Here is a 490,107-nt window from a genome sequence, read left to right as displayed (position 1 = left end):
ACCACACATACCATAGATCACTTTCCCTCTAAGCTTTTCCTGTGGAACTTCCATGGGCTGGATTGCCTTGGCCTTTATTTCTAAGGTGGTAGTGGTGGTAAAAGTGGGAACACACAAGAAACTCAAGGCACATTTCACAAAGAACCATTCTGGACCTCTGAGGAAAACTCTCTGAATTCAACTAATTTAAATAATTTTGGTGTCAAACAGCAGGCACCAGTAAGTTAGACATTCATTGTGTGATTCAAATAATCAACTGCCAGTAAGGCTTTGGACTAGGGAGACACCAACTCCATTTTCCTTAAACTTCAACCTGGATTTGGCTAACCCACCTTTTGTCAGCTTTTCCTTCTGAAACATGATAAATGCACCTAGATGTTTCCAGCACATTATCAAACTAACTGTTTAGTGCAGGAAAGGTCGGTTTTTCATCTCCCCAGGAGTCATAAGCATTGAACGTGACCCATTTGCATCTCCCCAAATATATCATTTCTCTCCACCCACAAACTCTGACTTGTCATATCAAAATGTACACTGTGCTAGGGTTTCCCTCACCTTCCTGTTGTCCCCTCCACTAGCTAAGTCTCACACATAAATTAATTTCCTTTGGAATAGACAGAGGCTCTTAATGTCAAGAGAACAAAAGTGCTCACTGTTTCAACTTCCCCCTGGAATTTTCTCTTTTCATTCCCTCTCTTCCTTCTCAACTGGATGCAGGGTATCTGCTCTTTGTGTTTTCAGTAGAATTGGAGGCTCAAGTTCACTGAGAAATGGAGGCCTGGAGGATACTGGGGGTTCTGTCCTTAAGAGGCTAGTTCCTCCCCCTCACTTGATTCCCTGGCAAGGAATATGGACAGAGGCTGGGTTCCCAGAATTCTCTAGGGTATTGTATTGAAACATAAAAATAGCCTTCTCCCTGCAGGGGACAGATTCCAATTAGAATTCTGAATTTGTTCTCAATTTCATTTTCCACCGAAGGGACTAGATTTAAAAATCAGGCAGCTGGCAAATTGCCACACACTTTTTCAGCTTGCTAGCCATGACATCTCATGAGAACAACTCAAAATGCTTACAGGAGTCTTCCGTTTCAGGAGCTCAGTGGGAAGCTGGAGTGCCTCCAGCTGTCTCTGGCCCATGAGCCTGTTAACAAGGCTGCATAGGCTGTGATGCTCAGTGACTAATACAAACGGTGCCCAGGGTCCAGTGATGTTGGGAAGTTTACCGAGTGCTGGCCTCCGTGCCACTGGTTGACTTTGTGCTATGTTCACCTTTTTAGTAGCTTCTTTTTTGCTGGTCCGGGGATTAGAACCCAGGGTCACTCATAGAAGGCAGGCAAGCACTCTACCCAAACTTCCTGCCACCTAAAGACCTTTGCACACAGTGTCTCCCTTCTGCTTGGAGCCTTCCTTTCTCCTCCTGATCTCACACAGCTTCCCTTTCCTCCTTCTCAGAAACTTGGGAGTTTTCCTCTGGGAGTTTCTAGTTTATCACAAAGTGGACTACATTACTTTCATTTTACTCATAGTGTCGTCCTCCTCTCTCCCCAGGCAATCAGCTCCATGGCCACAGGGGCCCTGGCAGTTTCGTGCTTTTTTTTTTTTTTTTTGACTATAGTTTCCAGATGGTAAGTCCCTGCTGTCTAGCTGATCAGACCCTGACATGTAGCAGGTGTTCATTACATACTCAATGCATGAATGCATAATTGAATTGCTTTTATAATACTCTTAAAATATATGTTAAAAAATAACATTCCATTTTCCCAGCACTTGGGAGGTATAGGCAGGAAGATTAGGAGTTTAAGGCCATACTCAGGTACATAGCAAGTTTGAGGCTAGCCTGAGCTACATGAATCTTACCTCAAAAGAGTGGAAGAAAAAAAGAAAACATGATATCCATTTTACAGTTGAGAAACTGGAATCTGAGAGGCTCAAAGATGTGAAGTCACAGGCTGTGTGATTTGAACACTAGCACACAATTGATATGTAGCGAAGATGGGAGTCAGAAAAATGACGTACTTGTTAGTGCATAGTTTGAGAAAACTTGACAAATATATACAGCCATAGAGACGCCACCAAGAGGTAAAACAAGATGCTGAATATTCCTATCACTCAGCAAGCGTCTGTCTGCCTTCCTGCATCCCATCTCCCCAATCTCTCGTACCAGGACAGCCTTTCCACTAGTGTGTCATTGTGTGTGTGTGTGTGTGTGTGTGTGTGTGTGTGTGTGTGTGTGTGGCTTCACTGCATGCCAGACCTATCATTTGTAATGTACCATCTTCCCATCTTCCCACTAGATTTATATAGAATAGTTGATGCATGTACCATGCTGAGAATGGCATTCATTGTTATGGGGTTTATCTGTTGTCCCATAACAAAAGAGCACAGTCTGTGTGGCTTGAACAACTGAAATTGATCTCCCCATAGTGTGGGATGCTGGGAACACCAGGTTGTGGCACTTGCACTGGAAGCCTGTTTTCTGGGAAGACATTCTTTCCAGATTACAGGTAGCCAGCTTCTCACTGAGTCCTGCCCTGGCTTCTCCTATGGGCACACACAGCGGGTGGGAGATGCTCACCCATTTAACACTAACTACCTGCCAAAGTCCCTTCCTCACAGCACCACTATATTAGGAGCAGAGCTTCATTTCAACACAGATCTGAAATCAGGGGCACAATTTAGTACGTGCAGCCATCACTCTCATCACAAGATGACATCCCAGGATGTGTCAGGGCTGAGGTCTGCTCCCAGAGACTGCTTATTCTGTGAGCCTCCCTTGACTTTATGTAAGCCATCAAGTGATAAAAATAGTAAAATGAGAAGATGTGTAGTTTTCATTTGCAGAAATGATGGTTTTCTGAGCAGCTCTGCCTTCAAGCTGTCATTTCAGTTCTAGAGCAGAGGTCAACGAGGGCAATCCAAGAAAGGGCAAGAGTTTGGGGTTAGAAGCCTTTGTGTTATTCAACTTTCTATCACTATGACAGTAATCCTAAGATAATTAATTTATAAAGAGGGGGAAAAAAAAGATTATCTCGGTGTCTTAGTCAGTGTTCTGTTGCTGTGAAGAGACACCATGACCAAAGCAAACTTTGTAAAGGACAGCATTTAGTTGGCAGCTGGCTTACAGTTTCAGAGGCTCAGTCTATTATCATCATGGTGGGGGCACGGTGGCACTCAAGACACTGGAGCAGCAACTGAGAGCTACATCCTGATCTGCAGGCAGGGAAGGGGCAAGGAAAGAGAGAGAGGGAAGAGGAGGGAGAGGGAGGGGGAGAGGGAGGAGGAGAGGGGGAGGAGAGGAGGAGAGAAGGAGAGAGAGAAGGGGAGGGAGAGGGAGAGGGGGAGGGAGAGAGTGGGCCTGGCATGGGCTTCCGAAAGCTCAAAGCCCACCCCTAGTGACACACTTCCTCCAACAAAGCCACACCTCCTAAACCTTCTAATCTCTTCTAATCTTTCACTCTCTGGTGACAAAGCATTCAAGTCTACAGGGCTATTATTACTCAAATTGCTACACTTATTGTTTGGAGCTTCTAGCCCAAGAGCGTGTGGCCCTAATAACTTTGGGCTTCCTTCCAATGAGACAGCCCACTATTACAGAAGCATGTGACCAAAGTTTGAAAACCATCCATCTCATAAGCAAGGAATCAAAGTGAGGAAGAAGGGTGCGGTGATTTGAATGAGAATGGCCCTCGTAGGCCCACACATTTGCATACTTGGTCCCAGTTGGTGGAATTGTTTGGGAAGGGTTAGAAGGTGTGGCCTTGTATAGGAGATAGGTCACTGGGCTGAGGCTTTTATAGCCCACATCATTCCCAATTATTTTTCTCTTTACCCTGTGCTTATGAATCAAATGTGAGCTCTCAATTACTGGTCATAGACTCATCCTCTAAAACTGTAAGCCCAATAAACACTTTCTTCTATACATTGCCTTGGCCATGGTGCTTTAGCACTGCCATAGTTAAGACAAACAGACCATGGCCTCCCACTCCAATTCAAACACACACCTCTGCTAACCTAAGAGGCTTCCATTAGATCCCACATCCCAGTGGTTCTACCGCCTCCCAGTGGTACCATCCCAGAGACAAAGCCTTGAACATGCAGACTTTGGTGTGTGGGGGAAGATGTTTTTCCAAGTCATACCAGCCCTAGAGTGGGATCTGTGAGGTGGACATAATAACAGCTTCCCTTAGCATTGCACACAGAGCCATGAGACCACATGTATAAAGAATCCCTTACACCCATGGCTGTGTGCAGGTGCTTGGCCCATAGGGTCTGGGATTGCTCTATCATGGGCTTTATTCCAGGGATTGGACTGCCTTCAGATGCATCAGCAATCATGCTTAGCCTCTTTTTGGCCTCTTTTATTGATCTCTACTATTTCTGTAAGATAATTCCAGCAGCCGTAAGTTGGGAAGCTTGCCTAAGAAGCAGGAAACCATAGCTTCCGTTTGTTTAACTGTCCTTGAGAGGAAAGACAACATCGCAGATTTGAACAGCATACCCCTAAAGCCTGAGTCCTTCTCGCAGGAGACATTGCCCTCAGCAGAACTGGAGTTTCACATCATACAGAGAAACCCAATAGTGAAGGGACCTCCGGACTTCCTAGTACATTGTCTCTCAAACACACAGTGTAACCCTGGGAGCTGATTATAGCCAATTGAGCTGAATATGGGGATGGGGAACATTTGATTTTCCAGGAAAGGTCTTCAACGAAAAGTAAGTATGCTGTTGGCACTTTCAAAAACAAAAGCAGGGACTTGTTTGACTGAGCCAGTAAAGGTGCCTGCTGCCAAGCGTGAGGGCCTAAATTTGATCCCAGAACCACATAGTGGAAGGAGAGAACTGACTCCCACAAATTGACCTCTGACCTTCCGCAGCTGTAATGGCGGAATGTTGGTTAGCTACCCCAGAAAGCACTTTCGTTTTAGACACTGAAGCCAAGAAGAAAATGCCCAGTAAAACTTAAGTTCTCATTTCATGTCTAGGACAAAGCTGGAGTCTCATTTTCTAAAACATAATTTGATTGGTTTTTCTATCTCTTTCAACCAAGGGATCATGACTCAGGTAATTTCGTGTGTGTGTGTGTGTGTGTGTGTGTGTGTGTGTGTGTGTGTGTATGTGTGTGTGTGTACATATACAGGTACACATCCTGTCCCTATTAACCTGGCAGGTGGTGTCTGTTTGTCACATAAAATGCTGAGAATGTTCTCCATGCTTCTGTCAGCAGCTCACTGGTGTTCTTTATGAACAAGTTTCACTAGCTGAGTCAAATGTGTGTGTTTGGGTGGGAGGCACCTCCTAGCTGTGTTCTAAGGATGACTGTGCTCAGAGTCCAAGGACAAAGCATTTAGGAGTGAAGCCTTCCCAGGGGTCTCCTCAACGCACACCCCAGTCCCTGCTCTTTTCTTAAAGTGCTACATCTCTGCATTATTGTGACACGGGGTGGGGTGGGGGTGGGGGACAACTACCCACCTTGCCTGTGTATTGCAGTGCCTGGGCACCTAGTGAGGACTCCCCAAATGGCTGCTGCTTTTAGTATTCTAGTAAACTAAATGGCTGAGACAATCCTTCAGAATCAGGTTGCTAGCTTAGATATTTACTAGCTATTAACATTACTAGTTAATGTTTCTGACCTTTGTTTTCCTCCTCTGTAAAATGGGATTCTATTTTGTTTGATACAATATATATTCCAAGCAAGTTTAAAAAGTTCAAAATGATGACACTGAAAAAATAAGCCATAGCCCAAGGTGCCAAGGTCTCTTGGTGAGACCTTCTCCAAACGATCCCTGATGCTCCAGAGTCATTGGAAGTAATTTTATAGTCATATGATATGTATCTTCCAACCAGAGTAGGGCCCCTCTTTAATGGTTCTGAGCATCTTTTAAATAAGTGGGAATTATAGCCATGATTATCCTACTTTGTTCTTTTTTTAAAAATTAAATTAATTTTTAAAAATTTATTTACTTTGCATGCTGATTGTAGTCCCCTCCCTCATCTTCTCTGGTCCCACCATCCCTCCCTCTGCTCCCTCCCCCTCCCCTAGTCCTCAGAAAGGTGGAGCCCTCCTCCCCTCTCCTCTGACCTCAGCCTGTCAAGTCTGATCTAGACTGCCTGCATCCTCTTCCTCTGTGGCCTGACAAGTGGGGGAAGTGATCAATCAGTGAGCAACAGGGTCCATGTCAGAGGAGGCAGCCCCTACTCCCCATATTATGGGATTCATATGGAGACCACGCTGCCTATCCACTACATCTGAGCAGGGGGTCTAGATCTTCTCCATGCATGGTCCTTGGTTGGTGCATCAGTCTCTGCACCGCCCCCACCTCCCCACCCCACCCCCCACAGGCCTGGATTTGTTGACTCTGCTGTTCTCCTTGTGGAGCTCTCGCTCTCTCTGGGCCCTTCTATGCCCCGCTCTTCCACAAGACTCCCTGTGCTCTTCCCCAAAGTTTGGCTCTGATTCTTTTACCACCCACAGTTCCCTTTTAGGACCGATCTCCTTAGGGATATCAGCAAGGCCTGCTGCCCCAGCTTCAGATCGTTAAACTTTTAATTTACTTCTACTATGAGAAAAACCAAATGTCTCCCTGACGCTCTCTGAGGTCTGAACAAGTGTTAATCTTCAGAAAAGCATTTTTTTTCTCTTAATGCCTTGATGTTAGCTATTCATGAAATATTGCACTTTTAAATTAAGTAATTGTAGTCTATTTTCTTTTCCAGTGTCCAGATGGGGCTTTCTAGAAGAAGGCTGTCTTATACCTTCCCTACACACACACACACACACACACACACACACACACACACACACACACTAAATTTTACCGTGTGAAAAGTATAAAGTGAAGCAAAGGTGGGTTGGAAGGCAATATAGAGACTATGTTAGTTACAACCACTTAGTTTAATTGCTGCTTTTAGCAGCACATGCCTATAACACCACCACTCAGGGGCCAAGGCAGGAGAATCATGAGTTCAAGGCCACCTAGTGAGCTTGAAGCAAGCCTGGATTCTGGGTTATGTATTGAGACTCTGTCTTTAAAAGCTTCAAGATCATTTAGACATTTGAAATCCACTCTAGGCTTTCTTGGCATCGTATGAAAATGCAGAGGAAGGAAAAATAGCTCACGACCCAAGTTCAGTCCCCATAACCCATTGGCCTCTTAACGTCCACAGGTGCAAGTCCCTCCCCTACAAACAAATAAAATTTTTACTTTTTTTTTTTTCCATTTTGGGACCTGAACATGGTGACCCATGCCTGTAGTCTCAGCACTTGGTAGGAGAAGACCGGAGGCCCAAGAGTTCAAGGCCATCCTAAGCTTCATACCAAGTTTGAGGCTAGCCTGAGCTACATGAAGTTATCCTCTCTCACTCTCTCTCATCCTCCCCCTCCCTCCCTCCCTCCCTCCCTCCCTCCCTCCCTCCTGTTTGGTACTCAGATGCTTGATATTATCCCATCATTTTCAGATCATATTGGATTGTGGGCTATAATCCTGTGAGCTATAATCTACTCTTAACACTACATTGAGTGACTTCCTTGGGGAGCTTAAAGCTTGCAAGTAGTCACAGTGAGAACATTTGGACCCGGAAGCCAGCAAATGCTGCAAACCATGGCTTATCTGCAGCCCCCAACCCCCATGGGTGTTAGTTTACCAGAATACTGTGGTCACAATGCATTATTTATTGTGATGATAAATTTTATGTGTCAACTGGAGGGGACTGTAGGTATAGGGTACCCGTGATGTTGTTTTTGGGGGTGTCTATGAGGGTGTTTATAGAAGAGATGGTATTTGACTTGGTAAGACTGAGTGAAGCAGGTGGTTCTTAGTGTGACCAGGGGTCATTCAGTTCATCCAGGGCTTGAGTAGAACCAAAGGAAGGAGATGCTGGTTCTATGTCTGTCAGTTTTCTGACCTTCAGCCTCCTGGTTCTCAGACTTTTAGACCTAGAATGCTCGCCATCAATGCTCAGGACTTTAAACCCTTCCCCTGGCCTTGCAGCCCACAATTGGGACCTCTATAACTGTGTGACACAACTAGGGCCTCTATAACTGTGTGAGTCAATACTTTAGGTTTTGGTATTGTCAGATTTTGAGGGTTAAATGCCCCCTCTCCCCTGCACAGGCTCATGTGGGAATGTTTTGGAAGGTTGTAAACTTTTGGGAGATGAGGTCTAGCTATCAGACTTGGTGTTGCAGAAGCAGGGCTGGTTCCGGTTTGGAACTCCTGCTTCCTGCTTCAAAGAGATGTGAGGAAAGTGGCCACAGGGTCCCAGTGCCAGCCACCCTGGACTAAGCTCATCCCAGCTATGACAGCATCTCCACTGTGACAGGCTGAGTGCTCCCGGCCCATGCATCAGCATAAACCCTCCCTTTCTTAGGTTGTTTCATGTCAAATGTTTGTTCACAGAGATAAGAAAGTAACTGCTGGGTGTGATGGCAGATGCCTTTAATCCCAGCACTTAGGAAGCAGAGGCAGGTGGATTGCTATGAGTTCGAGGCTAGCCTGGTTGACAAAGCAAGTCTAGGACAGCCGAGACTACACAGAGAAACCCTGTCTCGGAAAACCAAAGTAAATAGATAAAAATAAACTAATACAGTACTACACGATGTGTGCCGTGTGTGTTTTATCGCTTTGTTTCCAAATACACTAGAAAGCCTATAGCAATATATTTACCCACCGGCCTCATCTCATGGAAACAGACAATTTCTAAGAACAGTGAGAACGTTTTGCAGCTGACTGGATCTGGTGGCATAAGCCTGTAAACTCTGCTGCTTGGAAGGCTGAAGCAGGCAAACTATAAATTCAAGACATTCCTGGGCTCCAGTTCAAGCAGGAGGCTGGCCTGGGCAATGCCCTGACTCAAAATAAAAAGTTGAGGCAGCCTGGAGTTAAGCTCAGTAGCAAATACTTACACAGAATGTGCAGGCCCTAGGGTAAACCATCAGACAGAAAACAACACCATCAACAACAACAACAACGAACTTGCCTCTTCAAAAGTTTCTTTACGTAGACTATATGCTACTTAAATAAAGGGGGAAACTGGATTAAAAAATAAAAACCAAGAAAGATGAAATTTCTAGTTTCGGGACCAGATATTAAGCCAGCAATCATCTCTCTGAAACTCTAACTGGAGATGGCTTTTCCCTGGAAAACTTTCCATATAAGCTGAACGGGTTTTACCCCAGACCCAAATGTCTGCCTCGGATTCCCCAGTGCCTCGCCAGCCTCTAATTGCAGCATTTAAATCGAGGCTCATGGCGGTCTTCCACCGCAAAGCTTATCTGATTCTTCATTCTCGTTCTCGGGGTAAACAGATTTCCAGCGGGGGCTGCCAGCAGCGCCAGGAACCTGCCAAGCCTGGCAGATGCTAAGGCTTGAGGTTCTTCTGTCTGTCCTCAGCTCCAAGCTGGCTGTGAACTAGCTCTACTCCCACCGCCCAGCCGACTCTCAGCTACTTCTGCCAAATACCATCTTCTCTGCTCAGCTTCCTGCTTCCTGAACCAGTGAAGGGCCTAATGCAAAAGCTAGTCTCTGCTTCCTACTGCGCCCTCATCTTTATCTCTTGGCTCACAAAGGAGAAGCACCTTTAAAAAAAAAATCTGATAGTCAGTCTTGAACACTGCTTTCTTTCCCCATAATACTGACCACAACTGCCATTTCTCCCCTAGTCCTGCCTCTTTTAAACTGGGATGAGATTTGAAGTGACGGGGAGTGGAACAATGGTTTTGATTGGAAGCCTCGGCCTTTGGAGTGATGCCGCTCTCAGCTTTCTTTTTGCGACCAAACCATCTTAAAGAGTAAGTTAAAAGAAGAAAGGTTTTATTTTGGCTCATGCTTTCAAAGCGATATCAACCCCAAGGCCTTGCCTGCTGGCGCTGGGTCCATGGTAAAGCGGGTGCAATGGTGGTGGGACTTTGTGGAGAAGGAGACTGTTTGCCTCATGCTAGACAGGAAACCGAGAATGAAGAAGGTCCTGGAGGCTGTGTGTAACCTTCAGCTTCCACCAGCTAAGCCCTCACATCCCAAGGTTTTTTTTGTTTTTTTTTTTTAGAAGTGTCTCAAATAGCCTCCCGGGATGGACACTCTAGTCTCTCAACACATGAGCCGTGGAGGACATTTCATACGCAAACTATAACAAAGCCTGTCCGTGGAAATGGTCCAGAGAAGATGGGAACAGACACGTTGAGCCTTTTAACTCTGGACCTCAGCTAAAATTTATATTTTTTTTATACTATACTATACCATTATATACAGTGACCTCAGGACAGAGGTGGCACCTTTGTCCTCTCTCCCCGAGGTGCCTGGTGGCCTTGTCCTCACCAAGGCCTCCTGATCTATTCCTTGATGCTCACATTCCATTTCAGTTGTGACAGAGTGTCCCAACAGTCCACGTGACAGTCCTTCCTATGTGAAGAGCTAAGCTCCGTTCTTTGGAGAGAATGTAAGTGGGAGAAGAGAGCCACAAGTCCTGATCCCTTGGAAGTGAAGGAACTGAAGGGGACTGCAGCGGGAGGCACTTTCAGGCTGGTACAAAGAGAAGAAAGACACGAAAGACTAAGCCAATTTTCAGTGGCCACACCAGGGAAATGAGATAGCTCGGTGGCCTGAGAGAAACCGGTGGCAGCATTCCAAGTCAGGGAAGGGGAAGTTGTATGCTGGGAGCAGGGTCTAGTGGACAGGAATGTGGAGAGGTGTCCTTTTCTCAACGTGCCCTTTGTTGCCCAGGAGCTGGCCACCCTCACCTCCACCTCAGAACATCTCAGCGTTCCCTTCCCTGGGCCTGTAGGCATAGGCCTGCAATATCAGCTCCTCAGGGAGCCCGAGGCAGAAGGATCACAAGTTCAAGCTTGGTTTGGATGGCAGAGTAAGTGGGAGCACGTCCTGGGCGAGTTAGTGAGACCCTGTGTTTAAACACAAAGTGGAAAAAGAGAGGAGGGTACAGCTTAGTGGGAGAGTGTTGGCCTAATATTCAAGAGGCCCTGGACTCAATCCTCAGCAGAGGGAAAAAATAATCCCTGTAAAGGTTTGCTCATAGGATATATATCATACATAACTACACTTTAATTATATAATTAAAATTTTTAAATTTTATTCTGAGGAAGAGATCTGTGATTCTGGACACTTCTCAGTTTCCCAGCGCTGTTCATTCATAGAAATAAAATAACATCTGCTTTTCTTTCTGGAATCTTCCAGAGTGGAAAATCCACTAAGAAAATCCACAAATTGACCCCCATTTCCCTAAGAACTCCTAGAAGGTTGTGCTCTGCTGCTGGCCCTCACCTTCTGCTTCACTTTGGATGTGTTGGGTCAGTTCGGTGACTTTCTCAAGATGACCTCAGCTCTGTTTTATATCATCCCACACAATCAACCCAAGGTCCTCTCTTTTATCATACAAGGGTATAGGTAGAGCAGGATGGTGTTTGGTGTCTCTCTCTCTCTTCTCCTTCCTCCTCTTCTCTACTGCGTTTTCCATCCTCTTCCAGTACAGTGAGGCCTGCCATCAGGCTATGGAAACAACTCCACCATATGGGGGGGGGGATGGGACTATTGGGGTGCTTTTGGCTTAGGGCCAGTTACAGGTCTTCTGACATGGAGCCAGATATGGGTTCCCAGACTCGTATAGAGTATCAAGGGGAGTCTACATCCAGGATTAGTTGCAAGGCTTTAAATGGAGAAGGAAGGAGTTGGGGGAGGGAGGAACAGAGAAACAATACATCCAAACTGACCCTGAGCACACCGGAAAGCAATGTACAAGGAATGGCAACAAAGTACTTTGTGATGTCCCTTGAGTTCCCTGAAAGCCTGTCCTGGTTGCTTTATTGATAGCTTGACACAAGCCGGAATCAAACTCGCACTTGCTATAATGCCTCCGTGAGATTTGCTTGCATGCAGATCTGTAGTACAATTTCTTAATTGGTGATTGATGTGAAAGGCCCGGCCCATTGTGGGTGGTGCCACCACTGGGCAGCTGGTCCTGGGTTATATAAGAAAGCAGACTGGGGCTGGAGACATGGCTTAGCAGCTAAGAGCACTGGCTGCTCTTCCAGAGCTCCTGAGTTTAATTCCCACCAATGCAATGTGATCTGATGCCCTCTTCTGGCATGCAGGAGTACATTCAGATAGGGCACTTACATATACATAAAATCAACAAACAAATCTTAAAAAAAAGAAAAGAAAGCAGACTGAGCAAGGCAGTAAACAGCACTCCTCTATGGTCTCTGTATCAGCCCCTTGCCTCTGGTCCCTGCCCTGACTTCCTGGATGAAAGACTACAGCAATACGATTGAAATAAGCTCTCTCTTTCCCCAGTTGCCTTTGGCCATGGTGTCTATAGAGACCCTACCAGCCAAGACAAAGCCGGTGGCCAGGCTTCCTTCTTGATAATGAGGTCCAGCTGTTCCCTCAAAAGCACCACAGTTCAAGTGGAGAAGGCTCTAGAGCAGCCACTTGTCCCCTTCTACCCACTTATTTTGTAAGTGAAGGGATATCTGAGGCAACAAGACAGGCACAGGAGAGATGATACAGAAACAGGCACCGCTCCAGGATGGTCCCAGATCCCCACTCTTTCTCCAGAGATGTCCTCTCTTCCCTCCTTGTTGGCAGCAATACTAAGGTGTGAGCTATGGGCCTTGGGGATTTGGGGACAGAGACCAGAGGAGCCGGGTCAGATGCAGCAAGTGAAATAGGAGCCACACTTACTGCTGTGTATTTTATTCCCAGGTGCCTGAATGATCTCACAGGATTCTGGCTTCCGTCTCATACCCCAAATGCTCCTTAGTTCCAATAAACATTTATATAAGGCTCCGCCAGCTAGGAGTTATAGCTCTGAGCTGCCAGCATCAAGACACGGTTACTGATGGGTCATGTGGTGCTTGTACAGGTGGGCTTGCAGAACATGGGTGTAGGAACTCTATAGGTTCTGATGATGACTCCCCGACCTGCATCATTTCCTTACTCTATAACCCTAATATCAAGAAAAATAAAAGCAAGCACACTAATTAATCATGTGCATCCAAAGACTGATGACACAAACGCAATGAGTAATTATCTCTGCCAAGCAAATCTTTAGTTTTGTTACGGTTTCTATTTTGTTTTTCTTACATTAGTTTTGGTAATGTGGAGACAGGGTCTCAGGTAACCCAGGCTGGCCTCAAACTCCTTATGCAGCTGTGGATGACTCTGAATTCCTGATCCTCCTGCCTCTACCTCTCAAGTCTAGTTATTAGGGGCATACACCACTATGTCCCCAAGTGATCTCTATAGACTAAATGCCAGGCTTGAGGGCTCATAAGCAACTCACGATATTCATTGTTCTTCCTCGCCCTTCCTCTTCCTTTCTTTCTGTTTTCTATCTCTAACATGGAGGGCAGAAATAAAAACTGTGTATGTTTACAGATACTATGCCTACTTTTGAAGACGTTATCACAGAATGAGGAAAGAGGAGATTCAGGGAGCCAGTAAGACGGGTCAGTGGGTAAAGGTGCTGAACCCAAGAACTTGAATTTAATGCTTCGGCATCCACATGATGTAAAGAGTCAGCTTCTTCACGTCGTCATATAATACTCATACAGTGCATTTATGTGTGCATGTGTACACATGCATACAAGCATGTGTGCAAACACACAACACACATGCAGTCATATGCAAAATAAATAAGTGTAAAATAAAATGTCTTTAAAAAAGAAAATCCAGTAAGAAGACTTTTGGGAGAATCTGAGACCAGAAAGAGGCAGTGACTGCCTGCTTTCCAGAGCTTTCTGAATGCTGTCACCTCATGGGTCAGCTAACTTGTGGGTACCTACTGCCCCCACTTTTCTAGTCATTGCTAGAACCATTCACGCTTTAAATTCCTTGTGTTAAAATTACTGTTTCTGGCCTTCCTTGCAAAGTAGTTGTGGCCATGTGTCTAACTATTGTCCAGTGGGATGGTGCAGGAGCCGCAGGCAGTCTTGGGTAAACACCTACAGGAGAGTGGTGATAGTGATGGTGGTGCTGGTGATGATGATTGTGGTGGTGGTGATGATGGTGGTGATGATAGTGGTGATGGTGGTGATGGTGATGGTGGTGATGGTGATGATGGTGCTGGTGATAATGGTGATGATGGTGGTGATGTTGTTGTTGTTGGTGATGATGATGATGGTGATGGTGTTGAGAAGATTCTGACCATGCGAGTGGAGAAATCAGTAATGGAACGGTGAAGCAAGAGAATGAACAGATCTAGGTCCACAGAAGAGTCACCGTGAGCTGGAGATGCCTCCTCCCCCTGTCTCTTGAGATGATGGATGCTCACATGAGAGAAAAGAGGAGCAGACTATTCTGTTATTTAAGATACATATTGCAATTTATTGGGAATTCAACCTAGGGCCTTATCACAGGCTAGGCACTTGCTACACAACTGAGCTCTGAGCTATGTCCTAGTCTTTTTTTTTTTTTTAACTTTTCATTTTGAGACAGGCTGGCCTTGAACTCACTTTGTACTCCAGGCAGGCCTTGAACTTACAAGCAGCCTCTTCCTTCTGCCTCCTAATTAGCTGGCTCATAGGCCTGTGCCTCTGGGACAGCTCTTGCTTTTGTATCTAGGAAGGAAAAAAATTAGCAAATGTAAGATCAGAAAAAAAAAAAAAGCTGCCTAAAGGACATGACACTGGGAAATATTAAAAGTCCTACCCTGGGCAAGGGAGGATATCTTGTTTTCATTTTTTGACAGAATACTATATTCTTAGGGCTTAGCTAAGAGACCTTCAGCCAGCACGTGGTTTACTATGGTGGTTTGAATGAGAGTGAACCTCCTCCCACCCCCACAAGACTTACATATTTGAAGGTTTGATCCCCAGTAGCTCTTAGGACTATTTAGGAAGGAGTAGGAGATGTGACCTTGATGGAGGTATGTCACTGGAGGTGGGCTTGGCGGTTACAACCCCCCCCTTTACCCTACCGTATCCCCACCCCATCTACTGCTTGTAGACCAGATGTAAGCGCTCAGCACTTCTCCAGCACCATGCCTGCCTGCTGTCCTGCTCTCTACCACAATGGTCACAGACTCACCCTCTGAAACTGTAAGCAGGTCCCCAATTCAACGCTTTATTTCGCTTTATCAGTTTCTTTGGTGATGGGGTTTCTTCACAGCAACAGGAAAGTAACTAAGACACCACTGACCGTCTCTCCAGCTTCCACAGCCTCTTTTTTATCAATTAGAATTTTTAAAAAACATTTTTTTTAAGGCAGGGTCTCACTTTGTAAGCCAGCTCGGTCTTGAATTCTCAATATTCCTGCTTTGCCTCCCTGAGTACGGGAGTTGCAGACATACCTTCTGCCCAGCAGGCCTAGCATTTCTATTCTTATTGTATAAAGATGTCAAATGAATAGTATAAGATACATTAGAAAATAAGCTTTTGATACTAACTTCCTTCCCACTCTCCATTTTCATTCTATTCCCTTTATAGGTGATATTTTTAGATATTAAATATTTATTGAAATTATAAAAGTCACCAGTTACCATCTTTGTTTTCATATGATTTTTATATACACGTGGAATGATGCTGTAGCTGTTATTTGTGCAACTATTTTTTAGTTGATTATTTTTCTACAACTTAAGATAATATGTGGCCAGGCATGGTGCCACATGTCTTCAACTCTTTGTATTTCTTTCCCCTATTATAAAAATGATAACATAAAATTATATTTTTGTAGCATTTCTTTTTCACTTTTTATATACTGAGGGCAACTCCTGATGCTTTCTAAAGCTGCAAAGCACTCTGCAGTTGCACCCCAAGGCATGTAGGCGGTTGGGCTGTTTCCAGTGTTCCGCTGCAGCACATAGCTCTGTTAGGTCAGGGTGCACACACCTGGAGCCTTGCCAGACTGTGTACTTTTCCCTCCACGGCAGTTGTGTCACTTTGAATTCCTGCTGGCAATAAAATGGGGCGCCTCCTTCCTCACAGCCTTCTCAAGGGAGTATGAAGTCAAAGGTGGATATGTGTGTTTGTGTGGTGTGTGTGGTGTGTGTGTGGTGTGTGTGTGGTGTGTGTGTGGTGTGTGTGTGGTGTGTGTGTGGTGTGTGTGGTGTGTGTGGTGTGTGTGTTTGTGTGGTGTGTGTGTGGTGTGTGTGTGGTGTGTGTGTGCGTGGTGTGTATGCGTGGTGTATGTGTGTGGTGTGTGTGTGTATATGTGGTGTGTGTGTGTGTGGTGTGTGTTTGTGTGGTGTGTGTGGTGTGTGTGTGTGTGTGGTGTGTGTTTGTGTGGTGTGTGTGTGGTATGTGTGGTGTGTGTGGTGTGTGTGTGTATGTGGTGTGTGTGTGGTGTGTGTGTGGTGTGTGTGGTGTGTGTGTTTGTGTGGTGTGTGTGTGGTATGTGTGTGGTGTGTGTGGTGTGTATGGTGTGTGTGTGTGGTGTGTGTGGTGTGTGTGTTTTGTGTGGTGTGTGTGGTGTGTGTGGTGTGTATGGTGTGTGTGTGTGGTGTGTGTGGTGTGTGTGGTGTGTGTGTTTGTGTGGTGTGTGTGTGGTGTGTATGCGTGGTGTATGTGTGTGGTGTGTGTATGGTGTGTGTGTGTGTGTGTGTGTGTGTCCAGTACAGTATGTGAGGAAAGGTATTTCCATGCACCTTCTTCTTTTGTATGTATTCTGAGGAGAGCACATTTCTGAAAGTACTGAAATACTAGGACAATGCATGGAGTGAGTGAATCAAGCTCTTAGTGTATCTCCCAGCTGGGAAAAAAAAAACATCAAATACACCATTCTCAGATAGAGAAATATGACGTATCAAACTGATACAAACATATACTACACTTGATCACAGAAGCCTGACCTGACAAGCAATTCAGTGTACACATGTACGATTGCTGTGATTATGACTATATTATTATTTTAAGACAATGTCTCACTGTGTAGCCCAATCAGGCTTTGAACTCAGCATCTTCTTACCTCTGCATCCTGAGTGCTGGAGTTACAAGTGTATGTCATCCTGCCTGCTTCATTGTCTTTTTAATTTACATTTTTACTATGAAGAGAAAGGTTGACAGCTTCTTCAAAATACATGCTATACTTTGGAGTAGACTGTACCTTAGGCTAAGACTAAGAGAGAAGAAGTAAGAGAAAAGAAGACTAAGAGAAAAGAAGTAGCTCCAGAGATAGTTAAAAGGGACGAAGCAGGGGGCTGGAGGGACGGCTCAGTGGTTAGAGCACTGGCTGCTCTTCCAGGGGACCCAGGCTGAATTCTCAGTACCCACCTGGCAGCTCACAACTGCCAGTAACTCCACTTCCAGGGCATCTGACACCTTCACATATATGTACATGCAGGCAAAACAAAAATGCATGTAAATAAAAATAAAATAAAGCTATCAAGTGGATATCATCCACACAAGGTCAAAGTAAGTCCAGTTTGTCCTAATGCACCCATGCTAAGTGCAAACAAGTTTTTGTTGTTGCTGTGAGTGTAGTATCTGTTGCAGTGATAAGGCACTATGATTGAGGACAAAGCATGAAAGAAAGAGTTTATTTGGGGATACGGTTCTAGGGGTTCTAGAGGGATCATGGCAGCAATGGCAGGCAGTTGTGGGATCACATCTTCACCTGCACAGGGAGCAGGAAACAGAGTGAGCTGGAAGTGGGGCTGGGCTATGAACTTTAAAAGTTATCCCTGTGATGATGAACTTCTAGTAAGACCACACCATCTCCCCACGCAGTGCTGCAAACTGAGGACCCAGTGTTGAAATCCTGAACCTACAGGGGCGAGCATTCTCTTCAAAGTACCACGGCACCTAAGACATTCTTCAGGGAAGAGATAAAAAAGAAATAGAGGGAAGCATTAGATGCTTCTAAGCACTAGGATATCCAGAATATATAATGGACTCTGCAAGCCAGCAAGAAAAAAAAAAGCAAAAATATTAGGAAGAGGCTTGAACAAATATTTTATATAAAAAAATATCAAATGAACCAAACAACCCAAGTAAAAATCCTCAATATCTTTAGGAATTGGGAAAATATAACTTTGATATTTGATATATAATGATATACATGTTTACAAGCAGTAGCCTATGCAAAGGTTTAGAAGTCTGTCAACCCTAAAGTGTGAAATAGGAATTAAAGCAGTAAATTGCAGTCCTCAAACAAATCTGCAAGGCTGTATGTAATCAGGAAAATGACTTGATGTTATCGATTAAAAGTGATTATGCATACATAATATGGCTTAAGGAATTTCACTCTGAGGATTCATATACAGACAGACACACAGACAGACAGACACACACCCCTTGGAAGCGGAAGCCTGTTCTACTAGCACACATGGAGGAGAAGGAGAGTGTTCATAGGCACAAACTGGAAGGAAACCAAATTCCTATGTACTGTAGAACAGACAAATATGTTATCACATAGTTAGCGGCAAGCTGACAGATGTCTAACACCGGAGAGAAAAGCTCTAATTCATAGCGCCTGCCTATTTCCATGGTGTAACTACATCCACAGGGCCAATTTCAAGCTCCCAATATCTCATCAATTATCCTACAGAACCCATAAACATTTAACAATCAGTTCTCAATCTGGACAGGCTGGACAATCCAGCACATTCCTGGGAACACCCCCAGGTTGTTGAAGTGCTATCCAGCAATAAAAGTGAGTTAAAGATAGCTACAGGCAACAGCATGGACAAATGTCACCAATGTTATGTTAAATAAGATAGGCAAAAGAGGTCACAGAGCATGATTTCATCAGCACAGTGTTTCAAAATGGGCCAAATTAAACCAAAATTCCTCAGCCGCATACTTGCGTGGTACAAAGGTAAGCAACGGAAACAGTAAGTCTATTCTAAGTAGGAGGACAGTGGCTAACTCTAATGAGAAGGAGAGGGATCCAAAATGGCAATGGGTGTGTGGCTGGCTCGCTGCAGGTAATGGTCTAATTCTTGTCCCGTGGCGGTGCTATGTGGTGTTCTTTTATGTATTCTTGTGTGTGTTCTTTCTGCATGTATTAAATCAGTGGTGTGCTGCATCCTGTCAAAATGGGTTCACACCCCATCACGAGAGCCACCTGTGCTCATCTGTTCGCAGCTCTGCATGGGTGATGTTCTGTTAAATGCTTGACATCAGCCAGATGTGGGACATTTGCAGCAAAGAAATTGACAAACACACGTGTGACAGAGGATTTTTTTCCCCCTCCTAGCAAATGAGTTTATCAACCCACCCCCCGACAACACATTTGAGATATCCATATGATTCACAGCATTGGCATATTGAAGAAGGTATTTTTGTTTTCAAGGATAAATGCCCTCAAAAGTTTCTAGGCTGCTGGGTGTGGTGGTGCATGTCTTTAATCCTGACACTCAGGAAGCAGAGGCAGGCGGGCAGATATGAGTTCGAGGCCTGCCTGGTCTACAAAATGAGCTCAGGATCTCCATGGCTACACAGAGAAGCCCTGTCTTAAAAAAAACAGACAGAAAAACAAACAAAAAAGTCCTCAGGCAGAACCAAAAAAACAAAACAAGCAAAATGCCAACAACTAAACATAAAAAGATTGCTTTAACAATAAAGAAGTCAGCTGTGAAACACAACTGCTTATAACAAATGTGCAGTGTTTGGCATTCTCCATTGACATATAATGAAAATCATCGAATTGATGCTAAAATGAAGGGTCCTATCTAGCCATGCACATTCACAGCTCCTGATGAGCACATTGCAAGAGGCAAAGATGGAGAGGATCAGAAACCTTGCTCTCTGCCTTTCAACTTGACTATCTCATCAATTTCTACCCAATGGTACTCCATACCTCCTCCTCACAAGTACGCTGAACAGCTAGCCTGTAGCAGTTACCTACCTGCCTGTCACAACCTGTGTCCCTATGAAAAGAACGCTGATATATCAACCTGCATAGTTACATGGATTTATGTTCTCAAAATGTGTGGCTCTAAGATACAGTGTCGCTTTTGTTTGTTTCTGCTTTCCTCGGTAGTAAGCAATTTAAAACATCATGCTATGTTAAAATAATCATGGACTTGCTATACAATTTAATACATTTCAGTTTCCACAGGGATATTTGGACTTGGGATTGACCCTCTTCAGACAACTCCTAACAGGTACACAGAAGCTGTTTTGCTATTTAAAAAAAAAAGGGGGGGGGGGAGGGAGCATCAGCAGACGCCAAGAAACTTCCCTATGAATCTCCAGTCATTATGCTGTCCCTCCTCCCCCTTGGATCCCAGGAACACTAGAACCTCACAGACAGCTCATCACACCATGGTGATGATTGCCCTTCAGCTCATCACCTGGGAACCTTCCCTCACCCTCCCCAACCCCCACATTAAGGCAGCCTCAGGGCCATTTTGCATAAACATAATAGAAATAATGATAAACAAGATCACATTGGGAAGAAGACTGCTTACTTACTCATGCTTCTCACCCTGCACCACAAGTTTCCCTCTATGGAAACCTACAGCTTATGTGTACCCCAAAGATGGACTAAAATGCCTGGCTTCCACCCTCCCCAAACGGCCATTTTAATTCAAGCATGTGCTGGTTTGAATAAGAATACCAGATAGCTTTCCAAAGTGGTTGTACTAGTTTGCATTCCCACCAGCAATGCAGGAGTGTTCCTCTTTCTCCACACCCTCACCAGCATGAGGTGTCAGTTGAGTTATTGATCTTAGCCATTCTGATGGGTGTAAGATGGAATCTCAGTGTCGTTTTGATTTGCATTTCTCTGATGACTAAGGAGGTCGAGCATTTCTTTAAGTGTTTCTCAGCCATTTGATATTCCTCTGTTGAGAATTCTCTGTTCAGTTCTGCGTCCCATTTCTCTATTGGGTTATTTGGTTTGGTGGTGTTTAATTTCTTGAGTTCTTTATATATTTTGGATATTAGACCTTTGTCAGATGAAGAGTTGGTGAAGATCTTTTCCCAGTCTGTAGGCTGTCACTTTGTTCTCTTGACAGTGTCACTTGCCTTACAGAAGCTTCTCAGCCTCATGAGGTCCCATTTATTAATTGTTGATGTTAAGGCCTGGGCAACCACTTTGGAAAGCTACCTGGTGCTTTCTCAGAAAAATGGGAATAGGGCTTCCTCAAGACCCAGCTATTCCACTCCTTGGAATATACCCAGAGGACGCACTACCACACAACAGGGACATATGCTCAACCATGTTCATAGCTGCTTTATTCATAATAGCCAGAACTTGGAAACAATCTACGTGTCCTTCAATAGAAGAATGGATAAAGAAACTGTGGTACATTTACACTATGGAATACTACTCAGCTATTAAAAACAAGGAATTTCCAAAATTTGTGGACAAATGGATTGAACTAGAAATTGTCATAATGAGTGAGTTCACACAGAAGCAAAAAGAGCTAAATGGTATATACTCACTTATATCGAGACACTAGTCCAAGGTGTACGTCCCCATGAAAAACTGTACTTACCAGGATAGTGGGTAAGAGGGGAGGACATCCTATTGAGACTTTAGGTGTGAGAAGCCTGGGAGAAAGAGGAAATAGAAGGATCCAGCGGGTCCTGGAAAACTACAGGCGAGTCTGGGCCCTGGGGTCCTCTGCAAACTATGGCAACAGCCAAGGAAAAAATAGGCAGTAAACCTCGAACCCCTACCCAGACTAGCCGATGGACAGGACATTCTCCACTGTTGAGTGGAGAAGGAGACCTAACTTTCACACAAACTCTGGTGCCCCATATTTGAACATGTCCCTTGGATGGAGATGCCTGGTGGCACTCAGAGGAAAGATAATAGGTTACCAAGGAGAGACTTGATACCGTATGAGCATATTCAGGGGGAGGAGATCCCCCTCAGACACAGACATAGGGGAGGGGAGGGGAGTAGAGGGAAAGTGGGAGGAAGGGAGGAATGGGAGGATACATGGGATGGGCTAACAACTGAGATGTAATATGAATAAATTAACTTAAAAAATAAAAATTAAAAAAAAAAAGGAAAAAAAAAAGAATAAGAATACCACCACTACCGCCACCACCACTCCCCCCACCCCCATAGGCTCATATATTTGACTGATAAGTTGCCAGGGAGTGGAACTGATGGAACAAAAGGGTTAGGAGGTGTGGCACTGTTGGAGGAAGTGTATTACTAGGTATCCAGGTGTTTTCTCTCTCTCCTCCCTCTCCCCTCTCCCCTCTCCCCCCTCTCCTCCCCTCTCCTCCCCTCTCTTGTCCTCTCCCCCCTCCCCTCCCCCTCTCCTCCCCTCTCCTGTCCGCTCCCTCCTCTCTCTCCTCTCGCCACCTGTGGATCAGCATGTAGTTCTTAACTATGTCTCCAGCACCATGGCTGACACGCCTGCCACCACGCTTCCCACCATGAGGATAATGGACTAAGCCCCTGAAACTGGAAGCCAGGCCCCTAGTCAAATGCTTTCACCTATAAGAGTGCCGAGGTTATGGTGCCTCTTCAAGGTAATAAACAGTGGCTGAGTAGAGTGACTGGACCTGATATGTTGGCCGAACTCTAACCTCTAGGACTCTGGTAGCAATAGACAGACCCTTAAGCCCATGAGATAGGCATACTTCTTTATGTCTTTAGGGCTGTTTTTGAAAGGAAATTTGAAAAGGAAATTTGATCATTACATTTTTTTTTTAAATTGTGAAGACGTGTCATTTTAAAGTATAAATCAGAAAAAAAAAAAAAAAAACAACCAACAAAACCCTGGGTTTAATAAGAGGTTAATGCCATTACACAGAGCAGCCACAGAGAAATTTCACTGGGAAATATTGATCTCATATGGGAGTAGGCAAGCAGCAGACTCAGATGAGGTCTCTTCTGGAATGCTTTGACTCACTTGTTTCAGGAACTGAGACCTGGGGCATCCAAGAGTTGAAACAAGGCAAAGATGGGGCTCTCTTCTTTACCCACCGTTGTTTAGAGTCGTGGCTTAGCTTAAGTGGCCAGTGAGACAGGAAGGATGAACTGTGGGAGAGCCGTCTTATGGTAGATGCTTATCAGAACACTGAAACAGACTCAGAGCTGGTGAGTGAGAACTCACATTCCAGGGCGGTGAGCGCCACACCCTGTGGACACCCGTCCTCCCCAAGTTCTCACGTCCACTCTGTTTCAGGAGTCCAGCAATCACACACCGATTTTCCTTGGCCGTATGCTTCCAGCTCCTACGTCTTGGTTACATTGTTGAGTACAATTGGACTCACATTGGTTATTATGAGATCAACAACCTTCATGAGACACCACGTCTATGCCCCCAAAGGCTGCCCCACCCAGGCCCTAATGGAGATGACCATCTTCAAGCTCCTACACACCAGAAGATAATGAGATAAATCCTACCTCTGCTTCATCCCCAAATACTGGGACCAAGTCTAAGCCATCTTTAAGAACGGGAACTGTAGGCTTCACTTTTAGAATCTCCCTCTCTAGAAGTCTCCGTTTTGTTCTTGCTTAAAGAGTATTTTGTGGCTGGTTGACTTTTATATTACATCATTCCTAACACAATTGTGGTGCACTATGGTGTACGGATGTGCTAAAACCAAACCACAGCTATTGGTGCAGAATTAGATTTGCTATTCCAAAGAATAGGAGCTGATTTCAGAACCACTGTCAGTTGGAGGGAGGTCAGTGGGAAGTAGAGAATAATTTACCAGAACTGCAGAGCTCCTTAAAACCCAAAATATATACCCAAATCCAGGTTTTTGCTTCAGCTCTCTCAATGGGAATTTCTTGAAGAGTGAAACGGGTAATTTGGTTATGTAACAGTTGAGTCTGATGCATAACCCTTTTTGAGAGCTCGGTTGTACAGAATGCTGATGAACAGTTAATAAGAGACAGTACAGACTCCCTCACCAGCCTTCTAGTAGCAAAATAGCTAACAAAGTTCTATGATGGACTCTGAGGAGTAAAATACAGAGTCCCCCTCCCCCATAGAAATGTATGCTGTAGTCAAACACTCAAGAACTCAAAGGAGAAACATTGGAACAGAACATTTTCAATGCGTGTGGCATGTCCTATAGATATCTGTGGTTCTTGGGGACAGAATTGGCCACTCTTTTACAGGGCAGAATTCTCGGGTGTCACCTCTTTGAGGTGACCACAACATGGTTGGATCGACAGTGTGGTGGGTCAGTCCCTTTGGCATCTGAAATGGGTATACTCAACCCACTGCGGAAAGAGAGTCCTCTCACCTTCACAGAAAGGTGCCCAGGGCTGGAAGAAGGATGTCTCCTTTAAGACAGGCCCTGTACCACACACTTAAAGATCTTCATCTCTTCTACATGCAGGAAAGTAGAGTCTAGGCAAGGAGTCTTGCCTGCAAGATCTGCTGAGCACCTATGCAGATCCTCTGAAGATCCTACACACACACACACACACACATACACACACACACACACTCACACACACACACACACACACACACAGGAGGACAATATTCAGTTTAGATTTTCCTTCCTTAGGTAGTACATGGGCATGTGTTAGAGATGGAAAGGACACACATTTCACTTCTGTAGGATGTAGTAGGTGTATATTTACTCAAGATCTTCTCCTTTATCCACATAACACTCTACTTCAGATCAATGAAAGAAGAACCAATCGGGAGATTTCAATGTGCAACTCTTCCCTCAAGACACCTCAGTCAAGCCAAAGGAGTTAAGATAAGAAGACAAAGAAGATGAAGAATATGAAGAAGAAGAAGAAGAAGACAAAGAAGATGAAGAAGAAGAAGAAAGGAGGAGAGGAGAAGGAAGAGGAGGAGAAGGAGGAGGAGGAAGAAGTTGTTTCCCAACTCCCAGGAGCAAACAAATCATCCTCAAAAGGGATTAGGCAAAAAACATTTGGACCACCACGCTGGCTCCCTATGGACTTCAATTTCCGGCATGCTTCCACATGGCCATGTGATGAGCAGGTATCTGGGCCACAGGGAAGCACAGAGGCCACACGGGCTCTTAGTGATAGGGGCCAGAACAAACAGAGCAACTGGCAGAGAGACCGAGTTTCCTGCAGCTTGGCTCAGCCCAGGCTCCTAGAGCACCAATGATTGCCCATGAAGAAACTTAGCAAGAGACAGGGAAGAAGTACACATCAGATGGATTTCCAGGATAACAGCAAGTAGTCTGGCTTTCCTGCGATCACCCTCCACAGACAGCCAATTCCCCTGCTACTGTGTCGGGCAGTGGTTCTCGGCCTATGGGTTACAACTCTCTGGCAAACCTCCAGATCTCCAAGTATTTACATTACGATTCATGACAGTAGTCAACTTACAGCTATGAAGTAGTAATGAAATTATTTTATGGTGGGGGGGTCACCACAACATGTGGAACAACATTAAAGGGTGGCAGCACTAAGACGTTTGAGCACCACTGATATAGGGGATTTATGTAACGGGAGACCCCTGTAGAGAGCAGGGTGATCTCACCTTCCCCTCTCTTCCCCTCCCCTCCTCCTCCTCTTCTCCTTCCACCACCCTCGCCTCAAACATATGTGCTTGAAACAACAGAATGTGAGTTTCTTTCAGCTTCATCACAGTAGTGATAGGGGCCAAAGATCACCATGGACTCATAGAAGGATGACTCCTTTAGCTAAGATGACCAAGGGGAGCCCCAGTAGACCTGAGAGAAGGCAATGGCTGCCCCCTCCCCCCATACCCCCAGCAACATGGCGCTTTGGTCTTAACTTTCTCTGTGCAGGCTGAAGTTGGAACAAATCCTTCCCAGGACTTAATTTGCTTGTTAGCTGTGAAAAGTCAGGTCACAACGAGAATTTTCCTTCTAGGAAGAGCTACAGAAGTAGGGTGTGAGCCAACAGTCCACACAGAAGAGGACATGCTTCAACCTACAACGCCTGCAATTAGCCCGCGCTTGAGCCAGATTGCTAGGCAGGGGGTCTTTGTGTAGAGCCTGGTTGCCCCTGGAGTTTCCTTCTGCCTGCAGGGGGCGCTGTACTATCCACGATGGCTGCTTCTCTAGCTGCCTCTGATGGAGGAGGGAATTGATAAATGCATTTATTTGGCTGCAACACTGGAGTGTTGTTGGTTTGACAGCTGGGCTCCTGATAATTAGTTGACAACTTATGGTTCCTGGCCTTTGTAGCTCACTGTTGCCTGCCTCTGCCTAGATTCTACATCTGTTGGCTGTGCCCTGGCTCTATGGTCTTAGAATAGCAGTATCTAGGACTTCTGGGTGCTTTCTATGAAGGCAGAGTCTTAGGCTCCACCCCAGACTGACCAAATTAACTGACATTGGAACAAGAAGCTCAGGTATCATTGAGATTGTTGACATAGGGGAAAGCAATTCAGGAAGGGCTGTCCTTGAGTCTGTTACTCTGAGATGCAGATGTTTCTTTATGCAGTAAGCGCTTTATCTACACCTGTCTTCATGTACTTTTTACCCTAGAAGGTCACAAGCATCAGTTGACACACAAACCAGAATTAGTAAAGACTTCTGTTTTTAGTCAGTGTTCTATTGCCATGAAGAGACACCGTGGCCAGCGTTTAACTGGGGCTTGCTTACATTTTCAGAGCTGTAGTTCATTATCATCACTGCAGTGAGCATGCCAGCCTGCAGGCTTTTTGCTGGAGGAGTAGCTTAGAGCTACATCTTGATCCCCAAGAAGACAGAGAGTGGGGGCATAGCGGGGGGCACCTGGGCCTGGCATGGACTCTGAACCCCCAAGGCACCAACAAGGCTACAACTTCCAGTTCTTAGACTCCTTTCACATAGTGCTCCGCCCTGATGACCAGGCAACCTTACTCAAAGCACCACAACTTACAATTTTATAATGCCTGCTTCACCACAAAGCCCTTTTGGTTAACATAACATTTGCTGCAATTCACACCACTATACTCTGTATAGATTCTGCTTTGATTGGTAAGATGCAAAATTATTTTAAAAGACTTTTTCTTGACTGATGCTACTCATTAGAAGGCTGGCTGGGTTCTATGGAAAGGCACCACATTCTCCAAGAGATTCAGAGCATTTTTCTAGTAGTAAGAAATTCCAAGCTCTTTGGAGTAATTTATCCAAGAGAAAGCCCTTAGTCTGTATGTGATGGGTTCTATTCCACTGATAATTTATAAAACTTGAGTTTTTATTTGGAGTTTAAAATGGAAACAGGCTTACTATTCACCTATTTAGAGAAGAGGTGTTTTTTTTTTTTTTTTGAGGGACTGTATGTTGATTGCACTGTATATGTTTATTATCTTAGTTAGGGTTTCTATTGCTGTGACAAAACACTGTGACCAAAAAATCAAGATGGGGAGGAAAGGGTTTATTTGGCTTACACTTCCACAGCACTGTTCAACATTGGAGGAAATTAGGACAGGAATTCAAACAGGGCAGGATCCTGGAGGCAGGAGCTGATGCAGAGGCCACAGAGGGGTGCTGCTTACTGGCTTGCTTCCCCTGGCTCACTCAGCCTGCTTTCTTAGAGAACCCAGGACTGGCAGACTAAGGATGGCACCACTCACAATGGGCTGGGCCCTCCTCCATCAATAACTAAGAAAATGACTTACAGCCAGATCTTATGGAGGCATTTTCTCAATTAAGTTCCCCTCTTTTTAGATAACTCTAGTTCGTGGGTCAAGTTGACACAAGACTAGCCAGCACACTAATGTCGCATAACTTAGAGACACCCTTGGTAGGAAAGACAGAAAAGGATGATGGCAGTCATCTTAGTTACTTTTCCACTGCTGTGATAAAACACCAAGACCAAGGAAACTTATAAAAGAAAAACATTTAATTGGGATTACAATTCTTGAGGGTCAGAGGCCAGGAGAGAGGAGGGAAGGCATGGCAGCAGAACCAGCCAAGACATTTCATCTTAAACCATAAGCCAGAGGAAGAGGACACACTGGGAATGGCACAGATCTACTAAAATCTCAAAGCCTAGCCCGAGGACAGATGTCCTACAGCCAAGACACACCTCCCAAACCTTCCCAAATAGTTCCACTGACTGGGGACCAAGCATTCAAACCTCTGAGCCTTCGTTTGAGTATACAGGGGCCAGCCGCATTCAAACCACCACAGGTGTGAGGGAAGCACCTGGGATGTTTCTACTTTCAGCCTTTTAAGTGCTCAAGTTGCATTGGATTGCATCCCTAATTACAAGCACTCTCAACAACACACTTCTTCCACTTAGGTCTGTATATTTTTACACCATAGTCATTTTAGTTAAAACAAGGAATTTAGATAAATTAGACTTGGAATCAAGTTGCTTTATAACAGACTTTCAAACAAGATGAAAAGAATTTGAAAAAAAAAATAGAACTTTCCAGTTGTTTTTTTAAAGATAAAAACTTAAAGTTTTATCTCTGGGAAAGATTTTTCCTTGATCTTGTCATTTTAATTCTCTTAGAGTATGTTTTGTATGCTTGTTAGTAGATTAGTACACTTCTATAATAGTTAAATACATGGCTATCCATATATTTGAAGCATGCTCCGAATATTTTTCTCATTAGGATGTATTATCAAAACTGTTTAGACATGTGTTGCTCTTTCAAAGGACGTGGGTCTGGTTCCCAACACCCACATGGTGGCTCACAACCCTCAGTAGCTCCAGTTCGAGGGCATCCAATGCCCTCTTCTTGCCTCTGTGGGTTTGCAGGCATGCATGTGGTGCACGTACATACATGCAGGCGAAACACTTACGCGCATGAAAAAAAAATAGTGTTTAGAGACCAGTGAACTAGATTAATGATCTCTTGCTGTCTTTTGTCAACAAATGGACGAGAAAAGTCCTGTTTTTGCTTTTATTTAAAACCAGTGTCATGCTACCAACATTCCCTGAGCCTGATTCATCTTTGCTAATGTTCACATTTGAGCTTGTTAATTTAACACAGACTTGGAAAGAAACAGCAGGAAATGTGCACTTCACAACGACTCAAACAATTTTACCTTCTGTACTTCCCTGCTCTGGGCTGGGATCCAAACTCGCTGTGTGTGTGTGTGTGTGTGTGTGTGTGTGTGTGTGTGTGTTGCATGAAATCTGCAGGTTCAACTGTGAAATTTTTCCATTTTACTTGGGATTTGAACAGCTTACACCTGACTTGGCAATACCCCATCCTTTGCCCCCCACCCCAGGTAAAGGCAACATCCATGAGGGGTGCTGCCTCAGTGGCATCTTACTGAAGCCCTTGAGCTCTAAGTGAGAGCTGGAGAGTTTTCAAGAACTAAAAGATGCCCCAGGGAATCTCCTTGCCTAGTGCATCATTGTCTAAATGGGGAAACAGAAAGACAAAGAATGAGTCATCCAAGATCCTTGTGGCTTGTTACAGGCACATCAGGGACCAGGAGTACGGAATCCCTCAGGCTCTATGACCCTCTCTCAGAGGCTGAGGTCAGTGAAGGCACCATGAGAAATATGGAGCTCTTGGCTACTGATGAGACAGGACTAGATAATGTCTGGCCACTCAGTGACCCCAGACAGTATTTAAGCAGAACTCCCCAGTGCACAGTGATTTAGGCTTCTGTGTGGGATACAATGGGGAAGATTTATGGAATCACCAGGGCTGAGAAAGTTGCCTTATCTCTGGAGACCAGGAAGCTCACTTGGTGCTTCCCCAGTCTGAAATCTTTGTATTGGATGGGGGGGGGGGGGGGGCTTGAGAATCCAGCTTTTCTAATGGCGCCAAACATTCTGACAAAAACTAAAGGGTGGAAAGACCTGAAATAAAAGTTAGTAGGGCATCCAGGAAACTCAAGGAAGAGGGGTCTCTCTCTCTCTCTCTCTCTCTCTCTCTCTCTCTCTCTCTCTCTCTCTCTCTGTATGTATGTACTCATGCATGACAGGTGAGTGCATTTGTGTGTCTGTGTGCACATGTGCTTATGAGCACAAGTATGTCTCTTTCTCTGTGTGCATGTGTGTGTGAGTGTGAGTGTGTGTGTGTGTGTCTGAGTGCACATGCACATTGCTCTTTGCTGTGTCATCAGGACTTGGAGCAGCACCACCTGCTGTATAGAAAATGCGCAGGGAATGTGAATGAGGGCAGCATCACCTGAGAAGATGGGGGGAGGGGGGGAAGCATAAAGAACAGCAAGTTTCCAATCTGCTAATGCTGTGCCTGAGGATGGTTAGGGAGCTGAGCTAGAAAACCAACCACGAGAGGAGACGAGGAAACAGTGGAGAAACACCCCAGTGTTCACTGGAGCTTTAAGCTGCTCGTGGGCTGTATTGCATCTACTCAGGCCTCCTCAGGGAAACTTGCTTTTCTCTCAGTTTTTTCCTTCTTGACTTCTAGGGTTTCTACTGACACCTCTGAATCTGTTGGGTTGGGTTGGGGTCACTGCACAAGGCCTAACTCTCTGGTCCTTGCATGTCACTTCCTCTAAGACCCAGCCTCCTCATGCCTGAGGCAGAAGTAGTGGTTTGTGCCTTTCCTACTTCCCGTGAGCCTAGGGTGGGGACAGAATCCCATCCGTGGTCAAAAACTTCAGTTGTTGTTAAACTTCTGCATGTGCAATTAAAGGACAGGCTCACCTCCTCTCAGACTAGCCTGACGTTTCGACCCTGAGCAGTACCCTACTCTTCATCAGGCCAGAATCTATTCCACAGGCAGCCTCTGCCTGTGGGACACACACACCTTAAATGAAAGAAGAAATAAAAAAAGAGGGGCTGGAGAGAAATCTCCATGGTTAGGTGCACTTGCTGCTCCCACAGAGGGTCTGAGTCCATGTCCAGTGCCCTCATGGCAGCTCACAACCACCTATAACTGTACCTCTTCGGGATCTGATACCATCTTCTGGCCTCCACGGGCACTTCATGCTCATGTTGCAAGTGAGCAGACAAAATACAAAGAGAGAAAGAAAGAAGGAAGGGAGGAAAGACTGCGAGAAAGGAGGCTGGCAGATTATGGAGCAGGAGGAAGAAACAAAGGCGTGGGAGACAAACAGGCACTGACCTGTGGATTGATGATTGCCTTTTTGTGGGGTCCATGAAATCTCTCTGGAAGGACTCTGAGCTGCCCGTGCCACCACATTAAGAAGATGAGCTCCTACTCAATGCAGTGCCTCTCAGGAGAGGCTAGCCCCTCCCCAAGACACAAAGCCACACACAAGTGGGGAGAATTGAATACAGCTGCCTAGGAGGAGTAGCCGGGCAACCAGGTGAGCTATCCCCAGGCCCTCTTTATTTTAGGAGATGCTAGCGGACAAGGCCAGCTGTGATGGCCTGTCAGCACTCACAGATGGGGATTGTTCTGAACTGAACGGAGGCTGGTGCTGACAACAGAAAGAGACCCTCGAATACAGTAGATACTCAATAATGTCGAATGCATCCATGTACAAATGGGGATAGGATTTATCCACATAGCACTGAGGGAGCCCTGGAGAGGAAATAGGTCATGGAGGATTGTGGGTTCTGAGGGCTCCTATATCTAGTTTTGCAGCTGCCAAAGAGACCTGATTGAAAGGTTTGTCCCCTTGGATTCTGTCAGTAAAGTGAGAGAAGGAGGCCCAGCTGTTCTTGAACAATGTGACTCTGAGAGCCATAAAGTGTCTTTCTGTGCACCAACGACTCCTTGGTGATAGCCTTGTGAAGGCTCCTCACTATCACATCTTGAACAAAAGAGGCTACGTGACCCCATCCCAACTCTGCCCAGGAACTGGGCTGGATCCTGAGCTTTCTGCAACTGTGCAAATCTGATAAGAGTTCCTATTGGCCCACAGCTCACCTATGGTCTAAATGCATCAATGTCTGCTGGGCCCACTCAACCAAGCACCTCATCTCAATCAAGGTGTATGTGCTGTCAAGACTGGCAACCAATCCCGTCAACCTCCACTTCTTTTGGTTGGAAGCCATTGCATGTTTCATTAATACTCTCCCTCCTCTCTCTCTCCCTGTCTGTGTCTCTGTGTCTGTCTCTCTCTCTGCACTGCACACTCTTGGTGTTCCCACAAGTGTTGGAAGTTTCTGTGACTTGAAGTTCTCAGGGGCAACAAACCAGGAATCTCTTAGAAATTCTACAAGTCCCATTGACTGATATTCTGTGATTGAGAGGAACTGGGATGCTTCAGGGGCCAAATTATGGTGGATGACCTTTAACCCTTTTCATAGCCATTTATTGCCAACTCTGTGTTTGATCTGGCATCTATTATTATGTGTTTCTTTTTGTTTTGTTTTTCTGAGACAGGGTTTCTCTGTGTAGTCCTGGCTGTCCCGGAATTCTCTTTGTAGACCAGGCTGGCCTCGAACTCACAGAGATCCACCTGCCTCTGCCTCCCGAGTGCTGGGATTAAAAGCATGCGACACAACGCCCAGCTTTTGTTATGTCTACTGGAATGCACAAACAAGCCCTTATCCTCCACCAACCCAAAGGCTAAGAATGCCACTATAGTAGTGTCCTGAGGCATATTGCAGGTTTCTTGCTTTGCTGTATCTCACCAACCTGATGTTTCCACCAATGTATTTTTAAAGTCCCCAGATTTATACCTTTGTTCTGCTATAAACTTCATGAAACTGTTACCACATTAAAACATGGTATTTGGAGTAATCTAAATCTGTGTTCCTGGCCCTGGTCACTCATACATAAATGTATATGGCTTTATATGTGTGTGTAATATATATACATATATATATTTAGATTAATCTTCTCTATCTATCTATCTATCTATCTATCTATCTATCTATCTATCTATCTATCTATATTTGTCTCTAGGGCAAAATATCGCCTATTCACTTTGAGATATGAGACAAAGCTCAGAGGTATGGGGCTTGCTTAATGTGTGCAAGACCCTAAGTTCCATCTATACCACTGCCAATCAATCAATCAATCAATCAATCAGCTCCAAATCAGAGAAAGGGAGATGTTGAAATGCAATACCCTATTCATGATAGAGGAAACAGAGCACCTACATCCAAAGGTGATTAATTCTCTTTATTGGAGGAAAACAGGAAGTCATCAATCTCATTATCATTATGATAGAAATCGATATGTATACATGATTGTCAAGGCAGAGAATCATTTGCTACATAGACCCATGAACAATTTTGCAGTGCTGCAAACCTGTGGGGGGTTAAACTTCTTGCAGAGTTTATTACATGCATGGGATAAATGCAGTTTCCCTTCTTTTACTTTTTTTTTTTTTGACAAGCATGTTTTTAATGGAAATATAAATCAAACCAATCGCAAGCCTGGTAATAGTGAGTGGGGCCAATCCTCGGTTTGACGGTGGAAACTGTTGGGAAAACATGCCCACTGTTGGGAGAGAGCTGAATGGAGGCCAATTACATCATGTATAATAGCCACAGAGGCCAATTTAGGCATTGTTCCCATGGATATTCTGAGCAGAATGTACCTTTGGTGTCTTCTCATCTGGATGTGGGACTAAAGATAATGTTCTGTGAAACATGCATCCCTGTCTTTTAAACTGAAGATGCTGCTATGACACTACACAGAGTCCTATGGTACCCTGAAATGGCCCAGTGCCTTGCAAGGAGAACGGCAGCTTCTGTAGTGTGGGACAAACATCTGAGATGATGTTCTGGTCCCTTCTTTTTCTCTTCTGTAGCCTGACTGCCAGCTCTGTCCCAGGGCTTTTTCCTCCAAAGTGCAGGGTTATCTAGGAGGGCCTCAGAATCCTTGTCTGTCCAAACCAAGCTTTTTCCTATTGAGAAGCAAATTCACTTGTGTTTGGGATTTTCGAGTGATGTCTCTGACTGAAGCCTCAAAAATCTCTCTCATTTTCTATTTTTCCCATCCATAAGGAAAATAAAATCACCTGTAAGCAACATAGTCTGGTAAGTCATCAGAGGACATAATAATTATATGACAAATTCCCCAGAGACAAAAAAAAAAAAGGTTAAAAAATGGGTATGGAGAATGCAGAAGCTGAGTAAGTACAAGGGGGTCAATGCAATAGTTTGTCCCTTTGGCTTAGAAAAATACAGACACAGAGAAGCCATTCCACAGTTTGCTTTGCTCACAAAACCAGACTCAGAAGCCATATGCCACACTGAATAGTGAGCTTCCAAATGCAGCCTTTGGGTTTTCAACAGTAGAACCCTTTAAGCCACAAGCTGAGCTGCCCCCACTGGAGGTTATAGGGAAGTCTATGCAGGGCTAAGTCCTCTTGCTGATTATGAAGGCTTTGGTTGCTGGCAGAAGGCAGGCCAGGCTGTGGCCAGCATGCAGGGATGACTTCACAGCGGTGCTGGGCTCCTGTGTACACACCAGAGCTGCAGATAGAGACCTTTATGCACTGAAGACCACCAGGGAGGGACCTGGTAGATGGGGCGTGGCCTTTCGTCTTTCTGTTTCTCTCTTCCTTAGACCTGCCCACCTCCCAGAATTGAAGCTTTCAAACTACTGCACCTGCACACATTTTTTTTGTGGAGGCGCCGGGAAGCTTGCCTTTCAAAACCTCTGCTTCCCCAGCTTAGCTTGAAAAACAAACAAACAAACAAACACCACCACCACCACCCCAAAAAACCACCTCAAAAGTTTCAATTCTGAAAATTGAAGAATTTGAATACATTTGCTGCTTGCAGCCCCACCCTAGGACCAGGAAAGCCCTAAAGAGCAGTGAAATACATACAGATATATACATTGGTTTTTTTTTTTTTAATTTGGAAACAAACTGAACAGTGTTTGGTCTGGAATGTGTTTAAGGAAAAGGCAAACTGTCTGAGTATGAGAAGGGATGGGGACCTGGCACTGATTTTGCAGGACATGCAAGGCGGGCCCATTTCTTGGTTGCTGAAGTGACTGTACTTGATTTCTGATTATGAAAAATGGAAGGAGCTGTCCTTCACTGGCCCTCAACTTCATTCCACGGGGCCCAGGAAAACCCAGAACAGCACTTGAACAAATCTTGCAAGGCAGAGGTGCTGGCGCCACAGTCTCCTGCCTGCAGCCTGGCGTAGTGGCACTGGTATGGTTTCTCCAGTTCTGGCCACAATTCTGATGAGGCTGAAAGGCCGTGATACCCAGAGCTCTAAGATCCCCAGTCAGTTCCAATGTGTGGGCTTTCCCTGCTGTTTAATGTTCATAAAATGTTCAACCCAAGTGCTCTGACCATATCATATTTTGCATTCTATAGGAAAGATCAAACCTCTCAAGGGGAGAGCAGCTGGTTCCTGTTCCTGTGTCTAGAATGTTCTTGGCCTGTGGTGTAAAGGCCAGTTCTCTCTGCCATCTACAAGCTATCCAGCCCATGCTGGGTATTGAAGTGTAGAAACAAAAAGCCTAAGCAGGTAAACGGAATCTGGGATTCCCTGAGCCAACGGCTATCTTCCCGAATACCACACTCAGCGTGGAAGTGTCTCAAAGCCACGAGTTTCTGTGCAAGTGGAGGTGGCTAGCTTCCTAAGGAAGCATCTTAGATGACATCAGGCACAGTCAAAGTGGCATGGCTAGAGACTCAAGGTGACATTTTAGAAGTGACCTAGAATCAATGTGGAGAGCAGGAATCTACACCTTTTGGGTTGTTTAAATGCCTTCTCCATAGTCCTTTTATTCCCCCACAGAGATGTGTATGCCAGCTGATCTTTTGGAGTCAGAGTCCATTTGGGGTTAGAGGCAGCAAGCGAGGGTAAAACCCGCAGGGGCTTGTTACTGCAACCCTGGGGTTGCTGCCTCATTCACTGGAACCCGCATGCCCTCGAGAGATTTGTGACACCCCGTCCCTCCAGCCTCCAAACTCTAGCCATCTCTTGGTTAAGAAGGACAAGCTATTGGCCTTGTTGGGACTGAGTGACATCTCCTACTCACTGCTTGTTTTAGATGAGTATTAGCTGCCCTATCTACCTCAAGTAGAGGTAAAGGCCAGGAAAAGAGGGAAGGACAGGAAGAAAGCAGAGGGAAAGACTATTCTGGAAATACTTTAGAGCTTCATAACCAAGTGAAGAGAAATATCTACCCGCTCAGCTGAAGGGAAGAGGCTATATAATGGAGGTCGTGGTGAGACCTTGATATTAGGAAAGTAGTGTGAGAGGGGGGCCTGTGTGGCCACAGGGTGCTGCCGATCACACTGGTGCATGCGTGAAATTCTCAGCCTATGTCAGTGGAATCTGACAAGAGTGAGGGAGCCAAGACTTTGCCACCCCATTTTCCAGGTCTTAAGACTAAGTTCATTCTAGATTCCCATATATTATTATACAGTAATACCAACAGGAAGTAAAACTTTATCTTCCTACCATGCCAACTTTCTCAGAATAGAAGACTCTTTCTTATGGTACTTATTTTCACCTTTCTTCAAAAAGGTTGGAAATAACCTAAGTTAGTGACATCATGTATGGGCCTCCTGACAGCATGTTCAATCTTGTCTACTACTGGCTGGCACTAGTCATCATCTCCTTACATTAGTTTATTAGTCAAGGCTGAGCCAAGCATGGCTGGTTGCAAGGTAGACCCCTGTACCTGGGCTTACTCTTCACCTGTTCTGTATTTATTTGTAGCTCGTATATATTTATATGTTATCCATGCACCCATAGATCACCTCTGTGAAATACTTTCCTCACTAAAAAGAATGTTGCTTTGTAGATGCAAATAGCTATGTGTATGACATAACATAACCGGCTAACACAAGAAAGGTATCTAGCACAGGTGAAAGCAGCAACCAACCAACCTACCTTCTTCCTTCCTCCACCCTCTCCTTCCTTTTTCTTGAGATAAGGACTTGCTAATGAGCTCAGGATGCATAGAAATTGAGATCCTTCTGCTTCAGTCCCCTCCCCCATGTTGCAATTATAGCCCACCAAGTTATAGTGGTTTTTCTTACATGAACTTGAATACTTCCATTATATTTGCTGGTAGGAAGCATCCTATAAGCTTCTTTAGAGACACTTCTGGATTTTCTTAAATACTCTTTGTAATATTTATATCATTGCCTTTCTAAAGGGTGGGGCAGGTAGGTGAGTCTCCATATTCAGTAGCATTTGCTTTCTAACTAGGTATGTTGTCATCTTAGAGATTCTTCCAGGAAGGTTTATAGATTTTGAAATGACAGCTTCAACTGGTACCCTTTGGTCTTATATGGCAGAATTTTCGCTAAGCATTTGAGGCCCTATGATACAAGTGGGTACAGGTAGACCAGATGTCTGACTTTGAAACTGCTCTTCTATATCTTCCATTGTGTCCTTTGGGAGCTGGAGTTGCCTGCCTAGTGACAGTGTGTGTGTGTGTGTGTGTGTGTGTGTGTGTGTGTGTGTGTGTGTGTGTGTGACTGAATTGGAGAGGGCTGGGGGCAAAAGTGTAGGGGTGACAAGGATGACTTACTTGTCCAGCAGGACTTTCTATAGCTGGCAAGTACATAAGATGGGCACGAGGACGAGAGCCTCAGGATAGTCCCTGAGCCACGAGAGAGACCTAACACAACCCATCTTGGCAGGCTTCAGCTAACTGCAGATGAGGTTCAGTCTTTAGACAGACAGGAGTGCCGAAGGGGAACATTGGCAAAACTGGCATTTGAGCCACATGCCTTGGTCTACGAAAGCCTCCTTGGAGAATGTTTGCCCTGGACCGTGCTCTGTGCCTACTCTTCCTGTGTATCTCGCCGCTGTGCAGGGCAATGACACAGACTGGTTTTCGCAGGACAGTCCTGATTTTAGCCCTCAAGTTCCACATCCTGGGAAACTCTTCAGTCCTTGTTAAACCAGGGCACACAATGGCCTGACCACCATGGGTACTTTTTATTTTAGATTCCTCTGATGTAAGAGAAGGCCTGGGCACCGGCTGGACCTTGCCGAGTCAACCGCCTCTGAGGCGGGCAATATCCTGCTCACTTAGTGCGTTTCCTTTCCACCTAAAATGAAAGGCTTCTTCTTCAAGTCCATTTCTGTCCCCTCTCTTGGGTTATGTTCATGAGAGAACAGGGTTAAAAATGTAGAGGAGGAGGAGAAGTGAGTGTTACAGACCATTTGAAGGGTTTGATTAGAAATGGATTTAAAAAATTAAACCAGATAAAGAAAGATTTGTTTTAAAAGTGCATAGCTGAAAACAGAGTTTCATCCATCACCTCCGCCATAAGAAATGAGGGCTGTGTGTTCATTTTAAAAACAAGATGGTGGTTCTTCCCTTCTGTAAGAGAGGTGCCCAAATCTTGGCACTGTGGGGGTCTTGTTCCTGGAGCGGGGTTCACCTGTAATGTGGAGCATGGAGCTTAGGGCGGAGGAAACACGCTTATGTGGTTGGTGAGCAGTTCCGGGGGGTGGGGGAGGGGACGGTAGCTGCTGGCAAGATCTTCTGCAAGTTCCCTGCCAAAAGCCGCCTGGAGAGAAGCCAGCCCAGCCCAGTGGCTCTGGTGACCTCTGGAGGAAGGGATAGAGGGTGAAAGAAGTGTAGTAAAGTGCACTCTTAGCCATGGAGACAGATTCTTGATCCTCTTAGAATTTAAAAAATACCCTTTAACTCCTCTTGGAGGGAAAAATGATCCCTTAAAGGTTAACGTAAAGCCACTGTTAAAGAGCGAATGATAAAAGTCATGGAACTAACCGATAGAGATCAAAAAGACATTTCAAAAAGGAAAATAAACCAATCCTAATGCACGACATTTACCAATACTTAAATAATCCAGTTGAAACCTTTTTTTTTTTCATGAAAAAATACACCCTAGACGGCTGCCTACACTGAGAGAGCATTAGTGGTGAAGAAGGGGGAGGAGCAAGAAGGTCCATTCAGTTAGAGCTTTGCAAGATTCGTATATACAGCACCAGATCCTGTGACGTCAGCTCCCCTTGAGTCAGTACAGTTCGTGAGAAATGAACACATCAGAATTGCAGTATAAAATATGGCCATAAAAAACTTCTGTCTTCCAGTCCTATGCAGGTGCACCATGCAGGGTGGGTGGGGTTTCGATGCTGGAGCTGCTCCGGCCTAGGGCGTCTCCTTCCCCGGCCCCGCCCCCTGAGTCCCACCTCCAGAGCCGGGTCACTTGCTTCCAGTGTGCCCTGTTGTCACAGTGGTGGGCCTGGGTCTCCTCTCAGCTCCGACTCCTGCGACCCCCGACGTAGAAGAAAGGAAACTACAGAGCGTGGAAGGTGCCAGACCTGCCAGGGACAGCAGACAAGGAGGGGCGGGGGTCAGGATTAAATTCACATTCCCCTTCCTAGAAAGAGGGTCAAATTGCTGGGCTATAGGGATGAAACTTGTATCTAATTGCTAGGTGGACTCTCTGCCCTCTTCCCTGAGCTATACTGTCAGATCCCGACCTTTCATCATCCTATAGAAAAATCTTTGCCATTGGTTGAATTGCTTTATTCTCTGGTCCAACTTGTGGGTCTTATTTTCTTTGTCTTTATAATTGCTTTGTATTTGAAAATGACATAGCCAGGAGTGGTGGTGTACTCCTGCAATCCCAGCACTCAGGGAGGCAGAGGCAGACAGATCTCTGTGAGTCTGAGGCCAGACTGGTCTACAAAGTGAGTCCAAGACAGCCAAGGCTACACACAGAGAGACCCTGTCTCGAAAAAAAAAATCAAAACAAAACAACAACAACAACAAAAGGAAAGAAAGAAAGAAAAAAAGAAATGACAATGATGTAGTATGTCCATCCTGACACATGATATGTGAGGCCCCATTTAGTAAGCACTTGCTGTATACTCTCTTGTTACATACTAGGAAAGCATACTACTCGCTATATACTAGGCACTAGGATGGGTGTGGATTATATAGCATCATTACTAGAATTTTTTTCATTATTTTAATTTACATATACATGTGTCATGTGTGTGTGTGTGTATGCAGGTAACATGTGTGCATGTCAGGCTGGAGGTCAACCTCAGATAGATATTTTTAGCCACCCTACACCTTGGTTTTCTTGTTTGCTGAGTTGCTTAGGCTGGCTGGCCAGCCAGCCCTGGGCATCAGCTGGTCTCCACCTCCCTGTGCTGGGATTAGGAGCACACAGGCCACTCCTGGCTGTTTTGCATGGCTCTGCGGATCAGTGAATGACAAAGCACTTTACCAGCTGAGATGGACAGATCATTTCTTATACCAGCTCCGTGATGTGGGCAGCTTTAGACTAATAATAAGTTTAAAAGTCTGTCCTCACTTCAGATCCAAATTTATATTCCAGGACGCATTTTGTATCACTTGTCTCTGAAATGAGGCTGTTCACAATGCCCATAAAACCTCCCTAAGGGGTCATGTTAGACAGTTTGGTCCTGTAGGAGACCTGTGTGGAGAGAAGGTCAAGGACTCTGATGAAGGCAAAGTTGAATTGACTGATGGGGTGTGGGACTTAGCTGGAGGAAGTAGGCCATTGAAGGACATACCATTTTTCTAGCCCTTTGCCCTCCTCTTTCCTGACTGCCATGAGGTAGCCATGGACAGTAAAAGAACCGAAACTGTGAGGCAAAATTACACTTTTCTCCAGCAGAATGTCGCTCTGAGGTATGTTGTAACAGTAACAGAGAGCTGACTCCCAGAGACAGCTATAGTATACAGCAGCTGTTGTACAGCGTTGGAATGCTCACCCATAGCCACTTTGTGCACTTGGTCATACAAAGAACCATAAAATAAAGTATTGAAATAAAAGCCCCTGCTGAGCTGGGTGGTGGTGGCACACGCCTTTAATCCTAGCACTTGGGAGGCAGAGGCAGGTGGATCACTGTGAGTTCGAGGCCTGCCTGGTCTACAAAGTGAGTCCGGGACAGCCAAGGCTACACAGAGAAACCCAGTCTCGGGGGGGGGGGGGGGGGAAGAGCCCGTGCTTCAGTCAGTCATTGTATGGTTTTTTTTTTTTTGTTGTTGTTGTTGTTTTTTAAACAAATGAATAGTCAGCCAAGGTATTTCTTTTTGGCAAGCATGCTAAGAAGGGTCTATGTAAACAGGTGCAAGTGATCTAGAGGTGTGCAATTCTGTCAGAGAGGCTCACAGGGGTGCCTTGAGAAAATTTAAGAAATACCTATGAGCTATTTGTTGATAACAAGATGAGGATGATTCCTTTTGGAGAGGAGGAGGAGGAGGAGGATGCTGGGGATTAAACCCTGGGCCTTCCTAACTTTTTTCATACTAGGCAAATGATCTACCACCAAGCTACAGCCTAAGCTTGTATTTTTGAGATGTAGCCTAGGCTGTCCTTGAACTTGGATTCTGTCACCTTCAGAGTGCTGGGGTTACAGGTATGTGCTGATATACTCAGCCATGGGATGGCTCTTTAGCAAAGAAGGGACCCCTCCTCCCTTTTTGTTTTTGTTTTTCCAGACAGAGCTTCTCTGTGTAGCCTTGGCTGTTCCCTGGACTCACATTGTAGACCAGGCTGGCCTCGAACTTCACAGCAATCTGCCTGCCTCTGTGTCCCTGAGTTCCGAGATTAAAGGTGTGCGCCACCATGTCTGGCTTTTTTTTTTTTCCTTCTTCCTCCAAGGGAACCCTTTTACTAAGGCCAGTGGTTGGGTTGGGGGCGGGGCTAATGGAGCATGTTGCCCAGGTTAGGCTGGGGGCGGGGCTAATAGAGCATGTTGCCCAGTGGTTAGGGTGGGGGCGGGGCCAATGGGAACCTTCAAGGCAACGGTTTTGTAGTAGAGAAGGATCATCAGCATGGTCTAGGAGGAGATTATTGTACATACAAATATGGGGAATGGGCAAGAATTACAAGAGTAAGTGTGCCTTCAAGGTTGTCACCTTTGTAAAGATGAAGGCCAATGCAATACCATCACCGTTGCTTTTATTGCAAAGCCAGTGTGGTGCAAATAAGTAAGTTCAAATACCCATCATCCTCATAAAAATAACAACAATAACAAAACTCAAGACTTTACAAATCAGTTCAAGCAGGCCACGAGGCATCTCCCATCCTCTCCAGCCCATCCCATACAGTTCAGAGGGAAACTGTACAATAGGAGGCAAATCAGAGGAAGGAGACAAACCAAGAAGTCCCCTGGCCTTTTCTGTGGTTGTGTGATACTTGTGCAAGGGATTTGTTCTCTATAAATGGAAATGATATCACCCAGAGTGGGTATTAAACGTTCTAAGATAGTCATGAACAGTAAATGGGTTAGACGCGTTAGAACACGGCGTGGCAAACCGTCGGTGCTCAGCTCTCGCCTGCCCAACCCGGACTCATCTCAAATGCCCGCTGAAGAATTCCGGTTTTGCTACATACGCACAATCTTTTTGGCTGGCCAAACTGAGGTTGCTTGAGACACTTGCATTTGAACTGTCCAGGCTGCTGCCGAGCTGTAGCCTCCGCATATGTCTCACGACGGCTGTGGCATTAAACGCTTGCTGAAATGCAGGGGGAGGGACAAAAAGGTGGGGAGGAGGAGAAGGAGGAGGAGGAGGAGGAGGAGGAGGAGGAAGAGGAAGAGGAGAACCAATTAGTTCAGCTAGCTGCAAAACACTCCAGGGCTGCTTCTCTTCACTTATCCAGAAACTATGAACACTGCAAAATTTCTCAGATATTCTCAGAAAGAAAAGTTCTGTTGTTCTTTTCAAAAGTGCACAGATTTATTTAAATCTCTTCCCCATCAAAATACATTTTTGGGGTTAAAAATTCACTTGCCTCTGTACATATGCTAAGCAAATATTCTGCTAACTCTCCTTTCACTTTTTAATTATGGGAGGCTTTTATTAGGATGCCCAGACTAGCCTCAACTTTGTAATCTTCCTGCCTCAGCCTCCTGCGTACCTAGAACTACAAGTCTGCACCACCAGGGCTGGCTCTATAATTGACGCTGTTGCCCTACGTAATGACATTACTTCTGATAAGAAAGTAGGTTCATGGCATTTTATTTTATTTTATTTTCATTTTGAGCCAGTGTCTCACTGTGGAGTCTTGGTTGACCTGGAATTTACTATGTAGGCCAGGTTAGTCAAATTCACAGAGATTGGCCTTTCTCTCCCTTCCGAGTGCTGCATATAAAGGCATGCCCTGCTGTGCTTGGCTCAATAGAACTAATTTTGTTTCTGTTGGCTGTCACAGCAAGCCAGCCAGCTTTTAATTACTGGTGCTGATTAGAATACAGACTTTAGGCAATCAATAAATAATCATGAAATTGTGATGGTTTTAAATTCGTCTTTTTTTTTTTTTAAGAATCAGGAAACATTGATGAGCTCAACTGGGGTTTTGTGTGTCCCTTTCCATCACTTTAATAAAAGGTGATTATTCAAGGGCCCAGCAAAATAAGGGAGACAGGAGGACTGTGCTGTTTTAGGAACAACAAACAAGTGAGATCTGGCACAGTTGCTCTCTTTGAATCACAGATGGGAAACACTTTATCTTTCCTACACTGCAATATCCATCCATGTCTTAATCAATAATCACTCATATTTATGGGGCTGGAAAACTGGCTCAGTGGTTAGGAACACAGGCTGCTCTGCCAGAGGACCTGGGTTCCATTCCCAGCACCCTCATGGTAGTCCATAACTGTGTGCACATAGACATCCATGCAGGCAGAACACCTACACACATAAAATAAAATAATTTTCAAAAATGCTTAGGAGAATAAACTAAAATTAGTAAAACTCCTGGAGATTTCCATCCAAATCCCCATGGGTCACTTAGATCACTTTCTCCAGGGTGGTTTAAATTCCCCAGGAATCTGGCAAACAGGAAATAGGCACACTCAGGACTTACTCTCCATTTGCTCTTTGCAAAATTCTTCCGGATCTGAGCGCTGACGGACTCGTGAATGTTTTTGCTGAGGGCTGTGTCTCCAGCAATCCTGAAACACAGGCAAAGAGACTTCTTCAAAAGGCTTCATCTGGCTTGGCCACAGAGTCCCATGCAGATTTCCCGCAGGGAGGTGGGGCTGATGGAGGGTGGCTGGCTGCTGCCATGCTAGGCTGTCCCCACATGGATTGTCTTTAAACCCACTTACACCAAAAGCCCCAACGTCTACAGTACCTTCTGCCTTTTGCTCCCTTCTCAGGACCTGCCAATGCCCCATTGGTCCCCTCTCTACCTATCTCTCATGTATTTTCCTCTTTTTGAGCCCAATCCCTGCAACATTAGAACTCAGAACAGCCTGGAAACCTGAGTTCGTGCCCCTTGGGTTCCCTCTTCCCTCTTTACCAGCATTAGCTCTTCAGGGCTTCTCTCGGCTCTAACTTCTGCTCCTTAGCTGGCCCTGGCTTCCAGCGTCCTTGTAGATAAGGCCCCCACACACTGCCACCTCAAATAACTTTAGCCCAGCTTGGCCCATGTTCTAGAAAGTTCCTATGGCTTCCAGGACCATGTCCACACTATATCTATATTCATGGTCACAGATGGTCTTTATTGGAACTCTTGCTTATTTCTAAGCCTTCTCCCCAAGTCTCTCCCACCCTTTCTCATCTTGCATCTTACTCTGGTTACAATCTCCTTTACAGCCACCAGGAATTCCCTAAGGTCACACATAACACAGACCATCCTTTGCCACACACTCCTTTCTCACACTGATACTGTCTTCTATACCCAGTGAATTGAGTTTTGCTCCAGGTCAGGGAGGACTTCCTTCTGCTCTGAGCCTTTCCTGGAATTTGACCCTTCCAACTCTCTTCCTAAATGATTCAATTTTACATTGGTCTTTGATATCTATGAAAGAAGTTACTGAATCTTGAGAAAGTTCCAAGGCAGACTTCAGAGTCCTGGACCATCCTTCCAAGCCAGAGAGTACCTGCTACAGGAGAACACTTTTTACCACCCAGGCCTGGACCACTCTGGACTTAAAACAGGCCCAGCACTGCAGTGTGCTATCTTCAATGGACATAAAACATGAAAGGAACAAGCTCTGGTCTTACTGAGACCAAGGCTCATCCTGCCCAGATTTTTCTTCCCTATGGAACTGTCTGTGGTCCAGGAACTAGACTGCGTCAGTGCCAGACGGTTATCCTAGCTCAAAGCAGCCTCCTCCTGCATCCCCAAATGTCTCTCTCTCCCGAGAAGGGCTCAAAGGATGCTCAGAGATGAACTGAAATGAACCAAGTTTCCACTTTGAGCAGCTCCCAGTTGCCTCCCCTCCCTAGGCACACATCATCAAAACAGAAACAGCATATGTGAACGAGCAAATGGAAGCAAGACCGAGCAGGTTCTGGGAACTGGAGACATCGTAATGAAGCTTCCACTCTGCAGCAGTGACATTTCTTTCACCGCTCACAGGACTGCTTCCTTCCATGCCACCTAGGATATATGGACATAGGTACCATGTACTCTGTGTGTGTGTGTGTGTGTGTGTGTGTGTGTGTGTGTGTGTGTGTGTGTGTATTTCAGACATGTTTTACTCTCTCTGGTTCTTCCACTTGGTCAAAAAGGGCTTGGTGATATGTGTTGTATCTCCCAACAATAGTTTCTTGGATTCCCATGGCCATGCAGTGCTAATGTGCCAGGGATCTTACAGAGTTATAATGGTTAATTTTACATATCAACTTTGCTAGGACATGGCACCCTGATATTTGAATATATGCTCATTTCTATGTTCCGGTGAAATTATTTTTTAGATAATATTAGTAGACTCTGGATTAACCATGTCACATGGCAGGCTTTATCCATCAGCTGAAGACTTTTGGGAGACAAGGAGGAGACTCGGGTGTGTTAAGATTCTAGCTGCTACCATTACTGTTCCCTGGCCTCTCTGTACATCTTGGATTTCCTAGACCCTGCAATTATATGAGCAATTGTCTTAATTACTTAAAATAAATTTCTCTCATGCTGATTGCCTTAATCTGCCTGTCAATGAAGCCAGAGATAAATGTTCAGGGCAGTCTAACCTAGAGAGGAGCCCCCCCCCTGCCCCCCCTACCCCCCACCCCAAGTTCTGCTGTGGAGCAGGGATGGGCTCCTGTCCTGCTGTCTGCTAGTGCCTGCACTTTGGCCATCAGTGAACAGCTTGCATGTCCCTCATAAGGTGCCAGCAGGAAAAGGCAAAACCCCCAGTGAGAATGGTCATAGAAATATCTGGTGAATGGCACTGACTAGCTTCCTCAAGGAGCTCTGACGAGAGCCCTACTCTGTCTGGGGTGGTCCACTCTGCAGGAAAGTGCACATGCCTCCCAAGAGCTGTCTTCCCCCTGGGTGCCTTGGATAAGCCGTACTCACATACTCCCCACCCCAGGTGTCTCTCATGGGCACCCTCCTCTCTGCACTGCACCTTCCTGCCCCACGTCCAAGACCCTCTCTAATCTCTGGTCTTCCTCGATTTTCTATCTTGTAACCAGACAGGTCTTTCTGAATATACATTAATTCTACCAGGTGAAGCAGATTTGGACTCACGTAGGTGGGTTACAAGTTCAATGTCAGCCTGGGAAACTCAGAAAGATCATGTCTCGAAAATTTTTTTTAAAGTGGAACAAAAGGCCCAGGGATATAGTTTGGAGGTAGGTAGCTTGCCTAGTACCTTTGAGGTCCTAGGTTCAATTCTCAGTACCAGAAAATAAAAATAGCAGCAGCAGCAATAACTAATAAATAAAAATCTCACTACCCTGCCTAATCCCCATCAAGACCCCATTGCAAAAGGGGCAAAGTTAAATTTCTTTGGACACCAATAAAATAAGAGTTCACATGTCACCAACATGTTTGGTGCCAGGCAGTCTTGTTTTTGTCAAATGCACTATCTTAATGAACACCTTGAAAATCCCTCCATTATATGTGTTATCGAGTATGATCTGGATTCTATGGAGGGTTCAGGTAGAGAGATTACCAGGCCAGACCCCCACTAGCCCTCACCCTCACTTCCGGCATCACTTCCTGCCTGTCTCCTTTTACTCTTCAATACAAGGCATACTAAGTGCTGTGGTTCGAGCCTAGACATTTGGTCTAAAGACCTATTCTGGGCCCAGGTTCCTCTTGTTGCTTGGAGCTCCTCCCCTTCCTGTGGGCTGGGCAGCAACCTTCTAGTCAAAAATGTGGCTTGGCACCAGATCCTGTTGGAACTGCTCTAATCTCTTAAAGGCCCCAGAAAGAGACTTTGGCTTGGTTTAAAAAAAGAAGAAAAAAAAAAAGGGAAACTAGCTTTTCCTATCATGGAGAGGAGCGGGACTCATGTTTCAGCCCCGCCCCCAGGATCTGTAGGCCATAAATAGGTGCTGGAGGTCAATGGTGTACCCACTGGGAAGGTGCTTGTGCAAATCCTCATACACACTTATGTAAGGACACCCAACCACACTCTCATACACACCCCCTCACACTTGTGCGCACATGCCTGTGTATGTGACAAGAAAATAGAAGGGGAGCGAGTGGGGAGGAAGGAGAGCAGTGGGAGTGGAAAAAGGACACGTGAGGGTAGGAGAAGTGAACGTAACCAGGGCACATTACACAAATACACATGAAATGCCACAATGAAACCTGTTTTTACATATAATTAATATATGCTAATACAACTTCTTCTTAAAGGACTGGAGAGTTGGCTAGTTAAGAGCACATGTTGCTCCTGCAAAGGGCCTGGGTTTAGTTCCCAGAACCCGAATCAGTTGTCTCACAACTGCCTGTAAACCCAGCTCCACGGGGATCCAATGCCTTCTTCTGGTTGCCATGGGCACCTGCACTCATGTGCATATACCCATGTGCTCCACACATATATATGATTAGAGACAAGAAATCTTTAAAAAAAATTTGAAGACATGTTTTTAAATGGAGGGAGCAGACTTTAGCCTGCCATCTTCCCACTTTCCACAGCATGGGGTTGGGTTATTGGACAAGCATGAGGAGGCCAGGCACTTCCCTCCCTCTCTATAAGATAATCTCAAAAGTCTGCCACCTTTAAAGGCCTATCATTAAAAAAGATTACTGTGTTGTCATCATATACTTGGGCCTATTAACTGAGGCTACTAAGCATCAGTGAGCCAGCCCCTTTAGACTTAAAGAAATACTAACTGGGTGTTTTCTCTTAGCAAAGGTGGTCCTCAGAGCCGCCTATGAGATGAAAAGGTACCTGCTATTTTACAGACATGTAACTTCTGAGTGTATTCTGAAGATGGCGTCCTGAGGGCACCCAAAGGTGCAAACACTGGTGTGGGAAATGAGAAAAACCCCTGCCAGTGTGAGATGGACTGGACACCTGAGTGTTTTCATAAATAAGTCAATGGAAAGTCTACTCAGGGGGTGCAGTGGAATGGCACGACCCTCACAAAGGCTGTCATCTTCCTTACCATGGGTGTCGAGCTGCCTGCTCACAGGTGTATCTTTTATTTGGGTCTTTCTCCATCAGATTCCGAATAAAGTCTTTGGCTGTTCAAAAAAGAAAGCACAGGGCACATAATCACTTTGAGGTTCGAAATGTGAATTGACAGGGGACCCTTGTGTTTTAAGCAAGTGCACCATTAAATAGATGAGAGCAGCTTTTTACCTTCCCCATTGTACCTTGAACACAAAAGACACCAGGACTCGGATAAAAGCAGAGGCATGGCTGGCACTCCAAGAGGGACCCAGTGAATGAAGAGGTGGCAGGGCCGGGCTGGGACCCTAACTTCTAGCTCTAAATCCTTTTTCGGTTACCTGCTAATGATGCCTTTGGTTTCAAGAATAAAGGAAATGATCTTTATAGTCACATGCCTCTTTAGTTCACCAATGCCTTAGAGAGATGCTTTGGGGAGGTCCCCAGAATACGTTACATCACTGGGGATCTGTAAAACCACCAGGTCATGGTGCCAGGTATCAGGGACACCCCAAAGGAGCATCTGTACCACACTTGAGCTGTTACAACCCAGTAAATGAGAAGCTACAAAGCAGCAGCAAGATGTACCTTGGGGTGGTAGAGAGGCCTTGGTCACCATGGACAGGGCAAAGGTCAGGACAGGACACTGAGGGTGGGAGGGACAGTCTCACAGAACCCAAAGCTGATACTAGGTGCCAGCTTAGACCCTGTTGTCCTACAGGACATGGCAGCTTGCTGCTCAGGGGTCTGAGCTTCTGGAGGGAGCCTCAGTCTACTATTTCCTCTGAGGTCTGATCCAGCAACCTATAGAATAGTATCCTGGGCCCAGGATTTGGGAGGTTGAGGACTCAGAGAAGGGGGGGGGGTTCTAATTAGTAGCAAATTATATAAATAATAAAACCGATCTGTGTAAACAGCTTAACAGAGAGTGCATTTTGCCCCCCCCCTTCTTCTTCCCGCTATGGCTCTCCCCACTTCACCTAGGCTTGGGTTTGCCCTTTACCCCCTGGAAAGGTGGATAGCTTCTCTGGAAGTATTTTAGCTTGGTGCACTGTGGCTCAAATATGGGCTCCAGACAATAAAATCATGACCTCAGACAAGAAACCCCTATCGCCCAAACCACAACTGCTCTCTGCAAGAATGTTTTGCCAAAGATACGTGACTTCTCAAATACAGTCTTGTCCTCCAAAGCAGGCTCCAGGAAAACTGGGGTTTACAATCCCTGTTCTGCTCTTTACTGCCTCTATAAACTAGGGCAGGCTATTTTATTTATGCCCCCCAGGGGGGCCTTAGTTTCTGTTATAGGGCACATATGGGTAATATAAATACCCACCGAGTGGGTCATCCTGAGGATGGGTGAGTTGGCGCATGTCCAGGGCCTCTAACACTCAGCGCCTCATTGGTACCCATCAAGTGCCAGCTGAGAATCTTTTCACCCCTCAAGCACCTGTGTCAGGGAGAGGTGGATGAGCGAGTCCACAGCTCTTAGCTGTATGTTGCAAGCCTGTCCTCCAAATCAAGCTCAAAGATGTAGCTCATAGAACTTGCCCAGGCGTGACCATAGATTGAATGCTGATGGACACCATAATTCCTTTGTTGACATCCTAACTCCTGCAGTGAGGGCACCTGAAGTGGGCCATTAGGAGGTTCTTAGGGAAATGCGGGCAAGACTCTCACGAAAGGTAGGAGTGTTCTTATTTCAGACACCCAGAAGGCCTTGCCTCTGCTTTCATGTGCCAACAAACCAAGAAGACAGTTGCCTGTGAATTAGGAAGCAGGCCCTTATCAGACATCCAGCTGGTCTGACCCAGGACTTGTGTGGTTTTCAGAACCGTGCAAAACTAAGTGTTTGGTCTTCAAACTACACAGGCTGTGGTATTTTGTTACAGTAACCCCAGCAGTTGAAGCCTCAGGATCATTCTGAGCCCCAGGGTCCTTGCGCCTCTGCTTTGGGCTGTCTGGATGTAAACGCTAGGGAACACCCACCAGAGTCAGAGATGTCATCCCAGTAGGGGGAGTCAAACTCATATTCTGCCTTGAGGATCTGTTCAAACAGCTTCGAGTCGTTTTCATCATAAAAAGGAGGGTAGCCACAGAGCCTGCAAAACAAGAGGAGTAAGAATTGTGTGTGCACAGCCACTGTGCTGGGCCTATCCTGTGTCTGGAAGGAAAACACACACGCCCATCAGTCAAACTAAGGGAAGCCACGGTGAGTGTGCAGACATCAGATCTCAGCGAAGGAATCACACCCTCTATACATAAACGTGCCACGGAAGGGAAAGTGTGATTCGCTAAGCAGCAAAAAGTTAACCCCCCTCATGGCAGGAGGCACACACACATATTCATGAGGCCACCATGACTCTTCTATGTTTTTGCTTATTAGAGCACATGCGTGGTGTGTTTGTAAGGGCACACATGAGCCACACTGAGTGTGTGTAGTAGATAGAGGACAACAGGTGTGTTGCTTCTTACCTTTCACCTTTCTGTGCTTTCAGGGGATGGAGCTAAGGTGCTCAGGCTTACAGCGCAAACATTTTTATCCACAGAACCACCTGGCTGCCCACCCCCCCCACCTCCCCCCCCAACTCCCCACACTCGTAACATTTTATGCGGCATTAACTATAATCCCAGGAGGCCTACAAGATCACCAGGCAACACTCTACATATGGATATTGTTGATAATGTCTGTAACACTGTTGTCAACTGACACACTGGTGAAAGGAACAAACAGAATGCACACTTGACAGGCGTTTCTGGACCCTGCCCTGTTCACTCTATTTTGGGATTGGCTAAAGGAGGACGGGGAAGTTTTACAACCTGGATATCGAGTTGCTAGAACTCATCCTGGCCTGTGTATTGTCATTCTATCAAACAGGAATCAGAAACGCTACCATTTTTGCCTACCACAACTAACAAGCATCCATGGGTGGTGGCAAAAGTTACCACACTGTAGAGTCGCATTGCCCCAGCCAAGGTGCCAATGGGCTGTTTCACAGACAGCATCTTAGTGGTCCAAATAGGATGTGACTGAAATAAGTTAGAGCTCTGGAGAGACCAAGGGTCATCTGACAACCACAGCAAGTGCTGACATAATCAGTTAAATTCAACCACCACGAGTCAGTCAATGACCACTGTGGAGAGGTAGGCCACATACTTAGAAACCGAGAAAGTAATAAATAAAATTAACATAAATTAAAATTTAGAAAGTCATGGTTTCCTCTTTCCAGTTCCTCCCTCAGTTCCAATGTTACCTTTACTAGCAGTATCTAGATGGTCAGAGTAGAAAATTCCATATATATATTAGTTTTGAGCCATATGGTTCTGTGACATCTCTCTTCTAGTTTGTTCAATCAGTTAAAACACTTAGGAAAAGACCACAACATTCCCGGAGCCCATGTGGGCCTGGAGTGGAGGGACCACACAACCTGAAAGGGTGGGGTCAAGGCAGCTAGTGACCCCAGAGCAGAAGACAGCAGTGCTTGGCTCCAAAAGGCCAAGAACAAAATTCTATGCTGCAGATCTGGCTTCTGGGGCCAGAGTGTGGCAGCCACAGTGGGAGGCCTGACCCCAAACTAAAGCCTGACCCCAAGCCAAGCCCTGCTCTTCCCACATAATTCAGCATTGTTCCAAACATAGCAACCAGCTAGAGACCAGTTTAATGAGAGCAAATGAACAGACATCCATAGGTCTGTAGGGAGTCAGCTGTTGATACCTAACAAACATAATAAAGGTTCAGCCATTTTTCATTTGTCCCATCACCAAGGCCACAGCTGTGGCTGGCTGTAGAAGGGAATGGGTGATGACAGTTGTCAAGGCTAGGAGACATTCTGTGGGCAGAGAATCGTCTGACTCACAAGTGTGTTTTAAAGGCTGAATGCCTGGAAATTTTCATTTGCAAAGATTTGCTGTGGCGCGCAGTGAAACTGCCAGCGCAACGGAAACCACTAAGTGCACACTTCACTACCCAGGGAAACCCTGGGGCCACAGAGAGATGGATATGTAAATTTTTCCCATAATGAGGCTTTGGGCAAAATAGAATGTGTGCGTTAGGAAAAGCCGACAGAGCAAAATGTTAGCTTGTCTTGGAAAAAGCTTACTTGTTAGATATGTGAGCTTCTTGTTTGTTTGTGTTTCGCTTTATGGTTTGGCTTTTTTTCCCCCCCAAGGAAAATATGCTAAAAATTTTCAAGGAGGATTTCTTCTTGTGCTGACTTTCTTAATGTATATTCCAATTTCTTTTTGTCTTAGCTTTATTTCCTTTCTCTTTTTGCATAGGGGGCTGTTGGCACAGGTGTTCTGAGGACTGAAGAGAAGTCAGTGAGTCTATCTTGGGGGCCCAAGTTAAAATTAAGATGGAGATGGTTGAGGGCGTGGCTCAGTGAGTTAAGTGCATGCATGCAAGCACGGCAACCCGAGTTTGAATCCCCAGGACCCACATAAAAGCTGGGTACAGCAGCCTGCCTGCCTGTACTCCCAACCCTCCTACGGAGAAAGGCCAGAGACTGTCCTGCTCATGGTCGCTTCTCCCAGATGTCTTCTCTCAGCTCTTGAGGAGCCCTTGTCCCTGAAGGATGAACCGTGCAGACATGAGAATGAAGATGAACAATGCTGTTGACCTCTGGGTGTCAGCAGACGAGGAGCACAGTAGGATCGCAGAAGGGAGGAGGGGATCAGAGATAGGGGGCCCCTGCCCTGGGCCTTTCTAGTTTAGCTCTTGGGCTCATGCTTCTGGAAGGAAAGCCATTTTTCTTCTCCTGGGGACAGGTTGCATTAGAGTCTTGCCCCGGTCCTGACCACACATGCCTCCCTCCCTCATCTCTCTATATTTAGAGGTGCTTATAGACCATTTGCTACAAAGTCCAGCATCACAAGGATCACATCACCCTTGAATATAGTCCTTCTGCTATCTACATTTTAAAGCAAATCAATTAGCGATACCCAGGTCAGGGCTCAAGCCCAACCCCTGACTCCAGGTCTATGTACTGTAGTCTTAGGCTCAGTCAGTAAAGGAGAAGGTTTGAGATCTCATCCCAGCTTTTGAACTCTTTATGTAGGTCAGTTGACCTATGCCCACCCAATGCCTTCACCCGGAAGAACTCCAGACTGTGACTCTACCTGTCCACTCCCATCTCCTTCTCTCTGGGGAGCATTCACCAAGATGCTTCAGGCTAGTTTCTAGCACCTGGAACACGTACTGTAGCTAGTGTTACATTGGGCACTTTATCTGGGCTGCCCTTTGCTTGGCTCTGCCACACCCTTGAAAGCTGCCTTGAGTGTAAGATTAAGACCCGATTTCTCTCTGGCAAGGTACTCCATAACATGCAGCTGCTGCAGTGGACAGGGCTTCAGGCATAGCTCTGACCTGTCCTCATCTGCCTAGAATGGGACTTTATCTTTGTTTTTGGGTTGTCAGGGTCTGGGCACCCACCCTCCCAGGAGGGTGTGCCACACAGATGCTTTGGTGCATGGACATGCTCTGGAAGAAGGGGCTACCTTGTTGGCTGTGGAGCGTCCATGGCTGAGCTCAAAAGCAGAGACAAAGGCTCAGGATACAGGAGAGCTCACCACTGCCCCATCCCAGAAGAACCAGAGAGGTCTCAAAATACCCACCCAACATGAACACTTCCCATACATCCCATTTGCAGAAGTTGGTGGAACAGCAATACTCCCGGCTAGAAGGGCCTGGAGCACAGGCCTACCTCTGAGGGCAAATGGTCTGCCTTTGTGGAGAACACAGTGTGATTTGGGTTTTCCAAATGGCACTCCTGGCCACAGACATGCTGTTAAGAAAGATTTCCATGGAGAAGGATGTTAATGTAAATGGATGTGAAAATCAGTAAGGAACAGCCAGCTGTGGCTGATCTGGCAGCTTGAAGTTTTCCTTGGAAACTGCAATGCTGTAATAGCATAAAAGCTCCCGTCAAGATGCCCATGAGCTCAATATGGTTGGTCATCACCCTACATTAAGCTAGGTTCTCTGAACTGTTTACCCTTGGTCGCAGATCGACATACCTGGAAAAGAGAAAGTCTGCCCAAAGAGATGGCCAAGTGGTGACTGGAAGCTACATCTTTGTCCCTTCGTTTCTATATTCCACCTGTGCCTTGGTCTACCTCTTAAATTATATACTTTAGGGTCTCTGTACCCTTTGATACCAGAGAAGGCTACTGAGAGGATAGGAAGAAGTGGGGATCAGAAGTGGTGTTGGGGACAAGTACCAGACATGAGTGATGGCAGGGAGTGACTTAAAAAAAATTTTAAGTGTACTTTACATTCTTGTGATAAGAACATTATGTGAGAGTTTTCTCTCTTACTGTTGTGCAGACTGTTGCTTTGGGGTGTATAACAGTGTCTCCCTGTTGTGATTTGAATGTGTAATGTCCACTAGAGGCTCATATGTTTGAACAGTTTGTCCCCAGCTGGTGGTGCCATTTTGGTAAGTTCTGGCATCTTTAGTGGGTAGAGCATCATTGAGGGAAGTGGTCCACTGGGACTGGGCCTTGATGTTTTATAGTCTGTCCCTGTTTCCCCTCTGGTTTTTGCTTCCTGACTGAAATATAATATGGCCAGTGGCTTATTCGCCTGTTGCCAATACCATCTCCAAACTTTAAGCCCAAATGAACCTTTCCTCCTTTAATAGCTTCTTGTCAGCTAGATGGCCATAGCAGCAGCAACAACAAAAAGTGATTAATATGTTTCCCCAAGGGCTCACATGTTGAAGGTTTGTTTCTAAAATGGTGGCTCATTGACAGGTGGGTGGATCATCAAAGTGTTGGCTCCATTATCCGGTTCTTCGACTGAGGGGTTCACAGCTGAGTGGGCAACCAGGAGGTGGCTGTAGAAAGCAGGTCACTAGGCCAGGCCTCTCAAGGTCCATCCCATCCCTAGCCTTGTCTTTTGTTTTGCTCTTTTGTTTTTTGTTTTTTTGAGACAGGGATTCTCTTGTAGTCCTGGCTGTCCCAGACTTCCTTTGTAGACCAGGCTGGCCTTGAATTCACAGAGATCCACCTGCCTCTGGCTCCCGAGTGCTGGGTTAAAGGCGTGGACCGTCACACCTGGCTGGCCTTGTCATTTCCACTTCTAATTCCCATTTCCTGTGAATGTCTCTAGAAAATTGCTTGGCATCCACAGCATGCATATGTATGGATGGTGTACTAGAATTCAAATTACCTGAATAATGAGTAGAAAGGCTGAGGAGCTGGGCAAGAAGAATCAGCAAGCGGGGGTTGTCTCTTTGAATGTGCCAGCAAGTCCCCACAGGAGCAAAAGTGACGCCTTCTCATGGAAGCATTCACCATTTGCTGTATTAGCTGACCTTTTCTTGCCTTCTGACCCATAGGGAACACAGGCTGCGGCCACCACTGTTCCTGGGCTCTGTCTCCTGTACCACATCTACCTTTCCTCAGCACAGGCTCCTTTCGGGTTAGAAGATGCATGACTGTTGGTCAGGTAGTCCCTCTGGCCATCACCGAATGCTCACTGAGTACTGAGTCTTCCCAGGCATGGAAGAAAGCAGCCAGCTTGCCTATTGATGTGGTATTACATTATAGCTGGGGACAGGGACACAGGTGTTCAACACTAAGCTCACCATGAAGAGGAAGCATAAGAGCCAGACAGGAAAGGTTTAGAGCTGGTCCATGAAGCTGCATTTCAAGCTTAAGCTAGAATATTCTTTTCCCTAACTAATTCCCTGTGTTGAGAATGCTATTATTCTCCTCAATCCTCAGGAATGACCTGCTCAGTCACAAAGCTCTAGGTGTGTGGCCCTTGTTTGGTGATGTCTTTCCTGCCCCTACCACCACCACCACCCCCCAATACCATGCAAGGTATCGCATCGCATCTCTCTTTTGCGTTCTTCCAGCTTCCCAGGCCCCTCTGTTATAGCTCATGTGTTGGTCTGTATCTGTGACTCATCATCTTTGGTTAGGCACTGTGCTCATCAAAGGCAGCAATTGTATCGTATCGTATCCATATTTTGTAATCCTGTACATCCTGGTACAAATCTCAGCAAAAGCTTGTTGGATACATGGGTCCTTAAATGTTTCACTCCCCACACAATCATTACCCTGACCAGTCCTCTCTGAATATTCTCCATTCTTTAAGAGCCAGCTCAAATCTCACCTGTTTGGGGGCAGGAAGGGGTCCTCTCAAGAAATTTTGAAAGATTACATTTTATGATTGTGGTTCTAATATTTAAACTTTCACTTTGCTGCTAAGTTGCTGGAGGACAGATACTATGTCATAAATGGTATATTTTTAGGGTTTGGAGAAAGGACCCAACTATAGCCTTGAACTCCTGGTCTTCCTGCCTCATCCTCCCCAGAGTTGTGATTATAGTTGTGTGCCATTATGGTAGGCTCTTTGGTTTCCTGTGTTATTACTCAACAAGATTCAATACGTATTTCTTTATTGTTCTCTGATAAACAGAAAACGCTTCGTTTGAAACATTGATGCTCATATGTACATGTGCAGGCAGACACGCCTGAGCATATGGCCACAGCACACAATTTAATAGGCAGAAGCAGTCAGTTGCACTAGGGGTACAGGTCCATTGGAGACTATGTGCAGCTAGCATGAATGAGTCCTTGGCTTTGATCCTAGCACCCCCAACCCTAAACAGAGTTGAACATTTTAAAATGAGTAAAATTGTCCAGAAAAGACAATTCCTACCATGGTTCCCCAAGGACAGTAACTTTTCACTTATCTCGTTTCTGCAGTGAAGCATCCTAATGGCCAACAGAATCTGTCGTGAATGACATTCTCCAAGGCAACAGGAATGAGCACAGGGACCTCAACAAATATCACCCAAGCTCCCATTTGCCTGGTGCCTGGCACTATGCTCCACGCATCAGTTCCATCAGATGCTAACTATCACACTGATGGCAGAACTCACAGGGGGTAGATAGCTGGTTAAGCTCCCAGCCTAAGACCCTGAGTCAAAACCTTAAAGTACACTTGATGTAGGCATCACAGTCTTAGAATTCTATCCCGGGGTCCAGAACTCATTGCTCCTCTCTAAGACATTGGGACACCGAGTCCCAGAGAGAAGATGGTCTCAGGGGCACAGCTAGCGGCAAACCTGGACATGTGTGTGAGGATTTGGCCTAGAAGAATAAAGGCCATTTTGATCCAATTCTACAGAGAGGTATGGAACAATGATATTGTACAAAATGCTCACTATATAGCAATAAACAAGACAGGGCTGAGTCTCTTGCTTTCTAAAAAGTCCTCAAGTCTAGTTTCACTTAAATGGGACAAAGGGAACATTTGGTTTTCTAAAGCAAGTAAACTAATCTTGCAAAGCATGTCTTGCAGATGTTAGTGACAATAGCTATCATTCACAGAGCGTTTATCAAGTGCCAGGCACTGGGTGACACATTAAAAACCCTTTCACTGCTGAGACAAAATGCCCGATGAAAGTAAGTTAAGGAAGAAAGGGTTCTTTTTGGCTTCTGGTTTGAGAGTACAGTTCACCATAGTGGGGCAGATGCAGCAATGTGAAAGCGAGGAGCATCGGTACATAGAGTCTACAGACCGGGGCAGAGGTGAGTGCTTGTGCTCAGCTAACTTCCTCCTTGTTAGTCAGTTTGGAGCCCCCGCCCACAGAATGGTGCTGCCCCTGTCTAGGGTGAGCCCCACAGATACTCCGAGATGAGATTCCAAGGCGATTCTCATCTCCCCAAGTGCACAGTGGAGACTAACGCTCATTTCTTATACACATTGCCTTATTTGACGGATACTTCTAAGGAGAAAAAAAAGCCTTTCGATTTTCAATTTCCAGGCGAGGAAGATAAATGCACGAACAATTGGGCAATTTAAAGGGCAGAAGAAAGTTTTGTTTAACTCTTTCTGTAAGTCCTTCTGAGTCACATCAGGCTAGCTGTTGGGTATCCAGCCATGGATGGCATAGTAATGATGGGGGTGACCAGACATGGGGGCATACCAGACACATTCTCTTTCTTGATCTGCTTCTGAAGTCAGAATGCCATGAGGTTTGTACATGATAGGTTCGGAAACAGAGTTAGAGATGAGGCCACGTGACTGACCACAGGTGCCTGTAGTTAGAAAGGCAATAACTCATGTTCTTCAACTGTCTTCCTTCAGGCCCGACTGAGGGAGTTGGCAAGGGACACTATCAGCCCATCTATGGGAGAGTGGGATTGAAGAAAAATGAATCTCTGTCTATATTGATCCAAATTCCAATACACTCATATCAGATCAGCCGAGTTCAGAACGATGCACCTGTCAAGAGCTGCAAAGCAACACAAAGAAGAAAAAGGGCTCCCCTGATAAGACCTTGTGGAATCTGAGGGGACAAGGGAGACCGTTCTGGAACACCTCTGGATAGAGCATTTGGGAACAGCGTTATATACATAGTGAATTTTCTAAGTACATGAGAGTGTGTTTCTGCGGGCTGACACTTATTTTGGATACTTTACATAAAATACCACACCAGCAACACCTCTCCTTCCTTTTGCTGTGTGGCCATGAGATGAGTGGTTTCTTTCCCCATCTGTCAGAGGCCTAAAGCGGCAGATCCATTTAATCCTGGGAGCCTCTGAATCTGAGCCAACAGGGAACATCATGCAAGAGAGAAAAGAGAGAAGGTAGGAGCTAAGAGGACAGGGAAGAGCATCGCGAAGCGCTGACATTGGGCATTATATGAATGTTACACTTTTGAACTCAGAACAGCTCTGGCTACCTGCACAAAACCAAGCCAGTCGACATCCCAGCCTGGAGGTGGGAGGGGCTTTGAAAGCCCATGCTAGCAGAAGAGCCGTCCTGTTGGAAGTTAACGGCTACCGTGTGGCCACGGGCAGGTTGCCCATTCCCCTCTGGATGGCCTCATAGTGATGCACATATGGGCAACACTCATTGGAAGAGGACATGAAGTTGGGGTGGTGGTGGGGTGGCCTGAAGAGCATCCATATCTCAAAGAAAGGATAAAAAATATTATAGAAAAAAATTAACTGAACTCTCCCCCACCCATGTATCTGCGAACTAGCTAAGCCACATAAGGCCAGTTCAGGCTCTGTGGGTCAGGCTGAGTAACCCTTGGACTCCCCTGCTGGTGCACAGGGACCACTGTGTGTCTCTCTGTCTTGACTGACCCTTGGCAGAAACCCAACAAGTCTTATTGAGCGAATTCGTGGTGTGTTAAGGAATGTGAGCTGCATTTGTTTTACTCTGGATATGACTGCCTTTCAAAATAATTAAATAAAACAAAGCTTTTTAAGAAGCAAATATGTCTTTTGTACTCATTCCCAGTGCCCGTTAGTGAGCAGAACAGGGTTGAATGCGTACTACCTGGCTTTCGACTAGAGGGTCAGCAAGGTGTGAATTATGACAACATGACAACCCGATTCTGTGAGCGCTGGCTTGAGTGTGCACACTCCCCAGTCTTTGTCCTCACGTCCTGAGAAAAGAGCAGGTGGGGAAAAGTAGGGAAGGCTCACATAATAAAAGCATGCACAGACTCTGCCTATGTCCTCTTTGGATGATGATTTGAGAGTTGGGAATGGGTAAGCAGATGAGGGAAAGAGCTGGGGGCAGCAAGAAAAGCGGGAAAGGAAGCACTGCCCCCAAGGTTCTGCACAGCTGGAACTGAAGATCGGGGCCTGGGGAAGGAGGAGAGGAAGGACAAATGCTCCGAGCGTTACAGCCCATCTGGGGTCAGCTTTTTTTGAATCTTACATTAGTCACATGGACACCATCTTGAGGAAGTGAAGAGGATGATCAAAGAGGCTGGAGACTCCTTCTAGCCCAGCCAAACACAACTCGTGCTCGCTGTGGATCAGGCACGCCACAGACAAAGAGGAGCGAGGAGAGCTTCCCATGGCCGGGAACACCGAGTAAGGCTATGAGGTGCAACTTCTGCCAATGAAACTAGTTCTCTCAAGAACATTCTTCAGATCCAAGCACCAAAGGGGTGCAGACATCCAGTGTGGAGGCGATTAACTTCCAGTGCCAAGCAAGGATGCTGCAGCCTGGCAGGAATTCCAAACTAGAGTTGTGCATCTTTCTGTTACTCTGGCTTCCTTTCTCCTCTCCTCCTCCCTCCCCTCCCCTCCTCTCCTCCTCCCTCCCCTCTCCAATCCCTTCCCCTCCCCTCCTTTCCTTTCCACTCCTCTCCTCTCTTCCTCTTCCCTCCCCTCCCTTCCTTTCTTTCTTCCCTGCTTGTCTCCTAGTCTCCTTAAGCCCCCAGTCTCTTTTCCTTCCAGTTCTGATGATTGGCAGACAGGTGTCTATGCAGATCAGCAATCCTATCTGGGGTATGTGTGGGATTCTGCATTCCATGGCCCATAGGCTCTTGATGTCCATCCCGCTATGTCCTGCCACCCCCTCCCCCCACCCCCAAGCTCTCACAGTGCACTTTGTGGCTGACTAGAACATAATTCTAGCCCCTTAGTACATGGCCAAGAGACAAGAATCTGGAAAAGCCTCAGGAGCACTGTTATTTGGGGTTGCATCATATGCTCCCCCACATCCCCACCAGGATGTTGCTAATGTGGTGATGTGAGCTGGCGTCGCTCCCACGCCCATTTCTACCCATCCTACTCTTAGTCACAAGCACTGCTTAGACACTTGCCATCCTGTCACCTCGTAATGCGCTGACCTTTTCTTCTCTGCGCACTTGTTTTATTTGTTCTCTCTATCTGTACTACCCTTTTCCTGCTTCTATACATTCCCTGTTACGAATGTTTCAAAATGCAATGAGGATCTCTTTGATTCTTCTGTGTGTTTAGTATTGTGCTAAAGACATTAAAAATCCTGATAATTTAAAGATCATACTTCATTTTGCTTTATATATTTGTACATGCATGGTACAATTTTATGTGGCTCTGTGTGTGTGTGTGTGTGTGTGTGTGTGTGTGTGTGTGTGTGTATGTTTGTGTGTGTGTGATCTCTCTCTCTCTCTCTCTCTCTCTCTCTCTCTCTCTCTCTCTCTCTCTCTCTCTCTCCCTCCCCCCGCCCCCGTATGTGTGTGCGCACACACCGACACGTGTTTCTTCAGGTGATCTAATTCAGGTCTTTATTTCCCCCAGCTCAAGGAGACTATATTCTCCCTACCATCTTTAAGTTTAGAATCTGTATAGTTGGAAGGTAGCTCAACTCTTTCAAATTGTGATTCTAAAATTATGTTCCTAGTTCAACAGAACATCTTTTCCTAAGCACAGGAAACCCCCTCCCTCCTTAGCAAGAATGTGGTAGAATGGGGTGAGGTTGAGAAAAGACCTCAGGACTTAGCTGAAGCTGGGCTCAAGCTCATAATCCTCCTACCTCAGCCTCCCAAGTATTAGAATAACTGTCATATACCATCACACTCCTCCAGCAGTTCCTTAGGAAACTGGACTTCGAGGGATAAACCATCAATTTACATGGTGGTGTTGGAGGCCCTATTTAAAGACAGAGCCTAGCGTGGCTCTTCCTGACATATTTCTACCTAGTTTCCAATGCCGGGTGGCTGTCATCTATTCTGCGCAACAGCCGTAGGCCTTTCCTGGCTCAGTCCCAGGATCCACTGCAGCACTGGCCTCTCACCTCCTGACACCCAGCAAGACTAGAGAGCAATTTATACATTTGATGTCCGTTGCTTCTAGCAGGCAGCAAGTGCCTCCATGGCCAGGGCAGGAATCGAGCCATCTCTGCACTCCATCACATCGCCCGGCATGGTTTAGGCTCCATAAATGTTAGTAGAGTGAAGGCCTGTCAATCCCCTGCCCTCCATTCCCCAGGCTAACATCCCAAAGCATTTAGCTGCTCCATTAACGACCGTTCCTAGATGATAATAAGAGGGTAGAGGAAGTTCAGTGTTCCTCCATCTGACCTAGAGCTGCGTATTTCGGTTTAGAAATAGCAGAGGCCAGCTATTCTCTTCCACCTTCTCTGTCCCCAGCACGCTCTCCAGTGCAGGGCCACAGATAACAGTGGCGACTACTCTGCCTGACGTCACTAACAAGGAGTTGGGTCCATTACCATCCAAAATGCACACCTCTGATGCTCAAATGCATGCCTATGGCATGCTCTCCTCACTGTTTTGCATACCCTGCATCCACACTCTGGAGTCAGAATATTTTGAGGTGATAGGGCTAAACCAGCCAGCATAGAAGACCTAACTGGTCCTTGCCCTGAGCTGGGGAGAGAGCTTCCCTTGCTGGTCGGGAAGGATTTTCAGCAGACTAAAGCTAATGGTGCTCTCAGGCCACGGATGGCATTGAACATCCATGGGACCCACTTCTCACAAAGGACAGAGTGGAGCTGAACAGCCTTTCTGCAAGTCCCTGGCACACAAGCACACCAGAATGCCACCAATAAACCGAGCCAAAGCAAACTAGGATTATCCTAAACAAGTGATGCCCAGTGAACCAAAAGGGATGATGCCAAAAGGACAGGAGGAGAGAGCAGGTGACTGGTTTTGGCCTTTAAAGCAAGAGAAAGGAGGGCAGGAAGGGACTGGTCAGCTCAGGCCACTCTGCCCTGATAAGAGTGAGAGCTATACGCTGGCCGGCCATGTATCTCTTCACTGAGGAGGGTGAGCTGGCTTCCACAGACCAATCTCCGCTGTCCTGAACTCATGTCTGCACAGAAAACTCTTACTTTGGAGTTTCTTGGCTTTAGTTTGTTTCTAGTGGATCATTTTCCAGGGGAGGGAACATGTTTGCTGCTATACATGTCCTATGACCCCCAGGTCATGGGTCATGGGTTTCATTGTAATTCAGAAAATGGATGCTTACTTTTAAAAAGTCCATTCTGAGCCTGCTCACTATGATTCCATGCACATGGGTTGTGAGTCCTTGGAGACATTTTTTTTTCTTCCCTTGCCTTGCCTTGCCTTCCCTTCCCTTCCCTTCTGTTTTTCCTTTCTGCGTCTTCCCTCAGTCCCTTCCTTCCTTCTTTTGTACTGGGGACTGAAGCCAGGCCCTCACATAGACTAGCTAAGTGCCCTAACAGTGAGCTATCCTCAGCTCTTTGTTATTTTTCATACAGGTTCTAAGTTACTCAGCCTGACCTTGAACTAGCCACCCTCCTGCCGCAGTCTCCCCCGGAGCTGGGATTACAAGCAAGCAGCACTAGTTTACAGCCTAATTTAGTTCTTACATTTCCATAGGCACAGTCTAAATGGGGGTGGGGGGATTAAGGGTAATCTGAAAGATGTGACAGGCCCCACTGTGCAAAGTTCAGGGTGTCACACAATGGCCATGGCCTGCTAGTGGCAGCAGCAAGCAGTCTTTTGTTTATTAAGCTGCCTGGTACCGAGGAGGATTGAATCATTGTCCCAATACTGCGGCCTGCGCTGGGACCCTGCAGTTATGTTGCAATCTCTACCTTGGACACTTAGTCTCTTGTTCCTTTCCTACAATATATATATATTCCAGAAAGAGCCAGCTGTCAACTTCTGGGACTACCATGGCAAGAATCAGCCTTTGTGTGAAGAAATGGACCCACCTGTATGCAGATGAAGCATTTTTTCTACTTTCTTAAGAGATAATTAAGCTGTACACACAACATAGGCACAACAATATTTATGTGATCTAGTCTGAAGAAGTGAAAGATGTGGGAGGCCAGGGAAAAGGCAAGAGGAATGTTTTATTTTTGCCTATGGTTTCTTCAAACATAGACAGACAGGTCAGAGGTCATGGTAGGTCTAGCTAAGTCTGTCCAGTTTGCTTCCCTTGTCTCTGATCTGCCTGATTTCCTCAGTTTGGGAGTGTGAACATCCCTAGGATATTTGTCAGTTTTCATCTCAGCAGAGAGCCAGCAGGTTCCTGCACAGCATGATGCATCTCTGAGCATAATTCAGGGAAACAGTCATTAATCTCCTTGAAGTGTGAGTTTGGCCCATGAGATGTTCACACACATCTCTGAAAGGGAAATTTATTTCCTTGGCATTGGTACTGTCTTGGCCGGGGGAAGCCCCACTACACTGGACACCAGCACACACTATTTTATCTTTCTCAGAAGCTTAAGCTTTGTGGGCAAAGGTGCTTCTTGTAAATCCTCAGCATCAGAGCACAGCCCCCGGCAGCATCAGGACCCATCAAGTGTGCTTAGAAGCAATGAACAGCCTTGACAGATAAGCCATTTCTCCCTCCACATGATGGATAACAGAGAAATGAGCAAGGAGCCTCTGAGAGGGGTGATTTAACAAGCATCTGCACTGGCAAAATGAGCGATGTCTACGTGGTGTGCAGAGAAAAGAAAATGTGGTGATGTGGTCTGTCTCAGCCATTTTTTTCTCTCTATGTAGTCTAATACCTCAGTGTAACAGGCTGATCGATTGAAAATAATAAGGCAGTGTTCCAAAAACTGGAAGAGGCTGCCTTCTTTTTCACTCTGATGGAGAAGAGTAAGGGTCTTGGTGACCCCCTGAGAAAGCTGGTTTCTCTTTGTTGGTCTCAGCCTGCTCCATAGCTGTGTGTGCTCTTCAGACAGTGGTTGGGGACCGGGGCGGCTACACGTGGTGGATCAACAGAAAAGCTGAAGTTGCAAGAGCCTGAGATTAAGACACACATGTTTTATTTGAGTGTGTTTTTATGTGTTACATACATGCGTTCATGTTGGTATGTGCACACCCATGTGAAGGCCGGAGGTGGACCTCAGTTATCTTCCTTAATTACTTCCTACCTTCCTTTTCTGAGACAGGGTCTATGGCTGAACCTGGAGCTCACTGATTCGCCAGTGCAGCTAGGCAGTGAGAGTCCACCTGCCTTCATTTCCCCAGAACTGGGATCATGGCCGTGCCCCATCACGCCTACTTTTCCATAGGTGCTAGGGAGCCAAGCTCAGGCCCTGAGTGGGCAGTACACCTGCTTTACCGACTGAAGCATTTCCAAAGGCCCGGCCGAGTTCCACTGTTATTGCTGGTTCAACCTAGAGCCAATTCTGCGCTCTCTCCCTACCAACTTAGGCCATGGGCGCTTCACAGGGAGACACCACCAGCCCTCCAAGCACCAGAGTACACTTAGCCCTGGTGGCATCCCTCCCCTGTTCAGGGGTTCTGTCATTGCTTCTTAATCTTCTCCAGACCTTCCCACCCTGTAATAGCCCCATCCTCAATGACTGCCCCATTCCATGGACTCCGACTGAGTAAATGAGTCCAGCAGCCTCCAGTGTGTTAGTGCCAGGGCCAATGACCACCATTTCTGTAGTGTGTTCTCTGACTAGGAACTGACCTAGGTGCTAGAGATATAAAGATGGAAAAGACCAGGTAACTCTACCAGAGTGCTAGTGACATACACAGCCGGACAAGTTAGACTCGTAAGTGAATTAAAAAAAAAAAATCCCTAACGTTAAATTCAAAGTTATGTTTTTCTACACAAAGCCATATATGTGTAGAAAATTATATAGAAGTTTACATAGAAAATTATACATAGTTACATAGAAAACTATACCTAGGTAGTTTTTAGACAGGGTCTTGTAAGGTAGTAGAGGCTGGCTTGGAACTTTCTAAATAGCCCAGGGAGGCACTGAGCCTCCAATTCTCCTGCCTTAGCCCTCCAGATGCTAAAATTACAGGAGTACGCTACTGATGTCCAGCTGACACTTGAACACCTCAGAGGATGTAACAAAAATGCCCGAAGTTTATTCAGTGTCTTCCTGGGCTTGTCAGAGCTCTGGACACCACTAGGAGAAAAGAGAGTCCTTGCCCTCCCACCAAGGAGCAGACTGGCAGTAGGCGCTTAGTCGCATGTGCCCTGGACCACGGTTAGGAACACATTAGAATATATCAAGATAGTTAGTGATGCCATGTGGAGCTTTGAAAAGCTCTGAGGTGCAGCTTTGATGTGTATCTGGGTATGTCTGAACCACGGTATATCGAGGCGCCCACAGAAATGGTACACAATGCAGTATTTCATCTTGGCCTTAAAGGAAGACATACCATATTTCTTGACTTTTATCTTAATAGGAACCAAATAATCTCATGCTTGGTGGTTTTTCTCTTCTTCTCCTTCCCCAGAAAAATACCCTCAGGTTGATTTCATGACTGTGTCAGATCCTAAGATGGTGGACAAGGACTGCCTTTTTTCCTGATGGTGTCCAGAGCTCTGGAAAGCCCAGGGAGACACTGAATAAACTTCCTATTGGCAAGAAAGGGCTAGTCTTTCATGTCATTTTTTTGAGCTTCCCAGTCAATTTGGGAGAGTCAGACCCTCTGAGGAGTATTGCAGCTGGACTTTATGGTGCCAGGCCGAATAACACTGGGTCCTTGGAACTGTCTGTGTGTCTAACTGCATGTGTGTGCTTTTATTAGGGGACTGGTTTTACAACTGTTATTAGATTCTCAAGACTGTCATATAATTCTGAAAATTATATCCCATTCTTCCCCTAAAGCAAGAAACTAGCGCAGAAGACACAGTATCAGTTAGTAGTTACCTTTGCACATCTGTGACCGATACACCTGACAGGCAGAGTGCGAATGCAGGGATGCGTCCTCACCTTGACAGTTCATTACGGTTGAGTAGAAATAGAGGGAGGTGAAATAGTGCTAGGGTAAGCAGGGCACATTTCCCAGTTAAACCAGAGCAATGCTCGACATGCTTAGAAAACGAAGACATATAGGAGTGCAGTATCTTAGTCTTAGCACTCACGTATTTCCACAGATGAGAACCCTATGGGGTGTGTTGCAGTGAGACAAACTCCCCTGTGGCAATGGCATGAACCCACAGGAGCTGTCACCCCAAGTCCACACTGGGCTGCAGAAGCTGCCCACTTGCATATTGCTGTAGAAAGATCATTTGTTTCCTAGGTAATGAGACAGAGTGAACACAAGGGGAGAGGCGTTTGCAGTTCTAAGAGAAAGGATGCCATGTACTGCTGGAAGCTTCTGCCATCAGAGTCTCTTCTAGTCTTTGGCTGGGGATGTCTGTTATGTAAAGAACGCCATTTTCTTTGGGGGACAGTCAGGAGAGGAACTTCATTTCCTAGCAATTATATGAGCTAGCTGGGCTAAACCTGCTATAAAAGCCTACCATATAATAAATATTTGCAAATACAACTGCAATTAAAAATGGCTTTAGAGCAGACTCAGGCAAAACAAAGCCCAGTGATAAAAGACAGCACGGATAATCCCGACATAGCTGCAAGGAGGGTACAGGCTAGGAGACATTTCCTGGATCAAGGAGGTAAGGCCTCTCACAGGAAATGAGGAATTCAAACCGTGGGTTTTGATTTCCATTCATATTTTTTTTCCTAATTGTGATTTCTTCTGGAGCTGTGTTAGTATTTTCACAGAGGCTTTCAAATCACCCCCTCCAAAGCCATGAGGGCAAATGAGAAGATTCTCTGTTATTAGCTAACAGGGAGGTGAAAATCAGAATTCAAAATCCCATCCATTAGGATGGCTTTTATTTTTTTATTAATTGTTGTTGTTGTTGTTGTTTTTGTTTTAGAGACAGGTTCTCTCTCTATAGGCCTGGCTGTCTCAAAACTCATTATGAAGGCCACACTGGCCTCAGGCTCACAGAGGCCTGCTTACCTCCTCTACCACCCAAGTGTTAAGATTAGAGGTGGGCACCCCATGTCTGTCTGGCTGCACATTTTAAAAGGTGTAATGTTGGTGTGAAAGGTGAGCATGGCTGCTAGGAATGCATTCCTAAAGAGGCCCCTTGCTACACACACTGCTAGTGCTTTCTCATAGTTAGACAAAGAATTGTCATATGGAAATATCGATTCCACTTTTGGACTCATCCATTCCCCCAAACTGAAAGCAAGAGTTTGAGCAATGTACATATTTTTACACTCATGGCCATAGCAGCATCATGCACAAAAGTCTAAAGATGCCACCCACTCAGTTGTCCACCAATGGGTGAGAAGATGAACTTGGGGTGGTACAAAAAGTTGGGTGTGTCACCCATGAAAGGAAGAAGATCCTGACCTAGGGCTCAGTATGGATGAACTCTGAGGACAGCATAAATGAAACAAGCCTATCACCCAAGAAGCACTGTGGCATGAGCCCACCTCTATGAGGCCCCCAGAGATGTCAGGTTTCCAAAGACAGATAGGAGGTTACTAGGGGCTGAGGAGGGGAGTGAGGAGCTGGTATTTGCTCAAGAGTCTCACTTTGGAAAGAAGAAAACGTTCTGGAAATAGGCAGTGGTGGTACTGCAGAGCATGACCTTAACACTCACTCCCTGAATGATAAAAATCTGTGTCATACGTGTCTTGCCACAGTCCAACAAAAGGATACGGGGAGCCACAGTGGTAAGCAATACTTACAAGATATAGGCGATCACCCCAATGGACCAGCAGTCGACGGCCTTGCTGTACGGTTTCTGGGCGAGAACTTCGGGAGCTGTGGACAGGGAAAGAAGATTCACAATCCTGATGACATAAATGCCCGGGGCCAGTGACATTTATTTAAACTTTTCATTGTTTGATTTTTGTTGTTTCTTGTTGGCTATTCTGATTTTCAGCTACCTGTGAGTCTAAAAATTGAGCGTGGGTGGTGGTGGCTAGGAACCTGAATTATCAGTAGCAGAATGCATGCACAGCCTGAACAAAGTCCAGGTTCAAGCTCAACCCCACGTCCCAAAGATATTTAAATAGATAATAAAAGTGACCCATTTGTTTGCTTCTCTAAGTAAAAATAATATCATGAGGTGGGTGTGTCTAGAAATCATATTCCAACAATTGATCAGCAGATGCTCTGTGCTAAGTATCATAGCTCAGTTAACACTGCTTTGAGTTGGTAATTCTCAGTTGGGGTGTGGTGTATGAGCTGTGCCCTCAAAGTGACTCAGGAACAGCATTTCTGGCTCCTGCAGGGCGTGGGTTGTGAGGTGCCATGAGGACAAAGGTGGTGAGCACTCCCCTGTGCCTTCATGGAACCTACAGCACAGCAGAGAGAACGGGATCAGCTTGGAGATGCTCTTGCTTTCTCTGAGGCTTCCGGCGACTTGTCTGTTGGCACTCTCGCCCGCTCCTCTATGGAGTAGGGGGACTGCCATGCTACATCTTCAAGAGCTGTTGATCCCTGGGGTTTGGGTTCATTTTGTACCAGCTCTGACACCAGTGTTCCTAGCCTTGTGGCCACGGCTCAGGGCCAGGTATCCACCTGCTGCCAATGACCCACAGCATCTGGTGCAGTTGGCACTCAATGTGAAAGTACATATGAGGCAGTGGGTCTCGCTGACCAGTGAAATCTCCTTTCCACATTAAGCATATCTCTTGAGACATCTTTAGAACACAAGTTCCGGAACAATTACAAAAGTAGAAAACGCAAAACCGGAATCATTGATTAAAGTCTTCGCTATGCCTAGCACTGTGTGTTCTATGAGATTTGGATGGATTACTTACCCCAACATCCTTGGGGAAACACTGTTATCATGAGACTCACCCCCCACACTGTAGGGGAAGACACAAGCACACTGAGAAGGCGCGCCAACTGGCCAAAGCAATCCAGACAGAGAGTGGCCTTCTCACCCACTTCTGCTCCGAAGGACCTAACCTCACTAAGTGCAGCTATTGGCTGGGCCTTGTTGCCAGCAGCTCCTAGGTGCTCCCTGCTGAGCTAATCTCCTCAGCTGGCACTGCCTGTGAGCTGCATCTGAGTTCAGAGAGCAAGGGAAGGAAACTGGGCTTCACAGAAGTGGTTTGTCCCAAGCCACAGTCAGACATGGAGAAGCCAATCTGACCCTCGTTCTGGTTCTTTCTGTCAGACTATACTGTTCAGTAGAGTGAGAAACTCTTTAGTCTATCGAAAAGTCCAGAAAGTCCACAATGGAAACTTGCCCTTTCTTTCTGTTGGTAGATAAATATTGCCCTGTGCAGGAATAGGAAGGTGCAAGCTGGAAAGACAGCTCAGTTGGTAAAGTGCCTTACAAGCAGGAGGGCCTGGGTCTGATGGCCTCTGGGACCCACATAACAAATTCTGGGCACGGAAGCACACTTGCAATCACAGAGCTGTGGGTGTGGGGTGGTGGAGGAAGGGGAATATCTGGGGTGTGCTGGGTGGCCATCCACGCCCACTTGCTGAGTTCTAGGCCAGTGAGAGACACTGTCTCAAATAACCCCGGGGGGACAGTGGCTGAGTTATGATAGATAAGGCTGTTCTCTGGCCTCCACACAAAGGTACACGCATGTGCACAGGCACCCACCCACACACGCACATTTGCACAATACAGGAATGTGTACATGCATACATTACAAAGAATAGTAAAGTGACAAACTCCCGTAGAATGTTTGCTCATGAGAGAGAGAGGAATACAGCGTATGGACCAGTCCATATCTCATTTTACATTTCAGTCCTAGGTACCATCAAATCGTTTATCGGGATTTCTCTTAAATAAAACAGAAGAAATGTATTTGCGTGTCTGTCTTTTCTTTGCTACATTTGCCTTCAATGCAGGAGCAAAGAGGCCTACAGACCTGTGAAGCAGGGTGGTCACCGCCTGAAGAAACAACAGCCCTTGGAGAGTTCAGGAGCCAGGTGCAGTGCTGGGTCCTCCCCCACTCACTGCTAAGAGGATATTTCTCAGACTCCACTGTTATGGGAAGTGACAAAGGAGAGCCACTTAGCACAATAAATGTCTTTTTTATTTCAGAGGCTGACACTGTGGTCTCAGTGACTACCCCAGCACAGATGGTGCTCAGTGACTATCTGCAGGGACACTCTAGGGCCTGATGAAAACTTTGTCACAGGCAGAGGAGGCACCCAGGACACCTGATGACTATTCTCTCATACACAGAGTGTCCCAGATGTCAGGAGCATAGTCAAGTTGGTGCGTAGAGGCCCTGGGCCACCACAAAAATCCTTGGGGCTCATTAGCAAGATGGCTAGCCAACCAGCTTCCTGCTTCCTCCACTCCACTGACCCAGGTATCAAATAGCACAGAGGTACTGGGAATTAGTGCCAGAGTGACAGCACAAACTCACTCTCACTGCAGTAGGTGTCCAGTGGTGACAGACACAGATGGTGGAGTCACAGAGAAGGAAGCTGTCAGAATCTTTGATGGCCACTTATATAGTTTACAAGCCAAGACTGGGCCCATGTCCTGGACCAAGATGTATAGTGCAGAGCAAAGAGACTACTGCCTGCACGGCTGCAACTCTCCAAGGATGAGCTCACTTTGTCTCTATCCCTCTTCCTTCCTCTCTTGGACTGCAGGACGGAGGAATCTTTAAAATAACAACATCCATTTCCAGATCCTCAACCCTTAGAAACAAGAATGTGCTGGCACTAGCCACACATTTCACCTTGGGGAGGAAAGGCATGATTTTCTGTGTGTGTGTGTGTGTGTGTGTGTGTGTGTGTGTGTGTGTGTGTGTGTGTGTGAGTGCCTGTGCCTGTGCACACATGTGGAGGCCAGAAGACAAGTTTGTCTGTCCTTCCTTAAGCACAATATACATATATATATATATATATATATATATAGAGAGAGAGAGAGAGAGACAAGGTCTTTCCCGGGCTTGGAACTCACCAAGTAGGCGAGGCTATATGGTCAGTGAACCCCAGCGATCCACCTGCCTCAGTTTCTCTAGTGCTGGCATCACAACCCCATCAATCACTTTTCAGTTTTCAAAAACAAAATCAAAGGCCAAACCATAGGTTCTGGGCACTGAACTCAGGCCTTGCTCCTCACTTGAGCAGCTGAGGCGTCTCTCCGGGCCTGTGATGTTTAGGTTCTTATAGCCATGCACTTACTCGCTACCAGCATTTTTATATTGTGGGATTCGACCTGCACAGTAAAGGTTGCAACATCAGTCACATGGCTAGAAAGCATTTCTGATTTGCATTTGGAGCGGGGACAGTAGGGGGAAGTTCCTAAGTTATCACTAAGCAAATACCAGGATAACAAGATTGTGGACGGAAATGTACGCATCCATGCATGCCCAACTTCCGCTGTTCTTTTTGATGTTCTTATTTAAGCTCTACTGATAATAAAATACAAGTAATTTTTAATAAACTTGTAGGGCATAAACCATTTGCCTCTGGGTGAAGTTCTTAATTGCATTTGGAAGCAAAGACAGGACGCGGAATGCGACATAAAATGCCAGGCAAGGATGCTCCAGACTGAGGGAACATGAGGACGATTGTGAGTCTGAGGCCAGCCTGAGCTACACAGAGAATTCCTGGCCAGCTTGGGTTACAGAGTGAAACTTTGTTCCAAAGCACAAAACCCTAAGCCCAAACACAAAATAAAATAAAAGCAAAAGAAATAAAAAATTTTAAAGCATGAGGCAAAGTGCCTTGTGTACAATGTTCTGAGCAATTGCAAGCATTTAAAACACCATTTAGAACCCTGCACACACACCAGGAGCCCGGGTGGGTTCTGACTTCACTTGTAATGTGATTGCTGGAACCAGGGGGGGACTTTAGAAAGCTGCTTGGAAAAGCTCACCCTGGTGGCTTCCAATGGTTTCCCTTCATCCTGCAGACAGACATTCTCCGAAAACAACGTCTCAGGAGCAGGGATGGAGACAGAGGTAAAACACTTGCTTAAAATGTGTGAGGCCCTTGGTTTAAAATCTCTCTCTCTCTCCCTCTCTCTCTTTCCCCTCCCTCCCCTCCCTGCTGCAGGTTGACTTGGAGATCAAACTCTAGAAAATCCTAAACCGCCAGAGGGATTTTTTTTTTGAGTCCTGTTGTGCTGAATCCACCTCCTGGTCTGGGGCCTGCCTCTGGTTCACTGTGTTTCTTTCAGGCCTGGCTAGAGCAGATGGAACTGGGGAAGCTGAATGCTTATTCTAGCCTTTTCTGAGGCCAGAGTTCTTGATGGTGATAGCCAGGCAAATGCCTCAGTACTATGCTATCGTTATTTGATAACCGCTCAGAGCCTTCCTCACCCTTCCTTATGGAAACTTACTTGGTCCATAATAGTAAGTTAGAGCTCATCTTTATGCAAACCATGTAGCCTCAGAAAAGCATCTGGGCACCCCACAAGCTGTCAGAGTTACCCACAGAGTCCTCTGGATGTCCATGTTTCCCTCAAGTTTTATAGAAAACAGTACGTGTAGAATTTAACACAGAGGGATTCATTACTCTAATACCCAACCAACCCACATATGGAAAATTCCACTCTGTGGGCATCTACAAACCAAGCTATTTTATATTGACGTAGGGAAAGTGTTCCTGGTAAGGGTGGGGTCCCCAGAGATCTGGAGAAGGAGAAAAGAAAGAATTTCACAGGCCTTTCATCTTGTTTTAAAAACAGTTTAATTGCTGATTTTTCTTCTTGAAAGGCAGACAGGGAAATGATATATCTGAGTGGAAAACTGAGAGATCAGCTGTTTCATGCAGGTGGGAACATGGGAACTGGTTGTATACGGAACAGGAAGTGCCCCTATTGCTGAGCATTCCAGGACATACCCCACAGCAGTTCCTGCCAGGAGAGTAGAGCAAACAAAGAAGCCATTACCCTGTTACTGAGTTCAAGTTCACGACGGAGACGAATTGCTCCCCACTTCAGTCATAGTGGCAGAAGCAGGGGAGTGCATCCCTAGATGCCAGAATCAAAGTCAATGGTCTAGAACCACAGAGATTGGACTAGCATTTCACAGTCATTTCCTCGGTGGTGACTAGAGAGCCGCCCTCCACTGGGCCCTGGCTTTATGGGGCAAGGAAGTGACTCTGACTACTGTTTTGTAGGAACATAGAGTTCCTCTCCTCCTGGGCATGGAGCTCAGACAGCGGCCATGAAGGTAACCAGCCATGGGAGCTGCCTTTACAAGGAAGACTTACTAAAAGTCTGAAATGAGTGCATTTACTCTAAATAAAACCCATGGTGCCGTGCCTGCAATCCTAGCACTTGGGAAATAGAGGTAGGAAGGTCAGAAATTCAAGATCATCCTCGATTTTATATATATATATAAGTCCAAGGCTAGCCTGAACTACATGAAACTCTGACTCAAACAAAGGCAACTCTACATTGCCAGTGCCTGGACTAAAGCAAAGGGCAGCTTTGTAGGTAGCCTTCTCCGTCACTATGTTGTAGAGACAATATTATCTGTCCATGTGTTTCAGGGTGCCTACCATATTGGTCTGGAGTAATACTTAAGTGAGAAGAATATGTGCTCAATGGAAGAGCTGAACGTGACCTCTCTGGATTAAAAATGCCAGGAGCCCGTGAGCCGGAAGTTAATGTGCTGGGTCACAAGGGATAATCTGGCATATCAGGAAGGCACAGGGAGAAATGCATCTCTGGCAGATGAGTGAGAACAGTCAGATACTGCTGCAATGTTTCAGAGAGTGAGTGACACTGCATGTGACAGAGGTGGCAAGGAAAGGTCTTCGATCATTTAAATTTCTATGAGACAGGGTCTTGTATAGCCCAGGCTGGCCTCGGACTCATTACGTAGCTAAAGATGACCTGGAACTTCTGATCCTCTTGTCTTTCCCTCCCAAGTGCTAGGGTAACTGGCATGTACCACCACAGGTATGGTTTACGCTGTGCTGGGAAATCACACCTGGGCCCATGCTGGCAAGCACTCTACCAAGTGAACTGCATCCCCAGTGAAGATTTCTTTTAGACAGTGGGAAAGATGAAAGTTCAGAGATGAAAAAAAAATTTTAAAGTTCCAGAGACCAAGGGTGTGTGTGTGGGGGGGGGGGGAATAAAACTCAGTGTTTGTGTTATTAGAACTTCAGATGTACTTGTAAGAGAATATTTTGCCTTGGAGGAGAATTTCATTACAAGGAAGGAATGCCGGATGGTCTTAGGTCTGTTTCAGGAGAAATCTTTGCAGCAATTTCTAAAAACAAACAAACCAATACATGATGAAGGACTGTCCTAGGAGGACCTGACCATGTACTGCGTCCTCTCTTTAGAGCATTAGAATCCGGGTACAGCCTAAGCCTGGAGCTCTAGGACACGCCTGCATTGCTGTCACTGGGGAGGCTGAGATGGAAGGAGGATGAAATTTGAAGGCAACCTTATCTCCACAACAAGATCTTGTCTCTAAAGAAACACACACACACACACACACACACACACACACACACACACGTCAAACTGGACCTGAAACACAGACTCATCCTTCGCTATAGTTTGTCTTCCATCATCTTCTGTCTCAGAGAGTACAAGGTTCTTGGACAGCTCTGAACTCCTTTTGTGCCTATAGATGCTTCTGCTATAGATGCTGATGCTGAAGAGCATCAGCCAATTCTGATGTTCCGGTGGCCCCTTGAACTTGATAACAGGCTTGAAAGGTTCCCATAAATGCCTCACCTTTTGGATCTAAGCTGGGATTACCGTGCAAGCTCTACCGAAGCCAGTATGTGGATGACGGATGGAGTAATGAAGCTAAGGAAGAGGAAGGGAGTGGAAAACCAGGAAGTGGCTGGGGTGTTGAGTGTGGAAGCAACTTGGAATTCAGTGGACTAAAAGAGTTCAATGTCAGAGTAAGGCATTTCAGTGCACGTGCTGCTGACAGAGGACTGCTATGTGACTCTTATAGACAGGTGCAAGGATTTGGCCTCCCATCTCGTCTGGTTTACGACTGACCAAAGTACTTTATTCCTTAGATGATCTCTTCTTCCAAAGTCTGACAGAAGCTACGCTTGGCTTTTTCTTGTGGGCTCTGAGGACTGAACTCGGGTCCTTGTGTTTTTAAAACAGTGTGTTAAGAGGAAAAAAGCGGTTTAGGATAGGACATTAGAGCCTCACAGTAGAGTGCTGGGCTAGTAAGTGTGAGACCTTGGCTTTGATCCCCAGCACATTCTACCAGCAAAGAGTGACTTAGTGTGGCCCTACGTACAAGGCTGGCTCATTTTGCCCACGTTCCAATAATAAGGCTTTTGTCCACATCTATGTTCACTCTTGTGAAGACTGATGAAAAACAAAACAAATCCCCCGAAGCCTCCCCATTAGGGGGCCCTGTTTTTCTCTAACAAGTGGGGTCTAGTTATAGCACACGGCAGGAAACGCTTGCAGGAGTTTATCACTGCCAGGCTGGTGTGAAAGAAAGAAATGGAAAAGTCTTATTTGGACCATCTGCCTACCATCAGCTCTGCATGACAAGTTATCAGATACACAAAATCTCATTTTAGCGCTGACCTGGGAGAGGAGGAGACCAATGATGTCACGGATCCAGTCAGCTGCCAAAGCATGACACTAAGTGACAAACAAAAGGCAAAGCTCTGCTGGGGGGGGGAGGGGAGGGGGGATCTACCACAGTGAGCAGAGGAGCTCTGAGGAAAGATCAATGGTGATTACTCTGACTGCTGAGGAGAACAGAAATGAGAGATGCCCATCAAATTAATAGAATTTCCTCCTGTCTGTGCGAGCAGAGATAACAGCAGGTGTTCCTTGGCCATGTGGCTATCGTACATCTGCAGAAGCGCATAGATCCTGCAACAACAGCCAAGTCTTGGAGCTCAGTGGGAGAACACTTACCCAGTACAGCGAGGACCTGGGTTTTATCCCTAGCCCCTAGCATTGTCCCCTTCCCCACAAAAATTAAAGAGGACACATGGTCTAGCATGTTTGTGTTATGTACGATAAAATGAGAATCCAGTGTGAACGGAAGGCATAGCCCCTCCCCATCCCCAGGCAGTGGCAGAGGCCTGTAAGAACATGCTCTCAGGAGCTGAGGGGATGGCTTAGTTGGTGATGCTTTTGTTGTACAAGTATAAGGACCTGAGTTCAGATCCCTAGCACGCAAGTAAAAACCAGGAGCTAGTTTACAATCCCAGTGCCAGGAAGAGGGAGGCAGATGGATCCCTAAAGCTTGCTGGACAATCAGCCTTGCTTGAGGCCATGTCTCAAAAGATAAGGGGGATGGCAAGTGAGGAAGACACCTGACATAGGCCTAGGTTTTTTACACAGACACCCATGTGCACACACATACCTAAATGAACAGGAACATATGCCACATACACTCTTATTCACACACACACACACACACAGAGAGAGAGAGAGAGAGAGAGAGAGAGAGAGAGAGAGAGAGAGAGAGAGAGAGAGAGAGAGAGAGAAAGAGAAAACAAAAACAAAAAGCAAAAAACAAAACCAGACATTTACATCCAGACCTGCTATGACTGGTACCAGCTACAGGCCAGGTTATTTTGAGCATCGTGGTTTCAATACTAAGATTTCTAGTTTCCAGGCCCTCCCCCAATCTTAAATCTCAACTCAAGTTCTAAAATTCAGTCATCTCTGCACTAAGGGCATTCCTCTAACTGGTTAGGAAAAAAGAATGCTGACCAACTGTTCACCAGCTTCATTTAAGGAAGAGCAAAGCCAAATGTGGTTAAACTACTTTAGACAAGTTAAGGCCGAAATAGACTAACGATGCCTGTCATGGCTGGGCTAGCAATGCTAAAGCTAATGTCTGGAAGGATACTGGGATGCTCCCTTGTGAGGGAGCTCCAGAGACTCATCAAACAGCCATGAATGAAGGATTTGCGCACGTAGTTCTGATTATAAATAAAAGGATGCACCCAAGTGCCAGTGGGCTCTCTCAGTTCCAAGTCAAGAGCCGTCAGGGATTAGAAGTGGCATTCTGGGAATGAAATACTGCTGCGTGATAAATCATTGCTCAACACGAGCTCATCACGGGCCTCTCACTTCAGAACTGAGGCTGCTCAGGTAGAGTCCTCGCCAGCTGCCGCCTTCCTCTCTCTACAGCAGCACCCTGGTAGGAAGAAAGTAACATGGTGGCCTATTCTTGGGAGACACATAGCCACTTGATCTGTGTGTTTCAAGTTCTATTAAAGTTGATTTTTGTTTCCAAAACCAGAAGACCTGACTGTGGTCCTTGAATCTGAGCAACCATCTTAGTGTACAGAAAAAGGGAAATGAGCAAACAAACAAAAACCCCAAATAAATAAGCACACGCATATGCGTAGACACACACATACACACACACACACACACACACACACACACACACACACACACATATTCTCCTGTAGTAAATAGGAGTATTATTTGTCATCTCTGTTTTTTAATCAGTTACTATCAGTTACATGATTGAGATAAATGTCTTCTGTCACACACTCAGTGACCTCAGGGGACCCATTTGGGCATTTTAATTAATTCCACAGACCAGGAACTCTAATTGACTAAATTTCTTAGTTACGACTTTGCCTATTATTGGTGGCATCCAGGAGAATGGAGCTGCTGACTTAACTAAATGAAGTCCACGTCCAGGTCTATGGCACACTGACAGCTAACGCGCTCCCCTGAGCAGCCCATTGCCACCAGATGGGCCAATCACTTCCCCTTATTATCATCACCGGAAGGAACTCATCTACATCAGCCTGTTCTCCAAGCTGAAGGAGTCTTCTGGTCCTTTCTCATAGATCCTACAAGCAGCAGCAAATAGGAGTCCACAGTTTGTGTGACACTGGTAACTCTTCCTGCCTTGGCCTGGCCAGTGCTTCTATTAGTTTTCTCTTGTTTGTGCTAGCTCCTGATGATCCCTCTCCTTACCAGGACTTTACAGTTTGCTTGTGAAATATACTAGCTATGCAATATTTGAGATGCACAACCATATATGTGTCTTGTATTGTATAACTTTCCATGCCGTGCTGCGGTCGGATGGAACAAGCCATTGAAGCTACATGCAACAGGAACTCAACGCCAGAGATAGAGTGACATTTATAATCACCCATTTAGTAAGTGACAGTCTCCATGGGCCACACACCCCTTTTATAAATGTATATGTAGGGGGGGGTAGCTCACCAATAAAACGCTTGCTGTGGGAGCATGAGGATCAGAATTCTGCCCCTAGTGTGGCCACAGAAAGCCGAGTGTGGTAGTGAAGGCTTGTAATCCCAACGCTGGGGAGGCAGAGGGAGGAGCCCTGTGCTTGCTGGCCACTCAATCCAGCCTCATCCACATGGCCTATGTCCCAAATGAGAGACACTGCCTCGGGAAAACAAGGTGGGTGGTACCTGAGGAATCACACCTGAGACTGTCATCCGGCTTCCCCCCGCAGGCACACTCTCTCCACATGTACACCCCTTGTCTGTGTTACTGAGACAATACAGGAAAGAATGTGCTTAGTTCTTTTCCTATAATCTGTCTCCTTCCCACTCAAATGTAAGGGCACGAGGGTAAAGATTTCTGCCTGCTTTTTTTCCCTTTCTTCTATTATATGTTGCCACTCTGTTAGAATCCCTCTAACAGAAGGCAAGCTCAGAATAATTAATTCTTGAATATATGAACAATACAGCAGCACGGCAATTTTACATTTGTGGAGACGAGGTCTTGTCACTTGGCTCAGGCTGGCCTCACATTTGAAACCCTCCTACCTCCACTTCTCAGCTACTGGGATGGCAGACGTGCACCACTCTGACTCCATCACTGTTATGAAAAGTACCTGTAGGCTTCTGGTTCTCACAACACTAACTGCTCGAGTCCACCCTTTGCACATTTGTTTGTGAACAGCAAACCCTGTTCACAGTGCATAGGGGAGAATTCAATAAATGTATACTGAATGAGTGAGTGAATGAATGAATGAATGAATGGAGAAGAAATTAAAAAACGTCATGGGCCTTGTGCTTTGTATGCGATTCAGCACGAGTCTGTACAAAGATGAGTGAGAGCTCCTGATGGAGCCAAAGCCGCAGTGCAGCAAAGAGACACGGGACACATGGACCCGGGCTCAATGTGACCGGAAGCAATGCATTGACAGGGGGAAGAAAGAGAATTAGGATGTTAGGATGTTGAAGGAGAGGATGAGGTAAGATGGCAACCAGCGGAGGGCAGCATTTCAGCTGTTTTGTTTTGTTTTTTTTAAAGACTTATTTATTATTATGTATACAGAGTTATGCCAACATGTAGACCTGCAGGCCAAAAGGGGGCATCAGATCACATTGTAGATGGTTGTGAGCCACCATGTGGTTGCTGGGAATTAAACTCAGGACCTTTGGAAGAGCAGTCAGTGCTCTTAACCTCTGAGCCATCACTCCAGCCCCTCAGCTGGGTTCTGATGGATGCATAGGAGACCGGCATGGAGACTTGGGGGTAGAAAAAGACCCACTTTGGCTGATGACCACCCAAAGACCACAGAGACATGACACTCCCCCCCTCCAGCCCCTACATACACCTTCACTCTGGATGCTCAGTAAATATTAACAGATCCAGCAGCTATATTACTATTGCTTTAAGAGAACTCAATATTTGACAACAAAAATCACACAAGTACTTGCTCACTTGCCCTTCAAGCAGGAGCCACTTTATAACACTGTGCCTGAATGTACCTGCCACAACAAACCAAACCAAAACCTGCAGGTGGGGCCACCTAGAAACAGGGAAACTGCCATCCACACAGGGAACCTGAGACTCAACTTAGAGGGTATTAGACTCTTCAGGCATCGGAATTAAAATGAGATCAGTGAGGTGAATACGCAAGTAAGAATACTCTTGTCAGAGCAGCTAGGTCTCAGCTCAAAAGCCAGAAGGCAAAATCAGGGCCAGAGCCATGGTACTCAAGCAGCCGAGAGAGGAAGGCTTGAGACCTGGGCTGGCAGCTTTCTTGGTTCTAATACCATGACGCACGATGTTGGGTGGGAGAAAGAAAATCCTTGTCTGCAGAGTCCCTCATCTTTCAAAGATGAGGAGGAAACACCTTTGCATTTGTTCCCCTGCTGCCAGCGAGAGGGAGAGGCTGCATCCGCCCACCACACTTGCATCTCTGCTGCGACTGCCCATGTGCTTGTATCACATAACTCATTTTCTGCAGCCCCCACACTCCAAAGTCCCGCCTACCTATCCATTGCTGTATTAGAATTAAACCAGTGACAGCTGGCTGTCCCTCTCTTGAGCCTCTATGGCCGTTTAGAGTCCTTCAGTGCATATGCACAATCCAGAGACACCCCACCCATGGCAGCCCCTACGGCTTCTGCCCGCCACATCCTCTCGGTGAGGATGCCATCCTTCTAAGCCTCTTGGTCCTTTCCCTTCCCTCATTTTACTGACCGTCCCCCTCTTCTGGCTCTTTGCTTCTCTCCTCTGAGTAACTTGGACAGTGAAACAGCAGTGACATATCAGTTTTGATATGACAATGTAATTATGCAAGGACTTGAAACACGCCACGGAGTGTCTCCAAAGGCACTGGGAACTCCCCGGACTCTGCCGTCTCTAGACTCATGTAGTGTCAGATTGGATCTCCTCAGCCTATTGGGAAGGTTCCCTAGCTGTACCTGAAGACGCATAGAAATGGTGGTGACTGCGTAATACTGGTTCTCCCTTCCTTAGGGGGATTATACAGTCTTTCCCCTCCCCCTCCTTTCCTCTCTGCCCTCTATCGCTCCCTCCCTTTTCCTCCATTACCTCTTCCCATTCTCCCTCTTTTTTCTTGGACAGCATTTTACTATACATCCCAGAATGGCCTCAAATTTGCTTTCTTCCTGCCTCTTTCCCGACCCCCTCCCACCCCCAGGGTTCTGGGAATACAGGAATGTGTCACCATGCTCAGTGCACACACTGCCCTTACAAAGAAAGACCTGCAACCTTTGCATGAGGATTCATTCTTGGGCTCCATCTCTCCGCCTTAACCACGCCCCCCACCCCCCACCCCCACCTTCAGACACACCAGCTTGCTCTCTCTCCACCTTCAGCTCTTACCAAGCTCATCCCTCTGCCTAGAATGAGCCTCTTCCCTACCTTCCAGGTGGCCAGCTGCTTCCTGTCATCGAAGTGAACCTCAGACCTGTTAGTCCTCACAACACAATTCCAAGCCCTGTTCAATCCCTTTTTACCATTCGCCACACGCTGCTGGCTTTATTGCCCTTAGCACAGCGCGATCTGAAATGGCCTTGTCCATTTGTTTCTTCTTCGTAGTCTCTAGTTTCAGCCGCCATGCAGGGTCCATGAAGGCAGGTCACATGTCTGAACAATGTGACACGGTGGACCCTGAGTACACATTTGATAAGTGATTGAATACACTGATGTGAACAGTTGTCTCGGTAAGTGTTCCCTAAAGGATCACGTGACAGAGGCTTGGCTCTCAGCATGTGGCACTTTTGGGGGATGGCAGGACACTGAAGTGGGGCCTACATAAGGTTTCCTGGTCATCGGGGCTACCCCTTTGAAGGGGTTATTATCCCACCCTGTCCTCTCTCTTTCTGCAAGGTGAATGGCTTTACCAAGTGCTGTCACATGATGTGCTGCTTTGCTGCAAACCCAAGAGCTACACAGGGCCCACCAGTCACAGGCTGAAACCTCCAAAGCCACAAAGCAAAATTAACCTTTTCTCTTTGGAAGCTGACATATCTCCAGTGTTTGCTACAGAAACAGAAAGCTAACACAGTTCCCGTGGACTTTCTCCGGAAAACAGGAGATGAATCCAGTGACCAACTGTCCGCAGCTGTCGGTAGCCTTTTCTTCATTTTATATGAGTAACAGAAATGACGGTGCAGTTATAATTTTATGAAAACCCGCCATGGCCCCTGACTTTGCATGCACCCGTCAGGGCGAGTTACTCATGGCTTCTGGCTTCTTCCATATTCCTCATACACGTATTTCCACTCTGGTTGCATTGACCTCAACATTTTGCAGGTTTTATTGAGTCTGCCCATACCTTATCATCAGCTCGGTGCTTCACTGTAAATCATCCAAAAATAGACACACGCGCTAATTCTGGTATTAGAACCTGGGAATTCAGCCCGTTTTGCTCTTAGACTCCAGTCGGGCCCACAACCAAATCAAACAGGATTTCCACCCAACTGCTAAAAGGTTTCAGGGAAATCACTTCACTGCTAATTTGCTAGAGTGTCTCTCAAGACTTACATCCTTCCTGCAGGAGAAAGACAGGCAGTTGTGATGTGGGCCGGGCTCTGGTGCTTCAGAAGGAAGATGAGGTTAACATAGAGACATGTGTACTCATACACACACACACACACACACACACACACACACACACACACACACTCACATGCACACACGCATATACACACACACACACACATACTCACATACACACACATACCCACATGCACACATGCACACATGCATACACACACACACACACACACACACACACGTTCACTGTCCTTACCAACATAGCCTGGGGTGCCGCAGGCCGTGGACATCACATCTCCTTTGCCCTCCATTTTCGACAGGCCAAAGTCACTGATCATTATTTTGGACTCCTCGTCTTGACTGTAGTACAAAAGATTTTCAGGCTGGGAAAAACAAAACAAGAACAATTTATAGATTGTAAATCAATCCTGGGGTGTAGGCCTATCACCCCGGCTGCTTGAGAGAGAATGTTTCTCCAAATTAAAAAAAAAAAAAATTAAATAAAACGAGGGCTGGGACTGTAGCTCAGTGGTAGAGGGCTTGCTTAAAATGTAAGAAGCCCAGGACTCAACCCCCAGGACTTAAAGCAAGGGAACAAACCAATACTTGACTAGCAGATACATTTAAAGCTGCTTTACTTAAGGGAGATTCATCAAGTCTCACAATTAAGACCAGCCTTGACCTTTACACATAGACAATGTCTACATCAGTAGATGCCAATGAAAATAGCAGTGCTTTCTAAAGAGGCCGTGGTGGGCCACGCGGAGCTTTTGGCACAAGTACTCAATGTTATCCTTTTCCTTTGCTAGTATTTATAAGAACAACCATATTTTGAGGAAATGTAAGAAGCTGATAGCTCTCATACCGTCATTAGCTCTTGGCTAGGGGAATAGGATTCCCAGGAGATAAAACCACATTTGCAGGTTCTTATGAGTTCGCTTTTTTTTTCTTTCTTTCTTTTTTTTTTTTAAATCAGAAATGCTTGCAGGTTACTTTGCTGTGATGCAAGACTCTCTCCTGGCTCTCAGCAACACCCTGCCATGCCCTGCAGTCCTGGCAGATGGGTTGCACATAGCACACTGCTGACACCCTCAGCCACCTGCTCACACTCCTTCCAGGGGAGGAAGAGAGAGCTCTGGGAATCAAAGAGGCAGCACTTTCTAGTCATGTGCCTTAAAGACGCCCCTCTTCTGGCTGCCTCTGTGCCAAGCACAGGCTGCAGCATCTTCCTGTTAGCCCTCTGCACAGCACGGGGAGAGCTTAGACAGGGTTCCACATAGCAAAGGTTTCTGCCTGCCTCCCAGATCTACAGTCCTTGACTTGTTTGCTTGTTCTTATCATTTTGTTTTAATACTCAGGTAATAAAGTTTATTCCTTCTCAAGTCTCTGATGGAGTTGAAGACCAGGTAGCTCAGTTTCACAATGAAGCTTAGTTGTTTAAGGGTTAAAATGTTTTTAAGTCTAGATAGATGTTTTAAGTTGATAATGACAATATGTGATGGAGATTGATTTACATTCAGAATTTTAGACGCACCAAGATAGGAAAGATGTCTTCTTCAAGGCTCTCAAATACAAATAGCCAAAACACTAAAAATGTATCATTTATATAACTTCTGATTGTGTCATGGTTCTTCTCGCTATAGGTAGCTTATTGTATATATGTGCAATAATATAAATGTATATGTAAAAATAAAAAATGTTTAATTAATAAAAAAAATAAATAAAGTATAGGCTCTTACTGTATAGTCTAAGGTGGCCTGGAACCTGCTGTGGGTTCCAGACTGGCTTCAGCCTCCTGGGATTACAGGGGTGTACCTGTGTGCCCAGCTTGTCTTCACTGTGGTTTTGTGATATCAGTGACATATGGGAGAGACTTCCTTGGGGACAGACAATAAAACATTATTTTCACAAAGTTTTATGCAAAACTGGAGATTGTCATTGGCAAGGACTGATGGGGGGGGGCAAGGAAGGGCTTGTGGATTCCACGATGCTCCTGTCTCGGGCTAGTCCCTGCTCTACAGGGCTGAGAAATTAAACCTGCATTTTTATTTATCTTTTTTTCTTTGTGTGGCTTCGGTTGATGCTCTCCCTCACGGGGAAGGGGTGGGGCTGGTGTGGTAACTACTGTTCACCCCTCCCCCAGCACAGTTATGGAGATTTTGAGTGAATAGGTGTTTGTGGCTGCTGTCTACAACAAACCTTTAGAAAATTAAAGTAGAAAGAAGGATCTGGAATGTAAGCTCATATTCCCACATCATTTCCAGACTGGTTACCCTCTCATCCCAAAGATAAAGCCATGTGCTCTCTTGTCAGCCTTCTGGGGCAAATCCTAAGTTGCCAAACATATACGTAGCATGATAAGACATGTTTAGAAAGTGTTTTTTGGCCTTATTGTATATCATTGTTAACTGTACCCCTCTGAGGGTATTAAATGGAGGAGATATATCCTTTGGTTTATCTGAGATGGTGTGTGTGTGTGTGTGTGTGTGTGTGTGTGTGTGTGTGTGTGTGCTGGTGACTGTATCAGTTCTTCATGCGTGTACAGCAAGCATTTCCTGGACTGAATCATTCACCCAGCTCTTCTTAGTGATCTGGCAGGCGCTGTGCTCTCCGCCATCCACCCCCGCCCTGTCCTCTAAGTGCCCACTTGTTCCTCTTGTGTTCAGAGTTGGAGCTGGGCTCAGTCTCTCTCTTCTAGGCAGCGGTCTCAAACAAAGGCTTCTCTCTTGCCATAAGAAATGTCAAAACATTTTTCTTTCTTTCACAGAAGCCAAAGGGGAAAATAGTTTCAGTCCCTTGAAACAGTCACACAAAGAGTAACTGATGTCAGTAGTTATTATGACAGTTTTGTGGAGGAAGAAGGAGATTTGCAGAAAATCAAGTGATGCTGAAGAGTGCTTTGAAATGAAAACGAAACGGGCCAGTCTGTCACTGGAACAGGAATAATGCTTGAAAAAATGGGTGGGGGGTTCCTCTTATTGTAAAATCATGGGGTTTGGATTCTATCCATTGATGAACAGTGAGGTGCAGCCGTAGTCGCACCTATTTCACCACTACTGGCTTTTATCCTCCTTGTCCCAGGACGTCTGCAGCTGGAGAGATGAGCACGTGACTTGTGCTCACTAAGGGAAGCTCAGCTCAGGATTGCCAGGTACTCACACCCTCCAACCCACTCCATCCATCACACAACCTTCCTCCATGGGCAGTTCATTCAGGCCAGTAGGATGCTTTTCTGGACAGTTATCTCATAAGAGGGTTAAAACAACTAAGCAGCCACTGTTTCGATCAATGCTTTGAGTTGACTCAAGATTGGTAAGGGCAGCAAGACTCTTCCTGGCAGGCAGGAGTAGAGAGGCAGAGCTGAGGGGCGATGCTCCAGATGAAAAGCCATCAGGAGCAGTATGAAGCTGTGGGAGTGAAATTCACAAGGAGCACCTCACCATACTGCATCGCTGTTCTTCCTGCCAGGAGGGGAGGGGCCCTTTGAAGGGCCTGTTGCCATGTGAAAAAAGTATTCTGCTGTATATTTGCGGCATTTCTATATGACAACTGCGGGCTAACACCCAAATTAGACAATTGAGCTCCTTCCTTTATAATAATTTATACAGTAATTCTTAAAAAGATATCATTAACACGTTTCCGAGGAAGTTACGACCGTAGTGTAACAACACAACGGATTCAGTTTTCACAACAGGAGGCCGTTTCGCACCTCAGTGAACAAAACCCAGCAAAACCCAGAGATGTTTTTGGTTGCTGTGATTCCAGGAAGAGTGCTGGAAATCTAGAGGGTAGCAGTCAGGGATGTGGCTAAACATCCTGCAGAGCCCAATGCTGTTGCCCACACAGAGCCCTCTGTCTCTAAGTATCAATAGGGCAGAGTTGAGGAACCTATCCAAGTCCAGTGCAGGCCTGGTGGACACTTCCTTTCCCACTCCCTGTATTGTAACACAGCAGACCACTGTTGTCTCTAGCAGTTTCTCGGGGCCCACGAGACACAAGAACATCTATTTGGAAGGAGAAGGAGGCACGCTTGCTCATGCATTTGGGTAGCATCGCAGACCATGCGCCTGTCTCTCTTTAACACTATTGGGCTGTCTGCTGCTGTAGCTTAGACTGGGTGGCTTCCTTGTTCTTAGGAGCTGATGAAAACTTAATACCACGTGGATGAAACTCCTTGGAGAGCCTCTGGAAAGAGATCATACAAAAATCCTAACATAGCCACTGTGTTCTGCCACAACGATAAACCCAGCTGTCAATCATCTTCCCCTTCCATTTGGATTTCTACGGGGTGTGCCAGAAGGCCTCATGTTCCTGAAGCTTCCCTGGGCTTAGAGCTTCAAGAACTTGTCAAAAGCTTTAGGTAGAAATGGAAAATGGTCTCCTGTCTTGTGGACCCACTTTTTAAGGGGGACATGAACACTGCTCTGTCTGGATATGTCGTAATTATTTATAACTTTTTTTTTTTTTTAGGAAGTACCACAGCCCTGCACACCACATCTCTGAAGTCACAACACTAACTTGCTTAGCAACTGCTAGATAGCAACAGCTATGGGTTCAAAGCAGAGACTTGGCATGTGGTAGGGACACAAAGGAGCAGGGAAGGAATGCTGCCTGGCACGGAGGCACTTGGCTGGCTGACCTAGCTTGTCTCTAACTCTGCAGAGCCTCAGGGCCCTGAAGATTAGCGCATCACACTCACAGACCATTTGCTACTAAGAAGACAGCAAAGGCTAGAAAGGCTCTCTCCAGTGGTTCCTCAAGACTGGTCCCCAGAGTAGCATCACTGTCACCTGGGACTCGCTAGAAAGGCAAAGTCATGGGTCCTCTGTAGACCTGCTTGATCAGAACAGGTCTTGTTCTGTTGGGCAGAGCCAGAACAGAGATTTTACTGACTTCCCCATTGTCTCACCACCTCTAACACTGATTCGGTTTAACAGTTTTGCATCTATGAAAGGAATTCTCTAGAAGGTGATAAGACAGACTGTGGAAAGGGGGGAAATGGAACCATAAAAATGATTAGGGAAAATGATACATGGGAAGTGTGGTGGTTTGACTAAAATGGCTCCCATGGGTCCATAGGGAGTGGCACTATTAGCAGATGTGGCCTTGTTGGAGGAACTATGTCACTAGGAAGTTGGCTTTGAGGTCTCAGAAGCCCAAAACCAGGCCCAGTGGCTCACAGTCTCTCTTCCTGCTGCCTGCCAATCAGGATGTAGGACTTTCAGCTACCTCTGCAAAACTATGTCTGCCTGCATGCCGCCATGCTTCCCACCATGATGATAATGGACTAAACCTCTGAACTGTAAGGCCAGTCCCAATGAACTGTTTTTCCTTGATAAGAGTTGCTGTGGTCATGGTGTCATAGGTAGAAACAGATTCATTTCATCTTACAGCCTCCAGGTCACAAGCTCTCACTGAGGGAAGTCAGGGAAGGAACTCAAAACAGGAACCTGGAAACAGGGATTGATTCAGAAGCCAGAGAGGGGTGCCTCTTACTGGCTTGATCTCAAGGTTCACTCAGATTGTTTTTTTCATACAACCTAGGAGCACCTGCCCAAAGGTGGCACTGCCCACAGTGGAATGGGCCCTCACACAAGATCATTGATCACTAATGCCCCATAGTCTTGCCTGCAGAGGAACTCTCTCAGTTGAGGTTCCATCTTCCCCAATGACTGATCAATGAAGGGTCTCCATGTTTTTTCTCTCATGCACTGAATGGTCCCTTGGAAGGTTTTAAACTAATGCACAACCACTTCTCTGTGGCCCTGTAGGCTGCCTATTGGTTACAGAATCTTGCAAACAATGTCCAGCTACATCAGTATTTATTCTCTTTTAAGCTATTTCTGGGCTTCAGTACGCTGAAACCCAAACAAAAAACAAACAAACAAAAAACTACACAACTGCCTATTCTACCTATCTCTTCCCAAAGCAGCCCCATTCCTTCGCCATAGCCAGTGCTCTCCAGCAGGTGCATTGTGGGTTATGGAATGGCTGGGTGGTGTTGCTGAGCAACAGCCTCACCTTGAGGTCCCTGTGGACAATGCCCATTCTGTGGAGATAGTAGACAGCATCCAGGACCTGGCGGATGAGAGTGCTGGCATCCTTCTCTGTGTAAAATCCCTTCTCCACTATCCGATCAAAGAGTTCTCCACCAGACACGCTGTGAAACAAACAAATAAGATGTTAGGAACCGGAAAGGCGGCTGAATGGTGCAGGCAAGATCATCCCTAAAGAGTCCTTGGTGGGATCAAAAAGAAAACTTTGGTTTTAAAAGTAACTTTAAAACAGGAGCTGTAAGACTCATGCCAGGAGAGTCTTTTCCTGGAAGCCCCATGAGAGACAGAGTCCGAGATCGATGCAAAGACTTTTATTGATATGTTGCGACGGGGTCTACCTGCCTTTGAGAAGGAGGAGACCCCGAGCAGCAAAAGTTGTGGATTTTTATACCCTTTACAGAAGCAGACTTCAGCAACAGTGATTATTACAAACTTGATTGGCTAACAGGGTGACCTTTAAGCTGATTGGCTGCATGACCGGGGCTAAGTGAGGGGACCAGAGCCAGACAGGGAAATTTTTGTTTGTTCTAGTCACTGTGACCTGTAGCTCTGATTGGTTGGCCCCAGGTGCAAGCTCCTAGGAACAGTTGCTAGCTGTGTGTCTCTGGCTCTCCCTGGAAACTCCGGGTGGTGGAGGGTTCAGGTGCTCAGGCTCTGAACACAAAATGGTGTTGATTTGGTCACTACAGAGCCCAATTCTGAGTTTAGCATTTGACAACCTCTTCTGCAGAAGCAATCCCTAGAAAAGGTCCCTATGTCATAGCAGTAAAAAAAAAAAACAAAAACAAAAACAAAAAAACTGTGACATAGAATAAAAGAAAAGTAGAAAAACAAAAACAAAATCCCCAAGATTTTTGGCGTAGCTGTTCCTAAGAGGTTGCACCTGAGCTTGGTTCCTACTCTACATTCTGCCATGGCTATGTAAAGTCAAAATGGCCTCCATGGCGAAGCATCATCCAATATAAGCAGATGATACTGGACTGGTGTGTGTGTGTGTGTGTGTGTGTGTGTGTGTGTGTGTGTGTGTGTGTGTGCGTGCGTGCGTGTGCGTGTGTAGGGGAGAGTCTTACATGACAGGACAATATTGAGAGTAATGTAGTAGTTTCTCAGTATGCGTTGGGGTTTTTTTTTTTTTATCAATTTTAGGCCTTAAAACACGGAGTACATGAATGTCTTTTAGATGTTTGGACCTTGACCTTTCTACCTAATTTACATGGGTGATGACTCTAGCCTACCTTTTTTTTAACAATGAGTAGTTGCACACCCTTGAAGGTTTTCAGACTTTTTAAATTTTTTTTATTAATTTATTCAGATTACAACTCAATTGTTATCCTATCACTTGTATTCTCCCATTCCTCCTTCCCTCCCGCTTTTACCCTATTCCCCTCCCCTAGGTCTATGACCGAGGGGGAGCTTCTCCCCCACTATATGGTCATAGGCTATCAAGTCTCATTTTGGTAGCCTGCTTATTCTTTCTTTGAGTGCCACCAGGCCTCCCAACCAAGAGGAGGTGGTCAAATCTGGGGCATCAGAGTTCATGTCAAAGTCAGTCCCCACTCTCCACATAACTGTGAAGAATGTCCTGTCCATTGGGTAGATCAGAGTAGGGGTTCGATGTTTACTAACGTATTGTCCTTGGTTAGGGTTATCAGACTCTTAAAGCTACTGGAAACTTAAAAGAAAGAGAGTAGGGAAAGGACACTAAGCCAGGTGTGGCGATATCCCCAAATCCCAATGTTGAGATGCAGATCCAGGAAGGCTGCAAGTTTGAGGCTAGCCTGGGCTACATGGTAAGACCCTGATTCAAAATAAAATAATGAAAAAGAGGACACCAGATCACACAGCTCTGATGTGGTGCTGCTGACAACATTTCATTCTAATTTACTTTTTATATTTCATTTGATGGGGCTGGGGTTCTTAATACGCATTAAAATATGAACGTATGTTGGCCTTAGTTAAGAGCGGGGACACACGCTGGCTTTGACGCTGTCTGTTCACATCTTTCATCTATGCTGCTGCAACCCTGATGAAAAAACAAAGCAGAGCATCCCAGAACAGAAACAGCTCAACCAATTACCTTCCAAGTTTGAGAATATGTCTATCATGGAAAAAACATTGCTCTACCCAAATAATCAAGGCATTGTGGAAACAAACTCAAGAGATGCATTATCAAAAAACCCCCCAAAGTGTCAAATACACATAAAACATATATTTATTAGAAATATTAAAGCAATAAACTAGCTTTTAAAATGTTTTAAAAACAGTCTTAATACAATAAAATACAAATGTTAGCAGTGCACACACAGGCACGAAGATATGATTTGCTTTCTGCAAGTCACGGCAATTAATGGGCAATAATGGGTCCACTGACACTGTCGCTGTAAAAAGCTAATAATGAGAACAGAAACAGCTGCAGCTATAAAACACCCATGTTTTTGAGCTTTATTCCATTACCTGTAGTTGTTCCAAGCAATAATGTCATTGGATAACGCTTCCCTTGCGGAGCAAACTGACAGTCTAGACGGGGAGGCACTCAGGAGAAATAAAAAGCAACCCAAAGAGTGAAAGGAAATGGAAACAGCAAAGGTGACAGTATCTTCAGGTGACCATGCCATCTCAACAATCCATCCTTCACTGAGCCAAGCTCCCAAGGCATCCTGTCTCGGCAAGTGGTACCAAAGTCTCTCTGTTCTTTGTTATTCTAGAAACACAAAGGGCTTCCCAAAACCCAGCGTGCTTCAATACCTGGTACACTACGAGCCAGGGGGTGCACCACCATAGGAAGACTATAGCTGTGGGGCCAGGTGAGCATGGATGCTCGGCAGGAATTCACCTCAGCATTTACTCAGCCACTCATTCAAGCCTCTCCTGGCTGCCCACTGTGGCAGTAGCTGGGTAGCGTCAGTTACAGAAGGTTAGAAGACCTTTCTCATCCCTTAGCACTGCTCCACCTTCCAAAGACATCCTCCCGTCACTGGCCAGCCTGTCACCAGCCTGCATCTCCTCTGCAGCTGCTGGAGGACAGGCAATAATCCTACTGCCATCGTCCCCGCTCCTGACTGGGCATGCCACAACCCAACCTTGCCCACTCCGCTTCCATTGCACCTCACTGGGCTATGCTTCCTACTCTTTTTTTGAGTGGGGTTTGTTGTTGTTGTTTTGTTTTGTTTCTTGAAGCAGGGTTTCTCTGTGTCACCCTGGCTATCCTGGTCTCACTTTGTTGACCATGGTGGCCTTGAACTCACAGAGATCCACCTGCCTTTACCTCCTGGAGTGCTGGGATTAAAGGCGTGCGCCACCACACCCTGCATGCTTCCTACTTCTGGAAGGTCTCTATAGTGTGGTATTTAAGGTCTTGATTCTGTAAAATGAACATATGTGCATCGCTGTGGGGCACCGGTGCATCGAGGGCATCAGCGTGAGCGGGTGGTAATGCGCTGCCACAGGCCTCACTATCTGAGCATTTATGATTCAGGTTGCACCCGAACTCTACTTCTGAACACTGCTCAGGAAGAATTTGGTTTCCTTAGAAACCAGGGCTCTGGGGAAATGTTTATAAGCTTGACAGAAAAAAAGTAACAATATTAGTTTAAAAAGAAATCTTAAATTTGCAAATTACTTCATACTTTCAAAAAAATTCTCACGAGGCATGCATTTTCAAAGCCCACTGTTAAGAAATGAAGGCATCTCCCAGTTCCTGCTTTCAAGCTGCAAGTCTCAAAGTGAAAGTATTTGGGGGCAGAGCTTTGGGGTGTCCTTAGGTTGAGGTAAGGTCATCAGAGATGGCGCTGGCACAATGGAATTAGATCCTTATGAGGGGATCTCTGTCTGGAACCGGCAGAGGAAAGAGCTTACCCATGGTAAGATGGAGGTCTCCTTCTGCGGCTGGCTGACCCGTGGGGGCTGAGGGGAGAGACTGCCTTACTGCCAACGCTTGAAGGCTCTGCTGTAGAAGGTTGAAAGCTCCCTGGTAAAAATGGAACTCTCTAACTAGAGCAGGCAAAGAATCAGAATGAAATGAGGTCTGAGGAGATTTGGAAAGGGAGAAGAACCCTAGGAATGGATTACACTCTACAGCGAATATAATTCTTTGTTTTCTATTGCTGATAACATAATATAGATTAGGTGAGTTATAAAGATGAATTTTATCTTGCTTGGTTGTGCTTCTGATCCAAGGTCAAGAGGCCTTGCTTCTTGCTGGCAGAGTCTGAAAGTGTGCAGGGTGTGCACGGAGAGCAAAAGGGGCACACAAGAGACCCAACCAAAGCAGCTTTTATAGCAAACTCAGTTGGAAGAATCCACTAGCCACTAACTCATTCATTTTACAAATGGACTCATTCATAGTGAGACTAGAACCCTATTTGTCTTTGTGTGTGTGTGTGTGTGTGTGTGTGTGTGTGCATATAGGTGTGTGTACATGCTGGTATGTGTGTGTACATGTGTGCCTGTGCATGTGGTGGTCAGAGATGTGTGTCAGTTGTCTAGACTGGCCAGTAAACCCCAGAGAATCTTTTGTGCACCTTTCCAGCATTACCATTGCAAGGATCTAACCTTGGTCTTCATGTTTGTATGATAAGCACTTTTCTTCTAAGATTTATTCCCAGCTTCCCATCCCCCCTCCCCCACCACAGTCACATCCTAAAGATCCCACATGGTCAGAGTCTTAACATCATCATGAGTATTAGGGTTTTTTCTCCAATGAGTTTCAGAAGGCCAACTTATAGAAGTGGCTATGGTGGGTTCAGCTTAGGGAATGGCGACATGGCGGGGTTCAGCTTAGGGAATGGCGACATGGTGGGGTTCAGCTTAGGGAATGGCGACATGGCGGGGTTCAGCTTAGGGAATGGCGACATGACGGGGTTCAGCTTAGAAAATGGCGACATGGGGGGTTCAGCTTAGGGAATGGCGACATGGGGGTTCAGTTTAGGGAATGGTGACATGGCGGGGTTCATCTTAGGGAATGGTGACATGGGGGGTTCAGCTTAGGGAATGGTGACATGGGGGGTTCAGCTTAGGGAATGGTGACATGGGGGGGTTCAGCTTAGGGAATGGTGACATGGGGGGTTCAGCTTAGGGAATGGTGACATGGGGGGTTCAGCTTAGGGAATGGCGACATGGGGGGTTCAGCTTAGGGAATGGTGACATGAGGGGTTCAGCTTAGGGAATGGTGACATGGGGGGTTCAGCTTAGGGAATGGCGACATGGGGGGTTCAGCTTAGGGAATGGCGACATGAGGGGTTCAGCTTAGGGAATGGTGACATGAGGGGTTCAGCTTAGGGAATGGTGACATGGGGGGTTCAGCTTAGGGAATGGTGACATGGGGGGTTCAGCTTAGGGAATGGCGACATGGGGGGTTCAGCTTAGGGAATGGCGACATGAGGGGTTCAGCTTAGGGAATGGTGACATGAGGGGTTCAGCTTAGGGAATGGTGACATGGGGGGTTCAGCTTAGGGAATGGTGACATGGGGGGTTCAGCTTAGGGAATGGCGACATGGGGGGTTCAGCTTAGGGAATGGTGACATGGGGGGTTCAGCTTAGGGAATGGCAACATGGGGGGTTCAGCTTAGGGAATGGTGACATGAGGGGTTCAGCTTAGGGAATGGCGACATGAGGGGTTCAGCTTAGGGAATGGCGACATGAGGGGTTCAGCTTAGGGAATGGCGACATGGGGGGTTCAGCTTAGGGAATGGTGACATGGGGGGGTTCAGCTTAGGGAATGGCAACATGGGGGGTTCAGCTTAGGGAATGGTGACATGAGGGGTTCAGCTTAGGGAATGGCGACATGGGGGGTTCAGCTTAGGGAATGGCGACATGAGGAGGTTCAGCTTAGGGAATGGTGACATGAGGGGTTCAGCTTAGGGAATGGCAACATGGGGGGTTCAGCTTAGGGAATGGCGACATGAGGGGTTCAGCTTAGGGAATGGCGACATGAGGGGTTCAGCTTAGGGAATGGCGACATGAGGGGTTCAGCTTAGGGAATGGTGACATGAGGGGTTCAGCTTAGGGAATGGCGACATGAGGGGTTCAGCTTAGGGAATGGCGACATGGGGGGTTCAGCTTAGGGAATGGCGACATGGGGGGTTCAGCTTAGGGAATGGCGACATGGGGGGTTCAGCTTAGGGAATGGCGACATGGGGGGGTTCAGCTTAGGGAATGGCAACATGGGGGGTTCAGCTTAGGGAATGGCGACATGGGGGGTTCAGCTTAGGGAATGGCGACATGGGGGGGTTCAGCTTAGGGAATGGCAACATGGGGGGTTCAGCTTAGGGAATGGCGACATGAGGGGTTCAGCTTAGGGAATGGCAACATGGGGGGTTCAGCTTAGGGAATGGCGACATGAGGGGTTCAGCTTAGGGAATGGCAACATGGGGGGTTCAGCTTAGGGAATGGTGACATGGGGGGGTTCAGCTTAGGGAATGGCAACATGGGGGGTTCAGCTTAGGGAATGGCGACATGAGGGGTTCAGCTTAGGGAATGGCGACATGGGGGGTTCAGCTTAGGGAATGGCAACATGGGGGGGTTCAGCTTAGGGAATGGCGACATGGGGGGGTTCAGCTTAGGGAATGGTGACAAGGGGGGGTTCAGCTTAGGGAATGGCGACATGAGGGGTTCAGCTTAGGGAATGGCGACATGAGGGGTTCAGCTTAGGGAATGGTGACATGGGGGGTTCAGCTTAGGGAATGGCAACATGGGGGGTTCAGCTTAGGGAATGGCGACATGAGGGGGTTCAGCTTAGGGAATGGCGACATGAGGGGTTCAGCTTAGGGAATGGCGACATGAGGGGTTCAGCTTAGGGAATGGTGACATGGGGGGTTCAGCTTAGGGAATGGCGACATGGGGGGTTCAGCTTAGGGAATGGCGACATGGGGGGGTTCAGCTTAGGGAATGGCAACATGGGGGGTTCAGCTTAGGGAATGGCGACATGGGGGGTTCAGCTTAGGGAATGGCGACATGGGGGGGTTCAGCTTAGGGAATGGCAACATGGGGGGTTCAGCTTAGGGAATGGCGACATGAGGGGTTCAGCTTAGGGAATGGCAACATGGGGGGTTCAGCTTAGGGAATGGTGACATGAGGGGTTCAGCTTAGGGAATGGCAACATGGGGGGTTCAGCTTAGGGAATGGTGACATGGGGGGGTTCAGCTTAGGGAATGGCAACATGGGGGGTTCAGCTTAGGGAATGGCGACATGAGGGGTTCAGCTTAGGGAATGGCGACATGAGGGGTTCAGCTTAGGGAATGGCAACATGGGGGGGTTCAGCTTAGGGAATGGCGACATGGGGGGGTTCAGCTTAGGGAATGGTGACAAGGGGGGGTTCAGCTTAGGGAATGGCGACATGAGGGGTTCAGCTTAGGGAATGGCGACATGAGGGGTTCAGCTTAGGGAATGGTGACATGGGGGGTTCAGCTTAGGGAATGGCAACATGGGGGGTTCAGCTTAGGGAATGGTGACATGGTGGGGTTCAGCTTAGGGAATGGCGACATGAGGGGTTCAGCTTAGGGAATGGCGACATGAGGGGTTCAGCTTAGGGAATGGTGACATGGGGGGTTCAGCTTAGGGAATGGCAACATGGGGGGTTCAGCTTAGGGAATGGCGACATGAGGGGTTCAGCTTAGGGAATGGCAACATGGGGGGGTTCAGCTTAGGGAATGGCGACATGGGGGGGTTCAGCTTAGGGAATGGCGACACAAGAAGACAAACTGGCTAACACCAAGGAAACAAGATGGAAGAGATGCTCCAGATTTCTCCACTCTTCTAGAACAGCATGCCTTTTACACTGAGCTTTGATTCATTCGGTCCTCATCCCCTTCGCCTATTTCAGTACATGCTGTCACATACGTACAGTACGTGTGCCAACTTACTATGCAAATGTGAAAGAAACATTTTGATGTCACAATCTCAGTAAAGTTTCTTTTTGTAAAACGTTTAAACCACATAAATCCCTATGAATGGAAAAAATAATTGTCAAGAGACAGGATATGATTTCAAAGTTACTGGACTGAGAAAACTTTAATCTTGGATCACCCTATTGTAGACTGCTGTACCGTGTAACTTTGTCAGGACACCTTGAATTATAGCACTGTGCAATCCCTATTGCTTACATGTACTTGAACCTATCCACCTGATTCTCTCTCCCTTCCTCCTCTCTCCCCTCTCTCTCCCTCCCCACCTCGTGTGTGTGTGTGTGTGTGTGTGTGCACATGCACGTGCACTGGTATTAGTACATGGTGGCCTGTGTGTATATGTGGGAGGCCAGAGAGCAATGTTGAGTGTCTCCCTCAATCACTTCCCGCCTTTCTTTTGGGGAAAGGGTTTCCTCACTGACCTGGTACTAATTGACTTGCTTGGAATGGCTGGCTGGTAAGACCCTAGGATTCACCCATCTCACTCACCTAGTTCTGGGTGCCGAGGGCCCAATGTGGACCCTGAGGCTTGCATAACAAGTACATTACCTGTTGAACTGTCTCTCCTTAGCCCCCACCACCTAATTTTAAAAGACAGTGTTCCGTTATCTTAAAATTCGATGCTCGTTACTGTGTACAGTTGTATGTAAAACTGTTAGAGTGTGAATGTGAAATGTTAGCTGTAGGCTTATACATTTGAACAGTTGGTCCCTCCCTGGCTGGTGGTGATGCTTTGGAGCCTCACTGGAGAAAGTGACTCACTGGGGGTGAGGGATGGGAGCTTTGGTATTCTACTTCCTTGACTGTGGACTCAATGTGGACAACCACTTCACTCTCCAGCTGCCATGCCATCCCTACTATGAGGATCTAGATGCCCTTAAATCAGTGGTTCTCAACCTGTGGGTGGCGACCCTCTTGGGGTTGCATATCAGATACGCATACTATCACGTGTTTACATTATGATTTCTAACAGCAGTAAAATTACAGTTATAAAGTGGCAATGAAATGACTTGATGGTTGGGGTTGTCATCACAACAGTAGGTACTGTACTAAAGGGTCACAGCATTAGGAAGGCTCTGAACCACTGACTTAAACTGTAAGCCGAAATAATCTCTTCACTCAAGTTGTTTGTTGTCAGGTATTTGATAACAGTAATGAGAAAAGCAACTTATAGACATTCTAACACCCCCCCCCACACACACACACACATTCGCCGGACGGAGTGCCCATGAGGATGCCTGGGAAATGGAGTCCACTGATCTATCCTAGAATGTCACTTACATGTGATTGACTAACAGAAGAAGACCAAAATGGGCCATGCTGCAGGTACAATAAGTTGTCATAAGAAATTGCATATAACGATAATGAGGTGTCTCCTAAAACGAGTCAGGGACATGCCAGGAAGACAAGATCAATGTGGTCTTCATGTACCCCTTCCATCCTGCCAGGCTCACTAGAAACATGTGTTTTCTCAGAATGGAGTGTTCTCTTTAGATTTAGTGCTAGGGCTGGGCGGAGCCCTTCTTGAAACATACAAGTCATGATTAAGAGGCTCAACTGGCGAAGCATTTTTCAATGAAGAAACCCTGAGACCCAGAGGGCAGCGGAGGGTAATTTTAAAAACTGGTCAGGAAGGCCAACTTCTTTTCTCCACCTCTTTATCAATCAAGTCTCAACTTGAAAGAGCCTGGGATTTCCCTCCACCAGTCAGGGCAGCCCCTCACTCTCCCAGCCTGCAGTGAACTCTGGTCCCCCACACTCTGCTCCTGGGGGACCTCCTCACCCATTACAGCGAGATCAAGTCTTTATTTCACACCACTTCTGCCACCAGTACTTTCCTCCTTCGTCAAATCCTACTTTAATAATTCTCAAAAACAATTTATTCTTAGAATTCCATTTCACAATATCTGCCAGGCTTCAATCTGTTCAGAGATTTCCAAAACACAAACAAATGATTTTCCATCTAATGGACCAGAAAAGTTTAACCCCCTGTGTGCCATTATATTTTGATTCTGGCTAGTTTGACCTCTTTATATCTGGTGCAGTGAGCTGAACTGCGTCTCTCACACTATATATCGAAATCTTAACTCCCCAGTATACCTCAGTGGCTCCAATTAGAGACAGGTCCTTGGAAAAATTTAATTAAGGGAAAGTAGTTCATCTTAGTTACTTGGACCTTACAGAAAGAGGCTGATGGGGTCAGCAGTGGAAGCAGCTTAGCCTATGTAAGGCCTTGGGTTTGCTCTCCAGTACCCAAGAGTAGAGAAACAGGAGATACAGCGCACACAAGTGCTGTTAACACTTAACAGTTAATAATCGGGACCTTTTGAAAGGCTTCTGTAAGGTGAAGAATATGTTCATTCAGACAAAGCATCAGGCGACAGACTAGGAAAAGATTTTTACCAACTACACATCCGATAGAGGGCTAATAGCTAACACACACCAAGAACTCCAACAACTGGACATCCAGGAAACAAATACCACAATTTAAAAGGGGGCACAGATCTCAACAGTGTCCTCAAAAAAGGAAACATTTTTTACTAGTTCTTTGGGAATTTCATACAATTTATTTTGCTCTCACACACACCCCATTCATTCTGGTTGCTGCTGGAAGTGGGTTGTACAAGCCAGGGCAGAAACAGGCAGACCAGGGGAGAGTAAGTGGAGAGGTTGGTACCCGCCTGAGGAACATAAGGGTCCAAGGTCACTGGATAGGGGTGGGACATATTTTGGAGACACATGTGGTTCACAAATGAAGTTAGTGTTGATACACAGGAAAGAGACGATTCCAGAACATCTCTGGCTTTTGACTTGAGGAATGGGTAGATAATATCACCATTGTTTGACATGGGAGTTGCAATGGTTGGTTTTATTTGTTAATTTGACTGAGTTAGTAGGTGCCCAGGTTTCTGCTATTTAAATTGATAGATGAAATGAAGTAGGCAGCTCTCCCCCAACATGGGTAGATGCCATGAAATCTGTTAAGAGTTTGAATAGAAAAAGACATGGATGCAAGAAAAATTTACTCCCTTTGCCTCTTGCCTGATGGTTAGAGCTGAAATGTTAGTCTTCCCCCATCTTTAGATGTGCATCTATATACTACCGCCCCCCCTTTGCTTGCATGCCTATGCATGTAGACTGAATTATGCCACTGACTTTCCTGTGTCTTTAACTGGCAGATGGAAGACTGTGGGGCATCTCAGTCTCCTTTGTCATATGAACCTATGTTAATCAACCAACCAACCAATCATTGCCTATTGCTTTTGCTTCCATAGAAACCCCTAGCTAATACAAGGACCTTGATGAAAGTATGGCTTTGGAAGAATAAAATTATCTAGGGTGTTGGAAAATAATTTTCTAATTGTAGACATACTAATTCTCTCTATTGTCCAATACGGTAGCCACTAATAACATGTGGCTAGTTCACGGAAGAAATGATTTTCTAATTTTATCTAACTTTAGTGCTGAGAGTCACATGCTGGATGGCACAGATTTAGAGCCTGGGTAGGATATGTACAACCGCAATGCCTGCTAGATAAAGAAATCAAGAGTGCAGCTCTTATTACAGTCTAAATTTCAGAGAATCAAGCCAAGGGTAGAGTTGCCAACTAGTGAGACATCAGTATGCCAAAGATCTTTACGGTCAAGGGACAAGTGTGGTCTTCTACCAAGAAAGGGTAGCTAGGTTAGAGAAAAGGAGGGTATAATGCCAGTGCTGGGTTGGAGAAGGAAGAACCAGCTAAGGACCAGACAGGAAGGTAGGAAACAAAGGAGACATTGCATGGAAATCAAGATGGGCATCTGGTCAACCCTGACCAATACTACAGAAAGACAAGTATAAGGAAGGCAGAGAAAAACCAAAGGCAGGGCTCAGGGCAGCATGCCTAGTCACTGGCATATACAGTGCTTCCTACACCTTGGCACTGCATGAGTCCTGAGAATGTAAAGAAGGGCACACAGGACTGAATTATCTGAGACCAATTTTCCCTTCTATAAAAGGAGTGATGTTTTAAAAATAAGTTAGACAATGGGGAAAGGTTTCTCCCTTGTCTTGATGAACTTCTGGCAAGGCATCCTTGTGGAGAAAGTTTAAAAGAACAAAGTGTTGCTTGCCACCGGGGCAGAGTGACAAAGGGGTTGCTTGCTCTTTATGACGGAGGAAACCCACCTTTCCTGCTCCCACAGATAGGCTGGCATCTTTTTAACATATGCAAGCAATAGGATGGAAATTTTGTGCAAATTTATGCCTTTTTATGTGGTCTTACAGTTGAGTTTTTTGATTCTGCGGGTCTTTTTCTACATGTATGAGGACTTGCAGGTGAGGGCGGGAAGGTTGTCAACCCAGTGCAGCACGTTACCCAGGATGCTGTGAGTTAATGAAGTTCTTATTAGCCCCAGATGACAGCTGACCTGGATGAACTCATTCAGCACAAGCTTTGTGACAACAGATGGTCTTGAATGTATTAAATATGAGACTGGAAATTTTCCATAATTAGCTCTTTGACAATTACATATCGGCCTTTGTGCAATTAGTTCCAATTAGGAAGATTTTATCTGGCAGAAGTATTAACTACTTTCCTCATCGGGGTGACCAAGTGCCTGGCATAAAATTATTTCATGGAGGAAAGATTTGTTTTGACTCTCAGTTTGAAAGGATATGGTCCACCATGGAGAGGAAGGTGTGGTAGCAGGTGGCTCCATGGTGGCAGTGTGTAGTGGCTTGCTCACACCTCAGCCACCCAGGAAGCGGGAATGGGAATGTTTGAATCTCATCAACTTTCTCTTTCTCTCTCTTTATTTCATTTAGCCCCCACCCACAGCCTAATGGGTCCATCTATATCCAGACAACAGGAACTCTCTCTCTCAGTTAATGTCTGGAAACACCCTCACAGATACACCCAGAAGGTGTGCCTTAGCATCTCTGAAGTGACTCTCAATCAGGTCAGGCTGGCAGTAAAGACTGGTCATCCCAGAAGCTCGGTTGCTGTTCTATCACGCTTTCTGCAGTGTGGTAGAAAATTTGCATTCCTTCAGTAGCTAAAAACTGAGTGAGAAGAGAACAGGCTCTGGAAGGAGTCTTGGGACAGGACCTGGTTATAGAGCCTGTAAAGGCGACAGCTCCCATGTGGAGGACTGCCAGCTGGCTGGGAGCACATCACGGTCTATCTTGGGTAAATGTGTTCCAAACTGATGGAGAACAATTACACAACTCACATATGCTTAGAGATTCAGAACCTGAAAAAAAAAAAGAACTGATAACCTCGGTTTTATGTTACAGCTTAAGGATGCACTTCAGCCCCATTACTCATTGCCTTATTCAGACTTAACTGTATGTGTTTGCATCTGTTCTGATGTTTCTTAGCTAGGGTGGCTCTCCATGGAGTGCCTTCTAATGCACATGAGGGAGGGCATATACATTTACATAAGCAGGGAAAGATTTAACATGGCTTTGAAAAAAGCTAAGACAACCCAGAGGTCGCCTGTCTGCTACTTAGCCAACTGCTGGGGCAGAGGTACTTTGTATCCCTTGAATCTCTGCATGTTAAAAGATGTATTTATTTGTTTGTTTGTTTACTGTGTACACATGCACATTCATGCCACAGCACATCTGTGGAAGTCAGAGGACAGTTTGTGGCAGCTGGTCCTCTTCTTCCACCGTGTGAGTCCAAGAAACTGTATGTACTAAGGTCGCCAGGCTTGGTGGCTAGTAATTCCCCTGCCGAGCCCTATCAATCCTCTGCGTGTTTTTAGCTTCCTGCCTTTGTTTATCACTTAGGATCCCAGCTAGGATGCCAGCATCAGAAGGGTCTTTCCTGACGCCCAGACAATGTTAGGTCCTTTGACGCATTATCTCTTATTCCTTCGTATTTTTGCATAGCACTTGCTGGCTGTAATCAACCCCAGCATGTGCGTCTGTGTAGTTTGTCCTCTTATCCTGGACCCACGCTATCCCATTAAGGGGAATTCCACAAAGGTAGGGCCATGTGTGTCTCCCCTGGTACTGTTTCATCTCCAGGCCTAGCTTGGTTTATGGCACAAAGGGAGAGCAAACTTCATATTTGCTACCCAGGGGCCAATAAATTCAGCCACTGAATTCCACGTTCTGTGTTAGCTGTGTTTCAAAAATAAAGGAGAGGTTAATAAAGGAAGACCCCTGGTTGACATCACACACCAATGTCACACACACACACACACACACACACACACACACACACACACACACACACACAGTAAAAGCTATACAAAATTTCATACTTGAGTAAAAGTTGGGTTTATGTAAACCTCAACACATGTGCCAGGGAGGTCATAACAGAAACATTCTGTAACCTTCAACCTCTAGCACACTGATTGGTGAGTCATCTCGGTCACATAATGAACCATCCATCCATCCATCCATCCATCCATCCATCCATTTTCAATTTGTTCAGCTACCTGAGTGTGAGCTGGTCTGAGTAATACCTTTGCATTTTATCCCTTTTGTTTAGAGCAAGTAGTCCACATCCTGAAAGAATGTTCTAGAGTCCGGAATCCACTCCATTAAATTGCTGTTCTATCTAGCTTTGTAAGGGGGAACAACTCGGTGTCTTACTGTGTAATAGAAGGTCACAGCTGAAAGTATCTGAATGACAAAAGCCTTTAGCATACTTTCACAGCCATTACTTTAAAACACTATGCCAAAAATACATTAGATGATGTGCTAATCGGCAGATAAGTGAATGATCTCTCGAGTAGTGTGTGCGGAGAAGATGACCACCCTCCCCACAGAGGTGTGGACGACTGGCTGGCAATGTCATGATCCAATCCATCCACCTGGACAGGGTGGGGCAAACTTGACAGACAAAAATCATAGAATAAAAGCTGTTATGGGATGTCAGTTTACTGTTAAGTGGCTTTTTTTGTTTTGTTTTATGTTTTTGTTTTTTTTTTCCAGATTAGCTCCTTGAAAGCCTTTCTTTGCAACTGTGCAGATACGCACTATGCACAAAAATGTCTTTGCAAGCACATGTGCTCCTTTAGAACAAAGACAATTACATGCCGCCGGAGCAGGTGAGCATCCACCACATCTTTCTGCCTCAGCTCAAATAGTTGCAGTCTTACAGAGGGACAGAAGCATTGCTCGCTGTTGTGAGGAGGCAGCTTATAAATCACATCGTGTAAGTGTGCTACAGCCCGCTGCTGTGGACAAGATCACTTCTTACTGATGGGTTTTGCATCACACTCAGTGCAGAAGAAAAAAGAGAGCATGGCATTGGGTGAGAACCATACACATAAACATTTTAAATGACCAGTAAGATTGCAGTGCATTTGCATCATTCATCCATCAGCCTTAGTGTTGTAAAAATGACAAATGTCTTCTCTAGTGTCCCCAAGATCTAGTAATAGTGGTCACCTAAACTGTGACCCTTAAATAAACTAGCTGATTTGCTCAGGCACTTTTATCACTGGATAAACATCCGGCTGGAATATGAAGCTGATCCACAAGGTAGCTTCTAGATCCTCACAAAGCTAGGACACAGTTGGAAGATGGGCCAGCAATTTCATTCCTAAGAGTATATGCGGGAGAACTGAGAACGCCTTCATGTAAAAACTCCCGCATCCATGTTCACAGCAGTGTAACCGTTCATAGTCAAGAAAGTAGAAATAAACCCAAAGGCTGACCAGTGGATCGTGGATAAACAAAACACGGTAGATACACATGTACATACAAAGACTATTCCACTCATAAAAAGGAATAGAACACTGACATGTGACTACACCACAAGCATACTGCGGATGCAATGCTAAGGGAACAAGCAAGACACACACACACACATACACACACACACACACACACACACACAAATCCACACACTGCAGGACTCTGTTTATATGAAATGACAAAAACAGGTGCGACTGCAGGTGAGAAAGAAGCTTAGTGTTTGGCCTGGGCAACAAAAAGTGAGTCGAAGTGAACATAGAGCCTAAGCTGAGGGAACAGAGATGTTGTGGAATTAGTGACAATGGCTGCAAAGCTTTGTGAACATCCTGAGAAACACCAAATTGTATGTCTTCAAAGAGTGAGTTTTGGGGCTGGAGAGATAGGTGGCTGTGTGGTAAAGAGCACTGACTGCTCTTCCAGGGCCATCCGAGTTCAGTCCCAGCACCCACATGGAGCTCACAACCAAGTGTAACTCCAGTTCCAGGGGATTTGGCACCTATACACACACACACACACACACACACACACACACACACACACACACACACTCACAGGCAAAACAATGCACATAAAATAAAAATAAATCTAAGAGAAAGAAAAATGAGTTTTATGGTATGAATTTTATGAACATACCATAAAACTTTCTGAAAAGGTGCCCTCTTCACTTTTTCCAAACCCACTCTCTCATTCACAGAATGACAAATACATCAGTTAAGGGACATTCCTGTCTATGCCTTAGACATCAATAGTCTAGGTTGAGGTTTTGACATTTAACACACGAAGAGGTCTGTGTCTGTTCCTCAACCTGTCTTGCCCGACGTGTTGCTTCTCTCTGGCCTCTCCGTTGACACACAAACCTGGGCCATGTCTTGTTGGAGTTCTTCCTTTTGCTGCCTGCCACCTATACTCACTCAACATAGCCGCCCTACCTCTAAGAGGATTTCTTCTATTGGGAAAAAAAAAAAAAAAAAAAAAGAAGCTTTATATAGCACAGGGCCCTTTGTCAGACAGGGTATTCTTAGACGACCTCTGGGAACAGGCCACCTAACAAAGACAGTTGAAGCTACTTTTCTTGGCATTTCGGTTAGTCGCACCTTCCAGGGTCTTCTGAGACCTCAAATAACTGTCAAAGGGAACCCTGCTCACTCATATTATGCCTATCAATAGATCCTTTCAGTTAAGAACTGAGTCCCCTGCACTGACATCTCGTTAAAATGGTTTGCTTCAAATTGTATTTCTTTTAAAGTGTACTTACGTGATGGAAATGTTAAAAAAAAAACCAAACAAACTGGACTAATGTGATGGTTTGGGCAACAGGAAATTTGCTAAAGATCACCAAAAGCCATGTTCAAAATGAATGAATTTTATGGTGTATACATTTTATACCTTGATCATGCTGGGCTTGGGAAATGGTTGAGTGAGTAAAGTCCTTGCCTCATCTGAGTTCAAATCCCAGAACCTTCATGAAAAGACAGCCATGGTGTATGCTTGTAACGCTAGGGGTGAAGACAGGGGCCCCCCTCCCTGGAGCTTACTGCTCAGCTAGTTTATCCTACTTGGGAATATTCCAGAGCAATGAGAGACTGTTTCAAACAAAGGGAAAAAGGGATATAAAGAATACAAAGATTGTCTTCTTCACACCAGACATACATGACCACATGTACACACAGGAACACATACATTTATATACATGCATGCACACATACATACAAAGAAAAACAAAAGAAAAAATAAAGCAGGAGGTTGGAAGAGGGAGGTGGTGGTGGAAGCAAGTTGGGCTGTGAGTTAAGGATGGAGGAAGGTGGTCAGGGCAGGGATGCTGGGGAGCAGCGAGCAGGTGGACAGCCCATTCTCCATGGTTGGTGGGGGTGGGGGAGCGGGGACTGCCTCTGACGTGAACTCTGGTGGCCATGATTTGGTCACTTCCGTTTGGAGGTGAGGCCTTGTAGGTACACAGAGGAAGGGGATGCAGCCTATCCTGCTGAGACCTGATAGGCTGTGGTAAGACGGTGGTGGAGAAGGAGTCCTGCCTCCCAGTCAGAGGTCTAGGGGAGGGGAACGGGGGGGGGGGGAGGTACTTCTTATAGCATGAGAGCTCCTTTGCCCAAGGTCACACTTCCCTTCCTGGAAACAGCACACACCTGCAGAATGAGGGGAAGGTGCACACTACTGCACTTCCTTGCTCCATGCAGTAGAAACCTATCAAGGGTCACCTCAGCTCTAGAGATTCCAGAAGGAGGTGGGCACCTTGCTGGGGCATCTTCATAGCTTACCTACCCGCACCCGACCTCCTTCCTGCCCTGTTTCCTTCCCTACTTGCCGAGCCTCGAGTCTCGGGGTTCTGAAAACTCACCTGTACCCAAAGCTCTGATTTGGAGGCTGTTTCTGTGGAAACTGACCTAAGGCAGAGACTCCACTTATATACTGACCCTCAGCTTGTAACTGCTAAACAGTCTCCATAACCAAGAAATAAGAAAACCAGGAACTCCTTGGGTAGAAATGTCACAAACTCTGGAGAAAAATAAAATAAAAAGAATTTGGGGTTCTATGGGTTATTATCAAGCCCAAATGTGTTGTTCAAAGGTAGGAAAAGAATAAGGTAGGCTGAGAGGAGAAGAAGAGCTTCCCTAGCCCTGAGCCTTGAAGTCAGCCTTCTGTCTCAGCATGTGATGCAACTGCCAGGCTCTAGTGTAAGAACAGGAAGAGTCTGTTGCCTAGAAGTTGGTGATGGCTTCCATGGTATAGTTCGTGCTACACAAGAACTTCAAAAAGCCAGGCACTGTCCTGCACACGTGTGACCCCAGAACTGGGAGAGACAGGCAGAGGACGGACGCCTGGGGCTTGCTGGTCAGCTGGCCTCACCTAACCAGTGAGCTCTGGGTCCCAGGAGAGACTCTGTCTCAAAACACACTGTGAGTGGCTCCTGAGGAACAAAACCCAAGCTTAACCTCTGACCTCCACAGGCACATGTACATATGCAAACACACACACAATACACACATACACACACACACATATTTACACGTATGTTTGAATGGGTTTTTGACCTGAGATGTACACCCAGTCTGCTGTCTGTCATAGTTCCAAGAACACACGTTTTCTGCTAAGCATGGAGAAAGCACAAGGATGTGTGAGAGCGAACTCTGAGAATCCAAAGGGCCAAGAGACGCCAGGAGCCTGTACCCACACTTGAATTTAGAGTGCATTTATTTCCTACACTTAATACAATTGCACCCTCTACCAGACAGCCCGCAGGCTGGGGGATAATGAGATTTCGGCGCGCCAAGTGCTTAAAGTCATCGCCACAAGAGCAATTGAAAACACGGGCAGCCTATCCACTCTGTCACATCCCAAGGAGGGTCTGGAAGATCTGCTACCTCTAACAAGTCCAGGGGCTACTGATTGTCCGAAATTGCCTTGCTCTGAAAAAAAAAAAGCCAAATTTTATTAGAAATCCTGGTATCTCACCATTACTAACTCCCAGTGGCCCATTAAATGAATGCCGGTGTCTTGATTAGAGAGCTGTAGATTATTGATTTCGCTACACTAGACTCAAGTCAGTGCTGAGTGCTATGGAGCACCCTGTCTTATGTAAAAAGAAATCAGTGTCTCGGAAGAAGTTCCGCCTTCAGCTTCTGGATCCCTGGCATTTGTTCAGGAATCATGTTGGCTTGCCTCCCTGGTCCTTGCCAAGTCTCTTAGCATCTCCTGAACTAACGTGGCTTCAGCATGCCAGCGTACCTGCCCTTGTGGACCCATGTCCTAGCCAGTGAACTTGTCTTCTACCCTTAACACAAGATCTCCACGAAGCAAATATTCGTAGCTAGCCATCTGTGAAGGGTTCCCCATCCTTGGATTCTACCAAATCTCAATCAAAACTGTTCAGAGAACACACAGGGGCAGAAATGTGTGTCCTTGTTTATCTTGGAATAATAAATACAGTGTAACAATTATTTACTTACTACTTATTGCATTGACATTTATAATTCATCCAGAAGATTTATAGTACACAGAGGGATGGACAGAGGGGATATGCAAATAACCACTTATTTATTTATTTATTTATTTTTATTCTGTATGTGTTTGTGTGTGTGCACATGTATATGTGGGAGCATTTTGAGGAGGTCAAAGACCACTTTGGTTGTCATGCCTCAGGTGCCCTCTGTTTTGTGTTCTTGAGACAGGATCTCTCACTGGCTTGGAAAGCGTCAACTAGGCTAAGCTGGCAGGCCAGGAAGTCCCAGGGATCCTTCTGTCTCTCTCTCCCCAGTGCTGGGGTTATAACTGTGAGGCACCATGTATGTTTGTGTGTGTGTGTGTGTGTGTGTGTGTGTGTGTGTGTGTGTGTGTGTGTTTTAACCTGGGTTCTGGGGATGAACCTGGGCCCTCGTGTTTGCAAGACAAGGACTTTACCAACTCATCCATCTCTCCAGCCCACAGGTTCCCACTATAGATAACAGACCTGAGCATCCAGAGGTTTGGTACCAGTAGGCACCACTGATGCTCAGGGACAACTATACTTACAAGGCCCTGTCCTCCCTGTGTCATGGCATTCTAGGTAGGCCTCTTTACATGTCTTCCAACCACTCAGAACCAGGAGTTACAGGGAAAGTTTCCCACACGGAGTGTGGCAGAGAGGCCTAGGGAGGGGCTGGCTACAGGCAGGCAGAAGGGAAGAACAGAAATTATGCCCCAAATGACAGGGCAAATCAGCTCTTACCACCTTGGTTATTACAGTGTTTTTATAAGTTAGGAAACCAATTAGTCATAAATAGTGCCTCCTTTCAATGGATGCTTTCATAAATAATCATTTTCAAGAAACACTTATACAAATATGAATTCCACTTGGTTCTCGTGGGTGACTATTATTGGTCTTGTAGGGATAAAGTAACCAAAGTCACAGGAAAGATAAATTGGTCCGTTAATAAGATGTGAATAAATGAATGGTATGTGACATTCTTTTAGTTAGAGGCCTTTAAAGTTGTCTGCTCACAAGTACCAAATGCTCACTACATACCATACACATCAACACAAAACAGCTTTAAGATCTGACCCCAAACACTGCCCCAGGGGGTCCACAGTTAACACTTCGTTTTTCTCCTCTCCTTCTTACTTATTTATTACATGTGTCTTGTGGGTGGTGTGCATATGTGCACCCCCAACATGGAGCATGTGTGCACATGGAGTTGTGTGCACCTGAGGATGGCATCAGGAGTTTAATAAACTGCTGGTGGTGATATTTCCTGTCCGGATTTTACATCTTACAGCCATTCCGGGATTCATCCTTATTTACTTGTGCTCATACTAAAGTTTGTGTCTCCTTTAAGCATAAAAGCTGCAGAATCTAGGGCCTGGTAACAAGTCACAGTATTGATAGTTGTCCCCCACTAGATAAGCACTGAAAACTATGAAATGACACAACAGAAGTAGGAAGAGTTGGAGCAACTGTCGGGGGCTACGTGATGGGCAGAAGAGTCAATGCCAGGAGAGCGATCCCAGGAATGGCAGCTGCGATTAGCAGGCTCCAGGTTCAGGGGAGAAAGAGAGGTGAAAGTCTAGAGGTTCTGGGAGGCAGTGATGCCCTTGTGGTCAGGCAGGGCTCTGTGCTTGACTATTTCACTAACCATAGTGGCTTTTTGATTCTGTCTTGATGATTATTCTGATATAAAACAAAGAAACAAAACCACACCATCGGGAAGATAATAGAAACATGGACGACACTGGGCAGGCGCTTGCCATCCCAGGCCGACAGAACGATGAGTCACAATTAGCCGACAGTGGAAACAACAGGGAGAGAGAGGGCTGGAAGAAGGAGAGTTCTCAGGGCTCCATAGTGGGTGAAATGCCAAGTGTGAGAGAGGAGGATGAGGTGTGGGGGGAGGAGAACGACATGAGAAAACCTGACAGCTGGGTGTGCGCGCATGCCCAGCCTCCCACCCCATGACACGGGGCTCTCTGCACACACAAGCCTGCAGGTGCCCCTGTTGGAGTTGGTTGCAAAAGTTGTGTTGCTCTCTCGTGTCATAAGCTAAAATGAGCTGAAATGGGAGCAACGTGAGGCTCGGGAGGGAGCAGAAAATGAACCAGTGTACACAGAGAGCAGAAAGTGGAGAGCATAGTCAGGAGAAAGGAGAGATGGGCTAGGGGTCTAGTTCTGTGCCGGAGCCCTAAACATGGGCAGCAAGGAGAAGAACAGAGATGTTGTTCCCCAGGAGAAGCAGGGCAGGGGATGAGAAGATGTTTGGGGAGGAGGCCTGGGAACGGATAACGCGGATACAGCGAATTCAACTGCCACTTACACGCAAGCAGACGCAACTGGTTTTCTTATTAATTCTCGTGTTCTCTGCTGGGTTTTATACTCAAATATTTTTTTAAAACTCAAATCCTTTCTTAGGTGGTGCCACAAAAACTTAAGATGACACGAGTGGCTTTGTGCTTCCAAATGCGCATTGCTTAAAAATAGATAAACTGTCGGAGCCACTTTTGCTAGAACTTGGCAGTTTTATGAATAAATAAAATTACCTAGCTTAGTACAATTAAGGCATTTCTCTCTTTAATAGTTGGAAACCTGGAGTCTCCTAGGTCAAGGCTATTTGTAGCACGGGCTCTTCTGGTTTCTCCTCCTTGGGGACACAGAAGGGGCCACGTCAGGGAGCAGTGACGGTGTCAGACCAGCGGAGAACAAAACTGGGCTAGAGCAGCAGGGTTGAGGGAGGAGAGGGGATGAGAAAGGCACACAGCTCTCCTCATAGGAACACACTCATAGGCCGTTTGGCAGAGCAGAGGCTCCGTGGAAGCCCTGGCATCTGGCACAGTGATGGAATTGCTATAAGGAAGATGGGCGTATGTCAGGATGGGCTGCACCCCTGGTTGGCCTCTGCAGTCGCTCCTAGCCAGTGCATGACACCCCCGTGAGAGACTCCGCCCCAGACTACACAGAACCACTGGGCTATGAAATTCTTCAAGGTGCCCATGGCGGAATTTCAATCAAAATCGGCTTATCCTTCTTTTTTTCCACTGCAGTCTGAGCATGCTGCCAGCTGTCTCTCAACCTCACAGCAGTGGATGGCTGTGGGGGTGAGGAGGGACATTGAAGGGTGCAGCTTTTTAATTTAGTTCTTAAAGAAAAGGATGCCGATGGTGCTGATATGTATTAAGGGGATTAGAGTCAGCCAGGCAAAAAGGCTCACATAGGTTACCTGCCTGGGTCATAGCAAGGCATCGGAGTTTAGTGGCAATGACTTGATAGTTAGAAGGAGCATGTGCCACCAGAAGGCTGACAGTGACCAGTCCCTTGTAGGACTGTCTCTGAGATAAATGGTAGGCTTCCAGGAGAAGGAAATGTGTTCCTTGGCTACTCGCTTCTCAAATCTGGGTGAAAAGCTGTTTAGGACCCAGGAGTGAGAAGTGAGTACCTACAGATATGTCACAGGATTGTCAAAGGACCAAATAATAAGATATGAAAAACAACCACAGAGCAAGCCCTGATCATTAATCATTATTAATATAATGTGTTGTTATTGTGTATATGTATAGGTGGAATGCGAGTGTGTTATGTGTGTGCACATGCATATATGTTCATGTAGCTGTGTGAACATGTATATGAAGGTTGGTTGCATGTATATGTGTGTATATGTATGTATGGAGGTCATATGTTGACATCCAATAGTGTCCTCTATCACTCTCCACCCTATTTTTGAGACAAGGGACCCAGAGATCATTGGTGCAGGTAGACCAGAAGCTTCCAAGGCTCTACCTGTCTCCAGTTCTCAAGTGTTGGGATTACAGAGGCGCACTACCACACCCAGTTTTTTTACATGGACCACATAGGTCCTCAGGACTATGCGGCAAACACTTTACTGATTGATTCATCTTCCCAGGTTCCTCTCCCAGAAACATTTATTCTTAGAGACAGAGTCTTGCTACATGTCTCAGACGACCCACAAACTCAAGGTCCTCTTGCTTCTCTGTCTCCCGTGTGCTAGGACGACAGGCACGTGTCGCCACAGCCAATAACATCAGATTATTCTAAGGCCCCACAAGGTAGGCAAATGCCTAGACCGTATCTCCATTCCACAGGTGGGACCAAGTAAGGCATTACTAAGTTCATAAACACTTAGCTGAGTGTGTGTTTGGTAGTGGGCACTCTGCTATGTGTGAGAAAGCCTTATCTAAAAGCCATAACCACGCCAAGCGAGGTGGCACACATCTTTAATCCCAGCACTCAAGGAGGAAGAGGGAGGCAAATCTACGAGTTCAAGGACAGCCTGGTCTACAAATCAAGAGGACATCCAAGGCTACCCAGAGAAACCCTGACTCAAAAAACAAAAAACCAAACAACAACAACAACAACAAAAGAATAAAAGCCATAACCACTAAAAATGTACTTCTTATACCCATGTATGTGCCCAGAGGCAGATGACATCAGAAGACAAAAGACAGCTAACACTCACACACACACAAAATAATAATAAAGAAAGGAAGAAGAATCCAACACAGTGAGTAAGGAACTAAATCACACGCACCCAGGCCGCACAGTTCTCCGTGCCTGGTAGAAGCAGGTCACCAGTGCGACTCTAAACTGTGTCTGGTGGCCAGAAGGAAACAACCGCTTGAGGGAATCGAGAGACAGGCTTACCTAGTTGTTAAGTCTATGTCTGCATAAGATGTGATCTTTCCACCTTGGGACCTCTGGCCTTTCAAAACTCTTTGAATAACTTAACAAGTGAGCATGTGCAAAGGATTGTGCAATAGATACGTACAGTTTGAGAGTGATGAAATAAATAAATATCTGACTTTCAAGTCTTTAGCCCCGGAAGCAAATTTGATTCGGCTTTCAAGCCAGGTGAGCTATGTCGGTCGTAAACATTGCAGTGCACACGGCCATTAGAGACGAACAATTTGGCTGAGGAGAAATAGCATAACAAACGAAGATTTCAGAGCAATGAGCCATGGGGCTAGAACCTTAATTTTGATGTTTCTAGAATATTCTCTGGTGTTTATAATTCTTGTAGGGCTGTAGACACGGTGGTAACTGAGATGTCAGGGAAGACTGATGAGCTGGGCCCACGTTCTGATTACTGCCAGGTCTGGTAGAGATTTAAGCAGTGAAGCATCTCTTGGCCATAGCAGCTTCTTGCTGTATTGTTTATCTCTTCTGCTTGGTCACAGAGGTGTGAAACTGAGGCATCATCTATGAGTCCACCCGGAGTTAATTTGAGTTTTAAGTTTTGCCTACTTTTGTTGGTTGGTATGTTTTGCCTCTTCTTCCATCTTCATCTTCACTGCTACTAAAAAAGATGGCTTCATCACCTCTCAACTGTTGCAATGGGTCTCAGTTGTGCTCCTTGCAGACTCCACTTGCTCAGATCTACTTTCCACACCACCACAGAGCAAAGGCACAAGCGAACCTCCCTTAGGAAACAACTGGTACCACAAGGATAGACTGGGAGAGGCACTGGGGTCCTACACGGAGATCCAGCGTGAGGGGCTACGGTCATAGTGGCACTTTAAGTAATTGCTGTTTACCAGGAGTTACCCTTGGCATTTTGCTCTGCATTCTCTTCTGGACCCTCATCCCTTCCCAGTGTTGATGTGTATGCTATCATCCACCACTCAACAGGGAGGAAACAGAAGGTGCAGGAGGCAGCGACTTATCCGAAGTTACAGGGCAAAAGGTCTGAGACGAGATCCACTACGATAGGCCCTACCACCTGCCAATCATACGATCAAGAGGACCTGCTTGCTGCTGGCACTACTACTGTCACCAGACTCCACCCCACCCCATTTGCTGTTTCACAATTATAATCTGAAACTCCCTCCACACATGGTGATGACCCTGCGCATGTTTGGACTCGGATCCTTGACTGGAGGTCCTTCAATGGTTTGAGCCTCACCTTCGCTCATCATCCTTTAGGGCTCCTCATCGTACCCCAGATCTTGTCATCACAAGTAACTGTGACCCATCCAAGCACCCTCCTGTCAACCCCTCCCGCAATATGTCCAGCCATTTTTAGTCCTTAGGCAGCAATAGCCCTCCAACCCCACTGAGATTGGCAATCTATCTTTTCTATCTCTTATCTTTTTTTTTGTTTGTTTGTTTGGTTGGTTGGTTTTTCGTTGTTTTCAGACAGGGTTTCTCTGTGTAGCTTTGGCTGTCCTGAACTCGCTTTGTAGACCAGGCAGGCCTCGAACTCACAGAGATCTGCCTGCCTCTGCCTCCCGAGCAGTGGGATTAAAGGCGTGCGTCACCACGCCCGGCTCTATCTCTTATCTTTACACTGCCCCTTTTACACCCAGACCTTACTTTAATCCTTTGCACGCAGACCCAGCTCAAACCCACCAGCCAAGCATTACAGTTGATCCTTGCCATATCCTGACTCCCCAGTCTTACTTTTAAAAAACGCTATAATCTTGGTTAATTCTTACCTTACTGGCTCTATTTCTATACGGTGTGGTTTAACATGGGGAAGAAAGACAGCTGGGGTTGCTGACTGCTTCAGCTTATATATTTGAGGTCACTGTATTACTCAGGATGGCCTCTTCTTTGTGGGCTTTGGTGGTCCTCTTGCCTTAGCCTCACTAGCAGCCGGGATGACAAGTGTATGCCACCATGCCTGGCTTAAAATCCCTGAACACGCAGATCTCTGACGCCGCCTGGCTATCACATTCTGCCTCCTTATTCCATTTACTTTCCAGCTCCTGCTAACAGCCACTTCACAACTTCTCTCCTGCAGTCAGTATTTTTCAAGATTCTCAGTAGAAAACCTGAAATTCACCTTCACCCATCTCCCCCCTTCTCCTCCCCCCCCCCAACTGAAGCCTCTACAGTCCAACACTCTTTCTTTATTTTCATGACATTCCATCCTTCCAAAGCCAATCTTCAGGAGCACTAGCCCTTATTTTCCTCCCACCACTCAAGGACTCAGTTAAGCAAGTCTCCTCACTCACTGGCCCCACTGGATCACTCCCACCGAAGCACCTATAGGAAACAAACAAAACAAAACCAAGCTCCTGTCTTGATCTCATCTGCCTTGCTGACTTGTGAGCTACTTTTCTGTTCTCTTCTCTCTTAAAAAAAAAAAGTAATAATGTTTGTACTAATTCTTTGAGAATTTCATATAGCGCATTTTGATTTTATTCAATCGCTCCCCTGGCTCTTCCCAGATCCACTCCCCTCCTACCTACACAATTTCATTTTCCACCCATCACAATGGCTTCCTTTCCGGTCCTTGGCCACACCAGCTACTCTCTGTCTTGTGTCCCCTGAGTTCTCAGTTACTGTCACCCTTGCCTACACCATGTCCCTGTCACCGCACCAAATGTTCACATGACCTCACTCTGTTTGCTCCTTACTCTCTTTGCCTGCCGCTTCCTCATTGAGGTTTGCCTGGCCACCCCCTCACCCACTGCAGCTTCATTTTTTCCTATGCTATGCAGCATCTTTTAATATACCATGGTGCTTGTTTATTTATTATATTTGACTATTGATGTGATTTTATGATTTGTAACTTATGGCAGGCCCTGTACTTGGCACATATTCAATCAAGATTTGTTGACTATGGAGTGGAAAGACGGCTTAGTGGGTGGGGCTGCTTGTTGACTAAGCGTGAGGACTGAGTTGAAGTCCCCGGCACCCATGTAAGATGCTAGGCGTGAACATATACATGTCTATAATACCAGCAATGTGGGGCAGAGACAAGAGGGTCATCAGGGTTGGTTCCAAGTTCAGTAAGCCCTGGTGTCAAAGGAATCCAGTGTGATGTGATAGAGCAGGAGACCTGAACCCTGCTCTGGCCTCCACTTACCTACACATACACATATGAAAATATAATACACGCATGCACACACACACACACACATACACACACACACACTTTTCTTAAAAACTAAAAATTTGGTGACTGGACACCATATACAGAGCTGTTGTGATCCCTGCTCCAAAGCTCCATTACTGGGACTCTGCAATGACCAGAGGCATGAAGGATGGAGTCAGTCAAAATATCAATGCCTGTACAATGCAGAGAGGACAGTGTTAATTACTTTCAGTGTAGGAATAATCTTTAGAAACTTCCCTTTTTAAAAATAATTCATTTTTATTTATTTTTTAAATAATTGATTCAGATTATATCCCGATTGTCATCCCCTCACTTCTATCTTCCTGTTCACCCCGCTATTCCCCTCCCCTAGACCTGTGACAGAAGGGGACCTCCTCCCCTACCATATGACCACAGCCTCTCAGGTCTCATCCAGATAGCCTGCTTCTCTTTCCTTTGAGTGCCACCAGGCCTCCCCACCAAGGGGAAGTGATCAAATTGGGGGCACCAGAATTCATGTCAGAGGCAGTCCCAGCTCTCCCCACAACCATAGAGAATGCATTGTTCATTGGCTGGATCTGAACAGCGGTGTGTGTGTGTGTGTGTGTGTGTGTGTGTGTGTGTGTGTGTGTGTGTGTGTGTCTAGGCTTACTGCATGCATTGCCCTTGGTTAGCGCAGCAGTTTGTGCAGACCCCCTCCTCCACCCCTGGTCCAGATTTGCCAGCTAAGATGGTCGCCTTATGGGGTTCCTGGACCTTCTGGGTCCTTCTATGGTATGGAAGAATGTGCAGGGGGCGGAATAGAAACTTCCTGTTCTTAAGGGATCTATAGTGTTTTTAATTGTTGTAACTACTGTAAACAACCATCTCTGGTATTGGGGTCTCTTTCAGGTCTTTCTGTGGACAGCCAGCTGCTCAAGAGTAAGCAAAGGCACACACGTGCAAGCCAAATACAAACAGTGACTTACATACATATACACATGGGGAGGGGTGCGGCGGGAGAAGGAGAGACAGATTAACGTATGTAAGGCAAAATAAGCAGCAACTTACACACAGGCACGCACACACGCTTCCTAAATATAAGAAGTGACTTTCAGGGTGCATGCAGTTTTGCTTTGTGAAGATAACTGGGCTGAGTGAACGTGATCCTAAAGCGCAGACGGAGCAAGCAACCGGCCCCATCCAATGCGGCTACCCCCATCAAGAAGGCACCCTCTCCTTATCACACAGGTCCAATAGTGAGGTCTCCGGCTCATTCTCCGGTAATTCCATCTTGAACCACTTCTAACAAGCTGCAGTTTCCAACCTCTGCTTCCTACAGTGGATTGTGCCAGGCCACTTAAAACTCTTGCTCTGAGGCCAACTTACAATTATAGCCCAACAGTGGCTAATGACCTCCGGACAAGGCTTCTGCTAATGGATGGAAACTGTGACCAACCCAAACACTTGTACATTCACCAGTCCTTCTGGCTATGACATCTCTGCACATGTCCCCAACTGCGCCTTCCAAAGCAGCAGGTAGGTAGAGGAGCGTGGCAATGAGTGCTACCACAGTTTGGAGGCAAAGCAACCTGGTGACTACTCAGCAAGTGGCAAGTCAAGAGTCACAGCTCTGTGGGAAGCAGGCAACACCTCTCTCCCACTCATGGGGAGCCACTTGACACACTTTCCAGGTTGAGTGGCTGGGATCCATCTGAAACAGCATCTGAAAAACTATCTGGTTCACAGCCGCCTCCTACACTGACCTCCCACAGTCTGACCTTGTAACACAGGCAGATTACAAGGCAAGCAAGGCTCACTTCACGGCGCTGGTGTTCTGTGACGGCCATGCTTACAGCTATGACAGATCTCGGGCAACTGTGCCAAGGACACTCAGGTGTATACTGCTTGTGTCTCTGGATGCTGCTGAGTAGCTCAGTTGGTAGACTGCTTGCCTAGCACGATGAAGCTACGGCCTCCTGCCCCCGGCACCGACGCGACTCTAACACAAAGTGCCTAGGTACCCATTTGTTGTCAGTAAAAAACATTAACTGAAGCAAGATGTTAAGAGATTGTTGGAAAACGGGGCCACGGGAGAGATGGTTCAGCACCTGTTGCTTTGGTAGAGCAGCTTGATTCAGTTGGCAGCACTCACATGACGGCTTACAGTAATTTCAGGACCAGGAAATTTGGTGTCTTCTTCTGAACTTTTCAGACACCAGGCATACATGTGGTACACATACATGTAGGTAAAACATTCATACCCATAAAAATTAAATAATCCCCCCCAAAAGTTAAAAAAAAATTTAAAAAGGTATTATTGGGCCAGAAAGATGCTTAACAGGTAAAGCACTTTCAGTGCAAATCTGGCAACCTAAACTTCCTGATCCCACAGGGGAAGGAGACAGACAACTCCCAAACCTGCCCTCCGATTTTCAAACACATGCCACGATGCTTGTGCAATCATATGTATACAAACACATACACATATGCACATGCACACACACACACACACACACACACACACACAAATATAGTTTTAAGGGCTACTGTTATATAATCACAGACTGGGGGGTGTCTGCTTGTCTTCACAGATTCAAATGACTTGCTGACATTCTTAGATTGAAAGAAATTATGTAAGTCTTCCAAAAGCTCTAAGCTGTAGTCCAGCTACATTAAAACTAGCCTTATTCTTGCTTTGCTTGTTCAAATAATGTGAGTCAGTCACCTTTGGTTGCTATGACAAAATGTCTGAGATAGTCAATTATAAATGTTGGTTTGGGTTCATGGCTTTAGAGGTTTCAAGCCACACTGTGGCCCCCTTGCTCTGGGCCTGCGGTGGTTCAGTGAGTCATGGTGGGGACCTGTGATAGAGGAAAGCTATTCATCTTATGAAGGCCAGGAGGCAAAAAGGGAGGCGAAGGCTGAACCAGCATACCCAGTCTTGCCAGAATTTGCTGTCATCTGATTTCTTGATGGCAGCCCTTCTGCCTAATTTGAGAATCTCAAAGTAGTTCTGATTTAGGTTTGCATGATCGCTAAGGATGCTGAAAACTTTTCAAAATATTTATTGGGGGGTAGCTACAAAGATGGCTCAGAGGTTAAGAGCACTGGCTGCTCCTGCAGAGGATTTGGGCTCAGTTCCCAGCACCTACAGGGTGACTCACAACCATCTGTCACTGCAGTTTCAGATCTGATGCCTTCTTCATTCCTCTGCAGGCTGCACCCATGTGCTGCATATACATAAATTCAGGCAAACATATAAATAAAAAATAAATAGATCTTTAAAAACTAAAGTAAAATAGAAATATTTGTTGGCCCTTTTTGCATTTCTGATTGGCAGGTTTTCTTTGCTGAGGGGGCGGGTAGTATTTGACTTTTACAGTTTTTATATATTCTAGATATTAGCTGCCTGTCTGAAATATAGCTGCCAAACATCTCCCCTCATTTCACAGGCTGTCTGTCTGTTTGGCTGATGCATTTGCTAGGCAGTGGCTTTTTAAGTTGTGTAATCTCACCTGTTGCTTCTCAGGACTGTTTGCTGTGCTATTAGGATTTCTTACCTTGCTTACATCTTGAGGTCTTTTCTTTTCTTTGGGGAGGGTTGGTTTTTTGAGATAGGGTTTCTCTGTGTAGCCCTGTCAGTTCTGGACTCACTTTGTAGACCAGGCTGGCCTCGAACTCACAGAGATCTGCCTGCCTCTGCCTCCCCCAGTGCTGTGATTATAGGCGTGTACCACCATGCCCTGCTGAAGTGTTTTCTTCTAAACACTTGGGACCCTATGTCCTTGTTAAGGGAATTCTCCCAGTGGTCTAATTTCTTACCACTAGGCCCAGCGTCTTAAAGGTGCCATCATCTTCCAAATACCAAATTGTCTCAAAAAAGAAAATGGGACTGAAAGACTTAGGAAGATAACATAGTTGGCCTCTGACATCCACATAACCTCATCTACACACACACACACACACACACACACACACACACACACGTGTGCAAACAGAGTCACAGTTGGTGAGGCCTGAGAGAGGTGCGTAAAAATACAAGCCTCTCTCTCTCTTTCTCTGTCTCCCTCTGTCTCTCTGTCTCTCTGTCTCTGTCTCTGTCTCTTTCTCTCCCCCCACCTCTCTCTCTCTGTCTCTCTGTCTCTCTCTCTGTGTCTCCCTCTCCATCTCTCCTGCTCTTTCAGAGAAATCACTTTTGTCTTTATATTTCCATTTTGCAGTGATATAAAAATCACAAAAACTGATACTAACAACATGTTCTGGCTATGGCTTCTGTAGGATTTGGAGAGGCATGTCTCTCTTAATTTTGTTGCAGAATTGGATTTAATTAAACTTGACACTGTGTGGGGTTGGAGAGACGGCTCAGCAGTTAAGAGCACTGGCTGCTCTTCCAAAGAATCTGGGTTCCATTCCCAGAAACCACAAGGGGGCTCACAACTGTCTGTAACTCTAACCCCAAGGGATCAGATACCCTCTTCAGACCTCTGAGGACACGGGTATGCTCCTGGTACACATACATACATACATACATACAACAGAACAGCAATAAACATAAGATGAAAGTAATTGTTTTTTTAAAACATTAAAAAAAGATGCCTTGACACTGTGCCAGCCAGTTCTCTATTTGACTATTCTATTCCTTTCATATCTTCAAAATACCATCAATTTATAGGCTAATTAAAAAAATCTCCACGAGCCATTTATTATCTAGGAAAAAAAAAAGCATATGATGTGTGCCTACATATGAAATACTGAAGAGTTGGGTCCTAAGAATCACTTTCCAATGTGTTTATAATGTGTGGGCAGAAGAGAAAAGTTAGTATTTATTTTTACTGTGAAATTTTCAAGAAGCGTTTCCTGTATCCATTAGACAAATGGTGAAGTTTTATGAAAACGCAGATGAAAAGCACTCATTACAGAACAGCATTGATTTCAAATACATGAGCATCCGAGCACGAATTTCGTTCTGTTTTGGCCAGTGTCTGTGGGGCAGAGGTAGAAGGCCTGCACAGCAAATACAATTCTGAGTACATTTCTAATACTGAAAGTATCTGAGACATGTTTTAAAAAAATGACATTGAATTTGTGTGACTAGGGGGATCTTTGAAAAGAAAAATAGCTAAAGAAGGAAAAACCATGACCAGCTCCCGTGGTGCTGGGTACCAAACCCAGGGCTTCTTGCACACTAGGCAAGCACTCCTGAGCCCTTGTACAGAGATCCTTTTCTTGCCTTGAGACAGTAAGCCCATCGGCTTGTGCCCGCTCCTTAACACCTCACATCAGCCTGGTCAAAGGCCTCCAAAGAGTGAGTTAGTCAGCAACAGCAGCCAGGTGTCTTGCTGTCAGCTTTTCAGGACTCCCCACTTGGTTCTTGCATGTCTTTTGCTTCCAATTAATTCTCAGGCTGAAAAGCCCGAAGGGTGATAGCAGGCACAGGCACATCTCAGCAGACCTGCCAAGGTATGGGGGAATTAAAAGGCTATGGGTCCAAATCCTGGCTCATTCTTTTAGGGACACTCACACACACAAAGCACATCTCACTGCAGCAGTTTCCGTCTCAAAAACAAAAATGAAAACAAAAACACAACTAGAAAACCCAAATGGCCTGGAAAGGCTCCGATGTCCATGCTAAGTCTCTGAGAAGACAAGGAGGGCTTTAGGCCAGCCACTGGCCTGTGCCAACGGAACCCTGTTTGCTGAAGCTGAGATCAGAGAGTGTGTTAACAGCCACCGTATCTGAGATGTCACCTCTTGGTCTTCTGACCCTGGTGCATTGGTTGTGTTGACAGATGAGTAGGAAAGCCTTGAAGGGACTTATCAGAGGAGACCAGGCACAGGTGTCTCAGCTTTCTCATCAGTCAACGGGTCTCTCTGAACCCAGTGTCAAGCATCGGTTCTTTTGGCCATTAATGGTCCCTGTCTTGATTCACATGTTATTCATCTCTAGATGTGCGCAGAAAGATAACACTAGGACAAGTACGCTCTGCATGATGCCCTGCCACCTGACTCTCCTCTCACTGAGGCTAGGGGTTCCACAGGCGAGTCAAACTGCGTTCCCTATTGCAGTTAAAAAAACCTGTCAGTTTTATATACATATACAAATTCATTTTGATACCACTTATCCCCTCTCTAGCCTGTCACTCTCCTACTCACGCTAGCTCCCCTTCCCCCCAAAAGTCTCTCTACCACTAATCCTGTCACTCCCACCTCCCACCCCATGTGTGTTCCCATGTTCTCAGGCCTTGTCCCCTGCCATGTCTTCATGATCACAATGGCCCTGCCATATCTAGAAGTTGGCATCTTTGCAGCACTCCTTCCAGCTTCTACAATCTTCCTAGGCATCTCCCATGATGTTCTCTGTGACGTGAAGGGAATGTTACAGACATTCCATTTACGGATGAGGGCTTAACAGTCACTTATTCTCAGCACTTTGACCAGATATGAGTCTCTGAATTAACCATCACCATCTTCAAAAAGATGCTTCTCTGATCAAGGATGAAAGTAGCACTTGAAGCCATAAGTTTGGACCAAGTTTACAGTAGTAGGTATCTATTCCCCCCTGTGGAGAAGGCCCTAAGACCCAATCAGAAAGCACTGGGTTGCCCCACAAACAAGCATGCCACTAATACATCAATGAGCACATCTTGCATGGTCAGTCCAGTACACTACTGCTGGTCAGGGATGTTGATGGATTGTATCCCCTAGAAACCTGCATGGCACCTTCTGGCACCGTGAACTCACCAGCCAACAGGGAAGATGCTACTGGCTTGTTTCTAGCCAGATTTCTCTGTGTCCTGGATCCAAAGTGTGTTGGGTCTTCAGTAATAGGCTCTTACTACAGGGTTGGGTTATTTCAGAGGGTGTGGCAAATCACTTTAAACTATTTTTAGGGGTGGAGATGGAGTTCTGTCAGTAGAATGCTTGTCTAAGATCCATAAAGCCTTAGGTTTGAATTCTAGTGCTAGGTAAGACAAGCATGGTGGTGTATGTGTAATCTCAGAGGCAAGAGATCAGAAGTTCAAGGCTGTACTCAGCTATATAGAGTATTTACAGTTAGCCTGGGATACAAGGGAATGTCTAAATATATTACATTTGGGTCGGAGGGTAACTGGTTGATGTAGCACCACTCTGATAGTTGCTGACAAAGGCATACCTCCTGACAGATGACAAAGGTTGAACATTAGAAGCATTTCTCCAAGGTCTCACTGCTCAGGAGGTGGTCCTTGGACCAGCAGCATCAGTATCAATGAGAGCTAGTTAGAACTGTAAATTAATGGTTCTTCTCCTATCATCCCTAGTCATCAGAATATCTTAACATTGGGAGCCATAATGCAGGTGTCTGTCTGCAGGATAAACTTCATATCTTCTCTGCCTTACAGTATACCCCATGCTAACCTCTTGGATGCACTTCCTAAAGAAGAGCTGGATTAAGCAATTATTGTCCTCATGGAACTGACCGTGGTGTTTCCATATGTTTTCCCCTGGGGTTAACTGCAGAAGAGACTTGCTAAAAAACAAAACAAAACAAAACAAAAAACCAGAAAACGTTCACTGGGGTGCATACATGTATGCCAGTAATCCCTACTACCCAAGAGCCTGAGGTGGCCAATCCTAAATTCAAGACCAACCTGTACAACTTAGGAAGGCATCATCCTAAAATAAAATAAGGTCAGGGATTTAGCTCAGCGGTCCTGGTTTGTTCCCTAACACCAGAAAACAAAATGAAAAGTAAACAAGAAAAAAAGAAAGCCTGCTCCCTTTGTTTCCTGAATGCACCCACAAGGTCTCCTTGTGAGCCCCATCATACTCCTGGAAAATGGAGGCATTCACCCGATTTTGCTCTAACCGACAATGAGCCAACAGGAAAGCAGCAGGCTGCGCAGAGTTGGCCTTCAAGGGTCGTCCTCACTTTATTTTACAGTTACACCGACTCTGCCCTGGCCTTTCCCTCTCACCAACAAAGGGTGCTCGACACAGTCTGGTCAGAGAAGCTAGGGTCCAAACCCGACAGTGGTCTTACCACACCTCTATTTGGTTTTGAGGGAATCCAACAAATCTATCTGATGTATTTTGCAAATGTAAACATGCCCAAGAGGAGTATGGGAAGAAGGAAGAGGCAATTTAAAGAGATAAGATGAAGCCAGTCAGGACTTCCTCCTCCTGTTCTCAGTGTTCCTTGGGAGGGTGAGATCCAACGACGAACGATGAACCTCTTAAGGTCCTGTGTACTCAGAACAGAAGCTTAAGAAAGGAGAATCAAGAGATGAGTCACTCTAGCTTTAAAACAGTAAATAAGAAGGCCGGTGAAATCAAGTCACGACTCATGTGTTGAAACCACCCTGAGGCTCTCACGGCATTAATCAAAGAAGCAACACTCCAAGTTGTAACTCTACACTTCTCGCTCTGGCCTGAACCCACGAAGACCCACTCAGTCGTGACTCTCGGAGCATCCCTCCAAATGCTCTCAAGCTGGTGTTTTAGGGAAGGCAATTTATCTCTCCTAAGTGCAGATTTACAAACCAGAGGGAGCCATCTGGTGGCTTGAGTGTCTGCTAATTAGAATCCTTCTCTTAGGTACAAGCTTTGTGGCCTGTGGTCACCATTGCTTCAGCTAAAGGCATTAGACAAAGCAATGGTAAGAGGACCTGAGTCTGATCCTTAACACCCATGAAAATAACAAAACAAAACAAAACAGACAGACAGACAAACAAAACCCAGATATGTGTAACTGTAACCCTAGTCAGTGCTTGGGGATCCCAAGGGCTTGTTGGCCAAATGGTCTAGCCAAAATGGTAAGCTCCAGGTTCAGTGAGAGACCTTATCTCAATAAAGAAAAAAAAATGGAGAATCAATTGAGAAAGACATCCTAATGCCAGTCTCTGGCTTCTACATGTAATAGCAAACATACATGTACACATATGCATATCTATGCATATGCCCTATGCATATTTGCATGCATGCGCGCGTGCGTGCACACACACACACACACACACACACACACACACACATACACACACACACAAAGAGAGAGAGGGAGAGAGAAGGAGAGAGAGAGAGAGAGAGAGAGAGAGAGAGAGAGAGAGAGGGAGGGAGCATTCTTGTGTTGTATAAAAAATCAAACCCCTTTTAGTGGGAATTTTTTTTAAAGCTTCCAAGTATTATAGAAACATCAAACAGCAATGTTTAGACAGGACCTAATCAAGATTAAGAGTGAGTATCCTTAGGATAAATACTGGGAGTATTTTCTCTACTTCTGAAAAAGAAACCAAATGATGTGTCTGTGAGTAATAAAAGGTTATGCTTTGAACTTGATCTTAAGATCAAGAATCACATGCAATAGAGGAAAGTTTAATAAATATAAATTAGAAATTAACTAAAATCATGTGAACTGATGGCTCCCTGAGAGGTTACACAGGTTCATTAGCTTGGCCAAGCTTGGCAGTAGGGTTTCCCAGAAAACCTCAACTACTGAAACTCATTAAAATAATTTGGTTTAATGTCCCTTTCACTCAGCTCTATGACACTGCCCGGGGATTGCTACTGACTGCAGAACAATGTCTAGTTTTGCAAATATTGACTTTTCTTTCTCTGCAGTAGATCTTTTTAATTTTTCCTCATAGAGGAAAATGTACATGTGTTACAGTAACCAGGACATAGGAGGGATTGCTTCAAAGCTGCAGACAAAGCTGGGCATAGAGGCACATGTCTTTTTTTTTTTTTCCTGGGCATCTTTTTTTATTTTATTTTTAAACACATTTTTATTGAAAAATAAAATAATTCATATTACATCTCATTTTCTATCCCATCCCATGCATCCTCCCATTCCTCCCTCTCTCCCGCTTTCACCCCAATCCCCCTTCCCTACGACTGTGACCCAGGGGGACCTCCTCCGCATGAATATGGTGCTAGGGTATCAAGTCTCTTCTTGGTAGTCTGCTATCCTTCCTCCGAGTGACATTGGGCCTCCCCCACAAAGGGACATGGCCAAATATGGGGCACCAGAGATCGTGTGAAAGTCAGTCCCCAGTTTCCACTTAGCTGTGGAGAATGTTCTGTCCCTTGGCTAGATCTGGGTAGGGGTTTGATGATGACTGCACGTATTGTCCTTGGTTGGGAGGCACATGTCTTTAGCTCCAGCATTTGGGAGGCAGAGGCAGACGGATCTCTGAGCTTGAGCCAGTCTGGTCCACATAGTGAGTTCCGGGCCAGCTAAGGCTACATAGTGAGACCTCATGTCAGAAAACTAAAACAACAAAAGGAAACCTACCGAGAGTTGCCTTGAGTCTGAGGCGCTTTCTTGTGATGACAATAACCTTTGCCAACTTTTCTCCTAACTCCCTGTTACTTCAACTTGCTCAGCTGCGCTGCAGAGCATAATTCCTTTTTTAATGAGGAAAACCCAGTTCCTTCATGAATGCCTAATTACACCAATTTCACCGGGAGCTGCGGAGAACAAGTAGCTAAAGGCTCCCCATTATCTCTTTTGTAGTTAGCTGCTAAAGTGGAACTCAGCTGTAAAAATGCACCAGAAAAGTTGGCGTAAATGTTAGAGCTCAAACTGTAATTTTTCAAATTACTTAGGAACCCAACACAAAGACTGCTCTTAGGAAAAGGACATTTTGTCTCCCATGGTTTAAACCACAAGTAATATTACAAGGTGATGAAATGTGCATGGTTACTGGAGTGTTTCTAAACTAATTGCATTCTGATTTTAATATTGATAAATATGTTTATAATGAGAAAACATCATAATGTGCTCCCAGGGAATACATATCGACACAGTTAGCTTCAGCTGTTGACTTGACACAAACCTAGAGCCACCTAGGAACAGGGACTCACAAATGAAGAATCGCCTCCATCAGATTGGCCCCAAGCCATGCCTTCAAGACGTTTTCTTAATTGCTAATTGATGTAAGAAAGCTCATCCCTGTGGGCAGTGCTATGCTTAAGGATGTGAAGGCGGGCTATATATGTTTTTAAAAAATTTTGCCAGGCATGGTGGCACACATCTTTCGTCCCAGCACTTAGAGGGCAGAGGCAGGCGGAGCTACGTGAATGCCAGGCTAGCCTAGTCTACAAAGTGAGTTGCAAGATAGCCAGGGCTACACAGAGCCTGTCTAAAAAAATAAAATAAAATAAAATAAAAGTAAAAAGCCAAATTATTCATAGATCAGTGCCTTATTCAACCATCATTATAGAGACCCACAGCCTGACATTATGGAGAGAGAGAGAGAGAGAGAGAGAGAGAGAGAGAGAGAGAGAGAGAGGGAGAGAGAAACTGACTTTGAAACACACCACTCTAAATCGGATATCTCCATTAAATTCCTCCCCACAGAGCTCAAGGAAACCCGTGGAACAGGAGGTGGAAAAGGTGTAAGGGCAGAGGGGATGGAGGACACCAGGAGAACAAGGCCCTCTGCACCAACTGAGCAAAGCTCATATGAGCTCACAGAGCCTGAGGCAGCACGCACAGGACCTACAGCGGGTCTGCCCCAGGCCCTGTTTAGCTTTAGTTCAGTATTTTTGTGGACATCTTGAGTGTGTGAACCAGTGTGTCTCTGACTCTTGTGCCTTCTCTCAGGGATCTTTTCCTTCTGTTGGTTTGCTGTGTCCAACTTTGATGTGATGAGTTGTTCTGTTTTGTTTTATCTTACTACATTTTATTTTGTCATGTTTGGTTGCTGCTATCTCTTATAAGCCTGTTCTTTTCTAATGAGAGACAGAAAGGGAGTGGGTCTGGATAGGAGGGGGTGAGGAGGAGCTGGCTGGAGTAGAGGGAAGGGAAATTGTAATTAGTATATATTGTATTAGAAAAGAATCTATTTTTAATTAATGAGGGGAAGGAATGAAGGCAAAAAAATATTTCTAAAACAAAACAAGCTAGCTAAGCATGAACTATGGGAAGAGCCAGTAAGCAGTGTTCCTCCATGGTCCCTGCGTCAGCTCCCGCCTTGGCTGCCCTGGATGAAAATGGACTGTACTATATGAACCAAACAAACCCTTGCCTCCCACAGGCCACTTATGGTCAGGGTGGCTCATCATGGCAACAGAAGGCAAACTGGAACAAGGGCTGACGTGACTACGTGAGTGATGGCATCCAGACGGGAATGAGTCTTGCCAAGCCACCCTCTGTCCTTTGCTATCCCATTTGCTCAGGTGACATTCCCAAGAGCAGGGCTGTGGTTGGTGGTGGGGTGTGTGGACGTTAGCCCAGTCTCACACAGAGTGCACCCAATCCTAAGTGTACAGTGGGCTGAGATAGCAGTTCATTTCCAGGGAACCATGCAGGCAACCCCCAGGAACACTGTCTACCTATTTCCCCCCCCCCCACTTGACCTGAGTTAAACTGTTGACAATTGTGATGGTTTAAATGTGAAATGTCCTCCCGTCCATGTGTGTGAAAATTTGGTCCTTATCTTTGGGAAGTTATAAAATATCCTTTTGGATATAGGACTTAATGGGTAGACAGGAATGTAGGGGCAGGACCAGAGGTTTACATCTGGTTCAGGCGCCCCAGTCATTTGCTTCTTGAACTCCCTGAGATCTTCTCCATCATGCTAAACTGTACCTCTCAAACGGTGTGGTAAAATAAGACTTTCCTCACTTCCTTACGTTGTTTCTTTCAGAAAGATTGCCACAGCAAGGAGGGTAAGGACTAATACCATGTCATACAGGTATAACTGTCATAACGAGAGGCAAAGGCGGTAGCATGTTAGGAGCAAAACTCTCAGTTACAACAAGCCATGATCCCTGGAAGCATTTCCCCACAGGCTCACAGATATTAAGTTATAAGCCTTGGAATCTGGAGTCCCTTGTACAAATGACACACTTGCTGCCACAAACTGTAGTATAACCCTCCAATAACCCGTTATCTCCATACACAGTCCTAATAGCTTTGGTAATAAACTGGCTCAAGGTAAAATATTCAGAAGTAAGTAGGTAGGCCCCCTGCCAAGTTTTCTAGCAAAGTCAAGAAACTTGGCAGGTGTGATGCACAGCAGTTCTCAGCTGCAGGTAATTTTGCTCCCTCATCTTAGGACATATGGCAGTGCCCAGGGACAATCCTTTATTAGGGGACTAGAGGATGCTGCTGTACCTGCAGGTAGTAAAAGCCAAGGATATTCTTTTTAGTATCCTACAATAAATCGACATCCTATATAGAAACAAAAATACCCAGCCAATGTGAGTAGAACCAGGTTAAGAATCCCTCATCTGAAGGGCTGAGACAGTGACTGCAGATGCACGATCCATACGCTCACAAGCAGGATCCTAACCAAACTTACTAGAACTTGGAAATAGATGCACTTAGCACAGTGACTGACACATCACAAACACTCAACAAATACTGCCCTTAGTTAAATAAGCAAAATGTCACCCCCCAGGTCTAAGGATAACCCAACCTAAAGAATAAGCATTACTAACTTTTATACATTTAACTTTTAAAAAGCCTTCTACAGTAGATTATGTAATGGAATTGTCCGTTGTCAGCAAAAAAAAAAAAAAAAAAAAAAGTATTTTTTACACAAACTACTAGAGCCTTGCATTGTGGCCAGTGGCATCAAGTTAGCAAAAGGGCAATTGAATATTTAGGGATGATGATGATAATTACTATTATTATAAGTGGAAAGTAATTAATACCACAGAAGCAAAAAATAGTAGCATTGAATCTGTGATGAGACAAAAAGGGGACTCATTACTTGGAGCCAAGAGTATCCCAGTGGTTGGTAACGAGTCTACCTAGGCCACTGATGAGTTTCACTGCTAAAGAATAAAACGCTGAAGGGTTTGTTGGTGTAGGTGTGTGCTTGCAGCAGCAGCAGCAGCAGCAGGAGTAGCAGGAGCAGCTGTAGCAGCAGGAAGTAGAGGCAATAGAGCAGGAGACCAAGGACATTTGATACACAGTGAATTTGGAGTCAGCCAAGGCTGCATGAGACTATGCCTGGTGAGTAAGCAAACAGATGGCAGACAGACAGACAGACTGACAATGGATGGATGGATGGATGGGTGGATGGACAGATAGGGAGGCAGGCAAGTGGACAGGCAGGTGGGTAGGCGGATGCATGAATGGATGGATGGGAGGATGAATGAATGAATGAATGAATGAACGAACAAACGAATGAAGAAAAAAATATGTAATGTGAGAAATATTTCTTCAAAAACCATGACTTGAAGGCCAGGAATAATTAGAAATTTTACATCTATTTTTTTTTTACATCCAGTGCTTTATTAAAGATAAATACTCTGGGAGAAGTTACCTACCCCCCAAGCCAACTGACAGTGTGTGGATGTGCAGATGCAAGTGATTTGTGAGGTCCTTGATCTGTGCTCTGAGGGGACAGTCAGCTAGGCAGGGCCTGGGCCAACCAGTAAGGCAGATGAGGGTCCCTGCCCCCAGGGGACTCACTGCTCCTGGGTGCCCCAGGAGATGTAGTCCGGCTGTGTGGCCGCATGGTACTCATCAATCAGCTGCTGCTTTACATCTATTTTTATACCTGTTGATGGAAATACATTTGGAACATAATGGAAATAGACTCAAAACCTCTGGGACAGACATAGGTAAGTATTATTACTGCTTGAATGCTTGGTGGTGCTTGCTTGGTGACTGCACTTTGAATAAAAGTAAGAAGTCATGTCACTGAGACCCAATTGCTCAAGAGAGGCCACAGGAACGGGGAGGGGTGGGTGAGAGTGGGGTCAACCAGCAAGGGGAGCCAATCTCTTGGAAGGTTAGTAGTTCTCCCACCAATGTCAGGGAAGCCAGAGTCCCCACCCACTGCCTGTGACCTTGAACGCCGGCAGGGGCATGCCCACAGTGGATATGGGAATTTCCGATCCTATCAGAGCATGATGATGCCAGAAATAATATACCTTCGCTTCTGCTCTGGCTTTGCACCCATCCATCCAAGCACTTCTAATTAGCATTTACCTTTTCACATAATTTTGCCCAAAAGGAAACACTATGCTACTTAGCAGGCATGAACCCACGTGACAATTATATATTTTTTTATGAATTAATAAAATTAAATTGGCATTCTGCCTGTTGATGAATGGGATTCTTTTCCTATAAAAAGATTCAGGCTTAGTATGTTGGGAAGTTGGCACAATTTAGTTGTAGCCCTGGCTGTCCTGGAACTCCCTCAGTAGACCAGGCTGACCTTGAACTCATAGATCCGCCTGCCCCTGCCTCCTGAGTGTTGGGATTACAGGTGTGCATCACAATTGCCTGGTGCCATTTGACTTCTTAACACAGATACTTGTTAGGGAAGGCCAGCACCGAATGGTAATGACACATACCGGCCACCAATGACCACAGGGCTGCTTCTGTGTGTTTCATATATGGCTATGCAGCTATGTGGCTTTGCAGGTGTCAGATTAACCATGACACCTGTACCCACTAAGTCCTAAGCACAGGGCCCTCCCTTTCCTCATTCAGTTCGTCACCAGTAGAGGGGTGTGTGTAGAAGTGCTACGGTGCTAACCACAGCCTTCCACCCTCTTACGAACCGAATACTTATTCCGATTGGGAAACTCCACACTCTGAATGATGATATTAGGAGATGAAGCCTTCAAGTCAGATACTCTCTTGATAGTGAGGGGCATGATGGGATTAGCATCCTTTCCAGGGAGAGACATGGGGGATCTCTCTGTGTGCAGTATGTGAGAACACAGAAGAACCAGAAAAAAAAAACCTCCTCATTGGGAATCATCAGTGAGCACCCTGATTTTGGGTTTCTGGCCTCTGGCATGGTACAAAACAAATGTTTGCTTTTTCAGGCACCAGTGACAGTCAAATGTTTTGCTATGGCAGGTGAAACTAAGATGGCCACTGTTTCCCTGCGTGTCCGCTCCCTGGTGCCTCTTGTGCCGTGGTCCTCAAACTTCCTAACGCTGTGACGCTTTAATACAGTTCCTCATGTTATGGTGACTCCCAACCATAAAATTATTTTTGTTGCCACTCCATACTGTAATGTTGCTACTGTTATGAATCGTAGTGTAAACATCTGATATGCAGGATATCTGATATGCAACTACCAAGGGGGTCACAGCCCACAGGTTGAGAACCGCTGTTCTAGAGGCTAGCTTTATACAGCGTTGCGGTGTGCACCTGTCCTGGCCCCTGCCTTCTGCTTGGCTTCAGGGAGACTCTAAACTCTGCAGTGCAATGCCTGTGAACCTGTCACAATGACCCCTGCAGAGCGACACTTCCAGAACACTTTAGATTCAGTCTGCTCTAGGAGCTTCAGGCAGACATGAATGTTGCCCTTGGGATGGCTTCTTCATAATGTTCTAAGAAGTATCTTTTGGCATTTACTACACCTCCTTGCTCCTACAGGGTCACAAACACTCAACACAAATGCTGAAGAAAGTGCAGAAATCAACTAACAGACTTGGGGCAATAAACCAAACTAAGAGAAACATTCTTTCTATACAAACATCTTGATGGAACTTGATCTAACAGCAAGGGAAACAAAATTCATGAAATCAGGTCTTCCCAAGAAAATCACGTTACTGTTATGGGAAGTGTACAAATAGACTTTTATAGAGTTTTATTCTGAACCAGTTATTTTTTCATCACACATCAAATAAACTCTTTGCTAGTCCTCACTGCCAGTGGTCCCTCTATTCTGGACTAGCACTGATGTAATGGGAATGGATGGGCGAAGGGGAGTAGATCTACTAGGAAGAGCATGGACACCCGTCTGCTCAGGGACAACAGCTCAATGCAGCATCCTTCCCTGTTTTATGTGAACAGGCAATGCCATGACCTACAACAGCAGAGACTAGTTTTCATGCCCTTGTGTTCTGAGATAACCTCATTTGGAAGTTAGCAGAAAGCAGCCAATACCTGGGGGACAGTTAAGAGTCTCCAAACAAAGAAAAATAAATATAATAAGGGTCTTCAAACAAAGAGAAAAAAGTAAATGAAACCACATCATCAATCATTATGAAAACTCCAACAGGAAGGCAGGAAGGAGCTCTTGAAACAATGGTGCTTCCTGTTGTCTGTGGAGGCACCTATAAGATGCTTTGCTTTCTATAGCACTGGGTCTGGGCTTTCTTTTCACTTTTAAGTTCTGTCCCACAATGCCAGCTTGTAAATCAGTCTCTCTGGGTTTTTTCACCCTCCTTCCTGTAGATGGCGCCTCTATTCCAGTCACCAAGAGTACACTGTGTAAATATCTGGGTCTTAGAAACCCTACTACACCCTCTGAGGACATTTCTTCTGGTGTGCCTTTAGTCAGAAACTGCTCCTGGAATTGCAACGCGGGAGACTTAACTGAGTCTTATGGGAATAGGCAGGGCTGAAGGAGATCGGATGAACTTTCATGACAGAAACTTTATCTGAAGGGTTAAGTAGGAAACAGATTTGGATTTTATCATAAAACGCACATGCAATATCCACAAAAATCTGCATGTTACAGTATGAATGGCTGATGGAAACTTCCACTTTGACAGGTCAAACGTCAAGCACAAAAGAAATCCAGACAACACACCTCAGCCTCCATGTGACGGGTGGCAGCGAGTGGTATGTGTTTCTGATAGGGTTTTGTTTAGCTCAGGGCACTAAGGTACGAGTGTGAGGTAGGTTTGGGGTGGCACACGGTGTTGTCTACAAGCTCTCCCCCTGAGTCTTTCACTGGTAAGCTTTAAGTGACATGCCATTAAAGTCAGGAACTCTGGTGGGAGGGTTGGGGGATAGGAATCATTGTGTAACTCCATTTAAGTCAGTCTTGTCAGGAGCAGTGTGGCCGATCATCATTAACCACCAACGGAAGTTTTGAGCACTGCAACTTTGCAACATTCCACTTGCTCTTGGATTAATTAATTAACAAATTGTTAATTAATTAGAAATAGAGTCTCACTGTGTAGTCCTGGCTGGCCTGGATCTAGCTATATAGATTAAGCTGGCCTTAAACTCACAGAGATACACCTGCCTCTGCCTGCCAAAGTGTTGAAATTAAAGGCACATTCTCCCCTCCCCCCACCCTGTGTGTGTGTGTGTGTGTGTGTGTGTGTGTGTGTGTGTGTGTGTTGCATAAAGCATTATTATTCCATATCAAACGGGCTATGACACCCTTCTGCACAAATATATCTTGGAAGGGGTATGGAGAGAGTGCTCAATGGTTTAAAAGCACTTGTTGCTCTTACAAATGACGCAAGCTCAGTCCCCAGCATCCACACCATGGCTTACAGCCATCTGTAACTCCAGGTCCTATGCCCTCTTCTGACCTCAGTGAGTATCAAGTATGCACATGGTGCACACTCAGGCATCCAGACAAGACACTTGTACACATAAATGAAGGGCACCTCCTATAGCCAGGCAGGACTCCCAGTGGAGAAATAAGGACACCAACCCACCTACAAAACCTGTGGCCCAAAATGTGTCCTGCCAACAAGATATACTATGACACAGATGGAGCAAAGATGGAGGGAATGGCCAACCAAAGACTGGTCCTACTTGTGACCCATCCCACTGAATATAACCAATATAACCAATTCCTGACACTATTAATGTTACTCGGCTGTGCTCATAGACAGGAGCCTAGCACAACTCCTCTGAGAGGCTTCACCTAGTAGCTGATGGAAACAGATGCAGAGACCCACAGCCAAACACTGGACTGAACCCAGGGAGTCCTATGCAAGAGTTGGGGGAATGATTGAGGATACAAGAGGTTCAAGGACTCCATAGAGTCAACTAATATAGGCCCATAGGGGCTCACAGAGATTGAACCACCAATTAAAAGGCATGCATGGACTAGTTCTAGGCCCCCTGCACATATGTAGCAGATGTGTAGCTTGCAAGGTCTTCATATGGATCCTCCAACAACTGGATCAGGGGCTCTCTCTGACTTTGATGCCTCCCTTTGGATCCCGCTCCCTCACTGGGCTGCCTTGTCTGGCCTCAGTGGGAGAGGTTGTGCCTAGTTCTACAGGGGCTTAACGTGCCAGGGTGAACTGGTACCCATGGGGGAAGGAGAAGGGAGAATGGGGGGAGGAGTGTGTGAGGAGGCAACTGGGAAGAGAGGAGGGGGACTGTAATCAGGATGAAAAGTGAATAAATACATTTAAAAATTTGTGTGTGTGCATACACACACACACAGACACACACACACACACACACAGACACACACACACACACACACACACAAACACATACTCCCACCTCTTGGGTCATAATCATGCAAAGAAAAGGAGATCCTGAGTGACCCAGAAAAAAAGCACAGGAGATTTTTTTTTCAGGGAGGTTTTGATGAGCTAGACCTAGTTAGTTAACATTGCTTCTATTCACACGCTACTGTCCCACACTGTCGCAGGGTAGAGTGTAGCTGAGGAATTAGGTAGGAAACAGAGCTAAACTCTATTCTCAGGGTGGGGAGGGAACGGATTTATCTGCACCTTTCCTGCAATGCCAACTGCGGAATTATAAGAAGTCAGTAAAACAATGCTTACTTCAGCACACAAGTATTCCTTTCTGTTGTTGCTAAGAGCGAGAACTATGGCATTGCCACTTACAGGTAAATTAATGTTGGTTTTCATGAGCCTTCTCCAGATGAGCCATATAAATCCAAGAGGAGCTCACGTCAAATAAAAACAAGTGATGGATACTGGTCTTGATCTGTTTTTTTTTTCCATACAAGGAGTCCATAAGTGGTCTCTCTGTGCTCCTCAGCCGCAAATGTGCTTGCATGGGAAGCTCTGTCCTATGGCTGGGACTTCCATTTCTCTATTGTCATTAGATTCCCCGATGGGACAAGAGCCATGAGATACTAAGAGCCCAGAGCCAAAGGCTACTGTTGGTTTCAGAAAACCCAAGAAGATGAAAATACCCTTACAGGAGGGCTGGGACCAACCAGCTAGGTTTCTTCCTCAATTTCAGAGTCCCAGGTTCCTTGACATACCTGCACACGACAAGGAGTGCAGGAGTGGGAGTTTAAAAGAATAGTTTTATCACAGAGTATAAATTTGGCAGAATAAAATCCTACCATTCATCCCAGCAGCAAAATATGTATATAAATAAGTAAAACCAAGGACAGAATGATAAATGACTGTTGCAACTACCCTGCGGGCATTTTTCCATAATTGCCTCCATGGATGTCCACGCTCATCCCCTGCAACAATAGCAACGACATGCCATTGAGAAGCTCTTTTCTGAGGATATTGGATGAGTGAAAAATGATGTCCTCACTTGTCCGGTCACCTGTCCACTCACCTGTCAACAAATTTCCTTTCTAGGCAACACCAGGCACATGCTCAGAAAGGCTCACAAGCCCACTGTATGTAATCCCACTATGCAACTGTTCACTGCAAAAAATATACATGATGCCACCTTCTCTACCAGCAATTGTGAGGTGAGAAGAATGCCTTTACCATGGCTGTCCAGTCTATCTGAACGGAGCAAACCAAACGACAGGGTAAAATTGCAAATGAGCCAGTGTCTTAAACGGAACACAGAGCAATTGGCAACCCAAACACAGCCAAGGAAGGAGCTGACCGATTGGTCCAACGATTTGTGAGCCTTTATATTAAGCACCTGCCCCTGACGGATCAGTCATGAGAAGACTCAGGATTCTTAGCCTGTCACTATCACACCCGCTGGCTTCAGCGTTGCCCCTTTTAGATTATAAGGAGGGCAGCAGTACTATCAGGTCCTCTCTCCCAACTTAATATTCAACAATTTCCACAATGGTTGGCAGAGAAAGCAGCGAAGGAAGGAACAAAGAGATCAGAATAAAAAGGCTAGAGGAGAAAGGAGTACATTTTGTGACGTCGCCTGAAATGTTCTCAACGCTGTGTTAGAGTTTCAACAGAAGATACAGAAGTCGGCTGAGGAACCACCTTGTCCAAGGCCATGAACAGAAGGAAGGAAAGCTGCGTCCTCCAGAGAGCAGGCTGCCTAGGTCTTGCCCACTGACCCGAGACCTTGATTAAGCATCCAGAGAACTGGGGGTTGAAAACTTGCCTTCTTTACTAAAGAACTACCGGCCTTAAAGGATTTCCACTTCTGGAGAGCGCTTTCTACCGTCAAATGAGACTTGTGCCCTGCCTCACAGTTTGTCTCCCAAGGAAGCAGGTAGAAGACCAGGGAGGTGAGAAGCCTCAAACCGCTATTTGTAGGCAATCGAAGGGGTAAGCGGTTCGGAGTCACGGAAGGATTTTGCAAACTCAAAATGCTCACGTAAGTTTGAAAGATTGAAGACACTGCCTATCACATGTTCATTCTGAAGTGCGTTCTCTTATGTGTCCCAAGTTTTATTAAACAAAATAGTCCCAGTACCCGCTTCTAAGTCTGGGAGACCTCAGAAATAATCGATAGATACTTGCAAGATACCTCAGTTGTAAAGTGCTTGCCCTGCAAACATGAGGACCTGGATGAGCTCCCAGAAATCCCATTTTTTAAAAGGCCAGGTGTGGCTTGCACTCTCACTAGTGGCAAGATGGACACGGGTGGATCGTGCTGGCTGGTCCACTCAACCGTGGAATTATAAGAAGTCAGTAAAACAATGCTTACTTCAGCACACAAGTATTCCTTTCTGTTGTTGCTAAGAGCGAGAACTATGGCATTGCCACTTACAGGTAAATTAATGTTGGTTTTCATGAGCCTTCTCCAGATGAGCCATATAAATCCAAGAGGAGCTCACGTCAAATAAAAACAAGTGATGGATACTGGTCTTGATCTGTTTTTTTTTTCCATACAAGGAGTCCATAAGTGGTCTCTCTGTGCTCCTCAGAGCACAGAGCACTACTTCCGGCCCAGTAAGAAACCATGTAGCAAAAAAACATGGTGGATAGGGTCCTAAGGAACAGAACACCAGGGGGGTGACCTCTGCCTTCTCCACACACGCACATACACAAACACACACAATACACACATGCACACACACATACATACACGCACACACACACATACACACATACATACATGCACACACACACATGCACACACATACATACACGCACACACATACATGCATGCACACATACATACATACATGGACACATACATACACACATACACACATACATACATGCACACATGCACACACACATACATACACACACGCACATGCTCACACGCACACACTGACAGCACTGCATTGTAGAAGGAGCTACAGAGCAGGAACATAATAAGGCTGCTAACATGGTTGGGCTAGCCCCACAAGTGAGCAAGCCGTCAGACCTAGAAAACTAAAGTCTCTGTCACCATGTGAGCATCATGTGACATTTGTCTTTCCACTAGGCAATGAGGAGAAACTGTGCATAACCAAAATGATGACTGAGTAGGCAGACTCACGGAAGAGCGCCATGGTGCCCACTGCTTCTTGGCTTACATTGACATGGCTGTCTCTGGCGCCTCCTGTAAGGTCTCTCTGTAGACTCCCGGCACTTCGGTCTTATTTTCCTCTGTAAATAACCCCTATACAAATACATTGAACTCATCTCATCTATTTAGCCAAATACTTGACAGAAACAACTTTGGGTGGGGGAAGGGTCTGGTGGACAGGGGCTCAAGGTTTCAGAGAATTCGGGCCCTGGCTGCTCGGCTCTCAGTACTTGGGCAGAGGATCACGTGGTAGGAGCTTGTGGATAGAGGCATAAGGACACTTGTCCCCATGGTGTATCCCCAATGGCCTTTCTCCTCACCATCTGGGACCAAGTGGTCAATATATGATGAGCCTGTGGGGGGATCTTCCATGATAAGATCACAACAGCAATAAACAAACTTGTAAACAATGGCAAAACACCAAAGAACATCTAAAAAACAACAAAACAAAACAAAACAACAACAACAACAACAAAACAAAGCCAGTAAAACACATCACCACCATCAATTGGTAAGTATAGTGATCAGAATTTAAAAGAAGAAATGAACACATTAGTCAATGCTCTTCCTTCTTGGTTCATACATGCTCTTTCCTGTGTAATCTTCCTTGCCAAACATGCCTTCCACTGGTTACTACACAACAAAAAAATTAGATGGAGTGACAAAGCCTGACAGAAATACCTTGAAATTGATTAAATCATACAATGTAATGTCCTCCCAAGGCATTAGGTAACTAGAGATTTCCATAGCTAGTGACAAACGGAGGAGACAGGATGAGGCTGGCTTTCCTGAGTAAGGAACAAGGTCGCTTCTTTGGCCTCTCTGTCCCTAAAATATGGGGGTTCCTTTCTTGAAAGATGTATTTTTGCCATTTTTAAGTTGGCCAACTCAAAGCTTTAGGCTAAGAGTCTCAATTCTGAACATTCTAACGCTCCCCCCCCCCCAATTTAGGAAGCCGTTCAACAAATTCAAATTCCTATTTTCATTTTCTTCTCTGGACACCACTTCATTGCAATCTTTTCTATTTGTATTTTTTCAAAGCAAATGAGGTGTGTGTGTGTGTGTGTGTGTGTGTGTGTGTGTGTGTGTGTGTGTGTGTTGAGGGTGCTGGTCCCTTCTGGCTCCCTCTACCAAGGGAAAAAAAAACCCAAATCTTCCAACATCTCCTCGGCAGCACTCTCTACGTTTTCTCAGCCAAGAATTTTCTCAGCTACAATGTATTCCATCTTTACAAACCCTCTGCAGCTTTTTTTTTTCCTTTTAAACTTTCCATTTATATAATTGCGGAGGCTCCAGGCTCCACGTGGGCTTTCCCAGAGCCTCCCCCATCAGGTTTTTCACCCGCCTCCAGAAGGTGACTCACCCCAGGGGTGTGTGTTGGGGGGGGGAGGTCTCACAATAAAAAGGGCTGTCTGCGGCCTGGACCAGGGCTGCCACCTTCTCCCAACAGATGCACGCCATCTCCTCCTCTTCCCTCCCCTCCCCTCCACTCCCCTGCCACAGTTCAAGCCTGGAGCAGCTGAGCTCCTGGCTGCACTGAGAAGCTGCTAAAAGCTCCCACCTCCTCTGCACAGGGCTCCGGGCTCACAGTTCCCAGGTCAGCAAGCCTCCAGCTCAGCACTCTCTTTAACTCTTCCAAGCCTGTTCTTCTTCTGGTCCCTCTGATTTAAGTTCCAGCTCTGTGGAAATTTCCAGGGAGGCTCTAAGGATCCTCCTTACGTGGCACACTGAGTTGGGCACTGTAGCGAAGTCGCAACAAAATTCGATTCAGTCACAAGAGCCTTGGTTGTGGGTGTTGGTGTTGGTGCTGGTGTGTGTGCGTGTGCGTGCGCGTGCGTGTGCGTGTATGTGTGTGTGTGTGTGTGTGTATACTCATGCTTACACTCATGGACACATGTGTGCATGTTCATGGAGGCCAAGTGAACAACCGCAGCTGTCACTCACTTTTCAATTCGGATTCTCTCTCACTATACTAGCCCCAAGGATTCCAAGGCATCTGCCTGCCTGAGCTAGAATTACATCTGTGAAACGTCACAACTGACTTTTCTTCTCTATTTGATGTCTGGGGACCGAGCTCTGCACTTCACAGAGCAAGCCACCTCCTCATAATGTTTCCTTCTGGCCTTGTTCACAGCAGGGCCGTCAATATGTGCTGCTGCAACGCACCCAGGTAGTCAATGCCACAGCGCGAGCCAACTTCCACCTCTACTCTGGATTCATGTGGCAGGTGAGTAAGGCAAGGCTGGTATTGATCGATCCACGGAGGGCAACGTCAATACCTCAGCTCTGAAGATAAAGAGACCATAGGTGGTAAAATTCATTATACTGCCTCGCCTTTCAGACCGTTGTGACAAAACTGCAAGTACGGGTCAGAATTAACCCTGGGAACTGGGCTTTTAACCACGCCCCAGATTTGTTTGGAAAGTTCCTCAGTGGTCATGTACTTCTGCTTATGAGACGCAGGAGTGGATAGGCAGGCGATAAGGAAGATCTTGTCTAGAGTAGGCCTCCTGGCTTAAAAACAGTGGATCATGTGATTATGGTGTTCACAGCCATCTTGCAGTGGGCACTCAGTTTACTCCAAGACTTGAAGCTAAGAGAGAAATTCCTGGAAAGAGTTCATATGACCCATAGCCATTGACCAACATCTCTACACTGAATAAATCTCCCCATCACTTATCATTGGACATGGACGGCCCATCTGGACGTTAAACTCAAATCAATTTTACATGAAGCATTAAAAAATTGTCTTTGAATATAAAATACAGATATAACATAACATAACAATATAACATAATGTGCTTCCTTCAAACAAAGCATTTGGGGAACAGAATGGTTTGAATAAATAACATTCCACAAAAGCTTGTGTATTCAAGGCTTCGTTCCCAGCTGGCAGTGCTATTTTGAGAGGTGTTAGAAACTTTAGGAAGTGGGACCTAGTTGACAGGAATAGGTCACTAAGGGTGGATTCTCGAGTCATCTTACCCCTGTCCCCTCTCTGTCTGTCACAAAGTGAGTACAGTTGCTTCTGCCAACATGAGGTTCTGGATCTTCCAGAATCAATACCACCAAGGACAACAGACTGAAACACTGAGTCCGTGAGCCAAAATAAGCTGTCTTTCCATTTAGACTGTTTCATCAGGCATTTTATCACACCAGCAAGAATAAGAAGACATTGGGACTGTTTGAGAAACTCCAGAAGAATGAGAATACACAGGAGAAAATACTAACTTGACTTCTTCCTGTAAGACCTAAGAATGACAACATAACATATGATACAGACATAAAAAGCAGAACACCAATGCACCAAGCAAGGCGTCCATATTTAATACCCAGCCGTGTGCTAGGTACGGGAGGTCATCTTCCTGTAATGCCACTATCCGAGCAATCATTCCTAATTGGAAAGAACTAAACAGCCCATCTACTCACAAAACTGAGGGGGTTGTGCCATCTTGGGAAAAATGTCTCTAAAACAATTCTAAGAAACCAATGCCGTCTGAGATGAGCAGGCCAGGCCAGTTATTTTAATGTATAGGCAAGGATAGATCAACCCCTTTGTTGAAGTCATCTAAGGATTAAAGAAATTTGTATCAAAATGTATAATTACAGAGTTGAACAACAACCAAAACTAAGTTGTATTCATGCTAACACCCAACTAGGATTAGAGTTTGGGTACGTGGGATCATTCACTGTTTTCCCCATGGTTTTCTGATCATCAGACTGTATTAAGTTGTTTTTTTTTTTTTTTTTAAAAAAAAAACTTCTCTGCCCACCACTGACCTTCAAAGTCTGTATCTTTCTCAAGCAGAACAAATAAGCACATCCAGATTTCACCAGGCCGCACAGACCGCCCTCCATGCCTAGAAGAATGGACCGTCAGCATGGACTGCTGTACCACCGGCAGCAGCATCCAAGTTGAATAGATATGACACTGCTGGGTGGACCAGAAGGACCAAGGTTGACAAAATGATGCTGCCTGTGAAACAATGATATTCCGTGGTGCAGAAATGTACATTCTGATTTTCCTAAGGAGTAATGTGGAATTACACACAGGGTTGAGGTAAAGAGAGAGGGAGAATCCATTTGTTGAGTCTGTGATAAGCGTATGTAAATCCTTAGGAATCCCTCACCCTCCCCCCAAAAAGGAGGGGAGACAGATAAGTTAGTAAAGTGTTTACTGCATAAACATTAGGCCTTGGTTTTAATTGCAGCATTCAAGTTGGGGGGAAAAAAGCCAAGCAAGAGTTGTATACACCTGTGATCCTGAAGTTAGAGAGGCAGAGACAGGAAGATATCTGGGGTGCACTGGACAGCCAGATGAGTCCAATAACCAAGCTCAAGGGCCAATGAGAAACCCTGTCTCAAAAGGGAAAGTGTGGATGGTGCCTGAGGAACCTCATTGAGGTTATGTATTCTGGCTTCCACACACATGGATGGATGCCTGTGCCAGTGCGCACACACACACACACACACACACACACACACACACACACACACACACACACACACACACACTCACAGACTCATTAGAAAGGAATCTATTCTGGGCTAACTTTATATCTATGGAAGGCTTAGAGACAGCACATAGCTGGGAAGGCCTGAACCTAGGGCTTATCTGAAGGCCCCTGCTCTTTTTTCTGTGCCCAGTACATTCAAGACACCCATTTGTCATCATCACAACCAAAGATGCCAAACCCATGAGAGGTGAGAGACAGGAAACTACAGCTGAATAAATTTCAGTGACCTTTGACCTTCACATTGTAGAATTTCTGCTAAGGCTCTAAACACCTCCAGCAGGTGCTTACATCCTTCCTCTGCAGGCTGGCCACCTGCCCCAAACCAATGCTTTGTTTGACCCTCCATTTTTCTTGCTCTTCTTATGTCACACCTTAAATTCATGTTGCAAAGTGGCTATTAGAGGCCACCTTTGGGTTTGTAAGCTGAAACACAAAATGAAAATCACGTAGCTCAAGTGTGCAATCCCAGCCAATCCAAATGGGGGAAAAAAGCCTCTCTTAATATTAAAACAAAACACATTATTATAATGCTACATTCTGATACACTAACGTTACAGCAAAAGCCTAATTAGCCCAGCCTCCACTAATTGGTACCTTGGATAATGGCAATTATTATTTTTTTCTAAATTCTATTTTTAAGAGAAAGGAGCAATTGACACTTAAAGTACATCAACTGCTGACTGAACAAAGCAAATACCAGGCTATGTGCTGAAGTCGGGGTACAGCGCACCCACTCTAACTCCCCTCCCGCAGCTGGAAAACCCTCATTCGCCTGTCAAGTTTGATTTCAAGTATCTCTGGGATGGGTAATGTCTTTCTGAACTGCATAGTTACTTCACTTTCCACTAAAATCCCAGATAATCTATCTCTATCTCTTTGTATTGTAAACTTTTCTTACTTGGCTGGTGTTGGACGGTGGCTATTTCCCAAAGGTCTGTGTCTCTAAGGATGGTGCCATTGTAAGATGCTGGACCCTTTAGTGCTGGGGCCCAGTGTATCATTGGGGTATGTCTCTGATGGGGATTGTGCGACCCTATCTTATGTATTCTATAGCTGTATCTATAATATAGAAGCATAATTTGTGGTTTCAGGACAACACCATAATGCCCTACATTGACAAGGAAGAAACTATTTTCGTATGACTAAGGGCTAAGTCGGTTAAGATGCTACAGGGCTATGATGCATCTCTAAAGGATGTTCGGTTCCTGCTAAAATCATGAGGCCCGGAGTTTCCAGTTAGCCTGAGCTTTGGTTAATCTGGATATGCGCTAGCTAAGGCACCCCTGCTCCCTAGGTAATTCTAGCTCAGCAACACATGGCCTGTTACCAGAGTTATAAGCCACGTGTTCCAGTTTGGTAGCCTGAAACATGTCTAGGGTTGGGGATCTAGCTCAGTGACAGAGTGCTTGCCTCGCATGTGGAAGACATGCCTGAGTTCAATCCCAGCACGGGGAAAAAAAAGAAAAAGAAAACTATATCCTTTGTAAGAATGCTGAAGAACTCACACAGCTTAAGTCCTTGCTGAACACACTTTGTTTCAGTTCCCTTAGATGGAAGTAACTGTCTTCATGGTTAACAACCAAAGACCAGGCTAGTTTTCTTAATTTTATATCAACTTGATACAAGTTAGAGTCATTTGGGAGGAGGGAACTTCAATTGAGAAAATGTTCCTACAAGATGGGCCTATGGGCAACTCTGTGATGCACATTCTTGGCAGACTATTGATGAGGGAGGGCCCAGCTCACTGTGGGCAGTGCCACCCCTGGGCTGGTGGTCCTGGGTGCTATCAGAAAGCAGGCTAAGCAAGACACAAGGAGCAAGCCAGCGAGCAGCATCCCTCCGTAGCCTCTACATCAGCTCCTGCCTCCAGGATCCTGCCCTGACTTTCCTCAGTGAGGGAGTGTTATCTGAGAGTTTTAAGTTGAAATAAACCCTTTCCTCTCTGAGCTACTTTTGATCATGGTGTTTTATCGCAGAGGTGGAAACCCTAAGACATCCGACTTTGCTGCTCATTTTCCTCAACCCTTTTAAATCTTAGCCCAGCTCTTCCCCAAGCTCCAACATTGTGACCAAAGTGTGTGTACCTTGTGCTCCCTGTCAACCCGGGTCACCACTAAATAAGCTTCCTTGAACTGAGGCTTTAAAGATAAAGCGAGGATCTATATAAGGTTTATCCAGGGTCCACCTCCACTACACGCATACACTGTCATCACAGGCAGAATGCTGGCATGTTTGCCGTGCTTGTTTAAGCCATACTCAACGAGTGTCTTTCCTGTCTAGGTCACAGATAAAACTCATCTTCAAGCAGCCCTTGGGAGTGGCAATACAGATAACTCATACCCATCCAGTGGTGAGGAACTTGCTAAGTATGCAAGAAGCCCAGAACCACTGATAGTAATAGTTTTAAAAGAATAGAAAGAAAGAAAGAAAGAAAGAAGACAATCATGTCCTATTGCTTTGTGTGCCCAGAATCTCCAGGTTTTCAAGTAGAGGCTCAGTTCATGCGGGTTCAGCTTCAATGTGGAGATGATTTAACGGAAATACTCCAGACAATCCCATGTCCTCAACACTGACTGCAGCTGTTGACCTCTCTTTCCCAGCGTGTTCTGTGACGTTCCAGGTACTGTGTACCAGCTTAGGCTGTTGTTGCTGAAGAACATATGTCACCCTTTCATGGAATAGAATGCTGCTTCTGCAAAATGGCTGCCCAGCCAGGGAAGCCCTTTCCAGGTTCTTCTCACCTTGGTGTGCCTTAGGAGAATGGCACCAATGAATGCCACCATGGGTTATGAGAGGAATGAAGTACCATGATGCCAGGGCTTCTCCGTGTGCACCCCCTAGTCCCATGCTTGTTGCTTTCTGCTTTCTGCTGGGCAGAAAGCTAGACCCATGTGCAGATCATGGACGGCTGCCTGCAGGAGTCTAGGCATGGAGCCAGGCCCCAGATGGACAGCCATGGCAGGAAATCCATTTCATGTTCACCCCTTTATATGTGAGTTTAATCCATCCTGGGAGGAAAGAATTAGATTTCCTTTCCAGTGGGGTATGTTTGGAGGAAGATAAAGCTATCTTAATTTATAGCACGTTCCTCAAGCCAGTTTCAGGGACTAGTGACAAGGCCAGTGTCACAAGGATCTGCAGGGAAGGCTTGGAAGTGGAAAGCTCTGGGTTGTTATCACAGAAAGCTACTCAAGGAGCCACGCTTCCTTAAACAGAACTGAACTGAAACGAAGCAATTCCGCTGGCCAGGGAAAGCCGGTCTAGGCCTGTACCTCTTTACTCTCTGGCCTCCTCATCTTCTGGAAGCCTGTGTAATTGTACTGAAAGTGATCTGTAACAGTTAAGCACACTTAACTTACTAGCAAAAAGTCTGTGTGCAGGATTTCTTTTGTCAGGTTGTTTATAAGTCCCTTTATTGCCTTAGTGACTAGGCCAGCCAACGTGGAAGATTTTGGCCATAAAATAATCTATGGCCAATTGAAAAAGTAACAATATCTACATGTAGTATCATTAAAATTTCAAACTAATTCAATGGGGAGAAGCACTATATGATAAATTTGTGGAGAAAAATATTGGGGATGAAATTGAAACCAAAGTACCAATGCTCTCATTACTTATGGATTTCATATTTATAAATCATCAGTCTGGCTGAAATGTCTGTGCAACTTCCAGAACACAACACAGGGCAGTTTTGTGGCCATTATTCCATACAAGCAAGAGAAAAATCTAAGTTATGTGATAGACACATCCCCAGCTGAGGGATGCTGTGACTTACTGTTCCAACCCTGGGTACCGCAAGCAAATGTCCTTTTGGAAGCTTTTCCCACATCTGGGCTTTTTGCTTCCCACATGCCCAAGCACAGTTCCTAGAGTCTGTCTTCTGCGTCTAAGCTCAGAAAGGCTGCGATGCGCTTTCTACAGAGAAAGAAGTATGCTCATGGCCTGTTCAGGTCTGAGTTATACTGATGTCAGCCATGAATTCAACATGAATGAATCGGCGCCATATACAAAAGGAGGCATCTTTAAACTGAGTCATATATTAAAAAAACCTTTTATGTAGCAACACACAAGGTTACAAAGCTGTGTAACCACAGGCTTGCAGGATGCAACCCTGAATTCACCCTGGAAGCAATGGCTTGGCATTCACTAATTCACTGAATGTGCTGGCTTTATACACCCAAGAATTTCAGTTTTAAATTTTAATTTAAAAATTAAAACTAAATTGCCTAAGCAACTCTCCTGCATCAAGCATAACGTTAAAGCTGCACAAACATTGCATTTCTGGGGCTTAAGTGGACAAAGATCCTATCAAATTTGGTAATAGAGTGATAGTCATAAACTCCCTATTTTTAGAACACTCGTCTCAAGAAGCATCTACACCTCAGAAAGCAGCAGCCATTGCAAGGCCATACAAGCTCTCAGTCAAAGAAATGTTCTTTGCTCTGTAAATGGAAAGGACATCCTGGGATTTCACAGTCTACTGCAAGATACGACAGGAGCCAGTCTGTTCATAAGGCTGCCTTCCTATCCAGACAGCCGACTGGCCTTTTGCACTCACAATGTGGCGTGGACACAGCCCATGGTCTCTGCTCCATACATAGCCTGAGCTGTGCTGGACCAAATTCCAGACCAGAGGAACACACAGCCTCTGCTCCTGGGGTATGGTTCCTGTCTTTGACTTTGTAAACATTTTCATTCACAAAACAACGAGCGGCAACCCAGTTGCTCACTCGCGTTCTCGGTTGGTTTTCATTTAGCAATGGTATAGTAAGCCAGGAAGGGAAGGAAGACACACACACACACACACACACACACACACACACACACACACACACACACAAATCAGACACTAGGGAAGTGTGTTTTGCTCTTTAAGGAATCCCTGGACAGATTCTAGACTGGTTCTGGATCTGGCACTTGAGCATATGAAATGGGACATATGAACCATTTTAATGCTCCCAAACTTGAAGTTGATCGAGCACCAGCCTTCGACTCAGCACACGTTGCCATCAAAACAGAGACACCTGGAAATGACCATGTAAGCTCGGTGTGGTGACACGTGCCTGAAATCCCATCACTCCTGAGGCAGGGGCAGAGGAATCAGGAGTTCAATATCGTCCTCAACTATACAGTGGGCTTGAGGCCAGCCTGGGCTTTGTGGGACTCTGTCTCAAAATACAACACCAATGATGTGAAATCACTTCCAGGCTAAAATGTATAAGTAAATGGAACATAAATGAGCTCTCTCTCTCAGAACTTAGGCCCCTATCCCTAAGGTATTTTACACGCACATGCAAATGTTTCAAAATCAAGAAGAATTCTAAATCTGAAAAACTCCCAGGCCAAACTATTTCAAATAAGGTGTACCCAGCTTCTTTTAAACTTAAATTTGATTGTAAATTTTCTTCTAAGTTCTAGGTGGGTTTTTTGTTTGTTTGTTTGTTTTATATAACAAATATGATTTTCTTTGACTTATATATTACATTATATATATTATATATATAATATATATACTTATATATTACATTATATAATATATATATAATATATATTATATATTAGTCAGGATATAAAAAATAATGATATATATATATATATATATATATATATATATAATAGATAGTATACTTATGTAGGAGTGAGTATGGCTAGAGGCCAGGAAGCAAAGGACTCATGGGAGGGGGCAAGAAGGGCTTTAAAGGATAAAATGATAGGACATGTGTGACCTGAAGGTGGAAGGAGGGAAGGGTGCCTGTAGGGACAGGAGCCAGGAAATGGCAGAGAGGAGCAGATGTGATGGATCAATCAAAGCCAAGTATATATGGAAATGCCATAAGGAAACCTATTACTTCACACGCTAATCAAAGAGACATGTGATGAGTGAATGCGTGTTATACTGGATTTAGTATCATGCTTTCCTTCCTAAGCTCAGTAAAAAACGAACACATATGCAATAGCAAACGAACTGCACAGTCACGAACATTCTGATCCACTTTGAAAAGCTCCCAGCGGATTAAGACTGAGTTGGCTAAGCTTCTAGCCTGGAGCCATGAACAATTACATAAAATGGACATGGAGTCATAAGCTATGTTCTTCAAACTCATGTCCTAGGAAAGCAAAAATATCTTAGGATAATCCAGGCGTGGGCAGGGGAGGAGTGAGGACAGGAGGGCAGGATGCACAGCACTGAAGTCCCAGCACTCCACTCCGGATGCTGAGGCAGGGGAGTTGTAAGTGTGAAGCCAGCTAGCTCAGGCTACAATGGGAGACCTTGCCTCTTAAAAAAATAAAAATAAAAAAGAAATACTCTAACTACTTACGGTTCCAAATCTAATGAAGACGCACATCAAAATTCACAAGTAGCACTCAGTCAGTAAACGACAGCGCCCAGAGAATGACATTTTCTTCCATTAAGACAATTACTGCTAAACATGAATATGAATACATAACTTGAGTAGATGAATATTTCTCCAGGCATTCCAGATGACTGACACAATTTTAAGGCAGCAGTTTCTAGGCTTTATCACTCCAGGATACATATCAAGTAATTTCAGAAACATGAGCACCGCACGATTCTCTAATAAGGCATTTCCCCGTAGACAGAGTAGTCCTTCATTCTTTAATTGACTACATGGCCTCGTGGATCCTATCGCCCAAGTGGTGAATTTTGGAACCAGGTATGTCTCCAATTAGCAGTAATCTAAATGTGGCCATAAGTGACAAAAGAAAAATAGTGTGAAGGACCCTCTGTGGTCGGCAAGTATTTTCAAGATTAGAAAGCTTTAACTAAAATACTACATTCTATAATCTAATGTAAGATACTAATTATACTAGTTACTTTTTATCACTGTGACCAAATAAGCTGGCAGAACAACTTAGAGGAGGTATCTTAGTTTGCTTTCTATTATTGTAATAGACGCCATGACCAAAGCAACTTAGAGGAGAATGGGGTTTAGTCTTACAACACTGAGGGAAGTCAGGGCAGGAACCTGGAGGCAGGAACTGAAGCAGAGGCCACAGAGGTACACTGCTCCTCCTCATGGCTAGCTCTCAGCCTGCTTTATTTTTAGATTATTTTATTATATGTGTATAAGTGTTTTGCCCTCATGTATGTATGTGTACCATATGTGCCTGGGGAGGTCAGAAGAAGACATCAAATACCCTGGAACGAAAGTTACAGATGTGTGAACCTCCGTGCGGGTGCTGGGAATCAAACCTGGGTCCTTTGCAAGAACAAATGCTCTTAATCACTGTGCCATCTTATCCAGACTCAGCCTACTTCCTTGTACCACCCACCTGCCAATGTGAACCACCGCCCCTAGTGATCTATGCCATCTCACATTAACTATTAATCAAGGGACTTCCTCCATCAGATTGTCTGCTGGGTAGTCTATGGGAGAGGCATTTTCTCAACTGACATTCCTCTTTCCCAAATGACTCTAGTTTAAATCAAGTTGACAAAACAAAAACAAAAAACAAAACAAAACAAAAACAAAACCCAAACAAACAAAAACCCAACAACAACAAAACCCTGATGAGCACAAAAGGAAAGATTTATGTGGGCTCATGGTTTCAGTGGGCTCAGCTTATGGTTGCTTAGCCCTTACACTGAGTGGAGCAGCATGGCAGCGGAAGGGTACGGCATTGAGAGCTGTCCATTCCACAACCCACCAGGAAGTAGCGAGTTAACCGGTAAGTGGCCAGGGGTGACAGCCAGGCCCATCTCCTAAAGTTCCCAGGAACTCCTAAAATCACCACCAGCTGGGGATCAAGTATTCCAAACAGAAGCCTGTGGGAGACCTTTCACTTCTAGTTCATAACATTACTTGAAATAATTACAACATTACTTGAAATAATTAAAACATTGTTGAAGATTATTTCCTGGCCATATTCTGGTGGCTTTAGGGCCGGTAAGAACATTGGGAGAGGCCGAGACGGGGAGGGTTGAAGCTGAAGGAAGCATCCTGAGATGGAAGCTATCTAAGGACAGAAACCAAGGGACGCAAATACTGGCTGCCAAAGATGTGCAAAGTACAATCCCATAAAGCTGAGGATATATGAATATGTGTATGCGTGCATGCGTGTGTGTATGTGTGTGTACACATTTGTGCATGTTTGTGTGTATGCATGCATATGCACTCATTTTACAAGTATGATTTAATGATGGATTTTGACATGAGACAGTCCACTGGATTATCCAATGGCCCAGTATAACCACAGCACTGAAGTATCCAGTGTGGTCATTCAGGGAGCTTATCTGACTGGAAACAGAACTTCGGTTAGGGACTAGGGGAAATATCATGCCTGAGCCTTTAGGAAGAAGGGTTTGGCAAAGCCAGGAACAGGCACCATGAAACCAATGGCTGTGACAGTAGCTGCTATGTCCTACCAGCTGCATGAGATGACCCAAGAACTCACCCAGAGTGCTTGCCTAAGGCAAGAAAGTCCTTGCCTGGGAGCTCTGGGAGGAGATGAACATCCTGTCTTCACAGTGAGGCAGGTGAGCCCAGGGTACCAGAGGAAGAGCTTTTCAACAAGATTCACAACTCAAAGAGAGAGAACCAAGTGGTGGAAACGGGTTTGGAGCTGGAGTCAGCGACATCAGACTTGCCTTGCCCTATCCGGCTTTCAGAGAAGTGGCATTATTTTCTACACAAGCCAGCTTGGATTTGGTTGCTATGGAGTTTTAAATAATAATGTAATTATAAAATTTTCTCTTTTTCAAATAAAACTCCAGCTCTTTGGCATCTTAAAGAAGGCAAATTTGAAGGGGATGAAGGCAAGACAAAGAAGGCCAAGCACAGAACACACCAGATGCATCTTTAATTCACCACCCCAACTCTTGAGAAACTCTCTAATCTTAAAAGAACGGAAACAGATGAATAACACATAGTAATTGTATATAGATAAATGCATAGAAAAGAAAGTAATAGTCATGACTACCCCCACATTCCAAAGATGACTCCTGTTGACACTTGCATAAATCCCCCAAATTGGAGGGCATCTGTTTTAAAAATAAACTTCATTTAAAATAATCTTTATTATCATAGAAAAAACAACAAATACAGTATGTGGATCCTCATCCATCCTTCACCCAATCCCATCACCCATTTAGGATACCACACTACATTTCCTCATCCTGTCTCCCTAGGGTCCTCTTGGCTGTAGCAGTGCTTCACACTGTCCTTGTTTGGGATGACCTCAGTAGTTTCGAGAAGTACTGATCAGGAACCATTCGGGATTGCCTTATGCCTTCCTGATTAGGCTGAGGTCCTAAGTCATTGAGAGAGGGGCAACTGAAGCCAGGTGCCATTTTTACCAAATAACATCTAGGTGTACCCTCTGGACATGGCAACACTGATGCTGATCTTAGTCACCTGGCTGAGGCAGGACGGTCAGCGTGCCTCCACCCCCACCCACTGCAAAGCAACAGTTTCTTCCTGTGGTGTAGGCAAAGGCAGCCATAGTGTACAGCCTGAATGAGAGGATGGAGACTGATGGTCTCTTCAGAAGCCTCTCCTGTCCAACAGATGAAAAGAAATCCCATCATCCCCTGCCTGCCTGCCTGCCTGCCTGCCACATGACCTCACATGTTTCAGCAACATGGTTTTCACATGTTATTTCTGCAGTGCTATAGATAGAACCCAAGACTCATATGATGGCTAGCTCACTGACAGAACATGCTAAGCATAACAGTAACTCTTTATTGTCATCTTGATTGGAATTAACAATACCCAGGAGACCGGGGAACACCTGTGCATGTTGTTTGTGACAGTTTCCAGAAAGGACCAGCTGAGGAAGAATACTTGGTCTGCATGTGTATTCCCACACTTACATAACTGGATGGGGTCTTTCTAACTCTCTCTTGTGCTACTTGTATGTAATGTGTAGACTACACATTATATAACTCACTAACAGCAATAGGTCTGTCCTTAAGGAACAAACAGGCGACATTCTGTAACCAGATTCCCAACGTGCTGTTTCTGCAGTTGAACTGAACAGCTATACCAAGATACAGAGGTGAAATAGAATGACCAATGTGTACAAACAGAAAGGGTTTATTTACAAACTGAGGAAAAATATTTCAGCTATTTGGTTTAAATACCTCCCTATTAAAAAAAAATGACCAAAATAGAAGCCTGTCAAGACTGTGCCACCCTCTTCAGAATAGAAGGTGACGCTACTATCCCACGTCAGACGTGAGGTCCAAAATTACTTCAACAGGAAGGCCAGCGGTGCTTCCCAGAGCCGCAAAGCAATCAGTGTCACTCCATGTCACTGTATTTGGCAACCTCAACATTTCCTTCAGGAGACACAGTCTCTGGTGAACCTTCTTCCTGTTCCCCTTCATTTCCTTCACAGACTGGACACACTATGCATGTTGTCGTCTATTAAAATACAAAGAAACCAAGTCCTAGACACATCTTATCACATTAATTAATTCCATAGGAGGGTGCAGGTGCACACACCATGGTGAGCTTGTGGAGGTCAGAGGACAATGTCATGGTAATTGGTTCTCATCTGTGTTGGTCCCGGATATTGAGTTCAGGTTGTTGGGTTAGTGCCAAGCACTTTTACCTGCTGTACCATCCGGATTGCCCTTGAACCTGTTTTATCAACCTCATATCCAATGGTCCAAGTGGTGGGTCCTTAGAGACTGCCTTCCTCTCTGTTTCTCAGACTCCGTGTCATGTGTCAGGCCAGTTTCTGGAGGACCACCTCCTTTGGCTCTTCCATGCATTCCTTTAAAGCCTGACTATAATACCTGAGAGAAGAGAAGGGAAGGTGCCCAAATCACCTCCGTGTTGTCTCGGGGATAGGCACTGGGCCCTAAGCATGCTATAGTTTCAGGAAACAACGGTGCTTACTAGCTGCCAGCGCAGTATCTGACGGGAGTCTACTTTAGTTACAGATGTAGATAGCAAATGAGCTGATGCGTGAAGAACACATGCAACAGGAAGCACTGGACTCATGACAGCTCCGTGCTGTCTTTGCCAACGGTCATGCCGTCAGGTTCATAGCCGAGCAGGACCACACACTTCTACTCCTAGCACTTAGAAAGTTAATGCAGGAGGATCACAAGTTCAAGGTCAGTCTGGGTTACACTGAGTCCAGCCCAGCCTGCAAGAAAGAGGGAGAGAAGGAGGGTGGGAGGGAAGGAGAGAGAGTGAGAGAGAAAGGAAGGGAGAGAACATATGTGTTCACAGTCATGTGACACAGGTGCATGAGGACAAAGCTTGTGAGAGGCTGACAAGTCTCTGTGAAGATCACAGACAACCGGCCATCCTCAGAGCTCAGAACTCTAATTATCAGATGGTGGAACAGTCAGGAACAAATCATAAGGCAATATAAATGCACATCGCCACCCTTTCCCATGTGCACTAGAGAGGCCGCCATAGGCCACTATCTAGCTTACTTTGCATTAACGTTTTCATCACATGGTGAACCCTGAGTCGGAACGGACCACAGAATTTAACACGCCAACTCAAAACCTCATTTTGTTTCCCTCTTAATAATAAGCTGAGCACACGAGTATTTTCAGTTGTAAATTATAGTCTCCGTTCAAACTTGTTCTAATATCTAATCTTTTGTGAAAACAAGCTCTTTATATGTGTTCCAAATGACTTCTCTATTCAAATGGGCTTACTGGGGGCGAGGGATGAAAGAAACACTTATGAGGCAGGGTGTAGTGCAGAAAGGAAAAATAAATTACCCAAGAGCACACTTTGTTTAGTGAATGAATATACTTGATAAATTAATAGAGTAAGCAATCCTTCAGAGGGGAGGGGTGGAAAGGAGAAGAGAAGGAAAGCTGGTTGCTAGGGAAACAAACTAAAGGACCACAGTCACTGCAGGTGACAGTGACGGCCCTAAACTCTCAGCAGGAACACAGGGACTATCGCCTCTTCCTAAGCTGCCGAGAGGGAACTCGATGCTTCTGTTGCCTGCAGCATGCCCAGCCCTCTCTAAGAAGGAAAGCTGTAAGCAACAGAACTCATTCCAGAGACTCTGGTAGAGAGAAGCTGTACAGGATTAGGAAATTAAAGGGATTTGAAGTTCTTGCAGGGCCCGCCCCGCCCTCTACCGTTGTGAAGCTAAGAGCTCCCAACTATGTACTGCGGAACAAGCTGGTCAAGTTCAGAAGGTTCCCAAACTCCACCGAGCTGCTCTTCTTTAAATCCTTCTCTTTCTATTCATCCTCTTTTAGTAGCTAACCAGGGATTAATAATTAGTAATTAGTCTGTACTGATTCTCTTTTCAATGTTTGCTTTTTTTTGGATGAAGGCAGATTGTGTCAATCACAGAGATGGTCTTGGGCTCATAAGCTGTGGTCCTCAGAGACTGCGAGGGAAGAAATGGGGCCCCATAGCAAGAAAGTACCTCTTAGAACCATAGGATTTATGCATTAAAAGAAAATCCCTACCATTGCAACCTTAAGGGCCGTTAAGTTCAACTTTCTTGACATGTATTTGTCTCTAGAACCGAGAGAAATGGCCTCATATTTTGGCCACCAGCCCGTATCTAACACATGGTGCTTCTTAGAATAAATCCTATGTCTTACCATCTTAATGCCCCTAAGCTGGACACACACATACCACTGATTTCACTCTGTGATCATGTCCTTGAGATAACATAACGTGGTTGGATTTAGGAGACTCGTGGCCATCTATCCACCATTCCTCAGCAACATGAAATTAAGTGCTTATAAAGGACACAGATGCAGTTCTGCATGCTTTGCAGTTACATGTTAAAGTCACGATGCAATCAGCAGCATCCCTATCCTTCTACAGGGACAAAGGCCAGTGGAGAGAGAAGGCAGAGACACATATTTCTGACACACAGTTTTTGGGGCATAGCACAATAAGTATGTCTTAAAAGGTACCTTGTCAAAAGGCACAGTGAAACATTTTTTTCCCGAGCATAGAATCAATAAATCCAAGAGAATGGCTCATATTCAATCAACATAGATTCCTCAGTGAGATAATTAAAGACCCAAGTCATTAAGGGCTCTTCATGAAGGCTGATATTAAAAATGAATCCATTCTGAAAATGTACCACCTCAGGCCTCCTATTTACAGTGTGGCGCGGCACATCAGGGGAATCACCTCTCTCCCTTCATCACACCTTCGCGGAGGAAGATTTAGGTTTTGATTATGCCGGCAAGATGAATTATTTTTGGTCAGAGTGATAATTGATTCTTGCTCCTGCAAGGATTACTGATGGTAGCAAAGCAGCTACTATTGGAGGTTAGCGGTGACAGATGCTGTCTGCTGGAGAGGCCTGGGGGCTCTTCCAGACCTGGGAAGGGATTTGTACAATGAAACCATGACTCTGGGGAAAGAAGCCCAAAGGGAGCTTTCTTACATTCCCGATTTTTCTGTCTTCTTTGTAAGTGCGTGTATGGTGTAGGCGTATATGTGTGTATAGGTGTGTGTCCGTGTACACACAAGTAGAGGCCCAAGGAGGATGTCAGGTGTCTCTTTCTGTCATTCCTTACCTCATTTTGTATCACACTGAGCCTGAAGTTTGCCATTTTGGCTAGACTGGCTGGCTGGCAAGGCTTGCAGGAGCTGCCTGTCTCCACTCCCCCCTGGAGCTACAGGCACACATGGCCTCAACTTTTACAAGGGTACGTGGTATGCACTCTTATCCACCAGGCTATCTCTTCAGCCCCATATCTTACTTAATAAGGGCTGGGAAAAAGTTCAAGGGCTAGCGAGATGACGCTGCCAATAAAACACCATGCAACAGCTGATATACAAAAGCTGGGCAGGGTTGGGGTGAAGGGGAATGTGCTTGCAATCTCAGTGATGTGAGAGGGGAGGCAGAAATAGGCAGAATCCTGGAAGCTTACAAGACAGCTGTTTTGAATTACTTGGTGAAGTTCCAGGCCAATGGAAGACCCTGTCTCTTCAAGAGATAGGAGGTGCCTGAGATTATTCTCTGAACTCTACATGTATGTGCAAGCATAAGCATGAACTTTCTTGTGCACATTTGTGCGCGCGCGCGCGCACACACACACACACCAATATATACGTATGCCTAAAAGTTACTATGTAAAGATAAAATAAGTTCTTGCCTTACTCTGTTATTATTATGAGCACCCAATTATTATTCTGAGAACCAGTCGCTACCAGTTTTCTATAAATTCCTCTAGCTCTTCCTGACCCTAGAGGACTGTGCATGTACACATGACTTTCCTTTAAAACACAAATTGTGAGTACATCACATGCAAGGCAAGGTACACACTTACTCATTAGAACCATATCTTTGCAACCATCCCAGATCAGCACACACAAAGGTACTTATCCTGACATAACATTTTCATTGTACACTAGACATAAATGTCATAGCATCCAATGTGTAAAAGGCACTCACTTCCTGATAGGTTAACAAAAAAGCTTAAGAGCAAACTGTAGCTACACCTGCCTGTCTCACTTTTCTTTTCTTTTTTTTTTTTTTCTTTTTTTTCTTTTTTTTTTTTTAATACATTTTTATTAATTTATACATATTACATCTCAGTTGTTAGCCCATCCCATGTATCCTCCCATCCCTCCCTTCCTCCCACTTCCCCCCCCTACTCCCCTCCCCTATGTCTGTGTCTGAGGGGGATCTCCTCCCCCTGAATATGCTCATACGGTATCAAGTCTCTCCTTGGTGACCTATTATCTTTCCTCTGAGTGCCACCAGGCATCTCCATCCAAGTGACATGATCAAATATGGGGCACCAGAGTTTGTGTGAGAGTTAGATCTTCTTCTCCACTCAACAGTGGAGAATGTCCATCGGCTAGTCCGGGTAGGGGTTCAAAATTTTTACTGCCTATTTTTTCCTTGGCTGTTGCCACAGTTTGCGGAGGACCCCAGGGCCCAGACTCTCCTGTAGTTTTCCAGGACCCACTGGATCCTTCCATTTCCTCTTTCTCCCAGGCTTCTCACACCTAAAGTTTCAATAGGATGTCCTCCCCTCTTACCCATTATTCTGGTAGGTACAGTTTTTCATGGGGACGTACACCTTGGGCTAGTGTCTCGATATAAGTGAGTATATACCATTTAGCTCTTTTTGCTTCTGTGTGAACTCACTCATTATGACAATTTCTAGTTCAATCCATTTGTCCACAAATTTTGGAAATTCCTTGTTTTTAATAGCTGAGTAGTATTCCATAGTGTAAATGTACCACAGTTTCTTTATCCATTCTTCTGTTGAGGGACACGTAGGTTGTTTCCAAGTTCTGGCTATTATGAATAAGGCAGCTATGAACATGGTTGAGCATATGTCCCTGTTGTGTGGTAGTACATCCTCTGGGTATATTCCAAGGAGTGGAATAGCTGGGTCTTGAGGAAGCCCTATTCCCATTTTTCTGAGAAAGCACCAGATAGCTTTCCAAAGTGGTTGTACTAGTTTGCATTCCCACCAGCAATGCAGGAGTGTTCCTCTTTCTCCACACCCTCGCCAGCATGAGGTGTCAGTTGAGTTATTGATCTTAGCCATTCTGATGGGTGTAAGATGGAATCTCAGTGTCGTTTTGATTTGCATTTCTCTGATGACTAAGGAGGTCGAGCATTTCTTTAAGTGTTTCTCAGCCATTTGATATTCCTCTGTTGAGAATTCTCTGTTTAGCTCTGCGCCCCATTTCTCTATTGGGTTATTTGGTTTGGTGGTGTTTAATTTCTTAAGTTCTTTATATATTTTGGATATTAGACCTTTGTCAGATGAAGAGTCGGTGATGATCTTTTCCCAGTCTGTAGGCTGTCGCTTTGTTCTCTTGACAGTGTCACCAGCCTTACAGAAGCTTCTCAGCCTCATGAGGTCCCATTTATTAATTGTTGATGTTAAGGCCTGGGCTGTTGGTGTTCTGTTCAGAAAGTTGTCTCCTGTGCCTATGAGTTCCAGACTCTTCCCCACTTTTTCCTCTAACTGGGTTAATGTCTGTGGTTTTAAGTTGAGGTCTTTAATCCACTTGGACTTGAGTTTTGTGCATGGTGACAAATAGGGGTCTAATTGCATTTTTCTACATGTAGACATCCAGTTAGACCAGCACCATTTGTTGAAGATGCTGTCGTTTTTCCATTGAATGGATTTGGCTTCTTTGTCGAAAATCAGGTGAGCAAATGTGTGTGGATTCATCTCTGGGTCTTCAGTTCGATTCCATTGATCCATTAGCCTATTGCTGTGCCAGTACCATGCTGTTTTAATTACTGTTGCTCTATAGTACAACTTGAGATCAGGTATGGAGATTCCTCCAGCGGATCTTTTATTGTAAAGGATTGTTTTTGCTATTCTGGGCTTTTTGTTTCTCCATATGAAGTTGAGAATTGTTCTTTCAATATCTTCAAAATATTTAGTAGGTATTCTGATAGGGATTGCATTGAATCTGTAAATTGCTTTTGGTAAGATGGCCATTTTTACTATGTTGATTCTTCCAATCCACGAACATGGTAGATCCCGCCATCTTCTGATGTCATTTTCAATCTCTTTCTTCAGAGGTTTAAAGTTTTTTTCAAATAAATCCTTCACTTGCTTGGTTAGGGTTATTCCTAGATATTTTATATTGCTTGTGGCTATCGTGAAGGGAGTAATTTTTCTAATTTCTTCCTCTGCCTGTTTGTCATTTGTATATAGGAAAGCTACTGACTTTTTTGAGTTTATTTTGTATCCTGCCAATTTGCTGAAGGTGTTTATCAGCTGTAGGAGTTCTCTGGTGGAATTTTGGGGGTCACTTATATACACTATCATATCATCTGCAAATAGGGATAATTTTACTTCTTCCTTTCCCATTTGGATCCCCTTGATCTCCTTTTGATGTCTTATTGCTCTGGCTAGAACTTCAAGAACTATATTAAAGAGGTATGGGGAAAGTGGACAGCCTTGTCTGGTCCCTGATTTTAGAGGGATTTCCTTGAGTATCTCTCCATTTAATTTAATGTTGGCTATTGGTTTGCTATATATAGCCTTTATTGTGTTTAGAAAAGTGCCTTGTATTCCCGATCTCTCCAGAACTTTAAACATAAATGGGTGTTGGATTTTGTCAAATGCTTTTTCTGCATCTAAAGAGATGATCATATGGTTTTTCTCTTTCAGTTTGTTTATATGGTGGATTACATTGATGGATTTCCGTATGTTAAACCATCCCTGCATTCCTGGAATGAAGCCTACCTGGTCATGGTGAATGATGTCTTTGATATGCTGTTGTATTCGCTTTGCGAGTATTTTGTTGAGTATTTTTGCATCAATGTTCATAAGAGAAATTGGTCTGAAATTCTCTTTTTTTGTTGGGTCTTTGTGGGGTTTAGGTATCAATGTGACTGTGGCCTCATAAAAGGAGTTTGGTAATATTCCATCCATTTCTATCTTTCGGAATAGCTTGAATAGTATCGGTATTAGCTCCTCTTTGAAGGACTGGTAGAATTCTGCGCTGAAACCATCTGGCCCTGGGCTTTTTTTGGTTGGAAGACTATCAATGGTTGCTTCTATTTCTATAGGCGAAATAGGGCTATTTAATTTGTTTATCTGGTCTTGGTTCAATTTTGGTAAATGGAATCGGTCGAGAAATTTGTCCATTTCCCTTAAATTTTCAAATTTTGTGGCATAAATGTCTTTGAAGTAGGTCCTTACGATTCTTTGTATTTCTTCGGTGTCTGTTGTTATGTCTCCCTTTTCATTTCTGATTTTGTTAATTTGGATAGCTTTTCTTTGTCTTTTAGTTAGATTGGCTAACGGTTTGTCTATCTTGTTAATTTTCTCAAAGAACCAGCTCTTGGTTTTGTTGATTCTTTGGATTGTTGTCTTTGTTTCTAATTTATTGATTTCAGCCCTGAGTTTGATTATTTCCAGGCGTCTACTCCTCTTGGGTGTTTCTGCTTCTTTTTTTTCTAGGGCTTCCAGATGTGTTGTTAGGTTGTTTATGTGGGATGACTCCATTTTCTTTTTAAAGGCACTTAGTGCTATGAATTTTCCTCTTAGCACTGCTTTCAATGTGTCCCACAAATTTGGGTATGTTGTTCCATCATTTTCATTGAATTTCAGGAAGTCTTTTATTTCTTCCCTTATTTCTTCCGTGACCCATGTGTCATTAAGTAGAAAGTTGTTTAGTTTCCACGTGTTGGTATGCTTTTTGTTATTTCTATTGTTGTTGAAGTCCAGCCTTAGACCATGGTGATCTGATAAGATACAAGGTACTATTTCAATCTTCTTGTATCTGTTGAGGTTTGCTTCGTGACCAACTATGTGATCAATTTTAGAGAACGTTCCATGGGGTGCTGAGAAAAAGGTATACTCCTTTGCGTTTGGGTGGAAAGTTCTGTAGATATCTGTTAGATCCATTTGATTCATGACATTGGTTAATGAAGTTATTTCCCGGCTTAGTTTTGAAATCAAAGTCCTATCCTTGAGTGAAAGTGGGGTGTTGAAGTCTCCCACTATTAATGTGTGGGTATCGATGAATGGGGCAAGCTTTGTTAATAACTCTTTTACAAATGTCGGAGCCCTTGTATTCGGAGCATAGATGTTCAAAATCGTGATGTTTTCCTGGTTGACTTTACCTTTGACAAGTATGAAGTGACCATCCTTGTCTCTTTTGACTAATTTTGGTTGAAAGTCTATTTTATTAGATATTAGAATAGCTACCCCAGCTTGTTTCTTGTGACCATTTGCTTGGAATATTTTTCCCCAACCTTTCACTCTGAGGCAATGTCTGTCCTTGTGGTTGAGATGTGTTTCTTGAATGCAGAAGAATGTTGGGTCGTGTTTATGCATCCACTCTGTTAGTCTGTGTCTTTTTATTGGAGAGTTGAGACCATTAATGTTGAGAGATATTAATGACCAGTGATTGGTAAGTCCCTTCATTTTAGGTATTTATAACAATCGAGTTTTTGTGAAGTTGTGATTTTGCAATGGTGTAGTTATTTATTTCTTATGTATTTTTGGTTGTAGTTTGACCGGTTGGGGTGGAGTTTTCCTTCTAGTAACTTCTGTAAAGCCGGATTTGTTGCTAGGTATTGTGTGAATTTGTTTTTGTCATGGAATATCTTGTCTTCACCTCCAATGGTTATTGATAATTTTGCTGGATATAGTAGTCTTGCCTGGTATCTGTGTTCTCTTAGCGTTTGCAGAACCTCTGTCCAGGCCCTTCTGGCTTTCATGGTCTCTGCTGAGAAGTCAGGAGTGATTCTGATGGGTTTGCCTTCATATGTTACTCGTCCTTTTTCTCTTGCCGCTTTTAATATTTTTTCCTTGTTCTGTATATTTTGTGTTGTTATTATTATGTGGCGGGAAGATTTTCTTTTTGGGTCTATTCTATTTGGTGTTCTGTAGGCCTCTTGTATGTTCGTATGCATCTCCTTCTTCAAATTGGGGAAATTTTCTTCTATTATTCGGTTAAAGATATTTTCTGGGCTGTGGAGTCGGTTACCTTCTCTTTCCTCTATCCCTATTATTCTCAAGTTTCGTCTTTTCATGTTGTCTTTTATTTCATGAACGCTTTGTGTCAGGAACTTTTCAGATTTAGCATTATCCTGGATGATTGTTTCCAATTGTGCGATTGTATCTTCAAGTCCTGATATTCGTTCTTCCATTTCTTGCAATCTGTTAGATAAGGCCACCTCTGAGATGTTTGCTTTCTTTTCTGATGCTTCTCGATCGCGTTTTTCTTCCGTGCGTTCTTTTATGATTTCTTCCATTTTTATCTTCAGGTCTTGAACTGTTTTAATAATTTCCTTCATCTGGTTATTTGTGTTTTTCTGAAATTCTTCAAATGCCTCTTTATATGACTCTTTTAAGTCATCAGCCCTCTTGTTTGCTTCCTCCTGCATTTGTTTACAAAATTTATTTGATTCTTCCAATATCATCTTACTTACTAAGGATTTGAGGTGGTTTTCACGTATATCCATTGTTGTTGGGTTCTCCAGGTTGTTTTCATTAGGATTGCTGGGATCTGGAGATGCCATCCTGTTTTGGTTTTTGTTAGCATTCTTTCGTTGTCCCCTTGTCATTTTGGTGAATCTAATGTTGGGAGGTGGTTTGTAGTGACCTTCCCTGTTTGGGAGTGGATAGTTGATGTCTGCTTATAGGTAGGGTGCCCTTACCTGTGGGGAACAGGGAGTACTTCCCTGGACCAGGCTGGTGATTCAGATTCTACTCCTGTAGATTTTTCTCAACACCTTAGGCTCCAGGCTGAGTCCCGCGAAGTAGGTTTCTGTTTGGGCCTTTTCCCCTTACTGCTGTATCTCAAGTCAGCAGTATTGGGATCTAGAGTAAGGTCAGCACACAAGCTCTCTGGTTGTGTAGGTTGATCCCAGCTGTCTGTCTTTCCTGTTGCTTTGTAGCCAAGACCCCAGGTGGATCAGATCTTCTGGGTTGTAGCTGTCTTAGGAGCGTTCAGCCTTTCCCATGAATTTGGGAGTTCTTGCTGGGTCTGCAGGAGCTGACACAGCTAGGATCTGCCTGTTGGAGATTACAGGATCTGTGCCTGTAACCATACGGTTTCAGGCCACTGGCAGTATCTGAGGAGGTAGCAGTTTCCACGCCCCTGTATGCCAGGCCACTCCCAGCTTGCTATAAATTAGCGGTTATACCCTGCACATATGAGCCTCAGCTCCCTATATTGTGGGATACAGCTAGGGAGAGCCCAGTCAGAGCCAGCAGTTCGTCCCCATGGCTGGGGACAAAAGCAGGTTAGACCGCTCCCAGACGCTTTAAGGCAGCAGTTATTCCCTGCCAGCAAGGCCCACAGCTCCGGATAAAGTGGGCGGTCCTAACGAGGGCGCGCAAGAATGACCCCTGCTAGGTCTATTGTTCAGGTAGAGCCCAGTCAGAGCCAGCAGCTCGTCCCCTCGGCTGGCGACAAATCTCCTGTATTTTCCCTTTCTGCCAGAGAAAGGCAGAGTGCGTCGCCTTAGGGCAGCAGTTATTCCCTGCCAGTAAGACCCACAGCTCCCGATAACCTGGGTGGATCTGTCACGGGCCCACAAAGATGGGCCCAGTTAGTTCAGTTGTTTGGGGATTGCCGGCAGTCGGGCCATGCACCTGGCGCCAAAGGCAGTTCAGACCGCTGGCGTGAATCTGCTGCCGGAGTACTGCCAGTTCCCTTTAGGGCAGTAGTTAGTCCCTGCAAGCGTGACCCTCGGCTCCCTATAACGTGGGTGGACCCACTGGGCTGTGGGAGCAGACCACGCCGGTTGCTAACTGCCCCAGTTTGCAGGGTCAAACCTTTGTGTCTGGCTTCAGCTTGAGCGCAGGACGCGGACGCGGTCCCCAGATCTAGTTGGTTTTGGTGAGACTCGCCACCTGTGTTTCCACCCGGGTTAGGCAGGTGCCGTCCGCAGTTCGGCGCGGTGTGGATGTACAGGATCAATGGTAGTTTCACCCTATTCGCTGAGACTCCTCAGGCTTGGGGCTCCGGAAAATCTCCTCCCCAAATGGCGAATTTGGGTTTTTTGTGCTGGCTACAGCTTGATTGTGGATTCCTTTTCAGAGTTTGGGGAGTGCGTTTAGCCCTCGGGGCTGTCGCTTGTCCCGGGGTTGGACCCCCTGGTGGTCTGCGGAGTTTGGGGCCCCACTCACCTACAGTTCTCAAAATCCAGCAGTCTGTGGTTCCATTCAAGTCCCTGGTCTCCTCAGAGAAGATCAGCTATGGTGCCTACTGGTCGGCGCCATCTTGGAATCCCTCGGCCTGTCTCACTTTTCAGTGCTATGCTGCAAGGCTTGGGCTAGTGGGAGTCAGAAAAAATACAGTTCTTCATGGGCATGATGAATGGAGCAGCTCTCCAGCCACACATAAAGGCCCAGCTGAGTTGGAAGAAGATGGGACAAAATCAGGTGTACTTGAAGAACATACAGAGGCCAGGCAGAGTCCTGCCTGATCCTATCGTCCCTGCAGAACTTCCTAGAGAATCTCAACTCCCATTACTGATCACTCATCCATTTTGAAACCAGAGTCAATCTGTCTCAGAGAGCCTGCCTGCCCTTCATCTTTCATAATGTGGTTTCCACTCCACAGTGTCATCTACTCTCTGCCAAGCCTGGTCAGTGACTGAGAGCAGGGAAGACAGTGAATCACTAGTAAGGCAGCCTGGATGACTTTTCTGAATAAAATTATGCATAATTCAGTGGCTGAAGAGCTATTCCTGGGAACTGATGGTGAAGGACTCCTCAGGCTTTCTATAAGTGGGGGTGGGTGGGTAGGGGGCTGCTCCTTTACTATCAGTCAAGCAAGCTGATCATCTCAGGAAAGCAGATGTTAGGCCAAACTTAACAGGGTTGTAATGGATGAGCCCCAGAGCAAACCCAAACCCAAAGGTGAGGGACAGTCACTTAGCACCAGTACTGATAACAAGGCACTGGACCTCAGTCATGCTTTGTGCAAAGAAGTGTAGTATGGCGGAGTAAGATCTTTCAGAGAGAAGTCCTAACCCTACAGGGCCTCATGATGCAGACAGTGTCTCTTACTCCCATCTGGAGTATTGTATAATCCACTCAACGCAAGCCCTCTACTGACTCAGCCGTCTCCCCAGCGTGATAATACTATTTGATACTTTTCTTTGACACTTTAAAAAAAGACAAATCTTGAAAAATAAACTATCTCTATTAATGATTTTCTCAAAGTTGGATGCTGTAACATAATCATACACCTCAATCCTTTCTCATTGCTGGACAGATATAAAATTATCCAATAAAAAAAATAGAACTCTACCAAGATATTTTCCACAGACCAAGCTATTCCGGAGTACAATTATAGATTTCTGAAAACTCTTACACAGTCTTTGCGCTCTTATCATTTAATGTGTTCTGTTACTTTTATAGGGATGTGTTTCAAGATTTAGTTTCAATCAGTGACTGTAGATGCTTACTAACTTCAAGTATTACGATTGAGGTCACTTAATATAACCCAGTAAATAAGAAAGATGGCTCCGTAATTAAGAGCACTGGCTAGTCTTTCAGCGGACACAATTTTGATTCCCAGCACCCACATGGCCACTTACAATCATCTGTAACTCCTCTCCCAGGGTATCTGATGTCCCTTCTGGCATCTGAGGCAAATGCATGTGTACAAAGGCACACACACACACACACACACACACACACACACACACACACCACAGAACACACAGACACACATGTACACAAAGCTCTTATACACGTAAATTAAAATTCTAAAAAAAAATCCCACCTGTTTTATTAAGCAATGCAACCAAAAATGTGGGGGGGGGGGTTGCTTATAAGGAGGTCTGGCATCTGTTTAACATAACCTGATCTTTCCATCTTAGAGTAGGAAGTTTACAAAGGGCAATAAATGTTCAGGGAAAATGGAACACAGAATCTAGCCAGGAGCACAGGAAATGAGGTCAGAACAATGGAGAGGCTGAGTCTAATTCTCACTGTGCAAATTTCTCCACAGGCTCCTCACAGGCCAGCTGCAGGGAATGCAGGCAGGGCACAGGGATGTGGGATTCTGCATTTGCAAGGTAGATGTATCAGGCTAAGAAGGAGAGAGACTGCCGGGAGAGTAACCACAGGGTACAGGCTCTAAAAACTGCTAAGTCCCGGATAATAAGACTTTGGGCAAGAAGCGAGAGCACAGTTCTAAATAGCCTCGAAGAATAAGTGTCGGAAAAGGCAGTTGGGAAGCCATCCACTAGACTCAGGGCAGACGTGGAGTGGCGGAGAATCACAGAGCGAGGGCTGCCCTGTGGCCGCCATGTTAGAAAGGGGTCTTGAGCCTGTGTGACTTAGTCACAATGTGGCTGTCTCCACGGACACTGAGGGCAGTAACATGGGTGAGCATGAAAGACAATCTGTTAAATAAAATGAGGCAGGCACAGAAAGATAAAAACTCTGTGTTCTCATTTACATGGAGAAGCTTAAGAAGGTAAAAATCTTACAAGTGGGGAGTACAGCTTACCAGAGGGAGGGAAGGGTGGCAAGGGCAGGAGGGGATGGCTAAATGGCATGGTGGTACAATGGCGCAGGAAGAACGACTTCTAACTAAGATTGACAAAAGGTGACTATAAATTTCAAAATACTGTCCAGACTGGATTTTTGAATATTGTCAAAACAAGAAAGTAACACACGTTTTGAGGTTATGGATCTTCCAGAAACCTTAACGCAACCATTGCATTTTATACATGCATTGAGAAAAAAAAACTCACATCGCGCCCCATAAATATGTACAACTCCTTCCAATTAGAATTTTCTCTAGCTGAATCCAGCTATTGTAAGAGGGGAAATAGACACCTTGTTTATGAGCAGGCAGGAAAGATCTCCCTCGCTTTTCATGTGGTTTAACTGTCATTGGGTGGCATGTCTCTTTACTTTTGTAATACTTGAGTGGTCCTGCTGTATGTACCCCGGGGTGCCAGTCTACATGTGCTCGTTAGATGCTGTGGTTTGAAGGAGAATTGTCCCGCATGGGCTCATGTATTTGAACATTTGGCCCCTGGTAGGAGGTGGCACTGTGTGAGGAGTAAAGGAACCTTTAGGAGGTAGAGACTTGCTGGAGGATGTTTGTCACTGGAGGCTGGCGCTGAGATTTCAAGGTCTCTTTGCTTCCCGACTGCCAGGTCAGCCACGCATTCCCAGGGTCCTGCCTTTCCTGCTGGCAGGACTCGATCTCCTCTGTCAGCTACAACTGGTGCCTTTCTCTCTTAAGTTGCTTTTGCTCATGTATTTTAATCACAGCCACAGAAAAGCAACTAAAACAGACGCAGGCAGGTGACCTAAGACCTCCCTGCACTTGTACCCAGCATCCTGTGACATGAGCCCCATTGCCAACTTGGACTTCACTTAGGAAACACAAATGCAAAGGTTAAAACGATTCAGAGTTTTCAAGTGATAAATGAAAAGTGTTAAAACCCAGGTTGGGGGTCAAGTCCTAGTTGGCTGCATGGACGGCAGGTCTTGGGCAGGCCTGGTCCTGTAGCACCCATTTCCCATTTCGTCTCTTACAGGTCTCTCCTCAGATGTCACATGCCACTGTGCACTAATTACCCACCCACCTTCCAGCATGCTTTGCCCTCCCTTGTAATTTTTCTCAGTGGATGTTAGTAGTTCCTTGTGTATTCTCAATGACTTCTTAAGCTGTTTGGCTGCTGTCTCTTTCTCCTCCCATTATATAAGCTTCATACACACAGAACATTTATGCATCATTATACCCCACCCCCTGGCTAATAATGCCAGTCATGTGACAGGGGCTCCAGAAATACTTCTTGAGTGAGTGAACACATGAACGACGCGATGCATAACAACAAAGGTTACAGAATTTCAGGCAAGAGACGATTTCTCCAAGACCAGCTCTCTGGGATCACATGGTCCACGGGGCGATTACAGCACACAGTAATTACTTTCCCCGGTGTTGATACAATTCTGCAATTGCAGGGGATGCCTAACAGGGTAGACACTTCCCTGAAGGGTGACAAGGTAGCCAGATGGAGGTGCTGGGGTGCAGAGAGGGGGCTGCATGATAGGAGAAGAGCACTAAGAGGCCTGTGTGGTACTGTGGCAGATCCAGGGTGCTGTGACGCGCTCAGCGGAAAGAGGAGGGTTTACAAGCCTGAGCAGAGCCAGAAGCATTTTAGAAATTGGAACACTGTGAGGAAACGCCCTCGCTAGGAATCCATACATTGAATCTGCACGGCATGAGGAAACGGTTTGGGTCGGAACAGAGCCCTGCTTCCTTTGATTAAGCTGTTGCAGAGAATGGCAGCCCTGGAGCATCTCAAACTGGAATGTCAAATCTAATACACTCTGAAATTTATCACCGTGCAGGTGCTCTTCGTATGAGCTCCAAGTTTCCAATCTGCTAGGGAATTGGAAGCAGCAAAGTCAGCCGAGACCCCGCCAATGCTTTCGTATCTTACAAGTCTGAGCCTGCCGACTTTCGGTTATTACGTGAATGCTTAAATGAAGTAAATTACCTGTGCGACTTGTAAGCGAATAAACGAGTGAAGTTGATGCTTTATATTCTAAGCACATTTCTTCTCCTTACGCGCTTTTATGGCTTCTCAATATTGAGAGGTGGTAGCCAGATGTTACTTTTAGAAATTTATAGTGGTTTCTATAATAGTAAGATTTTTTTAAAATCTAGGGGTGAGGGGGTTTGCAGCTTGGTGGTACAGCTTTTGCCTAACACAAGGATATGAGTGTGATCCTTAGAACACCAACCCCCAAAAGAGTTATGCCATTTTAAACCTGTGCATAATTTAAGATCTCATTAATTTGTAGTCAAAGATATTTGTCATGTAGATTGGGTTAAATGGGGAATATAGCATCTAAGAAAGTATTATTAAAATGTATTAAAAGTAAAAAATATATTTAAGGCATGATTACAAAAAGCTAAAACTTGCTACAAGAGACAAATTAACCCCAAAAGGGCTTAGTTCAGCACAAAAATAAAAATAAACACACTAGGAATAAGCATTTTATTCATATAAGATACGTGAAACAAGCAGTGGAACCAAACAGAAAAACAACTTAACAATAGGAGGCTTAGACAATGCTTTCTCAATAAAAGATAGGGCAAGTCAACAGCATCACAGAAACGCAGGACCAACTCGACCCGACAGATATATGCATTCCATTCCAGCCAGCAGCAACCGGAGCACTCGCCTCTCAAGATGAAATGGGATACTCTCTAGAGTAAGCCATAGGTTAGCCCACAACATGAGTGTTAGTACATTTCAAAAGGACCAAACTCTTGCAAAGTATGTTTGCCTCACAAGGGACAAGAACCAGAAATCAAGATCAGAAGGAAAATGAGAAAATTTACAGACAGAAAAACTGAACAGAACATTCCCAAACAACCAGTGGGCCACAGAAGAAATAATGAGGAAAACCGAGAGACAAATATAAATGAAAACACGGCTACCAAAATGTATAGCTTGGAGCAAAAATGATGTAAGATGTTGGGGCTGGAGAGACGGTCCAGTGGCTAAAAGTACTTGCTGGTGTCAGGGGACTTAGGCTTGGTTCCCAGCGTCCACTTGGGGTGGCTCACAGCCACCTGTAATCCCAGGTCCAAGGATCCAATTTCTCTTCAGGCCTTCATATGACACTCCATGTACACAGCATACAATAGACAAATACACACACACACACATACACACACACAAGAATCAATATTAAAAAATCTTTTAAAGAAGATGCCTTTAGGGCCTATGGATACAGCTCAGTGGTCGAGTTCCTGTCTAGCAAGAGTGAGGTCTTAGGTTCAACCCCAAGCCCTGGAAACAAAGACACCATAGCTATAAACTCTTGAATTTAAAAAGATAAAAGAAGACTGACTATGCACAGCAACTTCATATAGTTGTACTAATAACACTTATCCAAGATTTACTGGACCATTTTGGTTTTTTGTTTTTGCAACTCTCTAAGCCTTTATATCCCAGTAGTATTTCTCCAACAGTTACCCCGGGGATGAGCAGCAGTAGCTAGAAGTACCAAGTTGGCATTTGGAGAGTCTCTAGATGTTATTGCCTACCAAGATGTCACACGACTTGCCCAACCCAGCCAAGGTGAAGCCCCAAGGACAAAACTCACAGATCAACCCCTATGGTTTGAGTCCCTCCTAGGCTCAGCTCCACACAGCCTCAGCCATTCACGGGTTCAACTCTGTACAGGCTGAGCCACTTAGACTGGACTCTGGGCCTTAACAATGCTTCTGTTTGAACCAGACCTTTTGCCAGGGGCACAGCCACCTCCCAAGGCCCAGTACACCCATCTACTTGGCCTTCCTTGATGCATGCCTCCTCTCAGAGCGCAGGGTACAATGCTGAAAGAAAGCAGTTATGGTGTATTATAGGCCCTCTCTCTACAAAGAGAGCTGCTAAAGAGGATCACCCATGTCCTACGCCATAAAACCTCCTGACTGCTCACCTAATACTGAGCAGAAAATACCGAGTTCTTGATTAATTGTCTGTGGGGAAGGAAGATAAGATTTCAGTAATTTATATGTAAATATATTAAGGTATTATATTCAGAAACACAGCTTCCCTTCATTATCATGCTTGGCTACTTACTGAAGGCTTTCTATTGAGAGTGATAATTTGTGTTCTAATTAAAAATGTTTCTGGGAACACAATGTATAAATTATGAATACAATATCCCCATGAAAGCTAACATTGGTGAAACCACCCCCCAAACAGGGAATTGTTCGAACAGCTTCCTACACAAGCCAGCACAGTAGATAAAACACATTTTCTCTTGGAAACTGCATATATTTTCATGTCCTAGACTGCTTGGGAAACAAATGAATATTCTTCAAAGAGTATCTGTCTAATTCTTAGGTTTTCAAACTCAGCAGGTATCTGGCTATATTATACATATTTGAATGCTATTATGGAACTAACTAAATATTAAAATATTTGCATCTCACCTAGAATAACCATAACAAAGCAAATCAGCATACTGACAAAAATCATTCTCCATTCATAGTCATTATTTTTAAAAAAATATACATAAGGAAAAAACAGAATAATTGTCAACGGAGTGAGATTATTCAGGTAAATTCTAATGCTAGTACTAAATGATTTGTCTTTTGTGCTTTTAAAATATTTACTAAATCATAATTAATAAGCCTTTCTAGGTAAACTAAATTATTCACATTAATAGTACCTATGGGCTTTATTTTTCTTAGAAAACATTATCAGAACATTATACTACATTGGCCAACAGTATATATTGGATTACTTGCTGCCTTAATCAAATGATTCAATCTCTCTGGTCAACGTCTCCAAGTAAAACTGTAACATAGTTTGTTGTAGAGATTAAGAAAAACAGATATATTCATTAATCATCATTCCTTTTCTAAGTGATATAAATTGAACAAAGATGATTTATTTCCTTTTAATTATGTGTTTGTATGTATGGAGGGGTATATGCACACGGCTGCAGGTACCTGCAGAGGCCATAAGAGGGCATTAGATCCCCTGAAGTTGGAGTTACGGGTTTTTGTGAGCTGCCTGTAGGTGCTAAGAATAGAACTCAGGTCCTCTGGAAGAGCAAGAAGTGCTCTTAGCCACTGAGCATCTTCCCAGCCTCTGAACAAATGTTTAAAAAGCAAAAGACCTGTATGATCTGAAGAGAAACCTGATCACAGAACAAATATTTCTTAAGTGTTCCACACAGTGAACAAGTACCATTCTCATAGGCAATAAAGTAGAGATTAACTTTCTGAGGGTTAAAAATGCTATCTAGAGAAATAATGTTGGGGGAAGGCATAGGGAAGAAATATGGCTACAGTAGGAGTTAAGGGAGTGAATTGAGATTTTATATAAATGACCTGGGTAAATACCTTAAAAGATGGCATCTAGCAGAAATCCCAGTATCCCCTGAGTGCCATAGGAGCATTTTAATCACAAGAATATGCATCCTATGTGTAACAGATAGATATGATTCTATAGATAGATAAAGTAAAATAGATAAGGTCTTCAAAAACTCCGGAGTCCTATAGAATATGGCATTTAAAGATGTTCGTATTCTTTTAAAGATTCTTTGACAATAAGACAGGTTAACTCCTGGCAACACCCAGCCTAGCTCAAAAAAGATTGTGAGCATCAAAAAACCTATTTATGGAGTTGGCTTCAAATGTGGCAAACCAGCCACTGGGCAAAGTGTCCTCATTTTTGCTACAGACAGAATTCTGTCTAAAACTGGGGAAGCTTGGATGCAGACAGAGTAGATGGCCAAACTCTGTCACAACAGGGTAAGCAAGTCCTCGATAGTTCCTGCCTCACAAATATGACTGTCAGATATACTGGGCCAGAAGGCTAAAGATGATGCTCCAACATTATACAGAGTTTTGGGCGACTGCTCAGGCAGAAAACTGTCTCTGTCACTTTTTTTTTTCACTTTGGAAGCTGCTAACCTGCACTTCCTGTTTACTCAGGTAATTAATTTCATTCTTTCTCAAGTCTCTAATGGGGTTGAAGACCATATATTTTAGTTTTACAATTAAGCTTAGTTGTTTAGAGATTAAGATATTTTTAGGTCTAGATAGATGTTTTAAGTTGATAGAGATTTGATATGATAGATATTGATTTACATTCAAAATTTCAGACTCAGCAAGATAGGAAATACGTTTTCTTCAAGGTTGCCAAATACAAATAGCCAAAACACTATAATGTAACATTAATATAATTCCTGATTGTTTTGCGGTTCTTCTTGCTGTATGTAGTTTATTTTATATATGTATAATAATAAAATGTATATGTAAAAAACACATTTTAAAAAGTCCATTGGAATTGATGATAAATGTATGAATCAATGCAATTTAACAAACCGAATATTATTACAGGATTCAGAAAGTGGCCTCTGCTCATGTAAGATCTGAAGTACAAAAAGGAACAGGGTAGTAATTTAAGCCCTTGGTAACACAACCATTTAAAAAAATATAACTTATACATGCTAAAAAGTTGATACAGCAGAATCTGTAAGGTATGAAGTTATGGATATTTGATTATTTATATAAGACTAGCCCCTGCATAATTATCTTTACCTTTGAAGAGTGGTACTGTCCATGCCCAGGACTACTGCTGTAAATATTGGGTTTTGCTGTCTCTGTTAGAACAATAGCTGGCTTGCTGCACTGCATGCTGACCCTAGAAATGACTTTCTGAAATAAATCCTTGCTGATTTACTTCCAGAAAAAGAGATCCAAGGGAAGGGAGATGGCTCAGCTGGTAAAAGGCCTTGCCACAAAGCCTGACCCCATCTCCCCCACCCCCACCCCCGTTGAAACCCCCAGCTCCACATGGCAGAAGCAGAGAGCTGACTCCTAAAGCTGTACTCTGACCTTCACATGTAATGTGTGTGCACACAAAATAAGTAAAGATAGATAGATAGATAGATAGATAGATAGATAGATAGATAATCTGCACTAGTGACAAAGTCCTGATGGTGATACCAGCTCAGATTGCTTGAAGAACACTAAAGAATCTGCTCTGGATACAGCTGAGTGAAAGAACAAGAGATGGGATGTGAGATCAGGGGACTTTTCAGTGGGTCAGAACTGACGCAGTCCTGGAGGCTGCTGTAAAGTCTTTTTAACGACCAAGACAATGGGCCCTGGGGTAGGAAGTCAATGGAAGGCTTCAACAAGAGCCTGGCTAGCACACTAAGACAGCAGTGCAGTGGCCAGCTTGTGGGGAAATACAGGTCCCAGGGCCCCGGTGATAGCCGTGATGCTATGTAGTTGGTGACACTGGGTGGGTGAGTTTGTTGGGTGAGAAAGATGAGGGTAGAGTGACTGTAGATTTTGAGTCCAAGAAACTGGAAGAAGGGATCTGCCATTTGTTAAGATGAGACAGACACCAGGAGGAGATTTTGAGGGGATTTTGAATGGTTCTTACTGCACAGCAAAGTGAAATTGCGAAGTAGTTCTAGGCTGGAGAAAGGGACTGAGGAGGTACCCATGTATGGAAACTAAAGCCTTCCTGGAAAGGCAGTAAGACACAGTAGCAATACAATCTATTTCTTTTCCACAAAAGTATTTCCAATACATTCTTTTGTTTGTTTAAGTGTATTGCAGTTTGTGTGTAATACACCCACGTGCACATGAGTGTGGGTGTGTGCATGCCATGCTACATGTGTCAAGATCAGAAGACACCCTCTGGTGTTGGCTCTTGACTTCCATTTTGGGGCAGGCGTATGCCAGGTTAGCTGGACCACAAGCTTCCTGAAATTCTCCTGTCTCCATCTCTCACCTGGCAGTAGAAACACTGGGACTACAGATGTGCGCTGTTGTATAAAGCCTTAAAAACAAAAGCTATTTCAAGACATTCAGTATCACCTTAAAATATACTTGATATTTAAAACTAAACTTCCAAAGTTCTACTTCATAGAACAGATTGATGAGTACAGAAATATGAGGTAATATTTTATAAATATTTATATTTACACATATATTATATTTATTATAAAACATGTATCATATGTGTGTGTATGTGTCTGTGTGTCTGTATGCTACACGTGCCATTAGCACACTTGTTCAGGAGTTCAGAAGATAACTCATCAGGTTGATTCTCTCTTTCCTCCATGTAGGACCCAAGGACTGAACTCAAGTTGTCAGGCTTGGCACCAAGCACTTTCCCTGCTGGCCCATCTTGCTGTCCCAGGCAATCGATTTTTGACAAAGCTATCAAAGCAATTGAGAAAACCAAAGTTTCCTTCAACAAAGGCCTTGAATATGGGATATCCCTATGAGTGAATTAAGTCAGACACAAATGAATACATACTATATTACTCCATTTCTGTATTTTAGAAGATAATAAAAACCCTCTAGTGAAAAGTAAGTCATTGATTGGACCAGGGGTTAGTAAAGGAAGGGTTTGAAAGGGACACAGGGAAGGCAGCTTTGGGGGATCAGAGAGGGTGGGTGTTATGGTCATCCCTTAGATGTCCAGTTCAACTAAATGCAATATATTCCATGTGATCTGCACTTCAATAAAACTAAAAGAGTAATGAAAACCAAGGAAACATGAATGGGCACACGCTCACATGCTGTAATTGGCACACCCAGCTGCTTAGCAATGCAGATACACAGCTTTGTTCTTCAGGTAATTCAAACATCCATCACCTTTAAATCAGGCTTTTGTGATTGCTTCCCCTAGCAAATCTACCCAGAGTTCCTGCCAGGTTACTTGGTTTCTCTCTACATTAGTATCTCTCTGAGATACTAAGAAATCTCCATAAGTGTGATCCACATTAATGAAGCTTCCTACAGTAGCAAGCAAGAGAAGTTCTCATTGGAGAAGCACAGAGTGCCTATGCCAAGGAGTGCCAAGGCTCTCCAAGCTTTGGCCTAAGATCAAGTCTGTTCTAGACACTTGGCTCTTCTCATCCCACTCCTCCCTATATACGCTTCTGCTGGTAAGCACACAGCCAGGCTGTTGGAGGAACCAACACTGAAGTCTATTCAAACGCCATCTCCTTAAAAGCTGAAGAGCATCTGCAGAGGCATCTGGATGAAATGATACAGATGTCCACAAAGAAACTGCATGTACCCAGGACCCATTCATTTCCCACACATCCCCCACCCCATCTCTAAAGCAAACGCTGACATCTTCTCCTTTGTTCGTTATAGAAACTGGTCTTGAGTAAGGTGTCAGTCATCTGCCCAAATTCACCTAGCTAGTTGGTGGCACAGGTGAGATTTCCATCTCTGGGGTTCTTCAAGTGATACGTGGTGCATTTCTACACACCCAAACCTGAAGTAAATAAATGCACAGACCTTTGGGTTCTGGCTCTAGTATTAGTTATTTTGCTTTACCAATTTAAAATAAAAAATGAAAAGAAAGCTAAGCAGTTCAATACACAACCAACATTTTATGGGGCCTTTGCTCATCACCAAAATGTTATAGTCTTCCTACTGGCATACAATATTTGCAAATGACTCATTTATATTTAAAGAGTAGACAGTACACAAAGCAAGTCACAAGCAGTTTTAGCGACTGTCTCTAAATCTGGGGAGAGTCATTACTTGATAAGAAAGAAAAAACAAACAGAAATGTGTGATATATACAACTAACAGGGCAAGGAACTAAGAAAGGGTAACTGGACCAACCGTGCACCCTAAACCAAGCAGTAAAACAGCCTCTTCATCTGATTTATTGTCAGTGTGAGGGTAAGTCAAACCGGATGCTTCCAAATGGGACACTTCTAAATTATTTACCCAAAATACCATCACCTATGAGAGTATTTTAAAAGTAATGAAATAACAAAGAAATGGACTGATAGACATTTCTTTGTAGCAAAATGGCCTCCAGGAAATAAAGCCATTCAAGCATCCATAAGGAGAACAACACATGAAAACCAATCTATTAGCCTCACCTAACCATCAGTTCTTTGAAGCACATCTTTGGCAATTCAATGTCTGATCATCATTAATAACCAATCAAATTCATTGTATATATTTTGATCTTCAACAACAGCCCTCTAAATTATAGGACTCAGTAATGTGGTGTCCTAGCAATAACCTCTGCAGGTGCGTTGAGACCTGCTTCAGCCTTTAACATAGCATAATTGTAGCTGTTTTGTTTTTTAGTGTCCATCTTGATTATAAGGTGAGATTAGTTTATGTTTTCAGGCTCTGCTTTCCAATGGTTATGCCTCTATGGTTTCATTTCTCAAACTTTGTATACTTTGTTACCTGGACACTCTGTAAAGTCCCCTAATTGTAAAACCAATCAAATTAAAAGTCAGCTAGAAATGCTTTGTCTAGGTAGTGTTGCTTCCTACACCTGGATGCCTGCTTGCTACCTGGTTGCTATTTTGTTAGCTGCTTATTACCAGGTTAGGGTTTTGATGGTTGTTACCTGGTTATGATTTTGTTACCTGGTTGTTATGTAGTTACAGTTTTTCTTATAAAAAGCCTGCCTTAGAAGCAGACTGCTGCCATGGTCTGATTCCTGAGTTTGGACCATGGCCCTGACTGGTGAGTTCTTGCTACCAATGTCACAGTTGGTATTTACAGGCTGTGCCCAGGACCAGTCAGTTCTTGTTCAGCATTCAAATAAACTTCCATCAGCCTGAGTGTGCTGTTCGTATGGTCAGTGTGTGGCTATTCTTGGACCCTAACAGTCATGGAGATGGCCTAACATTAGTAAATACAGAATGGGTTGCTCCTGACAATCACACACTTAAAGTGAAGCATTTGCATAGTGAGAAAGATAATTTCACCTTGCATTAAAACAATTTTTTTTTTTTACAAGTCATCTCTATCGGATATTCCCGCTTCCTCCCTGTCTTGGAAATCCTAGGTGTTTGCAGATTACAGAGACAATCTAATGGAGGTGGCAATGTCACCATCTGACTCTAGTAATACTTTTTTTTTTTTGGTGCCTGTTATGAATCCCCAGTTCAGTCACAAGTGACTGCATCTATCCACCAGACGGAGAGAAGGGAAGGGGCAGAGCACACTGCTGCCATCTGCTCTCCTCCCCCAGCATCCCTGGAAATGAAGACAGGGGTGGGAGTCTCTCCTAGAAATGAGAGCAAAGTGTTCCTCGCACTGGGCCCACTGAAGTGTCTTTAGGCAACATTTAGCCCTGGCACAGGAGACAGCCAAAGAGACCCAGTGTAACAGTAGCATGGAGGCCAACTGTGAGCATTCAATAGTCACAGAATGGGCCTGCTCAGGTCTGAAGATGCCCATGTGCTCCGCATGGGGGCCATCTTTGCTCTCTGGTGCCCCACAGACCTCATCATCACTTGTTGCCTCACAACATTCATTCGTTTAGTTAGGTACTGGGGTTCACACCCCTCAGCCCTCATCCACCAAGATGCTTACAGTTGCATGACCAGGTACAGGTGATTGGGGCTCTCGTAAATGTCCTCCAGGGCAACAATGTTTTCATGCTTGATCCTAAAAGTGAGACACAAAACAAACACACAATGGTAAGGAAAACTATCCTTGAAAACAAGGTCCCGACAGGGGGGAAAAAAAAGTTACGTCATAGAATCCCAAGTCCTTGATAAGACGTCGAGAACTCTCTACCACCTTGTCTCAGACATATTCCTCAATTTATTACCCTCTCTCAATCCCCTTCCTTCATCACCCCTAAGGCCTTTGAGACCCACAGTTGGTAGCGCTGGATTGAATGCTGTTGCCACGGATCAAATTTCCCAGCACCGTACTTCCTCACATAGCCCTACATCAAATGACTGGACATCCTGGGTGGAACGCAACTCCTTTCTTCTGTCTCAATGCAGGGACTGCAGACTGGTGCAAGCAGCTGCCCCTGCGTGGGTCTAACCCTCCTGACAGCCAATATACTCCAGGCAACAGTTTCGTGGTGATGTCCATGAACCCAGTGTAGGCAAGGGAAAACCAGCCTGACCACCCTCCCTGGAGTTGACATGTATCCCACCAGCAAACTCAGTTTCCAAAGTGAACTAACCAGTGGCTAGTAAACCTAATCTCATCTCAGATTTTAAAAGCAACACACGTTCAAGTCATCTCCATCTGGATCGTTAGATTTCTTATTTCCTCCTTCTCCTGGTAATCCCTGGTATTAGTGGATTACAAGCACAGTCTCAACTGGCAGCCCCTGAATCTTCTGGGAGTTTGGCACAAATGCAAATTCTCAGGCTCTGATTGGGTAGTACAAAACTGGGGTGGAGCCCAGCAATCTGTATTTTAAAACCCATCAGACAATGTGTATACCTAAATAGACCCAAGAGGAAATGGGATTAGATCAGTAATTTTCAAATTTCTGTGCATAAATGACTCTCCTGGGGAATCTGGTGACATGGCAGGTGTTGATCTAGTGGGTCCAAGGTGAGGACTCAGTGTCTTTATTTCTCACTAAGGGTGCAGATGGTATGGGGTAAGGACCACAGTGAGCATCAAAGTGGGAGAGCGAAGGCAGCCCAGAAAAAGGAAGCGGATTCTTTCTGGCTCTGAAACTGAACTATCCATGAAGAGAAGTTTCTACTCAGAATGTCAGGCTCAATATTTTTTTAATGCATACGAGGGGAGAGTCATTTCTTCCTCGTTGAGCTAATTAGCTCTTATCACATGCCTTTTGTTGACATCCCCGATGAACCATTCAAAGACAAGATGGAACATGCAGATTCTTGTGAGCCCCTTGAAAGTAGAGCCACACAACTTGTTTGTTTCCCCCTTGTGCCTACAACAGACCTGTTTAATAAATATTTGCTGAATGAATGCATGGGTGTTATTTAAAGGTCATTGCCACCAAGCAGCAAGAAGCACCATTCCATATGTAGTTTGTGAAAGTGAAGGGATCCACCCCCTCCCCCCAAGTATCAGATGGCTCCCTCTGCAAAAAGAAAGTGAAAAGGTGGAATAAACAAGAGAGTTCTCTTGATTCGAGTTAGAAGAACAGAGCATAATTAGCAATGCTTTGCTATGATTTCTCCTGCTCTTATGAGCTAACCTGGTTGTTTGTGGGAGCTAAAACGATTACACTAAATTCACATTCCACTGGCCTCCTGTGCAGGCCACCTACCTATCTGTCTGTCAGTAATAACCACTGTACAAGTGAGGCAAAATAGTATCAGCAATAAATTACAAAAGTATATCAAATAAACCATGCCACCAGAGAAACAACTTTGGTGTTTAAATGGGGACTGTCAACATCTTAGATATTTGTGGAATTGTCCTTATTGGCTATACGTGAGAGAATATGATCAAGGAAAGTGTGTATCATGTACATTTTTCCTTTACAAGGGTATAAATATTTTAACTTAGTCACATTAATTTGGGCTGTCAGGGTCTAGATTTACAGGTAATTGAGATGAATGGGACCACAGGGAGGTCTGCTAAACAGAATACTAAGTGACAGTTACTGCCAATCTCTAGAAAGTAACGCACACTTAAAAGTATAAATATGTTCCAGATATTGCGTTGTTATTCATATGGAATGCAAGTGTCCTCAGGAGCCTCATATTTTCATGTACTAAACCTTATCACACCCAGATTTAAAGACTGGCACCTATGGTTCTGACAATCTTTGCAAGTTGAACCAAGAAGGATGTTAGAACCCAAGAGTTCAGACACTCAACAGTTAATAACCACATCACTGCATACAAAGACTCAACTGTGTACAAAGCATGGAACTGGGTACAAAGCCTACCCAACATGGAAGGCTGTGACAAAGGCCACCATGTCTGACTTGGATGTGGGCTAGAGAACCCTTTGTGTCTTCATTGAGTGTTGACAGGAAATTATTATTATTATTATTATTTTATTTATTTTTTATCCATTGGAGCATCCCAGAGAGGAACCGCAGATGGTAGGGACAAACCAAAATGAAAATGTCTGAGAATATACTGTTTCATTAACTCTCCCTGTCAACTAGTGTCTGGAGGAGTCCAGCAATGAAGCGATCTGTCCCTCACTGGGTTTCTGTTAAGTATTTGGAAAAATACAAAAAAATAAAATAAAATAAAAAGAAAGAAAGAAAAGAAAGAGGGAAAGGCTCATCTCACTGGAGCAAGCCATGAACAAGCGAACAAGCAGGCATTAAATGGCAAACGCAGGGATTGCGTGTAAGGTTACAAAAAGCTGTGTCCTGTGTGGGTTACAACCGTGGCAAAGATCTCAAGAAAATGATGGAGGATGACTTGCAATGGTTAATGCTTGAAAAAGCACACTTGAGTGATTCCAAGTAAATCCTAAAATGGCCTCGTCAACGTCTCTAAAGAAAGGTGGCTTAATTAGCTTGGAGCTGTTAGAACAAAGCAAAAGAAAACATTCTGGTCTCCTACGTCTACTTCTAATCACTTATTCCCCCCTCAGACTCCTTATCATAGAGACAGATTAAGTTTAGCATTTTAAAAATGTATAGATTATCTTTACAAAACTACCAGACAAATATCCATGCACTTCTGAGGCTAGAGCAGGGTGTGTGCCACAAACGCTTCATTCCATTCCCTTGGTCATTTAGGAACTTAGTGGTGGACAAGAGAAGACGCAGCCCCCCCCCCTTAGACTCAGGCTACAGTTACGAAGCCTCCCAGGAGTCCGATATTCACTAGAAATCAGTGCTTGTGTCATTGATCATTACTTCTAGGCGCCTCAGAGATTAAAACGACAACGTCTTCCATGCAGAGCGGTGAGACTCACAATGCCTCCTCCTAGTCTTTTCTTTTTGTCGCTGACCCATCTGTCTTTCACCAGCTATCTTACAATATGGTTGCTATGTCTCGTATCGCTCTAGTGGCCTTCATTTGACCAGACTACGTTATTCAAGCAAAAGTAACGACCCAGGTGTGAAACACAGTTATCAAGAGCAGAGCATTAAATAATAGTGATGCTGCCCCTCAGCATGAGCCAGGTATTATGCATATGCAAATAAGTGGCCGTGTAAGGTTCTTGTTTTCATCAACTGAATGAAGTGTTCACACATAAGAAGGTAAGTTCTGTGTAGGTCGGGAATCTTAATGATTTCGGCCACTACTATCTCCCTAATGCTAAAGAAGGGTATGGCAGAGAGTATATTTAAAAGATATTTGTTGAATGAATTGAAAACAAGCTCAGAGTCCATTAAGCCACCTACTCATTTTTACTTGCATTTTTACCAAATCAGATTTCCTTTCTTACCTGAGCTTTTGAACTTAAGGTTTTCATCTTTTACTTTTTTGCTTGTTGTCTTAGGGTTTTACAGCTGTGAAGAGACACCATGGCCAAGGCAACTCTTATTAAGAAAAATATTTAAGCCAGGTGTGGTGGTGTACCTCTAATCCCAGCACTCGGATCTCTGTGAGTTTGAGGCTGGCCTGGTCTATGAAGCCAGTCCAGGACAGCCAAGGCTACACAGAGAAACCTTGTCTTGAGGAAAAGACTGGGGGGCTGGCTTACAGTTCCAGAGGTTTAGTTCACTGGTGGCATGCAGGCAGACATGGTGCTGGAGAGGTAGCTGAAAGTTCTACATCTTGATCCACAGACAGAAGGTAGAGACTGTCCCACTGGGGGCGGCTTGAGCATATATGAGATCTCAAAGCCCGCCTCCACAGTGACACACTTCCTCCAACAAGGCTACACCTCCTCATAGTGTTATTTCCCATGGGCTTAGGAGGCGGGGCAGCTACATTCAAAGTACCACACTTGCTTTGTTGATGTTGCCATAGTTTGGACCCCTCTGGGGATTGAACTCAGGGTCTTGAGCATATTAGGCTCTGTCACTGAGCTATAGCTCTAGTCCTACACCTTGTTGAATTCAATCTTCTGGGGATCCACACAGCACTGTAGGTAACCATGGCATTCATGTATCTCTTGTGCTTACTACTCTTACCAGCTGTGGGCCGTTTGCTTATTTCATATGCACCCACTCAGCACCCTTTTTGAAATTCCTACCTAAAACTTTGGGTGGGGAAGTTGTATTCCACAAGAGACCCCCACCATGATAACTGACATTCATCAACTGGCTTTGATGGACGTTTGACTACAAACTCCCGAGTACTGTCATGGAGCCCAAATCTGACCCATCTATCCACGAGACAATCAGACACTTTGCTGAAATGACATTTCCCCATGCTATGAGCCACACAAGACTATTTAAGAGAGAAGCGGGGTGTTTGGGAAGATTTTGTTCCTAGTAAACCCACGTTAGTTCTTAGCAACCACTACAGTCTTTACTAAACGATCACAAACCATCTGCTTAATTTTCTATTCCAGAACGTTACTGTGCATTGAAGTCCAGCTTCTTGGTCTGCACATCTCAGAATCTACTGTTTTATGTTTACAAACTCTGACACCGTCCCTGATACTGTTTTCCTAAACATCTCAGTTGTGATTCTTTTGTAAAAAGTGCAATTTCCTGAGTCCCTGGGACAAAAGAAACCTAAATTTAGCAACTAACCAATTTCATCCTTTTCTTTCAAGCCTACTTACCGAGCTGTTTTATTTCAACATTTGTTGAGCCTCACGTATATGTCAAGATGTTACTAAGTTGTGTCGGTTTTTGTTGAGGCTGAGAGTTGAACTTGGGGCATCCAGCATGCTAAGTAGGAACCTACCATTCACTTACAGCACCCTAGAATTTTCAAATATTTCTTTTAATATTAACAACACCTTTATGTCACAACCCCTCCAGTGAAGTCTGTGTGACAAACATTAGTACAGAGCCAGAGGCAATGACCCCTACCCAAGGGAGAGCCTCCTGGAAATATATCTAATGTCCCTGCCAGGAGTAACTAATTGCAGCCCCCTGTTTTCTCTTTCTTCTCATTGTTTTGGAACATTCTGCCTTTGTTTTTACTTTCTTATCAAAGGACTTTTCAGACATAACTGTTTTGCTAGGTGACCTTTAACTTGAAACTGCAGCCAAGGGTCATTCAGTCAAGTTTACCACTAAGTTCTACTCCACTTGTTAATAAAAACATGGCTAAGAATTAGTCACCAGTGAATAGTTCATATTATGACTTACAAATAAAGTGTTTGAGTAAAACTCCAGATAGTGGCAGATGAGCTAAGAAAACAAACTGTCTTGACTCACAGATGTTAGGCATAACGAGAGAACATTGACTTTTGATAAAAAGGGCACATGCACTGATACCAATCTAATGACTTATGAATGATTGTTCAAGGTTGATGACAACATTATTACACTGTATCCTGTATTTTGAACTGTATGGAAAAAAATGTAACCATGAGAAAACACCTCCGTTTTAAAATGTGTATAAAACCTGGCTTGCCTGTCTCCAAAATTAGTCAGATTCAAACAGCACATCTGGGTTTGTTTATATTTGTCACTTGCCTACCTTCTGCCCACCGACACTTCGAGAACCCCCCTTTCCCAAGGACCTATACCTGACTGAGATGGTCTGTAGCCACTTTACAGAGCAGACATTATTTTTCTCAATTTTAAAAGGGGAACCAAACATCTTGGAGGTCAAGTATTCAAGGCGATAAGTCATAATTATCACTGTTGGGATCTGATCCAAGTTTATTCTTACAACAGAGCCCATGTTAAAGCTATCTACATAATTTGGTATCAACTAAGTGTGCTGGCTAGTTTTTTGTCAAATTTGATACAAGTTGGGAAGATGAAATCTCGAGTGGAAAAAAAAATGCCTCCATTACACTTGGCCTGTAGGCAAGTCTGTGGAACATTTTCTTGATTAATGACAGAAATGGGAAGGACCAGCCAACTGAAGACGTGGTCCTAGGTGGTATTAACACACACACACACACACACACACACACACACACACACACACACACACACACACAGAGCTGAAGGAGCCACATAACCAACATTCCTCCACAGCCTCTGTTTTCATGCCTGCCTCCCAGATCCTGCCTTGATTTCCTTCCCTGACTTCTTTTCATAATGGACTAAGATCAGGCACCTAAGCCAAATAAACCCTTTTCCTCCCAAAGTTGCTTTGCTCATGGTTTTAATCACAGCAACAGAAAGCAAAATAGGACACCAAGTTATAACAAATACATCTAAGACAGCAGCTCTCAACCTGTTGATCGTGACCCCTTTGGGATCACATATCAGATATCATGCATATCAGACATCTGTGTTACAATTCATTACAGTAGCAAAGTGACAGATTGAAGTAGCGATAAAATAATTTTATGGTTGGAGGTCACCATAACATGAGGAACTGTGTTAAAGGGTCAGAGTATTAGGAAGGTTGAGAACCGCTGATAAGAGAATATAAATCCAGAGTTATCTGCATAAGATTATGATACCTAAATTGGAGGTATCACTCTCATTAACAATACAATGTCCACTCTGAGAGTGCAGGTATTTGCTGAACTACCTCAGCTTAATGAGTGCTCTCAAGGTACTTGGTTGTAAACCTCCCAACTGATGAAATCTCAATGGGTCAAAGAAAAACATAGAAGATGTGTTCACAAAAAGAAAGACTAGAGCAAAGCCCAAAATAAAAATCACAAACAAATTTTCATGTGCTCATCTCTGCTTTCTCCCCCAAAATTGAGAGAAAGTGCACAGGGAAAAGGATGGAGATGCAGTGACGGTCTATGTGGAGGCTGTGGTCCTTCCAGCTTGCATGGCTAACCTCCTATTACTTCAATATTCAGCTTTCCCAAAACATGGCCAAGGGGGCCATACACTCATGAGATATGTCCTCTGGAGAACAACAAACTGCTCAGAAATGTGCATAATTTAAAGATGATAATATAGCTGAAGCAAGTCTAGGTGTTAAAAAGAACTTCGCTTAATTTTCATCACTAACCTATGATGCCCACAGTAAGCACAAGATGACCCATTAACGTGCTGAGGGTAAATGAAATTTATGCAATCTCCATTAAAGTCTCCATAACCTCAGCTGGGTGCAGTGGTGCACACCTGTAATCCCAGCACTCAGGGAGACAGAAGCAGGCAGATCTCTGTGACAGCCTGGTCTACAAATTGAGTCTTGGGCAGGCAGAGTTACACAGAGAAACCGTATCTAGAAAAACAAAACAAAACAAAACAAAAAAACAATTGGCATAAGAAATGGAAAGAGGGTGGTGGGCCCATGCAGAGAGAGAAAAGTTGAATGGGAAAACAGCACATGGGTATTGAAACAGATGTCTGTCCATGCTGTAACTAAAAGCCAAGCCAAGCCAAGCCAAAAAAGAAAAATAAATCCAGAAGAAGCCAAGAGAACATTTTAAAATTAATTCAGAAAAAAAAACCCATAGTGCCAAATGTACACACAGGCCCTGTTCCAAATCCCTCAAGCTGGAGAGAACATCAGGACCAGAGGACACTCGTGCTTTGCACACATTCTCCCACGTACTGATATTAGTATTTTTCCCTCCAGCCTAGTTTCTGACAGTCCAGGAATCCACAGATGCTGAATTCTTTGATAAATGAAGGATGTAAAACACACACACACACACACACACACACACACACACACACACACACACACCACACACACACACGCACACACACAGAGAGAGAAAGAAAGAAAGAAAAGAATGTTCAGTAACTGGTTATTTCTTTTTTCATCCCATCATGATCCATTGACCTGAAGGAAGAAGGAAACTGTGAAAACAAACTATAAAGAGTTTAGGAAAAGGAAAGCATAGCAAAATCTCCTTCCTTGTCATTATCCTGCAGGTAAGAGATGAAAGGAGTGTACTCAGAAAGGACCAATGGGAAGGCAGCATACTACTAGAAGAGGCAAGGCAGGGGTGAGCGGAAATGTCCCAGCCCATGTTCCATGGCTGTGAAGAGACACCATGACCTAGCCAACTTTTACACAAGGAAACATTTATTTGGAGCTTGCTTATAGTTTCAGAGGCTTTGTTTATTACCATCATGGTAGGGATTGCGGAGGCATGCAGTGGTCAAGAGCTATGTCCTGATCAGCAGGCAGAGAGAGGAAGGAGGGAGGGAGGGAGGGAGGGAGGGGGAGGGAGGGAGGGATGGGGGAGAGAGAGAGAGAGAGAGAGAGAGAGAGAGAGAGAGAGAGAGAGAGAGAGAGAGAATCTGGCATGGGCTTTTGAAACCTCAAAGCCAAGCCCTAGTGACACATTTCCTTCAAAAAGGCCACACCTCCTAATTCTTTCAATCCTTTCAAATAGCATCACTCCCTAGTGACTAAGAATTCAAATATACGAGTCTATGGAGTCTTTCTTATTCAAACTACCACAGGAAACATCTCTCCTCAGCAAGGATTGCGACCTCATAAGGAGCTGCAACTAGCCTCTGGTATCCTGGCAGGCTGGCAGTCCAGTCTGGGGAAGGCCTCTCTCCTGAAAAGCAAGCCAATCTAAGGGAGAGACCAAAGTACTTCAGTACTCCAGTACTGGCTCCTTGTGGTCCAGCATGAAGTCTAAGTCACCACTGTGACTGAAAGGTACCCACGGAATGTGCACTGATCTTCTTCCACCAAAACTGCCGGTGCTGGCAGGCAGTTCTCCCATACTGCACCAAGCCCAGCTCTTCTCTGGCCAGGGAGGAGCACTCACTTTCCCTGTGTCTTCTTACTGAATCACTCTTTCAACATCTTCATGAAGAACCTTTTGCTGGCTCCTAAGGGCTCACAGGACCTAATTCCCTCTCTTCTGTGCCATTCTATTTCTTTTGTCACCCTATAGCTCATGCCCCACTGGCTTCCAAGAACCTGAGTGCATTTGGGTGCATACTTTTTTTATAGAGAAAACAGGTCTAGAAGGATAAAAATCCAACCAGTAACAGTTAGCTCAGAATATATAAAGCAGGAGAGGAATTCTCACTTTATACTTTCTCCTCAACTTGGTTGCGTGTCTGAACCCCAGAATTCAGAAAATTGATTCAAGTAACTATTTCCTCATATCTTCCAAGGAAGGTACCAGCTTATGAAACCTGACTCGTCATCAAAACCAGCGACCTGTAGCACACCAAAATATATCCATGATGCCGCACACATAGAGTCATATGCTGGGGCTAGAGAGACGGTTCAGCGGTTAGGTTACTCTTCTAGGGAACCTGGGTTTGGTTCCCAGTACCCAATTATGTATAATGCTGGCTTCACGTGATCTGATGCCCTCTTCTGGCCTCTGTGGGCACCAGACAAGCAAGTGGCTCACAGACATAACATGCATGCAGAACACCGATTCATATAATATAAAGGAAACTAAATTTGAAAAAAAAATAAGAATTCCATACTGATCAGTCAAACGTCACAAACAAGCAGGAAATTAGGTGGTTTTGCTGTTCCGGTGCATCTGAGAGTCTAATTTGGTTTACTCATTTGTAAATGAACACTAAAATATATGCTCTTCTTTTCTCACTATCTACAAGCACATTTACATGTGTTTTTATCAAGTACATGTAAGCACGCCTATGTATCATAGGGTATGCTGAAGTTTTGTCTGTAAAAAAAAAAAAATATGTGATCCACTCTAAGGAATGCTTGGATTTCAAAATTCAAATCTGGAAAGTTACTTCTCTTTGCTACCAGCAGATGGAGCCATAATCAACAGGAGACTAAAGAGTGAAGTCCATGGTACCAAATGTAGTCAAAAGAGATCTTAAATTTACAAGTCAGTTTTGTCATAGGCACAGTTACTGTTTAAATATTAAGTAAAAATGTTTTGGCTTTCCCCAAATGTAAAATGAGGGTTGTTTTTGTTTTTGTTTTTGTTTTTAAAAGTAAATAAAGGGGTTTAGGAGCACTGGCTGTTTTTCTAAAGGACCTGGGTTCAATTCCCAGCACCCACATGGCAGCTCACAACTGTCTACAACTCTAGCTCCAGGGGATCCAACACCTTCACACAGATATACATGCAGGAAAAGCACCAGTTCAAATAAAATAAAAACAAATAAATATATATATTTTTAAGTAAATAAAGAAGAGCTGGAAATGTGACTCCGCTGGTGGGGTGCTTGCCTAGCACTAATGAGGCTCCAGGTCCAAGCAGACCCTGATGCAGCCAGGCATGATGACATGTGCCTGTGATCCCGGCACTTAGTGAGTGGGAGCAGGAAATATAAGAAGCGTAAGGTAGGACAGCAGGTTACCGAGAAGAGACTTGATACCCTATGAGCATATACAGGGGGAGGTAATCCCCCTCAGGAACAGTCATAGGGGAGGGGAATAAGGGGAAAATGGGAGGGGGGAGGGAAGAAGGGGAGGATACAAGGGATGGGATAACCATTGAGATGTAACAAGAATAAATTAATTAAAAAAATTAAAAAAAAAAAGAAGCGTAAGGCTATTCTTGTCTACACAGTGTGTCCAATGCTAGCCTAGACAATCCGAGACCATGCCTAAAAAAAAAAAAAAAAAAAAAGAACAAAAGCTCTTGTTCATGATTTGTCATAGTTCCTTCAGAGCATCCTCAGCATCCCCAATACCAGACAGGCACATTGGATGAAGACAGCAGGCAGCTATCTTATGCAATGAGGCAGACTGGAGCCTATCTGGATGGTACCCTGGCAGGGGCACTGATGTGCTCAGTCTCTCTCTATTTAGCCACTCTCTAGCTCATCAGTGTCCAAGGTCTCAGTTTTCTTATCTCGAAATGACCTAGCTCAGTGGGCTACTCCTCAAGGCTCTTTCCAGTGCTTGCAATCAATGATAGCAAGGCCAAGTACATCAAGGAATATATGAAACTTATGAAGCTTGACTCTGGGAGTCCAAGTTCCCCAGAACAGTCTTTGCTACCCAAGAGCCTTGTTACTGACTCACACTTCAATGGGCAATATTGCGTGGTTACGTCCATCAATTAGATATGGGACTTAGTGAAATGTGAAGTCATTCATACACGAGTGACCCGCTTCTCCTTCCATAATCAGCCTCATACTGCTCTCTAAACTCATGGGAAAAAAATAACTATTTGCCGGTGTATAGAATGCTTTCCAGATGAACTGGCTGGCACCTGATTGTCTTTAATCCAAAGGGGCCCAGTGCTTAGCCCACAGGACTCAACAGAAGAATAAAATATTTACCCTGACATCAACAAAGCCTTACAGATACTCAAAAGGTTGATGGGCTTACAAAAAAAAATGGAATATTTGATTGTCAAATTCTTTCTTCTTTCTGTTACTACCCATGGTAAAATAGCAGTGGGTCAAAAGATCAATCCTGTGTTTGAATTATCTGAGAAGTTATATAGAGAATATGAGTTTTCAGCCTGAGTCCGCTGCACAGGGTGTGTGTTGGAAGAGAGGTAGTCTTATACGGTGAGTATATTCCAAACTCTATATTTTAACTGGAAAAGCTAAAGGTAAAATTGGGAGTCATCTTATACACTGGAAAATACGGTATAGTGATACCTGGTAGGGGGATACAGTTTAGCATGTACAAAGACCAGGGTTTGATCCCCCAAAACAACAACCAATCCCCTACTTGACAGCTAGGCCTGTTCCTGGAGAGTTTAATTAAATTGGCCTGGGATGTGCCCTGTGCACATCCTGTGGGAAGTGATTTGTTTATTAAAACTTCTCACCGGGCAGTGGTGGCACATACCTTTAATCCTGGCACTTGGGAAGCAGAGGCAGGCAGATCTCTGTGAGTTTGAGGACAGCCTGGTCTACAGAGCAAGTTCCAGGACAGTCAGAGCTATTACACAGAGAAACTCGGCCTCTAAAACCACAAACAAACAAATAAGCAAAAACCTTTCTCAAGTGATTTAAGTGTACAAAAAATTGGTTAGTTGCTAAACTACTGAGAAAGAATTCAGTTTTGAGATGACTGGTGAGTCCACAGGTTTAGTGGCCACTATAAACTATATCCTAGGGAAGATATATTTCTTTGACAACAGATTTTGTACTAACATTAAGATTCAGGGTGTCTTAAGGACAGAGGCTCAGGGCCACGTGGCTTGTACATTACTCCTCGCAGGAAGATCATGAAACTCTCTGACAAGCTCCACCTGGTTACCTGCAACATTTGTTTGCAATATTTCTTAGGCAAGCTTGGCAAGACCTTTATGGGAATATTATTTCCTTTTTTTGGTACATTTGTTGAAGAGTAATAACATGTGCCCAGGGTGCTTGGAACATGAGAGCAGACACCTGGGACTTGGAGGACATTAGGTGTTTAGTGTTCTTGGAATAGAGACAAACCCCTAGAGGGGATTTATTAGCTTTCTTGATGTGAGCATGTGGCATCCAAAGGCACCTTGGTTCCGGGGTCACTGCAGCTATTTAAGTGTGAATATAGCAGCCGCTCCTGTATGGAATACTGGTGAGGACATAGAGGAAGCACTAATGCCTGGACTGCAGCTTCACTGGCTCTGTGCCTCACACTGAAGCTTCCCCTCCCCCACCCCGCTCTGACCACTCATGTGGTTGAAGGGGTCACAAAAACAAATCCTTGGGCAAAACCATCATTTCATTTGTCTGCCCTCCCTCTAACGCCCTGTATGCTAATTCTCTGTGCTGACTACAGCACATCAAAGATTCTTGCCCTCACAGTCCCCAGGATGATGCCGGACTATGAGGTGGCCAAGCACAGGCTAAGCTGCATGGCCTGTCAAGAGGCAGGACCTTCCAGCGAGCCACAGAGACCCAGCTGGCCCTGAGGAGGAGGAGGCCCTAGGGCTGATGCCTCCGTTCACTCTAGATACGAGGCAGCTGGGACCCTCATAGTATGATCCTAGGCCTTTTGGCAAAGCAGATGGAATACGGTGACATTTATTTAGAGAGCAGTTAGCGAATTGTCAAATAAAAAGATGGAGAAGAAGAGGAAAAACAGAGCAGAGGGAAGTCTGTTTCAAACAAATGCCTAGTGTCTGTGGCTTTGCAGACTTAAGAGACTGACATTCCGCCGTGACAGTCCTTGGTGTTCTAGGAACATGCCCACTGCCCACACTCCAAGCTGCGGGAGCCACTGTTCTTTGGCTTCTGCGTTTGGTAATTAATGCTATCACACAGTCTGTCTGGGTCAGGCCAGGCTGCAGAAAACCTGGCACATCCTAGCGAATCACAATCTTCCTTCAAGCAATTACATGTCAGGTATTCATGAGGGTGTTTGTGATTGGCTTTAAGTTTTTTACTCTCATATCTCGCTTAATGATCGTTTCCATCGGGTGTACAAAGAGCGCAAGGCCGTGCTCTTTCTTGAGAAAGTCACAGCAAGTTTCTTCATAACTGAGATTAGAGTCATGATTAGGAACATGTTTCGCTTTGTCCCTGAGTTTTCAAACGAAGCATGGTAGAGATCTCACCTCCCGGCTTCACGGCTCCATGACACGTGAGTGTGCTCAGGCAGTTCTGAGTTTATAGTTTAATGATGCCCTGCTAATAAAAGACCAAGACCCAAAGGACATCAACAGCTCTTAAGAAGTATCTCAGAACAAGCTTGAACACTGCTTACAACATAGTCAGGCATACAGACAGGTTGTGGGAAATCAACTAGCTGTTATTCACCTGGTTTTCTAGAAATTTCAGGGGTGGGGGTGGGGGGGAAGAAGACAGTTCATTGGTAGAGTGCTCATTTTGCAAGCTTAGAGCTATGAGTTCAATTCCCAGAGTGCAGATTGAAACAACAACAAAATAGATGTGACTGCCCAAGTTTGTATTCCTTTCACTAGGGAAACAGAGCAGGTCAATTCAGCCCGGTTAGCCTATTAGGAAAATCAAGACAAGCAGAAGCCTTGTGTCAAAAAGCATGGTGCATGGGTAACTGAGGAACAAAAACCCAAAGCTGTCCTCTGGTCTACACACACACACACACACACACACACACACACACACACACACACACACACACACACAAACACATACACACACAAACACACACACACAGAGAGAGAGGGGGGGAGATTTTAGAGTTTCAAGAGAAATTCAGTACTCAATAGTCCCATGAAGAAAGAGGAGACATAAAACCACCATATGGAACTCTGACAGTGACACTCAGGGGACCAGACAAAAGGAACAAGACAGTTACTGCCCTCCTAGTCAGCAGAGCAGCTGACACACCCAGGTGGTCACAGTCTGCAAGCCAGGCTGAGGTCACCCACAAGCAGAAAGATTTTTCCCCACTGAGCATCAGACTTCATTATGACCACTCTGACCAGTTCTTCTGAGTCCTCTGGTTTCTCAAATATTTTAGAATATGCAGTGCATAAGCCTACAGAGGTAAGACGGTTTATTCAAGGCACTTAAGGGAGAAGAAAGTCTGGGGACTCCACAGCGGCAGTTTTGGGATCTGTCCTAAGGATGTGAAGGTAAAGAGACTATCTAGTGTACTTTTGATTTTGTTTTTCCTGTTTACTATTTTTTCTTTCTTTTTATTCTTGGGAAGAGGGATGGCACCACCTGCGATTTAACATCTGGAGACAAAATATTTAATGACCAACTATGCCCAGAGGAGCTGTGCTTTCCAAGACAACACTCAGATGCCTCATGCCATAGGGGAAGACGGGTGGGAGCACAGGGGCTTCCTGTTCACTTCAGACTAGTGCACAGGTGTAGGGAGCAGGTGTAGGTCAGGGAGAGCAAGCCTGTGACTGTCACCATCTCCCTCTCCAACTTCACAGCCGGGAGCAGAGTCACAACGTGCAACATGTGGAGGGGCTTATACAAAACCCACAGAGCCAGGCTTCCTAAAACATCAAGAGAGCGTAGAGGGCTGCCAGCCCCGGGGCCGAGTTGTGAAGATAGAAAAACGAATAACATGAGAGGCTCCCGGGTTAGCTCAGAAACACAGAGGTGTGTATAAATGTCACAAGACAGGGTGGGAACACGGAAGCACACAGCATGGTTTGGCACGGTTCAGTGTCACCCTCTGTACCCCAGGGGTATCTTTGTATTCTGGGCCCTGGCCAGTGAGCCAGGCATAGAGCGAAGGGGGGAAAGGCTTGAGAGGGGAGTGGAAAGGAGTAAAATGGGGGGGGGGGTGTGACTGAGGCAGGAAAAGCACCAGAAAGACGGCAGCCTACTCCAAGGGCAGATGTAACATTGTAAGAGGTCCACTGCCAGGCTCACCTTCGGGTTTTAAGTTAAAGAACCAAGAAGCAACATGCAGGAGTGAAAATGCCAGCTCTCACAAGGAGGAAAGCATAGGCACTTCTGTCACAGGAAGATTTAATGGGGCCATGTGAAACAGATCTCTGTACGCCACTCTCGGAGTCCCGACCTGCTCTCTCCCGCTCACTGTGTGACTTGGGCCATGGAATTTTACTTCTCTCTGCTTTTAATTTCTCAGCAGACGGTTCATTTACACGTTCCTCTTTCATCGTGAGCAAGTGGAGAGAGTCAAATTGACTGTAGTGTAAATATCCAGATTTCCTCGGAGAACAAGGCTGACTCACATGCTCTTAGCGGGCAATGGCAGTGAGGTCAGAAGCTCTGCACAACGTCAGTTCGCAGCTCCTCACCGGCACTGTCCTCCCTCAGAAGGAAAAGAGGATGGCGAGAAAGAAGGACCGACCGTCATCATCTGCGATTTCCTTCTTCGGATCACTCATACAACTCCACCAGCAGAATACCTCACAATACAGATCAGGAAGACTTCCTTACCTTCACCTGCATCAAACACATGTGTGAATGAAAGCATGTATAATATGCACTTGTGGGTGTCCATGCAGATTGGCATGTGTTCGTGTGGGTACAAACAGGTACACAGAGGGGAAAGCCATGTGCACATGTGTGTGGAGGTCAGAGGTCAACTTCGGGTATCTTTCTCCGTTGCTCTCTACCTTCTGTTTTGGAACAAGGCCCCTTGCTGACTTTAAACCCACCAGATAGGTGAGGCTAGCTGGCTACTGAGCCCCAGGGGTCCGCCTGCCTCAATGTCTCCAGTGCCAGGATTACAAACATGGACCACACCCTGCCTGGCTTTTTTTGCATGGGATCTGCAGCTCGACCTCGGGGCCTCACACTTACACAGCAAGGTTGCTCTATCCCCAGCCCTGGCAGCCAACATTTTGGATACAAACAACGTGCCACCCACTTGAGAGAACTTCTGACAGTGTGGGGATGCTCTCAACCAACCAGAAGCCACCAAGGTCCAGGTCTAAGAATGGAACATTCTGGAACACAAAGCAATTCCTGCTCAAGTAAAAGCCAACCCCACTCCCTCTACACATAATATTATATGTAAGGATGTATATATAGTCTGTCTGTCTGTCTATCTATCTATCTATCTATCTATCTATCTATCTATCTATCTATCTATCTGAAACAGGCCTTACTATGTAATCCTGGCTGTCCTGGAACTCACTACATAGACCACGCTGGCCTCAGGTTCCCAGAGATCAGCCTGCCTCTGCCTCCCAAGTGTTGAGATTAAAGGTGTGAGCTATCACACCTACCCACATTTTTACCTCTTACGTGCTCTTCCTAAGAAATGAGGACACAATACTGCTACATGCTTCTGAAACCACAGAGTCTGACATACAACCAAATGGCAGTTTTGAACTAATGGGACAGCGCCTGCCTTTCAATGCAGTTGAGCTTTGCACATTTTCTTGTTCAGTCCTGGGTTTTTCTGTTTTGTTTTGCACTGATGTTATTAACATTAGGTGACTCCTCTAACCATTCGGTCCCTTTCTTTGCCTTTTTTCATTGAGGGATCACATCACTGACACACAGCTGATGCTACCAAGGAGAGCTAATCCCATTCTTGGCTGAGATTTGGGTATTAGATTCAGGCCTTGAATAACAAAGTGGTAGCTACAGAAGTCACTGGCGGCCATCTTGTGACCACACAAAGGATGGAAGGAAGCTGTGGTGAGGAGAGAACAAACAATGGACGCCAAAGTCTGGCTCGCGACATTGTTTTATTCAGTCAAAGCCAATGCAAGCCTCTCCACACACTGAGCAACGACACACAGCAACCAAAGAGCCTCACTTAGTGTTCAAGCCACCTTGGGTCTTGCTGCCAACAGTCAAATACATTCCAACAGACACACACAGGTAGTGCAATAAGTGAAGAAGTTTAATATTCGTTACTGTTGCACATTATGTGTAAACAGAAAAATGTTATTTCTTATCTGAGTCCAGAAACAAAATTAGAAGTGACAGCTCAGTAATGAATGTCATTGCTATTAATCCCTACTAAAAGTAGTGGCCGATAAATGGTTGGTTCTGTGAAAGAAAGCATGAGAAAATGGTAACTGTATCCTATAAACTTCATAAAAATATTCAACCACTTAAAAATGTAGGAAGAACATGGAAGGGAAGGAGGGGTAGGTGTGGGCTTTGAAGCAATTCTACAAGATCTGAGGTAAATGGTAAAGACTAGATGCTGCGAAGATGACAGTTGGGGCAGGGCTAGGGACATCATGGATTCGAAGCATCTGTAAGGTTATCCAGCCTTCCATGTCTACATAGATTTCTGAGTATTAGAAATCGATTCCTGGGCCCGGGAAATGATTCAGCAGTTAAAGGCATGCAAGCCTGGTGACCTGAGTTAGAGTCCCAGAATCCTACTGTTAGGATTCTGCTTCAGTCCGCCGTGATGTCATTGCTTACCTGCCACAGGGGCCATGCCCAGGGTCATACAAAAGGACAGACCCTCCTCCTTGGGGTCTCTCTTTCTCTCCCCCCTCCCTCTCCCTTACTCTTCTTACTCTTCCTTCCTCTTCTTCTCATTCTTCCTCTGTCTCTGTCTCTCTGGGGTACCCCTCCCTCCTTTCCTTCTCCCCCCATGCTCACTTAATAAACTCCTCTACAACATAATATCAGAACCTTGTATTCTATCATTATCTTAATTTTTAAATATAAAACATACAAAGGTGGAAGGAAAAGGGGGAAATGAACTACACAAAAACTGTCCTTCCTTCAAACTCCATACACACACCATGGTGTATATATATGCTCCCTCCCAACACACAAAATAACAGTAAACAGATTTAAAGCCAGGCGCAGTATCATATGCCTATAACCTCAGCACTCAGAGAGGCAGGAGCAGGTGAATCTCTGTGAGTTTGAGGCCAGCCTGGTCTACAAAGTGAGTCCAGGACAGCCAAGTCTACACAGAAAAACCCTGCCTCAAAAACCCAAAATAATAATAATAATAATAATAATAATAATAATAATAATAATAATAATAATAATAAATTTAAAAATTTATTCCTAACATAAAAAATGAGTTACTGATACCAATTTCCCCTTCCTTCAGGAACTGGCCTTTCTCACATAGCCCTGCAGGAATATTAATGTGAAATTCATATTAACTGTAATGACTTATAAAAAAAATTATATTTCTCTGTGAAGCCACAGAAACCAGTGCTTGCACCACTGACGAGGAGAATGTTTAATTCAGTAGGAAAGGCCCAAAGCCCCTTCAGAACCACAGGAATCCTACCATTGGAGGCCATTACAGTCTATCTGTTCCATAGTCAAGGCTGACAAAAACCTAGGAATGCCAGCTCAGCCAGAAGTTTGGAGGGAAACTGAAAGCAGGCAAGTGAGCTGTAGGCAGGTGGGAGGGGCCGACGGCCAAGACAAGCCAACTTGTGAGGAGAAAAGTGATGGGAGGAAACAGCATTTTAGTGGCACATTGAGACACCAAATAATCTGACTTCTCACAAGACTCTGATATCAAGGACTCACTTACTTGACAGAACCCTTAGGATTTGCTTCCTAGCCCCCACCTCTCTCATTCAAACTAACGAGAAAACACACACTTCTTTTTGTTTGGGGACCAAAAAAAAAGCTGAAGCATTCAAAAGGTTAATTTTACTCCGTTCTGTTTATTCAGGTAAGCCCAGAGGTTTGGAGAACAGGTTAGGAAGACAAGATGGCCGCTGACAACCCAGAGAACACAAATAGCCAGAGACTGCAACAAAAGAACAAACAGTTTGGTCAGGGGAATAAGGCAGCTCTCCCTAATGCCTAGTGGTTATTGGAAAAAAAACGAGTTATGAAATTCATTCCACCAAAATTACTGTGTGTGTGTGTGTGTGCGTGTGTGTGTACCAACCTATGTACAAGCACCTGCATTCACACTAAGGAGGATGTTGGTATGTGTGCCCATGCATACCTGTGGGGAGGACAGAAGAGGGCTGGAAATTCAAATTCAGGCTCTCATGCTTACCAGCATACACTCTTTTTCTTTTTAAAAAAAAATTCTTCTCTTATGTATTACATCCCAACCACAGTTTCCCCTTCCCTCCTCACCTCCCAGTTCCTCCTCTTGATGCTGGATGAGGCAACCCAGTAGGAAGAAGAGGGTCCCAAAAGTAAGCAAAAGAGTCAGAGGCATTCCCCTGCCCCCACTGTTGGGAATCTAAGCTACACAACCATAATATATATGCAGAAGACCCAGGTCAGACCCATACAGGCTGTCTGATTGTCGGTTCAGTCTTTCTCTGTGAGCCACTATGAGCCCAGGTTAGTTGATTTTGGATATAGCTTCTGACCATATGGAAATTTAATAAGCAGGCCTTTCATGTCTTCATCCAATCCATTTTCTTTCCATATTAGAAAGAATATGCTCTGAGCCAGCCTGCAGAAAATCCTAAGGATTTCCTTTCAACTTTGTACTGGTTCACTGGTCTGGAAGCCATTGGCTATGGCTACTTAGTTAATCAGGTAGCTTTTTCATTGTGCCATTATTTAGTTTTTATTTTTCTATGGCATCTACAAGGATAAACGTTAACTCATTCAAGAACCATTTACTAAAGACATCTCATGTGCTGGGTCCTGAAAATGGAATAAATTACACACTGCTCTGGCTTTGATAAAATATAATCTAATGCTCAGGCTGCTAAATAAATACTTACAATACAGTAAGATAGGTATAGGTTCTTGGAACCCAATTCTATGAGAATTTTGCAGCAAATCCATTACAGTGGCATGTCTTGATAGTATGCTAAGGCAAGCAAAAACATGGCCTTTTATCCCAACCCCTTGTGACCCCGAGGGTCCCATTTCCTTCTCTTAAGGCCCCACCGTCATCTCTTCAATATGTGTTAGCATATGTCCAGAACTAATTTAATCCTTAGCATCACAGATTTGAATGTCTCTACTTCTGAACAATCTCTGCTTATTAAACACATTTAAGTTGTTTAGCAAAATCATATTGTAAGGGTTAGGGCTAGATCTCAATGGTAGGGCACTTACTTGCCTTTCGCATGTGATGTCCTAGCTTAAATCTCCAGCACTAAAATTTAAATTTTAAGAAGTCGAAATGTAAGCACACGTAAGGTGGTGAATGCATGTAACCTCGGCACTCAAGAGGCTGACACAGGAGGACTGAGAATTTGAGATGCAACTGAGCTACATGGCAAGCCAATGTAATTAACCACTACCACTCACAAAGAGCTCTTCCAGCACGTAAGGCTGCCTAGAGTTACCAACGCTGTATTCCTAGTAAGCAATGTGAAAGGGAGAATTTCCCACCTCCCATGAGCAGCTGAGTGCTGAGACTTACATCCTTTTCCACATTACAAAGCAGTGAGAAGATGCTTGTGATACGTGTAGGAAGGCCATGGTGTGACACTTGGAACAAACTCGATTACATCGTGGCACATGGCCCAGCAACTATTGACTGGATATCAGGAATATTCATTGAGGATGTGTAGAACGTATAAAATGTTCTTTTCATCAAGTACAAGGAGACGCAAAATGTTAGCCTGGTTACAGCTCCTGACAGAGGAGATTTTATTTGCTTAGAGCTGTTCCCCTCAAGGTTTCCACTGAGAAAACAAAGCCCTGCTTGCTTCTGAAACTGCTTAGCTGCTGTTCGTCCAATAGGCTTAAAATATTCCCCAGTGAGACTCAGACATATATTGAGTAGTAAATATACTGAGAGCATTGAGCTAGCTCACGGAGGGCCTACCTCAGGACATCACAGTTCCTCACAGTATGGGAGACAGGAAGAGAGTGTGGCACGGACGTGCTGGGTACCATGGCTGGGTTTTCTGTGGTTTATCTTACCTGTCGTCTCTTGTGCTGGCGAGCCTTGTAACTCAGACAAAGTCATGTCTAGCTGGAAGGGGCAGAGGCAAGCCCCTAGCCTGTTCACTGGCGACAGAAAAGAGTTTTCTAGGAGTAGCACTAGGATTGCAGACCCTTGTCAGAAAGGGAAGGAGCTCTTTCCCAGCACACAAACAAGGACACCCGCCATCCACAGGAACCTTTTCAAACACCGCGTCACAGCTTTACTCACTGTCACTGAAGAATCTGAGGTTCTAACGCTTTCAAGAGCACCAGTTCTATAAACAGATCCCTAGAGACTTTTCCTGTGAAAGTTAGATGTCCAAATGTCTTGAACTCAACTGAAGAATCTAGAGACAAAAACTCCAGATAAGAAATAGATGTTCACTTATCTCGTGGCTAAATAGAAATTCTCTTCCAAGAACATTATTACGAGAAATACCTAAGGGCTCAAATTATATGGTAATTAACACAATGGTATGCAAATCAAAGTAGCTAAACAAATAATAAACAGATGGACATACACCCCCCACAAAAAGCCAAACAAAATGTTAATTATAAAGTAAATAAACATCAACTCTCCCTTAAAACAAGTTTTCACATGATTGTGTCCTAGGGGAATGTGGATGAAAATGCTCCTGATAGATCCTCAGAGCAGGTGCAGAGTGTATTTAGAGCCTTTTTTTGCCTCTGGGGGCCATATACACACACATATACATACAGACACACACCACATATAGATACACACATGAACACACACATATCCATACACACAACACACACTTATGTATATATGCACATACATACACATTCACACACACACACACACATACACAAGCACACACACACACATACACACACACCCTGGAGAAGCTCATTTTCTATATTTGCAAAGGGAAATAAGCAAAACAAGGCTTTATTTTTCAGATGGTGAAAGTCTTCTTTACTGTAGCCCCTGAAGAAATTCACTTATATCTTGAACAGAAGCCGAACACTATCTATTTCTAGGAGTTAGCAAAGTATTAGTCCCCCAAACACCTTCCCCATATGAAGATAATGTTCCAGGGTGGGGAAAAAGGACAACATCAAGACAGGAACATTCTAGATTGTAACACAGAAGAGGAGGGAGAGTAAGGTGGGCGGACGCCTTTCTACTCTCTCACAGGGAAGGTGGCAGCGAGCCTTGCCTCCCTGCCTCCCACCATCTTTCTACATTTATAGATCAGATGCTATGAGATGCAGGGTAGGAAGGGAAGATACAGAGCCAATGTGAGCTGGATCGCCTGCTCCTTCAGTAAACATGCACGGAGCTCCAGCTTATGAAATCATGAAACCTGGGATTGTCTACGGAGATGTCAGCCCATCAGCTGGTTCTAGGGTGACTGCAAGGTTAAGATACATTAGTGGACTCAAGGCAGATTTTATGATAAAAATAAAGGATAAAGGATAAATAGGATTTATCCAAGGGAGGTGGGGTAGGAAACACACACACACACACACACACACACACACACACACACACACACACACACACACACTGAATAGCAGAAGGAATATTTATAGCAAAAGGCCTGAGGTGACAGAGAACTCAATGCTTTGGGAATTGTAAAATTTGGGGTGGTTGGACTGTAAAGAAATGAGGAACAGAGGAGGAGGCTGGGTTGTAAAGGATATAGTTATGAATATGAATGTGTAATACTAAAATCAAGAGCTAGATTATGAAAAACAACTAGACCAGGCATATTGACTTTGAGAAAATGGCAATGACTGGTCATTCAAATAACTTGGGAAAGCCAAGAAAGAAAAGAGTTTGCATCTACACATAAGAAAAAAAAAGATGGAAGAGTCTTCCAGGAGTTTGGCCTTCCCCACTCCTAGTCTTTTTTTTTTTTTTTTTTTACTTTATTTCCAAAAGTGGAAAGAAAGGGGCAGGGATGGGGAGAAGGGCTCCTCCTAACTCAGCAGGGCACTCTTCCATTTCCAGAGCCTCTTCTTGCACCAAGGTCTCTGGAACCCCCCCCCCCCCGTTGCCCCCACCATTCTGTTGTCCCTGGTAGCTAGAAGGACTAACAATGATGCTACTGAGCTGGGGTGGCCCTCCCCTTGCTCTAATATTAAAAGCCAGCTTGTGGCTTTGCAGTATGCTCCCTCTGATTTGCATGTCAACTTAGAGGAAGAACACTTTCTTTCCCCCTGCTGCCATATGGTTGGTGTTCCCATCTGAGTGATATGCTTGAGGTAGCAGCTCAAGGGCTAATGGATTTGGGATGCTTAGCTGCTAATTCTTTACTGTTTTAAGAGGGTGTATCTTCCAAAAGATTACTGATGCATGTGTGCTTCTGTGCACCTTAACACGACCAGGTTCTATAGTAACAGGGCTCTTCGTTGGGCCTTTTCTGTGTGCTGGCATTGTCACATCTTCCTAGCCAAAATTGAGGCTAAGAAGGAAAAGTGTGTCATATGTCCACGTGTTTGCATCAAAGTTCTGGGTGCCTTCTTCTGGGCTCAGAAAGGTAAACAGAACAGATCAGCTTCCTCACTGATGCTTAGTGGTAACTGGCAGCCTGACATATCCTAGGATGACTGGGGAGATGGGTCTTGAGCATACCAGAGGAAGATTATCTTGATTACGTTAATTGAGGTAGGGAGACCCTCCCACTGTGGGTGGTACCATTCATTAGACAGGGGATCCTTGAGTGTGTGAGAGTAGGGGAAGTGAGCTGAGCAGTAGCATGGGTGCATTCGTTGCTCTCTGTTCCTGATTATGAGTGTGATGCAATCAGCTTCCCCAAGTTTCTTGCCACAGTGACCTCTTCATTTTGATGGACTATGTGGTCATTTAAAGAAGATGTACCCCATAGTGTTGGGCATTTGAATGTTTAGTCCCAAGTTGGTAGTGCTGGTTGGGTAAGTTGAGGAGGTGTGGCCTTGCTGAAGGAAGTATATCTCTGGGGTTAGGTTAGAGGTTTTCAAAAGCTCACGTACCATTTTGTGTTCGCCCTCTGCTTCCTGCCTGGGTTTCAATATGTGAGCTCTCAGCCTCTGCTCCAGCCACCATGTGCTGCTTGCTGTTGTGATTCTCCCTACATGATGAACTTATCCCATTGGAATCATAGGCCAAACAAACCCTTCCTTCTATAAATTGCCTTGGTCATGGTATTGTATCAGAGCAATACTCCCCCCCCCCCGACACACACACACACATGCCTGATGCTTGTGGACTGGATACAAAGCTCTCAGCTCCTTCTTTATGAATTCCTGCATGCTGTCTTTCTTCCCACCATGATGATGATGAACTAAGCCTTTGAAACTACAAGCAAGCCCCCAATTAAATGCCTTGGTGATGGCATCTCTCCACAGCAATAGAACAATAACTAAGACACTCAGGCTAACTAGACTCAAGGATTACCAATGGCAAAGTCTAAAATAATCACATTGTAAGGATCTAGGTTTCCAAATCCTCATTCAAATCAAATGAGAAAGAAGTTCAAAGGTTGAGGCATTGCCTATCATGTACAAGGCCCTGGGTTTCATCCCTAGCACCATAAACAATTTAAACAGAAAAGATACTTTTAGTTTTCTGTGGCTTTTATAGGTGCCTAGTTTGTCGGTGCTTGGTGGCTCCTCAAATTTATGGAGCGAAAAAAAAATATATGTCCAAAGGAAACATGGTCAACATTCTGAGAAAAAACGTTAACACTAAGCCTAATCTGTGCTGAAAACAGTTACCTGCCAGAAGGCACAAGGCCAGAACCAGACTCTCTCAACATTTCTAACTGGAAAACCAGCACTGTGGTACAGTAGAAAAGGCCTCTGGGTCAGAGAAACATGTGTTCGAAGTCCCATTCCAGCCTCTGTGTGCTGTATCACTTGAAAGCTGTTACTTAACCCAACCTGGTCTATGCTCTTACTGACATAGATACATGTCTCTATCATAACTGTGTATGTTGGGGGGCAGGCATGTGTGTGTGTGTGTGTATGTGCATGTACCATGCATCCCCTTGTATAATTCTGATGGAAATTAAATCATGCTGCCATTTGTAGAATAAAACCAAGAACAATAGTATCTAGGGAAATGAGACATATCCATTAGCGCAAGAAACTGCAGAAACTCCAAGAGCTATGAAAGAGAAAAACATTTCTGTTGATGGATGATGGGCTTAGGGTTATGCATGCAACAATGGCTTATTGTCACAGAGATGCTCAAGCATAGCTAACTGGAGGCATCACATCATACACGCTTTACCACAATCAGAAGGTTACATTCCCAAGGGCAGTTAAACTGCTCCCATGGAAAGCATTCATAGCAAACCAGCTTTAGATTTCTTGGTTCTCTTGGACATCTAGTGAATTACAGTTCATTACTGAAATATGCATTTTAAGTAGTGAACTGTCAGTAATAAAATATTCTATGGAGCATCATTTAAACGTACAAAAAGAAATTCTGGGTTTTATCAGGCAGTACATGTTTTAGACAGGAAAAAAGAAAAGAATTAATAATTATGAGATAAAATGACCCGTTTAATTCTACAGTTCACTGCTCCCATTCTCAACTTAGCTTTAGCACTAAAAATAAAATCAATTTTACCAAGGAAAATATGTAGGCCTCATTTTCCTTGTCTATTGATACTTGGAAAAGCAGAATGAAAGATGTGCATACTGGAAAGCCCTTGGTCTTGTCTGGGAAAGGGCCCAGGGTCCTCTTCTCTTTTAATGGTGTGTCCATCCTTCCATCTGTCCTAGGATGCATTGCTTGTGGTCAGGGTCTCCCACACTGTGCCACAGGCTCATTGGACATTCAACAAACAAGATACAACTTTATGCCCATGGGAGCTTGAGTGAGAATGACCTCCAAACGCCACGCAGGGCTGTTTGATTCCCAGTTGGTGGACTGTTTTGGTTGGGAAGAATCAGGAAGTGTGTTCTTGTTGGAGGAGGTGTGTCATTGGGGCGGGCTTTGAGGTTTCAAAAGCCTAAAGCCCAGTCTCTCTCCATGTGTCTCTGTCTCTGTCTCTCTCTCTCTCTATTTCTCTGTCTCTGTTTCTCTGTGTCTGTCTGTATCTCTGTTTCTCTGTGTCTCTATGTCTCTGTCTCTCTCTGTCTCTCTGTCTGTCTCTCTCTGTGTCTCTGTCTCTCTCTGTGTCTCTGTCTCTCTCTGTGTCTCTGTCTCTCTCTGTCTCTTTGTCTGTCTCTCTCTGTCTGTCTCTCTGTCTCTTTGTCTCTCTCTCTCTGTGTCTCTCTGTGTCTGTCTGTCTGTCTGTCTCTCCCTCTCTCCTTACATCTTGTAGCTCATGTGAGTTCTCAGCTACTTGTCCAGCACCATGCCTGCCTGCCCACTATCACACTCCTTGCCCCAGAGCATGGACTTTTTCTCTTTAAGTAAGTTCTCAATAAAGCACTTTTTTCCTATAAATTGCCTTGGTCTTGGTCTCTTCACAGCAACAGAACAGTATCCAAGGCAATGCCTGATCTACTATCACTAATGAAGTCTGAACAGTTCTGCACGGATTCAGGAGGAAAGGGACCAACCCACTTGACTTGCTCCAGCTGTGCTTAAGTCCCAGGACATGGAAGCTCTCAGGAGTACTGTCCTCTGCAAGCCAATCACAGGCCACTCCTGAGCAGTCATAAGACTGGTGCATTCTGGCCTCTCAGTATACAAGCCACGGCCACCCAAACCTTCCTCTCCCATCCCAGCCACTCATACCACCCTACCCCCTGTCTTTATGGCTTCCTTATCTGCTACTGAAAAGTTTTAATTTACTATCCACGTCCACTGCTTCTTTACCCTCATATAGAAATTCTATCAAGGTGGCTGGCCAGTTTGCCTGGCTCCCTGCGGGATCCTATGCCACAACGCAGGGCAGTGCAGTACAGGGCACCTGCCACATGAATGAATGAATGAATGAATGAATGAATGAATGAATGAATGAGCAAACAAATGATAAGCAAAGAAATGAGTAAGATGAATCTTCTCCTGATGATGCTGTCAGTGTGGCCAGATCCTAGTCACCACCATGACCTTGAAATGCTCAAGCATGATAGTTTTGTCCCCTTGGGTCTACAACTCTAAACCTGCCTGCAGTGGTTTATCTAGGTTATATTAGCCTTTAAGCTTGCCTGTGGTGGGGGATAATGCTCAATTGTATCACATGGATAAAGCAAACTAAGAATGCATACTTCCCTTGTTCTCTTGTTCCAGCTAGGGAGCTAATATGACCAGTCGCTTCCAGCTCCTGCTGCCTTGACTTTCTCACCATGGTGGGCTTTACTCTTGAACCATGTCCCAGAATAAGAATAAACCCTTTATCCTTTTAATTGGTTTCTTCAAAGAACTTTATCGCAAGAACAATAAAAAGTAAATATGAAAAAAAAAACTTACGACACCAGCCCACGTGGTAATGAGGTGCTGGCCTTGGTGGCTGCTGACACTTGCCTCTTAGCAGCAGAGAAATGTGGATGCTAATGGATCAATAGGGAGAAAACTGCACCAGACTCTAGTTATGTGGGTATGAGACACTTGTGTATGGGGACAGTCAAGAGGTGTGGTGGCATTCACCCTGTAGGGAGGAAAGGTGGTCTGGGTACCCTGGAGTGCTGCACAGACCATCCAGAGAGCAGGCATGATTCATCCGATGGAAGAAAAGGCATGTGCACTCAGTCCGGATGGGGACAACAGGTCCCTGCGACACTGAGCCAGGTGATAAGCTGGACAACCTTGTGCTTTGCTGTCCTCACTGAACTACTGCTTAAAGGATGATTGGTGGAACAGTAGGATGGTCAGTCGGGGATTGTCATATGGTTGAAAACATCTGCCAAAAGGGCACCAGAACATGTGTCTACTTGGAGGTGTCTCCTGACAAAGCACATGGCATTTTTTAAGGGGTTGTTTCGTCTTTCTTCTCTCAAATGAGTCATCACATATTCCATTCTGTGCAGCTCGAGAAAAGATGGGTACAAGAAATGAAGGGGGAACTAGGACACATGGCTCTTTACAAACAACATGGATAAAACTACTTTCCATCACCATGCATTGGAAGTCTTGTCTAACAGATGAATAGAAAAGTCTTGTGGGTGAAATACGGTTGTATTAGTCATTTTTAACTGTCAACTGGACCCAGGCTAGAGTTGCCTCAATGAAGAAGACCACCTCGATGAAAGGACTGGCCTGGGGACATGTCAGAGGGGACTGTCTTGGCTGTTGGTTGCTATAGAAAGGGCTTACAGAGGAAAGGGCCCAGGGAAACTGCATGGTGCCATTCCCTGGTGCTGGGAGGTATAAGAAAGCTTGCCAAGCATAAGTGTGCAAGCAGCGTCTCCTCATGGTTTCTGCTTCCTGTTCCTGCTTGAGTTCCTGCCCTAATGGCTCTCAGTGATGAGCATTCACTTGTAAACTGAAACAACTCCCTTCCTCCTCTAAGTCATTTTTGGTCAGAGTGTTTTATCGCAGCAACAGAAAGGAAACTAGAAGGCCGTGTGCACCACCCTGTGTCCCCAGCACCCAGAGGCCCAGGGATGCTCCTCCTCCTCCTTCTCTTTGGTAAAGACTTATTTCTTTTTATTTTATGTGTACGTGTGTGCTTTGCCCACGTGGAGTATGTCTGTGTACCACAAGCCTGCAGTGCCTGCACAGGCCAGTCAAGGCCTTGGAACAGGAATTGCAGGAAGTTGTAAGGCTGTCACCTATTTTCTGGGAACTGAACCTGCGTCTCCCACAAGAGGAACAGTCCTCTAACCACTGAGCTATCCCTCCATCATCCTGACAAGGCTCTTCCTGTAGTGAACAAGGGTAACGCAGACTCAGAACTAGTGACAGCAGGAAGTGACTGTTAAGCATTCCCCCTGTAAATGGGACATCTGCATCACCATTCCAATAGCACATAGAAGGACACAGAGAATATAAGGCCAAGAGGACGGGAGGGAGTGTTGTGGGCTAGCCTACTACGTATTGCAAGACGCGGCCATTGGGCTCCTGAACTCACACAACTGTGGTTACTTGTAAGCCTTGTACAAGATTAGGCGTCATCGAGGGGTGGGGCCTTGTGAGGCAAGAAGCCTCAGATGGGCTTACTTTTCCCAGAGGATTTGTAGGCAGTTATTGATTGATGAGGGAGGGAAAGAGATCTGTGCCCTTATAAGCGACCCCTCACTCATGCTCACGTGAGCAAATCATTGGGACATGGGGACACACACACACATACACCTGCACACACACACACACACACACACACATGTGAGCATACCACACCATGAATATAGAAGCAGAAATATTTGAGAAGAGGAAGAGAATCAAATTGGAGTAAGAGGAGAACAAGAGAGGGCAATGGGGAATGAATATGATCAACATGTAGAGCATACATATGTGAAACTGTCATAATGAAACTTGTATAGAATTAATATACACCAAAGAAAATATTTTATAAACAATTTGGCTGAGATTGTGATATTTTAGTGCCTTGTATGTTTAGCACTGGCTATAAAGATCTACAGACATCTTCTAATTCTTATTCAAATGCAGAATAAGAGGTCATATGAGTGTGTGACACTCATAAAACAGTCATGCTCCATTCTGCTGTGTTCTACTTCACACACTCATACGACACCAACAGATAGCAAGAAATATACACACAGGACACACCCCAATGCCTTGGTGGATGTTCCCTTGTTTGGTACCCAGGGTCCCTGGCTGTGGATGATCCTACCAAGGGACACCGGCTCGAGTGCAGAGAAACGCGAAGCCTTGTGAGGAAATCGGGACGCCTAGTTGTACGGTCCGGCAGCTCAGAAACAGTACGAGCTACTTTGTGGCACTTTCAGCACGATGGTGTGGAGGTTGAACCAAAAGCAGAGGTAGAGCCTGTAATGACTGTAATCAAGACTTTCCCACGCAATAAGCTCTTCAGTTAACAGGAGCACCGGGGCCCTTCCCCTTCACTCCTGTGAAATTCTGATGCTCTGATCTCCAGGGCAGACAGGGGGAGCATCTGCGGGGGAGTGCTGGCCTCGAGAGCGGCTGTCCAGACCTCTCCCTCTTTCCCCTCATCTATTTTATGTTATGTTTATACGGAAATGCGCTTATTGTAGGCTTGGGCTTCCAACACCTTGGAACAAGATGTTTTCACAGCATCAAGCACAGAGTTTATTTTACAAAACGGCAGTGTCAGAAATCACAATAAAGCAAATTAAACACAAGGGTAATATTTGGTTTCCGGGTCGTTCTGTTTTGTTTTAGACTAGCAAAAACTCACCATCTAATAGACACATCCCATTTCTTTTAAGTGCAGATATTTATTTCTGTTTGCTCCAAAAGTCTATAGCTCTTCACAGAACAAACTGAGTTAAGGGGTTTTGATCCCAGGGAAGTTTATGGTATCCCTAATAATGCTTGTAACTTTACTTCTTCCAAGTTATCTGCATAAAACTGCTCTGTTTTTGCTTCCTTCCTTCCCCTTCCTGGAAAGAAGTCAGCATAGAGAGTGCTCGGCATTATTCTCCGTCCCTACTTAGAACACAAGGCAACACCTGCACACTCCAGATTCAAGATGAATGTGGGGCAAGAACTGGGATCACAGGGGACCTTTCCATAGCACACACAGGAGGTGACACAGCAGCCCAACTGTCACTTCATTTCCTCCAGCAAAAGCTTCTGGGGGCTCAGGCCTCCGTGGAGCATGTTGACAACGGGTGGCAAGAACACCCTCATGCCATCCCGGATAAGCCGCACATGCACAAGGGACACTGACGCTGAGCTGCCAGAGCTCTTCTTACACCGTCAGCCATGTGGAGAAAAAAGGGGTGTGTGAGTGGGACCATCTCTTCCAATTCCTAGAAATGAGCCCGGATAAAATAGGTAGAGGTCAGTTCTGGAGGGCTCTGAGGGCAGGTGCAAAGGATGGGAGCATCCTTCTGTAAGCGTGTGTGCGGTTCAGGCAGGTTTGCCACTGGACAGGAGCTGCTGGCCAGTAAGCAGCAGAACACAGTGGTAAGAGCATGGCCTTCAGCTGGTCTGCCCAGAGCTGAACCCAGGCCTGCCAGCCCCACCTAAGGGTGTGTGTGTGTGTGTGTGTGTGTGTGTGTATGTGTGTATGTGTGTGTGTGAGTGTGTAGGAAGCATCATATCATCTCTAGACCCCAGTTTTTAAATGAAGAATAATGATAGGCTGGTTCCTGGAGTTGTTCTAGAATAAAGTGAACCTATGCAGTTGGGGAACTTGAAACATATGGACAGTGAGTGTGGTTTTGTCATGTCGACAAGTAATTCTGTGTGATAAATCCAAGGGAGGAGAAGACTAGAGGGGAAAGAAACTCTATTAAGGAAAAGCTTTCCCACGACGGCAATGACCTCGTGAAATGGGCCACCCAGGAAAAGTCAGGAGGATACAGCTGACCACGAGAACAACAGGCAATCGGACAGAGATGTGGTGAGCACGGCCTGATACTGAGCCACAGACATGGCTTCAGGTTCCAGCTGAGAGTCACATGACAAATGACTGACCCAAAGCTCAGCTTTCTTCAATGGTAACGATGAGATGTCCCTTGTAGGGATGAGCGTCAGTCACACAGCTGCTTGTAAACATGGCATAGGTCGATATGAAATGACGTGATGGTCACTCTAGAAGGCGTTAGATGTGTGTCCCCAAAAGTCCAGCCCATGACACTGTTGGGAGGCAACAGAACCTTTGGACGATGGGGCCTAGTTGAAAATCTTCCACTCGTAGGGGCATCCCCCTGGGGTAAGTTCTGGAGCCCCAGCTCCCTTTCTTTCCTTCTGTGCTTCAGATCAGCCATGAGGTAAACGTCCAGCTCTACTGTGTACTTTCTATCGTGATGCACTGCCGACTACTGGCCCAAAGCAGACAGAGTCTGCTGAACCCATACAGTTCAGCCCAAATGAACCTTTCCTCCTTGCGAGTTAACTGTCACCGGTATTTTGACATAGTACTAGAAAGGTGAGAAAGTCATAAATGGACCGTATAATAAAAGCTGAGGTGCCCAGCAGGCATCCTGGCACAGAGTGAGGGACCATTAGCACTGAGTTTGCTACAGTTATTACAACAATTACATGTTGCCATATGTTTTAATTCTCAGAAGGTAAGAGAAAGCCAGTTCTCTGGACTTGGATTTTCTCGCTCATTTACTCATTAGTATTGTGGCAGGTGCTGGTGGCGCCATGGTAAAGGAGGATACATGGCCTTTGCTGTCATGAGTGTCACTCTGAATCATACCCATGATATGCACGTTGACCTGGGAAGAAATTCAGAAAGGCAGCAGAAGAGAGAGTGTACGAGGGGGCCCTGACTTAGAGATGGGGTAACTGCTGCAAATGTTATCTGGCTTCATCCAGATGACCTGGTGTCAGGACAGACAAGATCATATCCAGCTCTCCACGCAGCCATCCTAAGAGGTGCTGAGCTGTCCTAGGTCCAAAGTTAGGAAGATACCAGCCAAGCCTTGAACCCAGGACTTCAGATGGCCACACTGCCTTGTCCCTCCTCACCCAGGCAGGCCAATGGCGACACCCTGGTCTACCCCATTTTCCTTTCCATGCCTGCAACTCTGTATGGCTATATCCTCCTTGGGAAAAGTTACTGTTCAGGCCCTGCCTTAAAGTCATGTGATGATAGCTTTCTACACACACACACACATAAGCTTCCATTCTGAAAAAAAAAAAAGGATTTCTTTCTTAAATCAAAACGATGAGAGATGGTTGGTAAAGTCCTAATCATGCAAGAATAAAGACCTGAATTTGATCCCCAGAACCCGCATAAAGAGCCAGGCATGGTGGCATGCTATACAATCCCAGTCCTGGGGACGTGGAGCCAGGTAGACCTCTGGTGCTTGCTGTCCAGCCAGCCAAGCTGAATCCACAAGTTCCAGGCCAGTGAGAGCCACTATCTCAAAAAACAACACAACACAAACAAACACCACCACCACCACCAACAACAAACATGATGAAGGGCCTCCCGAGAAACAACATCCAAGGTTGTGCTCTGACCCCCAAATGCACATACATGCACCCCATACACACAGTGAAAAATGAACACACATGCACACATAATCGGAACCATGTATAAATATCAAGTAGAGACAGTTCACAGAGATTCTAAACCCGGCCGAGCTCTGTTCTTTGTGATCTAGAAGAGAAACAGGTTGAACATTAAAGGCCCTCGTGAACAGAACATTTTGTCCCTGAAAGGAAAAAGAATCCCTGATGAGCCAGGTGCACTACCCACTCTCTGCGGCAGAGCCTGCGGGGTGCACACGGATGCCGAGGAACCTTTGCAGGGAAACAATCACTCCTCTCCTGGGGAGAAGTTTCTGAGGTCTGTCCTTACACACTCCAATCAAAGGCATTGTCGCCACATAGAAAAGTAGAGCCAAGTGTCCCCTTGTAGGCCTGAAGAGTCTGTGGCTTCCCTTCTGTTCCCACCTGGCTTTAAGCACACCCCTGCCTCATTTCTTAACACGCACTTTTGAAAAGGTACCACGTGAGAGCAAACACACTGCTTAAAGGAAATCAGCACGCCCGCCCTCCCACGAGCCTGTCTTCTCAGTTGGAAAACGCAAGGTATTCCGGTGCTTGGTTGGAGTGTCAAGTACAATAAGCTTTTGATAAATTAATCTGATGATCCCTTTAATATGCAGAGCATACCTGTCTTTGATCCCATGATCTCACATATGGGAATCTTGGTATACATAAAAGGAGCCAGCATGAAAGAATACAAGGAGAACGCTACGAGCCTGAATGTTAGATTTAGAGGCAACAGCCAATAAATATACCTGAAATTCCATCAGCAGGGGAACTGGCTGTGAATTATAAAACTCATATCACAATGTAGCATAAGATATCATTTGAAAGAATGGGCTGGAGGGAGAAAAGACAAAGAGAATAGAATAACTGCTATTAAGAGAGAGGGCGGAGTTGGAGCTGGAGCTCAGGGGTAGAGCGCTGGCTGAGCAAGTGCACGGCCTTGGCTTTGGCCATGAGCACTGTGGGGCAGTGGGGTGGGGAGACAGGTCCATGGAACCAAAAATGGAAAAGTGATGGATAAGATGTAAATAGCTTGAAAGAACAGGAAAGCCTAAAATTCAAGATCAAGGGAGGGGTGATGGGAAACAATATTAAAATGAGGCTGGTTGGCCTCCTAGAGGCCGAGGGGGGCTAGAAACTAAAGGAAGTGGGTCCCTGTAAAGGCTGGGCAAGGTCAGAGGACTGGGTCCATATATATGTACAAAGACTAGCTGGATTTTCAAGTCTTCTCCTGAAGCAAGCCCAGGGAGGGGCTAGAGGTTCTCCTCTACAGCGGTGAGATTGCCAGGCTCAGAAATAACAGAGGAAGGATAAAAAACCACTTGGGGGAAAACAGGTGACTGAACAAAAGTCCCTCTCTAGCTCAGCCTCTGTCCCCAGCAAATATGCACACACCGATGCCCAGCAAAGCGTGATTTGTAACTGACCAAACCTTGATGCAACCAGGATGCCCTCCAAAAACAAAAACAAAAAACAAACAAACAAACAAAAACAAATGGTGGCTCATTCGCTGAGAAAGGGCTGAACACTTAGGAGAACTGAGCTTCCCACAAAAAGACACAGGGACATGAAGTGTGTGATACTCGGGGAAAGACATCAATCTAGAAAGCATGATGCCAACTGTGACAGTAGAGACAAGACAGGGGGATGGTCAGGGGATGGAGGAGAGAAAGGTGAAAAGGGAAAAGCAGGTACAGAATGGGGGCCTTTTAGGACAGTGCAACCACTCTGTGGGGTGCAATGGCAGCGGGTCCTCATGCCTTCGTTCAGAAGCACAGAATGCGGGGCACCAAGAGTGAGCCCCAGTGTAAACCATGCTTTTTACTTGATATCAGTACCTACGCTGGCTCATCAGTTCTTACACAAGGGGCGCCCGCATGCAAAGCATTATTAGCAGAAGAACCTGGGGGGTGGGGAGGTCATGGGAAATCACTGCACTCTCCACGCAACTATTGTGTAACCTAAAACTTAAAAAGCTATTGGCCGGGCGTGGTGGCGCACGCCTTTAATCCCAGCACTCAGGAGGCAGAGGCAGGTGGATCGCTGTGAGTTCGAGGCCAGCCTGGTCTACAAAGCGAGTCCAGGACAGCCAAGGCTACACAGAGAAACCCTGTCTCAAAAAACCAAAAATCAAACAAACAAACAAAAGTATGGTAAGGTAAGCATGTATGGCTGCACATGCATGTGCTCCGCACACACATATGTATGCACACAAGATGAGCCAAGAATACCCGTATACTTAAATGGGTAAAATTAACAGACTGTCAGCACCAAACATTCCTGAACAACTAAGCTTCTCTACCATTATGAATAGAGGAAATGAGAATAGTCTGTGCACTCCAGAAAACAGACTCAGGGCTGTCAGATCACCTGGCAATTCTACTCCTAGAGAGTGGCTGAGAGAAGAGACGGTGTGTGTCTTCACAAGGACTCAAATGCAACCCGTGAAAGTGTTGGCAGCTTAAAACCAGAGACTCTCCGTCGACTCATTCACGGGAGTGTACACACGCAGTGTGTGGTGTGTTTCCGCAATGGAATACTCAAACACGCTGAGGAACCATAATGGGAGCAGGAAGATGCTTGAAACCACGCTGAGAACACAGCACCAAAAAAAGAGCACACTCCATGTGGGTCCTGCACACGAGGCTCTATATAACAGGCACAAAGTCGCCCGCAGTGATAAAAGTCAGGTCCGTTGCCAGGACAGCCAGTAGTGGGATGATTTTTTAAAGCTCAGGGATGATTTTATTAGAGTTTGAGAGAAAAGCCAGGACCAGCAAGTTGTAAACCTTAGCAGTTGATTGAAGGGAAAGAAAGAGCCCTGCCCTTTGTAATGCAAGAAGTGGGAGGGAGCTGCAGGAGGGTGAGAAAGCCCAGAGTGCCCAGGGAAAGCGCGCCTGCCCAGGCTTTGGCTAATACCTGGAACAACATGATAGAAGAGGAGAAAGAACAGCAGGCAGGCGAAGCCGCCCTCCCCCCCATAAGATGAAAGATTTGCAAGCCATCCTCCAATCTCCTGCTTTGGGCTTGTCATCTCTACAGCAAGGATTGTCACCTCTTGATGGAGGCGTGGTGCTTGTTCACAAGCCCGTGGTGTTGAGTACCAGGCCTCCCCTGCCTTTCCAGACAGATGCTACTCATCCCTATGTTCCTCTGCCTGTGCTCACGGAAAAAAAAAATTTCCCTCTGTAAGCTCTTCAGGCTTTTCATTCCTGGCCAACTGAACTCCAACTTGCCTTACAAACCCGGCCTGGAGCAGCTCAGCCTCACCCTGCCTGTCCCTTCAGGGCTCTCCAGAGCAGACATATTATTCACAAAGGACCAGGGGGTTCAATCCAGCTGACAACCCCTACTTCCAACCAGTAGATATATTTTTCTCTATTTCTGCTGTTAAGTCCAACTAAAACTCTGAGCTTCATCTATAAAGCAAACACAAGACTATGCTAGAGAAGCTGAAGGAACGGGTAAGGGGCTGTAGGAGCCAGGGAGCAACATGGCGGGGAAATCTCTGGATCTTCTCTTTTGTTTCATATATAACATATGGAAAACTCAGAAAGCCCCAAATCAGAGCTCGGCATGCAGTTCAGTGGGTACAGTAATCGTCTTGTACATGTAAAGTCTCAGGTTCAAGTCCCAGCACGGCATAAACTGAGAATAGCAGGTGTATGCCTGTTACACTGACATTTGGGAGGTGAAGGCAAGAGGATCAGTAGTTCAAGACCATTTCAGCTATATAGTGAGTTGGAGGCCAGCCTGGGCTACATGAGATATTGTCTCAAAAGCTAAATACACAAACAAACAAACCAACAAACTCGCTTTCTTTCCTGACAAAGCAACAAAACAGGGCAGCCTAGCAACAGAAATTCCCAAGTAATGGGCAAAGCTCTACAAAGCAAAACTGGCATCACCGTTACCCAGATCAGAAAAAGGCCAGACCTCTGCCCCATGTCTGCTCCAAGGTGTTCCGATGCTTGCGTCATGGCAGGGCCAAGGAGAGAGGGGGCAGAGGTTTTCCTCTCTGGTAGACAAAACAAGACTACTCCTGCCCCCCACCCTCCTAGTGTCAACAGAGAGCACTCATGGCATCAGGTCTCCACTCCTATTGAGTGGGAGAGAACGGCCACCCGCCAGACATCCACGGGAGCCTCACAGGGAGCCCGACAGTGACAGGTGCTCCTACCCTTCTTCTCCTGAGTGGAGCCAGCAAAACTCCAAGATGTCAATATGATTCAGTCTTATAATACAGAAGTGTCTAGAGATCGATGCACATATTTCTATAACAAATAAATTCAGCAAAGTCATAGAATAGAAACATAACTAGAAAATTCAATGCTATCCCTATGTACTAACAACAATATGGAAAATAATTTATATTACCATTTACAGTGAAATATACATATGTTAACAAAACATGTGTAAAACGCCATTATGAAAATAAGCACAAACCAATAATACAACATATGAAAAAGAGAAAAGTTAAATGGACAAACATAATGTGTTCATGGATTTATGCCAATAATTATAATTATTTACATGCAGGCTCAATACAGATGGCCATGGCCACCTTATGCATGGTACACTCATGTCACGGGTTTCTTCTTCACAACAGAATAGGATGAGCCACTGGTATACACAGCCTGGAGCCATAGCCAGGCAATGTTGGAAGAAAGAGATGACCCCAAAGGTGACATGTTTCTTTTTATAAGATTCTTAAAGTGACAGCTACAGACACGGAAAGGAAGTGAGTGGGAATGAGAGCAGGAAGGAATGAGTTCACTGCGCAACAGCAGCATGAAGAATTCTGGGAAGATTCTGTGTCTTGATTTGGGGTCCACTGTCAGTACCCTGGTGTGGTGCATGACATAGAAGAGTTTACAGTTTTCTTTGTGGTGCGTGTGTTGTTCACGCTTGTATGCATGTGTGTACAAAATGCATGTGCATGTGTGTGCAGATACCTGTGTGGGCAGGTACAGATGCATGTGTGTGTAGGAGCATGTGTGTGCATATGCATGTATGTACAGATATATATGTATGCAGGTCTATGTGTGTGCAGGTGAATATGTGGGTGGGTGCATGTGCATGTGTATGCATGTGGGCGTGGGTGCATGTATGGGCAGGTGTATGAGCAAGCATGCTCATGCGCATTTATGTGCAGGTGCAGGGTCATGTGTGAGCAGCAGCATGTGCATATGTATGCATTAGTATGTAGAAGCCAGAGATACTATGCTTCGCCTGTTCTCCACCTCCCTTTTTTCTCTTTTGTGAGACATGGTCTCTCACTAGCCGCAGGCACTGAGTTAGCTAGACCGGCTGCCAGGGAGCCCCCAGGATCTACCTGGCTCCACCTCCCAGCACTGGAATTACAGGTGTGTGGCCCCACCTTTTACATGAGAGCTTGGGATCTGAACTTGGGTTTTTATGCTTGTGTGGCAGACACAATATTACCAAAATATCTGCTCTCTTCTCTATGCATTAGTGATGGTTTTGTTTTGCTTTGCTTTGTTTGTTGGGTTTTTGGGGTGCAAATATAATAATAGAAATAACACCAGCCTTATAAGATTACTGTGAGCTTCAACAGTCTACTAGACATAAAGTCTCCTGGACTCGCTTTGTAGACCAGGCTGTCCTCGAACTCATAGAGACTCCCCTGCCTCTGCCTCCCAGAGTGCTGAGATTACAGGTGTGCGCCACTGAGCCCAGCTCACAGCCACTCTTTCTTCAGTCAATAATTCAAACACGTTCGTGAATGCTCAACATATGCCAACACTCAATGGCTCCTTGTAACACAAAACCCCTTATCCTGGGAGATGACCTGGATTTGAAGCGCCACCATTTTACTGTAGACCCTACACAATTGACTTAGCTACTCTCCACGGCCTTTTCCTGGAAAGTGATTGAATGTGTATTACACACTCATGGGGTGACACTATGCTTTGGATAAGTGTCCTCTAAGGATCCATAGTCCCCAGGGTGACACTAATACAAGGGGGTGGAACTTTTAGGATATGGAGTCCATAGGGAGGGCTATAGGCTCTGAATGTCATGCTCTTAAAGGGAGATTATGGTTCCCGAGATATCTCTCTCTCTCTCTCTCTCTCTCTCTCTCTCTCTCTCTCTCTCTCTCTCCCTCCCTCCTTCCCTCCCTCCCTCTCTCTCTCCCTCCTTCCCCACCCCCTTTGAGCCAGTAATTAATAAGCAAATTGTTATTGCTTTGATTCTTACTGTAATTGCCAGCTTGGCAGAAGCTAGAATGCTTGGTTTGTACCCTCTGGGCATCGCTAAGGGGACTCTCTTGATTGTGTTAACTGGCGAGACAACCAGCGTGTAGCAAGTGGCCTCCTCCTCTAGCTGGGATCTGGGCTGTGTTAATGGAGAGCAGGAGCTGAGCGGCCTGCATTCGTTCACCACTCTCTGCTTCCTGACTGGGCACGTCCTGTCACCAGCTGTCACAAGCTCTTGCCACCTGGACTTCCCCACCCACTACAATGGACTCTACCCTCCGCCTGGGAGCCAGAGTAAACCCTTTAACCCATAAGTTGATTTTGTCAGGATATTTTATCACAGCAATAGGGAAAGATGCTAAGACAGCTCCAATTAACTGATGAGCTACGGCTGTAATTGTGCCCAATTTGCTACAAGTTTCTTCTTACAGGAATGTGACACTTCTTGAGAATGATCTCTTCGCTTTTTCCGCATGAATCCCTCTAAACACTGAGCATAATGCATAAAGTACTCACTAAAAAAAAGCCAAACCAATCTGGCATCACTTATGGAAACTGGATGTTATACATGCCTCTTTCCATGCCCTGGGACCACAAGACATTCCTCCCATTCCATGACGTGGCATGTGCAGGCATGCCATCAGGATGCCCTCTGTAGAGACCAGACTATAGGCAACCCAGAATATTCAGCACTGAGGGGATGAAGAGAAAAACAGACTGGAAGCAGCTAAAAACAATGAGTAGAGGAGCACGGCCAGATGTTGACAACAGTGTGAACAAAAGATGAGAAGGAACAGAACAGACTCCGCACACTAGCACTCGCATCAGTTGAAAGCACCAGCTCAGAGCTAACAGGAACATACACCCTAAGAGCCAGAAGAGGGGCTGGGGAGGAGCTCAGTAGTGGAGCCCTTGTCTACCATGTGTGACACTCTGGATAACACCCCCAACACCACAGAATCCTAGCCCTGCTTTCAGCTTGCCTAAGTGAGGCTCCACTGTGCAGAGCAACATGGCAGTGTTCAACGGTATGTGTGCCACCTTCAGGGACCACAAGCAGCCAGGGTGCAGAAGCTAACATGTGCCACTGGATAAATGTTACAGCGTGTACTGACATGAATCTAGGAACAATATAGCACTGGGACATGTATGTCCTTTCATTCCTCAGAATGAACACTAAACACCGAGGTGTACATTCCATAGTCTTAAATGTTTTTTTTCTTTTTGCAAACACAACATTTTGACTGGGCTTCATACAGCCAGTAAGGCGCTCTACTAACTGAACAATATCCTCAGTCCCATGTGATTTTTCTATAAGACAATAACATATAAAAAAATTACATCAACTTAGGAAAACAATCCCCAAACTGGTGTCCTGACTGAGCCAGGAAGCTGGCCATGAGCTCAAGACCATTTGCATTACAAAGAGAGTCCTAAACCAGCTTGCACTACCTAGTGAGGACTTGTCTCAAAAACAAAACAAAAGTCTCCATGAGAGTGTACACACATACAAACACATCCACACACCCCAAAATGGAAAATCATGAGATGATGACTATGTATTTTTGTGATGGGATTTTATGTGAGAGAATGGTCAAGGATGATGTGGGAAAAACAAAGCAGTGGAGAATCCCAATCTGCAGCTATCTAAATCATAAATCTGTGGCTATAATTCAATCAGCTCTTCATAGTTGAGTCTAACAGCAATAAGGACCAACATAGGAAAAGAAAGTAATTATTTCAAAGTGACGGGAGTCTACCTCTTAGGCATTGTTGAAGAGAAAGAAGCTTTAAAGTGGCCGTTTTGATGGGCATTTCAAATGAAATATAGACAATGGGGATCTGATCCAATTATTGATATTTTACAACAAAATTAACAGTCTAAAAATGCACAACTTTATGCTCCATATTGAAAGAGCACTGTTGGGACTTCCAGGATGCCACCCATGAAGAACAGTGATCCAGTGAACACTATTTTGTGGCTGCCATCTTTGCCATACTGGTAAATGAGAGATACACAGTCCCATGGAAGGTAGATCTGCCAGCAACTGAAAAGTCAGCATTTGCGCCCCATCGCAGACCCTGGTATGTGGTTCCCAGGGTCAGGAAGCAAGTGCAGGCGGGAGGGGAAAATGATAAATATCTCTGGAAGCAGAAATTACAAATTGCTAAGTTCCAGGTCGCTTGATTTGTGGTCACATCACTCACATCTATCTAGCACAAAGAGAGGTTCATTTTCCAGCACTGATGAAAGCTAATGGTAGCCAATGATTCTAGGAAAGTGCTGAAGTATGTATAAGGCCCTAGCCAATGCCTTGCACAGGGAGAAAAAAAAAATAGCATTCACAGTATGATCAGCCTCCAGCTGGAGCTGAGGAGATAGCTCAACAGCAGGAGTGCTTGCTGCAAATATATGAAGACTTGAGTTCAAATCCCCAGCTCCCATGTCAAAAGCCAAGCATGGCTGCACACTTGTAATCCGCAGGCAGTGTGGAATGAAGACGCAAGGACCACAGGGGGCATTCTGCCCACTAACCTAGCTTCATGTTCGGTGAGAGACCCTGCCTCAAAGGACTAAGGTGGAGAGTGATGGCAGGGAATCCCCATTGTCTCCTCTGGCTCCTACTTAAAGGCACCTGTACACACATGAGCACGTACAACACACATTTACACAGAAAGCACAAACATGGAAGGAAGGAAGGAGGGAGGAAGGAAGGAAGGAAGGAAGGAAGGAAGAAGGAAGGAAGAAGGGAGGGGGAGAGGAAGGACGGAAGGAAGGAAGAATATACAGCATGGTATTTAATCTGTGGGTATCTATCTACCCCCAGAGGTACAGTATCGTGGGGCAGCAGAAGGCAGGGGACTACAGGTGTCTTTTGGCATGACTGTGGACACTTTTCAGCACTGCCTTTTTGACCTGCAGTCTTTGTCATGGCTCTAGCTTGAGGAAGGGCAGGCACATCCTCCCTCACCCTCTTGGTAAAAAACAAAAAGGAATCTAATTGGTTTTCATACAACAATACCAGCAACAGAGTTTCTAAAGACTTTCATGCTACCACAAAACTGCAGATTTTATGTCTCCAGGTGTTTGGTAAATGATACAGCTCTGGGGTGACAACAGGCAACAACAACTGTACTTGAAGCCAAGGACTGGCCTGCTACTTCCAGACCCTCCAGGGCAGATGCCCTTCCTCTCTGCAAACATCTCCTTCCTCCACCAGGAAGAGCAGGCAGAAACCCAGCAGCCATTTGCTGCAGAACCAGAATATTTTTGGTACCTTGAGGCCACCATCGAATCCACAGTGTTAAAAGATATCCTGAGACTACAGAGATATGCATGCCATGGAGGGCAACCCTTCCCCTGCCTTGGAAGCTACTCCTGCCCTTCACTAAGTCCTCCCTGTTGCCCTTGAAGGTATCTTGTTGCCTTTTTTTCCCCCAGCCCATATTTTTGAAGTACAAATTCTGACAACAGCTCACAGAGGCATCCCCTGGAGGTCCGAGGCAAAGGGCACTGGGAAGAGCCAAGGAGGCTGGCCATCAGACAATGATGAGGTCTTTATATTATTACTGCTTCCACTAAGCTCCCATTTTATTCCTGTCTTAATGATCTCACTTGAAAAACGAAGGTGAGTGGTAAGACCTTATTATCAAGGGAACCGGGAACATAAGACACGCAAGTGACCATTAGTCCCTAGGGAAATGGGAGTGCACAGAGGAGGGGATTCGATTGTAGTCAGGCAACTAAGCAGTCAGTGTAACTATCTGTTTAAAATCACTGTGTATGTGTGAACATGGGGGCTGTGGGAGGGTGCATATTATAATATGCATGTGGAGATCAGAGGACGAATTCAGGTGTCAATCCTTGTCATCTTCTTTGAGACAGGGCCTTTAAAAAAAAAAAAACTACTGTGAACCCCAGTCTAGGTGTCCCACATGTTTCCAGATAGTGTCTTGTCTCTACCTCCCATTTCACAGTAGGAACACTGGGATTACAGACACGTGCTACTATACACAGCTTTACGTGGGTTTGGGGATTTGAACTCAGGGACTCACTCTTGTGTGGCAAGCATGTTACCTACCGAGCCATGTTCTCAGTCCCTGACAAAACTTCTCCTGGCCAAAGATACATGCCCAGGCCAGCTCAACCAGCAGAAAATATCTGGTTTCAAAATAAACACAGATTTGTCTCCAGAGAAACCATATACATCGTGGAAGGGCAGAGGCACTGAGGGAACGGGATGCCAGAATCTCAAAGTTGGGGAGCTGGAGAGATGGCTCAGAGGTTAAGAGCACTTTCTGCTCTTCCAGAGGTCCTAAGTTCAATTCCCAGCAACCACATGGTGGCTCACAACCATCTATAATGAGATGTAGTGCCCTCTTCTGGTGGGCAGGCATACATACAGGCAGAACACTGTATGCATAATAAATAAACCTTAAAAAAAAAAAAAAGAATTTCAAAGTGGGAAAAGATGCTTACCCACTCGATGCCAGTCTATGTTGCATCTTCTAGGGATGGGAAAAAGGGCATGTGGACTAGTTACCTTTGCATTGCTATGCTCAAAATACCCAACAAACACAAAATAAAGGGGAGAAAAAGATGTGTTTTGTCTTATGGTTTCAGAGGAATTTCAACCCCTTCTAGCAGAAAAGGCATGGCAGTGGGATTGTGGGGTTGAGGAAGCTATTCACATAATGGTGGGCCAGGAGCCAGGGGCTGGGCTCTACCCAGTACCTAATTCTGATATCTGGGCGTGCCTCTGGGAGTATATCCTGCCCTGGTCATTGCTTGTTTTTGGTTTTCTTTTCTTTGCTTCCTGGCTGCTTTGGTATTCTGCCGCATCCTTGCTGCTATGATGGACTGATCGCTAATTTATTATGAACTAATTTAAGTTGTTATGAATTGATTTAAGTTGTTCTTGTCTTATATTTGGTTACAGATATTTTTAAAGAGTTGGACCTGATGCAGCGGGTTCAAGGTCAGTCTGGTCTATATAGCAAGTTACATGGTAGCTCTGGTTACATCATGAGACTCTGATTTTACAAAAGAAAGAATATCTAATATAGAGCCACATTTCTTAGGGGCTGTGACCCATAACCTGGAGTGAGAACTCCTACGCAGAGAAGCCAAGAGGAGTGCTGACGCAGACACACCTTGCTGGTTCTCCTAACTAGTCAACAGCATGAGATGGTGTCATTTTTATCCCCACATATTTGAACATGGCTGTCCATGCCTCATCATGATTATGCAATGAGATCTCCATAAGAATGCAAGAATTAGGCTGGGGAGATGGTTCAGTCAGCAAAGCTCTTACCTTGCAAGCATGAAGCCCCGAGTGTGATCCTCAGAACCCACACCAAAAACAAGAAGGAAGGTACAGTGGCATGTGCCTGTAATCCCTGTGCTGGGTAGGCAAAGGCAGGCAGATCCATGGGGCTCTCTGACCACCAATCTAGCCAATTTGGTGAGTTCCAGGCCAATGAGAGACTCTGTCTCCCCACTCCCAAGTGTGAATTGTAGCCGAGAAACAGGATACACATACATTCTGCACACAGTCCTTGCCAAGAACATAAATAGATAGATAGATAGATAGATAGATAGATAGATAGATAGATAGATAGATAGATACAACCATCAAGGACAGGTTTCTGAGAGCTTCTAGGTAGTGGGATGCTTGGAAGTTTCCAGAAACTTACACAGGAACCTAGAGGTTCCTCATCCCTTCTTCTACACTTCATCTATGTGGACTTCATGAGTGTCTTCTGCAATATCCTTTATAACAAGTGTAGACATGCTTCCCTGAGCTCTCTGAGCCACTCCAGAAACCAATGGAGTTCAATGAAGTGATTAGGGTTGGTCTGGAAAGCACAGGTCAAAGATGTGGGACCTGTAACTGGCATCTAAAGGTGGGGAGTCGTGGGGGCGCAGAGCCCTTAATCTGTGCAGTCTGCCATTGTCTCAGGTAGGCAATGTCACAGCTGGGTGGCTGGAGGTTGCTCAGCTGGGTTCCATAGCTTGCCCTACTTGCTCACTTATGGGCGGCGAGAATCACTCTGAGGTCATGGAAGTCTTCCGGGTTGAGTGTCACAGTGTGGAAGCAGAGGAAACATGGGACATCTTGCTTTCTCTGACATAGAGATAGCATGTTTTTAAGCAGGTCTCCTGGAGAAACCAGATTAAAACCAAAGGTTGTTTTCTGGGCACCGAGTCACATTGTCCATCCAGGTGAGCAAGAGATAGAAGACTGAGTGTCACCTTCCGCTGTTGGGACTGTTCCTGCCATGGGGACCTAAGACTAAGACCGGCTGTCAGAACATCCTCTGCCATGAAATGGGGTAGAAACAGACGCATCAGCTCTTTCTGCTCAGCCCTTCTTTTCTTGTATTTCATTTTACATCGTTACTGTTGTTGCTGTTATGCTAATCCACAGCATCAGATATAGCAGACGTATGCGAGGCGCAGATGGCAGAAGAGGCATTTGCTGACGAAATGCAGGAGAGCACCCACCCCATGGAATCATGGGCTCATCCAGGGCAGGAGGTGGGGACAGACGCTGGCACGGAGCTTCAGCTGAGGGCAACTGTCTTGAGAAGAACACAGCACCACATGGCATGACACAGAGATTCAGCTGAGGGCAACTGTCTTGAGAAGAACACAGCACCACACGGCATGAATTTGAAACGTCACGTTATCCACCCATCTCAGCTTATTTCACCTGGCCACTCTGCAGGCCTATTCTGGAGCCAATTAAAACAGCATTCCAAGGGGACGGCATGAGCATCTCAGCCCTAAACGGGCTGGTGACCGGCCATCTTTGTCATTTTTCTGCTACTGTGATAAATCTCTCACATGACATGCTTCTTAAGAGAAAGGTCCATTTTAGGATCGCAGTATGGAGGTTTCAGTTAATGACCCGTGGCTCTTGGTTTGGGGCCTATGGTGAGCCTGAATATCACGTTGGGCAGTAACTAGGATAGAAAACATAGGAAAGTGGCAGAGTACCATTGCATCTAGCAACCTAAAACCTCTCTCTAGGCCCCACCTCTCAGTAGCTGGGGACCAAGCCCTTAACACATGGGCCTTTGCGGGGAACTCTAGATCTAAACTTTCAATCAGTGGAAAAAGGTCCTCGTGGTTTGAATGTGAAATGTCTTCCGTGGGCACACATATCTGAGCCCTTGGTCCCCAGCTGGATGTTGAAGGTTTTGGAACCTATAGGGAGTGAAACTTCACTGGAAGAAGTAGGTCCCTGGGGGTTTGATGTACACTCTCTGTGTTCTAAGTCCAGCTGCAACATGACCAGTTCACTGTTCCCACCATGACCCCTTCCCTGCCTGCTCCCACAATGGACTGTATTCCTCTGAACTGTGAGCCAAATAAACCCTTTCTCCCTTAAGTTGATTTTGTCCTGGTATTTCATCACAGCAATACAATATACCTAAGAGGTGGGTAAATAGTACAAAATCAGGGCTTCTTCCTCATCCTAGTCATCTTGAGAGCCATTTGCCCCATATTGCCCTTAAATATCATACATTTTATTATATATACTATTCATGTAAAGGATGGATTAATTTACTTTTTTAAATTTTTAAACATTTATTATAATTTACTCAGATTACATCCTGATTGTTATCCCCTCGCTTATATCTTCCCGTTCCCACCCTCCCTCCCTCTTCTGCCCTATTCCCCTCCCCTAGATCTCTGACAGAAGAGGACCTCTTCCTCCGTCATATGACCACAACTTATCAGGTCTCATCTAGATAGCCTGCTTGCCTTTCCTCTGTGTGTCTGCCTGAGCCTCCTCACCAAGGGGAAGTGATCAAATTAGGGGCACTAGGGAAAAGCAAATCAAAATGACTCTGGGATTCCATCTTATAACTACCAGAATGGCTAAGATCAAAAATTCAAGTGACAGCACATGCTGGCGAGGATGTAGAGAAAGGGGAACACTCTTCCATTGCTGGTGTGCAATGGGGGTGCAAAGTTGTACAACCATATTGCCCTTTTAATAAAAGCATAAATGACTTCCTTGTCAATCAAGCCAAATGAGAACTTCCTAGTCATCATTTTCCTCAAACTCACCATAGTGTTTGAGAGTAATCACTGTTCTTCCTCTTAAGTTTGCCCTTGTGCCTGGGATTGAAGACTGTGTGACAACTTTTTTTTCTGTTTTTAGCACATTTTCTCAGGTTCTATGAGCCACCCTTCCACTGTCATTCTTGAAACATCAGTGTTGCCTACAGCCCCCTCCTGGATAGATGGACATCTACATGTTAGGTGAGCATCAGAGAAGGAAGGCCTGGCCAGGAAGGGGTGCTGCAGAAAAGCTGTCTTCCAGATGTTAAGGGTGACTATGCCCATCAGCTCATAGCAGCTGCAGCTGACTACTTGAGAGCTGCACAAAACTGGGCTCATCAACCTCCTGTCACCAGGGAGGGAAGGGGCTCGTGAGGCCTGCCCCTCCCGGGGGAGCTACCGACAGTTAACGGCTGCTAGGGAATGCGGTGGCATTTTCTTCAGTGGTATAGCTACTGAGACACTGTACAGGCTCCAGGAAGTCACACCAACCCGTGCTCACGCAGGCAACCTTAATTTAACCCAGTGCATCACACAAAGAAGACAAGGCAGTTGACGGAGACTAGTTGTAAAGAAGAGGGCAAAGGATAAAAGAAGATAACGGGGGGTGTGGGGTGTGGGGTGGGGCGGGGCGAACATCATCAAAATACATTATATACATGTATGGCACTGTGAAGGAATCCATTAGCTAGAATGAAATTAAGTATTTTTTAATTATTAAAATAAAAAAACAGCCAGGATTGGCAGGGTAGCCCAGCTGAAAGAGTGCTTGCCAAGCATGCACAAAGCCCTGGGTTCGATTCCCAGCACCTCATAAACTGGGCATGGTGGTGCATTCCTGCAACCCTAGCCGTCAGACAGACGAAGCAGGAGGTTCAGAAATTCAAGGTGATCTTCAGCCCCTGCGACAGTTAGGGGCCAGCCTGGGCACACGAGACCCTAACTCAGAAACAAGCAAACAGAGCCTGCTCATCAAATCTGTTACTCACCCCCTCCCCCAGGCTCCTGGTCTGGCATATGGCCGTTGCTGCCACACATCTGTCCTTGTCTGCATCACAGAGGATGATCTGCTTGCTGGCTGCTGAGGAGCCAGTGAGCCAGGACTTGGAATTATAGAAACAATCAGGACAATAATAATGGCAAACAGCTGTTGCTGGCATTGCTAGCTGCCAGGCACAGGCCCAGATACTTTACAAAGCGTGCTCCATTTTCTCATTACACCCTGGGACTCCATCCTCCAGACACCTGGCACTCAGAGCTGAAATCATTTGACCTAGTCTGCACATGCCCACGTGACCCCACAGGGCCATGTCTTTCCCACAAGGCCAAGCACCCAGGAACTGGAGCCAACACATGTTTGAGGAAGAAAGAAAGGAAGAGGGTAAGAGTTTGTAAATGTGCATTCTGCAGTTCATAAATCTGTGTATATATAGATATTACATGTAGATATTACATTTGCATACATATCTTGTGTGTGTGTGTATATATGCATGCATGTATGTATGTATGTCTGTTTCAGAACACTTTTCAGAGTCCGCTAGACCCTATAGTTTATATACATTATTCTATTTATTACATCTGTCAAATAATCTAAATAGTTTCTAATTCCAATTTAACTTCATTTTGTTTTCTTATTAGGGTTGATAAGTCAGTGATAGAGCAGTGGACAGCACTGAGGAAGGTCCTGGGCTCAGTCCCCAGCAGCAGGGAAGGAAAGAATTAAAATCTTCATAGTGTACGTTCTTTACAGTGGCCATTTTTTCAGTCCTACAAGTAAGATTTTATGTGGAACACATAACCCGTGCTTCCTTCCCACCACTGCCTCAGTGACAAAGACCAATCCATCATTGTGAGAAAACTGCCAGAAACCGCGAGAATTAAATTTCTCTGCAAAAGCAGCAAAACACTTTAAACCACAAAGCTCTGTCCTCATTTCCATTTATTTTTGTATACTCCTTTGGTGAATCTGCTTTGCCTTGCTAGTCAAGCTCACTTTCCTAAAACTGTGTTTTGTTTTGTTTTTTAAAATAAGTTCTGGTCATGAATTTTCCTTTGTTTCAAAGTTAAGATTCTCTTTGTGTCTGAGTAGGCAAGTCCCTCGACACCTGTGGACAGCCTTCAAAGCTCTTTCTTGATTTAGATCCTCAGGGCAACTCAAGCGTGTCAGGTACCTGCTGGATGGCTGAGGTTTCTGTCTGCAGTAGACCGAGCACCTGTGCAGGGATGTAAGGATGTGGGGATGTAGGGATGTAAGGATGCAGGGAAGCAGGAGTGCAGGGATGCTGAGCAAATGTGAATGATCCTGGGGGATGTTCCTGAGGGACTAACTCCATTCAGTGCTCCACAAGGCCCTCTGCTTTCCTCTCCATACAGAGCGTTTGCTAGTCACAGGAAGGCTTGGGGTGGCTTGTTAGAAGGCCCTCGTACAGACAACAGAGATCATCCTCACCAATGAAAAAAAATGAAAGGTGTGGGTAGAAAATAAATTGCTTAGTTTGAAGACCACTAGGGCTGGACACGTGTCACACAGTTATAACCTCTGTACTTAGAAGACTGAATGAAGGAGGAGAGCCGCAAGCTTGAGGCCGCCGTGGGCAACATAGTGTGTTCCAACATGGAAGGAGGGAACGAAGCAAGGAAGGCGCACTAGAGACGCAAAGCAACAACCAACTATCTGAAAACATCGATCCATCTGGCCTGCGCTGCTCAGTCCATAGACTTTCCCCAAACCCCAGGTACCAGATCCCTAAAAAAAAACCCTCAGAGGACCTCCAGACTTTCATGTGTGTGCATACATGTGTGAGTGTGTGTGTGTGTGTGTGTGTGTGTGTGTGTGTGTGTGTGTGTGTGTACTCTCCAGGGATATCCTTTCTTTCCTGTCTTGCCTTGCACACACTTGGATTATAGGCAAGCTGTCAGGCTCCTCTAGCATTTATGTGAGTTCTGGAGATCTAAACACACGTCGCCATGCTCGCACAGCAGGCACACTGAACCAATTCCCAAGGCCCTGGGGAAGTATTTGAGGAAAAAAACAAAAACAGAAAAAGAACCTCATTGAATACACCTTCTCCTCCCCTCATCTTCTCTACCCCACGTTAAAGGGAGAAGGGGAGTGGTGGAGCAGCTGTGAATAGGGATCCGGACAGTATGCTGAGATGCTGCATAACCCTTGAACTCCATGGAACTTTCCCCTTCCTCTAGATGCGCTGGATAAGTAAGAATATGCCACGAGTGAATGGGATTTGCTCTGCTGGGGGTGGGGTGGTGAACAAGATGACCAAAGTGGCTGGACTTAGCTTAAAACAGTCACTTCCTTGTGGGACCGTGGACCAAAATATCCTCTAGGTTGTTTCAACAAAATCGGAGTGGTAATAGTTAACTCCCAGCATCCTTTAAGTGGGTAACAAGGTTCACAAAGACTACGTGCTCACCACAGGACTCCTTCTGCACAGAACTCATTCTAGTTGGGACCTGAAATGTCGCCAGGGGCCCACGTGCCAAAAGCTTGGTCCCAAGCACAGCCACAGTGGTTGGCGGTATTGAGAAATGCTTGGGTCGTACAGGCTTTGAGCACATTAACGCATCAGTCTACTGATCGGTTCCTAGCTTGGTGGGCTTGGAGAGAAGATGAAAACTTGGATCCAGCTGGAAGAACTGGGTCCATCTCAGCAGCCTTTGGGGGTCTCGACTTGGCTCTTGGTAGAACCCCCTTCTCTCCTATCTGGTACTTTTTTTTGTCTGCCACACACTCCTACCCTGTTGTTTTGCCTCATCACAGACCCATGGCACTGGGGCCAAGGGACCATAGAGTAAGACCTCTAATGCAGTGATCCCAAATAAATCTTGGCTCTATATAAAGTTTCTTAGCTATTCTGTCACAGTGATGGAGAGATCCTGGCTCAACACGCTATGTGATTATGTGGGGTGGGGGTGAGGGTGCAGTTATATAAATGACAGAAGTCAGACAGAAGTGAGCATGTCCTCTGACCCAGCTCAAACTGTAGGAGTAAAAGCGACTGAACAGTGCACTCCGAAATCAGGATCATCAAGCAGCCAGAGTGCATTCCCTGCCTTCAACTATGAGCCCCATCCTAGGCGGAGAGCCGGCGGTTCCCACAGCTTTGTAGTATATGTCGAAGCCAAAGCCTTGTCTCCTGATTCAGGTAGTCATCCTCAGCCAAGCATGTAAAAGGGAAACAGACAGGCTAGACCCACACAGCAAATGACCACCACCGACTCTCCCAGAGTCCCCGGCACCCTTGTCTCTCTGACACCTAGCCACGTGGTTGTGAGGACAAGGCCGGTCTAAAGACCTGGGTTCTTCCTGATAGGTCCCTGTGAGTCACAATCTCTCTGCTCCACAGTCAAATGGGCATGAGGCCACCTGCTTTACCTCACAAAAAAGGCCGATTCCGGTAGCTTTCGATTCTGAGTTGCATGGCTATGAAACAAACACGAGTTGGGGGGCTGTTGGGTGTTGGGGGGGCTGTTGGGTGTTGAAGGGTCACTTTTGTCTTTTTTTTAACCCCATCCTAACAATGCATCTCTGGAAGTCAGGACTCCAGTTACTTTGGCAAAGTCTCTCTCATTGCCAAGTGCTGTCTGGTGTCGCCCAGCCCATCCTATCCCGCTCCTCAGTAAGCTCCGGAGACTTACCAGAGCACCTTCTAGCAAAACCCACTTCGGTCCTGTCTGAAGCAGCTGCAGCCTTCAACCAGAGGCTGGGCTATTTACTTTTTGTTTCTCTATGCCTCCTGTTTCTAAGAGCTCCTTGCCAGAGAAGAGGGAGGAGGGGAAGCAATCTCCAACAGCCCGTATCTGAGAGTGAACTGCAGGCCACACAAGCCGTGGCTCTGACAGCTGGCAGCAGCAATTATCCACCTTGATGGCTTCTTCTCCATGCCCCCCCCCTTCAGTGACTCACCTCTGGGACTGTCTCCTCTATTGAAAAATTCCTTTGAAGCCAATAGACAGGAGTTACACTGCAGAAGCTTTGGTTGCATCACAGAAAAGAGCCTGAAGAAGAACCACTTGGGTCAGACTAGACCCGAGTATGCTGGAATCACCATCAGGTACTGGAAATGGGTGGCTAGGCAGGGGTAGGCTCAGCAAAAACATATACAGACACTACCCAGCTGGCCAAAGGGCATTTACACACACACACACACACACACACACACACACACACACACAAGCTAGAGCACCTGGGTTCTAACGTCACTTCTCTCCCTATCTAGTCTCATGACTTCAATGGGTCCACACTGCAAATGATCTCTGTGAAATAAAACTATGTCACTGGGTGAGTATTCCTCAAATGATGGTTCTATAGCACACTCAGATCCAAGAAAACGCATTCTGTGATCATGGGTGTGGATCTGTCCCATGCTACCACCAGGAACACTCCCTTCCTCTGTTGCGAGACTCCTGGCAATTAGAAGAACCTGGCTTTTGTGTTTTCTGTGCCTCTAGACACCTACAAGAGGGCCCACATGCATTCTAAAGTTCAGTGGGGTTCCAACTATTTGAACCAATCCCTAGGAATGCTCAAAAGTTGTTCCTACCTTATATGTGGTAGGTTACAAATATTGTCCGGAAGGCAGATTGGGGATAATTAAGAGTGGCACCTGGGCTAAGGGGACGGCTCAGTGGGTAAGGCACATGATGAGTAAGCACGAGGACCTGACTCCGGATCCCCAGTCCTGTACCCCACATCCACAACCCCAGGTAAGAAAGGAGGAAGAGACTGGAGAATCCCTCAAGGCGGGTGGCCAGCTAGCCTGCCATATGCGACAGTAAACAATAAGACTGACACCCAAGGTTAACTTCTGTCTCCTACCTATGACACAGATGCCCCACACTCATATCATATGTCACATGTAAATGTGGGTGTGTGCACGCGCATGCACATACACATTTTTAAAAAGTCGTTTTCAAGTTCCTTGGGCCAGCATGAAATTTGCGCCTCCTAAAAGTTCCCTGGGGAAGGTGAGCCCCCCTGCATATGTCCTCAGTAAGAGTGACCAGCTTCTGGAGCCGCAATGCCACCCAACACGCCTGCTAACAAGGCAAAACATGCTTTCATGTTTTGTCTGACGACTTGACTCACTAATGTCTACCACTCTCGAATGTGCTAGTGCCTGCACTGATTCCCACGCATCCCACCTACCACTCCTGGGATGTTTTTTTGGGTCTGAGTTTACACGACACATATCTCACGGCGTTGTCTTCGGTACAATATTCTTTAACCACAGAAATGGTTCTGAGCGGCTGATTGCTTCTGTGGGTTCTAAGAACTCAAAGGCGCACCCGAAAGCCTCCTAGGCTTTCAGGAGGATCTCCGTCTACCTGAGGTGACAGGCAAGTCCTAAGCATTCATAACGGTAAGTGGTAAGAACTAGAGAGCCCACAGACCTGACCCATCTCAGCACAGCCTGGCAGGCACCGCTACAATGAGCAAGTATGTGGTGGAGAGATGGCAGAGAAAGAGAAGTGGAGTGGTTTGTGTGCTACGAAGAGACGTGAAACTGGAGATGCAACGGGCGTGAGGAACAGCCTGATGTGAGAGGGTTGACACCTGAGGCCATGGAGATGCTGTGAAGGGACTGGTCCTGCAGACCCCAAGCTACACGATCTCTATGACTCAGGACAACAGCAGCATATCCAACAAGAATCCGGGTGAGGGTCCAGAATTGATGGTGTGGCAGAAGCCAGGGGCCTTGAACCAGACCAATGAATTATTGCAATGAACATTTATAAGTATAGCTGTCTGAACAAAAGGGTATTATTCCATGTGGCACATCACAGCTTCTATGGTAAGATTTTTTTTTCTTTTTGTGGGGAGGTTATAAGAGTAGAAGAAGGATATGGAAGTACTGGGAAATGAATGGGACTGACGTATATGATGTGAAATGTATAAAAAATAAACAAAAGTGATGGGAAAAAGATCTAGATAACCCGAAAGTCCAAGGAAGAAATGGGAAATTTGGTAGCATTTGCACCAAACAGGCACCTGCCCATAGTTACAAAGCAGGAAGGGATTTTTCAGGTACAGAAGATCACCTCTAGAAACCATTGCAAGACGTCCAAGAATAAAGCATCTCCAGGGATGGGTGAGTCCTTGGAAGTCACAGCTAGAAAGCGTGTTAAGGCTTGCATGGATGTCAAAGATGCTGCTGCTTGCACTTTTCAGTGCTGGAAGCAAGAACATTAGTGGTTTGAGTGATTCCTTGACTTCTGTAGACATGACAGATGACCACATACTGTAACTATCAGTCTGCAGCTGGACTGGTTTTGGGATAAGGTTCAGAAATCTGGTCTTAGCTACTGAGCCATCTCTCTAACATAGAGGGGTGGGGACACCAACCCACCCACAAAACCTTCAACTCAAACTTTGTTGTAGAGATAAAAATGGAGCAGAAATTGAGGGAATGACCAACCAATGGCTGGCCCAATTTGAGACCTATCCTATGAGAGAACACCAACCTCTGACACCATTAACCATATCGCTGCCATACTGGTAGACAGGAGCCTAGCATAATTGTCCTCTGAGAGGCTGCACCCAACAACTGATAGAGACAGATGTAGAAACCCACAGACAAACATTAGGTAGAGCTTGGGGAATTTTGTAGAAGAGGGGGACAAAGTATTGAAGGGGCCAGAGAGGTCAAGGACACCACAAGAAAACCTACAGAATCAACTAACCTGGGCCCAAAGGGGTCCACAGAGACTGAACCACCGACCAAAGAGCATGCATGGGACGGAACTAGACCCATTACACATATATAACAGATGTCTCCACCGGGGTCCCCTAACAACTGAAGCAGGAGCTATCTCTGACTCTGTTACCTTGGGATCCCTTTTCCCTAACTGGGCTGCCTGTGCCTAGCCTCAATAGGAGAAGATGTGTCTAGCTAGTCCTGCCGCATCTTGGTAAGCTAAGGCAGGTCAATATACATATGAGGCCTCTCCTTCTGAGGAGAAAGGTGTGGTGTGGTGGGGTGGGGTGGGGTAGGAGGAGGGGATGCAAGAAGGAGGGACTGGGAGGAGAGAAAGGAGGGGAAGCTGCAATCTGGGTGTGAAATTAATTAATTAATTATTTGGAAAAAAAGATGAAGAATGGGTCTGGTCTTTCTGGAGGAGAATCAGGACCAGACAGAGATGTGTACACAGGGAGTGATGCCTTCAGGTCTATTTGCAGAAAGGATCAAGTAGGAAGGGAGTGGAGATGAGTTCGCACAAGCCTTCACCCGCCTCTGGCTGACTGCCGGATGTGCCTTTCTCCATCACAGCCTTGGAGCTGTGCTCTGACTCTGAACTACTCACCTAAGAAAGTGAAGACTGGGGGCTGGAGAGATGGCTCAGAGGTTAAGAGCACTGTCTGTTCTTCCAAAGGTCCTGGGTTCAATTCCCAGCAACCACATGATGGCTCAGGGCCATCTGAAAGGAGACCTACTGTTCTATTCTGGCATGCGGGCAAAAGCACAGGCAGAATACTGTACAGATAATAAATAAATAAATCTCTATAAAGAAAGAAAGAGAAGAGTGAAGTAAAGAAGAGAGGAAAGTGTCAGTCAGGGACCTGATCCAACAGTCTGAATGAAGATGAGGATTGCAATGGTGTCTGGAGTGAGACTGCAGCCTTCTGATATACTTCAGAGGGAGAAGCAATGGGCATTAATGGTGAAATAAAGTGGTATGAGGCTTGGGGCACAGGGTGACCCTTTTCAATTAAAGGAGCCCAAGTTCTTTGCCTCTAGCCACAGATCAATTGGTATCTCCCCCAAATGAGACAGGGCACAGCTGGAAAAGCCAGTCTGGGGAGGGATAAAGAATTTGTAACATGGACAGGCTGAGCTTGAAGAAAAACCAGGAACTGTATTGGGAAATATTAAGGAGACAGGAGATGTGTGTAGCATTTACAGGTGAGACTGGGCCTCCAGACAGCACAGGAATCTGAGCTCAGCTGTCCTTGACTTCCCAGCTTCCTAGGCAGGTGGAGGACTCAGGTGTGGAAGCCAACATGTGGCCCTTCAGGCCCAGTGCCCATCACAGAGCCCGAGACAATAAAGGCACTCCACAAATGAAGGCTCTCTAAAAGTTCAAAAGCCACCCACAACATTTTATCTCAGACTTAAATAGAAGTATTTCCAGTTTGCTAGGAATCCAACAGAAAAAAAAGTAAATGAAAGAGCCAACTGGCAGAAGAGGGAACATATTTAATTCAGAGTGCCTGCTTGGCCCTGCCCTGCCTGCACCTGGAATGGCTTGCCCTTTCGTAATACAGTTTCTGTCACTTGGGTATCTTTATGTCATTGTTGGGGAGGGAGCTGTTTATTCTTTTTCATTGTTGAAATCAGGAAATGAAATTGGTTCTAGTGGTTTCTTGATATCTGTAGACGTGACAAATGGCTGCACACTGGCCTTTCCTCAAGCAGTTATTACATTTATTATGTATAGTGTTCCACCTGCATGTACACCTGCACACCAGAAGAGGGCGCCCAATCTCATTATAGATGGTTGTGAGCCACCACGTGGTTGCTGGGAATTGAACTCAGGACCTTTGGAAGAGCAGCCAGTGCTCTTAATCTCTAGGCCATCTCTCCAGCCCTTATCATTACATTGCTTTGGAAAGACCAACAAGTATATAGTTCTCTGGGGAATGGGGAGAGACAGTCTGAAACCCCAGGAGAAGGGTAGAATTTCCAGTCATGAGGCAAGCCTTCCCCTAGTGTCAGAAGACTCCAAATGTCCACCTCCTGTGAATGGTCTCAGAATGGAGCCTGAGCCACAGAACTTGTTCCCTGAACAGAACACACGGATAAGGGCGGACTGCCCTATCCCAGTAGCCTAATGCACAGCAGGTGAGGTGACATGAGGTACTGCGATGCACATGATTTCACAGGGGAGAGGACGGCCCTGCTGAGCACTTAAAGTTGTGTTTGAAACCTGTGTCACCAACCACTGAGACTCCCAGATTTGAAGCTACACCATCCCACACACCATCATCATGGGATCTAGAGGCTGGGGCAACCGGGGCTTTCCTGTCATATACTTGAGTAGATTTGAAGGCTTGTGGGGGCCAATAGCTCAAGTCTATGGGCACTCTCCCTACAGGCATAAGAACCTAAATTTAATCCTCAGAGGCTATGTTAAAAAGCCAGGTGTGGAGGCTCATGCCTGTACTGCCAATGCTGACAAGGCGGAGGCAGGTGGATCCCTCAGACACCCTGGCCAACCAGCCTAGGCTATTCAGGAGTCTCCATGCCAGTGATGGGCCTATCTCAAAAACCAACTGACTCTTGAAGGACAAAACCTAAGGGTGATTGACCTATGGCTTCCACACAAATTCCTACATGTGCACAAGTACCCCCACACACACTCCCATGTGCCTATGTCCATGCTACACACCTACACACACACACGCACACACACACACTAAAAATTTGCTCTCATTACTTACAGGATATGCCATTACGCTTTATATAATAATTGTGTGCCTTGAGTCTTATAAAGAACATAAAGATTTCTAAGCAAATATCTTGTCAGGTCAAGCAAATTAGGAAAATTCTCTCATTACTGAATTTTTCAATTGCTGCATGCCACCAGATCAGTATTTGTATACACGAACTACAAGCACATGTTCACTGACAACCCCCTCCATATTTCTTTCAAGCAAACAAAAATGTAAGTAAGGACTAGTGACCCTTTCTGGTTTCCACCTTGCAACATGAAGTGTGGACTTGGAACTCTGGTTGGAGTCTCTTGCTTTGGCCCACTGTTTATGTCACTCCTGAGCAAAGCTGAGATGGAAGAGGGAAGCCTGCCTATAGAAACAGGGTACTGGAATCTAGTGAGTGATTCTCCCCACTTCCTGTAGTGTGGGTCCTTTTACAACTGCTATTCGTATCTATTTGGTTACACAGTAAGCCAGTTGGGGCTGAGAAGATGTCTCAGCCATTAAAGCACTTTGCTGCACAAACATGGGGGTCTGATATTGGATCCCACCAGCCAGTGAAAAAAGGTAGGTGTGGTGAGACATGCCTGTAATCCCAGGCTGGGGAGGAAGAGACATGAAATCTCTGGGTCTTGCTCACCAGCTAACCCAATTGATCGGGGAGCTATAGGTTTAGAGATAGATGCTGTCTCAATAAAGATAAGATGAAGGGATGGAGAGATGGGTCAGTAATTAGAGAGCTTGGTACGCCAGTGTGAAGACTGGAGTTCAGATATCCAGAATGTATGTAAAAGCACAGCAGGCAGGGTACCACCTGTAATCCAAGAACCTGGGAGACCAATAAAAGGTGATTCTCAAGGCAACTGAGCTATTTAGACCAGCCAATCACTGAGCTCTGGGTTCAGCTACATGACCCTGGATCAATAAATAAAATGAAGAGTAATTAAAGACACCCTACATCAATTTCAGGCCACCACATATAAGCATGAATACACATATACCCACACACATTCAAACATGAATGCATACACACAATGGACACACACACACACACACACACACACACACACACACACCACCACCACCACCACCACCACCACCACCACCACACCACAGATAGAGAGCAACTGAGGTAGATACTCAGTGTCAACCTCCAGCATCCATATGCACAGACAGGCATGTGCAAAAGCATACACATGTGCATACAAAAACACATTCGTATACATAGCCCACAACACACACACACACACACAAAGCCAATTGCTATTATCAGCCCCTTTTTGCCTAACATTTGTACTCAGGGATCATCTAGTTGACAACAAAGGATTCCTATACTCCTGCCATAGTTCCTATCCCTACAAGCTGACACTGGAAGAGCCCCAAGGCCTCTTGACCCCATCTGGAGAACTTCTGGGCAGGGGCCATGGGTCCCCAATGCTAAGAGCTCACACAGCACCAGCATTTCTTCTATGGGACAGTACCGCTTTTCCCATCATCCCTGATCTTGTCACTCACCAGTATGTCAGTTATCAAAGTCACAAAAGGGAGGGCACACTGAAAGGTAGAGGAAGAAGAGGAGGAGTTGAAGGAGGAGGAAGAAGGCTGGCTCTTTCTTCTTTCTTTGCCTATCAACATGGTTTTTCCTCTGAAATGTTGCATAACTTAGTCTGTGGTGCCTAGTGAATACAAAATCTCCCAGGACCCAGACAGCCATATGCCTCTGCCACCCTAACACCTCAAGTCACCTCCTTCAAGCTCCATTTAACTGGATAAGCACTTCCTGGGAGCATCATCTCACCTCACAGGATGCCCAAGAGCTTCCCAACGACTCTCAGAGACAAGTTAGTGACTGATTAAAATGCAATGAGTTAATGGCCGAGACAGAGTTATATTATATAAATGCAGGTTTATTGGAAGCAGTGTGGGAGGGTGAGGGGGCACATGCAGAGTGGAGAGAAACAAAGAGAGAGAGAGGAGAGCAGAGGATATGGAGAGAAGAGAGAGAGAGGAGAGGGAGAGGAGGGGGAGGGGAGGGGGAGTCAGCCACACCCTGCTGCAGGTAGGGATCTAACAGTTGGGGTAAAGAACTACATCTGCACCCACAGTCCTTGGGTCCAGTTTTAGAGCTCAAGAGAAAGTGTCTGGTCCAAGTTATCCAAGAGACTATACCATCACTAAGTAGTGATAATGGTCAGTCACTTGACCAATGGGACCCACATAAGCATAGAAATATCTAGTCTGTGAATTTACGGGAAGATGATTACAGCTTTTCTCCATCCTGTGAATACTGGGCTATTCCTTTGAATTATCCAACAGCTATTGTGGATGTTTTTGCCGACTCCCAAGTATGCTTCCCTGTTCAACTCCCACCCCAATGCAGAGATTACATCACATCACACATATTAAGATATTTTGGTCTCTGTAGACCTAATAAAAATAGATTTGCTATACCGAGGGAGTCTGAACGGAACTGATAGCATGTCTTTTACAAGCCACTCACCAAAAGATGAAGTGATGGTTGTTCCATTTTACTCCCATTTGGGCCAGGGTGATCTCCAGGATGCAGAAACCCAGTTAGAAGTCTTGAGGTAAAGGAAGTTACAAGATGCCCAATACGCCCATATATAATACGTTCTCCTCCTTTCAGGCTTGCCTTCCCAACCCAGACAATATCCCAGCATGTGGGAGGCAGAGAAAGATCCCTGTGAGTTTGAGGCCAGCCTGGTCAACATAGCAGGAACCATAACAGCTAGAACTACATGGAGAGGCTTTGTCTCAAACAACAACAACAACAATAAAATCATTTTGTAGATCTAAACCACACATTTTGTCTGGGTCCAACTCCAAAAGATCACCTAGGAATTTAACCTCTCAATGGAGCATTCTAAGTCCTAAGGAAGTAGAGTGACTAAATAATCTCTCTCTCTCTCTCTCTCTCTCTCTCTCTCTGTGTGTGTGTGTGTGTGTGTGTGTGTGTGTGTGTGTGTGTGTGTGTATGTGTGTGTGTGTGTGTGTTATTTCTTATGAGCTTGTGCATGACACACCAGAGCACATATGCGGGGTCAGAGGGCAACTTAGGATGCTGGTCTTCACCTTCCACCTTGTTTTAAGGCAGGAAGGAGCTCTCTGGTTCGCTGACACATAAGCCAGGCTAGCTGAGCATCAAGCTTCAGGCAAGATTCCTGTCTCCACCTCCCATCTTCCAGTAGGGCATGATGAATGTCTGTGCTAGTGTTTGGCTGTTACGTGAATTCCAAAGAACCAAGCCCAGGTCATCAGGCTTGAGAGGCAAGCATCTTGCCCACTGAGCCATCCCTTGTGCCCTCCAACTTGCTTTTGAAATTAGGTGGTTTCCTGGGGTATGTAAAGAGGTGCCCAGCTCTGGTTATAACATGAACTGATATGTCTGGAGAGCCTTTTACAGGCAGAATATCTGCATCATTCAGACTTTGTCAAGTTGGAGAATAGCTGTAGGGGATGAAACAAAGCCAGAATGCAGTTGGACCCCACCCGTGATCACAAGCTTTGAGCAGATGCTCTCCCGTGATGTTCCGTCATGGACGGCCATGAATAATGGAAAAGCCACAGAATATTCTCAAGTGTTTTCATTTTCACAGCAGGGGTGCAGGTTCAGCAACTGCTTTCATGTGGCGATTGAGAAAATCAAGGCATGAGTGAGGTCTTTCAGAAGCTAATCCACAATTATCCTTCGCCAAGGAGATGTAACTAGAGATTGTTTGCAGCGAACCACGTCAGTAACTTGCAAACACACAGGGTTCGTTGTCCATCTTAATGTCGGTTCTTAAAATATAGGACTGTGTGGGCTGGGGAGATGGTTCTGTGCATAAAGTCTTTGTTGAACAAGCATGGGACCTCAGTTCGTATCCACAGCACAAACATAAAAGCAGGTGCAGTGCCATGTCTGTCACCCCAGCACTAGCGGGCAGACACAGTTGGATCCTAGGGGCTCGCGGCCAGACAGACAGATTCAACAATTGCTGGACACCCAGATTTGGTAAGAGAACTTGTCTAAATTAATTGATCAACCGATCAATCAATAAGGTATAGAGTGACGGAGGGAGACAACTGAGGCATATGTAAGGCTTACACACAGACACAGATAATTTTAAAAATTAAATTGAAATTGTGTGTACTTCTCTGCCATAATACCGAGCACAGTAAAGCATAGACTCATTGCCGACAACCATGATGCCAACATCAACACACATTACATTCATCCAGGTAATGTCCAGGCGTTCTGATAGTAGAATATATAAACTCTCCAGCACACTTCAGCAAATGCTGAACCGTCTCCATCTTTAGGTAGATGATGAATACAATCCTATGGGTGACTTTGCAGACCTGGCAAACTGGCATAGAAGAAATAGCCAAGAAATCATCATAGGGTTTGAAGCTAAAATGCCCCCTATTATAGGTCCCTATAGGTTTGAATATTTGCTCCCCAGTTCTCAGGATCCCGCCTCTGCATAGGGTTAGAATATTCATATTCCTTCACTGACATGCTTCCCAGCCACCCCCATTTGCTGAAGTTCCTCCCAGGAAAAGAAATGCTCTCCCCCCAGCCCACCCCATTCCCCCCCCCCATGGCAAATGCATGTCTGAGAGCAGACGGTCAGCCGGGAAGGCCAATGACCTGAAGTTCCAACAGTGGTGACTAGAGACAATGGCCTGGTCTTAATTCCTGGAAGTTCAAAGTAAACTCTCATTGAGAACACGGCAGCTGGATTCAGTTTTCAAGAGGGTGACAGATGCTTCCTCTCCCGCGAAGGACATCTTGAGTTCAGCTCAGCACCGCACATTCAGAGAGCTAAAGAGCTACCACTTTCAGTCATTCTTCTCCAACTCCTTGACCCTGTGAAGACAGCTCCAAGTCGCCACAGGACACATGCTGTGTGCGCACAATGGGCCGATGGGCACATTATAGGTGCTTTGTGGATGCTGAATCAGACATCCAAAAATGGCAGCCTCGTCCTAGCATTTCACGGGCTACACCCTCCGCTGCAGCCCTTTACATGGAAGGCTACACTTTAATCCCTCCTTCACTGACAGAGATCTTAACAGGCCTCACTGGAAAGCAGCAAGACAAATGCAGAAAAAAAATAGCTACAGAGTTTGAAAAACCTGTGGGTGTGTAGGGGGACCCGGAGGCAGGGGGATGGGATACAAACGACTGAGCAGAAGCAGCCACAGGGGCTCTAGAGGACCCTCTCTTCAGGACCTGACCTTACTATAAGGTTTCAGTATTGAGGTAGGGATTCGGGACTGCAGCTTAACCTTGAGCTTCAAAAGACATCACTGGGAGGCTAGCAGGCTGAGGGTCTGTCTGTCGGTGAGTCAGCTTCAAGAGAAGCACAAGGGAAACTGTAGATTGAGTAGAGGTTTAACCAGTCAGAAAACCACCATCTATAACTAACCAAATAGCTTCTTTTCTTTTTCATTTTATTTTTTTAACATTTATTTGTTTGTGCACGAGCACACACGTGTGTAGATCAAAGGAGTCACCAAACCAGTTGCAGGGTGTGCTTTGGTTTGCCTTTCCTTCCCTAAGCAGAGACTTCATCTTCAGAGATCAGTAAAGGCCGACTGGGCAAGGACTGCTACCCATGGTAATGGTCATGTAGCAGTCCAAGACTGCTAGTAAATTTCATAGCACGAAACAAAATAAAAATGAAGCTTGCTATTGTTCCAAAGGTATGAAAAAAAATCTTTCTTCCACAATCTTGTTTTCAATGTCTGTTGTGATTTGAACATGCAACATCTCCCATTGGCTAGCATATTTGAACATTTGTCCCCAGCTGGTAACACTGTTTGGGAAGGTTCTAGAACCTTTAGGAAGAGACCTTCTTTAGAGGAAGTAGGTCACTGTGTTGGGAGTGTGCAGACCCTGATGTTTTACAGCCCAACCCTACTTCCTGTTCTGCCAAGGTGTGAGGAGATGAGGTTTCCAATCTATATACACGAGCTGCTTGCTGCCTGTCACCCCACCCCCTCTGGGATGAACTCTGCCTCTTGAAACAGTGAGCCAAAATAAACCCTCCCTCCTCTTAGTCATTTAGTTACAGAAACAAGAAAAGTACATTTTGCCCTAATATTTAATGCCTCATTCTTTTGTGTGTCAATGCTGCTGGGCAGGGTAAAGGTGTGGGTGGCCAGGAACTCACCCTAGAAGGCAATCAGGGGTGGAAGGGAAGGATGTCCTCTGGGCAGAGATGTCACACACCCTGAATGTGGTCATAGGAATGAATTTATGCAATGCCAAGGCAATGATAAAATAAGGAGTTTCAAGACAGCTCTGGATTGAGTGGCCTTCAAGGTTACAAAGATCTGAAGACACGGGCTTGGGTTCTTTAGCAAGAGGACTTATTCCTGAAGCTGTGGCATCTCAGAGACTCCGTAGGTCCTGATAATCCCATTTCTGACCCTTCCTCTACCTCCCGACCTGAGCATGAGCTCATCTTCCTGGGGTCACCTGGAGACTCCCTAGTGGAGGCTCAGCACAGAGCCTGCCCCAGTCTTCCATTGTCTTCATTAGCACCTGACACCAAGTCACGTTGGGCTTAACAGTCCATCAATGGCTCTGTTTTCTGCAGCTGGACCATGCCCAGTGCCCTCTGTGGTGTCTCCATCCCCCTGGACATGGCTGCTGTCCCATAGCAACATAGCTACCCTGTCTTCACCCACCATGTCCAGGGACTCTGATTCTTCCAGCAGGACTAGACAGAAAAGAACCCCTTGGAAACATAGCTTTTAGGTCTTTGGTTGCTCTTCTTGTTGTTGTTATTGTTGTTGTTGCTGTTGTTGTTTTATCACAAAAAGACATATCTGAAAACAACTTATTTGCCAAGTAGTCAAGCAGTTTGTAACCTAAATTAGCCTTTAAGTTCTGGATCACACAAAGACTTTGGGCAGAAACACCCAAGTTCATTTAGTCCCTGAAAGTTGATGCTGAGTCCACGCCATTGGCTTTATGGATGCATGCGTCCACCTTCTGTGGGGCCAGCTCCGCTGAGGCTAATGAGTGTTGACAGCCTCCACTGCAAGTCACTTAGAAGGCAAGAAAATACAACTGGGATCGGCATGTCACAAAATGTCGCCTGAAATTAGTTGCCTATAAAAATAAGGATCACACCTATAGTCGGAAGTGTGATGAAGTAAAACAAACTTGTCTGGTAGAAAAGAAATTACTACATTCAAAATGCTTGGGATGGGTTGCTAGGTGGAGGCTGGCTTTAGTTTTTTTCCTCTCCTGCAAAGCAGCGTTTGTGCCAATTTGACACGTCCCAGGGCTCCTCCCTGTTATAGGGATAACATCACCCTTAAGATGGCCTCAGCCCTTTTAATGACACATAGCTTCACCCCTATGCCTTAATTACAGAAGAAATCAATGCAAGCTCTCATCTCGTTCAAAAATCTTGTGACCAATGAGCGACATTGGCAATCAGGAGGCCCAAGCTTTGGAGGGCCGAAATGTCCAAAATATTCTAGACTTGGGACTGGAGTAGGTAGTAATGTATTTTCAGGAGATCGTCTTAGCCGGGGGCGGGGGGTGGGGGCGGGGGAGAAGCCTGGTCAACAGATTAAGGACATTAAGTAAAGAAGAAAGCATAAGACAGACTTGGGTGCCTTATGCATTTCCAGATTATTAATTGAACACTTATTACATAGCAGGGGTGCCAAACACTGTGCTTGTCCTGTGGATGCAGAAAGGGACATCTCAGAGTTAGCCCAGGGGAAAGAAACATTAAGCCACATCAAATACACACGCTATGTGAGGACCGTGGATTCCTTAGCTGTTCTCATCACTGGGCCAGAATCCCTGGCAGAAGCAACATAAGGGAGGACATATTTGTTCTCAGGGTAGGAGGGGGCACAGCCCATCAAAGCAGGGAATGCATGGTGGCCGGGGGAGCTCACAGCTGTGGCTGCAGGTGCACGAGGCTACATCCTGGTGGCAGACAGTAAAGCAGAAAGCCAGGGCCAAAAGTAGAACTAGCCTAGGAACTTCAAGCCCCGCCCCTAGCCAAAATGCCTGCCAGCTAGAGCCCTGTGTTCGAAAGGTTCCCCAGCTTCCAAAAACAGCACTGCGAACTGGGACCAAGTGTTCAAACACATGAGCTTGTGGGTGCCATTTAACTTTCAAACCGTAACAGTAGATTACAACCAATAACCCAGTTGTTTTATAAATAAAATTTTATTGGTACTTGGCCTAAGAATTCATCTATATACCACCTAGCTATCTTTTACTATGACATTAGCGTTGAGCAAGTAGCTGTATGGGTTGTGAAGTATAAAATAATTAGATTTTCAATAAAAAGTGTTTGCTGCCCTCTGGTCTAAAACGTAGTGGGATCCCCAATTTAGACTGGAGTTTAGAGGGGCTTCCATGAGGAAGTGATACTTAAGAGAATTCTGGAAGACCAGGAGCGAGCCAGGCAGAAAGAAATGAGACTAAGGAGGTAGAGGCAGGAGGATCAACAGTTCAAGGCTACATTACGAGTTCAAGGCCCTTTTTGACTACATGAGACTCTGCCTCAAAACTGACAGAACTGAGTTGGGGAAACCAGAGGCAGAAAAGAACCAGTTGTATTAGAGAAATATAAGAGGAATTTTAGTAAGAGACAGGAGCAGCCCTAAGACTTCCAATGACAGTAGCTGCATTAGCAGCAACAGCACAGGAGGGACAGCAGTGTGAACAGGTACCCAAGTGTTCTGTACCCCACAATAAATTAGAACACAGACAGTGGCAAAGGGAAAGTGGGTTTATTTATAATCTGGCCAAGCCTAAAAGAGAAAGAATCTAATTCCTTCCCACTTACCATTTATATAAAACCATGAGGCAGTGACAGAAGATGAGGAGTTTGGTTGTGAGACAGTTTAACCTATCCATTGCCTTCAATGTTGTTATTCATTATAGTTTGTTACTGATGTGGGGCATTAGTGAGCTTGGGATATGGCTCAGCTGGTAGAGAGAGCACCTAGCATCCAGTAGTCCTAATATGATGCCAAGCATCACAGACACTGAGCCTATATATCTTAGTAACAGGGAGGTAGAGCAAGAGGTTCAAAAGTTTAAGACTTTTACATTTGAGGCCAGCCTGGGCTACATGAGGACCCTGCCTCAAAACAACAAGAAAATCACGTAGGAACCCAAGGAAAATAAAGGAGACACTCTGTCTCACAGACCCCCATTTTCCCTAGCCTGGGGTGTATAATAAGACCCTGCCTCAACACCATCCCACAAAAGCCCACTTTTTTTAATGAGAAAATGTTTTGGAGTTTTATGGACAGTGGAGTAAGCTCCTCGCCTCACCTGGGATGGTAATCATCCTTTTATCCAGTGGATCCACCGTATTTGCTACCCGCCCATTAGCCACTTAACAGACACTTTCATTGTTCCCAGCTGTCACAATGACTATCGGATGCCACAGTGTTTATATGTAAGGGGAAATGGCTCAGATGAAGGGCTCACGAGGGACACTGAGATGGACTGTTGCGGGATAAGTTTATTAAAAGAGTTTGTTTGTTTGTTTGGTTGGTTGGTTTTTTAACACTATGGACAGAAAGGCAGACAACAGCATGACAGGAGCCCTGAGGAGAGTTCCGCCCCCAGCACCAAGACAGACAGCATGGTAAAGGCTCTGAAGAGAGGAAATCAGGGCCCCACCATAGGAGTGGGAATCTCGCCTTACACCTTTCTGGGAATCGGGGTGGTATCACAGCACAAGCTTATAGCCAGGCTCTCTAGTTCCCAGACAGGGATAAGGGGGCAGCACGGAGGATACGTGACCTCCAAGCACCTACTTTGATATAGACTCACTTCCCCAGGTGGAAAAAAAAATCCTGGAACCTGGAAGCCTCTTAGCTAAAGAGTCGTACCTAATGTCTGAGTAGGTGCCTGTGCCTGTGAGAAGGGGACTGGCAGCTGCAGATGCCACACGGCCTGCGCAGCGACTGCACTCAAGCACACATCCTTAAAGCAGGGGGCAGCAAGCAAAGTGCCTGCTGCGCAAGCATAGGACCGAGTTCAATTCCCGGAGCCAACGTTTCAAAACAAAACACAACAAAACAAAAATAAAAATACTGGCATGCACTTGTGAATCCAGGGCTGGGATGGTGGAAACAGGAAACAGGCTCCTGGGACTTGCTGGCCCACCAGACTAGCCTAATAGTAAGCCCTGTGGTCTTTCAGAAAAAAAAAATAGTGAATGTCACCCAAGAAACAAGACCTCAAGGTTGTCCTTTGGCTGCCACATGAGAATGCATACATGACATGTATACCCACACCTCACATGTACACACATACACATGGAAAAGTGGAAGGAGGGGGGGATAAATGAGCCTTTAGAGCCCTATTGCGCATGTGCAGAGGTAGCTGCATGATCATGGCCAGACAGACCACCTCAGCAGGTAGAGCTGGGCTCCCTCCAGGGGTTCTCCCTGTGTGCACATGCAGCCCACCCAAAGGGGAAAAGGAAGGTTATTTACTCAGAGCTTGAGATACAGGGAGTTAGCCACTGTCCTGTGTTTGACAGAGTCTCGACTGAAAGCAGAGAAGCGGAGCAGGAGGCTTTTGGTCAGGAAAAAGGGAAGACTCTTTAGCCTGGTGGGAGCTCTGCAGGAGTGCCTGGACCAGCAAGGCTCCACGTGCCTGCTCCCCTTTGGTTCTAGTTAAAAATGAGGACAAGAACGAGAACAGCTGGCAGCTATCGATCAAGTTCCGGTCATTTGGACCAATCAGGAGAGGGGTTGTTGTTAGGCTCTCTGGGCTGGTTGATACAGACTTGAAGCTGGAACTCTACCGCTGTATCTGGTCTGGCTCGGTATCCTTTGGTCTGATCATCTCTTTCCCAGCACCCCTCTGAGTCAGACACTGGCAGAACAAACCGCTCAGGACAGTTTTCTTGAAAAAGCCATGAAGACGGTTCAGAAAGCGAAAAGGAAACAAAACGGCCCCACAACTCTAATAGGATGGGAGGAAAATGTTCCCAGCCTGGGAAGATGACTCAGTCAGACAAGTGTTAGCTGATTTTGATCCCTAGCTCCCATGGAAGAAGCTGAGTGGGAATCTATAAAGCCTCCGATAATCGGGGGGGGGGGGGCGGGGAGCAGAGACAAAGGGCATCCTTGGAACTCATGAACCAGTCAGTCTACCAGAGTCTATGAGAGATGCTATCCCAAAAAGTACGATGAAAAAATGACTGAGGGAGGCTCCACATGTTGACTCTGGCGTCCACAGCCATGTGCATCTGCTGTATGTGTGAGTGTGCACACCCACACTCACACCCACACTCATGCACATGCACATATGCAACCAATTTCTCATAGAAAATCAGTGGCAGAAAGACAGAAGAAACTCATTTATTTGGCCTTATAGACCCCCAGCTGACCTAGAATTTATTATGTAGCCTAGGCTAGCCTATAACTCTTTTGTTTTGGCCTCAGCCTCTGAAATGATACCGCTATAAAGCAGACAAATGGCTAAGTTCTGAGAGCATGAGAAGGAAAGTGAGCCTCCCACCCCTGAGTCTGGTTGAAGCCTCTCACCAGCTAAGGACCATCAGCATCGGCCCTGACGGCTGCCAACAGAGATAACACTCCTTTCTTGTGCAGACATTTCGTTTTAAAATAGCAATGAAACCAGATGCATGAGACCTTGGACGGAGCCCCAGTCTCCTCACAGACATCTCCTGGGAATCTCACAAACAAAACTATTAACTCTGTTTACAGGAAGAATTCCTTCCTAGATCCCTCTAATCTAGCGTTTCGGGTTATCAAGTATAGTCCTGTCGGGGCTCTCCGGGAGTCACCCTGTGCTCTCATTAACTTCCTTAAGCATCCTTTGAAGATAATAGCTCCAAATCCCTCCAAAATGGTGGATCACACTATTGTAAAGACCATAAGTGGGGTTCTCTTAAAGAAGTCCACACTTGGGATCTCAGGGGTGCCTCGTGTTCTTCTAAGTGTCTCTCTCTATCGCTCTTAAACCCTGCACTTCAACTCTGGCAAGCGTCTCCTTCAGGCCTAGGGAGATGACTCAGCACGTAAAATACTTGTCACATGAGCCGGAGTACCTGAGTTCAAGCCACCAGAGCCCATACAGAAACCAGGCACAGTGACACATATGGGTGTAACCCCCAGTGCTCCTACAGCACTCCTGGAAGGTGGAGACAGGAGAATACTGAGAAAATCTCAGGCTAGTTATGCTGATATACTTGGGAACAAACAACAAAAGAGAGACCCTGTCTCAAACAAGGCAGAAGTTGAGGACTCATATCTAAGAGCGTTGTCCCCCAATCATCATGGTATACACATACACATACACACACACACACACACACACACACACACACACACACACACGCACGCACACGCACACACACACACACATATACACACACATACACACACACACACACACACACACACACACACACAGGACTCCGAAAAAAAAAAAAAGTTAAACAAAGTATCTTTCAATAAACCTCAACTCTGCTTCTTGCTGGTGTGGTCTGAAATTCTTCTCTGTACTGAAGCTAGGAATCCTGGGTTTGTCTAAGTCAGGGTCTCTGAAAAGAACTGCAGTTTGGGCTGCACCAGTCCACAGATTGGAGCATGGCCCTGACGCCACTAAACACTATTACAGGCCATCAGGGCACCACCACCTCTAGCTAACAGATGAGACTGAAAAGCACTACAATACGAAGCTGGCTGGTCAGCAGCAGCCTTAGTTTGTGGGTGGGCAGCCAGTGTGTCTATAGCATAGATTGCCAGTTCCTCTGCCACCAGCTTCCTGATGCAGGGCAAGCAACTTAATCCCTATGAGCCACCATTGCTCATCTGCAAAGTAAACAGGCTGAATCAAGACCTCTGAGGTCCTTTATGGTTCTAAAATGTTACGGTCCTTTGGTTCTAATCTCTTGGCCAGCTCCTTTATCCTATATGGGGCCACGGAGTCTACCCAGCTAGATTATATAATTCATTAGGAGCTGAACTGGAGAAAAAAAACCAAACAAACAAACTGAATCACACCCATGCTTTATCAGAGTGCTTTCATTTGACAATAATTACGGGGCATGAAATGCAAAACAGCTATGGCACAGCTAACGATGTGCACATGAAGCAAGAGTCATAGTATTCAAGAAAATGATGCCGGAAGTGCCATAGGAAGTGACAGAGGCAGTGTATGCTGGACTGACTCCCTTAAGGCTCTAAGATAAGGACCAGCTCAAGGTGCGTTGTTATAGCGTGCTGTAATGTGTAAAGAGTTGTGCTCGGCATTCATTGTAACTTGCTCCTGTTTCTTTTGTCCTCCATTTCAGGATCTGGCCCATCAGCATCCTACACACAGGTCTGTGCTCTGAACTCCAAAGGTATTGAACAGCAGCACTCATGCCCAAGTCCTGGCCTTTCTGTCTTTTATAGGATGCTCTGGCCAAAGAAGCTCATGTCTCTGAAATTACTCAATAATTGCAATGAACGTTCCCCACGAGGCCGCTTTTCTTTAAAAATTGTTGCTCCTGGTTAAGTGGGAAATGCTGAAAATGACAGTTTCTTGTAATTTCTTCCACACCTCCACCTGGAGCTGCTGGAGGGGCTGACCTGTGAAAGCTGCAGGTCCTGAACCCAGCACACCTTTCCATTCTCGCAACAAAGATGGAGCTAAGGAGGATTTTCAACAGCCCCTTCCTGACGCATAAACACGTTCTCCCAGCCCCGTTGCTATTGTTTAAAAGAGCTTCAGTATTCTCCAGTTGCGGGGCAAGGGTTGAGATGGGGGTTTCCTATAACCCAGGCTGCTCTTGAACTCCTCATCATCTTACTCCAGCCCCTCAGGTGCTGGGATTACACAGGTCCCTGGCCAGTATGCCTGGCTGACGTTTTCTCTAACTTTGGAGAAACACACAGCAAGTCCTAGAGTCAGGCCGGGTCAAGGTAGCAAGGCTATTGCCCATAGCCTTGCTCTGTAAACTGCCTCTGATCAGTCTTGCTACACACTGAGCAATTCAGGAGTGCGCCTCATATATTTGGCTACTTACTTCTAAAATTAAAAACAAAGAAACAAAAAAGTTAGGGTGGGAAGCACTTTGCACAACACAGCAGTTGAGAATGTTGCTGTTGTTGCTGTTGCTGCTGCTGCTGTTGTTAGTTTAATTCTGATTTAAGGAAATCTGGCCTTCTTTCTTTATTACTTCCCCCTCCAGGATGCAAGAGCCACTAATAAACAGGTGCACGGTATGGGGACAATGGCCTGCATGCCAGAAACAGATCTCAGAGAACAATTCCTGCTTGAACTGTTGGCTGACAAAGAAAATTAAAAAGAAACCCCACCAAATATTGACTCAGTATTTATTAACTCTGCTAAGGGCCTTGAAGGTCCCACATGATACTTAGCCTGTTTGTGGCGAATCCCCAAACAATGAGCAGACACTTTCTCAGGGTAAGGTTTCTCTTTATTTTCTCCAGACTTCCATGGGTGTGCCTCCCTCCACCCCCACTCCACCCCCCCCACCCCCTACCCCTCCCACCGCCCCCCTGCTTAAATTCTGTGACTAAACTCGCTCCAGGGGAAACAAGGAATCAACTCTGCGGCACAGGGCACAGTGCAGTCAGCAGAATGGCTAATGAGAATTCTCTGAAGATCTGCTTCTTCTGGTGGTCAATCCTACTATGCGATGCTGTGAGATCCTCCCCCACCCAGTCACCAACACACTCCTGGCAGAGCTCTGTCCCTTACAAGCTGCCTGCAACTGAAGACTAGGACATGAGGAGAAAAGGACACCTGGTTTCCTCAAATGCCATGTTAATTTCCTCAAGTACTAACCGGCCCTGTTTCGCTTATTCCCTTCTCTGTCTGGGTGGACAACACACAGACTCATTCGAGTACTACATGGAAGGGAGCTAATTTACTTACAACCCATGGGATGTTGACGAAGCCTCCCTTGCTACTTACACCTCTAGAGACCAGGGTAGAAGTAGAAGTGGATGAAATCCCAGTTTCTCCATCTTGCTTTTGTGCCTGTCTCTCTCCTTTACTTTTGCTCAAAGGTCCTAGCACAGTCAGCATAGGGTGGACTACCTCCAGGATGAGGGCAGCTGTCCATGATGGAGAAGCTGCTCCTGGCCAACGGTCATCTTGCTGGAACCAGATCAGTCCCATCAAGTAATGACACAAGGCCTTCTTCAGACCACAGTGCAGAACCAGAGGGAGGCTGATAACCAGACTACACCTTTGCCAGGACTGCTCATTATGCACTCCTCTTGCAGTGCCGTCTACATTTTTCCTCTATCCAAAACTAACAATCATGTCTGTAGCCAAAGTCAGACTCGGGGCTACTGTGTTAGGTGGCTGCTAGGACATTAGCAGGCTTAGAGGTTTTTGAGGCTGACTCCATCCCACATCATCAATTTTGGATCCCACCTCCTGTTTCCCTTTAAGTTTTAAGAAAAGGAAATGATTGTTATTTCCCTCCTTAGAATTTGAAGTACCATGTGAAAGGTAACAAAAAGTGTCACATTTCCTGGCCCTTGAGATTTAAATTATAATATGTAGAAGGAATCTCTTGCATTTGTATGGAGACATTGCCTGTCAATTAAAAAATAAAATAAAATAAAACTATGGCCTATAGCCGAGGCAGGAAATAGGAGTTAGAACATCCAGCAGGCAGAAAGGATTCTGGGATAGAACCACCTGGGGAAGATGTGAGGAGGACAGACAGACACATAGTACCTGAGCAGAGGTAACCAGCCACATGGCAGAATGTAGATTAGTATGAATGGGTTATTCAAGTTACGAGCTGGTCAGAGAAGAGTCTATCTATATGACCAAGTATATTTGGAAATATACTTTGAGTTTCATGAGTTATTATTCTGGGAGATTGGGACCAGGAATAAAAACTACCACAACAATAATATGAATGGGAAAAAGATAGAGGTGGTCATTTCTAAATGGATAGTAGCCAGAAAGTACAGGATAAGCATGCTGCAACCCACAGACCAAAAGAAGCTAAGTAACAAGGAGGGCCCAAGGTGAGATACCTGAATCTCACACAGAAAGGGACATAGATTAGATGTTGTCGGGGAGGGGGAGAAAATGAGGAGGGGAGCAGAAGGGATCAAGTAAGGGGAGGATGTAAGGAAAGCGTACAGGGAGAGAGAACTGGAGTGGGGGAGGGGAGGCATGTCTGGAATGAGCTAGAAACCTAGGACAAGGGAAACTCCCAGGAATCTATGAGGGTGATCCTAGCTAAGAATCCTAGCAATTGGGGGGGGGGGGTATAGAACCTGAAATGGCCACCCCCTGTAACGATAAGTGACTTCCAATGAAGGGACTGGGACACTAACCCAACCACAAAACCTTGCCAACAAGATAGGTAGGGGGAAAGATGGAGCAGAAATGGAGGGAATTACCAACCAGTGACTGGCCCAGCTTGAAACCCATGCCATTAGAGAGAGCTCATCTCTGACACTATTAATGATATTCTGCTATACTTCCAGACAGGCACCTAGCATATCTGTTATCTGAGAGGCTCCTCCCAGCAATTGAGGGAAACAGATGAAGAGACTCACAGCCAAACATTAGGTAGAGCTTGGGGAATTCCATTTAAAGAGGGTGATGAAGGATTGAAGGAGCCAGAGAGGTCAAGGAGACCACAAGAAAACATACATAACCAACTAACCTGGGCACAGAGTGGCCCACAGATACATGGGATGGACCTAGGCCTTCTGCATGTAGGTAACAGTGGTGCAGCTCTGTCCTCAGGTGGGACTCCTAACAGCAGGAGTAGGGGCTGTCTCTGACTCTGTTGTCTGCCTTGGGATCCCTTTTCCCTTAACTGGGATGCCTTGCCTAGCCACAATAGGAGAGGATGCTCCTAGTCCTATGGCAATTTGCTATGACAATATAGGTTGATATCCATGGGATGCCTCCTTTTTCTGAGGAGAAAGAGAAGATGGAGGATGTCAGGGAAGGGAGGTGAGAGGGAGGGACTGGGAAGAAAGGAGGGAGGGAGAGCTTATAGGATGTAAAATGAATAATTTAATTAATAAACTAAATAAAAAGCAAAGATGGAGGTGGCTTTGCTGAAGCCCATTCAAGGGGTGCTCTGCTCCTGGCAAAGCATGGCTGTTTTATAGATTTATTTATTTTTATTTACCTCTTTTAGATGTAATCTAAAATCTGTGATTTTAGGTAAAACAGATCTGAGTCAAGGTTACTGCTGGCTCTGGATGGAGATATGACATGCTAAACAGCATATATATATATATATATATATATATATATATATATATATATATATATATATAAGATTACAAAGACATACTACTGTTCCCTTCTTTAAAAAATATTCCAAAAATACTGTTATTTGCTGCATAGAAAAATACCCCTCAAAAAGTTGTAACTTGGAACTAGGAAGATAACTCAGTGGATAAAGTACTTGCTATGCAAGCCTGGGGATCCAAGCTCAAATTCCTAGCACATACCTAAAATGCCAGCATGGTAGCACCTGTAACCCCAGACATTCCAGGGGTTCACCAGCAAGGCAGTCTAACAAAAAAGGAAAGCATCAGGTTCAGTGAAAGAGCTTGTCTTAATCTTAGATAGATAGATAGATAGATAGATAGATAGATAGATAGATAGACAGATAGGGATGGAAGGAAGGAATGAAGGAAGGATGGAAGAAAGGAAGAAAAAACAGATAGAGGAAGACACCTGCCATTAACTTCTGGCCCCCATGCATGACTGCAGGGGCCCATGTGTATGCATGTGCACACACAATTATAAGTTCAGGAAACCTGACACTCCTGAAGACATGTGTAAATGGCAGGAAGACTAGCTCCTTAAGGTGGTGTGTACTTCCAGAGCTGAGAAGCCCCTCCCTGGATCTCTTTTAGGATCTTTACTGTCAAGCCTTCCTGTTCTCCTTCTTTGAGTTTTAACTCAGAGCGCGTAAGTTTTTCTTTTCTGTCTTTCTATCTCCTTTACAGACACTAGCCGAAAATCCTAAGCCAGTATGCACTGGAACTCTGCTTCTTCTTGTCTGTCTGTCTGTCTGTCTGTCTGTCTGTCTGTCTGTCTGTCTCTCTCTCTCTCTCTCTCTCTCTCTCTCTCTCTCTCTCTCCCTCTCTCCCTCTCTCCCTCTCCCTCTCCCTCTCTCTCGCCCTCTCTCTCCTTCTCCCCCCTCTCTCTCCATGTGTGTGTATGTGTATGTGTGTGTGTGTGTGTGTGTGTGTGTGTGCCCCTCCCTCTCTCCCTCTCCCTCTCCCCACTTCTCCACACAGCTGCTTTCAGATCTCCACCAATGAGCCTGCCTGCTTCTTGACCTCTAATTCAGAAGGAATGATTTTCTCCCAGTCACCCCCCCCCCACCAGGCAGACACCAGCATCCATACAAGATGCCTTACTTGCCTGTCCCCTTGTTCTTCTCTCAGAGTCTAAAGCAATGGTCTTTGAGTTTCCTTGAACTTTGTCTCAAAGGTCTTTAAAAAACCTATAAAAAGGACTATATGTTCCTCAGTACCAACCAGACCCCTTTATCTGTTCTCCTTCCCAAAGTGTCCCCAATGAATAAATTTCTTCCTTCTGCTTTTCAGCAGTAGTTGCCTTTTTAATTGGTATAATGAAGATGGGTAACCAAGCATAGGAAATTATTGGAGCCCCATCTCTTGCCCTAAAATCTTTATTTCATTTTGTTTTGAATCAAAGCACAAAGAAAGCTATCATTCAAAAGGTTATGAAGAAAGAGCTACGGCTCAGTGGTTGAGCATCCAACTATATGTGTGAGAGGCTCTGGGTTAGATTGTCAACACCATCTAAAAGAAAAATCTTAAAGGTAAAAAATCATTAATAAGCCAGTAAATCCAGAGCGAGGCTATCACTCACGCTGCTTGCCTAGCATGAGCCAGGCATTGGGCTCAATCCCTGCATCACAGGCATCAATAACTCCTTTCTACAACATTCTCATTCCCAAATTTTTATCTTTGGATTTATGGATAATAGAGTCAAACCTCTAAAAAAGAAAAATCTACAGTGATGTTAAGGCCTTCCCCCCCCCCCCCCCCGCCCCCGGCCACATAGGCATTACTTGGTTCCCAGTTGGTGGAACTGTTTGGAAAGGATTAGGGGTGTGGCCTCATTGAAGAAGGTGTGTCACAGGGTGGAGACAGGAAGTTTCAAAAGACTCATGGTATGTTCACTCTCTCTTTCTCTCTCTCTCTCTCTCTCTCTCTCTCTCTCTCTCTCTCTCTCTCTCTCTCTCTCTCTCTCCCTCTGCCTCCTACTTGTAGATCAAGATGTGAGCTCTCAGTTATCCCTGTTGTCATGAATTTGTTCCACCATCATGGACTCTAGCCCTCTCAAACTGTAAGCACCAAATTAAATGCCTTTTTTTTTTTTACATTGGCCTTCGTCGTGGTATTTCACTACACCACATAACTTAGATGTCTGTCATGCACAGAAGAAGATATGAATGAGTATAATCTTCTAAAACAATGCATGAATACAAATTATTCTATGACAAAGAAGAAGATGAACTCCACCACAGTCTACACACGCCATCTCACGTGCACATTCCCGTGGATCCCTTATTCTTCTTTGTGTCTGACTGTCTGGCCCAAAGGCACAGCTCTGGCTGCACATTAGGAACTTCTGATAAGAGTCTTATTTACTTATGCACAGACCCTAGCCCTGGACACTCCAATTCAAAAGATATGGAATGGGCCCCGTGGACTTTAAAATGCAGCCAGCAGCCAGAACCACAGGCTGCCACCAAAGCCCAGGATAAGACACTGTGATCTATCAGCTACCCCACGCCCAAATAGATGTGGACAAATAAAGTCAGTGTGTTCCTAGCTCCACATCTTCCCAAAATTTGATACAGGATATTATTAGAGGGATTTCAAACCACCGTTTGTGCCTGCCTGTCTTCAGAGGTGGGGTATATTTTAGGAAAGTGACTGTGGGGTGGCCAGTCCTCAGGCATTGCTTATTAATTCTAAGTTATTTACCAATCTCTCTCAATATTCAGAGAAGTTTGTTTGCCCAGAAAAGGAAAAGAAACTCTAAGAATCAGAGCATGGTGCCCAGTGTGATGGCACATGCTTGGAATCCTAGCACTGAAAGGGTCCGTAAGGCTGGAGAATCATGAGTTGCATGCCAACCTGAGCTACACTGTGAAGCCCTGTCTCAAGAACAGCACAAGGGGCCTGAGAGTTGGCTCAGCAGTTAAGTACAATCGCTGTTCTTGCAGAGGACCTGAGCTTAGTTCCCAAGACCAACATGGTGGCTTGCAAACATCTGTAGCTCCCGTTCTAGGGGATCTGAGGATCTGATGCCATCTTCAAGTCTCCATAGGCACCAGGCATACAGCAGCGAGCACACAGGCAGTGTACATACATACATACATACATACATACATACATACATACATACAAAACAGTCATACACATAAATAAAAGAAAAAATGGGTTAAAGCACAGACCTCAGAGATCACATCCAAGTACATAAGCTACAGGTGAAATCCTGAAGCCCAAGGAGAGCAAAGTCAAACCTACCAGTGAAAGGTCAGCCTGACCGAGATGTAAGCAAAAGCAAATCCTCCTCTAAGGCATAGGATGGGGACCCGTCTCTACTCCTGGGTAGAGAGAGAAGCAGCAGGCTTCCTGTGACTCCTGCTTCCTGACGGCAGGATAAGGAAACCTCAGGTCTCCAAAGCTTCCAGGTCAGGGGCTGTTTTTTTTATCAACTTGGGGTTACATCCTTCCAAGGTTCTTTGTGGTGTTAATGTATGTATGTACATACGTGTGTGTGTGTGTGTGTGTGTGTGTGTGTCTACCACCGGCAGTAGGACACACAGCATCCATCTGTACAAGGAGTTCTCTCCAGAGATCTCCAGTCAGTTGCAGCTGATATCTGGATATTGTGTAAAAGAAGGTCACAGGATGACTTGGTAGAAAGCAAGTTGGAGTGTATGAAGGAAACAAACGTGCACACTCAGAGAGACAGGCTCACAGGCATCAAGAAGATAGTCCGCCAGCTGTGGAGGCCCAGGCTTTCAATCTCAGAATTCAGGGAGGCCGGGGCAAGAGAACTCTGTGTGCTTGAGGCCAGACTGGGCTACATAATACATCTGAGGCTGAGGCTGCATAGAAGCTTTATAATTAATTTATTGATTAATTAACTAATTGGAGTTAGAGGAAGAAAAAGAAAAAAGACAGAGGGATCATGAGATGTCTCAGTGGGTAATAAAATGTGCTTGTCGCGGCCGCTAACCATGGCAACTTGAGTTTGAATCCCAGGACCCACGTGGCAGAAGGAGAAAACTAACTCATGTAAATTGTTCTCTAACACACACACACACACACACACACACACACACACACACACACACACACCGGGGGGGGGGGGGAGAGAGAGAGAGAGAGAGAGAGAGAGAATTGCACCCTCTTTAAAGAAATATTATCAGTTCCTACCAGGAGCAGACTTATTGCCTCTAGGCATGTCTCATCATCTCTTTACCTCCTCAGTTAACTAAGATAAACTGCATCATTTCAATGAACATGATCGGCTTGAATGTAATGAAGTTGGTTTTCTTTACCTAAGGCAGAAGTACTATAGTTTTGTAAGGCTGAGATTACAGAAAAACAACAGGAACTACGTAAAGGACATTTAAAACACTTTTCACAACTTTAAAGACTTCAGATAGGTTTGGTGGAAGGAAGGAAGTGTGTGAGTAATTCACAGGGGGCCTTCCATGAATTCTTTAACCTACTGAAACTCGGGAACATCCTTGGTCTCAAGTGCTACATCCATATGACACCCTTTACAGCAATGAGCCAATTGTCCACATAGTGGAGAGGGGGCAGTGCCCTTCTCTAAGGTAGAAGACACCTACCATCAACCTATGGACTACACAGACAGACAGACAGACACAGAGACAGAGACAGAGGACACAAGACATCCAGAAGTCTCTACTACGCTTCAGAGTGGCCATGATGGCAATTCCCAGATGGGTTTTGGAGTGCCTAGTAGGCTTTCTAGGCTCCTTTAGGCTCTGTCCTGGGCCCTGCTACTTGCAAATCAACCAGAAAGTCAGAATGGAGATCAGAGTGTGCCAGCTTCAGCTGCTGTTTCCCAAAGCACAGTCTCCATGCCCATAAGACCAGAATGCCTGGGTATTGCAGACACCTCCAGGGTTTATCCTCAGCTGACCTCCATGCAGCAGAGGGAACGCATCTGGCTGAGGAGACTCCCTGGGTCCAAGTAGAGCTACAGTCAGGACGAAAATGACTAGCAGTTGTCTTTTCACGCTTTGTTTGATTTCCCTTATCCATTTGCTTCCTTTAAATCTAGGGACAGCAATATGTGCTTATATTAGGATGCACTATGATACACAAGAAAGGCCCAGTTTCTAAAGGAACTTTGCCTCCCATCCCAGACTGGCAAGTTATTGAACGTCAGGGTCTCAGATTTCTCAGCTGCCAGGTCTAGATGCTTTACCTGCCTTCTGCGTTGTTATTGAATCTGAGCAGGAATGCATGTACCGAGGAAACAGCAGGCTATGCCACTACCGTTGCCACCATCATCACTGCTAGTATCTGTTCCCCTCCAAGCCATGGCCCGTGACAGCAAGTTTTGTGGATAATGGTTCTGTGACTCTACTGAAGGAAATACAATATTTTCTCGGAAGACCCTGTTGCACTTACTCTTGATTACAGCTGAAACATACTGCCATGCTTCCAGCTAGAATCGAGAGACCTAGAATAAGCCTCATACCCCCTTAGCATTTTCATCTCTCATATAGGTCTAATTTAGACACTGCTTTATACTGCAGATATGGCTGAGGTCATAAAGTACCTGCCACACAGACATGGTCATCTGAGTTGGAGGCCCAGTGCCCATGTAAAAAAGCCTGGTATGCTGGTATGTGTCTAAAATCCCAGGCCTGGAAAAGGACAGAGACAGGTGGAGCTCATTGCTCAAGTCAGAGTTCTGGGTCCAATGAGAGACACTGTCTTAAAATAAGGTAGAGCATGATCAACAAACACACCCAAAGATGACCTCTGGCTTCCACACACACATCCACACATGTACAAGAGCACCTTCATGCACATGTGCACTTACCCACACGAACACATACATATAACACACACATCCTGCTCTCACAAGATTAGCCAGAACCCGACAGTCCAGTTTGGCTTCCTGTTTTGCAGATGTGCAAAGACAAAAAAAGTCCTGTCAGTGAGAAGAAACAGTTGAACGCACATAAAGTTGTTCCTCCATGCTGGTGATCACTCTGCCTCACACTGCTCTGGGGATGCTAAATCAGGTTACTGTAATAACCTTTGTGGATCCCTCAAAAAACTCTTTTTTAAGTCCCAAAATGGAGGAGCCAAGAGTGGTGACACATTCCTGTAATCCCAGCACTTGGGAAGGCAGAGGCAGGCAGATCTCTGTGCGTTCTAGGCCAGCCTGGTCCTCAAAGCAAATCCAGGACAGCCAAGCCAAACCATGTCTTGGGGAAGGAGGCAAAAACCTTAAAATAGAAACGCTAACTGAATGAAACAGGCCAAGCAAAGCAGTGTTTGGGTTAGGAACATGGAGGTACTCAAACCGATAGACACCAGCTGAGAACATCAGACATGATCTCAAACACCCTCACAAAGAGCAGCTTCCTCCATATGCAACCTTAAAACATCTGCTTGGGTGACAGAACATTCTGGAAATTCCTCATGAGGTGATGAGTCACTTTGCTCGTCATGTTATCACAGATGAGTGCCTAACAGAGGCAACTTTGGGGAGGGGGAAGTTGGACTCGGCTCCTGGTTCCTGAAATTAGCAGTCCATTGTGGTGGGGAAAGCATAGAACAAACGGCAACAGGCTAAGCTGTTTTAACAATGGCAAGTGCCATACTATGCATTTACCAGAACAGTTCCTCTTCGGCGCCATGCCCAAAACAACTCAGCTCACATCATTAGAGCAGTCACAATGGAAGAGTCACTGAGAACTCAGTGCATCCAATCCCCTCTTAAGGTGAAACTGGACCAGCTAACACAGAGTGCATGTCTTAAATTCTCTGCACGAGACAGCAGAGTTACTCCTTCCAACATTAGGTCATCTTTCTCTGTTACAAATCACTTCTTACATTTCATCTATGATGTTTTGCTCTTTACCAAGCCTATGTTTATAGCCCAGCTCAGGCGATGGCTAGCAGCGAATTGGGATTGATCATTTTCTTTCTTCCCTTTGAAACAGGACTTCATGTGTGCCAAGCTGGCGCAGAACTAGCAAGTGCCTGCTTGTAGCTGAAGATGGCCTTTAATGCCCGATCCTCCTGCCTCCATTTCCCAAGTGCTGCAATTACAGTCATGTACAAGCATGCCTGCTTTTCTGTGGTATTGGGGGATCAAACCCAGGGTTCTGGGCATACTGGGTAAGTCCTCTACCAATGGAGCTGCATCTCCAGCCCATGCCTGTTACTATCACTATAAAGAAGGGCTGTAATATTCATATGTTAGGATCCTTAAAAAAAAATCACAGTGCCCCCAACTCTGAATGTCAAAGACTCTGCTACAGTAATAAATATATGGTAACTAATGGCAATTGTCAAATTGCTCAAGTGAAGCAAATGCCAGTCACATCTGGCTCTCTTCCCAGAAGCCAATTTTCAGCCTTTGATAGCTCTTGTGAATCCCTGTGGAGCCTTCTCCACCTTCATGCCCTACCCCCATACACATACTCTCCAATGAACAGAGCGGGAGATTCCATGACTTTGGTTTTCGTCTCTTTCTGGTGAGGTTTTAATGATACAGTCCTCTAGGACTTACACTCCACTTTTCAAGTTCAAAGGAAAACTTGCCGCTGTGGTTAACAAGGCCTAGTTGAACAGCAAGGCTTCTGCATACAAAATACGCTTTCCACCAAATATGAGAAACGAGTTCTCGGAGGAGGTTTTCTGTAGCTTGCTCAACACTCACAGAGTCATTGGCTTAGTACACCAAATACTGTGGCCCAGGAGACAAGCTGCACACGCTGCTCTACTGTTGAAGCTATCATTCAAAAGGAAAGGAAATTGCCTATTTCCATCCAAATGAATTGGGACAGACAGTATAGATGTCCAATTCAGGAACATTTGTTAGTTTAAATAACTTACTGTTCATGTTGACAAGCAAATTATAGCCTACAGAATTATCTACAGCCAAAAGAGATCTTGGTTGTATATCTAGATTTGTATGACAGAACATTCTGGAAAACCTTCGATGGAAAGTATTAATGACTTTTCTTGTGACTGTAACAGAAACCTGACAAAAGCTACTTAAGAGAAGAAAAGTTTATCGTGGCTCACACTTTCAGGGGATATTAGTCTACCATGGTGAGGTAAGCATGGTAACTGGGCTGGCTGTGTTGATGGTGATGTGAACATGTAATGTGCTTGTTACATGTAGGATAATCAGGAAACCCAATGGGACTGGAAGTGGCTCTAGGCTAAAACCTTCAATAGCCCTCATTCAGTGACATAGCTCTGCCATCTAGACCCAACACTGTCATAAAACAGAGTCACTATCTTAGAACAAGACACCCAAACCCATGAGCCTGTGGTAGACATCAGATCCAGACCAACCATGGAGAATGTGGGCTCTGCCCACAGCCCTGTGAGCTTCTACCCTTCAAATTTACCCTCCACTGGTGAGATGGGATCATTGGGTTTTTTAGTGGTGAAAAAAAATGCCCTAAGGAAGAAAAATGAGAGAAGAAAGGGCTTTAAAAAGGCACCATTTGAAGTGATTTCACTTGCAAAAAGACAAGGAAGACTGTAGGCTCCTTTAAGGGACTCAGGTCACTCTTTGAACCTGACTTATTTGGTGAGGAATATGGGAGTGGATACAAAAAAAGAGGACCTGGTCTCCATCTTCATGGGGTATGGATAATGACAGCGGGGACACAGCAAAACATTCCCACAGGGGAAATGGGATCTAAAACAACGGAAGGAAGATCCTGACTGGCCACTCAGAAAAGCTTCCTGTTTGAGCAACATTGGAAATGGGTTTGAAAGATGGCTATGATCCTTGAAACGGGAAATCTTGAGAGCATAAAGGAAGATTTCTGTTGTTGTTATTCATCTAAGAGAGATATAAATATTTTGTAAAAGGTCATCAGGAAACACAGGTCAATACACAGATACGGAGGATCAAGAATGATAAATTAGGGCCAGGTCGATGCCATTCACACAAGCCTGATGGCCTGAGTTTGACCTATATAAAAAAAAATCCATATAAAGGTGGCAGGATCGAGAAAACAAACTCTACAATCCCATCTTTATTTCTTAGCCTACCAGTTTTAAATCGCCTCTTCTAGCTCTTCCTGCTTCTTACTGTTTCAGGTATTCTGTAGAGTACAGTTCTAGAGACCTGCCGTCAACCCATAGCAGTGCTCCAATTCCTGTAGAGCTGTCTCTGACACACACACACACTGACACACACACACACACACACACACACACACACACACACACACACACACACAGAGTCATGTGGGCACAACCATACATGTCACAATAGAAAGTGAAATTTACTTTTAAAAAGATAACAAATTAAATAAACTGACTATACTCAACAGGTACTGGAGAGATGCTCTTTAACTAAGACAGTGATCAAAGACTATTGCAAGGTTAGTTTTTAGTGTCACAATATACAGAAGAAAGACAAAGGGTTATGATTTTTATTTTAAATGTCCCCCAGAGGCCACATGTTAAACCCTTGGGCATCAGTCTGCAGTGCTTTGAGAAGGGGTAGAAACTTTAGGCGATGGGGGGAAAAGATGAGTAACTGAGGCAGGCTCGCCAAAGGAACACTAGAGCCCTAAGGAGAGTCAGGGTGAGCTGTGTTGGCCCTCCCTCCCTAGTCACGGTCATTCATCACAGCAACACAAGAGTAACTAACATAGACAACACACCTCAAAACACCTGTGCTCTGCAGTCAGTCAAGCCTCATGTCCTGTGTGGAAGACTTAAAGGGAAGAGAGATTTACATGTAGGGACAGCAAATTTCAACATCCAGCCCAAAGCCTAGAGGCAAAGAGAAGTCCTTTGGAGTCTAGAGCTAGGGGTGACTTGAGATCCTATCAGATACAAAAGGGCATGTGTCTGCAAGGGTCCCCAGACACATGTGTAGAGATGGCTTAGACTTTGCCTGGATTGATCAAAGCATACCATCACATGAGGATGAGCAAGAGGATGACATCATGATGCTGAATCAAGGTGGCCTTTACCTCATCCAACTGACTCAGGCTGATAGAGACTAATAAATGTCTTCTCTGGTATTCTGAGAAGGCAACAAGCATATAAAAATATCTCGAATTTGGTCTGGGGCCTCTCTCTGCCCCTTTCCCTTAGACAGGTTTGATAACTGTCTCATATTACTAGCAGGGATGAGCCTTGGTTTCTGCTGTCCATTCTGAAGCTATATTATGGGATAGATGACATGTAAACATGTCAACTGCCTGAACTGTACAAGATCAAGTCAAACAGCAGCATATACACAACTATAAAACTCTAGAAATACACACAGGCCCATGTCCTGAGAACAGTGGTCTACAGCAATGGTTTTCAACTCTCTTAATACAGTTCCTCATGCTGTGGTGGTCCCCCCATCATAAAATTATTTTCATTGCTACTTCATAACAGTGATTTTGCTACTGCTATGAATTATAAAGTAAATATATGTGTTTTCTGATGGTCTTAGGGGATATTTGTGAAAGGGTTGTTCATTTCTAAAGGGGTCATGACCCACAGGTTGAGAACCAACGGTTTATAGCCTGTACTAACAATAAGCTCTGTTAGTAAAATACCACTTAGGTAAAAATTCTAATATTGATATATGTACAATAAGTCATAACAGAAATACTACCACCCTAGGATATCATGTACAATTAAAATTATATACTATCAAGGCTTTATTTAGAGTGAAGAAACAACATTGACTTCACTTTATCTAAGAATAGGACAAATAGAATTTTTTAAATTTCACTAAAAACCTTATGAATGACAGTATTTGAAGTGGCTGAAGGAATGCTTGACCATGCCATCAGTCTCATCCTCAGAGAATGGGCGATGATGAACTGTGGCCAGCAGAAACGCCAGCCCCCTCGTTCTCTTGCATGCTTGTAGTCTAATCTGGCATTATCTTCAAGCTATGGCTCTTTCAGGAACCTTAAAATTGTGGTCCATTTTGTAAAGGTTACTCTGGGTAGAATTAGGTACCATGCCCCACCAAGCTGCTTACTCGGCCAGATGCAAACTGCCTATGTCCTTTCAGGTAGATGAACAAGAATATCTCTGTGGGACTCTTTGCATACAGACTCCCAGGCCTGTGATTGCCTGCCTAACGGATCAACCATCAATCTCAAATGGTACCTTTGAGCCTCACTTTCTTTCCTATTCTTTATCTTTGAGTCTCACTTTCTTTCCTATTCTTAAGAACAAGTTTATAAGCACAAGTTCTACCATGTCCCTTCTGCCTCCCCTCGGCCATTTGTCTACCCACTCTGAAAACCACCACTGCGGCGAGTCATCAGAGCTGGAGATACAGCCTGAAGAATGCTCCAGATTAAAGAGATGAAATGAGGAAATCTCCGCAGATGGCCGTGTGGAAAGCAAAGCAGACTGGTGTTGAATTTTGAAAAATGTCCCCAGCTGGGAAACAGAAGGAAGAAGAGAAGTCAGCAGATGGAAAGACGAACAGGAATTCAAAATGTACTGAGTGTCATAATAAGGGATCCGGGAATTTTAAGAAATAAATCGGTCGAGTGTTGGTCAACGGGCACTGATGTTTCAGAAAAGCTAGGGAGACCCTATACTAAGAAAAGAACACAATTTTTTGTGATTCAAAGTTAACTGAATTTTTTAATTGTTTTTGAGGATGCAGTTTCAATGCTATGCTTGAGAAGAAGACATGATTGTAGAGGGAACTGCGGGTGAGTGTATTGTGAGGAGGTTGAGTAACTTCTGTGGGGAAAGAAAGCGAAAGAAACAAGAAAAAAGACAATAGGTAGAGGGAGAAAACTGGGGGAGTTTCTAAACCCATCTGCAATCTGTGGGAGTAAAACCCTTATTCTAGAAATTAGGATTTCAGAAGATGAATCTGCAACAGAGCACACACACTGCCAGTCAGGGGGAGCGTTTGCTTCATTTGATCTACCTTCAGAATCCAGAACATAGAGGCTGGGGAGATAGTGCATCAATAAAGTGCTTTCTTTGGAAGAGAATGAGGACCTAGTGTTCAGTTCCCAGGATCCATATCTTAAATGCATGTTGGTACATGCTTGTGGTCCCAGCATTGAGGAGGCAGAGACAGAGGATTCCCAAAGCTCACTGGTCAGCCATCCTTGCCAACTTGATGACTTCCATACACCAGTGAGACCCTGTCTCAAAAATAAAATTAATATAAAATAAAATATGAGCAGTTCCTCTAAGGAATAACCCATGGCTGTCCTCTGGCCTTTATATGTGTGTGCACATACACTCATGAAGAGCTACACACAGCTGTGCACCCCAACACATGTGAAAACACACACATATGATCCAGGCTATAATTATGAAATGGGCCCGGATTTCTGTCTGTACCACATCTGTGCACTGCTGGCTAGAACACGCCTTCACAGTATTCATTCTCTCATCTATGTCAATGTCTGATGATAAGTACCATCCCCAGCGAGCCCTCCTTTCTCCTGCTCTGTGGATGGTACCCACCCATCCCAGCATAGCTGGCCAACCATGATCAGTACCTATCAGGGCAGCAGGCCTCATTTCTGCTGCAGGGCAGGAGACCTTATGGTCTAACTGCTCCCAGGCTTAGCCTCATCCCTCAGGCCTATGGAGTCATCTTAATTAATTCTGCCTTCAGACCTCCCACTGGAAGGAAAAAAAATGTCCAAATGAACAGTGCCATGTGATGCCTTTTTCTTCATTTCTCTCCTTCCATTAGTGGTCCCAGCACTATTGCAATTACTCAGATTTGAAAACTCGCTCTTCTCATTTCTGAACTCCTGAAATAGCCACCTTGGGGTAAATATGCAAATGATCTCCCTTAAGCACCTTACAGGTATCTCCAACTTGATCTACAAAAGTCAAGGAGAACTATGGATGCAACCCAACGCAAGATTGTAAATTCACTTAAAACACTGAGAGGTTATTTTTGGGTTCTGTTGTCATTGTGGCCCTAAATTCAACCATGTGTTTCTTGACAGTGACCTTAGAATGTGAATCCTGTCACAAAGCCAAAAGAGTACACAAGCCTGATAGAGGATCTTTTTACAACTAGGCTCTGCTCCTTGGGCTCTGGGATTAAAGCCTGAGAATTTCCACCCCTTGTGGGCTCCCACAGGACTCTGGTGCAGCTGAACAGAAGACCATCTGGCCCAGATGCCAGCACAGACACCAGGCCAGGCCAGGATAGCGGCATCTCAGGCAGAAGAAGAGATGTGATCCTCGCTGGGAAGAAATCCACAGCACCATCCACCCCCATGCCTGCGAATCTTAGAGCGGCAAAGGGAGACAGGAAACAAGAAGGATGGAAGGGATGTGCGAAGACACCCATAGCATCAGAAGGGTCGTATGGCTTTCGTCATGTGTGTTCCAAGTGCTAGGATAAAGTACCAGATGCTGGGTGGATGATGAGAAACAGAAATGGACTTCCTACCTTCCAGGAATTAGGATGCCCAAGACCAAGGTATCAGGAGACCCAGGACTGAAGTCCAGGCCTGCTTTCTGTTTCCCAGCTGGTCGTTTCTGCTTATGTCCTCACATGGCAGGAACATCTCCTTAGCTCTCTGGGAGGGGCGGGGGTGTCTCTTTTTGTAAGTTCCCTAGTCCACTCAGCAAGGTGGAGTCTGTAAGAACTCTGGGAACTTGCATTGCCACTCGGAACATCTGCTCCTCCGCTTCGGCATTGTGCTGCATTGTGAAGGACCCCGGCCTATTTCCAGAGCATGGCTTCACAACCTGTTTCTTCACAACGGCCTCCATTCAGCAGTTTCTATTCTGACTGATGCTATAGTCCTTACAAGAGGCAACTGTTTCAACTGCTCTGTAAAGAGGCATTATTATCTTCTTGAATGATACACTTACTCAGTACCATAAGTAATAGAGGTAATCATTTAATGATTGATCTCCAAACAAATTGCCTCCACGAGCTGCTGCGCAATGAAACCCTACCGCTTAAATGATTGCTTTAGAAAGTGCAAACTTAAATCTTTAAAGCAATGAGTTCTGTGACCAACTGAATATTGCTGGTACATGAAGTGTAGCTTACCAACCACTGCCTGTAATCTTCTATAGTGTTTTATGACATGAAGCACTCAGAAAAAAAAATTAATAAAGGTGGGGAGGGCAAAGGAAGATGAGAGGTCCACACTGGGCACCAGAACATGTCTACAAATGTTTCAGCCATTCTGTTGACATCTTAAAAAAAAAAAAAACACTAAGAAAAATCAGTCCTGCTCTCAATCCAAAGAATACAAAGCCAAACCCCAATGGGGCCCATGAGGGGTGAGTGGTATAGCCCAGGGGTACAGCTCAAGCTTGCCATCCATGAGACCTAGCATTCCACCCACTATCAAAGCAACGTTTTGTTTTGTTTTGTTTGGGGAGCAGGGGTTGAGACAGGGTTTCTCTGTGTAGCCTTGGCTGTCTGTCTTGCACTTGTTTTACAGACCAGGCTGGCCTTGAACTCAGTGATCTACCTGCCTCTGCCTCTGCCTCTGCCTCTGCCTCTGCCTCTGCCTCTGCCTCTGCCTCTGCCTCTCTGCCTCTGCCTCTGCCTCTCTGCCTCTGCCTCTGCCTCTGCCTCTGCCTCTGCCTCTGCCTCTCTGCCTCTCTGCCTCTGCCTCTCTGCCTCTGCCTCTGCCTCTGCCTCTGCCTCTGCCTCTCTGCCTCTCTGTCTCCACCTCTCTGCCTCTCTGCCTCTGCCTCTGCCTCTCTGCCTCTGCCTCTGCCTCTCTGCCTCTCTGCCTCTCTGCCTCTGCCTCTGCCTCTCTGCCTCTCTGCCTCTCTGCCTCTCTGCCTCTGCCTCTGCCTCTCTGCCTCTCTGCCTCTCTGCCTCTCTGCCTCTCTGCCTCTGCCTCTGCCTCTCTGCCTCTCTGCCTCTCTGCCTCTCTGCCTCTCTGCCTCTCTGCCTCTCTGCCTCTCTGCCTCTGCCTCTGCCTCTGCCTCTGCCTCTGCCTCTGCCTCTGCCTCTCTGCCTCTGCCTCTGCCTCTCTGCCTCTGCCTCTGCCTCTGCCTCTGCCTCTGCCTCTGCCTCTGCCTCTGCCTCTCTGCCTCTCTGTCTCCACCTCTCTGCCTCTCTGCCTCTGCCTCTGCCTCTCTGCCTCTGCCTCTGCCTCTGCCTCTGCCTCTCTGCCTCTCTGCCTCTCTGCCTCTGCCTCTGCCTCTCTGCCTCTCTGCCTCTCTGCCTCTCTGCCTCTGCCTCTGCCTCTCTGCCTCTCTGCCTCTCTGCCTCTCTGCCTCTCTGCCTCTGCCTCTGCCTCTCTGCCTCTCTGCCTCTCTGCCTCTGCCTCTCTGCCTCTCTGCCTCTCTGCCTCTCTGTCTCCGCCTCTCTGTCTCCGCCTCTCTGCCTCTGCCTCTCTGCCTCTGCCTCTGCCTCTCTGCCTCTGCCTCTGCCTCTCTGCCTCTCTGCCTCTCTGCCTCTCTGCCTCTGCCTCTCTGCCTCTGCCTCTGCCTCTCTGCCTCTCTGCCTCTCTGCCTCTCTGCCTCTGCCTCTGCCTCTCTGCCTCTCTGCCTCTCTGCCTCTCTGCCTCTGCCTCTGCCTCTCTGCCTCTCTGCCTCTGCCTCTGCCTCTCTGCCTCTCTGCCTCTCTGCCTCTCTGCCTCTCTGCCTCTGCCTCTCTGCCTCTCTGCCTCTCTGCCTCTCTGCCTCTGCCTCTGCCTCTCTGCCTCTCTGCCTCTGCCTCTCTGCCTCTGCCTCTCTGCCTCTGCCTCTCTGCCTCTCTGCCTCTCTGCCTCTCTGCCTCTGCCTCTCTGCCTCTCTGCCTCTCTGCCTCTCTGCCTCTGCCTCTCTGCCTCTCTGCCTCTGCCTCTCTGCCTCTGCCTCTCTGCCTCTCTGCCTCTCTGCCTCTGCCTCTCTGCCTCTGCCTCTCTGTCTCCGCCTCTCTGCCTCTGCCTCTGCCTCTGCCTCTGCCTCTCTGCCTCTCTGCCTCTGCCTCTCTGCCTCTCTGCCTCTGCCTCTGCCTCTGCCTCTGCCTCTCTGCCTCTCTGCCTCTCTGCCTCTCTGTCTCCGCCTCTCTGCCTCTGCCTCTGCCTCTGCCTCTGCCTCTGCCTCTCTGCCTCTGCCTCTGCCTCTGCCTCTGCCTCTGCCTCTGCCTCTGCCTCTCTGCCTCTGCCTCTGCCTCTGCCTCTGCCTCTGCCTCTGCCTCTGCCTCTGCCTCTCTGCCTCTGCCTCTGCCTCTGCTGGAAATAAAGACATGTGCCACCATGCCCAGCTCAAAGCAACAGTTTAAAAGCAGGGTCTTTTATGGAGTTAAAGAGAAGGAGGGTACTGCAAACAGATCTGCCTCTGAAGTGCTTTGTTTTGTTTGATACGGGTCTCCCTGCATAGGCCCAGATGGCTTAGAATTCACTATGTAGACCAGGATGGGCTCAAGCTTTAACGATCCTCCTGCCTCAGCCGCTGGATATATATGGGCCGCCACTCTGGCTTGCCTTCCAAGCTTTTAATATGCAATACCAGATACACAGAGTGCTCCAGGGAATGGCAGCTTAACTCAGGGACTGATAGCTGAGTTGCTCTGACAACTCTACGGTCCTGGGCACAAGCCAGCCCACTCAAGAGGCCATGGAATTTTCCTCCATGACAATTATTTTAGACATGAATATGTAAAAATTTCTAGATACAAAAGTAAAACTACAGAAACAAGTTTTTATGCCAGCACTAGCTGTTCCAGTGAGTTTCTGTACTGAGTTTTGAAGCAAAAGCATCAGGTGACGTGTGTGTGTGTGTGTGTGCGCGCGCGCGCGTGTGTGTGTGCAGGTGTGTGTGTGTGTTGGGAGAGGTGTAAATGTGGGCACATGCATGTGTTTATACGTGTATGTGCAGATGTGCTCACCTACACATGAACATGTGGAAGTCGGTGGTCAACTTCTGATATCTTCTATCATTTGAAACTTTACAGGTTGAGAAAGTTTCTCACTAGACCTACAGCTGTCTGGTTCTGCCTCTCCACCTGTAACTCCCAGGGTTAGGGTTACAGGTGCATGCTGCCAAGTCTGGCTCTTGACGTAGATGTTGAGGGTCTGGTTCAGGTCCTCAGGCTTGCACAGTAAGCACTGTCCCCCACTGATCTGCCTCCCCCCACTCCCACCACCCCCCCCCGAGCCCCAGCTTGAGGGAAAAAACTGAATACATCCTTGAGTTGAATTTAAGTTACATTTCCACAGATCTAGACCAGATTCCCCTAGTTGTGAAAACCTGATAGTGGAGGATATTGTCAGTTTAGTTCAGGTAGGACTTTGCTCAGAACAAAGCCTTAGGATACAGTGGCAGCTGGGAAGGTGGGGCCTAAGTGATGGTGGAGTCAAAACTTAATGTAATGCAGAAATCTTGGCGTACAGCCTGAGAGAAGCTTCTCTGGGATCAGGATCTAATACGAGAGTAGCATTATCCATATTTTTCCAGATTGTTCCACAACCTGGCTTATTCCTAATGAATCTCATTCTATTGAAATGGCTGAGGCAAAGAGTGTGGTGGACATCACATGGCGTGAAATGGGAAGGAAGCCTTTCTTTGGTTGAATCATTAGCTTGGGCTCTGGGCTAGGCCTGGATCTCCTTTGTCAGGAACAGCAGAGGACCAAAGGCAGCCAACTCCAGAATAACTCTGGCTTCCCCAGTAACATTGCATCACCACTAAGGGGAGAACGCAAAGAGTACAGCACATCTAATTGAAATTGCCCAGGGAATTTCAGAAGCCAGACTCAACATCCCATGTTGGAACCCAGCCGGGCTACTGGGATAGATTTTTGAGGCCTTGCCAATAGCCAAGGGGCTTTTAAAGATGAGGGGGAAGTTCTTTTATTCCATTGTATGTTTCTGATACAGTGTCTCACTACGTAGCCTTGGATGTCCTGGAACTCACTATGTAGATTAGGCTGGCTTCCAACTCACAGAGATCCACGTGCTTCTGCTTCCCAAGTGCTGGGGTTAAAGGTGTGCACCATAAAGCTTACCTTTTCCTTTCTTTCCTTCTACTTTCTTTATGAAAAGTTATTTTCTTGCATTCTTCTGAAAGATACTCTACGAGAGAAGTGACGTGGTTCCATGGCAACCATCCTAAATTAGAAGTCCAGAAATCACTTGGACTCCACATCTGCCCAAGTTTGTTCCGTGCCATGGGGCAAGCTGCACCATCTTTCTGGGCTTGTTTATCTGTCCTGAAGTCAGGAGAACCACACTTCAAACTCGTTTTCTAGTTCTAACGCTCAGCAACTCATATTCAAAACAGACGTTAACACCAAGAATGTTATCATAAGAATTTTTTTTTTTTAGCAAGAAAGATACTAAGACCACAGCATTCACAGCAAGCCTACAACTTTACCACATTGCACATTTCTCTACTGGAGGAGGACAGCTACATCACCCCTGCTGGAACTGTATTTTTGTGGTATCAGGACATGCCTGTGCTCCAAAGGGAGTCTTTGGAGGCAAAACTTGAGTGCTGTGACTCTCAGGAAGGCGCCTTCTGCCTAGTCCCACAGCCCAGCCAGATATACCCCTACATATAAGCATAACTAACATGCAAAGGAAGCAGTCACAGGCAGTTACGGGGTTTACCCAGTGTGCCAGGCAGTGTTCTCTGGGCCTTTCAGAGTCTTTAATCCCTCCAGCCAGAGCTAGAGTTACAGCACAGGTGCAAATGCCCACCTATGATGTGCAAGGCCAGGGATGTAAGCCATGGTACTACAAAAACAAAATGAACATCAACCACCGAAACCAACAGTAAAATTCTATAGCATCCAGGACAGGAAATACTAATACTATCTCCTTATGGACAAAGAACAGTTGGGTTGAAGTAACTTGCCCAAAGTCTGGAAACTTCTAAGTAGTATTACCACATGCAAACTTATGCAGGCCAACTCTCAGGTCTTCATCAGGATTACATATTGCCTCAGTCAGATGACACGTTATTGGAAGGGATTTTTCATTATACAATTCACAAGGACCATTGCCACTATCGATATGTGGCCTCTTCCTTAGGAGACAACATGGTGACCAGTGCTAGACAGAATCCAGGCATAGGCAGAAAGCCTGGAGTGGACTTCATGCTTCCTGCTACTAGCTGTGTTAAGTGCAGTTCCTCATTGGTAAAATGTGCCTACCAGCACCTTCTTCATTGGTCTATGGTGAAGATGGTGGTGAAGTGTTTATAGATAGCTTAGCTAGCTCTGAATCCTGATGAAGGGACATTTGTAGAGAAAACCACAAGGGACATGTCTACGTTTTTCCGGATTTCAGTATGCTACATTAGGATAAAAAGCTGGTAGTCCGACTTGAAGATCACTGGTCATAATTTAACTTAAGGACATCTATGTTTTCCTATTCATTGGCAGTCACAAGACTTAGGTTTCCTGTAAGATCATCCAAGCCACATGAGTGATCCACTAGAAACTAAGGCTCAGGGCTCTGAAAGACAGAGAGCAACTCTACAGGAGAGAGCCCACTCTCTTCCTGGATGCTGTGCTCACAGAATTGCATACCTGGTGCCTCAGTTTCTCTTTCTAGAAGAGGGACAAAGTAGTTTCCACTCATAGAAAATAGCTGAAGCTCTTCCAAGACTACAAGATGAGGGATCCTATATTTGCATGATGCCTACAAACATCTGAAAATGTTAAAATGCTTTTCATATCGTCTTCCAGTACCCCAGACAGCAGACTGTTTAATAGAGTTAAGGATATGTTTATGAGGCATAAAGAATGTTTTAGTATTCAATAGAAGGGTATAAAAAACGAGACATACTTAAAATATATTAATGTCAAATACATGCAGCATATTTGCATATGTATACATATCTATGTGCATATGTGTATGCTATTACAACAATGCATTTGCTTAACATCTTTGCATGTGCTTAGATTCCCAAATGATACCTCTGACCTGTCTGTATCATACACTGAAAACCATTTTTTAAAATATCTATGAAAGAAAAATGCAAGTGCCTTAAAAACAAATATGAAATGAGATGTATCAAATTCCACACAACTATTATTTTAGAAAAAGCATTTTTTGGTGTACACCTCCCCAAAACCTGGCTTTGACTTCTGACTTTAGTTTTCAACCCTGAGAAAATGAGTTTTGCTTATATAGCACTAAAATTGTGAACAAGGGCCTGGAGATCTGGGTGAGCAGTTAGGAGCACTGGTGAACTCCCAGCATCCAGTGGTAACCCTAGTTCCAGGAGATCTGGACCCCTCTTCTAACAGTCATAGGTACTAGGTACACACTTGGAACACAGACATAACATGCAGGCAAAAAGCACTCATACGCAGTAAGTTAAATCATTTTTAAAAATTAACAATACAATGAAATGATAAACAACTATCTAGACCACCCAGTGGTGATCCTGAATTTAGAGTCTACTAGAATAATTCATCTTCCCATATAAATAATGTCAAAGGCAGGACAGAACAGACTAATCTAAAGCTGAATAGAAAAGTGAGTGAGCTATTGAGGTACATTTATTTTGATTCTTTTTCTCTAAGAATATTTGTTCTTAACCTTTCACGGAATTGATTCTCCAGTGAAAATTATTCTTATTCTTTCTAAAGGAATACTATGTTACAACTCTCTCTCTCTCTCTCTCTCTCTCTCTCTCTCTCTCTCTCTCTCTCTCTCTCTCTCCCCCCCCTCCTCTTTCCCTCCCTCCCTCCCTCTTTCTCTCTCTCTCTCTCTCTCTTTCTCTCTCTCTCTCTCTCTCTCTCTCTCTCTCTCCCTTTCCCTCCCTCCCTCCCTCTTTCTCTCTCTTTCCCCGAATTATTTAAATGACATTTGAATAAATCATTAAGTTAAGTACACATTTAGAAAAAGGGAGAAAATATTTGCCAAGATGTTTTACAGGAAGAACTTAGCCACAGCCTAGTCCACATAAGAGCTAACTCCCCAGGTAATTACGTACACTGGGGGCTGGGAGCTAGCACAGGGATGAGCATGCAACCAAGTAGCCGAGCCCCGCAGACATGCAGAAGCACGCTGCTCTTCCACTACTCTCCACACCTACAGAGTCATATAGATAGCATAAAAGGTGGCAGGAGCAGCCCAGCTCTGCTCAAGTGACTTAAATCACACTGTTGCTGTGGGAGAATCAGCTCCACCTCCAACCTGCCTCTTCTAGAGTACTAAGTATCGGTTAACATGCCATAGGGTACCACACGGTACCCTTGATAGCTACAACAGAACAAATAGGCAGGCCTGGGACATTGGCACCCTGGTCAAACTTGGATTATCTTGAATGCCCATGTTACAGACAGCAGGTGAACTTCTCCATAATTGGCCTCCATGACTCTATGTGTCAATCCCTCCTAATAAATCTCTCTGTATGTCTATACATAAACCACTGGCTGTTTCTCTAGAGCTCGCTAGATACGGTCTGCAAGTCAAGAGAGAACTGGAAGTCAGTTGAAATGCCTCCTTGCCCTCAACCCTCCAATCAGCACCCATGCCTCCATATTTCTAGCCTCCCGAACTCACTAGGGATATCGCCACTCCTTGGCCCCATTGGCACCATCATGTCTCTAAGTTCAGGGCCAGCTATGGAAAACCCATAGTCTCAGAAAGCAGACACCTGAAGTCAGAGTTGGGGAGACACTGGAGCCATGAAGTAGTAAAGGGAAGGACTAACCCAGAGAGGACAGCTCAGGGGATCTAACTGAAGGACATATATATCACCGAAGCAGGGCAGGGAAACAGACACAATTACCTGTTCCTTTCAGAGAATCATGAGGAATCACGATTCATGGGGAATGGCAGTTGAAAAGCAGAGATCACAAAATGAGGGATCGAGCTGTTGGTGTTTTGTTCAGACAGTTGTCTCAAGGATATTTCCTCACTTTCTCTTCTATTAGATTTTGTTTATTATTTAGATTTGTTGAGGTCTTTGATCCACTTGGACTTAAATTTTGTACAGAGTGATAAATATGGATCTATTTGCATTCTTCTACATGTAGACATCCAGCTAGACCAGCACCATTTGTTGAAGATGTTCTCTTTTTCCCATTGTATGGTTTTGGCTCCTATGTCAAAACCCAAGTGTCCATAGGTCTGTGGGTTTATTTCTGGGTCTTCAAATTGATTACATCAATCAACCTGTGTTTTTATGTCAATACCATGTGGTTTTTATTACTACTGCATTGTAGTACAGCTTGAAACCAGGGATGATGGGTGATGCCTCCAGAAGTTCTTTGATTGTATGGGACTGCTTTAGCTATCCTGCTTTTTGTTTGTTTTTCCATATGAAGTTGAGTATTTCTCTTTCAAGGTATGTAAAGAATTGTTATTTTGACGGGGATTGCACTGAATCTGTAGATTGCTTTTGGTAAGATGGCCATTTTTACCATGTTAATCCTACCGATCCATGAGCATGGGAGATCTTTCCATCTTCTAATATCTTCTTCAATTTCTTCCTTCAGAGACTTGAAGTTTTTGTCATATAGCGCTTTCACTTGCTCGCCTGCCTTTGCATCCCTTTCCCTTAGTTGGGATGCTTTGTTTGGATTCAGTGGGAGAGGATGCATCTAGTACTGCTTGATGTGCCAGGGCGGGTTGGTACCCATGGGAGGGGACTCCCTTTTTCTGAGCTGAAGGGAAAGGGGAATGGGAGGAGGAGGAGGAAGGTTTGAAGAGGGACTGGAGGGCAGCAACCCAGATGTAAAGTGAATTAATTAATGAATGAAAAAAAGGAAGTGATGAAATTGATAGATTTAAAAGTTTTTTTTAAAGGAGGGATTCCTTATGAAGGAGTTTAGATTCTTGAACTAAAGACAGAGGGCTCGATATCAGGCAGAAATGTCTATACTTATTTGATTGGGCTACAGGAGAAAGAAAATGCTATAATTGGTCCACATGAGCCACACAAAGTACAGCATTTAGGGAACAAAAACCCCAGGTGGGAGGATGCACCAGAAGAAAACAACAACAACGTCCCAAACTCAGACTCTTGTGATTATCCCTGCCTCATAATAAGAGACACAGCCAATTCTGTTTTCCTTCCATTCAAGGGAATTTTCAGGCCATGTCCCAGAAACGAACAGCATAGAAAGGCTGGGGGCATAACACACTCCATAGTGGAGCACTTAAATGTCCTTTGATGATTTGCTACAGATAAAGACCCAGGAAGAATCCCCCTGGGGGCACTGAATGCTATACTCAGGGCTATCCAGCAGAACTAGACATCAGATTGATTGTATCTCCTCATACTGACATGGCCAGGTAGGATTCTTATCAATAGCCGTCATATGATGGTCAAAACAAAGCCAAGTTTATCTGGAAGGAGGAAGCTCAGCAGAGGTCCCCTCATCAGAAGGGTCTAGGAAGGGAAGTGTACCAAACAAGGCATGATTCTGAGGTTGGGGGCTCTGGCATAGCACTTTGGCCCACTGAGCCATCTCTCCAACCTCTGTTGACCTGTTTTGTATTGCTGGGGTTCGAACCCAGGGCTTCACATATGCTCCAACTACAGCCACAGAACCTGGCTTTGAAGGGACCAAACTGGACTGAAAAAAAAAACCTAGGAGGCCTGAGGGGATGCAGATGGGTGCAGATGTGCATGCTCAACCCTTGGCAAAAGCCTGACTTTCACCGCAGGAACAACAGGAATAGCCACCACTAAGGAGCTCAGAATTTCCCTCAAGCCATTTTACATAAACTACATGATAATTTTTTTTAAATCAGGGAAATTTCAAATCAGGGGTTTTCCAGGATTCTAGGATAAATGTGATACCTGTCTTCCTATAGGTTATCATCACTGTTACTGCTAACACTTCCAGTTTGCACCCTCAGCCTAATGCCTCTTCTCCAGAGACTCAGAAGACCCCTTTTAGGTGACTTGGCCATTTCCTGTCATTGGAAAGATAGTTTTCTTCATTTCCAGCCTAAGAGTTTTAGGGAGTTGGAGAGATGGCTCGGTGGTTAAGAGGACACAGTGTTCTTCTGAAGGTCTTGAGGTCAACTCCCAGCACCTACATGGCAGCTCACAACTGTCTGCTGCTATCTTCTGGTGTGCAGATGTACATGCAGACAGAACACTCACATACATACATACATACATACATACATCTTTAAAGAGTTTCTATTGATGTGTGTGCTTCTCCAAAACAAACAATAACCTGGCCTGGGTAGTGGTTGGCAAGTCAAGCCTCCCATTGGAATACAGCTGTGGGGAGGAAACAAGGGTGCTTTGGGAGCTTGCTTTCTCTACAGTTATCTTTTGGAGCTGCGAATTGCCTTCCTTCTGGTTATTCTACACTGTCTGACCTAAGGGAGCCAAGGACTAAGGCCCAGGCCTCTCAGCCTGCCTGTGGCTAAGAGCTGATTCCTACCCACTCCAACAGACCAGTCCTGCAGTATGTCTTACCAGGTACCGTGTCCTAGGGCAATAAGGACATTAGGGCCATCAGCCTGGCTGCCTGGGTTTTGGTATCTACCGCTTGTAACAGCCACGAGCCCATTCGGTGCCATGTCGTGATGTAATGCCATAGCCAACCTCCACACTAGCCTCTCCAGTTTGGGAACTGTGTCCTGCCTCTACTTCTTAGGCCAACCTCAAAGAGCCAGGTGCCACCCTTGAGCTTAGCGTCTAGTATCTGCTCCACACTGGGTCCCAGACTCACTTCACTGCTCTCATATCAAGTCCAGACTTTCCAAAAGGAGAACATTTGGGTTTTCGCCCCATAGGAAACATGGGGTAGTGCGTGTTTCTGCAGGTGTACACTTTCGCCTGGACAGTCAAATGACAAGGACAGCTTCAGGCCCTGGGAACTAAGACCAAGAACAGTGTCTGACATGAGATGTTTGCCACACTGTGTTGGTTGTTCCTTAAGAACAGTGGGCAAGAGTTGCAATGGATTCAGTCTCCTTTTCTGTTTGTCTCTATCTCTCTTTTGTGTGTGTCTCTGTATCTGTGTGTCTGTCTCTCTGATCTCTCTGTCTCTTTCTGTCTCTGTCTGTCTCTTTCTGTCTCTGTCTATTCTCTCTCTCTCTCTCTCTCTCTCTCTCTCTCTCTCTCTCTCTCTCTCTCTCTGTGTGTGTGTGTGTGTGTGTGTGTGTGTGTGTGTGTTCTTCCCTCCCTCTGCATCATTTGTGTACTGAATGAGGACAGGCTAATGTCAGATATCTTCAATTGCTAGTCAGCAAACCCCAGGGATTCTCCTGTCTCTGCCTCCCCAGAGATGGAATTTTACCATGCACAGTGTAACATCTAGCTTTACACACATACACACACACACACACACACACACACACACACACACACACACATTTGCTGACTGGTCCATTTCTCCAGCCCCCTTCTTTGACTTTGAAACATCCATCATAACATCCAACTCTAACTCAATTCTATCAGGTTAGGCATCAGTGTGTTCTTTTTTAAAAAAAAAACTATTATTTTTAATTATGTGTGAGTATCTGCACAAGTGTATGTGTGTAGCTGTGCGTCAATGCACGTGCCCATGGAGGTCAGCAGTATCAGATCTCCGAGAGCTGGACTTGCAAGCATTTGGGAGTTGACAACATGAACGCTGGGAACTGAACTGGGATCCTCTGCACATACAGTCAACCCCTCTTAATGCTGAATCATCCCCTGTCAGTGTGTTCTTAAATCCTACCCAGTTAACTTCAATGGGCAGCCCAAGGTGAGAGCCAGAGCGTCTGGTTAAACAACAGGAACCATCACGGGCTGCATGCTTCTCCCCTCTACCTGACCCCTCCCTACCCCCAACCCGCCAGTCCCCACCCCCGCCCGCCAGTCCCCACCCCCCCCACCCCCCCCCCACCCCGCCCCAGTGTACTGACCAAGTGATGATAGCCCACAGTTTCTAAGCAATTCCTTCCAGGGCCCTCCCTAAGGAAAATCTCTACAGCCTGCAAAGCAATCATCAGAATCGCTCAGTCCTGGGGCGTCCAGAATTCCATCTGTAACGCCGAATGTCTGAAACACATCGACAGCTTCATCCTAGCCGTGACCGACCTCTGCCCCGGGAACCGACTTCATGTGGGAAAAGGAACCATTTCAGTGTTTCCTCAATATAAGTCCATGTTTGAGCAGCCGGAGCCTCAGTTTCCCCCAAGTCTTAGGCCAGGGGCTGCTTTACACACATCCCTGTTGCTTGTCCTGCCCCTTGCTTTCCTGTACGCATCTCCTCCTTTCTTCATCTCTCATCTTAACTGCAGGCTGTTAACGTATTAACTTCCCACCCCTGCAGGAAGCTTGGGGTGATGCTATGAAATGAGACTGGAGCCCCGGCTGCCCTCTAAGTGAATAATACCACAGAAATCATAAAGTATAATCCAACTAAGGTGAGCGGCGCTGATGGTGTTATATTCCATACTGCATGAAATACTCTGTTTGTGGGGCCGCAACCAACCCTTCTGCTGGTAACAGTGCAGGATGAATCATATAAATTCATCCTGCTAAACTCTACAGCCAGGCGGGCAGCTTTCTCTGCTGCATAGCAACAGCCTACCACAGTGTGTATCTGCCTTCTTTTTTCCTCCCCCCTCTAAAGTTGGTTTAATATCTACTTATCAAGTTGAAAATTCATTTTGGAACTATTTTCAGAGCAAGTACAAAGACATCCACTAGGATGTATTAGCTGCATTACTCTTATCCAATGAAATAAATAAATCTCTCACCCTGCAATAAACTTAGCATGTAGGAGGACAAGCAGCCTCTTAAATGGGCACATTTGGATGAAACACGGCATGGAAATACACCAACAGCCAGGGGATGTGAATGGCCTGTCTTGGACCCTACCTATAATGACTAGTTAAATTGTATCAGGATTTATTATTCTTTTAGGTTTTTTCCAAAACAAATTTACCTTTAGTTCTTGTTTAAATTCCCATTACTTTTTTGAGATTATAATGTAATTACATCATTTTCCCTTCCTTTTCCTTTTCCTCCTTCCAAGCCCTCCCATACACCCCTTCTTGTTCTTAAATTAACAGCCTCTTTTTTAATTAATTGTTATATATATATATATATATATATATATATATATATATATATATATATATCCATCCTCAATATATAAGTAAAACCTACTCAGTCTGTATAGTGTTACTTGCATGTGTGTTTTCAGGGAAGCAACCAACAGTCCTACTCAGGTATGACACTTATGATGATGCCTATGGTGATGTCTATGGTGACGCTTATGGTGACACCTATGATGACGCCTATGATGACGCCTATGATGATGCCTATGATGACGCCTATGAACCACAACAATGACCAGCATGGCACAATAAACCTAAGGGTGTAATGGTGGCATGCGAGCCTCAATGGTAACCAACCGCTCTCTAAATAGGCTTAAGGCCCACTTCAACAAAAGGGAAGTATTGTTTGGTATCAGAAACCTAGGCCCAGAGCTAGTGAACTCACAGATGTGAGAAAAGACCCTACCACCACCACTTCACTGAATCAGCATAATTCCTAACTAGATTCTAAATATTTTTCATATACTAAAAGATAAGTGTAATCCTCACCACTCATCAAGGAAACTTCTCCCTGCAATAGGTGGAGGTCTTTAGGGAAAACTGTAACCAATAAAAATGCAGAATTATGGAGCCCAGTCCCAATGGGTAAGTCTACAATAAAACTCTGGCAGCTAAGGCTCAGGGAACACTGCAGAAGAGGGTTAGAAAGGTTGTGAGAACCAGAGGAACAGGGCGTTTGCTCTAAGAGTGTGTCTCCTAGGAACATCAGAAGCTACACCCATGATGTCTCCCCAACATAACTGCCTAAACATGAGCTGAGACAAGGACAGCAGCAGTAGACCTGTGAATGAGGGCAGGGCAGAGCCCGGGAAGCCACAAGTCTATACAAAGAACTTCTGGCAACTTTGAAATGCTGAGAGCTGTGGGAAATAGTCATGCCCAGGGAAGAGCACATTAATTGGTTATCCAATATTTAAATGTTTTTGTTGCTTTGTTTTATGAGTATAAGTGTTCTATCTGTGTGTGTGTATGTGCACCCCCTGCCTGCCTACTGCCTGTTAAGACCAGAAGAGGGCATTGGATCCCCTTAGAACTGGAGCTATAGAGGATTGTGAGCCACCACGTGGGTGTTGGGAACCAAGCATGTCCTCTCAAAAGAGCAGCCAGTGCTTGTAACCACTGAGCCATCTCTCCACGCCCTTCCCCGTGACTTACGTTAGTCTGTATCTGAGACTAGTCTGTATTACCAAAGCCTAGATCATGGTGAGTTCCAGCCCTGGAAAGTTAACCAGTCGTCTCTACGCAGACATCCTCAAGACCTCCAAATCCATCATGCCCAAGTCAGAGCTCGTCCCTTACCTTTCTACTTACAGACTGTGATCTCAGTCAAAGAGGTGGCTAGTTAACCAGTTGCCCCATCAGCAACCATAGCGTTGTCATCGACTCCCATGTGTCCTCAACACCTCTTTGCCTCTTCCAACTCTTGACATGTAGAGCCAGCTCTGTATCAACGCCTTCATGTCTATCTCTTCCATACAGCCCATGGCCCCTGCTTTAACATGTTCCTTCTTCATTTCTCTACATGACTCACGTCATGACTTTCTATGTGTTCTTACTCCATGTTCCTGCTCTCTCCACTCAGGCCTGCCACTGTACACTCCATGATAAATCCTCATCGTCTTCCTTCTCTCATGGAAACCCTATCACTGCTCATATCTGCTGCATGGAACCCAAGATCCAGAGCAGAGTTTATAACCTGTCCTACCATCCTACCTTTCTCCAAACTCAGGTCTCTCTTTGCCTCACCTCAAACCCTCTGCCCACATCAAAGGAACTAGTTCTCCAGAATAACAGCCTGCTTCCTACCTGCCGACCTCTTCCTACATACTTCCCCCTCTCTCATCTTTCAACTCCTCTTCCTCCTCCTCCTTTTTTTTTTTTTAAATTTTTAAATAGTACTTGGAATCAAACCATGGCCTTGCACAACAATCTACCACTGGACTACATATTCAGGCCTTGTCTCCACACTTCTGTTTATGTTGATCCTCTGATCGGAATGTCTATCTGCCCTTCTGTCCCGAAGGACTTATGTGGCTACCCATCCTCCATGCAACCTGTTCTCAGCCCCATCCCTGGTTCCCTTGAACATGCTGTTATCAAATCATCTGCAACTTTATCCTGTCGATTAGTAGCAAAATCTAGATCTCAGATGTCAAGTACTACTCCATGTCTAGTGGTGCTTCTCCCTGGCATGTGCTGGCTTGTCTTATGTCCACTTGACACAAGATAGAGTTATCTGAAAGGAGGGAGTCTCAATTGAGAAAATGCCTCTGCAAGGTCTGGCTTTAGGGCATTTTCGTAACTGGTGATGGATGGAGGTGGGCCCAATCCATTGTGCATGATGTCAACCCTGGGCCAGTGGTCTTGGGTTCTATAAGAAAATGGACTGAGCAAGCTATAGGGAGCAATCCAGTAAGCAGCACCCCTCCATGGCCTCTGCACCATCTCCTGCCTCCCAGCTCCTGCTTTGTTTGAGTTCCTGTATTGGCTTCCTTCAGTGATGGACTACAATATGGACATGTAAGCCAAATAGACCCTTTCCTCCTCAACTTGATTTTAGCCATGGTGTTTCATCATAGCCATAGAAACTCTTAAGGTGACTGCTGGGAACTTGATAAATATTTCTTCAGTGTATGAACATCACCATGGCAGCCCTCTAAACATGGTTCCAAACTATTTTCTTTACAGCCCATACACTTTTCTTTCAGCTGTTTTATGATGTGGAGTGCCTCTTAGCCTACTTGTAAATCATTTGCAAAAGATTAACAAAATAAACCAGCATAGGAGATAAACCACCTCTTATCTCCTGAGAAATCATTTCTTTGTTCTTCACTGCCTAGGGAAGAGTCCATGCCTCTAGGCATTCCAACAACTGATAGCGAGACACCATCAGAACAAGTTACTCCAAATCCATGGTCCTCCCTGGTTTGAAATGCCCTGTGTGAGGATGTGATTACTAGTGAGGCACTGGGTGGAGATACTGATCAAACCAGAATATCCACGGCATGAACCAAGACGAGCTTATAAAGGTTGCACCAGTGCCCATTGCCCATGTGGATGGAAAATAACTCCAACACTGCATATGGACTTCCTGGGCTCTTTCATTTCTAATCCCAGACAACCTAGGGGTCCAAAGTGGAACCATCTAAAATGTCAACTCTCTGTAACTCATCTACAATGCCATGTCACCAGTGACTAACTTCTCCCTCAAACACCAGTTCCATATTGGAAAGGGGCCATTTCAATAAAGGTTCCATTAACATGCTGCTTTCCTACCCGATGCAAATCGTCTTCATTTATTTTCCCAGGCTCTTTTCTATAGCACCATTTCCTGCAGTCTTCCTCAGGACATCCTAAAACTCTCTAGATTCCAAAAGACAACCCAGAGGGCATAGAAACCAACCCAACAAATGAGTGCAAACAAGTCTCCACACTAAAAAGCCAGGGAGGCCCATTTGTTCTGGAACACTGATACTAAGTGTTCTTCTCTGAACTGCCCAAAGGTCAGGACAAGACAGACTGTCCCGACCACCTCAGCGATGTAGGGCTAGGTACATGGTGACAAAGCATTGCTCAGTGGGGCACTGAGGGTCCCAGAAAGAATGGAGTGAAAGACAGATTACGCAGGAAGGATGTATGGTAGGTGGTTGTTTCTTTCTGGGCCCTAAAAGGCGTGTTCCCATTCCATTTTGTTTATCTGTGCTGGGTTTCTTGCTATGTGATGATTCCAGACCCCAAAAATTTCAAGGATATTTTGAACATCTTTTATTAATAGCAACTCGAAAATTTTCCAGATAGGTGCCAAACATGCAAAAACAGGTACCATATAAGGTTTGTTCCCTCAAACTTCCTGAGATAGGGTGGAAAGATTTAATCCTAACATTACAGAGTGCATGGTCAGGGGTAACCTTAGAAGACCATATGTGTGTGTTGGGTGGGGGTGGGGGGGAGGTTGCATCACATCAGAATGGCCGTGTGTGGCACTGACTGAAGGGGATGAGATTTTGATTCAGTTCTATTTATTATACATGGGAAGGAAATAAATTCAATGAAGAAGTGAAGCTCTTTGGAAACTTTTGGGTGCTCAGTGTCGCTTGGGGGCAGAGAAAGAGGGGGGCTAGGTGACAAAGTATAGAAACAGCACTAGAGGTATTGCTATTCCAAGCTCTGGCACATATAAACTATACATACAGGAGGTTTCCAGCTTCACGTCCTTATAGAAAATAAAGCAACAACAACGGCAATAATAACAATATGATAGCATCTGTGGCAGTGACTGCAATAACTACTGTAAAGTAGTCTACAGTAAGTATTTCACAAACACTGAAATCAAGTCAGCCTGCAACTGCGCTCTTTGGGAAGGACTCCTCACAATGACTGTCACCACACTAAGACACTAGAGCTATAGAAAAGCACTTTCAAAGCATGACACTCATGTTCACCATCACCTGCAGGGCCCATCTCTTTCTGTAGGATGGTAGCATGTGGATTCTCCAACCCCTGGGAAGCCAGCCTCAGGACAGGCCTCATCCTTCTTCCAGAGGATGCTCAGGCAGGATAGGGAGGAGATGCTTCTCTCCAGCACTTACTTTCTAAGAACCGCGATCTCGTTCTCGATGCTGCTCTCTTTGCCCTTCAGCGCCTTCTTCGGGATGCACTTCACCGCGAAGAGTTTCCCAGTTGCTTTCTCTTCAGCTAAAACCACTTCAGAAAAGGCTCCGCTGTGAACAGAGAGGGAGAAAAGAAGGGTTAGGGTGAGAGGTTCTGATTTCAAAAGGGCCTCTCTAATCCCAGCACAATAGCAAGGGACATGACCACAGGTTATTACTGTCACTTTGTGTCCAACAGGGCTCCTTCCCGAATGCCCTGAGAAGAAAAAACATGCGGATACGTGTACTCCGATGCAAGGAGACGATGGATGTCAACACAGGCCCATAGGGACTGGGTAAGCTACTGAAGTGTCTCTCGTCACCCTGCTATATAACATGGTCAGACTAAGGTCTTTTGGCAGGTGACAAAAATATTCCCTAAGGAGGTTCCCCATCAGAGGGAAAAATGGTATCCACTAGCATGACCATGTAGGCCATAGACACCAAAATTCTCAAATCCCCACAGGCCCTCTCACCCGAGGAGTTTTCCAGAGTGCCTCACAAACACTGAATTAGCTCTTGCACACAGGTAAGGGTGTAAGGAAAGTGTGCGCTGGGGAGACATGAGGTACTGGTACCAGGTTAACTGGGTAGGAAATCTTTCATCCTGCAGCTTATTTCCTTTTCAAACCAAACAAGGACCACACAGTGGGGGTGATGAGCTCATCTGCAAATATAAATTCAACTTTTTGACAACATAGAAACACACTGTCACTCGGGTGTGTGGAGCCAAAAGGCCCATCTCTTCCTAGTGATGGCACGCTCAGGGTGAGGCAGCACTCTCCTAGCCTTGAAATGGACTACCCATCCTTTAGCCACTATCAAAGAGATTTGTAAGCAGGGATGGGACCAAAGGTGACAGGAATTCATGTCTCCTTGGTGGACTTCGAAATAATGTTTCTGCTAGACAAGATAGTGTTCCTTTCCAGACAAGAACTCTGTCCATTTTTATGGTCTGAATCTAATTATGTAGACCCTAAGGGCAGGAGATACTCATTCAATGAAACATTCAAATGGAAAATTCCAGCAAGAACCTCTTGCCCAAATATATAAAGAATTCATAAGAAGGATTATTTTCTCAGAACACAATATCTTAAAGCTTCTTGAACCACCTAGAACAATCATTATTAAATATAAATTCATAAAGTATCACAACAGTTTTTATAGAACAATCTAAGGAATCAAACAGCTTTGTGATATCTGATCACTTCCAAGGAGTTTGTCCCAAGAAAGAAAGCTAGTTCAGAACATGTGCCTCCCATCACTTCTAATGCAAGGTTAGAGTCACCCAACAGGAGGTGAAGGAGACCTAAATACTCACACACCAGCTCCCTTCAGCTACCCTCTTCCATCATGCAAGGATTGTGTTTGAGAATAAGAAATCTCACTGGGGATTGGGGAAAGACCAGGCCTAACACACAAAGGGTAATTTTACACCAGAGTCCACTCACTCATTTTCAACATCTACTCACTCCCCCGTAATGTACATTACACTAGGAAATTGTCATGTGCTATTTAAACTTGGTCAAAGTAAACTCTGGGAGTGAGGGAGACTTTCTTTTTTTGTCCCAGACTCCAGCATGTTTGCTTTCAAGTGTCCTCTCGGGCGCCAGCTGTCATGGACTGTTTTAGTCAGGCATAGGTCCTTGGGGTCGGGAGTTTTTGAAGCGTTGGTGGGCAGAAGGTAGGCGAGCGACACTCGGACTCAAACTTCCCCTGAGCTGGTCTGTTTGTCACTCGCCTATCTTCTGCCCACCCAAAACATATGATTTGATGTTGCCTTTTCTTTACTCTCTCAACTGGGCTGCTCTAGTCATCCCTCCTGGATGCTTTGAGAGCCCAGTCTAAGATGTTTTACTATCTGCTGCTTCCATCTATCTACTACTTACTATTTATTCTTTTACTATCACCTGATGTATAGGCAATACACTCATTTAAAAAAATTAAAAATGTAGCTATCATAGATCATTCTTTAGACTGTATAAAACAGCCCCTAAGGCTGCTAACTAGGCAGTCTAGCCAACCAACAAGAGACCCTGACTAAAATAATAAGATGGAGAGCAGACCAAGAGGACCCCTGACATCACACTCTGGACTCCACAAGCAAGTGTGCACACTCACACATGCACATATACATATATACATTATACATGCCCACACATACAATTAGTACAGCACACAAACAAACAAACAAATACACACAACACACACACACAGGTTTGAAGAGAGATGATTTTCTGCCATAATCATAGCAGCATTACACACAACAGCCATGAGATTTAAAGAAGAAATCAAGTGATGGACAAACAAGCAAACAATGTGCATCCCATACATACAGTGGAGCATTATTCATCCCTTAAGAGCCTCTGGCACATGATCCAGTACAGATGAACCTTGGAGACACGTGCTAGATGAAAGACTCCCGTCACAGAAAGATAGCACTACATGGTGTCACTCCTGTGAGGTCCCTGGAGTGGTCAGTTTTATACAGATGGAAAGTAGACCAAAGTGGAGGAAAAGAGAACAGGACGTGACTGTTAAACTGGGACAGAGTCTGGAAAATCAAAAGGACCCAGAAGCAGATGGTGGTGGTTACACAACAGTGTATAATAGTTAAGGCCATAGAACCCCACACCCAAAGCAGTTAAGATGATAAGGTTTATGGTATGCCTATTTTAGCACAATAAAAAACAAAAAGAGAATGTCTGTATGTGTCTACTTGATAGCAAAGCTTTGCATAGAGACTGAGGAAAGCGCGACAAACCTTCCACTTGTTACCTCCTAAAAGAAGAGGGGAATTATGGGAAAACTGCAGAGTACCAGATGGTATGGACTGTTTGATACCTACAGAATGTTCTGGCATGTATCAACTAATCAAGCCCTTGGGCAAATCTGGAAAACACAGAACACAAGAAGTTACTGTTAGACCAGGGCATCAAGTGCTGCGCTCAGTGCAGACACAGGATAGAGTGGGAAATCAGATGTGCCCCTCAGTCCTCTGAGATTTGTAGTTTATCTTTTATTTGTGCATGGGTGCACATGCATGTGTGTGTGTGTGTGTGTGTGTGTGTGTGTGTGTGTATGTGTGTGTGTGTGTGTGTGTGTGTGTGTGTGTGTGTGCAAGCACGCACAGGTATACATTAGTTTGCAGGCTCATTCATGTGTGTGTAGGCCAAAGGACAACTCCTACTATCATTACTCAGGGACCATCCACCTTGTGTTTGGAGACAGGGTCTCTTCATTAGCCGGAAATGGCCATGAGGGCTATACTGATTGGCCAGTGAGCCCAGGGGACCACCTACCTCTGCCTCCCCAACACCAGGAATACAAGTGCAAGGCTACCACACCTATTTCTTTCACATGTACCCAGATCCCTAAACATTTTGCTAAGTGAGCCATCTCCTCAGCCTGTTGTGAGGGCTTCCTCACTACACTGTACTGGGGACTGGGGTGGTTCTTATTGCTACCAGGGAGCCTGCCTTGTCACTGAAGGTGACAACAGCAGAGGGAACAGACAGTGTTGCTAGGGCAACTGCCCTCATTCCCAAGCTCCAGCACATTAAAAAAACAACATTCCTTTTCTCATTTACTCAAAGAACGTGTGTAAATTTATCTTCCTTAAGCTTTCTGAAGGTGATGCTTTCTGGACTTAGCGGCTGTAAGACTAGCATGCGTTGTTATTGTTTTCAAAAAAAGAAAAGAAGAAAAGAAAAGAAAGAAAAAAGAAAAAAATCACTTGAAGACACTTCCCCTGCTCAAGAAAGCTAATTAAAGACACCAGAAACACAACTGGTGGGTGACCCTTTCAGCCACTTTCAGTGTAATTACTCGATGCAGTTGGGGGAGGGTGAGCCAGTGGTGGCAAGGACTACAGCAGGGGTGTGGGGGGGGGCGCAGCGGGGGGGGGGGGGGAACAGACTCTGAAGCAGCCTCCTGGGCCTTCAGCCAGCCCAAGAAACTAATCGCCAAGAAAGAAAAGTAGGGAGAAGAAGCATTATTCAGTTGTTCTCGGTTGTAAACAAGAGCAGTGTGTAGTCAAAACTGGGTGGCACAGCACTGTCCTGGGCATTTAGACCTGGCCGGCAGCAGCCTGTGATGCTAGAGTGCCTGAAGGACAAGAAGGGCCCTCTTCCTCTATGACCTGTCTGCTTTCTTCACCTCCACTCAAGGAACACTGGGTTGGACACATGTGTTCACATCTGCCCAAGAAAATTAACATAGCACACTTTGTTTTGACTGGCGAAAATATTAGATTTGTAAGTTTATGGCATGTCCCCCCTCAGGGTAGCATAAGTAAAAAATAATAAAGAAAAGGGAAGGTGTGTTAGTATATAGACATAAAGGACTTAGAAATTCACAATTGTAGGAGAAAGTACAATTCCAGTGTTCCGCAAAATTACATGTTCCCAAGTTGTGAACAACAACAACAACAACAAAATTTATTTCAATTATAATGGAATTCATTATCCTAAACAAAAAAACAAACAAAACAAAACACCCAAGTCCTTACTGAAATTAAATGTCTGTGACAAGTTGCCAGAAAGGTCAGGCAGGATATGCCTGAGATGCCAAGGCTTGCTCCAGCTGGGGAGAGGCTGCACAAACTGCAGACGCTGACTCTCTCCTTCCAGGCTGTTCTTTCAAAGAAAATCAAGTCGTCACCTGGAGGCAGGCTGCTCGTATTCTCAGTTGGGTACCCAGGAGGAAACCATCTTTGGAGAGCAGAGTTTCAAGACTCAAGGCAAATGTCATTGGCCTAAAGAATTTTTTAAACAACTGCTTAAGCTTTTTAACTTTATAAACGATGTCTAAAATGGGCCCTTTTGTTTTGCTTTAATAAGGGTCAAGAACAGAACCCTGGTAGAGATAGTTGTGCCTAGTCATACATAGTCCACCGAGGATACACGTCCAGGCCACTCCAAACACAGTGATCAGCATCCAGGTGGCCAAGTGGGGGGTGGGGGAGCCTCTGGAAACCGCCTCTTCTTCCTGTATCTCCTGAAAAGGCAGCATAGGCCACATGCCCTGAGGATGTCTAGCATTAGAGGTGTGTGAAGCAGGGTTGCCATGGACTACCCAGATGTGGAAATACACAGAGCCATTCAGAGCATCCTAATTCCACATCTGTGTCTTCTATCAAGACCAGAATTCAGAGCTGAGGCAAGCAAATCCTGGCTGTGCTTACTAAACCCCCTCCTCATACCAACTGCTTCCAGCAGAGCAGAAGGCAGGCATGGTAGTGCACACCTGTAGTTCCAGTTACGCAGGAAACTGAGGCAAGAGGGCAGCTTGAACCTAAGAGCTTGCTCACAGCCTCAGGAGCACGGTAAGACTGTTTCTTCTTTAAAAGAAAGTGAGAGGAACTATCAAGGTGGCTCAGCCTAGGGTACTTAGACTCACAACTTAGGGTACTTAAGACTGGGTACTTAAGACAGATGAGCTGAGGTCAATCCCTGAGGCCCACGTGGTAGAAGGACAGAATCGATTCCCTCAAGTTATCCTTTAATGTTTGCATATCTCTCTCTCTCTCTCTCTCTCTCTCTCTCTCTCTCTCTCTCTCTCTCTCTCTCTCTCTCTCACACACACACACACACACACACACACACACACACACACAAAGTAAAATACAGAATCAGAAACTAGAATCTTATAGCTTCCTCCTCATTTGCTAACAATCTTTAACCTGGAATTAAGAAAACGATCAAGTAGTCTCTACAAGAATAGTGCACAGCTGGCTGCTCGGAGTGGACATGACGTAAACATGAATTCTTTTCCCATGCAAGAACAATTCTATCACAGAATAGCAAGACTGCAGCCTCTCATCTCCTGTAGCTCTCAGTATTTGGGTGCTCTGTGATGTTGGTCAGACTGAACCCATGAGCACACTATCTTCGGAGGCTGAGCACACAGGTTGGTCAGCAACGTGCTTGCTGCACAGGCATGAGGCCCTGAGGTGAGAGCCCCAGCACCCACATAGCGCCTGGGTGTAGAGGTTTACACCCGAAGGCCCAGCACGCAGAAAGCAGAGAGCCAGGCGGGTTCCTGGGCTCACTGGCCAGACAACCAAGGCTGCTTGATGAGGTCAGGGGTACTGAGAGACTTTAAAAGGAAACCCGGCCCACTGCTTCTAACGATGATACCAGTTGTTGTCTGGCCTCCACATACATCCATACACACATGCACTCACACAGATGAACACACACACACACACACACACACACACACACACACACACGCTGGGGCATGGGGAAGATTCCTTAGATGAAATGATCAGGAGCTGTCTTTTTGATTCATGATAGTATGCTAAACCAACCATTTGGTAAAGTTATATCCATCCCAAATTAGACCAAGAACTAATCAGATGCAGGGATGCTTGGCCCTATTAGCTGAGAGTCAGCTATTATTGGCTCACTGCCTTGCCGTGCTTTTCCGTTGTTCTACATATGAATCAGATTGATTGTGCTATTAACTTTATTAACGGCATCGCCTCTAGCCTGCTACCCACACCCTGCACGGGGGCCTCCCGACATTACCCTAGGCCTCTGGCCATCAGTCGAAGTGTTCTTTTCCACTAAGCACACTGTTTTGCTGGTGTAGGTCCAGGACGATATGGATTCTTACGATATGGGAAAAGCAAGTGAAGTTGGTGACATTCGGCTTGAGACAATCTAGGAACTAGACAGGCACCATTTAAAGCTGTTGTTTCAGAACAGAGTCAATTCGTAAAGTGAAAAAAAAAAAACCCTGCGAACTAACACCAACAGAGAAAGCAAATGGATCATAATACCAGCTGGTCTAAGATGGTCTCAGTGTCTCAGCAACTCCCCTGGCAGAAACCAAGCAATATGAGTCTTCCTGCAGGGCCCACACTTTCACCTGCCAAGGGTGCCATTCCGTACTGCTGACTCAGCACACTGACCAAAAGACCCCAAACACACTCAGTATTTAAAAAAAAATCAGATTCTGCCACACAAGCACATCAAAACAGTCTTGATTTCCTGTCCTTCCAGAACATACGGGAGCACTGCATGAAGACTGGTATACAATTTAGAAAAAGCATATGTTCACTGAGTTGTGTCTTACAAAACCCTCCCACTGGCGATCACATAGCAGGCTGGACGTCAATATACATGAAGGTTTAAGCTAAAAGCCTTAAAATTCTTTCTCCTAAAAAACAATCTGCAATGCCCATTCTTATTAGCTGGGGCCAGGGTCTTAACAACCACTTCAAAATGGAGACAAATTCTTAACTTTAGTGGGAGCACTGCGAAATGAGGAGGCTCTTAACTAAAGTATGTGTGTGTGTGTGTGTGTGTGTGTGTGTGTGTGTGTGTGTGTGTGTGCAAATTATGCACATACATACAGAGGCACATGTGCATGTGGGTATGCTTACAGAGGCCAGAGGTCAATCTCAGGTGTCTTCCTCAGGTCACTTTACTCCATGCTTTTTTTTTTTTAATTCACTTTACATCCTGGTTGTAGCCCTTCCATCTTCTGCTCCCAGTCTAACCCTCCTTCCTCAGCCTGCCCTCCAAGAGGATCCTCGCAGTAGTTCGAAACAGATGCTGAGACTCACAGCCAAACATTGGGTGAAGCACAGGGAGTCTTGTGGAAAAGTGGGGGGAAGGAGAAAAGAACCTGGGGGTGACAGGAGCCTCACAAGAAGCCCAACAGAGCCAACTAACCAGAGTCCAGAGGGGCCTGCTGAGACTGAAGCACCAACCAAGGACCTTGCATAGACTGACCTAGGCCCTCTACACAGATGTAGCCAATGGGCAGCCCAGGCTTCATGCGGCTCCCCTAGTAAGGGTTGGGGGGCTGTCTCTGACTCGGACTCTGTTGCTTGCTCTTTGATCACTCCCCCCTGGTGGGACTGCCTCGCCTGGCTATGGGGGTAGAGGAGGACACATACTTCTTACTCTTTAAGATAAATTTTTCTGCTGAACCTGAGTCTAACCAATTTTGCTAGACCTGCTGCCCAGCACGCTTCTGTCAGCGATCTGCCTGCCTTCCTCCCCTCCCCAGTTGTGGGGTGGTGGGATTACAGGTATGCACTGCTGAGCCCCACTTTCTACAGGACTGCTAGGGATCCAAACTCAAGTCTTCATCCTTGCACAGAAAGCATTCACCACTGAGCCTGGACCCCAGTTCTTATTCTTTTTAACTGGGGGGTGGGGGTGGGGTGGGGACTCAATCCCGTCTTCTTCTGCAACTGGTAAATTTGACAAAGACAAGCAAATTTCCATATGATCTTCAAGCACCACGGCGAGGTATTCTTAAGCACTCACCTGAGTAGTCTGATGGCTGCCCAGCTCCCTTCTCATTCTCGGTGCATTTCTGCTTCTCAAGCCACTGAAGCGGATCTCAATTGTGACAAACCTTGTGACTAGGGAAGGCATCAAATGGCTGGCATCCTCATTGCCTTTGACATCTTCAGTTTCTAAAGGCTTTTTTTCTGTGGCACTAAATCTTTACTGTTAATAGAGCCCACTGATCCAAACACAGCAGAGAAATAAATTCCAAGTGAATGCATGCCGCCATCCGCGGGACACGCTTCGTTTAATGGCATGACTCTTCCCCCTCGGCTCGCTAACAGGCTCTCACACGTCACCTCTGTGGTCCCTATGTCACTTGTCAAAGGGTGACAGGAACCCAAACAGAGTTGGAATCTTTTTTTTTTTTTTCTTATCACACTACCGTGCAGGATTCTAGAAAGACGGTGGCAAGTAAAATGGTTTGGCTCTTTTGGGACCAGGAAGTCTCCCAAGGCCACAGCTTAAAAGGCTAGTGTCACTTACGGGCTCATAAAGCATCTAGAGGGGCTGCTTGCTGATGGGAATATTTGACGGTGCGTGCTGGAGGGGTGAGGTAGATGAAGCAGGAACTCCCGGAATATTTTCACCTTTCTGTGTGTCATCTTAGGTGGCATAACTCCTGTCACTGTGAAGACATCTTCCTGCAGAGGTAGTTCCCCAAAGTGCCTTCAGTTCTCCCTCAGATATGACAGGGACCCAGACTTGGTGGATACTTGTGCCCTCCTCTCCGACTACTGCAAAGATCCAGTGTTGCCTCAGTAATAGTGGCAGTTCCCTCAGTAGGGCCATTGGGCACCACTCGTGAGCTATGGCTGGGATAGAACAGGACAGGATATTCACTGGAAACCTGGCCAGTTTGGTCCTTACCGTGGCCATCACTGGACTTTTCTTTTAACAGTGCTAAGGATCAAATTCAAGGCTTACACATTGCTAGGGGAACACTCTCCCAATGAGCTAAAAAAAAATCCTTGGTTTTATTTTTAACTTTTGAGACATGATCTCATTAAGTTGCCCAAGCTGGCCTTGAACTCCCTACGTAGCCAAGGCAGCCTTTGAACTTGTGATCCTCCTGCTTCTGCCTCCCAAGCAGCTGGAATTATGGGCCTGCACCATGAGAGCCTGGTAGGACCCTCTTACTGCAAATCCTCCTGAAAGGCTGAACAAGAACTGGAAGAAAAGTTCTCAGGCTCCCTGATAACCAAACACTTACCAGTGCCATCTTTAATTCTCTAAGCTCCCTCATAAAAACCAGAGTCTTTACAATCTCAGTGATGGTTAATGGGAAATAGTACCAATATTCTGGGTTTTATTTTAATCAATTAAATTTAGAAATGGCAAAAAGTTGGGAAGATCCTGAACAATCTGAAAAATATAATGGAGCTGGCATGGTGGCACATACCTATAAGCTCAGCTCTCAGGAAGCTGAGGCAGGAGAAGGAGCATGAATCTGAACTATGCAGTGAGTTCCAAGTCAGCCTGGGCTACATGATGAGATCCAGGTCAGCCTGGGCTACATAATGAGAACCAGGTCAGCCTGGGCTACACAGTGAAATCCAAGTTAACCTGGGCTACATAGTGAAATCTAAGTCAACCTGGGCTACATAATGAGAACCAGGTCAGTCTGGGCTACACAGTGAAATCTATTAGCCTGGGCTACATAGTGAGATCTAAGTCAATCTGGCTAGTAAGTTCCAAGTCAGGCTGAGCCACATACCAAAAGTGTCTCCAAAAAAAACAAGCAAAAATATAGATACACAACAGACTGCTATACACCTATTTAAAATAACTAAGTGATTGAATTATCCCCCAAGATATAAATGAAAGAATATTATATATGTTATATTCACATATATGTATATATTTCATATACATATGCATATACACGCATGCACACAAAGCAAGAGAGATGGGGGAAGGAGAAAGAGAGAGGGAAAGAACAAGAGCGGGTGTATTGGAAGGATGGATAAGAAGCAGAGACTCCCTCCTCTGGGGACTGGTGTGAGAGCGAAGCTCACTGGGAAACTCGCTTTGATTCCTTTATTATGTACCCATACTTTCTCTATTAAAAGTTAATGAAATGGAGACATGTTTTGGAAAGGAGAGAGAGTAATCAATAATAATCTATACGAAATGACTAGCTAATTAAAGCCTTGTACTGGATCTTTTAATTGGATCAGCCAACTAGCCATATCACAGTGACAAAGTGCCAATGACAATCCTGTGCCACAGCCAAGTTTATCCTTTGTGCTGCAGAGACAGCCTGTCTAGACAGGACTCCAGTGAACTGGTTATCCAGCCCTGGCTCACAGACTGGCCGCATATCTTCACCAATACAGAAGTACAGTAGCTTTGGGACAAACGTTTGGGACAAACATGGAGACCATAGAGATTACTCTTACATAAAGTGACACAGGAGAACTCATTCATGGAGAAAGAGGAATGTGAAATGGGCCTTGAGGGATGAATATGTCTTATTGTATGTAAACAGAGGGGCAGAGGCAGGAAGTCAAGAAAGTCAGGATGGTGCAGTAGAATGTGTTCCAAGGCTAGGGGTAGGGATATCCCAACAGAGCAGGTGTCAAACCTTGAGGGATGAGGGAGGATCAGCAAGGAGCCATGGCTTGTACTGAAATGCACTGTGCTCGGCACACATCCGTGCATCTGTGTGTCTCCCGCTATCTGTATTCATAGCCCTATATGATCTTATGACAGACAGAATTGTGATCCATCAAAGATATCCAGGTTCTGATTTGTGACTATGCCACTTGATCCAGCCAATGAGACTTTGCAGTTGTCACTAGGGGCATATTCTATTATGACAAGTGTCCTGGATTTTCCAGGGAGGAACCAATATAATCACAGGAGCCCTTCTAATGCTTGAGTTTTGCCTTGTAAGATTCACTTCTATTACTGCTGCTGCTGCTGCTGCTGTTGCTACTGTAGTAGTAGTACTATACTATACCAGTATGTATACTACTATTTAGTACTATTCTGTACTGTACTATACTATACTATACTATACTATACTAGTAATACTACTACTATAGTTGTCGTCATCACAGTAGCAGCAGTAATAGCAGTATTTGTATCAATTATCAGCATGTACAAACTAAACTCATCAAGGCTTAAGAAGTTATACAAGTCTCAAAGGCACTGACCAGCAAGCAACAATTCTCAAATTCAGGTGTGTCGTGTGGACAGGATGATGGCCCCCGGAGGGAGCAAGGGCTCACAGTGTGCGTGCTCTGAACATCTGGTGGAACCGTATGCACCTGCTGCAGGCTGTGATGAGGGATGGCTTAACCACGTGGGAAAAGAAAACAGGGCCGGTTAATATTCGATACCCTCATTCCAACCAAACGCATTTGGGGTCTGCTCTGTGTCCTTTAAACATCCCTTGGAAAGGGAACAAATGGCTTTGGCATGCAGGAAGTTCATGTATGGCCAACAATTTCCTTATTTATGCTACTTAAGGACATTTAAAAAACTACTGTCTCTATTTTTAACCTTTAAACATTCCTCTCCTCTTGTCTGTCTTCGCTTCCCAAAGGAAATACCATGCACACATCTTGGTCATTGAGCTGCATCTTGGGTAATTTCATGCCTAAAGCTGTGAACAGAAGGTGGTCGTGATGTGTGAACAGAAGGTGGTCGTGATATGTGCGAGTCTGTGCATCCTTAGGAGTGCAGAAGTTGAACCTCTGTGTGTGTGTGTGTGTGTGTGTGTGTGTGTGTGTGTGTGTGTGTGTGTGTGCGTGCATGTGCCAGGAAAGTGCTTGGCCATACAGATACAGCACCAACCCTTCTGAGTGCAGACTAGAGCATAGACAATAATTCCTTCCCCCCACTGTAGTGTGCGAAGAAATGAAGCTCTTCTAACCTAGATAATTGCCATCATCACCATCTTCTTCATTAGCAATATAACATCACCATATCACGAATGCTGTTTACTGAAGCTTACCTTTAAAACACTATTACCAACCAAATTTTTATTCTACCAACAGCTCTACATGGTGACAGTGTTATGCCCATTCTACTGATGAGAAAACGGAGGTTCAAGAAGATCACAATTTTGCTATCAAGCTAGTAAAACTAACTGTCTGATCACAACCTGATGCTAAAGACATCCCCTGCCAATTTGAGACCATATCACTTCAGCACCAGTCTAGCTGTAAGCAAACCTCAAATCCAAAAAGAGTGGTGACAGTGAGGTACCAAGAGTTTTTCATTGTGCTCTCCGCAACCCCAAAAGTATCCAGAGTCCCCTCTCCATACCTTATAAATAGTAACTTGTATTAGATAGGTAAAGTCACTAACATTGCCATAACCAGAGAACCTTCCAATCAAACCGACCTTCTCTCAAGTCAGGGCTGAGGCCGAGAGACTCTTTCCCCTCCTACTCTCCTGAGCTTGCAGTCTCTTCCTGAGAAAGAGAGACAGAATTTTTTGGCTGAACTTTCCTTCCTCCTTGAAGCCATTTCTCTGTAATTAGGTCCCTCCCCTCAGCCCTGGCATCTTAAAATGCAGCATCATTAATTTTCACTCTTCCAAAGCACAAATACTCAGTGGGAGCCAAACTGACCCCCCTGCCCACCCACTGATCCTGTCTCTTTCTAAATGGCTCACACGTCTCATTATTCATTTTCTGATTAATAGAGCCAATCGAGTTTCCATGCACAACTGGCTGCCCCTTTTGTGTCCTACAACATAATCACAGTAAGTTTATCCCAGCCCTTAGAAAAGTTCACACCTCTGCAGGCTTCTCTATGGGGAAACATTTTGTTTGCTGTTCAGCCACTTATACACAGAGGCAGCTAGTCAATTTATTATGAAGGCATAATGTTACATGCAGTGTGTCTGCCCTGTGACTCCCCACAAATAAAAGATGATAGCATGGTACTACACCTTGTCCCCAAACTAAAGGCCAGAAGAGCACGGCAATAGGATTCACCTAGATTTTTCCAATTCCTTGGCCTTGGGGGTTATGAGGCATCAGAAAGAACAAAGGCACAAACATGCTCTTGACAGCACTCCCAAGTCCTGAAGACAGGAAACAGGTCAATGTTGAGACCAGTGCAGAGGCCCAAGCCCCAGGCACATGCCACTCAAGCTGGCCCAGGAGAGCCACAGTGGCAGGCCACACTGTGGGCCCTTCATTACAGCTTCCTTGACAGTCAGGATTGGGCTGCCCTGAAATTCAGGACAGGTCAAAACAAGAGAGTCCCCAAGGCAAAGATTCCACAGACTGGGTGACTTGAGGGCCTCCCAAGCACTTGGCTGTCTAAAAGTCTCTCCCCAAATTGGCCCGTGATTAAGGCACTTGAGATTCCATCAGCAAGCCACTTCCCGTTAAGAGACTCAACTATTGACATCCCCACAGAAACCCAAGTGTGCTTCCTGGGAGCAGGCCACCGTGCCACAGGAAGACATCAGTAGGGCTCAGCAGGAAGTCCTTAATGAAACTGGAAACCAGCCATGGTTTAAACATGAATTAGCTCTGGCCCTGTGAAGAGCGGCTGCTCTTTCAAGGAATTAAGACCTTCAAGGTGCTGAGGGACAGTGGTAAAGAGCCTCAGACACAGTGGGCACTTCACACACCTGTGAGCTGCAGGGAGGAAGGGGCCCTCAAGCCATTTAGTCAGTGCTGAAGAGAGGTGAACGAGTGCCTACACCTTGGAAGCTCTCATGCCAGGGGGAGGGAGGCAGAGAAGAAACAAATCCATGCGTGGCTGGGGAGTTGGCTCCATTGGTAAAGCACTTACCAGGCAAGCATGACACCCTGTGTGTGATCTGCAGAAGGCATGTAAAAAGAGCCATGTATGGTGACACACACTTGAAATCCCAGCTCTGGGAAGGTTGGGTTGGGAGCCAGCCAACCTAGCCTAACAGTGATCTCCAGACCAATGAGAGACTGCCTCAAAACAAGGCACATGGTACCAGAGTGACAATAGCCAAGACTGTTTTCTGGCCTCCATATGTATGAATGCATAGGTACATGCACACTCATCTCACACACACAGACATGCACACAAATGTACATACACATACGTACATAAAAACATATCACAGATACACATGTACATACAAAAACTCGAATATACATGTAATATGCAGTCACAAATGTATGACCAGAGCAGGCCTCTGCTGATAAATGCATGGAAGAGGGAAAGAGTCATAAGCTTATGGAGAAGAACTTTCTAGAGAAGAGAACCACAGACGTAAGGCTAGAGCGGGTGAGGACACTGGTCAGCAAACATAATAGGAAGCCTGGGTGCTGCAGCTATGTCAAAAGGAAGGAAATGGGGACCAAAAACCCAAACACAAATTTAGGACCCATTGCCACAGCAAAGACGGCAGATTTTTCATGAGAGAGATGCAAAACTACTGCTTCCAGGACAGTTTTTCTACATGTGTGATGTGGCAACACACACACACATACACACATGCATGCACACACATATGCATGCATGCACCCATGTACTCACTCGCACACACACATACATGCATGCACACACTCTCACACACACACACACACACACACACACACACACACACACACACACACACACTCAGCCCAGGAGCTAAAGAAATGGCTCACACTCAACAGTGCAAAGCATGTACTGCTCATGCAGAGGACACAACTCTGATTCCCAACACTCCATCCACATGCTCATAAGCTCGACGGGGACCCAACAGTCATCCGAACTCCTCAGGCTCTTGCACTCATACATGCATGCATATGCACACACATGTATACATGATTAAAAATAAATCTAAAAAAAGAATACTCCAGCCCAGCATTGGCTTCCCAAATGCATCTTAGTCTGGCTAAATAAATGCATCTTAGTTGAGCTCTTGAAGCTCCCCCTAGACCCATCTATACCCTCCCCATAATATCCAGGTTGGACAAGAGTTCCCTCATCCTTCATACCTAGTTGCCACAGTAGCTGACCCGGGTCCTCAGCCTCCAGCCCCACCCCCCAGGTGTGTGTGGGTACCTCCGCTTGCATTAAGCCAGAATCCCAGAGTTGGTCAGCATCCCTCCTTAGCCCCAGATGCTTTCTCCTATCATACCTGCTCATTGCCCATACACTTCCCCTGTCACATGCTGTACGCCGACTTGGACCCCACCTCTCTCCCCACTACAGAAGGGAACTAGTGAAACAGTCCCACTAAAGCTCCCGTTACCATGCTTCCTCGGGTGCCCCTGAAGAACTTTTCCTTCACCACCTCAGAAATTAGAACCGATTGCATTTACTCAGAAAGCCCACCAATCCTGCCGGAATTCACTCGTGAAGCTACCTGGGCTTGTGTCTTTTTTACTAACTCCTTCAGCTGAGAGCTTCAGAGGAAAGATGCACACCTGCCCTTGGACTTGAAGCACAGCACTCAAACCACCCGACCCCTACTGGCTCTCCCTAGAACTGGCCATTCACCCTCACAGGTATCAGCAAGAGAAGGTTCTAGAAGTGTATGTCAAACAAGCACCCAGACTCAAATAAGTGGAATATTGCTATGACTCACCACTTTTCTCCTTCGCCTCATTCTTCAGTGCTTCTGGAAATTACGTTTAATCTACAAACTGTCCGCACTAATTGTCTTCATTTATACATCAGATACACTTTGGAAGCAGCAGAGAAATACAGAACTGCATCACTGTGTCTCTGCCTCCCGGAAGTCTAGGACCGAGGATCCTGAGGATGGGAGGGATCACCTACACTCTCTGAGATGTGCACACCCAGCATCTCTCCTAAGGGAAAACACCGGCAGTGATGACAGTGGCCTCCTTTCTTGACTTGGCTTTGAAAGAAAAATACCAGCCCTGCATGGCAAGCTGCCCCTCCCCATGTGGGCAGCCATCGTCTGGCTGTGACTTCCTCTCTGCAAACCACATGCCAATGAACAAAGATCAAAGTGTACAATTTAAGAGAGAGACAATGATTACACATGTTGCATGCTCTTGCTGTTCTATACAGCACTGGCTGCCACACACAGGTGAGTGGTATTTAGAAAAGGCCTGTGGATGCCTTGCTGGCTATAATTATGAAGAAAATCTAGCTTTTTTTCGAGAGCTCATGTAAATAACATTTCTAAATTTAAAAATTACAGTCAAATGCAGGAGACATTTAAGGAGGGAAAGAATAAGAATATATGCATATGTTAATCTTCGTAAGATGCAAATTCCACAATTTCATTGAGAGAGAGAGAGAGAGAGAGAGAGAGAGAGAGAGAGAGAGAGAGAGAGAGAGAGAATTCAAGTGAGCCACCTGCATAACTCCAGGATGTCCAGTCATAGGACCCCATGTCCAGCAGATGATAACCCCACAATCAAATTCATGTGGACAAGGCACAATCACACACTCCACAGAATGGCCAGCTGACACCTTCACCAACACTCAAGGCACATTAGAAATAAGACCAATATATGCGCCCCCGTGTGTCTTCATCTCAACACCATGAGTCGGGGTTCCAGGACCCAAGCTATATCATAATGCAGCACCTCTGTGTGCAAAAGGATTGTTGCCCATTTCAAGGCCAATCTGGTTAACGAAGTAAGTGCCAGACCAGCCAGGACTACATAGTAAGACCCTGTCTCAATAAAACAAATACAAAGTCACTAATTTTTAGTAGCGTGAAAGCCAATCAAACTACAAAGCACCATGTACCCACAATCCACACTTTGTAGTATATGATATACAGTTCTATAACATGCATATTGGTTAATTTCTCGGTGCCTAAGAAAGGTAGGGTTCACGGGGGGCCCTCAGTTTGACAGTACAGCCCATCATAGTGGAGAAGTTATAGTGGCAGGAGCTGAGGGCTGCTGGTCCCATTGCACCCCTCGTCAGAAAGCAGAGAGAGATGGACACTTGGGCTCATCTCACTTCCCTCCTTTTGATCACGTAGGAACTTCGCTGCCCATGCAATGGTGTCTCTGCATTTGGAGTGGTTTTTGCCATCTCATGTAACCAAATCTAGAAACGCCCTCTCACACATGACCAGATGATTATCTCTTAGGTGACCCGAGAGCACATCTGCTTGACCACTAGCATATGCTACAGCTGTGTGCAGTAGTCGATAGGTGTGTCAGTATCCCAGTACATGTACAGGGTGCAAACAGCTCAGGAGAAAAGTAAGCTGTGGTTTACTCACAATAGTTCACTCAGCGGAATACTAATGGCAATTCATTAAATGATAGTATCTACTTGTATGGGCACAAATAAATATTAAAAAAAAAAAAACAAGAAAATGAGAAAAGTTTACCAAAGATTAATTACATGGCCAATTCTGTTTATGTCCATATAAAACCCACAAACATCCACATATAAAACCCTACATCATTTGTGCATAGCACACACATATGTAGCGAGAGAGCAAAGACACACCAGCCTCAAGCAAAAGCTGCTCAAGGGGAGCGAGGAGGGTGGGAACAGACTGGTTGGGAGAGACACCCTGGCATGTGACAATATGCGCAGCTTCCTTTTTTAATAAATCTGAAGCAAATGTGACAAGATGTTAGTGAACATTTGCTCATTCCGGGTGCTGGGTACATGGTATTCTGTTCACTTATTTTTCTGTACTTTGGTAAATTTGAAATATTTTATGCTTTGAAAAAAAATGAAGTCAGAACATAACCTTGAATGGTGCCTTCGGGAAGCTGACGAGTTGGGGGCACATGAGAAAGGACAGCCTCGCTGAGGTGGGGGTTTCCTCAGTGGTATAGCCACTTGTTGGTTGCTCATGCGAGCGGCCATCATGCTCAGTGATGGGAGGAAGAAGGAGTTCAGTGGGAGTGGAAGGGAGATAATAGAGGGTAATGGAGGTGAATATGGTGAAGATTTATTATCTAAGAGTATGGCATTGCCGACGAACAAATGTACTGTTTTCTTAAAAAGACACCCAAGGTCTCAGTACCCTTGGGATGCTCCTGCCTTATGTGTGCCATTGCAGCATTGTTAACAAGCCCAAGTCAGTGTCCTGGAAAAGCTACTTAACTTCTCTATGGTTGTAGTCCAATCTTTAAAATGGGGATAACTAACCCCACCTACCTTCTGAGGTTATTTAAAGGTTCAAGTGAGAAGAGAGGAGTCACACAATCACTCTCCATTATAATCTGTAAATACTACAGAATTCAATAAGGCCATGGGATTGCTAACAAAAATATTCACAAATACCACAAAGGATACTGAGTAAAGAAAACAGATTTTGTGTATCCAAAAATAAGCCATAAAGTGGTCGTCTTTTAGGAGTTGAAATCCTCTAGAGTAAACTTAGACCCAGAAAAATGAAGGCCTTGTTCCTATTGGCGGAACAGCCAGGCAATAATAACAGGACATCACTAGAGGTCACTAGACATTGGCAAGGCAGGGTTAGTAACCCCGGGCTTCATAATTTCCTTAACTTGCTTCATGGAGGACATATTGGCCACTGTCAAGCAAGAAACATCACTTAATAGGGGGCGTTTACCATTAACAATGATGACAGAAGATAATGGAGGTCCTGGTAGGAAGGGCAAAAACTAAGTTCTAGGCCAGTGAGAGACCCTATCTCAAACAAATGGTGGAAGTCAGACACCTAAGTATGTCCTCAGACATTCAGATACATGCCAAGTACATGCAGCACACACACACACATACACACACACATGTTCACACGCATACACACAAAGCAATGATTGACTAGTTTGTAATGAGAAAACACTCAAGAAGAAGTGATGGGCCAAGCTGCCCAAATTTCTCCACCTAACTGAGAAGAGCTGGTTCTGGGGACTGTTAAAAATTCACTGAAGAGAATTCGCTGGTTCAGAGACCATAAATCTTTGTGAGTGGGGACAGCAAGCCTCCCTTCCCTATATTATCAACCCTAACTATTTAACAGCTATATGCAACATCAACCATCCCACAAGAAAAGCTAACAAAGGCAAAATTGGGAGCCACCCAAAGAGAACACTGGGAAATCATTATTGCTACGAAACAAACAAAGGCAAAGGCAAGTCAGGGGACTGCAATGCCAGGTCTCCTTCCGCGGTTATAATCCGGCTCCATTTGGTACTCTGCATTTGAGTATGGACAACATGTTCTATTCCTGGAAAGAATCCATGTTGCTCTTCTTTTGCTTTTTCTCCATGTTGATTATTCTCCGGAGTCCCCCCTGTTCCGTGGTGGTTCTCGGTGGCAGACACTGTAATCATCATGTTGCTTATTAGGGACTTAGTTCTAGATAATTGGACTTTGTCCCCAGACAGTATGCTTAAGCAAATCAAATGAGGAAGGTCCAGGCATTGGGAATCCTCTGGTGTTGGTCATTTCCATAAGTCCCTGGCAGCAGTTATCTCATTTAAATACAAAGTAGACAGGGAATGAATGTGCTCAGGGCAGACTGTTGGACAGAGCCTGGCTGTCCCGTGACTAGGTCCCTACTGCCTTCTGCATCTGCAGCTCCGTATTCATGGATTCAACTGACTCCAGACTGGAAAGTTGTTTTCATTGTTGTTTGGGGGAGGTGAGAGGCCTTTTATCTGTTCTGTTTTGTTCTGCTCTGTTCTGCTTTAGTTGAGACAGGGTCTTTTGGAGCCTAGGTTGGCTTCACACTCACTATCTACATACAAGAAGTTGTCCTTGAACTCTTGACTTCTCCTGACTTCACTCAAGTGGGATACTGAGATTACAGGAATGTACCCGCACCCCTAGCATAATTTTTTCCTAACATACCAGTCCCAAACATGCATGACCTTTCTTTCTTGTCATTTTTCCCTACATAATACAGCGTGGCAACTACTTACCCAGAATTGACACTGAATTGGATAATGAATCAAGAGATGATCTGAAGAATGTGAGATGATGGTTACAGACTGCACGCACCTCATGTACAGAGTTCGGAGTCTGCAAGAGTTGCAGGAACCAATGACCAAGGTTAATGAGAGATAATCATATGCGTGGTCTGTAGTTATGAAGAGAAACAACAACAGAAGGCCATCACCCCGTCCTGCCAAGGGGAAGAACATGCGGCTTTGACGAGATGCCTCCCTACATGACCCTGTGAGGAGATCCTCACCAGGAGGTGGACTTGGGCTCTGGGAACTTCTTCCAGCTTTTCACTCCTAGGATTTTATTACTCCAAAATTCACTGACTCCAGATGTGCCACAACTCCCAAGGGACCCTGGGTACACCACTCAAGTGTTCCATAGAAGCCTACTGCCACGTCTTTGGCAAGTGATGTGCTTTTCTCGGGTCTCCTACATATGCACTGAATCTCATTCTGAGAATCATAACCGCACTGTGCTGACAAAGAATGCCATTTTGAAGGTGACATGTACACTTCCCAGGAGAGCAATTTTCTAGCTAGCACATGCTAGTTAAGTGATAGCAAAGGATTCAGCATTACTATCATCACCATCATCATCACCACCACCATCTAATTACAGATATATGTGTGAACTCCACTAGCTAGAATGTACTCTGGACAAATAATTTCACAATGGAGGTATCATCACATATGAAATAGGAGGAGGAGTTCCTATCTTATAGGGCTGGTATGAAGCTTAAGCAGGTGAATATATGCACAGTGCTTAAGACAGCACCTGGCAGTTAGAATAACTGTCACTTGCTTTGATACTATTATTAGTGCCATGTAAGTGGAGTAAGAAATATATACACATGTGTAAATATACGTATAATGACAGAAGGCAAAAGTCAAATATGTATATATATATATATATATATATATATATATATATATATATATATATATATATGAGTCTAGATTAGTTGATGAGAAGGGGGGAAGCAAGGGGAGGGGAGGGAGAAGAGGAAAAGAAGAAGAGAAGAACGCAAATGATGCCAATTCTAAATCATTCGTTAATTGAACTCACTTTATAAATAAAGATTTCCTTGACAGTAAACTCAGGCAAAGGCATTATCAACTACATATTGCTGGGAGAAAAACATAGTACTATGGTCCCTTACAAACAAATATAGAAAAATCCTCAGAAGATTAGTCAAACCAATCTAGAAATCTATACAGCGATAATAGATCATGACTTTGCACCATTTGTCACAGGAATGCAAACCCAATTCAAAACTCAAAAACATCAATTTTAATGTGCTAATGAGAAAAGCACATAATAACCATCATCTTGATAGATGCATGAAAGTCATTAACAAAATGTAATGCCTGCTCTTGATTAAAAACCCCAACAAACTAGAAATAGAAGGAAATTCCTTAACCTAATAAAAAGCTATGTAAAACCACTTAACAAACATTACACTTAGAGGTGAATGCATGAATGTTTTCCCTTGAGGTCTAAAACAAAGCAAGTATGCCTGCTGTCTCAGCACTCCTTTCTCCTATTTAAATATCCCAGTGAGTGCAATACAGACAAAAATCAATTGTAAAATATAACCAACATAGAGATTAGACTGCAAAAGAGGGGGGAAAAACAATTTTATCTGTCAATGTGACATAATTATTTACATTTTAAAAAAACTAGAGAATTGACACATTTTTTAAACCATGCCAGGGTATAGAATACAAGACCAAAAGCAATTACTAAAAAGCTGATTATATTGCTGCACAGGAGTAACAAACAACTGAAGGTTGGGAACTTTTAAGCAGTAACATTTACAAGAGCAGCAAATGAGGCACTTGAAGCTAAGTACAGCCAAACATGTGCATGGAAAAACATCCAAAGAGCTCAAATAAACCAAGAAAGAGAGCCTGTGTGTGTGGACTGGAAGAGCAACATTACTAAAACACTCATTTTGTCCAAGTTGGCCTAGATTCTGTACGCAGCCTCAACCAACACTCTAACAGGTTTGTAGTAGAAATTGACATTTTAATGATTTTTATCTATCTATCTATCTATCTGTCTATCTATCTATCATAGACCTATCATCTGTCATCTATCTATCTGTCACCTATCTATCTATCTATCTATCTATCTATCTATCTATCTATCTATAAAGGGCCTCACTAAGTAGTGACTTGACTTCCCTGGAACTCACAGAGATCTGCTTGCTTCTGCGTTCCAAGTGTGGAGATTTAAGATGTGTGCCACCATGTCTAGCCTTAATTTTAATTTCGTTTTTGATTATTTTTATTTAAAATATAATCCTATAATTCCCTCCCTACTCCCCTTCCCTTCCCTTCCTTTCCTCCTACTCCTTCCATATCCCCTCCTCTCACTGTCTCTCAAGCCATAGCCTCTTATCTTTAATTTAATTACATGTGTACATGTGTGTTTCTGTGAATGTGGGTGCCTATGGAAGCCAGAAGGGGGGGGTCAAATCCCCTGGAGTGGGGGTCATAGGTAGTTGTGAGCCGCCCAACATGGCTGCTGGAAACACAACATGAATCCTTGGCAAGAGCAGTGTGCACTCTTTACCACTCAGCAATCTCTCCAACCCCCAAAATTGACAGCTTTAAGACATATATTCAAAGGCAAAATAAAGAATGCTCAAAAATCCACTGGATGAAAAGAAATTTTGAACTTAGGTAGGATATTTAAGCAAATATTATATTTCACCAAATTTCTATAGTAGGCTAATAAGCCCATGAGAATATGTTTGAGTTGTTATTAGGGAGTTGGAAGCGAAAACCAGTCAGCTGCGTCTGCAGGGCTATTGACATGACTTAGGAAGTTCCAAGAGCCAGCAAAAAGTGTGGACTCACCGGAGCCACCCAACGCTGCAGGGGGGAGTATAAATGGGGATAAACCACGCTTTGGGATAAACCTCAGCAGATTCTGGTCCAGTTAAACATATGTGCACATGATCCAGCAAATCCCGCTCATAGGTATTTACCTATGAAAACTCAGGGTCACGCAGATATACGCAAATGCTATAGCAGCGATATTCATAACAGCCCCAAGTGGAAATAATATAAAAAGCCCTTCAGCTGAAAAATGTTTAAATACATCTTTGGATATGGTGTGACAGCATTCTACTTAGCAAGGAAAAGGATCAGACTGTTGGTAGAGTCAATGACATAAATGAATATTAAGTGAATTATGTTAAGAGAAAGAAGCCAGCCTCCAAAGGATGGAAGTGCAATGGTCCCATTGTAATGCGCTGAGATAAGAAGACTAAAGTAGAGCTTTGCCAAGGTTAGCAGTGGAGAAAAGATTTAATGACAATGTGGCTACAAAAGACAATTTGAGGGGGGCGGTAAAGTGTTCTATATCTTGATTGGGGTTCTATGCATTTGACAAAACCCAAAGAAATGTATGTCAAACTTGAATTTTTCTATTGCATACATGTTTAGATGCATTTTTAAGAGAGAAACTATATAAACACACACAGATAAATCCACGGCAATGACTATACCTATGTACGCAGATAACAACAGAGCAACAATTGTACCCAAGGCCCTTTTGGTTCAGTGAGAATAACACAAACTCAGAGGTGAAGCAGACATAGGAGATGAAATCCTATCTGCTTCATATCTGTAAATATGTGCTAGTGTGTGCACACCTGTGCAGTGCACATGTGTGTAAACAAATATCAGAGGACAGACTTAGCCATCATTCCTTAGGGATGCCATTTTCCTTTTTGTTTGTTTGTTTGCTTGCTTTGTTTTGTTTTACTTGAGACAGGGTCTATTCCTGGTCTGGAACTCTCCAGGTCCCCTGCATTGGCTAGCAAGCAAGCCCTGGCAGCCCTGTGTTTCCACCTCTAGAAAGCTAGGATGTTATTAACCCAGATCTTTCTCATGTGGGTTCTGGGGGTTGAACTCAGGTCCCCACGCACAAGGCAGGCACTATACCAATGGAGCCATCCCCCAGCTCCACGGATTCCTTATGTGACTTGACACAGGTAACTTTAGTCCCTGTTAAAAAAAAAAAACCAGCATGACTTTTCTACCAATGAGGGTGTGAGGACTGAATTAGGTAATGTGAACTCGTAACTAGACCTGACTTGATACCGACATTCGGTTTATAATTACAGCCACACAGTGCTTTGCACAGCCTAATCATTTTGTTCGTTTGCTTACTTGGTACAACACTTCAGAGTGAGGTCCAGGGGAGCCCTAATTTGTTACTAACTATGCCTATTACTAATTAGTGTAAGAAATATAAGTTATACATATTCGTACAGGGTTACTCTCTGCTAGTCCTCCGTGTTTTCGCTCCCTCTCTGGTCTCACTGTGAACGCAGACAATAACTACCTAGTGGGGGTATTAGCAGTAATAAAACCTTCACAGTGCTAAGCTGCTGGCCAGCTGGGAAGCACTGTGACATCCATGCCATTGTTCCATCATAAGTCAGGGAAACCCTGTTGTCTTGAGGAAGACGGTGATGAGTGTCTGTCTGCAGACAGTGTCATTTTCAATCTCTTCCATGCCAGCACAGCCCACCACTGCATTTGATGTTTAGTGTGAACGCAGAAGGCAAGTCTGATGCTGAACCACATCGTGGGGGCGTCTCCCACTCTCAGGCCTCGGCTCATCCTCTATTAGGATGATGCAAGCTTTATTGGGTTTTTGGTTTTTGGTTTGGTTTGGTTTTTTTTTTCAAGACAAGGTTTTTCTGTGTAGCTTTGACTATCCTGGACTCACACAGTAGACCAGGCTGTCCTCGAACTCAGAGATCTACCTGCCTCTTTGCCTCCCCAACTGCTGAGGTTAAAGGCATGATCTACTGTGGCCAGCTTACAAGCTTTGTTGCTAATGGTGGTGGTGAGGCTATCACTGGGGATGGTGCCTAAGGTGTTCCACATTGCTAAGCAGGTGCCTAGCACTGAGCTTAAAGTCACATAAGGAATCTGTGCAGCTGGGGGATGGCTCCATTGGTATAGTGCCTGCCTTGTGCATGGGGACCTGAGTTCAATGCCCAGAACCCACATGAGAAAGAGCTGGGTTAATGACATGGATTTGTCATCCTAGCTTTCTAGAGGTGAAAACACAGGGCTTCCAGGGCTTACTTGCTAGCCTTGAGCTGTAATCTCTCCATATTTTTCATTTAAGGCAGAGCCTCCATAAGTACCCGAGCTGGCTTTGAACTCCCTCAGCAGCAGAGGCATGCTTTGAACTTGTGGTCCTCTTGCCCCAGCATCTCAAGCAGCTGGAATTCCAGGTCAATTAGGAACTTTGTTCTAAAGAAATCCAGGAAAGTCACCTTTCACAGTAACCTCACTGTGGGAGCCTGTCCCACATGCCCTGATTACCTAGAGGCGTAGCCTTGTAAGCAGGAAAGCCCACACGTGCACATGAACACTGTCCATTCTGCAAACACGCACATGACTTACACACTCTCAATTCAGAACCCAAGACAATGGCTTCTCCAGTGCTGCCTGAGTTCAGGGCAGCAGTGGCCTCACCAGTGTCTCAGTATTCTACCGAATGTTCTAGCGTCTTTTCTTTGTAGTGCTCGAGTCTTGCTGGGTAGCCTTGACTGGGCTGGAACTTACTGTGTAGACAAGGATGACTTCAAACTTTCAGTGATAACTCTGGTCCTTACCTCCTAAATTCCTGGACTACAGGTGTGTGCTCTCACACGTGGTCATTCGAGTGTCTTATAGAGAATGTTTAAGTCCTCTGGTTGATCACAAGTTGGAAAAATAAGAGGCCAAGTGAGGACTAGGGCTCCTTGGTAAAGCACTGTAGTATACATAAGGCCTGGGGTTCCACCTCTGGCACATTCACACACACACACACACACACACACACACACACACACACACACGTACATACATAGCCAAATAAATCCACTCCACCAAAAAAAAAAAAAAAAAAAGCTATACAGCTGCATAAGCTAGGAGTATGTCCCCTTCAGGAAAAGAAAGCAAGCGAAGCAGAGTTAAACCTCACATGTGTCCCTCGTGCCTCCATCAAGGGAACTGTCAATATTAGCCCTGCATGTGGCTTGTTTGTCCCCCTGTATTTCTGGAAGCTGCTGCAGTCACCTGCCACGGGGAGCTTTTGTTCCCTGGGAAATAAGCAAATGTCCACCTGAGGTCCCGTGAGCTCTTGTGCACACAACCTTGTCACCAAGTTGAACAAAACACACAGATGGTCTGTTCCCAGTGTCACTAGCCACCACTAGACTGCAGGGGGACACCAAGAGCAGTACCACAGTCACATCCAAGTAATCTGGGTAGTTTTAGGATTGCCTTGTCCCTAAAATAGCAACATCAGGTTTAATAGTCATCCCGACAATGGCATCACGGGTGCAAACAAACATGAACAACAGGTGTTTTCAAGGTAGGCACTCCATGGAGACTAACAACAGAGCCTGCTTAAGGCAGCATCTTCTCATGCTTTGATTGCTTGCTCCTAACTGCCTCAAGAAGACTGTTCCATCATCTTTGTTTCTTTCAGATAAATACGTTATCTGAAATACCCTGATGTACAGGTTGATGTTTGTGCACTTGGGCACTAAGGGTTTATCTTTGGATGGAGGGAGACTGTGTCTGGCTTTTCATTACAGGTAATTATACTGGGGCATATCAGACTCCTTTTACATAGTGCCTTTCCAGTTTCCTTTTGCAAGTGTGTGCGGTTCCATAAGTCTCTTTCCCCTTTAGGATACTGAGCCAGGGTGAGGAAGGCCTCCCAAAGATGGAGGAAGTGAGGAACAAAACAAAAGGGAGTGAACGTAAATCCACTCGGTGCATGAGAAAGCCAAATCCAGAACCTGCACAACCATGTACCGGGCATCGTGCCCTCCACCGCCCAGATGCCCCTGGCTCCACAAGTGGGTTCAGACTTTCATAGATTATTAGGTTGGTTTTTTTTTTAAGTCTCTCTCCACCCAGGAACACAGTTCTTTCTGGATGACCTTTAAGACTTCTATGTTGTGATACATTTAAAGCTTCCAGAGTTTTTAAAAAATGTATCAAATGCACTCAGAGGTCCTGGTACAACTGGATCAAGAGTGCAGGTGTGTGGACTTTTTAGTTTCCCCCATGTGATTCTAATCCGCACGCATCACTGAACACCCCTAGCCACCAGCTCTACTAGGAAATTAAAAAAAAAAAAAAAACAGAGCTGACTCAGCGTTTGAGTGGAAGCCCATTGGAGATGCTCCAAACTCAGTACCAAGAGTCTAAGCCGTCTTTATCACACTGAGCACGCCAGGCCAGGAAAACACCCAGCATATTTACAGTCATGCAGATCACCCACGTGTTCAACGTCCACACACGGCACGAGTCTCCATTTCTTATCCCAGCACAGGGACCGCCTTTAAGGAAAGAGAAATTACGTGCAATGCTGAAATAAGGCTTCTTACGCCTGTCAGGACCAGCAGGCTGCACCCATTTGCATTCATCTGCTCCATCTTCCCTACAGAATTGGTGCATAGGATGCTGGGAAAGGCTTAGCTTTTCTACATGTACGTCCCTACTGTGTTGTCCTAAATGTGCCACTGCTCTGATTCACTCAGGAGTGACCTGCATAAAGTCTCATGTCATCGATGACTTGTTTGTTGTTTGTTTGGAGACAGGGTTTCTCTGTGTCGCCCTGGCTGTCCTGCACTCACTTTGTAGACCAGCGATCTGCCTGCCTCTGCCTCCCAGTATGCTGGGATTAAAGATGTGCCTCACCACGCCTGGCTCATAGATGGCTGTTAAGTAGGATGGAACTACAGGGAGTCCTTTGCTGTCTGTGGGACCATGAGACTCTCTTAGAGAACGCTCTGATCTGCTTCCTCAGTGTGTACATATGTGCTGTAGGTTGAATCTTGATCACCGGAGACCCACAGGTTAAAGACTGGTCCCAGGGTAGGGTTGGTTTTAGAGGACATGGCCTAGGGAGAATCCCTTCAGTCACATGGGCATGTCCTCAAAGGAAATAATGGGACCACAACTCCTTTCTTCCCTTCTCTTTCGCTTCATGGCCATGAACTGCAGGGTCCTGCTATGCCGTGCACTCCTTCCAGGATACACTGCCTTACCTCAGACCCATAGCAACAAGGCCACGGACCATAGAGGACTGAACCTTCTAAAGCTGTGAGCCGAAATAAGCCTTTTCTCTTTATAAGTTAATTACCTCAGGAATTTCATTACAGTGAAGGAGCACTGACTCATTCACTGTGGTTGTGGAACTATTTTTGATTCTCAGACATGTTTGTCGATAAAGAAAACTATTGGCCATTAGCCATATCACTATAACCATTTTGGACTTTGCCATAGCACTAACCATTTGTGGACTTCCAAAAGCCCACAAACTTCCCAAACCATCTTAAGCTGAGAAGTGAGCACCCTGAGCTGTTGGGGACAAGGCCAGAATGCTGAATGTTACAGTTTGGGGACATCCAGTTAAAACTCATAGCTGTTTCCTCCTTTCAACAACAAAACATAACCATCACCACATAGCCCCAGGTCCCCAACAGGAAATCTGACCCTAGCCAGGGAGCCTAGTAGAATCCCAAGCTTGCATGGAACTTACCAGATGGACATGGCTACTTGGAAACTACATTTAGTGAAGAAATCCTGAGTTCACTGAGAATAAAACTAAAATGTATGAAACGTATGTAATAGCAGGATATTGCTAGGGCCATTTAGAAGCTACATTCTCAAAAAAAGAGAATGCCACTTCTCCATCTGTTGACAAGTGAATTCACATGGAAAAGGAAGATGATGAATCAGAACAACTGGGTACCAGCTGACTAGCACTGGTTTGGTCACGTGCTGGTATCCAATGGCTTTTCACCCAAGGCTTGGGTTCTAGGTTGCCACAGTTTAGCCCGGAATGTCCCCGAGGGCTCATATGTCAAAGGCTTGGTTGCCAGCTGGGGATTTGAGGAAGTGACTGGATTCTGCAATCTCTGGCCATATCTTGAATTCATCCATTGGCAGATTCCTATGTTGGCATGAACAACAGGTGGTGGCATCCAGGAAGGGGGTGGGGTCCTAGTTGATCATGGTTGTATTAACTGCAGATAACTCAAGATGACGAATTTAGGTAGGAGTTTGGGGAAAACATTTGGATTTTTGGTTGTGACTCTACAAGATGTATTTATGCAAACCTCTTCTATATGGACATAAACATATATAAATGTAAAATCTGCCATTAAAATCATTTGCAAGTCTACAGTATAGTTCAGTGCTGTGCAACCATCACCACCACCCATCTCCAGAACTTTGTCATCATCCCAATTTAACAATAGCTTCTCATTTCCCCCTCCCAAAGCCCCTGGCAACCGTCATGCTGCTTTCTATAAATTTGTCCATTCTAAGCACCTCATGCAGGCAGAATCACGCAGCGTTTGCCTTTCTGTATCTGACCTAGCTCACTTAGCATACAGTCTTCAAGGTTTGTAAGTGTTGTAACAGGTATCAGAGTGGCCTTCCTTCTTAACGCAGAGCAATAATTCCAGTCGATGCATATTTCATTTATCTTTTTGTCCATTCATGGTAACTTGGGTTATTTCCGCCTTTGGCGGATATTAATAATGATGTTTACTTGTGCAAGGATTATCTGAGGTACCAGAGAGATATAGCCCAATGTTGAAAGGAAATGACCACACTCCCTCGTAAGAACAGGCAACTATCTGAAGATTTAGATCAGGCCATTATCTCTCCCCATCTATCCTGTGGTGCTCAGTTAATGATGCCTCCATCCAGCATAGTGCAGGATCAGGGTGTGCCTTCCTCAGACTCCTCAGGAGAAAGCCATGTTGAAAACCATTTGGCCTAAATGGTATGCCGAGTGGATGTGATGACCACGGCTGACCACAGAGAAAGTGGCAGTTGTAGGATGTATTTATGAGGTGGCGCATCTGCCTGCACAGGAAGGAGGGGTCAAAAGGAGCTACCACCAGAGGCAGCCAGAGATAGGTGGGCTTGAACAGGAAATGCAGCAGGTAAGCCCTCAGAGAGGAAGGAGAGTCAGGATTCAAAGTAAGAGCCCAGTGACAGGTAGGCTGCATGAGTGGGAGGGAGCCGGTGGGCAACGTTCTTCTACAAACAGATACCAGCAAAAGAACTACAAGCCTGTCATGGGGCCTCTACATAAACCTGGGAAAGGCTTCTTTTCTCCAGGGTATCACTTGAGTGAAGTTTTAAAAGATGGATGCAGCTCCTGGCCACTAATCAACTGGCTACATCATCCACTTGTTCTCTGTCATTCCTAGAAAAGAGACAATAGGATTTCCTGTGGACCAGGTGCTGAGGTCCATCGTAGATGTGATATAGCACATCGCAGCTGTCCGCTCTCCTCTGCCTCACTAATGGAAGACAAAAAAAGAGGCAAAGAGCTGAACCTGGACACACAAACGTGGGGTCCTACCTGCTGAGGCAGGAAGATTACAAGCTCAAGGCAAGTCTGAGCTACAGAATGAGTTTAGGATCAATCTGGACAAATGGTGAGACCCTGTCTCAAAAAGTAAAGAGAGAGCTGAGGATACAGTTTAGTAAAAGCCCTTGCCTAGAGTGCATGGGGCCCTAGTTTCAATTCTAATAGACAGCCAAAAACACTGTGGATAGGCCAGCAAGATGGCAAAGGTGCCTAAGGCCCTGAGTTCAATCCCCAGGTCCAACGTGTTGGAAGGAGAGAACTGAACTTACATACACAATTTGTCTCTAACCTATACAGATGTACTGTGGCATGCATGCACATGTGCATACACACACACGTGCGCGCGCGCACACACACACACACTAACTTGGGCCACCTCACTGCTATTCGGGCCAATTCTTTCCTAAATACAGATTCTCAGAGCAGTGACTTACAGAGGACACATACCATCTGACCTTACATGGGAAGCCTATTTGCACATGGCCCAGGGATTCCAGAGCTGTTTTGGCCTCTCTGTTCCTCTACTGAACGTATTAGCTTGAGGAGCACATCCTATAGACAATCCATCCGAACACAGGAACATGAAGAAATGGGCTATAAGAAAAGTCCAAACTGTAGACCAGAGTGGCATACTCTGAAAGTAGATGCCAAGGCTTCACAGCCGTTTAGCAGGCCACCCTAGCCCACCCTTAAAGTTTATAACTGGGTGCCCAGGATCCCAGCAAACAGCTAGATGAATCGTTTCCTCTATAGATAGGTTCAATTAACTTGAGCATATCCCCAGTTCTGCACATATTTGGAGAATATTGAGCACTGTACTGAGAGCTACAACTACAGTGTAGGCCCTAAACAAAATAGATTCATGCCCCAGGTCCTCTGTGGGTGTGGGATAGGAACAAAAGAGAGAGTATGGCTCCTCCCACCTCCCTAGTGACATCTGCAGAGAGTCTTAAAATTCCCAGGTACTCACTAGTACATTAACCTTTCTCATCCCCATAGCAATGCTAGGAAGCAACCAAGATGGTCATAATGCACCTAATAAACAAGTAAAAATGAATGAAGGCTTAAGAACTAACGTACCGTAATTGCCATTTTCACTCACCTAGCATGTGGCAGAGCCTTTAATACGCATCAACTCCCTTTCTTCTTATCTATGACTCTTAGCCAAAACCAACACATTCTGAGAACCCCTTTCTTGGGGGGGGGGTCAGGGAATAATAGGGCTTCAAGCACATGCGATACACAGAAGACTAGTGGAGAACTGAAATTGCTTGCTGTGTGGGATTGACCCTCCTTTGCTCTGCTTTGTGTTTCTTTGCTTCCATCCGTAACAGAGCATGTCATCTTGGCTGTAATAAAGAGCGAATGGTGATAACGCCACACAGCAGAGATCCTCTTTGTCACCGGAGGCATAAATTACATTCTCATAAACCAGTCCCTCTGCTTCCCCATCATTCATCTCTGCTAGGCGACTCTGCTGAGCAAGCAGGAAGGGACAGGCTTTGCTTGTGATGGGCAGAACTTAAGCTTGCTCTGCGCACTGAGATGGACCAGGAAAAAGCCTCCTCTAGGAAGTGGAGAGGCAGAAGTTACAGGCATGGTGTTACAGGTAACATTGACCTGCTCCGTTTCCGACCTGGGCCAGTTCACCCCTCCTTAGGCAACCTGGTGGTCCCCCACTCCCAGGAGGTCACCATGTTGATGCTGAACTTAGTGCAGACACCGGATCGGCATAGCTCACTACAGCCCAGAACTCCTGGACTCAAACGATCCTCCTGTCGCAGCCTCCCAAGTAGCTGGGACTACAGGCGTGCACCACCATGTCCGGTTTTACAGATAATATTGAGACCCCTCTAAGCCACCTTCAAGAAATGTTGTATAGTATTGCAATGTGAGGTCTTGGAGATTGCAGGGCAGGATTAATGATGGCAGACAGGTAGACAGGCAGACAGATGGAATATTTTGAAGCTTTCTGTCCCATTGTTTGAATTCACACCTAGAGAGGGCCACTCACTTCAAACAACTAACACTTCTGTTATTCTGTTAGAGAGACACATGCCTCAGGAAGCACAGAAAAGCCTGAGCCTTGTGCAGCTGTACAAGCTGTAAGGTCTCTGCTTCCTAGCACACTGCCCGTTTTCTACTAGCCCACTCTGCCGCTGACACCAGACTGAATGCCCTCAGCAGGAACACTAAGTCTCCTTGAGTAAAACCCATTATCCTAGGCCCAGTTATACCATAGTCTCTGACCTAAGAATTCAGATTATCACTTTAACACCGCCACACAGCAGGACACCAAGAGCAAAATGCTCCTTAACACCCCTCTCTCTCTCTCATGAGAGAGAAAGTGTGTGTGTGTGTGTGTGTGTGTGAGAGAGAGAGAGAGAGAGAGAGGGAGAGAGAGAGAGAGGGAGAGAGAGAGAGAGAGAGAGAGAGAGAGAGAGAGAGAGAGAGAGAGAGAAAGTTGCACAGAGAAGCCAATGTTAGGAGTCTTCTTCAGTCACTCTCCACATTATTTTTCTCAGAGTATTTCTCACTGAACCTGGAGCCCCAGGTCTCATCTAGGCTGGCTGGCTAGCAGGCCCTGGGATCCACCTGTCCTGGCACTCAATGCCAGGGTTACAGACACTCCATTTTAGGTGGGTGCTGGGGGTGCAAATTCAGGTCCAAGCAAAGCAATACTTTGCTTACTGAATGGATTCCCCAGTCCCAAACATGCTCTCCCATCTTCTGCTCCTCACTGCAGAAGCCGGCATCCTAATTCTGCAAGGCTGACCCAGCAGGAGAAAGGGGGGAGGTCAAAAGCATCTCACTCAGCTAATTCTGCGTGAGATGTATTTATTCATAGGGTGGAGTCATGTGACCTGAGTGCATTTTCTGTCTTGAGCTCAGGTCTCTGTTTGCTAATGTCCCTGCCCATTTCCCACTAGCTGGCTCTGCTGTGGCGGCGGCTGCTGCTCCAACACCCTTTCTCACTCACATGCTCCCTTCCCCTCCTCTCCTCACTAGCTTTCTCCTCCCTTGTTAAAAGTAGCCAGCCTGCCAGACGGCTGTGACACCTGCCAACAGGGGACCTGCTACTCAGCTGTAAACCCAGCTTCCAGGAGAGAGGCTTTTTTTTTTTTTTTTTTTTTTTTGGTTCATGCATCTCATTGAATGTATTTAAATACATTATATACTGTCCCTGGCTGCTTGAGGCAGAAAGAAAGGCAAGTGCTCTTTCTGAAATCCCAGCTGCAAACAGAGAAGGCACAAGTGTGTGTGTGTGTGTGTGTGTGTGTGTGTGTGTGTGTGTGCAGTCACACACACAAAAACCACATATGTACATATAAAGATATATACACCCTTATATACATGTATACATATACATGCATACACTTACATGTATCTGTGTATATGTATGTATGAATGCATAAACAAATGCATATACACATATGGATTCACATGCTTACATGTGCATACATATGCATGTGTGCACACGTGGGCATGCCATACACACACACACACAGTTGAATAGGTACCAGTGCAATACTGATTAACCCTGTACCAAGGGGAGCTGCATCACCACTGATCTTAAGGAAACTCTGAGCAGGCAGCTAGTTCCTCTCTGCACTGAAGATGGGCTCCAAAGAGCAAAGACTGAAACTGTCATCACAGGAATAAACTTTCCGGGATCTCTGCTGCTGCCACAGAACTCCAGGTCTAGGCTTGGAACTGCATCCTAAGCGCATCTCCTTTCTGATGCTGCTGGATTCACTCTTTCTCCCCACACCACAGTCAGCACTGGGGCCGACCCATGGCCTCACACCTACCTCATGAGCTTGTATCTTGGTGCCAAACCCCTCAGAGTAATGGCTGCCTCTGTTGCTCCCAGGAACCCTGTGCTTCCGTTTCCTCCTTTTTTTTTTTTTTTTTTTTTTTTTTAACTATGGAGGCCTTTATATGTTGGTCAATTATCCTGAACATGAAGTTGGCCATGGAGTGGGTGATATATCTAATGTCACTCCATTGAAGAAAATAGATGCATCCACCCAGAAGGTATAAATGACAGTTCAGTTGTTAACTTTACCCTAGTAGTGAGGTTTTCTTTCATTCATTAATTCATTAATTTTTAAATAATATTACAAAATAAAATATGCCATTTTCCTTCTCTTGGTTTATCTTGTTCAACTTTTATGTTACTTTTCCTCTTTTGTAATGTGGAGGTTGAGGACAGCTCCTGCCTACAGGCCCGGCAGGACACAATGCATTCTCAGTACTGCCAAATAAAGGTCTCCTTCTGTCTGCCGGGCCCTATCATCCCTCAGCTATGTTTAGAAGCCAAAATATTTCATCTCCTTGCACCCAATTTATACACAGGTAAACTGAGGAATAGGCTAGTAACTAGCAGTATTTCTGTCCTTCATGCCCAAGTTGGCACCATGACATGTTCCTTTCACCTGTCTGGAGTCTCAGACCATAGACTATAGACTAGCCTTTCTCCAACCAATCCTGCTACTACTATGGGTAAATCTTCCTGAAACACTGCCATCCAGGCCTTCCCCTGCCCCAGAGTCTACAGTGCACCCTTTTTATTTGCAGCCAGGATCCCCACTAATCCAAATAGCACCTTCTGCTCCACCACAGGGCATGTTCTCACCCTGTTTCCTCCACACTAGCTCCCAACCCTCAGCCTCAGCCAGATCATGCTGTGCCTATCCTTGCAGCTGTCTAAGTTTCACAATGCCACGTGTCACTCCAGCATCCCCTTAATTCTTCCCGCATCCATGATAGCATCCACTTATCCACCATCACCCCCTCAACTCTCCCATAATCCTTGGAGCATCCAGTTACCCACCAGCATCCTCTGTGGTATCTGCCAGCCGCTGTGCTGGTAGGACCAGATAGCTGTGAGCATCACATGTTTGAGATGTACCAGGGCTCCGCAACCTCAACACTGCCAACAGATGGCACGGATAACAGAGGAGGATGACTGGCCCTGTGCACTGTAGGGTTTAGCAGTGCCCTTGATCTCTACTCGCTGACACAAGTAGCAACACACACAACCACCACATGCTCCCAAATGCTACACATGCCCTGGAGAGAAAACAAATTCCTCCCAGGATATACTTTTATCTTTACAAATCACATGAACACTAGGTCAACAGATTCTTTCAATTCCTCCAGGCACCACCAGGACAAGGCTGCGCACACAGGAGATACGGTGTGAATACACAGCATGAACAAACGCATGAATGGGCATTTGTGAAGCAAAGATGGAGAGCATGGCAAAGGCTCATGGGAGCTCTGAGCACAGGGACCCGGACTTGAGCACTTGCAAAATCCTCCATGTCCCTTGCAAACATTACAAACAATCCGCAGAATTTCTGAATCACTTCACCTGAGAAACCGAGCCAGTACACAAGGCCTTGGATATAATGGGCTCAATAAAATTTTTAGAGAATGAATAATTCCTACCCTGGAGCACTATTTACTGAGGGGAAAATGATAACTAATATAAACAGGGAGTTGCTTCTGCCCACACAGGCTGCGATGAGCGCGTCTCCATCTCTCTCAAGTTCTCCCTCTTCGCTTAGTGAGCAGAGTAGATGTGGGCGGAAAAGCTGTGCAGAGTGGGTGGGTGTGGAGTCAGGTGGACATGCAGTTTGATACCAGGTGTGTGCATGGTCCTCCCAGAGCACAAGATGCCCTACTATAGTTGTAGAGTGCACTGCCAACATTAAAAAAAAAATCTACTTTCGTGGATACTAGAGAATAATCATAGTCATCTAATGGCCAGAACTTTATACTTCTTCAAACTTTTTGGAACTGCTTTTTTAATGGAGCATATACTCGATACAACAGGATATTTCTAGGTACGCTGTTGCCTTTGGGAGCTCCCATCTCCTAAGCTGTAAAATGAAGTATCATGCCAGCCCTCTCTGAAACCGTCTAGGAGAAAGTGATTACCAGGTGGCATTTAATAATGGTGCCATTTCCTCTTCCTTATACTGGTCAGAACACTTGAGAGTGCCATTGCTCATCAGCAAAACAAGAGGCACAGGGCTTCGTGTTGTGTGTAGCTGGTAAGGACATACCATACACATGTGCATGCATTACACACATACACACAACACACACACACACACACACACGCACACGCACACGCACACGCACACGCACACGCACACGCACACCATTTTGGTGTTTCCCAAAAGAAGCATTGATTAGATGATGACAAATTGGCAGAGTGCCCATGCCTCCTTGAATGGATCATCTTATCTAAAAAGTGGTTCAGAAAGGTTATGCTATTTTTCCAAAATTACACAGCAAAGGGCAACCGTTGTCTTTTCTATTGTGTACCTAACTAGGCTCCTTTCCCCCATAAAATCCTCAATCACAAGAAGTCAAGACGGCAGCCACGGGTCCAGGTCCCTGACACTGGCTCTCCAACCCTGCCAGAGCATCTTCATCCAGGGTAATGCTGGAACCTACTGGTTTCTGGCCTTGGTGTGGTCTGAGAAAAAGTGGGCACAGCCAGAAAAAGTCCACAAGTGAGTGATAGTGATCCGGACGATGGAGAAGTCAGACAGCTTTCAGCCTGGGAGATGGCTCTGTTGGTAATGTGCTTGTACAAGCATGAAGACTTGAATTCAGTCCCATAGCCCATCGAAAAAGTTGGGGTGTTTGTACACACATATAAGCCCAGAACTATGGAAATAGGCAGACCCCTGGGGCCTGAGGGCTGGCCAAACTAGCCTAATTAAGAACCCTTAGTCCCAGTGAGAGAAAAACAGGTAGGGTGCTAAGAAGATGACTCAGTGGGTGAAGTGCTCACTATGCAAACCTGGTGGCCTGAGTTCAGATCCCTATAACGTACATAAAAACCAAGACAGGACAGCACAATATTTGTAACCCCAGCACACCTCTCCATGGATAGGAAGGAAGACAGGATAATTCCCCAAAGCACAGGACAGCTAGCCTGACACAGGCAGCAAGAGCAAGTCTCTGTCTCAGACAAGGGTGAGGAGGAGAACAGATACCTGAGGTTATCTTCTGACATGCTATGGCATGTATACACACACACATACAAACACTCTACACCATACCACACCACACCACACACACACTTACATGTGTCAGATAGAGTTCTTCAGCCCTCCAACCTGTCCACAGCGTCAAAACTCCACCTCTCTGGGCATCCCAGCGTGGTCACTTACTAAATGACGCATAGGGAGGTCTTCCAGTAATCCTTTTTCCTTAAGCAGGTCACAGACAGAATCAGTGTGTCCAGAGCCTATGACCAGGTTCTGGATTTATACACCAAGATCAGGGCAAAGATACCACTGGTAGGCAATGGTGTCACTTTCTTCCATTAAACACACACACACACACACACAGAGAGAGAGAGAGAGAGAGAGAGAGAGAGAGAGAGAGAGAGAGAGAGAGAGAGAGACAGAGACACAGACACAGACAGAGACAGAGACAGAGACAGAGACAGAGGCAGACAGAGACAGAGACAGAGAGAGGCATCTCCTCCTGGACAGCCCTGCAAGGGACCCATGTGTAGGGGAAAATCAATCCCTAAGCTTCGGGGCCAGCAGAGTCAAAGTGTTCCAGCTCTGGCCAGCCTCTTTGCTCAACTTTCACTTTCTTTTAAAATTATTATTATATAATTTATAAAGTCACCAGAAGGTAAGAAAGTCATGAAAATGCACATAGATATGGGTTGTGGGAAACGCAGGGAAAGCAGGGGTTATTATCAGAACGATGAAGGGGGTTCCTTCAGTTAAATGAGACTCGGAGCTATCTGTCTACCTCTCAACCTCCTGACACGGTTGCTCTCTTGACCTTCTTAGCTCTGTGTTCTCCGATTGGTATTTTTTAAAAAGACAGACTACAAAAGAGCTGGCCAGGAAGCCTCAATCCAGCTGATCTTATTCCACTCCCGTGGCATAAAGTCCATTAGTCATCAAGTGGCATCATTGATTTTTAAACCACCAACTTTGATACGAATGCCAAAAGAAAACAGCAATCAAGAAGCTAAAGAAAAAAAAAAAGTAGATTTCATTATGACACAAGAAGTCGCTCTTAATGTAGCTGCCACTAAACTGTGTGACTACATCTACCATGTAAGCTATATTGCACGACTGACATAAATCCTCAATTAGATGGCATTACATTTAAGGAAAGGGTTCTGCTGGCAAAGGAACATGCTATCATCATTCTGTCTTTTTATTACCTCTTTGGATCATCAGAGGACTAAGCCCCCAGGAAGCTTGAATGTAAGACAACCATGGATCTACCATAGCAATGACTTTGATGCTATCTTGGGGCCCTGGAGGTGAGCTCTCTCCATCTACCCACTCTTCGTCTTTGAGGTCTCCTTCTCTCTACTCCTACCACCCACCTTCTTCTGGAAGTCAGTCTCTTTTCCGTTTCACCTCCAGCTATGGGGTTAACCAAACTGTGGCCCAAGACGATGATGGGTATGCCTCAACACAAAATGGTAAGCTTAATTAAATCATGATTATTGTTTTTAGCAGCTATATTTTTATAACTAGATTGCCACATAGCTATTGAGCACGAACTCTGTAGGTGGCAACATCATGTCACAACTTCATAATTGAGACACCCCGACAGCCCTTCTCTGAAGACACTCATGGATGGGGAAGAAGCCAACACTTCCTCAACTATTACCTTTCTTAGGGATCCAGGCTTTTACCTACACTGAAGTTGAACACATCAGTGACTGTGGCATCATCGGTGTCCCTCAGTACCTCCTTGTTTCTGTACCTCACCTGTTCATATGCACAGCCTTTTCTCCCTGGTACCCAGAGGGCTTCTCCCCTCCACTCTGTGGGTGGTCAGGCTCCTGCTCTAAGATGCTGGCCACTTGCCAATGAGCTCCTTCAGCCTGGGTCAGGTACAGTCTTGGAGCCAGGTCTAGGGTGCCTAGTGATCACAAATCTCCACAGCTCTGGCTTCTACCCACGCTCACACTCGCATTCTCCTCATTTCTTTTTTCCTGCCCCTTTCCACCTCACTTGGAATATACATCCCGACGACATGCTTCGTTGATGGGTCCCAGCCCAGGTCCTTCCTCATCCAAGCACCTCATCTGTACTTTCTTGTCAGAACTGGCTAGTGAGTGTAGCCAGCTCATAAATCAAGCTTCTGCAATAATGTATACTTCTGAACCCAATCAATTGTTTTATAGAGGGACAAATTATAATCTGTGACAGTTTGAATGACTGCATTTCATAAATTTTAAAACAAGTAGTGTTTACTTCAGTTCTTAATATACGGGGCTTACCAAGTCTTAAGAGAATTTAAAGCCATAACAAACAGAGGGAAATTCAACTTTTTGTAATGTCACCAATGGATTGTTTATTAATGGATAATTCCACTTCAGTTGTATATTTACAACTAAAGATTGTTATTGCCAAAAAGACTTCTAGCTGTTCTGAAGAAGCCCTCGAGTTCAGGAAAGATCCAGATGACTCAGAACTGGGACAATCTTTCCCATCCTCCCTTGCAGTTAGCCTTAACTATCAGCGTGTTCACATTTTGTCACTAGACCTTTCCTCTTTCCACTCCTAGAATGGAAGTCCCTGTGTGGGCCATGATATCAAGCTACATAGGATACAGCAATACCTAGAAGGAGTCTGTGGTTGGGAGATGGCTCAGTGGATAATAACAGTTGCTACCCAAGCAGGAGGAACTGAGTTCGAATCCCAAGCAACCATGTAAAAAGCCAGACATGGTTACAAATACCTGGGCACTGGGGGCATAGAACAAGCTAATTCTAGCTGCTCACTAGCCTGATACCTTAGCTGAAATAATGAGCTTCAGTGAAAGGCCCTGTGTCTCCAGGGCATAAAGTAGAGGGTCATAGAGAAGGACACCTAACGTGCTCTCTCTGGACTCTGCTCATGGACAGTGATGCCTCTCATATACACATACTGCCACTGCCACTGCCACTGCCACCACCACCGCCGCCACCGCCACCATCACTGCCACCACCACCACCGCCACTGCCACTGCCACCATTGCCACCACTGTCACTGCCACCACCACCACCACTGCTGCCACCACCATAAAAGAAAGAAAAAAATAGTAGTCTGGGTTTTTGATACCATAAAGTACCACATTGGCCCTGGACTACTTACCAAGATTTGTATACAAGAGAAATACCTATCTCCTTGTAATCAAAAATGTTTGTGTCTCTTTATTATGTTCAAGCATCCTATAATGGGTGAATAAAGTGTTTGATACATAAATCAAAGGACTAGTGTGCAGATCCTCCTACCCACCCCATTCCCATGTAAACACCGGGCAGGTAAGACAGGCACCTGTAATCCCAGCCCTTGGGAGAGACAGGATCCTCAGACAAGCTAACTAGGTAAACTAAATGACACATAAGCTGTGAGTTCAACTGAGAAAGACACCTGACAGCAACTTTGAGCCTCTACTCTCACATGCGCATAAATGCATGCATACACACATACACACACACACACACACATTTACCCACATGAACACACATAAACAAAAAATGAAAGAGAGAAAGAAAGAAGAAATTTCAACTTAAACTTCATTACATGCTTAACAACCAAGGTAAGTAAGTTACTGATAATATGTTTATCGATAATCCTTAAATACTAAAGAAATGCTTAAGACAGCATACATGTAAAGGAATATTTAAGAGGGCACAAGATACTTTACCTACAATAGACAAACACAGGTATTTACCTTTCAATCTTTGTCACTCTTGACCAACAGCAATAGATAATTCCCACCCTGTCCTCCTCTCTGTATTCAGCAGCCCAAGACTCCAACACTCTTATCTGCTAGAACTGTCCTAGCCAAAACACTCAGGTAGCCATCCCATGACTCTACATTTCCTACAGAGATAAATATTTTTGCTGCACTTACTAGAAAACAGTCTTTGATTTTAAATGGCAAGCATTTTTAAACTCAAAAGAAAAGACTCATTGAAAGATAAATGTCTTAGATCATCAGAAAAGGGGATATATATCCTTTGGACTAACTGGAAACAGTCCCTGATATTTTCATCGTTCTAGAGAGTTCTAAAATTAATGTCATAACATCCAAAAGTATCATAAAGTCATCTGAACACACAGCAATTAAAAGAAAAAGCTATGTGCTAGCACCTAAGATCTTTAACACACAAACTAGGTGAGAGGAGGAAGGGAGGAGAGGGGGAGGGAGGGAGGAATGGAGAAAAGAGGGAAAGCGATTGGCAGGAGTGAGAAGACAATGCTTGCTTTAGAGTTCATTTAAGAGTAGAGGTGAACCTGCTGTTCTCCCAGGGTTCAATTCTCAGCTCCCATACAGCGGCTCACAACCTTCTGTAACTGCGTTTCTAGGGGACCTAATACCGTCCTCCAGCTTCCATGGGAGCCAGGCATACATATAATATAAAACAACCTTTAAAAAAATGGAAAGTGACTAGAATTTAGGTTCTTATACACAGCCTACAAACTCCCGGTTTCATTTTCCTGTTGAAATGGTTTTGGACATAAATAGGGTTTTTCATGAGCCAAAACTCCCTGTCAAAGCCCTCCCACTCCACACATCCCTACCTTGTATTTAGCATTTATTTTATTACTGGGACTCAGTTCCTAACAATGAAATGGTCAGTTCTCAACCAACCAAAGCAAGAAAGGCAAAAGCATCAAGAAAAACCAAGGAAAGAATAACAGGAAATGGACACAAGGGACACCTGGCTTTCTGAAACACAAGACAGAAGAGTGAGGGAGAGGGCAGCCACTGTTTTCCTTATGTAACTGCGAGTGTTAGCTGTGTGTGTGTGTGTGTGTGTGTGTGTGTGTGTGTGTGTGTGTGCCATATTAGAGTGTACTCAAGCCCCAACACACACACACACACACACACAGCATGTATTTCTTAAGTACACACCAGCTGATAAGGAAAAAAACTCAACCTCAAAAACAAGCTGCATACCAAAAATAAACTCAGAGAAGCCGGCTTGGGACTCAACATTTTCCATTAGTAATCCCCCACAGGTAATCTGGCTCCATAATGAATTTTAAGCTTCTTCTAGTATTTATCTTCATCAGATGTACCATACTATAAATGGATGAGATTCTGTCTTGTCAGGAACAACATGACACCTTTCAGGCCTGTGACACATGACCTTGCCAGGGTCTCCATCGCTCCTCTTGGGTACCACAGAAGGCTCTCTCTCTCTCTCTCCCCCACCGGGGGGCCTGAAATAAACCAGAGGACTCCAGGCCCAAGATCGGTATCATAGGCTATTCTTCCAACTACCCCACCATCTTCTGTCCTCTTGCTGTCCCAAACTGCAATCTACACACTTTAAATCAATGTGCATTTTCCATTTATCTTCCCAGAGCTTAGATACTGAAGGGGATCACAACACGAGGAGACTGCCATCTCAACAGCCAGAGCCCAGCTGCAACCCAGCCGCTCCTATCCCGTCTCCAACAGGTAACTTAAAACCCATTTAATCAGTAGTACAGGGAAAAGGAAAAGATTTTAAAATACGCAGACACACAGACATACACACACACACACACACACACACACACACACACACACACACACACTCCAGACTTTACCAATATATTGCTGAGGACTTACTTAGTTCACTAACAAGAGTCATGAATGAGAGCCTAGGTTTGATTTCCAGCACTGAAAAAGCATATAAATAAAAAAGATGCACAAGAAAGTTGGTGACACGAGCACTCTTCTAGACCAATAGATATAATTAATCTTCTCTCTTAATTTCACTTAAGAATTCATAATCTCTTTTCTTTCCTTTCTATATATTTTTTTCTCTCTTATCTAGTGTTGAGGGGTTGAGCCCATAAAGTAGCAAATGCTGGCTACAGTAAACTCAGCTTGCAAGATACATACAAAAGAAAGTCCACTCCCCACAGCCATATAAGTTAAGTCTGAAAAGTTAGATACAGGAATGGAGTCATAGGGGGATCATGAAAAAAAATGGCTCAGTGGCTAAGAACGTGCACTGTGCAAGCTTGGGGGCCTGAGTTTAAATTGCCAGCACCCATGTAAAACTCCAGGCCCGGCCGCAGGTGCCCGTACCCCAGTATTGGAGGGTGGAGATCGGTAGATCCTGGAAACTCTCTAGCCGGTCAGCCAGTCTGACCAAAACTGAGAGCTTCTACTTTACTGAGAGACCCTGACTCAAAAGAATAAGATGGAGAGATATAAAGAAAAACATATGATAATCTCCATCCTCCACTTGTGTGCCCACAGGAGCGCACACCTGCAGGTGGGGAGCCTGGTGGCACTGGCTGCATCTTCTCCAAGGCCACCAAGAGCATCTTAATCTACAGGTTTCAGTCTAGAGTCCTCAGACCTTGCTGAAATCATTTGGCTGGCTATGATGCTGCCACCTCCTGCTGGGGACACCAGCAAGACTCACTCTAGAGGTACAGACTAGAGGGTAGGATAGAGCTTTCGTAAAGACGGTGCCACAAAATGATTTGTCCTCACAACTCAGAAAATATATCACAATGCCATACAAATTTATTAGTATTACTATATGTGAAAGGTCTAAGGAGTTGGCTCAGCAGGCTAAGTATTTGCTGCACAGGCACAAGGGCCTGCGTTTGACATCCAGAACCCACATAAAAAGCTTTAGGGGCAGCAGCATGCTCCTGGAATTCCAGTGCTGGGAGGCAAAAACAGGAAGGTTCTTGGGAGCTTCAAGCCAGTCATTCTAGCCAGCCCAGCGAGTTCTTAATGTAACGAGAGCCTTATCTCAAAAAATAAAGTAAATATCCAATATCAACCTATGTACAGGCGTGGGGGCAGAGATAAATATACACACAAGGAAACGCTCAAAGGCTGCACCCATTTATAAATGCACGCAGTCACAGTGTCTCCCAAAGCTGACAGCCCACAGTGCCTAAGCTGGCAACCAGGTAAACTAGGAATCCTTCGAGAACATGGCGAAGTGGAGAAGGGCTTCAGAATCAGCTCCCACTTGTGCTAAGCAACCTTATATGCTAAGAAAGTCACCACTGAGGTCAAGTGCAGCCACAGCTGGCCCTTGGTATCCAGTTCAGGAAGCTGCAGCCCTGCCAGGCCACTCCTACACGTCAGGAGGCAGGAAAGGTGCCCACAGGCAGATGGCTGCAGGAGGCACGCAGCTCACCAGTGTGGAAGACCCGCCCTCGAGCCACTTGGCCATAGGATGGACAGTGACCTTCGCTGTTCAATGTATCTTTTCGTTGCTTCCATCTCCTACTGAACAGAAGCTCCCAGTGCAATTACCCTGTCCGTCCAGGCCTGGTGCACTCTCACTGGGGTGATGGCGTTCTAGGCCCTCTGCCACAAACCTCCCACTGTGGAGGGCAGCCCCAGAGGAGAATGTGGGCCTGAGATTTTAGTCATCAAATCATCAAACTCTATGCTTGGAGAAACAGCCTTTGCCCAATGGGCTACACTGAAGGCACAGGGGTGGAAAGCTGGAGGGGGGGGGCAGGCTCCAGTCAGATGTGTATTAAGCAGAGGCACACTGACAGCATTACTATTAACGTTTAGCAACTTAGGCACTGAAGCCACACTGCGAGGCACAGGCATAGAATCCCCTTTACAGGTAAGTATTAATACAGCTTACTATGGGGACTGCATCTGGTACTTCTCTCATTGCCATGACTACCTGACTGACAAGCAGTAACTTAAGGAGTAACTGGGAATATAGTCCTGGAGGGAAGTCATAGGGCAGGAGCTTGGCAGCTGGGCACACTGGATACTCGGTCAGGAAGCAGTGAGAGATAATGTTATGCTTGGTGTGCTTGCTCCTTCAGTGGAGTCTAGGACTCTGCCCTGTGGAACAGTAGGCCTTCCCACTCACTCTAGAAACTTCTTCACAGTCACGGCCAAAGGGCTGTCTTCTTGGTGCTTCTAAAGCGGTGGTTCTCATGAACAGCACTTTAATACAGCTCCTCACGTGTGGAGCTTACCTCACAGATCAGCAGGTGGTAGATAGAGGCGTGACTAAGGCTGTGTTGGGCGGGCAGTTCACTCCTAGGACAGCATTTCTGTTTGACTACCCTTATCACACCCTCATGAACTGCCTTTCAGAGATCTACAGTAGCCTCCTCTGTTCTAACCCCTCACGCTGGGCAAGCAGAGGAAGAGCCTCAAGTACTTCCTGGGCCCAGTCAAGGCGTCATTAGCAGAAGTGAGCACTGGAGCAGGAAAGATGAGCTACACTCCCCCAGGGTCATCAAGAGTTCATCCAGAAAATCTGCCCCAACTCTGATCACTAGAGATACTCCTATTAATGTTGGCCTACAAGGTGTCACCAACACCTGGCCCCTGAGTGTGGCTGTCCCCATTCACAGACACCCAGCTTCCTCTCCACCCAGGGAGAATGCTCTCTTGGCAGTAATTCCTTCCTCCCAGGCTCAGGGCTAGAAGGCAGCCTCAGAGGTGTCTTTGGAGCTTCTACAGCCGTGGAGGCACAGTGGTTCACAAAGCCAGGCTGTTACTTTGGTGCTGCTGTGAGAAGGCACCTGACAGAAACAGCTCAAGTGAGAAAAAAATAATTATTTTGAGTTAGAGTTTCAAGAAGTTTCAAGCCAAGAAGGCAGGGGAACATGGTGGAATTCACAGCTATACAAGTATGAGGCAGACTCTACCCGTCACGTCAGACCAGGAAAGAGACAGGACAGACCAGAACCAGGACAGCCTTTAGTGACTTCTTCCTTCCTTCCTTCCTTCCTTCCTTCCTTCCTACCTTCCTTCCTTCTTTCCTTCCTTTATTTATTTTCGTCTTTCTTTCTTTTTCACTTTCTTTCTTTTCAAGACAGGGTTTCTCTGTGTAGCCTTGGCTGTCCTGGACTCACTTTGAAGACCAGGCCAGCCTCAAACTCTGCCTTTCAGAATGCTGGGATTATAGGCATGCACCACCACACCTAGCTCTAGTAACTTATTTCTGCCAATCAGATCCCACCTCCTAAACGGTCCACCATCCCGGACCCAGGACCACCAGCCAGGAAACACTGCAGATGTGAACCACAACAGCTAGTTTTTGCATTAAGCAATCACTGATGTAAAGAGTCAACTCACAGATTCATGTGACAATACAATACAGAAGCTTGGAAGGGACAATAGTGGCCCTGAGAGTGATATAGAAAAGCACTACCTAGCGTATGTAAATACTACAGTTAACGTCCACAATGGGAAAGGTGGAGAGCTAGCAGGTTCACTTATGGCATGTAGACAGTGCGTATGTATGCAAGTCTTCTTTGGAAAGTGTATCAGCCCTCGGTTGTGGGACGGTGAGGTCAGTCTGGGGCTCTGTATAAAACCCTCTAGACTAGTGGTTCTCAACCCTCCTAAAACAGTTCCTCATGTTGCAGTGACCCCCAACCATAAAATTATTTTCATTGCTACTTCATAACTGTAATTTTGCTACTGTTATGACCATAATGTAAGTTCCTGATATGCGAGATATCTGATACTTGTCTCTTGTAAAAGGGTCATTCTACCCCACAAAGGGGTCGCAACCCACAGGCTGAGAACAGCTAAAGGAGCAGCTACGTTTTCATGCCATGCTTATCCAAGACGTATGGGAGAATCCCTGGGGGCTTTTAATGACCACTGCACCCGTGGGTTAGGCATCATGGCTATTGTGACTTCAGGGACTCTGGAAAGGTCTCATCCTCAGAAGAAGTTCTGCCCCTACTAACTAGTCCCTGGAAACTTAACTCAGACATGAAACTCTATGAAGCATGAAACTAAGTTGTTATCACTTCCTTCCTAATTACAGCCAACGCCAGTGTGAGAATTCCGGTGGCGCTTGGGAAAGAGGTGTCCTGAGATCTTCAGTAGTGGATATCAGTGGATACAGCCCTGTGGAGATCCTGAAGTGTCAATGTTCTTTGTGTCTGTGCACCCACGTGGGAAGAAACGTGGAAGCCAGAGTTTAATCTCAGCATGCTGTCTTTGGTTGAGTCTCTCACTGAACGCAAGGCTTTTCACTGCAGCTAGACTGGCTGTCCAGCAGATTCCTGGGATCCACCTGTCTCCACCCCCAGCACCAGTGCTACAGGCATGCACCACCATGCTCAGCTTTCATGCAGGGGCCGAGGATCACGGCCATGCTTCATAGCACTAGCTATCTCTCCAGCCCCAGCTGTGTCCTTAAAACAGAATGGAGCGTCTGTGAACCCATAACTTGCTTACGATTTGGTAGGTTATTAGAGTAAAGCTATTTCCTCTGAGTCTGACACAACCGGTGGCCATTACAGGACAGAAATGGCTGTGCGGAGCCATAGGACAGAATATCCCGCTCCCATATGCATGGCAATGGAATAAACAAATAAAATGGTGGCCAGATGTGCAGTGCTGCTAAGGGGACTATTGACGTGGGCTCTTAGAAGAACCGGGGAAGGGCACTAGCCCTCCACCTGACATTCCAGCCACCACTTCGCTCTGCGTTTATCTGCCTCATGGTCTTAGGGGTGCTGGAGTATAGGGAGGTAGACTGTAATCTATTGGTGGAGACTTGAGTGGTCGAACTTCTGTGATGTCTTCACCTCCGCTGGGATAGACCTCTTGGTGACATGGCTGCTTTTGAGTCACCTCTCTCTGCTCCCCAAGCTGGATTTGGATGGAATCGCTTCCTTTGTCTGTCTTTGCCATGAGATGAGTAGACACTTCTGTATCTCCCCCAGGGAAGGAAGTATAGCATTGTCACACATTGAATAGGTGCGTGAGTTTTATGTATACGTATGTGTGCTTATGCCACGTATGGGCATGTACCTTTGAAGGCCTGAAGAAGGGACTGGGTGTGCTGGAGCCGGAACTGCCGGAAGATATGAGCTGTCTGATGTGGGTGCTAGGAAGCAAACTCAGACCCTCCGGAGGTGTCATGAGCACTCTCAACCACGGGGTCAGCTCTCTAGCCTCGAACAGATATTTTTATACTATTGGTAATTCATGTCCCCAAATTCCCATTCTCCATTCTAGCTAATATTGGTGTTTGCCGAATACCAAGGGTAAACCTCCATCTTACTGAATCCTCAGAACTCTTCTGAGCCCAATAGCATCTTTCTGGTGACAGGAAGCCCTTGTAAAATCCATCAGTCAGTTCCAGTTACCTGGCACCTTTCTTTTGGGGCTGTGTGTCACTGAAAAAAAAAAACTGAGCTGTATCTTGCTTCAGGCTTGGAAATGATTGGAAAAGACTTAGAGAGAGCTTCAAAGTCAATCCAATAAAATCAAACTCAAATACACACATAAAGTACAAATCAACTCAAACTGTCTGTGCCACGGGGCAACTCCCAGGTCCCGGCTGCCTGGAAGGGAAGTGTCCATGGAACAAGTCAGCAAATTATACAGCTTGTAATGGGATCGATAAGGCTGTTCAATTTTTTCATTAGAGGCTGCGAGCTGTGAGGTAGTGCATTTGATTTAAGCCATGTGGCTAGAAGGGTTTGCATAAATCAAACGTTTCCAAATAAAAGAGGGCAACGGATCATTCAAGGGACATCAAATTCCACTCTTTGCATAGGCCTGCATTTTTCTGTGTGGACTGCTATAAAGAGGGACCTCAGTGTCTAGAAGTTTCTGACCCACTCTCTGAAACACAAAGGCAAAACCATCAGAGACCCCAAATGTCACCTCTCTACTTAGTTATTGCCTTTTTTTAAAAAAATCAGATGGTGCAACAGAGGAGGTAGAGTCATGGCGGGGCCCCAAAGCATGACTTTAGCAGATGGGTGTATTAGTCAGGGCTGCGCAGAAAAACAGAAGGGGGGTGGATGTGCTACAAGGAACTAGCTTAAATGAGTATTAGAGGCTAGTAAGTTCCAAGGTCAATGTGGAAAGACGACAAGCGAGGGACACCGGAGAGCCATGGATAGAAGTTCTAGTGTAAAGAAAGGAAGGTCCAGGAAAAGATGATATCTTGGTCCTAGTTAGTGGCCCAGATTGAAGGCTGTCAAACAGGAAGTCCCCAGACTTACTCATGAGACAGCAGCCTTTTTCTCTACGTAGGCCTTCCACTGATTGAGTGAGACCGTCCATATGCATCAGGGAGAGTGATCTGCCATATGTAGTCTATAAATTCCGACACTGATCCCATCCTAAGTAGACAGCCGGGTGTGGTGGGTCACCACTCCTAATCTTAACATTCAGGAAGTTGAGACAGGAGGATCTTGAGTCAGAAATCAACCTAGACTACAAAAACCAGAGGAGGAGGGAAAAAAGAGAAGAAAAAAAAAAAAAAACTACAGACTCCAGACTGCACATAATACTTGACCAGTTATCAGACATTTAGTAATCCAGCATAAAATTAGCCATCGCATCAATGATGTTGTGTTTCCACAAGGAATAACATGGGAGCAGAGAGGAGGCAGGAGACCATGAGTCTGGTATCAGGCTGAGATCCATAGAGAGATTGCACAGAGCTAAGAATCACAATACACATGGCCGGGTTACATACCAGCCTGGAGCCCGGAGCCCAGCCAGAGGATTCTGAAGTAGGAGACCTGCCTTTGTACAGTCTAGTAAGCCAGTGCCCCAAGCAACACCAAAGAGGGCCTGAACTTTGTCTTATGAAGAGCACTATTACAGCAAACAGACTCACACTTACACAGTATCAGATATTAGGCCTGAGTTAATCTACAGAAGTGAAAATAGTACATCTTGGTATCTTTAGTATTTTTTTTCCCCTTGTGAGAGTTCAAATCCTCTTATCTGTGACCTTGTCTGGATCTGCAGGCCCCTGACAAAGTTACCACTGTTGTCGGATTAAAAAACAAAAAAACAAACAAAAAATGCCTTACAGTTTTCAGCACTGTGGCCTCAGAGCCACAATTTGAGTCCTACCCAGGATCAAAATGCGGACAGCCTCAATAGCTAGGGTCTTGATGTTCTGGAATATTAGGCCAGGCTTCCCCACTCCTTCAGCTAGGGACAGGTAAAGGGTAGCAGCCATGTTTGCAGCTGGAGGGACCTTAACAATGAACTTGGGCTACTCACTATGCAACCAAACTATGCAACATCCTTCACCACAGCAGGAAGATGAGGAGCCCTGTAACTAATATAGTAGCCCCCCATGTTTTAGGTACCCCAGGTACCCCAGAGCAACTAACCAGAGAGGCAGCTACTTTCCTCAGCCCCCAGCTCCCAGCCCCCAGCCCCACACCCTCCCCTCGACTTTACCTCATTGAAATAATCTGCTTTAGCCATATTTGCTAAAAATACCCTCGGCTTCTCTGTTACACTTACTAATACATTCTATTTCAGGCCTGTTTGCATTCTTGCTTAGAAATACCCGAATGAGGAGCAAAGAAAGCACGCAAAAGGGTTCTAACCACAATCCCCACAGAGAGGCTCCTCTCTAGCCCTCTGTGCTCAGCATACACATCCCCAAGGCCAGCCGTTCCACCCTGGCTCATAACTGGCAATATCAAAGGAGGGAGGGGGAGGCAGGAGACGGAGTGGGGGAGAGGCAGAGGCCACCAGGATGGAGGGTTCAGCCAGGGAGTCCCCCAGGCTTCCCCTTCCTCACACCTGCTCTACACAGGTTCAGGCCAAGCCTGCAGCCATGATGTGTGGGTGGGTGGCACTTAGAACTGGAGACGATTTAAAAAGATCCAGTCAGACCCTGAAGATGACTTCTATACCAGGAAACCAGAGATGACGGGGGGGGGGGGGGGGGGGGGTTGGGTTGCCGGGGGCATAGGTCTCAATGCCCTCATTCAAAAGTCTTTCAGAAACAGCTTCTATTAAGCTAATTTCCCTGCCTGGCATCCAGGGGCCATCTTGGAAATGTGTGAGTTGGCTCGGCAGCGGCCTGCCGGGTTTTCCAAGAACACTGGCTGTTTCCTATAATTACAGGGAGGATAATGACAGCGCCCCGTCTCTGCGCTCTACTTTCCTGTAATGGAAGGAGGTGGAAGGATTATTATGTGCCCAATTTTTAAGGCTTTTAATTCATGCTTCCTTCTTCCTGTTTTGTCCCAGGTTCTCCTATCATTGACTTCACTGTCTCCCAGGACCTAGGCCAGGCATTTATTTGCCTTTCTCTGAGGTGAGACACTAACAGAAATGGTGTCTGGATTTTTGGGGGTGGCTACAGAGAAGGCACAGAGGAAGAAACCCAAAATGAGGAACTCTGGGTCTGGGCCCAGAACCAGGGAGGCAGACCATATCTTGGGGCGAAGCTAGAACTCGGAGCCCAGGTTTATAGCTTTGTTCCTTTGTGCAGAGCTCATGAGTGACAGCTGTGGGTGCATGCAGAGCAAAGCACTGAGAATGCCACATGGACCTGCCTCCTGAAGGTCTAGGGGGCATCAGCTGGAAAGCACCCTTTGACCTGCATGTCACCAACTATGAAAATGGCTCATCAGAAAAATAAAGACCAATGGTTAGCAAGGTGGCTCGGTGAGTCTTAAATGAGCCTCCAACCAAGTCTAAAGGCATGAATTTGATCCCCAGAACCTGCTGCAGGAGAAAACTCACTCCTGTAAGTTGTCATGTAACCTAAACACATGCACTATGGCATACTCCCACATGTACAGTACACACACACACACAGTAAAATTAAATACATAAATTTAAAGTAAACAAAAATCAGAGTTGGGCGTGGTTGTATTCGCCTCTAATTGCAGCATTCAGGAGGCAGAAGCAAGAAGAAGAAGAAGTTTAAAGCCAACCAGATACATGAGGCCCAGTCTCAATAAACAGACTGACTGACTGACTAACTAACTAACTAACTAACGAGTAGAGGGCTATGGATGCAGCTCAGTGGTAGAGTGCATGACTGACTCTATGCATGAGATCCTAGGTTCAATCCCAGAGCTGAAAAAAACGAGGAGCAGGGAAGAAAAGGCAAGGAGACTGCAGAAGAGAAAAGGGCAGAAGGCGGGGGAGGCAACTTAAATAAATAAGAAATAAAATTTTATCAGGAGGAAGTGCCAGCAGTCCTGTGTTGGTCAGAGCTGGGTAGACTTCTGTCTCACAAAGAAAAGAAGAAACAACAATAAAAAGACATGAAAGACCATGATGGCTGTCCGGAAAGAGAGATTGGAGGCTCCCAAAACTGTTATCTGAGGGCTCCTCCCAAGTACCCTCACCCCAAGTGTGACTGAGCAGTCAAAGCAGGAAAAGGAAGGTGCTGCATCTGGACACCGCCCGCCCCCAGCCCCCACCCCCACCCCCACCGTCATCGGAGCGGAAGCTATAGCAAGCAAGTGCCTCTGTGACAGAAGCCTCTGTTTTGCACCTTTGTTTGCAAGGCAGCCTGGGCAGGGAAACCTTGGGTCAGCCCTACATCTGCAAGCATCCTGAGCCACAGCAACCACAGGCATTAGACACTTGTTCATCCTGATAACAGAGAGCACGTATACAAACAAGAGACCCTGCAGCTGCAGCAGGGTAGCCCACCAATGAGCTCAGATGGCCGGGAGCAGCACTATCTCCCTCGGTGTACCTACAGGTGCCGCCCAGTGAGCATGGATTGCACGCCTAACGACAGACAGTGCCGACTGCAGACTCTGCATCCCTCGTGAGCAGCAGGCCTCGCTGTGAGTGTGTGCACGGAAAAAGTCCAAGAGCAACAGGGGAAAGTTCCGAGGCCCTCCCTTTTCACTTTCCCCTGCTATTCCTCTGCACAGGGATGCCATTCCAAAAGACAACAAGTGCTGTAGTGCCAGCATGCTTTCCTGGAGTCTCTAGAGGAGCACAGATGGCTGCTGCATCCTCTTAGTAGAAAGAGAGCTCTCCCATCAGCTACGAGGTCTTCTAAAACAAGTAAGAGTACAGCAAACTGATCTGAGGCTCCCCCAAGCACCCCCAGCGTTCTACCCAGCTCAGAGGTGATTTAAGAAAATATCAGACCTACTGATTCCTGCCACCTCACCGCCACCACCACCCCACTTACCCCCACGCCGACCCCCTCCACCCCCTCACCCCCACCCCACCCCCACAAGGTCCCTCTCCTTTTCTCTGTGCCCCAGTGCAGGCTGAGAACTGTGGGGGCGGGGCAGGGTGAAGAAAGGACAGGAGCTGAGAGCTGGCTCTCTGGGTTCATGGCCTTCTTTTCAAAGCTGCTAAGAGGATTAAAGGGGTAATTGTGCTCTAAGATGCTCTATAAATACAGGGATCCTCCCTCTTGAGAAAAGACACATTTCCTTACGGTGGAGGCAGGGAGGGGGGAAGGACATGAGCAAGCAAGGACAGGCTGCGTGACAGAGACGTGTCCTGTCACTCTAGGTGGAGGGGCATTGAGACTGCACATGAGTGACCCCATAGCACCCAACTCCAGAAGCTGCTTACACCAACTACGCCTGTCTATCACTGAGTGTGCCTCTAATGTGCAAGTATTAAGCCCCAACTCTGTCTGACAGGCAGCGGGTTCCTAACACTGGAGCAGCGAACATCCTGACAGGAATCCCTTCTGAGTCCATTGGCCAGCCCTGTGATCCTGGGAAGGGGCTGTCAGAAATAATCTAGGAAACCCAGTTTTCTCAGATGGGGACAATGGGGCCACCTCCTGAGTCACGGTGTTCACTCATTCCCCTGGGGGATTCCCACACATGTGCAAGTTGGTGAGTCACGGCCTTGAGAAAAGTTACTTCAGTTTTTGCTGAGTTGCAGCTCCTTCCTTCAGAGAGGGGAGGTATTATCGTCCACCTTACAAGGCCATCGTATAAATGAAATGAGACAGTCGACACCAAGCGCTTGGCGCCGCGCCCTGACCGTGGTAGGCCCTCTGTCCACTCTAGCTAATCTTATCGCCACCACTGTCAGCGCGACAGAGTCACAGACTAGCAGTAACTCCAGAACAGCCCCCGGAAGACCGGAGTCCACAGTTGCTCCATCACAGAAGCGGCTTCAAGAAAGCCCAGAGGAGACACAAAGGGTAACTGGCCCGCATGGCTGCCACCTGCCTGAGGAGTATGGGAGCCAGGGTCCAGGTTCTGTGGTGATCCTGCACGTGTTGTCCATGATCCAGGATTCAAGACACATGGGGATGCCCACAACTCTGACTCCTCAAGCATCTTGAGGGTTTGAAAACTCCCTCCCCACCTCTCTCTCTCTCTCTCTCTCTCTCTTTCTCTCTCTCTCTCTCTCTCTCTCTCTCTCTCTCTCTCCTTCTGTCTCTCTTTCTCTCTGAGGTAATAGGAATTTTTAAGAAAAGCCTAAGAGGGCTACAGACATCAGTGCAAATACTGGTACATAAATAGATATTCATAATGTATGATCGATACCTTTGGACTGTGCTGTCAGTTAGTGGGGGGGCGGGCATCCATAAGGAGGGTTGATATAAAGATACCTACTACCCAGAATGACAACATCTAGAATTTAAGAGGCAAGGAATAAGCATACTGGAAGAATCTCATCTTGGATTCCACATCATCAATACCCCCAAACAATTCAGGCAAAGGTCAGGATGACTGCCAGCAGCCAATAGCAAGGGCATCTGTTGATCCCTCTAATTTCTAACGGGTGACATCTCCACTCTACTTGTTTTCCCCCTGACTTACAAAGTACCAACGGCTATAGCTTGAAATGTAAATGCCTGCAAAGGGCCACATGGCAAAGGCTTGGCCCTCAGGTAGCATTATTGAAAGAGGGTTGAAACTTCAAGATGTGGGGCACAATGAAGTCGCTGCCTTTCTACCAATGGCTTTCCTGCCCCAAGTGAGGCATACTCCTCCCAGGCTGCCATCAACTCTGCCCACTGTAGATGTTGGGTTCTTAGAGAAATCTGATTCCCTAGGCAAGGAGGCAACTGCTACAAGGAAGGGGGAATATGGCTTCTATACCCACCCCTGAGCAAAGAACCTGGACCTTAAGAGATAGTCACTAAACCATGAATGCATGAAGTGAATAAATAAATGAAAAAAGTCAATGAATGGGTGAATGAACGGATTAAGGAAACAAGTGTAAATATTGAGCATGAAAAGAGTCAAACAGAGTAAAGATGACTAGGACTTGAATAAGAAGAAAGAACAGGGCTAGGAAGTTGACTGGGTGAGTGAACTTGGCCTTTGCTGCCAAGACCAATGACCAGAGTTCAATCCTCAGAACACAATGGCATATGGAGAGCACTGACATCTGTAAGTTCTTCTCTTCTCCTCTGACCTCCACATGTGGGCCATGGCACACATGCATGCACACACGCACGCGCGCACACACACACACACACATGCATACACACACACACACACACTAAGCAAATAAAAACATAATAAAACTGTACACTGTACAAAAGGATAGAGGCGGGCATGAGGCTGCCGTTGAACAGCAGAGCACTAGTGTATCTTGAGCGAGGACTTTGGTTCCATTCCCAGCACCGCAGTAACTGCAATAAAGGGCTAGTGAAGTGGCTCAGTGGACAGACGTCCTTGTCACCAATCCTGATGAACTGAGTTCCATCCCCACTGCCCAGATGGTGGGATGAGAGAACTGACTCCTGTGAGCTCCGTGTGACCCCCTCATATGTGTATGCACCGCCCCATACTCAAGAACTATAAATAAAAATTTTTTTAACTAAAAAAGAAGGCACAGCCAGACACTCAAAGGCAGGCTGTGAAAAGTTCCATGAAGCCTCCCTCTATGGAACAAGGACGACGCTAAGTGACTCCAGTCACAGGAAGGAATACCTCAGCGGCACATGAAAACGAACAGGCAGGGATATGATGCAGGTACGAGCCCCCACGACTCACAGCCGTGTGCTTAAGCCATCAGTGCCTGTGATCAGCTCAGAGACGACGGAGAATGACATGGACAGCAAGTCATCTGTCCCTAAAAATGCACCACCCCCCTCGTGTGAATCATGGTTTCCCGTGTACTTGGTACTTGGACACAAGAGGGTAAAAGACTGAGATGGCTCATACCACACAGGGATTCACAGTAAAGCTCAGAGACAGAGGCATGCCCCTCTTCCATATTGCTCCAGCAGGGGAGAAATGAAGCCGAGATGCCGCAGCTGGGGGTCTGGGGTCTGGGGTCTGTTCAGTTTGGTCTTGCTTCTGTTTGATTTCTGAGACAGGATCTCAGGCTACCTTCCAACTCACTATACAGCTAGGCATGACCTCGAACTTCTGACCCTGCAGTCTCCATCATCTCAATGTAGGATTATAGGCATGCACCATCATGCCCACTTTATGGGGTGCTGAGGTAGATGACCTCAAACCCAGAACCTCACCCACATTAAGCAAGTATGCATCCAACTGAGCTATGTCTCCAAGCCATGGGTTTTTGATTCCCAGAAACTCAAGAATTGAACTACACACTGATCAGGCTCTGTGACAGCCAAAGCTGAATTTGGCTTGGCTGCTGGCCTTGAATGGGAAGAGCAGGACATGTTTCCCACAGCTGCCTCATAGGAAATGCCACCCCCTCCTCCCCACTAAGAAACAGGTTCATCATCCTAAACAAGTTGCTGTTATCAGCTCAGGTGTTCATGCAGTGACTCTCGGGCACAGAAGTAATGCTGAAAGAGACTGGTAAAGGAAGCCATTCCTACTGGGACATGAACACATTGATGCAGACAGCTACTGACTCCCACTAGCACTAGCCAGGGCCTATAGGCTAGACAGAACATATACCCAGGGAGGCCATCAGTACCCAATGGATGCCTTCAGCCCTGAGCTACTGATTGATAATGGCAAGTGAGAGCTGAAAACAAGCACAAGAAAAACAATGCATGAAAAAAAAATACACCCAGGCAAAAGAAGGACAATAGGAAGACAGTACACCAACAAAAAGAGCAAGTAGGGCTTGGAAGATGGCACAGGGGTCAAGACGTAATTTCAGATTCTCTATACGTACATAAAAAATCAGGCATGAAGGTAAGGTATTCGGACGTCCAGAACTGGGAGGAGACAGGAAGATCCTGGGGCTTGCTGGGAGCTAGTTGAGCCTAGTCAGCCAGTTCCAGTTCAACAAGAAACCTTGTCTCAGAACATAAGGTGGAGAAGGATGGAGGTGCACATACACATATGTGTATATGTACACATACGTGTATATGTACAGACTGCCGAGAGGAGAAGGAGCAGAGGAGGGAAGAAAGACACCATAGGGAAGGGGGAGTGAGCTTGAACTTCATGCTTGGTGGTGCATGCCTCTAATCTCAACACCTGGAAGACAAAGATGGGGGATGTAGGGTTCATGACCAGCCAGGACTACACAGAAAGATGCTGTCTAACAACATAAATAAATAAATAAATAAATAAATAAAACAAATATACCAACCAGACATCCCAGAGAGAGCAGCTGGTTTAATGCAGTATACGCAATGCCCCAGGCCATAAACAATAATACCTCCTGCTCCAGTTTCTTGAGATTCAAAAGGCATAGACGCTGTTTTTCTAGAAAGATGTACAAAAGAAAGAAATATCCAAGGCAGGCTATTGTGTAATGAGTACACGAAACCAGGTGACATATGAAAGTAGTTATATTAACAATGCGCAGGAAAAGAAGGCCACCTGGGCAGTCGGATTAAAGACCCTTCCTCACGTCCTCAGAGTATAGGAGGGGACAGTAAGCACTTCACTTCACTCAAAGCAGGAAGCTGCTAAGTAAAACACAGACAGACCCAGTTCTCCTGAAAAGCATCCCGAACCCAGGAGCCAGCGAACACAATCTCCATGTCATGTGCTAATAAAGCAGCACTTGGATCCCTTAAATGTTCAGGTGCTTGGGTCCAAGGGAACATGGGAAGCCATCAGGCAAAACGCACTGTTCCCCCTGGGGTTTGTTTGTCCCTTGATAAGAATATCAGGCTGGGCAGTGCATGCCCTTATCTCAGAACTCAGGAGGCAAAAACAGGAGGATGTCTGTGAGTTCAAGGCCAGCCTGTTCTACAGAGGACAGCCAAGGCTACACAGAAAAAACCCTGTCTTGAGAAAAAAAAAATTATATGTGTGTGTGTGTGTGTGTGTGTGTGTGTGTGTGTGTGTGTGTGTATGTTCAGAAGAAAGTGTTCAGTATTTACAAAGTAACTCTAGGAAACTGAAAAAGTAACAACACAGGAAAAAAGAAAAATCTGCCAGAAATAATAAGATTCTGAAAAAAAAAATCCTATACAATGACTTCCAAGAATTATTTAATGTATGCCTTTTCCAAATCCCTTGAAAGAGTCCTTTCATCTCAATTCTTCTACCAACATAATATTATTTTCTCCAAAAGGTATAAATTTTCAAGCTGTTTTCTTCAAGCCTTGTGAAATAATATTTTCAGGGACTCGTTAGTAGATTAGCTCTTCCTGGAAACAAGTCCTCAGGGCTCCCACAGCAGAAGCATCTGCTGGACGGTTACACGGTTATGGATTGGTACTTCCTAGGAAAGGTGTGTCTTCTGTTTTCCATGGCTGGCGGCAGAGGGTGATAAACCAGGTAAAGGGACAGGATGCAAATGCGGCCTCTCTTGGCTATGCCCACGGGGAAGCAGTTAACACAAGGCTGCCCACTCTTCCAATGGGTGGACCTGGCTCATAGGAAACAGCCAACTGTGAGTCACTCCTACAGGCTGAAATCCAGCTCTTTCTTAGGCCTACATGAAAACGAGAGCACGGGAGAACTGCTACCTTCTAACCTAGAATGCTGGAATTAATTCGGGAGTATAAAAATGCTGGGTGGCCTTTCTCTCCCTAAATAGAAACATGGCTGTGTCCCCATTCAGAAGAGCCCCCTTTAGGCTCAGCAGGCAATGAACTTCAAGAGGCCCAGTTTAGAAAATTCCCTGCCCTAGACGGTAACCCACCTTCCTCTCTTTCCTCTTGTTTTAGTGTGTCAATATGTCCATGTGCAGAAGCACATGCACGTGTGTGTGTGGAGGCCAGAGGACAATTTGACTGCCATTTCTTGGATACCATCTATCCTGTTTTTTTGGAAACAAGATCCCTCATTAACTTAGAACACCAGGCTGATGGCCCAGTGACCTCTAAGCATCCACCTGACCCTCCCACTCTGCCTGCCTCCCCCCCCCCCCCCACACACACACACCACCACCACCAGGGAATGAACACAGCTATTAGTGCTTGCAAAGCATGCATTGCAAAGCTGGTACTGAGCCACCTTCCGTGGTTCTCTTTATCAGGAGAGCTAAAGGTTTTGTTTCCTTCACAACTTCTCCCAATAGGAAATTCATTTCATCTCTACCACCCTCAGTTACCCACCTTTCCCAGGCAAGATGCTCCCATGGGATGGAGCTAGGTGAGATTTGGAACTGAGAAGAGGTACTAACAAATGAATACAATGAGCCACTAGACCTCCCGCGCTTGATCCTCTGCTCGCCTTCATCCACACGAAGGGGAAAGCGAGAGCGACAAACACAGAGACTAACTCTTCTAAAATATTCTGGAGGTCTTAGGTTAGAAAGAGGGGGCACGCGGGATTTGGATGCAGACCCCAAGCCCCTACAAATTCAAACTATTCGACATATCCCCCAGGGTGTGGAGCTGACATGGGCAAGATATTTACAGAGGAGAGGCTATGGGCAAGAAGGACACCCAAAAGGGGGTTGGCAGCCCTGAGAAGCACAGATGGGGCTCCTGTTCACTCCAAGGTACCTTGAGGGAGACCCCCTTTTCCTATGAGGGACTCAGTCTTCCAAGCTTACTCTTTTCTTTTCAACTGGGCCCAAGCGCATCTTAACAGTGACCCAGAAAGTTCTCCTTCCACTGTTACCTCAGACCACACCCTTCCTTTTATCTTTGCTAGTCACACTCCATCATTTTATAAACACTTTAGAACTATAACTGAATAAAATCGATGTATTGCAGAACAATACAAGTAGACTGTATCGACATCGGTATCTTGGTTGTGGCATTGACAGGGTAAAACTGGCACACGATCCTTCTCCACCATCCCTTACAGGGTTGCCAGGTAACTCTATGGCCACCGCAATAAAAATGCCCATAAGACATTAAACATGGCCACTGTTACATCTTGGGCTAGGAAGAAGATTCCATCAGTCAAGTACATGTCCTATAAGCATGAGGTTATGAATTTGGTCCCCAGAATCCATGTGAAGAAGCTGGGTGTGATGGAACATGCTTGTAATCACAGTGCTAGGGAGCCAGGATGGGAATTTGCAGGGCAGCCAGCCTAGCCCACTTGAGGAGTTCCAGGACAGTGAGAGACCCTGACTCAGAAAACAGAGTAGACGGAGCTCTCCTGAACACCACCCAAGGTTGTCTTCTGCCCGTCACATATGTGCATGCACACAACCAATGTGAGGCTTGCTAAAACTTGTCTTTAAAATAAGAGCGGCTCAGAACCAAGCAAGTGAAATGTTAAGGTTGTTAGAAAATTTTAATTATGCACAAAATCCCTCAGTTGGTGAGTCAATGGAGACTGTCTATAACCATTATTTCCTCAAAAGAGCAGGGATTTTCATTTTCCTTTATCTGGCCTGGGGAAGAAAAGCTGCCATGTTACCTTATTCTTCAAGCAGATAACCCACCATTTAGCCTCAAGACCCATGGAAGTCTTGAGCACTTTGTGGCTGAAAGACAGAACCAGATTCTTAGCTCCATTCTCATCAGAGGTTCCCATGCAAATAGACTATTTAAGGTTGATTATTCCCAGCCCAAAATCCAAAACAATAGGGAATACATGTGTTGTACCCGGACCCATAAGTGGTCAAGTTCACGAATATGAAATACAACAGGATGTACTTGGGGGTGAACCTCACTCTTTCCTGCTTTGTCTAACATTGGCCACTGAAACTAAGCTTCTAAAATTATAGGAGGTCAAGACACAGGTCAAATGATACACACTCTAGCGGCCTACAGCTTCCTTAGCCAAGTGTTCCAGACGTGGCAATGCCTGAGTTTGCTACTCTCTGAACTTGGGAATGCTAGCTGGAGGGCTGAGAAAGGGAGCTGAACCAGGCATGGTGATGATGATGCATGGCTGTAATGCTGTAAATCTGCAACTTGGGAAGCTAAAGCAGGAGAATTGCAAGTTCAAGGCCAGCCCCAGCTACATGAGGACACTCAGTCTCAAAACAACAACAACAAAATAGAGAGGGGGGAGGAAAGGAGGAAAGAAGGAAACAAGGAGAGAGGGAGGGAGGGAAAGAGAGACAAAGGAAAGGAGGAAGAGAGAGAAAGAAAGAGGAAACCAGACAGAGAGAGAGAGAACACTCACCAGTCAAGACCTACCATCTTGTACCTAGAGTGTCTTATTGTTTACTTTCATGATATCCAATGATCATGGGAACAACATGAAGAAAACAGCCAATGACTTTGTGGCTGTTGGGAGAGAGATTTTAGGTAGCTTCTCAGACCCCCAGCTAAGCATTCGTGTTACAACATTCAAATTATTGGCCTCAGGCGAGAAAACAAGCACCAGATCTGGCAAGCGTTGATCAAAACAAACTCAGTACCTTCCTGAAAGTGTTTCTGTCTCCGCTAATGCTCATGAGCATGAACGACGGCAACGAGCAGCAACAGCCAGGGTGCACTGGTTACTCTCCAGGACAACTTAAGAGAGGAGAAATGACTTGTTTTGGCTCACAGCTTCAGAGGGTCTCGGTCCATGATAGTGGACTGACATCATACTGCCCGGGAAGACTCAGCTGCGTTCACGGCAGCAGGAATGTGTGGGGAAGGCTCCTCACACTGCAGAAGATCATCAAGAAGACTGATGAGAACCAGGGTCAGCCCATATTCTTCAGAGGCCCATCCCTAGTGATCTGCTCCTGCCAGCGAGGCATCACCCAATACTTCCACCAGCTGGAGGACAAGCAGATTTGGAGGATGCCTGAACAATACCTCACTATAGTGTAGAAACAAATTCGATTTCTGATCCTTTTGTTTGGCTTTGGTTTCTCAAGACAGAGTTTTTCTGTGTGGCTTTTGCTGTCCTGAACTCACTTTGTAGACTAGGCTGCCCTTAAACTCACAGGTCTTTGTCTCCCTGAGTGCTGGGATTACAGGCATGTGCCACCATGCCCGGCAATTTTCTGATCCTTTTTAAACCAAGTCGCAAATCTAGGAATGCCTGGGAATGTGCTGGCTCCAGGTCACACAGAACTGTGGTTTGAATGGGTTAATTACAAATTACAAATTAATCTCATGCAACCAAGCTTGTCACCAAGTTTATGTTTGTGTTTCCTTTACTCCCTGGGCAGAGTTTAATTGTTGTAGAAATGAAGAATCAAAAAGCACTTTAACTATGGCTTTTTTCCTATAGCTTGATTTTCCTCCCAATTTCTCAAGTTTCATCAAAATTTAATTGAACTCAAAGAAACAGAAAAAATTCTCTTTTTAAAAAATTCATTTAATCACAGAAACTTTTCAAATATACCTATAACGTTTTTGTCACTCAGAAACTATGGGAAAGAAATAGCTAGAATGAGAAACAATGCAACCCTAAAAGAAATACCCTCAAACATAAATAATTTACATATTCCCATGGTGCTTTCAGGTAATGAATGTCCTAATATCAGATGGTATAGAATGGCTATGTAGTTCATTTGTACATGGGCAGAGGTTTTCCACAGCTAGCATATTAAAATTTTCATTTCCCTAAGTGAAAAAAAATGTATATTTATCATAGTCATGTCCTGACTATTTAATAACCTAGGTCTATTGTTACTAACTAGATAGATAAGAGTGTCATCAATATGCCCCACTGTTATAAAATACAAATATGATAATCAAGTCAATATTTTTTGAGAGAAAGAAAAAGAGGAGAGAGAGAGGGGGGAGAGAGAGAGAGAGAGAGAGAGAGATTGATTTCATATAGCCCAGAGCTGGCCTCAGATTTGATATGCACTCAAGAATAATCTTGAACTTCTGACCCTCTGCCTCCATCTTCCAAGTGCTAGAATTACAGGTGCACACCACCACGTCCATTTTTTTAAGTGGTGCTGGGCATAGTGTCCACAGTCTCCTGCAAGCATCCCACCAACTGAGCTCTATCCTCAGCTCTCAAGTCAACTTCTAACTGTTCAGCTAAATTCCAGTCCCTAAGCAACACAGCAGTAGTAGATTGGGATAGCATGACACACCATATTCTGGGTTTATATTTGAAACTTCTCTGAAGAAATCACGGTATTATAATAAAATGAAATCCTGACTATGACAGCAAGAAATTTATCACGCTGTGTTATGAAGTGTGCAGCCATGCTGCTCCTAGGCCTGACAGTAACTACCCTCTCCTGACCTCAGTGCCCTCAGTATAGACCTCTCTCCTCCCTTGCCATGTGCGTCCTCTTGCCTTCATCCATCACCAGTTGTTTACTGTCTGCCCCTTGTAGAATGCCAGCTCCACGAAGGCTTGGACATGAACATCCGCACATCATGAGCGCACCTAAAATAGCCCCTGGCGTGGCAGCGGCACTCAATAAGCATTTGCTGATTGACTACTGACTTAGTCTCTGCGGAAAAGAACTGAAGTGCGTGACCTTACCTTTTCACCCCACTTTCCACCACCTGGGCTTATCTGGTTCAGTGTCAAGGCCTGCAGTGACAGATTAAGATTTGGTTGGTTGTCAGGTTTTGTGTGTGTGTGTGTGATTCAAATGTCAGCAAAATATAAAAAGAGCCACTCTGACAAGTCATTTCTATGCCTACTATCAATCACTTTCTTCTCTGTGCTTCCTGGGTTACATATGCATGAGTTTCTTGCTTAGCCCTCCAGTGTTTCTTAGTAAACAACACACACACACACACACACACACACACACACACACACACACACTTTCTTACAACCATGTTTCTTACACAAACACGACTCTCTGCCTTGAATTTTTCACTTGCCCATGTCCGTGGGGACTCTCCCACATCAGAACACGGATCATTACTATTCTCTTCTCAGAAAATCCTTTTTTGGGTTTATTTTATTTCATGTGTATTTGTATCGCATGTGTCCTGGTACCCACAGAGGTCAAAGGGGAACTCAGATCTCCTGGAACTGGAGTTACGGATGGTTGGGAGCCATGTAGGTGCCGTAAACTAAACACAAGTCCTCTGTAAGATCCAAAGTGCTCTTAACTGCTGAGCCATCTCTCCAAGCCCTTTTATCAGTCTCTGTTCCCAACCACACAGCATCACTCTGTAGCCGCACGACAAGCATCCTAATAACCTGTCCCTGATGCGTGGACCTTTGAGGACTTTCAACAGTCGAGTGTTATGCACAAAGCTTTTTTTTTCTCCTTTATTAATTTATTCTTGTTACATCTCAATGGTTATCCCATCCCTTGTATCCTCCCATTCTTCCCTCCCTCCCATTTCCCCCTTATTCCCCTCCCCTATGACTATTCCTGAGGGGGATTACCTCCCCCTGTATATGCTCATAGGGTATCAAGTCTCTTCTTGGTAACCTGCTGTCCTTCCTCTGAGTGCCACCAGCAACTTTATGCAACCGTCAGTTGTGCCTCACGGTTGTGGTTCTACGGGAATAATGTGTAGACCAAGGCTGCTGGGCCAGAGGGTGAGAGTTTGTGCAAAGACTCCTCTATAGCAGGAGATCAGGAAAGACAAGGTATTATGGTTGGAATCAGGAAACCTTAGATGCCCAACCCCCATGACCTACCACAAGCCAGGCTTTACCTTCTAAATATTCCACAGCTTTGGTAACCAAGCCACAAACCAGGGATTGCATATTCAAAACAGGAGCACGGGAGGGACATTTTACATTCAAATCACAACAGCAGCTAACCTATTTCTCTACTCCCACAAATACACTCTCAAAATGGAAATCAACAGTGCATCTTCCAATGGTGGTCTGAGTTTAACTTTGCTGCTTTCCTGGGACCCATCTATTCTCTATGGCTGACACAGTCTCCTTCTGGTAAGCTGTGAGAGGGACCTGCCCTCCAGAAAATTCCTCCGGTTAATATAGGTGGAATTGCATTTTTCTAAGAGCATTCAAAGTTTCAGTAGCAAATACCATTTTTATTACAATGTACAAAGTGACAGGAGATCAAACACGTACGCAATTATTTAAAACAACAACAACCTTGTTTGTTCTGACTCAGGGAATTCCCAAAACTAGTTTATATTCTGAGTTTTTTAGTAATTCATGACTTTTTTCACAGTGAGACGCTATAATTAGAAAATGATGCCTCTTTGCAGAATTAGCAAAAAGGTTCTTTCCCACCCCTTCCTGAGACAGCATTAAGAAATAACATCCTTTCACACGAGATTGGGGCTTTTAGGAAACTGAACCTTTGGTTGAGAATGACTGTTCCAGGCAGGAGGCCTTGAAGCAATGATCCGCTTTCCTATCAACATGGACTCATTAAATACAAACCTTCCTACACTCAGTCTGCTCCAGTTCTAGTGATTTTGCTGTTGCTATGGTAAATACCCTGACGAAAACCAAATGAAAGAAGAAAGGTTTTATTTTGTTACAATTACAGGCTATCGTCTATTATTGCTGTGAGGTCAAGGAACTCAAGGTACCATATCCAGGGTCAACAGCGGAGAGAGGAAAATGAGTGGGTTCCTGTTTTCTTGGTTCAACTTCTCCTTTCTTCTGGTTAAGCCCCCCTGCCTGGGAAACAGTATCACAGACAACGGGCTGGGACTTCATCATCAACTGACGACTGAGACAACTGCTCCACAGAAGTATCCACAGACCAGCTACTTCCTCAAGAAGACTCTTCCCTGGAGACTCTAAGCTGGGCCAAGTTAACAGCGGCACTCTGTTTGATAAAGTCTATTTCGTGGACTTTAACTCATTTCAAAATCAGCAGGCATGAAAAATGTGATATTCCGTGACAGAGCACTTGCCTAGCATGTATGCGATCATGGGTGATAACCCAGGCCTGCAAAATAAAAATTAATTAACTAACTTATTATCAGAGGCACAGCGGCACTTCTATGGCTTCTAAATGTAAAACTTACATTTTCTTTTGTTGTTTCTGTTCCATTTGTCTGTTCAGTTTGTTTTAACCTAATGTAGGCTAGGATGGTCTTGAACTCACTACTCTACCAGGTAGCTAAGGCTGTCTTTGAACAACTGACCCTCCCATCTCAACTGCCTAAGAGCTGGGATTATAGGCATGCACTAGCATAGCCAAGCAAAACTTTCAACTATGAGCCTTTGCGATCATCTGGTTAGTTTGGCCTCTGCATCTCTAGGTGAAATGACTGTGGCACAAGAAGTGAAACTCAGAGCCACCATCACTGCAGAGATTTCAATGTGAGCTCAGTAGTAAGACAGTGTGTATGACGCACTGATAGATGTGAGGACCTTATTTTGGCTATGTGAGGAAACTTCTTTTCCCCTTTCTTTCTTCTTTGTCTCCTTCCTTCTTTCTTTGGTAAGGGAGCAGAGATCCAAAATATTATTATTAGAAGTAGAAGGTCAAGTAAAATGCCTTTACATTTATTTTTTTTCTATATACATGGATTTGGGGCTTTGTGTAGCTCATGGAAGTATGACTAATAAAAACTGTATAAATTTAGAGTGTATGATATGATACTCTGAAGTATATATATATAAGCCTCGAAATGATTACCACAATCAAACTAATTTACATAAGCATTGTCTGACACAACACGGTGATGTGCTTGTGATGAGAACACTTGAGTTTATTCTCTTAGCAAATTACCTTGGTGTTTTGTTTTTGTTTTTTCGAGACAGGGTTTCTCTGTGTAGCCTTGGCTGTCCTGGACTCCCTTTGTAGACCAGGCAGGCTGCAAACTCATAGCAATCCGCCTGGCTCTGCCTCCCTGAGTGCTGGGATTAAAGGTTTGTGCCACCACAACCAGCTTGCCTTGGTATTTTTTTTTAATGGAGGAAATTGAATAAAAAGGCAGCTGACCCAGTCCACAGTAGATACAGCTAGTTAACAATGTGGAGAGTTAGCGGCAAGCATTTGCCCTTCCCACGCTGTTTCCAAACTTCTGTATTCTCAACATAAGTCACAGCTACACAACATATCTAGGAAACCTCAGGTGGCTGTTTAGGCCACATCCACCCAACTTTGGAGGGGCTCCAAATGTGTGTGCTGTGGCAAACTGAGCTTTGAGAAAAAGAGTAAGTGGCTGCATCAGCTTTCCTCCGTTCTAAGTTGCAAGGAGTTTATAGCAATGCACCAAGAAACTAGAGTCGCATAGCACTCACAGTGCATGGTAGGATCCGTGGACATTCTCAGCGTGAAGGCTGTAAGTGTTCTATGTACTGGACACTTTCCTAAGAATCAGTTCTACATATCAGCACAGCATCCAAAAGGAACCGTGTCTCCATTACACAGATCAAGTAGCAGGACACTGAGAGACGGAGCAATTCACCCAGCCCCACAGCACTAAGGGACACCCAGCACTGTCTGTGACTCATCCTAAGTCCTCTTCTTCGCAGCCACACTCCATTCGCAGGCAGCCATAGCCAATAATCCTTACAAGGAGCAGGTGTCCAGGAAAAGAATCCTTTCTCATCTCCCTCTTTCAAAATAGTAAAACGGACTAAAAATAAAAGTAAATGAGCAAAATAAAAATCTACCCCAAATGCTAAAGCAAAACGTTGGATGTTTTAAGAAACAGATTTCTCTTCAACCTTCTTCATTTTATTTTTCTCATGAAAATTTCAAATTATTTCAGTTCTGTCTGACTGTCTTCTCCAAACAAACCTGGGCAGGAAGTCCAGACAGTCCCTCAATTTCCCTCTAAAGAACCATTTGGAAGCTGCCTAATGAACAGCAGCAGACAGGAGTAAGCCCTCGCTCTCAGGAAGAAGTGACAGAAAGGTACCAGTCACTCCTCCTAAGGATTCTGGGTGTGTTTCTCAAGAAAAATCCATTAAAGCCCCCCTCCCCCACCTCATGGAGGTGCATCAGCCCTCTAATACTTGTGTTACTTTTCACCGTATAGACATTGAGTGAGTCCATACAACTTAATTACTTATTGGAAGTAATGTCTTCAATGTTAAAGTGAGGCCTGGCCAAAGAAACTCAGATCCACCAAGCCTAGAAAGGATGAGACATCTGAGGATGAACAGGAAGGTTTGATGAGAGTCAAAACCATCCCTGCCCTTTCCCAACGGCCCTTTCACTTATATTTACTCCTGTTGTCCCAATCAGAGCAGGACTAGGTGGCTCCCGAGTTTTCAGAGTGGGTCCTAGATCGCTGAATTCTCCAGGGGACCAGAAACTAAAACACAGCATCTCAGCATTTGAAAGACTAGAGTTGCCAACAAGGCAGATCAACACAGACAGAGAGGCTTAACTGCAGAGGCCTTGGGAAGGCTATTGGCGGAGGCTCAGTCACAAGAAGAAAAAGGGCTCTCTATCATGGCTGCCATCTCTGCTTCAAATAGTTGAGCTTCCTCAATAGGCACAGGGAACAGCGAAAGGAATAGTTGAGGCAAGAGTCATGCCTACACGTCACATCTGCAATAAGCATAGAAGGTAGCATCGACAAATAACAAGAGCTTTTAGAATACCTTCCTTTTACTAGCTTAGAACTTCCTGTTCCTTTCAAAAATTTATTAATGCTAAAATTAGTAGCTGACATTCACCGAATGCCAACAACACATCTCTATCTACTGCTGTGACTACATTATTTGTACACCTCTGAACCAACTTTTCAAAACATTGTTAACTTGATCCTAGCAAACAACAGTCAGGCCTTGGGATAAGTAAGGCAATTAAAAGTTATGTTGATAATAAAAATAAATTAGTGATATAATCCTCTGTGGTTGTCAAGGCATGGTTTATGACTTTTACATTGGAAAGACTGGGAACGCTTTTTTTTTTCTCTCTTTTTATTACTGTGGACATTGCAAAAGCAATGATTTTAATGGCTAAAGGCAAGCCAGGGAAAGAAAAGGCCTTGGGAATGTTTCCAGTCTAGAAAAACACATCCGCTGCACTAGACAGTGAGGCTTGGAATAGCAAAGGGAAAGGCCGTCGTCTACATTGTGCGACAGTTGTGTAGGCTTTCTTCATGCCCATAGTGCTGTGCTGTCTACCTCACAGTCCATAATGGTGGTGTCAAAATGGAAGCATCCAGGGACAAGGGTCAGCAGGACTAAGGCCCATCTTCATGCCAAAGGGAGACAAACAAAGATGGCGGACCACAGCTCAGTCAAACTGAGCTCTGGCCAAAGTGACTCCACTGTAGAACTCTCATGGGAATTCTAAGCAGCAAGTTCTCTTCTTTAATGTCCCACACATCAGGGGAATGCAGTTGAGCATTCCCATTGCTGACTACAGTAGGGCAGCACAGGTCCATTCCTGCAGGGAGAGAGCCACAACACTATGCTATAACTTTAATCACTGTGTTTCTCTTGTCCCCTCGCCTGCCACTGCATGAACACTCAAAATGGGAACACTGTGTTAGTCAGCCACTGACGCCTCTGACCACAGTGCTTGGCGTCCAATGGGTGCCTACTGTACCTGTTTCCTAAACCCCACCTTCTGTTCATAAATTTCAAGTTTTTTCTACAAGTCAAGATTTTACCATCAGAGGTAAATTTCTTTGAACCTGTCTTCTTTCAGATGCGGGTCACATGGGTTTTCTGCTGTGAACTGGTATGTATAGGGAACTACTAATATGTATAAAGGAAAATGGTTCAAAATTGAAAAAGATGAATAAGAGACAGACAGACATACAAACAAACAGACATAAAGGAAAGAAGGAAAAGGAGAAAGGGAGAGAAGGGAAATATAAGAGGAAAGCTGAAGAGGTAAATTTATATTCATACTGTACACATGCACACCATGTATGTATATTATACTGTCTGATATTTGATATCACATCACATCTTATTGCTGAATGTGGAGCATTTCTAAATGTTTACACACTCCTTTTTCTTTTCTTTTAATCTGTTTTTCTTGTTGTCATTTGATTGGTTTGTATGTTTGTTTGTTTGTTTGTTTGTTTTTCTGAGACATGGCCTTGCTTTATAACCCAATCTGATCTCAAATTTGTTGCATCTATAATCAAGACAGGAGGATCCTAGGGTCCTGACCAGCCAGTCTAGATAACCCATAGTCTCCAGGAGACCCTCTCCCAAAAAATAAAATGGAAAGTAATAGAGGAAGCCAGCCCACATTGACCTCTGCCCTCCACATGCATGCCCAGTGGCATGCACCTCTGCATATACATGTATGTAACATATACATACACACATATATGCACACATAAAAAGCAAACTACTAATAAAGACTAATCATTCTTGGGGCCTATGGTTCCTATTTTATCATGTTTGTTCCATTATAAAGCTTTAATAAGACTTGAACAGTTATTGCCAGTGGATTTTATTCCATCAATATTTCTCTTTCATAACATTAAAAATAAGATGGCCGGGTGTAGTGGTACACGCACTTGGGAACAGAGGCAGAGGCTGATCTCTGTGAGTTCGAGGCCAGCCTGATCTACATAGTGAGTTCCAGGAAGCAAGGGTTCAATAGACAGATACTGTTACCCCCACCACATAAGGGAAAAAAAGCTGCAAAGCTCAATTGTTATCGCTTTAAACATATGTTCTATGCTTTGTACTTTTGTGTAAGTTCATTTTATACAATGTCCAATCTGTTGACTGTTATGGAGGCCAGTGGAATAAATGGACTTATCTGGTGCTTCTAGCTCATGGCGGTTTTAGTTGTCACCTTTGGACATGAAACAGAATATACACATGTAGACTGGGGAGAGAGAGTTTATCTTTGGTCATACCAAGTTAAACAGGCTCCCAAAAGCAAATCTAAAAGGACTAATGTAAAGTAGAAACAGCAGGAGATGGACCTACTGTTTCATAATTACTGCATAATTAAAATGTAGCTGTTATGAGAAGTTGTAAAGAATAAATTCTGGCCAAGGAGATGTTTCTCTCTCAATTTAAAGAGAATGTCCTGGAAGCTGGGAGCAAACCACAGTGGTAGAGGCCTACCCCAACATGCATGTGGCTTTGGGTCCAATCCTTAGCACTGCCAAAAATAAGTAAATAAACAAACAGAATCTGCTGTGAGGAAGGAAGCTAAATTTCAGACAACGCTACATTCTTTACCATTCTGTTAAAAACAAAAACAAAAACAAAAAACTCCAGGTGGCTTTGCATCAAAGATGTAATGAAGAAGGAAATCAATCTTCCTTGCCTCTCGGGACTCCAGGAAAGGTCAAGTTCAGGGGCATCATCCTGAAATGCATCTCCTCAGTGGGGCAATGCAGTCAGCTTCTCACTAGCAATACTAGCTGGCTAGCACAACAGAAACAGAAAAGCAAAACTGCCAGGTACTTAAAACTGCCAGGTCCTGACGCAGAGAAATATAAAGTAACAAAGAAAAGACAATATTTTAGCCATATAAACTTAAGCAGGTCAGTTCAGTAAATGGTGATGAAACCCCTTGCAAATAGCAGGAACATGCAGGCAAAGAGTGGCTTTGAAGACAGGCGGCTCTCACTGTCTGGCCTCCATCAGTAAAGGCACCTGGAGTCTAGAGCTCTCAATAAATATTAAACCACAACAAACAACTGCCCAGCTCTCCCCAGTGCACACAGCGTTTTTAACTGCAGACAACTGACAAAAAGGACTTCAAAGACGAATTGTGTGTGGTGCAGGGGTGGGGTGGGGGGGAGGATGGGGGAAATGGTCTCAGCCTGTGCCGTAGAGAGCAAAGTCTTTGGATAGCCTGGGTTTGATGGTTAGAAAATTAGATAAACTCCTGGGGCGGGGGGGGGGGGGGGTGTCACAGGAGACAGTGACAAGTCTCTTCTACCCCTGGGCGTCTTCCCCACGTAAGCTATCTATGACACTGGTTAAATATTACAAGGAGAAAATGGAAACAGTCTAGAAGAATTCCATATGGGATCTCCCACAGAAAGCCAAATCAAACATCAATACTACATTTTTCTAAAGGATTAAAGTGATATAGCGCAACCCAGGGTGCATTTTGCACAAGAGCCAAAGGCAAGGTGCTTGCTTCTTATTGTTTTTGTTTCACTAAAATCAAGCTTGTTTTTTTTTTAAGGCTTGTTTATTTTTATATCTTGGGTATGAGTGTTTTGTGTGCATATATGTACATACACAACATGTTTGCCTGGTGCCCAGACAGTCCAGAAGAGGGTGTGAGATTTCCTGAAACTGGAGTTGCACACAGTTGTGAGCTGCCATGTGGGTGCTGGGATTGAACACAGAACCTCTGCAAAAGCAGCAAGTGAGCACACTGATCCATTTTTCCAGCCCCCAAATAAAAATGATTAACTGTGAAGTAAAAAAAAGGGAGGGGCAAGGCAGGAAGGAAGGAAGGATAAAAGACTCCTCTGTGAAGGCCAGAATTAGCTCACCTCTCCTGCAAAGCCTTCAACTTCAGCATCTCCAGTGAGACATCCAAGCTGCAGAGTGGCTCAGACACAGCACCAAAAATATACCCATGACTCCTGGGTATAATGTCAGGAATAACCAGCAAACTTATATTTGAACACATTTTAAGATATTATGCTGAAATGTTTAGGTTCTAACCAGTGAAATAAATAGAAAGCTGCAGTATGGACCAGAATATGACCGCACGAGAAAGCTATGCCCAGGAACCTTAAGTGATGAGCTGCTTCAAAGCAAAGGGTTCTAGAAGCTTCCAGAAGCTTCTTGAGAAAGTAATTGAATGAAAGGCCTGGGTAACTGTGTCTCACTTTTTTCTTCAGAGAAGATAATACCTATATGAATAACTTCACTGGGACAGAGAATAAATCAGGTAATCTTCCTATTGTGACACAAGGTATCAGGGGTGCATAAGGCACACAAAGAAGGGGTTATCATGTGGTTCTTCTCCAAGGCAGAACAGTGGTCAAACACTAAAAGCATGGGGACCAACACTCAGAAAGAAGAGTCAATGACTTCAGTCACCTGTGTCACCCTCGGCTAAGCCTGACACATACTGGACTGTGCAGTAGAGTCACCACAGCGGGCTTGGTGCCATCCTTTGTAAAGTTTGCTTGCTCTGTAATCCCAGACTGACGTGGGAAGAGGGCTTGATCAAGGTCAGCTTAAGCAGCATAGCCAAGCCTTCGTCTGCCTTGCCTAGCATCTGAGAGCTAGCTGTTTGGAAGGGTTCCCACTACCCTAACTGAAAAGAGTGACTCACTCTGCCTAAGCCATTCAAGCAAACTGTATGGTTTGTGCCCAGCACCTGCTTCCCTTCTGGGAGCCTGGAATTTTAGTTCTTGCCAAGCAACTGTGTCTATGTGGCTGAATAAAGAACCTGATGTGAAAGCATGGTTGCCAAGCATCTTTGCCACATCATTTGACACATGCTGTCACAGTCCCTTATCGGGATGAGGTCTGTGCGGATGCAGTCGGTTTTCTGACCCCTCCTTCCCCCGACTCCTCCCTTTCTCGCAGGATCACTCTCATACTGTTGGGTTATGCCAAGGTCAATCTCTTGTAAATTCAACACCAGCATTCTTCAAGCCTCAGAACTCAGCATAGGCCAGAAGCAAGTATGGGGTATAGGCTAACATTGATCATTTGGAGAGCGCTACGTGGTAGAACATAAATACATAAAAATCAGTGTTATTTAATAAGCTTAAGAACAGCTCAGAGGCTGCTCTAACTTTTCACTTATGGATGCGGGCTTGCTAGCATCATTCCTTAAATCTCTAGGCTTTTCAATAAGTCGCCTGCTGCATGCTAATTCTGGGTCAGCAATGGGCATCCACTGCTAAGAGAAAAATTGGCCTAGGACCTCTGCTTATATTACAGCACCAATTAGGCATAACCCTGGCTCCTGATCATTAAATCGGTGGCTATCCATGGGGCTCCCACATGGCAGGCTGGGTGCCAGACCCTTCATAAATGTTAAAGCAAACCCTAAAAGATTCTGTATGCAAAGAAGATTCCAGAAAAGATTCTAGAATGCTGAGCAAACAGCCTCAGGTCAAAAGCCAAAAATGGGCCCGATTCCAAGCCCCACATACTCTTCAGCACATCACAGTCTCAAAACTATCACTTCTTCCTTCCTTCCTTCCTTTTATTCATTTTTAGAGTATTTAAAAGAGAAAAGTATTGGGGCTCATTTTTCAAGATACAACAGCAACAAGAAAGTAATTGTGCTTTATCTGTTGGCATATATAAGAATACTCACACAATTTTCTCTCCCTTAGAGTGGTGTGGAGCAAGAAAATAATAGTTCCTTTTGTTTGGGCTTAGATGCTCTAGGGTAAGGCACTGCTCTGAGAATTTGTGTTCTTTTGAAGAAGTAAAGTCATCGTGTTAGCAGCCATCAGAACACACAGGCACTCCTGGGTGCTCCATGTCTCCTGGTGGATACAGTGACAGGAGTTATGATGACCTCTGTAAAACACAATATTCATTGTTTTCCCAGAATGGATCTGTTAACATGGATTCATAGAAAGTAGGAGCTTAGAGGAAACATTTGTTGATGTGCAGTTCAAATTGCATAAATTCTGAACAATTGTTGCATAGCTGTTATAAGAAAGGTTAAACAAGTGATTCCTTAATAAAAAGAATATATGCTGATTAAAGAATGGAATGTTCAATATTACTCCAGGCCTTTGGAAATATTAAGGGTATCTTTAAAAAAAAATGCTCCCAGCCCAAAGACGGTCTTTTTCAGTGTGTATTGAGATTTGTTATGGTTTAAAAGTGAAATGTCCCCCACTGGCTCTTCCTCTGAGCACCTGTCCCCGCTGGGGATGATGTTTTGAGAGACTGAGGCCTTTTGGAAATAGGACCTAGCTAGCAGCGATGGATCACGACAGGTTACAGTCCAACCCCTGAAGGCTACGCTCCAACCTCAGTTTGGAGTCTATGAACAGCTGGCCTCCACCACACACTCCTACTGTTCAAGGCAGGACATGTGGGACCAAACACCTGTAGGCTGAAACTTCTAACCCATGATGCGAGGGGAGGCCTTCCTCCCTTGAGTTGTTTCCATGAGGTACTTACGTCACAGCAATGCAAATGTAACCAAAATAAGATCCTAACCACAAGCAATCTAAGGCAAAGGTTCACCAAATCGGGCTTTCCTAGAAGACACAGAGTTGAGAGAGGCCAAGGAACAAGGCCCAAGCACCGGGCTGTCAGGAGGGGCCATCACTGTGACACGCAAAGGAGCTCTTAATCTATGTTGTTTCTCCCTCTTCCCTGTTGTCTTCACTTAGCAAACACACAGCACACACCAGCCTTCTAGATAACCACATAAAATACTAACAGTGTGCTCCTGGCTCAGGCAAGGCCTAAACAACTGCTCCACAATGCCACGGCTGTCAAGCTTCTACTCCCCCGACTTCATTTGATCTCTCCTGTTGACAAAATTAACCAATTGAGGGGAGGAGAAGATTTATGGAAAGCCTCAGCCCTTTGTTTGAAAAGGCAGGTACTTAAGAATACCAAACCCTTTCACCTGAAGGCAAATTTATCATGTTCCTGGAGCAAAAAAAGGGGGGAGGGGCAGAAAGAAAATAACCCAGTTCTGATGATAAAGTCCTATGGGCTGCCGAGCACTAGGTGCCAATGTTGAAAAGGGAAGGCATAGAAGTAGATGCAGAAAGAAAAGTTTTAAGCTAGAAGCCCCAGGTCTCCATGACCCCTGACCTCTAGATCAACACAAAATCGGCGGCGGTTGTGAGGTGGGCTAAACAGAAGGCTGAGTCGCACGAGCCGCGTGCTTCGCTGGTTTTCCCATGCCGGTGTCACAGATGAGCCCGGTGCCCAGGATGCATCTAGGCAAACTAATGAGCTACGTGCATTTCCTCTATTCCATGCACCAGGCACTAGGTCCCCCGGGGTCTCTCTGGCTGGGTGATGGCTGTGGGAGCAGCCGGTGTCAGGGGGGAAAGGCAAGCATGAGGCAGAATGGGAAAGAGGGACTAGAAATGATGAGAGACCAGGAAACCAGATAATTGAAAGTCTTCGGAGGTGGATGAGGCAAGTGCTGGAGCCCTATCCGCCTTCATCTGTTCACATCCATCCATTCGTTCGTTCGTTCCTACTTCCCACTTGGAAAGGAAAGCAACAAACCTTAACTTCTCCTTTCTGTTGTTGTTGTTGTTGCTTTTTAATTTAATTAACTTATTCAGATTACATGTCAATTGTTGTCCCATCCCTTGTGCCCTCCCATTCCTCCCTCCCTCTCGTTTTCACCCTAGTCCCCTCCCCTATGTCTGTGACTAAGGGGGACCTCCTCCCCCTCTATATGATCATAGGCCAGAACCTGGAAACAGCCTAAGTGTCCCTCAGTAGAAGAATGGATAAAGAAACTGTGGTACGTTTACACTATGGAATACTACTCAGCTATTAAAAACAAGGAAATCACGATATTTGTGGACAAATGGATGGAACTAGAAATGATCATAATGAGTGAGTTAACGCAGAAGCAGAAAGACTCAAATGGTATATACTCACTTATAATTGGACACTAGCCCAAGGGGCATGTCCCATGAAAGACCTCACTTACCAGAAAATTGGGATAGATGTGAGGACACCCTATTGGGACTCTAGGTGAGAGAAGCATGGGAGAATGGGGAAATAGAAGGATCCAGAGGGTCCTAGAAACCTACAAGAAGAACATTATAGCAGGCAGATGTGGGCCCAGGGGTTCTGCTCAAACAAGCCTTAATTTCAAAGCGATCCTCAGATGGATTTGCCAGTGACAATCAAACAGACAAATGAGCCTCAGACTTTATCTACTGCAGTGAGTGGAAGGGTTTAGACTCAGATGCCCACACCACCGTCAAGTTCTAACCCCTCCCTGTGGGCCAAACGGCTCTCACTCCCCATCATCATCATTAAAGACAATTGGAGCTTTCAGAGAAACACTTGCCACCACCTCCACAGAGCCACGGAATCCGGAATCACCATTCCAGGTTCAGATGGACCCTTCTCCCTGACACCGGAACCAAAGATGGCACCAGTGCGCTTGGCCTGAGACACAGGCAGGCCTTCTAGGTTGTCCTTCCCCAGGTATGACCTGACCCCAGACCCCACAGAGCAACTGAAAAGGAAGTCACAGGGTATGATGTCAGAGGAACGGAGGCAGGAGCCAAGGCGCCCTCAAACCCTCTGTGGAAGTGAGGAGGTTATAAATCTCAAGATAGAAAATGAAGGACTTGGCCTGACGCCATGGCTTCTAGCTCTCCCACGGAGTCCCTTGAGGGAAAGAGCAAAGGGAGGAAAGTCAGACTTGGTCGCGGGAACAAAAGGAGAGACTTAGGCAATGGCCAACGTCCTCGGTCTCACGGAGCAGAAAGTAGCAGGCCAGATCCCAAGCCAGCTGCTCAGTGGTCAAGTGGGAACTCTGAAGGGCCACACCTATCTTTACCCAGCAACAGTGAATGTTGGAAAAGGGGGCGTGGCCTTCATCACTCCTGGTAGTCACTTACCTGCTACCCATGACAGAGTATGACAATCCATCTCTTTCCCTTATCCCGCCAGTGCAATTCCTTTTCTCCATTGCTTAGCTCAGCTTCTGCCTCCGCCTCCCCGCAGGCCCACATGCACACCTTGGCTCCCTTCTGGCACCAGAGCAGCCTCCCAGACAGTAAAGCAGGCAAGAGGGGTCTGTTTCCACCTCTGCCTTCCATCAGGAGGAGTCAGCGCACAGTTGTGAACAGCCTCAGGTTCCAGGAGCCATATGTGAAGGTGTGATGTGTTCCGAAGAACTTTCCTACAAAATTTCCTCTAACATTTTGCCTTATTGTTTTCATCTTTCTTCCTTTCCCAACTTCAGTCATAAAGCAGCAACTATAAGGTGGAGGAAGCATAATTTTTTTAAATAACAAAATTCAGCTAATGTAACTTATTAATTCCAAGATTTTAAAAAAATATTTAAAACTATTTATCATGTATTTCTATCAAAGCTCCCAAGGAGTTTCTACAGATCCATCTGATCCTTGGGATGTGAGATCCAGAGCCAGTAAGTATGGGGTCATTCACAGTCTAAGAAGCTCTTGTGCTTCAGTTTCCTCATTGGCTAAATATGGAACATGGCCCCATGTTCAGACCATAGCCTGTGGCTCAGGACTTACTCTTCTTTAGTGGAATATAAACATGAAAGACACTGGGTTCCTTTGTAGCTGAGAAAAGCACCCTGGTGTGACCTGTCACCCTGAAGAGAGGACGATGTCCCTCCAGGGACACCCTGACCACACTGCTTTGCTGAGAGGTTCCTCTTTGCACAGAGAGGGCCAACACACCCAACAAAAGCAGCTTTAGGAGGGGGATTTAATTTGGATCATGGATTTGAAGGTACAGTCCATCATGGTGGCAGATGCAGGGCAACAGGAGTGTGAGGCATCCAGTCATACCGTGTCTGCAGTCAGATGGCGGGGGTGGGGGTGGGGTGGGGGGGTGGGGGGGGAGAGAGAGAGAGAGAGGAAAGCTGCTACCCAGCTCGCTTTCTTTGCTCCTTTTAATTTAATCCCAGACTCTCTCTAGCTCACTGAACGGATTGCACTGGCCATATTTAAGGTGGCCCTCCTTCCTTGTTTAAATCTCTCTGGATAAACCCTCACAGACACACCCAGAGTATGTGGTGAGTCTAAATCCAGTCATGTTGACAATGAAGATGAACCATCAAGTCATAAATCCCCACAGGGTGGGTCCTGCCTGGCGCCATCCAGGTTTTCTATGACTCCACCAACGACTGACTTCCATCCAAGACTGCAAGACAGAGAAAGTACATATATACGTGTGTCTTCATCATCATATGAGGCAATGAAAATGAAGTGAAAGAACTTAGAAAGCTGGAAAAAAAGAAAAAGAAAGAAAAGAAAAGGAAGGAGGAGGAGGAGGAAATCACACAGGATAGAATGTAGGAGACAAAAAGAGAGATGCCTGCACACCACCGCAATGTTGTAACATTTCTTGTTTTTATGAAATTAATTTCTAACTGACACATAAATTACATGTATCATATTAATTGTGCATATTAACTATACATGTTACCTAATTACGGACACTAATGGGATACCACCCTGGATAATCTCCACCTTCTTAGAGCTGCCTTCCACCATCCGTCCTGTCTTGGGACATCAAGCCTGGCAGATGACATTGTGCTGCCTCCAAAGGTCTCTGACTTTGAGACAGCCAATGGGAAAGCTTCCAAAGAACAGCGGACAAGAGGAAAGAGATAGGATGTCCTTCCCTGCTGTATCCTTGTTTCAGCGCATGGGTCCAGGGATGCCTGTTCATACACTAGTTCCCTCTGGAATTCCTTCTGTCTCACCTAGAGGGCTTTCCAGGTTCACCCCTGAGCCCTGGGACCTGGAGGTGGCTCTGGTCTGGGTAACTCTGCTCAGCTCCTTTAACCCCATAGTATCAGTTCATTTGGCACAGCTGTAACAAAACGCCAGACACAACAACTCATGGGAAGACGGCACCTGCCACAGTCGGGAAGGCATGGTAGAGTGGTTCAGTGCACGGCAGCCTGACCATACAGTAGGGCCTCTTCACATCACTGCAGATCAGGAGGCAGAGAAAGTCAGAAACATGGGACAGGTTATAAAGATCAAAGGCCAAACCCTAAGTTACCTACTTCTGACAACTAGGCCCTGCCTCCTAAAAGGTCTATAACCTCCCAAAACAGTGCCACTAGCTAGGAAATATTCAAAATACGAGTAGATGGGAGATATTTCGGAGTCAACCCCAACACTTACCCCTGCCTCTATAATCCGCTCCTGCTCCATCCTCTCCACCTGACCTGTCAATCATAAATTGATAGGCTCCTCCTGAGCCTCCTGCAACACAGACACTCTGTGTTGCCCTCACAACCTCCACAGCAAGAGCCACAGCAGCCTCAACAACGAAGTCATGAACAAGGAGAGGTGCTTTCTTGGTGCCAGGCTTGATTCCACATCGGGCCTATTCCATGCTTTGAAGATGTTTTGTTAAAGAGAATTCATATCAGGGCTCAAATAATTGCTGGGCATGAACAGTGTGCCAGCGAAAAATAGTAAAAAAAAAAAAAAAAAAAAAAAAAAAAAAATACCAGGATCAGCTAAAGTTGGCTAATGTTAAAAAGGGTGACACAGACCTGGCAGTGGGATGCTTGCTGGAGTAGTCACAGTGAGCTTGAGGTATTTAATAACAGGTTGAGAACAGTCCCACTGTGTATATACACCACAATGTCTTTACCCATTCTTATTTGTCCAATAAATCTTTATCAAGCATCTAAGATTCCAAAAGCACTAAACTACTCTCAAAACCCAGTGACCAAGGCATCATGTTTGCCTTCAGATTACAATCTAGCTGGGTAATGACACAAGAAATTAACAATGAGTAAAAGGCACATGGAGCTGAGTATAGGTGCTGGGAGAGAGTAGGGTAAGGGGGCCTTACCTAGTGCTGGGTAAGAAAGCGGGTTTCCTGGGTGGAAGGAAATCAGAGATGTGGGGCTGGGGAAATGGCGCATTCAGTAAAGTGATGACCAAGCACGCCTGAGGACCCAAGCTTGGACCCCAAGTACTCAGACATGAAGGCAGCAGGGCATCATGCACCTAGAACCCCAACGCTGGGGTGGGCAGAGACAAACAAATGCCTGAAACTCATTGTCAGGTTCACCTAGACTCACTGATGAGCTTCCGGTTCAGTGAGAGACCCTGCCTCAAGAAATAAGCAGATGAGTAAATGACAAAGACACATAGCATCAACCTCTGCCCTCCACAAGCATGTGCACACACATGTATAGGCACCTGCATGCATATACACATGTTCATTCAACACACCCACACACACACATACACACACACACACACACACACACTCCAGCCAAGAAGAAAAGATGAAGGGTCAGACTGGAAAAGATGGACCAATGTATGCAAGAGCTAAGGATGATAAGTAAAAACCATAAAGTGTCTCTATATATTCAACATGGCCAACAAATATTAACATGGAGGTTGGGGTGCAGTGAAACATCATTATACACTCGGCAGTGGAGAGACTCTCTTAGCAGAAATGTTTAGGACCAGAAGTGCCTCAGATTGCAGATTTTTACATGTATGGTGTGGGTGGGACTCAAGCCTAACCATGAAGTTCAGGCATGTACCACATACCTCCCATCCAGAAGGCAATGCCGTAGAATGTTTTTAATGTGCCGGTGTTTTGGCTTCTACCTGTCACATGAGGTCAGGTATGGAATTTTGCAGGACCCTGTTAGCACTCCAAAAGTTCAAGAATTTGGAGCATTTCAGATTTCAGGTCTTTAATACTCAACCTAAAGCTGGGACACGTTTAAGAGTGACTTGTCCTGTAATCATGGTACGCCAGATCCAGAGGCAGGAGGATTGTGAAATCAAGGCTCGCTTGCGCTACCTATGGAGTCTGACCTCAGCAAAAGCCTTTCTCAAAAAAATCAGGGGCTACAGATGAAACTCGGGGCTGGTTTAACATGCATAGAGTCATGATCTGAACCCCCAAGACCATCAAAAGAAAACATGGTATTACAGCAAGGATGTGGCTCAGTCATACAGCACTTAGCTAGCTCGGACTTGATCCAACACTGTCCCAGATGAACACAACACGTGGCCACTCTACCAATGGCGTAAGTAGTAGTTGGAACATCACAGGAAATAGAAGTCCCTGCTTCCTTCTGGCAAGCCAAGGGCTAACACGATCAGATGTGTGGTTTACAAAATCACTTTGGACTGGTCCTGAAAAGCACACCAGAGCAGGACCAAATCAGGAGGAGGTAAAACTGGCAGAGTCACTGCTTGGGAGATGTAGGGAAGGGATGGCCAGCTCTTCCTGTGTGAGATGAGGACTAGAGAACCCAGGAACCATTGGAGGATACATTCCAGGGGCTTAAAGAGACATTCAAGAAACAGCATCAATTACATTAGCCAACATGGTTAGAACATGAAAGGAGGGGCTGAAGAGATGGCGTGGTGGTAAAGAACACACACCACTTTTCTAGAGGCCTAGGGTTCACTTTCTAGTACCCACGGGTGTTCACAACCATCTGTAACCCCAGCTTCTGGGTAACCCAACACCCCTTGTTTCTGCAGGCACCTGCACTCATGTGCATATACCCATACGAAGACAGACAGACAGACATAATTAAAACTAAAATAATTACTTTTAAAAAAATAAATGAAAAGGAAACATAATAGTTAGGAGTTAGAATATTTACTAGATTTCAGACTTAGGAGGAGACTGTCAGGGCCATTCAGAGATGGAAGACTTAGAAGAAAATCTCACTGGGATGGAAGATGCCAAGGATGATGACAAAGATGAAGGGTTCCCTTGAGATAACATTGGCATGGTTACCTAAAGATGTCCAGGGAGCCTGGGCACAAGGACTATAGCTCTGGAAGGAGACTGGGAAATGGAGATATGGAATTGCCCATATAAACCATTACTTAAGTGCCTGTTGACTGGGTAATGGTCACTACACTGAAAAGTTCCCGCAGGAGCTTGGGGTACAGCTTCAGGAAGAGGCTAACAGATGAAGAAGTAAAGGGGATACATTTGTCCCTGAAGGATACATCCCACTGGGTGACACTGAACAAGACAGAGCAGAACACTCTAAGGGAAGATGCTGAGCATCCTGAGCAAAAGCCAACAGCTCTCTAGATGGCAGAAAAAGACTTTTCTCACCTCAAATACCCACCACCCAACGTATTCCCTTTGATTTTTAGCACCACAGAAATCAAACCCAATAATAACCAAATTAGCCATGCAGAAACATTCAGAGTGGTCTCAATAATCCTGGAGAAAAATGCTACTGTTATCTGAACCCAAAACATACAGTCACTGTGTTCAGCAACTCCCATCTGGATAAAAGAGGATAGTATTTACACCAACAACTCCAGAGGTGCAGTGTGTCTGGACAGTCTGGCTACTTGGCCACAAATCACAAAACACCCAGGGGCAACAGAATTTATTTGTCATAAGCTGCAATTTAAATGACCTTTCCTTATGATACAGTTAGGCAGTCACTCATCATATTGGATTAGAGCCATGGACAATACACAAAGAAACAATTCACATTCTACATGCCCAGAGAAGGCAGCACACATGGCCTTGTTGCTTCTATTTTCCTGTCCTTAAAACTGCTGTGCACTTGCTTTAGCAACACAAATACTAAAGTTGGAACAACAAGGAGATTAGTGTGGCCCCAGCAAATATCTGAAGCATTCCAGATTTTTAACCAGAAGGCAGATTATGAAAAAGGAGGAAGAGATATAAGGAGAGGTGAGAGAGACAAGCGAGAGGAAAAGAGGAAGAAGAAAGGCAAACTATCACCTGTTCTTCTATGCTGAATCTAGATTTAACTAGATGGATGGATGGATGCATGGATGCATGGATGGATGGATGGATGGATGGGTGGGTGTGTGGGTGGATAAATGGATAGATGATAGATGATAATACATACATACATGCGTATGTACGTACATGAGTGACATTCAAGCAAATGGGCAGCTATTTGATGAAATGAAAACAAGAAAGGAGACCCAGAAAGACTAATTCAGAGGGGTAGGTAAATATGACCAACACACAATAACATATATGTATGAAAATGCCATAATGAAACCCATTATTTTGTATGCTAACTGGAAAGTTTTTAATGCATGGAAAGTGTAGAAAGAATGCCCTTTGTGATAAAGGCAAAGGGATACCTTAAATCTCTATAAGAAAATTAAAATCCATAACAACATAGTTTATAAATGAATGAAGCTCCCAGTGATGGCTCCCAGTCAGCCTGACAGTGTCTGGAACCACTTAGGGGATGCCTCTGCTTTGTTTTGTTTTGTGGGGTGTGTGTGTGTGTGTGTGTGTGTGTGTGTGTGTGTGTGTGTGTGTGTGTGTGTGTCTGGGCATGTGTCTATGTGTGTGTGTGTCTGTGCGTGTGTCTGTGTGTGTCTATGTATGTGTGTCTGTGAGTGTGTCTGTGTGTGTATGCGTGTATCTGTGTGTATGTCTATATGTGTCTGTGCTTGTGTCTATGTATGTGTGTCTGTGTGTGTGTGTCTATGTGTATGTGTGTCTGTATATTTCTGTGTGTTTCTCTGTGTGTGTCTGTGTGTGTGTATGTCTGTGTGTTTCTGTGTGTGTGTCTGTGTGTGTGTCTGTGTGTATGTGTGTGTCTGTGTGTGTGTCAGAAGGACTCCCTAGAAGTGGAGTCACAGACAATTGTGAGCTGCCACATTGGTGCTGGGACTCGAACACAGGTCCTCTGCAGGAGCAATAAGTGCTCTTAACTGCTAATCCATCTCTCTAGCTCCAAGGACACATCCCTAGATACATCTGTGAAGCTGTTACCAAAGTGGTTTAAGTGCAGGGGGAGGACCACCTGGGTGTGGGCAGCACCATCCCAGAGGCTGGGGTCCTGGGCTAAATGAAAGAAGAAGAAGAAGGCAGCAAGCTGAGGGCAGCACTGGTCCCTCTCTGCTTCCTGCCTGTGAACACCAGCTACCTCAACTTCCTGTCACCATGACAGTTTGTCTCAAACCCTGAACCTAGATAAACCTTTTCCTTCCTTTCTTCCTTTCTTCCTCCCTTCCTTCCTTCCTTCCAGTTGCTTTTGTCAGGTATTTTAAATACAACAAGGAGAAAAGTGACTAATATTCACTTTTAAACTTAATTTTACAATGGAAAAAGAAAGTGTGAGCTTTCTTGATAGAAGCAAAAGGTCTTTGTACGTGAATGACCCTTCCCCAAACAATATCTTTTCTAAAGACAGACCACAATGCTAAAGAGTTCCTCAGGCCAGAATACTACTTTCTATTTATCTATCACATGGGTTCTCAACCTGTGGGTCATAACCCTTTCTGGGGGTCAAGTGACACTTTCATGGGGATTGCATATCAGATGTCCTGCACACCAGATATTCACATTACAATTCCTAACAGTGGCCAGCTTGCAGTTATGAAACAGAAACAAAATAATTTTATGGTTGGGAGTCATCACAACATGAGGAACTGTCTTAAAGGGCCACAGCACTAGGAAGGTTGACAACCACTGATGTGTCTGGTGGAGGAAACACGCTCGTCTTCCATGTCCTCCGGGGGTTGCAGCGGCATGCCGTGGCTTGAAATCCAGCAGTCATTCACACCCAGGGAGCCGCGTCCCTCGTCACACCTGTTATTATGTGGTAACCCTCATGGACGTGGGGCCACTTCAATCACAGAGACTGAGTCCTTTTTTCATCCCTGTGTAATTATCCCATTACACCAGTGCATGCTGAAAAGCCAGACTAACCGGAGAAAGGTAACGCTTCCTACTGTACACAACTAAAATCCTTATGAAGATGGCTTACCAACAGATCTCCATGCATGCTTTTGCTCCCAGCACCTGCTGGCAGACAAACTAGAAAAGAAAAGCTCCATAGAGTGCAACTGCCGCTTAACAATGGAAAATTGTGCCCAAAAGCCTGCCCCTGCTCTGTTCCAGGCATATTAGGGAATCACAGGAAATTCTTTAAAGAGACTCTGGGGACTAAGCAATGTAGTTCAGTGGTAGAGTATACTTGGTGTGCCTGAGGCCCTGCTCAATCTTCAGCAAACCAAACTTTAAAACAGCCCTGGGCTGGAGATGTAGTTCAGTTGGTACAGTGGCTGCCTGGCATGCACGAGGGTCTAATTCAACCCCCAGAACCGCATTACCCAGGTGTAGCAGCCCTTATCCTGCCACTTGAGGCTGAAGGCAGAATAAGGAGTTTGAGGTCATCAACTACGTAGCAAGTTCAAGACTATCTTAGACTATGCAATGGCCTGACTCAAAACCAGCAGACAGACCAGGTAAAACGGCCTGGCATTTTTTTTGCAAAGGCCAGTGTCAGAAGGCCGGCACCCACAGCAGGTGGCTACGGCACTGGTTCTAGCTGATTCTACTCTTATCAGAGGAACGCATGGGTCATGTGCTCGTGTAGTCAACAGGGCACCCTGAGCTCCGCCCACAAATATATGGAAGCTACTGTAGAAACTTCATGCCTTCTCTGAGGTTCTCGGAGCAAAGCACAAGCTGGGTCAAGCTGGAAGAAAGTGTCTTCCTTCTTAGGATGTGGAAGTCAGACACCATCCAGCCCAGCTACCTGACCCAACACACCCACCTTATAGAGTCTAGAAGTGGGCTTCATTTAATTCCCCCTGCTTCCTAACGTACAGAAAGTGGGGATGCAGCCATCAGCACCCACAACAGTAGAAGGAGCGCTGCTGGATGGCAGAAAGCGGTGCGGCCCATCTCAGCTAGTGCACATAGATGACAGTAAGTCCATGGCACACGTACCACAGTGCACAATACATCAGCCCCTATCCTCTTCATCTGATGGCTAGAGTCCTGGGCTCTCCAGTTGTCCCAGACACTGGTGTAGACCCAGACGGCAAATGGCAGTTCTCAGAGAAGGCAAAGACAAAGACATCCAAGGCTTCTCAGGAGGAAACTAGAGTCGTTCTCAAGCAGGGAGGCCTCCACATTCGGCTTTTTCCTGAGACCTTCTGTCTTCCCAGAAAGACAGAGGCTAATAGGAATACTCAGAAGCTCCAAGACTTCTAGGGTGGTACACACTTCTAGAATATTCAAAATATAAATGTGTGTATGTGTATGTACATATATGCATACGTATGTATATTTCTGCATTCAACATCTACCAAAATGCTCCAAGAAAAGCAAGGTCGATTAAGTTTGTAAACCTTCGTCATCTCAAGACTACCAACTCAGAAAACCCACTGCCCACAATGTCCTTCTAGACTTAGGGGAAAACATAATTCATAAAATAATAGCGAATAATGTTTTTAAAAAAAAAAAAAAAAGTAGGCCATCCATTGAGGCACAGTCTGAAATGGCTCTTACGTCATGCCTCCCTGACCTCTGTTGCTGAAATGCCATCTTTTCAAAAGTTCCATCGACAAGATGTTCAAATAAGCCTGAAAAAGGTTGTCTGCTCAATTCTTTGCAGCTTAGTAAGCTTTATAGAGTTCAGCTTGGCGATTGAAATCATTCTGAAAGGAAGACGTACCTCGAGTTGTGTCCTGGCAAAGCAGTTCTGGCAGTCACTGCTCATACCAGCGAGGCGCTCATAACAACACACCAAATACGTACATTAAAATTCCTAAGAACCCAAAAGGACTGTTTCTCCAGTCTCAAGATTTTTCTGCAACTAAGGAATAATAAGAACTCTATTTTTGCTTTGTGGTGTGTCTGTGTTTTCTCTTTTGATTAAGACTGAATCGCTTTCTGGCTTCATTGAGAATCCAGTGAGGCCCAATGGGGAGTCAGCTGTTTGCTCAGCGCTCCATGCACAAGGAAAACCATGGGTCTGACTCACTCCTAATGTGCACCCTGCCTGCTGTCAATAAAGCCTGTGGAAAAGTCAGGAAACAGGACTTGGCTCTGGGTATCTAGTGGATTTTCCCACTTTTCATATTAACTTGGAAAATGTTACTACCCAACACTGGAAAATGTTACTACCCAACACCAACAGGTACTGGGATAACCCGTTTCTGTTCTCAAACTTTCCAAGTGGCCCTGGGCTAGAAACATCACCTAACTGCATTTGGATTTCTCTAGCTTGTTTTTTTTTTATTTATTAAAAACAATAATTAATAAGAAAGGAGGTAAAGCCAGGTATTCACGAGATTATGCCTTTCAATTAAAAAAAAAAGGTAGATTAAAGAGCTGGGGCCAAAGTGCAGTCAGAAAAAATGTTGCCATGCAAACATGATGATCTGGGATCAAGCCACAAGAACTCACATAAAAAAAACTGGGTGTGGTGACTCTCACTTGTAATGCCAGCACTGCCAAGGCAGAAGAAGCAGGTAAGTCCCAGGGGCTTGTGTCCAGCCAGCCTGGCCTAATTGACAAGGTCCAGGCCCATGAGAGATTCTGGCTCAAAAACAAACAAACGAACAAGGAAAAACAAGGTATGATACTGAGGAACAAGACCTGAAGTTAATATTGGGCTTCCACATGCACGTTCACACACACACACACACACACATACACACACACACACACACATATACAGACACCTCTTCTTCTTGGAATTTTATAATATGATGACTTTGCAGATGCATGACCTCTTGCTATCTTTCTAAATTTAGGTCAAAAGGAGACCACAAGGTTCCGTTAGTCAAGAAAACGCCAGCACAGGCAGCAGGCAGCTGTTTCAGATGAGCGATCTTGAAGCACACCACTCCCTGAGTTATTCAACGCTCCCCAGCCGGTGTAGAGCACCATTCCCCATCTCTTACTCTAAGTGGATCTGGGATTCCTAGACCGATGCAAAGTCCCCAGGCGTTTCTAAACTGAATAATCAAGTCTCTTCTGGTCCTATCATGGTTAATTTAATAATTTCAAACGATTTCAATTTATACAACCATGGTGTGAAAAAAAAAATGTAAGCCTAAGTATTGGAAGTTGTCACAAGATAGACATGTTCCCACATCGCTCGAAGTGGAATAAACGTACTATTCTGAAAACCAATGACCCCCGCCTCACTTGACAGATGAATAAAGGGGATCCAAGAAGTTAACTGATTTGTTCCACAACTAAATAAGAACCTAGAAGTAGGCAGTGTAACTCTGGAGCCCCAAATATATTGCACAGGGCCGCTTGACCTCAGCAGCCACAAGCATCTATCTCCAACACTGGGCGGCTGAGAGAGTCACCTAAACATCATTGGCCACACTCTGGAAGAGGCTCATTTCTGATGAAACTTCCAGGGCAAGCTGGGAGCGATGGCGATCCCCTGAAGCCTGGGCTGCTGAACTACCGAGGAAAACACACAAGTGAAAGACTAGCCTCTGAAGGCTGCGGCAGCCACAGGCAAAACAGCTTCGCTCATGCCGAAAAAGGCGTCGCATCATGTGTGGCAAATTCTAGTTCTCCCCACCGCCTCGTGATGGTTGAAGCCGTTCCTCTGGAGCTCGCCCACTAAGACCCCTGGCTTCAGACAATTCTTCTCTGTAGACAAAGCCCTTCCCTTGTCGCGGCTCCCACAGTGCACCACCCATGGAACCAGGGCACACAGACTGCTGGTGACCTGGATGCCAGCACACTCCATTCAGAGCGCTCACAAAAGATGGCCTCCACAACAGGTTGAGCCGCCCTACCCCCTCTACACTGAGTGACGCTCTTTATCATTTTCCAAATTTTCTGTGCAACCAGCAATCAAGACAGGAAAAAACAAGCCAAGGCTTACACACAGACAAAATGCTGATTTGTCTATTCTATTAATAATACAAAATCTCAGCGAACGCAAATGGCAGTGCATGAATAATTGCACAGAAAGTTCAATCCAAGCCAAACGTTTCCATCTGAATTGACATTTCTAGAAATTTCTCCATTAACATAGTTAATACTGATTTATATGTCCTGAAAATGGATGAGCCATTGACAGGGGTTTCCCCTGCATTTCCTAAGGGAAAGTGATGTGAATACAAAAAAAAAAAAATCAATGCAGATGATACTCAATTTTAAATGATGCTTTTTATTCTGTTATATTTGACTATACATTGTACACAAGTATTAACATACTAATAAGTATTCCTGTTCCACAGCAATATGGCTATCTTTTAAAGAAGACAAAAATAATCCTGACTGTAACCTGCCTCAAACAAAGAGCAGTTTTCAGGCCATAGCTTTAGAGTAATGGAACCAAATATATTTAAAAGCCTTAAAAAATATGATGGACATGTAACACACAGAGGAGACAATTTTCAGATACTATTTATACACATAAAATTTTTCATTACCCAAAATTCTAAATGAAATGGCTAGTTGATATACTAAGTAGCTGCTTTTGGGCAGAAAAATGACATGTCTTTTATGTAATATTAATATAAAAAAAAAGCTTTGAAGAATATGGTACCAATATTCCTGAAAGAGGAAATTAATATACTAAGGAATGGACATATTAAAATGAGGAGGGGAGTCTAAAACCCTGGTCAGGCAGCAAGTCAAGCTCAGAAAGAAGACATTATGGAGGGGGCAGATATCAAACAGGAGCAAGTATAGGAATTCCAAAGGACTATTTTGTGAAATCTTTTGAACAAAGAAATTGATCCTCCATAATTGATTTCTTTACACTGGACTGCATTTGGCCATCCAGAGAAGTCTAAACAACTTCAAACAAAACTATGTCTACACAGGCAAAGGCAATCGGTGAATTAAAGCCATCATTCACTCAACGGAGGAAGGTGGGAGGCTGGGCTACTATGACTAAGAGGGTTTTTCATGGAACCTATCCAAGTTCAAATTAATGAGGAACAGTTGCTGCATTTTCTTCAGTACTTGGCCGAGAACATTCTGAGACAGTAAAGAATGCCCATCAGAATTCTTCCAGAGAGATGTCCACAACTGGGCACTTGGGTTATGCTTATCCAAATAGCAAAGTTTGAGAAACTGCAAAATGTTCAAAAACTGAGAAAATATTTATGCAAAATACGTCTCAGTCTGAGTGTGAGGGAAGGAGACTCGGTGGCTGAGCTGTCAGGTCCTAAACTCAAGTCAGACGGAGGAGAGAGTGCAATCAGCAGCTTGCTTGCCTTGCAAGAAGGAGGGCATAGGCTTGATCCCAAGAACACACTACTTCTCAAAGGGGGAAGCCAAGCATAGCAGTGACGCTTGTTTGTCCATTTGTTTGTTTTGTTTTGGGGGGTTTTGTTTTTTTGTTTTTTTAATATATTTTATTAATTTATCCATATTACACCTCAATTATTATCCCATCCCTTGTATCCTCCCAGTTCTCCCTCCCTCCCATTTTCCCCTTATTCCCCTCCCCTATGACTGTGACTGAGGGGGACCTCCTCCCCCTGTATATGCTCATAAAGTATCAAGTCTCTTCTTGGTAGCCTGTTATCCTTCCTCTGAGTGCCACCAGGCCTCCTCATCCAGGGGATATGGTCAAATATGGGTCACCAGAGTTCGTGTGAAAGTCAGACCCCACTCTCCATTCAACTGTGGAGAATGACCTGTCCATTGGCTAGATCTGGGTAGGGGTTCAAACTTTACTGCACGTATTGTCCTTGGCTGGTGTCATAGTTTGAGCAGAACCCCTGGGCCCAGATCTGCCCATCATAATGTTCTTGTAGGTTTCTAGGACCCTCTGGATCCTTCTGTTTGCCCATTCTCCCATGCTTCTCTCATCTAGAGTCCCAATAGGATGTCCTCGCCTCTGTCCCACTTTCCTGGTAAATGAAGGCTTTCATGGGACATGCCCCTTGGGCTAGTGTCCAGATATAAGTGAGTATATACCATTTGACTCTTTCTGCTTCTGGGTTAACTCACTCATTATGATAATTTCTAGTTCAATCCATTTGTCCACAAATTTTGGGAAACTGTGGTACATATACACTATGGAATACTACTCAGCTTTTTAAAACAAGCAGTGATGTTTGTAATCCTAGGATCCCTGGAGCTCACCAGCCCATCAGTCTAACCTAGTTGGCCAGCTCCAGGGTAACCAGAAACCCTATTTCATGAAACAAAGTGGACAGCTGTCAGGGAAAGATGTCTACACACACACACACACACACACACACACACACACACACACACACACACGTGTACCTACACATATGCAAATGTACACACGCACAAACACACAAAAGTTAAGTCAGGATCCTACTGTCCAGGTCTTTTCCCTCTGTGGATTCTGAAACTATAGGGAAGGAAGATGCTTTCAAAGGTAGAACATCTCAGCCAACACATCTACTACCCACAGCCACTGCATTCACCACACTGGAAGGCCTGGCACTTTGCAAATCAGAAGGTTCACAATGGTCATCAAAAAATTAACCACTAAAGCCTTAGCCAAGGACTCATTACCTTCTCTCTCCCTATCTCTACTTTAAAGAAAAAAGATTTTTTTTAAAAGAATCTAACTATATACTGACTAGATTGCGAATTTCAAAAAGCTGGAAAATTTTCCCCCAAGGACTCTGGGAACTGGATTAGTTGCCAGCAGTAATTTGTTTTCATTTATTAAATCTTATTTATGTATGTGCATGCATGTCCGTGTATGTGTGTGTGCATACATGTGTACATGTGTGTGAACACAAATGCACATGTGTGCTCATACGAGTGCCACAGCACACATCTGGAATTCAGAGGATAACTCTGTGAAGCCAGTTCTCTCCTACTGTCATGTGGAACCCAAGACTCAACCTCAGGTTGTCAAGCTTGGCAGCAAGCAACGCTGAGCCACCAGCCCTCAACTCTAATTCTGTAAAGGTCAGTATACCCAAACTAGCATATAATCATCTTCATGTCATCAAAGAAAAGATATCTTTCCACTAGAGAGTTGGAATGGTAATAGCAAATCTTTTCCACTCAATACTTAAAACTTCTGAAAACTGGACCACATCCTTTTTCTCATTCTATGGCAGACGAGAGAAAACCTGCTGGTGGTTAGGATGATACGGTGAGTAACTCTCAGATCAGGGCATCCACATCTCCTAGAAGCTTACTAGAAGTGTAAAGTCTCAAGTCCCCAGCCATTCTGTGTGCCCAGCACAGGGCCAGCCTGAAAACCACGTCAAGAAAGCAATATGGTCCTGTAACTCAGGCAGAAGCTCAGACAACCTGATTTCAAGACTGGCAGGCCCAGGCTCCTTATCACAACCTCTGAAAATATGGCGTTTTTTTTTTTTTCCAAACAAAAGGTGGCAACGTATACATCTGCAATATGTGATAGCTATGTGGTGAGGACATTTAAAGTCAATACTATTCTGATTCCAATAATTCAAGATACATAAGCAGCAGCAAGTGACAAGAGCTTCTCAGTGTCACATTTCAATGTCCCTTTCATCATTGTCATAACTACGAATCAGCAGCAGCAGCAGCACTGCCATCATACACCACCAACAGCTTCATGCCATCAGCATTGTCACATCTCCCTCATCACCGTTGTCACATCACCATCGTCATATTACACATCATCTTCATTATGATCCCATCATACACGCTCATCACGCTCACACATCAACAGCATCATACCATCGCCATCACTACAATCACCATCATTCCTCGCTGCCGTCACCGTCACACACCATCATCACCTTCACTACTTAACACCAGCAGTAGCAGAGCACCATTACCATCAGGACCACACACCACCGTCACCCCGTCACCATGACGCACCATCGCCACCACCGTTAGCACACTCTATTTTACACCACGTACAAGAGGAGAAAGAGATTGGGTTTCTATAGAACGCTCCACTTTGCCCAGACCCACATTGAGGCTCTCAGACTCCCAGAACCAATTCTTAAGAACCCAACCCAAGGTTGGAAAGGACGGAGTCTCAGGCTCATCGGGAGTTAAATATAGAAAGAGGCAGCTGGAGGATGCTGGAGGATGTTCACCAACTCTTTCCAGGGAGGGAGAAAGAACCCAGGAGGCCCAAACACAGATGAGCAAGTGATTCATCAAAAAGAAAGAAGATGGGGGGCAGAGCTAGAAGATTTAGTGCCAAACGTCCCCACATTACCATGGCTTGTTTTTGTTAGTCTTACCTCGGGCATCTGCTACAACTTATGACTGGTTTCATTTTTAATTAGATATTCATCCCACTTTGCTTCCTCTTGTGCCTATCGAGAGGAGCTGGCTTGGGGGACCTGGCTCCCCTTCTGTAGCACCTATCCAGAGTCACTCAGGCTCCCAGCTCACACTGCAGAGGGGGGTCCCAGGAAACAGAAGAGGGGACTGTGGTAAGGAAACACGGTCCCTTTAATAAATGGAAATGAGTTTGTCTGTGTGGTCAGGGCCCTGGCTCTCTTTGTATCTCTGCCCATTTGTCACCTGGGACACCAACCCACTCTGACAGGCTCAAACTCCAGCCTTGAGTAAGCCAGCCAAAGACAGCAGCAGACGCTCTGCCCTCTGCTTTAGAATCACTATTTGGATTCCTAACTTTGTAACTGTTATCAACAATATGATTGTAAGGAACCAGCGCTAGAAATTAAAATGCATTTACAATATAGTTTTATTGATAAGCCAAAGTCAGGAAATAGAAGCAAGATGATTGCGTGTTTGAGGCCAGCCTGGGCTACATGGTAAATTCAAGACCAGTCTGAGCTTCTTATCAAATACTGTCTTCAAAAACGTAGTTCTGGGGATGTGCTCAGTAGCATAGCATGTGGGTGGCATGCGTGCGCGCGCACACACACACACACACACACACACACAGAGAGAGAGAGAGAGAGAGAGAGAGAGAGAGAGAGAGAGAGAGGGTAGCATCTCTGTTGTCTCGTTATAGGTCTTACCAGACGCTCCTACCACCACCTACCTCTGCTATGTAAAAAAAAAAAAAAAAAAAAAAAAAAAAAAAAAAAAAATATATATATATATATATATATATATATATATATATACACACATACATACATATACATATATATATAATATATACACACACACATACACCAGAGCCTTGTGTCTGTGGTTGAAGGAAACAATACTCAGGTGTCTGCTTCTGCAGGGACTGCATACAATATGGATTGTAACATGAATTCACTTTGTGTACATAGAAGCCAAAGCACTAAGGTACAATCTTATTTTTTTTTTAACCAAAGCCAGAAACTTCTGAGTTCAGGTTCTCGGCATTACGCCAATGCTTAGATATGCTTATGAGTAAGCGAACAAGACATGGAAGGCTGGGGTTTAGGATGCTGTTCCTTTGCCTGTGAGAGGCCCTGGGCTTAACACTAACACCATTATAAGAAGAGAGAGACTGAATATGAGATCTGGGGACGTAGCTCAACTAGTTAAGTGCTTGCCTACCATTCACAAAGTCCTGGGTTCGATCCCCAATACCACATACATTGAGTGTGGTGGCACAGACCTGCACTCAGGACAAGCAGGAGGCAGAGGAGGGTGAGGGGTTCAGAGTTCAAGGTGGCCTTCAGCTATAGAGGGAGTTTGAGGCCAGCCTGGGCTACATGAGGCCCTGACTCAGAAGCAAGAAAATAATAACAAAGAAGCCTGCTGCAGCCATCTTGTCCTGGGTCACTTGTCACCCAGACCAGCTCCAACATTTCCCGAGCCAACCTTTAGCGAGACGGTGTGATGGAAGCCTAGGAAATAGGCTCGCGGCTTTAAAAATGAATGAAGCCGAATGGATTTTTAACTACTTGTTACAATGTGGAACTGGATCTGCAGACACAGGAGGGCACAGGCTCACCAGGCACAGTCTAGAAATGTCACAGATATGCAAAGGCCACCACAACAAATCATTAGACTGCTGCCTTGGGTAATTAGTACAGATTCAAGAACACCAAGAGCCCTGAAAAAAAAAATCTGCAGAGGCTGGCCAGATGTAATCAATAAAAGAATGCAAAGTCAAGTGTACGCTTCAAAGTAAATCTGAGCCTTGGGCTAGGGCTCAGTAGAAGAGCTGAGCATATGCAGGACTCTGGGGTCGATCCCCAGTAATGGGGCCTAGGGGACCTGAGTTTCCACCAAGCTCAGGCCTTACCAAGGTACAGAAAAGGGTTAGCTGTAGTCATGATGACATGGAATATATGTCATTGTAACTAAGAGAGAACCAACAACTACCACCAAAAACATGTATGTATGCATGTGTGTGTGTGTGTGTGTGTGTGTGTGTGTGTGTGTGTATTTGCCTAGCCACTTGATCATATTTGATGTGAGCTCCTTGAGGAACAAACAATAAAAGCAATTATCAAGTCATCTTCTCCAGAGAGTAGGCCTCCATAGAGGTATTTTTGTTTCCCAGGTGTTGTGTCAATCCTGAGGCACAATTACTCCAGGAGGACAGAAGCTCTGAGTAGACTCGGACAGTAAATCAGGACAATGCTAAGCTTCTGTGAGCCTGGCTTTCCCTGTAAAGCCTTTTGGGAAAGGAGACAGTGTGAACTGCCTGACTCGCCGCAGTTCTGCCTCCGCCCCATGTCATCTTGACTAGACACGCTCGCCAAGAATGACCTCAACTTAAAAGACACAGAGATACACACCCTCAAGAGGGTGCATGTAGACATACACCCCAGGAGGTGACATTTCTCACCATCTCCTTCAAAATTCTGAAGCCAACCAGTTGAGAAATATATACTGGCAATATGGCACACAGTTGTCAAAAATTATGGAAACACAGTAAGAAAATAAAAAAGTGTAATATCAAGATTGTCCAAGAGCACAGATAAAATGTATTCTACCCATGTGATGGAATATTATTCAACCACAGAAAGCAGGTTCTGGTATATTCAACCACTCCTTGTACTAGCGGTGAAAGTATCCAGGCCCAAAGGAACAAATTCTATACAATTCCTTTTAGGGGTTACCTAAAATGAGCAAATTCACAGAAACAGGAAGTAGATTGGGGGCAGGGCAGAAGGACGGTCCCACAGGTAAAGCACTTGGGACACAGATGCCCAACTCCTATAGATGTAGTGAGCATGCCATGAGCTCAGAACTCCAAGGAAGGTGGCACGCAGAGATGAGAGTCAGACAGAGGCTTAAGGGCCAGCTAGTGTGGAGTATACTGCATGGTCAGAAACAGCGAAGGAAGTCCTGCCTTATTGATTGCCTGCCTCAATTACATAAAAGGAGAGAACCAACCCTCCAATGTGGTCCTCAGACTTCCATATGACCCACACACGTACACACACACACACACACACACACACACACACACACACACAATAATACATAAATAAATACTTTTAAAAGAAAAAATATTTAGCCAATTGACAGGACATTCTCCAAAACTGAGTGGAGAGTGGGGTCTGACTTTCACATGAACTCTGGTGCGCCATATTTGACCACGTCCCCCTGGATGGGGAGGCCTAGTGGCACTCAGAGGAAGAATAACAGGTTACCAAGAAGAGACTTGATACCCTATGAGTATATACAGGGGGAGGTAATCCCCCTCAGTCACAGTCATAGGGGAGAGGAGTAAGGGGAAAATGGGAGGGAGGGAGATATGGGAAGATACAAGGGATGGGATAACAATTTAGATATAATATGAATAAATTAATAAAAAGATTTTTAAAAAGGAAAAAAGAGAAGAAAAATATTTAAATAGCAGAAGGCTTCCTGACCAGCCCACCTAACCAAATCCTATCCTCCTTTCTTTCCGCACAGTGTCTATTACAGCATCTGTCACCCAATGCTACTGGGCAATTTATGCACATTCTCACAGCTCAGGACTCATTTGCTCTCCAACCGAGAGTGAAGGGGTCATGCCCACGGTCACGGGCGCTGTGGGAGTGCGTCCACTCACTTGATACTACCTAGACCCTGCTTAAGGAGAGGCTGAAGGCATCACCGAGATGAGTAAATAAGTTGTGGAAAGAGTAAGCAAGGGATAGAAAATAAGATAACGAAGTTCACTGCAGCGCTTGAAAGAGGCAAGCCCGGGAAAATCTTGAGAAATGGACAGCAGGGGACTGTGAGCAGTGTGTGATGACAGCGTGGAGAAAGGAGGCCACTCAAAATGCTGAGCTCCAGCGTCCAAAGCACCTCAGCGTCACCGCATGACACCGCATGGCCTGTGTCTTAGTTAGTGTTTCCATTGCTGCAATGAAACACCGTGACCAAAAGCGATGCGGGGGAGAAAAGAGCTATTTGACTTGCACTTCCAGATCATAGTCCGTCATCGAAGGAAGTCAGGACAGGAACTCGAACAGAACAGGAACCTGGAGGCAGGAGCTGATGCAGAGGTCATGGAGGGGTGCCGCTTACTGGCTTGCTCCTCAAGGTCTGTTCAGCCCGCTTTCTTAAAGACACAGAGTGGCCCCGCCCACAGAAGGCGGGGGGGGGGGGGCCTCCCTCACCAATCACTAAGAGAAGGCCCTCAGCAGATCTTATGGAGAGATTTTCTCAATTTAGGTCCCTCCTTTCAATTGACTCTAACTTGTGACATAAAACTATCCAGGACACCCCCTGATGCTCAACCCATCTGCACTCTGTCAACTACATCTCCAGGAGTGGCACATTAGCTCTGTACTTCATGCCTGGTTGTTCATCCTTCATCCATCCCTGATTCCTCCTTCATCACTAGGCCTTCATCCATGGTCTCACATCGCACGTACCTTGGGGGACTTTTCTCTCCCTCGGTGCAGACAAAGCTGTCTCCCTAGGATGTGGGCTAAGGACTCAGTTTCTTTTCACCAGGTAGGAAAAAATAAATAAACCAAAAAACAAAAATGTGTTAGGATTTCTGGCCAGGAGCACAAGGGACAAGAGAAACAGTGGCGTAGGAACATGGCTTTCATATCTAGGGAGAGCTGAAAGGACCTCAGGCAGATGGGGAAAGTGAGAAGGAGACAGATGAGAAACACTGGGGAGTAAGGTGGGATATTGGGGACCCCTGCAAAGGGAAATCCCCTGGGGAAGGAAGAAAAGGCCAGTGGTTTGGAGAGTTGCACCTGCGATGCGACATTTTGGCTGACCTCAATATCCCATGTCAAGAAGAAGAAAGCGAAAGAGGCTAGAACAGTCCGTGCAAAGGTGTGAGGGGCAGCAGGCCATGAAATCCAGCACCCAGGAGGCCCTGAACGGGATGCATGACTTAGCACAGCCACCGGCTTCAGTGAAAATTAAGCAAATCATTTGCAGAAGCATTAGCCTCCATTTTCTTCTGCTTTCTTTAGTATTTCCTTCTTTTACTCTGCTGGCTTCAAAACAATCAGAGAGGAAAAACAGCTTTGTTTCTCTCCCTTGAGACAGACTTTCACTACGTAGAGCTCTGGCTGGCCTAGAACTCACTCTGTCAGCTAGGCTGGCTTGGAACTTAAAGAGATCCCCGTGACCAGCCTTTGCAGCACGGAAGCTGAAGGAGTGCCACCATGTCTGGCCTGAACAACAACTCAGGAGCTGGCAGATGATTGCTAGGCAGGAGGCTTGTTACTTCAGGTAAGAATAGCTTAACTGCACTCGTAGCTAGTAAAGCCAAGTGTTTGCTCTCAGAGGAGGGTGAGCAATGTCACCACGATGGCTTTGCTTAGCAAACTCTTGTTTCATGGATACTGTCTCCAGCACGCTCCACCTCTCTGAGTCACTGGCACTAGGCATCTCAGATGCATGGGAGATTCTCTTAATGAGGTTTTTGGGGGCCTTTTTACACTCGGGCATTTATAGAGCAAGGCAATTACAGGTGGTGTTGGCTGTTCATTGTTTAGAGCTTACAGGCTGTAAATAATCTTTCTAAGAGAGCTGCATGGGGCTGTGGGTGCATAAATCAGCACACGGTTTGAGAAAATAGCAGAGTTCTGACACAAGTTCATCGACTGCCTCTGGACTGAACATAAAAATAGTGTGTAAGGCTAGGAAGGCAGCTCAGTCAGTAAAGATCTTGCCTAGCAAGGATGCAGGTCTCAGTGTGATCCCAAGAACCCACAGGGGGAAAAAGTCCATCACAATGGTGGTAATCCCAGTGCTGTGGGCGCAAAGACAAGCAGGTCCCTTGGGCTCAAAGTTGGTGAGTTCTAGGCCAGTGAGAGATCCTGTCAAAAAAAGCAAGCAAACAAACAAACAAACAAAGACAAAACAACCTCTGAAGAATGACAGCTGAGATCAGTTGCATACATATGAACATGCACCTGCCTACACAGTGCCCCTACACATGCAAAAACATGTACAGGCACACACAGTGGTGTGTGTGCACCTACAGCTACATAATGGTGTTTTCTATAAAGAACATGACAGCAAGGCTCACTGACTGACATAAGGGTTTTCGTGGTATACTTCTGCACTAGAGACAACATATCACCTTACAGAGTTCTTCTGTCGTTGCCACGAATAGGCAACTTCCAGAGTTAGGCCTTATGGCTAAAGCCAGTTATAGACATCCCCAAAGGGAATATTAGTGAATACCTATTTTCAATATTTGAAAATACCCAATGGACACCATAGCTCTTCATAATATGAGGGCACAGACCAAACCAAACTTGCTTTGGACTAGAATGGTGCCAACTCAACCTGTGGTGGCGATGGTGACATTGCCACATCCAAAAGCCCTCACCAGCAGGTGTGTCCGTCGTATTTCAGAGGCAATATAAGAGAAGTGAATCAGCGTCCGGAATGCTTGCTTGATTAGTATAATTGAAAAGTTGGTCTCTAAATGTTCCTTCTGTGATCCTACCTCTTGTAGGTAACTTCATACCATGGGCAACACAAGAGTTAGAAATTAGCTCAGAGGCAGAACACCTGTCTAGCATGAGTAAGGTCCTGGGTTTATCCCCAGCATTCTATGAAAGAAACAAAGAAAGAAAAAAAGAAAGAAAGAAAGAAAGAAAGAAAGAAGCTCAATCTTTATGCAGCCTTCTGCAATAACTAACAATAATTATCTGCTTTATCTAATAGCTTTTCTATACTCATTTAAGTCTTTGAGTCTAATAAAAGATGCATGTATTCATGAGGTACACCAGAACTTCAAAAATAATTAGACACACTTGAAAAAATTAAGAAATACATCTGCTCAATTAGTAGTTTCTTTCTCAGTTTCTTGTTCTTTTTAAAGATTTATTTATGTACTTTATGTATACGGGTGGTTTGTCTAAATGTACGTCTGCATACTAGAAGGCATTGGATCCCATGGGACTATGGTTATAGATAGTGGTGAGCCACTATGTGGGTGCTAGGAATTGAACTCAAGACCTTTCGATGAGCAGCCAGTGCTCTTGACTGCTGAGTCATCTCTTCAGCCCAACTTCTTATTCTTCAGAATGGCTAATTTTTTAAAAGATGTCTTTGATACATCCTCCTTTTTTGTCAAAAGCAAATGGAATGTTTCAATTGGCCCCAGTGCCACCCTAGGACCCCAAAAATGGGGAAGCCAGAAATTTGATCCATGACACAGATGAGGCTCAGGTCCTGGCTGTATCAGCCCCCATGAGGTCTATGATGGGGAGGAATTGAAGTGTTAAGGGGGGGGGAGGCCTTAAAAGTTGAAAGCATCATGTTACAGATTACCACGGACCATGGTTGACCACTTTCCAGCATGCTTACCTTTTGTAAATCAAATATCTTAAATGCACTGCCTAGGAAGTTTCTACCCTGTTCTCTACAGGGGCTGTGTGCTGTCTTCTTTAACAAATGAAAAACAAGTATCTTTGAAAACCAACACTGGCTCGATGCTTGACTCGGTCGTCCACTGGCGCCCAGCTCCACAGCCCCACCTGGCCGCACTATGGCAGGCCTTTGTGGTGCTGACCACAAATGATGCCTACACCAAATGGGCACTGGTCCTGGGTTCATCTTTGAAACAGCACAGAACTACCAGGAGGACAGACGTGCTCACCACCCCGCAGGTTTCAGACTCCATGAGAAAAGTTTTCGAGACTGTCTTTGATGAAGCCATCATGGTAGATGTCTTAAACCGTGGTGAGTCTGCTCATCTAACCTTAAGGAAGAGGCCTGAGTTGGGCATCACACTGACGAAACTCCATTGCTGGTCACTGACTCAGTATTCCAAATACGTGTTCATGGATGCAGATACTCTGGTCCTCTCAAATATTGATGACCTTTTTGAAAGACAAGAATTGTCAGAGCACCGGACCCAGGGTTTACAATTCTGGAGTCTTTGTCTTTCAACCCTCAGTTGAAACATATAACCAGCTGTTGCACCTACATCTAGGCAAGGCAGTTTTTATGGCAGGGACCAGAGCCTACTGAATACATATTTTAGTGGCTGGGCAATGACAGATCTCGGGAGACAGCTGTCATTTGTGTATAACCTGAGCAGCATCTTAATATACTCCTACCTCTCGGCATTTAAAGTGTTTGGTACACATGCCAAAGTTGTACGCTTCTTGGGACGAATCAAGCCATGGAATAGCACTTATAGTCCCCAAACAGTGTCAAATGTGGATCCTAGGACGCAAGTGTGAGTCACCTAGAGTTTCTGAACCTGTGGTGTGACATCTTCACCACCAGTGCTTTACCCCTGCTCCAACACTACAGCCTTGTCAAAGGCGACTGCTCCTGTCTAATGATGGAAGACGTCTCAGGTGCCTTGTCACACCTGACCCTTGGGAAGGCCCCAGCTACACCACAGCCCTCTGTGTCCTCATAAGAAAGGAAGCCATGGGAACAAGGCAAGGCTGATTACATGGGAGCAGATTTGATACCATCCAGAGAAAACTTGACACTTACCTACAATAGTAGTGCTGCCATTTTCCTGTGGACATGTCTATGTCTTTTCTGATACTTAGTATATGAAGTCCATCACAATGGTTAGAGGCTTTCACTAAACCTCACCAGATGAAAGGTTTTTAGCAGGACAAGAGGTGAGAACTGGGAAAATGTTATTAAGTAGTACTTCTGGTATGATTGGTGTTCTGTTTAACCCTAGACTTGCTCAGAAACTCTTAATTCTTCGGTTGCCAACGTGTGTGGTAAAGGAATGGCAACATTAGGCTCTCTCGAGTGGCGCAGAACTTGACTCTCCACCTATAGCCCCTCAAAACAAGATATGCCATTTCCCCATGTTTGCTTGTTGCACCCTTCACTAGACCTGCAATTTAGAATTGCTCAAAGCCTGTCAAGGGAGGTAATTCCATTTCAGGCTAAAGTGGCCTTCATTAACACTGTGGAGTGACTCATAAGCCTACCAGCTAGTGTTAGGTCACCAGTTTTCTATGCACCATGAAGGCAGCATGTGGACTTGCTCTTTTTTTGTTCTATCTGCTTGAAAATTGCAGTGTGCTCTCTGGTAGCACCTGTGGTAGCACCATGTATAATAAATAAAGACTTACTGAATAAAAAAACAAAACAAAAACAACTCTGAATTGTGGGTTGGTGTGTCTTTGCATAAGATCAGCATGTGTAACTTATTTGATGCTTTGTTTTGAGTGCCATATTCCAGAAACACCATCTCATCAAATCCTCACTAAGTAGGACTTATCACCAATGTTATACAAGACAGATATACAGACACAGAGTGGGGACTCATCCAAGATCCCAGGCTGGTGAAGGGCCAAACTAGGTCCACATGAAGCCAGAACCATGTTCTCAGCCCCCGTGTAATTAGACAGTGCAGAGTTCATGGGAACACAGGATGACAAGCAAGTGGCATCTCTTCATAGGGTATTAAGTACCAACCTGCAGCCCAATGCTGCAACTGCCTTCACTTGGCCACCTTGGTCCTCAGACCACATCACTTTCCCCACTCCTCTCCACATACCTCTTCTGCTAGCAAACAGGCCAACATAAATGGCTTCAGCAGACCCTAGCTCCTTCCTCCCATACAAATGGGCCCCTCTCTGTGCACTGACAGTAGAAGGCTTTATCTTTTGTTCAATTGTCCCAGGATGATACTTCTTAGACTTTCATTCTAGAATTAACATTCCCAAATCCAAAATGACAAAAGAGGAGAGTTGAGCATCCCTTAAGGGTTCCATGTGTCTGCCCTACACCACTTGAGCACTCATCTCTCTTGACAATGGGATTTTATACTTTCCAAATCCATCTCTCTCTCTCTCTCTCTCTCTCTCTCTCTCTCTCTCTCTCTCTCTCTCTCTCCTCTCCTCTCCTCCCCTCCCCTCTCCTCTCTCTCTCCCTCTCCTTCTCCCTCTCCCTCACCCTTTCTCCCCACCCCGCTCTCTCTCACACACATACACACACCCAGGCAAGTTTCCCTTAGAGTCCCCCTGTTGCCATCAATCAAATCCAAACTACTAAGTCTGGCATAAAAATAAGGGCTGGAGAGATGGTTCCATGGTTAAGAACACGTGTTGCTCTTGCAGAGGGCCTGGGATTGATTCTCTGCAACTACATGGCAGCTCACAACCATCTGTAACTCCACTTCCAGGAGAGCCAACATCCTCTTCTGACTTCATCTGGCACTAGATATGCACGTGGTATATATACATATGTGCTGGCAAAACATTCATCACAGAAAATAAATTTTAAAAGGACAGAGAGAGAGAGAGAGAGAGAGAGAGAGAGAGAGAGAGAGAGAGGGAGACAGAGACAGAGACAGAGACAGAGACAGAGACAGAGACAGAGACAGAGACAGAGACGACAGAGAAGAGGATGGCATAAAATCTCCAACATCTTCTCTCATCACTCCCCTCTTTCTAACTAGACCTCAACAACAGACACTCACCCTTCACCCTGGCTTCTGTCCAAAGCTGGACCACATGCTTAGGTCCTCTGACCCTTATTTAGCTGGTAAACTCCTTCCCATCACTCAACCCATGGGCCCAGCACACCTCCTCAGTGAGACCTTCCCAGACTTTCCTGGCCAAACAGCCACTTCTGACCCTGCTGTCAGCTCCTATGCACGGTTACATCTTTGAATCCGTGAGGAAGGATGTGCTGAGCTCCCTGTCACCGGGGTCCAGCACATACCTGGCACAAAGGAGGGCTCTGAATGACTAAATAGCTGTGACTGCAAGACAGCATATATGGAAAGGAAAGAAAACCACTGTGTTTGTGAGAGGAGGAGATTCTGACTTGGCCTGTGATTGGAGCGTATCGTACAGCTCAGCAAGGTGACACATCTACAGCCTCAGCACTCAGGAGGTAGAGGCAGAAGTACCTGGCCAACCTGGGCTACATGTCAAGTTCCAGGACAGCTGGAGCTCAGTCTACATTGAAGGCACATTTAATATACTCACCTGACCATCAAAGCTCAGCAGCACAGAACACCCCGTAGCATCAGCATGTTTCCCCTTGATGGCAGAATGACTTGGGGTTGGGGTCCACTGACACCAGAGGACATTACAGAGCATCACTAGCCTGGGGGAAAGGACCCAAATTCAAGTCTCCAAATATGGTTTCTACTGAATGTTTGATGCTTTCTCAGTACTAAGTTTCTTTCTCAATAAAAGAAAAACAAAATAAAGAGTGGAAAGACTGGAAAGTTATTCCCAGCCTAGGGCTGTGGCCCAGGAGGCAGATGGGGACAAATGGACAGGACTTGTTCTGAATGTCTATGTCCCTCCCTGGAGGAAGGAGGCGAATCTCCACCCATCAGAGGACAGGGCCACACAGAGACCATGGAGAAGTCACAACTCCAAACCCATTCTGCTTCTCTGGATATAAATGTCTCTAACACGGGGCAAGTGCATTCTATGTGCTATTTAGAGGGATTCGCTGTTGAGTCTAGCAGCTATTAAGAAGAAAGCTGAAGGCCAGAAAGATGGCTCAGAGGGTAAAGGCACTTGCTGCCAAGCTTGATGGCCCATGGTAGAAGGCAAGAACTGACTCAAGAAAGTTGTCCGCTGACCTTCACTCATCTACAACACACACATACACACACACACACACACACACACACAATGTCAAAATATATATATATAAAGAAAAGGGAAAAATCCATGAGACTTCAAACAACAAAAAGAAGGACAGGTCTGAACGTGAAGTAGGAGCCCAGAACAGCTTCCAAATCCAGCTTTTTTTTCCCCCTGAGCCCTTTTATCTTTCTGCGACACCAACTTCAGTGAAACAAGAGGAGAGTCACTGGGCTGCTGCTGCCCTCTTTACTCGGCTCTCCACTGCTCTGCCCGCACTTGAAGTGCCCAGTGAGAAACAGTCCATAGCGGCATCTAGGCAGTGAAGGCAGAGGCAGGGGAATGCAACTCAGGGGTAGAGGGCAGGCTTATCATTTCCGCAGGGGCCCGGGTTCACACAGCGAAGGCACGTCCCATCCTTACAACACAATTCTTCCGAACTTACTTCAAAGAGGCTGTGGGGCTCCCAGGAGACATCTGGTAGACTCCACAGCAAAAACAAAAGTCTTTGCTGCCCTCAAGTTCCCAGTGATCCTTCCAACTTAGATAGTATTCTGAAATTGTTTTTTTTGTTGTTGTTTGTTTGTTTGTTTTTTAATTCCTAGAACCATGACATCAATATGTAAATTATATAAACTTGAGTCTCATATTTTGCTGCAGTTGTCTTCCAGAGTCATGGCCTGTGCTCTCAGGCCTCTAGAGGAACATGGTACTGCACTCCCCGAAGCCTCTGGCCACATCCACAGATCGATACATAACCTTGTTTTCTATGAATCTCTGTTTAAAGATGCCTTTTCTATCAAAATGTTTGCTCATTAACAATGAGCTCAGAGCCAGTGGTGTCATAATTTGTGCCCAAATGAAGCTTTTATTATAAAGCGTGACTCTTCTCCAAAAGATACATCATGGCCTCCGTGCACTTAAGAACACCCCCACACTTCAGATACTCCACAGCCTATGATGAGGCCATGTCTTGACAAACCTATTCTGACTTGAAAGCAGTCTACATTGAAGGCACATTTAATATGCTCACCTGACCATCAAAGCTCAGCAGCACAGAACACCCCGTAGCATCAGCGTGTTTCCCCTTGATGGCAGAATGACTTGGGGTTGGGGTCCACTGACACCAGAGGACATTACCGAACATCACTAGCCTGCGGGAAAGGACTCAAATTCAAATCTTCAAATATGGTTTCTACTGAATGTTTGATGCTTTCTCAGTACTAAGTTGCTGTAGCAAGTCAAGGGCAGTGCATCCTCTGAACCACTTAAACTGTGAAAATGCCACCAGAGGGCTGGAGAGATGGCTCAGTGGGTGAAGGCACCTGCTGTCATGTCCAACAACCTGGTGCCTGGAACCCACATGGTGGAAGAAGAGAGCTGCCTCCCGAAAGTTGTCCTTTGACCTCTACTCGCCCACAGTGGCATGCTTGCAGGCAAATGCATGCACTAAATGAATGAGTGAATGGAGGAATACAAGATAGTTTTTAAAATACCACCAGAAGGCAAAAAAAAAAATTGTGGCAGTAAGTAAATTGTGAAGGGGACGTTTCTTTATAGAATAAAAGCTGAAAGCAGAAGTCAGTCTTGCCCCTGTGGCTGCCAGATGGAAACTCGGATGTTTCACGTGGCAGGAGGAACATCAGGAGGTCCCTCTCCACGTTACAGTAAGTTTGAGTGAGGAGCTAAATCCACAACCTTCAAAGGCCGAGGATGGCTGTAGTCTAAATTACACTGAAGAATTACTAAGTAAATATGGTGGTGCATCCAGCTCTTTGGAGGCTAAGGCAGGAGAAGGATGCGGCTGGGCTACATAGCAAGTTCAAGGCTAGACTGGACTGCAAAGCAAGATCTTAAATTTTTTTTAAAAATTACTGAGCATTGAAGACTTTGTACCACTGTACTCGGTCCCAGAGGCAGGCCCTAACAGAACTAAGCCATGATGGTCTTATCCTTGAGGAACTGGCCACCCACAACATCCTCATCCTGTAACCTTCTGTGTGTTCTGGGGACTACCTCCCACTGCCTTGTGCCATGAACCTCTAAGAGTCAGGGCAAGATCTGGTACCGATTGCACTCATATATGGGCCCCATTTTACCCCAAGGTAGCACAAGCTCCCGGACCTAAAAACACACTACTGGAAAAGAGAAGGTTAACATAACAGCTGGAAAGGAGGAGGCTAATACAACAGGTGGGAAGGAGGAGGCTAACACAACAGCTGGGAAGGAGGAGGCTAATACAACAGGTGGGATGGAGGAGGCTAACACAACAGCTGGGATGGAGGAGGCTAACACGACAGCTGGGATGGAGGAGGCTAACACAACAGCTGGGACAGAAGCATAATAAATAGCCTGGAGCTCAACTCAGAAAGAGTTCAAGGAGCTTGGGTAGTATCTCCTCACTAGAATCCTAGCACCAGGAATCCTGTAACAGGAAGAGTGCTAGTTTGAAGCCAGCCTGGGCTACAGTGAGTTTATACCCTGCTGGGCTACCTAGTGAGACCCTATCAAGGAAGGGCCTACCATAGCATCACTCCAGCTCCACTTGGTTACTTACTAGACACAGTTTCATTGGTTCTCAGCAGTGACAACTATTCATTACCATGGACAGAACTGGGGGATGGTGAGTGGGAAAAGGCTCCACCCATTTCATCAGAAATGTACTTCTGCATTCTGTCTTTACAGTACTTACAGAATACATACTTGTATTCAAATATGTGATAACAATCAATAGCTTAGCACTGGGGTAACTATATACATGATTTTAAAAATACATTTTAATACATAAAATATTTAAAAATATAAAAACTACTGACACAGAAAATTTAATTTAAACATATGTACATAATTTTACAGGGATAAATATGCTATCCCAGGATAAAATTCTATAGGAATAGAATACTAACTTAAAGAGAGGAAAAACAGGTAGAAAATCCAATGATTAAAAAACAGCTTATTCTAGTACCTTCTAAATAGATAATAATAGGAATCAAATGCCTATGGCATTTACCTACCATTTAACTGGTTACAATTAAAATAGTGATGCCACTGCTTCATTTGAGGATATCAATATTTACAATAAGCAATGTTTGTAATAAGAAAACAGCATCCTTTGCCACACTTAAGTTATGATTAAAAAAAAAATGTCCTGCTCTCTACTGGGAAGCTGGGTGGACTGGTGGCTTCATGGAATTATTTAGGGATGGCAGGGAAAAAAGAAGACACCATGCTCACAGGAAGGAAGCCCACCACCTTGGTCCCAACACGTTCTAGGTCTTAAAACATTCTTAGAGAAGGAAGGCATTGAAATGTCCTCATTAGAATCAACCTTTTCATACATTGGTTTGGAAAAAATTTTAGGCAGACTTCAGGCCAAACAAAACTCGCCCCTGGGCTAACATTTCTCTTTGACTTTGCCTCTAAGCAACCCTCACCATCCTGTATCAACTTTTCATGGGGAATCTGCTCACTCGGGAAGGCCTCACTGAGCACTCCCTGTGAGCCAGGCACTGTCCTAGGCCCTGGGAGACTGAAGGAAACAGGAAGCACTCTCCCAGTCCTTAAGGAGGGCATAGCATGGGGTCAGATTGATTGACAGGCGAGTGCTTACAGTACATTGGGTTAAATTCTATGCTAGTTAGCCTGGGCACAGTGGCCACAGGGCCTTTGCTTATATCAAATCAGAAATAAATGGTTTTAATTGCAAAGAGAAGTCAGAGCTAGAGGCAGCAATGCTGGAGATTCATCGTGCGTATCTCGGGAAGACACAACAAAGCCGAATCAAGGGTGTGGCTATCCCAGGATGCCTCAAAGGCACAAAAAACATGTGGTAAGATAAAAACCCACCACTCCTCATTTTCAGTTTTTATGTTAAAAACAGGCACATGATGGAAATAAACCATTAAGACAAGATCCAAAAATAAGTTTAACTGGGTACCAAAACTCACATAAGAAGTTCTTATTTTAATCACTTCTGTAAGGCAGCTGAAAGGTACCGATACCAAAACTCAAGCGTGTGAAGCAATCAACTTAATCTGCTGCTTTGAAAGATTAATTTAAACGGAGATTACCGATGGCTGCAGATGAGCTGGGTCCGATGGTGGGGCACAGTTGAGATGAAGGAAAAATTGCAAAATCATATAAACACAGCTGCAGGCCAAGCATGGAGATGGTGCAGAAAACTCTCCTTCCTGGGCCTGAAACATGACTCTAAAGGACAGCATTGGCATTAGTTACCCAAATGACAGGGACAGCATATGAAGGCTCCCCACTCAGGGACCTGCCTGTGGCCAGGACAGCAGGGATCATGTGACCTGACCTACGGAGCTGCAGCTATTTGGACAGAAAGCCCAGCCAGGTGGCTGGGAAAGAAAGGAACAATCGATCCATTGTGGACCTCACCTCAAACCAGATTCTAAATGCTTGTTTAAGCCACTTCAAGGGCATGTTTTGCTAAGCACCAGCCAGAAAGCAAGAATGAGATGAAACTGCAAAAAGAGATCAAATATGGTCTCCACAGGGGCCTAGAAGGAAAATGTCTTCCTTTGGAGCATGGCCGCCCCACGCCCAACATGCAAAAAGATAGTTTGGAAACCCTTCTGGGAATTCTGGCTGTAGGAATCAGAATTCCAACATGGCATCATTGAAGGCAGAAGGTTAAACCCTTGACAGACAGCACTCACCCGAGGAGTAGGGACTGTGCACAGAACAGTGCTTAAAGGCTTTAAAGGCGGCAGAACAAGAAAAGGACTTCAGAGTTTCCCTGCTCTAATCATCCAGCCGTAATTATGCTGCTGTGGTTTGGATGCAAAATGTCTGCTTGGTGGGTAATAAGCCAGCGGAGAAAATGGGGGACCTGTCTTATCTCATCCCACGGTTCTGTCCTATTTGATGGTTCTCAATGTGTGTTTTCTAACAAGCCGGTAAAAAGTAAAGCATTTCCCTGGGTTTTGTGACCTGCCTCTGCAAACACTCCAAACCTAGGAGAAAGCGAGGGAAGCCCAATGGGTCAGAAGCACAGGGCTCCCCGGGGACTTGTGCCTGGGAACAATCTTGAGAGCCTTTTGCCTGTAGGGTCTGTACTAATGTAACATAAAGGTGTAAGTACATTGGCACGACACGCAGCTGTATGTCTGGAGGGTTGAAAATGACTTATCGTAAGGGGAAAGAAACCATACACGCTTCCTCTCAGAAATGAAGTGCAGAGTATGAAATTTCCAGTCTGTCCTCTGCCCCTGCCACTGTTTCTTTCCATCCTACATAGAGGTGTTCTGCCTGGAGCTAAACTCTACTTGCCTCAAGAATGGCCTCAAAGCCTCGCTCCTCTGTCAAGTCTCCCTCATCATCCAAGATAGAATTATAGTCCCCAACTTCCACCTTGCACAGTATTGACTTCCACTTAGAGAAGGCAGAGTCTTCTCATCAGAGCAAATGATTTAAATCCCAGCACTTGGGAGGCAGAGGCAGGCAGAGCTCTGAGTTCAAGGCCAGCCTGATCTACAAAGCAAGTTCCAGGACAGTCAAGGCTACATAAAAAAACCCTGTCTCAAAAACCAAAACAAACCAAAACAAAAAAAGGTAGAAGAGGAAAGAAGGAGGAGGAGAAAGAGGAGAAATAAGACAGTCACAAATGGGCAAAACCTCTAGACGCCACTCTCCTGGGATCCCTAAACTGTGAGATTCACAGAGATGGAGGCAGAATGGTGGATCCCAGCAGCCGATGGGAGGGGTAGTGGGAACTTCCTGTTTAGCAGGGACAGAGTCTCTGGGAAGTTCAGGAGAGGGATGGTGGTAGTGGTCACACAATGTGAACCTACTGAAGGTTGATAAATCAGAAATATGAGATGGTTAAGAGGGCAATATAATCTATATGTTATATCGCAATATAAAAAAGTAACATTTACTCAACGAATACACAGATTGGCTATTTTATAACTACTGTTGGTGCTATTTCCAAATCATCTCTCCATTTTAAGTTCCACTGTGGGTAGCAGTGATCCTATACATTTCATACAGACATCACAGATTGTTCTGGCAGCAGTGGGGGTCATTTCAGGCTGGAAAGAGTCAATTTCAGGCATCTAAATGCACTTGCTTCTGTAGTTACTATACACTGTGTGAAGGGGGACCACTCCTCCCAAAGGCACTACAGGGACTACAAGGACCTTTTAACGGGCCTCCTGGGTTCAACCAAGCAGAGTGCTTTGTTTTTTCTTTAAGAAATCATTTGAAAACCATCATCCTGAAGAGGCATATTTTATTCATGCCAATTTAAGTAGTGACAGGAAGGTATTCAGTACTCAAAATGGAATGAAAGAAAGAAAGAAAGAAAGAAAGAAAGAAAGAAAGAAAGAAAGAAAAGGTCAGGATATATTTCCAACGGCATCTGGAAAATTGGCAGAAGAATGAAGAGCGTGGCAGCACCCCGTGATCCAGCTGGGGTGAGCCTGCCTTGCTATGAGAACCCTGAGAGCAAGATGAGCTTCTAAACTTGATTGATTGGGGCATTTTCTCCGGATGTGATACCAACAACGTTAAAGCCCTTTAGGAATTCCCAAAGACAGTCCTCTGGAATTTTCATTTACAAAGCCGGGCCAGCTTAGTCAGGAAAAAGTACACCTCTAGCTATTCCCCAGAGCCCCAGCCAGCTTGAAGTCAAAATTTAATTTTACATGGAGAATAACAAGAATCCAGGCCAAAAAAAAAAAAAAATCTGACTTCAAGGAGAACTGAAAGCCTTCCCCTACAGTCCTGATGGCCAAAGACTTAACATACAAACACACACCCTCCCTGAGACAAGCTTGTTCTTAATCTTGACAGGTAACAGGTTGCATCTCACTATGAGGGTCCAGAGTCAACCAGAACTTGTGTGTATGGACACGTGCGTGCACATGCACACACCCCACATGTGCCATCCTTGTATCCGTCTTCCCTCACTGCTGGGCTCTGGGAATGTTAGACAAACCTTCATTTGCTTCCTTCTTGTTTGTTTTACATTATGAGAAAAAGACTTATTCTAGATGAGGCTGGACTAGAACCCACTTTGTAGCCCAGGCTGGCCTCAGACTCAAACTCACAGTAATTCCCCTGCGATTATATAGGTGTGTGCCACCACTCTGGGCTTCCATTCATTTGATTCTCAAAGTCCAGACTATGTTCAGCCATCTGTATTCACCTACAGGGAACCTATGGACAGTTGGACTGCTCCACTGGGGTGGCTGGACCAGGATGCGCCATGCAATGTGTGGCCTTCGTCATGGCCCTCAGCACCCCTGGGATTCCTTAGTCTCATGAGTAATTTGCATATTCATCAGATGTTTGTGCTTTCACTGACCATGACCATGAGGGTCACTGAAAGATGGTAGCATGTGCACACATGTTCCTCCCTGCCCGGCACTTCGATGTAAGATTTGCCCTGGCACCCTGAGCTAGTGCTATGATCCAGAGAAACATCCTTAAACTGTCTGTGTGCCTGTTTTTCTTTATGATGAGATGACAGAGGAACAGCCAGGTCTAATAGTGCAGGCTTATTGCCAGCAAGTCCACCCTAGTCAATTTAGTGTGACCTTCAAAACCCACCCCCCAGTGACACTCTTCCTCCAACAAGGCTACATTTACCTCAACAAGACCACACTTCCTAATAGTGCTGCTCCCTAGGAGTCTACGGGGACCATTTTTATTAAAACCACCATGGAAAATATAGCTCAGTGGCAGAATATTTATCTAACATGTGTGAGGACCTGAGATCAACCCCCAGCATAGCAAGAGAAAGAGAGAGAGAGAGAGAGAGAGACAGAGACAGAGACAGAGACAGAGACAGAGACAGAGAGTGTCAGAGATAGAGGGAGAGAGATACAGAGATAGTGGACACACACACATTCACACACACACATACACACACATGCATGTGCACATACATACAGAGATTCTTCCAGCTCTAAAGTAACACATGTAACAGAAATCTCACCCACTCTGAGTGAGAAAGAGACTGAACTACATCAAAGACTATCAGATACTTCAGGCAGCTATGGACTATGAAAATTCTCCATTAGCCTTGAACATGAATATACCACCCATGGAGTGCTGGTGCTCCATAAAAAGTCACAACCATGTCCCTATCACTGATTCACTACCCATTGGTCAATATACATGACCCTGAATGAAAGCACACCGAGGACCACCTGCCACCTCACCTCACCCAGAAGGGATGGTACATGCTATAGACCGCACAATGACCCATGAGAAAAGTGACCTTCTAGTTGATGATCTAGGAGAGAGTCTACTACAAGTGTGTGTGTGCTGAGTTTGCCTCCTCCCTTGACCTAAATCCAGACGGAAGACATCAAACGGAAAGAAAGAAAAACTCCAAAGACTATAGGTGACATCAAAGCCATAGGCTTTGTTGCCACATTGTGTTGCCCTCTTCCCTCAAAGGGGAGCGCCTTCAGAAGACGCTACCTATCAAGGACGTAGAGTCAGAAATAAAACTTTCAAGCCCGTGGCCATTAACACTCACCCAAAAGAAATGGACCATCGCCAAACAGGGAAAGGGCAAGTTACTAAAACTGGCCCTCCCGCCTCCAAGAGGCTCCGCAGAATTCTTGCTGTGAGCAGGGGAAGGGAAGCTAAGTCCGGTCATTCTGCCAGCATGCCAGAGACACAGTAACTAGGTCACGTTCTCACTCGGGCCGGGATGAAGCCACTTGGCTGCTCCAAGCCAGTGTCTCCATATACTGTGCGAAGGATGAACATTCTCGTTCTCACACTCAGTGTCTCCCCTTGAAACCTCTGGCTGCACAACGGTCCAGTGATATAGTCTCATGATGTCCTTGGACTCCGTGATATCCGCAGAGCAACAGGAAGAACAGAATGTTAGCTTAGAGCTCAGCGCAGCCTAGGGCTGGTAAAGCATGGACCACATGGGCCACCATCAACGGACTTGATTCCCTAAAGCTTCACCAAGCTCCAAGTGCAGTTTAAGCAAGATCAGGACATAAACTCTGACACCCTAGCATGCAGACCGTGCCAATCTGGAGCTGGCATGGATCCCCAGAAACCTGCATAATTAGCCCTTTCTCTAGCAGATGCTGACACAAGGTCACACAGACAGCCCATTCTGAGTCCTCTTGCAGATCACCCTCCAGACAGGAAGGACACCTCCTGGAGTGTGCTCCTCAGGTAGTGTGACTTCCATGGGCAGCTTGTGCGCCTGCATACTTAATGACAACGCACTTCAAAACTAAGGTCACAAGCCTCACTTCACCTTCATCCATGGCTCACGGAGCGGGCTTCTCAGAACAGCGTGAGTGCCTCTTCACCAGGACGTGGTGACAAAACCACATCCATGCCGATATCTCATGGCTTCCTAAACAGTGCGATGTGTTCTCAGCGTCACAGACAAACCACAATCGCCACACGGTTCATCTGAAAACTGTCTGCACCTCTATCCTGAGGCAGTTGGCAGGAGGCAGTCACAGGGCTGTCCATGAGGACCTCCAAAGGCTTCCCAACTAAGCATTTTTTTAGTAATTTATTCATTTAAAAGGCAGGCTAAATGAGAGTTCACTTTGGCTTTTAACCTTTGTAATTAGCTAAGAGGTAATTCTCTTTTTGCCTCTTAACAGTCCCCAAGAAAGATGATAAACAGTCATACTGAAAAAAAAGAAAGAAAGAAAGAAAGAAAGAAAGAAAGAAAGAAAGAAAGAAAGAAAGAAAAGGGTTTCCTGGTTGAAAAAGGCACACTAGCAGAGCCCAGGAGCTATTGTCTCCCTGTTTCTAGCCAGTTTCACTTGTCACCATTGTTTGCCACCACAGGATCTAAAGCTGGGGTCTAGGGGGAAAAGCTGAAAACAAACAAAAAAACTTTCAGTTTCAAAGATGACTCCCCTAAAATTCTACACAAACAAAGGTTCAGTGCTCCCCTCCCAAAGTCCTGCTAAGGCTTGGAGAAGACTCAGTGTGTTCCCCAAAGGGATTATGTGCTGGGAGCCTGGTCCTCAGCATGGTAAGGAGAGAAGGTGCAGCCTTTAAGAGGTGAGGTTTACTGGGAGGTCCCAAGACAGGTCTCTCCCCCCCCCTTCACTCCCCTCCCCACCTCTGCCTGCCTCACCTGTGCCTCCTTCCCTCCCAAGTTCCTGCCACTGTAGTGCCATCTGCCGTGACGTGGGGTGGCTAAACGGACCCTTTGCCAGATCTGGGCTGCTAATCATCAGCTTTAACAGCTATGAACAGCTATGAACTAACTAAACATGTGTGTGTGTGTGTGTGTGTGTGTGTGTGTGTGTGTGTGTGTGTATGAGAGAGAGAGAGAGAGAGAGAGAGAGAGAGAGAGAGAGATCTGTGTTTTTGTGCCTATGTGCATATTATACAAGTACACACATAAATGGGGGTGCTCCCATGTGCAGGGGTGAGCGGCGGCCAGGGGCTGATGTCAGGATATCTGTTTCAGTCAAGCACTTCTTGCTCAGCTTAGTTTTGGAGACAGGATCTCTCACAGAATCTGGATCTCACTGTTTTGCTCAGCAAGCCCCAAGCTCCACAGCCTCCTCCCAGCACTAGGGCTACAGACTTGTGTGTCCATCCTGCCTTGTACATGGTTCTGGGGAAATCGAATTCAGGCCCTCGTGTTTGTGTAGCACACACCTTACCCACGGAGCCGAGAACCTCCCGTCTTATTAATTTTATTAATGAATAAACTATTTAGGATTTACATTCCAGCAGAGGAGAAAGTGCAGGTGCAAGAATTCTAGAGGTTTAATGTAGGAGTTCAAGGCCAGCTTGGGCAAAAAAGCAAGACCTCTATCTCAAGGTAGGGGAGAGCTATTATGTACTAGATATGTAATACAGAGTTTGTGGGCTTGTTTGTGCTGAGACTCACATCGCAAGGGGGAATAAAGCTACTATAGATTAGATATGCAAATGTATAATTTGCATGTTTATGTGTGTGTGTTAAAGCATGAATGATATCACTATCCTGAGACTAGTAATAATTATAAAGTAAAATATGTGAAAATGAAGTTATCATCTTAGATAGTACCTGATTATTCCAGAAAATTAAGAACGCACAGTATGGCAAGGAGAAAATTGAAGTCACCTACTGTGTCAACCCCTTGGGATGAGAAGTGTTAATATCACGAATGTGTGTGGCTTCCGTCTTCTCTCTACACATATGACAAATGTTCTTTGATAAAATTAGGGTCATCTTACCACATATGTCCTTTTCCACATTGAGCCGTATCACCAGTTATCCACAATCCTTACTCTACATCACAATTTAAAGCTGGCAGGTGTTTTGCTCTATAAACTGTAGCACCATGGTCTGTAAGTTTCATGTTGAGTCCTTTCAGTGATCACAGATAGGACGAAAAAGATTCCTTTTCCTATGGCTGTTTGTGTGTACGTGTCCTGTATGCTCACACGGGTGATGCATGTGGGCATGTTTATGTGCACGTGTGGAGGCCAGATAACAACCTCCAGTGTGGTCCTCCGGAGGCGGCCAACCTCCTCCACAAGGTTCAACAATTAGTCCCCGCTGGAGAGCAAACCTTAATGGTCCTGTCTTTGCCTCCCCCACCAATGGGATTACAAGCACATCACCGGGCCTGGCATCTTTACCCCACTTTATTCTGTTCTATCACTTACTCCCTTTAGACAGACACTGAACCTGGAGCTAGCCGGTAGCCAGAAAACCCCAGTGATCCTCCTGCCTCTGACCCTCACGGTGGAGGGGTTACAGGCACACAAGGAATTAGGTGTTGGTCCTCAACTTCCACAGCAAACATTCATATCTGCTGGGCCATATCCCCACCCCTCAGGTGAATTTTAACTTGCAGACAGGTCGCACGTCTGTCTAAAGGATACAGGAATCAGCTCTAGAAGCTCAAGGTGAATTATAATCTTCCTTCTAGAAGGTTGAAGAGCACATACCTGGGTCATAAAGCTACACCTACACCTCTACGCTTTATCACACCGCTCCCCACTTCCCCTCCCTCCAAAAACCCTCCCCCTGCCTGAGTTCCCCAAGACACTCTTTTTTGGAGAAGCACCATCTGCTGGGTAGGCATGGGCCCCCATCTTCTTGGGGGTAACCCTTGAACAGACCTGGCTTTCTGTCTACCAGCCCTCAGCTCCTGTTACTGGCCTCTGAGCAGTGAGCTGACAGACATGAGCCAGCAACAGCAGCCTGTTTTCCTTACGGGTGATTGCGTTGTAACTCCTGAAATCATGAGGTATGAATCTTCCAGGTTTGTTTGGTTTGGTTTGGTTTTATTTTTCAAGATTGCTTTGGTATTCAGGGGTTCCTTGTATTTTGCATATGAATTTTGGAACTACCTTTTTTTTTTTTTTCAGCTGGGATTTTGATAAGTATGTTGACTCTGTAAATCAATTTGGAGAATTTGCTGTTTGTTTGTTTGTGGAGTAGTAGGATTTTGTTTGGTTTTCTGGTTTTGTTTTACTTTTTTGTTTTGTTTTATTTGAGACATGGTTTCTCTGTGTAGCCCTGGATGTTCTGGAACTCTCTCTGTAGACCAGAAAGGCCTCAAACTCAGAGATCTGGCTGCTTCTGCCTCCAGAATACTGGGATTAAAGGTGTCCACCACCACCCGGCTCAGTTTACTACCTGAACATTAACTTTTCCAATCCATGGACACATGCAGTCTTTCCATTTACTTTATGTCCATGTTAATTTTTTCAAGAATTTTACTATCTACATATCTTTCTTATACTTCTCTAGCTACATGTATATTATTAAATATACTTTAATAATATATTTATTGTTAATAATAATACTAAATAATACTGGATGTTTTCAAATATTCTTAAATATTTTATTTTCATTGATGCTATTTGTCCTGGCTAGTTTTATGTCAACTTGACACAAGCTACGGTCATCTAAAAAGAAGGAGCCTTAATTTTAAAAATGTCTCCATAAGATCAGCCTGGAAGGCATTTTCTTAATTAGTGATCAATGGAGGAAGGCCCAGTTCATTGTGGGTGGTGCTATCCCTGGACTTGTGGTCCTGGGTTCTATAAGAAAGCAGGCTGTGCAAGCCATGAGGAGCAAGTCAGGAAGCAGGAAGCAGCACGCCTCTTTGGCTTCTGCATCAGCTCCTGCCTCCAGGATCCTGCCTTGTTTGAAGTATAAGACAAATAAACTCTTTCCTCCCCAAGTTTCTTTGGCCATGGTATTTCATCACAGCAATATTAATCCTAACTAAGACACTACTGTAAATAGATTTTTTAACCTAATTCTATATTAGTCATAGCTAGCATGTATGCATTTATATGTGTGTGTATGTGCGCATATGTAAAATTTATTTTTATATGTTAATCTTATGTCTTTATTGCTTCCATCAAAGGCTTTACTAGTGGGTTCCTTAAGGTTTTCCCCCTATAGGATCACGTCAGCTGCAATTTGAGACCATTTTCCTTCTTACCTTATAGCCTGGGTGTATTTTATTTCATCTTTCTAACTGCCATGATTAGAATCCCCAGTACAGTGTCTTATCCCTGATCTTAGAGAAGAGCAGTCATTCTTTTACCATGAAGAACAAGAGCGTCTCTACAAGCCACTCTTTTCATTTGTGTGTGTGTGTGTGTGTGTGTGTGTGTGTGTGTGTGTGTGTAGGTTGTACACGTTAGGGGTTTTTTTTTTACATGTATATAGATCCACATGTGGGGGGGGTGCGTGTACGCAAGTGCGTGTGCATATGAAGATCTGCAGTTCTCCAAAATCACCACTTCTTGCTCTTCTCTCCTTATTTATTGAGGCAAAGGCACTCAACCAAACGCTGCGCTCAACAACACAGGTGGTCTTGCTGGCCAGTTTGCTCAGTGGCCCCCCTCCATGGGCTGAACCCTTTTCATATCACCAGGCATTTACTTGTATTTGTGGGGATCCAAACTCCAGTCCTCACACCTCACACTTGCCTGGCACCCCAGTTTCAGATTGTGTTTGTTTGTTTGTTTGTTTGTTTGTTTGTTGAGACAGAGTCTTAGCATGTATTCCTGTCTAGCCTGAACCAGGCTAGCCTCCAACTCAGAAGTCCCCCTGCCTCTGCCTCCCAATGCTACAATGAAAAGTGGACGCCATCAAACCCAACCCAGAGTCCTTAAATCAACTTACTTGGGTTTTAGGAGGCTATTTCAGTGTGTGTGTGTATATTCATAAGCTATCCAAAGCATGCTCATTTCCCAACGCACAACTTCCCCAATGTTTATTTCTCTAATAGAACTTTAACATTTGTTATGCTTGTCAGAAAGAAAAAAAAATGACACGTTGAAAAAAAAAAAAAATCCAAGCAGTTGGTGAAGTTTAGGTAGAACTGAAATGGACATAGTGAAATCCCATGACTTGCCCAGTGAAATCAACATCCGCTCCTCGTCTTAGCGTCTTAGCGGTGAACGTCATGTTAAAGTGGACCTGGCATTTCCCTACACTGCCAGCCATTGCCTTCACTGCTGAAAGAAAGACTTTATTCTGAGCACATCCTGAGATTCTGTATCCATTTCCCTTGCTTGCATCTTCTGCGAGTTCTCGTTCTGTTACTCCCAAAATTAGTTTTACCACAAAAGGCTCTTCATGATTTAAAAAAAAAAAATGGAGAGATCTATTCTAATAATCGCTAACTCTGTAAATCCTAAAACAAAGAGGGATTTGGTGGCTACCTAATTTGATTATTTAGGCAAATGAAACACTTCAGACAGAAAACTGCACCCTGGAACCTGGATTAGGTGGCTTGAGTCCCTAAGTGCATTATAGGAAGGCAGCATCTTGTTCACTGGGACACATTTAGAAAGGGAAAGGGGAAAACCAGCCACACTGTAACAGAAGGGGCATGGGGCCCCGGATCTCTCCTCACTAGCTAGGCACCTTTCAGGGGTGTTTTGGAGCTTAAAGGATAGGCTATTCATGATAAGCCTGGGACACAGAAAGGTACCCATGGGTGCTGTATTAGTAAGTCCAGTCTATTTAGGTTTCTGGTTTTCAAACTCTTGAATTTAACAATCTTCCTAGGCCTGGGTACACAGCTCAGGAGTATAGAGCTTGCCTTCCATACACAAAGCTATGGTTCTAGCCGCAGCACCATATTTTTTAAAATTAGGCAACTTTTCTTAATAATATTAGTGAGGCTTTTTTTTAAAATATGGCAGAGTGTCGTGGTAAAGAGACAACTTACTTCCTTTCTAAGTGTTTCCTGTGCACAAGCTCATGTGAACTACCTGAAGAAGTGTCAGGTTCACACACGTGGAGCTTGGAATCCAGCATAAATAAACAGGCTGCATACCATAAGGAGTTTACACTGCAGGGGTTCAAGGGAAATTTCTCCTCCACTTTCCCCCGGCTCACTGCAGTAAACCGACACAGATGAAAGGAAAGGGGGTGGGGGGGAAAGCTTACAAACTTATTAGCATGCGAGAGGAGAAAAACCACAACACAGAAGAAAAATGCCGAGGCGATTACCTGCCTGCTGACAGACACAGCAGCTTATATTCCTCCTTTCCTAGAGAGAGGGGGAAGGGTGGGCGGAGACAATCCTGGGGCCTTGGCAATGGGAGCGAGTGACGCCAGGATAGTGTCTGGAGTTAGGATGAGCCGGCCTCCCTTTCTTAAACAGACAAGGAGTGCAGGGACAGGGAGGTCCACAGCTCTGCTCCTGTTTGCATTCTAGTCTTAAGGCAGAGAAGAGGGACTCCAGAGAGTTCCCTTTACATCGCTCGTTCAGCCTGCCAAGATGCCGTATTTGGAGGGAGTTAGTCTCTGAGTCCCCACAGCACGCATCACTGTTATTACAAGATTAAAAATGCAAGCTGGGAAGAACATATAGCCAAGGACTTGGCATAAATTCTAAAACACAGTTTCCATGAACACGTTCCAACTATTACCTTATGCAATATTTTCCTCATTTTCCTTAATGGGATAGCACAGGGACAACGCCAACTAACTGAGAGTGGGGTATAAGGATGAGGACATATTTGGTGTCTGTCCCAAATTTCTGTCACAGGGCTCCTAAGCCTGTCATTTAACTTCTGAGTGACAGAGGTGAGAGGGTCACCTTTTTGTCATGATTTTCAGTCTTAATTCTGGCTCCCGGCAGAAGAGAATGATGGAGGTGTCCTTTTGTAGGTCAATAAGAGGCCTGCTGGGGGTGGCACACTGCTGGATAAACATCTGGATGGTGCTGGGTGCAAGGGGAAGCAGGTAATGAGAGGCTTGGGCCACTCAGCCCTCTCCACCACCCCCCGCCCCGAAGCTCAGGGAGGGAAGCAGGGCTGGATAATAGAATCTTCGTAAAAACCATAAACAATGAGATCTAGGGTTGGGGTACACATCCGTGTGGTTGCCAGACACTATACCCTAAATTCACAGGGACTGAGGCTGCTGAATCCAGGACACGGCTGTCCTCACCTTAAGCACCTGCTCATCTGAATGGTCATGTGCACACATGTTCACATTCCTCCATCCCTTGGAGCCTCCTTCACAATAAACTGAAATATATATATATATATTGAATATATAATTCATGAATATATATTGAAAAAAATATATATATATATTTCAAACTGGAGAAGGGGCCCAGAAGTTAGGGCAGCCTTGTGAAACTCTAGCCTGCCACTGGAGCCCAATAAAACCATGAGTTGCTATCAGAATCAACTTGTGTGACACTCAGCTGATGTGTGTGGAGTGGGAGGACCCAGTGGTGTGGGGAACACCAGGTGTCAAAACACGGTGACTAAATTCAAAACTCAAGTTGTTTGGGTTTTTTTGTTTTTGTTTTTGTTTTTGTTTTTCTTGTTTAAAAAATTAAAAGTGCTTGGTTTTCTTTGGTTTTGGTTTTGAAGACTGGACCTCCAATTGTCTATGTGGCCAAGGCGGCCTTAAACTACTGACCCTTCTGCCTCTGCCTCCTGTATTAAAGGCACTCCCCACCCAATTTATATGGTAATTTGGATAAAAATTGGGGCCTGGTGAATTCTAGGCAAGCAGTCTACCAGTTTTTCCATATTTCCAAAGTTTCATTTTAGATTTCCAAACCAGATAAAAGACCACACCCACAACATAAAAACTAGTCCGTCCACAGCACTGCCGGATTTGTCAATCTGCCAATGGTACAAGCCCCTGGCACCAGCTGATACGCATCTAAAATGATCTAATTACCTAGACAGGAAACTGATCAGGCTACCAAATGAGCCACTGTCTGATGCCACACCTTTGCCAATGCTGCCCTTAGGAAAACTGCCTAGGCCATCAATTCTGAGAAGTGCAAGTTGTTTTCTTAGAATGGCTTACAAGCAAGTTTAAGCCAACATATTTTCTCAGCCATAAAAACTAAATACACCTCACGGAAGCTCCTAAGAGTTAGCCTCATCCTGGCAAACAGAGGGGAAATCAGGGGCCCAGACTTTATCTACTTCAAAGAAGTTCTTACGAGAAGCTCTAGGCCCGGATACTCATTCTGTAATCCCAGCCAGGCCACCTTCTGCAAATTTTTAGTGCTGGGCTCCCTTGAGCTGAGAACTCATTAACAGACAATGTGAACTGAGCCAGTATAAAATGTCTACTGTATGCAAAGACAGATGTGCACGCACAGGGCTTTCAAGCACCAGCCACCAGACACCACTAATCAACAAGTGAAAATTGCCAAGCAGTAATAAAAAAAAAAAATCAACCCCATGATAATTTAGCAGATAAAGGGCTCCTCCTGCTCTCGGTCTCCAGGAAGAAAAGCCGCCCTCTGGAGCACAAAGCCGGGAACAATGACAACACGATCATTAAGCACATCAAACAATGCCCACGCCATGTCATGCTGCTGACAGGAAGGGTTGGCATAGGTGGAGCACTAAAGCTGTAGCAGGTGTCAAGCTAAGAACTTCACGTTTGTTAGTTTATTCCATTCTCCAAACAGCCTGAGACAGTTCATCACGCTTCATCCATGATTGGGCTATAAATACCGCAGAAGAAAGATGGAAGTCACTTTACTCTGACAAAGGAGTCCCTCAGTGAGTTTCTGTCTCCTTAAAGAACTTTAGCATCTTAGGAGGTAGCCCAGCCAGTAAAGGATTTGCTGTACCTGAGTCCAACCACCAGCACCTACCTAAAAAGTGGGGCATGGTGGCACATGCTTGTAACCTAGAACTGAAGTGGCAGAGAAACGTAGACCCCCTAGAGCTTGCTGGCCAGCCAAGCCTAAAAACTAGGTGGGCTGCTTCTGAAAAACAACACCTGAGCCTGACCTCTTCCCTACCAATACTTTCATACTTGCACATACACGTGCACAGGGGCATGCTCAACACGCGCACATGCACACACACACACACATGCACACGCGCGTGCGCACAGACACACACACACCTACACAGATATACACATACATGCACACATACAAAAGAAGATTAGCATCTGAAATCCCAATGAAATTATGCAAAGTCCCTTGGAAACTCTGAACTCAGTAGGCCCATTTGTGTGGCCCTATTAAAGGTTTCCAGCCAGCCCAGGTCTCTCTCAAGTTGATCAAAGAACAAGATGTTTACAAGGGCCCCCTCCAGATTAAGCATCCTTAAGCCTAGACATTCCAAAATGCCCTTACATCTGCTCAAAATGAGGCAGAGGCCAGAGGAAGCCCTCCTCTGCTAAGCCTGCTTGCCAGAGGAGCATCACACATTAGAGGTTCTACAGTGAAGCATGATGTTTTTCCAACTTCCATTTTCTTAAGAAATAGTGCCCAAGACATCTCTTTGAGGGATTCCCATTCTCAACCCAACTGCCTTGCTGTGCCCGCACCGGGAAAGGGGCCACTTAATTCCTTGCTTTTGTAAGGCGCAGGGCTATTGTCAGAACTCGGTGTATACAGGAGTGACCTTCTTTTGCTATTATTGTCAGAGCACAGCCAGGTCTTCTTTTCACTTCCACCTGTACTTTTATTCCCAAGTCTAAAGAAGAAAGGAAGGCTTTCAACTGAGTCAGAATGGAAGAGGCTTAGGACATGCCTCGGCTAAAGGCAAGCTCTTCTGTTTCCATCTGAACTTCAAACTCTTCATGTTAACCCCCAAAGAGAGGGAGAAGTGACCAGCTGGCTAATTTTATCAGTACTGAGCATGTGAGCCTTAAATTAGTTCAGAACTGTTCTTAAGCATATACTGACTGGGCAGCATCTGCCAGTCTCCCCAGAATACCACTCTATTTTATAAGGGCTGCAGTCGCATGAAAAGCAGAAGTGACATTATGTCATCTGCTTTATAAAAGGACTTTCTTTGGCCTCCTTTCCGTTGTCAAACTAAATAATTGTTCCATAAACTAAGCTGGGAGTGACAGGTTTCTTGAAGCACTGGAAACCTCCGCTCTGCCATTTAAAACCATCGATCCCCTTAACAGGAAGCTGGAACAGGCCTGCGCTCCTTCCTCTGCGAGGTTCAGACCTGAAGAAAAAAGGGAGTCCTAGCTCTGTGTGTGTGTGTGTGTGTGTGTGTGTGTGTGTGTGTGTGTGTGTGTGCGCGTGAGAGAGAGAGAGAGAGAGAGAGAGAGAGAGAGACAGACAGACAGACAGACAGACAGACAGACAGACAGACAGACAGAGACAGACACAGAGACACAGAGACAGAGAGAGACAGAAGCAGAGAGACAGAGAGAACGCACATGTCCTCATGGGGAGGTAGACATTTGTATGCAGATGTGCACACACATGTCAGTTCATGTGTGTAGAGGCTAGAAGTCACCTCTACAATGTCATTCCTCAGAAACCATCCCTGTTACTCTTTTGAGACAGAGTGTCTCATTGGCCTACAGCTTGCCAACTAGCCTAGGCTAGCTGGCCACCTGTCTCTGTCTTCTTGGTGCTGGGATTAAAAGCCCATGGCACAATAACCTGTGTGTGTGTGTGTGTGTGTGTGTGTGTGTGTGTGTGTGTGTGTGTGTCTATCCTGGACTCACTTTGTAGACCAGGCTGGCCTTGAACTCACAGAGATGCACCTGCTTCTGCCTCCCCGAGTGCTGAGATTAAAGGTGTGCACCTCCACACGTGGCTATGTGTTCTGGGACTTAAACTCAAGTCCTCATGCTTGCATAGGAAGCACTTTATTGAGGAAGCCATGTCCCCAGTCCTCTGATGCCTCTTTACTGTGTCTCTATCTCACGCTTACTGACACTTGCCTCAGGCAAATGCAATGAGGCCCTACACTCCATTGTTTGGGAGGTACAAGGCGGGGGCCGACCCACTCAGAGGGTCTGGGGGAATACCAATTCTTGAAAATGGGGGGCTCCTATTCAAGAATCTTAAAGTTGGAAAGGCTGGAGAGATGGCTCAGTTGGTAAAACATTTACTTCATAAGGAAGCATGAGTTCAAATCCCTAGAGTTGAAATTTTAAAAAATGGGCACAGTGCTTCATCTTGTAATACCAGGACTGGGGAGGCAGACAGAGGAGGACCCCCAGGACTTTGGCCAGGTCATCTTGCTGATCCATGAACTTCAAGTTTAGCAAAAGACTTTGTCTCAAAAATTAATATGGAGGGGGCTGGAGAGATGGCTCAGAGATTAAGGGCACGGACTGCTCTTCCAGAGGTCCTGAGTTCAGTTCCCAGCAACCACATATAATGTGATTTGATGCCCTCTTCTGGTGTGCAGGCGTATATCCAGGCAGAGCACTGTATACATAATAAATAAATTTTTAAAAAATTAATATGGAAAACAATCAAGGAACACCCCCCTTGTTGATCTTGACGTCTAAATGCACGCACACACACACATAAGCAAACACACACAGAATTTCAAGTCAGAGAGAACATTCAAGACACTAAGTGTAACATAAAGCCCATATGGGCCTGAGCACTGGAGTAGGTAAACCGTCTCTGAAACTTGCCCCACGTGAAGGATGTGAGACTTGAACCTCAGAGGTCGCGCTGGACTCCAGAAGACTAGGGCCCAGGCACCTGTGGGTTCAGCTGTTGGAAGCTTGCTCAGGATGAATCACAGGCAAAGTTGGAATCAAACCGGAACATTAAACAGCTTGGCTCCTGAGACCTCTGGATGTTAACTCAACATCAGATACAGTTTTAGCTGCTTCTTATTGCTAACTAGTTCCTGTGACAACAGGAAAAGGTCGCCTTCCACACAGATCGTTAGAGAAACAGATTTCAAAACATATCCCAAACAGAAACAGTGAGGAACTGCCTATCAGGGTGGCAGCTCAGCCTTAACAGAGGGAATGTGTCACGTTTTTAATTTTCCTATTGCTTTTCTCCTGGTGTTTTCAATTATTGAGAATATAAAAAAACTGCTTGAGGTACATAATATATGATGAGTCATTTATACGTAATAATAGTGAGTCTTCAAAGTTAAGGAGCCCTGAGAACAAGCCACTGGGTTTAATAATGTTTTGAGTAACATTTATGATCTATTGTGATATGAAAAGAAAAAAAACTGCTTTAGAGAAAGAATTTTAAAAACAGAATAAAATATACGTCGTGTGAGGGTCATGGGTTTGGCATCAAAACAGACCTGTACTAGCCCCCTTAGTATTTATGTCTATTCTCATAAACTAGTGGAGTGCCCTCAGCCTGATCAAATGGTGGTTAATGCAGAGATTCATGCTGAGCAAAGTGTTGAGAACACATGACTGTTGGGCACTTAGCCTTCATCTGGATGCCCACATCACCCTCTTCAAGGTTCAGTGACCAGAAGGCAGAAAAAAAATATACAAGCCAAGCAATGTGGATGGGGTCATAAAACACTAACCAAGGATGGTGACATAGGTGTGGCACTCCTGAACTCGGAGGTACCATAGCTGCTGCAAAGTGCCCACACAAGATAGGACCACAGAGTGTTTCATCATAGATGGGGAGGGGCTCACAGGGCCCAGACCCACTCAGAGGAGCTGATGGCAGTCCAGGGCTACAGGAGGACAGGAAGAGGTGTAGCCCTCTGTGATTTACTCATGCTCCAGTGAACAGCTCCACACCACACCTATGTGGGCAACTCTCATTGAGCCAGGTGGGGTCTCACAGACACACGCACACACGCATGCGCACACATACACACACACTGGAACACGCACATACACATATACACACGCACGCATATTCACGCACACACACATGTACGTGAACACACACACACACACAAAGACACGAAAGTAAAATGGAGACTTTGTAGGAGAAGGGATTAAATTAGTAAGGTAGAAGGAAATTAATAAAGGGAAAGACAGACAAGTATAAGCGAATATATTAAATACATGGAGGAAATTGTCAAAGAATATGTTTGGTTATTTGGTTGTTTGGTTGGTTGGTTGGTTGGTTGGTTGGGTTTTCAAGACAGGGTTTCTATCTGTGTAGCCCTAGAACTCTCTCTATAGACCAGGCTGGCCTGGTCTACACAGAGATGCACCTGCCTCTGCCTCCCGAGTGCTGGGATTAAAGGTGTGTACCACCAGCTGGCTAAGTTAATTTTTTTTAATTATCTGTCAAAAAAAAAAAAAAAAGACTGATCTGCTGTTGTCAGTTGCTGTAAGTGGCCACCTCAACAGCAACTCACTCAAAAGGGCCAAGTGCGGGCATGGTCGTCCTGTACGTGCTCAGCCATTTAGGAAAACTAACCGGATGCCTCTGGATTTCTGGATGTATGATAGAATTTCCCAAAATCCTTTGCTGGTGGACACATAAACTGTAGACGACATGCATGTGCCCAGTTCCAATGACCATTACATTTTGCTTGCCAGAATCGTAAGAAAAGTTATACCTGGGTTTTATTTAGGATTTTGTTGCTGTTCCTGCTACTGCTGCTGCTGTTGTTGATATGCAAATTGGTTGGAAACCTCAGTTCTCTGGATGTGTTACAAATTACTTTCTTTGCCTAGAAGATAACTCAGTCAGTACAGCGCTTGCCTAATACAAAAGAAGACCTCACTTCCGGTTCCCAGAATGCACAAAACTGCCAGCCCTGTAGATGCACACTGCTGGGTAGGTGGCACTAGGGAGCCAGTCTGTCCTGCTAGGTGAGTTTCCAAGCCAATGAACTCAAAATACAAAACACACACACACAAAAAAAATTCTGAGAGTCTCGTCTCAAAATATATAGGTAGAAAGCAGCAAGAAACAGCAGCCAAGGCTGTTCCATAGCCTGGGCACTTACACACATTGACCTTCTGGATGCACACACACACACACACACACACACACACACACACACACACACATACACTCATGCATACACACAAGAGCATGCTCGTGCACACACATGTACGCATGCATACACGTATGCATGCCTACACGCATGCGCATATACACAGACAGATACACAAGGAAATGATTTGCTTCATTTTGCCAGGATAGAAATAGCAAAACAGTAACAAAATCTATTCCTGACCCATAAAATGGTTATTAAATCCATTTCTTTCCTCAACTCAGGAGTTTTGACAAGCACACACCAGGTCAGTTTCCAGGCCCAGCACATGTACCTAAAGACTGAGATTAACTCATCTTCCAGCGCTGGGCTCCAGGGCAAGCCCAGGAGAACAGTAACAAAACCAAAGATTCTACACAGAGCCGCTGGAAGGTCCCTCCAGGGAACCTACAAAAACAAGCCAGTGTGGGATGCACAGGACACATCCTGAAGGAGATGCCTAGCCCTGTCTCAGTTCGCTGTGAGCTGCACACAGCCTTCTAGAAATTTCTTTAGACAGAACTAAGTTCAAATCTTGCTTGAGGACTTACCGCATCACAAGACTTGAGGCCAGTCAGTTCTCCTCATCTGTCAATCAGGATTTAATCTACATGGTGTGTGCTCATTAAATGACCTTCCACAAGGTCAAGTGTCCAGGGAAGCATGTTGTCCAGCAGACACCCAAATACTGGAAGCCATGTTTCTCAATATCATGTCATCCACACACCTTTCCACTACACCGGTCCTTACAGATCACCTAGGACCAACAAAAACCAGATGCTGGCAAGAGGGAACTGTGGGTTTCTTTTTACTCAGAAAGCCCAGCCAAGGTACTGAGGACAAGAATGTTTTTTACCTCCAAGTCAGTGAATCTAGAACATTGAGTCAAAGAACTTGTCAAATACTGAGGGGGAAAAAAATCAGAAGGTACTAATTATAAATGCCTAGAAGTTTTTCTTTCTAGCTTCAATTCTATAGATATATCTTCTGGAGAAAAATAATGCAAACCAAGGCATGATCTTTTGGTTTTATATACTAATAGGCAAAAAAAATACAATCATAAAATTGTTAAAGGGCTCCATTTATAGGGGAGAGGGAGAGACAGAGAGACACAGAGAGAGAACCAGGGCTGTAGAGACAGCTATCAGTAAAGTTGTTTGCCACACAAGGGTGAGGAGCTTGTTTGATTCCCAGAACCAACGTTTAAAAGGTGGGTGTATTGGCACACACTTGTCATCCAAGCACTGGAGAGGCAGAGACAGATGAACTCTGAGATTCACTGGCCAACCAGCCTAGCCTGATCTCAAAGCCCCAGGTCTCACTAAGAGATACTACCTCAACAAACAAGGTTGACAGTTCCTGAGGAACTACACCCAAGGTTGACCTTTGGCCTCCACAATACACCTACACACATATATGCATGTACATTTGCACACACACCTGCATATATACAAAAAGAGAGAAAGCCAAGTACACACTGCTTCTGGGGAGAATCTTAAGACAGCAAGAAGCCACACTGGGAAGGATGGGGGGTGGGGAGGAGAGTGTTAACCCGGAGAACAACAGGACATCAGTGGGGTAACCACAGACACAGCCAGCCTTGGCTACCCAACTAATAGAAGGTGGAGCTAAGAGCTGTTCTGAAGTCCTAATGTGCATCCTAAGCTTATTTCTCCTACAATGCACCCTCTCCCTCTGCCAGAGCAAGGGGCCTGAAAATAGCCTAGTGAGGAAGAGAGGCGAAACCCACAGATTCAAACGTCCCTCTGGCTAATCTGAACGGTGAGCAATCCACACGTGGAAGAGAGTGATGATTTAAAGAAGAAATCCGGAGGAAGAAAATACGAGAGAACATTCTCGAGCGCTTATCAGTAACAAAAACATTTAGGAAAGCAGGCTCCCACAGTGACCACAGAGGCACTTGCACTGCTTGGGATTTTTTGAAGGCAAACCAAGCTCTACATTACTCAGTGTTCTGGGTATCTGGGGAAAATACAGAAGCACTGAGTGTAAGAACGTGGCTCTGAGTGCAAAGGGCTTTGGGTGGCATCATAGAAGCATTGCACAAACGAACAGAACCACTGCTGGGGACACAGAGTTCAGTGTCAGAGCATCTGACTAGAATGTAGAAGGCCCTGGGTTCAGTTACAGGAATGGGGGGAGGGAGGGAAGGAGGGAGGGAGAAAGGGAAGGATGGAAGGAGGGAGGGAAAGAAGAAACGAGTCAGGTTGGTTGAGCTGAGGAGATAGCTAAGTGATTCCCTTGCAAGCAAGAGGATCTGAGTTAAGTCCCCAAAATACACAGACAGACAGACAGACAGAGTGAGTGAGTAAGGCATGATGGTACACACTGTAACCTCCCTGCTGGGGAGGTGGAGACAGGAGGATTCCTGAGGCTCCCTGGCTAGCCAAGCCTAGACTCTCTGGCAAGCTCTAAGCCAATAAGAGACCCTGTCTCAAAACAAGCAAACCACAACAACACAACAACAACAACAACAACAAATACTTAGATAGACAGCTTTTAGAACAACACCTAGAATTAATCTTTGTCTACTACATGCATGCAAACGTGTGTAACACATATGCGCAAGCACACACACACACACCCAACAACAACAACTGACCCTCACTAGTATGAATCTAAGTTTGAAAAAACATAGGTGGCAAAGACCACAGTATGCCATAGAACTCAAGGGAAGGGACCCAAGAGCCACTGTGGCCTTGCTTTCACCAGAAGTATCTCAGCCATTAGACTGATATTCATAATTGGGACCCAACCTATTCTTCTTCATGTGGCTTCTTTATTATGATGACAGAGTACAGCCATCACAGGCCACAGAGATAACATGAAAGATTCTCCCAGCATTCCTCACCACAGAGGCACTTGAAAACTGATGAGTAAACGAGTGGTGGAATGCTTGCGCAATGACTATCTGGCCTCTTCCTATCATAATCCACATGACCACCCCCTTAATGCCAGCCCAACGCCTCATGACACTTCAATATCTCCCTCTCAATCTTTCTGAGCTCATTCCAACAAAACCAACTCTTTTACAATCATCTCTAAAAGGTTATTGTGATGAGGAACATTGATTGTCAACTTGATGTGATGTAGAGTCAACTAGAGACAAACCTCTGGGCATGTCTGTGAGAGATTGTTCTAGACTGGGTTAAGTGAGGGGGGAAGATACACCCCCAACTGCCATCCCATGCTCAAACTTTGGTTTGATGCCCAGCACTGCATAAGCTGGGCACAGAGGTGCATGTCTCTAATCCAGTCTTAGGGAGATAGAGAAGGATCAAGAGTTCAAGGTCATCCTCAGCTACAAATTGCGTGTAAGGTCATCCTGAGCTACATAGGATCTTGTCTCAAAAGGCAGGGGAGTAGAGGGCAGTAAAACAGCTCAGTGGGTACCAATGCCTGCCGCCAAGCATGACAGCCTGAGTCCCTGTGACCCATATCAAGGGAATAATCAGTTTCTGAAAGTTGTCCTCTGACCTCCACACAGTGGCATGGACAAGCGTGCACTTGAGAGCATGCATGCACACACACAAATGTAATAAAAAACATTAAGACAAAAAAAAACGTAAAATTAACTTAAAAGAAACAGTCAAAGCCACTTACAGTGGCACAGCTGGAATTTGTGTGTCATCGATCTAATCAAAGGCAATATTCCTTCTCTTCCGTTCATCGCTCATTTTCCCAGCAAGCATTTAGGCATTTACTAAGCATACTGGTATTCATTCTGAGTTAGGTTCTGTCTGTGGGTAAGACCTGCTCCCTGGGGACATGGGATACATGTACCCACCTCAGCATGGGGGCATGGGGACCCAATATGCCCTGCTCTCAGCTCTGACTGCCTCATTGATTTGGACACACATGGCCTCTGATCCACAACACAGCACAGTGGGAGGAAGGCAGGCAGAGGGAACAAAGCACTAACTGCTCAGCTCTGCTTTTCTCAGCAGCCCTTCACACCCTCAGGGTAGTCACACCTGCAGAGTAAATCCCAAGGCCACAGGATGGAAAAACAATGACCAGGGCATGTGAAGCCCACAACACAGCATGCCCTCTAGGAGCCATGGCTGCACTGGAGCTGGGGCAGTGCTTGCCAACATTCACTGTCTACACCCACAAGGCATGGCAAGAAAACCTCAGCCAAAGAGCTATGGGCCTGGATATTGTCAGACTTCTACATGGAACCTTGAACCGGTCACTCAATCTCAAAGCTCGTGGTTTTTACAGGCTGCATCAGAAGACTGCTGAGCCACCTACTTGCTCTCCATGCAGTAAGAAAGACGCCGTCATCTAATTGCAAGAGGCACTGAAAGTCTTTTCAAGGGAATGTATCAGTCAGCTTTCTGTCACTCTAACAAACAGTAAAAACCAAGAGAAGGGGGTCTTGTAGGGCTCAGTGCAGGGTTGATAGTCCCATTGCTTTTGGACCTGTTATAAAACTGCAAATCACGGTGGAGCAGTTGGGAGAGGGGGAGCAGATGCTTACCCGGTGGCCAAAGCCAAGAGGGAAAGAGATGCAGAGCCTGGAGTCCCACCATCACTCCCAAAGACCTCTCACCCAACTTTTGAAAGTTCTACCACCTTGCAACAGTATCAAGATTAAAAACAAACAAACAAACAAACAAAAAACCAGCCTTTAATGCAGAGGTGATTAGTAGACATCTAAGATCCACACTAGAGAGGGCGGGGACATAGTACCTGCCTAGCATGTGCAAGATCCTGCCTTCAATCTTCAATACCACATCAATCAATTGTCGTCCACGCATACAATCCCAGCACTTGCAAGGCAGATACAGGAAGACCAGCAGAAGTTGAGAGTTATCTGTGGCTACATAGCAAATTTGGGGCCACTCTGGGCTACATGAAACCACACCTCAAGGGGGGGGGGATGGGTGGAGGGACTATAGATAAAGGGCTGGGGTATCTGTACATTGTTAGAAGAAAGGGCTGTGTGTGAAATGGTATTTATTTTGTGTCACCTGTCATGGAGCAACTGAGAAGCCACATTCCCACATCTTGTCCTATCAGGGACAGTCAGCCACCCTTGGATGTGACTATTGTTTATCTCCTTTTTCTCATGTGTATTATTAGCTCTCAACAAGCCAGCTAAGCAGGATCTCAGCTTGGCACCAGGTTTCATCACACTGCTGAGCCTGGGGACATCTTTAGAGGTGGTGATAAGGACAGAAGAGGTGACCAGTAAGTCAAGGAATGCTATCGCCATAACCACCAAGCTAGCACAAAACACTGATATGCCTCACACAGCCGTTCATCCACGGTGCTCAACCAAGACTGCCACCATCACATCCGAAGCCAGCATCAAACCTGAGCACGATGGCCTAACCACAGTCATCAGCACTGGGTAAGAGCATGGCAGTGGGTCCTCCACGATTTCAATAGTGATTTTTCTAAAACACACACGTGTAATAGCTAAAGTGTGATAAACACTAAGTGAGGGTAACTGTGTGATGGTCACTGTTAGATGTCTCCTGTGTCATGAGCCCATTGTGTTGTGTACCTGTACATATATATGAAGAGAGAGAGAAAGAAGAGGGAGAAAGAGAGAGAGGGGAGAAAGAGACTTTCTAGAAGGCCTCTTACCTGCAAATAAAGCCCACCAGATACCAAGCACATACATGAACCATGCTCTTGGAGCTCCAAAACTGGAAGCCAAGTAAACCTCTTTTCTTTATAAACTACCTAGTCTACAGATTGCCGTTACAGCCACAGAAAATGGGCGAAGACAAACCCTTTCATGTTTTTCAATTCCTCTCACTAGATATTTGTGGGTTGTTTTGTTGTTGTTGTTGTTGTTTTGTTTTGTTTTGTTTTTTACTATTTCTAAAAGATTTCCCTTTCTTTTATCTTTTCTTTTCTTTCTTTCTTTTTCTTTTTTAATGGCCTTTTTTGAGACAGGGTTTCTCTGTGTAGCCTTGGCTGTCCTGGACTCACTTTGTAGACCATGCTGGGCTCAAACTTACAGAGATCTGCCTGCCTCTGCCTCCCAAGTGCTGAGATTACAGCCTTGCACCACCATGCCAGGCTTCTAAAAGCTTTTCTTAAGGTGTCAATCACTTAAAAGCTAAGACTGAAAACAATATAATAGTTAATAATAAATAATTAATAACAATCTCAATTGTTTGACAGTAATAAATACCTCAGTAGGGCCAGGTGGAATATACTAAGAAATTTTGAAGGCAGATTCTAGGTCACTGTATGACCAGTTTCTACAGAAGCCCTGCCCAAAAGTTGATGGCTACATTTTTAAAGGTGAGCATACTGCTAACGTGCCTGGGAAAGGCTGGTTTGTTATAAAGCTATAATCTTTATAATAGAATAATGCCTTTTTTGTGACATGGGCCTCATTGTATACTCTGCCTCGCACCTGGCTTGCCTCATTTGGGGCTTATAAAACGTCTATAATATCAGCATATGATTCACGCATATCAAGATAATCAAACCACAATGAGGGTGCGGTCAAGATTCTGTTCCTAACTAACAGAGCTGGCAAGAAAGCTCAGGTTCCTGTCCTCTATGCCCCCCTGGAACTTGTCCGAGGAGAACTTTGCTCAGGTCCCTAAACCATGAGTAGCATGAAGTGGACCCATGAGGCACTGTCTCAGCAAGACCCAAACCAGACCTCCCTCCTGGCCAGAAGCTTCCGACATGCTGTGCTGTCCTGCCACATGTATCCACAGAAGGGTGATGGTTTGGTCTACAGCTTAGACAAACGTGAAGACATTCTAGGTAAAATAAGCTTTAACACACAAGGCCTTGAGTCCGCTCATGTAAGGCATCTTAAAGAAATCAAAACCAGAGAGACAGACTGTGGCATGGTGGTTGCCAGGGGCATGGGGAAGGGAAAGAGAAAATTATTAGTTACTGAGTACAGAGGTACTGTTAGGGAATAGTAAAAAAAAAATTCTATAGATGGATGGTGGTGGTGGTTGGCCAACAAGAATGTTCTAAAGTGAACTATAGAGTTAGAAATGGCTACAATGGTTTACGTTTTATGGTACATATTTAAACCACACTTGTTGAAACAAAAAGTAGCAGGATACAAATGTGAAGTCTTGTCATTACATCCTACTTGTAAAAAGGGCCACAGAAGGTGAACATTTTTTCATCTTCGCTAACCACCAAGTCTGTTGTGTTCATCTCATGGACCCCGGGGCCTGAGCAGGACTGTAATTACGATGTAAAATTCCACTTCCTAGAGTAAATATGCCTCAGAAAACAGCCATGAAAGCTTAGAACGAAATCTTAAAACATCCCTTGCCTAACTTGAGGACAACCTCACTTCAGCAATCACATATACGAATCACGGTCCTTGGTGCTTTTTACTCATTGATGAGGCCTATAACAAGGGACTCTTAACCAATAACATCCACTTTCAGGGGCTGCCCAGGGTTTTCTTTAATATGACGCTTTCAGGATTCCATCTATAATAGTAAATCCAACTTAGTGCAAAACTGGTTCCGATGATCCGAGTTGTACTCATGAAAGACAGAGAAACACCCCTCAACAGGGAGAGCGTGAACAATCAAGTTCCCAGCAGATCATTGACCACAAACAGAGGCCTACAAAACATGGTGAGTTGCTATCAGAATGAATGTGTGTGACACGCAGCTGATGTGTGTGGAGTGAGATGGTGCAGGCATACGGTTATTGTATAGTTTAAATGATGTCTGGTTGCAAACTTTGCTCTGAGAATTTACTGTCTAAATGTTCTGTAAACCCTGCTCCCCAATTGTCCCCCTGATATGTCAATAAAGCAACTTACAGCTAATCGATGAGCAGGAGAGAGAATAAGGCTGGACTTCCTTCCAGCCAGGGAAAGAGGAGTTAAGAGAGGAAGTAGGGGATTCAGCCAGGGGATGCAGCCATGGGTAGAGGTCCAAGGAAGATCAGGAGGAAAGAGCTAGAGCCAAGGAAAGCTACAAAGTGCAGGTATTGCTGGGATGTTTCCTGAAAGTAAGACAAAACAGCAGAGAGGGTTAAGAACAGACTTACACTGCTCAAGATTGTGTTGTGGAGCCTGGTATTATAAAAGAGTCTCGATTATTTGTGTGATAACCAAGTTAAGAAATAAGCTAAGAGAAACAAACACTGTTTTATAAAAATGACTTCAACAGGATGATCCATTGGTGTGAGAAACACCAGGGACAGAGAGGCCATGGCCAATGTGGAACCTCACTCCAAAGCATTATCCTTGGAGCCTGTGACCTGCGAAATTCAGAGCATTTGAGATTGTCTCCTGCTTCCCATCTGAAAGCCCCAACAAGGACAGATTATAACAAAGTTTTCCCTGTGCTCCTGCAGTGTATATATGTGCACTGTGCCATTCCCAAACACACTGAAATAAATGCAGTACATAGATATTTTAAACTATACAATGACCTGGGGACTAGCTCATCGGCAGAGTACTTACTACTTCCCTACTGTGTGCAAGGCCCTGGGTTCCATCCCTAACGATGCCAGAGATTCAATTTGTGTCTATGTGTGACATCAGTGCTAACTGCCAACTTGACAGAATCTAGAATCGCCTTGCCACTGGGGGATTATCTTGACTACTTTAACAGGGGTGGGAAGACCTGCCTACTGTGAGTGGCACCAATTCCTAGACATCATAAATGGAGAAGAGGAATGCAGGCATTTACCATTCTCTGCGTCCTGCCATTGGGTGTGATTGTAACCAGCTGCTTCAAGTGCCTGATCTTTTGACTTCTCTGCCATCACTGACTGTAACACTGAAGGGTGAAAAGAACCCTTTCTCCTTTGGATTGCTTTTGTCGGGATTTTTTTTCACATCAGCAGGAAAAGGAACTAAGATAGAGTGCATGCCTGCATATGAATGTTTGTGTGCGTGCAGGTGTATACCTAGTATGCGGGTGGATGTAAACATGCATGACCATGTGTGTTGAGGCCAAAAGACAACCTCAGACGTTATTCCTTAGGTGCTAGCCACCTTGTTTTTGAGACAGGGTCTCTCCCTGGCCAAGAAATCATCAAATAAGCTAGGATGGTATTCAGCCACGGCTGCTCAAAGCAGTTCCAGTTTGGAGACAGCGCTTGTTAATCCATCCCCAGTTCTGTGCCAGGCACCACCTAGAGGTCATTGAACCCCTACAGCAACCCAGGAGGTGGTAACTTCTATCTCCACCTTGACACAGAAAAATCGAGGAAACCTAGTATCTCAGAGCTACCAACAGCTGTGCTGGTGTGAACATTATATTCCACTTCTATTGCCTCCCCTTCCTAGGTTCAGCAGATAAACTACCCTAAGTGCTTTGTCCCCCCAAGATCCAGTGTCCACCAAGAACAGGATCTGTAGGGCTGCAGAGACAGCTCAGCTGGTCAAGTATTAGACCTGAGTTGGATTCCCAGAACCCACATTAAAAAGCCAGGTATAGTAGTGCACACTTGTAATCCTGGTGCTGTAAGTTGTAACCCAGTGAGAAGTTCTGTCTCTTAAATTAGGTAGACAAACAACACCTGAGGAACTACATCTTAGCTTAACCTCTGGCCTACACACACATACACACACACACACACACACACACACACACACACACACACACATACACACACATACAAACTGGGGTGGGGTGAGGCAAAAACTCCCTCTGTTTTTTTTTTTTGTTTTTTTTTTTTTTTAGTCCTGGAGAAACACAGCATCATAGCACAGAGCTGACAGCTGAAGTCATGGAATCAGCGTGGCCTGCCACAGAATGAACTTGACCTACTGTGGCATGCATCGGGAGGTTATTCTTGGTGCGATTAGAGCCTGAATGATGAACTTTGTATCTATCCTATAGACACTGTATAATAAACCTTCATGTAAAACTCGAATCGGATCTAATAATCATAAGGCAGCCAAAAGAAGTGTGTTCCCCAGCACCACAGAAAGTCAAAAGGGCATAACCAGTGTGGACTGAGGGGGGGGGGGGGAAATAAGGTTGGCATCTATCCCAGAGCCCACATGTGTTCCTGTTGTAACTACATAAGCACTGAATTGGCCATATTGAGTCAGGGGGGAAAAAAACTGGTCAGATGATTATGGCACCAGGTTTGTGTTGGCCATCTATTAGAAATTCCTTCACTAATTAAAGGAATGTGAATCCAATGGCCTTTGGAGTCTCTGCTGGTCCCTGTGAAATTGGAGATGCTGTGAGGTCCAGGAGCCTGCCATCCTCGGGCAAGCTGACCAATAATATGACAATTCCCTACTGATCCACCAGCTAAGCCCTTGGACAGGGGAGAGGAAGGAGAGAGGGAGGAGAGAGATGGCAGAGGATTTAAGGAGATTTGTTTGGGGAAAGGAAAGATTACAGGGATTTATGGAGACCCAGCCAAAGGAAAGCTCAACAAGTTAACCCCTAAAGTCCTCCCCTGAGGGTGCTGTCCAGTGACACCAGCCAACCGTAATTACTGCGCATGACAGGCTTAAACCACAAAATGACACTTGAGACCCAGTCTCAGTAGACCCTCTGGGAAGAAGCTCTGGCCCAGAATTCCACTTCCCAGATCTCACTAAGCTCTTGCGTAAGAACGCCAGAGTGAGTGGCCCTCTGCGCCTATTCTGCAACCTGTTTCCACTCACCTGGCACACAGTAGGAGCTTCCTAACCTTTGCTCTCCAGCCTGACAGTGATCATCACAGGGAACACAAGAATCCCTCCCCTGCTCAAGGCCCTCCAAGTGCTCCCTGGAGCAAGGGCACAAGTCTCCTCTTTAGTTCTGTCTTTCCACTTCTCCTCTGACCTCTCTCTCAGACTTAGCTGGACTGGAACCATCACAGCTTTACTTCTTTGTCTCTTTTTGAGACAGGGTTTCTCTGTGTTAGCCCTGGCTGTCCTGGACTCTGTAGACCAGGCTGGCCTCAGACTCAGAGAGATCCTCCTGTCTCTGCCTCCCGAGTGCTGAGTGCTGGGATTACAGGAGTGTACCACTGTGACTGGGCTTCTTCTTTGTCTCTTTTCTTTTTTGGTTTTTCGAGACAGGGTTTCTCTTGCAGTCCTGACTGGCTGTCCTGGACTCGCTTTGTAGACCAGGCTGGCCTTGAACTCACAGAGATCCTCCTGCCTCTGCCTCCCGAGTGCTAGGATTAAAGGTGAGCATCACCACGCCCAGTGTTTTTGTCTCTTTTCAATTTACCTAGAACATAGCGGGCACTCCAAAGATAATCTCAGGTGCACAAACTAAATTTTTATCACACCTCCAAACTAAGAGCAGACGCTGCAGCTGGGCTAGCCTCCCAGAGAGACCCCAGGCTTCTCATGCCTCCTTCTCTCTCTCTCTAATCTTTCCAATGTTCTTCACAGATGCTAAACGTCTGACTGACCCTGAGATCAGTAAGATCCGTTAAGCAGCAGTGCATATATGCAAACACCCCAAGTGGCTTTGCATTCTTTAGACACCCTCCACCAAAAGAAAAGGTAATCTCTTTCCTATCTAGCATTTCTGACAAGTCAATCACTTTTGTCCTCAATGGGTGTGTTTATTGAGCCATCTCAGCATCATAAGGATAAGGCAGGTGGGAATGATGGCTCTTGCCCCACAGAAATATTCATTTATTCTCCCCCCGAAGCAGCCAATGTGCACTTCGTTAATGAAGCAGACCCATTGCCACGCCCTCTATTCGGGATAAGGGGCTGGCCTGTGCTGTTTCATCTACTAGTTGAATGGTCACAAAAATGTCCCTCCATAGCCGAGCATGGTGGTGCACACCTTTAATTCCAGGGGAGGCAGAGGCTGGCAGAGCTCTGAGTTTGACCCCTAGCACCCACAGAAAAGCTGGGCACTATGGTGCTTGTAACCCCAGCACTGGGGAGGTAGAGATGGGAAAATGTCTAGGCTCCCGGGCCAGCTAACCTAGCTAATTAACCCCGGGCCAATAAAAAGCCCTGTCTCAAAAACCAGCGTCCAAGGTTGACCTCTAGCCTCCATGAATGTGAAAACACATGTGCTTACTCACACGTGTAAACACACACATACGTGTACACACACATGCACACATACATGTATACACACATACACACATACATCTTCAAATAGGAATGAGGTCCACCTAGTCACACAAGGTGAACCCTGAGGGACAACAATTAGAAACGCCTCCCGGACACAAGTGAACCACAAAATATTGGGTTGTCGGGGTGTCTGAAAACCTCCCATATCCTTCTCTGAGTGGTAGATGTGAAATTTCTGTGTTTTTAGAAGGTGCTAAAGGAGATCTCTGTGGCTGGGGGGGGTGGCTCAGTCAGTAAAGTGTTTGCCTTGCAAATATGAGTACCTGAGTTCGATTCCCAGAACCCACATTTTTTTTTAAATTTAAATAATAAAAATAAAACGCTAGGAGGCATGGCAGCATGCACTTTTCTAAGCCAGCTGGAGAGGTAGAGGCAGGCCACCGGCTGGTCTCTAGGGCTTACTGCCCAGCCAGCCTAGCCTACTTAGTGAGTTCCAGGCCAATGAAAGACCCTGCCTCTAAAAAAAAAAGAAGTTGAGGCCTGAGGAAAAACAGCCAAGACTGTTCCCTAGCCTACACACCTATATGTTATGTGCACGTACACATGCATCTGCATGCACACACACACACACACACACACACACACACACACACACACACACCTCCAGTAGAGATGCCTCTAACAGCCTAGCAAATGCAGCAACAGAAATGTTTACCATTTCTAATTTGCTGTTACACAACATTTGTTTGCTCTCACTGTGTGCCAAGGATCTGAAAACATGTTGTTGATTAATAAACAGTAATTAAGCCTCAGCACCTCATTCGGAGATATGGTTAGGTTCTGGGATCCCCCTGTGCAGACTATACTAAAGTGAAGCACAGAGGGTGAGTGTCCTAGGGCCTGACTTAAAGGTGCCAGGAGCCCCTCCCCCCTCCCTCAGTTTCCCCTTCAATCCTCCGGATCCAGCCATCTCTCACTGGGCCCCTATTCAGGAAGGTCCCTCTAAGCACACTGACAAAATGGCTTGACCCTCTGCTTGCAATGGTAAAATTCTAGCCTATAAGGACAGATACTGGCTAAGACTGCCAAACACAAGGTTACAAAGCCTGGCAACTGAATCCTCCTCCGAGTTTGTGTTTGTTTGTTTGTTTGTTTTTGTTTTTGTTTTTACAAGGACGTTTTATTTCAAAATCACCCATTTCTGGTAGAGTTTTTCTGCCTTAGAACCTTGAAGGTGTTTGGTGAAGGCACGGGGAACGTGTGACTGGAGCTACACAGATGTGAGCGTACAGAGTCCAGTTATTACTGCCGACGCCTCTGGTTCCTCATCGACTTCGTTATAAATAAGAGAAGAGTTGAGATTTAAAACTGAAGGAACAGGAGGTAACTTCTACAGTCAGACTCAGGCCAAGGTCACTAGACCGGGCCCAGGGCGAGCCAAGCATCCTCGACTTGGGACCACTTCCAGTAAATTCAGGGAGATGGTACGATCAATGGTGATAATTCAAGAGCTTTGAAATCCTTGCATATTTAGAGATCATGTTATTCATAATAGTGCCTTGTGTATATTCTTATTAAACTTGGCTTTCCATATACTAAAACCCTTCCTCAAATTATTTGTAGTCCAGGGATGTAACCCAGGCTTGTCACAGGAGGCGAGCACCCTTCACTCAGCTACATCCCTTAACTCCCATGTTAAATAACCAGTTTTAGACTATAAAGCAGCTGAACAGCACTGAGGATCATGGAGAGGCACTTGGGGACTGGAAAGAAGTCTCAGTCTGTCACGCAAGCATAAGGACTTGACTTTCCATTCCCATCGGCCACATAAAAGCTGGGCACGGCAGCCGCCATGCGCACTCCCAGCACACTTGGGTCCCTGAAGCTCATGGCCCAGCCATTCTGGGCACATGGAGAAGCTCCAGGTTAGGTTCAGTGTGAGAGCCTGCTTCGCAAAGTAAGGCAGAGAGCAAAGGAGGGAGAGAGACGGTGTTGACCTCTGGCCTCCATGCACTCGAACACCCATGCGCACGCGGACACCTCTTCTAGGGCTCTGAGTATCATCTCCATCAGTTAGTAGCTAGCTCGTTCGCTCATGGGCATCTCTGTTGCCTCAATTTCCTCATCCAAAAACTACAGGTAGCACTAAATGACTATGTCATAAGTTTAGTGTGTGAGTTAAATTGATTAATACACATGAGGAACTTAGGAAAAAATGCCTACCGCTTTATATACCTTTAAGACTGTCACCATAACTCAGGGAAGTAAAGGCAGGTGTCTTCGCTGTGAGTTTGAGACCAGCCTGGTCTACAAAGCTAGTCCAGGACAGCCAAGGCTACACAGAGAAACCCTGTCTTGGAAACAAAACAAAACAAAACAAAACAAAAAACAAGAATGTTACCACAATTGTCAATACTATTATGTCATTTTTTTTTAAATCCTGATCATTGCATTTCTAGTACCATTTTGGGTACCCTGTCAGCATTACACCAGGGGGTTTCTTTGCAAGGAATTCTTTCCAGACAGAAGAGGCCCTAGGAGAGAAACAGCTCATGGACACAGCTCAAGTCCATGAAGCTGTTCTTCTGCCTGTGCTCAGGTCAGCATGAAAGCGAGGCTCCATCCTTGGCAGACATAGAAGCCACTCCAGTCAACCCAAACAGCACGTTACACAGCACAATCTGCTCGCAGCCAGTTCCCTGAGCTCAGCAGCATGACCACTGCAGAGGTACAGGTACGGTGCTGGGGTTATGCCAGTGAGGAGGCTAGGTGAAGGGAGATTGTGTCCACCTGCCTGAAGGCTGCAGGCAAGGGAGTTGGTCCCTCAGGCAGGTAAAAGACACATAAGAGGTTCACACATGAAGCTGGCTGTTCCTCAACCTCCAGTCCCCGCATCTGCAGCCATATGCCAGGTCCCTGACAAGCAAAAGGTCCATGTCTGGTTTCCTGTTAACTTGTGCATCTCAGAGTCACAACCTCAATCCTCAATGAGAAATTTTAAAAGTTTGCACCAGAGGTAATCTCTTAACCCAGAACCTTCTCTGCTTGAAAAGCTAAGCGCCTTCTTACTTTATTTCCACAAAGATAGCAAGTAGGTGTATAGAGATGCCTTCCCTGGTGCCCAGCAGCCGCAGCAGGGTGACCCTGTTCTGAAGCTCATCACACTGCACAGGTCTGTCCCGAGAATCTGGAAGCACAGCTGTGAATGCCACCCTACAACTTCTCTCTGGGGGAGGACCCACTGCAGGTGGGGGTGGGGGAGGGGTGAAAGGAAATAATTGGCAATATTTAGCTGTGGGGCTCTGAGCTTACAGCAGGTCTGAAAATGGGGTCCTGGAAAAGCAAAGCAAGTGCCGAAATAAGAAGGTTGAAAGAACAGCACTCAGGCAACACAGATACGCCCCCCCCCTCCCGGGAAACACCTCCGTCTTTCCCTCCCTGTTGTCAACAACGCCTTAAGCCCCTAGCAAAACGCTCATTTCCTGCAGCACGTGTGTGACTGTATCTATGCGAACAAGATACTGATTTTAAAAAAACAAACAAACAAACAGAAACTGACCAACTAGGGGAGGAAAATAACTCGAACTTCAGACTCATTCACAGCAGCGCTGAATTCTTTCACAGCCCCTGTGCCTATCTGAGGCGCTTCAAAACAAAACAAAACCAACTCATGCGCAGGAAGGGAACTGCAGCTGTACTGAGTGGCACATGTTCAGAGCACTGATGACATACACTTTTGCTGGTTTCTGCTTTCTTGAGATGTAACCATCAAGCAGGAGCCCCGGAGACAACCGCCCCTAAAGACTCTCTAACCCTCCTCCCACCCGGACATGCCTCCCAGCGCGTGCCGCTGACCCTCCGTGAAATGCACACTCCGATGAGGCTCTGCCCACATGTCACTTTGACTCCTGCGAAATTCTTCCCGCCCATCATTCTGCGGCCATCCAAAGTCTTGCCTACACCTAGTACGTGCATATGTCAGTTCCATAGGAATATATGATGTAAGGACGGGACCAAAAGCTTCATTTCCTCGTGACTACTTTCGTCGACCCAGTGCGCCTATACACACAATGAGTAAGTGCACACAGCCAGCGATCAGCAAGATCCACCATGCTCAGCCCACAGTCACGCGTGGGGAGAAAATCGGTGGAGGGCGGTGGTGGCAAGGGAAATGGAAAGTCGTCCGCCCGCGTGGGCTGTTTTCTGCGCGCCCAGCGCTCCCCTCCCCCGCCCAGCGGAGGTGTCACCCGTGGGCGCAGACCCACGCGGTGGACTCGCGGAGGGTCTCCGCAACAGCGGACCATGGGACAATAAGGACACAGCGCCCAGGCAGTTTCTACCGCGGCGGTGGTGGCGGCTGTAGCAGCGGGAGCCGCCGCTGCAGCTGCAGCCACCGAAGCCACTTCCACCCTCTGGTCCCCAGCACCCACTTACGTTCCGAGGGTCTCCTTGAACTCAAAGATCTTCTTGATGTCTTCCGCTTGCTTTTTCCAGGAGGAGCTGCTTTCGCCGTTCTCCCGGGCCATGGCAGACTAGTGCTGTGAGGCGGCCGGGGGTGCGTTGGGGAGGGGGCGCCGGGAGCGCGGCGCGGGCGCAGGGGGATGCGAGGCGCGGGGATGCAGAGCTGGAGGATGCCGATCTCAGGGAGGCTCGGGCTGCCGCAGAGCTTCCTCTTCGGCAGTTTCCTCTTTCGCCTTGGCTGCCGCCGCCGCGGTCCCTCCCTGGCTCTAATTTCTACTGCTCTCCGGCACAGACTTCCTGCCTCTGCTGCCGCCTGCCAGCCTCACTTTCTGCTACTTTCTTGCCTGGCTCCTGCTCCCTCCCCGCCGCCCGCCCCACTCCCCCAGCCCGCCTCCTCCCGCGGGCTCCCCGCCCTCCTAGTGCACCCGGCAGCCTCCCCGCCTCCCGCGAGGCGGCCTTCGGGGATGTCCCGCTCTCCCCCCTCCCCAGGAGCACCGTGCCCTGGGCGTCCGGGTTCTGCGCTTGACCACAGGGCCGCGAACGCTCCTGCGCTGTCCGCGCACCCTGGGTCCCCTAGAGAGGACGGGTGGGAGAACCCGGCAGGTGCTAGGCGTTGGAACACGCGGGGGAGCCCTAGCCTTTTGGGGAGCTTTATTATGAAGTCAAGGCTGGGGGCGCCCGGGCTTTCCCTCTTTGGGCAGGAGGGGGCGCCTCTGCTTGGCGCCCGGAAGATCCCGGCAAGGCGGGGATGCAAGGCTCACAGATTCGGGGCGCCCAGGGCGGGGCGCCTTCACACACCCAAAAGCTGGTGGCCCAAGCTTGCTGTGCGGGAGGGTGGGTGGGGGCTGGTTGTCAAGGCAATGGGCGGCGGCCTGGATGTAGCCACCACCGGGCGGGCGGGCGTTGACTCCTAGCCCCAGCTTTGCCCCAGCGGGCGCTCTGGGAGCTTGGCAGTCTCCTCCCGATTCGGCTGCTGGAGCTAATTCGCATTGCACCAAAATCGGCCTCATGTCAATTTCAGAACCGCTAAAAAGAGCCTCAGAGTGTACTGGACAGCCATGCCCAGGGAGGGCCAGTCCTGCCTGGTGGTCCCTCTGGGAGCAAAACTCTTGGGGTTATTTGGTCGCCAAATGATGGGTGGGTGCGAGACACCGTGGCTGGTGTGGCAAGGGACTGGAGTGATCGGACTAACTAGGGTTTGAACCTTTCTGACATGCTCTTTCTCGCTTTGCTTCTGATGCTCTGAGGCCGTGGCCAAAACCTAGCGATACTATGGAAAGGCAACGCCAGGTGCCTTTCCTTGCTTAGCGCCTTCCCCCACCAGAATACCCCACTGATGGCTCATTTAATTGGTGGTAGGGGCAGAGAAATAAATAATGTCCTCAGTCCTCTGATCTCCAGAGTGAACTCTGACCTGCCTTCGCCCCGCCCCCCACCCCCCAGTTCTAGGTCCTGTTAGAGGACAGCAGGCACGGGTTCCTTGGTCCTATGGTCTCTAACTAGCAGGGACTACCTCTTGATCAGAAATTTTAAGTGTTCTTTGTAGCAAGACTTCCTCTCCCTTAGGGCTGCTCTGCTCAGTTGAGTAAACAGCCTGGTCTCTTGATTGGGGACACCTGTCCCATTTTCCCAGGACTGTTCCAATTTGAGAGGGGAGGAAGTGTGTATCTGCTTTCAGAAAAAGAATCTTACCCCAGCACCTCCCTTTTTGGTTCTGACTGGCCAGAGGCTCTGCCTTCAAGCCCGTTGGGGGACCCCCGACCCAAGGAGGTTAGAAGACAAACCATCTATCTACCCCTGGAATCTCAGTGCTGTTCTCCATCGGTCCATGGCCTTTAGTCCTAGGCTCCTGAAGCTGAGAAGAGCAGAGCGGGGTGCAGAGCCGTTGGCTGTTTAGGAGTGTGACACCTGCGTGGCTGTGTGATTGATGATCATGTTAGTCTACTTACACAGGTCTAGATGGGGTAGCCTACTACACACCCAACCTATGGGACACACACACACACACACACACACACACACACACACACACATTCACCTACTCACGGGGGTGGGGGTGGAAACAGCCTATTGCTCCTAGGACCATACTAAACAAAACATGAAATTAAATCAAGCCCGAGACCAAATGATGCAATCAAGAGGTGCAGTAAACACACCATACAAGAGAGTGCTGCCAGCATACCAAAGCAAACTGACTTACAGTCAACTTTTTTTCATAAGTAGAAGGGACACATTCTAGAATAAAAAAATTCAACCTATAAACCAGTAAGGGTCATTTACCAACAAGTACTTATAATTATATCTGTAGTACTTCTAGGCAGAGCACAGCACTGTAAGTCTGTTTACACCACTATTACCACAGACACATGAGTAATGGGCCACACTGATGTTATGATGGGCTAAGAGTTCACTGGGCCATAGGAATTTTGCACCTCCATTATAATCTTATGGGATTAACCTCAGGATGCCATTATGTCCACCTGACTATGCTTGCTGTTACAACTCCCCCACAAAAAACAAAAAACAAAAAACCTGTAAACTCAGTATTTTTGAAGGGCATGTGTCTGTGTGTGTGTGTGAGAGAGAGAGAGAGAGAGACAGAGAGAGAGAGAAAGAGAGAAAGAGAGAGAGAGAGAACACTAAGAAACATCTCTCAAATATGGAGACACCCCAAAAGTCCGAAGTATACAGCATTTCCTCCAATATGAATTGTATATAGGGGTATCTTTTATTGCATACAAGTTCTGCAATATGGACGAGTGTGAGTCAACTGGGAGCTCAGCTGACACTATCCAGTGCCCCTTCTTGGTTGTTTCCTTTCTTCACTTCCCTCTCTTCCCTTGTTTGAGTAAAAGTAGGCAATTTTACAGGAACAGTAAAAGTATAAGGAAAAAGTAGAGGCGAGGACCTGGGTGATGGCTCAGTAGATAAAGTGCTTGCCTTGCAGATAAGAGGACCCACATTTGATCCTCTAAAGCCAGGTGGGACTTTTGTTTATTTGTTCATTTTCTGCTTTGTATTGTTTTTGTATTATTATTATTATTATTATTATTATTATTATTATTATTATTATTATTATTATTATTCAGGTGTGGTAGAAATCTGTAATCCCAAGGCTATGAAGGTGGAGATAAGTGAATCCTGGAGCACAGTGGCCAACCAACCAGCCAGCCTAGCTGACTTGGTGAGCTCTAAGCCAGTAAGAGATTATATAGTAATAATAATAATAATAATAATAATAATAATAATAATAATAATAATAATAATAATAATATTTAAAAGTGAAGTCAATGAGGAGTGACACTTGAGGTTGTCCTTTGTCCTCCACATGCATGTGCATGCAAATGAACATACACACACACACACACACAAACTCAAACAAGAGTGAGTCATGCCCTGAGGCAAGACATTTCCTACCAGGCTACACAAAGTTCCCTGAGAGCAAGGCTCTTGGCATGCCACCCTGCTTGCATTTCCAGCATTGGCTCACAGTAATTTATACATTGTGACTGTCCATAAAGGAATGTCAAGTGGATAAAGAAATAGACCTAAAAAAAAAGAAAGAAAGAAAGAAAGAAAGAAAGAAAGAAAGAAAAGAAAAAAAGAATTAGACCTAAGCCCACCATTTGATACTTGTTGTGCTGGCAGCAATGCCGTGAAGGAACTTCTTTGCTTGCCCAAACTCCATAATGATTTTGGTTCTTTGGTTAAAAAGCCTTATTTCCATCTGGACTAGGTTCCTGAGGGGGGGAAATAGCTTTTTAATAGAGAGCTGGTAAATCATAGCCAGAAGAACAGATCCAGTGGCCCATAGAAAATGGAAATGCCAGAGACACATTCATTGGGGCTGTATTATTTTCATTTCTTCCTCACCAGATGCCATGTAAAATAAACAAAAGCTCTTGATCCTGAAAAGAGCAACTAAAATATATAAACCTTGCATCCCTTAAGAATGCATCAAGGGCTAGAGAGATGGCTCAGCAGTTAAGAACACTGGCTGTTCTTCCAGAGGACCAGGGTTCAATTCCCAGCACCCACAGAGTGGCTCACAATTATCTGTAACTCCAGTCCTAGGGGATTTGAGACCCTCTTCTGGCCTCTGTGGGTACTGCATGCATGTGATACACAGACATACATGGAAGCAAAGCACCCATACATAAAGGGGTTTTGTTTGTTTCTGTTTTTGGTTGGTCTTGGGGGAGTTGGTTGATTGGGTTTTTTGTTTGTTTTGTTTGGGGAAGTTGGTTTTTTGAGACAGAGTTTCTCTGTGTCACCTTGACTATCCTGGACTCACTTTGTAGACCAGGCTGGCCTAGAACTCACAATAGTCTGCCTGCCTCTGCCTCCCCAAGTGCTGAGATTACAGGCGTGCACCACAACACCTGGCCACATAAAGTTTTTAAAGATTAAAAAAAAAAAGTACTTCAACCTTAACCCTGTAAACGTCACAATTCTGTTCATTGGAAGGTCAGTGCTTAACTATCCTCCAAAGTAGCTGGCCACTCCTTCCTGCTTGCCACATATTTTTTTTTCTGGCTGAAGAACTGACAGCTGCCCATCTCTTCCTTAAGTCATGTCATCCCTAAATCTATTTTCAATAATCCCCAAGCTGGCTGTCACCAGGTGTCAGCTCCTCAGCAGCTCTATTCCAGGGGCCTTGGCGGACATTCTGGGTTACTTAAGGCTCAGGTTCTGCCATAGTCAGAATGGTAAAGATCCTGCAAAGGCCCCTGTGTTAAAGCTTTGGTCTCATCTACTATGACGTCACTGTGAGGTGGTGGAACCTTTGAGAGGTAGAGCCTAGTGGGAGCTCTTTGGGTCATGGAGGTATGATCTTGAAGAAGAATGTGAGCTGTGGATCTCTGGATCTCTTCTTCCTACTTCCTAACTAAAGGCAAATGGCAGGGGTTGGGGACAGGGGGATGAGCAAATCATATGCACAGTGCACAGCTATGAGTCAAAAGGAGCCGTCCTTTATCTATAGAAGTTTGTCATTTCATGTGTTCCTGGGCTTTTCTTTTCCTTTGTTTATTGTTGGGTTGGTTTTTTTGTTTTTTTTGTTTGTTTGTTTTTTTTTGGTTGGTTCATTGGTTGGTTTTGGTTTGGATTTTTGGTGGTGGAGATTGAAGGTGGGACCTCACAGGTGTCGAGCACCTGCCTTACCACTGAGCAACACCCTTGGCCTGCCTGGCATTTGTTCTGGTGATGGGACCATGATTCACACAAATACAGAGTCTTTCTGTTTCCTTAAAGCCCTTAACATTTGTTTCGTTAAAGAGCTCAAGGAAAAGGCATTTTAATGACCCATCATTTAAGGGTTACTAATTTTACACTCATAACTCATAAACTCTTTCCAGCTGACCCCCAGTTTATATGACCCAGTTGAGTACTGAGCAAATGGTATTGGAGAAATAAAGGCTGCGCTATCGAAAGCAAATGCGCAGATTAAAGTTGAAAACTGCTGAATTACCTCTCTTCATGCCATTGTCCCTAACATGATAAGCCAGTTAGGCAAGCTGGGATGGTGGAAAGAACTGAAAAATCCAGCAATGAGATCCAAGCCTGAGCTATCCCACTGAATTGTGGGTACGCTTCAGTGTGACTCAAAACAGTCTGTAGACAGGCCAGTGCACATCAACTAGGTAGATGATTGTTAAGCCACTTAAATCAATGAGGGTTTTTATATAATAAAAAGCTCATCTGCAGTGCTGCTACTACTTTGTCACTGAAAATGCAGTGAGTTTTGTTTAGGTTCCCCCCTTTCCCCCAAAAAAATGTACTCATCGAGGCTGGAGCGATGGCTCAGAAGTTGAGAGCATTCACTGTGCTTGCGGAGGACCCAGGCTCATTCCCAGGGGATCCCACGCCTGTTCTGACCACTGCAGGTACCAGGCACACGTGTGGGCACAGACATACATGCAGGCAACACACTCATACACAAAATAAATACAAAGTTTTTGAAGGGGTGAACGGTAGAGCACTTGGGTGACATGTGTTAATCCCTGGGGTCAATCCTTGCCTGGGGTGGGCCAGAAAAGAGGGAGAGAACATAAAAACAAAACCATGTGGGTTACCAATACCAAGATGTCCTAATAAAATTAACTCATCTCCAGAAATACTTGCATTTTTCTTTTAAAAAGTCAGTTATGAAGCTATACAACTATTAATTTTATATCCCTATCTACATATCACCCTATTGCAGATTTTTCCTTTTCTAGACATTATTACTGAGCTATAAACCCAGCTTTCTTTTTACTACTTAAATAAAAATTTTTCTAATCTATTTTATTTGTGTGAGTACTTGGCTGCGTGTGTGTGTGTGTGTGTGTGTGTGTGTGTGTGTGTGTGTGTGTACATGTACCATATCTGTACCTGGTGCCTTCCAGCATCAGTAGAGGGTGTCAGATCCCCTGGAACTGGAGTGACAGAAGGGCATGAGCCACGGTTTCCGTGCTGGGAATTGAAGCTGGGTCCTCTGGAAGAGCAGCCAGTGCTCTCAATGGCTAAGCCATCTCCAAGCTCCTTACTTTTTTTTTTTTTGGTGGGGTGGGGGATGGGGAAAGAGGGATGGGGTGGGGGGTAGGGGGTGGAGGGAGATGTGTTTTCATTTCTGGAGAGGTGGTGGTGGTTTGCTTTGTTTTTGTTTTTGTTTTTGTTTTTGTTTTCTAGATAGGGTTTATATATAGCCTTGGCTGTCCTGGAACTCTGTAGACCAGCCTGGCTTCAAACTCAGAGATCTGCCTGCCTCTGCCCCCCCCCCAGTGGTATGATCAAAAGCATATGTTACCATCTCCCCGTTCTTATTTACTACTTTTAAGATAGGCTCTCACTAAGTTGTCCAGGCTGTCCTTGAACTTGCAGACCACCTGTCTTGGCTTCCCCAGTAGTTGACATTACAGACCTGCATCCCTGGACCCTGGCCTTTTGTAGGCTTTTGAACACCCATGCCTGATGACACACAGTGGCTAGGGCTAGCGATGGAGTTTTACTTACCTGGCATGCATAAGGCTCTAAGTTTGATGCCTAGCACCACCACCACAAAATGGCTGATAACATTTTCAAAACTACATCTGTAATCACCAAATAAAACGGGGCTAAAAAGATGTGTCCGCTGGCAAACTGCTCACCATGTAAGCATGAGGACCTGAATTTTATTGCCCCCCCCAACCCACGTGAAAAAGCTGGGCACATCAGTGCACACCTGTACCGGCAGGGCTAGGGATCCCGAGGCTTGCTGGCTGGCCTAGACAAACTGGTGAATTCCAGGGTCAATGAGAGACTCTACCCCAAAGAATAAGGTCAAGAGTGAAGAAGACACCAGACATCAACCTCTGGATCTACACACACACACACACACACACACACACACACACACACACACATACACATGCACTCACACAAGCACACAACAATATATGAATAATATAAAGTCCCCAAGGAAGAGACTTGGAATATAGAGATTTCACAGTAATAGCTAGCAATTGTTGCATTCACATTTTGTAACAAGCCCTGGTCTAAATGCTTTGCCTGTCTTCAGTTCTTAGTCCCCAAATCACGTTTTGAAGTAAGTAATGCCATTCCTCTTCTACAGAGAAAGAGACTGAAACTTGGTAAAGGTAAGTCACATGACCCAGGTCCTGCAGCATGAGTGAAGGAAACCCAAGCAGTCTGCTCCAGAGCCATATTCCCAACCAGTACGCCAGGGAGCCTCTGTCAGCATGGATCATATAAAGATGCTTTAAAAAGAAGAAACACAGGAAAGAGAGAATCTATAGGCCAAAACCAAAATAAGATTACTATATCTCCAAGGTATGTTTTTATTATCCAAACCACTTTCATTTTATTCTTTCTTTCCTCCTTTCCTTCTTTTTTTTTTTTTTTTTTTTTTTTTTTTTTTAACCACAAGAGACTATTAAATGAGCACAGCCCCTTGGGTATTTACACAGAGGGCATTACCCTGTGCCTGTGTGCCTTCGGTCTGAGAAAAATGCACACTTTCCCCACCTCTCTCCCAGATGTGCTTCCACTGACTGACACTGAGACACTATCCTGTCGGTTCGTATTAGAATTAAGAGTGCATTCTTAACAACTCAAGGAAATACATTGGTCAGTATGCAGAGATGTGTCTTGGAATTAGGGATGGTAAATGTGCCGGTGCCTCTCATGTAGGGAACTAGCCCTAAAAAATGGGACCACCCCTGATTATCTACCCTGAAGAAAAGTTTACTTCATCTGCAACAGACATTTTGGGGTGTGTGTGTGGGTGTGTGTGTGTGTGTGTGTGTGTGTGTGTGTGTGTGTGTGTGTTGTGTGTATGTTCATATGTGGGCACACAAATGTATATGTGCTTGTGGAGGCCGGGCGGAGGTCAATGTCTGGTGTATTCCTGAAACATTTCCACCACCTTTTGTGTGTCTGATTTTTTTATTTTTATTTTTATTTGTGTGTGTGTGTGTGACTCAACACCAAGTGTACTGGTTGGTTTCTGGGACAGCCAGAGAGAGGGTGGGTCCACTGGAGATGGAGTTACAGGCAGCTCTGAGATGCCCAATACAGTGCTGGGAACCAATCTCAGATCTTCTTTAGAACAGTAAGTGCTCTTAACCACTGAGCTATCTCTTCAGTAATGGCTCCACTTCATTTTTTTTTTTTTTTGAGATGAGATATCTCTCTGAACCTGAAGCTCATGTTTATGCTGGGCTGGTTGGCCAGCAAGCTAGAGAGACACTCCTGTCCCTATGTCCCCTGCACCGGGGTTACGGGTATGCCGCCATACAGGGCTGGGTATCTAATCTCAGGTACTCGTGTTTTCACAGCAAGCATGTTATGAACTAAGACACCTCCCCAGCCCATACTTTGGAATTTAATAGTATGTTCCAAATAGCCAGGGAACCTGCATGGATATACTATGAAAATGAAAGATATTTAACAATGTTTCCTCCTATAATAGAAAAAAATCACTTTAAAAATAAAGAAGAAAGAAAATCTATGTAGTCATCTACAATAAAAATTTTTATTGTCCAAGCTTATGTTCATTTTCATTTTCTTTTTATTTTGTTAGCAGAGCTGGGCTTAAACAAACACTTGGGACTTTATTTTTGTTTGGTTGGTTGGTTGGTTGGCAGAGGCAGGTGGATCTCTGTGTTCGAGGCCAATCTGGTCTACAAAGAGAGTTCCAGGGCAGCCAAGGCTACACAGAGAAACCCTGTCTCAAAAATAAATAAATAAATAAATAAATAAATAAATAAATAAAGACAGCTGGGGCAGTGGGGGCTGTGATTTAGGCTCTGTGGTGGTCAGTCTTCATTGTTAGCTTCACAGGGTTTAGAGTTGCCATGGAAACCCATGCTGGGATGATTATGAAAGTATCTTGAGATAAGTTTGACTGAGAAGTCCCCTCAGGTGTCGGTGGCACTATTCCACAGCCTGGGGTCCCAGACAGAAGACAGGAGAGGACGCCAGCTGAGCACCAGCATTCATCTCTCTGTCAACTACCGCTACAGTGTGACCACCTGTCTCATTCTCCTGCCACGCCTTCCCACACACCAGGAGGGACCGTACCCTCAGACTGTGCGGCAGCCACGCCTTCCCACACACCGGGAGGAACCGTACCCTCAGACTGTGCGGCAGCCATGCCTTCCCACACACCGGGAGGAACCGTACCCTCAGACTGTGCGGCAGCCATGCCTTCCCAAACACCGGGAGGAACCGTACCCTCAGACTGTGCGGCAGCCATGCCTTCCCAAACACCGGGAGGAACCGTACCCTCAGACTGTGCAGCAACGTCAGCTCTTCATTTCTCATGTTGCTGCTGTCCAGTATTTTGTCCCCGCAACATGGAAAGTACCTAGTACAGGCTGTGACAGAGATGCTCACAGAAATCGGTGCCAAGCGCAGCGGAAGAGCACCAGCATCCAGGAAGCATCAGAGGCAGGTATACAGGAAAGATGCCAGGTAAGGACCTTCTGGAGGGATCAGGGTGTCGATGCCAAGCAAAGTAGGGTGTGGATTTAAAGATGGGAAAGCATGCAAAAAATAAATAAATACCAAACCAAGGATGGTGAAATGACAAGAATAGAATAGTTTTCATTCCAACCTCAAAATCATACTGGGTTATGATGACAAAGATTTCTTTCTCACATCCGTCATGAATTGATTAGGGACCTGAGTGCAGCACCAGCTCAGAATCTACTATCTGCTCCGGGAAAGGGAATCCAGTGCAGGTCTTGAACTAGCAATTAATTGTTCTATCCCCAAAGTGATTCATATCACTTCCACTCACAAGTCATTAGCTGGCGCCCCACGCAACACAAAGGAGCCAGAAAGTGGCATCTGATCATTGGACTCAGAAGGCAGAGAGATAGAAACACAGCAATCCCTGGGCAGTCTCCAGGGACTGGTTCACAGCTCTTCCTCCTATCCCCAGGATACCAATGTCTGTGAATGCTTGGGTTCCTTAAGGCATATTATTTACATAAAACCCACATACTCTTCCCACACACTGTAAATCACCTCTGGTTGACTTACAGTACCTAACAAGATGCAAATGCTATGTAAATAGTTGTTACACTGTACTGCTGAGGGAATAGTGACAAGGAAGAAAGGTCCTTACATGTGCAGGACAGATGCAATTTAAACACACACACACATTTTCCATCTACAGTTGGTTGAATCTGCAGGTGCATGGACACCGAGGGTTAAGTATATTTGGCAAACAGTGCTAATGATCACCAGAAATACCACATTAGCCTCTGATTCCAGCAAGAGTGTGTTGGGTTAGAGAGCCTAGCAGGACATCAGCAGCAGATGAACTTAAAAGGTCTGTTTGGGGAAAGGCCTTGTTTAAACAGAAGACTGTTAAGTGCTTTGATGAGTGTAGCAAATCAATACTTTACCCTGACTCTGTCACTAGTGAGGAGCCTAGGACCCTGTGGTTGCTTTTCTGCCCTTGGCATGATACAACCTTAATCTCAATAAATACTGACCGTCTTTGAAGGAGTTTCAGACCAGGAGCTTTAGAGAGAGTCACGACGCTGCTTCTTCCGCCTCTACACTGGATGTCAGTAACACATTTGAACTGCTAGCGTTAAGGGATCTTCAAGTCCAGGTTGAAGTCCTGAGGAGGTGTCAAAGGCGCCTCATTAGCCAGCGATATAATCGCAGGCTAGTACTGTGACACCGCTACAGGTGATGCAGTCTCCTGGCGGAGGCGAGGGTTCATTCATGATCGTTGACTCCACAGAGCTGTGCCTTAGCATCCTGTGGCTGGTGAGTGGGTTGGTGCCCTGCGAGTGAGTGACTTTGCAGATAGCCTGATTCAGGAAGCTAGTCTGCAAGTAATTGGCTCCATCCGTCTGCCTGGTGAGAACTGTTTGCTCCTTCAGGCTTTTGCCGTAGGGCTACATTGAGAAACAACCTACAGGGTACAATAGAGATGGGGTTTTTTGTTTGTTTGTTTGTTTGTTGATTGTTTTTTAATGTGACTTAGTCCAAAGAGAGCCATCACCCCACATCCCAGCATCGGGTGCCCTAAATACAGAGCAGAGCAAGAATAAAAGAGCCCACATCTCGCAGCTGGGCATGGTGGTGGCACACACCTGTAATCTCAGCAGAGGTAGATGGATTCTGTGAGTTCGAAGCCAGCCTGGTCTACAAAACAAGTCCAGGACTGCCAAAGCTACACAGAGAAACCTTGTCTAGAAAAAACAAAGCAAAACAAAACACAAACAAACAAACAAACAAAAACCCTACATCTTCTCTGACTTCTCACGCTCTCCCTGACTTCAGGCGTTCCCCAGTCCTTTCTTTCACCAGGAATACCATATGGGGACAGTGAGATCTGCAAAGCGCTTTCACTGCTCCCGAGAAAGGCAGCCAACAACACCCGGTATTAATAGTATGCATCTTTTTTTTATTAGCTGTCACATCAGGCTCCCTTTGGGGGTAGGGCGAGGATTGGGAGTTTTGTTTTCCATTTGGATTACAAAATAAATGAATTCAAAAGAAAAACCATTGCCTGAATCACTCACCTACAAGACTTGCACTAGATGGGTGCATTTTATATTAGATGTAAATAATCCTGAAGTGTCACAAGTCTTTTATCCAGCAGGGGTTCTCTAGCTTGAGGGGAAAAAAAACTCGATCAATTAACAAGACCCTGGCAGTACAGTCCCCCATGAGTGCCTTGCCTCTGCAGGCATCAGCCCTTTTAAATAAATCCTGTGTAGTCTGTCAGTGTTCCACATGTATAGGTTAGTGGCAGACCATTTTCCTAGCATACATACAGACATGGGTTCCACCCCAACACGTATGGAATCTATAGCAGAAACATATGATAGTTTTTTCTACTTAAACCATTGACCAGGCTAGAAAGACGGCTCAGAGGTTAAGAGCACTGATTGCTCTTCCAAAGGTCCTGAGTTCAATTCCTAGCAACCACAAGGTGCCTCACAACCATCTATAATGTGATCTGGTGCCCTCTTCTGGTACACAGGCATGCATGCAGGCAGAACACTGTATATATAATAAATAAATCTTTTTTTTTTTTTAAATCCATTGACCTACGGATAAGGTCACTTTTTCTTTGAGGAGTGCTGGAAATGGAACCCAGGAGCTCACAGATATTGAGCATGCATGCCACAATTGAGCTACACACACACACAATTTTTCAGTAAATGCAAATGATTTCTATCTTCTTAAATATGAAAGAAGGTGAGGGAGGAGCAGACTGAGTGTGGTAGCACAAGGCTCAGCACTAGCTAAGGCAGAGACAGGGGCATCATGGCAAGTTTGAGGCCAACCTGGTCTATTAGAGAATTCCAGACCACCTTTCAAGATGCTCTTACCAAAACAAAAACAAAAAACACTTCAGTTGGTGGAGTGCTTGCCCGTCCTGCACGCAGCCCTGGGATCTAATAGCTGGCACCAGAGAGAAGTAGGATTGGTGGGCCACACTGCCCTCCCAGGAGACAGGAAGAACATAAAAAGCTCATCCTCAGCTCAGGGGTGAGTTTAGGGCTCGCCAAGAAGGAGGGGGCTGACTAGGCTGCTCTGGTTTTTCACTTTTCCTATTTCTAAACGCAGAGGAAAGGTGAGGGGAAACAGCCATCTGACACATTACAGAGCTGCATTTCAGCTAAGAGCTTCCCAGAATTCCTGGTCTCCTTGCCTCCTTCAGAGTTAACTGAGGCAGCTGTGGAGTGTACGCCTCAGAGGGACATAAGCAGAGGTTAACTCCACTCCTGGGTAGGGTCACTCTCTCCAGTGCACGGGGCACTTACACGGACAGTTGGGAGAGATTTTTCAATTATCAGCCAGGACAGGAGCCTTTCTCTTGATTACATTTGCGCAGGAACTAAGCGTTGGGAACGGTGAAGAACTTGGGCCCAAATACTCCACAGCCCGTTAGTCTCCTTCCCTACTCTTCCTCCCTGGAGAGCCCCAGGCATCCAAATCTCAACCATCGCCCCATCCCCTGAAGGTTAGCAAAGCTATTTCCCGCGGAACCAGCCAGAAACAACACTACAAGTGGGTTTATTTTAGTGCACGCTTTGTCATCTATCATTACTGAAAAACTAAGAGACAGGTTTTGGCTGAACATCCTTAGGAATATTCAAGATCTCCATGCAGAGTTTGGCCCTCTGCCTGCCGCATTCATCTCCTTTGGAGTGGTCTCCTCCCTCTCCTGCCAATGTTCCTCATTAGCAAGATGATCTGGACTCAAAACAGGACACTGTCTGTCTTGGTCAGGCACCAAAGGGATCCTGTGATGACATCATAATGCCGCACCTGTGACATCATCGAGCTTCTTTCATGAAAATATTTTTTTTCCATTTTTAGAATGTTTTACTAGGATGGGGGCGTTGGCAGCGAGCATGATGGTGTGAGTGGAGAGGTCAGAGGACAGCATTCCCAGAAGTCAGTTCTCACTCTCCCATGGGTTCTGAGGGTTGGACACAGCTGATCAGCCTTGCACAGTGGCCCATTTTACCCACTGAGCCATCACACTGGCCTGAAATAAACCTTGAGTGCCAAAGGGACTGTAAAATGAGAAACACATTTCAACTTTTTTTTCCCTTTACTAGAGGCTAAGGGGTTGCTTTAATGGAGTATTTTCTCTGTGTTTAAAGAATATATACATATGAGTGAGGTCTGGTGGAGCACACCTGTAATCCCAGCACTCAGCAAGGCAAAGCAGGTGGATCTCTATGAGTTCGAGGCCAGCCTGGTCTACAAAGTGAGTCCAAGACAGCCAAGGCTACACAGAGGACCCTATCTCAGAAAAAAAAAAAAAAGGAGGTGTGGGAGGGCTATTTTGCCTTTGGGGAATATCTTTTTCCTGACTTCCAAGATGGAAAAGATATTGCCTTCTGCTTAGATGCTTTTTTGAACCATGAAACAACACACCGCTGGAACACACCTGGGACTCCCCAATGCCTTCTGCCCTCCTTCATTGTCCCCAAAGTTCCCAAAGTCCTCAGCTCACTCAACTAAGCATGTATCTCCCTACTCTTTGATCTTCTTTTCCAGCCAAGAAAAACTTGGAGACTCTCAAAAACCCAGATGATATAGATGCTTGTCATGTGTCCCAGGTCCAGGCCCAAAGTCTGCATATTCAATTCCAAGCCTACTGTTTCATATTCAGCTTCTTTGTCAGAAGCACCAAACTAGTACCTGTTCCTTCAAACACAGAAATGGTCCTTTCACAACAGTTTTTGGGAGGTAAGAAAAATGGAGGCATCAAAGTGTTCCCAAGGTCGCAGGGCTAGGTGGAAAATAAACTACAGTGTCAGGTGAGAAATAAAAAATCAGAACACTACCAGTTCTTAATGTGTCCACTCCATTGGGTCCCAGAGAACTCAGTTAAAGACTACAATAGACCCATCTGTGACTGTGTCTTAGGTGAGATGAGCATTTGAGTTGGTGGATTCAGAACCCCAAGGTGTGTGGGCATCACACAATCCACACTGGGGTCCAGGGACAACCAAAGGCAGGGCGAGGAGGACTCCCTTTTCCTTCCTGCCCAGTTGTTTTGACCTGGGACATTGATGGCCCTTTCTTGTCATCACTCACTTTCTTAGTTCTCAGGCCTTCTGATGCGGACCGCAACTGTACCGTGAGTGCTGGGGTCTCCGGTTCAGACAACAGATTGTAGGATTTCTCGGCCTTCACTGTCACACAAGCCAATTCTCTCCAATACCTCAATACACACTCACACGCCGTTGGTTCTGTTCCTCTACAAAACCCTGACAGGCTACAGAGATGGCTCAGTCAATACAGTGCTTGCCATGCGCATATGAGGACCCAAGTTCAGATCCCCAGCATGCACAGAAAAAGCCAGGCTGCATGTCTGTAACCTCAGTGCTGGCTGGGGGGTTGGGGGGGGCAGTCAGGGCCTGAAGCTCACAGACCAGCCAATCTATACACACAAATTGGTGAGTTTCCAGCTCTGGTGAGTAATTTTCTATCTCAGAAAAGTAATGAGGAGAGGGAGATAGACCTCTGGCACACACACACACACACACACACACACACACACACACACACACACACACCGCAATCTGACTCATACTAGGGCTTTATGTAAAAACTAAGGGTTACCATCTGTGATCTTAAGAATTTGCTCATTGCAAATCTCATCTAAAAGGCTCCATAGCAAAACCTAGGTCTTGCACACAAATCCATTCATTACATGAATAAGCACTAAAGCCTTTTCAGTATAGATGTACCTTGAAAGAAGTTCCCGACCTGTGTATGCCACTGTTTGGGGCAGGGCATAGCACAGGGGTGTGGTCCTCCCCCAGAGGAACCTCACTTGTGCTACTGGGGCCTGACTGGGACAAAGAGCTGTCCTGTTGAGAAATGAGATGATGACAACTAGACTCTCAGCTTTGTCTGGTACACTGGCCACTCACACACTCATCGGGGCCAGTGTTGCTCAGGCTATCCCCCTAAGGGTTTTAAGTCACGCAGCAATTAAAACCCAAAACGTTGGGTATGCATGGTTGGGAGTTTTGAATCTTATTCCACACCTAATAACATGAAGATCCACCACTGCTCTGCAATGCCTGAGCTTGCTTCCAGAAGTCACCTGCTTTTCCTAAGCACAAAGCCCCAGCTTTCTTCTTTTTACAAGTCCAGCATATTTAACTCTAAGAAAACAATCGCAGCGTTAGGGTTCTCTCCCAAACCCTCCCAAAGCTCCTAGCAGAAGGTCAGTGTGGGTTTTCCCCCTGGTGTTTGGCTGACTCAGATCTCTCCTCTCTCCGTGGTTGCCTTGAGGAGGCCGCAGTTCCAGGTTTTCTGGTTTCAAAATAAATTGGCAGAAATCTGAAGCGATGCCAATACCGCCCTCCTGCCCGCAGGCAGCTGGGTCCCAGTGGGAGGTCTCTTAGCAACCGGGCTCAAATCAAATATTTGGGCGTCTGGACACATTCTGATTGGAATGAGATCATGAACAAAAACTTCTCTCTTTCCTTCCACCCAGCTACCGAGCATTACGAAAGGATGCTGAGTCCCTGAGCTGGCTCCCTGCGCTGGGGAAGCGTGACTCACGGGCCCTTCAATTAGAGCCGGTCCACACCACCGGGGTCCCAGACTGGCAGGACACAGCTCCAACTTCTATTTCTGGCTTCGTATATATCCTTAGACAAGAGGCTCTAACTTTTTGCTGCTGCTGCTGCTGCTGCTGCAACTGCACAAAGCTCAGAGTTTTAATTCGATCCCGTCAGGCCCTCTGCGTGCAGCCCTTTCTGAAAATCAGATGTTCGTTCACAGGATCACAAGGGCAGCAGAGGCGAGTCCAATTCTGAAGGTGCCAAGAAGAAGGAGAGCTTCGGGTACTGTCTTGTTGCATCTGCCATGTCATCCCTCCCTCCACTTCCCCTGCAAAGTGACAAATGGCAAATGAGTGGGAGAAGGGGGCAGACAGATGCCAGCCAAGACAGTTTTCACATCTTTTCTTTTTCAACCTGAAATCCTAGTTTCACCCTATTCTTGTTCATTCAAGGGAAACAATCTGCGTGGAATCTGGCTGTGGTTGCTAATTGGAATAGATATTTTTATGTATAGGAGAGGCTTTATTTCAGCTTTTATCTATGAAAATGAGCTTTTAAGAAACCTAGTCTTTAGCCTGACTATGGTCTATGTAGCCAGAGCTATGTAGAGCGAGACCCTGTCTCAAAACAAAAACAAACTCTAGTCTTTTTTTAATTAATTATTTGACCACTTCATACATGTATACATACATATAATCTGGTTACGCCTGGCCCTCCATCCTTCTGAAATCCTGGTCCCCTGATCTCATGAGAGATGGGTGGGTGCGCCCATCCAGCATGCTCAGCCTGTGTGTGCATCTAACCTCTTCATTCAAGCCCAGTGGCTGCTACCATGATACATGTGTGGCCTTGGCCACTTGCACATACACGCACGTTCTTGCCCACTCATGTGCCTGTGGAAACAAGTGCTCACAGAGGCCAAGGGTGGATGCCAGATGCTTTCTCAGTCATCTCCGTCTTCTATTTTGAGACAAGGTCCCTCTCTAACCCTGGACCTCACCAATTCTGCTAGATGGCTGGCCAGGAAACCCCGGAGCCCCTCCTGTCTCTGTCCCCGAACTTAAGAGCTACAGGTGCTACCATACCATACTCTTTAACGTGGCTTCGGAAGATCCAACCTCAGGTCCTCCTGATTTTGTGGCTTTACCACCTGAGCCAACTCCCCAGCCTCCCTTGTCGCCTTTTAAAGACACATCACCACAGCCCTGAGGGCAAACGCTATAAAATGTTGAATAAACACTCCATGAATGTAACTGACACTCAGACCACACAGAAGTGTCACATCTCCCTTTGATAGTACTGGAACACCAGACAGTATCCAAAAACAGGAGGGTAGGAGCAGGGAGCCATTGGTTTGCCTCCTCCACTCCACGGCTTTGTGGCCTTGGGCAAGTAAAAGAATGCCTCTCTGTCTGTTTTTTTTATCCAGAAAAATATGGAAGTGATAGCGGTCTCTCCTCAGCTGCAGTGCATTTAGATCATCAGGCGAGGAGTGACTGCAAAGCATCTAACGCAGGAGAAGCCCGTCTGCCGTCCATAACATAACTGCCATGGCCTTTTCACCTGAAATACTGAGTCTTTGCAGCATTACATAAAAGCATGTTTAGCTTATTTAAAGGTTCTGATTACGACTCCTTATCTAAAAAGCTGCAGAGAAGTACAATAGGAGTTGGCACCCCAGCTTAGGTGGCTGAGGGTAAGGCTTACTAAATCAAACCTTGGTTTAAATCAGATACACACACACACACACACACACACACACACACACACACACACACACATTCTTATGCTTACGTTATTGACAGAACATATGCTAAAATAATACTGGTCAGAAGAAATATTTAGGATAAGGACTCCATTAAAACGCCGCATTCCCGGCTGGAGGGGTGGCTCAGAAGTTAAGAGCACTGACTGCTCTTCCACAGGTCCTGAGTTCAATTCCCAGCAACCACATGGTGCCTCACAGCCATCTATAATGTGATCTGGTGCCCTCTTCTGGTGTGCAGGGAGAACACGGTATACAAATTAAACGAATAAATCTTAAAAAAAAAAAAAAAAACACGCCACATTAAATGAAAAACTAAAACAACCAGGTTGCCATTGATTCTCGCTATAAAATAATAGAAGGGCATAGGGTCCTCTACATAGCAGGTACTTTTAGTGACTTAATCTAGAAGCCCATATTTTGCAATGTGTTATGCTTTTGTTTCTAAGTAGTATGTATTTTGATTGAGTACTTGGCTGTCTTTACAAAGTAACCTTTTCCCACAGTTGGAACTCATGGTGCAGCTTCTTCTCTGTATGAGGCATTGCCTGGGGAAGAAACGGGGGGGCTTGGGGACACACACCAAATTCCCATAAGCATGGAACTTACATTCTAGCTTGACACAGCCGATGAACACAAATGTTCATCTGTACAACTTCACCCAAACAAAGAGCAAACAAAGGCTTTCACTTTCAAATTGCACAACCACGAAGATTAGTAGGTAGGGTTTAGTGTGTGTGTGTGTGTGTGTGTGTGTGTGTCTAAGCTGGAAGGAGGCAACTTGGCTAACCCCAGCCAGCTGGAAATAATAGCTGGGATTTGAACCTACGTTACTTTGTAGATCTGCTTTGGCAACAGTTGACTGAGTGATTAAGATCAACCCTCCTACCAAAGGCGGCTTACAAAGCTGCATGAAATATTTGTTAATATTCTTAAGAGCGCCAAAGCCATAATGAGCTAGTGAAGAAACACCTGCCAAAGTGAAGGAGCTGACAGAGTCAAAACAAGTCATTCCTGCTCACAGAGCTTCCAGCCCGCGGCATTCGTCAACCCCAAAGAAAAGCAAGCTGCAGAGGAGCTCTCCATTTGATGAGATAAGGCTTTGGCCCCAAAGCCCAGGGACAAAGTTCGGAATCAAACCACCCCTCACTTTCAGTCAGGTCCTTGGGGTTGGGAGACATTTATTTTACATCCACCTGTACATATACGCCCAACCCATACCTGGCCTGGACTATCACAGGAATTCAGCTGTTACTTCATGCGTGAATGACTCAGAAGACAGAGCGAGGCATCAGGAATACTGGTCCGGAACACCGACTTCCAGGAAGACCTCAGCCAGACAAGGGGAAAGCCTGGCAGCAAGAGGCAATGTGGAGAAGGGAGATGAGGGGTCGCCTCCTGGAACCAAAAGCAAAAAGCAGCTCACAAACTAGAAGCAGCCCGAGTCTTATTTATTTATTTATTTATTTATTTATTTATTTATTTATTTATTTATATTTTACAAGCAAGAGTGTTTTGCCTGCATATATGCCTATGCATTACATCCTGGTGTCCATGGAGACCAGAAGAAGGCATTAGATCCCGTGGGACTGGATTTCCAAAGGGTTGTAAGTCACCGTGTGGGTACTGGGAATAGAAACCCGTTCCTCTGGAAGAAGAGCCAGTGCACTTAACCACTGAACCATCTTTCCGGTTCTGGGCTACCTTTAAAACCTTAAGGTCCACCTCCAGTGACAGACTGCCTCCAACAAGGCCACGCCTTCCACCAACAAGGCCACGCCTTCCACCAACCAGGCCAAACAGCTCCACTAACTAGGAAATGTCAGGTCCAAAAGAAACTCAAGACAAATGGAGCATGCTGGCCTCCAGGCTTTCTCAACAGCCCAAGTTCCTGCTATAAAGCCCACACTGGCAATCCTGGCTCCTCTCGGCTCTTTTCATCCCTCCCCAGTCACTAAGTTCCCTAGCTCATGGGTGGTCCCTCCCCTCAGCCCCTCCTTCCTGTACAGCCCAGCCATTTTGGCCATGCACCATCTTTCTTCTCTTTGTTCTCTTGGTCCTCTGTCCTCTTAGCTCGTTCTCTCTCTCCTCATTTCTCTCTCCCCTGGGAAATAGAAAACTCATTATTTCTTTCATTTCTCCCATTTTACATTATCGGTGGCAGTGTCTAAAACTATTAAAAAAATATTTTTGGCAGAGGGATCTGGGGCTTAACTCCGTGGGAGACTATTTGCTTAGCATATATAAGGTACAATCCTCAACATTGTCCCCCACCCAATAAAAAAAATCAATAGTTGTTTTTGTTCCTTGAAAAGGCACAAGCCAAGCTTGGTGGCACATGTCAGTAATCTCAGCACTTGTGAGGCAGGGGCAAAGATTGCCAGTTTGAAGGCGGCCTGGGCTACATAGTGAGTTCAGGACAGCAGAGAAGAGAGTGGGTGTGGCTGGTCTTTGCTACTTTGTGGGTTCTTTTTCCCTACCCTTTATTCCTCCCAGTTTCTCCCCCTGTCACTACATAGAAGAGAAAGAAGGATAGAAGGGAAAGAGAGATTCCTGAATCTATTTTCTTTTTGTTTCTTCTTTGCTTGTAGCTGGTCTATGCTACTTTGTGACTCTCTCTCTTCCTGCCTCCCCTCTAATTCCCCTGGTTTCACCCCCTATTGCTAGATAGGAGAGAAAAGGATAGAAGGGGGAGAGAGAGCGATTCCTGAAACTAATTTCTTTCCTTCTGTTTCTTCTTTAAGCAGGACGACTAACAAACTGCATCCAACCCCCTGACCGACCAGCAACCACCCACCCCACCTCTGGGGCTCCAGCATTTATATACCCCTGTGAACTCCCGGGCTCCTTAACATGCCTTGGGTCTATCAGCTCTATAGGACGCCATCCTATCTCATGCTAACCTTGCTGCACACCATTAGCAGGCACCTGCAGCACCGGAAAGCTGAAGGTGATCTTGTAACCCTGGGCTGCCCCTGCTCTCACTCTGGCAACATGGTTGGTTCAAGATTAACCCTTTCTTTCGAGATGGGTTATTTCATCAGATTGCCATCTGCTCTTTCAGCTCTTCTTTGACCTGGCTACCCTGTGACAGAAACTAAGCAATAGTTTCTTCCCCTCTCTCCTCATGGGGAACACGCCTGCTCTCTTGCTTGGTCACCAGGACTGAGCCTTTCTCTTCTTTCTGTGGCTCCTGGCTTCCAAAGTGCTTCCACCTCCATGCACAGCCAACTCTGCAGCCCTTTTAAAAGGAGCAGACTGACCCTTTTTGTTTTCACATTTCAGCCACTTTGTTGTTGTTTGTTTGTTCGTTTGTTTCTCAGGCCACTCCATTTCCACACACAATTTTTTCATCTCCTCAGCCAGTCTTTCAACCGTTTTTGAAACAAAATATATGAAGAGAAGAAGAAGAAGAAGAAGAAGAAGAAGAAGAAGAAGAAGAAGAAGAAGAAGAAAAAGAAGAAGAAGAAGAAGAAGAAGAAGAAGAAGAAGAAGAAGAGAGGGAGAGAGAGAGAGAGAGAGAGGAGGGAGAGAGAGCAATAATCATAATAATTATAAGGAGAATGAATAGCTGGGGAAACAGAAGCCTTGAACTAGAGGAAGTTCAGGGTAGGAGAGGTGTAAGAAAGGACAGGATCCAGCATGGATTTTGAAATGTGTAAAAAGTACTTCGGATGCTGAGGGAGTGTGGAGGCCAGCTTCCGTTTTGATATGCTAATAGGCACTACAGGCAACCATAGATCCTTTCTGTCAGAAGTAAGGGAGATGACTGCCTTTGGAAGATGGGAACCAGTTTCACAGGGTCCTGAGGAACTTATCTAACTGCCAGAAATGCTCCTACAGCCCAGGTGGAGCTCATTTCTGGATATTTGGAGTACCCTCTGGAGTTTCCTTTGGGCCTGACAGTATATAATTCCAAATGACCCCTGGGTTGTTTTGATGGACTCTTTCCCAGAAGCCCATGCACAGAGGACAGCTGCCTCAGGACACTAGTGGACCCAAGTGCTCTGCACGTCCCTACCACACTCTCCTCCCTGCTCCTCCACCCCTGGCTCCACACGTTAGAAGCTGAGGAAGTGGAGGTTATGTAGCAGCTCTCCCCTAACTGGCCCCAGCGGTTGCTGAGAGGCCGGGCAGCAGTTCCCAGAGACACTCTAGGGCAAGCCAGCTCTCCAAACAAGCTAATTAGCAGTCAAAATCCAGCCACTTAAAGTAGCTTTATAGTAGATTTGAACTGACAGCAGAACGACCCCACAGGCAGTCACTGGCAAGCCCTGGTTCTCTTTCTCTCCTTTCTGCAATCCCTACCATGTCATAATGTCCTTGTCACCTCAGGAGCTTAGAAGAGCACTCTTACTCTGAACAGGAAATGGCACCCGGAAGTACTTGCTTCAATACTGTGGGAGCCTTCACAGTTTCTAAACAGCATTCACAGTGTGGAAAGCCTGCAGCTCTGGAATGGTGCACCGAGCTTCCAGAAGACTTGAGGGTTCTAGTGGAGTGATGGGCTCTTCCTTCAAGCAGTTAGGAAAGTTTTTCTGACCTCCCTCGTTGCAGCCTGCAGAGGAATCCAAAAACCTTCAAAGATTGATGAGTGGCCAGGAAAAAAGAAGAGCCACGTCATAGGGTCTGCTCATGGTCATGTGACTTTGCCTCTCCATCAGCTGCACACGGAGTTAAGTTACCAGTTTTGCCTGTCCACACCTTTGGTCAACCCTCTGGCCTTGTGACTAGGAGCAGATACTGAGAGACTGTCTGGGAGTTGGCTATAGAAATGGAAAAGGCCAAAGCTCTCTGGCATAGACCTGTCTACTCCTGTTCTTCATAGGCAGAGGAAAGGGGGGGGGGGAGGAGTGGAATCGCGGAGCCATTGCTCATATTTAGCCATTCTATGAATTCTATAAAAACCAGAATCACAAGAAAGCCCAAACAGGTCATAACTTGCACAGCCATATAAGATATTGTTAAAGTATAGATTTTTTTTTTTAGGGACTGCTTCAGTGATTAAGCACCGAACTTGGGTTCAATTCCCAGCACCCACACAGCAGCTCACAACCACTTGAAAGCTCAGTCTCAGGGGATGTGGTCGCTTGACTAGGAATGACCCCCATCTACTCAGTGTTTGAATGCTTGGCCCCTGGGGGTGTGGCCTTGTTGGAGTAGGTGTGGCTTTGATAGAGGAAGTGGGTCACTATTGGGGAGGGCTTTGAGGGTTCCTATTTTTTAAGCTATGATCAGTGTGACTCACAGTTGCTTCTGCTGCCTGCAGATCAAGATGTAGAACTCTCAGCTCCTTCTCCAGTACCATGTCTGCCTGCGTGCTGCCAGGTTTCCCACCAGGATGATAGTGGGCTAAACCTCTGAACCTGTAAGGCAGCCCCAATTAAATATTTCCCTTTATAAGAGCTGTTGTGACCATGGTGTCTCTTCACAGCAATAGAAACCCTAACTAAGACAGAGAGTCTGCATATTTATCACCCTGCATAAAACTAAAGTCCAAGTGGATTAAAGACCTCAACATAAAACCACACACATTACATCTGTTAGAAGAAAAAGTAGGGAAGAGCCTTGAGCTCATAGGCACAGGAGACAACTTCCTGAACAGAACAACAAAAGCGCAGGCTCTAAGGTCAGCAATTAATAAATGTAATCTCATGAAACTGAAAACTTCTGTAAGGCAAAGAATACTGTCAATAGAACAAAATGGCAGCCTACAGACTGGGAAAAGATCTTCACCAACCCTACATCTGACCGAGGGCTAATATTCAAAATATTTCGAGAACTCAAGAAATTAAACACCACCAAACCAAATAATCCAACTAAAAAATAGGGTGCAGAACTAAACAGAGAATTCTCAAAGGAATATCGAATGGCCAAGAAACACTTAAAGAAATGCACAACATCCCTAGTCATTAGGGAAATGCAAATCAAAATAACTCTGAGATTCCATCTTACACCTGTCAGAACGGCTAAGATCAAAACTCAAGTGACAGGGCATGCTGGTGAGGATGTGGAGAAAGGAGAACACTCCTCCACTGCTGGTGGGAGTGTAAACTCTCCAAACACTTTGGAAATCATTCTGATGCTTTCTCAGAAAATTGGGAATAGTTCTACCTCAAGTCCCAGCCTTACCACTTCTGGCCACATAACCGAAAGATGCTCTACTGTACAACAAGGGCATTTGCTCAACTATTCATAGCAGCTTTTTCAAAATAGCCAGAATCTGAAAACAACCTAGCTGTCCCTCAACCAGAAACTGAGTGTACCTGAAATCCTAGTGCTGGGAGGATGAAAAGAGATGGACCCTAGAGTTTGCTGGTTGATGACTTTCAGGTTCAATGAGAGACCTTGTCTCAAAAACTAAGATGGAGAGCTACTGACGAAGATACCTGACATTGACCTCCAGCCTATACACCCCACACCAACACACACACACACACACACACACACACACACACACACACAACTACAAAATTGTTTAGGCCTTTCCACGGGCCTAAGCAAGTAAGAAATCAGAATCCAGGTCACCCACTATATCTTGCACTTCCATAATAAATCCACCACAGTCCCAATCCCACCCATAGCCACGCCCGGTGAGAGCCACCCTGGAGTCCAGGCATCTGAGGCTATGACTTTTTCTCTGTACCTTATGGCCCCCAGCCCTTGCTACCGTCTTAGTTCTCATTACTGGTATCAAAGGCAGCCAGACCCTTTAAACTCCAACAACTCAAATGAGTTGCATTTCGCATGAGAGTCGGTAAAAAAGTCGTCAATCTTTACAACTCCTTCTTTGCTGAAATAGATGAAAGAGGCTGAAAGCTGAATGTGTGTCTTGGTGGTAGAGCACGTGCTCAGCATGGGTGAGACCCTGGGCTCCATCCCTCTTCCCCGAGAAACAGTCCAAATATCTGCCTGGCACTAACACATCAAAGAGAGGTATAAAAAGCAACAAAAAGCAAGGGCAGGGGGAAATATCTGTTTAGTCTACCGTCTCACTTCTATTCGTTCTGGAATGTTCCTGCGGCTTACTGAGATTACCTCTAGCCTGGGCCATCAGTCTCTGAATGGGTTTGTTTTGGAAGGTAAAGAAGGGATGTGCAACAACAACAACAAAAATTCCTAAATGCACAGTGAGCCACAAATAGAGTAGGAAGGAGCCGATCTGTAGTGCTTACCGAGCACCTGCTCTACATGAGCTTACTACATATGCACAGAGCGCTGCAGCAGGCATCACGAGGGGCTGCCCCTCCCCTCCCCCCCCCCACAGGTGCTTCCAACCTAGCTTCAGAAACAGGTGCCCACCGAGAGAGCCAGAAGACAGAACTGTAGCAAGAATTCAGAGGTTTGGCTGGGCAGAGGTCCCCAGAGTAGAGGAGACCTCACGTGACCCCTGGGAGCTAGAGGTCCCATCACTGGCGTTGGAAAGGTATGGGTAGAGGGAACACGTGGCCTGGGGAGATGTCTGGGGAAGGAAGTAGGGAGCTGGGAAGAGTCAGAGGCTGGCCTAGGGAGCCACTGGAAACAGAAAGAGAGGCCGGGAGCCAACATGAAGGGACCCGAACTGCAGGAAAAAGAGTTTTGGATTGTTGGTTGCAGTGATACGGAACAGTGAGCACGGGAAAACTGCGCATGGGGCCCATCCGTTTGCTGACAAACATGGCTGCACATAGGATTCTTGTAGAGAAGACAGAAAACCCTAAAATTTGCCTGCAATCCTATCCACGATTAGTTTTTTTTTAACTTATTTTTCTTCTTTTATTTCTAAACATAGTTTTTCAAACATGAAAACGGTGTATCTCTTTCTCACATACTAGCTCCATAACCTGAGATTCTCTCACGTACCTACATGTTCTGTGAGAATAACACACTCACTGGTTACATAATAATTCGTTTTCTTTATCATCAATATTATTAATGACCAGTCTCTATCGGGCATTTGCGTTACTTAACTAATTAGGTAACTAATTAATAATGCTACAATGAACATCATAGTATATAAAGAGTGGCCTACATGACTCTAATCAATTCATGAAGTGAAATCAAGCATATGAATATTTTTAGAAGCTGATAGACTTGACACATTGCCCGTGCCCCAGTAGTTGGCCCCACCCCATGCACCTGTGAGCAGCACTAACTAGACTCACTGAGTTAAAATTAAGTAAATAAATAAAAATCATAAAGGGAGGACATGCAACTGAAGGGAGGTGTGATGGGGGTTCTGGGGAGAGCTGGGGGAGGGGAAGGAAGTGTAGATACGATCAAGATGCATTGTATACATATGTGACATTTTCAAATACTAAATATTTTTAAAGTTTGCCAGTGAACACATCTATCAGCAGTGAATGAAGGAACTGCTTTCATGTTAGAAAACAGTTTTCACCTGAGAACACAGGGTCTTAAACGTGGGTGTCGCAGTCTCGTGGAAGGTCGTACAGTTTGGATGTGGGGGGGGGTTATGAAAAATTTGGTTGCAGTAAAAGATTTCTGAACATATCACAATCAAGAATGGATTCAACCCAGCACTCGGGAGGCAGAGGCAGGCGGATCGCTGTGAGTTTGAGGCCAGCCTGGTCTACAAAGCTACTCCAGGACAGCCAAGGCTAACACAGAGAGACTCTGTCTCAAAAAACAAAAACAAAAACAAACAAACAAAAGAATGAATTCAAAAACCCAACACCCAATGAACTGACTCCCTCCTGGTCATGCCCGCTCTGTCTGGCCATGCCATCACACTACATAACAACCATGTCGGCCTGAGATACCCCAGCTCACACTCAAGACAACGGATGCAGTGAGTGGTGGCGGTCTGGCCAGAGCACACAGTGTTCAGCTCTTCTAAAGACACGGTGGCTTAACTGCGGAAAGCCAGCGCTTCTCATGCTCTTTTCTACCACCATTGCTCAGCCTATACGGATCAGATTTTGAATTTATTTTTCAAATTCTTAAATGAATTTTGGCTAGGGATTAAGACAGAATTTCCAACAATTTCCAAAATGGCCCTAAGCATATTTCTGCCATTTTCTTCTATATATTTATGTAAAGTGATACTCTTAGCATTGACAATAACAAATCAAAATATTGATCAACTCTTAAAAACATTGGAAATGCTCTATGTCCTACAGAATTAAATATTCAGCCAAGACCTAATGTTTTATGCAAAAATAAGCTCATCCATATCATTAGTAGGAAAATTTCTTTTATAGTCAATAAATAGTAAAATTATATTTATATGAAAGAGTTGTATTCAAGATCAATTTCATCAAGATTTGTTATCAGTAAATGAGTTATAGACTTACTTTATATACCCATATACTTGAGGTCACATAAAAATTCCTCAGGCAACAAAGAGTCATTGAGTGAAAAAAGCTTAGGAGGCTCTTTCTTAGAGTCAAGTTTTTTTTAAATCTTCACTAACTGAGAAGTGAAAGTGGATTCATGAAATCACATCTAAGTAAACATTTTTTATTATTTGAGTCTGAATTTTTCAAAATATATCTTCATTCTTGAATATTTCTTTGAAATCTCTATTTCAGTTCATCTTTATCTTTGTCCAAAGCAGTTACTATTAGCTGGTTTTATTCAGTACCAATAATAATAGTAACAACAGCAACAACAACAAAGCAGCACAAAAGGCACAAGAAGCTGGGTGGGGTGGCTCATTCCAGCCACTTATGTGGAAGAGGCAATAGAGAGCTGGAGCTTTGGCATTCAAGGCCAGCTGGAGCAACATGGAAAGGAAGAAAAAGATAGAAGATAGATAGATAGATAGATAGATAGATAGATAGACAGATGAGGAAGGGAAGGAGAAAAAGAATAGAAAGAAAAGGACTGGATAGACAGGTCCACAGTTAAGAGTGTTTGCTGCTCTTACAGAGGACCCAGGTTCGGATCCCAGCACCCACATGGTGGCTCACGGCCATATGGGACATCCAGTTCCAGGGCATCCAATGTCCTGCTCATGGCATGCTCATGGTGTCCGTACATACTCCAGGAAAAACATTCATAAACATAAAATAAATAAATTTTTAAAATAAAAGAAAAAAGGGAGGAAGGAAACACTTAATTGATATTCCTTATGACGTGTGGGTTTTTTGAGTTTTTTTTGGCAGGAGTGGGGTTGTTGGTTTATTGGTTGTTGGTTTTGTTTGGTTTTTTGAAACAGGGTTTCTCTGTAGAGCTCTGGCTGTCCTGGACTCACTTTGTAGACCAAGCTGGGCTCGAACTCACAGAGATTCGCCTGCCTCTGCCTCCTGAGCGCTGGGATTAAAGGCGTGCAGCACCACGCCCAGCTTGATTACTGTATTCTTATAATATTCATACAGTATTCTTCAGTTTTGTTTCCATGGTCTTCAGTACCTGTGGTGAACCATAGTCAAATACTACATGGAAAATTCTGGAAAGAAATAAATCCTACATTTTAGGTTGTTTCTTATTACTATAGTGTCTTATTGGTTATTGTGGTTAATCCTTTTCCATGTGTCTTAGTTACTGTTCTATTGCTGTGAAGAGAAAGCACAACCAGGGCAAGTCTCATGAAAGAAAGCATTTAATCAGGGCCTTGGTTAGAGTTTCAGAGGATTAGTTCATTATCATCACGGCAGCAGGCAGGCAAAGGGAGAAAATCTCAAACCCACCCCTGCCTACTACAACAAAGCCACGCCTTCTAATCCTTCCCAAATGGTTCCACCAACTAGGGACTAAGCATGCAAACAAATGAGCCTATGGGGACCATTCTCATCCAAACCACCACATCATGCCTAATTCATAAAATGAACTTTATCATAACTATGTATGAGTAGGCAAAGTACGTTACACAACTCCATGGTCTTTGCGGTTTCAGGCAGCCATCACAGGTCTTGGGGCACATCTCCTGCAAATTACAGGAGGGCGCTGAAGAGGGAGCTTGTCCCTGCTTCAGAGATGTGCCTGTGCTTTTATAAAAATCCCCCGTGGCAGTAAAGAGCATCTATTTCTCTCATTTCTTTTCGCCTGGTTATTACTCATGTAGAAGACAAATGTTCTTCGGAGAAACAGATGTCTGGACTGAGCCTAAGAAAGGATCTCACAATTCTATGCCTCTTTTTTGGTAGAAAAATAAAATAAAAATAAAAAGCATGTCCTGATTTTGCAAATAGAACACTTACTGAGTTGGGAAAAAAAATCAAAACAAAACGCTAGTAACATCTGACCATGAGCTTGCTTCATTTTTAAAATTGGGAATGGATATGTTAACCTCAAGGGCGCTAACCTCTATAAAGGAAATAGAGGTTCTGGCCATATGGGCTTGCTTTCCTAAACAGAACCTGTTTAGAATAAGGCCAGAGCCCACGGAATTCTACCTAGCCCATCCTTTAGGAGTCACACATGAATCCTTAACTCCCCCTTGAACTTTATCTACTGAGCTCACATTACCATAAAGCAGTGGTGGGTACCGACGCCTGCGCAGCACCCTCTGTGGGCAGTGAACCATTCAGGGAACACTGCTTCGTCCAAGCACCAAACTTTGCACAACAGCTTGAATTGTAGCCTTTGCCGCCATTACAAACTCAAAGCTGAGTCCAACTAGCCTTCTGTTAGAACGTGCCGCCAAGGAGACTCGGGCTATAGAGGCTCCTAGGCTGGGGGAGTCTTCCCTGCAGCTTCATTCAACAAGTCCTGGGAGAAGAGAGTGTGCTGGCTGACCAGAAAACTTTGGTCAGACGCTGTGGGTCTTCTCAACTTATCACAATCACTAGAAACCAAGTCTATATCACCACCCTCTTACGTGGAATCGGGTCAACTTGACTTACCAGCTAGGCATCGGGGCCTCATAAAGACACAATCTGTGCTCTAGTCACTGCCCCAACATTAATAGATGGCCCTTGGCAGTCAATCATCACATGCTTATGGAAAGAAGGGAGGGAGGGAGGGGAGGGTGGGAAAGGGGCAGGCAGGGAGGGAGGGCAGTGAAAGGCAACTTAGATCAGTGCTCTAGGCTAAATAGTACTTTGTTGTTGCTTGGCATGGGTTTTATTGTTGTTTTGATTTCTGTTCTGGTTTTTTGAGACAAAGAATCATTATGTAATCAAAGCAAACCCAGTTTGTGGCAATGCTCTTGCCCCCGCCTCCCCTGAGGTTACAGGCACAAGCCACCAATACCTTTCTTAAGGAGTCTGTATTAGTTAAGTTTGTGACTGTAGCCATGTGGAAACTTTCACATGCCTCAAATATGCATCTGGATTTATCTGTCTCTCTCGAACTGCCAAAATAAAAATATAATTAAAAACTTACAAAAACAAACTTTAACAACAAAATAAAATAACTATGTAATGAACAACTACTTCACATCCTGGGCTCCCTTGAGACAAGAAAGGCAGCCTGGTGGTGGTGGTGGCTTTTAGGTTTGAGGTAAAGGTGAGGGTTTGGTAGGGGAACTGACAGTGTCTGAGAGTCAGTATGCTAACGCTCCCCAGTGATTACTCTCACTGAGTGAGGCGGGCACACCACTGAGGCATATATAATGTGAGGGTTTCTTCACACTTTGGGGTTCTTATGGCAATTCATGTCCCTGAGGAACGTCTGAAAAGGAGTCAGCCACATGCAAGCCTCCTTCCAGCCCTAAAATCCCATGGATCGAGGGGCAGCTGCTCTTTTCTAATAAGGACCTTAAGAAAAACGAATTCTGAGGGGGGGGGGGCAAGCCACCTACAGCAGTTAATGAGGTTTTCCCTTATCGACAGTCAGACCTTCAGTACACACTGTCTATGCCATCAACCTGTGTTCTACACCACTGCACACCAACTCTCGTCCGTGACTGAGCTATCACGAGCACAGTAATGAACCACTTCAGAGGCAGTCAAACCTCATTAAATCCAAAGGACATCTGGTCAAAATCAGAGAAAATCTGTCCCCGGCATTTGAAAGAGAAAGGTGACAACCCCAGCCAACAGGTGACATGCCTAACTGCTACCTGTGCGAGGGCCACTTTAATAAACTGGGGAAAGAGAGGAACTCAATGAAGTGCGTGACCAAATAGAACATTTCAGCAAAACCGTTTTCTCTGAATCAGGCCCCGCTTCGTATTTTCTTATTCACCTCCACGGTCTTGAATGAAATGAACTTCCTCAACTGGCTGATGTTGGGCTATAAATCCCAAATAAGGAGTGTCTGGACATCATGAGTCTACACTGCACCTAAGCCTGTCACTTTACCATTTGCTATAAGCCAGGTACACGCAGCCAACCCATCCACTTGTACAGCCTCCATCTTGTCGGTTCTAGGAGGCTGACATTTTGGGTTGGGTTTTTTGGTGTTGTGTCTTGAGGCAGCATCTTGCTTCGCAGCTCAGGCTTACCTCAGGCCTGCCTTGCCCTCCATCCCCACCCCAAGTGCTAGGGTGTGTGCTACCATCTCTGACTTTAGAATTTTGATTTTTAAACTCAGTCCCATTTCTTCCTTGCTTGCCAGGCTCTGTGCCCTTCCTTCAACCCGCTTCCCTCCCAGCTGTCAAACCCTGAGCTGCTAAAAACACAAAATGCAAATGTTTGTCAGTAACCATCCAAATAAGCCCAGCAGTGGATTTCCGGAGCAAGTAGGAAGAAGTTTTACAAGTTGCCTAGTATGTGGATTCATGCATGAACATCCCCTTCCTCCTCACTGAGGACCGCAGAAGATGGAGGCGAGACAGGCTGGTGGGCAGAAAAGCAGTCTTTGGAGTTAGACAGACATGCCCAAATTTCAGCCCCAGCCTTACCTGTGAACCCTACTCATCCTCTAAGCATGTTTCCCTATCAGTAAAACTTGGGGGGGATGGGGGGCTGCATACAAGGAGCAGGACTTGCTGCCCATGATATACGGCATGTGCGCAAAATAAGAGCAGCAGCCAATCTAGATTTCCTTACAAGGATGCACTGTGCTCACCCCCTCTTGCTATGGGACAAGATTCTCTTCCGAGTCTCCCCGCTGCTGAGGACGCTACGTGCGAAGGGTGTGTGGAGGCTGCTCCCATTCAAGTGACAAGTAATGGTTAAAATATTTGGTAATCCCATGAGCCACCCAGGAAATCAGACCTCCCACGTGGGAGCTGGCTCTTGACACAGCACAGCTGTCTCCAGAGAGTTATGTGTGAGGAGCCGCTGGAAACTAGGCCAGGCCAGGTGGATTGTCCAACATATAAAGCAAGGGCTGGAAGCCTGCCAGAGCAGCTGGCATGGAAAGATGAGCCCCCAGGATGCACAGGGAGCAAGCAGGGAGTTAGCGAAGCACCTTTTAACTCAGCTCAACTCCACAGAGGCCAAAGACCCCGCCCTCCCCCCCTCCACCCCCTCAACCCCCTCAGGCCCCCACCCCCACCTCCGCTAATCAGCAGCAGCACTTGACCTCTCCAAAGGAATCTCTCTCCAAACGTTTTTGCAAAGCACTCAGCTTTGGGGACTGGACAGGCATGTTCTTCTAGAAGGTATTACGAAGAGTCGTTTGGATTTTCTAGCCAGTTCCCCAAGTCTCTGCCATCAAAGGTAGAGCTGAAGCAGAAACCGTAAGTTTGAGCAGAGATGGCCAATGACCTACTTGTTTGAGTCACAGAAGCGAGGCAGCGGAAGAGAGCCTCCCTGTGCCTCGGATTGCTCATCTGCGAGTGGTACAACTACTTCACATCATTGCAAAGAGTAAAGCAAGTTGCTTTCGTAAAGCATTTAGATCACGTGATGTACGCTCACTAAATAAACTGTGATTATCATCAAGTCCATGAGGTCACAGATTAGAAGCTTCAGGTGGCTGCAGAGAGGAACTCAGACATCCAACGAGAGTTGAAATTTACACAAGAGCCAGGTGGCCAAGGAAAAGGTTATCAAGGGACCAGTGTCTTTCATATATGGCACTGAGAGCTTACAGCTGCATGGGCTTTCTGGAAGTTAGTTTAGGAATGGTTATCACCTCTAGTTTATCCAAGAAGGCACTTGGACCCAAGAAAGCAAGGGGATTTATTTGGCAAGACTGACGTCACTTGATTTTTCTACCATTATGTCTCTTCTTGTTGCCCCTCTCTGGTGCTATGCCCAGAAAATGAGTTCCCTTTGTAGGCAGGATGTTTGTCAATTATTTTTATATTAAAGTGCCAAAATACACAACAGGGGAAAAAAACCTTAAAATATACACCTCCAAGGAGCGCCATTCTCTCATCCTGACTCCCCAAGAAATCCCAAGTCCTTAGAGCACTGATTCTCAACCTGTGGGTCCCAAGTCGTATGGCAAACTTCTATCTTTAAAACTATTTACATTACGATTCAGAACAGTAGCAAAATTGCAGTTATGGAGTAGTGACAATGTTAATTTTATGGGTAGGGGGTCACCACAATATGAGGAACTGAGTTAAAGGGTTTCAGCATTAGGACGGTTAGGTACACTGCTGTAGAGTGCTTTGCCAATGGCTTCTTGAAGGATCCTCTGAACACTGGCACTATCTATTCTATTAACGCCTGAATCAAGAGGTGTATTGGGTAGGGGAAGGGGACAACTGAGGTGGCCCAGGAGGACAGACTGGTGCCAACACCTCTAATATCCATGAACACCGGTGCTGCTTTCACCTGCGCAGGCGATTCAGAAGGAAGCCCTCGCTGTTCATGAAGACACAGCACTGAGGACCTCACTGTCAGCCCTTGGTCTATTAGGAGACAAAGAAGAGAGGCTGAGGTTGCAGCTCTGAAGTAAGACGATTCTGCAGCACAGGCTAGACACTGCGTACAATCCGCAGTGACACAAAAAAAGGGACAGAAACAGGATTGGGAAGGGAAAGGAGGGAGGGAGGGAAGGGGGAAGAGAAAGTGAAAAGAAGAAAGAGAGGAAAGGAGGAAATAATCTGGCAAAAGTTGAGCCACTGGAGAAGCAGCAGCAAACGGGTGCCGCAGGTGTTCACCCTGACTTTTAAACTGCGGGGCCCGGACATTTCAGCCAAGGGAAGATGAGTGAGGCAGAGAACTGGCAAGTCTGTCTGAATATGAAGGAAAAGTCCTTGCTACTTATAGGAGGTTTGGTTTTGGCCAAAAAAAAAAAAAAAAGTTTTGGTTTGGTTTTTGTTTTTTTAGCTGCCCAAAGAAAAGGAGGAGAAGTGACAGGGGAGCAGCAGGTCCCTGAGGACTAACTACATTTATAGCTAAGTAACTAGAGACTGGAAAAAATAAAAGAAAAGAAAGAGAATTCCTAGCCCTTTGGTCTCAAGTGGGACATCTGATTGACTTAAGCGAGCAAAATTACAATCCCATGCCAGCCCCAAACTCTCTATTTGAAGAGGATGACTTTGACCTTCTGCCACTTGCCCGCCACCTGCTCTGCTGGGATTATAGGCGTGTTTCACCATACCTGACTTTATACAGTTCTGGAGTTCAAACCCAGGATGTCAGGTGTGCTAGAAAAGCACTCTGCCAACCAAGCTGAATCCCCAGGCACTAAGCAAGCAGATCGTTAGTGGGTATCGACCAAGGGCCCAGCACAGGAAGTGTTAGAAAGAATTTGATGTCTGCATTCACTGAAGCATCTTCACCTTGGGATGGAGGAAGAATCTATTTCACTGGGCAAAATGACTCGCCTGAGATGGCTAAAGACAAGTTCTGGTCAAAAGCAGAAAACATTTCTTTCATCCACTTCCCCAAAGCACAAAGCTTTGTTTGGTGGGCGGTGGGGGCCATGAGACTGCAGATTCTGAGGGGACTCATATTTTGACAGTGAGATATATCATTTTGTTCTTAACGGGTATATTACTGCTTTTCTCATGGCTCCGTTTGCCTTTTCACAGTTTCCAGTTTTCCCTTATTGCCTTGGTTGTGAAGAAAACATCTTTAAATCCTTGAAAATCAAATTAAAGTCAGGAGCTTACTTTTTTTCTACTTAATATTTTAAGAACCTTTTCCAGAGAAGTGCCCTGGCACTCAGTCAAAACTCCTCCTCATGAGCTGGAGAATGTTCTGGAAGCAGACTCTCATATGTTTGACAATGAAATCTCTGCTTCACACATGTTTTTTTTTCTTTTGTTTTCTTCTCAAATAAGCAACTCTCTTTCTTAGATGCACTTTACTAAAACCACACTTTGTTTTGCAGATGAAAATGGAGCAAAAGTTTTTTTAATAATACTAATGAAGCAATGGGTGTTCCGTTTTGTTTCTTATTGTTGTTTGACTTGGCTTGTTTTCAGCTTTTTTTTTTAAGAGTAAAACAAATATATACTCAGTTCACTTGGGTTTCATTTGCTCCATTGTCTGAGACAGAGTCTTGCTATGAAGCCGGGGATGGCTTCAATCTTTCAGCCTCCTTCTTCAGTCTTCCAAGTGCTAGCTACAGGCATACACTACTACACTGGAGTCAGGTCACTTCTAACGGCAAAATACTGTAATAAACATTTTAAATTAATATAACTAGTGGAAACAATACTTTACTTAACAATTTGCACTTAAAAATTAACCATGCTAGGCCAGGCACAGTAGGGCACGCCTTTAATCAGGAGGCAGAAGTAGGTGTATCGCTGTGAGATTGATGCCAGCCTGATCTACAAATGGAGTACAGTACAGCCAAAGCTACACAGAAAAATCCTGTCTCAGGGAAAAAAATTAACCCTGTTGAATTTGCCATATTGCCTCCTAGAATCAGCCAACAGTGTTTGACTAAGGGGGATGAAAAATAAATTTTAATCCTTGCCCTCAGGGACCTAAGTTCTACAACTGGGACCTGAACTATTCTAATGAACAGGATAAAATAGCACCAGCCTTGATTAAACCATCCTTGGATTAGCCTTGGAAATAAAACAAACAGGAAGATTATTTGCCTTAAAATTACAATTGATTAGATCCTTAAAGCAATTTACACAAATGGATCCACTGGGCATTTTGTTTGGTTGCTAGCACCCAGCATTCAACATTTATTGAACACCAGGCCAGGTGTGAAGATTTCTCAGTGGTGAAGTGATCTCGTCATTTGTTCCAATTGGTGGATTCTACCAGCTTTCTGTGTGAGGGATCCTAGAGCAACTGCAGTCCTGGAGCAACTGTAGCAAGTACAAGAAATCGCTTAAAGGGAGAAAGATTTCTCCCTCCACAGGCGCGTGACTCAAACTGTGCTCTGGACTGTGGTAAGTCAGGATGTCATGGTGGAAGAATTTGGAGAAACAGTCTTTCACCTCACAGAATCCAGGAAATGGGAGAAACAGGGAAGAACTGAGCCTCCGAGGACATGCACCCAGTCACCTACTTCCTTCAAGCAGACACCACCTCCAGAAGTTCCCATCATCTGGGGAGTGATGCCATCGGATGAAGACTGTCGATGAGTTGATCCATTGATAAGGCAGAACTCTCATGAACCAACCACCTCCCAGTGGCTGGGTCCACCAGCTCATAATCACACCTTCAGCACCTTAGAGAAAACACTTCTTACCCAAACACCACAGCAGTATTGGGATAGATTCTCTTCTCCCCTTCCCAAAGTGATCCATGGGTCCAAAAGATGTCTAAGTGTCTTAGATGAATCTTTCTTCTCAACTTTACCTGGTTTGCTTGAACAGAGCATCTTAAAATTGCAAAGAGCTGGTTCTATTTCTACCTCTAAAGGCTTCAAGTATCCCCCCTGGTGTTTGTATTCAGCAAATCCCTCTCTGGAGACCAAATGCCACTTAAGTGAAATCTAAGATACCTCCAAGTAAAGATTCTGCAGAACAGACCCTTCAAAGAGAAGAGCTATCCTGCCTCTCTTCAGGTAAGGAATGTCTCGAAGGTAGACAGAGGCTGTAGTCAGTGTGGTAGTCTTTGGCAATTTCTGCCTCCTGGTACCCACAGTTGCAGTCTTCTCTTAGCATGAGAATATCCTATCTATGAGATTAAAAGGTCACATCTATATAAAAGTACATTGATTACTTGTCCTTCTTTACGTGTAAGATAAATGTCTCTCTTGGAAGCTTTGGAAATAAATGTCAGTATATCCTTTAGGAAGCCTCTCTTAAGCTTTCCCCAATCGAAGCTCTTGTTTCAGGCTCTAAGATACATAATATTTCTTTTCCACTAATATTATTGAGAATCTACTGTAAAGGACATATATCAGGATGCTGATAGAAACAGAGCCTTTGACTTGGAATGGGGACAAGGTAAGTCCACGTAAGTGACTGTAGTGGAGTGACATTTGGGTAGAGTTGCTTAGTGTATGCCAGTTCTATGGGAATATAAACAAACAAGTAGCCCCTCCTCAACAGATCTAAAATTATCAGTGAGAATTCCCTAAATGAAGGGCAGCATCTTTCTAGACTGGGGCAACATCAGGAACTAACAGCCCTTTGAGGAAGCATGCTATTGTTGGGGGAACTTCAAGATAAGCATGCATTATGTACACCCAAGAACTCGGAAAAGATGAGAATGAAAAACTAAGACAGTAGCAGTTTGGAAGGCCCGTGGCTATGTGCTAGACTATGGATCCATTACACAGCTGTTACACGTGGGGAAAGGTGAGTTGGCTCAGTGGCTAAAGACATTTGCCACCAAGCCTAAGATCGTGAGTTAGATCCTTAGCACCCACATGATTGAGGGGAGAACAGACTTTTACAAGTTGTTCTCTGAATTCTACATGCATGGCTATAGCAAGTGCAACACACACACACACACACACACACACACACACACACACACACACAAATGTAATAAAGATATTTTTAATGGACAAACAGGTATGTAAGCATTCCTTACATCACATAATCATGATTATGATTACCCTCACATGGATGATAATTGGTAAGGAAACCTACGTTTGTTCTTCCTAGGAGGACAGGCCTGAGGAAAGAGAGGACATCTCAGAAGCAGAAGAGGCTGAAGGCCCTTGGAGACCAGCTGTGTCTGCCCCTCATCACAGAGGCCTGCTCCTCACACTACAGACGAAAGTAGAGCTATTTCTCAGAGGACCTTGTTCACAGATTCCCAACCCTACACCAGAATTCCTTCCACCAAAGAACCCACAAGGTTCTCTGCTATAGTGTGGATCTGAGGTGTTCCCCCAAAGCATTATGTATTAGAGGCTCAGTTTCCATTTGGGTGATTTTTGGGGAGGTGATGGAAACTTTAAGCAGTGGTAGAAGGAACTTTGGTCATCAGACACCCTGCTCTCAAGAGAACTGTGGCGCTCTGATCCCTTCCACTCTCTCTTTCTTTAGCATCCATGAACACTTTCCTGTATCATGCATTTCTACCATAGGCCCAAGAGCTATGGGGCCAATCAACCATGAACTGACACCTCTAAAAACTGTGGCCGAAAAATAAGCCATTCCTCTTTTAACTTGACTAGGTCAGGTGTCTTGTTACAGGAACAGAAGGTACCAACACACCCCCTCAACACCAAGCAACCATCAGATGGGGTTTGGCTGAAGGAGGCCATGCCGTTTGTACTGGGCCTACACTTTAGAAATATGGCTGTGTACTAATCAGAACTTCAAAATCACATGTGTACTGTGTTTAGTAGCCTGTGCGGCCTTGTGAAGTCCCTGAGGATAGTGCAGCATATGATTTGAAGGTGTCATCAAACACGAACCTACCTGGCCCTGGGGATGCAGCTCATTGGCATAGCACTTGCCCAGGATGCACAAGAACCTGAGTTCCATCCACGGCGCTGCAAGGAAATGAGGAGGCAAAGGAAGTCAGATCTTAGAGAGAAAACGAGGTTGGACTTGGGGATGTCTCTCTTTTCCTTTATCTTTCTTTCTTAGGGTTTGGAGATAGGGGTTGAAAAAAAAGAAGGGGGGTATAGAAATATATTGGGATGATAGGACAAAAAGTAGATTATTGAATCTCCTCCTCAACTTAATACCTTAATTTGTATTCACAAGGTTATTTTTAATTCATTGGTATAGAATTTTGTATATTGATATAATATAAGTTTAATTTTAATACATTGGTATAGAACTCAAATTTAAGATTATTCTTCACATATTATATATATTTCTACTCCAATATGAGGTATTGTACCCATACAACTCAGTTATAGTACAAGGTTTACTTCCAATACTTTGAAAGTGCTATTGCAGGCTGTTTAGAATAATTAAGTAATGGAAGTTAATTATTAGTTGATCAAATCATGGTCATGTCAATTACTAGTCTATTTTTTATTGCAAGAATATACATCCTAGGTTTAACAGATAGATATGAATCTATAGATAGATAAGGTAAAATAGTTAGATAAGTTCTTCAAAAACCTCAGAGACATGCAGAATATGGTATTTAAAGATTTTCTTTACTATTTTAAAGATTCTTTGACAATTAAAGACAGGTTAAATCCTGGCAACACCCAGCCAACCTCCAAGAAGATGATGACCATCAAAGAACCTCCTTATGGAGATGGCTTCAAATGTGGCAAACCAGCTACAGGGCAAAATGTTCTCATTTCTGCCACAGACAGAATTCTGCCTTAAATGGGCAAGCTTAAATACAGACAGAGTGGATGGCCAAACTCTGCCAAGACAGGGTAAGCAAGTCCTCAATAGTTCCTGCCTAACAAATATGTCTGTCAGATATCCTGGGCCAGAAGGCTGAAGATGATGCCCCAATGTTATAGAGAGTTTTGGGTGACTGCTCCAGCAGCAAACTGTCTCTGTCATTTTTTCATTTTGGAAACTGCTAACCTGCACTTTCTGTTTACTTGGGTAATTAATTTTTATTCCTTCTCAATGGGGTTGAAGACCAGATAGTTTAGTTTTACAATGAAGCTTAGTTGTTCAGGACTTAAGATGTTTTTAGGTCTAGATAGATGTTTTAAATTGATAGAGACGAGATATGACAGATACTGATTTACATTCAGAGTTTTAGACTCACCAAGATAGGAAAGATGTTTTCTTCAAGGATGTCAAATAAAAATAACCAAAATACTATGAATGTAACATTTATATAATTCCTGAGTTTTGTGGTTCTTCTTGCTGTATATAGTTTATTGTACATATGTGTAATAATATAAATGTATATGTAAAAATGAAAAATAATAAAACATTTTTCTAAAAAATAAAAAGAAATCAGAATCTAGTAGAGTTTCTGTTTTGGCCTCTTCCACAATACCACCTAGTGTTGTTATGAACGAATATTAAGAGAGAAAGGAAGGAAGGAAGGAAGGAAGGAAGGAAAGAAGGGAGGGAGGGAGGAAGGAAGGAAGAACATGCATAACCATCTTATTAACTCTTGTCTTGAGTAGTTAAAAGCACTAAGTACAAATCTGTGTTTCATTGCTGCTTCTGAAAGTGTAAAAAAAAAAAAAACTAATTGAATTCTTGGGCAAGTATTTTCCTGTGTAGATTTTACAGGGAGTTGTTAGGACTAACCAGTTGGTTTTAGTCAAGACCGTATGAAGAACCCAGAATGGCTTATATAGATTCAACATAATATCAAGTGTCAGATGTTATAATACTGTCACTACCTGTGACCAAATCTCATCAGCCATGCCATGTGTGCAGCTTTGAATAAACGCTCACTCTCATAGTCACCAAGGAAGTCAATGACCAGAAGAACGCTTTTAGGGTTTCCAGCTAATGATATCAATCTCACTTCAGATGTATCACCTTAAGTTGGTTTTTATCTTTTGTTTTGTTTTGTTGGTTTTTTGTTTTTGGCAGAACTTCTGGGTCCAAAGCACAATTCAGCGTAAGCAAAGGCCTGGCTCTGCTCCAGCATGTTAATCAGTAAATTAATTCTTGCCAGCCATTAACCTTGAGCCTGACGCAGTGACTTGGCTGTAGCATCATGAGGAATCTAAAGCCACTGGAGAGAGCAGCAGGGGGCCTTTAGACTTCTGAAAAGGGAATGTCAGCTTACCTGTGCTTTCCAGTCTTCTAGAACCTTCTATGGAACAAAACGGTGGGAGGAAAAAAAGAGTGTTGCTGAACTTGAGGGTCACAACCTGTGACCCAAGTCAAGTGCAGCCGCCTGTCCTCAATAAGCCAGTTAAAGTGGAGAGTGGAAAAAATAGATCAATCCAATATAGCCACACTGCAAAGAGGAACAAAGGAGCCAAAGAATCTTTCATGGAATCCCTCAGTTCGTGGTCTTGAATCAAGACTAAGGTTAAAATAAGAGAGCAGAGATTTGAACATCTAAGCAATCCTGGTTAAGGTGTGGTCCCTTCCCCCACTGACCCATCCTTGTCTAGGCTTCAGTCTCATTAGGTGATCTGACAAAGTTGTTAGAACCGTGTGAAATCTCTTTCCTAGAGATGAGGTCTTGCTTGGCACATTTTCCTTCTCCCAGCATGAGATTCCTTGAGAAATTCCCTTATTTGGGGTCTGTTGACCATACTAGATCTAGGGACTTCCATTACCTGACTTAGTGTGTGTGTGCATGTGAGTGTGTGTGCACACACGTGCATGAGTGCAAGTATGTGTGTATTTGCACATGCATGTGGTATATATGTGTGTCTGAGTGTGTATGCATGTGTGTATGTTTTATTGTGTGTGTATGTGTGCATGCACATGTGTGCTTGAGACAGGGTCTTATGGATTCCTGGCTGGCCTTGAAGTCAGAGACCCACCTGCCTCCCCTTCCCAAATGCTGGGATTAAAAATACCAGCCCCAACTTCTAAACATTTTTAGAAATGTATCTCTCCTCTCTAATCTTTCACAAACACCTTCATAGTGATTTTTCTTAGCAGATTTAATTCACTCTATTTTTCTTGTATAAAAACCCCTATGTGGTAGCCACAGCTGGAGCCTCTGGTCCTCTGAACAGAGACTGTGGTGTGGGTTTTCACAAGATAATCAGTGAACTCCTGGTAAGGAGACTTGGTGAACATAGTCTCTTCCCAGAGGTCAGGAGTCAAGTAGCTCTAGGACTTGGAGATGGCATCAAAGGTGGCCCTGGCAAAGTTGCCCAGGGTGGCAGTGCAGCTTCCATTTTTCCATCACTGGGATCATAGGCATTCACTACTCTGCCTGTTTTATTTTTACCATAGGTGCTTATCCTTGCCCATAAGCACTTTGCCCAGTGAACCACCTCTCCAGCACATAGTTGTGATTTTGAATTGCAATAACATAAAATCCATCATCTTAACTATTTTAAATGTATAGTTCAATAGTATTAAATGCATTTACATTGTTGTATAACCAGTCTCCAGAGAGTTTTCATCTTATAAAATAAAAACTCTGTACCGCTTAAGCAATTCCTCATTTCCCCCTTCCTCCTTTCCAAGCACTTTCAGTTTATGATAGAGGCTCCCTTATGTAGCCTTGAACTCACTAGTAGCTAGACTCAGACTTAAACTTCTAAACTTTCCCCTCTCGGTTCCCAAGTGCTGGGATTACAGGTATGTACCACAAGCCTGGGTCTTTCTATGGCCTTTTAAATCTCTATTGTTCCCTTCCAATTATTTTGTTCTTCAGCATTGCCCCCACCTCAGAGAATCACTCACACTTTGGGGGGCATCATTGCTGTCATTGTTACAACTGCCTGATGGTTCAAGATTCGTCTCTTCTTGGATAGAGGACTACCAAGAAAAGACTTGATACCCTAGCACCATATTCATGGGGAGGAGGTCCCCCACAGCCACAGTCATAGGGAAGGGGGATTGGGGTGAAAGTGGGAGGGAGGGAGGAATGGGAGGATGCATGGGATGGGATAGAAAATGAGATGTAATAGGAATTATTTTTAATTTTCAATAAAAATGTGTAAAAAAAAAAAAGATTCGTCTCTTCTCAACTCCTAGGAAAACACGTACTCCTTTCTATGGGGATGCGTTCCCTCAGCGCACACTTTAGGGTGGCTGAAACCCATACTGGTGTGTAAATATGGACCCATTTCTGAGAGGAGAGAGCATTTCCTGATGTTCAGTGAGGACCAGTAACCAGGCCTATGCCAGCATCGTGGCAAATCTAAGAAGGGTGACCACCACCTGCCTTCTCTTATGGAAATGACCATCTCTGTGGGAAGGTAACTGGTAACCAAGGCGAGACAGTGTGTACCTATTTATTTATTTATTCATTTAGTTTTGCAGTTCTGGGCCTTGTTAGTGCTAGGCCAGCACAGCCTCCAGTCAAGATTATGCATTTAGCCAATACGCTGATGGCAGAGCCTTCATCTGGGGGAGCCAAGGAAAGCAAGCCTAGTGTGACTTGACACCATGAAGGGAGGCTCATGACACGTTAGAAGCTTTACACTAAAAAGGCAGTTTCGGTGAGCAAAGGCCTGGTAGTGAGCCACAGGTTGGCATGTGCTAGCCTAGGTGAGGAGGGAATGTTCAGGAAGCCAGGCTGTGTTGCTAAGAGTTTAATGATGAAGAGTGGGGGTCAGCCCAGTGGCAGAGACCTGGGTGAGTGAGGCCCTGAGTTTATGGCCGGGAAAAGCAGCTTTCACTGGGCAGGCATACAGGCCTGTAGCAGGCGCCACATAGTGAAAGCAATGGTCCACCAGGCAGCGAAGTTCCTCAGCTAGATTTTTGAGGGTGCCTAATTGCTAGGAAACCAACAAACACATGGAATCATGTTCTTCATCTCCAAGACAAGCCCACTTGTGCTATTTTACCAATCCGTTTGTGGTTTTAAACCATCTAAAACAAAGTCTCTCTTTTACCCCAACCATCAACTCGTTTTCCTGCTTCATTTAATCCGAGTGTGTTTTGCATCGCTTCATAGAAATCGCCCTAAGAGGAAAACCTGCCCCACCCTCCCTCCGGCTGGCAAAATGGTCTATTTCTACCTGGTGTAGCCCCAACATGTCACAGACTGGTGTTCCAGGACGGCAGCTAAACTTTCTAAACCACTCTTCAGACTGCTCACCAAGACTTGCCTGAGCTGGGTAAGCCTTTAGAGGCCATCTTGGGAACCCTGGCCGTGGGCTCCTGAAGGGATAAAGGGGACACATTTGTGTCTTTATTTGGAAATATGAACACTAGTATATAGAAGCCAGCACCGCTGTAGGCAACCAAGGAGACAAAAGAGCTGTTGAACTAGCAACAGCTTGGAAGTTCTTGCCTCAGCTCCCTTCCCCACACCCCAGCCTAGCAGCTGGAGGTAAAGCTCAGTGGTGGTCCTAGTTCACTTCAGTTGTCAACTTGATACAGCAGAGAATCACCCAAGGGGAAATCAATAGAGGAATTGCCTGGATCCGATTGGCCTGCTGGCACGTTTGCAAGAAAGGTGCAAGAGGCCACGGGAGCCAGCTCAATTATAAAGTACCTGCTGCGCAAGCACAGGAACATGAGTTCAATTCCCAGCATCTACACAAAAAGCCAGGTGTGGTAGTGAACATCTGTAATCCTAGGACAAGGAGGTAGATGCAGGAGGGTCCCTGGGGCTTACTGCCAGTCAGTTGTGCCCAATCTGCAAGCCTCAGGTTCCATGGAGAAACCTTGTTTCTGGAGTGAAGAGATGGCTTCAAATGTGGCAAACAAGCTACTGAGCAAAATGTCCTCATCTCTGCCACAGACAGAATTCTGCCTAAAAATGGGCAAGCTTAGATGCAGGTAGAGTCGACAGCTGAACTCTGCCAAGACAGGGTAAGCAAGTCCTCAATAGTTCCTGTCTCACAAATATGTCTGATAAATATATTGGGCTAGAAAGCTGAAGATGATGCTCCAACATTATAGTTTTGGGTGACTGTTCAGGCAGCAAACTGTCTCTGTCATTTTTTCATTTTGGAAGCTGCTAACCTAAACTTCTGGTTCACTCAGGTAATTAAGTTTTATTCCTTCTCAAATCTCTGATGGGGTTGAAGACCAGATAGTTTAGTCTTACAATTAAGCTTAGTTGGTTAGGGGGGTCAAGATTTTTTTAGATCAAGATAGACGTCTTAAGTTATTAGAGATGAGATATGATAGATAATGATTTTCATTCAGAAATTTAGACCCAACAAGAAAGATGTTTACTTCAAGTTTACCAAACACAAATAGCCAAATCACTAGGAATGTAACATTTATATAATTCTTGGTTGTCTCATGGATCTTCCTGCTATATGTAGTTTGTTTTACTCATGTGTAATAATATAAATGTATATGTTTTAAAAATAAACATAATAAAATTTGTTTTTTAAAAAGCTGCTCTTCTTATGGAAGACACTGGTTCGGATCCCAGCAACATGTGGCAGCTCACAAACACCTATAACTGTAGTTCAATGGACCTGACGCCCTCTTCTGGCTTCCAGGGGTATAACATGCGTGTGGTACACATGCAGACAACCAGGCACTCACACATCTACATAGAAATAAATAAGAACTTTATAAAAAGAAATTTTGTCTTATAAAACAAAATGGAGCTCTTCTAAATAACAATACTGCAGACTATAGCCTCTGACTTCCACATATCCATGTATATGTGCACACATACACACATATAAATATACACACACAGAGTACAAATATTATTGAGAAAAATTAAATACTCAAATACATAGCTAGTGCTCATATTTATGAGTCAGAAGACTAATATTTATGAGTCAGAAGACTCATATTTTTAAAGGCATTGTTTGTTTGTTTGTTTGTTTGTTTTGTTTTGAGACAGGGTTTCTCTGTGTAGCCCTAGCTGTCCTGGAACTCTCTTTTTTGACCAGGCTGGCCTCGAACTTACAGAGTTTTGCCTGTCTTTACCTCCCAAATGCTGGGATTAAAGGCCTGTGCCACCACACCTGGCCTTTGTTACGGTATTTTTAACTTTCCTCAAAGCTGTCGATAAATTCAATATTAGCCATATCAAAATCCTCCCAAACTGTTTGTGTAAAAAAAAAATTAGCAAACTTGTCCTAAAATATGAAAATGTTTCCAAAATTATCTGGGTTAAAAAAAAAATAAACAAATAAAAGCAAGGTGGGAGATTTATACTACCCAGTAATGGTATAAAGAGAATTTGGGGAATGCACGGGGCAGAACAGAGAGCACATAGGTTTGTCTGTGTGTGAGCATGCCTGCTTATAGGACCCGTAAAATGCATCTGTTGACTGTCAACAACCCCCAGGTGATTCAGTGGGGAAATTCATTTTAACAAATTACTCCAGAAGTATTAAATGTCCATATTAAAAAAAAAAAAAGGAAACCCTGACCCCTTATATAAACAGTGCTGGAAAGCATCTGTACATCTTTTGGCGGGGAGAGGGTAATGACACAAGCTGGAGCCCCCTGGAAGAGGAGTCTCAGCTGAGGAGTTCCCCCCACTAGGTTGGCCTGTGAGCACACACGGTGGCACTACAGAAGAGTCACTAAGATTTCTATTAGACTTTCCAAGTCAGAACTAAAACACCTAGGGCAGCCCTGTGCTAGTGAGGTGTGCAACAATTTCTCACCAAGAGACAAAAAGGGATGACCATGAAGAAGAAGAAGAAGGAGGAGGAGGAGGAGAAGAAAGACTGGTAAGTCCAACATAGTCAAATTTAAAATGAGTTTGTTCAGAGTGTATCATTAAGTAATTGAAAAGCACAAGCCACAGTCTGGAAGAAATTGTCAATATACACATCTGGCAGTGGCCTTATATGCAGAATATAAAAAGGACTTTTCTGAATCAAAAATGAAATGCCAGCCCGATTTTCAAATGAGTAGAAGACACTAACGTTCATTTTGAGGAAGCTGCCGTGTGCAAACAGTGCACGGAAGGGGGAAGGGCGTGCAGAGTCCTTAGTCCCCAGGTAAACGTAAATAGAAACCACAGTTACGTGCTCATTCCGCCCCCCAAAAGCTGAAACTTTTGTTGGCAAGAAACCACAGCAACTGGAATTCTCTAACAGGAGTAAAGGGACTGGAGTGCCCCCATGCTTGCCCCAGGACGACTGATGGGGACTGGACTGGAGTGCCCCCATGCTTGCCCTAGGCCAACCGATGGGGACTGGACTGGAGTGCCCCCATGCTTGCCCCAGGCCGACTGATGGGGACTGGACTGGAGTGCCCCCCATGTTTGCCTCAGGCCAACTGATGGGGACAATTCCCCCACTGAGATCCCTCTTCAGGGAACTCCAGGTTGTGTCAGGTTATGGAAAAGAACAAAACTGTGAAGATACTAGCCTGCATTGTTTATATCAGGTTTGCTCAGAATCGTCCAGAAATTTCAAAAATGCAAATGGATATAAACAGATGACTTAAAATTTTTTGGTGTGTAGGCTTCAGCCTTTTCCAAACCTACTTAACTTGGGCGTTCTGTACTGCTTATACCTCCCTTCCAACCCATCTACCCTAGATAGGAGAGAAGAGAGGTCAGTAGGAACAGGAGAAGTAGACCTTTTTGGACCCAGTTCCTGGGAGCAATTCCCCTGGCATAGTTGGCAGGATTTCAGGAGATCTGCAATTCAACCAAAGTTGCTGCAGGAACCTAGAACAGCAGCCAGAACCCAGAGCCCCAAAGCGTTCTCTGGAGCTGTCTCTTTAGGAGCATCTCAAAGCTGAGCGATGAACAGCCAAACAATACCAAGACCCAAATAGCCACGCCTCCTGTTTTGGGACTGTATATATATATATCCTCTCAGAGTCTGTACTAGGATGTGTTTCAGCTGGCAAAAACCAAGCCCTGCACAAGGTAGTTCATCTTCTAGTGGATAAACATCACCTGACCTCTCAGAAGTCTGTTCCCCATCCCATACTTGGGATCAAAACAAAAACATGTTTATATCCACTACATTGGTGCATTAATATAATGGAATATTGCTTAACAATAAGAATTACTAATTTTAAAAATATTTATTTATTATACTATACTATATTCTGCCTGCATGTACACCTGCAAACCAGAAGAAGACATCAGATTTCATTATAGTTGGTTGTGAGCCACCATGTGGTTGCTGGGAATTGAACTCAGGACCTACTGAAAGAGCAGACAGTGCTCTCAACCTCTGATTCATCTCTCCAGCCCCCAAAATTACTAATTTTTATTTTGAGCAAGTTACTAACACATAGAACAACTTTCATGAATTTTAAAAGTATTAAGGTTGAAAAAGATTCCAGAACACAGAAAGTAAATATTAAATTTAATTAGTCTACCCATACAAAATTTAAAATAGATAAAAGAATACTAGATGATGGAAATTAGAATACTAGTTGCCCCTTTTGTGAGAAACTAGCCGGAACTGACTATACAAGACCTTTCTGGATTGGCAGTAGGTTTTCTATCTTGAGGAGGGTGGAGATTACAGAAGTCTTTGCACATGTCAAAATTCATCAGATGGCACACCCAATATCTACATGGTTTACTGTCTGAAATGACAGCTCTGGCTGTTAGGTATTGAATAAAGAGGTTTTCCATGTATTTTTTTCAATCCCAGGCTTAAGGTTGGCAGTTAAACCAACCCCTAAAATGGACTAGCTGATCCCCAATTCTGCAACACAGCTCCTCATTGGGCCATGACTGTTCTCTACAGGTCTACCGGATAGTGGCAACTCATCGTATTTGCATAAAGCATCCTATTTGCATAAGGTAAGCTGTAAAGGAACCCTTATACATTATTGGTGGGAATGAAAATGAACCCTACTACTAGGGAAATGAGTATGACAGTTCCTCAAAGTAAAAACTAATGTATGATCCAACTCTGACAGTCCTTGGTAGATACGCAAAGGAATCAGAGGCAGAGGGCAAGAGTGATGCCTGCACACCCATGTTTACTATCTATCTAACTAACTAACTAACTAACTAACTATTAGCCAAGCCATAGAATCAGCCTAGATGCCCATCAATAACTGGATTGATAAGGACTTATTGGAGATATATATATCTCCAATACAATATGGTATGTACATATATGGTGTGTATATATATATACACACCATAAAGAATACAATTCAGCTGGAAAGATGGCTCAGTGGCTTCCTGCACAAGCATGAGGTCCCCAGCACCCATGTAAAAGCAGGGCCTGGCAGCATGCACCTGTAACCCCAGTGCTAGGGGACAGAGACAGACAGATCTCAAAAACTCACTGACTAGTCTAGACAAGGATGACAGAGGAAGACCCTAGATGACCTTCACAAGTACATGCATGCATGCTTGTACACATGCACACATGATTAAAAAAAATAAAAAGAAAAGGAACAACAGAAGTCTGTCATTTGCAGTGAAATGGGTGGAACTAGAGAGCACCGTGTTAAGCCAATTAAGACAAATTTCTGCTGGTTTCTCTCATGTGCACAGGCTAAATTTAAAAAGACAAAAACGTGGAAGCAGAAAGGAAATGATTTGGGAAGAGAAAGGGAAATAAAAAGGGCTGGAGGAAAAGAGAGAATAACAAGAGGGGTCAGGGTGATCAAAGCACACACCACATCTGTGAAAATCCCCCGGTGGAAACCATTATTTTAATAACATATGCCAATTTAAAGAGCAAGATGTGTTCTAAGAAACATCCACTGGGTTGAAGAAGAAGATGGAGGTAGCTGAGAGACTAAGGTGAATGTGCTTGTGACTGAGATGGACTTTCAAATGGAGCAAATCAAGGTGTGAGCCAGGGACGGGGAGACTAAAAACAGTAACTGGGGTAGGGTGGGCAAGACAGAGAGGTTTATTATAAAACAGAAAGCATGTGATATCAAACACCAACATAAATTTCAAATCATTTGCTTTTGGTCCTAGGAGTGACCCCAGGGTCTCTAGCATCCTAAAGACAAGCTCCTCATGTCATCTGAGGAAACACAATTTAGCCATGAGAAACTAAAATATGAAACAAAAGCCGGGAGGATGCTTGATAAAATATCTATGATATATTAAACAAGAAAAATCCAATTATAAAAAATACATCCACAAAAATTGTAGTAAACTATCTCCTTCTAATAAACTATGTGACCACAGAGAGCCCTAAAGTCATCAAGACAATAAAGTTGATTTGGTATGAAATAGCTATGGATTATTTGTTTGTTTTGCAGATTTCTATAAACATGTATATTCATATAGCAGAAAATTTCCTCTTGTCGAACCATCAAGCCTAATTGACCTCTTGACAGTACATGCCTGTAATCTCATTACTTAGCAGGCTGAGGCAGAAAAAGTGCTGTAATTTTGAGGTCAGTTTGGACTACATTGTGAGCTATAGGGGCAATAGGAACTTGATAGCAAGTCCCTGTTATGCTCGAGACAGGGCCCAGCAGAGAGAGAGAGAGAGAGAGAGAGAGAGAGAGAGAGAGAGAGAGAGAGAGAGAGAGAGAGAGAGACTAAAATATGTCAGATCCCTCCTTCTTTTGTTGACTTTTGCTGTGGCTGTGAAACACATCACTTCCTAATATTAACTGTGTTTTGCTCATGGTAGTGAACCTCTGACGCCTAACTGAAAGGCACCATCTTGTCAAGTTTTCCACCTTACTAATGAGCATCATCAACTGTCTTTATTGCTCCTGCCCTCACAGTGTCTGTTCCTACCTTTCTGTGGGTAGACAAAGGTAGAGATGGATTACATTCTGGTACCTTCTTCAATCCCCAGTTTGGCAGGGAGGGGCATATTTCCCACACCAGCTGCTATCCAGAAGCCCGCTGCCTATGCCTACTGTGGTGGTTTGAATAGGAATGCTTAGCCATAGGAAATGGTACTATTGGGTGTGGCTTTGTTGGAGGATGTGTGTCACTGTCAGGGTGGGCTTTGTGGTCTCCTATGCTCAAGCTCCTCCCAGTGTGGCACTCCATTTCCTGACGCCTGCACATCATGATGTAGAACTCTCAGCTCCTCCAGCACCGCGTCTGCCTGCACACTGCCATGCTTCCTGCCATGATGATAATGCACTAAACCTCTTAAACTGTAAGCCAGCCCCAATTAAGTATTTTTCTTTTCCGATATTGATGATGTGACAGAAGCCAGAGACCTCCCAACCAGACTAATGACTCATTGCAATGAACATTTGCAAGTGAAGATGTGTGGACAGAGGGCTGCACTGTGGGACACACGACAGCTTCCACAATGAGATGTTTTCTGTTTTTGTTTTGTGTGTTTGATGTTTTTATTTTCTTTGGGGGCAGAGGTTGCAAAGGCAGAGGGTGGATATGAGGGTCCTAGGAGATGAGTGGGACTGAAATGCATGATGTGAAACCCACAAAGAATCAATAAAAGTTTTTTTTTAATGATTTTCTTTATAAGAGTTGCTGTGGTCATGATGTCTCTTCACAGCAATAAAACCCTAAGGCACCTATTTAAGATGATTAAACAGGGCTGTGAGTTTAATTGTGCTGTGCCTTGTGTGTGTTGGTTTCATCTGTAGGGTACCAAGGTGGCTTTCTTTTGTCTTTTTTTTTAAATGTTTATTTATATATATTGGTATTCTGTCTGCAGGTACATCTGCACACCAGAAGACAGCACCAGACAATTGTGAGCTGTCATGTGGGTGCTGGGAATTGAACTCAGGACCTTCAGAAGAGCAGTGAGTGCTCTTAAACACTGAGCCATCTCTCCAGCCCCTTTGTTTTGTCTTTAACATGCTAGATGGAACCCAGGGCTTTGCCCATGTTAGGCAGGTTCTCTCTCACTGATATCCATCACAAACCCAACAACAGTGTGTAGTTGTATTTCCATTTGTTATACAAGGTCTGGCCATTGAAACTCTGGGGACCTCAAACTCATGGTGATCCTCCTGCTTCTGCCTCGCAAGTGTTGGATTATAAGCATGTGCCATCATGCCCAACTCCTGGTACCAAGTACTTGGTGGGAAGGATAAGTACGTTAAGTAGTAAAGTTGGGAAGCACAAGGGAGTCACCCCTCAAACTCCACTGTATGGGAGAACAGTCTATTAATTTTTCAACATACGTAGCTAAAGGTGGTTGTGGATTATTGTGTGGAATGTCGTGACTGTTATAGCAAACAAAATCAGTGACAACCTCCATCCCAGAAGCTGAGGTTTAATTAATGCACTATGACTTTATTCAGCATGTATTGAGCATCTACTGTGTTCTGGTCATTTCTCTAAGCATCACAAACTGTTCTCATGTGATCATATATTCCAGGCATTCTGGGACTTGGCTTCTATTTCTACTGATTAGTAATTTACCATGAAAAACTCAGTTTCCCATGGCCGTCCATCCTGCTCTTAGCTCGCCCAGCTGCTGGCAAGCTCTCCCTTTTCTGATTCACAATCCCCATTCATGACTGCTCTGTGAGTTGTGCTCAGCTCTCACTCTCCACAAGGAAAACCAACTTGTCCCTTTTCTCATACTGGCACCCAAATGTTCTAGCTACCCTCTACCATGTGACTCAACATTAGCTGGAGGGTGTTTTCCTTAGACCTGGAAGTTGACAGTTTGCCAAAGAGCTGTTCTGTTTTCTGGCACTCTGTCAGAAAGGTGTGCTTCCTATGTCTGCTCAAACAGTGGTAAAGTGCTAGAGTTTGGGCTTCCAGCCTCTGTTTGATCCATGTGATTAGGAAAACAAGAGGAGTGAATTAATCTTTGGGCTCTTGGTGGTGAGTCATGAAATCCATAAAAGGTCCAGTTTCTGGCCCCCTAGCAAGGAAGATAGATGGTTTTCACCCTGACTGTGATCCCCTTTATCCTCTGGAGGCAGCGCCTCTCAGAAAGACCACTGATGAAAGTGTTTACCCACCCTGCTCTGAGGAAATGTTCCACTTAAGTACAAGAGGGTGGCGAGACAGCCGGAAGAAACAGCCTGAAGAAAAAACACAAAGTTTTAAAACTTAATTATGCTTCAAGGCAATAAAATAATTTATTCAAATCTTTATGGGAAATGAGTTTGAATTTAGATTCTCTTCCCACTCAAATGATCAATAGCATGTGGAGGGACAAAAAAGAACTTAGTTTTCCTACCCATGTGCCCACTGTGAAAAAGTTAATCAAGAAACTACTTTGGCAAAACAAAAAAGAATTGAAGAAAGGGGATGAAATAGGGTCAAAGAAAGGGTGTCAGTCAAATGTGAACTAGTAGTCATTAGACTGGGCAAGCAGAAAGTTCTAGAGCCAGCAAGAAGGAACTTCTGTTTCACTGGGCTCGTTTATATTTTAAGAAAGGCCCTTCTAGAATGATTCATAGCTCTCTGAAAACATTTAGCTCCATTTAGCAAGGCCTTTGATTCATTTCATCCTCCATATTTTAAAATCCATTTACATGTAGCAGTGGCACCCACTGTGGTTGACACCAGCAATTTCCAGACCCCAGCCTGGTGCTTTGTCAAATGATCCATCTCTAGCTATCTCCTATGGGATTTTCTACTACAAGAAAAGGAAATGGCTGAATTCAAAGACCATAGGCTTGTGCTATTTTTTGGAGGGGAAAAAAAAAAAAAAGGACATAAAACCAGACTGATAAAATTATATTTTTCAGAACCAAACAGAAAGAATATTTAAAATCAGAACATTCTGGACAATTCAGGACAAATGGAACTAATGCTTCCCTGAGGTACCTGTGGAAGAAAGACAAGATGAAAGTCTGAGGCAGGCTCTCACCCAGGGGCTCTGTGGTGATTTCCTTGCCCATGGGCCCTGCTTGTTTGCTTCTCTAGAGATTCATCCTCCTCTTATCAGGGTGCCTATCCATGGTGTCCCCACAGGGTCACATCTGGGTGCTCCACCAGTTCACATTTCTTACATATTTATTTGATGATTGCACATGACAGCCTGCATCACAGACAGGTGTAGAACGTGTCAAGGCTAGCCTCTTCTCTCTTATCCTTGGGGGTTTAGCTCTGGCCCCACACTGTCTGCCCTACTTAACCAACAAGTTCTACAGCTGACAGGCACCTGGGAAGCCTGGGAGTTGCTAGTATGATCTTGCTAGTAGACAGAGGTGAGGGTAGGGCATCTTACTAACATTTGCAGTCATTTATCAAAGTGTTTCTGCATACCTTTTACAATAGCCTGCTTACACGGTCTGGGCTAGGTGCAGTGGCCCACACCTATAAATCCAGAACTTGGGAGGTGGAAGTGGGAGGAATGAAGAGTTCGAAGTCATCCCCAATTACACGAACTCAAGGCCATGAATTCAAAATAAACAGATAAATAAGGTCTGAAAAGTACAACATTCCATCTTATTGCAACCCTGGTGTTATTTTTGGTGTTTCTTATAGCGTGGGACCCTAAGCAGCCATAGAGCTAACTGGTCTACCTCTCAATGAATTCTGAACACAAGCCCTCAGAAGAACAGCAATTCTAGGGATTTGTAGCCATAACACACGCTCCTAGCCCCACCTATTGTTTCCAGGGCTCCTGCAAGTGACTCATTGGCCATGGCCACCAGAACATCCTGATGACAGCTGAGAGACAAAGATAAGAGCTGCAGGCCTCCCTTCCCTTAGGACATTGTGTCATATTAAAGGAGTTCTAACCACGAAAGCTGATCAGTGCTGGGCAGACTCACTTCCCCACAGAGATTGTTTCATACCCATTGATGCTGGTCCTGAATCCAGAGAGACACTAGAGCCTTACAAATATTTACCTTGCCACATAGCAACAGGGAAAGGTCTATTTCACTTTAAGGACATATGTCTCTTATTTCACCCTAACAACAAATATTGAAAAATGTGGTTGTCTGGTCTAACCGTCTCAGGCCTTTAAAAGCATGCAGATCTTTGTGGGTTCAAGACTACCCTGGTCTACAAAGCAGACTCCAGGACAGCCAGGGCTACCCAAAGAAACCCTGTCTCAAAACTACCCTCCAAGAAAAAGAAAAGGAAAATGTGGTTACTATCCCAGAGTTGAAAGCCATGTGGCTTCTGAACCATTTTAATTTCTAATTCATCTACTAATCCAGGATTTGAACATCCAGTGGAAGTGATATCAGGCTTGCTTGCGTGTGTATAGCTAACTGCACTTACCTTGCAGTTCAGCATCATCTTTCCTTGCACAAGTAAGTTATCACAGGCTCCACAGATTTTTCTACTTATGCTGCCAATCCTCCCATGGATGAATTAAAGAAACCAAGTGTTTGGAGCTTAAACCAACAACCACAAAACACAACAGAGAGAGATGACATAGCATAGGACCCTCCTACATACTCCACTGGGAACTGGGGAGAGAACCCAATGTCTTCAGAGACCCACTTAACCAGGAATTTCTCAGACTATGGAACCATAACCAGGTGTCACTTTAGCAGCTGCTAATAGAAACAACTTAGTTGAAAGGCAGCACATAGTTTAAGAATATAAGAGGAGAATCTCCATCATTTAAAAACTCATACAGTGATTCAGACTTTTGTCTCCATGGAAACACCATCAGCTCTGCCAAGTGTCTCCACTCTAAATACAAGGACCTAAAGTAGGGATAGCCTTTCATTAACTACCACACACCGGGCGCCATCTTGTGGTAAGTCTCTTAGCAACGTGAAAGAAACCACAGACGAATTTTTTTTTTTTCCAGAATTGTCGGTAGTCAACAATTTTTGACTAGTTTAAGAAAACACCTTGAGCTTTCCCTTCCAATTAAAACTTTTAAAAAAAAGAGCCTGTGACATATTCTCCCCAGGATCTAAGAGTTAATAAGCATCGGTTGTGGTTTCCTCACCCCCATGTCAGCAATCTTTAAAAAAAAAAAAAGGGAAGAAAATTTGAGGAAGTAACTTGACCCTTTTTACAGAAAACATTCTTTAAATGACAGTTAACCCTTTTATTGGAGAAAAGTCTCACCCAGAGTTTCAGGGCCTGGTGACTGCTGTTCTGTCTCCTGTCTGGCTGGTTTAAAGGGAAGAGTGTGTTCCAGATGTGGTCAGGGAAGGTTTCACGCAGCCTGGGAGGGGACCTGAGGTCTGAGCACATGGATTCTCTGTTCCTACTTACTTTGTTTTTCAGAAAGAAGTAACCAGAGCCATCCCTGTGAATCTTCTGAGCACCGGGTGTGGGTGAGCCACGCACTTAAGAAAACATCCTATGACCGACTTCACAGTGCAGACCAGGAGTGAAACTGAGGACCCACAGTCAACAGTGGCTGTCATTGCTCGTGGTTAGACAGTACACCACACTGGCTAGAGGCGGTGTTAAGTTCTGTATTTTGTGTGGTTATAATGACACCAACATGTTTGTAAACAGAGTATCGTAAGAGCTAGGCTACTCTCGGTGTTTTGTTACCCCACCCAGCATTCCTGTAGACAGTCTCCCAAATTCACCTTGTTTGTAGGGATTCAGTCCCTATAACAAACACCTGAGACCACCACCTTACAAAGAAAAGGGTTGGATCACAGATTTGATGTTCTAGTCCGTGACCAATTGTGTCCACAGCTTTGGACTTGCAGGAAGGCACCCTACCATGGTGGGAATGTGTGGTAGAGCTAAATAATTCACCTCAAGACTAGCACATGAAAGAGGGGGGGGCAGGATTTCCCAGCCCCCTTCAAGGGCAGTTATCCAGTGTTCTAAGGCATTGCACTAGGCCCAATCTCTTAAAAGTTTCCATCATCTCCCCGTAGTGTCCACTGGGAACCAGGTCTCTATAAAACATGTCTAAGCTGTGGCCCACAGGCTCCAGGCAACCCTATTCTGTTAAGAGCATCTCTGAGAGCAGCCTAGCACAAATTCAAAACTGTAGGTAAAACATTAAGAGTGAGTGTGTGAGCCTGGCTGTGGTGGCACACACCTCTAATCCCAGCACTTAGGAGACAGAGGCAGGTGTACCTCTGTGAGTTCGAGGCCAGTCTGGTCTACAAAGCAAGTCCAGGACAAGCAAGGCTATGCAGAGAAACCCTTCTCAAAAAACCAAAAGAGAGAGAGAGAGAGAGAGAGAGAGAGAGGGGGGGGGGAGAGAGGGAGAGGGAGAGAGAGAGAGAGTAGTCTGGAGGACAACTTCAATTGTCATTCTCCAGAGGCCACTCTCCCCTGTTTGTTGAGACAGGCTCCCTCATCAGCCGGTTACATATGGAGTAGGCTATACTGATTGGCACTGAGGCCCAGGGATCCACCTTTCTCTGCCTCCCTGGTGCTGAGATTACAGGCATACCCCATCATGCCCAGTTTTGAGATGTGAGTTTTGAGAGATTGAACTTCAACCTTCATGTTTGCTATGCAAAGTGCTTCTGTAACTTTTCTCTTCAGTCTTGAGAAATTGTTGTGATTTTTTGGTAACTTCATTATACATGTTTTTTTCTAAGCACGAACTTTGTAGATGAAGCTGTCACTTCATACAGGCAGCATACGAACTTTTAACAGTTTTGCAGAAGAACACGATTGGCACAGACCTTTCCTTTGTGGGGGCATGAAAGACATTCATCAGTCAAACTACAGCACTCATTAGCTTGCAAAATAACACAGCCTCCCCGCCAAAGCTTTATAACTTCTTCTCTTCCTTTGTATCCACATCAGTCAGGTTTTTAGAAGGTGCTCAGAGGAAGGTGGTGGGTGATGGCAGTTGACATGTTCCACAGTGATAAGCAGAAGAAGCTAAGGCCTGGAGCACAGTGGCATTGAATAAACACTTGGTTGGTTGTAGTACAACTGCACACCAGAAGAGGGCACCAGATCTCAGTATGGATTGTTGTGAGCCACTATGTGGTTGCTGGGAATTGAACTCAGGACCTTTGGAAGAACAGGCAGTGCTTTTAACCTCTGAGCCATCTCTCCAGCCCAATATACCAATTCTATGAGTTCTTTTCTTCAGATTAAGAGGCAACAAGTATTTATCAACTACCCACTGGTGTGTACCAAATACAAAGATTCTCACTTGAGGATGGATTTGTAGAGCCAACAGGACTGAAAGGCAGTCAGGAGTAAAGTCACTACAGGTGACTTCTGGGTCAGGGGGCATCTGACTTCAGCTGTCTGAAAGCCAGATGCTGGGCATAGCTAGAAAAAATAGGTTTGTGCACATGAGTGCAGTGTTTAAAAAGGCCAGGAGGGGGTGTCAGATCACCTGGAATTGAAGATACAGGTTGTTTTTAAACAAAACCCCAATCTTCGATTTTACCAATAATGACTCAGGAGCAGATAGATAGATAAATAGATAGATAGATAGATAGATAGATAGATAGATAGATAGATAGATAGATAGTACTAAAAGTATTTTTTTTTATCTCTAGTATATACTGAGAGCTCAACTTGAACTTCGGTCTTCAGTCTTTGACAGGTCTAAGCTGTAATTTGAGAGATTTATAAAGACAAATATATTTATATACAATACAATTCTAACCTCTGTTCCTTGATCAACATGTCATCAAATTTTTTTCTTTGTACTACCCCCCAACTTTCTTCAAAAACCAGATAGGGTGATATCAGAGACGACCAGAGAATAGTGTTGCATTTTCTGCAGAAATGCTAAGTGATAAAGACATCCTTTCAATAAATGTCCTGATATAAAATTCAAGGAAGGATGTAGCTTTCCTTCTACGTTAACATGTGTACCTCATGTTTAATATAAATTCTAGTCCAATGGTTCTCCACAATCATAATTTTCTCATTGCTGTGACCAAATACCCAACAAGAAGCAACTTAAAAGAGGAGCTGTGTGCTTCAGCTCACCAGCTGAAGATGCTGCCCATCCTGCTAGGGAAACCATGGCGACAGGAGTGGGCGTGGCTGTGGCAGCAGGAGCAGGAGGCCACCTGTTTCCCACTGAGCTATGAACCTAAAGGCCAATTCCACATCTTAGAAGTTCCTCAAGCTCCAGAAACAACAGCACCAGCAGAGACCAAGTGCTCTGCTGTGGGGGCGGGGGTGGGGGGGGGGGAAGGAGGGACGGCGGCCTATTAAAATGGCCTGGGGAGGGGTTGGAGAGGTGACTTAGGGGTTAAGAGCCTTTGTTAGTCTTGCAGAAAACTCGGATTCAGTTCACAGAACTCACACGTTACCTCACAGTCATTTCTAACTCTAGCTCCACAGCATCAGATAGATGACTTCTGAGCTCCACAGACACCAGGCACACACGCACGCACGCACGCACGCATGCACATACATATATGCAAAACACACTCATACCGATGATACATAAACCTAAAAAATATTTTTTGTTACTGGAGAGCTTTTAATAGTTACTTATAATGAAGCCTTTTCTGTCATGACCAAATGCTGGGAAATGACTCAGACACTTACAGGTTAAACCATGTTCTCTGGAGGAATCTACTCATTTCCTATGTTTGAGACTCTTTCTTTGGGACTTCTGGGAAATTCAAGCTCAGGGTCTTATCATAAACACACACACACACACACACACACACACACACACACACACACACAAGCTGCAGGTGGAGGTGAGGCCAGCAGCTCATTCCTCAGATATCAAGATGGCCGCAGGCAGCGGCCCAGACTAGTAGCATCAAAAAGTCTTTAGTGGTAATGAGGGCCTTGGACATCAACACAGCCCTGCTTCGATAGGACCACAGGCCCAGACATAGCGCCTGATTGCAGTATAGGCCCAAATGTCACCATGGCCTCAGGTGGCAGCACAGGCCACTTAGATCAGCATGGCCCCCAGCCCCGCCCCATGGCAG

The 490,107-nt window shown here is 45.2% G+C and overlaps 1 protein-coding gene and 1 pseudogene across 6 annotated transcripts; one reads left to right on the top strand and one right to left on the bottom strand.

Moving 5' to 3' along the window:
• Positions 1-32,774: 32,774 nt before the first annotated feature.
• On the bottom strand, positions 32,775-430,895 carry CAMK1D (calcium/calmodulin dependent protein kinase ID). Of its 5 annotated transcripts, none has more exons than XM_084784034.1 (11): positions 430,506-430,895; positions 285,288-285,419; positions 178,184-178,258; positions 88,634-88,772; positions 82,869-82,995; positions 68,142-68,217; positions 49,913-50,025; positions 47,922-48,000; positions 43,435-43,522; positions 41,962-42,083; positions 32,775-38,905 (listed from the first exon to the last, which is right to left on the bottom strand). In XM_084784034.1, exons 1-11 carry the CDS (start codon positions 430,595-430,597, stop codon positions 38,881-38,883), a joined length of 1,068 nt encoding a protein of 355 aa, XP_084640160.1. In that variant the 5' UTR covers positions 430,598-430,895; the 3' UTR covers positions 32,775-38,880. The 5 variants fall into 5 exon arrangements, with proteins under 5 accessions (XP_084640160.1, XP_084640158.1, XP_084640159.1 ...); XM_084784032.1 differs by having other exon boundaries at positions 41,966-42,083; XM_084784033.1 differs by having other exon boundaries at positions 42,009-42,083.
• Positions 384,628-389,191, top strand: LOC311597461 (glycogenin-1-like; annotated as a pseudogene). Its single transcript has one exon. The product of its transcript is annotated as a glycogenin-1-like (transcript).
• Positions 430,896-490,107: the final 59,212 nt, after the last annotated feature.

The sequence above is a fragment of the Acomys minous genome, assembly GCF_964271855.1.
Source record: "Acomys minous genome assembly, chromosome: 5".
Classification (NCBI taxonomy): domain Eukaryota; kingdom Metazoa; phylum Chordata; class Mammalia; order Rodentia; family Muridae; genus Acomys; species Acomys minous.
The sequence above is the reverse complement of the archived record's forward strand: the minus strand, read 5'-3'. Positions and strand labels throughout refer to the sequence as shown.

What these genes read in the sequence shown, in the direction of transcription:
- CAMK1D (XM_084784032.1), bottom strand. Translation starts at nt 430,597, where the DNA reads ATGGCCCGGGAGAACGGCGAAAGCAGCTCCTCCTGGAAAAAGCAAGCG. An exon ending in GAGATCGCGGTTCTTAGAAA is followed by an intron (nt 178,259 to 285,287) that starts GTAAGTGCTGGA and finishes TCTCACTTTTAG; the next exon opens with GATCAAGCATGAAAACATTG. An exon ending in CTGTACCTGGTCATGCAACT is followed by an intron (nt 88,773 to 178,183) that starts GTAAGCATCTTG and finishes TTTGTTTCACAG; the next exon opens with CGTGTCTGGTGGAGAACTCT.